Source organism: Lycorma delicatula, chromosome 9 (genome assembly GCF_047948215.1).
Source record: "Lycorma delicatula isolate Av1 chromosome 9, ASM4794821v1, whole genome shotgun sequence".
Classification (NCBI taxonomy): Eukaryota; Metazoa; Arthropoda; class Insecta; order Hemiptera; family Fulgoridae; genus Lycorma; species Lycorma delicatula.
Genome location: NC_134463.1, coordinates 6011273 through 6465922, shown reverse-complemented (window position 1 = coordinate 6465922; position 454650 = coordinate 6011273). Strand labels below are relative to the sequence as shown.

The 454650-nt window shown below is 31.5% G+C and overlaps 1 protein-coding gene and 1 long non-coding RNA gene across 2 annotated transcripts; both read left to right on the top strand.

The window, feature by feature from the left end:
• Window positions 1–14122: 14122 nt before the first annotated feature.
• LOC142330390 (protein canopy homolog 3-like) lies at window positions 14123–22965 on the top strand. Its single transcript, XM_075375615.1, has 3 exons — window positions 14123–14138; window positions 19223–19355; window positions 22827–22965. The coding sequence occupies exons 1-3, from the start codon at window positions 14123–14125 to the stop codon at window positions 22963–22965; spliced, it is 288 nt and encodes a 95-aa protein (XP_075231730.1).
• Window positions 22966–99292: 76327 nt separating this feature from the next.
• Window positions 99293–443264, top strand: LOC142330142 (uncharacterized). Its single transcript, XR_012757701.1, has 4 exons — window positions 99293–99476; window positions 162485–162613; window positions 171123–171173; window positions 441162–443264. It is a non-coding gene; the product is annotated as an uncharacterized LOC142330142 (long non-coding RNA).
• Window positions 443265–454650: the final 11386 nt, after the last annotated feature.

Sequence of the window (454650 nt, the reverse complement as noted above, 5' to 3'; positions counted from 1 at the left end):
CTTTCAATGGAATATTTTTCTATAGGAAATAGTTTTTTTTATAAAAATGAATCCTCGGTATTAATCATATGAAACAATTGCAATAATTTATTTTTAGTCAAATTATTATTTATTTTTTTACCTAGTTACAATAGAGTATAATATGATGTTATATTTTACTATTTTGTGCAATGCAATGTTATTAATGCTTCCTTTTTCAACATATCTTCATATTTTATGATAAAATTAAACAATGTCTTATCTTACATATGTTTAAATAATAGAGTAGTTTTATATAATTATTTTCATTGTAGTTCTGAGGCACTTTTTATTGTTGTATAAGGTCTAATTAAAATTAGATCACTTTTTTTGTTACAAAATTCTTGTATTATTGTACAATACAGTTAAGATATATAAAACAGGAATTATATTAACTAATTTTTAAAAATAATTACTTTATCTAAAGACTACACTAAGTTTTGGTCTTCTAATTGTAATTTTTGAAAAATGTTGTTGTTAATGTAAAACATTAATATCACACGGATTTGGCCTTCATGCAGTATGCTTTTTTTCTTCTTTTTCAAAGCTTAGAACCATGACTTAGGATGACTATAGCAATCAATTTCAATAGATCCTCACAATATTTGATCACCCTTCTGCTTCTTTTTCTTGAAAAAGAAGATGATATATTGCAAGAATTATCATCTGATATTACCAGTTTTGATTCAAATGATATCCTTAATGAAACAGAAGGTAACCAGATGTATGATCAAACATTGTCAGAATCTGCTGAAGTTGATTGTTTCAGTCATCTGAAGACATCATGGTTCTTAGATCATGGAAAAGAATAAGAAAAAAGAAAGCATACTGCAGGAAAAAGTCCGTGTGATATTAATGTTTTATGTTAACAATAAGATTTTTCAAAAAATTACATTCAAAAGACCAAAACTTAATTGCCAATCTTTTGATGAAAATAAGCAGGACCAAAAGTGAAATCTTTTTAGATAAAGATATTCATCTTGATTTAGATGAAAACTAAACTATTATTCTCTATTATTACTTTTAACTAACATTCTAATGTTAATATTTTATTTACATTTGTGCAACATGATATAACTAAAAAAAAAAAAAAATAATAAAAGGTTTTAAATGTTGATTGAGATTATGTCACAATTTTTTTATTAAAACGCATTCGGTTTGAGAAATTTTGAAATCAAATGTAGCCAATTTTTAATTACGATAAAAATTAACATGTAAAGTTTATATTTATAGTTATTTTAATAAAAATTTTGAGTATAGATAAATAGAAATGCTAAAATGCTTGAACATATATTACATTAATCTATAAAATTAAAAAAAAAAAGTTAAATATATTTTGTATATTTCTTATGAAAACAGTTATGGTTAGAATTGATATTTTTTTCCACTTTGTTCTCTCTATTGATTTTTGTTATTCTTCATGAGAAATTTGTTTATAATTGATTTTTAAAATCTCCATTTCATAAATCATTTCTTGAGGTTAAAAAATTTAATTGCTTTATATAAAACAAAAATATGGAGACTAAAAAAACACAGTCAAAAGGATATAAATAAGATGACAGATGACCTAAGAAATGGAATCTCTTAAAAAGAATAATAATAAAGAGAAAAGTGCAGTATGAGAAGTACTGGAAAAAGATGGAAGCACCAATGACCAAGAACATGACTGATTAAAACTGGAGATATAATTTAATTTATAACATTATATAATCTATCTGTTTAGAAAAAGATTTGGAAACAAAGGTCACATCCTGAGTTTCTGCCACAGAAAATTCCCCTTAAACACTTGAAAAAAAAAAAAAACTTAATTATACTTTAAAGCAAAACTCAATTTTGTTATTCAGATTTACTGATTATTATTCTAACTTCACACTTTGTATTTTAAAATAATTAAAACTTATCTACTATCATGCGACAAACTTAAAAAGTTAAACAGAAAATGTATTTAATCACAGCAATAAATACTATGGTAGAGTTTAGATAATTCAATGTGAATTGGACCATAAAAAAAAAAAAATATTGAAAATTATATGAAAAACTGTCAAACATTAATTAAGCTTCAAAAATTATTTTAACCTACTTAAACAAAATAAAGTAGTTAAATCATCTGAAAAATTCTCAGTTATCTTTTAATTAAGACTTAAATATATATAGTTTTTATCTTTTCGTTTAACAATAACGGTAAAAATTGATTAAAGATCATTGATATTTTGTTTTATATAAAGCAATTAAATTTTTTAACCTCAAGAAATGATTTATGAAATGGAGATTTTAAAAATCAATTATAAACAAATTTCTCATGAAATGATCTTTAATCAATTTTTACCGTTATTGTTAAACGAAAAGATAAAAACTATATATATTTAAGTCTTAATTAAAAGATAACTGAGAATTTTTCAGATGATTTAACTACTTTATTTTGTTTAAGTAGGTTAAAATAATTTTTGAAGCTTAATTAATGTTTGACAGTTTTTCATATAATTTTCAATAATTTTTTTTTTATGGTCCAATTCACATTGAGTTATCTAAACTCTACCATAGTATTTATTGCTGTGATTAAATACATTTTCTGTTTAACTTTTTAAGTTTGTCGCATGATAGTAGATAAGTTTTAATTATTTTAAAATACAAAGTGTGAAGTTAGAATAATAATCAGTAAATCTGAATAACAAAATTGAATTTTGCTTTAAAGTATAATTAAGTTTTTTTTTTTTTCAAGTGTTTAAGGGGAATTTTCTGTGGCAGAAACTCAGGATGTGACCTTTGTTTCCAAATCTTTTTCCAAATAGATTACATAGTCTTATAGATTATATAATGTTATAAATTAAATTATATCTCCAGTTTTAATCAGTCATGTTCTTGGTCATTGGTGCTTCCATCTTTTTCCAGTACTTCTCATACTGCACTTTTCTCTTTATTATTATTCTTTTTAAGAGATTCCATTTCTTAGGTCATCTGTCATCTTATTTATATCCTTTTGACTGTGTTTTTTTAGTCTCCATATTTTTCATAAATCTTAATTAAATTCCTCCTGTCATAGCGAGGATTATTGAGTTCCTCATTTTCTTTTCCATTATTAACTTTTTTAAAGTGCTCCTTTAATAATTTATTCTTGAAACTATTGTTTTTTTTCTGTCCAACCTACATAAATATAAAAATTGTAGTGTATATTATAAATATTGTGCTGTTATGACTAATTGGTGACAGGTATTTTATGTGCAAAAGGTAGTGTACTAAATCTAATTTTTTTAATGATAATTGGATGAAATCTTGATATTAACATCCCAGACCCTTATTGGGAATCAACCCAAGGATTAGTTAATTGTGAAACCTAACTGTTGCTCTGTCTGGCCAGTCCAGACCATAAAAATATTGTACAGTACTTTGTTTAATTATTTATTGTATCATTCTAATTTTTTAAATTTCCATTATAACTAGATAATTTTATGTAAATAAATAATGGATACGTAACTTAAGTGGGTAGTTAAAAATATAATTTTATATGTTCTACATATAATATACATACATAATATATGCGTATATTTATCTATAAATAACCTACATTTGACAGAATTACTTTAAGACCAATGTGCAATAACATATTCAGTAAGTATACATATATAGACATTTATAAATAATTATTCATGTTACATAGAATTAATTTATACATTGTTACTGATGCTGTGTTTATTTTTTTACCATTTTGCTATTAACAGTTAAATTTATTACGCATTTTGCTACCTCAATAATCATGGGTTTTTATTTGCCGTTGTTGATTTGTATATTATATATAGACATCACATAGTTGTAGATTTAGCATAGTTGTGGTTATATCAGCTTTTAGCAGATTAAAAATAATCTTTATATTGTCATTTTAGTGATATCAATCAGTAGATGCAGTTGTATAAAGAGAAAAAATGCATAAAATAAGTAAATCTTTTTTTTTGTGTTATTATTTGATTTATATGTGGTTAAATTAATCACATATTATATTATTTGTTATTCCTAGGTTTAATTAATATTATCATTTTCTTATTGTTAATTATTATTATTATTATTGTTATTTATTTTATTGTTCATAAGTTGTGGTACAAAAATTTATAATAATAAAATATGATACATTGATTAGTTTTTTTATAGTTTTTATTCAAAATGTGTTTAGTGTGTTATTTTTTCTTATTATTGTTTGAATAGAAATAATAGTAATAATTGGAATTTATGATGTGTGTTATTTAAATACACTTTTTCCAGATGGTTTGTAGAAAGCCAGCTGTTGATATATTTACTTTTAGTTCCAGTTTTAAATATTTTGTTGTTAGTGTCAGAGTCTTGTTCAGGCAGTTCATAATGTTCATTTTCATTTGTGGAATGTTCATAAGTCTAATTATGTACTTGGCTGAAACAAAATTATTCAGGTAAAAACAACTGTTTTGTTTTGAGCTGGAGTTAAAACAATGTTTTTTTTTTTTTGCAAGAAGCCCAACAGAATAAAGCTTTTCTTTTTCATAAAGCCCAAATTTACTAGAATTGTAATATGTATATATTTTTTTTTTAAAAAGTTAGTAGTTTTTTTTTTTTTTTAGTTAGGAGTTAGAAGTGATGAACAGATTTCACCGTTGAAAATAATGTCTACCATTCCTTCTAAAATTAAGTTTTATTATAATTTTTTTGAATTTATTACATTGATTTTACTAGTTTTTATTTATTCTACCCCCTTCTTTTGGTCAAATATATGTACTGTGACAGATTAGATTGAATAGCGTGTTTACATTATTAATTATGATAGTAAGATAGTAATTATCGTCATCAGTAATGAATCTGTCTGAAGAGAACCATTTTGATATAAAATGGATCTGCTTTCATCATCCTTCTCTATCTGTAGCTTCTCTCTTCATGTAATTATAATTTCTTTTTTTATTCAATCTGTTATACTTCCATATATTCTATTTTTTTTTTTGCCATCTCTTTGTACATATTTTTTCTTGTATTATTGTGTTGTCAATGAAAGATTACTCTTTGATGTCTCATAATTGTATTTTCTTTTCCTTATTACTTTTAATATATTCTTCTTTAAGTTTATAGTAAAGTATTTAATTCGCCTTTATATTAGTTTTCTTGTGTATCTACTTAATTCTTCCCCTTTATATATCTTTCATCTTTCTATCCATATATATCTGAAAAATCTTTGAATATTTTTCTTTTTTTCATTCTTAGTTGTTTCAGAAACATATAGTTCTACTATATTCCATATAAAACATTTAATAGCTTTTGTTTTTTAATTTTATATTGAATTTTTTTTAAGATTAGGTCACTTACTTTTCACAATGACTATTTTTCTATCTCTTGTTCTGATATTAACTTTTCCAATAATTGGTTTCAAAACAGTTACTTCATCTACCATTTCTTAGGTTTGCCTAATTGTCATTGCTTTATAAACATCATATTATATGCAACGTAATATATAGTTAGTTTAATATCTCTTATTAGGCCAATATTACAGCTCATATCTCCTGCTGAATTGATGCATTGTTTGATCACAGAAAGAATACACTAATCTATTGCTTTATACTATATTTGTTCCAATTTTTTTTTATGGCTTTTGCAAGTAAAGCACCTGTGGTATAAGGGGTACCAGTCAGAATTGCTTCTTGTAAAAGTAGTAATGTTCATTATACAGCCGGTCTTTGATGGACAGAATGAAGGGTATTTGATAGCGCTAAGTATTATCTGAATTTCACTGGGCTTTTGTCAGGTTGATTTGCCACTGCATATTTGACTGTGAAGATGGCAATGGGAAACCACTTCACTCCTCATTTTATTTAGTAAACTTGGCATGAGATATCTGTTGTTTTTAAGGAGAGCTATGTTTTTTGTTGTGAATTGCTATTTGCATTATATTGTTGACAGTTTATGAAATGTTTGCAATTATATAATACACTTAATATATGATTTTCAGTTAGTCTAATAGACTAACTGATAGTCTAACTAATTAGACTAATAGTCTAATAGACTAACTGAAAATGTTAAACCACTTATACATTTAAACCACGTTAGTTTAAATGTATAAAATTTTGCATTTGCTTTTAAATAAATGAATATGAAATTTTTATTTTATCTTGTTACAATATTACGTTTCTAAATTATCTCTTACATCAGAAGAGTTTTACATTGGTATGCAAAATGGGTTTTAGGGAAGGAATAAATTCAGAGTAAATGATGTTTAAATAATTGACGATCATATTAGAAGCCATATTTTTAATAATTTATTTATTAATGCCTTTCTACTTTATAATTTTTACCAATTTGGATGTGATGATGGACATAGATTATTAATATTTTCAGTAGGCTTTATTTTGAAAGCAAATATAAACATTTGTTAATTTTAAAAAATTAAACGTTTGTAATTTTGTATGTATTTTACCTTAAATTCTATTTTATATTTTTTACCTTACAAAGTAAGACTATAAAATTCTCTGGACATACGGTTTATGAACTCTCTGGACAAACTTGATGTATGTAATTTATATTTATTTCTTTTATTTAAATGTAACTTAATATTTATGTTAACAACAAATATTTTTATTTTTATGAATGGTACTTAAGAATGAGTTAAATATTTTATAATTTTATTAAGTTATTTTTTTTTTGTGAATGTAAATTATATTAAGGTTTTATTGAATGTCTTTTTTATCATTAATAAATGAAAAAAGTCTTATTGTTTAGTCAAAAATATATTTATATTTTTTTTATATAAAAGTTAATTGGTTAATTTTTGGATTTATATCCTTATAATTATTATACTAGATAACTGAGTAGTAGTAGTAGTAGTAGTAGTAGTAGTAGTAGTAGTAGTAGTATGTATATATGTAATAGTTGCAAGTAATTTTCCTAGTTTTAGAAAATTAGATTTTGTAAAAATATTAAATTTTTGTTGATGTTATTATTATTTTTTTTTTTAAGGAGTAAATGTATATTTTTTAATGTCCTATTGATAATATATATGTTTTTATTTAATGGTTTTAATTGTTTAACATCATTTGTTTTGATTTTCAGTAGTTTTTGGGTTGTGGTTTCGACTAATTCAAATTTAACAAAATATTTTTAAACCAATTCATAATTAATGAATGTAGCATTCATATAAATATTTTAATTTTGAATTATTTCTTTCTTAACATATTATGTTTAGAATTAAAAAAAAGTCAACATTATTAAAAATCATGACCATTAATTTTTTTAACATTTAAGAGTATTGAGTTTTAGAATTAGATAAATAAAAAGAATTGTATTTATCAACTTTATTATTATTTAAATAATGTAATTGTGCCAGGAAAAGTTATATAAACTGTTTATGAATGGCAGGTTGTAGGAAATGATATTGGCTTAACGTAACGACATTGAATAGTTTACTGTTGAAAATTGTGCAAGAGTTTTTTTCCTTGCATATATACACACCAATCATTGTTATACTGAACTATTTTGTTTTTGTTTATTTTGTTGTTGTTTATACCGAATCGTTGTTTAAAAATACTGTATAATTTAATTAGAGAATTAAGAATTAATTTTTCTGGTAATTTTATAATGAGATTTATTTATATAATCAATTTTTTTGTAGTTGTAAATAAAGTTTTGCTTTTCATGATGTGAAATAATATAATAATATATATAAATAATAATAATAATAATAATAATAATGTAAAATACGTAATAAAATGTTATTTATTTTATGGTTAAATTTATAATTTATTTTATATTTCTTAATGATTTAAAAAAAAAACAATTATAAAGCAGTGTAACCATGATATAATTTATAACATTTTGAAACTAAATTATTCTATTGTATATTTTGTTACAGATCTTATAATTGTATTAAAGATGTTTATTATTGCAGTTAAGTAGTTTAAAAAACTAAAATCTTTATTACAGAAATTTTTTAAAATGCTGGGTTATAAACGTTTGTTAGATTTTCCATATCTTTTTTTTTCGGCAGGGATGTTTCTGTTAATTACTAGATGATCTTGCTGTCAGAGGATCTTATTGAGAATATCAGTAAATGAATAAAGTTAATAAAAGTAAATAAAATAAAGTTAAATAAAAGTTAATAAAAGTAAATAGAATAAAGTTAATGAAAAATCATTTTGTTTTTATCTTGCCTGATATGTTTTTTTTTTTTTTTTTTTTTTTTTTTTTTTTTTTTTATGAAGACAGGTCTATAAGTGATAAAAAGAATCTTTTCAAGAAGTTTCAAGAGAATTTTGATGAACCTAATAAGATTAACTGAATTAATATTAGTAAAAAAAGAATGCCTAACTTTATTTTGGTATTTTGGTAATTATTTTTTGCCAATTTATTGACTTATATCACAGGTTGGACATTTATTTTGTAATTTTTTTTTATGTTTTTACTTTCTGCAACGACTACTTCTTAACAGAAGTAGTCTTTAAGAACTTCTGAAGTTGTTAAGAACTTGAAGACATGTTATTTTTGTTAGTAAGTAATGACATGTTATGTTAGTAAGTTAGACATGTTGTGTAATATAAGTAAGTGGACAGCTTTGTTTTGGAACCCTGTTGGATCCTTGAAATGGAATATTCTATGTATTATCTTATTGATCCTATAAAACCTTTTTGTCTTCTTAGTTTGAGAATTATGGCATTAATTCAACATTTATAGTAATTTATTAGTGTCTTACTATTTTCTGTAACAAATAATAAAGGTTATACTGTATTAATTGTCTTCATGGGCCTTTATGACAGAAAAATTTTATCACTGGATCTTTCAGTATGAAAATCACAAAAATTTGTGATTTTTTTTTTTTTTTTAATCACCGAATAAAATTGTGATATCTCATCTGTACATGAAGGCCTGCAAAATATTTTATTACATTTTTAATAATATTAATTTCTTTATTACGTTTTATGTAATTTATGAATAAAAAAGATTTGAATGAGACTGAGGTGAATGAATGGATTTTGATGGATAAACGTGTATATGAATATTACTGTAGTGGTTGATTATTTGTTAAGTTAAAAACATAATTTATGTTGTAGTTCCTAGTTAACATTTTGATTCATTAGTTTTAATTAGCGATTGTTGTATGAGTTGATGATTGGAATTAATAAAAAAATATTTTTATAACTTTTTTTTTATCAATTTTGTTTATGCTATATATTCTTCTTTTTTTTCTCTTCTCCAATAGTTATATATCCTTTGTTTATTGTTACCGCATCTAATTGCTATAAGTTACTTCATATTATCTCTTAGTGATATTTTTAATACATTTTTTACATTGGGAATGGGCGTGTTATTTCCAATTGTTTTTATTCATTAATTTTATTCTTGGTATTTTGAGTACATGTTGCATTATTTCAGTAATTTGTTCCTAGCATCAAATTGGAAAAACTAACATATAAAAATATGTCTGGAGATGTTTAATTTTCCATATGTTTATAATTACATTGATGTTTTTGATTAGAAATCATATCTAGAAAATAGATTTAAGTATTTTAATAAAATTTACTAAAAAGGTTGACACCAACATCCTATATGAAAATCTTTTATTTTATTATTTTAGTATGTTGTTCATGTTAATTCATAAATTATCAATATATCTCTGAAACTTCACCATTATCACAGCCATAAGAAAGAATGTCTCAATTGAAATTATAAATTAATGTATCTCTTTCAATCACAAAAAAATACTCATTACATTATTTCAACTCATTAGGGTAAAGGTTATTAATTAATAACACACAATGTTACTCGTGAAATACTTTCAGAGACTTTGTGAGTAAAACATTGTGTGTTATTAATTATTAACCTTTACCCTAATGAGTTGAGATAATGTAATTAGTATTGTTTTTTGATTGAAAGAGGTACATTAATGTATTATTTTAACTGTGACATTCTTTCTTCTGACTGTGATAATGCTAAAGCATCTGAGGTCCAAGAGACACCATTCATTGTCATTTTTTTTTTGTGAATTCTGATTTTCATTATAAGGTCAGTCCTGTTGAGAACACAATGAAGTTATTAACATAATATCAATTTATATTTGTTAGGTTTACCATGTTGCTGTAGTATTTATGTGGCCTAGTGAAAGTACAGGAAATCACTTAACTTTTTAGTTTCCCTAAAATTCGAGGCTTGAGATGATTTTTGTTTTTTAGAATGGCTGTGCTATTTTATAATGTCGCTTGTAGGCTTCAGGATCATGTAAATGATTATATCTTGATTATATCTTATCTCATGTAAAACCATTATATTTATAACATCTTGTATTATACAAAAAATAAGATTTCGTCTATGCGAGACAACACTCGAATTTGAAATGGAAAATTTAATTTTCAGCTTGTAGAAATTCAGTCTTCATTTGCAGCACAAAAAGTAAAATTAAATTGCTATAAAACAAAAGTGTGTAATAACATAATGTAATTTAAGCTTATAAATTACATTATGTTTGAAAAATAGTATCATTCATATGGCTTCCACAGCTTTGCTTGACGTAGCCAAGTCTAACAACAAAATTTTGCATAACTCGCTTAAATCAGCTTGAATTTCACTAATAACGTGTCGAATATTTCCTTTCAAGTCATCAGTCGTTAGTGGTTTGTTGCTGTAGACTTGAGAGTCAAATCACATGATCTTTGTGTGCAGTTGACAGTACCACTTTGTGGAATGATTGAATCGCCAAACTTTTGACATAATAAATGAATTGTTTTAGCAGAAACCAGACATCATTCAACTCAAAATTTTCCAAATTATTCATACTTCCAAACTTTTGACATAATAAATGAATTGTTTTAGCAGAAACCAGACATCATTCAACTCAAAATTTTCCAAATTTTCAAACAAAAATCATAAATCATAGCTTGATAGCATTCACCGTTTACTACAACAGCATATCCGTGCTCATTTTCAAAAAAAAAAAAAAATGGACCAATGATGCCATCAGCCCATAATCCACTGTAAAAAGTAATTTTTTTTAGGATGTAATGGTTGTTGAATAATTTGTGGTTGGAATCATCCCAAATAGAGCAATTTTGCTTGTTTACAAAGCCATGAAGCCCAAAATGAACCTCATTTAAGATTTTTTTTAATGAAAATTTAGATCTACAAGCTGCTCTAGAGTCCAAGCAGCAAACTGTGTACACAGAGAATGGTCTTGTTGTTTTAATTCTGATCTAGTTGATTCCTGAGAACATCATAAGTATTTTGAAATGCATGATACATATTTTTTAACAGATTTCCTCTCTTTTTTTATAAAATAGCATTCTGTTTCATTTTACATTCTGAATGTTTCATTTTGAATCAAAAATGACCAGATCATTTCTATAATTTGTCTTTCTGTAATATTCTTTTTTTATGGGATTTTTTAGTTGTTATATGCTCAAACAACTTAGAATTGTGATTTTTGGTTAAAAATGTAATATAAATATTTAAGTGTAATTATTTTTTTAAAAGAAAAATTAATATTATCTATTTGTACAATGGGATACTGTAATAATGAATTAATTTACTAATTCACCATTGAAGCCTATATGTGGGTATTTGTAAATGGAATTTTGCAGCATGTGGAAAATCCCAGGCCTGGCCAGAATTAAAAACTGGGACAGCTAGTTGTAAAGTTAAGAAGCTACGTTAGAAGCGGATGTTAATTTCCCATTTCTGTTTACTTATGTTCTCAACATTTCTCGTGAAAAGTTTTTTCATTTCATTAAAAGTAATTGTAATGTAGTAAACATTCAAAAATATTTTTTTATAGTCAATTATTTTTCTGTTTCAGAATTTTAAGTGTTGACTCACTCTAATGTAATTTCTTAATTAGATTGTAAAATCTTAATTCAGGTTTTGATATTATATTTTCACAAATGAGTCGTTATTTTACTTGTAATAAAATCCTTGAAATTTTACTTTTTTGCTGTGTATGTAATGTTACATCATTATACTAACAGAAAATGCCAAGTCTAATGTTAGAAAGTCATAAAATTTATGAACATTGCTGAGATCATAATATTGCATAAAATTATAGAATAAAAGTTTTAATTCTATTCTATGTTGTTCTATATTACTGTGTGGATCTGGAAGTTTTAAGACAAATTACAATGTGCAGTATACTTTTGATTACAATCTATCAGTACTGCACTTGTAACAATTGTTTAATTGAATGGATTCCATCTAGTTCTTACTACATTTATGCAATATCTCAAGCCAACTTGTCAGACCATAAAGCATACAGCCATATTTCCAGTCCATACAAATGCCTGATTTTAAAAAGCATAAAAAATTAACTTTTTTTTAGAATGTTATCTTTATCTAATTAAAAAGTTTTTTAAATAGATTTTTATAAAATATTAATAAATTTCAATTTTTTGTATGAAAATTGGTGGTAATGTCAATTTTTGTAAAAAAAAAAGTGGTGAAGTATGGAATTAAAAAATACTATTAAGGTTCTAATTAATATAATGTTATATTTCTGTAATAATAAAGTACAGAGATTTGAAATATGCTAAAAATGGCCAATTATTTATAGTAGAAAACAAAATAAAATAACCAGCTGTTCTAAAAGGAAGTTGATAAAAAAGTTTGCAATCTTAATAAAACATAATTTTACTGAAGTAATATTAATTTGAGTTGTTAATCATTTCATTTGAAGTGGATGTATCATTATCAGCAAGATGATAGTTTTAGAATTATCGTTTTAAATTTCTATATTTATCTCATAGTGAGTTTTGATTTATTAAATAACTGGAAAAGACATATGGAAAATTAAGCATTTCCATATCTGTTTTTATGAATTCTTTTTTGTATATTAATGTTAGGAACACACTACTAAAATATTGAATCGTGTTTTTTAAACACCTGGAAAATGTTTTAGAATTTGGTAATTTGTATAAGACCAGTAGCTTTCTTAATGAATGGAGGTGATGCCCTTGTATAAAATCATCAAAAGAGATAATTAACTGTATTTGTGCTAAATTAACTGTATTTGTGCTAATAAACTGACATATTTTTATTTCAGTATATCTAGTCTTAGGCTGGGATTCTTTAGTCTCTGCCATTAATTGAACCCTAATGAACAAAGTATACAGGTCAGTCCAGACAATCAGATACAGATGAAAGTAACTATAAATAAATCTTAACCACAATTCTACACTATTGCAATATAGCTGTAACTGCTATCTGATTGGATCGTGGAGGAAGTGTCAGTTGTGATTTGATTTGATTTGATTCCCTCACCCTGAAAAATATAAATTTGTTGTTGTTACAAGAGTATTAAGATTAGGGATAAGCATCAGGAAATGTTTAATATATAATCTTTTGATTAAAAATTTTGTTCATATTGTTATACTACATATAGTTTTATTGTTATTCTACACATCGATTACAATAAGTCCAGTCTGTTTTCTACAATCACTTTTACTAGCTGATACTCCAATTATTGAATCCCAATGATCAGTAATGTTGAGTAACAAAATCATATTATGTTGTCTACTTGGATGTAAGAACAATATATTTTTAAGATCTTTATATAAAAGAAAAAGAAAGGTATATTTTCATTTTTCAAATAATTACAAGAATTCATACTAGCAAAAATTATAATTTGTTAATTGACAATTGAAGGGGATAATTAATTATCAAATGTGTGATAATTATACTGAAAGTGATGAACTGATTTAAGTAGTTTTTTCATACAGTAAACAATCTTCTTTATATTTTTCTATTTTCCATGGGTATAAACCCTGAGGTTATTGTTAAATTTTTTTAATACGAGTGCTTATGAAAGTAAAGGTGTTGGTGCTAGGCACAATTATTCATTTTAAAAGTATTTGCTTTGAATCCTAACATTTGAGTAGTAACATTGAGTAGCCATTTTAGTAAATATGGAATGAAAATGGTTATGTTGTAAATCTAATTGGTTTTTAATGTTATAAACTTATATGTTTTATTAGCTATTCATTGATATGAATCATATATCAGGGATGTTTTATATCTGATAAACGTTTGACCATGCATCGTTTACCCTTCAACAAATGACCTATGGCAGGGTTATCGTGTAAGTGACCTGGTGGAACTCATGAAGTATGACCTGGGAAACCTTGTCGATATGAGTATGCATGAATGTGAGTGATCCTGCTTGATGTCAAATTAATTTTCACCTAGCCATAATCTAATGATTAATAAATCCTGTGTAATTAAATTTTGCTTTGATTATTTCCTTATATCTTTAGTCTACACCCTCCATTTTCCAGGATTGCTCTTTTAAAGACATTCCAAGTATTGTTGTATGTGGCACCTTCAGTTTCGTAAGGTTGTAGTTTATTGTTGTACTCAAGTTCATTCAAATTTCAGGTGAATGTATTTTGTAGCAATATTACATACATACATTTTCTTTGCTACTGTTCCACATTAAATCCTATTTCTGTTTTCAAATGAATTGATTTTCTATATTATCAGCCAAAAAAATGGTAGTTGTATACATACAGTTAAACACTACTGTCAGATTGAAGATCCTGGTTATTTAATTTCATGATTTATTAAATGTGATGCCTTGGAAAATTGTCATCCTAATCTAAATTTTGTTTTATTATCCATATCCTTTTCTTTGCAACATGTCTTAAATATTGTCAAAAATCCAAGTTATAAGGATTCCCATAATTCTACAAAGGTTATTGATTTATTGTACGACTGTCTGTTTTTCAAGCAGTATTTCAAATTATCAAGTAGTTATTATTTATATCATTTACTTATAAAAAATGATCGAATGAGTACTACTCTTGTTTGGATTTGAACGTGGTTGTTTCACTGTATTAAATGTGATGCAGTAGACTACAATTATAAAGGTATTTATATGTTTAGAAGTAAAACATATAGCATTTATATTAAGCACATGAATTGGATGTGGTTAAAAGGTGTAACAGCAAAGAATTATTATTATAAGAGGAAAAAAAGAGAAAGATAGCTAGATCTAGAACAACAATTCATACTTAGCATGTATAATGTAAAGTAATATGTATAATTAGTAAACTTTAAACCGGTTCTGCTTCCCACATTTGTATTACGAGGAATATCTAAAGTAAAGACTGCTGGGAAATTTCTCTCCTTAAGATTGGCAAACCTGCATTGCTGTACGTTAATTATGTGTGAGTTATTATGTTATAAAATGAACAGGAAAATCAATGTTGCCGTCAACTGTGAAATACGTGGAGTCATATGTTTTTTAAACCATCAAAACATTAAGCCGGCTGAAATTCATAGGCAGGTTGGTTGCTGTGTACGGTGATAATGTAATGAATGAAAGAAATGTTTGTAAATGTGAAAGATTTAGAAGTAACAGAATTAATGTGCATGATGAAGAACATTCAGGGAGGCCCTTTATAATCACTGAGGACTTGTTGAAATGCATCGATAATGAAATCAGAAAAGATCGTTTTCAATGATTTCCGACCAGGCCCTTCTTTTCCCTGATGTTTCAAGAGCTGTTATCGATTGCATTTTTCATGATCATTTAGGCTTCAGAAAGTTCTGTGCACATTGGATGTCGCATGTCTTAACGGAACGTCACAAAAAAATTTGAATGGTATCTGCTTTGGAATTTTTGATGCGCTATACAGAAAAAGGTGATGAGTTCCTTTGCATGCTGCACAATAATGCATGTCCACATGTTGCGGGTCTGACATGTGGTTTACTGAGAACATTTGAATGGGAAATTTACGATCACCCACCATATAGTCCAGACTTAGCTCCTTCTGATTACTATTTGCTAGGGAAATTGAAAGAATTTTTGAGTTGTAAGCAATTCAGGGGTGATGATGAACTTAAAAATGCTGTTAATCAGTGGCTAAATGGACTGGCTGCAGAAGAATACAATGAGGGTATATTGAAGCTGGTGTATTGCTACGATAAATGTCTTAATTCATGTAGCGATTATATAGAGAAGTAGTATAAGGTATGTAGTTTAAGAGAAATAAAAAATATTTATTAAGTTTTCATAATAAATTTTTACAATGAAACGGTCTTTACTTTAGAGATAACCCCTCATATATTCATTTAATCAATATTACTATGTAAGCTTTTGTAATTAAATGTACATACAATTATTATGAGTGTATTTAGTTTTACTATTATTAAAGTTAATTATAATATTGTTTAGTCAACCATGTTGAATGTATAAATAAACTAATTGAAGACTAATAGAAAGTATGTATTGCATCAATTTAATAATAGCAATTTTTTTGTAAAATTATTATAAGCAATTTTATTATTATTATTGCCAAAATCTAAAATAATATTGATGTTAACACAATTTCAATCATTCTAATGATGAATTAGTTTAGGTTTAGATATCTATGTTGTATGTGTGTAGTGTTATTAAATATTATATCTTGTACATAATTTTATATTCTATGGAGCAAGTTACTAAATCATCATTTTTTTTTTTAACATATGTTAAAATCTCCTTAATTCATAATGCATTGTTTTGAATTCTCAGTAATTCATACTATTTGAAGATAAAATAATCTTGCATTTAATATTATTCTAGAAATACTTTTATAGCATAATACCAAGTAAATTATCTGTGAGTATGTATAATTGATGTCATAGCTATTAAGAAAATAATAATGTTGCAATTAAAAATATTGTTTCACACTCCAATCTGTTATTTTCCTCAACACAGAACTCTTAGTGGCTCTGCCATCTATATATATATATATATATATATACATACATGTTTATATATACATTTATTTTTTTTTTGTCTTCAGTAATTGTCAGGTTTGATACAGCTCTCCAAGATTCCCTATCTAGTGCCAGTTGTTTCATTTCGGTACAACCTCCACATCTTACATCCCTAACAATTTATTTTACATATTCCAAATGTTGCCTGCCTGCACAATTTTTTCCTTCTACCTGTCCCTCCAATATTAAAGCGAGACTATTCCAGGATGCCTTAATATGTGGCCTATAAGTCTGACTCTTCTTTTCTCTATTTTTCCAAATACTTCTTTCTTCATCTATTTGCCGCAAAACTTCTTTATTTGTCACTTATCCACCAATCTGAATTTTTTAACAAGTCTCCTATAGCACCACATTTCAAAAGTTTCTAATCTTTTCTTCTCAGGTACTCAGATTGTCCAAGTTTCACTTCCATATAAAGCGACACCCCAAATATATACTTTCAAAAATCTTTTTCTGACATTTAAATTAATTTTTGATGTAAACAAATTATATTTCTGACTGAAGACTCGTTTCGCTTGTGCTATTCGGCATTTAATATCGCTCCTGCTTCGTCCATCTTTAGTAATTCTACTTCCCAAATAACAAAATTCTTCTACTTCCATAATCTTTTCTCTTCCTATTATTACAGTCAGTGGTTCATTTTCATTATTTCTACAACATTTCATTACTTTTGTTTTGTTCTTGTTTATTTTCTTGTGGTAGTTCTTGCGTAGGACTTCATCCATGCCATTCATTGTTCCTTCTAAATCCTTTTTTACTCTCAGCTAGAATTACTACATTATCAGTAAATCGTAGCAAGTTTATCTTTTCACTTTGTACTGTTACTCTAGATCTAAATTGTTCCTTAACATCATTAACTACTAGTTCTATGTAAAGATTAAAAAGTAACAGGGATAGGGAACATCCTTGTCAGACTCCCTTTCTTATTGCCGCTTCATTCTTATGTTCTTCAATTATTACTGTTGCTGTTTGGTTGCTGTAAATATTAGCAATCGTTCTGCTATCTCTGTATTTGTACCCTCATTTTTTAAAATGAGGAACATTTTATTCCAGTCTATGTTATTGAATGCCTTTTCTAAGTCTATAAATGCCAAGTAAGGTGGGGTAAGGTTTTTTTTTCTTTAATCTCCTTTCTATTATTAATCTGAACGCTAAAATTGCTTTCCTTGTCCCTATACTTTTCCTGAAACCAAATTTGTCTTATCATAACACTTTTTCCACTCTCATTCAATTCTTCTGTACAGAATTCTAGTTAAGATTTTTGATGCATGGCTAGTTAAGCTAATTGTTCGGTATTCTTCACATTTATCTGCTCCTGCTTTCTTTGGTATCATGACTATAACACTGTTTTTGAAGTCTGACGGAACTTCCCCTTTTTCATAAATATTACACACCAGTTTGTATAATCTATCAATCGCTTCCTCACCTGCACTGCGCAGTAATTCTGCAGGTATTCTGTCTATTCCAAGAGGTAGATGGAATACCTGCAGAATTAGTGCAACTCAAATCTTTTAATGCTCTATTAAATTCAGATCTCAGTATTGTTTTTCCTCTTTCATCCTCTTCGACTTCCTCTTCGTCCTCTATAACACTCTAATTCATTTCCTCTGTATAACTCTTCAATGTATTCCACCCACCTATTGACCTATCCTTTTGTATTATAAATCAGTGTACCATCTTTGTTTAACACATTATTCTCCTTAACTTTCCTGTATTACTCAGGTAAATGGCACAATTTGAGAAGAAAACTGCTTTCTGTGATTGAACATCGGGAAAGTGCTTTAGAAAAGCTTTGCAACAAGTACCTTGAAGCTGTGTTCTTGATGGAAAGCTCATACACGCGTAAGCTTAAAAAATTTAAACCCAAGATTTTTTCATTTTTTTTTTGAAGTGTTTTATTTTAAAACACTAAAGCATTGTTTTTTTTTGTGAAGACAAATAACATTTAGCTTTGAATACCTTTTCCAAGATGAATTAAAAGGAGATTGTAAACAGGATGCCTCAATATCACAGCTATTCAGTTGACTGGAAGGTCATCCAGATCGTTTCAAATTGAGGACTAATCGGATGGAAAAGGTTTTTATTTAATTTTCAGAGTATTACTCCTGATGTTGCTTCTTTTCCAAAGTGTATTTATCTCTTCTGTTTAATTTGTGTTTGTTTGATTATACATCCAAACACTAGCCACAAGTCTTTCTTCAGTTGAATACTTGTTTGTATCTGTCATTTTAACTTAACACTATTACATTTTAACACTACATAAATCAAAATTCTCACAGAATGCATGAAGAGAATGTCATTCAACAAACCTGGCACTTTGTTGAGTAAATGAAAGCTGCTGATTAATGTTTACAATCATCTGTTGACATATAGTTGTTACCAACCAGTTTGTTAAATCATAGAAAGGGACTCCGTGTAACTTATAATCTTACTTTTTAAAATTTATGTTTATATTTATTTTGTTTAGTTACCGTATGTAAAATTTTAGCAATAGAATTAGAAAGTAGGTTGGAAGAAACAGGGAAGACAAGTGATGTGCTTGAACTAGGTTACTCATTGGAAGATGTAAAACCAAAAAAACGAAAGGAGTACAAAAAATTGTAAGTTTTAAGCAAAATATTGGTAAATGATTACAGTGTGTAAAAGTATAGATATTCAGTCTGTATTTTCTTTTTTTATTCAGTCTTTGTGAATGGTGTAATTGAGTGTTTGGTTGTTGCATTCTTTCTAATTTAATGTTGGTCAGTATATCAAAATGTCATATAACTTATAGAAAATAAATATACTCCTTTTCTAAGTATATGAAAATATGTTTCCTGTAGATTTTGCATTTGCATACTTATATTTAATGAATTGATTTTAAATTATATGGACATTGTAAGCACTGGTTTATCCTTGTGGAAGAAACTGTAATTTTTCATCAAATGGTCCTTTGAAAAAAGAATTTCCATCAAATTTTAAAATGAGACAATTATAATTTTAGTTTGTAATTTATTTTAGATACTATGAATGGTTATGGCAATCTTCACAAGTCTTAAGTCTAAGACAAAGAAGATGAGAATGTAGTTCATGTATGTATATGAAAGGGCAGGCATCAACAGCTAGGGTCATTAACCTGATGGAAATTGGTAGCATATGAAAAGATGCCATGTCTGATTGTGATTTGAACTCGGGACCTCCACATGAAAAGTTGAGACGCTACCTACTCAGCCAGGGAGGTTGGCTTTGTTGTATTTTAAAATAATTAAAAGCATTTACTGCAAGTTACTTACATTTTTAATTACGTTTCTAACTGTATTGTAATAAAAGAAGTTTGTACTAACTATTTTTTATGTAAAAAAGAGTAAAGCCAGAAAATGTGATTAAACAATTACTGCTGTGTATATATTTTGCTCTATTTAAGAAAAGTACAACTTAAGTAATTATATTACTTAAGTTAGCGTATGGGAAGTATACTGAATATTTTATGTAATTTAATTAAATTGAGAAAAAATTTCCACTTCAAATAATTATAAAAAAAATTTAATTTAAACAAAATTATTGCTCAAAGAGTGCAGTTACACACAAATTACTTGGTGTGGTATCTTTTATGGAGTAAGTATTTCATTAAGTGCACTTGTAGAAAATGATGTCCTATTTAAGAAATAATGAGTCACTTTGTTTTACATCTGAGAATAGTGAAGGTAGAGGTGGGTGCAAATCATATTCTACTAGATTTTTCATGATGAGAATGCTAGTGAACTGAAGAGCTAGTGAATCCATGGTAGTAGGGATCACTGTGATAGACCGGGGATTCTATTTCCTGTCCAGCAGGCTGTACAACAAGCCTAATGGCTGAAAGCACTTTGGTAAAGCTTGGCTCCTAATAACCAATACATCTGGGAATAATAGATCAGATTGGATTATATTGTGATATGGAAATATTTAATTTTGAAAAGAGATAACTGTAATTGGCTCTACTATTAACAAGAGTAAAGATTACATAAAAAAAGAAAGTAATTTAGTCTTATGCCTAGATCCTAGTTACTGAATGCCACAAATCTGTCTAAAATAACTATTAGATAAGTCAAATGGACTTATGTTTTTACATTTTTGTAAGAAAGATTAGATTTTTTTTGGAATAAAATTTAAATACAAAATTATCTTAACAAATTTACCTTTTATACTTTAGCTTAATACTTTTTTAATGAACCCACTTTCTTCACTGTTCATTTTGAATAAAAATACATACATTCAAATTTTATTGATGTTACTTATCAGTGATCTAATTTAATGTAGTTTAAGTATAAGTTAAACTAAATTAAATTAGATCGTTGAGCGTATAGATAGTAGCAGCAGTACTCTTCATCAGAGTATAAAGTTGCTAGTTTAGATGCTTTAAATAATAAAATTTACAACTTAAAAGATAATTTTTTAACAGACTTCAAAAATGGAGGTAGTTGTCAATTTGATTGAATTTTTTTTAAATGTATGTTTCACAATATCTCTGACATTAGTAAACTGATTTTGATAATGTTTTTAAAAACATATACTTTTGCAGTGGTTCCATATAAATTTTAACCAAATCCAATGATAATCTTAGGAAAAATACCAAAAAACTGATAGACTCGACACTCTTGGCCACTGACAGCTTGCCCAGTACAGTATTGCTCTCTGTTCCCAGTATGGATATTTATAACAGTCTATATTATCATTGTTTAGTCTCTGTGGAAATATCCATATCATTTCTTCCTGTATTTTTCTTCTTTAAATAATCATTCTTTTTTTTATTGGCTACTTTCCTCTAACTTCATATGATGAAAAAGTGTATTATCCCTAATTACAAAAATTATAATATAAATATTTATACTATGCAATAATAAATTATAATTTTACAATATTAAATAAGTAGTTATACAACAAGCTCCTTACCTACATTACCCTGTATGAATGCGAGTTAAATATTATAATTTTGCAATAAATAATATTCTGATGTTATTATTATAAACCCTTTTTTTAACTAGGTACTTGCAAACCTTGTCAAAATATCTGCTTGCAATAATGAAACCTACTAATTGTATAGATTATGCAACTTCATCATTTCTGTTAGAACTTCTCATCATGTGGTCCATTTAATAACGTGTTTCGATTCAAATCGGACAAGGCGATGCCTTCTAAAGTTTTAACTCGGCTGAGAGCGACATTAATCTGCCCCTTGGTAAACCTTTTCTTGTCGAGGTCTATCACTGCCCTGTCAAGAGTTGTACCCTGCAGTTTGTGAATAGTCACAGCCCAGTTTAATATCAAAGGTAGCATTCTGCTCTTGACATCTCCATATCCCTTGTCAGTTTGAATGTTGTAGAACTAGTGAAATGGTTACACAACCATCATCTTTAGTTCTAAAACGAATAGTCTCATCAATAAATTTTATGAGTACACCTTCTGGTAACTCTCCTTCCTTGTATATCAAGATGAGACAGTGAGAATGTTACTCTTGTATATTTCATTTGACAAACATTTGTGTATTAAACTGACACAATGAGTATGACTCTTAGGCTTTCATTCCTTAAGAATCGACTGTTGTACGTTCTCATTTGTGAGTGTCTACATTGTTGTTGTTAAGTTTGTGTGTAAATATTCACTGCATTCTTTCTCTATTTCTCCTTTAACAATCATTCATTATGGTAGCTTTACCTTAAATAATATTAATGGTGGTATATTTATTCCTAAACTTTTATGAATATAAAAATTGTGAAATAAAATAATTTAAAAAATAAAAATAAAAACTGACTTCAAAAAATAATAGTACTGAACTTTAAGAAGTTGGTTTTCATTCTTTAATTCTTTTATTGTTATTATTGATTTAATTTATATACTGAGTAATTTATTTTTAAATATTAGAATTCTTTATGAGTTTCAAAGTGTACGTTTGATTTCCTTAAAAATTATTATTGTTCAATTTATAATAGTTGTTTTTTAGACTGTTTATTTATAAACAGTCTTAATGTTTCTTTATAAAAGGCTTATAAAGTTAGTTTTAAAAAAAAAATAGTTTTGTCATGTTTAATTAATCCCTTTTTTTTACTTGACAGTGAGCTTCGTTTAGTTGAATCGCTTGATGGAGTTTGCGACAGAATATTAAAATATAATATTCATAAAGAAAGAACAGACAGTACTCGTTTTTCTAAAGGAATGAGTCAGACTTTTAAAACATTACATGGACTTGTGTAAGTATTTTAATATTCTATTCTTAATTTTTATGTTTATTATTTATTATGTAAACATAATGGGTACAAATTGAATTCAAAATTCAAGAGATTGTCAATTTTATTGTATTTGGTTTTCATTTAAAGTATTTTTTATGTAATAAATTTGTACATCAAATCACTGGTTGCTTTGAAAGTATGGTTTGTAACTTTGACTAGTGTTTTTGATATATTTTATTTAACTTGTTATATCTGTTTATTGATATCTATATATGTATCTTTCATACTTAGAATTGTACAGTCTGCATCCAAAGTTTTTGTTAAGATAACATTCAAATTCAGTACACTTAATATTCTCAACTACCATTAGCATTCATACATTATACTTGTTCGTTGCTGCTACTTGCTCCGAGATATATTGTTACCCTTTGTTCGCATTCAACAATATTCGGAGTTCTCTTCATATGGCCCAGTAAATGTAACCACATATTTTATTATGCCTCTGCAGGTTTTCAAAATTTCTTGATTTCAGTGCTTGATCCTACACAGTTTCAATCAGGGCTTGGGTTTCAGCCTTCAGTTGTCCTCTAAGAAGCCATCAATATTCTGTGCGCCTGTTGTCTCCATTCTGATGGCCAAAATTTTCTCACTCTATTCTTTTTTCAAACCTTTCTGGAATATTTTCTTCATGTTAGTCTTCACCAAGGTATCTTCGAGCGGCCTTCCATTTTACTCTTATAGTTTCATGAGCCTATCGTTCTAAGAGTTAAAATTTTATTATTGTTATTAATATTATTACTATTCTATTATGTTAATACTTCCGTTTCAATCAGGGCTTGGATTTCAGCCCTTAGTTGTCTTCTAAGAAGCCATCAATATTCTGTGCGCTTGGTGTCTCCATTCTGATGGCCAAAATTTTCTCACATTATTCTTTTTTCAAACCTTTCTGGAATATTTTCTTCATGTTATTCTTCACCAAGCTACCTTCGAGCGGCCTTCAATTTCACTCTCCCAGTGATCTTGTAAATTTTTGTGCATTTCTAAAAGCTTTCGATAGGATTCCCGCACACCTTTGTTCTCATTCCATTCTTCTAACTAGTTTCATGAGCCTATCGTTCAAATTGTTCAACTTTTATTTTTATTATTATTATTACTATTATATTAGGTTAATACTTTAATTTACTTTTAATTCTATTAGGTTAATTTTTTTTAATACTTTAGTACTATTAGTTAGTACTTAATTATAGGTTGTCCAAGTTGTGGCAACGAAAAAGTTGCATTTAAAATCCTCACTATTATTGAGGAAGCTGTGAAACCATATAAAGGAGGGTATTTAAAAAATGCTTGTGCAGATTAAATACCCCATCTCTACTATTTTTTGTTATAAGATTTAGAAAACCGAAAAAACATATTGCGTAACTTATTGTAATTTATAAGTAATTGTAATATGACATTTTATCTATTGGAGAATACATACAATTTACTTCTACTGATTGTACAATCTATGGATTGTACGTTTTTCAAAGTTCGAGAAAGCTAATATGGTAATTTGCTCACATCGTCGAATATGATATTCGACGACGTGAGCAAATTTTAGCTCATACTCTTTGTTACAATTGCTATTTTATAAAAATCCAGGCTTGAGATCGATAGATAAATCGTATAACAGCGATTTGAGGACAAGCAAGGAATGCACTCAAGAAAACCGGCGCTCATTTAATGATGCCGGATATCAGGGGAAAAGCATTAAATCCTACAAATAGATTTAACAACATCGTAAAGTTGTTGAAACATGAAAGACTTAATAATAAGACCTTTGAGTGAGACGTATTCCTTCACTTTTATTCGACAACAACTACCTATTAGCAAAACCATATAGAAACGTATGAATCCTTATGCTGATCAAATGTTCAATCAATGACTAGGATGTCATAATCTTGTGAGGAAATACTAGGCCACTAAATACTAGGCAAGTAAATGTTAGGCAAGGAAATGTTGGGCATTGAAATGACAGGACAGTAAATGGTTAGGTAAAATCAGATCTACTAATGAAATGGGTTTGTTATGATAATGCTTCATCAGGTTTAGGTAGAATGGATCGGGCACTTTTTATGGGTAACCTAAATACTGAGTTGGTACCCGTTATGGTAGTGGGTGTAAGGGCTGGTGTAACACTGACCACTTGCAGAGAGTGCGGTGAATCAATTCACGTACGATTTCGATGTGCGTTTTCTAATAGGTCGTCGTCGACGAATTTTGGCGAAGGATAAGTCTCAATTGAACGACTGATCGGTCTTTAAAGAGCAACATTCTGTTGTTCATGTACTTGGAGATTTATTTGTTGGTCTCAAAGGTTTTTTTTAATAAAATAGGACTCAAGGTTTCGTGTATTTGAATATGAAATAATACTCTGTTGCCTGGTATAATTAAAAAGACTGTGTAAGGGATCGAATTGCAGATTGGTTGAAAAACTACCCTTTTCCACTCCCTATGGGAATTTACTAAGAAATTCCCATAATGTCGATCCCTGTCGACATTATCACAACAGTTTTGAGTGTTTTATAGTAGGCCTCCAGGGGAGAGATTTCACTCAACAACAAAAAAATCTCAACACGCCATGGATGCTACAACATGAAATTTTATTTCTATTGTGGTGTGGAAATGTATCCAAACAAATGGTAAAGAATGTAGATTCCTGAGCTTTGTGAATACAGAAAAAGAAGCTTTAAAGTAACATGTCATAGATTTTCCTGAAGAATCGTAGATCCTTTCTGAAGAATAGCTAATGATTGTGAAGAACAGTCATGGTAATCAGTACCAAAGAAAACCTCACTTTGGAAGGCTTTTATTGTTCCTTTAATCATATAAGGTGTGGTATGTATATTAGATTAGGGAAAATGGAAAAAATTAAAACTTAATTAAACTAAATCTGATAATTTAAATAAACTTAAATAAATAGGCTTATCGTATTTTTCTGGGTCCAACTCGGGATATATTTTTGAAATTACTTTAAAGTCTTAACAGTTTAGTGAAACATTAAACTATTTATTCAGTTGCATTTTTCATTAGATATGACTTTTTTCAGAAATGGTTTGTTTGTTTTAATTACAACATAAAATTCACAAGTAAGTTCTGAATTAATTTTAACATTTAGCAGATGTTTAACAGTAGATACTGAAAGTTGACCCCTTTCTGCAGACCAAATGTGTTCCCCATAATTGAAAAAACTCTCAACTAGAGCAGATGTCCGAGGCAAAGACATTGCAAACTCAACCATTTTAGAAATATTGCAACATGAAATAAGTCTTGAAAATTGCATTCCAGTTCTCTTTAATAGTATCTGGTACTTTTTCAGAACTTGAACACAACCTACCCTTTGGTTTTGAATTACCCGGTTCAACAATGTACGTTCATCAAATAGGTCATTAATATTTATGGAATCTTTTATAATTTCATTAACAACTTGTGCACTTTCTTCTAGATCAGACCAGGCAATTTCATTTTGTAGATTTTATCCACTGAATCTTACTAACTTTTTCAAAACTGGTTCTTCACAACTCTTTAGTATTGGATACTAGAATTATAAAAATTGTCTACGCTTGAGAAGAATTTTTGTTCCTGAACATCATTATTTTCTTTTAGAGTCCATAGCAGTTGTTTGACAAAAGATGGTATACATTTGTGTGTTTTTCTTTCCTGAAATTGATTAATTAATTAAGAATATGTCTGAAATGCTTCTGTTGCTGTGATAGAATTAGCTTCCAATTTCTGAACTACATTATTAAATAACTGTAGAGTACCGTAGAAAAATTTCAAAAATAGTTCATTTTTAAGATTTTCAAAAAATCAAACAATTTTGTGCATTTGCCGTCAGTTGCCGTGTGACATTCTTCATTGTCCCGCCCTGCACACGGGTCAGCTTCATGGCTCTGATCTTAACTGGGGGAATGCCTGCAAAGTTACCCCAACCATGTCTCCTGACACACTTTGGTATGCAGCCGCAATCAATCCAAATCGCCGCATGACGCTGTGGAGAGGCCAACCAATCTACATTCCTTTGTTGATCCAGTGTTGTAATCCGTACCGGCACGGCGTACATTACTGAAGATATCGCCACCATCATCATTAACTTTCTCTTGCTGGCTCGAGGTCCCTTTTGTATCATCATCAGTTGTCCAAGTGCCACAACGATATTTACTCTTCACTGCTGCCTCAGTGGCGAAGAGTAAAAATCGTGAAGATGGGTGATGAAGAGTCCAGACTGGTCTAACCAAATCAGGTATTTCGTGCTGTGCTGCTTCAATATTCATTCTCCATCAATATCCACTGCAATTGGTGCCTCTCAACTATCGCCACTCCTGCTATTTTTCGGGGGGAATATACAACATTAGATTCACCAAACATTCTTCAGGTTTTATAAAATTTACATTCCAAGAAATCATACTTGTATTATTGTATTTGAGGTCAGTTTTTGAAAATTCCTACAGATTTTTGGTTGATTTATCAAGGGATTACAATGGTCAAATGAATGATTTGTTATTTTAAAAATCTGTTTACATTTTCTGTAGTATGGTGCCTGATGCCATTTAAATCTTATTAGAATACCCTTCCCTTTTAATGTATACCTACCCACCCTCTTCTTTTATCCAGTTTACTCTACTTTGACTCTTTATGAGTTTTTCTTCATATCACTGGCATTAAGAGCAGTTTGTACTGAATAATTACCTAGTATAAATTTGTTGTTACTAGGAGAAAATTAATTTTCGTTTGTAGCAATTTTTATTGCATTTAAATGATAGCACACAATCCTTTAAACCTTAGTTTATTTGTAGAACATTTATAATGTATAAGCCCATACTAATTAGTTTATATATAATACGTAAAGTCCATAATTTTAATATTTTTACCAGTTTAATTCATGATTTAGTTTATATTATTATTATTTTTTAGGTGTAAATGGACAATTTTTTCTCATTAAGAAAATCATTCATCATAGTTTTATATTTGTATTTTAAGTTGAAATATGAAACACTTTGTTTTCATTTAAAAAAAAAAAGATAAAATATGACTCTCTTATAGGTTGTGTAAATGTGATATGTATTTTAAGTTTGTTTCAATCAAATATAAAGTTAATAAGACAATCATTCACTAGAAAAATTTAAGTTATTGCTGGTGTAAATTGTTTGACACACACATAGTATTGTTTTTGATATTTATTTTCTATTAAAATTACTATTAATTTTTACTTTATGAATAATAATAATAAAGTAAAATATAAGGAACATTTTAAAAATTATTATTTAAAATGTATTTAATTATATATTCTTGATTATAAATTCTTTTATTGCTAGAAAATTTCATTACCAGTAAAATTACTAAAATATTTTTTTTTGGAGATTTTTCATTTATTATTTTTTTATAATACACTTTAAAATGCTTTTATTTTACACAGAACACTCTTAGATAATAAAAATTATTTTATTGCTTCTTTTAACAAATTCTATTTGATTTCAACTGCAATCATCACTAATAAATGCAGTGCAATGCAACTGTGTGAATTGTGGTTTATATTTGATGGATCTACTGTTACAAACTCATTGATCTTTGCTTTGGCTGATAGTTTTCAGGATAACACTCCATGAGATGTTCCAGGTATTGCAGAACCACCACTATAGTATAAGGTATGTAATTTACCATCTTACTAGGACCTTTAGTTTTATTGATTTATTTTTTTGAAGAATTTTAAATAACTATGAGGTAAACAATAATTTTTTATATCAGTCAGTTTTTAAATTGTATTTTTTTAAACTTATCTTTCCAGACATCTCTTTCTAAAAATTGCGCTCTTTCCTTTTCTTTGATATCATAAAATAATTGAAGAATAATGTTATTTTATATATTTTTTATTTAGAAGGATTAATATCTTTAATGGCTTTATTACATTTAACATTTTTTTGTTATTGTTAATTATCACATTAAACTCAAGTTACAAAGTTATATTATTTATATATAATATTTAACATTTTTTTAATATTTAATAAATATATTATATTTATATGCATAATTTGTATATTATATTAAAAAGTAACTCTGCATAATCTTGTATATTTAGAAAGAGAGGGTGCAGGTGGTAAAAACTGTATTAGTAGGCAAATATTCCGGTTTATTAAGTTAATAACTGCGAATGTAGGATGTAGTAATTATTGGTAGGGTTAAAGAGAAAATAATATCTTCAGTGAATTACAGAGGATGGCTGCAAAGATGACTGAACATTTTTTGCAGTAAGCTTTTAAAAACATTTCTTTTACAGTGTGTCATTACAAAAAGCATAATTTCAAAGTAATATCATGCTATCATGGAAAAGCATATAGAATAACATAAAACTACTGAAATAATTGACAAAAAATACCTCCTACTCTGGGTGTCTTAAAATATATTTTTTTCTTTATCATTTTTCTAAATTTTCTTTAATTCTTCCATTCCCTTATATTTTCTACATTTCCTTTTACACTACCTTTTGAAGGCCTCTACCTACGATTTATTGGGTTTCCTGTTATTAATGCTTAACTGCCATAAAATTTTGCGTTCTGCACATATTTATTTTAAAGAATTATTATTATAGTTTCATAATACAATGGAAAAAGTTGAGTAATCATTATTAGTTAACATAAAAATGGATATTTCAATAGATTGTTTTCTTTTACTGAATGTATAATGTATAAAAGCAACAAAATTTAAAAGAATTTAGAATTATTACTTAATTTTATTTTAATTAAAAGGAAGTTTTTGGTCTATGCAAAATTAACAGTGGATGTACAAAAATTGTTATGATATAGATAATAATAGAATCCTGACAGTCTTGGCTTTTAGACTTGCTTAACTTTGTTTTGACACTTCTATATTTAATTCTGAGAAGCTAAATTGCCTCAGAGTTCATTATTCTCTTAAAAAATTTGTGGATTATTTTGAACTCTATGATGAACTATAGATTAGCCTGAGAGAGTATATTTATTCACAGAGTATATTTAATTCAAAATTATATTTATTCACTTTTGATTGTGTTATACTCATGCTTAAGAAACTGTGGTTCTTATTCATAATTAAAGAAGACAATTTAATTATTATTATAGAATTAAGAAATTATATAGGCAATGTACTGGTGATTACTAAGAAGTCTGTTGTTGCCATGGTAACAACTCATATCAGATACTTCTTTTCACCCCTATAAGAATAGATGACTTCAGAGCAATTTACTGCTTTGTATAAAGTTTTCTGAATTATGAACTCTGTGTTCTAGCGAACTTGTTTTTCATTTTTAATAAAATTATATTTATATTAATAATTAAAATAAGTTTTAATAACAATTACTATAATAACATACATAAACTGGTTGATGACAATAATGGAAAAGAAAAAAAAAACATTAAACAGGTTCTCAGAACATGTTAATAAATTTTAACAAAAAGAAATGGCGAATATGAAAGTAAATACTGTAAGTGAGGGCGTAATTATATTTTAAAATAATTATGTACACAAAGAAAAGCCATAAGATAACATCAGCCATACAAAAAAGTAGTACAGAGTACTGCATACTTTTTGGATATATTGGCGCCCATCCGAAATGAAAATAGATTTGTTGTGGCAATCTCTGACCAAAATTTAAAAAAAAGAAATTGTTAGGCAAATTGTATTTAAAATTTAAAATTGAACAATTTTTTGAGGTTGATATACAGTAATAGTTAAATTTTAAAAGTGAAAGACCAAGCTTTAATTAAAATATTAAAGTTACTTACATTTTCATTATGAAAATGCATTGTTTTTATTATTGTTAAGCTAGTAATGCATGATATATATATATATGTAAGTTCTTATTTAAATTACAATATTATTTTATGGCATTATGTGTAATTAAAATGTAAACATTTTATGTTTAATGAGGCATTTTGTTATAGATTTAAAGAAATATATATATATTAAGATTTTTGTTGTTGTATTTTTAAATGAAAACTTAATCCTTTTTTAAATAAAATAGATATTTTTGTGTTTTAAAAAGGATTTTTTCATGTATTCATGTTTTTCTTGTATCCATTTTGGAATTGATATTTTAACGCAGCATGTGAAAAATGTGATAAATTATAATTATTTTAATTTATGAAATAAATATTGATAAACATTTACCAAACATAAATCAGCAAACAATGGAAGATTATGTTAGGCTGTTTTGGAGGATGTATAAAATGACATTTTAAGAAACATCAGAGAGACTGTTGGCAACTTCATATTAGAAGTAGATCGGTAGATGATATTAGGGCCCTTAATATCAGTCATAACTGTAATGTGTTATTTTTAAAGTATAACTTAGTTTATAAAAATAAGTACTGTGATATTTATTTTATAAGTATATTCCTCTCCAAAATGTGCACAGTATTTTATTTTTTATCTGTTTTAGGGTTTGCTTTTTGTAGATACAGTAGTGGTTTGGGAATTGGTATGAGCATTAAGCAAGGAGTATTTTTAATGTGTGTGTGGTATGTCCAGAAAAAAATGGAGTCCAGAAAAAAAAAATTGATACATACGAGATCCATTTTTACATATTTTTTCAGGAATTGATGAATCCATAGCACATTTGGTAAAATAAATTGATGATAAAAAAATACGATGTTTACAGTTTTAGGTGAGACGAAGAAGAAAAATGCATTTTTACAAATATATGTTCAGAAGTGTACCTTCAGAAATAAATCATCTGTTAAATGATCAGTGTTATGTTGACATACGCAAAAACTGACAAGATATATAGCTTAATAAAGTTATTTAAAAAATGTCTATTAAAATTAAAATAAAACAAAAATATTTATATAAAATAATTAAAAAAGTAATAGATTCATTAAAAAAAAAATACATTAAAAAGTGAAATTTAATATTTTTTTCAGTTTTTCTTTAAATTTTGACCTTTTGAAGATAGCTCTAAGTTAAGCATGAGTTAGTTGTTGACAGTTTTTAATTTGATGTTGAATTCTGTTAGTCAGTATGTAAAAAAAAAAATATTAAAAAGGTGTTACATTTTAATGTGTAGTGACTGGACTAATGATGCTGTGTAGATATATATATTACAGTGTAAACTGTTTTATGATAGAAAGGATGCTTCATGATTCAGCTTTTCAAAATGAATAATTAATAGTATACAGTAAGTTAATATTATCTGCTTATGTGACTGAGATTTTATCTGCTTATGTGAAGTGGATATTTATATGCACTTTATCATTTATTGGTGTGTGAAACAGTTATTTAAAATTTGAAAATTATTTTTTTTTGCTATTTATATATATATGTGTGTAATAAAAAAGTTATTAATTTAATGAATATTAGGAGCAGAATTATATAACCATAATTTGTTTAAAAAACAGTTGAAAATCCAATTTTGAATGATGCTTCCTTTAATGTCTTTTGATAATATCATTATCTAATATGGCCATAAAATTAAATTGCTGATAGTGCAGTTCATAGGGGGCAAAGTTTTATGAGGCAAAGTAACAGGAGTAGTCATTGAAGTAAAAAAGAAGTATTTTGGAAAGATGAAAAAAAGATTAGATGGAAATGGAAGGGGATTTAAAGGAAGTTTGTTTAATGCAGGATTTTCTTATACTTAAAATGGAAAATATGCTCCTTTTGCTGCATCAACCCCTGTTACATTCACTATAAAGCTGTCTCCCTCCCTCTTCACCCTTCCTCAACGATGCAGAATTAACGATGTTTTACTCTTTGCCTAATAAACGTGGCTCGGTACGGATTTATGGCTTTATTAGTAGAAGCCTGCTGTTGCTTCCATGATTGCCTCGACTCAACTTGACTTCCTTGTTGGCTCTTGAAGACAGGCATTTTACAGAAATGCTGTTCATTCACTACGTTGCGTACATATTACATTGAAGAATAAATTATATCTTTAACATTGTTTAATAAAAGCTGAACGACCGCATCCCTCTTTCTTATATAGCAAAAGGGTATGATGATAAAGAGAAGAAAGCTTTTCCTATCTCTTTTCTCTTTAATTTACAACTTGATTTATGCTAAAGAATTTAATTAGCCTTTACCAGTTTTACATAAAAAAAAAGTAAGTCATAACTTGTATACCATTGCTCTCTTATAGTTTAGTAAATAGGTTGCTTCCTTTCTATGTCTTTTATATTAATAAATAATAACAGTTGTAACAGATGATCTTTGTATTAAGAGTCATAAATTTTAAATAAGATTCCTTTTTATAATGGTTTTTTAACTTTTAAACAAATTTGAAATAATTAAGTTTCAGAAATTTGGAAATTAATTTCCAACTAGTTTTGTGAAAGTGTGTGTGTGTGTGTGTTTATATATATATATATATTCATATATGAAGTGGAATCTCCCTAAGACAACCAGCTCCAGTAGCAGACGATTACAGCCTTAGAGAATAAGACTGTAATAATTCTCGATAAAGGTTTACAGAAATCATGTATTTAATAAAAAAATGTAACTGGAAGTACAGAAGAATTTCCTTTCATTAAAATTACACAAATTTAGTCAAATGATATACATATTACTACAATAACATATATAAATTGGTCGATGACAATAGTGGAAAAGAAAAAAAACATTAAACAGGTTCTCAGAATATGTTAATAAATTTTAACAAAAATAAATGTCGAATATGAAAGCAAATACTGTAAATGAGGGGGTAATTGTATTTTAAAATAATTATGTGCGCACTGAAAAATACTGTAAATATCAAATACAGTATTTAACATAAACTTTGTTTATTAACCTTTGTATTATTTCTGGGAAAGATTATAGTGTTTCCTGCGTGACTTTGTGTTTACGCCATTCTGGCATAAAGTTTTCCGTTATTTTCTACGAATTCCAAGCTAGGGTGGGTCCCGTTGTTTTGTTACAAGGAATGTTTAAATCTCACTTGGTTTCGTATTTCTGGGTCTGTAAAGTCCACCTGCTTCTATTATTGTTCTTGTGTTCGACCCTCCCACCGTCATCCTTAGCGACCGCGTCCATTCTTCTATCGAGTTATTTCTGACTACCCTTTTCATACACCCGTTATTTTTTCGTCCCCTTACTAATACATACACACACTGTCCTGTCCACTACCTGGATCTGGTTACCCCCGTTTTCTTTCGCCATCTTTTCGGCAGAGTAGATCCAACATCTCCCCAGTGCAGTCGCCTATGGCCATACTCTCCTGCAAACTTTGTGGTAACATTCCTCACTCAAGCAGAATCTCAAACTCATCACTACACATCTGAGATTCTACGCATCACGCTACCACCAAACCACATCACACCTCTGTATTCCTGATTCACCGTGCGGACTACGCCCAGGATTACATAGGTATTCTTCTGTACTTGCTGTTACGAGTTCATCTCTGGCTTATATTTGTGTACTACAGGCAAGTTCAGTTTTTCATTACTTATTACGTTAAACCATTATGTTATCATTCAAATTTGTGGAACATTCAGTTCATCATACCTATGCCGTTCAAGTTTCAATTTCACTTTAGTACAGTCACGACAGGTCACTTACAGAAGGCTGTCATTGTTCAGCTGCAACCTATTTCATGTGCTCAATTAAGTTCAGTGTGATTATATTGTAATTAACTCTTTTGTACTGTAATTTTATTGTGTCCTTTTCTACGTTAAACTAGAATTACATTTTTACATTATTTAATGTTAAGTGTGTGGTTCACAAATCAGGAAATGCCAGTGCCAATTAAGATTTACTGTAATTGATGTTTCTAAGTTAATGACATTCGTTCATTCCTAATTTTTCAATATTACAGCATTTGTCAGCAATGCAATAGTTTTTCAGACACACTATGTTTATTGATGTTATATTTTTCTAAAGTTATAATTAAAATTAAGGTGTTTCATGTTCTCTTTCAGGCTTCGTCAAAAACGTATATTGTCAAAAACTGTATTTAGAAGCGTGTACTCATGTATTTTTTCATTTAACTATCATTGTGCAATGAATTATACATATTTTAGCCAATTAGAACATCCTAAATTCCTATTATATTATTAAAAATAGGTCTTTCTCACTGCTTTGGATACCTTATAAAAAAAAAAAAAGTCGATACCTTTCAAAATTTGATCGAATGGGTCCTGTCGATTTGCATGGTGCCACATGAATTTGTATAAATAAGTCTGGTGTAGATCTCGATGTACCATATTCTTTGCGATTTCTTCTTTTCGCTGCTGCCCAAAAACTCTCCATTGTGTTTGTATGGGCCCTAGTAATTGGATCTTGAAAGTTAACCGATTGATGTGGAAAATTGTAACCTTGCTGATTAGGTATATCATCGTAACTCCGCCACCAATCAGAAATTATGTTCGTTCCAGGTCTAATACAATCCTTTATAACTCTAGTAACGTGTCTTTCGTTCGATCGCGGACTGTATATACGAAAAATTATTTTGTTTCTCTATAAATGCACCTTAAATTGTGACAACTAGTCTCAGTAACGAAGATATCTTCCTCGTTGCTTAACGAAAGAGATATTTCATGACCCTGTACGTAAAACCTTTTTTTTCCTGTTCAGCCTACGGGAATCACAGTTTTGAATGAAGATGATATGTATGAGTGTAAGTGAAGTGTAGTCTTATACAGTCTCAGGTCGACCATTTCTGAGAAGTCTGGTTAATTGAACTCAACCACCAAAGAACACCCGTAACCACGATCTAGTATTCAAATCCGTATAAAAATAACTGCCTTTACTAGGATTTGAACGTTGGAACTCTTGATTTCGAAATCAGCTGATTTGCGAAAATGCGTTCGTCACTAGACCAACCCGGTGGGTCAACAAATCATAAAACAAGCCTACAATTTTATTATTGCCGTGCTTAGACCCAACTGTTTTAATTTGTTGACACAATTTAAAACATCTTCTAAAGGAACAGCCGGGAATTTTTCATCTACTAACATCGTAGTCTCTTCTGCATCTTTTGAAGTAGAAGAAATAGCATGCTTATTTATAGTTTCTTCATGCTTCCTTTACATATTCCACTACATCCGACAAAGAAATTTTTTGAATCAAGTCATCTTCATTTTGAGTCGATAACTGCCTTAAGGTGAAAAGATAAAGATGCTACGATTTGCTGATGATATAGTAATTCTAGCCGAGAGTAAAAAGGATTTAGAAGAAACAATGAACGGCATAGATGAAGTCCTACGCAAGAACTATCGCATGAAAATAAACAAGAACAAAACAAAAGTAATGAAATGTAGTAGAAATAACAAAGATGGACCGCTGAATGTGAAAATAGGAGGAGAAAAGATTATGGAGGTAGAAGAATTTTGTTATTTGGGAAGTAAAATTACTAAAGATGGACGAAGCAGGAGCGATATAAAATGCCGAATAGCACAAGCTAAACGAGCCTTCAGTAAGAAATATAATTTGTTTACATCAAAAATTAATTTAAATGTCAGGAAAAGATTTTTGAAAGTGTATGTTTGGAGTGTCGCTTTATATGGAAGTGAAACTTGGACAATCGGAGTATCTGAGAAGAAAAGATTAGAAGCTTTTGAAATGTGGTGCTATAGGAGAATGTTAAAAATCAGATGGGTGGATAAAGTGACAAATGAAGAGGTATTGCGGCAAATAGATGAAGAAAGAAGCATTTGGAAAAATATAGTTAAAAGAAGAGACAGACTTATAGGCCACATACTAAGGCATCCTGGAATAGTCACTTTAATATTGGAAGGACAGGTAGAAGGAAAAAATTGTGTAGGCAGGCCACATTTGGAGTATGTAAAACAAATTGTTGGGGATGTAGGATGTAGAGGGTATACTGAAATGAAACGACTAGCACTAGATAGGGAATCTTGGAGAGCTGCATCAAACCAGTCAAATGACTGAAGACAAAAAAAAAAAAAAAAAAAACTGCCTTAAGAGTAGTCATTATTCGACGGGAATAATAAACTTTAAACAACTGAATTATTCCAAGATCAAATGGCTGTGATTTAGTTGTATTGTTAGCAGGTAAAAGCGATAAATAAACGTTACGTAACGACGATTTTGGTGTCATAGTATTGTTTAAAATTAGCAGCATTTTCATTGAAATTTTCAATCCAATCAATCGATCATTTCGAATCCGTCATCCAAGCATTTTGATTTGCGTGTACGATTCTATTCTCATTTCCTATATACTGATATTTTTAAAATATCTTGGCCGCAGCCAAGATATTTGTTTATTATTAATGGAGGTTCTTTTCTCCTATAGCATTGACACACATCATTTGGTTTACCTTTTTAGTACCGTACGCATTAGTATGAACATCAATGATTTAGTCCGCAAAGCTCGATGAAAAGTTCCGTTTCATCAACGTTGTAAATGTCCTTCAGATCTCAGATTTGTCAATCACTCCGCCACTCTTTGTTTTCACTGACGGATTCACTTTTGATCAAATGCTTTATAACAATATTCTCTTGGCTGCAGAATTTTCCCGACTAACCACTGCATCTAGCAAATGTTAATTTGAAGTTGTGCGTAATTTGTTGCTTTTTCTTGTAGAAGTTTACCGCTGATAGGTAATTTTCATGCTCGGACACTTTCAAACCAAGCCAAAGTTAAATCAATAACTTTGTTCAGTTGAAAAGTTTACTTTTTTGTATTTTGTATCGTTTTTAAACCATTTTTTTTCAAACTTTTGTTTTCTTATAAATTTTTTATTTATTTGTGTTTTACCATAATTTTAGGCTAATTCTCTTTGCGATAGTCCTTAGCCAACATCTTCAATAACTTTTAATCACGTTTCTAAATTTATTGTTTTGATTTTGTTTTTTCCAGATATTTTACTAACTAAATTAAAAAGGAACTGTACAGTACTAAAATGATTAAAGAAGACACATGAAAACACCATCGTTAAACCTATAATAACACGTACTCAACTGAATGCAGTATTGGAAAATCAGAGCCGAAGTTTGCCGCCGTGTGAATCATTTCTGTCCGGCGGCAGACATAAGTGTGTTATGGCTATGTAATGTTAGAAGTGTGAATTCTGGAAAGTAGGTTGATAAACATCCACCGGGTTGGTCTAGTGGTTAACGCGTCTTCCCAAATCAGCTGATTTGGAAGTCGAGAGTTACAGCGTTCAAGTCCTAGTAAAGCCAGTTATTTTTACACGGATTTGCATACTAGATCGTGGATACCGGTGTTCTTTGGCGGTTGGGTTTCAATTAACCACACATCTCAGGAACGGTCGAACTGAGAATGTACAAGACTACACTTCATTTACACTCATACATATCATCCTCTGAAGAATTATCTAAACGGTAGTTACTGGAGGCTAAACAGGAAAAAGAAAGTAAAGGTTGATAAACATATGAGACTGTACAAGACTACACTTTATTTACACTCATACATATCATCCTCATTCAGTATCATATCATCATCTGAAGTATTATCTGAAAGGTAATTACCGGAGGCTAAACAGGAAAAAAGAGGATTGATAAACATAACCGACCGGGTTTGTCTAGTGGTGAATGCGTCTTCCCAAATCAATTTGGAAGTCGAGAGTTGCAGCGTTCAAGTCCAAGTAAAGTCAGTTATTTTTATACAGATTTGAATAATAGATCGTGGATACCGGTGTTCTTTGGTGGTTGGGTTTCAGTTAACACACATCTCGAATGGTCGAACTGAAACTGTATACTTCATTTACACTCATACGTATCAAACTCATTCATCTAAAGTATTATCTGAAAGGTAATTACTGGAGGCTAAACAGAAAAAATAAAGGTTGATAAACATCTTGGACATTCGTGACATAAAATGAATGAATAAGCAGTGTATTTTTTACATGATTTAAATCTTTTTTATAATTATTTTTTAAAATTAAATTTATTTTTGTAAATGATTGAAAAGCTTCTGTACTAGAATTAAAATTTTCTCGTACTCTGCTATTAAATTTGGGATCAATATTTAGTTTTATTCCAAAAAGAAGCAATGAATTAATAGTCATTTTGAATGAATAATTGAAGAACCAAAAGGCTATTCAGACACCTGTCTTGCTTACAACTTAGGAGGTTAGTTAGTTTGTTACTGGTAATTTGATGATGAATATTAGTGTAATTTATGCGTAGCTGAAAATCAATAACCTATAAATCTTTAAATATAAACAGTGTCCATATGTTCTTGACAAGATGATAAGCTACTTCGGTCTACCCATTAGTGTAGATAGATTTATTTCATCACTTATTCCTTTTACTTGATCCCTTTTTCTGATTATAAGTTGTGTGGTTGCATATATGAGTCTGCTAATTCTCTATTGTGTGGATGCCAGGACCTGAAGAGCTAGTGCACTCTTAATATAATCTGCTTAATGGGGCAGCATATGCATTAACTTTGGAACTCTGCTTACTGTTTACTGGTTTCAGAAATGTCTAATGGCTGTTGTGCCTATTGGATAAAGCTAAACTATTAACCCAGTGGTGTTTTCAGAGATCGGAATGATAAAAAACAAGTATGTTGAGATTTTTTCTCTTACTTAACGCTTTCTTTCATCGCTGAATCTTCATTTAACTTCTGTATTTATTTTTTACCGGTGACTTCTTGTTTGTTCAGAGTTTGTATTATTCTTTCATTCTTCTATTTTACCACCATTTACACCCTTTCTTTATTATCTTCGGTTATTTAATAAAACTAACAACAAAATGATTTTTGACTCTTCAAAATAAATATGTCTTATTAAAGTTGTTTTGAACTGTTTCTAATTTATTTTTTGAACTGTTCCTAATTTAGATTTTCTTTCTAATTTTATATAAAATTTACTACTATGCTATGTAACTAATAACAGTAAAATTGTACTTAGCATTGTCTAGAACTAAAATTATTAAAATTAATATGACATTATCTCAAACTTATAATTTTTGTATTTTATATTACAGCTATTGGTGTTAATCTATTTTATTTTTGAGATTTTTTACTGTCATACAAAGTGCTAGGATATTTAATCTTGACTAACATTACTTTTATATATTTAATTTTTTTAATGTTTAGCGGTGTCTTATAATACTACACCTGGTGTCTCTTTCTCTGTTTGTTTTAATTTAAAATATGAACAATCTTACCAAATGTAATTTAAAAAGTTATAATTAAAAATTTTCCCATATTAAGTAGCATTATATACTCAGTATATACGAGTATACATATTCAAAAATGTAGACCTCTGCGATGGAGTAATGGCCCTCAGCCTTTCATTCAGAAGATCCTGGGTTTAAATCTTTGTTTGACATTTTAATGTGATTTAAATAAAAAATTAAAATTATGGTAAAAATTTAGTAATAAAATAACCCTGTTAATTTTAATACATGATTATTTCACAGTATTACCAAGTTGTGTGTTAATCTTAACTATTATTAATACTAAAATGATCTTAAATAAATTATTTAAATAAAAATATTTTTAGCTTTCAGTGTGAGCTTCTAATTAGGAAGCTTTCATAATATATTTTATTATTTATTCTTCATCTTCAATTATTTTTTTTTCACTTTTTAACTGATGCAAATGAGTTATTTATGTTCCATTTACAATTTGGTACTGATATTAAGTTGAGTCACTTAAAATTTATATTTTATTACTTTAAATGATATGTTTCATGTATTATAAATGTTGATATATGCATTACATCTATAGGTAATATTCAAACTATACTGTGCTGTTGCTCCACCACAGAAAAAAAACAGTTAATAGTGCAAGCACCAGTTGGTAAAAAATTATTCAAGAAATCAGGCAGGTGGATTGAGCTAATCGTTAGCAATTTCATAACCGTTGATTTATGGACTAAGGTTTGTTTTTGTTCCTTCAAAAATTATATTTTCTTAACAGATCAATTTGTAATAATTAAAATTCCACTTACTCTAGTTAGATAAGTTTAATCAAAGTATTTATCTATATTTTTTTTATCATTTAATGAAAAACAAAAAAGACTATTAAAATATACTATTCTTGTTTATGGTATTTGTATATAAAGTAATGCTAATAAAATAAAGATTTTAATTAAGATGGAATGAATATTTAATAAATGATGTTTTGGCAAAAAATGTTGATTAGCCTGTATTAAACAGAATTTAGGATAAATTTATGTTGAACAATGAAAACTGTACACAGTCAAGAAATGGTGTTGCTCAGTTTTGCCTACAATCCTCTTCCTAATTGGTATCTATAGTTCATAAGATTTATAGATTTATTTCCTAAAGTAGTAGAAGATAGTTTTGAAAGTTATTCATAATTCAATTGTATTACCTCATAAGTTTGAAGCTCGTGTGTGCTTGTTATATGATACAAACATTTTGAAGTATATGAAAAATTCCAACCTTAATTGGACTATATACTCTTTCTAAATGGTAAGCAGATATTACCTCTTTGTACATAAAGTCTATGCGATAAACTAGTTATATTGGTATATATGTAGTAAAATTAATGTTCTTGTTTTCCCTTTTTTTCCAACCTTGAATGACTTATATGATGTGATATACAAATTTATTATTTTTTCCTCCCATTATATGAATTTTTATTTCATGAAATTTTAAATATTTCTTGTCATGATCAAGCCTATTATCTCTAGCCATTTCATTATCTTAATTTTTGTCAATTTCTTATTATTTACTTATTTCATAAAATATTTAACAAGTATAACTGGAAATCTTTTTAAACCGATTACAAAAGCAGCAATACTGTGTTCATAATGATCTAACAAATAACTCGGCTACCACAAATTTCTACATACATTATACAGTTTATCGATCCTGGGCTCACTGCTGCTTTCAGCTACTAAATTATTATTAAAGATAGTTTATTCGATACTTCATTTTTCCACATTTCTGGTATGATATGAGATGTGTTGAAAAAGTTTACTCTATTCTGAAGAAATATATAAAAAAGTTTTTTTTTTAATTCATAAGTTTATTTTGAAACTACTTAATTTTTTATTGGCATGAACATTTTCTTTATCATACTAATCTGCTTTTAATATCTTATCTATTTTAAGTACTTGTATTGATAGTTTGAAGAAAATTGAGACTTTAGTCGTTTAAACTCTGATTAATTTACTGCCAATCTGGATTGGCACTAACCAACCTCTAGAGGTTAGTTATTACCATAGAGATGGATACATTAATTTTTTGCTTAGGTAATAATTTGTTGCTGAGGTACAAGGTATTAATTTGTTGTTGCTTTCTCTGAGAGTAAATGAAGGCAAGGAAATGGAAGTAGAATAATGTAAAATCTTTCTATAAAGAAATCATGTTATGAACGAAGTAAACGACTCAATTCAAAGGATTACCCATCTTGCTTACAACTTAGGAGGTTAGTTAGTTTGTTACTGGTAATTTGATGATGAATATTAGTGTAATTTATGCGTAGCTGAAAATCAATAACCTATAAATCTTTAAATATAAAAAGTGTCCATATGTTCTTGACAAGATGATAAGCTACTTCGGTCTACCCATTAGTGTAGATAGATTTATTTCATCACCTATTTCTTTTACTTGATCCCTTTTTCTGATTATAAGTTGTGTGTTAAGTTATGAGTCTGCTAATCCTCTATTGTGTGGATGCCTTGATGTTCATTATAAAGTCAATTTCTATGATGACAGAGTGAAGGTGTTACTTGTTAGGCCAAATGTCATTATTAAGCAATTCTTAGACTTAAGCCAATCACATGTTCTTTTTCATTCCGTGGTGTAATTTCTGTGTTATGTTGGAACGGTTATGTTAGGTTGCCTACAACCTATAATTAAAGTTAATGTGTTTACGATAAACTGTTTAAGGAATCAGATGCAAGAGTTTATCATCAATAGTAAGAAGTATTGTAAAAGTAAATAAACCTACTTTTTTGCTTTAACTTTCATGTATTTTGAATGTGGAATTTTACATTACTTCTTGCATTCAGTAAGTAATTGCACTCAAAAAGTATTAAAATTAGAAAACGATGGTATCCAAAGTTAGCATTTTTACTACTGTAATAGGATTTTTATCTCTTTTTAATGGCTAATACCAGTATCTTTTGAAAGAACCCAAAAACTTAACTGCAATAGTACTTATGTACTCTACATAAGTTACTTGTACGAGTCGATCTTTATTTTATTTTGTTATTATAAAGTTGGTAGAGGATTTTTAAAAATATAATTAAAAAATAATTTTTACGAACAGTACTTGATAAGTATTTGAGAAATATATGTGTCCTTATACCCTACTTCCTGCCCCCCTTTCGACCACAGATTGTAGGGAAACATTCGAGCTCATTAGGCTTTGAAGCAGAAAAGAGGATTTAGGGCTTAATGTAATCCTAGTGTAAGCATCAGAAGAGGGTTCCTTCCTTTCTCCTACATGTAAACACTTTCTACTATCCGTGCTTCCTAACCATTACTTTACATTCTCAAACCTTCCTTTAAAGCTTAAGACTCCACTTTAGTTTAACTTTATTTTTGATTTAACAATGGAGTGATTTTACGGTATAACTTTAAGTAATACTGTATTAGTCAGTCTTATTATTTTTATGTGAAATTGCTAATTGTAATAATGTCGTTGAAACATTAAATGTTAAGTAAAATATTAATTATTCTAAAATAAATTTAAAAAGAAAATTAATTTATAGAAAACAGAATGTTATTGAGTAAATTTTTAACTAGTTTGTATTGAAATAGATTTTCTTATGCAAAAATCTATTTGGCAGCTTTTTTTAGATTAGTTAACAAGGAAATTGGTGACGTACAATAGGTCTGAGGTTTAATTCGTAACCCACCGGGTTGGTCTAGTGGTTAACGCGTCTTCCCAAATCAGCTGATTTGGAAGTCGAGAGTTACAGCGTTCAAGTCCTAGTAAAGCCAGATATTTTTACATGGATTTGAATACTAGATCGTGGATACCGGTGTTCTTTGGTGGTTGGGTTTCAATTAACCACACATCTCAGGTACGGTCAAACTGAGAACGTACAAGACTACACTTCATTTACACTCGTACATATCATCCTCATTCATCCTCTGAAGAATTATCTAAACGGTAGTTACCGGAGGCTAAACAGGAAAAAGAAGGAAAGAAAGGTTTAATTCCTGATGTAGTATTTTATTCTTCTAGTAATAGGACATGGTATTTTAAAATCCAAAGTTGTTTCAAACTAATTGAATGGAATATCAATATCAAATATCCTTTAATATGTATCATACATTGAAAATACTTATATTTTATTAGGTACCATAATCATAGTGGTTTTATGTGATCTGAAATAAAATAAACCACTAAGCTGAAAGTATCTGCATATCAGTTTGCCAAGTCCATTGAAATACGAGTGATATTCAGTCCTAACTTTAGTCTGTTTACAGCAGGGATTGGCTGTAAAATAAACATTATTATTATCAGAGAAAACAGTCTTGAATTACTTTCTTATAGTTCAATGCTTTATGTATATCACAGCTATAAGAAACAGTTGTTATTCTTTAATTAGAAAAAAAAACAAATTGTATACTTTTTGAATTTGATAAATTGAGTTATTCCTAAATAAATATTTTAAGGAAATATTTAAATATTCTTTCTATTTATCTATAATAGGTCGGTCAGTTTTTGAAGTAAAGTAAAGGAAGAAAATGCAAATTATAGAAAAATAATTTCTCTAAATCCTTGTTTTAGTGATTTTTACTTCCTTGTACGATGTAAAGGAAGTATTGGGATCACAAAAATTTTGGTTTTCAGATTTCAATGGAAATATCCATTTTGACCATCACAGAATCCATTTTGACTAGTTTGTGTGACGTCTGTATGTATGTTTGTGAGTATGTATGTATCTCGCATAACTCAAAAACGATTAGCCATAGTATGTTGAAATTTTGGATTTAGGACTGTTGTAGCATTTAGTTGTGCACATCCCTTTTTGATTGCAATCGTCTGAACCAAAAGTGTTCAAAAAAGCCCAAAATCCAAAAAAAATATTGAATTTTGGACTCTTTCTTAATTGTAGTAATAAACCCTCATTAAGAGCTTTTCAATGATATGTCGTACTTATTTTCATCGGTTCCAGATTAAAAGCCAAATAAAATTTTAATTAATGAAATATTTGGATCTTAGGGCACATCGGTTAGAATCCAACTTCATCTCCTTTTTTTTTTTAAATTTTTTTTAAATTCAAATATATTGATTTATTAATTATTAACCGCTGATTGTAACACAATTCTTACAATCGTTTAAATAAAAGAGAATGTCCTGACTGATTCACTGACCCGTAATCAATGTACAACCAAAACTATTATAGGTAGAGACTTGAAATTTTCAGCTTGCCTTCGTATATTTAAGTATGCGTGCACTAAGAAAGGATTTTGCGAAATTTTGATTTTAAGGGGTTCAAATCGATAAACTAAATTTCTTGTTAACAGCGCTATCTGTTGGACGTAAAAGCAACATATGCTATACTAAATATTTTACGATTCCATTGCACTGTTTCCGATATGTGTGTCCGCTATAGACTAAAAAACTACTGGACCGATTTACGCGAGGGGAAGAAGGGAGAAAGGGGAAAATCGAAAAAGGGAAGAGGGGGAAAATGAGGAAGGGGAAAGGGAAACGGGAGAAAACGGGAAGGGAGAGCGAAGCGAGCCATGACCCTCTGATCGTGACGGGAAGCGCAAGTAACCATAGAGCACGGGCTAAGCCGCGTTGGGATGCTAGATTTGGGATCGTAATAGATTTTTTGTTTATCTTTATTTGACTTTTATATTGAACTGTTTTAATTCATTCATAAAATGAATCGGTCTAACAAATACTGTTTAATTTTCTTATCTTCCTTTTTTGTTCTCCTTTATTTAAGTTTTCGGCAAAAATTCATTGTTTATCGTATATTCCTTCAGTATTTTTCATAACGCTTTTTATTTTTCGTTTTTTCAGGATTTAATGAAAATCTAAATATAATATTGTCGATTAAATATTTTTTATTTATAAAAAAATAAGTGAGTGAAGCTACACCTATATTGTGGATGATGTCGCAATGGAGTACGCTAATAAATAATAATTCAATAATAACAATAACAAATTTTTTTTTTAAATATCAGAAGTTATTAATGAAATAAAATTTTATGTACTTTTCGTTTTAAAAAAATGCGTATACGTAATTTAATAGGCGTACAAGGAAGTCATGTGGTGTCCGGATCATACTTTTTTCTTATCTTGATCTAAAAAGTTAATTGGGAAGGAACAGTTAACATTTTTTCAATAAATCATCTTACCTTCTTTTTCATCCCTCTTAAAAGTCTACAGAGTAACCTATTCGTTAGGACTCTGGAGTCTGCTTTTACTATATTATTCTCGCGACTGGTGTCCGCATAAATAATGGTGTCAGCATTTTTTCCAAGTTGCTTAAATGCGATAATAAATAGGCAGATTCACTGTTATTAATTTAATATTAGTTACGGTAAAATAAAAATTCTATTTCTTATAAAATTTAGTATCTTATTTTTTACTAGCGGTATCGCATCGAAATAGAGGTTTCAAAACGACATTCTACAAAAAATTAATGTAAATATGTACAGCGAATAACGCAATGATATATATATTTTTAGTATTCATTAAGGTAAATAAAAGTTTTTTTTTTGTTTTTTAAGCAAAATTTTATCTTGCGAATTGAATTTCGATATATAGTGAACTGTATAGATTTTTACACCAAAATAACTGCGGTTATCTTGTTTTCAAATTTCGATCGGTAATTATTTTTTATTATATTCAAATGTTAAGCATTCTATTATGAACAAAATAATCCTTTTATTTAATTTTTAAATTTACAAGTTAATGCAATCACAATCGTTCTTTAATATAAGAATGATTTGTGTCATATCAGCGTAGCATGCTTTATAACAATATTAAAATAAAAAGAAAATTTAGGGCGTTGAGCATTATTTATTAAATACCCTAAATTTGAACTCGATTGGTCGTTTAGTTTTTTAAAATATTAATCGCAATAATAAATAATGATTTTATAAAATTAATATTACTCACCAGATTCTTGAAACCGGGCTAGCGAAGAAACCTGGATATTCAATTCTACGACTTACGATCTCTTGATTCCTTCCTGCACGTTGAACTATATACTGGTGACGTAATGAATTGTACGATCCTATATTTGTACAAAATTTACTGAATAAGCGATGTATTTAATCGGTAAACACACGTGTTGTAAACTGGTAATATTACGAACAGTTTAATAACATGTAAAAACACCCGAATAATTTATTAGTGTATTCAATGCTAATAATATACGATAATAGTTAACATGTTTCGCGGATTAAACAACCCAGTGTACAGCATCGGAGGGAAATTTCCAGTAATAGCGAAATGAAAACATCCTACTCGTGACATAGTTCGCGATCAAGTGAGCTTACACTAAAATTCAAATGAAGACAGGGGTAGTTTTTAAGTGTTCTCCTATCGGCCGGCTGATGATCATACGATGTATCACGCTATATTCAACGGTAACGGAAAAATATTTTCGTATCTGTACCCGACGAACTTAATTACATTTAGTAACTGAAATTACTAGAAGCCCTCCGTATCCTAAAATCATGATTTTTATCTGTCTTTATAATAAACTTTATAAATTAAATTTATAATAAACTTTACTTATTTATAAATAAGTATAAGGTAATGATTTCAGGCTTTGTCATTATTTTACTTAGAACCATTCGATTGCGGGTCGATCTAAGTCCCGTAATCGAATTTTGATTAAAAAAAAACCTGTCGTGAAATATAAACCGGTACTAAAAATGAGATAACCGATGTACAAAATAATAAGGATCGCATGATTTCATGAGGCGGTAGGCGAAATTGTCGTAGATGGGCTAACTTAGTAGAATAGAAGTGATTATTGCCATTTTTAATGAGCCGAATATAAATATTTATATCGAGCATGATAGTCCACAAAAATGCACACATGTTATTTGAAGGTAGAAAAGATATATCCAGTCTATTCTATAGTCCACTGCCTGTATATAGTTTGCCTTTTGCATGGATTCAGTTACAAGAATTTGTTTCTTTATTAAAATTTGTGTATTTATAAAAATAATTTTGAAAGATATCGAGTGTATAGTAGGTACATAAACTGTAGGCCACAAAAACTTTTTTTAATTAAACGTTTTTTTTTTTGTCTTCAGTCATTTGACTGGTTTGATGCAGCTCTCCAAGATTCCCTATCTAGTGCTAGTCGTTTCATTTCAGTATACCCTCTACATCCTACATCCCCAACAATTTGTTTTACATACTCCAAACGTGGCCTGCCTACACAATTTTTCCCTTCTACCTGTCCTTCCAATATTAAAGCGACTATTCCAGGATGCCTTAGTATGTGGCCTATAAGTCTGTTTCTTCTTTTAACTATATTTTTCCAAATGCTACTTTCTTCATCTATTTGCCGCAATACCTCTTCATTTGTCACTTTATCCACCCATCTGATTTTTAACATTCTCCTATAGCACCGCATTTCAAAAGCTTCTAATCTTTTCTTCTCAGATACTCCGATTGTCCAAGTTTCACTTCCATATAAAGCGACACTCCAAACATACACTTTCAAAAATCTTTTCCTGACATTTAAATTCATTTTTGATGTAAACAAATTATATTTCTTACTGAAGGCTCGTTTAGCTTGTGCTATTCGGCATTTTATATCGCTCCTGCTTCGTCCATCTTTAGTAATTTTACTTCCCAAATAACAAAATTCTTCTACCTCCATAATCTTTTCTCCTCCTATTTTCACATTCAGTGGTCCATCTTTGTTATTTCTACTACATTTCATTACTTTTGTTTTGTTCTTGTTTATTTTCATGCGATAGTTTTTGCGTAGGACTTCATCTATGCCGTTCATTGTTTCTTCTAAATCCTTTTTACTCTCGGCTAGAATTACTATATCATCAGCAAATCGTAGCATCTTTATCTTTTCACCTTGTACTGTTACTCCGAATCTAAATTGTTCTTTAACATCATTAACTGCTAGTTCCATGTAAAGATTAAAAAGTAACGGCGATAGGGAACATCCTTGTCGGACTCCCTTTCTTATTAGGGCTTCTTTCTTATGTTCTTCAATTGTTATTGTTGCTGTTTGGTTCCTGTACATGTTAGCAATTGTTCTTCTATCTCTGTATTTGAACCCTAATTTTTTTAAAATGCTGAACATTTTATTCCAGTCTACGTTATCGAAAGCCTTTTCTAGGTCTATGAACGCCAAGTATGTCGGTTTGTTTTTCTTTAATCTTCCTTCTACTATTAATCTGAGGCCTAAAATTGCTTCCCTTGTCCCTATACTTTTCCTGAAACCAAATTGGTCTTCTCCTAACACTTCTTCCACTCTCCTCTCAATTCTTCTGTATAAAATTCTAGTTAAGATTTTTGATGCATGACTAGTTAAACTAATTGTTCTGTATTCTTCACATTTATCTGCCCCTGCTTTCTTTGGTATCATAACTATAACACTTTTTTTGAAGTCTGATGGAAATTCCCCATTTTCATAAATATTACACACCAGTTTGTATAATCTATCAATCGCTTCCTCACCTGCACTGCGCAGTAATTCTACAGGTATTCCGTCTATTCCAGGAGCCTTTCTGCCATTTAAATCTTTTAATGCTCTCTTAAATTCAGATCTCAGTATTGTTTCTCCCATTTCATCCTCCTCAACTTCCTCTTCTTCCTCTATAACACCATTTTCTAATTCATTTCCTCCGTATAACTCTTCAATATATTCCACCCATCTATCGACTTTACCTTTCGTATTATATATTGGTGTACCATCTTTGTTTAACACATTATTACATTTTAATTTATGTACCCCAAAATTTTCCTTAACTTTCCTGTATGCTCCGTCTATTTTACCAATGTTCATTTCTCTTTCCACTTCTGAACACTTTTCTTTAATCCACTCTTCTTTCACCAGTTTGCACTTCCTGTTTATAGCATTTCTTAATTGCCGATAGTTCCTTTTACTTTCTTCATCACTAGCATTCTTATATTTTCTACGTTCATCCATCAGCTGCAATATATCGTCTGAAACCCAAGGTTTTCTACCGGTTCTCTTTATTCCGCCTAAGTTTGCTTCTGCTGATTTAAGAATTTCCTTTTTAACATTCTCCCATTCTTCTTCTACATTTTCTACCTTATCTTTTTTACTCAGACCTCTTGCGATGTCCTCCTCAAAAATCTTCTTTACCTCCTCTTCCTCAAGCTTCTCTAAATTCCACCGATTCATCTGACACCTTTTCTTCAGGTTTTTAAACCCCAATCTACATTTCATTATCACCAAATTATGGTCGCTATCAATGTCTGCTCCAGGGTAAGTTTTGCAGTCAACGAGTTGATTTCTAAATCTTTGCTTAACCATGATATAATCTATCTGATACCTTGCAGTATCGCCTGGCTTTTTCCAAGTGTATATTCTTCTATTATGATTTTTAAATTGGGTGTTGGCAATTACTAAATTATACTTCGTGCAAAACTCTATAAGTCGGTCCCCTCTTTCATTCCTTTTGCCCAGCCTGTATTCACCCACTATATTTCCTTCCTTGCCTTTTCCAATGCTTGCATTCCAATCTCCAACTATTATTAAATTTTCATCTCCTTTTACGTGTTTAATTGCTTCATCAATCTCTTCGTATACACACTCTACCTCATCATCATCATGGGCGCTTGTAGGCATATAAACGTTAACAATCGTTGTCGGTTTAGGTTTTGATTTTATCCTTATTTCAATGATTCTATCGCTATGCGTTTTGAAATACTCCACTCTCCTCCCTATCTTCTTGTTCATCACGAAACCTACTCCTGCCTGCCCATTATTTGACGCTGAGTTAATTACTCTAAAATCACCTGACCAAAAGTCGCCTTCCTCTTCCCACCGAACCTCACTAATTCCTACTATATCCACATTCACCCTATCCATTTCCCTTTTTAAATTTTCTAGCCTACCAACCTTTTTTAAGCTTCTAACATTCCACGCTCCGACTCGTAGAATGTTTTTTAATTTTCTGGTGACCCCTTCCTTAGTAGTCCCCACCCGGAGATCCGAACGGGGGACTATTTTACCTCCGGAATATTTTACCAAGGAAGGCGCCTCCATTATTGTTATGTGAAAATGCAGAGCCACATTTTCTTGGAAAAAAAGCAGCTGTAGTTTTCCATTGCTTTCAGCTGCGCAGTACTCAGAGGACTGAGTGATGTTGATACGGCCGTTTAAGTCGTCCTGACTCACGCCCTTAACAACTACTGAAAGAGCTGCTGCCCTCTTTCAGGAATCATTCCTTAGTCTGGCTCTCAAACAGATACCTCTCCGATATGGTTGCACCTTCGGTCCAGCTACTCTGTATCCCTGAGCACTCAAGCCCCCTCACCAACGGCAAGGTCTCATGATTCATATAGGAGGTATTATTAATAGGTATTAATTAATTAAACGTAAGTTTTGAATTTTACAATAAATAATTATTTAAGAATTTCTTGAGCCAAATGGCAGAATCTATTTTCTTCTCAAACTAAACAAGAAAAAATCTCTAAAAAGTTTACAGATTTTTAATCTGTAAACAACCTAAACCACCTTATGTTGGCAGAATAGGGCCTATAAAGTAATATAAATATTTTTATATTCGATAAAGATTTTGTTTGTACTGAATTTTGGCCTACCGGCCAGTACAGGTTAGAAATATTGGCCAGAGTGTGAAAAAAGGTAGAAGACTGCTGGTCAATAGGGAATGGCTGTATAGTGCACGTGGTTGAGAAAACTAAATTTCACAGAAAATTGCTAGTCAGTTCCTCTTTCTCTTTTTCATTCAAAACAACTAATCAGTGCCTTCTATAACTCAAGTATTACATAGGTATGAAATTCTGGAACAAATACTGCTTAAAGCCGAATTAATATATCCGTTTTGTAATGAAAAAATAAATATTCGATAATTTGAATTATTTAATACTATAAATAATAAAACAGTTTTTGGAAGATTAGAATTAGAATGTATTTTTAAGTTGTACATTTTAATTTTGCTGTCAAAAATCATTTGGAAAGTACGTCCAAATATATATATATTTTTTTCTTCTTGATATTTGTCTTCATCTATTGATCGCGTGAACAGCTCTTTACGTATGGGTTTTTAATCTCTTTTCATTTTTTTGTGAATGGAGCTGTTCTCTCTCCTCAGATCATGCCGAGTTGTTTTGTTAGTTCTTGAAATCTACCGATTTGAATTTGTCTCGTAATGTGAATCGGTCTTGTATTTCTTCATCGGTGACTTTTATTTCTTGCATTTCTTTACGGATATTACTGATGCATGTATTGTTACTTGAGGATGCGTCTTGGAGTTCTATATATTATGCGTGCAAGAAACGTGACCAAAAAATTTGATCTTATTTTTTCGGATTATATCTGAGTTTTTCACAGTGTGTGTTAGCAGTTTGTTACTAGTTTGCAGTTATCATCGGTTTTCCTTGCTCCTAGAATTTTCCTGAAGATCTTTATTTCTTTGTGTTTGAGCACTTGGGTGTTGTATTTTGTTAATGGTCCCAGGCATTCTGCTGCATAAGCTACAAAATTCACTTAAGATTGTAATAAAGTAGATTAAAAACAAAAAAAATAACTTTTAAGATTTAATAACTAACGTTCACTTTTAGAGTTATATTCTGTTGTAAACAAACCGCGTGACGTTATAATAAGACTGTTTCGAATGTTTGAGTACAAATTATGTTTCATATATTTTATGATCTAATTTATGTTGATGTTGTTATTTAGCGCCGACTGAATCGAGTTATTTACGAATTAATTACGTGACAAGTATGTTTAAATCACTGTTGGGAAAAATTCGATACTAATTATACCCTTATTAAACTAAGAATAACTGTATTATTTCTTAAATGTGATATGTATTATAAATAAATGAAATCGGGCCGGTAACACTTTTGTAACAAATTTTTCTATTTTTTGCTTATTATATGGAACCCTTAAACATTGTTTATTAACTATTATTGTATATCTACTGTCTATTACATATATTTAACATTTTTTAAACAAAATTATAAATTAATAACAGATTTTGATAATAGAAATGTAGTGTGTTACCTTTTTGATATAAGTATCATTTTGTTGAAAAACAAAACAGTTTTATTTATATTATAGAAATTTTTGTTTTTTGGGCGGAAGAAATGATATCTGCGACACTCTTACCGTACGGTTTATAATTAATTTCATTGTAATCTTTTGCATATCATTGCGTTTTGTTAGATTATTCTCTTCTTTTTTTTTATGAGTTACTGATTGTTATCTTAAGAATTTATTATTAAAATTTATTGCCTTAGAACAAACAAATTGAATTTCATGGCCATTTTTTTTTTTTGTTGGTAGTCATATCATTCACTTCATACCATATTTTTCCTTTTTTATTAAAACTACTATAATGACCTTTACGAACATAAAATCCGTGATGTATAATTGCACTTATAATACTTTGTAAGTGTAACCCTCGATTTTTATTGTTAAATTCGATTTTACTAATCGAATTTATTTCTGTTTTATTTATTCCTTTTTTAATAAAACTAATGTAATCTCTTGTAAATTAATACTTGTATTTTTTTATTGAAGTGATGGGAATTAAAAAAGTTGTTTCATCCTAAGTACTTTCATTTACACAACAGCATTTACTATTAAAACAAGCTGTAGTATATTTTCTTTTAAATTTTATTGTTTCAAGTACATATCAAGTTTTTGTACGCTACCTAGTACTATCAAGTACTGCTATCTAGCGGCGCGATTCGCAAAATGTACATTATTAAAATGACACATTTGAGTCCCGCGGTTCATCAAATGGAAAAAAACGTTGTCGAACAAAATTCGAAGTATTTTTTGAAATTATTCTTTATTACTAATCTATTTGAACCGAAATATAATGTTTTCACGCTTATTTTTTTCCCCATTTTAATTTCACTGTTAGGTTAGGTCATGTTTAGAACTGTAAACGTAGTTCGTTGATTTCGTCGCCTTTTACCGACGAAGTTCTAACGACTCCGTGATAAATAATGGTGAGGAGGCGTAACAAACCGAGTAACCCAGTACACTACTTTTTTCTTTCTTTTCCTGTTTAGCCTCCGGGAATTACCGTTCGAGTATTACTTCAGAGGATGAATGAGGATGATACGTATGAGTATAGTCTTGTATAGTCACAGTTAGATCATTCCTGAGATGTTAATTGAAATCCAACCGCCAAAGAACACCGCTATCCACGATCTAGTATTCAAATCCGTGTAAAAATAACTGACTTTACTAGGACTTGAACGCTGGAACTCTCGACTTCTAAATCAGCTGATTAGGGAAGACGCATTCCCCACTAGACCAACCCGGTGGGTTCCAGTAAACTACTCCACTAACACAATCGCACACGCCGCAGTAAAGTCTTACTACTACAAACGACAGCTAGGATAGCACTTACATTGAAGACAGTATAATAATCGCTACTGTATTTTAATAAGAAAAATATATTACATAAGCAGCGATTTATTACGAATGTCCATGTACATATAATTTTCAGATTTGTAACGATGAATAATTATAAATATCAGACTAAAATCCAAGTACAGTTAACGAAAAGCTTAACATTCTGGTAGCTATACGACTGGCTAGACAGTATTGCTATATTTTTATTATTTATTATTATATTGTGGCATTTGCTGTAAAGTAAATTTTGAAACGAAATAAAAGTTATTTTTGAGATCTATTTTTCCACAAAAGTGTAACATCATAATGTTTGTTACATAACGTTAATGTATGATAATAGCTGCGTAAATTGCTTACAATGGTTGCTAACTATAAAAAACATTATAAAATGCAACCGTTATGAGGTTTTATTTAGAGCGATTAAAATATAACCACATAGGCTCATTAGAAGCTTTGGGTTTGAACAACTATTTACTGTTAAAAAGTATTATTATTTAAAAACGTATGCGTAAATTTAATTAAAATTGCTGAGCAGATGCTGTTAATGAAATTATCACTGATATGTTAACATTGTTTGCTGAACTCTTCTTTTTTTTTGTATTTGGTCTGTAATATAGGATTCTGACCAAATAAAATGCGGTTCTCTGTTTTACCCTGGATTTTATAAATGATTTAACATAAAAAAAAAAATTAGATCGTATCTACTTTAAACTTTTATTTAATTTAATTTTTAGTAATTTTAATTTAAATTTAATTTAATTTTTATTTTAATTTTAATTTTAATTAAAATGGCCCAAAAGACTGTGGCCATCAATTTGCGCCCAAGTGGCATGTAAATGAGGTGTAGTCTTGTACAGATCGTACCTGGCCTTGTCCTGATCATACCTGAGAAATGTGGTTAATTGAAAACCGACTACCAAAGTACACCGGTATTCATTGTCCAGTATTCAAATCCTTATTTGAACTTCAGAACCTTCGACTTGGAAAATCAGCTGTTAATGACGTATTAACCGCTAGACCACTTAGTGGATATAGGCTGGGTCCATTATTATGGAGGCTCATAATTTTTGTGCACAGAACGAGATACTAATATGGCGTAAGGTAGACAGTACAAGACTGCTATCTTATCTGTAAGTCCTGCAGGTCAACTCGGATAATAATTTAAAAAAAATTATTTATCTACGACATTTTTGTTATCACAAATACCTCTTTTAAGTTAACTTTACGGTTTCAGTTAAGATAACGTAAAATTATGCTTATTAACTTCTTTACAGTTATTTTTATCGCAATTTTATAAATAACTGTAGAAATAGTCGTGTTGTACGTACTATTTCATACGTATTGTTTATTTATTAGTACTGGTTTCATTTATTAAATTATTATATTTTTACTAATGACTATGATTGCTTAACGATCGAAACGGTAATCTAATTTTGGGTTCTCTGTAACTTTTTATGTTAACGGTTTTTAAGTCTATTTTAATAAAAGTTTTTAGTTTATTACTATTATCCCAGTTCTTTCTTTGCATTAAATATTGCTAATTCTGAATTTTATTTCTGTTTTCAGTCGTTTTATAGAGATAATTTATTCTTATTTGGTCGAGTGTAATAAACATTTTGAGAAGAAAATAAACTGTCCGTTCATTTCTACAGCCTCAAGAACCCTTCTGTACTACTAAATGGGCTTTCTATATTAAATTAATGATTTGATGTTGGATTAGATTCGACTCAAATTCACGTTTATGAAATTGAATCGAATAATGAATCGTTCCAATCGAATTATGAATGCGTGAAATCGGTCAAATTTTACATTTTTGAAATTGCCAAAGTAATGATTTGATTCAATTTTACATTTGTGAAACTGAAATCATTACTTTGATACGACCGTGTTAGGTTGTGAAACGCCAGACAAAAAAGAAAAGAAAACGAAACGTACATTTTATTAAAATAACTCAATAATCCTTTTTTTTTTCAATAATCAGGATTGAAACTAATCATTAGAAACTAGCAGACCCGGCAATGCGTCGCTATTGCTAGATTTGAGTATATGTATATATATATATATATATATATATATATATATATATTGAGAATATATATATATATATATATATTGAGAATATATATAAAATAGATTAAATGAACACAATTGAAAGTTAATTGTCAGTTGATAAAACATTAACAAAATGAACATTACGGAACTTTACAAATCCCTTTTACCCTTTCTCCCTTCCCTCTTCTTCGCCCTTATTTTTCTTTTCCCATTTTCGTTTTTACCATGTTCACTTTCCCTCTCCCCCATTTTCCCTTTCATATTTTTCCCTTTCCTTCCCCCATCTCTCTTTCCTTTATTTTCCTTCCCCTTTCCCATTTCTTCTTCTTTCCCATTTCCATTTCCCGTTTTTCCATTTTCTCCTTCTTCCCTTTTTACCTTCTTCCCTTTTATCTTTTTAGATTTTTCCATTTTCCGATTTTTCCTTTTCTCCCTCTTCCCTCGCGCGTAAATCGGTTCAGTAGTTTTTTTTTAGTCTATAGCGGACACACATATCGGAAACATTGAAATAGAATCGTAAAATATTTAGTAGAGCGTGTGTTGCTTTTACGTCCGACAGATAGTGTTGTTTTTAAAAAAAGCATGTTTTACCTCTCACAGGTGTTGACATCTTAGGTATATAAATAGTAGGTATATAAAAACACGCGCGTATTCCAATGCAACATTATGTTAACATTTCAAAGCAATCGCTGAAGAACATTCGGAGATTTAGATTTTGAACAAACGAACATTTACATTTTCATTTATATAAATGAAACCATATATTTATATGAATAAACCATATAATGCTGCTTATTCATATGTCTTCACTAACATCTAAACCTAAATTTAAATTTACTTCACAAATATTGTAAGTCTTAATAATATAACAAATATATAATATGTATATAAATAATTATATAAAAATGTTATTTAGTTATTGGTTTCTTTGGTTATTGTTATATAAATTTATTTATAAATTTGTTTATTATAATTATAAATAAATTACTGTAAATTATTATCGTTAATTAAATCATTTATTTAAATATATAAGGTTAATTTTGGTGCAGTCTACATTTTTTAAATGTTGGCATCATTGACTTTTGAATTAGCAATAAACACAATACGGGTATTAACGTGCTTTTAAGGTTATGAATATTTTTTAATGTGAAAGATCTCGTATTAGAAATTATTCTGGTAAAGTATTTACAATGATTTTAATTATCTATACGTTATGTATTTATGTTGTATTGTTTTTTTATTATTATGTTGTTTGAAAATATCTTATCAAATACGTTTTGCTAGTTATTACTACTGTATTATAATACGAAGTATATTTACATTATCTAGAATTAACTTAGGACGGTGTAATCACTTCTCTTTGAATTATAATACAAGTGTTAGTTGATTAACTTCTCTAATGCGTGCAGGTTTGAACTTTATGTAATGATATTTCTCATTACCAGAGTTATATCGATATTTAGTTAAATTTTGTGTAACAGAATAAAATTATACGCTTCTACAAGATCGTAAATAGCAATATCATTGGATTACGTATAGCAGAGTAGGTTTAAACTTAACCTACGCTCGCTTCGCTCGCTAACCTCGACTAATTAACAGTAATGTTTTAATTATTTAAAGGAATAAATAATTGTAATAATTACTGAATTTATTATTTAAATATAAAAAAAATTACTGTGAATATTAAAAAAATCAAAAGAAGGGTTATGTATAACTGGACCTGCTCAGCTACACAAAGGCCATATCATTTTTTGACAAGACGTATATCGTATTTATTTGACCTGGTTTCTGAGAAGATAATATTTCAAATGAATAACAAATAATTGTTCATATGATATTAATACACTATGTCAATCGATCTTGGTGGAATCGACAAGTCTTGCTTCGTTAGATTGAGATGTAGGAAATTGAACTTCTAATTAGAATTATTTAAAATCTTACCGATAGTGTAATATTATTTCTATAAAAAATATTTTAATTTTATTTATGTAAAATTAAGAAAAGATAAATGGGTAAAATTTATTAAAAAAGGCAGCGAAACTAAACTTATTTCCAGTCTGGGTGGGCGTTCTGCTGGACTGATAAGGCTGATTTGTTTTTTATTCTGCTCGGAATGACCCGCAGATATGTCATAAGCGTCATCGGACCTCTGAGAACTCCTAAAAATAATGCTCATTTATTACTTAACTGAGGAATTTTCCGAAGTTATTACTCAGAGGATAATCACTTTGAAGGTTTGTCGATGCTTGATGACATATTTGCGGGCCGATCCAACGGAATAAAAATATCAGCCGGATCGTGCAAAAGAACGTCTGGATGTAGTAGAAATAGATTTTCAGCATACAGTTTACCTGTAGTAGAAAAGGAAAGAGATAAACAACGGGGTTGGCGGTGAGACATATTTTAATGGAATTTACAACAGTTTAAAAAAAATATAAAACATTGCTTAATAACTTCGTGCAGCAGCACGGGTCCACTCTCAATGAGGGCTTATTACTGCAATTAAGAAAAAGTTCAAAATCCACTTTTTTCTACATTTTGGGCTTTTTTGGACACTTTTGGTTCCAAAAGGGAGGTGCACAATTGGATGTTACAAGAATCCGAAATCCAAAATATAAACATACTGCGGCTAATCGTTTTTGAGTTTTGGGACATACGTACGTACCGACGTCACGCCGAAACTAGTAAAAACGGATATTTTCGATGAAATCTGAAAACCGAAAATTTCGCGATCAAATACTTCCTTTACTTCGTACAAGGAAGTAAAGAAATTATATTTTAAATGGTAATATCGATCTGATTCTCGTCCTCTTCGCGAAGCTCCATCTTTTCTTAGACGAGATTTAAAAATATATCCTGCTTAGTTAATAAGGAAAAAATTAACCGCTTTTCTCCTTATCTTCCTTAGTAAGTCTGCCATGGGGTTTATTATTCCTGGGAAAGATTATAGCGTTTCCTGTGTGACTTTGTCTCGTAACACCAGGAGTTGCTTATGCGATTAGATTATGGAATCTACCATATGTGCAATGAATTATACATATTTTAACCGATTAGAACAGTTTAAATATTTTTACGGGTCTTATTTCGAAAGCGGACATATTTCCTGAATTGCTGTTATATTAATAAAAATAGGTCTTACACACTGCTTTGGATTCCTTAAAAAAAAGTCGATACCTTACAAAATTTGATCGAACGGATCCTGTCGATTTACATCGGCGCCACATGAATTCGTATAAATTCTAGCGTAGATCTCGATGTACCGTACTCTTTGCGATTTCTTCTTTTCGCTGCTGCCCGTAAACTCTCCGTTGTGTTTTCATGCGCCCTAGTAACTGGATCTCGAAAGTTAACCGAGCGATGTGGAAAATTATAACCTTGCTGATTAGGTATATCATCGTAACTCCGCTAGCAATCAGAAATTATGTTCGTTCCAGGTGTGTTACAGTCCTTTATAACACTAGTAACGTGTCTTTCGTTCGATCGGGTACTGTATATACGAAAAAAAAATTTTTTTCTCTATAAATGCTCTTAAATAGGCAGAATTGTGACAACTCGTCACGGTAACGAAGATTTCTTCCTCGTCGCTTAACGAAAGAAATATTTCATAACTCTGTACGCAAAACCTTTTTTTTCCTGTTTGGCCTCTGGAATCACCATCAGGTGTTAATCGAGAGGATGAATGAGGATGTTATGTATAAGTGTTAAGTATTGTGTAGTCTTGTACAGTTCCAGGTCTAACGTTTCTGAGATGTGTGAATAGTTGAAACCCAACTTCTAAAGAACACCGCTTTTCGCGATCTAGTGTTCAAAACCGTACGCAAAACCTAGGATTATGTAAAATACCTTTGGCTTGTTTGTTTATCTGACACCTCAAGGATTAAGTCACTCAAACCCATGACGAATGTAAATAACGAATAATGACAAACACAGCAAATACGCGATTGAAATAAGCGACTACACCGACTAGTGCACAACCAGCAATATAATTACGGTAAGATGAAGCTAAAGATAAGATAAACATTAGCTAATATTGTATACCGTAAATAATTTACTTGACGATATTAGTCGTTCAGAAAAAAGAAAATTAAGGATTTTGCCCGATTTCAAAATAATATCCATTTTTGCAATTATTTTTGAAATGTAGTTTCATTGGAGTCTACTTTGACAGTGATGTTTTATGACATTTAGGCTTATTTGGTAAAATAGCCTGTTATATATTCTATATTAATTGCTTTTATATTTTGCAAACAATATTTTTGGAATTAATGTTGGGTTGTTTTGATTTTATATCTTTAGATGCAACATTCACATATTTTTGTGTAAATTTATTATTATTATTTTTATGCGTGTAGTATTTTTTTAAGACCATTGTAATTTGTTAATTACTCAGATTAAACAAACGACGGCAACTCGTTTCAGTTGCCTACATCAGGGCTCTGTTAAAAAAAAACCTTTCTACAGTTAAACCGTAATTTATTTTAAACCCGTTTTATTTCATTTAATTCTTTATTCGTGTAATTTTTTAATACCTTTAATAGAACTGCTGTTTTTGCTTTGCTCATTTTTTTTTTGCTACAATTAGGCGTTTTAACAACTTTTCTGTATTAGTTATTAATATTCATTTTTTTTTGTAATCGGTATTACACAGTAACATTATTTTTTCTTGTTTATTTATTTTTATAAATAAAAATGTTATTTTCTTATATTTTCTTGCTTTTTATTTATTTTTATTTTCGTTGTTTTTTTATTTTCTTATCTATTTAATAACGCGTTACTCTGCAGAACTGGTTTTGTATAGCTTTCCGGTTGAATACCGTGTGACAGGATTTCTTAATATTTAATTTGTCAAAGTGATAATCTCAACATAAATAGAAGTTAGAAGACTATTTCGCTGAAATTAGTTCGAATTAAAGTAATCACAAAAAAATGAATCGTGTTTAATCCGGCGTCATTGTGGTACGAAATTGTTAGTCGGATGTTGAGGTGGGTCAATATAACCCGTGTATGTAATGTACGACATTTTCATGCTTTACTGAATATATTCGTTATCTTTGTCATTATAATGCATATTTACACTCTGATCTTAGGATTAATTACAGAACATCTATTCAAAATATTTAAATTTTTATTTAAATTCACACAAAATTAACAAAATTGAGATCCCTTATCGCTTTACTACACTAAAATATAGTCTTTTCAGTCACATATGGCACTTAAATTATACCTAACTAATATATCTTTGGAAAAACAGTTTAACGAAACTGATTCGAATCCTCATTGTTTACACGATCACCGCAGAAAGGTATTACATGCTCAGGGCAAATATATTTGTCACAACCTCGACATTTGCGTTTCGTTTTACGATCTCTTTGTACAGAGCATACTTGGCATCTTTTGCGGGCTTTAGGTATTTTAGCAGGAGGCTCTTCAAGTGATACACCAGTAAACTCTCTGATTCTCTTACGCATTTCTCGTGGCAAGCGATTCAAATTCTGGCGGTTTTTCAAATGATCACTGACGAGCGCAAGACCTAAGCTTTTAAAAAAAATGACGTTTTTCCATCGGCTTATTATTGTTTATCCGGTGTATTATAAGACCGTTAATGCCAGAAATGTTCAACATGGCGTGAAAAATGGTAACAGGCCATATCTTCGAATTACGGCTCACGTCATGTGTAGCGCTAAGTTCATCAGCGACGTCCACCCCGCATTTGGTTGAGTTATAGTAGGTGTTAATTTCAGGTTTTCGTTTTTCTCCAGTTGAATCGTCAATGTGATCATCGTGGTGTAAACTCGACATCAGCAAAACCATCTTATTCTCTTCATCCACATTATCATTATCAGACAAGCCTTCTTCTGAATCAGATTCCTCAAGAATTAACAAAATTCTTGTTTTCTCTATTCATGTTTCTAACTACCTTGACGCAAGGAAATAATAGTAAAATCAAAAACACGAACATAAAGACATAAGAAAAAACTTAAATAAACACCGAAAAACAATTCAGTAATAAAAAATTATACTTAAATAAGGCGCGAAATTGTTACGTTAATTGTTACCTTTTTGACAAATGCACCGCGGTCACCGCTCAATTGATTTCTTTTCAAACACGTTTAGAACACAGGGTTGGCTCCAGCTACTGAGAAGAATGGCAACGTCGCGCGCCTACGTAAAAAAAAATTGCATTTTTAAACACACTGGCTCATTTTGACCCAATCTCAATGACGCCGGGTTAATTAAACTAATTAAATAACATAATGATTCATTTTTTTTGTGTTTTGTTGAAGTTCTGTTAAAGTTCTATTAACAATTAGAAATACTGACACGTGTGCGAAAAGATAGATGAAGCACACGTGTGCTTCATCTATGTGTATAATAAGAAATGTAAATCACATCATCTATGCTTATGAGTTTGTAGCTCTTTGTACTCTTTTCATAATAAGGTTAACTATTGATGCAGATGTTATTCCCAAATTCTTTTTTGCCTATCGACTTAATTTCATAACAGATGTAATGATTTATACCAGCGTTTCTCAAACTGGGGATCTCGAAATAAGCCAGCAGCTTCACACGTAAAAAATAATGAAATCATTTTATGAGAAAAAAATTATTCATTAAAACATTTTACTTACTTATAAGAACACACGGTTGCGTTTGTTTTTCATTTAAAAATTTCTCCATACGTGGATCTATCTTGGAAACAAGCAAAAACAAATTGCTTTCAAGCGATAAAAGACGATTCCTATGTTTAGTTTTTAGCGCAGTCATAGACGAAAAACCCATTTTTACAGAGGTAAGATGTGGCGAAAGGGTTTAATATTTTCAACGCTTCAAATAACTTATTCACAAATTCTTCAAATGACTTCAATTTCCATATTCAATTTGACAGGCAAGCCAAAACGTATCTAAATCTTTAGATATGAATTTCAGTTGTAACGTTTTACCGGCAGATATTTTGACGAGCGGTTCGTGAATCCGAGCTGGTAACTTAGCTGCTGCAGCGACGTTTTCACTAAATGGATTCAGTACCCGTTTCTTCGAGAAATTATTTTTATATTCTGGAAAATGCTCCTCACATTGAATTTTTAGCTCACGCAAATTCATCTTTATGTTATACAAACTGTAGTGAACAATGTTAAAATACATGAGCTAAGTAAGCCAACAGCAACATACGAGTATATTCATTGTTCTGTAAAAAACATTGAGAATAGCTTTTTTATCTTGGAAAAATTCCAATAACCAGGTTAACAATTTCCCCCGCGATACTGTATGGAAAAGAAGAAACCTTTTCGTCCATTTCATCGCACAGTTTAACAAACAGCCTATTTTGTATTATTGGTCGACTTTTAATAAAATTAAACATTTTTACAGCTTGAGATTTTCCTGCATATTTTTTGTGGCATGTCTGTGAAGCAAGCAGTGTGCCCATTCTACCCTTGGTATTGGACGATCTTTTTATTTTTACAGAAATCCGCTGTTCTTTTCTGTAATTGCCTTTGCACCATCGCTATATATTGTGCAATGTATTTGCCCGATCTATTATAGTTTTTGGTAGTTACATAAAAAAACACCAAAAAGACATTATCTTTTTGCAAAACCAGGTATTGATTCACCACTAAATCGATTGGGAGAGCCTTTCCCAATACGGCGGTAGCCTCGTAGTAGGTTGTTTTAAAAACACCAGTACATAAAATTAAGGCTCTGCGCTGGGCACTCCTTAAATTTTAACAAGTACTCTATTCATATCCAACCTATGCGCCCAAACGGGCGTCGCGTAAGAGATCAAGCTTTCGAAGACACCTCGGTACACCATGCCAGACAACCCATAGTCCTTCCGAGCAATCCTCCTAAGTTTGTGCATCACTGAGACGGCGTCCGCCGCTGCTTGCCTAATGTGGTTGCTGAGGAAGAACTGAGGAATGTTTGCCATGTCTGTTGATTCTTCAAATTGAATTCTAAAAATTCACTTGAACTCACTTGCTGAATTATCTGATCGCGAACATCGGCAGCCATGTCATTGATTCGCGTTGATATTGTGTCGTCAGAGAGCGGAATTTTTTTCAATTTTTTTGCTTGTTCAAGCCTAGTAAAACGCTGGTCATATCAATTGTAGGTTTTCTGAGATTCCGGTTTGGAAGTCTTAGCTACTTTTAATTCTACGAGATAAGATGCTTCAAGTGTACTTTTATAAGTACGGCTTGATTTTTAGACAGAAGCTTGTTGATTTCTCAAAGTATGTAATTTTCTTCCGAAAAATTCCAAGGGTTTGCTTTTATGATCCGGATGTTTAGTTTCCAAATGTGGAATTAATTTTGATGGCTTCATGCTTTCATCGGAGAGGACTTGAAAACAAAAAACGCACTGTGGCTTTCCACCAATGAGGCAAAACCGTAATTTAAATAACTGTCATTGTACAATCTTGTCTTTTTACCGATCGATTCACTGGTTGTAGATGACTCGCTTCGTTTTTTCACAAATTATCCATTACGCATAAAAATCTAATTGAAAAAAAAAGTTACACCGTTTGACCGCACACTAATAAACCAAAATCTCATTGTTATTTTCAATGAAACTACGCTTTTAAAAGTTTAAAGGCAGCAGACCCACGCTTCGCATTCGAGATTAAACTGACGTTATGCAATCCCTTACGCCACTTTTATACTGCCGAGAGCATGTTGGGGTTTGGGGTCGCGAAATGTTTATTATACGTTTTTTTTACTTTTGGGGGTCGTGAAGATAAAAAGATCGAAATCATTGGTTTACATTAATAAATCTAACTAGGATGATTCCGTTGGCTGTTTCTTCATAGTTGGTCACATTATTTTTCGTACGCCTCATTAATGGATATTTACTGCCGAATGGTATAATCATAGCTCTTCATCAGATCCAACCGTATTCCGCCACATTACATTGTGTTCTTCGACGATGTAATGTATACATCCAGTAATTACGGACATTCAAGAATCTCTCTCTCCAGGTATTCCAGGTAATAAACGGGTTCAATTTCTGACCGGTATGAGCTTTGTGAAGTCGCTGAAGGCTGAAATGCGATGTATTAAATCAATTGTGTTCATGAGGTTAACACGACATAGTTGTGAAAAAGTTCTCTTTTTACGTCTGCATTCAGGGTGTACTAAGTTACAAAAAAACTGGTTTTCTCATATTGTTTGGCGATATTTTAGTATGTTCCTCAGATAACTGCCGCGTAAATGTGCGTCACATTCTACTTGATTGTGTCCGTTATACGGGATTGCGTCTTAGGTTTAAACTAGCTCAAAGATTTCGCGCTATTATAGATTTAGTTGAATTCGAAAATATGAAAGCAGTTGAGAATTTTCTCTCAATTTTAATTAATTTACTATTACTTTTTTAATTAATCTAATTTTTTCATATTTTATTTAACTAGACTTATTATTATACTTTTTTATATTAGGTACAATTTATTTTTGAAGGATGGATTTTTATCTCTTTAATTTTAAAATTTTCTTTAATAAGCACTCCTTTACAACTCCTACGTTTTTTACTTACAGTGTAATTCATTGCTGTTTATTTATTTATTTAAACCGTATACACTACTTTGAAAATTTTGTGCATCGTGTTTGAAATATTTATTTCTTACATATTTCATAATTTTTCTTTAAAATTCTATTAACTTTTTTATAGTTTTAAGCAGTTCAGACAATAATAATTATTACTACAGTCAGACAGATTATAATCTGTCTGGCTGTTCGATTAAAGAAATGATTTTCTCATTATTTGATTTTCTCTTAAAGAAAAAAGGACAAATCTTGCCCGGGTTTTAGGAAAACCCTGGCGGGTTGCCCTGGGGCGGCATTTCAGAACTATTTCAGGACTATTAAGTGTCCAAAATTGATTACCTCTTGTGTAAAAATATTTTTTTTGAATGATGAAGATTGATGTAACGAAAGTTTAATTAGAAATTTAATCTTCCGCTAGTGATCGGTACGTTTCGGTGCCTACTTTTTGGTTATAGGTCATTATTTTATGAAGAAAAACACTCACATAAATAAGAAAATATTAATATATATTTTGCATATATATCGATATATAAACCCTATATCGATATATAATAATATAACAACTAAACACCTGACCACCACGAGACATGTACTAACGAATCGGGACTTTCCGCTAGTGATCGGTACATTCCGGTGCTAAGCTAAGGGGGACGGACATACACACAGACCCACATACAAATGCCCTTTAGTAGGCTAGGATAAAAACATTAATGTCCACCTGAATGAGTCAAAAGAATGGAAACCCATCAACTTCAACCGTTCCATATAGAATATTGTAACTTTCAGGATAAGGTATCGGTCAATTACTTTACCTTTTTACGAAAAATACAATCTCAACCCGTTCTTGGGGTTGTAAATCAAATATTTTAAATGTTAACACCCTTTGTGTGATAAATCATCCTAAAGGTCTCTTTTAAGACAAGAAAAATGATATTCTATATATGATAATTTCAGTACTTTTTTAATGTTTAATTTTAATATTACAGTCATGTTAAGCTCATAAAAACTAACATAGCAGTCTTTTTTTTTAAATAACTCTTGATTGAAATGGCTCTTAGTTGAAAAATGGCTGATAACTAAAAAAAAATCCAAATTCGGAGAGGACAATGAGAAAATTATTAAGCAGTTAATATATTTTTTTAGAATTCTGACGCATGTTTTTCACGAGGGTAAGGTCGCGCTACTTAAAAAAAAATTGTCAAACAAGGGTACTTTTCTTTAGTTTTTTTTTTTTCAGTTCTTTTGATCATAAAATTTCAGTAATGAAGTTACTGATGAGTACAACGCTTTATATGGGCAGAGATATTTATTAGGAACCACTGTTCTTTACCACGTTTTCTGTTCTTGAAGCGTATACCTGGAGGTATGATATTTGTAGATAATATATTTTACTTGTGATAGAATCTAGATATCAATCGTTATGCTATCCTGAAATTATTTATTTTGTGAATATAAATTGCTTGTTTACTTTCTTTTTTCTCAGTCTAAAGCTTCCATGTTTTAAATTTAATAGGTAATCGCGTGTTTTAATAGAGAGATTCAATCGGAGATTTAATTAGTTTTCTTTTAACCTTTCTACTTTTCGTTAGCCTATTTTTCTGTTGTTTTAATAATCAGATGGAATAATTAGGGATAAAAGCTGTACGCTTTTTCTGGACAATGATGAACGTTGTAAAAAAACAGGGACTGAGTTGTTCATTATAGTTAGATTAATTGGAAATCAGAAAGGAAGCTAGAACTTTTATGTTTTTTTGAGTAGACGTTCCACTTGAAATGGACTTGACAAAATCCTCCTTTTTTTTAATATAGGAACGATTTAAGCGTAAAAGGATCTGATGTTTTAATTAAACCTTCTTTCTAGCTATACAAACCGTTTAATAATTTATACTGATACAACAGTTTTGGATTTGTGTATGAAAATAAATGTTAAAAATAAATTGAAGTATTTGTTGGGCATACATTGAATACGGTACAAGAATGTGACGTTTTTCAAACCATTAAAACAAATTCCAGGATTGAATTTAAAAAAAAAATAATTGAAAAAAAAAACATGTTTACTATACATTCTTTAAATTATGAAACAGTATTTAAGCATGCTATAAATTTCTTTAAATTGATTAAATTTTCTTTTCATAAAATTTTGCTTTTAAATAATCTTACACACACATGCACACGCGCGCGCACAAAACACATTAATACTTTCCATATCATAAACTGGCTGGAATTCGCGTTAATTTGAGAAAATGATTTTTAATTTTTTTTCAGTAACAACTTTTAACCAGCTCGAACTGCAATTATTTGATACCGTCGCTGCTATTACTAACGCCGATAGGTTTTGTAGGTTATTATCTCGTCTACTGTTGTCAGTTGTAAACTGTTCATTCCATTCTTCAATTCAATATAGTTTCGTTTTTTACGACGCATTATTTGATCGAAGAAAGGATCGTTAAAATCGAAGCTTATGTACGTTTTGAATCCTTTCAAGAGACACGTCAAATATTCACGTAAAGATTTCCGAATGCCAGTATCCCAATAAAAATAGCATACAGAATTTGGTTAAAAAAATGAAATATAACTGGGGCCGGTCTCAAACGCAAAACGAAACAGGCAAAGCATAATTTCTGCCAGTCCGAAAAAAAAAATAAAGCGGTGTAAAATCTTGACGTAAGGTTCTTCGTAATTTAAATCTGAAACCGTTAACAACTGTGTAACAACTTAACAGAACAGACAAACCAAAACGTTTTAATTTTATAGAGACTGGCTTCTCAAAAATATTTTCGATGAACAGGTAGGACCGATGTTGTGCTTTACGTCAGACGAGGTACGGTTTTATTTAAACGGGGATATTAATTCGCACAGCACTAGGTACCGAATGACTGAAAATCCTCACAAATGTTTGAGCTCCACTTCACGATGAGAAAATCGGTGTATGGTATGCTATCTATGGTAATCGTATAGCGGGTCTAATATTTTTTGACCGAACTGTCCATTCAGAAGTGTACCGTACAATTTTCGAAGAGTTTTACGCTTAGTTAACAGATGGTGAAAAAGAGTATGGCTTCTTGCAACAGTACGGAGCAACGCGACACGAATCAAACGATTCACTAGCACGCATTGTTAGCAGAGGACGATGGCTTCCGCTTTTCCCAGATTTCCCTAGTTGCGACTTTTTCATTTGCGATTATCTGAAAGATACAGTTATTAATCAAATCCCCACAATGTCGATGAACTGAAGGCGAACGTTCAATAATAAATCGACGGCGTTGACAACAACGTATTACGTCAGAGGATTACTAGAGCATAAAGATGAGCAAAGAGTTTGTAAACTTCAAACGTATTTTGTAAAAAAAAAATTTTGTAAATCTATATATATTAACCTTTGTTAATGTAAATACAAAATTTAGTTAAATGTACGTTTTCATTTTTAAATTTCGTTCAAAAATGTTAAATTTTGCAATTGTGTTTGGTCTGTAGCGTTTCCGTTTTAAATTGCTCCCTGCATAAAGATTTTTATGTTGTTAGGTAAGGATCTTATGTAATAGTATTATTTTTGTTGGTAAACATTACGATCACAATTTTCGATAAAAAAAATTTGATCTATGATGAATCCAAACCTATTTGTCAGTCTTTTTCATCTGATCGGTTACTTTTATACTCCCATTTTGGTAATTGTGAGCATGAACGTCCTCAACCTTAATCTTTTTCAAATTGAAGTATGTTGAAAAATACGTTTTATAAATTAATAAAAATACGAGTTTCGAAAGTCGGAAGAATGAAATTGCCTCATTATTCTTTTTTAGAATCTGTAATTGCAGTAGTGTTGTTAACCCCTACTGAAATCCAATTGTTTGCGTATATAAAAATAAAAATCACCTATACGTATAACTTATTGTATACAATTTTCATTTTTAACGTTAATAAGACGAGATTAGCAAGCGAAGCGAGCGTAGGTTATGTTTCATTAGATTATGTTGATTCCGTGTAATGACGTATCGCGCACTATATTAATATAACCTAACCAAAAATAACCTACGCTCGCTTCGCTCGCTAACTTCGTCTAATTAACTTTAAATATACAAATTATATATATATATATATATATATATATATATGCCAGTAGACAGCTTCATTGTATCATGTATGATGGATTTGCCCAAAACAGCTGATAACAGCGCTACTGTCATTACAGATTCTGAGGAAGAATACTAGGGTAATTTCACTCTTTCCACTTTTGAAACTTGTATTTTTATTAATTATATAACATATTTTTCAAAATATTTCAATTTGAAAAAAATTACGGTTGAGGACGTTCAGGCTCACAATTCTTCACTTTTAGGACAAATAAAAATATATTGCCAAAAAATCCTAATATTTTAATTTCATCCTACACCTTATATATTATTGTAATGGAATAATAATAATAATTAAGAGTTTTTATACATATAAAAAAAAATGAATTATCGGCTGATCTAAATAAATAAAATTAAAAAAAAGAGGTGTTAATAAATGAATTCAGTCGGAATGGTGATGACCGGATTTGGGAATAAACCGCAGATCGATTCCTATAATTCGTACCGACTGTTCGTACCGTTGGATCATGTAATGTGAAATCGTTTTGTCACGCGGTACGTCGAGCGCGTGAGATTTGGGGTTCGTATAATAGAGAGAGGATCAGCTGCAGCGCCAGTTCGAGTCAGCATTTGATAAAAATCGGCAATAAAAGTTTATTACACAGAGTAAAAGTACGGGGAGTGGACCGTTGCAAATTATACGGGTTGAACATATGCGAAAAGGGTTAGGTTAGATTGTAGGTTTAACTTTCATTATCAGAAACCCATTGGCGTTTACCGGGTAGGACGATCCCCTCCTGTTAACTATTTGATATCACTACACTGACGTACGCGTGCACGCATACACACACTCGAGGTAATGTTTTTTCACAGTAATATTATTGACGGCAAAAACGAGTTCATTTACGATATTTTCCGATTTATATCTTTTTTGTACGATAAAAATTTTCATAGAGAGAAAAATTCGTATTAAACTCTTTTAGCGTTGTAAAATATACTTACAGAAGTTTTTCTCGTTTAATAAAATTAATTTTTTTTATTTCTTTTTTAAAATTAATAACATTAAAAGAAAGTGTAATATAAACAAATTATTTGATTTGACATTAACGGCACGATTAGCTGGCTGGCAATATGTACTGACTTTTATTTACTTTTTTATTGTATTGAATTAATTTTTGATTATTTTCCCGAATAAAAATTTATTAGATTACGCTTGAATCCGGATAAAGAAATAATATTAAAGACTATGCTACTTACAATAAAAAATATTAAAACTTTTTAATATTGCATAAAACCCAAAATTTAAATTCTTCAGACCGATCTTTTCTTTCGAGTCAAACACCGTATTAATTTAATAATAAAAAGTATACTTAATGAATTACGATATTAAACCTCCTGGCAAGGCGGAATTATGCAGTGTTCATTATACTCGTGCTTATGAGAATAATAATGATCGTTATAATACACTATAATCAGTGTATTATAGTTTCTTCAGACCGATAGTTTGGTCAACACAGAACTCGAAATTATGAGTGATCTGAAATATGCGGGTTTCAGAATAGTCGGCCCCCTAATTTAGTGGTTATCGCTGGTTTTACCCGTCTTTCGTACGAGTAAAAAGCTATTTTGCACGGTTCTTAACGTTAACAGACAATCACCACAAAGAGGTGACCGTACTGCGTTTTTCAATTTATTTTTTAACATTTTTTAAATTTTATGTATCTTAATCAAGTAAGCGGTGGCAGATGCATCCAGTAGCGTCGAACCCGCAGTAACAGTTGTTGAATCGTTCCAAGTCAAATCACACAAAAATAGTCAAAATATAACCCGCAACATCTGATTTTGATAAAACTGTGTATTTGTTGTTATTAATTTTATTATCATTAAATTTCTCCTCCTCTATGAATCATGAGACCTTGCCGTCGGTGAGGGGGCTTGAGTGCTCAGGGATACAGAGTAGCTGGACCGAAGGTGCAACCATATCGGAGAGTATCTGTTGAGAGCCAGACTAAGGAATGATTCCTGAAAGAGGGCAGCAGCTCTTTCAGTAGTTGTTAGGGGCGTGAGTCAGGACGACTTAAACGGCCGTATCAACATCACTCAGTCCTCTGAGTACTGCGCAGCTGAAAGCAATGGAAAACTACAGCTGCTTTTTTTTCCAAGAAAATGTGGCTCTGCATTTTCACATAGCAATAATGGAGGCGCCTTCCTTGGTAAAATATTCCGGAGGTAAAATAGTCCCCCGTTCGGATCTCCGGGTGGGGACTACTAAGGAAGGGGTCACCAGAAAATTAAAAAATAACATTCTACGAGTCGGAGCGTGGAATGTTAGAAGCTTGAAAAAGGTTGGTAGGCTAGAAAATTTAAAAAGGGAAATGGGTAGGACAAATGTGGATATAGTAGGAATTAGTGAGGTTCGGTGGGAAGAGGAAGGCGACTTTTGGTCAGGTGATTTTAGAGTAATTAACTCAGCGTCAAATAATGGGCAGGCAGGAGTAGGTTTCGTGATGAACAAGAAGATAGGGAGGAGAGTGGAGTATTTCAAAACGCATAGCGATAGAATCATTGTAATAAGGATAAAATCAAAACCTAAACCGACAACGATTGTTAACGTCTATATGTCTACAAGCGCCCGTGATGATGATGAGGTAGAGTGTGTATACGAAGAGATTGATGAAGCAATTAAACACGTAAAAGGAGATGAAAATTTAATAATAGTTGGAGATTGGAATGCAAGCATTGGAAAAGGCAAGGAAGGAAATATAGTGGGTGAATACAGGCTGGGCAAAAGGAATGAAAGAGGGGACCGACTTATAGAATTTTGCAAGAAGTATAATTTAGTAATTGCCAACACCCAATTTAAAAATCATAATAGAAGAATATACACTTGGAAAAAGCCAGGCGATACTGGAAGGTATCAGATAGATTATATCATGGTTAAGCAAAGATTTAGAAATCAACTCGTTGACTGAAAAACTTACCCTGGAGCAGTCATTGATAGCGACCATAATTTGGTGATAATGAAATGTAGATTGGGGTTTAAAAACCTGAAGAAAAGGTGTCAGATGAATCGGTGGAATTTAGAGAAGCTTGAGGAAGAGAAGGTAAAGAAGATTTTTGAGGAAGACATCGCAAGAGGTCTGAGTAAAAAAAATAAGGTAGAAAATGTAGAAGAAGAATGGGAGAATGTTAAAAAGGAAATTCTTAAATCAGCAGAAGCAAACTTAGGCGGAATAAAGAGAACCGGTAGAAAACCTTGGGTTTCAGACGATATATTGCAGCTGATGGATGAACGTAGAAAATATAAGAATGCTAGTGATGAAGAAAGTAAACGGAACTATCGGAAATTAAGAAATGCTATAAACAGGAAGTGCAAACTGGTGAAAGAAGAGTGGATTAAAGAAAAGTGTTCAGAAGTGGAAAGAGAAATGAACATTGGTAAAATAGACGGAGCATACAGGAAAGTTAAGGAAAATTTTGGGGTACATAAATTAAAATCTAATAATGTGTTAAACAAAGATGGTACACCAATATATAATACGAAAGGTAAAGTCGATAGATGGGTGGAATATATTGAAGAGTTATACGGAGGAAATGAATTAGAAAATGGTGTTATAGAGGAAGAAGAGGAAGTTGAGGAGGATGAAATGGGAGAAACAATACTGAGATCTGAATTTAAGAGAGCATTAAAAGATTTAAATGGCAGAAAGGCTCCTGGAATAGACGGAATACCTGTAGAATTACTGCGCAGTGCAGGTGAGGAAGCGATTGATAGATTATACAAACTGGTGTGTAATATTTATGAAAATGGGGAATTTCCATCAGACTTCAAAAAAAGTGTTATAGTTATGATACCAAAGAAAGGAGGGGCAGATAAATGTGAAGAATACAGAACAATTAGTTTAACTAGTCATGCATCAAAAATCTTAACTAGAATTTTATACAGAAGAATTGAGAGGAGAGTGGAAGAAGTGTTAGGAGAAGACCAATTTGGTTTCAGGAAAAGTATAGGGACAAGGGAAGCAATTTTAGGCCTCAGATTAATAGTAGAAGGAAGATTAAAGAAAAACAAACCAACATACTTGGCGTTTATAGATCTAGAAAAGGCTTTCGATAACGTAGACTGGAATAAAATGTTCAGCATTTTAAAAAAATTAGGGTTCAAATACAGAGATAGAAGAACAATTGCTAACATGTACAGGAACCAAACAGCAACAATAACAATTGAAGAACATAAGAAAGAAGCCCTAATAAGAAAGGGAGTCCGACAAGGATGTTCCCTATCTCCGTTACTTTTTAATCTTTACATGGAACTAGCGGTTAATGATATTAAAGAACAATTTAGATTCGGAGTAACAGTACAAGGTGAAAAGATAAAGATGCTACGATTTGCTGATGATATAGTAATTCTAGCCGAGAGTAAAAAGGATTTAGAAGAAACAATGAACGGCATAGATGAAGTCCTACGCAAGAACTATCGCATGAAAATAAACAAGAACAAAACAAAAGTAATGAAATGTAGTAGAAATAACAAAGATGGACCGCTGAATGTGAAAGTAGGAGGAGAAAAGATTATGGAGGTAGAAGAATTTTGTTATTTGGGAAGTAAAATTACTAAAGGTGGACGAAGCAGGAGCGATATAAAATGCCGAATAGCACAAGCTAAACGAGCCTTCAGTAAGAAATATAATTTGTTTACATCAAAAATTAATTTAAATGTCAGGAAAAGATTTTTGAAAGTGTATGTTTTAGTGTCGCTTTATATGGAAGTGAAACTTGGACGATCGGAGTATCTGAGAAGAAAAGATTAGAAGCTTTTGAAATGCGGTGCTATAGGAGAATGTTAAAAATCAGATGGGTGGATAAAGTGACAAATGAAGAGGTATTGCGGCAAATAGATGAAGAAAGAAGCATTTGGAAAAATATAGTTAAAAGAAGAGACTTATAGGCCACATACTAAGGCATCCTGGAATAGTCGCTTTAATATTGGAAGGACAGGTAGAAGGGAAAAATTGTGTAGGCAGGCCACGTTTGGAATATGTAAAACAAATTGTTGAGGATGTAGGATGTAGAGGGTATACTGAAATGAAACGACTAGCACTAGATAGGGAATCTTGGAGAGCTGCATCAAACCAGTCAAATGACTGAAGACAAAAAAAAATAAATTTCTTTGCCATGTAACGTACTTTTTTTGCTATGAATTTTTTAATTTTTAGATCTTGAGACTGTTTGGTTGTTCGAAAGCGTACAGAGTAATTTATTTCTCATATACTACTGAAGATTTTGTTTGTTATTGATATACAATTATATCTAGCAATGTACGCAGATTTCAGAAAAATGTATCAAGGAGTCAATATTCACAAAGGATTAAAATAAAATAAAATAATGTTAAAACAAAATAACGTTTTGCTTAGTTCAGATTTGAAATTTTTGTGAAATATTTTTCGGTATATTTTTGTTCGGTATCAGTCTCAAAATCTGAAAATCAAAAAATTCATAGCAAAAAAAGTATTAATCACAAGGAAAAAAAATTTAGACATATTCTTAGGATATTAATGACAAAAAATACACCGATTTTATCAGAATCTGAGATTGTGATTTACATGATATGGGGAATTTAACAGAATGATCCTATTTTATTCTGTTTGCTGATAATTTACAATTTATTACCCCTTATGGAGCAAAATTAAGATGTTATTTTAAAGTATGTTGAATTCATAAATAATTGACAGAATTGAGTGTTTATAAATTGTTGAATTAATAGTAAAATTATTAACATGCCTTAACTTATTGCTACTTGTGTAGCCCAAATTGTTGCCTCCATTGTCTAAGAGGTTCAAAGCTAAGCGATTCACGTGGTTAAGTTGCAGTACGTACTTTGAAATGAAACATTGTATATCCTCTCGGACATATCGTAAACCTGAATATTCGTTTACTTCACTGTGTTTTAATAACCAAGTCACCTCTGTTATACACCTCGCTAGTTTATTTTGAAACCGCTGTAAGATTCCGACATTGGATTGGTCCAAATTGGCTATAGAATAGTTGAGTATACCACCAGCTTATAAGACGATCGAGAACATCTGCCTAGCAACTAAAATATTTCCTATGAAGTTGCCTTCTCTTCTCTCTTATATGGATTATCCACGTTAGTCGACGGTCGAAGTGTAGATCTAGCTACCTTACACAGTCTGTTTGCGGAATTACAAGGCCAACAAGGCACACCCGTGGGCAATCGCATCTTTTCATCGTGAATGTCACACATCGTTCGATCTCGCTTAGTTAACGCGTATTCTTCATATATTCGACCGTCTGTTGATTAAATCCAATTCGGATTGTAGGCTATTTGATATCTGACGCTATAGTTGTGCTGGCATCAACTTCGAGAACAGCTTTGTCATCTGCAAAGGAAGCGACAGAAATCTCGTCTGTTGTTGGAAGGTCTACAGTAAAGATGAAGATCCTGAGGAATCTCTGACTTGATTTCAAAGAATGTGAAAAACTCCTGATTATATTTCACCCGAGAAAAACATCCTTCTAATTAGTCGAGTACCATAAGATAATAAGGTTGAGGAAGGCTCAGTTTCAATTTGTGTAAAAGAACGGGGGGCCAGATCTTGTCAAGTCTGTTTGATGTCTAAGAAGGATGTCTTTTCTTTTTTTGAGGTCACATACTCAAGAAGTATTCGTGTAAAATTAATTTTTAATAAAATTATCCCTAAGTGGTGATAATAAATAAAAAAAGGAACTTTTTAGAATTGTTTAAAAAATACAATGACACAGATATAATCGAAAATAAATAAAGTTGCAATTTTCTATGAAAGGAGGTGAACATTTTTGGCTAAATTTGTTTTTTAAGAAATACTAAACGGTAAGGGTTATTAAAAAATTAAGATTTTTACATATTAAATGCAATAAGTAACTTGCAAAATCGATTTGATTTAATTTCAAAAAATAAAAAATAAAAAAAAATATTTTTTGTTACCACAGACCACTTGAGTGGAATGGCCAACAATTTTTATAGTGATTTGAAGGTGAATTGATGTAGAAAATACAGATACAATGCCAGAACCTCCTTTTCTGAAACAAAATATAGCTAAAAAAAAATGTTTTTTGAGGAGGGCGTAAACAGTTATGTAATTTATAATCTTGATAAAAAAAAACTTCAACTTTCGTAATTTTTTTTTGCTACGGTGCCCCATAAAAATTTTGAAATTTTATTTAGGCTGAAACCCAAAACTTTTTCCAATTTTTGAAAAATTTAATGAATTTTTCCCCTCGAAGGTAGCACCTGTCTACAAAGTTTGAAGAAAATCGGTGAACGGGGTGCAGAGTTATAAGACGTAAGACCAAATACAGGTATATATATAATATACATACATACGCACAAATGTCCGTCTGACAAAAATAAAGTTTTTGAACTTGGAAGCATTAGAATTTACATTTTTTCACCGATTATTTACAATTTATTTAAATCTATTTTTTTATTAGAAGTGTCTCTTTAAAGCACAAAACTTAAAATTATTTGTTTTTTTTTTTACTGATACAAGTTATACCATCCTATACTGCTATAGCTGGGACAGTAAAAATAAACTCCGACATATGTAAAAATAATTAAAGCTATAGTAACAATTATAATATATATTAAAAAAATCACATTTAATCATTAAATTTGGATTTATATAAAAATGAATTACTTTTGTTATTTATATTTATTTTTGATTTATTCTAAAATTTTTATGGAGTAGGCTCCATATAAATTTTAATGAAAAAAAAAAATATATATATGTATCAGTGAGTGATCTACTGCGCCTGTAAATGTATAGCGAGAGTAGCACCACCAATTTTTAATAATTAATGCTACTAATTTAATTTATTGAGATTAAATCCAAAGTAAAAACCATAATTCAAGAATAATTTGTGGAATAATTTATACGAGTTCGAAGAGAAAATGTAAGGGAGATTCAATTTTCAAAATTGAATTACAGATCCACTCATTCACGCCTAAACCCGTTCGTTCGTTCCTGGTATAAGAAACATTTTCTTCTCCTTAGAACTGCGTTTAGTGATTAATCTGGATTTATTATTTTATAAGTAAAAGATAGACTACGTGTAATAATAATAAAAATAATATTACGCATTTTAATAACGGTAATTTAAAAAAAAGTTTTTAATTTTAAAAATAAAGACGTATAATTGTACACATTTTTAATATTTTAAATTTACTTCTATTATAAGTTTCAACGTTTGAAAAGGCATTCACACTGATCTTTTTTTTGTAAAGATCTTTCCTGACATTTCTATATCCATTTTTCGATTATTTTTTCAGTCCTTTTTCTTTATTTGAGTAAAAAAGTAAAATGTAATTTCTTGTATTATGAATTTTTACTTTCAGTGATGTAAGTTTATCATACTTTTTACTTTCTTTTTTTCTTGCAACGTAGTTGTGATGCTAAGAAGAAAAGTATGGTAATCAGTTAAAAAATTGGGTGCGTGTTTTTTTTGCATTTCTCGACGACCCCAAAAAACCTAAGTGCGGGTAATATTTGTACATATGTAAACGTGTTTGCGTATTTGAAGCTTAATAACTTTTGACTGGATAAACCTATTTTGATGAAATTTTGTTCTGAGATAAGAAGGAAAAATTTTGGGGTAAATATCTCCAGGGCGTTGGGTAGGTAGCTTTTTGGGATCAATTTTCTCAAAATGTTTCATACACATCCTCCACTTTACAAAAATGTGAAGCACATGCATACATTCTATTCTTATGATTTTTAAAAAATCTGATGTAGACACTACATGACTTCCTTGTACATCTATTAAATTACATAAACTCATTTTTTTAGAACGAAGAGTACATAAAATCTTATTTCATTAATAACTTATATATTTCATATAAGATATTTTTTCACTTTTTTTTGTTATTGAATTATTATTTATCGTAATTTTTTTTAAAATCAGAGGTTAATAATTATTAATAAATCAATATATTAAAATGAAAGAATAAAAGTTAAAAAAAAAGTAGATGAAGTCTGATTCGAACCAATGTGTCTTCCCCTTTGTAAGATCCAAATATTTCATTAATTAAAATTTGATTTGGCTATATTATATTATAATAATTATATATATATATATGTATATATTATGTTATAATTATATTATAATATTTATTAAATTATTATATTTTATTTGGCTATAACTCTGGAACCAATGAAAATACCACTTGTGATGTATCGTTGAAAAGCTCTCGATGAGGGCTTAGTACTGCAGTTAAGAAAAAGTCCAAAATCCAATGTTTTTGGTATTTTGGGCTTTTTGACACTTTTAGTTCAGGTAAAGGTGCAAAACTAGATGTTACAACAGTCCTAAACAAAAAATTTCAACATACTACGGATGTTGTCGTATATTACGGATGCTGTAGGATGTTGAAATTTTTGATTAAGGACTATTGTAACATCTATTTGTGCAGCTAGCTCCCCTTTTTATTACAATCGACAGAACCAAAAGTGTCCAAAAAAGCCCAAAATCCAAAAATATGTGGATTTTGGACTTTTTCTTAACTGCAGTAATAAGCTCTCATTGAAAGCCTTTCAGCGATATATCATAAGTCATAGTTAATGTCATTGGTTCGAGAGTTACAGCCAAATAGAATATTAATTAATGAAATATTTGGATCTTACAAGGGAAGGCACATTGGTTCGAATCAGACTTCATTTCCTTTTCATTTTTAACTTTTTTTTTAATTTAAACATATTGATTCATTAATAATTAATAACCCGTGATTATAAAAAAAGTTTTACAACAGATAATAATAATAATAATTAAAAAAATAAATAATATGAAAAGAAATCAGAAGTTATTCAATAGAATTTTATGTACTTTTAAATTTAATTTTAATTAATCTACTTTGTGTATGTAATTTAATAGATATTATTACATATGTTTATGTAATAGATTTGATGAAACATCTGATTATTTATTATTAATTAAAAATTATAATTTAGAATCGTATTATTTTTGCATTTTCTAGTTTAATTTTATTTAATTATTCTGGAATTTCTGTTTAATTTTATTAACTACAAGGTGACTGAAAAATAGCTCCTCACAAGAACAACATGTTTACTGAGGCATACATGCCTGATCTTTTAATAAATTGCAAAAAAAAATTTTTTCATTTAGTTCATTACTGCTCAGATATTGTAGGACAATAGTCGGAGTTGATCATGATTTCGTTTATTTGTTTTTTGTTGCCAATCATTTAATTGCTCTTTGTTTGATATAATTCTTTTGATCTTAATTTGTCTACACGTTCTCTAGTTTTCAAATTTTCTCTCTCTTTACATTAATCATCCACTCTTAATCTTTTTATTCTTTCTTTGGTTTTAACATTTTATTCCTCTTTATATTTATCATCTCTTAATGTTTTTATTCTTTCTTTGTTTGCAACACTTTCTTCCTTTTCATTCTTTCTTTGGTTTTAACAATTTCTTCCTCTTTGTATTTATCATCTTCTCTTAATCTTTTTATTCTTTCGTTGCTTTTTAACATTTTCTTCCCTTTATATTTATAATTTTCTCTTAATATTTTATTATTCTCTTGTTCTTAACATTTTCTTTCTCTTCATATTCATCTTCTTGTCATTTTTTTGAGATATATTTCTACATGTTTTCTTTAGTTTTTCTGTGTGATTGTTTATTTCTCATTTTTGATTATTCACCAAATAATCCAGTAATAAAATCTAAATATTTTACACCGTAAGGTCGAAATTCACATTTGCAACCCGTATACAGGAGTTCACAAACGGAATAGTTTAATTATTAACTTTTGTTTATACGACACACCAGAAATCTGAAACTTCTTTTATTCAGCAACTCACGAAGATACGAATAATACTGATCTAGTAATACGAGTAAGAAAGAGACTTTTACTCTATCCTAATGTTTCATGTAAGAATTGTACGAATTAATAATTGTATAAATATTTGATATTAATAAAAACTAATATTTTAGCAATTGTGTAACTTTCCACTTTATTAAAGAATTGGAGGATCGTATCTCACTTTCAAATGAAATATGTTTAAACGAAGTGCAGCAAAAAATGTGTATATGTAATTTAATAGGCATAAAAGGAAGTAATGTGGTGTCCACATAGATTTTTTTATTTTTTCATTTTAAGCTTTGCAGTTATTTTCCGACAATCAGTAGGACTTATAAGAACCGAAGTAAGTTCTTTTATTTTTAATTTTTTATGGTGACCTTCCGTTTCGGATAAACGGAATATATATATATTTTTTTTTTTTTTTTTTTGTCTTCAGTCATTTGACTGGTTTGATGCAGCTCTCCAAGATTCCCTATCTAGTGCTAGTCGTTTCATTTCAGTATACCCTCTACATCCTACATCCCCAACAATTTGTTTTACATACTCCAGACGTGGCCTGCCTACACAATTTTTCCCTTCTACCTGTCCTTCCAATATTAAAGCGACTATTCCAGGATGCCTTAGTATGTGGCCTATAAGTCTGTCTCTTCTTTTAACTATATTCTTCCAAATGCTTCTTTCTTCATCTATTTGCCGCAATACCTCTTCATTTGTCACTTTATCCACCCATCTGATTTTTAACATTCTCCTATAGCACCACATTTCAAAAGCTTCTAATCTTTTCTTCTCAGATACTCCGATTGTCCAAGTTTCACTTCCATATAAAGCGACACTCCAAACATACACTTTCAAAAATCTTTTCCTGACATTTAAATTCATTTTTGATGTAAACAAATTATATTTCTTACTGAAGGCTCGTTTAGCTTGTGCTATTCGGCATTTTATATCGCTCCTGCTTCGTCCATCTTTAGTAATTTTACTTCCCAAATAACAAAATTCTTCTACCTCCATAATCTTTTCTCCTCCTATTTTCACATTCAGGGGTCCATCTTTGTTATTTCTACTACATTTCATTACTTTTGTTTTGTTCTTGTTTATTTTCATGCGATAGTTCTTGCGTAGGACTTCATCTATGCCATTCATTGTTTCTTCTAAATCCTTTTTACTCTCGGCTAGAATTACTATATCATCAGCAAATCGTAGCATCTTTATCTTTTCACCTTGTACTGTTACTCCGAATCTAAATTGTTCTTTAATATCATTAACTGCTAGTTCCATGTAAAGATTAAAAAGTAACGGAGATAGGGAACATCCTTGTCGGACTCCCTTTCTTATTAGGGCTTCTTTCTTATGTTCTTCAATTGTTATTGTTGCTGTTTGGTTCCTGTACATGTTAGCAATTGTTCTTCTATCTCTGTATTTGAACCCTAATTTTTTTAAAATGCTGAACATTTTATTCCAATCTACGTTATCGAAAGCCTTTTCTAGGTCTATAAACGCCAAGTATGTTGGTTTGTTTTTCTTTAATCTTCCTTCTACTATTAATCTGAGGCCTAAAATTGTTTCCCTTGTCCCTATACTTTTCCTGAAACCAAATTGGTCTTCTCCTAACACTTCTTCCACTCTCCTCTCAATTCTTCTGTATAAAATTCTAGTTAAGATTTTTGATGCATGACTAGTTAAACTAATTGTTCTGTATTCTTCACATTTATCTGCCCCTCCTTTCTTTGGTATCATAACTATAACACTTTTTTTGAAGTCTGATGGAAATTCCCCATTTTCATAAATATTACACACCAGTTTGTATAATCTATCAATCGCTTCCTCACCTGCACTGCGCAGTAATTCTACAGGTATTCCGTCTATTCCAGGAGCCTTTCTGCCATTTAAATCTTTTAATGCTCTCTTAAATTCAGATCTCAGTATTGTTTCTCCCATTTCATCCTCCTCAACTTCCTCTTCTTCCTCTATAACACCATTTTCTAATTCATTTCCTCCGTATAACTCTTCAATATATTCCACCCATCTATCGACTTTACCTTTCGTATTATATATTGGTGTACCATCTTTGTTTAACACATTATTAGATTTTAATTTATGTACCCCAAAATTTTCCTTAACTTTCCTGTATGCTCCGTCAATTTTACCAATGTTCATTTCTCTTTCCACTTCTGAACACTTTTCTTTAATCCACTCTTCTTTCGCCAGTTTGCATTTCCTATTTATAGCATTTCTTAATTGCCGATAGTTCCTTTTACTTTCTTCATCATTAGCATTCTTATATTTTCTACGTTCATCCATCAGCTGCAATATATCGTCTGAAACCCAAGGTTTTCTACCGGTTCTCTTTATTCCGCCTAAGTTTGCTTCAGCTGATTTAAGAATTTCCTTTTTAACATTCTCCCATTCTTCTTCTACATTTTCTACCATATATATATATAAATGATGAATATATATTGAATATAATGTAAACAGGCAAACATTTTTTTTAGAGGAGAAACGTATAAAAAAAATTCAATATCCTTACAATTTTACTTCAGCATTACCTACCCGTAACATAATCTCTGATATGAAAGGATTTAGTCGTTTTTAACGAGATGACCTATATTATCTTAAATCTAAAATAACCTTATAACGGTTTGATTTTTGCTTAATGATTTATTGTTGTAAGAATAAAATCAATTATTTTGAAGGACAGAGATGATGTTATGGGTAGGTAATTGCTGAAATAAGAGCGTAGTAAAATGTTTAACATTTCATCCACCATTTCATTCACCTTTAATAAAAAAATTACTTTATTAATAGATAATATAATTTCGTACTCCGATTGGTTAAAGCTTACTGTAAACATGTAGTTACACGTATACCTTCGTCTAAATAACATAATGCGGTGTTGTCATTTGGTCAGCATCGTACCTAAATACGATTTGTCAAAGTACTGTGATTAGATGGATTTTTTTTATTCCGTTTGATCAGAATTGTACAGCGCTGTGATTTACCTAAATATGTTTCCAGATAGGTCAGATATTTTTTTTATTCCTTTGATTAATAAAATGCGGTTATGTAATTCGTTAGAAATCGGTGCATTCTGATTTGTGTGAACGATTAAATATTGCGTTTAATGCGGAGAGCTCCATACAGGGCACTGTGCAACTATAATGGATTCTAAAATAGAAAAAGATGGATGTGCATTATATTGTATCGCCTATAATGAATTGTTGCAGGAAATGGTACGTCAATACTTTAACGTTGTATATCTTAGGAATTTTTACGGCCGAGATACATGTCAAGGATCTCAGGCACAAGTGGCATAAGAACTTAGCTGCTTTTAAACGGAATGAAGTTATCACTTCAGTAGTGTAGAGCTGAAATTCATTCGGATTTTATTTAAGTTAGTACGCGAATATAAACCCACCGGGTTGGTCTAGCGGTGAACGCGTCTTCCCAAATCGGCTGATTTGGTAGTCGAGAGTTCCAGCGTTCAATTCCTAGTAAAATCTGTTATTTTTACACGGATTTGAATACTAGATCGTGGATACCGGTGTTCTTGGGCGGTTGGGTTTCAATTAACCACACATCTCAGGAACGGTCGAACTGAGACTGTACAAGACTGCACCTCATTTACACTCATACATATCATCCTCATTCATCCTCTGAAGTATTATCTGAACGGTAATTACCGGAGTCGAAACAGGAAAAAGAAGAGAAAGTACGCAAATATACAAGTGTTTATTCGGCAAAGTGAAAAAGAGTACTGAAAAACACTACCATAGTAAGCTTGATTTTGGATACAAATTATACTTGAAAGTAGTTAAAATATTTTAGAAATTCCCACATTTTAGACAGTCTTAGATCATGTTTGGTCATAATTTTTTTTGTATTTATTCTTTTACTTTTATAAAATATTTCAATTTTTCGTTTTTTTTTTTAAATAAAATTTATTTTTGAAAATTATTTATAAGCATAATTTAATAAACTTGTGATAACAGGTGATAGATACAAAACAATATTGTAACATTAGATTAATTAAAACTGGATTTGTCAGCTTTATGATTGATAATATGAAATAACATGTACCGATAATTTATAAGGTCAGTTCATGTATGCTTGTTTAAAATCGATGATGTTTATTTAATAAATCAATTATTCGTTGATGTATTATTTTTATTTCCTGACTTGTTTGCAGAAATTTTAACGATTCTTTTTTAATTTTAAAATGTTATATTAATGTCAAAAACCTATAACCTTTTTATATCCAAATTAAAATACACATTTTTCATTTTCACGGCGGTCATAGTGTACTACATGCAATCAAAAAATGAATGAATTGTGATTCATATACGTATCTTCTACAATTATAGCACTTCATATATAAAATTTAAACAAGTCTCAGCTAATCGTCTATGGATATATTTATATTGGAATAGATTCATTAGATTCATAGCATGAATAGGGGCAAAATTTTCTTTTCAATCAGACCAGATGAAAAAGGTCCCTAAGTTTGCCTCAATTAATATACTAAATTTTGAGATATCCAGGTGGATCTCAAATTATATATCTCTAATATCGATATAAACGTGTCGTAGTCTCGTTTTTCATTTGTAACTAGTTAAATTTTAACGAAAAATGTTTCAAACAAAAGTTGAACGGAAAATTTTACACAAAACACTTATAGTAACATTTTAATAAGATAAAAATTAAACGTGAGAATTATCTGTTACATCAAATTCAAAAAATCTTAAATTTTTTTTGAAATTTAAAAGAAATAATGAAGGTTACTCTCAATAAAGTACATATTTCTCGATAACTTCACAAAGTTTAACATAAAAATCTGTTTTTGTTAACTTTTTGCAAACATTTATATTGAAATTTTCACTGTTAAGTGTGCACTGACGCATTTTATAAACAATTACTCTCACAAAACTCAATAAAATTTACGGTAAAACTGAGGTAACAGTTTACCTAAAATATTTTTTCCTAACTATTGCTTTTTTTAATTATTTATTTCGTAAATTTAGTAAGTCTTGATTGGTTTTTGGTACTTAGTGAAAGTCCCAAAATACGTTTTTTAAAATATAATGATTTTAAAATTGTTAATGTTTAAAAAACAACAATATATTTTGCTACGAAACTTATTACGTTAATAATTAAGTAAGAATATTAATAAATAAGAATATATTCCCGTAGTTGTTTTTCGATTTTCTGAATTTGATTTTTATTGCAGGCCTTTGATGAACAATTTGAAAATACTTTGCAAGGTACTCGTTTATCGGGCGGGCGTACTGCCAAAAGACTGACAACTCTTTACTTTATTTTATTTATAAACAAATCTCAGAATGGTAGTGAGGCTTTCGACTTTTAATATGTTAATTGAGGAATGCTTAGGGTACTTTTCCACCTGGTCTGATCGACAGGAAAATTTTGTCCCTATATTCATGTTTTGAATCTAATGTTCCTACTTCTCTGTATCACAGATTTTGTAAATACTTTCGAATTTCAACCGTATTTTTATGGAAAAACGTAACTTGTATTATTAAACTCTTGATATTTATTAAGCTTGATTAAAATTGTTTTTTAGGTTCTGAAAATATTAATAAAAATCTCTGCGATTAATTTTGATCTGATGCAGAATGTATCACGAAGTTCTCTTGAGACTTCCATAACCTATAAATCTTAAAATGCTTCGATTACGAGTTGCGACTAGTGAAAAAGCTTGCTCAGATTTCTGCTACCCCGGTGAAATGAGATCGTACTGAGATTTTTAGGACGTTAGGTTAAGGGACAAAATTAGTGATTTCTTATGGTTTTTGATCTGAAAAATCGAATAAAATAGATCTCAGAACCGTAAATGCGGGAGTTTTTGAGAAATCTGGGGTGAAAACCAATAAATTGGGGGTAAAAAACCCTGTTTTCTTTTTGTTTGACGAACAGTAACTTAATCGAACGGGTAACACATAAACATTTTAAATAAAACTTGTAGAGAATTTAATTCTGAACAAAATGATGAAAGATAAGCTGAAGATAAAAGAAAGAGAAGCTACGAATTTTATGTAGAAACATTGCTAAGTTTGTCAGAAAACTACTTATTAAATGTAAACACAAACCAGATTATTTTTTGGTGATGCGAACAATTTGTAAAAACAAAATTTACTGTTAAAAATTGCAGTTAGAAAATTTAAAAAAAGGAAATTACCAATTCACAGTTCAACACAGGTTTAGCGTAAATGTATGGTACGGCCTTCTTCACAGTCAGCTGTTTGGACCGTTCATATTACCTGATTGCTTAAATGCTGAGGTCTACTTTCAATTTTTTTTTCCTCTGGTGCTTAGAAGCAACGTATACTTCCAGCACGAAGGCGCGCTTCCCCACTTTTCTTGTGCCGATTCCAATCATCATTTCCCTGAGAAATGGATCGGTCGTGGAGGTTCAGATTCCTGTCCACCAAAATCGCTTGATATTGATCTTTTTGCGTTGGAGGATGGTGGAAAATATTGAATACAAAACAAAAATAAATTCTCGTGAGAAATTAATCTCCCGCATTGTGGATGCGGCTGAGCAATATAAGGTAAACCCTCAAGAACTAAAAATAACAACAAAAGCAGTAAAAAAACGTGCCAAGATACGCATAATGCACTGGTCAGATGTACTGTTTCTAAAAAAGTTTCAAATTTTTCTTTTTCTTGTTAAAAGTTTTATGTGTTTATTACCCGTTTAACACAGTTATTGTAGGTCAAACAAGAAAAACAGGGTTCCTTACGTCAATTTATTGGTTTTCATCCCAAATTTCTCAAAACACTCCTGCAGATACGGATTTTACGAATGCAGATACGCATTTTAGAACATATTTTTATATATACTTTTTCTGTTATTTTCACGAGTAGAATAGATTACGGAAGTTCAGTTGGAGAATTTCGTGATACATACTATATTAACTGCAGTCAATGCTGTAAAAGTTAATGTATTTTATATTTATTTATTCGTACGGCACACTTCGTAAGACAATCTACAAATAAAAACTGGCTAAATATCAACAGGAGGCTTCCAATCCATGCTAAGGCTGTAGCGTCAGCTTTCATAAAGTAGCTCCTTGGGAAACCTTGAGCTCCACAGTCACTTCTCGAAGACTCCTCAATCCCCCGTTTGTGTAGCGTGCCTGCGCATCAGCCTTGCTCAGCGATTTCTATTTAATTTGACCCAAAGTTTCCTGTCGAACACTGTCCCAGCGTTGTCGTGGTTATATAGCTCGAACCAAGATTTTTCTCTGGATTTTCAATGAGTCGACAGATCTGATCTGAAATGAGACCTCCGATCCCAGAGGTCTCTCATTTCGACATTACTAATAGCCAATTGTTCAGCTTTCCATAGCAATGGATCTCAGCAGAGTCTATTTCGTTGCAGGGCAGGTATGTCATCATGTACAGATAGTTCCAGGTTCTCTCGTAAATTGCGGATGTTGGTCTAATTGTTCCAGTTATTAAACACATGGTTTAATAAACATGTGTTTAGTTCAGCTGAACATTAATCAAGTTGATGTGTTAGCTATTTAGCCAAACTGGAGCACAGTACTCGGCAGTAGAAAATACCAACGCGACGGAAGATGTACGCAGAGTATTCACGAAAGCACACTATGTCGCACCACAAAGTTTTATTTGGGGTACTTGTTATGACTGAAGAATATTACTGGAAAACGGCACTTGAGCCTTACCCTCTTCACGGAGCTCTAAGCCGTCGGTGGTCTGACAGAGCAAACCACGCCAGTATGCCGCATACCTTTCCAGCGAAAGAAGAAAAGCTTCCCCTCGATTGAGGGAACAAAGGGCAAAGAAGATCCTACCTTGTACCAAAGACGACAGAAAAATGGAACGAGAGACAGGGAAAACCGAAATTTCTAAAGAGAGGCGAAAATACAGCAGCGCCGGAACGGTGATCCTAAGACAAGGAATCCCGAGCCTAGTGTCCGGGATACTAGCATGGAAAAAGGGGACAGGGACATTATGCGGCAGCCTCAGCCGCTTCTGTATGAAAGAATGACCTAACAACTCTATAGAGCTCAGTAAGAACGGCTGCATCGCACCTCCAAACACCAGAGAGCGATAGATGCACGCAAATAAGAACGACCGCACAGCCACCACCCTCTGCTGCAGCTTAAGTGGAGCGCGGGTGAGTCGTTGGAGGAACTCAAAAGACACGTTTGGGAGCTGGTTGGTTCAATTGAATCGAAATTCACATCAAGATACCGCCATTTCTGGACGGCTGTAGGATGGAACCCGAACACAGATGAAATTGCCTTTCAACCAGAACTTGAATGCTTGGAACGATGGAAAATGCAAAGCACTTTCCAACGTTCAGAGACCATACGCATGACAGCACCTTCAAAAGCGTCAAGCGAGGATTGTAAGCCGCAGACCGTGAAGCCGAACAGTAGGACGTCATCAGTGTAGCGTACGCTACTGCCGACAACATAAAATCCAAGAGATCAACAAAAACCTCGACCAGGTCTTTGAGCAGCAGGTTAATTACATAAAAAAATAAAGGTAATGACAGGGAGTCACTCTGTCGAACATCCCGAGAAACACGGACAAGGTGGGAGGATTTTCTCTAGGCTGAGAAAACGGTTGAAGAGAAGTTATACACCCGATTAAGGTAGGTGACGAATGGGGGGCAGACCAAGGGAACACAGGGCAAGATCAATAGTTCCAGGGGAAACGGAATCAAAAGCCTTCTCAACATCAAGAGATAAAATATGCAAAGGCGATAAGAAAGAGCGAGCGTTGTGGATTGCAACAGAGAGAATAGAGGTGTTCTCCGCACAACCGTCGTCGAAACAATGCTGGTGGAGTTCATCTAATCGGAAAGCGTGGAGACATCCAGCAAGAATCTCATGAAGGTGCCTGACGACCATAGAAGAGACGGATTGGACGGAAGTCCCGATGGCCGATAAACGCCCCCATTCTTAAGACAAAAATAGTGCAGTTGACCAGCCTAGAAACTGGGAAACTGCCTAGAAAAAGAACGATACGAATAAAAACGGTATTAAAATAAAGAGTGACGATAAAAACGGAAAGCACGCCAGATGCGTGGGGTCACTCCGTCAGGGCCGGGAGCCGAGCTGAACGGAACACGAGTAGCAACAACCTCATCGGGCATGAGGGACCCGCACAGACTTGAGGGATGAACGAGAAAAGTAGCGACGATTCATCCGAACAGGTTTAGAAGCATAAGTGACCAGATCGGTTCAGTATCTAAACATCTCTTGGATGGGAGGAACCGAAACATCGATCAGAAGAGGGATTCTGTGGAAAATAGCCGAACACATCTCCACATGTTATGTCGGAACGGTCGCTGTGTATGGCGGTGTACTCTGAACGTCTAACTTGGTGTTTGGATGGGCCAACAAACCTGGTGAGACGAAGAGAAAGAGAAAAGGGTGGAAAGACATTGAAGAACCAGTTCGCAAGAGACTGCAGAACCTGGTGAGCCGGAACTCACGACAAAGCAGACTGAGCTATGATTGGTTGTTAATTTGTGGGACCGCTATTCCCAAATATTAGAAGCTGAAGAAGAATGAGGTTGAATGGCAGCGGGATAGAATCATAGATTGAGTGTCATTCTAAAGAAGGGGGAAAAGAAAGACCATCGTCGGAAGAAGACGGAGAACGCAATTGGATGGTTGTTGGGCTGTGAGACAGAAGAGCAGGCATCGCTGAAGTTGAAGCTCCACTCATCTCAGAAACTGATTGACCTGGTGTGGGCGTGGACGACGTCTGGACGCACGAGGCAGGTCAGGAGATCTTGAAGGCTGAGTGTTGTCGGGGAAAGTTTTAGGCGAGACATCAAGAGCATCAAGGACTGCCTGAACAAATTGATGATAGTCGGTCTGTCGGTGTGCCCCTTTAATAGACTCAAGGGTTCGCCCAGGCACTAAATCCAAAATATGTTGATTAGTTACCTCCTTAATTAGTAAGGCTCCTTCCTTAATTACTAAGGCTTCTGGTGTTCAACGTACCTTTGACGACGGAATGACAATAGAAGCTTCGTGCTCAACAGGATGCTGATGACGACGATGCACCCCAAAGCTAATGGCAGACTTGAATGAACGCTGGCAATCATGACAAATAAATGATGGTTCTTGTGGGACAGGAGCACCAGCTGCTGTTGTTGCAGGGACAACAACCCTGGGATGTATTGGCTGGAAAAAGTTGGCTGACGGCCGTCTCCGATTGGTTTATATCATCTGAGGCTTATTTTTCTTGATCAAAACCAAGTTAAGATACAATCCACCAGGGCTGGCAACCCAGGTGGGAGGCTGAGGACTCGTGGACCCTCGAGAAAGCATTCAGTTTTAGTTCGCCTGTCCAGTGGTATCGTGTAAGGACAAGGTACTAACAGTGCCGCCACGTGAAGGCACATGTGACGACAACAAAGCAAGCGTGTTAACAGTAGGTGGCAAGTAAAAAGTGACGCTAACCTCCTCCCGAAGAAACAGAGAAACTACACAAGGCGCTTTGCGTTGCCACCACTTCCGACACCAAAAGGTTAATACATTAAAACGTTAATACATCCGTAAAAGTTTGTATTCGTAAACAATATTTACGAATACAAACCTTTTTTAAAAATACTACTATTAAAATAAACGGTTATCTTTATCCATTAAATTGCAATAACTGTATCGGTTAGATTAATTGAATTGTAAAATAGAAACACAAATTATCCGTTACATTGTATTTCTATGGAAATAAATGCATTTATTTATTTGCAAGTAATAAAAATAAAAGTATATTTTTTCAAAACTCTGTTCTGATTAAAAATAGGTAAATATTCGATCCCATTTTACTTATTAAAAAAAATCTAATCAAATAATTTTAATTTAATAACAAGTGGAATTCTATATTACTTTTAGATTCGTGTAATATACGTTTTAATATAGCATAGTGTGGAACGCTTATAAGGTAACGAACTTGATTTGACATTGTACAACAGCGGTATCGGAAATGAAAATGCAATAAGTTGAAAACGGTTAAACTTGTCAAATATATATACATATATAGACAAACACAGTAAATTGATGGAATTTAGTTGACAGTTTTAAATTCCTTTTATTGGTAGAAAGTGGTTTGTTTTTTGTTGGTCTTTGTTGTTAACTGTTAGGTTGGGTTTTATTGATTTTGCTATGTACTTGACAGGTTTCTCTTTGCTACATATATTATTATCGAACTAGATTTTATCTGTTGAAAAAAGAAAATAAAAACGTATTTTTAAGAATGAAGCAGTTCATAAGTAACCTAATGTTATATTTACAAGTTTTTGACATTCTTTTTCCCTTCCCTTCCCTTCCGAGCGTCACACTGTTATGGACGGCTCCCAATAGCGAATTCCTTATTTAATTTATTTAACACAAATTGTTATGTCGATTAAAATAAATTTTAAGAAAATTTTAACTTTAATTTAGGAAGAGAAGAGCGAGTTATTTGAATAAGGGAATTGAACAAAAAATTTGTTAGAAAACTGAGCAAAATAAAGATCTAATATTCGTTTATTATTTTTTTTTCTGGCAGAAACTAAAGTACCGAGTAGCATAGATTTATTGCTAAAGGAGAAATTTAGTTTGAAAATAAATAGGACTAAATAAAAGGTAAAAATATATAATATTACTGAACGGAAAAGAAAATTAAGAATTAAAAATTAAAATAGAGGAACTCAATATATAGAGTTGGGAGAATTTTTTTACTTAGCTAATAAAATTACAAAGGATGTAAAGAGTAATAAAAACATCAAAAGCAGATTGGCAAAAAAAGGGAAATTTCTTTCATTCACAGAAGAAATCTGCCAATATCAAATCTTACCTTGATCGTGGAAAGAAATTTTAGAAAATATTTATGTGGTGAAGCGTAACATTTTATGGGATGACGTAATGAGAGCTTTTTGCAAATGCGAGAATGTTAAAAATTAGGTGGGTGGATAAAATTCGAAATGAAGACGGATAGGAGAGAAAGAAAAGGTAGACTCTCATAAACAGACGGACAAGGTATTGCATCAAGGTTTAGATAATTTGGTGATGGAAGGACACAAAAACTGTACAGCAAAAACAAAGTGTGTAATATTTAAAGATGTAGGAAGTAATAAATAAATATTTTGGAGTTAAAAAATTAGCACATAATAGAAAGAAGTGGAGAATAGCACAAATCAGTCAAACGACCGATGGTACAGAATAATTATTACTATGTCCATCCCAGGAAATTGTGTAGAGTGATTCACGAAGAATATACAACTTTCGGGAAATGTACCGGTGAAAATAAAGAAGAAAGTTCATATAAACGTAGGTTCGGAAACGCTTCCTTAGCGAGTGCCAGCTGGCAAAATATTTCACCCTGATTTTTGCGCCTTCGGTAAAATTAAGCCAAACTGTAATTCTTGAGATCGAAATTAAGGAGTAAATTTTGTCGTTTGAAACAAAATTTACCCGCAAAATTGCAAAAATAGGTCTTGGAACTGTATTTTTTTGTAGTCTTCAAGAAATGTTGGTAAAAGACAAAAGCTTGGGGTCGAAAAACACACTATTTTATTTTATTTAAAGAGATCGGATATCGTTGCAAGTTGGTCATCTTTTGATCTTTTCTTACGAATTTCCCAGTTGCCAAAACAAAGGGCTCAAAAAAATAGAAACGGTTTTAGTGTCATAGTACATCGAAAAATAACCCTTTAAAATCCATTTGCATCAAATGTTTTAATTTGCAAGAAGTGCTTCAATTTCCACTATGTCAGTTTGTTCAACAGTTTGGCCATAACGACTAATTTATTCAGTTATCTTTTCATTTGTGTGTTTAACAAATCTTAATCATATGTTAATCGATAAGAAACCAACAAGCTTCTAGCGGCCGCACAGGTTTATTATTCTTTGCATTACATACCATGTAGTTTGTAGCTCTACATGCCAACAATATTATAGATCTAATTGCAATACGTGAACAGGAGCAAATCCATCACCTTCAGCATGAACCGTTTCAAAACTATTGTCATACCTAGTATATCTTCTTGATCCTCAGATGGATTGTAGTCAGGGTCAGTGTCTATATCACTAACACAGATGGCGAATTCAACACATCTGAACAACAGGGAGCCTCTTTTGATTCTTGTTGTGGTCCGAATGAAAGATGCAGCGTCGGAATGATCTGATAAGTTTTCTTTCAGTGCGTTCAAAATTTGTCGTTCATCCATTGTTTTCATGCAAATGACACAAAAAATACCAATTTGACTCGTGTACCAACAAAAGAGGAATACGAAGTAACACTAACTTACTATGGCAACTATCAATATTTGATGCAAAGATCTACGAGGGTGGTCTGATAGCTCTCGGCCTGATAGTGAAAATGAGAATTTTTTTTTCAAAAAATCGCTGTTTTTCAACAGACTCCTTTAATATTACTGCATTTCAGTCAGAGGTGTTTCAGCGCCATTATCCCATCTCTGAATTGTTCCTCCAGAAGTGCTGCAAAATACCCGTCTATAGCCGCAATCGCTTCTTGACGAAAAACGCTGACCAACGAGGAAGACTGAGTTTTGAAAAGAGCTGGAAATCCGAGGGAGCCAAATCTACGGAATAGGATGGATTTTCTAGCACTTAATAGTTCAATTTAAAGAATAGTGTTCAGAAGTGGAAAGAAAAATGAACATTGGTAAAATAGACGGAGCATACAGGAAAGTTAAGGAAAGTTTTGGGGTACATAAATTAAAATCTAATAATGTGTTAAACAATGATGGTACACCGATATATAATACGAAGGGTAAAGTCGATAGACGGGTGGAATATATTGAAGAGTTATACGGAGGAAATGAATTAGAAAATGGTGTTATAGAGGAAGAAGAGGAAGTTGAGGAGGATGAAATGGGAGAAACAATACTGAGATCTGAATTTAAGAGAGCATTAAACGATTTAAATGGCAGAAAGGCTCCTGGAATAGACTGAATACCTGTAGAATTACTGCGCAGTGCAGGTGAGGAGGCGATTGATAGATTATACAAACTGGTGTGCAATATTTATGAAAAAGGGGAATTTCCGTTAAAAAAAAGTGTTATAGTCATGATACCAAAGAAAGCAGATAAATGTGAAGAATACAGAACAATTAGTTTAACTAGTCACGCATCAAAAATCTTAACTAGAATTCTATACAGAAGAATTGAGAGGAGAGTGGAAGAAGTGTTAGGAGAAGACCGATTTGGTTTCAGGAAAAGTATAGGGACAAGGGAAGCAATTTTAGGCCTCAGATTAATAGTAGAAGGAAGATTAAAGAAAAACAAACCGACATACTTGGCGTTTATAGACCTAGAAAAGGCATTCGATAACGTAGACTGGAATAAAATGTTCAGCATTTTAAAAAAATTAGGGTTCAAATATAGAGATAGAAGAACAATTGCTAACATGTACAGGAACCAAACAGCAACAGTAACAATTGAAGAACATAAGAAAGAAGCCGTAATAAGAAAGGGAGTCCGACAAGGATGTTCCCTATCTCCGTTACTTTTTAATCTTTACATGGAACTAGCGGTTAACGATGTTAAAGAACAATTTAGATTCGGAGTAACGGTACAAGGTGAAAAGATAAAGATACTACGATTTGCTGATGATATAGTAATTCTAGCCGAGAGTAAAAAGGATTTAGAAGAAACAATGAACAGCATAGATGAAGTCCTACGCAAGAACTATCGCGTGAAAATAAACAAGAACAAAACAAAAGTAATGAAATGTAGTAGAAATGACAAAGATGGACCGCTGAATGTGAAAATAGTTGGAGAAAAGATTATGGAGGTAGAAGAATTTTGTTATTTGGGAAGTAGAATTACTAAAGATGGACGAAGCAGGAGCGATATAAAATGCCGAATAGCACAAGCTAAACGAGCCTTCAGTAAGAAATATAAGTTGTTTACATCAAAAATTAATTTAAATGTCAGGAAAAGATTTTTGAAAGTGTATGTTTGGAGTGTCGCTTTATATGGAAGTGAAACTTGGACGATCGGAGTATCTGAGAAGAAAAGATTGGAAGCTTTTGAAATGCGGTGCTATAGGAGAATGTTAAAAATCAGATGGGTGGATAAAGTGACAAATGAAGAGGTATTGCGGCAAATAGATGAAGAAAGAAGCATTTGGAAGAATATAGTTAAAAGAAGAGACAGACTTATAGGCCACATACTAAGGCATCCTGGAATAGTCGCTTTAATATTGGAAGGACAGGTAGAAGGGAAAAATTGTGTTGGCAGGGCACGTTTGGAATATGTAAAACAAATTGTTAGGGATGTAGGATGTAGAGGGTATACTGAAATGAAACGACTAGCAGCACTAGATAGGGAATCTTGGAGAGCTGGATCAAACCAGTCAAATGACTGAAGACAAAAAAAAGAAAATAGTTCAAATCCCTCAATTTTGCGAAAACACTTTTGTGGGCAAGTATATTGTCCTGATGATTTTGTTCTTCTGCAAGCCGGATCTGTTTCATGAATTTTTGAGACCACTTTCGTTAGAAGACTAGAATAATATATTCTCCAGTTATTACTTTTTTTCTTCAAGATAACTTAAAAGAATTCCTTTCGGATTCCAAAAATCGATATCATGACCTTAAATAAATGGCCTATGACCCCGTTTTCGCATTCTTCGGAGCTGAAGAACCAGCTTCTGTCCACTTTTTATGGATTTTTGTTTCGATTCTGGTATGTAATGGAGAATGCATGTTTCAGCAGATATCGAGACTACATTACACGTTTCTTCACAGCGGAAATTGAAGGAAAAGAGTCACCGTAGAACATTTACGATCCTCGAATGAATTTCGGTCGGCGTCAAGTCATCTTTTACTAGATTCTTTTTTTTTTAATTTTCAACAATACACGCAACGAAATCGATTCAAATGGCATGACTTGCAATTTCATATGGCGTCTTTTAACAACTGTGTAAACATACGAGGGAAAAAAATTCATGCCACTAGTGCTGCGATCTATGAGGTTGAGAATAACTTTTCGTATATTTTTAACATAAAAATGAAGTAAAAATAATTTATAATGAGAAATAAGAAAATTTTGATAAAACTGTACGTTACGGCTATATTAGAATCTCATCAAGTAAAACAGAAAAAAAACATTTGTTACCTCAATGTATTTCTTCAACACCCTATAACCTGCTGCTTGTTGAAACTATTATCATCGTTTCCCAAATTTATCAAAATATCGTCAATAATATTTTTAAACAAACTGTTCGCTTCCCATGTTTTTTCCTTCTTTTAATTACTCGTTGAATACAATTTTTCTAACCTTAAATCATCGGATTGGTTTAGTGGTGAACGCGTCTTTCCAAATCAGCTGATTTGGAAATCGAGAAATTCAGCGTTAAGTCTGCTCTCGGCCGACCACGCTTCGCCCTGCACCGATGATATACCAAGAACGACACAAAAAAAAAAAATGAAAATTTTAAATGGTCTCATAAAATTATTACTAAAATTGTTTGGTTTTTTTGAAGGATTTTTTTTTTTTTTTAAATGAACTGACATACAACGCTAAGAAATTTGAATGTTTGAACAAAGAAATTTTATTGACATAATGTATCTTAAAATTAATAATTTTTATATTAGGATTCACCCTTTGATGCCGGCCGGACGCTCGCTACATCATAAAAAGAAAGTCATCTTCATACGCATCCGACTCTTCTGACGATCTTAATGTCTTGAACCTGCTTCTTCCACGCCCAGAGTGAGAGTGCCAGTGCCCTTCCCACTCGCTTACTACCGGCCGGAGAAAAAAAAACAATTACCTTCCCCTTCCAACAAAGTTTTTTACGTTACAGATCGCATGCGCGAGAACTCCATCTTAACAATAATACACATCTACTTAATACTTTCTTTCTTTTTCCTGTTTAGCCTCCGGTAACTACCGTTTAGATAATACTTCAGAGGATGAATGAGGATGATATGTATGAATGTAAATGAAGTGTTGTCTTGTACAGTTTCAGTTAGCGTTCCTCAGATGTATGGTTAATTGAAACCCAACCACCAAAGAACATCGGTATCCACGATCTAGTATTCAAGTCCGTGTAAAAATAGCTGGCTTTACTAGGACTTGAACGCTGGAACTCTCGACTTCCAAATCAGCTGATTTGGGAAGACGCGTTCACCACTAGACCAACCCGGTGGGTTATCTACTTAATACTAGTAAAAAAACACGTTACTCATATTAAATCTAATACAATGTCATACAACCCACCGGGTTGGTCTAGTGGTTAACGCGTCTTCCCAAATCAGCTGATTTGGAAGTCGAGAGTTTCAGCGTTCAAGTCCTAGTAAAGCCAGCTATTTTTACACGGATTTGAATACTAGATCGTGGATACCGGTGTTCTTTGGAGGTTGGGTTTCAATTAACAACCACACATCTCAGGAATGGTCGAACTGAGAATGTACAAGACTACACTTCATTTACACTCATACATATCATCCTCATTCATCCTCTGAAGAATCATCTAAACGGTAGTTACCGGAGGCTAAACAGGAAAAAGAAAGAATACAATGTCATACAATTAAATACAAGTTACAATGTCAGCTTTATTTTTTATTCATGAGGTTTGACACGCCTCAAGTCCTAGTAAAGGCACTTAATATATGATGTCAATTACTAAAATTAAATTAAAAATTAAATTAAAAATTAAAATAAACTAAAAAATAAATAGTTTAAATAAAATAAATATGCATGTGGTCTAGCTCGCCAATGTTACATAACTTTTTATTTTAGTTAAATTATTTAATTTTTAATTTAATTTTAGTAATTAATATTTCTATATATGAAATTTTTAATATTAATTTAAAAATGTTTTATTTTTGCATTAAAATATCATATAAAAATAATTTTTAATTTTAATATGTAATTTGATGTGAATGATTTGTAAAAGAAACGTAATGCAAATTGATAATGCGAAAATTCGCGAAAGCGCTTTGCATGTACAATGGAATAAGGTGTCATCCTACTTTATTTATTATTTTGTACTTAGATTGATCAGAGATATAATTTATACAATTTCTGTAAAATGTAATAACGCATAGTTACTAAAATATTAACGTCGCGTAATTTTTTTTTATATGTACCAGGATACAACAGATGTGTTCTTGCGAGTAGTCCGCCTTAACACTCGTATACGCAGTTTTTTTACTGGAACGTTATAAACTGAATAAGATGTAGTAGGATATAAGGAGTTCAATTAACTCTCAATATAACCACTGGCCGCGCTGACTGTCGCAGTTGACAGTGCTAATGCACAATATGATGATAAACTCACTAGTAGACTATGTTGGTTTTTGTTATTCTTATAAACAGTTGATGTTGAAGTTGATGTTTTGAGATACTGTATTGAATTTCTTTTATAGTGTTTTATTTTTTAAATTATATTACGCGTACGTCAACTGAAGTGCAATATGTTAATTTATTAAATTTAGCGGAAATTATAACACAGATATTTTAATTTAACGTACGAATGATACCTTTCTATGGCTCGTTAAATATTCTTTTAACAGAAGGTAAGAAAAAAAACAGTATAATTTTGGTAGTTTTCGTAGTTTGTAAATAATAAAAAAAAATCCTGCATGGCTTGCACACAAATGCAGGCGCACGTGCACGCGCTCAAGTACGTATATAAGTATGTTAAGAAGCTTGACGATAATCGCAACATAAGTTTGAAGTTTGTGCATGGGATATGGAAATGTAGCGTATGAAAATTAATAGTTCTATTTTATTAATTATCCTGTATTAAAGAAAAATGATTCTTTTTTGGCAGTAATGTTTTAAGTAACTTTTAAGTAATGTAACGGTTATAATCTAAACCGCAGGCCGATTTTTTACTATGGAGATAAATGTACGTTAAATAATTTAAATGTACATTGTATAATGTGTATTTTAAATCTTATCTACGTCACAGGATAATTGTATTTCTCATTTTTTCAAAATTACAGGCAGACTGATTCATCGAAATCTATACCGATAATTCAGTTTTTCACTGTGTGCAACGATCGTAACTGAACGGTCCAGTAGTGTAATTGTGTTTATTTTTGTTTTATTTTTAGCAGATGACGTAATCTGTTTCCCGCAAGATCGCGGAATTTAATTAACAGAACTGAAGATATATGTTTGATTATATCGAACATTCGAGTTACACGTTTTTGAAGGTCATACAATATTCCTGGAGTTTTATATTCCAGAGCATTTAAATTGCAAACTGTTTGAAAGACCGTAAAAATGACTTTACGCTATCGTATAACATTATCTCTGATGGTTAGCCGTGTGGTTAATCATATGCGACTACATATTCCAATGTAAAATTTTCTGCTCTTTTCATTGTTGGGTTAAAAATAGGTCATTATATTTGAAAAAATCGTGTTAACACTGAAATAAGGTCAAGTTCAAGGTCACATCCAAGGTGACCATGAGGTGTCCCTCTCTAATCTGAGTAACGTTTGTTTTGGTAATTTTTTTGTATTGTAGGAAGTTTAAGAGAAAATCGCCTGGGGCGATTAAAATGAAACACCTGAAAAAAGGTCAAAGGTCATGTTGTGACTATATATTTCAATGTAAAATTTTCTGCTCTTTTCATTGGTGGGTTCAAAAATAGGTCATTTCATTTGATAAAATCGGGTTAAACTTGAAATAATGGTCAAGGTCAAATCCAAGGTGACCATGAGGTATCCCCTTCCAATCTGAATAACTTTTGTTTAGCTTATTTTTTTGTTTTGTACGTAGTTTACGAGGAAATCACCTGGAGCGATTATACTGAAACACACTCCCTCACTCTCTCTCTCTCTCTCTGTGTGTGTATGCGCGCGCGCGCGCACACACAGACACACACACGCATATATATATATATATATATATATATGTATATCACAATGTTTGATTATGTCAAACATATGGTGTTCTATGGCTGTGTAATAATATTGTAGATAATGTCATTCGAAAGTAGTTATAAACGTCGTACGAGATTACACATTTCCAAACTCTTGATTTATTTCTGCAGTGCGGTTTTTATTACGTTGGCTTTCAAGGAATACTCTACCTTCACGGAATAATAAACATTAACAAATACTTGGGATAGACTGTATTTGATTATGACTGGTACAAAAGTATATAACCACGTGGAATTTAATTTAAAAAAGCTGACAACAAAGTTGTAATACTTAGTAATTTATTCTTGAAAAAAGTAATTATGCACGAAAAACGTTATCTAAAATATAAATAAACCAAAAAAAAAAAATTAACAAAATTGAAAAAATCGTAATTTTAAAAATTTTTTTCTGCTCTCCATTTCCAAAATCACCTTCCAAGAAAGGTTTTTGATTTTTTTATGTTAAATGGAAGAAACTAGAAAAAAAATTAATTTCTTTTCTGAGGGTAGGAGTTAAATTATGAAGAAATCTTTTGCAATATTATACTAAAAGTTTATTAAATTTTAATAATATTAAACAACAAACAAAAATTGAAAAAAAAAATGTTTATTTTTTAATTATTGATCGGCTTCTTCGCTTCCAATATTGCTCCCAAAGTATTTATTTTTGGGTCGCTTGCACTACTACTTGCTACGAAGATATTAAAAAACAATTTATTTATATGCTTAAACAAATAAAAATTCCCAAAAATTTTTCGATTTTTGGGAAAAGGGAATTTTGGGCCAAAGTTTTTTAAAAATAGTATGATAAGCATGCACGCATGTGCTGAGTTAAGTATAAAGTGAGTTATGTTTGCAAAATTTTAAGAAAATTGATCCCCAAACTCCCAAAAATATTGACATCAAAATTTTTGCTGTCACATTGCCCCATATAAAAGATTCTCTGTAAAAAATTTCATCAAAATCGGTTTATCCAGTCAAAAGTTATTAAGCTTCGAACACGCCTAAATACGTACGTATGCACACACACACATACATCCGCGCGCGCGCACGTACGTTTGTACGAACTTTATCTATCCCACTTTTTTGTTTAGAAGTTCAGTCATCAAACATTAAGAAATGCAAAAAAAATCCATACCCCATTTTTTGGCTGATTATCATACTTTCTATCTTGCACTATAGCTGTAAAGCAATAAAGAAATTTTATAGTAGTTTAAAATATTTATAATTTCAAGAACATAAAATTTAAATTAAAAAATTTAGTTAAAAAAAAAAATTAAATTTAAATTTAAATTAATGTAACATTAAATTTAAATTAGTCAAATCTCCGTGGCGGAGTGGTAGCGTTTCGTCTTTTCATCCGGAGGTCCCGGGTTTGAATGGAGATTGGGGTCTGGAATGGTATTTTTTATACGCTAAAAATTTCCATATTTCCACGTACAATCTTTTTTTTTTTTAAGTTTCTGCAGTGAATTAATTCATCAGAAAGAAAAAAGTAGTTTTACTAATGGTAATTTTGTAATGTGTACGAGTCATTAAAAAATTTATTACATTTAGCTGTATCATCATCATCAATCAGTCGGATTAATGCCGGCTTTTCTGGTCTCCAGTTAGATACCCGCTGTCATTTTTTCATCTATAATTTCATCCATCATTTCAGTCTTTCTCATAAAAAATATATGCTTTAACCTGTTATATATATATATATATATATATATATATATATATGTGTGTGTGTGTGTGTGTGTATTGTTTTTTTCTTAAAAATCAATAAGATAAATGTAAGATGTAATATAAATAATATTAAACAATCTACAAAAAACAAATTCATGAAACCGTATTAAAAAAATCAGTATGGTGCAAATTTAATAATTACAGTGAATACGGGAGATTGATTGTTAACAGAACTACAACTATTTTAATTATGTTGCTGTACATTTTACCATGATAAAAGCAAACTTAATTTGACGTTAATTTTAGTTTAGAATTTAAAGTTACTGTGTTTTGTGATTTAAATTACATTTGCATTAGAAATTTGTATAACAGTTTCACTGAACATTTCGCCGATTAGTTTTACAAATTTCTGTACTTTTCGCAAGTACTGTTTATTAAACTGAATATTTTGTTAATTATGTTGAATACGTTAATTACCATTTAAATTCGTATGCTATTGATAAAACAATAAACAGGTAGGTTAAATTATTTCTTCTAATCGGGCGATTTAGTGAATATATTTATAATCAATCGTAATCCTGTCTTCATATCTTTGTCAGTATGTTTGAAGGTTAATATTTCACTTTTTAAAGTAAAACCTGGAGAATGAATGGCATTTTATTAATCTTATTTTTTCTTGTTAGTGATATTCTGAAATTATTAAAAAAAAATTCGAACTTTTTACGAAAGCTCTTTACTTCACTCGCATGAGCGAAAAAATTAAAAAAACATCGTATTGCCTAATAACCAATCAACTCATTATTTTAGTCCATTTTAAGCGTTTTTTATTAATAGATTTCAGTCTGTAATGTGTATTTTTAAAAATTAAATAATCTATTACGTTCATTTTGATGAGATGAATAATGAAATGTATAAAATAATTAAAATTAATCATTATATTTTATTACGGCGGTTATGAGGTGCATTGGAAAAAATTGTATTATTTTAAAAGCGGAATGAAAACATCCCTTAAATTTAATTTTCTAAATTTTTAATATCGTTATACAAATTGTTTACGGAATATGTAATGACATAAAATATTCAATTTTGCTAACCTTCATTTTTTTCGTCTTTATAGTAACCGTATTTCAACTTGTCTGTCTTATGTACCATAGTTGTATCACTGGCTGTGTGCTAATCTGTGCTGTCCGTTATTTCAATCGTGTACTGCGTTTGCTGTACTTATCACAAATCGTTATTTTCATTCGACGTGGGTTTGATTGACTTAATCCGTAAGATAAAAATATTCTGTTCGTATTTTACAAGCGAAAGGAATTTTATAAAACCCTTAGGTTTTGCTTAAAGGTTATCAAATAGCTCATTGCTAAGCTTCGGTTAACCGACAGGGAAGGTAAATGACGTTGTGCAAAGACAAATTGTCGCAATTCTTCTCGTTTAAGGAGCGGTACGTGGATACAATAAAGCAAACTGAAATTGGAAGAAGTTGTTTGTTTCCTGGAGTAGGGATATACCGGTTTTAATTTTTGTAAGAAGACTTTGGTACGGGTAGTGCCGACCGGAAACATTTTGTAAATAAAATTATGCGGACATGATAATAAGCGGAAATGGTCTGAACGTGTAAATATACAAATCTATTTTTTAAAGGTGAAAATATAATGCGGGGACGGTTTACCCTCCGCAGTGTGTTTGCGGGAAACAAAAGAGTGTTTTTATATATGTGGACCCCGATCGAACGAAAAACACGTTACTAAGTGCTGTAAATCGTTCCAGGTCTAACGTGTATTAGACCTGGAATGAACGTAATTTCTGATTGTTGGCGAAGTTACGTTGATATACCTCTGCAAGTTTACAATTTTACACAAACTGTTAATCGCTCTTAACTTTCGAGATCCAGTTACCGGGTCGCTAAACGCAGTGGAGAGCAGCAGAAAAAAGACGTTATCGCAAAGTACATCGAAATCTACGCTAGGCTCCTATTTATGCGATTTCATACGACGCCAACGTAATATCGACAGGGACCTGTTCGATCAAATTTTGCAAAATCTCTTTGTTTTTCCTTCCATAACAGTCAATATAAGTAAGACTTATTTTTTACTATTATAATAGCAGTTTGGGAAATGTGAATGTGTGCCTTTTGAAGTAAGACCCAAAAACTTCTTTTATAATACCTTTTACTATGTGATGGGAGAGGAAAAGATAATATTAGATTGAGGTAGATAAGAGTTAGGATTTTCTTAGTAGTAGATGTATTGTAGTCTGTAATCCTCGTTCTGGCATAAAATATTTTTAATTTACATTTTTATTTAATACTAGCTGACTCTGCAATGATTCGCTATTGTTAGATTTGAGTACATATATATATATATATATACATACATAGATTAAATGAACGCAAATGAAAAAGTTTGATAAAATATTAAAAACTGAAGATGAACTGAAAACACAAAATTTAACCTTTCCCTTTTTCCCTTTTCCCTTTTCCACATCTTCCCTTTTTCCCTTTCTCTCCCTATTTCCCTTTTTCCATTTTTTACAAAAATATTCCTTTTCTTGTAACTAATATATATTCTGAATGTGGGCCAAATCGGACCATAAATACAATTTTTCGAAATATCTCGATCCTATGTGCCACCTAGCGGATCCAAACTAATTCAGAAACCTTCGTGGGCGTGCGCACAACTACCCAAAGTTTCATCGCAATCGGATGAATGGTGTAGGAACGTATACAGGACAGATAGATAGACAGACAAACAAGCATTCATATATATATATATATATATATATATATGTATTACCAATTTATCTGTGACGCATTAATTGGTTTATTATGTAACTTCTCTAAGATCTAAAATAACCATTTTGATTGAAGTAGCTAAAAGTAAGTGTCTATATAACCTTAAAATCGTTCGTTCAAAAATACCCAAATTTGGCGAAGATGAGAAAAATATAAACTATGAACAGCTAATGAGATATATTTTTTAGTTTCTTTTTCTAAGCGGTTTAGCGGCCGTAAATTTAGTTTAGGTCAAACACTTATCAAAAATACTTTACTTTTAGTTATTTAAAACAAATTTAGTTTTCTTTTTTGAAAAACTGTAATAGTGAAATAAAGTTGCTTACGTAAACAGAAAAATAACTGGGTAATAAAATAAAGGATTACATTTTCTATTTTACTGTTAGTAAAAGGAGAACATTATAATCTTCAAACTCAAAAACAAAAATGTAATGCGACTAGTGTAGAACTGAAATTTATGAATTTTTATAATCACATTTACTTTTTTTTTTTGTCTTCAGTCATTTGACTGGCTTGATGCAGCTCTCCAAGATTCCCTGTCTAGTGCTAGTCGTTTCATTTCAGTATACCCTCTACATCCTACATCCCTAACAATTTGTTTTACATATTCCAAACGTGGCCTGCCTACACAATTTTTCCCTTCTACCTGTCCTTCCAAAATTAAAGCGACTATTCCAGGATGCCTTAGTATGTGGCCTATAAGTCTGTCTCTTCTTTTAACTATATTTTTCCAAATGCTTCTTTCTTCATCTATTTGCCGCAATACCTCTTCATTTGTCACTTTATCCACCCAACTGATTTTTAACATTCTCCTATAGCACCACATTTCAAAAGCTTTTAACCTTTTCTTCTCAGATACTCCGATTGTCCAAGTTTCACTTCCATATAAAGCGACACTCCAAACATACACTTTCAAAAATCTTTTCCTGACATTTAAATTAATTTTTGATGTAAACAAATTATATTTCTTACTGAAGGCTCGTTTAGCTTGTGCTATTCGGCATTTTATATCGCTCCTGCTTCATCCATCTTTAGTAATTTTACTTCCCAAATAACAAAATTCTTCTACCTCCATAATCTTTTCTCCTCCTATTTTCACATTCAGTGGTCCATCTTTGTTATTTCTACTACATTTCATTTCTTTTGTTTTGTTCTTGTTTATTTTCACGCGATAGTTCTTGAGTAGGACTTCATCTATGCCGTTCATTGTTTCTTCTAAATCCTTTTTATTCTCGGCTAGAATTACTATATCATCAGCAAATCGTAGCATCTTTATCTTTTCACCTTGTACCGTTACTCCGAATGTAAATTGTTCTTTAACATCATTAACTGCTAGTTCCATGTAAAGATTAAAAAGTAACGGAGATAGAGAACATCCTTGTCGGACTCCCTTTCTTATTACGGCTTCTTTCTTATGTTCTTCAATTGCTACTGTTGCTGTTTGGTTCCTGTACATGTTAGCAATTGTTCTTCTATCTCTGTATTTGAACCCTAATTTTTTTAAAATGCTGAACATTTTATTCCAGTCTACGTTATCGAATGCCTTTTCTAGGTCTATAAACGCCAAGTATGTCGGTTTGTTTTTCTTTAATCTTCCTTCTACTATTAATCTGAGGCCTAAAATTGCTCCCCTTGTCCCTATACTTTTCCTGAAACCAAATTGGTCTTCTCCTAACACTTCCTCCACTCTCCTCTCAATTCTTCTGTATAGAATTCTAGTTAAGATTTTTGATGCATGACTAGTTAAACTAATTGTTCTGTATTCTTCACATTTATCTGCCCCTGATTTCTTTGGTATCATTACTATAACACTTTTTTTGAAGTCTGACGGAAATTCCCCTTTTTCATAAATATTACACACCAGTTTGTATAATCTATCAATCGCCTCCTCCCCTGCACTGCGCCACATTTACTATTTTGGTAAAAATTCGGTTTATGTATTATATAACCTTAGATTTATTTTATTCAAATAGAAAAAGAAATAAGCGAAATATTTTAAATAAAGTATATAAATTTTAAATGGAAAAATGCCATCAACTGCAATCTGCCAAACGCATCGTCAGATCGGGTCACGCTAATCGGTCAATTTTTAACTAGAGAATACTTTTTTTTATTGTTCATGATAACATAACTTTCACATTGCATTATATTATTTTATTTATTCATCGTAACCGCGCAGGGAAGCGTAGTATTGGTATTATATTATTCATAAATAATTATCATCTTTTCCATTCTCGGTCTCATTTCCAGAAAGTATCCTCATAACAGGACTAGCTAAGTCATGATCGGTTCAGTAATTGTTTAGAAACTGACTATTCTGCATGATTTTAACACTGACTTTCTGGATTGTATTACGAGTGTTTTCTCGAATTATCAATTTGTTAAGGTAGCCTTTATAGTTTCTTTTGGTGATTATTGTAGAGGTTATAACTATTTCTTCCTTTAAGCTTAAATATTTTTAAATTTTCTCTTCTTCATTTTGCTGCAGGTTGGAGTCTTTGGGTAAGGATACTTCTATAAAATAGGTGTTTTTATTCTTCCTATCTATTAAAGTAATGTCCAGTCTACTACCAGTTAATAGTTTTGTCGGTGAGTATTGTCCTGTCCCGGTATAGTTATGCTGTTTCATTCTCTAGGATTGATTCTGGGGTATATTTTTAGTACGAAATTTCTATTATATTTAAGTTGTAGTATAGTTTGTCGCGATTTGCTGGTGAATAATTTTTGGAGCTGTATCATGCCTTTTTGTGTAATGTGTGCCTGCCGGTAATTTACATCCTCCAGTAAAATGGTCAATCGTTTCGACGGCCATTTGACCATTCCCTGCATTTGTCGGTCTGAATTTTGAAAATCTTGATAATGCGTTTCTGTTAATTTCTTATGGAGACGACTTGGTCCTGAGTTATTAATAGAAATACTTCTGTTTCATGAAAGATTTCTTCCCTTTGCAGCCATTTTTAGGATAGTTTTGTGTTTGTGTGATGTTGTTGGAAGATGTTCCTGTGTTTACCATGGTTGGTTCAGTATTTATCTCTATTCTCGTCGTGTAGATCGGTCAGATAAAATGGTGTGTGAGATCTTTATCTACTATAGCTACTGGTTGATAAAATGTGTTAGTTTTATTTAAGAAATATTTTCTGAGCGTATATGATGGTTGTTGTGCAGAGTATGACGATCTACCGCCGTCTTTCCTGTATAAAGTTATTTTTTCTATTAAAGAACTGGATGAAGGAATATGTATTCTATTCAACCTGTTGTAATTCTGAAAATTTGTCGCGCTCCAATTGATGATTCCAAAGAAATACGTTAGTAGCGGTGTAGCGTAGGTGTTAATTGCCTTGAATAGATTTCTTGAGTGCAGCTTTGATCTGAATACACTGTGAAGACAGCGTTTATATTTTTCTTTTAGTTCGACTTTTGATCCGACTGTGGTCGATTTTTGCGTTTTGGTGGATGCCTATGTATTTTATATGTTTTGTGTGCCTGTAGCTTCTCCAAGGGTTCGTCTTCAAGAGTCTCCTGGTTGATTTCTTCTTTGCATAAGCCTTCTCTCGATGTGCAGCATTTTACATATACTAATATCTAATTCCATCTTCATATTTATGGTTATCTCTTCGGTTATGTGCAGAACACCTCTCTCATTTGTGTTAAGTACGGTTGCAAACAGTTTTATATCGTCCATTAGTAGAAAGCGATTTATTTTGACATCCTTACGCTTTCTACTCTTAAAAACAAGACCGTACTGTTTGTTATTTAGTACTGATGATAACGGGTTGAGACACTGGAAGAACCACAAAGCACAACGAATCACCCTGGTAATCCTCTTCGTATATCAATTTTTTCTTGTCCGAATTTCTGTTATTGCAGATGATAGGCAGATATAGTATGATGCCAGTTCTCCACGACTACTGAAAGAAAATCTTGTAGGTATGGATGGATTTTATAAATTACCAGAACTCTTTGAAACCAGCTGTGAGGACAGAATCGAATGCCTTCTTGTAATCTATGTAGGATGTGTGTAAATTTCTGTGCTTCATTGCGACTTGTTTTATGATGATGCTGTGTAGCACAGTTCTTTACACCCTTGGCTATTCCTTTTGCATCCTTTCTGCTGTTCGGTTAGATGTTACGAGTTATCAGTTGTTGCTGTATTTTCTCAATTATAGCGGAGGAAATTATTCTGTAGTTTGTTTGAAGTCATATTATCGGACGGTATTTAGATGGGTCCTGTGTTTTCGTTCTTTGGTTTTATATGTGTTACCCCTTCCGTAAGAAGTGCCGGTAGAGCTTCTGGAATTCGCAAAATGCTATTGATTTCCTTGAGTAAAAACTGGGTATAAAACTCTGTGTCGAGGTGAGTTATTTTAATCAGAAGTTGTGTGTTTACCAGGTGCTTCCCAGTTGTGTGTTCTTACTCAGTTCTTCCAGGATTATTTCATATTGTTCTTGATATGGTAGATTTGACTGCTTTACTTCTTTTTTTTCCGTGAAGCATTATTATTGGGTTGGAGTGGGTTCGACCACAGATCTCTCAAGTAACCTTCTATTGCTTGTTTGGTTGCTCGGTTTTGATTGCACATTGATTTTTCCCGTTTTATTCAGATTATAAAAAAGTTTTTCATTTACCTATCATTAACCATTTATGTCTTCAAAGCCTTGCAGCGTAGACAGACAGTCTTTGTTTCAATGTTTGCAAAAATTCTGGAGGCGTTTCTGTTTAGTTGCATTTGAGGTGACTTCTAGATCTGCATACTTTAGCCGATTTATTTCCTTGGACTTATTGCGCCGACCAAACGCCGCCTGATTCGTGAATGTTTGGACTTTTGCTCTTCAGCACTGTTTGTCGTTAGTAAAGTCTCCCTTTTCCGTCACTGAGGCCGTTATCTATTTCTCACCTGTTGGTCCACGGGACCTATTCTATTTCACTCATTTGGGAGGCATCCCTCGATCTGCCAACTGCAGATTTTTTATTCCCCTGAAATTTATTTTTTATGAATGAGCGTGCATCAACAGCTACGGTCATTAGCCCGGTGGAAATTGGTAGCGTATGAAAAGATTCCATGCCTAACCGGAATCCAAACCCGGGATTATTATTATTATATTCAAAATTAACTGAATAATAATATTGTACCTCATTTTTAATTTCTTATTTCATGACTATACCGGTAAGAAAATAATATCGGTATATTTAATGAAATTGATTAAGCTTTATTCAACAATTTCGGATTAACCATATATGTTTAAATATGTATTTCTTTGAAGAATGTGTGGTTTTAATAGTGTATATTCACTCGTTAACCAATTCTTGGAAGCTCTTCCCTTTGTTAAGTAGAGACGTGTGTATAATGTATCGTTTCTCATAGAAACGTGTAAAAAAAAATTAATTTGATACCGAGAGCAACTCGTACAGTTTTTCCGTACGAGTTTCAGTGTGAGCACATTTATTATCCGGCATATATCCAACCGTTCATCTCTTACTTTCACCAGCATGTCTGGAATAATGGAAAGCTGCTTCTTCAATTCTGTGCCTTAAATCTATTGCACAAGAAAACCTTTAATTTTGGGCGATTCTCTTTCGCATTGTAAGAGTTCATGAGGATTTTCTAATCCCTAGATATAGAATTTTTTTTGTGTTTTCCACTTAGATGAAATGTTAACTAATACGTTCACAATGACTCATAGCTATACGATCAAGAAAGTCATCTTCACCCTGCAACATTTCGATCGTAAAGTTAGACAAGCATAGTGTAGCGGGTAGGTTTTTAAACCAACAACAGCTGTAAACGGTATGGACGCATATGTAAGCGTTTCCTTAAAACATTCCAAATTGTCGTCATTATGGAGCGGGGACTCCTGGGGTCCGTTAGGTGTGGATTAATGAAAAGACCGAGACGGTCTTTTCATTAAAGGCGGTGTGGGTTCCCGGATACGCTTCGGCTCCTGCGCCGTCGGTTTGAGGCTGGCAAAAGGAAAGACCTAGACCCGGTATGGGGGGGGGGGGCTGGGAGCGGCATAGCCGGGCCTGGTTTCTTCCGTCGGAGATTAGAGGCAGGCAATTAAAAGTTCCGGAAGGACACGTCCCCGAGCCGAGTATACTTAATCGGATGTCCGGCTCGGGGATGTAGGGGGAAAAAATTGTCTTCGGTATTGCTAGTTGATTGTTCCGTGACACGTTCAACATTTTCTTCAGAGCCCTCTGCCGTTCCGTACTCTTACCTTTTCACAGACTTCTGATCGTTTGAAACTAATTATGCCATTAAAGAATGTAATTGAACTCTGAGGATTAAAATCTACAATCTCTCTACGAAACCGTTTATTGAACTACAACTACAAATTCACATTTAGCAAATTACTGCTACACAGAAGGCTTTCTGTTCAGGAGTCGTCCTTGCTAGTGGTGTTATAAAGCGGGAATCAAACTACGGCCATGCGCGCAACTAAATGTCCTTTTTATTTTTTTATTATAGCTTTCAATCAACACCGCACATCTCATCCCAAAGGATATTAAAAAATATTAAATCTTCGATATCTTTTTTGTACACCCGGTGTTTGGTTCAGAAACCTTTTTTAGTCTTCCTTGTTTAGAAAATCTAGCATAGAGTGGTTGTTGAAAATGGCTGAAGTGAGAATACTGAATCTTGTTAAGTCACCTAATACAATGCTATTTATTAAATTTAACGTACGTACATTGCATCGGTAAAAAGTAAATGCAATTATTTCTAAAATGGAAGCAGCATGAAAAAATAACCGGTTTTTTCTGTTGTCATTATTTGTTTTATTGCATTTTATAAACATATGTTGAAATGGGCTTGCAGCTTTTTATGAGTTGGTTTTTTTATTGCCAATTTAATTATTTATTTTTACTTATTCCTCTGTACTCTACTGGTGATGATTGTTGAAATGGACAATCGAAATGGACGTCTAGTTTTAGATTTTTGTAAATGGTTTTTAAACCATGTGTAGGTTGAAATCTGTTCAACTAGTGAACAATAAGCAACCTCCTATCCCCTACGGTCCGATGAGTGAGGATGATACGTATGTCGTATAAATGAGCTATAGTTTAGTAAAGACTCAGGCCTACCGTTCCTGAGACGGTGGTTAATTGAACCCCAACCAACAATGTACTCAGATAAACACTATTTAGCCTATTTAAATCCTTATAAAAGCACCTAACTTTTCTAGGATTTGAACCTCAGAATCTTCAACCTTGAAATTCAGCTGTTAAACCAGTTCCCGATGGGCTAATCTTAATTTGATTTAATTCACTAAGAATTTTGCACCGTTGGTATTAATACAATTATATAAATTAAATTTCCATTTGCCAACAATTTAAAAAGTGTAAATCCTAGTACTTTCGGAGTTGTTACTTCATCTTCAGGGATTTTTCTAAAAGATGTTAATTTAAATTTAAATCAATAATCGTTTTTAAATTAAATTATGTTCATAGTAGTCGGTCGTCAAGAATGAAATTAATTCGTACGTCAATAAGACAGTAACGTCATGTTTGTAAGATGTTTGCCACTATTATCTTGCGACTTGTTTGCGACTATTATTAATAGTCGCAAGCATCTTAAAAACATGACGTTACTGTCTTATTGACGTACGAATTAATTTCATTCTTGACGACCGACTACTATGAACATAACAGTTTAATTTAAAAACGATTGTTGATTTAAATTTAAATTAACTTCTTTTAGAAAAATCCCTGAAGATGAAGTAACAGCTCCGAAAGTACTATTACACTTTTTAAATTGTCGGTAAGTGGAAATTTAATTTATACAATATCTTATTTTTCTTAATTTATTTCAAAAATGGTTTTGTATAGCCCTTTCTTTTTACTTCTTAAAAATATAACCTTTTTAAGAAAAGATTTATTTTTCAGGAGAGAATAATATTATTCTCTCCTCTTTTTATATTCGTCTTACCCTGCTTTACTGAATTAATTAATTTTATTAAATTAATTCACTTCATTAAATTATATCGCATTGACCCGAATGCAATATTAAGATTATTTCAGTTACACAAAAATTAAAAAAGAAAGCTGGGCAAGACGAATATAAAATTAATTAATTTTGGTGTAACTGAAATAATCTTTCTATTACAATAGGATAAATGTGATACAGTTTAATGAATACAGTTTAAGTGAATTAATTTAATAAAGGAAGAGTTGTTTCTGTGTTACATATAAAGGAACAGTGCAGTAGTATCATGTAAACTTACCAGATGATATGAGTTTAGGTTTCTCATAAATGGATGCAGCCAGAAATAGTTGCGGTTGCATACCGGCCTACTTTATAGCAGTATTATAACATGTAACTTAGCGTGTAATTAAAGTCTTAATATCGTAGTCTTCGTCTCTTTATCCTTTTGTCGTTTATTTGTTTTATCGGGTAACACGCTTGTTTTCCGAAATACGCACACAGTTTGTACTAATGATTGCAATTTTACACGAATTTGAATACTAGACAGCGGATACCGGTGTACTTTGGAGGTTGGGGTTCAATTAACCGCACCTCTCGGTAATTTCGGCCTGAGTTTGTACAAGACTACACCAAATTTTTAAATGTTGTACATATCATCATCTCACTGGACCGCGGGGAGTTGCTTATCGTTCACTAGTTGAACAGATTTTTTTTTTCGCTTTTTTACTCTGTGGGGAAAATTTAAAGCCAATTTGTTTATTAAGAACTAATCTGGAACAAAAAAAAAAGTCAAGAGATGTTTAAAAGTATATAACTTGTGTCTTATTTTGGGTCCGGATTACAAAACTGTGCCAAAGGTACTACAATTTTAAAGCCTTTTAAATTATGAAGAAGAATACATGAAAAAGTTTTTTTAATAAAAATTAAAAAGAGTAATAGCCAAAAAAAATAAAAGAATATATTTTTTAGAAAATTAGCTTTAAAGTTCTCTTAATGTAACACCTCCTTTACCTATAACAAAGGCTAAAATAAGAAAAATAAAAATAAAGAAAAATGGTCTGAAAAAGATACTGTGTTTTGTAACAACTGTTATAATTAAATAAAATTTCATCCAAAAAACATATTGTTTTCATTTTAAAATTTTTGATTATGGATTTTCACCAACTATTTACCCATTGATTAAAAGGAAAATTGTTCATAAAAGAAATTCTGTATTTTAGGTCCAGGGTTTGTAATTAAAAAAAACAAAAATTGTAGACATTTCTTGATTGCTTTGTTAAGTATAATTTATAAAAAAATGTTTGAAATATATTTAAACCGAATGGTGGTATTTTAAGAGGTGGAGGTTTTTTTGTGGATAATCTGTATTTGCATTGTAGGTAGGTAATAAATTTTCTTTAATGCAGATGCCTCTGAAGAAAATCTAAATTCTGTTTTATCGTGATATCTTCCCGCTCCTTAACGAATTTTGAAAAAATATTAATATGATCTGATCATAAGCCCCATGTATAGAAATCTGTTCATCCATTCCTGAGATATAAGGCCAAAAGCAGTACGACACACATACATACGTGTTTTTTTTCGTTTAGATGAACTAGTGAATCCTATAACGTAAAGATTTGCAAAAACCTTGATACCCCATTAAATCACTCTAATTTTCCCTTTAATATTACTATTCTAGCTACAGTCACCGAGAAAGTAAAACGGTTTTTGATGATTGTTCTGGTTTGGGTTGTTAAAAGTTTCCTAAAGACAAGAAACTGTGAATAAAATAATACATACTAACATTATAAAATTTCGTTAACGTTCGTCGATTAGAATTTATGTATTAAGTCGATATATAATTTATTTACAGAATTTTTTATTTATCTAGGTTATTTTTTAAACTATTATTTTAAAAAAATATAGAACTATTGCCTTTTTTAAGCCTATTTTTCTTTCCCTACAATTTTTTAGGATCTCGTGATATTTTACGGACGGTAAAATTCCCTTTTTGATCCTACCCTATTAAAAGGAATGCGGTATGGAAATTTTAATGCGTTAAAAATATCTCAACTGATCGAAATTTGTACTTATATTGAATTAAAAAATGACGACTATCATCCCAAAACTGAGGTCAGCCTATTACATAATTGTTTTACAAAAATCAAAATAAAAAACCAGATATATCAGTATAATAATTTGAAGGAGTCGGTCAAGTTGATTTAGAGTAACTACCTCCTACTCGTAGTTGATATCACTACTCTCTCAAGCAACGAGAATTATATGTTGGAGATAAGAACGCTCGGCTTTCCGCCTCGGGAAAAAAAAATCGGGTGGCTTATCCGGCTAACTTGATTAAGTTGATGAATGCCGGCGGCTTATTCTATTTGTTTTCCTTCAACTTTGTAACTTGCTTTTGCAGCTGTACTTCTTTATTTTAAATTTTAAGTAATTTTAATCAAGACGGTTTAGAACTGGATCGTATCAACATTTTTCTAACATACATCTCTTAAATCTACGTAAGTTTCTTCTTTCATTAATTAAAATATTTTACTCTCAATAAGTGTCTGAATGTGCGAAAATATAAATGTTCACTTGGGTAACAGTAATTATGATTAGTTTTGATAATTCTCAAGTCTCATAAAGATTGATTCAGTAGCGGTCGCATAAAACTGAGAAAATGTAAAAAAAATTGTGTTTTACCCCTTAAAACATTAAAATTAAAAAAAAAAGAAAATAGTGTCTAGATATTTATCCAAATTTTTTTAATTTTCTTCACCCCTTTCAAGATCGAATTAAAATATAGAAATCTAGAAATTGGTTTTTAGATATTTACATGAAGATTACACACCAAAAATCAAGTTGATATCTTCATTTGTTACAGAAAAATTAAAAAAAAACTAAATCTTATAACTCTTTAAAATAGAAATTAAAAAAAAAATGCTTTCACAGTCTGCAAGAAGAAATTTAGGGCGTTGATTATCAATCAGTCAGGACACAGTCTTTGATTTATGTAGATATATACTAGCAAAAATCAATGCAACAAAATTTTAAGGACATATTCTAATGGTAAAAATGTAGAAAGTTAATGTAAACATAGGTTCGGAAACGCTTCTTTAGCAAGTGCCGGCTTGCAAAAGATTTCGCCCTAATTTTTCCGCCTTCGGTTAAAATTAAGCCAGATTGTAATTGTTGAGACCCAAATTAAGAGGCAAATTTAGTTGTTTTTATGAAACATAATTTCATATTTATGAATTTAGTGAAATCTGACTTGAAAAATTGACAAATTAGATCCTAAAACTGTTAGTAGTTTTGGAGAAATCTGTTGTAAAACCCCGATCGTCTGCGGGACATAGGGCTGGAGATGGATCTATCTAAAATAATTACGGGTGGATAAATTAGGAAATAGTAAATTTTGAAAAAAAGAAGGTTCTAGTAATAATATCTAAGAAAGTTATTTGAGGAAAAAGTGCGGTTCGGTTATTTTAATTTTATTAGGTATATTAATGATAAGACGAGAGTTACAGTGTTCAAGTCCTAGTAAAGCCAGTCATTTTTACACGGATTTGAATACTAGATCGTGGATACCGGTGTTCTTTGGAAGTTGGGTTTCAATTAACCACACGTCTCAGGAACGGTCGAACTGAGAATGTACAAGACTACACTTCATTTACACACATACATTTCATCCTCATTCATCCTCTGAAGAATTATCTAAGCGGTAGTTACCGGAGGCTAAACAGGAAAAAAAAGGTCTATTAATGATGTTTCGGAGGTCGCAAGTAAGTTTGTCGTAACAGTTTGTGGTTATTTAAACAACTCTTACAACTTTGGTTATAGTTTGATATCACGGAAGTTTTTATTATCCGAACTTAGATTTTATTTATTGCGTCACTCTATTTACGAATTATTATGTAATCATTTTTACTGAGACCCGGTTGAATTGTAATTTTAATGTTAGCGAATTATTTGACAACAGATATTGCCTTTATCGTTGCTCACTATTTTCAAACCTAAATTCCTCAAATCGCTTAAAAATATTCTTGATAGCTCTATATATGAAATATAAACTTAAAATGAAACTGAATGGAAGAAAAAAATAACAAAATACTTATATTTCAATATTAAGAGGTAGGGGTTGATTTTTAAAAGGTTCTTCGGATTATTTATATATGTATTGTAGGTAATACATTTTTTTTATAAATTTCTCTGAAGGAAAATCGAAATTGGGGTTTTTTCGCAATATCCCTTATCCCCTTAACAAATTTTTAAATGCACTATAAATAGAAATATTTGAGTCAAATTTGAAAAAAAATCTGTTCGGTCAGTTCAATAGCAATCCTATACAACACTAGTTGTACCCTAAAACGTAAATGATTCACAAAAAACCCATTATTATAATATATAATTCAGTACTATACGAATAAAATGACACTCTGATTTTTATAGAATAATAAATTATGCGGCGATTAGAATAAATAAAGATATGTAATCAATTTATCGCAGATACTAACGATCACCTTATTTATCCATTACTAACAATAAAATAAATAAAAAAGAAAGAATAGTAAATTAAGATCTTTCTTAAAAAGAACCTATAATTTTCTGCAAGTTATTCGGGATACATTTTAAGTAATATGCAGTTGTTACAATGAAAGATTACCCGTGCGAAATTTGCACGGCAATCATCATCGAGTTTGATGCAACAGATTAGTTAAAAATTATATAAAAATAAAAACAACGTTAATCGCAGAAATTTGCGATTTTTTTATAAATAGAGAAAAAGTACAATGATTGAATGCTACAGTAACAAACTTTACAGAACATTAGAAGATATGAAAACTTTAGCGGCTACAAAACCTTTTTGTAGCAGTACCACGTTTATGGGGGTTTGTGTTGATGTCGTCTTATAATGGTTCAAAACTGTCGTCTTTCCTTAGCGTACTGTATACCGTAAAAATCGTTATAACGACTTTCAAGGGACCGGGTGAATTCAGTCGTTATAACCGGTAGTCGTTAAAAACGACATCGGCCAATACGTGTACGTACTGTATAGAGGTTCCAGTACAGTACTGCTTATCATTAAATTTATTTTTTTCTGTTCCTGTTTTTTATGTTTGTGGATTTTTTTATTTCTGCATTTACAAATGCAGTATAATAATTATATACAGTACAGTATTTAATATAATTTTATATAAATTAGAACAATAAAAAAAAAAAAGTATAATTATATTTTAGTGTAGGGTTAATTCATTACAAAATTTAACATTGTTAACCGTAAGTAAACTTGTAGCAACTTACCATAAGTAAGGTTATATAATTAGTTTACGTAGGAAAACAACTAAAAATGCACTTAACAACTAGCAATTGAAACATTTTTGATAAAAAATTTGTGGTATATGTCTGTCTCTTTTTGAATGTCTGTTGTAAACGGCATGTTCAATATTTTTATGTATGGTAATTAGGGCTTTTTTAAGTTCTGATTTATCAGCGGAGATAAAAAACTGCTGAAGAGTTGGAATAGCAAACGTTTCTGTAACAGTCAGCAGTTTTAATTCTTCTTAGGCGTCGTCAAATTTTTCCGTTTCTCTTCCATTTTCGGCAACTTCTACGGAGGCCAATATATCGTTATATCGTCATCTATTGGTGATGGAGCTGTTCCTACATGATCATCGATTGTGAGAAAGTCACTGAAATTAATAATTTTCATATTTTCAGGCAAATCTAACTCATTAACCCAGGCAAATTTAACACTTTTAACACATTCAAATTGTTTTCATTCGTTGTTAAAGTTAAATTTTCTTGAAAAAAAAACCGGTGTGTGTGTGAAACAGTTTCGTATTGTGTCTTTTGTCATTATTCCACGCTATGAAGGCCATTAAAATTGTTAATAATAAAATAACGTTAACATAAAATTTCCCAATTTTATGTTTTCTAACATTTTTAACACCAGAAGTATACGGAAATAAACCTTGAATGAATAATTAACGCCCTGGTCTAAGGTTGTATTTGGTGGTAGAAAAGTAAGTTTAATTGACTAAAGAAGCGATTTAATATTTGGATGCGCAGCGCAGTTATTAACAAGTTTCTTTTGATTTTTAGTTCTAAGATCTGAGTCCCACTCATAAAGTAAGTATTCTTTCAAAAACTTCGGACGTCATCCGTGCTTTAGAATTGGCCTCATTGCATTGGCAAGAACTTTATGTTTTTAAAGCAGTGAGGTTTCTTTGCTTTACTAATAACTACCAGTCTTCTCTTATCTGTATCTGTCATGTTTACCGCAACCATGAGATTATTCGTTCTTTGACAGCCGTCTCATCTGCGTTATAAATTTGATCATTAGAGTATCTCTCCTTTAGCTTAGGCCAAACTGTGTTTAACCAGTTTTCGCTTGCTTCAGGCGGAACACCAGATGACACTAGCGATTTTTTACTGAACACATATCGTAACGATTGCGAAAGCACTGGATCCACGAAGAACACGGACGAAAATTTAAATTCACTTAAGATGCAAAGTTCTCGGTTTTCTGCAGTAGAACTGAACCGTTTATTGGAAGACAAGAACTTCTTTGAATCATTTACGTAACCGTTTAAGTAATGCTTCGTCAAGTTATCGCTAAGTAAGTACACTCTGGGTATTCCGTATTTCTTATTTTTTCAGATGAATAGAACTACTTTTTTGGGGTATGCTTCTTTAATTTTATCACGATTTTTCCAAATTGTTGAGATAGTTGAGTGATTCACTGATAATTCTTTACAGATATCAATGTTTTTTTCCTGACTGTAACCTCCAAATTATGTGTGTTTTTTCACCTACAGACAGTGATTTTCTTTTGGACATTTTAAAACCCGTAAAAAGAAAAACAAAAAGTTAAAAGTAGAACTATATATCGAATTATAAATACAGTATAACCATCGGCACGTAAATCGGCACAAAAACTACTAGCTTTCAGCAAACATTTGGCACGATACTAGGCCGACTGAAAACATTGTCAGTTTAATATAGATTATATGTATAACTAAAAATACGTAAGATGATACATAATTAAAACTAGTTTAATATCCCAAATAATATTATTATTTTAAAGTACTTTAAATAATAATTTTTTCTACTCGCTTTATTGCTGTAGGTCGCAAATTCCGAAGTCGCTGTCGTCGTTAGATTCTAAAGAGCTCTTGTCCGATTCTGAATTCACATTTAACACAAAATTTTCGATGTGGACATCGTATAAATGTTCATCTTCAATGTATTTTTTCCAACGTTGAAAACATTGCTCGCAGATATTGCTCCGCTCAGCTTCGACATTTTATGAAATTCCTCTTCGGCTAAATTAAGAACGTCCGACATGTTAAAAGTTGTATTTATTTTAACTACTTGCCCTTTAATTTGACTCCAAATCATTTCAGCGATATTTAAGTCAGAGTTATAAGGTGGCGACCGTACAACTGCGTGGCCATAATTTTCGAAAATGTCATTTATTAGAAATTTCTTTAGATCTTCTTTGTGTAATTTTATAGTATCGTATAATTCAGTCTTCGTCATAGCAGGATAGCAATTAATTCGTTGTTCGGCTAACCATTTTATCGTATCGCTTCTTTTTTTTAAGATTTAGAATTTGGCTGTTTTTGGTGCGAACATTGTGGTATAATGCGTTACCTAGTACAATGGCCGACCGAGGTGACAAGTTGGGAATACACTTCTCCCGTAACAATTTCGTGTACTTTTCGGAATCCATCGATTTTTAATAATCTCCTTTCTTATTTGACTCATACAAACGTAAAGATTTGTTAATGAATTCTTTATTACAGCCGGCATGATACAGCACTTGGATATCGGGTTTTCAGTCCCTCATTAAGGATCATGAAAGTCCTACAACTGCGGGTTGTTTTTGATGCATAGCTTACACACACAACTTAATTCAAAATATTTATCGTTTTACTTCATTATAATAATATTTTTTATTTAATTCAGTGATACCGTATTTAATTTGGACGCGTGTGGCGGTACTAGCGGCGACGGTCGGCACTAACTAAAGTAATGTAATTTTACAACTTACATAGAACAAATTTTGCTTGTACGGTCGGCAGTTGGTGTAGCCGCCAGCCTTAACGCACAAGGTACTGATTCGACCGGGCGATCGAATTCGAGACCCATCCAATCCGAGTTACTTCTTTATACTTGAAATATTATTTATTTATTTCATTCTACCGCTCACCTGTGATGTCACAACATAACAGTAATAGAGCATTTTTTGGAGTGAGGGTGTGATTTTGCAAAAACGTTTTTTATAAATATTTTTATTTGTGAAAATATGTGGGTGATCTTGCTCAATAGCCTCACCCCATTGGTTTTTAAAGATGAAAATTTAATGGGATCAATATATAGAAGTAATCTGAGAAAGTTTGGTCAAAATCGGTTCAGTAGTTCTGGAGATATAAGGCGTTTTAGAGGCTAACACCGAGTATACTCACTTATATACGAACATTAACTTCCCGAGAATTTCCATCCGGTTTTTTGGGTTCCTTAGGCGTCTAAACGTCAAGATCAGGTGACAATTACATACGCCCAAATCGGACCGATTATAATACTTTCCCTTCTAGAGCTATAGCGCTACCTAGACGGGAATATAAAAATGTAATTTTCGAAATGATCTAATCTTCTTCCCATCTAAGTTCGATCTGGGTATGTGTAAATAAAAAAAATGTATTATGCCATCCCGCTTTCAAATTTAATTTCTGTTTAATAATAAAAATGTTACTACTTTTTGATAGATATTTTTAAAACGATTATGTAAAGATCTTTTGTAATATGAAACTTTTCCCAAGGTGTCATTTTAGTATATTTTATTATACTTTTTAATATTGTAGTTTCTATTTTACTATTTAATATTGTACTAATTATATTTATTAAACGTATAAAATAAGTTTTAACAATAAAACAATAATAAAAACTCCACTCTTTATTCTAATTTAGAACTAAATTCTCCTGACTATTACGAGGAACAATCTGCTGTCATGATGTCACTTAAAATGATCCTAACGTTCACGGCTAATTTACATCCTTGCTTTATTTTCTCCAAAAGTTAAATCCGACTGTTAAAACGTATACTTCGGCTTAACATTTTAACGTCCCTCTAACATGGATTATGCTTTGTTATTCACAAGATTATTCTTTGTTGATGTCATTTTATTACTATTACTATTGTTATTGAAGTTGAACTAATCTAATAAGTTTGGAATTAATGGAATAAATACTATCTCAAAAAAGTTTTTTAAATATTTAATTATTGAATGATATTATTAATTAACTTTATTGTGATAATTTCTTATATTTGTCAATCGTTATTTATATTTTTTATTTCTGTGGCAAATTCAGTATTATTACTGGTCAAGATGAGGTCATTTACTTTAAATTACAGCCGTTCCTCTTTATTCATGAATTTACTGATAAGCATCCGTAAAGCTTCCTTTTTAAGTGTATTTTTTATTGAATAAATAGGATTTATTTATATTTTAGTAAGTGTAATTAAATAATTCTATTATTAACATATTCTACTATTAAAATTATAATTAAGTTGTAATTAAAAAATAATATAATACAAACATAAAGAAGTTTGTCTGTACCATAAATTAATGGTAAAATAACCAAACAATTTAAATTACAGTAACAGTAAAAATAATACTTCAATATCCGTGTTTTTGACATACTTCAACCGAGAAATAACGTATTTAATTGGAATAAAACTCGCTTTTTTATTATTATTATTATTATTATTATTATTATTATTAAATCTGCAACCTTTTTGTAATCTTTTTTGTATTTAATTTTCTTAACATTTGGCACCGTTGGTATTGACATAATTTGCACAAAAGAATAGATAATAAAAGATGAATTTATTTAAAAAATTAATAATTTATTTTTAGATTATTTTATTCTATCTATTTGGTTCTTTTCTTTTTTTTAAGTTTTAAATGATAATTTTCAATAATTTATTCAGTCCTGCAAAAAATATTTGGAGAAGAGCAACAAAATAAATTTTTTTTTAAACAAATTAAAAGAATTATATATATTTAGTACTAGTTTTTTTTTTTGTCTTCAGTCATTTGACTGGTTTGATGCAGCTCTCCAAGATTCCCTATCTAGTGCTAGTCGTTTCATTTAAGTATACCCTCTACATCCTACATCCCTAACAATTTGTTTTCCATTTTCCAAACGTGGGCTGCCTACACAATTTTTTCTTTCTACCTGTCCTTCCAATATTAAAGCGACTATTCCAGGATGCCTTAGTATGTGGCCTATAAGTCTGTCTCTTCTTTTAACTATATTTTTCCAAACGCTTCTTTCTTCATCTATTTGCCGCAATACCTCTTCATTTGTCACTTTATCCACCCATCTGATTTTTAATATTCTCCTATAGCACCGCATTTCAAAAGCTTCTAATCTTTTCTTCTCAGATACCCCGATCGTCCAAGTTTCACTTCCATATAAAGCGACACTCCAAACATACACTTTCAAAAATCTTTTCCTGACATTTAAATTATTTTTTGATGTAAGCAAATTATATTTCTTACTGAAGGCTCGTTTAGCTTGTGCTATTCGGCATTTTATATCTCTCCCTGCTTCGTCCATCTTTAGTAATTCTACTTCCCAAATAACAAAATTCTTCTACCTCCATAATCTTTTCTCCTCCTATTTTCACATTCAGCGGTCCATCTTTGTAATTTCTACTACATTTCATTACTTTGTTTTGTTCTTGTTTATTTTCACGCGATAGTTCTTGCGTAGGACTTCATCTATGCCGTTCATTGTTTCTTCTAAATCCTTTTTACTTTCGGCTAGAATTACTATATCATCAGCAAATCGTAGCATCTTTATCTTTTCACCTTGTACTGTTACTCCGAATCTAAATTGTTCTTTAACATCTTTAACTGCTAATTCCATGTAAAGATTAAAAAGTAACGGAGATAGGGAACATCCTTCTCGGACTCCCTTTCTTATTAAGGCTCAAGTTTTATGTTTCTTATAATAAAATTCTATTCTTTGAAATACTTGACCAAGTTAAATTTCTTTTATTACATAATTTTAATTATTAGACAACATTCATAATTGAATCTCTAATTATGAGAAACTAAACAGGAGCAACTGTATTTTGGGAAAATTAAAGAAATTCTTCCATTTCACTTGAAACAAGCGCTTTAATTGTCTTGTAGTAATAATTTTCCATTTATTTTGATGCTGCAAGCAATCTTTTAGTTAAGCACGTAATCTGTTAAATGAGGATGAATAAGCTAAGAATTTCAGTTCATGCTGTCAATTCATTTGGGTATGAAGAATGCACCTTATTTATTATCATTATTCATCATTTCTAATAATAACCAAACCCAGAGTTCTATCATATGTAGTTTACATTTGTGTTTGAAAAATATAACAAGTATATTATTTCATAAAATGTTTATTTAATCCCATTTAAGAATTTTGTTTTTAATGAAAAAAAAAAAAATTAAAGCTTAATAAAAATTAAATCATTTACTTTCTTCTTTATTTAAATAAATTAGATAAAAGTTTGCATCTTTGTTCTCTAAATTTTACCGTACGTTCTCTAATTACTCCTTTTACAATTCAACTAAAATAATTTACTTACTTCAGTACTATAAAATTTTGATCTGGAAAGATATATATGCTATTTCTTATTAATTCGCTTTGTCCTAAACCTTATAGCACATTAAACATAGCAATTTGTTAAAATTAATTTTCTTTCTTATTTTCTTTATTCAATATAAATAAACAACTGTCACGTTCCTCTTATTCACTAAATAAAGATATATGTTATGTTGGATTATTAAACCGGCTAATGTCACATGTTGTTTTAATTAATTGAAATATATTGTTCACTTTTATCTTTGTTAATAATCAGTACACAAATCTAAACCTTACTCTTTATTAAGCAAGGAACTGAATTATAGTTGTAAAAATAACTTTTGAAAGTATACTTCCAAGTAATTAGAATTATAACTAACTTATTATTTTATAAAATGTAAATCTCATTTCATCATCATTACATTATGAATCGTTTAAATAGCATTTAAATACACTAGGTATCAAGATGTAGAAAAGATGTATTACAGTCTGTTAGAAAAAATGTAATTAATTTATTACTATCATCGCTATCTTCATCAAGAAAATTTTCATTTTCTACTAAACGAATCTCATTTTTTACTACATGAATTTCATTTTGTAGCGGTACGGTAAACCAATTATTAATAATACAGGTGCTTATTGTTAATCGTTATTATATTAATATGTAGAACATTCATTTTCTACATCAATTTCTTTTTCTACTGGTACATTAAACCGTTTAAAACATTCCATTCTTGAAGGATAATTAATAATTTTTTAAGAGATTTTACGGGTAAGCAGATTACAATCTTTCACCTTCTCAAGAATGCCAGCTAATTATCCTGGTAATTGGTCTCAGCTGTTTAATTTTGTAGTTGTAGACTTATTTATTAAATACCTTATTTATTAATTAACTTATTTATTAATGCCATTGGTAAGTTGAGAATTGCAGAATTAGAGGAGAGCTTCATTTGAAAATTGTTTTCAGGCGTTGAGATATTTATATTTAAAATAAATCTCAATAAATGTATACTCTATCTTGGCAAACAAAGTTTATGTAATGTAAAGGAATGGATACAGAAATTACATCAGAACATGAAAACTGTTTTCTTGTAGATAGTGTTTGACAAATAGAGTAATATAAACTTTGTTCATTTTAAGAGATGAACTTAAAAATCCATTTTAACCCTTTAAACTCGGAATTTCTAAAAATCTTAGGAATTTGTTTTTTAGATATTCACATGAAGATTACACGCCCCAAAAATGAAGTTAATAACTTCATTTATTACAGAGAAATATAATTAAAGAGTAGTAAATTTTATTGTTATTCTATTTTAACTCTGTAAACTCGATAATTCAAAAAATCCTTTCTCAGAGTGCACTTACAATCTAATAAGAAGTGTATAACCTGGAAGTCCCGGGTTCGAATTCCGGTCAGGCATGGCATTTCACACAAGCTACAAATCATTCATCTTCATCCTCTGAAGAATGCTAACGGTGGATCCGGAGGTTAAAAAATAAAATTAAAAAAAAGAAGTGCATATAGATTTTCATAAATTTATCTTCAGTAGTCTGTTTGGATTTGATTATGAATCGGTAAAATGTTTTTTGTATATATTTAAAAAGTGAAGTTTAAAAGACCTTCCTTCTATTTATTCAGATGAAAAAGTGCCAGACAAATTCACCATTTAATTTTTCTTGGGCGCACAACGAAGGTCGTAATCAGCGCCCGGACACAATATTACATCATAAGCTGTTAAAGATTAACTTATAAATTAAACTGATGTAAAACGCCTATTCCGTACTTCTAAAAGCAATCACAATTTACTGTTTTAATATCTCGTTTGTGGTAGACAGTAACGGATGCCGATCGATTTCGTCAGGGACAAATAAATTCGTGCCAGGAAAAACCAAATTTAAATTTTGTACATATAAAAACAATGAATTTTTTATTTTAGATTAACAAAAAAGTTTTCTTTTATTTTATTTTTGGATATGACTACCGGTAGATAGAGAAATCATAAAACTCGATATTCACATTTAAAAATAAATTATATATATAATTTTTTTTATCCTAGGAAATTTTGTTTATAAGTATAACGATATTTGCGACTATTATTGACGTACGCATTAATTTTATTCTTGACGACCGACTATTATAAACATAACAGTTTAATTTTAAAAATGATTACCGATTTGAATTTAAAACGATTTGTTGCAACGGTTTGGAAACGTAATCATTCACTTGCAGCCAGCATTAAGGAAATAGAAATACCTCTCGTACAGCCGTAAAACTATTGAACATTTTTTTTTAAATCGCAAACCTTTTCGGAAAACTTTTCTTGTATTTATCTAGGTGTTTAAGTGCCACAAAAATCCACCCTATTCTGTTGTTTGCTACCTCATTTATGGTGGACAGGAATGATTCCTTACCAAATTCGTTCCAGACATTAAAGTATTTAGACTTATGAAATTTAATTGAAGACGAGGATTTATGAGTTTGTTTTTTTATTAAATCATGTTGGATAGTTACTGGACAGCGTAGACTATCTTACAGAATTGTTCAAAAAATTGCTGAAGCTGACGGGAATCTATATCGGATTCACTAGGCTTGAATATTAAGAATCGGACATTGAAAAACGATGGAAGTATTAATGGTGTCTTTCCCGTTTCGTTAGTACTTATATAATTGTTTTAAATGAAGTTTATTTTACGGAGAGTACGGTTGTACTCGGTGAAGAATGAACTGAGAAGCATTTCGAAGTTATTTGGAGTATTAAAGGTAAACATATTCTAGAGAACAGAAGCTGATATGGAATCTTAGATACCGTCCAAAAAAAGTAAAAATTTAACTTGAGCGATGCTTTGCCCAAATAAAAATATAGGAAATAGAAAAATAGGGATCACTAAGGAATATATTTACAGAACCATGTAACATTTTGAATGCAGTTTTATTTTTGATAGTGGAGATTTTGCAGAACGCAGAGTAAAATTAATCTGTTGTGGTTACTTTGGATTAATTCTTATTTAGTAGGCAGCAATCCTTTGTTGAGTCGAATGTAAATGGTTTTGTAAATTTTTAAATGTTCTGAACGACGATTATTGTTTTGCTATTTGAAAAGATTGCGGTATCATCATCAATTGTATGTTTTGTTTCCAAGTTTTGATCAGCAGAATTTTTCGGCTCAGTTTTTGATACGAAAGTACATTGAAGTCATACTGAAATTCTTGGAATCCAAATCAAGTGGAAAAATTTGTTTCATAATTTCACGACCTAAAAAATGGATAAAACAGATCCCAGTGTTATTCATTAAAATAAACTAACAGAAAACAAAATAAAACACACATCTACTTCAAAATATGTAAAATGTAATATATAAAACATTTTCAATTCTTATTTAATTTTTTTTAAATCGGTCAAAATTAAGGTTTAATAATAGTAATTTGTTTGTTTTTAATTTAGTGCCGACTTGGAAAATCGAAAATTAAAGAAAGATTTTTCCATTCTGATTATTTTCCCATTCTTGCTAGAGTTCTTAAGTATGCATTTTAAGTCCTATTCTTTTTAATATTTATACTTAACGATATTCCAACCTCTTCAAATATAATAAAGTGAAAATTTATCACTAAATGATACCGCAGTTTTTTCCGAATAATAAAATAACAAAAGAGTTAAGACTCAGGGTTATTTAAATGACATGTTTAATTTTTGAGTACTCTTATAAATGTTCACTTTTGTGTTGCTCCAGTTTAAATGTTGGAACTTTAATTTTTATTTAATACTAGCAGACCCGGCAATGCTTCGCTATCGCTAGATTTGAGTATATATGTAGATTAAATGAGATGAAACATTAACAAAATGAACATTGAGGAACTTCGCAAAATTTAACCTTTCCCTTTTTCCCTTTTATCCTTTCTCCCTTTTCCCTTTCCCCCATTCCCCATTACTCCTTTCCTTCGCCTTTCCATTTCTTCCCTTATTTATCTTTCTCCTTCTCCCTTTTCTTTTTTCTCCTTTACATTTCCTTTTCCCCTTTTTTATTTTTTCCATTTTCCCCTTCTTCCCTTTTACCTTTTCCGATTTTTCCCTTTCTCCCTTCTTCTCCAAGCGTAAATCGGTCCAGTAGTTTTTTAGTCTATAGCTGACACACACGTATCGAAAACACTGAAATGGAATCGTAAAATATTTAGTATAGCGTGTGTTGCTTTTACGCCCAACAGGTAGCGCTGTTTTAAAAAAAGCATGTTTTTACCTGTCACAGGTGACATCTTAGGTATATAAATAGTAGGTATATAAAAACACGCGCGTATCTGAATGCAACGTTGTGTCAAAATTTCAAAGCAATCGGGGAAGAACTTTCGGAGATTTAAGATTATGAACAAATAAACATTTACATTTTTTTATATAGATAGGACTTTTAAATTTAAAGATCTTCGGCTTCGGTCGGATTCACTTGGCTCTTTACACTTCACTCAGCCCCTGACGATTCAGCGGCTCCACCATCAGTATTAAGTTTTTTTTTTTATCCTCAAGGACCACCGTAAGTTATTGCTTCAGAGGATGAGATGAATAATTTGTAGCGTGTATGAAAATGTCGTGCCTGACCGGGATATATCAAGCTCTTTACTACATTACTGCCAGATAAACTCATTGTGCATCGTTCCGCCGGGTCCCTACCGTTAAAAACCTCCATTGGATCGGAACGTCGTCCAAACTTCACCACATGAATCAACGCCATTTTTTCTTATATATAACCCGCCAGTTCGTTAGAAACAACCAACAGCAAAGAACACAAGTCTGTGTACTGCAATTAGTAGGATGGTATTGCACCCTCCAACATCTTTGCGTTCCGTTCCATTAGTGCCAGTTCTACGCCAGTTCAGTTCCAGTTCTACATTTCAGTTCTATTCCAGTCATTTCATTTACAATTACAATTAAACAGTTATAATTAATGTTATATTTCAATCATATTTAAACAATGCTATGTATATAAATAATATTTAAATCACAATAAAATATTTATAGTAAGAACCCACGATTAAATTATTAAAAGAATCAGCGTCGAACTTCAACAACGACAACCGTGCTTTAAATCATTTAAGTTAAATTCAACAAAGGATTGCTGCTTGCAAAATAAAAATAAATCCAAAATAGTCACTGGAGACAAAGTAATTACTCTGTGTCCTATAGAATCTCAAATTATCAGTACAGTCATAGTTGCTAAAATATATAATTTAGAACTCGGATTAGGTCGCCGTCTCATCTGAAAATTTCACATAATTCATACATAGATTCTTTTCTGTTTTAAATCTTACGCGGATTGATATTGATTAAAAAGAATGAACTTTATCACTTTTTTGAATCTAAAAGTTTTAATTAGACCAGGTACAATTTAGGATAGTCTCGCTTTTAACGTTTAGGCAAAATTTAGCGCAAAGTATCTTTTAAAAATAACAAACAAATCTATTAATATAGATTTGTTTTTTCCCGAACGCACCTTTACATAATAAAAAATTATGTTGCACACTTAAAAAACTATAAAATTTTTGAACAGATTCGACATAGCTACAACATTTTTAACAGTAAAAGTTTGTCATCCGAACCCTAAAGATATTATCTTAAAAAAATTTTCCTCTTCATTAATTTACAAAAAAAAGGGGGAAAAAAGGGTTTTTAACTACTTCAATAACATAATTACCAGGAAGTCAACACACAATACAAGTTAGTAATCCGGTCGTACTATGATAAAATTACAAAGCAATACTTCATATCATTCATTTATTTATCAAAATATTTCCATAAAGCAGTCGGCCAATTCATTTCACGCCAGAACTTCCATGTGTAATTTTATTCTTTAGTTGTAATAATCATTTGATAGTTCTAGGTAATAAAAATAAAATAAGAAAGATTTTTTAACTTTTTTAGCGTTTCTTTTTTACTCGTTTACTTTTTAGAGTTCATTCTATTCCCCTTTAGACGAGTAAGATTCTAAAAACGTCTTACTATTGGGGATTTTATGTTATAATAAAAGAAAGCTATTGTCTTTTACAGTAGCGGGAGGGGGTTTCTAAGTTAGCATAATGAATAAATGAATAAATCGGTGAGTTATAAAAGAGCTTTAAAAAATGCGTGTTGTATTTTAAGATTTCATACTACATCTCACTACAGGAAAATTTCCCGTATTGCTTATATTTACTGATGGATATGGCATCTTAATGAGATGTCTGGAATATTTTGTAGTAAGTTGGAATGATATAAATGGAGAAAGGAATATTCAGTTCTTATTATTATGCGATAAACAATCGGGGAACACAGCTGTGGAAACAAAAAAAAATAACTGTACCAGAGTTTCCTTAAAGTTGTATGATTGTAGTCAACGTTTCCCGCTGTGAGGTCTTTCTTTTTTGTTATTCCTTTTTTTTTGTAAAAAAGAAGATATGAGAAATTTATTTATAATCATTATTTGTTTATTTTTCCTGTCTTCTGATCTATTTGTTTTTTGTCTTTTGTTTATTTTTATCAATGTTTTATCATTTCTCTCTCTTTCGCACTAATATTATTCCATTTTTTTTTAAATATTGTAGTTTTCAGATCACACTACTCGATATTTTTTATTTGTTTGTTTTCTGTGATAGAAAGTTTGACATTTCTATGCAGTATTTTTATGAAAAGACATTTATTTATAAAGTATTTATTAAACAAAAAACCAAAACAAACTCTTCTTAACTATCCCGAGAACAAAGAGTATTTCATTATTATAATCATTATTACAGACTGAAAGATTTCTATCGATAACAATGAATTGAAAAAAAATAATCATTAAAAAATATATATGATATTGTACAAAATAAATAATTAGAATAATAATAAAAAATAATTTAATCTTAAATGTAATAAAACAATAACGTAATAAAAGTAGTAAAAAGTGACGCTTAAAACCAAAGAAAATTCATTTATTTCATAACTGTACAGCGATCAAACTTTTTTCGCAAGTTCCATTTATTTCTGTTTAAAATTAAAAAAAAAAAACTTTTTAAAATGTAGACTAAATCTAATTTAGAGTAATAATCATTAAGATTTATTCGTTTAGGAAGAAACGATGAGGAGTGAACGGTGTAGTGCAAAATAGGGGGTTGGATGGTTTAATTGCAAGTCATGAATTTGTTAATATAAATCGGACTGAACCTAACTTAAAGAAATTTTTGTAATCAATTAGTTTTCATATGACTATTTCCTACAATTTTTCTTTTTTAATACAAAAAGTACAAATTTAGCACAACGCAAATATCGCTTCTAGCTTTTCTATTTTCTTCAATTGGTTTCTCATCTTTTTCGTCATGGCTTCGTTTTCTTCAACAACTTTTACATTGTAAATTATTCTTCAGAAGTTATCTCTACCGCAACAATCCTATTCTTGCAATCCTTTAGAGGCCCGCTTCCTTTTGTTTTAGGCAATTTGATTTGCTTTTCATATTATCACTTTTCACTTATCATTTTAAATATATTACATTTCACTTATCAAAGATTTGTTTATTTGATTTGTTCGGGTCAATCGGGTCAACATATCGTACTTCAAGAGATTTAACCTTCTTCTGCATCGTCTGAAAAATTCTAAATTAAACCTGTATTTGGTATTCGAATCCGTACTTTCTGGAAAATATTGTTAAACCTTTCGCTGTTTTGTTGCATATTATGAGTTTGTTAACAAAGAAAATATTGATTTACTTTAATTTTTATAACAGCAATTTAAAATAACGATGAGAAATATTAATAACTTTAGTATTTAATATTTTGACTCGAATGCTGATTGGTAGTAATATTTTATCTCATCTACGTCAGAATAGCTGATATCTTACTTATATCGTCTGTTACAGCGTTTTATTATCTTACAAAATTTACTAAAAGTTTTTTTTTTTAATAAATTTTGTATTTCCAAAGTAAAATAGATTTGCAACGTAATCGGTCGCCAATACATTCTATTGAAATTAAATCTAATATGAAGTGAAATATTACATTTCAATTAGTTTGAAGTTCAAACTTCAAAACTAAATGTTTTCATATACAGTTGAATTAAAAAATATATGTATAATTCATAAATTGTTCTTTTTATTATTTAAATTCTAGCCTATCTAGTTAGGTCTAGTGGTTAACTCGTCGCAAATCAGTTTTTTAACAACTTATTTTTGAAGTCGAAGGTTTCTGAGGTTGAAATTCAACTAAAAGTTAGTTGATTTTGTACGGATTTGATGACTAGATAGTGGATTCCAGTGTACTTTGGTGGCTGGGGTTCAATTAACTACATATCTCTGGAATGATGGGCCTGTGTTTGTGCAAGACTACATCTCATTTACATGTTATACATATCCTCGTCTAATTGGGCCGAGGGGGAGTTGCTTATTTTTTACCGCATAAACAAATTGCAACGTACATATTAGGAAAGGAAAAAAATTAAATTCTTTGAGTTTTCAAACAAAGTAACAGTTACCATTACTTTTCCATATGTTCATTACATATTAATTCTGACATACATTAGATTAATATAGTATTACATTAATTATATAATAATGTAATATGTATTACGCTCATTAATATGCAATATACGTTACATTACATACCGTACTTTTCTATACATTATATACGCACCGAAAATACCGCCTGAAAATGTAGTTATATAGAGCAAACTTGTTTACTTACAGTGTTAATTGGGTGAAATATGCTGTCTTAGTAAGTAAATAAGATCGATAATACTTCATTAAAGCTTATAGGTTGCATGCATTTGTACGAATATCCAAAAACGAATGTAATGTATTTAGGGTGTATGTATGTATGTATGTATGTATGTTCCACTGTAGCAGCTGAACGGCTGAACTGATTTAGATGTATGGCTCCGCGTTGGAAACATACGTTACGGGTGTGTTATACGCTTATAAATAAATAAATATATATATATTTATTCCAGTACTATATATATATTAGTGGCAAATTGTCGGTTGAAGCACAAACTTTAATGAATTGAATTAATGAACTGTGAACTGTGAGCTTCTATCACAGTGTGATCTGGGTTTGAACTGGATGATTCGAATCAATCGGATGAATAATAATTCAAAAATAGTAGAATTAAATATACGTTTAATAAAATAAAATAAATTGAAAAAACCTCTGTTTAATAATAATGGGCTTCTCATAAGGACTTGGTGTGAAGTGAGATGATGCGAGCACTCCGGGCGAGGCTAGACCAATCGTCACCATCAACTGGAAACAATCGGGGTGCCCCTGGGGCGCTGTTTAGGCAGGTGCAATGATGTGCTCTTATAATATCTCTACAAATAATCGTCCGATTTTCAAAATTCAAACGGGGTATTTGTTGTAGGTCGAAGGCTAACTTTTGCGTCCGTTCTCGATCTAACAGATCGCGGTTATTCGAAAATGTTGCTACATCTTCGCAATCAATCTTCCGATTTTCAAAATTCAAACGGGGTATTTGCTAGAATAATACAAAATTACGGGGGAACCAAACCAGAATAAAGATTAACTGATATACTCATTGCGGCTCGTCCATTGAAGGTCGGGCTTTCCTTCAGCGGCAGTTGGGTCCCCACTACAGCGCGCAAGTGGTGGCCCCCAGAGCCTCGCAGTGTCGGGTCGGCGTCGGTTCTCCCCGAGCGATCCCACGCTGGGCCGGCTCTTGCTGCTGAGCCCGGCGAGCTGGAGCTGAAGCGGGAAGGTAGCGTCCGCGTCCAGTGACTCCCTCGGCGGGCCGACCAGGCCTGGTGCTCCGGCGGGGATGTTGGCATCCGCTGGGAGGTCCCACGTTGAGCCGGCCAGGGAACCTCTTCCATCTTCTTCTTCTTCTTCTTCTTCTTGGTCTTCTCCAGGTGGTGGTCGACGATGAATTGCGTTTACTCTCGTGGTGAATGCTCTTTTATTGGAGCCTGAGAGTCGTGGGGCTGCAGCGCCGCTATGGTGGGAGAATTGCGCGATCATCTGCGCGGCGATAGTGATGCTTGTATCAGCGCGTCCGTATACTGTGCGCCAGTTCGCATCTGAGTTGCTATATCGAATTCGGCCGCCGATATTAAATTAGGCATATATGTGATTAAAATATATATATATATATATGTTTAAATAAATTTAAAAAAATTAGAAATGTTAAATATATAAAATTGTCACCCACACGCTCTTTAATTATCCTATATTAGTAATTATACTATATTAAAGAGCAATGTTTGTCAGCAATTGTTTTTTTTTGGCAGTTGTGTTTTTAATTTTTAATATTTGTCGCTTGTTTATTTTGCTTCTTTTTTTTTGTAGAAAATTTTTTTTATCACTTTTATGTCTAGGATGAGATACAAATGTCTAATAAGGATCTCGTTTGATTACTTTTTGCTCATTGAGAATTAGGTAATTTTTTTAATTAAACTTAAATTATTATGAAGTTATACGTTATTTCTTACGTTTCATCAATTCCTGTATATATTAATAGTTTATTATTTTATCGTTTAAAAAATAAAAAAATGGAAAACACAAAGTATGAAAAAATTAAGTAAAATAATTTAAATAAATAATTCTCTTTCAATAATTAAAGAAAACTTTAAAAAATTGACGTTATGGCGCATCGTTCTACTCTAACTCTTAATAACTTATTTATAAAACGGTAAATATTGAATTGAACTATTCACCTTCAAATATTGTCATGAAAGTAGCAGCTGGATATACTAAATGCACTTTGCTGTATTGTATCCAACGGTTTTGAAAAACGATTTCCTTATTACACCTGGCAAGTGAATCTTAAAGAAAATCTTTAAAATACGGTAATATATATATCCGGTATGAACGAATTAAGCTTCTAATTTAATAATAAAAAAGCAGAATTTAATAAACAATTAAGATTCACAAAAAAAAAATGTGGATCGCTTGGTAGAGAATTATAGAAAAGAATGTACGTAGGATTACGGTAAAAGAATTTCTCAAACCAGCAGACTGAGTAAATAAAAAAAGCGTATCTTTAGATTTGTCGTCATACCTTTTCAAGTTTGGAAATGCCAAGATTTTTTGTACTTCCATCTACGATAAGTTATAAAAATCCTTCGTTCGTCATCGCTCAAAGATTTCTGTTTTTTTAATTTATTTGGGTATAACTGTTATTTTTCTTTAAATTTTTAATAGAGTTTTAAATATCATATTTTAGCAAAATATGTATTTTTTTTTAAACTTTATTTAATTTCATTTTATAAATTAGAGACTAAATTAATTTCATTAGATATTTTAAAACGTAAAAACAAAGTTCTATATAATATAAATTTTAAAATTAAAAGGAATGATGGTAACAGCGATTTAATAAATTTAAACTATTTAATTTGCGTTGGTTTTTTTTTAAACTGCTATTAAAGTCTCATAACTTCGTTCTTTGAAGTTTATTAGTTAGCTTTTGTTATTTTTTATTTTAGTTTATCGTCTGGTAAATTTGTTTCCTTGACGACCTTTTATTCTAGTTAAGTTTAATTTTATTATAGTAGTACAACGACTGAGACATCACCGTTTACAGGTACAACGTAAGCTCGGGCACGACTTTAACAAGGACAGTTACTGTGACAATATATCAGGTTAACATCGTCTTAACTAATAAAAGCTAGTTTAAACTTTACAGACTTGAATTTACCACCATCTTATCACCTTTGTAACCACCTTCTTTATTATATTTTCATTCTAAGAATAACATTTTAAAGGAAAACAAAGTAACATTTATAAATAATGAGGAAACCCTTCCCCAACGCATGCGTGAACACAAACACAAGCATACAAACTACCAGTAAGTGACTGAGAAATTTGAACAATAAAAATGTATTATTATGCGAGACATGTTTTCTGTCATTTCCCTTGTAACCGTAGTTCATCTTACTCAAAAAAAACACACAACAAATGTTTTAAAGTGAAATATTATGATCAAAACAAAGAAGAATGTAAGTGTGATATGTAATTCTCCCAGAAAATATTTAAAACTTTTTGAAAGAAATACGCAGATCGATTAATTTTAATATTCTTTCTCTTTATTTAGTACCATTTTCAAACTTTGACAATTATCTAAGCGGTTAAGATGGTTTCCAGTTATGTTTAATCTGATCAGCCGCTTATTGAGACCATATTAAAAAATTCGGATTCTAATCACACGATTACATTATTTTTTCGGATATCTGTTATTAAATATTTTTATTTCCGTTCAATGCGTTCAAGGTTTAACTCAAAATTAGAAGATTATAATTATTAAAGTTGGATCGACCCTGACTGTATTTCCCCTGAAGAGTAAAGATTTTGCCAAAGTAGAGTCTACCGGTAAAACCTTTTAAACCAAAATTATAACACTGCCAACGTATCACTGGGTTTAGATAAAATGATACCTCTGATAATTTGTAAAAGTAAAAACCCAGTACATGCCGAAAAAATATAAAAAGTTTGGATGTTATCTTATTTTAATTAAATTAACTGTTATTGTAAACAGATATATAGACATGCAAATTGAATGTATATTGAATTGCGACAGTGTTTGAAATATGTTTGTCTAAATGGGATGGAAAGCTTTGTAAGCGGAATAAAGAAATTCTTGCGCAGTTCTGCGTTAGAAGATCTAATTTTTCTTTTCTTACTTTATTTGAAAAGGTATGAAGTCATTTTAATTGAAAATTTTACAAAAAATGAAAAAAAAAAATAGAGATAATTTTTACTGACTTCGAAGAAAAATGCGGTATTACTTCCGGTCGCATGGGGGGAGTGCTGGATGAAAATGAATTTATTTACGTTTAGTGGTAAGAAGGGTACGAATATACCTTCTATTTAAAATTTATATAGCCCTGTGAATACAATATTGAGGCTCGAAAATCTCCAAAACTACTGGATTAATTTCATTGAAATTTAGATATGCTGTAGTATTTTATGTGAGTTTGTGCATATGAAAATTTGAGGAAGATTGATTGAATCGATCTTCAATTACGCTTAATTTAAGGTAAAAAAAATTTGACATTTAAGTAATGATGCATTATTTTTCGTACGCGCTTATGCAGCGAGTCACAATGGTGAGCGAGTTAAAAATTGTTTAAAAAAGAAATAATTGTATAACGTTTTTTACGTTCCAACTACTTTTTATGGATAAAAAGTTTTCTTCTTATAAAATTTATCGTACTTTTTCGTTTCTTCCCTCCCAAAAGTTTCCAATTTTTTCACCTGGAAGTAACGCAAAACAGCTTATATTAAAAATATAAGAATTATTGAATGTAATTATAGATATAAATTACAATCTAACCAAACTTAACCTACGCTCGCTAATCTCGACTAATTAACAGTAATGTTTTGTTTATATAAATAATAAATAATTGCAGTAATTACTGAATTAATTATTTAAATACATAGCGTAGGTTAAATTTGGTTAGATTATATTTATAATATGTATTATATGTACAAGACTACACTTCATTTACACTCATAACATATCATCCTCATTCGTCCTCTGAAGAATTATCTAAACGGTAGTTACCGGAGGCTAAACAGGAAAAAGAGAGAGATTATATTTATAAAATAAATATAAATGCTTATAAAAATGGTAATATAAATGATTATTTCTGGTTATTTTTCCAACCTGTTTATTGTTAATATCAATAATTCCTGCTATTTTGAGTTATTTTCAGGTGAAAAACTTGTGAACTTTGGGGGGGGGGGGAGAAACGAAAAAATAGCAATTTTAGATTAGAATGAGCTCGTAATTTTTCAAGAGTAAACATATAAAATAACAAAATGTGTGTCATTTTTTATTATGAAAATATATGTTCTGGTTATAACAAGATTAAATTATTATAACCGCAATTTGATGAAATTATTAAAAACCAAAAATTATTTTATTTTCTTATATAAAATAAATTTAGATATTTACGTTTAAAATTTTGTAAATTAACAATCTTCTTCTATTATCTATTGGTAACTTAAAATATTTATAAAAAAAAACGTTAACGTTCAAACTTGCAACATCATAACGAACCACACTTCTATCTTGCCTCGGTCAAATTTTGTTTTACCTTAAACTGAGCGTAACTAAAGAACGATTCAATCAATCTTCATCAAATTTTCTCATGCGCAACTTCAGATATACAACATCTGTTCAGAAAATAACCGAAATTTATATTTTTAATCTTTATTATTAATTTTACAGATTATTGGTCCTTGTCCTTTTCAAAGTACTCCCTTCCCATATTCACACAGCGGTGTTTCCATTTCGCGAAGCAGTCCTTGATAGATTCATTTGAAATAGCCTTTAAAGTTCGTGACGGATTTGCTGAAATGACATCAGTAGTCTCAGAACGGCCTCTTTTCATCACTGATGTTAATTTTGGAAATAAGAAAAAAATCACAAGGCGTCAGCTCTGGCGGGTAGGGAAGCTGAGGGAGGACAGTCATCAGATTTTTGACACAAAACTGACGAATTGACGTGGTGAACGAACCGTGAGTTGTCTCGCCACAAATTCTAGTCTCTTTTTGCGGATTTTTTCACGTAACCGTTGTAAAACGCCTTTATAGTAAGCACGGTTTACTATTTTACCTTGAGGTAAGAATTCAGAATGGAGAATTCATTAAAAACGAAAAAACAGAGAGCATCGCTTTGAAATTGGATCGAGATTGATTGCTTTCTTGGGGCGTGGAGATCCTTTACCGGTTCATTGTGATGATTGAACTTTGTTTCGATGTCGAAGCCGTAAACCCAGCTTTCATCTCCCGTTGTGATCCTTTGCATGAATGTTTCATCGTCATCGGCTTGTTTAAGAAGTTGGCGACAAACGTCCACTCGATGTTCTTTCTGCTGCTCGGTCATGAAACGTGGAACAAACTTTGCTGCAACTAGATGCATGCTCAATTTTTTAGTCAAATTGTCATGACGTGATCCATTCGAGATGCTAACCTCTTCTGCAAGTTCTCTGACAGTCGATCGGCGATTTGCACGCAACACATCGTTGATATTCTGAACACAGGTGTCATCAGTTGAAGTCGAAGGCCTTCCTGGTCGAATGTGATCTTCAGTTGACTAACGAACACTTTTAAATCGTGAAAACCATTCGTAACATCGCGTACGACCTTGAGAATCATCTTCATAAGCTTGTTTCAAAAGTTGAAACGTTTCTGAGAAGGTATTCGCCAGTTTAACTCAAACATTTACGTTGTACATTGCTCCTGAAAATAGCACATTAAAAGAATCGCTGCTAACACTTAAACACGTTGCACTCAAATAAAAATAACACGAAAACTAAACGAGATATGAACAATCCAAGAACATGTCGTTGCAGAGGAGGTTATGCGGAACACTGTGCTGCCAACCGCACGTCACTAAATTTCTCCGTTGGCGCGTAATTTAAAATGTTCCGTTATTTTCTGAACAGACCTCGTACTACTACAGCATATCTAACATTAGTATATCAATTTCAATAGTTTTGGAGATTTTAAGCCACAATATTTTATTCATAGGCCATTCTTTTAAAATGTAATTTCCATTTACCATATAATAGTGAATATTATATACACATAAGGAAATTAAATCTTAAGCGAATGTTATTTTCGTATGGTTTTTTCATATTAAGTAAAATGGAATACCTCATACTTCAAAACGAAAGAAAATTCATTTCACTCCTCCCCCCCCCCCAATCACACAGTGCGACCGAAAGTAATACCGTACTTTTCTTTGAAAAGTCGGTAAAAATGTAAATTTGAATTTTTATATTTCAATTTTTACAATTGAATGTGTAAACAAAAACTAAAATAATATTAATAAATCACATTAAAAGTAAAAATAAAATTAAATCATTAAATAAACTTGTATTCATTTTAATTTTTCAGCTTTACTTTTTATTAAAATATATGAGTTTTTTTTCATTTTTAATAATTGTTGATCATTTAGAGAAAATTCTTTAGCATTGTTATCGTTAAAGATATTCTTATTTTTTTTTCATAAAAACCTTTATTTTAATGATTGAAAGAGATGATAGGAGATAAAGCTTAAATTTTCATATCCTGAAATGCTGGAAGTGATAAAATATTGAATTCAAGAGAAATAAAGATTAGAAGGGAATGAAAAACAGATGGAAAGAGAAGTTGAAAGGAGATTTTACGTTAATTTGAAGTTTGGAATGGAATACAAAATATTCTTAATACCCAATTAGTGGAAACACACTTCCCTTTTAATGACTCTCCAAAGACTTCGTCATCAAATGAAAATGGTAAAGTCACTTAATATTTATTCGACAGGTGAAAAAGAAACTTACTTCCTTTAATTTTATTCCCTTTCTTACTGAACTTTATTATTATTGTTATTACTTATTTTTTTGAGAATATATAAAATAAGCACACAACTTACTGCTGATTTCTTATTTAATTTTTCAAATATTTTTTTTTTTTAATAAAAAATTCTTTATAACGCTTCTCTCGTACATTCGTACGTTAAACGACCGATAAAAAAGAGCTTTTTAATTCAGCCTATTTATATGTGTATTCAAGCTTTAGCTCTTTATCAAACGCTTAAATGATTCCATTTGTTTCGTAGTAGAAGTGTATTAAGATTTTCCACATAACTTGAGAGATATTTTTTAAACTAACGATTGTATTATCTACATAGACGACTTAAAGATATTTATGTACATGATCGGGATTAAATTAATATAGCGTAATGATATATAACCTAATGTTATTGTGATATTTAAATATTTTTATACAAAAAATTCCGGAATCTTTACTGACTAAGCGCACGTTCGGTGGGAGTCTCTTTACGTTACTTAATAGCAGTTTAACGCTGATTTTCAAAGTCGAAGTTTCTAAGATTCAAATCATAGTTTTATACGAAGTTGAATAAATAGGTCGTGGATACCGGTGTACTTTGGTGGTTGGGTATAATTAGCTACACATTTTAGAAATGGTCGGAGTCTGTACAAGACTATATCTCACATAGATATCATATATATATATATATAATTAATCCTCATCTCATTGGACTATTGGGGAATTGTTTATTTTACACAACTTGAACAAATTGCAACGAACTCATTAGGAATAAAAAAAATTATAAATAAATTCCTTATTTTTACCGTTATATTATCATTTTTTGTGAGGGGATAACAAAATTTTAAATAAGAATAAAACCAATAAAAATGAAATAAAATAGATAAAAACACTTAAAAGAAACTAAAAATAATACTTTTTTAAAATTCTCTTTTTTAAAGTATTTGCCAAATTAAGGCGTTGACTTCTTTAAAATTTGAAATTATAATAACTGAAATTTAAAAAAAAAGTTTTTTTTTCTAGTTGACCTAATTTTTATCCACGCATATTTAACGTCATTTTATTGTTATATAATTTTATAATTTTTTTACTGAAAAATCAACGAGGAAAGAAGAAAAAAGTATAGAAAATAAACGTAAAAAACTATTTACATCATACGTTTCTTCCAAAAAATAATCTCTTATAAAAAATAGTAGGCAAAACCAAAGGAAACAGGAAAAAATTGGTATACATAAAATAATTGATTTTTTACGTTTGATTTAACTAAAGAATTTCTTCTTGTATTTTATTATTTGGTTAAGGATGCTTACAACAACCAGCTAATAGAAAAATCACAGAATCCATATAAGCAATTAGAGCGATAAAAAATTGATTAGGATATTCTGTGAATAAGTATAGAGAGGATTGTAGCAGTTATAGAAAACGAAATAATTCACTTGTTAAATAGCTGCTAAAGTATATAGGTAGTAGAAATGTTTTTCACGTAGCTTCAACACTTTACTATTAAGAGTTTTTTTTAAAAATTGAAATCGTAAGAAAGAATTTTCAAATCTTCATTAAGTTTATCCAGAAGTTTAAGGTGCCACAAAAATTGTATCATCTGTTTTTTAATATCTAAATTATCGGATAAAGGAATCGTTGCCGATCGTATTCTCTCTCAGACTTTAATGTAAATTATTTAATGAAATTTAGTAGGGGATTCGAACTTCATTAGGTGTTTTTTCGTAGAAAGCCATTTTGGTGAGTTTTAGAAACCGTGGATTACCTTACAGAATTATTCAGAGCATGAAAATATAACTGAAGCACATGTGAATCCATTCCTCATTCACTAGGTGTGGATATTAAAAATTAGAAAAGATAAAACTTGTGCAATATTATAGAGTTTATTTCCCATGTATATAGCGCAATAGCTCTAGAAGGGAAAGTATTGTAATCGGTCCAGTTTTGGCATATGCGATATTCACCGGATGACGTTTTGATACCTAACGATCCCAAAAAACCGGATGGAAATTTTCGGGATGTTAATGTTCGTATGTACGTGTGTTCGGTGTTGGCCTCTAAATCATCTTGTATCTCCGGAACCACTAGACCGATTTTGACCAGACTTGGTCAGAGTATTTCTATATGGAGTTGATACTACTAAATTTTCAACTTAAAGGTCAAGGAAATGAGGCTGTAGAGCAAGGTATCAGTATCTTGAGATTTCGCTTAATTATGGTCATATTTTTCTTAGGCACATTTGTTAACAATATCTGCAAAAAAAGTTTTTGAAAAATCGAATTCCCACTCCAAAAAATGCTCTAAACTACTGCCTTGTTGTGACGGCACAGGTGAGCGGTAGAATTAAATAAATGAATAATACTTAAAGTGTAAAATAGTAACTCGGTCTGGCAAGGCCTCGAACTCGATCGCCCGGTCGACTCGGTAGATGGTACTTTAAGCCTTGCGGCTATACCGGTCTACCGATCGTACAAACGAAATTTGTTCTATGTAAGTGGTGAAATTACATTAGTTAGCGCTAACCGTCGCCGCTACTGCTAATACCCGCGCGAATTAAATAAGGTATGCGCCCAAAAGTATTATATTTAAGTAAAATGATATGCATGTTAAATTAACTTGCATGTGTATAATAAGCCCAGCCAATTTAAGAGCTTGTGACATCACGAGCAGACTGCGTATTACTGCTCGGTCTGAAAACATTAACTCCGCTTATCAAATCGAACTATTACTTATTATCATATTGTACGCGGTAATAACTATCACATTTACATTGAATAATTATTAAAAAATACATAATTAATTCTTTTATAATCTTTTTTTGAACTAAATTATTAATTTTTAATAATAAACGAAAGCTTACTTGAATTTTTATCATGCATCTAATTCAGACTTCTAGCAAGTTCACCATCCTCGCTAAACGAATCACTATCACTGTCACCTTCGCTATAATAGTCTACACTTATAATATAACGTTCTGTCATTTTATCTATCAGTGGTTTCAGTTTTTCTTATTCTTTTTCAATATTTTTTTATTTTTTCACAATAGGGTTTCCAGTCATCTTCATTCGTGGAATTAATTTTCTCCGTAGTTAATTTTTCAACATTTGTGAAAGAAAATGTTGTGTTATGACTCGCCACATGTCTTTTACGGCCACATGTCATACCAACTCGATCGGATTCGAATCAGGATATTACGGTGAAAGTCTTAAGAACACGATACCCATATTTTTTCAAAAGTTCATCCAAGTGATATTTTTGTACTTTAGTTTTATGTAACTTTACTAATTCATATAACTGTGGTTTCAGCAAAACACGCTAAAAGATCATCTTAGTGGGTAGTTGAGTGTTTGGGTCTTAACCAAATTGTTATTGTTTTCACTTTCCCGGCGAATATAGATAGAATAGTTGTGTGGTAATCATTACAGGAAAGGGATATAGGATTTTTTTCTAATCTTTACGTTTTAGGGTCTAACTGGTTCATCTAGATCAATATATATATATATATATGTGCATACGTATGTATGTCGCACTGCTTTTGGCCTAATATCTCAGGGTTGATCGAACCGATTTTCTTAAAATTTGGTTCAAATATTTCTATATATGGGACACTAATCATATTAATTTTTTTTTAAATCGTTACGGGGATGGGGATATCGCAAAAAAATTTTTTTCTGAGGCATTTTAGAGAGAATTCCATTAAATTAAAAGCAGATTTGTTACCTGCAATGTATATATATATATATATAATCCATCAATTTGTTTTTTGAAAAAAATCAACCCCCACCTCTTAAAATAGAAATATATGTATTTTGTTCTTTTGCATTATCTCCCTTCAGTTTACTTCATATATAGAGTTATCAAGAAATCTGTACAATACTTTAAATTTATAGACCCCGAACCTAAAATGCAGAAAGGTTTTTTGTAAATTTTATTTTTATTTTTTAACCTTTATTGAACGGGGTGTGGATTTAGAGAACGTTTTACTTAGGCAAATCTGTTAAGCTTAACCTATCCATGAATATTTTTAGAAAAATCATTCTTAAAATTTATTCCCCACCTCTAAAAAATATATATATTCTATTTTTTTTTTTTTTGACTAACTTTTAATTTTTATTATTAATTTCAGAGAAAGTCATGCAGTATTTGTCAGGTATTTTTTAAGCCTGTTATCAAGTGGAATAACCCTTTTAGTTCCAAATGTTTATTTCCTTTAGAAATGCAGTGACCTGATGTTAGGTTTAAATAATTTACTGTCAATGAAAAATATGAATAATTTCACTGTACACCAGCAAAACGTAGAAAACCCAAAATTTTGATAAATGTCTTATATTGGGTATTCCCAATGGTTATAACTTTTTTAATTTGTATTATTAATTTTTATTTTGTATTTTTCTTCATTACTTAATGGGCTATTAAAATTCAAGACCTTTGGCACTTATGTTATACCCCGGACCCGAAATAAGAATCAATTTTTTTCATTACTTTCATAAAAGTTATGCTTCATTTTTTCAATATTTTTAAACAATTCTCTTTTGAATTAACTTCTTTTTTCTTAGGAATTATCTCTTTATAAATAAATATTTCTTAAATTATTATTAGAGTAAAGAAGCCCTTAAGGGGGAGTATACGTTAAAAATATTAAAAAAACATATTTCATCAAAAAGTTTTTTAGGCTGTACTTTTCTTTGAAATTTCCTGAAAAACGTGATATACTTATTTATTTTCTAAGTTATCTCCAAGAAAATTTTTTCATAAACCTACTCCACATCATAATTGCTCGGAGAGGAATCTTGGTGCTTTTATAATAGAGCGCAAGCACATGGTAAAACCCCCGGGAAACATAAATATAATATGAAAATACCTATCAGTTTCTTTATTTTGTAGCATATTGTCCCTGTACCGGTGTATGAAAGACTAACAGACATCCGACTGCTTTCAAGATCCACTATCGGGTAAACCCAAAACGCTAATGAAAGTTTGAATAATTCCATATAGCAAAGATGTAACAAAACCTGGACTTTTCCCGAAAAATCGTTGAAACGGCTGTAGCAGAAGGTATTAGTAAGTAAACTTTTGGAAATATATCAATTTTATTAGCGATGAACGGAGGTTTTCTCAGGGCGTTCATCCTATATTTATATAAAATGGAAAGAGAAAAAACGAAGAATTACTAAAATACAATGAAACATATAAAGAAAGAATGAAAAGGTTACGTTTAAAGCATTTAAAAGAGAAGAAAAACAAGAGCAGGAAGAAGGTTTAACACATAAAGCAGAGCAGTTCTGTTTCAGAGTGAGTTTTAGCGTTTAATTTTATTTTGTTGTTTTCCGCAAATTTATTTTTTCCACGTTTTCATTTGCCAGTTCAATCGTATCTATGGTTCTGCACCAGGTAGAAACATAATTTTTTTCTCAAAGTGTTCAGAATTCCTTAATCTATGGATATGATAGAACCATATATAGTGTTTTTGGTTAAGGCATTTTTTTTGGTATAAGGTCTGTTAGTTACATCAATAAACTTTACTTATCATTAAAAACAAAAACAAAAATTAAATAGTTGCTCGGAAACGGTATATTTTTTATTTGTTCTTAGAAATCATAAAACCAAGTTAGGCCTTTTAAATGACACTAGATTTGCTGTTACAGGTTCAGTACCAATGAAATTATGATTTCTCTGGCAAATCAGTTTTTTCTCTTCAGTCCCTAAATCAGGGGTAAAAAATTATGCTATACATTACTCATAAATGTTGTAAACTTATGACAATATCTAATATTTGTTTAATATTTACATTGTCTAATGTTTAAAAAAGAATAGCTTTTAACGTACACTCCCCCAAACATTTACTTGTTCGAAATTTGGAAATCTTGATGCTTAAATCTTATTTTGGTAATCGGTATTTACTATAACCAGCTTTTTTAAATTACCTTCTCGAGATATTTCTAATTTTTTAAAATCGGAGTTTTTTCACGGCTAAATGAATTTTAACGATCTATTTTCTAACGTTTCATCGAAGATGAAAAACGAACAATATTTATTGTGTTTAGCTTTGTTAAAATTATTAGCTAAAATGTTATTATTTGATATAAAGATTTATTTAAATACCTTTTTATTATCGATGCTGTTATGTAGAGTAATATATTGAAGTAAAATCGGAAAAAAGGCACTTCCTTAAAAAAGGACATCACTAAAGGTAAACTACGTAACTTTAACGAAAAAAAGAAAAGAAAAGAAATTGGTTCCTATTTCAACTGCAGAATAAGTAAACTTGTATTACTACCTTTTTTCTACAAAAAACTTTTTTCATTCATTTTTTACTATCTGTATTTTCTCCATTTTCATTTCTTTTATCATAGGAAAGCGAAAAAATATACGTACTGAACTTCCTTGATGTCATAAAAATTTATTAACTGTAAAAATGCATTTTTTTTTACTAAGGTTTGCTTAATAACTTAAATAAAAAATGAGTGTAATTCAACAACAGTTAATGTGTATCATTAACACTGTTTAACTAACTAAACGGTTTTTTTCTGTTTTTACTTTCAACTTCAAATTAATGCACTTTTTTATATCTCTCACTCTCTCTCTCTCTCAGGTTCGTTTGTGGTTTGTAGAAATTAAACTTTTTTCTTGAAACTGTAAAAATTCATTCATTAAAACCAGAATACTTAAGTATGCTAAACAACTACAATACTTATTCTTGTTCCTTTATTAAAGGGAAAAATAATTTCCCAACTTGTTTTTAAAAAGTTACTTTATTATAAACTAAAAGTTATGAATACTAATGAGATTAGTATATTTACAATTAGCATGATTTTATTTGGATAAAATCGTTAAAATTTACATTCAGATATCCATACAATTAATATTTTTTTTAATAAAGTTTTTTTAAATCTTTTGGAATTAGTTTCACGTGTCCGTTGAATGGGGTTTAACTTAAAAAATTTCTATAACTTTTTTTTTTTAGGAAATTAAGAATGAATTAATGGAACATATTTTAAGGCTGAACTTCCCTTGAACTTGCGTAGATATTAATATTTAACCTTCTCCCAGTTTTTAGATATTTTAAAATAATTATTAGATCTTTACGACCTCAATTAAGCTTTTCTTATTTACTCATTGACAATTGATTTTTTAAGAATTTGATGATGTTTATGCTGTGATGAAACAATTAATGAATAAATGCTTAAAAATTAAATGTTTCTGGAAATTAAAAAGAGTGTGCATGATCCAAGAGTTGGCCCGTTTTAAGTTATCTTTAATTACCGTTAACAACTTTGAAGAAGTGTGTTGATAATGAAAACATTCCTTGCTTTTTATGAAAATAAAATCAAAAATATTGTCGAGTTATTGTCATAAATTTAGAATTGATTATTCCAGTTATTTCTATAGCATCTTATATATTAATAATAGGGCTGAAAACTTATTTCCAGTCCGTGTGGGCATGTACTGAACCGACCGGACTGATTTTGTTTTTATACTGCTCGGAATGACCCAGAGATATGTCATCAAGCGTCAGCGGACCCAAAACTCGAGTTCCGTCTGAGAATTCTTCAAAAGATTCTTATTTATTAGTTAATTTAGGAACTTTTCGAGTTATTACTTACAGGAAAATCACTTTGAAGGTCCGTCGATGCTTGACGGTATATTTGCGGGCCATTATGAGCAAAATAAGAAAAAAAAATCAGCGCAATTCGTCTAGTAGAACGTCTGGACGGACTGGAAATAGGTTTTCAGCACAAATTTTATTTGTAGGAAAGGAAAGAGAGAAACGAATGGGTTGGGGGTGAGACGTGTTGTTTATGGAATAGGTTTTTAGCCGATTTTTTAAAGTATATAACACTACTTTGTTATAAAGCGCTATGGAGCAGCACGGATCCACTAGGTTTTTTCCGGAATGGGTTTTCAACCGATTTTTTAAATGTATGACATTACTTTGTAATAATAAAGCTGCGCAGTAGCAAGGTGCTATTAGGTTCTTTGTAAAATCGCCTAATAAGACTTACGCTGCTACAGCAAGATTAGTACATGTGGGTACATTCTACGAAGGATCTCAGGAAAATGGCAATGATGTACGCATTGCAATTTTTGACATGGTATCTAGAAAGAGGTAATGAATTTCTTAATTCGATTATCAGGGATGAAAAACCGTTATTACATAACATATTGGAAACGAAGCGGAAAAGAGAACGAAAATGTAAGCGCTATAAACTTTATTTTTCTATGCTAAAGTAGTTGGCTACAATCTTTTAGGATCCGTTTTGAATTTGCATTGAAAATTTTTTATACAAAAAAAAAAAATCATAATCCTAACAAATCTGTATTTATGTAAATCACCCGTATCCACATTTTGTTAGTAGCTTTTTATTTCGGATGGGGTTTATAACCCATCCACCATATGCTTGGGATTTAACTTTAAGAGATCTTCATTTGTCTTCATACTAAAGGAATTTTGAGTGGCAAGAGATTCCCTGGTGATGCGAATTGAAAGAAAATGTTAAATTAAAAATACGAAAAAAAAAAAAAAATACGAATTGGTGGCAAAGAAATATAGAAAATATTAAAAAATTATGCTGCTTAACATTTTTTCTCGCTAGGTAAGATTTTTCAGTGTTTTCAACGGTTGTATAGAGAAGTAGGTTGTCTTACGTCGTTGTAGTAACAAACCACGAAAGAATGGTCAGTAGTTGAGATTTCACGACTTTTTTTCCAATGATGAAGCATAGGGTTTTTTCAGGTGAAAAGGTATTCTTTATTTATTAAATATTAAAATGATACATTCTAACTGGGAATCAATTATTTTTTACTCCGACGGCTGACTATCGGATTGGTATATATTTTGCACTCTTTGTCTGTAATTTTTGAACGAGTCACCAAATTCGAATACGGTTTTATCGAAATGATCTACTATTACTAAGAAAGAATTTTAATATTTAGATATCAGAAATTTGATTTTCAATTAGTTAGTTTTTCATACGACTGAAATTTTAGTAGAGTTTGTCTTTTTGCGGATATGTCGGCCAGTTTTTTCACCAGAATTGTTCGTTACAAGCAAAAATTCTTTTGTGCTTGCGCTTAAATCAGCTCGTACACCAACATTTCCGCCATTTTTGATTTTTAAAAGTTTTAATCCCTTCTTGTAAAAATGAGTCATCTGTATATCTTATGTATCTATGAAGCAATTTGTCCTGACCGACTGACTAATTCATCAACGTCCAGCAAAAACTACTGAAGATAAATCGAGGAAAAATTTGTATACGTGTTCTTCTTACGGTGTAAGTGTAGATGCAGTAAGAAAGGATTTTTGAAATTCCGTGTTTAAAGGGTTAAAATGGAGTAATTTCTTGGTTACAAATGAAGATATCAACTGAATTTTTGGTGTGTGTAATTTTCATGTGAATGTCTAAAAACAAATTTCTAGATTTTTTGGAATTCCGAGTTAAAATTTTTTTTTTAAATTTAAAATGAGTTTAAAATGGATTTTTTTTAAACCGGGCTATTTTCTTTTTAATTTATCGGTAACAAATGAAGATATCAACTTGATTTTTTGGTATGTATCATTTTCATGTAAATATCAAAAACCAATATGTAGATTTTTTGAAATTAGACCTTGAAAGGGTCGAAAAAAGATAAAAAAATTGAACAATGATTGCAAATTTTCTTTATTTACAGCAATACTAAACTACATATTCACAAGATTGGGGTTGCAAATACTCTCCAGATAAATATCTAAAAACCATTTTGGGTTTTTGTGAATTTCGATTTTTTAAGGGGTGCGACGATGTACAGCGCAGCGGCTCAACCAACACAGCCACTTTACTACATGTGCGATGCGACCGGCGGCTGTAACTGTCTCCGGTTACTTAAGTAAAAAAATGAAATAAAAGTAATTAAACAATTTAAAAAAAAAGAGAAACGAAGTACGGTCACCTCCCAGTGGTGTTTGTCGGGTAACGGTAAGAACCGGAAAAATAGATTTTTACCCGTACTTCGTGCTGGTAACCGGTTACAATTAATATCTCTACGATGAAGCCCGACTGTTTTTAAATCATCATTCTTAAATCACTCAAAGTTTCGGGTCCTGTATTGACCAGACTATTGCTCTGAACAAGTTACAGAACTTTCTATGTACAGTATTGCCTACCTTTCTTAGCTTCAATTTTTTACACTTGTTGACGCGTTTCGGAACCATTCCATTATCAAAACGTGTTGTAATCCTCTGTAACTCCATTGTAACTTATTGTACATTAGAGTACAATCGGTTTTGACAATGGAGTGGAACATACGGTTTAAGTTCCAAACTATCAGTACACCGATAGTTTTTATAAATTGAACAGGCTTTAATTTTTATTTATCATTATTATTCTTACAAGCATGAGTTTTATGAACAAATGGGTTCCAGGGGGCAGAGCTCCCTGGACCCCCTAGACGGGTAGGGCGAGCGAAGCAAGCCATGACCAGCTCTTTCTTTTTTTTTTTCAACTCGTGCACATTTCAAACTATTTGTATTCATTTCTTTTTAAGATTTTTTATTTTTGAATAATTACTCATTTTTTGTTATTCAAAAAATAAACTAAGATTGGCGTTGAGAAATAATTTTTGTATTCATTCCAAATTTTGATTATATATTTTGCGAACGAAGCCGCGACGGGAGATGCCAGTTTAATATACGTGTTAAAGTCTTATCATGTTTCGTCATTCTGTGCAATATTTTTTTGTTTTTGAAACAAGACAGAATCAGAAATAATTTTGATAATTGATGATCCTGATATGAACAAGACCCTCTCGAGTGCAGGTAATTCCAATTAGTTTAATAAGAAAAAAAAATGTTACTAGATAAAATATTGATAAATTTATTATCTTTTAAAATTTAGTTAAACTAAAGTAAGGAACTTGTAATTAATTAGCTAATTAAAATCTATTAGGTAGTTTATTTTCTCTACTCAAAACTTTTTCTTTTGTTTTTAAAAAAAAAGCCAAGAAGAATTAGTAGTATTTAATGTGTAGGAGATAAAGAACAAAGACAATATGGTACGGTAAGGTGATTTTAGTTCATGTTACAAAAACGGTAATTTGTGGGGGGTGGTAGAAAGAGAAGGAGGTTTTAAAAGCGGGTGATTTAACTTTTAAAGGTGCTGCTATACAGTGGGAGAATCGGTTGGAATAAAGGACGGGTAAAGAAAAAGAGTATAGCGGTGAATATCGCCAAGGTGGTGGAAGTGTGGGTTGGGGCAGAGGGCTTTGCTGACACAGACGTGTTTGGAATTTTTGCGCGTTTTACCCCTTCTTATCCCTTACCCCTTCCACCAATGTTCTGGTCTTTTCCTTAAACCAACCTTAACCTCTATTCCCCCTGATTGGCCGACTATTAGCTCATTCCCTGAGTTACTTGACAAAGTAAACGCTCTCTAATTTTAAACCTTGTACAAAGTCGTTTCAAGATCTGTAATACAAAAACTATTTTCTATTTTTATTTTTTACAGAAAAAAGAAGAAATTTAAAATCGTTCGTTTGACTCGACACTATTTGTTACATTACTGTTTCGGAATACTTTCTCAGCATTACATTAGTAAATTTTTATTTTTCTGTTACATAAAAAGGCAAAATATTACTTTACTATTACTCAAAAAATGATATCCGAGACTAATATTTTTAAATTTGATTATTTCCTTAGTCGAAAATATAAAAATCTGTGCTGAATTTTTATTTATATTTGAATTTCAGCAACAGTTTAACCTACAGATTTTTTTGATTTGGAGGATTGATTTTGTTAAATTAAAAAAAGAAAATTATCACAAAAATAATAAAATACTGACGAGGAGGTATTAGGAAAGACGCTCTAAAAATTTATTTATTCAGGCTTCTTGCTAAACTTATAAAAAATGAATTTCCTTGGAGATAGATTTAGAAAAAAGTATTATGTCATCCTTAACCCTAAAAATTAAATTTTTATGCAATTTATTCACCTATAAATTTATTTTAAATATTATTTTTAAGTGAAGCGGTGTCAGGGTGGGAATATTTTTCAACCACTTACAAAGGGTAGAGAGGTCATATTTCTTTCTAAAAATATGAATATATAATTTTCTGATTTTCTGAAGAAAAACACAGAATTACTGTCTTATTTCTTTCGAACCATGGTGAGTAAAAATCTTTACGTTTTGAGGTATAAGGAGTATGAAAATACCATTCTCTTAACTTGGAGCTTCCTTATATATATATATATATATATATTGTAATTCGGAAATCTCCAAAACTATTACATCAATTTGATTGAAATTTAGATATGCTGTAGTAGTGTATCTATTTGAAATTGTTCTTGTGAACATTTTATGAAGTTTGGTTAAATCGTACTTCAGTTACGCTCAATTTAAGGTCTAAAAAGTAAGAAGCGTGGTTGCAGGATCAATAATCTGTAAAATTAATAATAAAGGTTAAAAAAATAAAAGGTCGGTTATTTTCTGAACAGACCTTGTATATCTGAAGTTGCGCTTGAGAAAATTTGATGAAGATTGGTTGAGTCGTTCTTAAGTTACGCTCAATTAAGGTCGAAAAAATTTGAGCGTGGCTAGCTAAAAGCGTGGTTCGTTAAAAAATGTGAAGTAGGAACGTTAACGTTTCTTTATCTGCGGTAACTGTTGTTAGCTATATTAAACCGAAATAAAAATAAAAATATATTACAATATATTAAAACTAAATTAAATTAACCCAAAATCGGTCTTCTTCCGCAAAAATGCGCGAGTTTTTTTTCTTTCATTTTATTTTTTACTTTTTTTCATATTCAGGTGTCATATCTCGAAGATGGCTTAGAATGTTAGAAAGCTTAATCTTAAGTATTGTAATTATAGAACTTAAAAATTAACTTTATAAAATATATGTTATTTTGATAAAAGTAAGAAAATGATCAAGAGAGACGAAGTAAAATACTAAGATCATCAGAAATTTAGAAATATATATTATTCTTATTCTAGGTTTTCCAATCAATTTTCTAGAATATCTACGTGAAAATATTTTGAATGTTAGTATTAGATTAGGATATATTTATTAATATTCATTATCAAATACCTTATTATCTCTCCTGATTTATATGACCAGTTAATCTTCTCATATCTTCACCAAGTCTGATTTCAAATGCTTCCAGCCTTTTTTCTATCTTTTTTTGTCTTTATATTTCATGTAGTACATAAAAAAGTTCTTTCCAAACGACATTAGACGTTACCTCAACTCTTAATTCCATCTTACTACGCAGTAATATTTTTTTTCTGTCAAATGCTTCCTTAACTTCGATTCCCGTTTTTGTATCATTTTCACTTTTGTACTTGATTGTCTGTAATGTTTTATTTGTCTTTCTTCGTTCTTTTATTTACAGGCTTATTGATTTCTACCATTTCCAGTTTTGTGTTCCTAATTTTATTCATTTTCGTAGCAAATTCTGTAATAATATTTTCTGATTTTAAAATTATCTGCTGAATATCTTGGGCTTTATTTCCTAAAAATACCACGTAATACGCTAACTTTATACGATTTATTTACCTTATTCTTAGACTGATACTTTCATCTCCTTTAAAAAAATTTACTTATTCCTCTTCCCAGCTCAAACCGATCGGTTTAAGCATTCTTTATTTCAATAGCTGTTTTCTGATTCAGGAACATTTTTTAATTAATGTTTTTATATTGATCTATAGACGTCACAGCTACTCAAACCGAGAAGATGGGGCTCATAGACGTTAAGGTTGTATCGCACGGTTCGCTAAATACCTCCAACGGTATGTTGCGTGCAGGAACTTGCGGAATTGCAGAGAAGAGGAAATCACCGAGGAGCTTTATGAACAACGATTTATATGTCGAAGTTTAAACGTACGACGCAACGGAGAAGTTTTACCCTCCTAGTCACATGTCCTGACGTTTAACAAACCCAAGTGTGGCGAAAAAATAAAGCAGAATTTCATAGACTAATGTTCAACCGTTTATCTCGCCTTCATTGTTTTGGATGTCAGAAATTCGGACATGCAGCAGCGCGAAGCACGACAAAACAGGACTGAAAGTTGTGAATCGTTACACCCGGATGACCCGTGCAGGGATCCGCCGTTTATGTCAGCTGTAGTGGACATCACACTGTGAGATAACGAAATTGTCCGAAATATAAGGAAGAAGTAGCGATACAAGAGGTAAAGATTTTTCAAAAGGTCAGCTTCTTCGAAGCTAGAAAAATTGTATTTAGCGAATCGCCAAAGGTGACGTCTTGCCGGCCTCCGTGGCGCGAGTGGTAGCGTTTCGGCCTTTCATCCGGAGGTCCCGGGTTCGAATCCCGGTCAGGCATGGCATTTTCACACAGCTACAAATCATTCATCTCATCCTCTGAAGAATGCCTAACGGTGGATCCGGAGGTTAAAAAAAAAAGGTTACGTCTCATGCACAGGTTGCTGCCGCTCCTGCAGCTTTCTTTAGATCAAAAGACATGATCTCTAAACTGATTCCAGCCTTAGGAAATATGACCGAATTCATCATCGATCAGAAATTGAAGAGTCTACCGACCAGGATAGCAATCCAAAACCGATAAAGAAGACAGCAGACGTAACCAAACAAAAGAGTTCTTCTCTACCGAGGAATAAGGTAAAGGAAAATTTAGCCAAAGTAGTCAAAGTACAGATTGAAAAAAATCCCCGTTCAGGGAATCGGAAAGGAAGAGAAAATGATGTTAGAAAAAGGCAGTGTTGGACAAGCAACAACGAAACCCTTGAAAGAACGGAGGCCACTAAAAGAGAGAGCGAGCACTTTAGCCGCCTCAAATATTTTAGCGGGGAGAACATCAAGTCACTGATGCAATAGCCACTGCATCATCTGGGTCGGTATCATATGATGCCAGAAGCAAAAAATCCGCCGTGACTTGTTGCGTAGATGGACCGGAAGAGTTTATCTCTCACCCCTCAGTCACCCTGGAATGAGAGGCGGAGGCCATCAGGAGGATGGAGAAAAGAAACAAATAAGAATGGCCTAAGGGAAAACGTAGGGGATAAATTTAATACAAACATGACAGATTTTTACTTTTTTTAATTTTTATAAAAATACTAACAGATTTATTTTTGAATTATTTATTAAAAACAACTGCTGGTGCTTTGCTCCCGTTTTGATGATTTGGAAACATTTAAAAAAAAACTGATATATGTTTATCATAAGTAGCAAGGGTTCAGACCGAGACCCGGCTGGATCCCTCCCTTCTGAGGGGGTACAGTTAGAGGCAGGATATAAAAGACCCAGTCCCGGCCTACTGGGTGAATGACCCCCGCTGGTAACGGCATAGCCGGGTCCCGCGGGTCTCGGTAGGTTAGAGGCAAAGGCAACCTCTGAGGGTGTGCAGTGCATTAGCTGGTCCACCCTCCTAGGTATGGGAGAGAAAAAAAAGTAGCAAGGGTTCTATACATCCTTCCCATCTTGTGTAATTTGGGGTCTCAACGATCTTCAACCGTAAGTCTAATTAGGTTTAAATTGTTCGACAAGGCTAGTTTTTGACTAAGTATCCGGTTTTTTATCAGGAAGTTAAAGATTTTATTTCTTTTTTGTCTGGGAGAAGGACTAATGACCACAACAATCGAAGGGATAAATCTAAAAAATAAAAAAAAAAATGCTTCGACTTGACTTTTCCCTCGTTTCTTTAGTAGATAACTTTTGCATATGAATAAAAGGTAAAAGCCTTTTACCTAGAGATTTTTCAGTTATTATTATTATTATCCTATAGCTTTTACAGCCTTCATTGGTCGTTAATACTCTTTGTAGGAGAACCAAATCAGGAAATTTCGAATTCTGAGGGAAGAATTGTTTAAAAACTTAAAAAATGAAAAGAAGGTATTAAATTTAAACGAGGAATAAATATGAAAAATTGTAATTTCTTAAAACTACAGGTTTTGTAGTTACTTTGATAAGTAAATAAGGGATAGCCATTATTCGACTTGTTTGTACACATGATTTGTTGATTTTTACGGAAAGTGATTTTTAAATACTTAACTACCGTTATCAAAAAAAACGTTTTTAGTTTTATTATGAGTAATCTCTTAGTAACGGAATTTTAACGTTTAATCCACTCAAAAATGTAGAAATATTAAAATTTTAAGAAGTTCAATAATTTTTCATTCTCAAAAGTTTTCATTAAGCACAATGAAAGATGATAATAAAGGCAGTTAATCAAAATGAAAATTAAATAAATAAGGTAGTAGGTAACAGCGTACATCATTAAAAAAACTCTCTTTTCGTGAAATTTTTAACATAAAATTTGCGTTTTATCTTTAAGCCTGTTATTTTCTTTTTTACCGCATCAGAAATTTCAAAAATTAGTTGTAGAGAAGAATTGAGGTGGGCACGGTAGTGAGGATCTGCATCAGGGCAGATAACTTTGTGGTAGGTTGAACGTATATTAAACCTTGGCAAAATATTAACAAATTTTTTAATCTAAAGTATACAGAATGTAGTTTTTCTATTTCCAGAAAAAAAAAATAGGAAAAGATTAGAGAACACAAAATGTATTGTAAGGTTATTTAGAACTTTTACTGGGTAATTTAGAGTTCCCATTCGGATAATAAATAAGAACTGATAACAGGAAATACACAGAGTAATTCAGATAGCACGTGATATTTTTATGATATATTGAACTATATAATTTTTTCCTTTTATTCTATTGAAGCATACAAAAGAAAGGGTTATGCGTTTTAACATCTCGAATATTTCTATGCATGTAAGTTTACTCCTAATAAGTTGTTCTCGTTCTGATTTGTTCCTATTTTACAGTATTTTTATTAAATTCTGTTCCAAATATCGTGAATAACATAGACTACAATCTACCGGATTATGTTTACGAAAAGGTTAATCGGGAAGTACTACATTACAATTTGGCTTATTTTCTGTTTCACTTCACCAGCTTCATGACTGATATGATTCTGTAACATCTGTTACAATAATTTTATTGAACACTGTTCACGCATATAACCACCACACTTTTTCAAAACAAATTTGTTTCCGAATTTATTTTCAAAATTACTTTATTTACATGGAACTCTGTGCTTCAACTCTGCAAAAAATATCAAAACACATTCTGTTAAGCTTAAATTTTCATTACATAATTTTCCTACTACATGAAGTTTCTTTTATATTTCAATATAAACATAATGTGTTTTAGGAAACCATTTATTTACTCAACGAAACAGAAGTGATGAACAAAATGTATCAACTTATTTTTGAAATAGTATTCCAAATGGTGTTTCGTATCTTACTGAATTCATCGTGTAGAATTAGGTTAAAAACAACGTATTAAAATGGGATCCCTTTAAAAAAAATGGCAAGTTGTCATACTTGGCAGAGGGGGCGCTAGCGACGCCCCTCGATTGTGATATCTGATTGTCTCAGCTTTGACGGAGCACAATCTGGCGAAGCGAATAGTATTGTTTCTAATTTTATTCGGTAATAGTCCGACCTTTCGTTTCTAATGCCCTAACTATTTTGCAATCGGAAACGCGCTGATTTTCAGAGTACAACGTATTACACACGTTCGATTAACCGGTAGACCCTACATACAAGCATCACGTTTCAACTCGCTCAACAGTGTGACTCACTGCACTCCTCAAACCTCAAAACGTAAAGAAAATTCAATTTCACCCCCCCCTAATTCCATGCTGCAACAGACGCGGCGACCGTCACCCGGTGTTCACAAACACCGGGTGACCGGGTATATACTCTATTGATCGGGTGAAAAAATCCATTATTAGAAAATTTAAATTAAAACACGTCCAAAATTAAAATTCTGTCACCGATTCCTAAGGCACGGCCTACTGAAAAGTTGGTTTTGCTTCCAGCATAAGTTTTGCTAACTTAAATTTAGGAAAATCTGTCCTGGAATATCAGCTAAGATATTAAAGGTAGTTTTCTGAAGGTGATAAAATTGTGAAATTACATTTTTATAGCAAATAAGCAATACGATAGTGTAGAGTATTTTTATAATTCATATAAAATGACCACTTCTGAGCTGTCCGCACCAACAAGGTAGCTTTAGGTTGTAGGTAGGTATGTGTAGTTTACTCTATGTATGAAATTTACGGCATAATATATTAAATCTGTTCGCTTGATCTACTTGCATTGTTACAAATCTATCGTATTATTGACATTATGATCCCCGTTTTCAAGACAGAATTCTGTTTGTTATTCGTAGTAAATTCCGAGTAAATGATCATTTACTGTATAATTGTATAAAAAATTGATTCATTTCCTAGCAACGAATTTTCGGATTAAATAGTACTTTTAAAAAAATAATTTTATTCATTATATAAAATTATACGTACTTTTTAATTCAAAATAAATTTTTAAATAAGAGCTTAAAAAAAAATAATTTCACACATAACACCATCAGACCATTATTATGCTAACATGATATTTTAAGTGTGAGCTGGTTGCGTGAAGAGAAGGTTACTGTGATGTAATTTTAAAGAAATGAATTATTAACGGAAATATTCCCTCTTCACAATTCATCATAAAAGTGGGAAAAATTTACGAGTTAGGATACAGCGTTCTTATTATTGTATAGTTGACGAAGAATATTTTTATAAACACCAACTTAGGCTATCAGTATTTCCTGTTAATAAAAACTCCAAAGACTGATGGCTGAAGTTGGTGTGTGTAAAATATATAAGAATATAGTGTTATCAATGGTTTTTCCGGACTCTAAACGATCAAATCTGTAGATGGAAGTTAATTTTAACTTATTGATTTATTCATTCATTCATTTACTTTGTAAACAATTGCCTTGTAACCCAGAAAAAAATTTTTAACATTATCTTAAATTCAAATTTTCCAGGAAATTTACAACAAAATGAATAGTTTTAAATTATAAAATAAAGGGATACTATATATTACCGTATAAAGCAAACAGTTTGTCAAAACGCGAAACTAGTACTGGTTTGTTTAAAGTTGGGCTAGAGAGAGATATATTTATATAAAGAACGGTACAGTCAACTGAACTTCATAGTTTATTTTTACATTTTGTCTTGGCCGTTATAAAACACAAAGATTATAAGATAAATTATTTCAATAAATAAAATCTTTAATGCATCTTTAATGTATAGTGTTGTAATATCTGAAGGCGGTACGCTGTGGCATCCCCTCTACTGCTCTTAACATTACTCAGCGACTTCTCACACCAGCAGCCGAAGTAGTGTATTCCAAAAGTTACATCCGTTACTTTGCAATTACTTCTACTGTATCCAACTATGACGTTACTAATATAGTAATGAAATATGTTCTGGTAATTTGTTACTACAAATAAAATTATATATTCCTAATATTTTGTTCAAGATGTGTATGAAGTAATTTTATTTATTTATTTCTTGAAGGTATACGTTTTTTTTTTCAAGTATGTTAAACTAAGGTTTTGGTATAAATAAACTGAAACAATGACGTAATAAAAAAGTACATGAAATGAGTTGTTTATTTATCACAAGTTATAACGTTATGATTTTCTTTGACGTGGCGTAGTTATTTACGAAATTTATTTTTAAATAGCGCGTACGCATTACTTTTGTAGCAACCAGTAGCTAGTGTTTTGCATGCCGAGTTATAGGAGTGGGGTAGAAGCAGCTTTCAATGACGACTGGTTTTTAAATTCTACATACACTATAATTGATATGATTGTCGATAAATAACTTGTGCGAAATCATTTATATAAAACAAAAGTTATTTCTTAATGGCAGTACGCTTTATACTGGAACGATCGCTTAATATATTTTTTATATTAATGTAATAGTATAAATAAGTGTACAGTAAGTATATGTTTAGAAATTTCTATTATTTTTTTGTTACATTACAATTCGATGTAATTAATCCAACGACTTGCCAATTTTTAAATACCATCAGTATAATGCAATGTGTCCAACCCTGCCAGATAAGCGCCTCAACTTTGACCTCATCAGTTAAAGGAAATTTTCGTCCAGCGAGCAATTTTTCTTAGGTTGGGAAAGAGGAAGTAGTCGCTGTGAGTGAAATCCGGCAAATACGACGCATGTGGAAGAGCTTAGAAGCTTTAATAGGTCATGAAGTTTTACAGCAACCCAAGACGTGCTTGTAGGAACATTATTTTAATGAAAGAGGATTTTCTTTTTGGCCAGATGTTGAAGTTTAGCTTGACGTTTAGCACCCTAAAATCGGTCCTGTTGTGAAGCGTAAAACTGTCCGGTGATAGTTTGCCTTTTTTCAGATAGTCTATGTGCACCGCACGACAACAATCGCAAAAAATCTTAATGGAACGTTTTCGCTTTCTTTGAGGGCATATTCACTGCTTCCAGCTACTGTGATCTCTGGTGTGTAATTTTCAATTCATATTTCATATACTATTATAAGACGTTGAAGAAATTTAACTGAATCACGTTTAAATAAGTCTAAACAGCCTCAAGAAGTGTTTAGTCGAATTAACAGTTTTTGGTCGGCTGTTGACATGCACGGCACTTATTGAGAGGAAAACGTTTCCGTTGGATAAAGTGAAGTGGACACAGTCTATCGAAATTTTTGGGATGTCAGCTAGCTCGTGTAACTTCAACTGGCGATCATTAAAATGGTATTATGAATTTTTGTGACGATTTGGGCGGTCGTGGTGGTTTTTGGGCAAACTGAGCGTTCATCATCTTGAATGGTTGTACGATCACGTTTAAATTCAGCAGCCCACCCTTTTAAAGTGAAGTTGTAATTCTTTTTATATGTTCGTTACGGTTAAATATTTTCAAACAAAGTACTTTACAACTGCTGGAACTTCAATTTTATCGATTATTCAGAAAATATTTAAACTTTTTTTCTTTACTTGATAGTCAAAACAAGCAAATAAATGCGGAAACTTCCAGCGCGCAAAACGATCATATTTGACAAATATCATAGTCATTTGGTAATATTTGCGCCATCTTTGAATTAGGCCGAGAACTCTTCGAACGAGAAAGTATGAACAAAGGAGTGAGTAGTTTGTTAACAATGGAATTATGGAAGAAAAAATTTTGATTTATGTTTATTAAATATTGTGTTTTAGCGTAATTTTAATGTCATTAAATTGAGGACATGTATAAGATGTATTTTCTGTATTAATAAAATTGAGAGAAATGAAATATTAAATAATTTTGCCTTATTGAGTAACAGCGTTCATATTTTCAATACCGATTTCTAATAAAGATAATTTTTGTATAATAAAAATAACTCTCGGGCACTTTTCTAAAAAAGTATTTTTACTTACTTTGGAATCACTTAAAACATTAAAAAAACAAAAAAAAAAAAAAAACATAATAATGACATGTTAATTTTTTTAAATTCGATTCTAAGGGATTTCTGTTTTTTTTTTTTTATTGCAGATAAGAAGGATGTGATACTTTTACCAGATTCTGTCTTTTCTTCAAAATAGCTTTACGACTGAACAACTTGTCTACAAAGTGCTGACAGAAAAGAACGAAACTATTGGAAATTAACGATACCAAGATACGGTAAATATTCATTTAACCTGAAAGTACGAGTATGAACTTTTAATTAAAATTGTGTTTTTTTTTGTTTTAAAGGTTTCCTTTTTACAATATTATGTAAAGGTGGTTTCTGTTATTAAAAAAAAAAAATATTTATTGCAGTTTTGTTTATAACGTCAGCAATCAATGATCTAATTTGAACAGAAATTTCATAGTTTTAACCTTTATTATTATTGGCCTTAGTCTAATTTATGACCCGTGTGTTGTATCTAAATAGTTATTTCACCACCAATTTCCTGTTTATTTTTTATTCAAAATACTTTATAGGAGCTAAGTTTTAAATTGCATATATTTTTCAACTAAGTGGCATACTGACTTTAAGATCACTTGGTTTTAAGTTTGATTCCTACCAACATTCTGATTTTTTTTTTTCAAAATGGGTATCACTTCATCAATTTAATCTTCTTTATATATATATACTAGCAGATTACCCGTCACGGCCTCGCTCACACGATATTTGAATTTTAAACATATTTATTGAATGTTTTGAAATGATGCTTTTGCTTATTATGTTGCTATGTTTAAAAGATGATGTCAGAAATAGATAATAGAACTCCTGTTCTTATCACTCATAATCATCATTCATCATCATAGTTACATACAGGCTCCCAAAAAATTCAATGATCAGCCACGTACGAAACGATTGTGTTTCGTATCTCCTGGCATCGTTCTTCATCACTGAATGAGTGAAAAACAAGTGCTCGGAACAGGCATGCACCATCTCCTTTGATAAGTTTAACTGTTTGGGTTATTAACGTGTCACTGGCAGTTATCTTTTCAACTGACATGTTTATTCACTTTTTGAAACACTACACTAACTGTTGACTCATAAAAAATCATATGACTTCTTTTTTCTTAAATGTTTATAAACGATCGGTAGGAAGAAGCAACACCAACAAATTAGAGCCAGAAGAAATAAACAATAAATAACAATATTAATAATAAATTGAAATTAAATTATTAATAAATTTTGCTACCGTGATCTTCATTCAATCAAAGATTTATCTTAAAATACAAATATTTTCGACACAAATAAATCGATACTGAAAATACTATCGATTATTCATTTTAACCCCATAAAATAATTTATTTGAACCCCTTAAAATAAAAATTTCACAAAATCCTTTCTTAGTGCACGCCTACTTAAAAATACGAAGGTACCCTGAAAATGTCAAGTCTGTACCTATAATAGTTTTGGCTGTACGTTGATTATGAGTCAGACAGTCATATTTGAGACATATATTTGAAAGTTTTATGGCATTAGTAAAAATAAATAAATAAAACAAATTATGCAGTTCGTAATTATGCTGATATGTAAAATTAAAACTTGGTTCAACAAAGAAGTCAGAAGAAACCAGATAGCCTCCTCATTTTCTTTAGTCAACCGGCATCTGTTCTTTTTATCCTTTAGCATTATTATGCCGTTGTTTTATCGATCCTTGCTTCAGATCGCTGCAATCGTTAGGTTATGGTACCCACAATATAAAAGAAAAATTAGATTCATCTTAAAAAAAACTCATAAAAAAAAATGGTTAAAAATTTGAACAAATAATTAGTTAGATTTTTAAAAAATTGAAGTATTTATGGTGAAAAGTAGAGAAGAATTTTATGTTAGAGGGTGAAATAAACCACAGGATAAGATTTTGGATGATTGACTTATTGGAAAAAGATAAGCAGCGTGATGTATGGTAAGAAAGTACGAGTAAGTAGAACTATGAAAGGAAAAACGCATAAAACTGCATTGATTTTATTTTTTTTAGTCTTACGAACATCAACTGTTTTGGTCATTATCCCGATGGAAATTTGTAGCGCATGAAAAATGCCATGCCTGACCGGGATTGAAACCTGTGACCTTCGGATAAAAGGCCGAGACTCTACTTCTCTGCAACGGAAAGCGGTAAAAAAACCTGTATTGAGATCGTAAATATTGTACGGCCCTGAATCATAGTCAATTGATAATAAGACGTAGTTAAGGAACATGAAGGTCGTGGAAAAGAGTTTACTAAAATGGATAAATGGAGTAATAAGAAGAGGTAAGATAAGAAATAAATACATTAGAAAAACTGCTAAAATGAATCCTATAGGTAGAATATTCAAGAAACAAATTGTAGAGTGAACGCCTGAAGATTACTTTGGAAAATAAAGTTCGAAAACTGGAAGTAGTTCGTAAAAAAAAAATAAAAGAAATAAGACACAGATTATGATAAGACAGCGTTTGACCTGAGAGCGATTGATTGGAAAATGAACCCTAGAATTGACAATATTGGCAGACAAAAGTTAAAGATTGAAACGTTGATCCCTTTCAACACCTGATAAGACGAAGATGAGGAAGATTTTTAGTGGATATCCAGAGCTCGAAATCTTTGAGTTGAAATCATTTTTAACCGACTCCGAAAAAGGAGAACTTTCTCAATTTGTACATAAGTATATTTTTTCTTTTTCTTTCAGTAACTTTTACTGAATGAACTAAATCGGTAAACTTCTTTTTTTTTTTAATGATAAGAAGAGGATCTCCGGGTGATCCCGTTATATTTATGACTGATATTGGCCAAATCGAAAAAAAAATTACTGTTTTAAAACAGTTTTGCCATACAGCGCACATACATTGTACAATGTATGTATTATTCATGATACAGCAAAAGATACAACAAATTTTAATAAAATCGTTTGTTGATATACTTACTGTTTGTTGATAACTTACATTCCACTTGTGCCGTCGGGTGCTGCTACCTAGCGAGGGATAGGGCTCTCCAGCAAGCTATGATTATACGATGGCACACAATGTCCCCTACGTCAAAATACCGCAAGGAGTGGTCATTATGATGTAGCGACTGTATGCATTCGGCGCCGAATCTGACCCAGAGCGGTCGTGTTGCACCCTCAGTCCGGATGGACTCGCATACTAATGTTCGGATGAACGCTTATTTTAGTTGTATACTGATGTGATACTCTGGTCTCCTGAAGTGCGTCCAGAGTGCTGTGATTAAATTGCTATTTGGTGTTTTTGGCTGCTGGTCGAGTGTGGACCTTCCAGTGGTTTCAGTCTAGCTGAATAGAGAAATTGCGATTGCAGTAAGTACTTTCCGATTTAGTCTCATCATTTCACTTTCTTCGGAAGGTGTCTGGAGTAGTTTTATACGACGCGTACCTGCCTCATCGGGGCTGAAAGGTGGCAACGACTTCTGGTTGTAAGTCCCCGTTACAAGCAAGGGAATATTTTTAGGCTTTCCCTAGTCCTGCTTGCGCTCTTTTCAGAGCGAGGGCCGTTGTCCGTGATTTTGTGCCGTACGTGCTCCGTATTGCACTCAATCGATCCAGAAGCGGCTAAAAGGTGCAAAGAGTGACAGGGGAATAAAGAAGGTCCCCAGCTGTCCGTGGCTCGCTGCGGGCAGTAGTCACATTAGTGGGTTCGCCCAGTGTATTTTGTAGAAGGAAGACAGCGAGTATGTCTAGACCCGGTAGTAGTAGGCAGGCTAGGGTAACTCTGGCCAGTTTAGATGACCAGCTGGTAGTTCGGCCTGGCCGCAAGCGGAGAGCGGAGATTTCGCCGTCTCTCTCTTGCTCGGAGAGTGACTTCTCTGAGGTAGAGATGGTTAGGGCTCCCACCCGGGAGTGTATTAATGATCCTTTGGTGGAGGATTTCTTGGCTTCCCAGGGTGTTCCTGGGAGCTCAGAGGCTATGCTGGCGGCTGCTCGACAGAGCTTGGATTATCTTTTCGACTTTGTTGAAGGTCCCAAGAGCGTCAGCGCTAGTGCGAGGGGCAGAATGTTGCCCCTCAACATGTTAGGGGTGTGCTATCTGCTTTGGCAGATGGTTACGAAAAGTTGGCCTCGAAGCCCGCCGAGGTCAAAGTTGTTGAGGTCCCGACGCCTGCCCCGAGGCAGCAAAGGCGGTTCGCCGATGTTGTCAAGGGGAAGCGTGAGGCTAGTCAGGCTTCCAAGCAGCCCGAGGTTTTATTCGTAATGCAGTCTGAGGGGTCTACTAAGTCTAGTAGACAACTCAAGGAGGACTTTCAGGTTGCTCTTCGTGGTAACCGGAAGGCCCTCAAGATTAGGGAAATCAAAGAGACCAGCAAGGGTCTGGTAGCGGTTGCAAATGACAAGGAGACAGTCCGAGTCATCCAGGAGTCTCCGGAGGTGAAAAAGCTTGAGGTCCAGGTCGACTCCAAGCGTAAGCGTAGGCCCCGGGTCATTGTCTACGACATTGACCGGCGGCTATCTGACAAGGAGGTTTTGTCTCTAGTGAGGGAGCAGAACACCAAGTTGGATGAGGCTGCTTTCGAGAAAGAGTGTAGACTACTATTCAAGACCGGCCGCCGTGAGGCTCAGCGGTATCACGGCGTTTTTGAACTTGGTGCTGGTCTCTTCCAGAAATTTGTGTCTGAGGGTAGATTGTACATAGATTTCGCTTCTTGCAGGGTTAGGGAGTACATAGATGTACAAAGGTGCTTTAAGTGCTGTCGTTTTGGTCACAGGGCCAAATTCTGTAAGTATGCGTCAGTCTGCGCGCATTTTGGCGCGGAAGGTCACAAGCGCGACGACTGTCCGCAGAAAGCCGAGGCTCCATCTTGCGTTAACTGTAAGAGGTTGCGCAAAGAGTGCAAGCATTCGGTCAACAGTAAGGACTGTGGCTGTTACTTACGTGCGGTAGAATTGTACTTCAATTCTTTGGATAATTAGTATCCTTCTTTTGGGCATTGTGTTTGCACACAGTTAGGATAGTTGTTGTTGGAGTCTCGGGGTTGTTTTTCAACACCGCTCATGTAGTTGGGCGATCTGCCAGGTCGTTAAGTTGCTCTTTTAAAATGATCCACCTCATTTTCTGATGCGGAAGGCTGTATTTTTACTGCGATGCCAAATCGCTTCTTTGGCAGTTATTTTTCGACCGCGGGTTTCTGTTTGTGTTGCTCTGCTTGCAGAGCGGATTCTGCATTGGAAATGGGTGGGTTTGGCGGTAGGCTTTTAAGTCCCAGACTTGTCTGGGCAGTGGTAATTTCTTTCTTAATGGTGTCGGCCTGGCAGAGTGTAGGTCCCTTGCAGCTTATGCTGCTGTATAACTGACTAGTCTTGGCTTCTCGTACTGTATTGGCGCTTGCGGGGCCTTGTCCCGTAGGACTTCCGGGTGGCTAGGGTACCGCCCAGGCAGTTGGCCGGAGGTAGGCGCTTTGGCACCGGCCTCGGTTAGAGTAGTATTAATGGAGGTTGTGTTCGGGGGGTTCGCTCCCCGTGCACGATTATTAACTTTAGCATGGCGATTTGTCGAATTGGAGTGCACACCTAATGGGGTTATCGGGTTAAATTGGTTGCGATCGACCAGGGTGTATTCCGAGAGGCCCTCCTAACCGGAGCTGCAGTGGGAGATTAGAGGTTATACTCAGCTCCCGACAGACCAAACTTTAGGACCTCTGGGACTTGGTTTATTGTTTATCTAGCGGCTGTGCTCCAATCGCTTAATTCTTACGATCCGTTGCCGTTACCGAATTAATTTCGCCGATAGATACGCTGTCGTGGCGTACTTGAGGCATTTGCGGTATGGAATAAATTAGACTGATTGTGGTAGGCGCGGGGTCTTCTTCTCCGTGGTTTTCTTAGGCTTTTACTTAGTTCTTGAGGGCGACGTGGTAGCGTTAGGTGTCTGCCGTCTTCTTCGGAAGACGGAACTCATACTATCTCTCGTGACGAATTACCGATGTAGATGTCCCTCGGGGCATCTGCATCGGTGGCATCTCCCCGTGGCCGTGCTGTACACTGTGGAATGTGTCACATTTTGAGGGCAAGAAGATGTCCTCCTTTAAAGCCACTGCTGGCTAGGAACGGAGGGGGTGGTGTAGCGACCTGACACGCTACGAGGCAGGGATCTTCTCCCCTCGGGGGGGAATCGAGATGTATACTTATGTGTTATTAATTTAATTATATGTGTTACGTTATATGTTAGAAGTTAAATTATATATTATCTATATGTCAAGACGACTAAATATTAAATAACAATTCAATCAGCAACAAGGCGTTGTTTCTATTCATCACCTATGCATCTACAGTTAATACTCGCTCTAAAACCTACCACAAAGGTTTTATGGTCCTCCACATCGCAAAGGCCATAACACCTAACATTATATAAAAAATACTGATAGATCATTTATAGTGGGAGAGATCTTAATAATTGCATTTCTGCATTAGAACTTTTGTCATGTGGTTTATTCATTACTTTATTTGGTAAATCTGATATAGCTAACCAGTCTAATGTTTTCAGTCGAGTAAGAGCAACGTAAACCTCTGGCTTTTCACAAAATTACTTTTCCCTGAATAAATTACCGCCGTATTGAGAGTTACTCTCTGGAGTTTTTTATTCTCTGTTATATTCCAGCTTAAAATTACTGGGACCATTCTACGTTTCATATCCTTTGGAAAAGTCGCAGAAGCTGATATCCGTCAGCTTCTCTAATATTTCTACCAATCTTATCATCATCGAATTTGATCAAAACTGAATTTGGCGGCAATTCTCCATATCATTGGTGGGGGATCACTGGCAACATGCTTGCTTTTATCCGGGGATTCCTTAATCACCGGACATTTCGTGTTCGTGTAGACGATTCACTTTCAGACAGTGTCGTCTCAGAAAATGGGGTACCGCAAGGTAGTTTATTAAGTGCCAGCTTGTTTTCTGTGGCCATAAACAGCATTACCACTTGTGTAGGCTCCTGTCTCTTGTCTTTTCGTTGATAATTTTGTTATTTACGTTGCGAGCCGATCTACACACACTGCGGAGCGACTGATGCAGAACACTATATTTCGCCTTGAGGCTTGGTCAGGGACTACTGGTTTCACATTTTCACCCGACAACATGAAATGTGTAGTCTTTTCTCGGCTACGGAACCCTTCTAATCCGCGGGTTTTTCTGAAGAGGGAGCTTATTGCTGTCTCTACTTACGTCGGGTTTCTGGGTTTGCTTTTTGATAGCCGTCTTACTTGGGGCACACATATGAGGGATTTGAGGACAAAGTGTTCCAAACTTTTGGATATGATGCGGGTCCTAAGTAACACCAACTGGGGGGCCGATCGGTCGTGTATGTTACGTTTTTACTACTCCCTTGTTCGTTCCCGTTTTGGATTATGGTTGTGTCTCCTATTCCTCAGCTCGTCAAACCGTACTTAAGATGCTGAACGGTGTGCATCATTCTTTTCTTCGGCTTGCCATGGGCGCGTTTAGATCAAGCCCTATCGCAAGCTTACTTGTAGACAGTGGTGTGCCATCACTTTGGGATAGACGAGACCAGCTCTTGTTATCTTATTTTGCCCGTCTCAGCGGACAGCCGAATCACCCAGCTTTTGACCCAGTACTTATGAATCCTAATTTGAGGAAGTATGAGGACCGTCCACGTTGTACTGCGCCTGTGGGTGTCCGTACACGACGTCTGCTGGAGCGTATGAATGTTGGCACTCCGTCATTCTTTCCATCATGTCCGTGCTCGAATCCCCCGTGGAGAATAAACCGTGTAAATTTTATGTTTGATCTTACAACGTATGATAAACAATCAACGCCACCTATTGTTTACCAGTAGGTGTTCCAGTTTCTCCTCACCAAGTCGAACCCAGACGTGCTGGTATACACTGATGGGTCGAAGCATGACGGTAACGTTGGTTGTGCTTTTGTTTTCAATGAACAGACTTATATGTTTGGCCTACCCGGTGTTACGAGTGTGTTCACCGCGGAACTACTCGCTGTGGGTAGGGCTCTAAGTATCGTTGGCCCTAAATATAGGAACATTCTTATTTGCAGTGACTCGTACAGTGATCTCCAGGCGTTGGAAAACCTTTATTCCGGACATCCTGTCGTCGTTGGCATTTATGATAAAATCGCTGAGTTAGAAAAACGAAACAAGGGGGTAGGCTTTTGCTGGATCCCTAGCCACGTTGGGATTCTTGGTAATGAGAGGGCGGATTCTGCTGCGAAAGATGCGTGTATTCAGCCTCCTTTCACCACCCGAGCTACTACCTTTGATTTTATTAATCATATAAAACAATCACTGCGAGCAAGGTGGCAAAGTGGCTGGACGGCTGTCGTCCATAGTAAACTTCGGCGGATTAAAGACTCAGTGTTGCCGTGGGGCTCCTCTTGCAGGAACTCTCGTCGTGAGGAAGTGGTCCTCCGCCGGTTACGGTTGGGGCATACGAGGATCACGCATGAATATCTAATGTCGGGAGGAGATCCACCCCTGTGCACACGATGCAACTGCCGCATGACTGTGCACCACATTCTCGTGGACTGCGTATGTTATGCGGCATTGCGTCGTCGGTTTAATATACCCTGCAGCATTCGTGAAGTCTAGGGTAATGATGGCAGGGTTTTGGAGCGAATGTTTCTCTTTTTGCATAGTACTGGTTTACTGCAAAGGATTTAATATAGTTATATATGTTTTTCTGTAAGGATTGTTTTTTAATAATTTTAACCTTTATTTTCGATTTGATTTTTTAGTTTAATTTTACTATCCGGGGTGGGGATTTTTGCACAACCCATCAGAGTTAGGTAAGTTTTTATACTTTCTTTATTCTATTATTTTATCTTTAATGTTTTGTCACCTTTGTCTGTGATATTAGTTTTGGGTTTTATTTTGCCTTCTTGGCTTGTTTTAGTAAATTTTTATTATATGATTAATATTACATTTGCACCTTGTATAGCTTATTATTTCGGAGTTATATTACCCTTTTAATAATACCTACCGGGCGATGATAACGCCCAAGCGTTTTTCGCCCACAAACAACCGAAAAAAAAAAATCTCATTGGACAGAGCTCAGAAAAGAGCTCTGACCAATTATTTCTTTAATGATTCTCATGGCTTCATTAACTAATCTGTGGGAAACTGAAACTGATTTATTACGGCAAACATGACGCGAGACCCTTCTGCCAGTTTTATCGATTGTAGGAATGTATCTCGATTAATAAAAACGAGTGCATCGGTGTATCGACACTCAACGAAAGCGAAGCTTCTTACGCAGTATATTATATGAATGATTAATGGTGCAAAATAACGTATACGCAATATACACAAATAATAAAATTTTTGAAGCCTGTGATAAGCTCAAAATTTGATATTATTATGACAAATATAAGTAAAATAAGTCTACGAACTTCAAATATTGAAGATTTTTGTTCAGCTACATGCAAGTTGGAAAACGACATTAATTTGGTTATGTTAGTTATATACATTTCACCAAATAAAAAAATTTATGAAATAATAATGTTCCTTTAGAAAGTAAGAGCAGAGTATAATGAAAAAATTGCTCAATGGATGGGGAAAAATCATCATGAATTACCACGTATTTTGTCTGGTGACTTCAATGTCAATTTTGCTGACGAAAAACCAGAAGCGTTTAAACAGTTTATCTTTGAAAGATTCAGTTTATCGATGAATAATCAATCAACCGGTGCAAGCTACAACAAAACATGGCACAACCATTGATGCTGTTTTTTCAAGATACTTAAACAAAATAGTCTCAAACATTTATATCCTACTTCAGTTACCACAAACCAATAATTACTGTGATAGAATACGATGATTAAACTTCAATGTTATCTTTAAATTTTTCTATGTATTATGTAAATAAATATTTTTTGTAATATATGTGCTTCATTGTTAGTTCATACTTTTTATTAATAAAAAAATGTATCATTTTGTTATTACGTATACGTTATTTTGCACCGCTAATAATTCATATTATTAATACAAAATTTAATAAGAAATATAAACTAATAAATACACATATTATAAAAAAATATTTATTTATATATTTATTACGCGTATACAATAAGCCGTGTATAAAAGTGAGAGAGTAAGAATGCTTACGGAACACGCGTAATAGTATCTGTATACAGCACGTGGTAGGCATAGTGGGGGAATCAGCTGGCGTGTGACGCCTTTTCGTGACGCTCGTTATTTTTTTCAATTGACTCCCTCTCCTGAAGCCTGCGTTAAGAAGCTTCGCTTCAATGAAATCTGTGGGAATCACTTTATCTAGCGTGTTTTTCCAAACGTTGCTACTTCGCATGATTTATTAACTGAATTAATATTGTAAATATGACTAGATTCAGCTGTTGTACTTGTCGTTTTATCATTATATTCATCGACTAATTTTACGCATTTACGGTCGGGAAAATTTGAACAGCAGCACCATCTTCAAATTCTTAGGGTAATGATTCTTCTTCTTCTTTCATATAAAAGCTTCAATTGAGAGCAATTATGAGGTTTCCAAAGCGCAGCTTATTTAATAAATCAACAAACTGTACATCATTACTCTGACTAATATTGATGGACAATATTCCACGTTTATCTCTGATCGGTACAAAATAGGTTGTACAAAAAACCAATGATCTTTTACTGATAGAAGCTGTGTGTATAATTTTACCAAAAAGTAAACTGTTTACTCCGCCAAATAATTTATCATTATTAACCCATTTCGAAATTAATTCGATCCGTATAAATTTATTTATATTTGTCTGGGGATAAAGCATGATCAGAATCTCCACATTTGATGATTCTTTTTTTTTAACTATAAACGTGTTGTTAGCGGTGTCCCCGTTCTATTGCACAGTTATTTTAGATCAATGGAAAAATTAATGGGTAAAAAAGGATCGTGTTTTGTCTCAAGCAAAGTCTTTTCCTCTTAACTAAGTCTTGTTTCGTAAGCCTTCTGCCCGTATCTCAGATTTTCAGATTTGACGAAGTTAAAAAAAATTAAAAAGAGTAAAATAAAAACTTTAAAAAAATTGAATCGATTAAAAAAAATCAGTGAAAAGAAAAATAAAATTTTTCACTACGCCTTCATTACAATCTTTGAAAATTAATTTTTGAAGCCGGCACCAATTCATACGGTTTTGTAATTCGTATCTCTTAAATTACTCTACTAGTAATTTATTTAAATTTTAGCTTTTTCTTGAAAAAATAAGTTTGTTTCAAAAATTTTATCGAGTAGAAGAATTATTTATTTCTTTTCAACGCAATTTAAGAAATATTCCTGCGCATTTATGTGCAATAACACCTATTTTTTTTTTTTTTTTTTTTTTTTTGTTTTCACGATCCAACTTGCAGCTTCATAACGAACCACGATTCTAACTTGCCCCGCTCAAATTTTTTAACCTTAAATTGAGCGTAACTCAGGAACAACTCAACCAATCTTCATAAAATTTTCACGTGCACAACTTCAAATACACTACTACAGTATATCTAAATTTCAATAATTGATCGAGTAGTTTTGGAGATTTTCGAGCCACACAATTTTACACATAGGCCTACATATACATATACATAAAAGGAAACCCCAATTTAAGTGAATGGTATTTTTTTACTCCTCATACCTAAAGACATAAGGAGAATTCTTTTTCACCCCCCTACTTACACCATGGGACCGAAGTAATACCGTCATTTTTTTTTTTTAAATTTGTAAAAAAATTATTTTTTTTATATTTAACGTCTGTTTAATTAAAACGAAGAAGTGTTCATCGATCTCATTAAATTAACTTACGAAAAAAAGATAAAGAAGGAAAAGTAGGTCAGAAGTAAATTAATAAATTTACTGATTATTCTTCATTTTATGTGAAATTTCTTATATAAAATTATACTGCGGTAGTTTTTGAATGATTTATGCCACTTGGTTTGGGGTAAAACTTACGTTAGTTGAAGAAGTGTTCAGACATAATAGTACAACCGATGCGATTTCAGTATTTTATTTATTGGATCCTACGTAGCGAACCGTTCAACTTTTAAGATTTATTTATTGTGATTGAGTTATTCTTTATATGAGTACTGCGTTATGTGTTTTTTTTTTCGGTCAGTGAGCGAGTTAAAGAAGGTCAAAAAGGAAAATATAAGAAGGAACAAAGGGGTAAGTGGAAGTAGATCTATACGAGAGGGTGGGGTGAAGTTGTGGAAAAGAGATGATGATCCTCGAAGAACCTCTGACTATATACGGCCTATATATCGTATATTATAGTAGTTTTTGCAGTGCTCTGATGCTACAGACATCGAAATAAACAAAACGGTCTCCTTATATTCTCTCCTATACTTCCCTTTAAAAATACGCCTGAAACTCATCCCTCTTTTTTCTTATAGGCCTACTCCCTTATCCATCTATCTGAAGATGAATCTTTGACTTACGAACTTTATATTCTCCCTCTTTTCAGCTTAGCTAACTTATTTCTACTTCCACCCTTTTAACCGTTTCTATCTCACTTTCTTCTCTCGTTATCTCACTTTTTTCTTTCTTAAGTCTCTAAAAGTATGTTGTAAATATAAAAAGCCATAGAGAACACAGATTTTCTTTTGGTTTTTTCGTAATACAGTTTTTCCTAAAACTTTCTTTTTTTATTGTTTATTTTATGTCTTACTGTATTTTTGATTATCCTTTATTAATGGATTTTATTTTACGTAAATCTACCTATTTATATACTTATGTGGAAATGGATTTTTCTTTACGATTTGGATTTATCTTAGTAGTAGAGTTTTAATTTGTTTGATTTAAACACAGGAGCACCGGAGTAATATAAAATTTTATGTAAGGGTAGGATACAGATAAATAAATTATTTTTCCATATATCCTTTGTATTCTTTAATTAATTTTAATCGATAATAAATATGATTAACTACATGTCAATAATTTTAACGAAAATTTTCTATCTTTTTATTTATATCTCTACAGTCTTATACAATAATAAATCACTAATTATACACTTAGTTTTAAAATATCGCTAAATAATTTAATATTAAATTACTATTTTTAGATTAATTTTAAATATATTCAAAATAAAAAATCGGTTGTTTAGGAGTGCTGTGTATACACGCACGCGCGCGTGTATACAGAGTGCTTATAAAACCCGTTTCACGAATTGAAGAGATGCTCCCCCACATCAACATAAAGAAAATACTGCTATCAACAAATGTCCGGAAACGTTTAGTCTTACGGGCTATCGGCCATTTTCTATTTTTAACATACAATTTTATTTCTCAGGAACGGTTAATCTTACCGAGCTGAAATTTTTTAAACTGCTAGGGTAACTCTCTAGTTACCCTTTATCGGTAAACTTCTATTTACCGGTATAAAAATAATGAACCTGATTTCTCAACCGTTTCAATATGGTGGCCAGGTAAAACTATTATTTGTTAATATGTTTGCAATCGCTGGTTTGTAGTAACAAAATTTCAGCTCGATACGATTAACTCTCCCTGAGAAATAAATTTTTACGTTAAAAATACAAAATGGCCGATAGCTGGTAAACTAAGGGTTTCCAGACATATGTCGATACAAAGTTTTTTCTTTATTTTGATGTTGGGGATCATCCCCCGATTCTTGAAACGGTTTTTATTAACACTATATAATTATATATACTATTCGGTCAGGGATCGTTTCGGTATCCCTTCTCCCTGCCATCTAGACAGAGGGCTCTGCCCCCCGGACTCCTCTGTGTACACTAAACTCATGCTTGTGAGAAAAATAATGGCAAAAAAATTTAAGCCTGCTCATTTTATAAAAATTATTAGGGTATTGTAATCTTTTCAGAATAAACGTTTAGTCAGTACAGGAATCAAAACTTTCACTGATCTGAAGAATGCGGGTTTCAAAATTCTCGGCCTCCAACCTACAAATAGTAGTTATAGCAGGTTACCCGTCCTTTGTACGGGTAAAGATGTATTTCGCCCGGTTCTCAGCGTTACCCGACAAACACCACGGGAGGTGAGAGTACTTTGTTTAGCAATTTTTTTTTAAAATTAAACATTTTTTTTATTTTATGTTTTTTAATCTAGTTACGGGAGGCAGGTGCAACCAGTCGCTGGCTACTACTGTCTGAAATCGAAATTTAAAAAAACTCTAAAATGGTTTTCAGATATTTATCTGAAGAGTATTTTCAATTCCAGATCGAGTAAATATCTCGTTTAATGTAATAGGAAATGGGGAAAATATGCAATTATTGTTTAAAATATTTATACCTTTCTTCACTCCTTATACAAACACCAACAATTAAATTCATACCTTCGTATATTACCTAGAATATTAAAGAGAAATAGTAAATTAATATAAACTCGGAACTTCAAAAAATCCTTTCTTAATGCGCAATTTTACCCTAAGAAGATCTTGTACACATATTTTCATCAATTTATCTTCAGTAGTTTTGGCTGGGTGATAATTATGAGCCATTCAGTAGCTGGGTGTTAATTATGAGCCGGTCAAGACGTCTTGTGTTTTACCCACCGGGTTGGTATAGTGGTTAACTGGTCATCGCGAATGAGTTGATTTCGAAGTCGAGAATTCTGAGATTCAAATCCTAGCAAAGGCAATTATTTATTTATGGATTTGAAAACTAGTTCGTGGATACCGGGCGTTCTTTGGTGGCTGGGTTTCAATTAACCACATATCTCAAGAGTGGTCGACCTGAGACTGTACCAGACTACACTTCATTTACATTCATTCATATCATCCTCATTCATCCTCTGAAGTACCTTACTGTGGTTCCGGAGGCTAAAAAGAAAAAGACGACTTTTTCTATAGGTAAATAAATATATTATGTGTGTTTATATACGCGAGCGCGCACACACATAGACACTCAACCGAAGCAAGAAAGCAATTAGTTAACTTCTAAATACGGATCTATTATATGCGCAAATTTATATATATTGTGTAAATAAAAGAATATCTGGTTTTAAATTGTTATATTATATCTTGGGACGAAGTATTGATTTAAAGTTTGAATCAAATAGCAAAAACGATAGTTTTACGCACACGGTCTTAAATTGATTCTCTACTATTCCGCTTGACAACATCACTGAAAAATATGGCGACTCCTGAACAGAAAGGCTTCTGTATTTTGCAGTTTGCTAAAGGTAAAGGTGATTCTGTAGTAACAGTTCAACTACCTATTGAACGTTTTATTGTGATCCGCCCGGTGACAGTGATGTAATAATCGGTGTGAAACGGATGGATGTCTGTGTAAAAGGAAAAGTACGGAACGACTAAGGCCTGAAGAAAATGTTGAACGTGTCATCGAGTATTCCCGACGTACTCCTAAAAATATGTTAGAAAGGCCGGCCACGAACTATCAATGCCGCGTGATGACAGTGTAGAATATTTAAGGAACCTCTTACGTATACGTCCATATAGTTTACAGCTGCTACAGGCTATGAAATCTACCGACTACGATGTGCGTGTCGACTTCGCGATCGAAGTGTTGTCGCGTGACGATAGTTTTGATCATATTATCTGTAGTGATGAGTCGTAATTTCATCTTAGTGGTCAATTTAACAAATATAATGCTGCATGTGGGTGTCAGAAAATCTCCATGAATTATTCAGCGCAAAAAGGAACTTCCCAAAATCAAATGTTTACTGTGCAATATCCCAACGGCAAGTTTACGAGTAGTTTTTTTATCGCTGAAGAAAGCGTAATAGGAGATGATTATTCAAATATGCCGCTTGCGGCTCTTTTCTCAAGTGCAAGATTGATCAGAGAATTTTGTTTGGCAAAAAGATGGTGCGCATTCTCGCTAGTATAACTCTAGGGATTTGTCGAGTAACGTTTCCCCAACCGCTGGATTGGTCGGTATGCACCCGATAGTAGAGTTTGTTTGGGGTGGCCTCTAAGGTCACCCGATCTGATTCTATGTGATTATTTCCCTTTAAGGTTTTGTAAAGAATCTTATGTATATGCCTCTGCTGCCTATTGATCAACCCCGTTTGAAGCACAGGATTGAAGCCGCTGTCGTTTCCGTTAATCCAATGTGCTGTTTAAAGGACGGGACAAACTCTCCTTTCGCCGTATGCATGTCGCGTAAGGAAATTTATTTTCGAAATTATTTAATTAATTGATTTTAAGAGCTAAATATTCGGAGTGTTTAAAAAATTATTATATATTTTTTTAATATACAGAGAGTAGAAAAATGAATATCGGAGTTTTAAATCTGTTTATCTCTTAACTGACTAACACCAATGAATAAAAAAAAATTGAAGAGTAAATCTTACACTTTTTCCTCACACGTGTTCTGCGTGAGCAACTTTTCTTAAGCGACATACATAATTTCGAAAATAAATTATGTGCTAATGTTACATTTCAGCCAGTAATAAATTGACAAAAGATAATCAACAACTTCATTATCGTGGTGGAGTTATCATTTTCAAAATTTGAATGTTTGCAATATATAAATTTTGCTTTGAGATGTATTTTAACCCTCTATTTACCAACTATATATATATATATATATCCGACCCAACTAGCTTTCCTATCTTCAGTTGTGTTCTGATTAAGAACATTAGAGAATATTTAACTCTCGTTAAATTTTATTACTTGTTCATTATTCACTTTGTTTATTTAATCTTCTCTAATCTCATCCACGCAAATATACTTCGATATTTAGCAACATGTTTTAAGCCTATAAGTCATTTAGTTTTGACTTTAGTATGTCAAATGCTTCCAGCCTTCATTTTTCCTTTTTACTTAGTATTAATATTTTAATAAGCACTAGTTTATTGCTGATGTTTGTAAAATGTTTGCCTAATGTTTTCCCGACGTTTTCCTGATGTTTATCTAATGTTTGTCAAATGCTTGTCCGATGTTTGTCTGAAGTTTGCTCGATGCTTGTCAAATGTTTTCCCAATGTTCGTCAAATGTTTGCCTGATGTTCGTATCAAGCTTTTCTGATGTTTGCAAATGTTTGCCCGATCTTTGTTTAATGCTTGTCAAATGTTTGACTGATGCTTAACAAATATTTAGCTGATGTTTGTCTAATGTTTTCAAATGTCTACCCGATCTTTTTCAAATGTTTGCCAGATATTTTCCCGATATTTGTGAAATGTTGGCCTGATGTTTGTTAAATCCTTGCCCGATGTTTGTCAAATATTTGTCAAATGTTTATCCGATATTTGCCTGATTTTTGGTTAATGTTTTTCAAATGATGACGTTTGCCCGATTTTTATCTGATGTTTGTGAAATTTTTGCCCATGTTTGTCTGATATTTGCAAATGTTTACCCTATGTTTGTCTGATGTTGGAAAATGTTTGTCAAATGTTTGCCCGATGTTTGCCTAATGTTTTCCTGATGTTTGTCTGATGCTTTCCAGTGTATGTGAAATGAACAAATTTACAATTGCTGTGTCAAATTTTAAATTTGTTTCAGTTATTTAAAACTGAAATTTCCTCTTTACTGTTGAAGAGCAACGATATTTCGGTGTTCGATCTTTCTTACTCGGACATCATTATATTTTTCTTTTTCGTGATAATTTCAGCTCTCTATTTTTCGGAAAGTTTTGATAAACGTTTCGTTTTAAAGTTAATTATATTTCAATCTCTTAAAATAAATATCATTTGTGTATTAGTTTTGTATCGAATTGTTTTACATAATGTTAATTTTAGTTACTCGTACACGAATAAAAGCAAAGTATTCATTTCTCGTCGCATATTAAAATGGAATTGAATAATAAATAATAGTCGGGTAGATAAAATTGAATTGTGTAGTAAATATTTTTATAGTTCAATATTTTAACAAAAGTCTCCGTTCTGCAAAGAGGTAAAGGTAATTGGAGCTTCGATTTCGATGCTTCAGCATATGATAAAGCAAATTTGTATAAAGAATTTTTAATACATTCTATGATCCTTGAACGAATTAATATTGTACACATACCGTTATGAATGAAGTATAAATAAAGATTATTGAAGAGTGTACGCCGTTTCATACAAACATTAAAAAGCCCGGAACAAAATTGTTTTTCCTGGTATTGGTTATTTATTCTGTATAATGGAAAAATAGTAATATATGGAAAAAATTAAAGAAAAATAAAAAAATTGATCGATATTTTTTTGCTACCCATCCCCAAAATCACCTTCCATGAAGATTTTTTGATTTTCTACCTTTATTATATTAAATGAAAGAAACTAAAAAATAAGCTGTTAAAAACTTTTTAACCAATAAAAAATTGCAATTTTTGCGGGTGGAGGTGAATTATGATGAAATTTTATTGTAATGTCATTATTAAAAATTTAAACCAAAAATATTTTAAAAAATTGAAAAAATTGCTTTTTTTAAACTTCGATCGCTCCAATCAATATTGTACCAACAGTATTAAACTCCAATATTGCCCCCAAAGCATTTTTTTGGGCCAATTACCCTGCTACTACTCTTAGGAAGACATAAAGCAAATTCGGTATAAAAAATATGCAATATATAAAATAACATCTTTATTCGATTTTTGTGAAGGGTAGAACGTGTACTGAGCTTAATATAAAGTACAAAAATTTTGAGAAAATAGACCTCAAAAGAACTATCTACCCCCACCCTCTGAATATATTGACCGCAAACTTTTACCATCAAATTGTCCTGCATACACTAGTCTCTGTGGCAAATTTCATCAAAATCTGTAAATTCATGAAAAGTTCAAACAATCTTCAAACACACCAACGCACGTCATTCGTAGATACGTCCGTACAAATTATTACCTACCACATTTTTTCTTGTTTTTAGGGGTCTCTGGGTCATAAAACATCGAAAAATGCGAAAAATCGTTACCCAATTTTTTGACTGGCTACCGTACTTGTAGCATAGCTCTACAATTATTATTCCAGGAAAGTATAAGGACTAATCAATATTTTTTTTTTTTTTTTTTTTTGTCTTCAGTCATTTGACTGGTTTGATGCAGCTCTCCAAGATTCCCTATCTAGTGCTAGTCGTTTCATTTCAGTATACCCTCTACACCCTACATCCCTAACAATTTGTTTTACATACTCCAAAAGTGGCCTGCCTACACAATTTTTCCCTTCTACCTGTCCTTCCAAAATTAAAGCGACTATTCCAGGATGCCTTAGTATGTGGCCTATAAGTCTGTCTCTTCTTTTAACTATATTTTTCCAAATGCTTCTTTCTTCATCTATTTGCCGCAATACCTCCTCATTTGTCAGTTTATCCACCCATCTGATTTTTAACATTCTCCTATAGCACCACATTTCAAAAGCTTCTAACCTTTTCTTCTCAGATACTCCGATTGTCCAAGTTTCACTTCCATATAAAGCGACACTCCAAACATACACTTTCAAAAATCTTTTCCTGACATTTAAATTAATTTTTGATGTAAACAACTTATATTTCTTACTGAAGGCTCGTTTAGCTTGTGCTATTCGGCATTTTATATCGCTCCTGCTTCGTCCATCTTTAGTAATTCTACTTCCCAAATAACAAAATTCTTCTACCTCCATAATCTTTTCTCCTCCTATTTTCACATTCAGTGGTCCATCTTTGTTATTTCTACTACATTTCATTACTTTTGTTTTGTTCTTGTTTATTTTCATGCGATAGTTCTTGCGTAGGACTTCATCTATGCCGTTCATTGTTTCTTCTAAATCCTTTTTATTCTCGGCTAGAATTACTATATCATCAGCAAATCGTAGCATCTTTATCTTTTCACCTTGTACTGTTACTCCGAATCTAAATTGTTCTTTAACATCATTAACTGCTAGTTCCATGTAAAGATTAAAAAGTAACGGAGATAGAGAACATCCTTGTCGGACTCCCTTTCTTATTATGGCTTCTTTCTTATGTTCTTCAATTGCTACTGTTGCTGTTTGGTTCCTGTACATGTTAGCAATTGTTCTTCTATCTCTGTATTTGAACCCTAATTTTTTTAAAATGCTGAACATTTTATTCCAGTCTACGTTATCGAATGCCTTTTCTAGGTCTATAAACGCCAAGTATGTCGGTTTGTTTTTCTTTAATCTTCCTTCTACTATTAATCTGAGGCCTAAAATTGCTTCCCTTGTCCCTATACTTTTCCTGAAACCAAATTGGTCTTCTCCTAACACTTCCTCCACTCTCCTCTCAATTCTTCTGTATAGAATTCTAGTTAAGATTTTTGATGCATGACTAGTTAAACTAATTGTTCTGTATTCTTCACATTTATCTGCCCCTGCTTTCTTTGGTATCATTACTATAACACTTTTTTTGAAGTCTGATGGAAATTCCCCTTTTTCATAAATATTACACACCAGTTTGTATAATCTATCAATCGCCTCCTCCCCTGCACTGCGCAGTAATTCTACAGGTATTCCGTCTATTCCAGGAGCCTTTCTGCCATTTAAATCTTTTAATGCTCTCTTAAATTCAGATCTCAGTATTGTTTCTCCCATTTCATCCTCCTCAACTTCCTCTTCTTCCTCTATAAAACCATTTTCTAATTCATTTCCTCCGTATAACTCTTCAATATATTCCACCCATCTATCGACTTTACCTTTCGTATTATATATAGGTGTACCATCTTTGTTTAACACATTATTACATTTTAATTTATGTACCCCAAAATTTTCCTTAACTTTCCTGTATGATCCGTCTATTTTACCAATGTTCATTTCTCTTTCCACTTCTGAACACTTTTCTTTAATCCACTCTTCTTTCGCCAGTTTGCACTTCCTGTTTATAGCATTTCTTAATTGCCGATAGTTCCTTTTACTTTCTTCATCACTAGCATTCTTATATTTTCTACGTTCATCCATCAGCTGCAATATATCGTCTGAAACCCAAGGTTTTCTACCAGTTCTCTTTATTCCGCCTAAGTTTGCTTCTGCTGATTTAAGAATTTCCTTTTTAACATTCTCCCATTCTTCTTCTACATTTTCTATCTTATCTTTTTTACTCAGACCTCTTGCGATGTCCTCCTCAAAAATCTTCTTTACCTTCTCTTCCTCAAGCTTCTCTAAATTCCACCGATTCATCTGACACCTTTTCTTCAGGTTTTTAAACCCCAATCTACATTTCATTATCACCAAATTATGGTCGCTATCAATGTCTGCTCGAGGGTAAGTTTTGCAGTCCACGAGTTGATTTCTAAATCTTTGCTTAACCATGATATAATCTATCTGATACCTTGCAGTATCGCCTGGCTTTTTCCAAGTGTATATTCTTCTATTATGATTTTTAAATTGGGTGTTGGCAATTACTAAATTATACTTCGTGCAAAACTCTATAAGTCGGTCCCCTCTTTCATTCCTTTTGCCCAGCCCGTATTCACCCACTATATTTCCTTCCTTGCCTTTTCCAATGCTTGCATTCCAATCTCCAACTATTATTAAATTTTCATCTCCTTTTACGTGTTTAATTGCTTCATCAATCTCTTCGTATACACATTCTACCTCATCATCATCATGGGCGCTTGTAGGCATATAGACGTTAACAATCGTTGTCGGTTTAGGTTTTGAATTTATCCTTATTACAATGACTCTATCGCTATGCGTTTTGAAATACTCCACTCTCCTCCCTATTTTCTTGTTCATCACGAAACCTACTCCTGCCTGCCCGTTATTTGACGCTGAGTTAATTACTCTAAAGTTACCCGACCAAAAGTCGCCTTCCTCTTCCCACCGAACCTCACTAATTCCTACTATATCCACGTTTACCCTATCCATTTCCCTTTTTAAATTCTCTAGCCTACCAACCTTTTTTAAGCTTCTAACATTCCACGCTCCGACTCGTGGAATGTTATTTTTTACTTTTCTGGTGACCCCTTCCTTAGTAGTCCCCACCCGGAGATCCGAACTGGGGACTATTTTACCTCCGGAATATTTTACCAAGGAAGGCGCCTCCATTATTGCTTTTGAAAATGCAGAGCCACATTTTCTTGGAAAAAAAAACAGCTGTAGTTTTCCATTGCTTTCAGCTGCGCAGTACTCAGAGGACTGAGTGATGTTGATATGGCCGTTTAAGTCATTGTGATTTACGCCCCTAACAACTACTGAAAGAGCTGCTGCCCTCTTTCAGGAATCAGTCCTTAGTCTGACTCTCAACAGATACCTCTCCGATATGGTTGCACCTTCGGTCCAGCTACTCTGTATCCCTGAGCACTCAAGCCCCCTCACCAACGGCAAGGTCTCATGATTCATAGAGGAGAATCAATATAACGGGTAAAAATTGGAAACAGAAATAGATACTATACAATACAATATGCTTTCAATTTAAGATTTATTGCTCGCCAAATATCTGCGTAATCTGGATCAATTTATATTATTTATTCATATTTCATTATTTTTAATAAAAATATTAATGAGGAATCGTTCGTTCATATTGACCCAGAGATTATTACTTTTAAGCGGGTAACGATACATACACGCAGAAAGAAAACATGTATGCAGGGTCATTCTGATTGTACAAATACAACTGTAATTAACATCGGTAGATTAACATTCCTGGAAATATTTAATACAACTAATTAGTGTTAGATTAATTATCACATAAAATTACTTTTTTGAAATAATAAATAACATGAAATCCGGCGAGCTTGACATTCGATTTGGATAAAATTATGTATTAATAAAGAAAAATAAAACCGATGATTAGTTACACAAGCACATATCTAAAATTACAAACTGTCTGTTACTGTTGACATAATTGAAATCACGTTGGAAATATATTTATTAGTAGTCCCGTCGCGCTTCACCCGCGTATGTGGTTGCTCGAGTTTCCCGTCGCGGTCAGGGAACGTTTAGTGGGTCAGGGGTTGCTTCAATCGCTCTTCCCGTCTGAGAAGAATCTCGCTCTTTGAGTGATCTAAGAATCTGGGTTTCAAAATAGTAGGTCTCCATCTTAAAATACTATTTTAACTGGTTACCCGTACTTCGTAAAGGTAAAAATGTATTTTGCCCGGTTCTTAGCTTACCCCATAAGACACTACGTGGAAGTGATCGTATTTCGTTTCTCATTTTTTTATTACTTTTATTTTATGTTTCTTAGTCAAGTAATCGGCGACAAATGCGTCGCACACACAGGAACACAGGTGGCTGTGTTGATTGAGCCGCCGCGCCGTACACCATCACTCTTTTCACCATTGCACTCTTCAACAAAATGAAATTTCAAAAAACCCGAAAAAAGTTTTTGGAGTATTTTCAAGCCATAAATCTAGTGACTATCTCGTTTATTATAGTGGAAATCGGGAAAGTTTTACCTTTTCCACCCCTTTCAAGGTTGATTTTTATAAATCTAGAAACTGGTTGTTAGATATTTACGCGATAATAACCACACCAAAAATCAAGTTTATTATCTTGATTTTTTTTACCGAGAAATTAAAACAAAAATAGCCGGGTTTCAAAGAAAATTCCAAATCCATTGTAACACTTTAAACTCGGAATTTAAAAAATCTAGAAATAGCTTTTTAGATATTTACATAAAAATTACTGCGCGCGCGCACACACACACATACACACACGTAAAATCACGTTGATAACTTCATTTTTTATCGAGAAATTAAAAAAATTCATTGTTACTCCATTTTAATCCAGTACACTTGGAATCTCAAAAATCCTTTGTTAGTGTGTACTTACACCGCAAGAAGGACATGTATACCAATATACATATTATCATACATATTACGTATATTAATATACATATTAAGTTGCTAATACGATGTAAAAAATGTGTTATAAACAATGAAACCATAATGACAGTAGCCATATACAGTATCGCTCCTCCATATACAATAGTGTCGTTCATGTTTTTCCTATTTTCTTTTCTTTCTGCCTTTAAACTAATTATTTTTTGTTGGATTTAAGTTATATGTTTGTATTGTTTTTTTAAAATGAAAATTAAATAATTTTTCTGTAAATAAAAGTCATTTTTATTAAAAATAATTATGTATATATATGCTGTCGAGTATTTTTTGGCAACATATTTCTTTGATTTCTATTTATTACAAAATAATATAAGTTAGTAAATTAAGGGTTTAAGATTTAGATAAATACAAAATAGGTTACTTACAGATAAAAGAAGAAAAAAGAATATTATAATCTGGTGTATGAGTTTATAAGTCATTAAGTAATCATACTTAAGTGTGATTACTGGGAGTGTGATATACTTTTATACCAGGCTCGGAGTAGCCTAAGCGAATTGTTTATTCAAGTATGTTTTGTGCCGATCAAATATCTGATTTTTGTAGTAAAGTATAGTTTTATAAAGAAATAACTACGTGAAAATCCTTTGTTTCGAATAATGTGTTCCTAAATGCGTCCAAACTGTTAAAGATTTATAACATATATTTTTCGAGCATAGTTATTGCGGTAAATTTTACGATAAATATTAATATAAATTATACATACATAGAAACAGAACTCAGTTTGTGTATGTGTGTTCCTTTGGGGTTGATCATTTCTATTAGCTGTGTAATATTAAAAAAAAAATAAAAAGTTGTGATGGCAACAACTCCTTTCTTCAAGTAATGTAGATTGATTTCAACATATTAAAATGACGAATTTATATTAATTTTCGTTAGTTAATATAATTAACTTACACACGGAAGAAAAGCCCGTAGTCAAAATAAAAAAAATGAAAACTATAAAAGTTTTAATCGTCTCTAAAAGAAGAGCCTTCAAAAGTTTTATGACCACACTAAAGAGTCACAGAATTAGTATCGTTTATGAACTTTGGAAATTAAATAATTTAATTTTGCAGACATGTGTATTTTTAATGATATTTAAATTTAAAGTAGTGTCCATGGCATGAAATTGTCGTTGCGGTTATATAATAATATCATAATTAATTTTAAACCTGTGTCTTTTATTTAAAAAAAATAAAGATAAGGAGAAAGAAGCGGGAGTTATAACTTGCAAAACTTGTGAGACGGGTGGTACACAGTTCGAGTGGTGATCGTAATCTCTTTACACGTCTTATTTGATATTTTTAATGCATGAAAATATATATTCAAACTTAATTAGTACGAGTATTGTAGCTTACTTTGTATTAATGAATAATAAAAAGAAAATAATATATCGATTGTTTCTCATTGAATTTAGAGTGGATTTGTTAATATATATTGTACAAGTATATCGGGATTAACGATAAAAAAGCATTAACATTAAATATGTTTCAATGATTTTCTAGTAATAATTACTGAATTATTGCGGTTTTATTTCATTTATTATTCCATTTTGGTATTATTTAATTTTCATGAATTACTTCATTTGCGTTTCTTTCATTTGTCGGATTGTTTTTTAATTAAAAATTTAGAAAGAAAAAAACAAGGGTGCGATTTTAAAAAACTGAATACAAATTAAAATAAAATTATTATTATTATTTTGTTAGAATATGTCAGTTGATCAATGAACATTGTAAGATATAAAAATTTCTCCTTGAGAAAACTGTTTTTCAGTACAACAAATGAATCAGACAGAAATGTTAGCGGGTACAGGCTTAAATTGTTTTAGGTAGATTTCATAAGAAAGCTACCTATTGTAATGAGTACCATGATTCGATTTCCGGAAAATTTCGACATATTTTCGCGTTTCACATCCTCGAGACCCCAAAACCATTGTCAGTTGTGTGTGTATATATATATATATATTTGACTTTCTTGTGGACACGATTAACTGCCGTAATTTTGCGCCAACCACTTTCAAATTGATACATAAAATATAACGACCCAAAATCTCGGTCAGTTTCGTTAATGGGCAAAATCGGACCGTGGAGGTGGAAATGGGAGGACTTTTTCGAAAAAAAATATCGCAAAACATTCTTATTAAGTAAAATATCGAATTCGTTTAAAGTTCCTACTATTCTTTGGATAAGGGCCTAAAACTTATAAAAGTAAATTTTTTTGTTATCACCAACCATTGGCCCAGGTGGTGGAAAAAATTGGGTTTCGAGGACAAAAAATCATACCACCCTTAATAAGTACAGTATCGAATTGGTTTAAAGTGGTCGTTAGTTCTCTAAAAATTACCTAAAACTTTTGTCTGAAACAATTTTGATATGACCAATCATTACGGCAAGTGATGACCAAAATGTTGCTGGAATTGTAAGAAGATCGTGTGCGGGACTGTCGTGTGATAAACATGTGGAACATTTTGTCACATGTAACCGTTGTCGTACTGAGTAAATTTGAAGTTTTTCTTAACTTTAAGATGGAAATCTTTTTTATCCCCTACTTATCACCAGTGAAATCTACCTCCGCCTTCCGGCGTGCCGAAAGGGATTTTTTTATATATGATAGCTGAAAAATATTTCTAAAATTTACCTAATTATAGGGTAATATTTTGTTTGTACTTGTGTACTAGCCAGAAACGGGACCCTCGGGGCTAAGATGAGCCCAGGCGAATCCCGGAGCCAACTCAGGGGATTCTTGGGGCCTACCGATGTCTGCAGAGCTCGCTATACCCGATTTTCCAGGGGACTGGTGCCCTGGATACCCGCAGAGCTTCCCACAGTGTTCGTTACCCTCATTGTTACAACCTTCAAGTGAGCTAGAGCCTCAGCGGGTGGTTTAAAATCTCTCCTGGGATAACACGAATGTATCCTGCAAATTTGAAAATAATCTGTCGGTTGGTTCTTGCGTGATGCGATAACAAACAAAGAAACTTGATATATATATATATAATGTCTATATACATCTCAGAGTGTTCCTGATGCACGCGAAAGTTAGCCTTCAACCTATTAACAAATACTCCGTTTGAATTTTGAAAATCGGACGATTGTGTGCTGAGATATTATAAGAGCACCTCATTGTACCTCCCAAAATAGCATCCCAGGGGCACCCCGTTTGTTACCGGTTGATGGTGTTGATTGGTCTAACCTTCCACGAGGGGCTCGCATAGCTCACCGCTCTAGCCTTACACGCAGTCCCCACGGGAAACCTATTATTGTTAAACAGAAATTTATTTCATATTATTTTATTTAACTTAAATTTAATTCTATTATTACTTCCTTGTTTGAAGTACAAGGAAGTATTGTGATCACACAAAATTTCAGTTTTCCGATTTCAACGGAAATATCCAGTTTGATCATCCCTAAATCCATTTTGACTAGTTTCGGCGTAACGTCTGTACGTACGTACGTATCTCGCATAACTAAAAAACGATTAGCCGTAGAATGTTGAAATTTTGGATTTAGGACTGTTGTAACATCTATTTGTTCACCTTCCCTATTGATTGTAATCGTGTCCAAAAAATCCCAAAATCCAAAAAAATCTGGATTTTTACTTAATTGTAGAATAAATCCTAATCGAGAACTTTTCAACGATATATATCATAAGTTGTATTTATTTTTATAGGTTCCAGAATTATAACCAAATGAAATTTTAATTAATAAAGTATTTGGATCTTACAAGGGGAAGAGTATTTGTGGGAAGTGGGAAAGGCAAATCGGTTCGAATCAGAATTCATCTCCTTTTTTCTTTCTTTTTTTAAATTTAAATATGTTGATTTATTAATAACTATCTTACCCGGCAATGCTTTGCCGTTGCTAGATTTTGAATATAGGCTATATATAGACTAAATGAATACAAATGAAAGTTTGATATAAGATTAAAAAACTCAACATTACGGAACTTCACAAAATTTAATCTTTCCTTTTTCCCTTCTTCCCATGATCCCTTTTTCGCATCTTCCCTTTTCCCTACTTCTTTTCTCCCTTTCCCCCTTTTTTCCTTTCTCTATATTTCCCTTTATCCATTTTTCTAAAAATATTTCTTTTCACGTAGCTATTTTATATTCTGAATATGAGCCAAATCGGACCTATGTGCAATTTTTCCAAATATCTCAACCCCAGCGCTTTCTAGCTAATCCATTTTTTTGCAGAGGTATTTCTTTCCATATAAGTAACACATACTCTGAATATGAGTCCTAACTGACCATAAATATAATTATTTGAAATATCTCGACCCCAGCGCCACCTTGCGGGTCCATTTTTTACAAAAATATTTATTTTCCCGTAACTAATATATATTCTGAATATGAACCAAATCGGACCATAAATACAATTTTCCGATATATCTAGACCCCAGCGTCATCCAGCGGGTCCAAACTAATTCAGAAATCTTCGCGGGCGTGTGCACAACTCACCAATGTTTCATTGCAATCGGATGAATGGTATAGGAACGTATATGGGACAAACAAAGAAACATTTAATATATATATATATATATATATATATAAGATTATTAACTTCTGATTGTTAAAAAAAAGAATTGGATAAATAATAACAATAAAAAAATATCAGAAGTTATTAATGAAATAAAATTTTATGTACTTTTAAAAAAATGTGTATATGTAATCTAATAGACGTACAAGGAAGAAATGTGGTCCCCAGATCAATTTTTTTTGTAAAATTATTCATTCCATTGATTCCAGTCAGTTCAAACTCAGCTCACACAGTGATAAAGACTCAATAATAGTTCATTAATTCAATTCATTAAAGTTTTGCTTTAGAGTTTATTGGAGTTTATATTAGAGTTTTTTGGAGATTAACTTTATCTGAAAACCTTTTCAGTTAGCCAAAAATTGGGTTACGATGGATCGAGTTGTTTTTTTGTTTAACCCAAACAAACAAAAACCCTTTTTTCTTTATATAATAGTATGGATATATCAAAGTCTTTGCTTCACTTACAAATTAAAGAGTTATATTTAAATCTATAAAGGTAATGTAATTTTCTGTGTACACTCATAATGAGCGTGAGTAAACATGTTTTTAAACAAGGGACGTTCGGCAAACCGGTACATATATTTTAAGTGAGAAATAATAGTATCGCTTTGATTTCAATGGCGTAAATTACATAATACTAATTTAAATAAATTCATTTCTAATGATTTCTTATAGTTAGTAACATATTCTTGCGTCAGTAAGTAGAAAAGGTACAACGAACAAATCGTAATGACAGTCTCAAATGAAATAAGAAAAAACTTTTAAACCAAAAGGTAATTTAAGTAGTTTTTTGTGCTACTAAGTACCTTGTAAATATCGATAATATCTGTAAATAAATGAAACGTTAACGTACCAAAAAATCAGGCGTGCAATTTCAAATTTCTGGTTTTTTTATAAGGCGGTAATATTCTTATTAACATTATTATGATTACGCGAAAATTCATCGGTAGAACCGTAGTATTCTCTTAGATGTTCCGACCGTGAGATTTTGTATTTTATCCTACATTAAGTTTCACACGCTCATACATTTACACCGGAAAATATATATACGAGTATATATGTAAAATCGTTATAATATGTTGTAGTTAGAATTTATATTTACCGTGCGTTACAAATAACTATGAATAAATAAAAATATTAAAATACCAATAATCACTATTTTCCAAAGCGTGCAGATTTAACTAAAATTTAGGTTCGTTAAACAGGGAAATTGATTTGCATAAACAGAGTAAAATAAACCCGATCATCATAATGATTCTAATTTTCACAGACTGAAACCGATAAACATTAAATAGCGATAATAGACATTAATTCTAGCGTATCACAAGTTTCATTCGATTTTCACCTTTTTCGACAACAAAGAACTTTCCAAACAAATCAGTCTGATTCATAAAAATTAGATTACACAGATTTCCACCCGTCAAAATATTAATAATTTTCCTTAACTTTGACTTTGAAGAACGAATACTTTGACCGATCAGAAAAGAATATCAAACTCAGAAAAAAAAGGTTCTGACTAATTATAATTAAATGAATTTTGATTGTTTATAACACGTGAAATTATGTAATTTTGTCACTCCTTTGACCAATCGTCGTAATTAAGAGAATTAATATTATGACTCGGCCAACAAAACATCACATTTTTTTTACGTCATAAGAATTTATGATATGAAAACTGTACTGTGTGTATAATACATACGAACTGTACGTGTATTTCCCGGGAGGTGTTAACCAAAGTTAAATGACTGATTTAGATCATCAAAGTAAACAAAAATTTGCATCGGCTAATGGACTTACATAATTAATTTTCCCTCCGTTCGGCATTTTGGTTTTTTTTTTTTTTATAAAATAAAAATGTATATATTAAGAATGAACTGAGGAGATATTCTAATGAAATTTTGTGTATATATATATATATCAAGAACATTTTCTACAAAATAAATAAGGTTGAAAATTTTACCTTTAAAAATTCCAAATCGCGGCCATCATTTTTACTTTCCCGTCTAGATATATTTTAGATTATTTTAGATATATTAATTTTAGTTTCACATCAGCTATAGCTGTAGAAGGAAAAGTATTATAATCGGTCCAATTTTGGAATTCCTTGCGGACCAGATTGGAGTCCATTTTTTTTAAATCGATTAATTAGTGCATTTTGTAGCCGGTGATGGAATGCAGGTCTGAATTTTGCCGTTACGTATAACAAAATTTAGAGTCGTGCGAGTTTGGCATTGCAATCGACTCGTTACTTAATCGATCTTTGAGGCATTTACAGTCACAAGCGTTTATTTTGCAATCGGGTTAGGCGCGGAGTTGGTGCTTCCGCGAACTCGGTTAGCTAGTTCAGAGGGTGATGCCGTAGGATAGGAAAAGTGAAGATGTCCGAAAGAAGCCTAAAGCGAAGGCGTTGGTATCGGCTGAGTTATTAGTTTTTACTAATGTAAATGTCTGCCGAAGCATTTGCATCGGTGGCATCCCTACTGAGGCCTGGCTGGTGACTGTGAGATGTAATCAGTTAGAGGGTCTAAAGACGGCCTCCGGTAAAGCCCTTCAGAGCTAGGAACGGAAGGGGTGGTGCGGCGACCGAAATCGCCACAAGGTGGGTGTCTTCCCGTACGGGGTTGGGATTGATATATGGGGTTTTCACCAGATCTTGACAATTTGACATCTAAGGAACCCAAAAAACAAAAATAACCGGATGGAAATTTTCCGATGTTCGTACGTACATGCGTACCTCCAAAAGTACTGGACCGATTTTGACCAAACTTGATCAGATTACTTCTTTATATGGGGCATTTATGCCACAAAATTTTCAGCTTAGGTCAAGGGGGTGAGGCTGTAGAGCAAGATCACCCTCAGTATCTAGACATATTGCCTAATTAAGGTCATATTTTTCTTAGGCATATTTATTAACAAATAAAAAATAACAATATATGCAAAATCGCACCCCCACCCCAAAAAAAATCTGTTGTAGTCGTCTGATGTGTTGTAACGTAACAGGTGCGCGGTAAAATTAAATAAATGAATAATATTTAAAGCGTAAAAAAAAAGTAACTCGGTCCTGTTGGGTCATGGAACTCGATCGCTCGGTCGACTCGGTATCTGGTACGTAAAGCCTCACTGCTACACCAGTCTGCCGACCGTACAAGCGAAATTTGTTCTATGTAGGTTGAGAAATTGTTTAAGATTAGTTAGTGCCGACCGTTGCCGCTAGTACCCCCACACCCGCGTGAATTAAATACGGTATACGCGCGCGCGTTAGAATCATTTAATTTAAAAAAAATAAAAAAATAAGTATTATATTCAAATAAAATGATAAATATTTTAAATTAAGTTGTGCTCGTGTAAGCCGTGCATCAGAAACAACTGTGTTGTCACCTTTTTTTTAATCATTAATAGCTCTGTAAATATTAGTATAACTATTGTCTTGTTTTTAATTTTGATTTTTTAAGGGGTACGACGGTGGCTCAATCAACACAGTAATATTGACAACGGTCAATATTACTATGTGAGACGCGACTGGCTACACTTATCTCCGGTTATTTGACTAAAAACCAAAATAATAAAAATTAAATAAAATAAATTAAAAAATTGAGAAACGAGGTAAGGCCACCTGGTGTTTGTTCGGTAAGGCTAAGAAACTGGTAAAACACATTTTTACCCTTACGAAGAACGGGTAACCGGCTTTAACTACTAATTATAAGATGAAAGCTGACAATTTGAAACCCGCATTCTTCACATCATTCAAACTTCGGGTTCAGTACTGACAAAACTGTTGCTCTGAAGAAATTACTATACACTGATAGCTTTTATAAATTGAACAGACTTCAATATTTATTTATAATTATTATTCTCACAAGCACGAGTTAAATGACCTCTGAAGGGTTCAGGAGGCAGAGCCCTGACCGGCTATCTTTCTGTCTTTTTTCAACTCGTACACATTTCGTACTATTTGTGTTCATTTATTTTTAAAATACTTTCTATTTTTGAATAATTTCTCATTTTTTATAAGTCATAAAATAAAATAAGCTTAGCGTTCATGCCTCCTTGCAAATTTGTGTATGAGAATATATACTCAAAATAAATTAGTAATGCAAATTATAAAAAATAAATAAATAAAATGCAAGCTAATTAGAACTAGAAATTTAAACGAGTAACCTTAGAAAAATAAAATAAAGATATGAATGTAATTATAAACGAAATACGAGTAAATAAAGGCAACTAATACTTGGAAATATGTGCATTTTTAAAATGGGTAACACATATTTTTAAAAATTCCAACAAAAAATGAGAGATTACACTTCATTCATAATAAATGCATTCTATTAATGGAAAAGATCCCATTATTTCTATTATTTGGAAAATGAGCGGTTTTTAAATGTTAAAAAACTGCATTTTGAAGCAGCGCATTACAAATTAATTTATATGGCATTTTATGCTCATAAAAATGTAGTTTTTTATTTCCTTTGAATTCTTATCTCCCAAGTTTGATCCTTAGTGATCTATGATAATCAAAATGATTGGAACGCCGCTTTTTTGTTTTTATACTACTGTTAATTTTTTAATTGTATAATTACATAAATAAAACAGGTTGTTTTTTATTTTATTGTATCTATTTATATCATAAAAAATATAATATTACATTTAAACTTGTATTGTAATTACTAGAACATGACTTTAATAGCTTTATTTACGGTTATACAGCTTTCGCCATGAACTAATATGTTATGTAAATTTGTTCAACGTTTTAATTGGAATGATTATTTTATTTGTTTAAATTTGAGTTTTCAGTTTAGTAAATTGCTTTCATAATTATTTTATTTATTCGCAAAATGCGGTGCTGTATTATCAGTTTTCCGGGTGACCGCACGGTTATTGGAAGGTTATTGTGTTTGTTATACGTTATTATTGGGTCGTACGGTTATACTGGTAATGAGGAACTGTGAGTGCGTTAGAGTGGAGCGAGACGTAGAACGGAGTAGCGGGATTTGTTAGCGGAGGAGTGAGGGGGGAAGAGTACGAGAGTGTAAAAGAGAGAGATGTATACATGTACAAGAGAGTTCGTTAATGGAGATTCTGATTGCTGTTCCATCGAATAGGATAACAGAAATCCCCACCTCAACTAGCATTATGATATTTAATTGGCTCGGTAAACGACATCAAGAGCGTCATAGACAGAATGTTATTTCAGATATCTTCATTTCGGGTTATCTTAGTTGACATTCGACATATTCTGGTCGTTCTTAAACAAGTAATCCGCGTCCATTCGTACGTAAATAATAGTAAAAAAAATTATATACATAGCAACATAGCTTACGTAAGTGAATTTATGCGGTAGTATCTGACTTTGTTTACCGAACCTCATGATTAACCGTCTGCCTTTCATACGGATTTTATTTCTGATTATTATTATTTTTTATTTTTTTTGTTATAATAAGCCTTTTTAACAGATGTATGAAATTAAAATATTTCTTATTTTATTATGAAACTAGCAAACCCTGGTGCGGCTTCGCCAGCGCTATATGCGTACAGAACTTCAAAAATTGTAAATAGTTATTTAATAATGTGTGGCTTTTGCTCTCAAAAGTTATCGCTGCTCGCAAGTTACCGGATAAAATAAAATGTTTAGATAAAAGATGTGTTCCCAAGATCAAAGTTTAATGAAATCAGGGGCTATAGCACAAGTCCTAAAGTTTCATCGATCCCGTTTTTGACATCGCAATGGTTGTATATTTGAATATCTTTCAAATTCAGATAGTCAATTTCAGGGCGATAATAAAAAGCTGATTTGAGACTAAACATAATTCTCAAAGGTTGAACTCGATTTTGGGGCCGAGCGTATACGTTGCTCTTCAAATTTTTGTGAACGCTATGGCTTAGATTTATTCACACTGTCTATGATCATAAATTCCAATAGGTAGGGCTAGGTTCTTCTTCCTATCTCTGACCTCGTCGATATAGCCGTTATGAAAGTATTACAACCAAATTGAAAGTCGAATTTATGTTGATTAAGAAAGCACGGCTTTCTTAATCAGCAACTTTACTCATGAGGATGAGTTTACGGCAACTTTACTCATGAGGATGAGTTCTCGCAAGTCACCACCAAACTAGTAAAACACATAATAATGTTTTGAAAAAGTCGTCGATATTATATCAAAATTTATTATTCCTCAAAGCATTAAAACTTTGATAATATGTAAACAGTTCGTCAATCCCTCAAATTTTATTATCAAACTAATTTGTTTTTGCGTATTACGATAGTAATTCAAATTCTTTTATAGAAAATTTAATAAATCACATAATAACTTTCTGAAAAAGTCGATATTGACATGGACAACGATAAAAAATGCGTCTTTTTGTATAGCAGTGACATTATAAAAATTTTTTAAACATAAATAAAATTAAGTTACGAGAAATTTTAACTTACGGTTTTAATCTAATGGAGTATGTAAAGTTCTATGTTTAAAGATCTGCAAGTATGTCAGAATCGTGTCTTATTTTGGTGTGTCAACCAAAACGGTTCGTTATTTTACAGAAAATCTGTTCCTCCTGTCTAAATTTTTGTAGTTTATAAATTGATTACTAATCTGAAACGTTAACAGCTCCTACCATTTTGGAACACCTTTCTACTAATTAATAATTAAAAATGGTAATCACTAATAAAAATGTTTTACTCAACTGAAAAAAACTATTTTTTTTTGAAAATTGTTTGCAGGTTTTTAAAATAAATAAAAACATTTAATATTCATATGAAAATAAAATATTTGCTAAAATCTTCCAAAAATAGATTACATATTTTTTGAGAAATAAAAACTTAAAAATTTTTAGGAAAAATTAATGCACACTAAAAAAAATGCTAAAACAGTTTCTTTCAGTTGTGTGAAAAAAATGTTCAATCAAAACTGATATTCTTTTTAAAAATAATTTTTGAAGTAAGAACAGGAAAATTATTAATACAACGCGTAATATTTTCCAAACGAGAGATAAAAACTGTCGAGTTAATGAAAATGAAAAAACGGACGTTTAGCAGTTGTAACATTAAAATATTGTATTTTATATTATTAAAAATTGTTTACCTCTTAAATAATGACAAGAAATTAGGAATTTATTTTAAAACGATTTATTGTTATGCGCTTTAGCCAAATTGATATTATACATCTGCCTTAGATATTCTCAAAAATAACAACTAGAGTTATTAGAAAGAATGCGTTCCTTGTCACTTGTTCCTTGTCGCTTTCTGATCTAAGCCTATGGTATTTGTCAAATTAATAAAATTAAGCATTTATCCCTACAACTGACAGCTTTACTTTATCATAGTGTTTTATAGCAAACGTCATTGCTGTGACAGAGAATAACTTTGATTGGGGCTAGGGGCGATTTGTATTTCAAGTATTTGACTTTATGTTTACCAGTTTTCTGAGAATATTAAATTGTCTAATATTAATTGGAGGTTTTTATTTGTTTATCGGTAATTTAAAAAAAATAATTTATGGCGACCTTAAAAAAGTAGTTTTTATTCGTTCCAATATTTTGGACTTGCAACATTGTTCTCGGTAACTACTAAATATACAGTTCTAAGAAACGGTTTTGTTAACTTTGTCAAATTAGTAAACATATAAAATCTCTAATTTTTTAATTTAATTTGGATCCCAATAATTTCTGTAGAAAGAGCGGAATATTTCGCTATTCGTAACTTTAAAAGTAAAGAGTTTTCGGAGATATGATTATAGAAACTTTAATGGATCAAATCGGTTCTCGAAATATTGCGATGCAATTTTGAATCGCCATTTATAAATCTTTTACAGAACACAAAAATTGTTTTACAGTTATTTAGGATTATGTAAATCTTTGAAGATGACTCCAATTTTAAGCTAAAAAAAGCTGTAAAATAATTTACATTAATATTGATTTTAATAACTAATAATTATGAATTTAACAAAATATATAATAAAGATAAAAAAAATATATACAAAATATATAAAAAAATGCTTTTTCTAATTATGTATAATTAAAAAAAAAAAGCTTGGGCAACGCTCTAATATAAAGTCGTATGTGAGAGCGTGTCTCACGCTTTTTTTTAGTCGTGCATAAATAGAAACTATTTTTAAAATAATTTTCTTGAAAACAAAAAAAAATATTTTTTAATTTTTAGTGCGATTTTTATTTTGAAGAAAAGCATGTTTAAAAAAATTAAAGAAATTTTTATTTTTTTGTTTGTTTTAATTCGTTTAACAGATATTTATTGCTGCAAATCGAATTATTCAAACCTATTTGGAATAGTTTTGTATTAATCTCAAGATGCTTTGACCCAAATTTTTTCTGGCCACGGCGTGTTTCGGGAATTACTTGCCAGGAGGGAGAACCGACGACCCCTTTTGCCTTTCTTACGGAGAGCTCGATACACCGGAACACACCGTGTTCGACTGCCGGACGTGGGCTGCTGAACGTCGCTGCTGTGAGTTGGTGACTGGGGCCCTTACAGTTGACACAATCATCGACTATACGTTACCATGGGCAGAGAGGTTTCGTGCGATAACTGACTTTGTGGCAAGATTACTCCAGTACAAAGGGAGATTGGTTGAGGGACAGCCCCCTGAGAAGCTGCCGTTCGTCTGTTCTTGCACGGATGGGTGGCAGTGATGAGGCACTGGGACTTCCTCATCCCTTCGCGAAAAAGACCGAGACACTACATAGGGTGCTCTCACTAGAGGCACTGGCGTCAAGACCGGAATTCTGGCCGGGACTCGACTGGAGGTCGAGTCCCGGCTTCTGGGGTGGGGTCCAGGGACGACATAGTCGGGCTTGGATACGCCGGCCTAGAGGTTAGAGGTAGGCGATGAAAAGATCTTACCGGCCTGTCGGACTAGACTTACGGTCGGCGGACGGGGAGGTCTGTTTGGGTAGACAACTCCCTGGGCTGTGCTTTGCTTTTTTTTGGATCCGGCTCAGGGGGGAGTAGGATGAAAAAATAAAAACAAAAAAAAAAATTTTTTAAATCTCAAGATTGTATCACAAAACGTGGTGATTGCATTCTCGAAAGCTGTAAGATCAGCATTCAATTCATGATGTCGTTGACGCCTACGCTTTAAACTAATTTCATGTTTTGAGGTGTCTAGTGATCTACATTCTAATTAGTGCTGATATTGACTTTCCAAGCGAGCTTTGCGGTCTTGAGGTGTCTCTGTTGCATGATATTGCGATTCTCGCTGGCGTCAAAGTGCCAATCAAACTTCACCCTGTTCTGGTGATTCGGTAGTACACAATTGCGTTCTGTAATTTGTTATGAATACCCAATCTTGCCCGCTTGCCTCTATCTTCAGTCGCTTTCTTTTCTTAGTTTAACATGCTCTTTCTCAACTGTCTCTTTCACTAAGTCGCTCTCTCTTCACGGTTGTAGAATTTTGTTTGTTTCCTTTGCTACATGGTTGCCGAGATTCGGTGTCTTTCGACACTTTTTTTAAAAATATTTTCTGAGGAATTATATTTATTTATTTTTTATTTCTTCCACCGTTTGAAATCATATTTGAAAAAAAATTAATTAAAATCTCTTCGTAAAGTGTTCATTTTACCGCTATTCTTTATTGTGTAATTATTCAAACTGACAAGTAAGTTTTTATTTTTATTTCCTTTAATTCTTTAGCAAACAAGAAAATATTTATATGGAGTTTTATACGATATTATAATCTGGAGAATTAGTTTCCGTTATTACTAATGTACCGGTTACTTATGACTGAATCGGATAATTAGTATACTCTAATTTTAGAAGGTAAATTTATATTAATATTAATGTCTCCCGCTGACGGCGAGGGAGACATGGCGCAACAAGAATGAGGAATCATGATGGGAATGCGTGGGGGATCGAGGACAGGTACAAGTCCATCTTGATGCGTGTAGGAGCCACGGAGGCAGGCAGGCAGCCTCTATGCCTAGGGTGTTCGGGCCTACTCACGCGCAAGAGTGGGTGGGTCGGAGCTCCCCGATGATGGCATGGGGGACCCTCGAGGTGTGCATGGGGGGACGTGTAACTGTGAAGGGCAAACGAAATGTGTGTCTTGATCAGGTACAATAGGGACTGGAAGGGTGCTTTTCTGCTGAGAAAAATTCTGAAGAGGTGATTAGTATGTTTTCAAGGAGGCACGGGAATAGCCGGTGGGATGTCCGAGTTCGGACGAGCTAGGGAGGGCAGACTGCGCTGCCATGAAACCCTGAGACGACTGTGTTAAGCTTTTTAGCGTGGGCTGGTCGTCTTGGGGAGTTTAAAAAAAAAAAATCAAAATCTGCCTCAGCAATCATTTGATCTATTCATACTGAATCGACAATTAAAATCAATCGGATCGATAGCTACATCTTATCGATTCACCTCCCATCCTTAAGATGTTCCCCTTGTATCTCCGATAACTTACGTATAAATGTTCTGTATATAAAATATATGAAACTAACAATGGAATGTTGTACTGTTACCCGACTTACGTCTTTGTGTAAAATGTCACCACTGTATGACGTCGGGAAATGAGTTTAATTAAGATTGCAAGATTTGAGGACACGGTTGAAAGTTGTAAGTTAAAGAAAATCATGTAATAAAAGCACGATAAAGAAGTAACTTATATTAAAGTTTTGTTTAACTTCGTGATATTTGTTATTTATTAATTAAATATCTCCCGCCCCCCTCGCAGTAAGGAAGGATATAACAATGAAATAATAATTTTGATGAAAGCTGATTTTGATGCTTTTCATCCTTAAAAGCTTATTTGAAATGCTGTTTATAACATTACCAATATTACGTTTGAGGCTCTAGATCAGTGGTAGTAAACTTTTTTATAGCTACCGCCTACTTTTGTGTCTCTGTTAGTAGTAAAGTTTTTTAACCGCCCACCGGTTCCACAGTAATGGTGATTTATAAAGTAGGGAAAAAACTTTACTTTATAAAATTTATAAAGCACGTAATAATAATTACTTACCAAATACTTTATGTCCGACTTCCGCTAAGTTTGGCAGAATAAATCTTTATAAAATAACTTACTGTAGTTAAATGTATCTTTTTATTTATAATTTGCATACATAGAAGCATAAAGGCTGATGAAATTACATTTAATTAATTAAATTATTGAGTTCGCTGAGGCTGATGCTGCGAAACTAAATACTGGATATCTGGCTCAATTTTTTTAAGGAACAAACGAAGGTCTCCTTTTTCGGAAATATTCAGGCGGTTTCTTTCTCTCGTCATAATATGATTAAGAGCACTAAAGGCTGATTCAACAAGATATGAGGTAGAGTAAAGATATCAATAAACTGAATATCATTTTCCACATATTTGGATATAAGACAAGCATTTTTAGAAGGTAGGCAGCAATAGGAGCTTTCTTATGAAATCTACCTATTCCAATGAGTATCAAGATTCGACTTAATTTCGACATATCTTCGCGTTTCACATTCCCCAGACCCCAAAGCCACTTTCAGTTCAAAAGTTTATATGTACATATATATATATATATATATATATATATTACATATTCACTTTCTTGTGGACAGGATGACTGCCGTAATTTTTGCGCCAATCACTTTCAAATTGTTCCCTAAAACAAAATTCGACCAAAAATCTCGGTCGAGTTCGTTAACGGCCAAAATCGGACCATGGGGGTGGAAATGGGATGTATTTTTACGAAAAAACAAAATGTTTTAACCTTTTTGTAACTTTTTTATTATTGTAAAAGGTTTTTGTAACCTTTTTATTAAATAAAATATCGAATTCATTTAAAGTTCTTTCGATTTTTTGGATAAGGACCTAAAACTTAGGTAAGTAAAGGTTTTTGATATCACCAACCATTGGCTCAGGGGGTGAAAAAATGGGGTTTCGAAGACAAAAAAAATCAGACCTCCTTTAATAGGTATAGTATCGAATCAGTTTAAAATGGTCATTAGTCCTCTAATCATTAACCTAAAACTTTTGTTTGAAACAACTTTTGATATGACCAACTCTTACGGCAAGGGATGACCAAAATGTTGCTGGAATTATAAGAAGATGAGGCTATCCTATGGTAAACATGTGAAACTTTTTTCACATGCAATCATTGTCGTATTGAGTAAATCTGAAGTTTTTCTTAACTTTAAGGTGGAATTTTTTTTATTCCCTCCTTAGCACCCGTGAAATCTATTTTCAACTTTTTTTTAAATTTAATTATATTGATTTATTAATAATTATTAATCTCAATAAATAATAATAAATAAAAGAAGATATTAGTGAAATAAAAGTTTATATACTTTTCATTTTTTTAAAAAAAGGAAATGAAGTCGGATTTGAACCGATGTACCTTCCCCTTGTAAGAGCCAAGTATTTCATTAATTAAAATTTTGTTTGGCTATAATTCTGGAACCGATGAAAATAAGTACCACTTATGATATATCGCTGAAAAACTCTCAATGAGGGCTTATTACTGCAGTTAAGAAAAACACTAAAATTCAAATGTGTTGGATTTTTGGGACACTTTTGGTCAAGTTGTTTGCAATCAAAATGGGAGGTACACAATTAGATGTTACAACAGTCCTAAATCCAACATTTTAACATTCTACGCCTAATCCTTTTTTAGTTATGCGAGTTACATATGTACGTACGTACAGACTTCACGCCGAAAATAGTCAAAATGGATTCAGGGATGGTCAAATGGAAATTTCCGTTGAAACCTGAAAACCGAAACTTTTCGCGATCACAATTCTTCCTTTACTTCGTACAAGGATGTAAATATCGATATTTATAAATAACAGTTAATTATTTTAATTGGTCCCAAATTATTTTTATTGGTAACTGGTCCCCGGTTATTGAATTCATTACTATAACAATTCGATTTCGCAGATCTTCTAGAGTAGCAGGCTTAATTGGTAAACTCACCGGATTGGTCTTGTGGTTAACTCGTCATCGCAAATCGGTTGTTTTCGAAGTCCAGAGTTCTAAGGTTCAAATCCTAGCGAAGTCAAGAATAACCTTTTTACGGATTTAAATAGATAGCGGATACCAGCATTGTTTGGTGGTTGGGATTTAATTAACCAGACACCTCAGGAATGGTCGACCTGTGACTGTACAAGGCTACACTTCATTAATATTCATACATATCATCCTCTGAAGTAATATCTTACTGTTGTTCCGAAGGCTAAACAGAAAAAAATATAATAATCCTGAAGTAGAAGGTTGCATGTATATATTTGTTGCTTATATTCCAATATCGGCAAATTACAAAATAGAATTATAAACGAGTGTTCCGGTCTAAAGTAATAAACATATTATTATGACATATGCTATTTAAAAATTATATTATCTATTAAAAATTAGAGATAAAACATTACCTTTAATAGAACGTAATAATATTAATAATTCCTAATTATAAAAAATACTAATAATACACGTGTAATGACATGCTTATATTAAAGGATTATATGAATAATAAGTTTCAATTTAATATTAAATGAAATTATAATACAATACGAATGGGATACGGCAGCTTACACTTTAATATCAACGCATCACTTTATATTTAAATGACTTGAAAATAATGACGTGATATTTAATAATTAAAGGTCCGATGTTTAATATAAACGCGGTCATGGTTTTAAATGGAATTTTATTCAAAATCAATAAAAGATCTTTAATAATTAAAAATAAATTATTGTTTTTTAATTACGAAAAATATCTATTTTTCAAACCGAATGAATTATTCAATTTTAAGGGGTTGTAAATAGGTAAACCCCCCAAAATTACAAAATAGTCTATTTCATTACATTTTTGGACAATCTAATGTTTAGATTTTATAACAAAGTTACCTATTATAATGGGTACCATAATTCGACTTCTGAAAAATTTCGACATATCTTCGGGTTTCACATCCTCCAGACCACGAAACCACCGTCAGCTCAAAAGTTTATATATACATTTATATATATATATATATTTCATTTTCTTGTGGACACGATAACTGCCGTAATTTTGCGTCAATCACTTTCAAATTAGTAAATAAAATATAACGACCCAAAACCTCGGTCGAGTTCATTAATGGACAAAATCGGATTATGGGGGTGAAAATGGGGGGGCTTTTATCGAAAAAAAATATTGATATAATTTTTTTATTAAATAAAATATCGAATTCGTTATTAAAGTTCCTACTATTCTTTGGATAAGGGCCTAAAACTTATAAAAGTAAATTTTTTTGATATCACCAACTGTTGGCTCAAGGGATGGGAAAAATGGGGTTTCGAAGAAAAAAATTCATACCTCCCCTAATAGGCACAGTATCGAATCGGTTTTAAGTGATCGTAAGTCCTCTAACCATTTCCTAATACTTTTGTATGAAACAATTTTTGATATGACCAATCCTTACGGCAAGGAATGACCAAAATGTTGCTGGAATTGTAAGATGGGGCTTTTCGTATGCTAAACATGTGAAACTTTTTTCACATGCAACCATTGTCGTATTGAGTAAATTTGAAGTTTTTCTTAACTTTAAGATGGAAATCTTTTTTTATCTCCTACTTAGCACCGGTGAAATCTACCTCCGCCTTCCGACGTGCTGAAAGGGATTTTTTCCTGTCAACAAATACTTAAATAAGGTTTTGATACTGAAAAATGTCTTATTAGTCGAAATTATAAAATAAATACGCAAAAACAAAAAAATAAAAAATAAAAATTATAATGCATTACAATTAAGTAAAAATATTAAACCCACAGGGTTGGTCTAGTGGTAAATTCGTTATAAAAAAATCAGCTGATTTCGGAGTTGAAAGTTTTAAGGTTCATATCCTAGTAAAAGCAGTTACTTTTATACGGATTTGAATACTAGATCGTGGATACCGATATTCTTTGATGGTTGGGTTTCAATTAACCACACATCTCAGGAATGGTCGACCTGAGACTGTACATGACTACACTTCATTTACATTCACACATATCTTCCTTACATTTATCTTCTGAAGTAATACTTTACGGTGGTTCCCGAGACTAAACAGAAAACGAAAAAAGTAAGAAAGTTTAAATTAAATTTGAAAAGAATTTAAAAATTGAATTTTGTAAAACATTTTTACTTCCTTTACGAAGTAATGGAAGTATTGTGAACGCAAAAAAAATTTGGTTTTTCGATTTCAACGGAAATATCCATTTTGACCATCTCTGAATCCTTTTGACTAGTTTCGGCGTGACGTCTGTTCATACGTACGTACATATGTATCTCGCATAACTCAAAAACGATTTGCCGTAGGATGTTGAAATTTTATATTTAGGACTGTTGTAACATCTCCCTTTTCGATTGCAATCGACTAAACCTAAAGTGTCTAAAAAAGCTCAAAATAAAAAAAAATTGGATTTTGGAGTTTTTCTTAACTGTAGTAATAACCCTTCATTGAGAGATTTTCAACGATATATCATACGTGATACTTATTTTCATTGGTTCCAGTTATAGCCAAATAAAATTTTAATTAATGGTATATTTGGATCTTACAAGGCAAAGGCACATCGGTTCGAATCAGACTTCGTCTCCTTTTTTTTTAACTTTTTTTTTAAAATTTTAATATATTGATTTATTAATAAAAGTTTCTCATTGTAAAAATAGTTCTACGATGAGTAATAATAATAATTCAATAATAACAATAAAGAAAAAAACAAATATGAGAAAATATCAGAAGTTATTAATGAAATAAAATTTTATACTTTTAAAAATGTGTATATATAATTTAATAGGCACACAGAGATGTCATGTGATGTCCACGTCAGATATTTTTAATAAAAATACACTAATATATCCAATACAAAATAACGTACAATGTTATTAGTATTACTATCCAACAGAAGCTTCAGTTTAAGGTGTTTTTATTTATCTTGAATAAAACTGCTGTTATTTTCAGGATGTACTCGCTCATTTTAACTAATTCTTTTTCTTGTAATGTTGATTTTATATAGTTGATAAAAATTATCATTCACATTAACTGATGGCAAGATACCATCTCTATCTTGGTGCACCTGCGGCGATCAATGAAAAACTACGGATGTAACACATTGTGTGTTTTTCTAGCATTTTATGGGATGATCGTTTAGGTATTTTAAACTGTAAGTAGTCTATAATTTTGAAATCGGATGTATTTCGAATTCATGATTAAAATATGAAAAAGATCTTCCAGCATCAGCTAGTATACAATAAATGGATTCGACGGGTGAACTCCAACAATAATTTCAATCCTTTGTTTGGGCAGTATACTTATCTTTTTTTGGTACTCAATAACAATAAAATCGGCACTAAGATCGGTGGTGAGGAATTTTTACTCAATAACATTAAGTTGTTATCTTCTTAACACGTTCGCTGCGGTGGTTAAAATAGGGAACTTTAACCTCTTGCTGTACGGGCAAATATGATGCCGTATAGTAATTACCTACTATGCGTTACGGCGCATAATGGCCGCTCCTGAGGTTTGTACCGTGCGTGTAGTTTTTATACGGATTTACTCTATATCTGAAGTATTTGACCTCGGTTTTCGTTCGGTATACATTTGCATTTGTGCCGTATCACATATCACATTGTTTTTAATCTCTTTCTGACAATTTTATTTCCTTTTCATATATTTTTATGACAACTTGTTCAATAAAGCATTCATAATATTACTTAATCTTATAAATACTGGTTTTTATTTATAAATTAAATTAATTATATTACGTCACCTAATCCATTACTCACTATTTTGATTTCTCATCTTATTATTCCTAAGTGAAATATATGTTGAAATATTTTTCTTTAAAAAAACCTTTCATTTAAATGTATATTTTAATAATATAAACAATAGACTAAACGTAAAATTTATTACCAGATATTTAGGTCTGAATCGCTTCACATAAATGTTTATAGCTGCTTATAAACTTCATCCAAATTATTAAATAATTAATAAATTGATTTATTTTTACTTGATTAATTACTTTTTTCAACATAATATTATTTCGTGGTGATGTCATTATGAAAAAAGCTTTTTTAAATTCGTAAATATCGAATATTTTATCATTTATAGTCTGAAATTCTTAATTTTATTTTTCATCTCGATTAAATTAATTATATACCATTATAAATTACAATCAAAAAAGTTGTTTATATAGAAAATTTGTCATATTTTCATAAAAGAAACGATGAAACGGAACAATCCAGCAAAATTACCCCTAATAATTATTACGAATAAATGCTAAATAAGAATATGTATAAAAGAACTGTTTCAACTACGATTAGTTCACATATTTTCAGAGAGATATCGTAGACTATAAAATCATTTAAAAAAATATTTTTAGTTATAAAGAGAAACAAAATATTTATTACGTACGGCGCATTATGTGCCGTAACGAAGAGTCGTCAAGTGCAATACGGCAACATGAGGCCCGTACAGCACAAGAGTTAAGTTAAATAAATTACCGTTCAGCAATGTACTGGAATTACGCAAACGACGACAAGTACAGAGCGAGTATAGTACCGCACATATATGTGCCGAACGTGTTAAACGAAACTGAAACGGTGCGATGTATCTCCAGAGAAAAATTAAAACCTAGGTTATAAAAACTGTAGGTTACATTCTTTTTTCTACTGACCAGTTCAAACGGTGATTTTTTTATTTATTGCCTTTCCTTATTTCATTTTTTATTTTTCTCCTACATTTCTCAATCTTTTACGAACACCGTTTTTATCCGCTGCCGTTTTAACACTGCCTTTTATACGTTTTTGATTTTTCCTTTTTTGGTTCTTTAGTGAAGTTCTACTTATATTTAGCGCACCGACGTTAGGCATGTTGTTTTTAATTATATCCATATTACACAAAAGAGCACAGCAGCTACTAAAACAACAGGACTGCCACTACCTTTTTAAGAAAAATAAACAAAATATTTCAGTAATGTAGAATAGTTACATCCGTTTTCCACTTAAATCTAACTTTTACAAAACCTGTACTTTTCATCCGTATTCGGGAAACTTCAAATATTATACTTAACAAATTTCTAAAAAAAAAAAAAATAATAATAATTTGTATCCATAGTTAAATAATAATAATAAAAAATAGTAAGAAATAAACGTAGCTGTTTGCACTTTGAAAGTTTATCGCAAAGTGGAGAAAGTTAAATTATACCGTGGCGGGGCTATATATTGAAGTGAAAGGGGAAATTATAGACTCAACGTCCATTGGTAGTCGACACATTAGCGGTTACTTGTAAATTTGCTACAGAACTGTTCGAGGTACCTTATTTTGCCCGTTAATATCACGAAATATATTTTACTCTTAATAGATCTTCCTTGAAACAAACCCGATAACATTCTACGTTTTTTTTACTCGCGCTTCAAAGGGAAAACCCCTTCAGTATTCTAATGAATAATATTAATTTTTAACGAATAATAAATTACAGCGGTTTCAAAGTAGATTATTTATTATCATGTCAAACCGTGTAATCATCATTAAGAAAAAAATGTGAAAAAAGGAGTTTAATTTGAATTTTTATAGCTACTGTTTAAGTACTAAAAATGTTACATCATATGATAAATAAGCAAAATTGTTATAAAGGAAAACCCTTTTTTTATACTGATAGTAAAAAATAAAAAATAACTGAATTACATCTTCCGGTTGTATTATTATTGTTATTATTATTATCATTATATGACAGAAATGTAGCCTACCCCTACAGCAGCCTATTATTTTTGGCAATAATCCAGTAAAAGGGTTGAGTTTTTAAATTTGCTAACTATCGTGGAATGTCACACCCCATTTTCTGTATTTTATGGGCTGTATTCATACGGTTTTTATTATTTTTTTTTTTTTATGCAGACTAGTCTATATATTAAGTAATTCTAATTTCAAGTGATATGATTCCTCTATTGATTTCTTCTTTTTTTTTCCGTTTTATACTTATATGGTGATATGTACCAATATAGCACTAATTATAAAAAAAAAATTCTTTTAACAAAAGCTTTTTTAAAATCTGTAATTTACCTTTTAGTACTTTTTTTTAAGTCGGTTTTTTTTTTGAGGAAATTTTTTAACTTTATTTTATTTTTTTGTAGATTGTAATCGATATTACAAAATTAATTATTGTAATCGATTTACAAAATCATTTCTAATTTAATAACTTATAAATGTGGTTATTGAATTAAACAAATAAGAATTCAGACCACTGAAATGAAGTCAAATACTACGTTGTAAATTATATCATTATTGTTTTTCTAAATGAAATATAAACAAAAATAAAATGTCACTGTATAATGTAATTGAGTTTTAATTTCCCAGATATAGAGATATATGTTGGTGTAGCAGTAATAGAAAAGTTTATAGATAGGTTAAAAAAGAATCTAAAAAAATTTTGCCTTTTTTATTTTTGTGCCTTAAGGAGACATTTAAAAAAAAAATATATATATATATATATATATATTTAAATAGATTGTAAATAATTTGCGAAAGAAAATTTATTCCAGTGTGCTCCTAAGTCCAAAAAATTTATTTTTGTTAGACGGACGTATGTGAATATGTAAGTATTTCGGTCTTATACCGCCGGACCCTGATGACCGATTTTTTTTCAAACTTGGTAGACAAGTCTAGATCGTGGATACCGGTATACTTTCAGCGGTTGGGTTTCAATTAACGACACTTCTTTGGATCGGTCGACCTGAGACTGTACAAACCTACACTTAATTTACATATCATCCTCAATCATCCTCTGAAGTAATACCTTACGGTGCTTCCGGAGGCTAAACAGAAAAAGAGAGTACTGCCTTTGGTGTGAGAAAAGAAAGTATTAAATTTTTGTAAAAATTGGAAAAAGTGAAGAGGGTGTTTATAAGCCGAAATAATATTTGAAATCTTTACTGGGACATTTTGGTAAAAAAATTCTTACAAATTCGAAGTTTTTTTTAATAAAAATTACAGATTACCAAAAGTTTTTATTTAACATTCACCCCCTCCCCAAAACATAGTTTAATATATTTTTATTTTTTTAACTCTATATTGCTTCAGAAAAGGAGTTATGGAGTTTTTCATCTATATTTTCTGCAATCTACATCGATAAGCCGTTAAACCACTATAGAATCTTTTTGGCTGCCCTACTCCAGTGATTTGTAGTATCAACAAACATTTTTTTAATTTTTAAAAATTTCTTGAAAAAATCGTAAAATAATTTTCATCCTTTCCTAGAAAATTACTACTTTGTCTATTTAGAATTAAGGTTATATCTTTGTATTTTTTAAACAGTTATAGAAATTCTTTTTTACTGACTTTTCGAAGAAAAGTAAAAATACGGTATTACATTCGGTCGAAGGATGGTGTGGGGAGGGGTGAAAATGAATTTTTTTTACATTTTGAGGTATGATGACTACGAAAATGAGGTTTAATTAAAATGAGGTTTCCTTTTTATATATGTATATATATATATATATATATATATATATATATATATATGTATATTAGCTTCCCGTCACAGTTTCACGGGTGCTATGTGGTTACTTGCGTTTCCCATAGCGGTCATTGTTTTTATTTTACGTTATGCTTTCGCACCCCTTAAAAAATCGGAACAAAAAAAAACCCGAAGAAGGTTTTTAAATATTTGTCTGAAGAGTATTTGGAAGCCCAAATTTACTGAATATCTCGTTTACTATACCGGGGATTGCAACTTGGAATTTCAAAAAATTCTAGAAATTAGTTTTTAGATATTCACTCCATTCAGTTCAAACCCAGCTTACAGAGTTCAGGCACTCATCTCACAATTCATTATGTTTGTGCTTTGACCAACAATTCTCCACTAATATATTTCATCATGACACACACAAACATGTATGTGTGGGTGGGTGTGTGTGTGTGCGCGCTCTTGTGTGAAGAAAACCACATATATGACCACAAAATCACATATATATAAATATATATATATATTTTTTAGAGAATTTTTGGCATGAAATATGTTCAAAAACCTTCTCAGTTATGCCAAAGAAACATGGGTAAAAATTTGGTTGCGATTAATCGAATGCTTTGTTTGTTTACCCTGAACAAACTAAAACCATCTTCCTCTTTATGTAATATTATAGATAAGGCTATGTATAACAGTTTGTGGCTGAAAATACTCCAAAGCTACTAAATGAATTTCAATAAAATTTATATGCTATGCGGTTATGCATGTAAAAATTTGAAGAAGATTGGTTGAGTCGCTCTTGACTTACGCTCAATTTAAGGTCGAAAAGAATTTGAGATTATTTTTACTGAATAGTTGTGTATTTTTCATACGCGCTTATGCAGTGAGTCACAGTTTAATACTTGAGTGTAGGGTCTACTCGTTAATCGAACGCATGCAGTGCGTTGTATTCTGAAAATCAGTATGTTTCCGATTGAGAAATAGTTAGGGCGAAGGAAACAAAAGTCGGCTTTCTTGCGAAAACTGCGCAACAGTTTTTTAAATTTATTATCATCACTTAGGGATTATTATCTTACTTGAATGCTCCTCCTTGAGTATGTGAGGCACCAAAATAAAAAAAAAAACAAATCTGGAATTTTAAATTTTAATCTTTAAAACTTTATTATTTGTTAAATAATAAAGTTACAAATATAAAGATACAAATAGAAATAAAAAATTATTGAATTGAAAAAAACGTTTTTTCAAAAATGAATTGGCATTTTTAAAAATTTTTAACATTTAAGTTTTAATCTTGAATTATTTATTAATATTTAATTACGTATTACACTTTATTTGATTTTAGGAAATAAAAATATACGTTTATAAAAAATACAAAGGATTTTAAAAAAATTCTTATAAAATCCCAAACGCTGTTCCCAAAGGTGAGAAATCTTCATTTGCTTTTTTATTGTTAACTCCATTTGGATTAAGGATAATGCATTTTTTGTGATATTAAAAATTATTCTTTGAGATATATGTATAAAATAACTATTGAGGACTTGTAATTGTAGGATATATTAATCTAAAGAATATGAAATTTCAATAAATATATATCTTTTTTAATAATAAAATGCAAATCGCTAAGATAGCTTACGTAAGAGAGAATAGAGGGAATAAAATAAAAAGAGTTTTCTTAATAGACGATTTTTATAAGAAACCGATAATCTTATTATTTTTTTTAAGTTTTATATTTTAACGCACCGAAAAATATTTTGAAAAATAAAATACGAGTATTTAAATAAATATTTATGGTAGAATAATGTAATTTTTATAAAAATTAATCTTTATAATTTACATAAAATTAAAAAACGTAATATTTTCACTTTTGAATTGAATGTATTTTAGTCAATATAGCCCTAATCGAATAACTGCCATTTAAATAAATAATAAAAAAAAAAAATTATAATTTAAATATATTTTGAATTGTAGAAAGAATATTATTAGTACAGTATATACGTGCGATTTGTTCTAATAATATTATTTACAATTAATAAATCGATTTTTTATCATCATATCTTTTTTCACAACTAAAGATATTTATTTTATTTTTTAATAATCAAAAATAATACAATTTACATAGTTTTATTAGGTTAAAATATTCCCCGTATATAATGACATCATAATAGAAATGTAATAGCGTAAAAAAGAGCAATTTATAATATCACATATATTCTTTTTTTATCATTTTAATGCAAACTCTCAACGTATTTTTTGTTGAGTGTTTATTTATAACTAAATAAGAGAACGCAAAAATGTTTAATGGTAATGAAAATTTATTTAACTTATCGGGTTTATTGATAAAAATTATATATTTAATATTATTTGATCCTCTCTTTCCTTTCGTCCGCTAGTGATAAATTCTCTCTCAGCTTCTTTCTTTCCTTTCAAGCAATTAATTGTTACCTACACACATTCACGGGCACGCAATTTATATATATATATATGTGTGTGTGTGTGTGTTTGTAGGTGTGTCGTAAAGCATTGCAGCTATTAAATAAATGCCGTATAGGAGTGGTACCGTCTTGGCCTTTCATCTGGGGATCCCGGGTTCGAATCCTGATCAAGCATGACTTTTTTAGAAGATATAATCTTTTTACTTGTCACGTACAAACTTCTGGTTAACTTTTGTGGTGAATTAACTCATCAGCAAAGAAAATTGCTTTTACTTTAGAACGTTTTATTCTTCTGTAGGAGATTCCAACTTAGAATATAATGTTGGTTACTTTTGAAACTTACTGTGAAAAATATTAAATGATCACCATTTTGGTTATAGTTGTAGCCTGATTTTTTTTTTACTCAAAAGTTTGTTGTTTTTCCATGCCCTTAAAAATGGTATGTCACTATCCTAACCTACTATTTAACATTTTTGAGTTTTAAATCCGCCCTGGGACAAGGACCCCTGGATACTTGTGATCTTATACAAAAATAAAAAAATAATACGTAGAAGGTTTCAAGGTAGGATCATTTGGCCAAATCTGTATACTTGACCGTTGAAAAATTATTTAATACATTACCGTGTATTATGAACACCTTTACATATTATCAATCATTATGTTTTAGTGATATAATCGTATATCCTAATGTACGCACACACACAAATAGGGTGATTATAAGTTAAATAAACAGTTGATGGTTTATAAAAAAAGATGGCTTAAAAAAATATTAAAACTAATATGGTTTAACAGAGAATGTTTCCAAGTTGATACAACCGGTGCTGTTGATGTCAGTATTGATTATTGTATCACCCCTAACATTGCGACAACAATATTTTACACTACAAAGTTGTTTATGTGTTTAGAAAAATAACATCTATTCGTATGGAGGAAGTTTTTTGTGTGCTGGAATTTGCAAAAACAAACTCCGTTATATCGTGCGTGACGTTTCGAAACAAAGTACGGTAACAACAAGGCGATCCATCTATTACTGTTAAAAAATTAGAAAACATAGGGTTTATCCCAGTAAAAATAAAAGTTCTGAAGGACTTCCCGTGTCATAATAAGGCTCCGTATCGGATGTAGTCCAGAAGAAAATCAACTACATCGACCAGTTTAGAATTAATATTTTCAGCTAGCCGTTTGGAAAATTTTACAAAAAGACTTTCTGTGTAAACATGCTGGAATGTGTTGACAAAATAATTTTTTTTACTGCCTAATTTTTGGTAATAAATTTTCAATTGAGGTTATGAAAAGGTCAGTAGACAATGAACGAGTATGGAAATAGAAAACCATAGAGAAACTGTGCAGTATATGCACGATTCGCTGAAGTGACCCGATTCATAAAGTGAAGTGATTCGTTTGTGATATTTTCCGCGAAAAACTATAGACCTTTTTTTCACAAAAACACAAACACTATTTATCTCAACAAAAAAAGTGATCGGCTAGTGCTTCAACTCGAGAAAGACACTGAAATTTTACTCTCATTCAAGATGGAAATTCATCTTGTACTAATATTGAAATATTAATAATAGAGATTACAAAGCGGTTCAAAATTCTGGATGAAGACTTTTCAAGAGATTAGATTGGTCTTGCAATTGTAAAAAAATATGACGTTGATACGTAGGTCACAAAAAAAACCAGACTTAATCTTTTGTAACTTTTTTTTTGTAAGACGAAGTTTTCTTGCCCCTCTTCTTCCTGTTGATGTAGATAAGTTAAAAATAACTTATCACAAGCGTTGATACTAGTTTATGCGGGATTTGCTTTTATGTTTTTGGAATGATTTGGTCTAACGTATTGATATCTCACGTATGATAGAAAGAAGTGTCACACGAAACACTTATAAATACAAACTTGAAGAAATTACTGCAAAATCTTGTAAGACATTATCTCCTGGTTGAAAAAATCGTTTTATAAACTATTCCATTCATAACCAACCTGATACACATGTATTTATATATATATATATATATATATATATACATACACACAGCATGTATTAAGAATTTCTCCCGGGACTTTTATAACATATTCTACTAGTGAAAATAGTGGAAAAGGTTTATATAAATATTTGTTCTAAAATGCTTCGTTTGCGAGTTACGGGTGGTGAAATATTTTGTTCAGATTTCAGCTACCTCGGGAAGTAAGATGGTACTGAAATTTTTAGGATGTTAACTAAGAAGCAAAATTATTGATATCTTATGGTTTTTTACCTGAAAAATTGAATAAAATTGTATCTGCAATAGATTTTGAGAAATCTGGGGGGTAAAACAAATAAATTGGTGGTAAAAACCCCTGTTTTTTATGTTTGACATACTGTAACTTTTTTTAATGGGTAATAAACACATAGAACTTTTAACCAAAACCTATAGAGAATTTAATTCTGAACAAAATGGTATAAACAAGGTAAATAAACTTAAGGTATAATACTGATGAACGTAAAATATTCATCAGCCTAAACCTTTCCTTAGAGAAAAACTTTGAATTCTTCCCATCTTAGCTTCTTGTAGAAGGATTTCGTAGATTTTCCTTTTAAAGAAAAGCTATCAATCGGCATATAAATAGTTACATTACTACAGATTTTTCCTTAGATAACACATGCGATGTTTAATAAAAAGAAAACCTTTTCACAAACACAGTATACAGGCCTATATCGCATATTTATCGGTCAGGGCTCGCTTCGTTCACCCTTCCCGTCTAGCATTTTATGTTATGATGCTGATTTTTTAAATTATTCGTGAGTTACAGAAATTTATCTGCCACTAAATACGCGTATTTCATTAAAAACAAATAATAAATCCAAATTTAGCAATGTTTTTCTTATATAAACCTTTAAGTCATTGGTTAGAATGATTTATTATTATTATTATTATATATATATATATATATATATATATATATATATATATATATAGACTAGCCGGTCAGAGCTCACTTCGTTCGTCCTTCCTGCCTAGCCTAGACCCCGCTATGTTCGTTATCCTCATGGTTGTGAGAATAATACCGATAAATAGCAATTAAAGCCTGAAAAGCTCTCTTTTCTCCAACGTTTCTCTCGTTTTTGTCATAGAAACTCCTGCTGAAGATAAAAATTTCCTTTTGGTTCCCCCTTTCCAGTATCCTAGAATACCTTATATTTCGGGAAGGAGTAGAGATAGAGAGCTGAAAATCGGGTACAATATAAAACGCATAGTCTATTACGTCATAAAACTAAGTCAAAAACATTAGGTTCTAGTCCAAGAGTAAAGATTCACAACTTCACCACCGAAGGGGACTAGGTCCTCCGATCTATGGTTTAAAACCTTCCTTTGGATAACACAAATGTTTGCTGAAGATTTGAAAGCAATCGGTCGGTTGGTTCTCGCGTGATGCTGTTGCAGACGGGCAGAACCGCTACAAACATTCGCGTTTGTGTATTAGGTATGTTTAACGTTTTTATAATTTATATGTTGTATATATATAAGCAGACCCGGCAGTGATTCGTTATTGCTAGATTTGAGTATATATATATATATATATACAATGAATACAATTGAAAGTTAGATAAAACATTAACAAAATGAACATTACGGAACTTCACAAAATTTAACCTTTCCCTTTTACCATTTCTCTCTTTTCCACATTTTCATTTTCCCATTTTAATTTTTACCATATTTCCTTTTCCAATTTTCCCCTTACCCTTCCACCCATTCCCCCTTCGATCCCCTTATTTCCTTTTCCCCTTTCCCTTTTTCTTTTGTCTCCTTTTCCCTTTCCACTTTCCCCCCCCCGTTTTCCTCTTTTTATCTTTTTCATTTTCCCTTTCTTCCCTTTTCCTTTTTTCGATTTTTCCTTCTTTCCCTTTTCCCCGCGCGTAAATCGGTCCAGTAGCTTTATAGTCTATAGCAGATACACATATCGGAAACAAAGAAATAGAATCGTAAAATATTTACTACAGCATGTGTTGCTTTTACGTCCAACAGATAGCGCTGCTTTTCAAATAAAACATGTTTTTACTTGTCACAGGTGTGACATCTTAGGTATATAAATAGTAGGTATATAAAACCACGCGCTTATTCGAATGCAACGTTGCGTCAAAATTTCAAAGCAATCGTTAAAGAACTTTCGGAGATCTAAGATTTTGAACAAACGTGCATTCACATTTTTATTATATATATATATATATATATATATATATATATGATATTTCACACCAGACAGAAAATAAAATATCAAATTCAAGTTTGGTTTTAATTTTTAAGAAGAATAGAGTAATAATATAATGGTTGCATACTCATTTAAAAAGGTTACAATACATATTCCCAGAGTTTTCTAATAAACTTTCTAAAATTGAATTTAAATATTTTTTCATATCTTTTTAAGAAAAAGTAAAGAAATTATAAATATTATTGTGTTTTAGTTATTGTTACATCAGTTATATGCACAAATATTATTAAAATCACGTAGACGTTTAAATAGCTTATTAAAATCACCTACTGTTTTACATTCTACTAAAGTTTTCTTTCTGGTTTTAGAGCTGTGATAGAAAACAAGTTTATTTATATACGAGTGAGTACTTTACACACAAAATATACTTTAGTTCAATCACAAACTCACGCGATGGAGTTATAACATTGTCTAACTTATCTGGAAGTTTCCGGGTTCAAATCACGGTATGGCGTAATATTTCTAGGACTTAACAAAATTCATATCTCATAAAAAAATAAAAAAACCGGCAATTCATTTTTTACATTCGGCTATTTTATGCTCTCTTTTTAGATTTATAATAAAATTATTCCTTAAAAAAAACAAAAAAAAAAAAAATTTGAATTCTTATTTTTTTCACATGTTTATGTAAAAATATGTTTTTATAATTTTATGATACGTAGTTAAAATAATAAATATAAGAAACTGATTACTTCTTTATTTGTAGAGAATTTAATTAAAGTTGAGTGATAGGACTATTGGTTTTTCTTCACTTTCTTGAATTGACCACCTTAGGACCACAATCTTATCATCTTTTTCACTTTTAATTTCCTTTCTTTGCAATATTTCTTCATTCTTTCTCCATTTTTTGGTTTCTATATATACTTCATCTTTATTCATATTTCTCTTACGGTTTTCCAGAAAACTATTGTTTTATATTTTTCAGAAATTAAAAATCTTCTGTTTCATTTTGTGGGTCCCATACTCAAGGGGAAGCATTCGAGAAAAATTAATTTTCATGAAAATAATCCCAAAGAGGTGTTAATAAATCTAGATTAAGAACGTTTTAATTTTTTTTTTAATACAAAGATACAGCCATAATTCTAAATAAAGTTGTAATTTTCTAGAAAGGAGTGAAAATTTTTGATAAACGTTTTTTCAAGAAATACTAAAGAGTAGGGCTATCAAAAAATTAAGATTTTTGGGTTTTAAATACAATGGGCAACTTGCGAGATGGATGTAAAAAAACTAAAAAACATAAAAGTATATATATATATATATATATATATATATATATATTTTGTTACTGCAGATTATTGGAGTGGGAAAGTTGGATGGGCAAAAAATTTTTATAGTGATTTGAAGGCCTATTGATGTAGAAAATATAGGTGCAAAAAAACTCTCATTAACTCCTTTTCTGACGGAAGATATAAATAAAAAGTTTTGGTAATTTGTAATTTTATAAAAATCTTTTGTAAAGTACCTTTTTTTCTAAAGTGCTCTAGTAAAGATTGAAATTTTATTTCGGCCAAAACAACTCCACCCCTTTTTACAGTTTTTTCAAAAAATTTAATATTATTTCCTCGCGAAGGTAGTACCTGTCTACATAGTTTGAAGAAAATCAGTCGGTAGAGGCCAAAGTTGTAAGACCAAGTACAGGTTAAAATTCACACATACGTACGTACCCAAAAACGTCTATTTGACAGAACTTAACTATTGGATTCGGGAGCGTTGGGATAAATTTTTTTTTCGTAGGTAACAATTACAATTAAATTTATTTTCATTTTCGAATTAATCTTTATAGTTTACAATTTATTAAATCTATTTTTTTAACCGAATTTTTTTTAAAAGCCTCATTAAAGCAGACTTTTAAAGACCATTACATAGGCAAATATTTTAATAGACCATTTTTTTTTTTTTACCAGTCTACATACTCGCCCATCATTGCTGTGGCAGCATATATCACTTCAACTGGAAAAGTAAAAATGAGTGACTGAAATTGAATAAATAAAGTAATGTAATTCGGCGTTACGTAAACTAACAATTCTTTTAACTTTTTTATAGAACTGATTATCTCATAGGAATAAAACTCATCGTACAAACTACACTAGTTTAATAAGAATTTCATACAACTATAAGTAACCAGTTAAAGTTTTCTACTTTGCTGTCTTAGATAAGAAACATTAAATGTTCTTATACTTTACGTTTTAAACGATTCTATTATCGAAAAAGACTTTTTGAAATTACCACTCATAGAAAGGGTGTGATAACGAGTGCATTTGAAAGGTTTACGATTGTTGGGGGTCCGCCATTTTGAATCTTTCCCTTATTTTCATTGTACAGTCCCTTGTGATGATCGAAAGTGTTCAGTCATGTCACAAGTGGGTATAAGTACGGTAGACTTATTTTTCTTTCTTACACAATATTCCATTATACATCATTTTAAGTTATTGCTTTTATAAGTGCATTATTAAAAATGTATGTTTAAACATTTATATTTATATATATGCAAAAGAGAACATAACTTTTTATTTAAGATTTATGGTTTTCGATATTATAAAAAAATCAATTACTGCTGTTCTTTGAAAAATTGATATAAAATAAATTACCTTAAAAAAATAAAAAATTACAAAAATATTAAAAACCAAAATTGAAGATTATCAGATGAAATTGGTTGCTGTAAACAGAATTTTGATATAATGATATACTTTTTTAAAAAATATTTTTTTAAATCTAATAAACTGCATAAAAAAAAATTAAAAAATTGTTATCTAATCTCAAATTTCTGAGGTCGATGTCAAATTATAAACAATTAGCTATTAATTTACTAATCTGTAATTTGACGACTTAAAAAAGTTAAAATTTAATTATGAATTAAAAAATTACTATTTTTTATTAAATTTTTTATACAAATTAAAAGGAAAACTTCCTAATTATATTTTGAAATCTCTTAAGATGATATAAAAAATGTTTCCTTGCTTGCTGAGCAATTTTTATGTATATGAAGAAAAATGACAGTTTGAATATCATCTAAATCCATTAATTTTGGAGGATATGAATCATTATTTGTTTTTTAGAAAATAAATTATATCCATACCTCAAAATTTGAAACTTTTAAAACATCAATTTTAACATTGCGTAATCTGGAAATCCCCTTTTTTGTTTTTCCATTAAATAATGACTGTTTTTATTGTAACACTAATTTAAATTAGATTAGCAGGATCGATTTCAAAATTTTGTTAAATTTTAAATTACTAAAAAACCTTGTGCAGATCTGCGCAAGAAGACCTACTTTTCGTTAATTTAATTTGGTTAATACTTTTTTAATTTTATTTAATACTGCTAACAGATATCGCAAGTAAAGAAACCTCAACGTTCTAGCTTGCAGCATCATAACGAATATGCTTCAAACTTGTACCGCTTATAGAAAAAAGGGTTGTGAATTCCCTCTTTAACGATAACCTTTTTTTGGAATCATTAACCAATTGAGTAGTTTAATACTATTTTCCGTTACTTTCTGTTCTGCCTTTTTTTGTTATTGTAAAAACATGTCATTCGTCTTTAATTGTCTATTTTATTTATTCTTTGCTTTCCTTTATACATTTTTACCTTTTACACCTTCCTCTTCGCCAAATTGATTAAACTTGGTTGTCTTAATTCACTGTCTACCAATGAAGTTCATCTCTTTCCAAGATTCTGGAAAAAAATTTCTCTTTTATCCATTTTTAGACCTTTCAACTCAAATTCATCTTCAGAACTTTTCATTTCGAATTTTATCGATTACATCAGTAGTTCCCAAATTTTTTGGAGTTGGGGCGTCCTTTTTCAATTAAAATTTTTCCATAGCACCCTACCCTAAATAAAAATATGACTTCTCGTAAGAGATAAAACTAAATAAAACTCGTGTATCTTCATAATTTTTTTACTTTATTAACATTAAATTAATAATTATGAATATCTTGGTTCAATTAATTATGAAGCTTTTACAATATATATCGCGGCGCCCCTGTGAAGAGCTCTCTTCACAGCGGCCCGGCTCTCCGTGGCGCCGGGGCGCATAGTCTGGGAATCATTGGATTATATAATTTTAAAAATAATTTTGTACTCATTCAATAGGCTTTATTCTTTTCCTTTCATTTATTTATATTCTTTTTTCAGTAATAAAGGTGTAAAATTCTACAAAAAAAGTTTCAAGAAATTTTTTATTTATAACATTTTTATTTTGTCATTCTTATCTTCTATTCTTATCACTGTTATCTGATTTTTATACAGATTGTACGTCCAATATTTCAATCCAATTATGTATAAGATGTTAAACAATCTGTTCCATTTTACACTATCAAAAGCCTTTTTCCAGATAAAAATATCCTTAGGAGGTAGTTTTATTTTTTTTAAAGCAATCTTCTATTAATTAATAATTTTGGTTTTCTTAAACTCACAACGAGTTTACGCGTAATAGGTAAAGGTTTATTAAGATACATCCACCTCTAGTTACAGGAGAATAGTTTATAGCGTGCTGTAGGCCTGGACCTTAAGAACTAATCACGGTATATACCAAACAAAAAAAATTTATATATATATTTCTATGCCGAAGAAGAAAATGTGGCAACCTTTTGAAGAAAAGTACAGTATGACTTTCAGTGGCACGGTTGGAGTGGGATTTTTTATTGTTTTTCCGGGCGAAAAACGCTTTCGTGTTATCATCGCCCGGACAAGATACAATTGTTGTAAAAAGCAAATCTTAAAAAACGGATGATTAAGAATTATTTAAAAATTAAAAACCCAGAAACACAAAATACATCTTAAAAGTAAAGTCTGTAATGCATGCTAAAAGTTAAATAAAAACACGCTATATCACAGTATACATTTCAAAATAATAAATTGCCAACTGCTTTACGGCAAATGGCGTGAATAGTTTGGACAGTAATTCAAATACATGAATATACACGAACGGCCCTAAGAAACCGTAAAACATTTAATTATCCCCTAGAAGTGGAAGAAGTGTTAGGAGAAGACCAATTTGGTTTCAGGAAAAGTATAGGGACAAAGGAAGCAATTTTAGGCCTCAGATTAATAGTAGAAGGAAGATTAAAGAAAAACAAACCAACATACTTGGCGTTTATAGACCTAGAAAAGGCATTCGATAATGTAGACTGGAATAAAATGTTCAGAATTTTAAAAAAGTTGGGGTTCAAATACAGAGCTAGAAGAACAATTGCTAACATGTACAAGGAACCAAACAGCAACAATGATAATTGAAGAACATAAGAAAGAAGCCGTAATAAGAAAGGGAGTCCGACAAGGATGTTCCCTATCTCCGTTACTTTTTAATCTTTACCTAGAACCAGCAGTTAATGATGTTAAAGAACAATTTAGATTCGGAATAACAGTACAAAGTGAAAAGATAAAGATGCTACGATTTGCTGATGATATAGTAATTCTAGCCGAGAATAAAAAGGATTTAGAAGAAACAATGAACGACATAGATGAAGTCCTACGCAAGAACTATCGTGTGAAAATAAACAAGAACAAAACAAAAGTAATGAAATGTAGTAGAAATAACAAAGATGGACCGCTGAATGTGAAAATAGGAGGAGAAAAGATTATGGAGGTAGAAGAATTTTGTTATTTGGGAAGTAGAACTACTAAAGATGGACGAAGCAGGAGCGATATAAAATGCCGAATAGCACAAGCTAAACGAGCCTTCAGTAAGAAATATAATTTGTTTACATCAAAAATTAATTTAAATTACAGGAAAAGATTTTTGAAAGTGTATGTTTGGAGTGTCGCTTTATATGGAAGTGAAGCTTGGACGATCGGAGTATCGGAGAAGAAAAGATTAGAAGCTTTTGAAATGCGGTGCTATAGGAGAATGTTAAAAATCAGACGGGTGGATAAAGTGACAAATGAAGAGGTATTGCGGCAAATAGATGAAGAAAGAAGCGTTTGGAGAAATATAGTTAAAAGAAGAGACAGACTTATAGGCCACATACTAAGGTATCCTGGAATAGTCGCTTTAATATTGGAAGGACAGGTAGAAGGAAAAAATTGTGTAGGCAGGCCACGTTTGGAATATGTAAAACAAATTGTTAGGGATGTAGGATGTAGAGGGTATACTGAAATGAAACGACTAGCACTAGATAGGGAATCTTGGAGAGCTGCATCAAACCAGTCAAATGACTGAAGACAAAAAAAAAAAAAAAAAAATCCCATAGAATAGTTTGCATGTTAGCCCGCTAGCTTAAACTCGCGACGCAATGCCACATAACAGATAAAATTTACAAAGATGCGGTGCATTGCTGGTTAATAGCAAGCACAAACTGGTGCATCTTTGAGTCATCAGATATACATGAGCGAGTCTTTTTTCTGTTTAGCCTCCGGAACCACCGTGAGATATTATTTCAGAGGATGATACGTATGAATGTAAATAAAGTATAGTCTTGTATAGTCTCAGGACCTTTCCTGAGATGTGTGGTTAATTGAAATCCAACCGACAAAGAAGACCGGTATCCACGTTCTAGTATTCAAATCCGTAAAAAAGTAACTGCCTTTACTAGGATTTGAACCTTGGGTCGAACCTTAGAACTCTCGACTTCGAAATCAGTTGATTTGCGATGACGAGCTCGCCACTAGACCGACCCGGTGAGTTACACTATGGGTTTAAATAAGTGAAGTTTATTGTTCATGGTAGCATTCTATTCGCTTTGCCGTTCACCATGAATCACCCTCTTCAGAAAACAGACAAGATCGTTCGAAGCGACGCGATCGGTGAAAGGAGGCTGGAAACAAACCTCCTTTGCCAACTATCAGCGCACTCATTACCTGAAATCCGAATATGGCTGGGCAGAAGCTCACAGTTTTATTACGATGTTCATTTGAGAAATAAGATGCTGAACTTTACAGGCAACAGGGTGTTTGGAGTACACGTCACTGCCCGTAAGGCACTTATGGAATCGGAACAAACAAATACATGTCGAAATGTTGGGCTAATTATATTGGCGATGTGGGAGGGGAGGGTGAAGATGAATTTTCTTTACGTTTTAAGGTATTAAAAGTACCAAAATTTCATTCACATAAAATGTAATTTTCATATGTAGATATGCCAAAGTATAAAATGTATGGCTCGAAAATCTCTAAAACTGTTAAATCAATTTCACTATTTCACTGAAATTTAGATATAATGTAGTAGTATAACGAAAGTTATGCAAGAGAATTTGATGAAGATCAGATGAGTCTTTCAGTCTTTCTTCAATTAATCGCAATTTAAGTTGGACAACATAACCTCAATTTGCGGTTTTGCACACGAGTTTACGCGTTGAGACACAGTGTTGAGCGAGTTGAAACTTGATGCTTGTATGTAGGGTCTACTCGTTAATCGAATATATATAGCTCGCTGTATTCTGAAAATCAGTGCGTTTCTGACTGCGAAACAGTGAGGGCGTTGGGATGAAACGTCGGTTTTCTCAATTCGAACATATTTACTTCATCCTAGATCTTATCTCCGGGACATCTGCCGAGAGACCGTACTGCACAGGATATAAGAAATCGGCCTCATGCCGTATAAACGAACCACCGTGAAGAGGCGGTACGAGAGTCAAAAAATGACAAACCAGGCTTAGGAGCCTCTATATTGCGTAACCTATAAATAGAAACCGCACAAAATTTCCGGCCGCTAAAGTGACCGTTTTCGCAATTAAATTTTGTTAAAACTACAAAAAGCTAGACATCACCCCACACCGTCCCACGAAGAGACCACAATTTCATTTAGTCAGCATATGCGACTCCTTCCGGAGAACGGGGCGTATTTCTCCCTCCAAATACCTAGAGCTCCGGTAGGCGCACTCCTGCTAGCAGATAGGTGCTGATACCGATAGTACTTCAGCGGATGAACTTAAGGGGAATCACGCCGGGATTACTAGGCTCAAAAGCTTAGTCTATCACGGTCAGAACCAGTAAATAACTTTCACGCTGGTCCATACGGATAGGAACGCAAATTACCAAATCCGTCCATAAATAAAACTTAAAATTTATAACCGCCACTAAATAACCGATGAAATCCGCCCGATAATAGAAAGATGCAGCAGCAAGGGACATTATTATTATTTTTTTTTTTTTGTTAAAAACTGTTTAAAAAATTTTCCCTTAAAACACAAAATTTAAAAAAGAGCAATTTTTGGATTTCTTTTTTACTGATCTATGTAAGTGCCCGTTATTGCTTTAGTAACAAATTTCCCTTTAGCCGAGAAAGTAAAATTATTCATTGGCAATATTTTTTTAATTGTTTTATTTTGAGTTTTATGGAAAATTAATTTGTGTTTATTACACTCGTTATTCTAATCTTTTTTCAGGACTTCAAGCATAGTTTTTATCTAAATAAATATTTCCAAAAATGAAATTTTGATAAATTTTCTCAGACTTTTTTCTGTTTAATATTCAGTTTCCCAGTTTTAAAATAAAATTATAGGTTACAGGTAGTGATAGTCACTTCAGTCATCCTTCGAAATTTGAATTCGGAATAGGGTTTACGATAATATTTAATAGCAACAGATTTTTTTTTTAAAGATAATGGAATTTAATTTTTTTTATATACGATTGTTTTTTAAGTATTAAAAGGATGTTACATGTCAATAAATACGATTATAATGACATAAATTACATTGATATTATCATATAAATTTGGAAAGTTATTGAATAATGTATAACACGTGTTCACAAGATAGCTCAAACTTATTTCATATTTCTAATAGGACACACACCCACGCGCACGCGCGCACGAGTAGGGACGCGGCGTTGAACAAGATTTTTAAATAAAACTTTATCCTTGTTGCACGTATTACAGGAATAGAAAAATTATATTTATATATATTTTAGTAATATATTTAATTTTACAACATAAAATTTATTTAATAATTTTCGAATGCATTTTTAAGTAACATTTACTCATTTTACACTATCAAAAAGTGCAATTCAGTAATTACTTCCTTGTTCGAAGTAAAGGAAGTATTGTAATCGCGAAAAATTTCGGTTTTCAGATTTCAACGGAAATATCCATTTTGACTAGTTTCGACTTGACGTCTGTACGTACGTATGTATGTGCGTAAGCATCTCCCATAACTCAAAAACGATTAGCCGTAGAATGATGAAATTTTGTATTTAGGACTGTTGTAACATCTAGGACTGTTGTAACACCTCCCTTTTGATTGGAATCGAATTAATGTATTTCCCTACTAATCAGAGAGCCTAGACAAAATTATCTTGCTGCTGGATCTTTCTTATATATTTGACGGTTTTACATAATTTTTTTTTTTTTTTTTTTATGGACGGAATTGTGGATTGCGTTCCGATCATTTAGACCAGATTGAAAAACTTTACTCGGTCAGCTCTTGAGAGACTAACCGCGTATATGCTTCGTACTCCCGGTGCGATTCTCTTTCAGTCCATCCGCTGAAGGCCTTTCGGCGCTATCGCCTTCTGGCCTAGCAAGAATGCGCTTCATATGACCCCTTGTTGTTGGAGGATACAATGCACTCCACTCGCCGGAGCGAGTTGTACGTGCTGATAGACACCTAAATTGTAAGAATCTTCTGCTTACGTATAGAGTCGCAGAGGAAAAGGTTAATTGATAATTACTGTACTCGGTAATAAATAATTTTTATTATTTTATTTTATGTTTTTTTAAGAATGGATTATCTATACTGTGATAAATTTGAATGTTATATCTACGTTAATAATGATTACAATATAAGTCAAACAATGATATTCTGAAAAAATGTGGGAAAACGCAGTCTGTGACGAATATTTATAGGTTTATTAACAAGAAAGAATCTTGTAAAATGGTCTTTTCATTCTTTACTTAGTCAAACTTAATCGGTTCGACATCCTTTGAATGTTGTTAGGTTTTTAACAATATATAATGTTTTCAGGCCTCATTTGAAATATACAGACCACAGAAAGGATCTTATTAATTGTATCAAAAGTCCAACGAAACTGCTTGCTATCTTTTTTTAGAAAGTGAGAGGCTTCGATGTAAAGAAACATGGTCTTTGAAGTCTCTTTTCTTTAAGATTTTTAGGTAAAGGTTATGAGATAGTAAGTCGACTACATCTTTTTAAAAATAGAAAGGCGCTTGAACCTCTGAATAATGGGAAGAACTAGAAACTAATATCGGGTTGTCTTTCTTCATCTAGTCTGTATCGATTTATTTTATTGGAAATTGGAATTTATTGTGAATTAAGCCGTTAAACTGATATAATACCCAAAAGGCACTGGCAGAACTACCTAAAGTACCTTAGATATCTGATAATAGTTTTCCAATATCGTTCGTTATAAATTCTAAAAATGGCTCATATCGACCTTTAAAAAAAAAGAAGAAATTATTGAAATATCAATGAAAATACATTCGTTTAAATTTTTCCAGTACTTTAATAATATTTTATTTTTACAAAACAGCATGTATTGATTTTGAAATTGTATACCTAAAGAACATTACGTGTATTTATTATTTCTTTTAATATTCATTAAAATAAGAATAACGTACCTGGGTATTTTCTGTTATATGTAAACATATTTTTTGTTATTGGAGGAATATGTTGCCGTCAACTTTATACCGTTATATTTTCTATTCAATTTTTGTACTACATTTAAACTAAACCAGTTAAACCTACTTATTAATATGTGAATAATTTATTTATTCAAGTATATATATATATATATATATATATATATATATATATATATATATTATACGTCTAGATGAAAACTACATAAAATATTAAAGTGAAAAAAGAAAAGAAATAAAACGCAGGTTAAATGATACATGCTCATGAGTTATAAACACACGTCGTAGCGTAGTTCGTGCCTGCGTGTAACTGTCATAGTTGCCTACTTCTTTTGATGAGTCTACGAACTACGCCGGTGAGAACAACCATCTGCAACCATCATACAGTAAGAAAATAAATAAATAAATAAAATGAAATGGTAAAACTTTTTTTTTAAATAAGAAAATGATATTATTTTTATATTAAATTATTTCATAAAAATAGATATGTTTTTAAAGTTATTAAACCGAATTTTCTCTTATAAATTAAAAAAAAAAAAAATACATATAAAAATTTTCTCTATTTTCTTTTTTACGTACATGTTCAGGATGAATTTTAATGGAAGCCGCTCAGTATTGACAATTCCAAAAAATGCAGTTTAAAAAAAAAGTTACTAGTTCTGGCACTGATTAGCCAGTTCGCGTATTAAAAAATATATATTTTTTTAAAGACCATTTCCTCTTGTAAAATTACGATAATTTTACCCCAAACTCAAAACATTTTTTTCTGACGAATTCTAAAACTATTATTTAGTGCATTAAATTTTTCCAGCAAACGTGTGAAAATTAAACATAAGATTATTAAGTTGTGTTGAAAATAAAATTTTATTTATATCAAAATATTTTTCCCTTGTGGGAGTTTAACCCGTTAAGCGTCTAATCTAAAGCGCTAGTGAATTAGACATTTATGTACTACACTTATCGCTCCAGGGGAGGTGATAGAGCGGTGGCGTTAAAGGCAGGATGCCCTTTCGCATATATTTGCACATTATTATTAAAGCATAATCTGCCCGAAGACAGATTATATTGTTATAATATTTCTCACTCAATACGTGTGGGTGTGTTTGCAAACACACGCACCAAAAAACACAAACACACACACACACACAAAACGCTTAAAACCATTAATAAAAATCTACATACTGACCCATTAGTTGTGCAAATATATATTGAAAAGTAATTAAAATTTTTCATTTGTCCAACAAAAAGAGAAACTAGGAATGTTTATTTTTCTCAAAGAAAAAAGTTATAGAATTTTGTATAAACTCTAAAAATACTTTATATAATTGTTATCGATAGTAAAATTATCGATACTTATATTACTTTTATACATAGGAAGAGTTAAAATCTATAAGTCAAATTTAAGTAAACCTTAAATTAAAAGAGAGTGTATATCGCGAAACTTAATAAGCTTCATTTTTAAAATAACTATATATTTAATTAAACACTGATATTTTTTTCAGAATTGTATGCTTTCACTAATGAAACAAAAGAAGTAGGAATTTAAACGCATACAAAATTGTAGTCCGGTCGTAAACTCGTGGATGGTTACTGTCTCGTTACACTACTAGTTTCTACCGAAACGTGGAAGATAAATAGTCAGAATGTTTATTCGGACTGTCATCATTTCGTGTATAATAAAATTTCTAATTTTGTTTTTCATCATAATTACACAAAAGAATTTAATTTAGATAAAGTTTTAAAATTATTTGATCACAATTAAAACTTTAATTAAAAAAAAAACATATAAGGAATTATGATATGAAATTAGTACACATATCTTTCGTTGTTTTTGTATTTTATAATAGATTTTAAGCGAAAAGTGATGAATCACTTTTCGCTAATAATTATTGTTAATTATTAGGTTAAAAAAAAAAAAATCCTATTTCGGTACGCCGGAAGGCGGAGGTAGACTTCACCGGTGCTAAGTAGATGATAAAAAGATTTCCACCTTAAAGTTAAGAAAAAATTCAAATATACACAATACGACAATGGTTGCATGTCAAACAAATTTTCACATGTTTAGCATACGAAAAGCTCCATCTTCTTACAATTCCAGCAACATTTTGGTCATCCCTTACCGTAAGGGTTGGTCATATGAAAAATTGTTTCAGACAAGAGTTTTAAGTAATGTTTAGAGGGCTAACGGCCACTTCCGATTCGATTCCTATTAAGGGAAGTATGATTTTTTTTTGTCCTCGAAACCCCATTTTTTCGAAACTCTGGACCAATGGTTGGTAATATCAAAAAGCTTTACTTAGATAAGTTCTAGGTTCTTTTCCAAAAAGTAGTAGGAACTTTAAACGAATTCGATATTTTACGTAATAAAAAAGTTATAGTGATATTTTGTTTTTTTTTTTAAAACTCCCCATTTCCACACTCGTGGTCCGATTTTGGCCGTTAATGAACTCGACCAAAATTTTGGGATGAGTTATTTTTAAGGAACACTTTGAAAGTGATTGGCGCATGATTACACAGTTATCATGTCCACAAGAAAGTGAAATATATATATATATATATATATATATATAAATGTGTGTGTGTGTGTGTGTGCGCGTGTGCGTGTGCGTGTGCGTGTGCGTGTGTGTGTGTGTGTGGATATATATAAACTTTCGAACTGATAATGGTTTTGGGATCTGGGGGATGTGAAACACAAAGATATGTCGAAATTTTCCAGAAGTAAAATAATGGTACCCATACAATAGGTAGCTTTCTTATGAAATCTACTTAAACCAAAAACAATATAAACGTAACTAGATATGAGGATTGTAATTTGCTTTTTTCTTCCGTGCTTAGATCAAACTACATTCTTTTTTTTGAAAAACTGTACCAACTACATTCGTAATCATGCATCAATAATAAAAAAAGTATTGATTTTCTTGTTTTTTATAACTGTGAATTAATCTGTTTGAACAAAATTAAACATAACCAAACGAGGGTTTAATTATTCTAATTTCCATAAACCAATAACTATAAATTAATTTAAAAATACCTTAATTCAGCTCATTCTAGCGTTTCACAGAATTCGCTTAAGTTTTGCCGGTATGGTTAAGGAAAATTCCAATCGTTCAGAAAAATAAGAGTTAACAGATTTTCGACCGATCAGAATATCTCACTTTTTTCACATTCACAAGAATGAATGCGTTTGACCGATAAAAAACACTCTATTTAAACCAATCGTCGTTCTGAATGCTTCTGAGCTGCACGCTAAATGCCAACCAATAACAATTCCTTCTTTTTCAAGTAATCAGAAATGTAAATACTTCTAAATAGGTGGAATGCACTAACGTACTGAATGGTTTTGGTGAATCATAATACAATAAATAACTACTTTTTTATTTAATAACAGGGATAAATGTATCAGACCAATCAGAATGCACGAAAATTTGGACAAATCACGGTATTTATTTAAATTTTGTATTGTACCCGGTTGCTCAATTTGGTTGCCATATGAAACCGTATTCCAATTATGTATTTATTTATTTGTGATTATTGAATTAATTCGCCTCAGAAACTTACAAAGAAGGTTGTACGCGGAAATATGAAAATGAAAATTAGCAGCTTATTAAAAATGCCATCTCACATCAGGATTTGAACCTGGGATTTCCGAATGAAAGGCCAAAACGCTACCACTCCGCCACGGAGATGGCGGAGTGGTAGCGCCATGGCGAATTGCCATGTTTTTTTTTCAGTCACTAGGTGAAAGTTTTGATTAAACAATACATATTTATTTTGATAATAAAATAAATTTACCGCTAAAAGAATTAACAAAATCTTCAAACGTAACTCATAATCATCAAATTCAAAAGCAGTGATAACCATTACATTTAAGTTTTTCTGTACGACTTTGAACATGAGTAATTTTAAACGAGATCCGAGTTGTTACTTTCACACATATTATGATACTTTATTTATTTACTTTACGTAGTAGGACTTACAAATAAGACCTTAATACTTATAAATAAGTATTTCAAGAACCGTAAACACTACTCGTACGTTACTATATCGTATCGTAAGTCTTAAGTTAATCTCATATTAGGATAATTCTTCATTCGATTTTCTTGTTTTACAAATAAAATCAATTTAGGTCTATTGTTTATAATTTCTACTTTTTTCTCTAGCTTACAGCGATATGTTACTGTAGCTATGCTAATATTTCCAACAGCAGGATTCGTTTAACATGTTTATCGCCATTAAAATTAAACTTACTCTTTTCTCATTATTTTTCTCAAAAGGCTTTCGACGTTGAACTTTTAAATTTCTGTCATTTATTCGAAATGAAAGTCCATCTCTTGAGGAAGTTAAGGATCAAAAAGAGAAGAAATTCACATTTAAAATTTTTTTCACATGGTATAGTCACGTTGATGTTCTTGAGCCATTTAGTTGATCGAAAAATGTGAGAAAGCGTCTGTAGGTTTAAAATATTATAATTTTATATAAATAGTATTGCATTACTTTATAAAATAAAACGATTTTGTTTTAATTTTCTATAATCGGTTATTTGAATAACTTGGTCTGTAAAAACTTGGTCAGATTAATTTTACATATGGGATATTGATGCTATTAAATTTTCAACTTAAAAGGTCAAGGGGATGAGGCTAAAGAGCAGGGGTACTTTCAGTACCTCGAAATTTTGCTTAATTAAGGTCATATTTTTCTTAACGACATTTCTTAACGATTAAAAAATAACAATATTTGCAAAAAAATTATTGCAAAAGACACCCTCGCCCAAAAAAATACTGTTGTAGTCGTCTGCTGTGTTGTGACGTCACAGGTCAACAGTAGAATTAAATAAATGAATTAAATTCAAAGTGTAAAAAAGTAACTCGGTCTAGCTGGATCTAGAACTCGATCGCCTGGTTGACTCCGGTATCTAGTGTGTTAAGCCTCGCGGCTACACGGTCTGCCGACCTTACAAGCGAAATTTTTTCTACGTAAGTTGTGAAATTACATTAGTTTAGTTAGTGCCGACCGTCGCCGCAAGTACCGCCACATCCGCGCGAATTAAATACGGTATGCGCGCGAGCTTTGGTTAGAATTATTGAATTAAATAAACGGAAAAATATTATACTGAACAAAATGATAAATATTTTCAATTAAGTTGTATGTGTAAGCCGTGCATCGGAAACAACCCACAGTTGTAGGACTTCCCCGGAACGCGGCTTTAGCCGTGTAACGGGAAAGTTGTACAACTCTGTTGTCAGTTTTTTTGATTTACGAACACCCATAAAACATTTGTAAGTGTCTTTAAACGCTGTCCAAGCAGTGAATTCTACATCCGTAAACATAGAGTTAAACATTTAATGTCTGACCAATTCCCTTATTTGTTGGCTAATAAAAATCTTTTCCTTAATTTTTGCTACACTTACTTTTAGGGTAACGGAAAAACGTAGAGTATGGAAAAATGTTGACTTCAGATTCGTTTTAAGCATAGCATTAAAAAACAGATTGGTTTCATATATTTGTTGTTAAGAAACGTAAATTGTTTATCAGTGTCATCTTAGTAGCTTTGACAGTGTTTTAAACCGTAGATCCCATATTTGATTCCCAGTAATAGTTAATGAATTTTTTTGGTCTGATTGATCTGTCTTTCAAGTATCACGATAAAAAAAAATATATGTATATTTATGCCGTGTAGCTGAAAGTATAACTAAAGGATATAAAATCCCAATTTTGTTATAAATTTACTTTTTTTCATATATAATACTTTTAAAAAAAATATTGTTTAAAAAATAATTATATTTAATTTTAAGTAGCTGTTAATTTATTCTAATTATAAACTATCGATTAATATTTACAGCTTTATAAATATATTTCTGTTCTGTTTTAGATTATTTTGATTAGAAAATATATTTTTCATTTCAATATAAAATATTAATTGCAATAAGTTAATAAACTAAGCTGATGAGTAATCGGCCTTAATCATCCAAAAATAAATCTTTTATTATATTAAATATTTGGTATGATATATATATATATATAAAAAATCTGCATAATCTTTTGTTTGTTTGGTGAAATATAATAAGATTTGTACGTATGTCGACTGTCAGATTTAGAATAAAGTAGTGTTTCACAGAAATCTGCTTGTTAGTATTATATATACGCGTATATATATATATATATATATACACAACATAATACATACGTGCATGTGTGTGTGTGTTTGTATATATACATATGCGCGTGCTTAAAGGGAGGGAAGAGGTGCACGCGTGTGTAAATACCAGTATAATAAATTTACATAAACACCTTGAATTATACAGAGCTTATATACGATACATACAAATATAAACATAATAACGTATACACATGTAGAGTAATGGAACACAACACGACAACCACCCCTCCACCCTTGTATATATAAGCATGTATGTATACGGGTATATATATATATATATATATATATATATATATATATATATGTATATATATATCAGATGTGCGTGTGCGTGTGTCAGTTGTTTTCATATACTTGTGTTTGCACACCTTGTTTAATTTAATACATACATACATACATACTTAACCACTCACACACAATATCCATCTAAATTTATGCATCTATATTTATTATTTTCTCCGGTTAATAAATAAATAATGAATTAACATTTAATGCAATATTGAAATGCACATTCTCTTTTAGGATTATATAAATACAATAATATGTACAAATTGTTTACCAAACAATAAACATGATATCCGAATTTGTTTTTATTGTATTTAGCATATACAAATCATTTAAAGTATTAAACGATTTAAAAAAGGAAATAAAATTGATTAAACACAATAGTTTTTTATTTATAATTTTATTTTTTAGGCAAAAAAGATATCTTTAAAATCATTTATTAAAAAGAAAGTGGCTGTTTTGAATGATTCAGAAGAGTGTTTTGTGTATGCATTCAGTTGAGTTGTGCATCAGTGTGTATTATTTTAATAACCGGCGATTATTTTTTAACTTTTTCGATGAGTTTTTTTTAAAATGCTATTTATTAAAAATGCAAAAATTTTAATATGAAGTTATCTATGAAAATATTAAAAAATCTGTGTATTATTAGATTAATAATAAAAAATAGTATAATATTAATTAAAACAATCGGTGTGTTAATATATTGTGTTTAATCTACTTTTGGAAAGGATTTATGGTAAAAATAACATTTAATTTAAGAAAAAAAAAATAGAATTTAAAACATAAATAGTATAACCAACCATCTTAATACAAAAAAAGCTGACAACACGATTGTAAACTTTTTTCGTCACGCGATATTTGTAAATAAAATATAATTAATATATTAATGTCATATTGAAAAAATCACAGGTTATAATTGCAACATTATAATATTGGCTTGAGGATAAAACCGCAAATTTCAAATCTGGTATACTAAAAAAAAGCTTCTACTTCAGCAACTTTAAATATTAAAATCGTTTTCAGCGTTCTTGAAAATGTATAAATTGATACTTCACACGACTATATTTGTTACTTTTTACGCGAACTCCAAAGCGGGAGTCAAAGTACAGTTTTATAAAAAATATTTTTTTAAATTAGTCTTGATTACAATAAAATAGGGAAAAAAGAAAAACGTTAAAAAATGCATGACTTTTGGTCGGGTTCGGTCGTTTGGTGAGCCTTGGGACTCCCAATGTAATAAAGATTAATTTATATGCGTAATTAGACGACAATACAAGAAACCACAATGAAAAACAACCATAATAAAGATCAAAACAAAGCTTCAAAGTTTAGAACATTTTTTTTAGATGGTGGTGCGATTTTGAAATCGTTTTTATGCAAATATTGTTATTTTTTAAACGTTAACAAATGTTCCTAAGAAAAACATGACCTTAATTAAGCGAAATCTCGAGATATTGAGGGTGACCTTGCTCTACAGCCTCACCCCCTTGACCTTTTAAGTTGAAAATTTAATGGCATCAATGTCCTATATATAGAAGTAATCTAAGTTTTTGTCAGAATCGGTCCGGGAGTTTTGAAGGTATAAGGTGATTTAGAGGCTAACACCGTACATATGAACATTAACATCCGGCAATTTCCATCCGGTTTTTTGATTCCTTAGGTGTCAAAATGTCTAGATCCGGTGAAAACCGTGTATGCCTAATTGGGCCGATTACAATACTTTTTCTTCTGCTACGGTGCTATCTAAACGGGAAAGTGAAAGAAATCATTATAATAATCTATCGTGTTCTTTCCGGTATAAAGACAGTTTCTTCATCGTGGTGTTCTTTCTGGAATGAAGTATTCTTTCTGGGATGATTTATTTCAATTTAGCTGAAAATTGAAACTTTTTAAAATAAATTAGCAAGATAAAGATTTGATTTATATTTCATGTAAAGCTGCTGAATGATCAACAGGATTTTCACGTTAACAATAAAAAGATCTATAATTTCAGTTTTGACTAGTTAAATTCACACCGTATTTAACTCTTTATACAAATAAAATTAATATTTTTTGCAAATATGTACTGTGCTACTGACTCATTTTGCATTTCTTCTGAATAATCACACATCAACATAACATCGTTTTTTATTCAATTTATATTTCGATAATTAATGTAAGCGTAAAAACTCAAAGTGACGATCTAGCGTCCTCTAACCGTTGTCGCTCATACATGATCATTGAGACCTCATGATCGAGCATTCTCTATTAATTGAGCCTTACACAGTGATAAAAGCTAAATTAAATACATTTACTATGTTCTTATAAATAAACTGTATTAATTACCTACCTTAAACACAATAAGCCAATCGCTGTACTGTTATTTGTAATTCGTTGTGAATAAAATTTTATTCCGTTTTTAAGTAACTCCGCTCACATCTGAGTTTAGGAGTAATGCTCTATTTAACTGATACATTACATACATATAATTAACACTATAATTTTAGAAAGGTTTTAACTGAACTATTTCGCAGTATTTTTACTTCACAAAACATCTTTCAATTATAGTAGTCACAAATTTCTAATCTTTATCTTTATATACACATATCATTCGAACAATAGAGCATTAGGCTCTGTAGCTATGGCCTACTTGTCTTCATCCTTTTTAAAATTGACATTCCTTAATAGATAAATAATCATTTTTAATGTAATTTTTCTGTGTATGTTTACTCTTCAGGAAAATATATTTGTGAAAGATTTTTTCTAAACGGTAGGTTTAAAAATAATTTTTCAATATTTAAGTTCGTTTGAAAATTAACGATACTTTTATCACTTATCCAATTTTGATATATTTTTTAATCCATTGAAAATATGAATTACATTTTTTTTTTGTCTTCAGTCATTTGACTAGGAATTACATTATGTCTTAGCATCTAATACTACTAATTAAGTGTTTAAGTGTTTAATTTAGTGTTTAAGTGTTTTAAACTGTAGTTTGTTTCATTAATTTAACAAAAACTGTTTGCAATAACCAAATCAATTGTTTGTCAGTTGTTTTGCAGTTATTAGAAAACTAATCTACAAACAAGTAAATAAAACCAAAAATTTAAAAAAACTCACGACGAAATAAACGTTAAGTAAAAATATATTAATTAAAAAGACTTAGAAATATTCAAAAGCCATTTTTAATAAACATACCTACTGCAGAACCCGCTGGCGTCTTATAACCGTAAAACTAATCTAAGAACCTGCTCTGAGGTGATACTTAGGTAATGCAATGAGGTGATATTAATAAAATGAAAAAGACCGCATCGAAATCGGTCCTGTAGAAACACATCTACTACAGCGTCCCCTAATTGCCTGTAACCGTAAAACTAATCTAAGAATCTGCTCTGAGATGATACCTATGTAATGAAATAACCGCTTCGAAATCGGTCCAGTAATTTTTTGAGAAAAATGGTAACATGGGCGCGCTAGTTGGAGGGGTATGCGTAGGGTTCATACCCGGACCCCACACAGAAAGGTAGGAATGGTAAGAGTAGCCCTTTTAGGGAGGGGCATTTCAGCCTGAAGAGAGGGGTTGGTGTGCTCCCATGATTAGGAAGGGACGCAGATGGGGGATCCGATTGCGGATCCAAGGCAGAGTGGGTGTTAGTCGACGCCCCGTCACTCAGGGCCGGCCGAGACAACGTCTACTAGGCGATTACCGGTTGCCCCTCTATTGATTAAAAAAGATTTCTCTAATTTAATTTAAGGCAACAGTTGAGAAATACGATAAGTCTACATTTTTCTCTCTTTCACCGACCTAGGGTGAAAGAAATATATATATATATAAAATTAATTATATATTTTATAATTGTCTTATTAATAATATAATTACTTCTAGTTCTGACTTCTAGTTTTAACACAACTTAAAAGCTTTGCCTAATATTAAGCCATATTGCGAATCGATTACATAATATATATATATATATATATATATATAGTATATATAAGAGTATATATATATACTCTGTGTATAATGTATATATAAAGAGAAAGTTTTTACGTTGACCATAAAATGTAATCGGCTATCAAATGAAGTTGGACAGCTGAAATTTCAAGTTTTTATAGTGAACTTAAAGAAACTTTTATCAACATTATAAAATAAAAGAGAACATTTACAAGTTTTTCTAAAAGTTAAACTTACTAAAAGAAAATTTGGTGAAATTTTCTGTACATTCAATTTCGATGAATTTCACGTTCAATAAATTTTTACAATCACTTAAATAGAAAAATAGAATAAATAAATAGAATTATTTATTTATTTAGTAAGAATGAAAGTAATATTAATTTTTCATTAGCCTTTTACTTTCGCTAGGCACGGTTTTTTTTCATAACTTTCCTCTAAGTGTCACTTAGAAAAAAACTTTTTTCAGACTTCCATGTCGTTTAATATAAAATTTCTTAAAATGAAATGTTCATGTAAAAATAAAGATGTAGTTAAATGTTTAAAAATATAGATAACTCGTCACAAAAAAGTGGGCAGTTTATACATTCTCATCGATTTTAACGTCTGGAAAGATTTTTATATAGCTTATTTTTAAACTTTTCACCTGTAGTAGATTGTCATGTCACGGGTTACCAAACCGAGGTGTACTGGTTTTTTTCTCCGCGGATGGGCTTTCAAGGACCACGCACATATCATTCCACGTAGTTTCTTTCTTTTTCATCCAGAAGTTCTTCATTCTTTCGTGCTGTTTAGCTTTCCCTTTTATTCATTCCCCTCTTTTGAGTTATTCCTTTTCATATACAGAAACCTTTATTTAATTCAAGAATTTTTTTTTCTGTAATGTTTTTGATCTAAACAGTCTTTTTCTGTAATTTTGAATATTTTTTTCCCTTCTTTCGTCTAGTGGAGAAAAAATCACCTACCTAACTGGCATTTCCATTACCAACGACACAAACATTCTAACCAGATACACTGAAAAGATATCCAAATACACCGACCATTTTTTTTTCGTTATAGAGGTGGAGGAATCCCATTTACTGGTGCCGAAGTAGTGTCGACTCGCTAACAGGTACCACAAGATGTTATTAAGTACGTATGTGTTCCTGCGCACTACCGACTAAACCTCCACCCCTGGGTTTCCGCCCCTCCTGGGAATCGCTTTGTAGTATTACTTCAGGAAGGAAGAAAACGCCTGCACACACAATCGGTCACTGCAATCACAACTGAAACATCCAAACACACACTCATGCAACACCAAGGATATCACCAACATAAGGAGTAACAAATCACTCGCACATCACAACGAGGAAAAAATACACGTAACAGAAATTTTTTTCCCCTCATACTGTGAACACTCATGGTAACTCACACTCACGCAACCACAATAACCAACACCAACAGTAAAATATACACACACATCACACAAACAGACTCACAACACAGAACTTACCAACCTAGTTAGTACTCCAGTACTTACCAAGTGGCAACTGTCTTCCGTAGTAACAAGAACGCCATCGAGCACAAGGAACAGAGTGCCCGTGGCTTCACTACACCAGGGCGACCCTCAGATACTCAGGAGACCCCAGAGGCGCTCAGCCGCGGGCCAGCCCGCCCCGGCACCTTCCGACGTCTCCGTCGGACTTCTTCTGCAGCTCTTAGCTCTTCCATTATGCACTTATCGAATCTTGCTAGTGAACATATGAACATATCCTCACGGTCCAGTACATTCAACATACGCCATCGAGCAGCCTCAAATCGCACACAAGAAAAGAAAACGTGATGCGCCGTTTACTCCTCGTCATACAGACCGGACAACGGTCCGGGTGGTCCAGGGCAAACCTATAAAGGTACGCCCTGTAACCCCCGTGTCCTGCCAAAAACTGCGCAAAGAAGAAATCACTTTGGCCAAGTTTCCTCTCACACCAAGCTCGAATGTTCCCAATCAGACGGCGGGTCCACCGACCCTTCTAGCCTGTGTTCTGCTGCTCCTGCCATATGCACATCAGTTCCCTGGTGTAGGCCTTAAGTTATTCCTTTTTCTTGGGGTGACAACCTCCTAGTTTCCGCCCGTTTCATTCTGAGGGGTATCAGTAGATCCACTGCCTCGCGGGATATCATCCGATAGGCGGACGTTATCCGCAGATAACACTTCCGATACAGTGTGTTTAACACTCCCTTGCATCTGCCCAAATCTCCGCACCGTATAACAGCGAGGAGTACGTTACGCTCGACAGAAGCCTTCTCCTCTGCTCACTAGATTTCCTCTTGTGTTGGGGAGGAGAGCCGCAACCGCACGCATTCTTTTACTGCTTTTCACTGCATTCTCACTGCTTTCTCTAGCCAAAATACACCGACTTAACCGATAGAAATAAAAAAGCTCTGAAAACAAGAAAAAGTCATTATCATGTCCCTCATTATGTCAATCATGGGTCTCTCGCCTCACACATTCACACCGCATCTAACTTATAATAAAAAGCATAAATGATGTGTTTCACATCACATCTAGTACAGTTAGGACTTGGTACACACATACAGAGAGACTCCCAGAAATCAGTCATACTCAAAACACGTAAAATTTTCAGATCTTTCTTCAATACAATATCGTAATATTTGTAATGAGTTGGCAGAGCTCGTCAGTTCAGATTAAGACTGCAGTCGCGTGAGAGAAAGATAATAATAATAATAACAATAGGACGTTATTATTCATGAACCACATAAAACAAAATTGCATAAATATAATAAATTGCTAACAATATTCATGGCACATATTTATCTGAAGGATTGAGCTTGATTATAAAAAAAAATAATCTTACTTCAAAATAAAAATGTAATAAAAACCAGAATAAAAAAAGTAATAATATTAAACTTAATACAAAATGAGAAAAAAAATACGGTCTCTCTCTCTCTTTTCGAACAGATCTCTACTACAAAAATAATAATATAAAAACATAAATATACTCTGTTTTTCATCGTCTCTTAGATTTATTCAGATATGTCTGTGTGTGTGTATATATATATATATATATATATATATATAAAGTACTTAAAAATACTACTATTCCGAAGTACTACTTCAATTATAATTAAATACTTCTCTAAATTTTATCGATACTTCCGTGCATATTTAAAAAATTCATTTATTTCTATTCAGTTCCTACAGTTTAACTGTTTTACACGGTTCACCAGCTCATATAAAACCAATAGTTTTTTATTCAAATACATCATTTTAAATTCACTAAGGGTATGGCACATATAAAATGAAATACATTTTTTTTCACCTAAATATTGCACTAAGAACACTTTGTAACTTCCGGGGAATAGTTATGTTTGTTCAAACAAATCAAACCGTTCTAACAAAAAAAAATAAAGTTAAAGAAAACTTATCACTATATACTTTTAGTGAGTATTAAAATCCAGTGATCTGTATACCAAATTTCTTTGACGATTGACGAATTTTAAATGGCACAGACGCTTCAAGGTGATCTTAATAAGATTTAATAAATTATTCATCATATAATCCTTCATTCGAAATCAATCCATTACAGCATTACTATCGTGACGTAATATTAATTTTGGGGCATTATAGTTAAGAATTGATAATTGTAATTTTTGTTTACGCATCTAACTATAAAATATGTTTCTTTCTCAGTAATCTGATTTATATTTGTTAAGTAAAAACTCATATTGCGAGAAAATTTTCAGCTTTCTGTGAAAGAATAATTTAAATCTAAATTTACGTCCACAGCTACAGGGTTTGTAAATAACGGCATTGCACGGATTTCTTTTAGCTTTCATTTTCTCGTCAATTTTTTTCAGGTGACAGAATTAAAAAGCGATCACGTCAGCTTGGACCGTGGTATTAATTAAGGGAAAAAGAGAAAAGCTTTGAATTCTTCCGATCTTAGCTTCTTGTAGTAGGATTTCGTAGATTTTCCTTTTAAAGAAAACTTATCAATCAGCATAAATAGTTATATTACTAAAGATTTTCCCTTGGATGACACATGAGATGTTTAATAAAAAGAAAAGTTTTTCTTTTTATTAAACACATGTAGGCCTACATGTAATATTTATTTATATATATTAGCCGGTCAGGGCTCGCTTCGATCAACCTTTCTGTCTAGCCAGAGGGTGGAGGCCACTGGCCTGCGTTCGTTATCCGCATAATTGTAAGAATAATGCTGATAAATAACAACTAAAGCCTGAAAGGCTCTCTTTCCTCCTAAGTTCTCTCGTTCTTAAAATAGAAGCTCTGATACACGACTGTTATGGACGAACATACTCCTGTTGGTTTCCCTTTCTATTTCCCTAGAATACCGTATAATTCGGGAAGAGGTCAAGGTAGAGAGCTGAAAATCAGATATGTTATAAAATGTACAGTTATAAATTTACGTCGAAAAACGATATTAATAATGGTATTGGGTTGTTGTCCAAGAGTAAAAATTCACAACTTCCAACTACGCCATTAAAGAAGCTAGGACCTCCCTTAGTGGTGATCCCTTCCCTTGGATAAGAAAATTGTATCCTGAAAATTTGAAAAAAGCAGTCGGTCGGTTGGTTATTGCGATATGCTGTTGCAAACGGACAGAACCACCAAAAACCTATTTATTTATATTTTATTAGTTGTAATTCTGCGGAAAATTTTTTGATCAAATGAACAGAGGTCTTATTGTAATCCCATATTTTGGGACTTTTATCTGTTTGAAGATGACGTCAGTTATGACCAAACGTGTCTATTGATTTATATGAAACTTTGCAGTAAGATTTCTTGCCATGAGACATAACGATTTATGTGTAACGATTTGAATTAATACTTTCTTCTTCAAATTGGCGGTTTCTTTTTTCGTCCAGAGATGTGATTCTAAGATACCCAGAAGATCCAATCTGTCTTTCAATGGTCTTAAGTTAGTTACTTCATTATTTATTTTTTTACTTCTAAGTTTTTAAACCTAATTTTGTCTCTTGAGACTGTCCTTCTGTTACTGTACACCATAGTATCTTTTTCAGCAGAAAGGTTTTATATTAATTTTTCATAAAACTATTTCTTCTCGTTTTCCCTCGGAATTTTTTTTTGTCTTCAGTCATTTGACTGGTTTGATGCAGCTCTCCAAGATTCCCTATCTAGTGCTAGTCGTTTCATTTCAGTATACCCTCTACATCCTACATCCCTAACAATTTGTTTTACATATTCCAAACGTGGCCTGCCTACACAATTTTTCCCTTCTACCTGTCCTTCCAATATTAAAGCGACTATTCCAGGATGCCTTAGTATGTGGCCTATAAGTCTGTCTCTTCTTTTAACTATATTTTTCCAAATTCTTCTTTCTTCATCTATTTGCCGCAACACCTCTTCATTTGTCACTTTATCCACCCGTCTGATTTTTAACATTCTCCTATAGCACCGCATTTCAAAAGCTTCTAATCTTTTCTTCTCAGATACTCCGATCGTCCAAGTTTCACTTCCATATAAAGCGACACTCCAAACATATACTTTCAAAAATCTTTTCCTGACATTTAAATTTATTTTTGATGTAAACAAATTATATTTCTTACTGAAGGCTCGTTTAGCTTGTGCTATTCGGCATTTTATATCGCTCCTGCTTCGTCCATCTTTAGTAATTCTACTTCCCAAATAACAAAATTCTTCTACCACCGTACTCTTTTCTCCTCCTATTTTCACATTCAGTGGTCCATCTTTGTTATTTCTACTACATTTCATTACTTTTGTTTTGTTCTTGTTTATTTTCATGCGATAGTTCTTGCGTAGGACTTCATCTATGCCGTTCATTGTTCCTTCTAAATCTTTTTTACTCTCGGCTAGAATTACTATATCATCAGCAAATCGTAGCATCTTTATCTTTTCACCTTGTACTGTTACTCCGAATCTAAATTGTTCTTTAACATCATTAACTGCTAGTTCCATGTAAAGATTAAAAAGTAACGGAGATAGGGAACATCCTTGTCAGACTCCCTTTTTTATGTTCTTCAATCATTACTGTTACTGTTTGGTTCCTGTAAATGTTAGCATTCGGTCTTCTATCTCTGTATTTGAACCCTAATTTTTTTAAAATGCTGAACATTTTATTCCAGTCTACGTTATCGAATGCCTTTTCTAGGTCTATAAACGTCAAGTATGTTGGTTTGTTTTTCTTTAATCTTCCTTCCACTATTAATTTGAGGCCTAATCCCTTGGATACATACTTATAAATGTTATAATACGGAAAAAAAAATCAAGTAGATATAGTAAAATTATTTCCTCGATAATCATTGATCAGTAATATATAACTAATATTTGAGGTCCGCGGAAATAGAGCTTACGATATTGCTAATACTGTAAGAGCGCTTTCTGGCACTTATTAAATCAGTAACGATCATCTGCTATCAAAAATTCCTTTTTATCTTATTTTAATTTTCACTTTATTAATTCAATTTCCTTGTATAGCTGAATTAGTTAAATCCACTTAAAAATGATTGCGAGGGCTAATGTTCAAAGAAATAATAGGAAAATATTGTTCATTTTCTGAAAATTTAAAAATATTTCAGTTAACCGAGTTGTCGAAAAAAAAATTATATTTAAAAAAATCGTTTGAGATAATATTTTTTTTCTTCTAAAAATAAGTTTCCAGAGAAAATTAAAATTTAAAGCAATTTTTTATTAATTCTGTTACGCTATACTCCTACGTAGATATCTCTTATAACTCACTTTAAATGTCAGTGAATAATTTATATAAAAAAAAGATATTTTATATCGTTATACAATTTGTTATTTCATAATATTTACACAATGTATTTTTTCTTTTAGGGAGGATAAAATGAACTGAACAAACATTTTTAAATATTAAATCTAGGGGAAAATATATAACCTACAACTTTTTTATCATATAACAATTATATACATATACATTTATATATATATATGTTCTTTAAGACGTCATCAGTTATGAATAGAAAATTACCGCTTTGACTTTGAAGTTACAATTTTTCAGTAGAAGCCATTATGCTTGGATGTATTACTGTTTTTTCCTTTTTTTTTGTTGACTGGAATTCTTATTCTTTATTGAGAAAAACGAAGAGAACCGCGATTATAATAAAACACAATATCTTGGCAACACGTGGAGAGGTATTCTGACAATAAATTCCATAGAATGTAGACATTTTCTGAATATTTTTTATGATGTTCCATATTTTGCTCTTGATTTTTTATAAAACGTCTCGTAATTCAAAAATAATAAAAACTGTTAGATTTTTTTTGTCACTGTAAAACATGTAAGTTGTCTAAGACCACTTTATATATAAGATGTGATATAATACTTTATATATACATAATTACATAATGTTCAAATAATAATATTTCCTTAAATTATTTTTAATTAAATAACGATTTTTTTATTCATGATACTTCAGCTCTAAAAGGATCAAGCTCATTTAAAAGGATTTTTTTTTAAACAAAGGATAAAGGTTTTCATTTTTAAGAAAAGTATAATGGTGTAATCCGTTAATACTGTAGAGAACAAAGTAATTGGTTATTGATTGAATCATCTAAATAATTGCTTGATACAGTTTAATACATAAAATATTTCATTTTGATAACCTAAATTAAAAACAATCACCTGTAATAATGAAAAAAGATTGCATGATTCAGCGATTTTAAATTTTAAAAGGAACAAAAACATTACTTATAATAGTATTTTTTTATATATATATTTTTTTCAATTTCATCTTCCCTTTAAGGAAAACTTGTCAGATATATTTATTGAATTTGACAGTTATTTTATTCATTTTATGAAAGAAGATATACAATAAAATAATGGAAGTCTTTCTATCCTTACTTTTATAAATATAATTTTTTTAAATCTCAAATTTTTAAATAATCATAAAACTGAAATTTTAATCATCGCTAAAGTTTGGTAATTTATCTATTAAAGTTACTACACGACTACCCAAAATGGAATGTAATGTATGTGTGTATGGTATGTTTGTTCCGCCGTAGCAGCTCAACGGCTGAACCGATTTATATATATGACCCCGGGTTGAAATCCTTAAGTTACCGCAAGTGTCATAGGCTACATATATATGTTTAAATAAATTAAAAAAATTTTTAAATAGAATTACACTACATACAAAATATCACTCGCACGCTCTTTAACTAACCTATATTAAAAAGAAATGTTTAGTATTTATCTCTCGTTTTCAATGGTAAACAAGAAATAAAATCTTAAATAATTGATTGACTGACAGAAAAAAATTACAATTTAAGAATTTACTAGCGTTTATCCATCGGAAGAAAATTGATAATAAAGTTATGAAACATTTTCGTAACTTTCTTATAATTTATTAAATTTTTGTAAGTTTAATATTTACTGATATTGCTAGGCATAATTAACCAAAAAGTTTCTAGCTGAAATTACTAGCTACCTAAAACCTTTTATTAGCTTTAAACCCTTTACTAGTCTTAAAATTTTATCCTAATAATAAAATTATTAAAGTGGTGGATCCGGCAATGCTTCGACATTGCCAGAATGTTTACCACATTTCAAATCTCACCAATCTTACTATTATATAAATCATTAAAAAAACGTACAAATAAATAACCTAAAACCTCTTTTACTAAATTTTTTTAATGTCGTTGTGTATATCGAAAGATATCGCCTATATCTATCGTTATTTATGTCAATATCGACTTGCTCACAAAATTATTTAATTTCAATGTTAAATTATTAAATATTATGGAATCAATAACAAGTAAACACTTCCGGGACAAATAATAATTAATTATGAAATTTTCAGTGAAATCGATTAAGTAGTTTTTGAGCTGTTAGAGCACACACAAAGATTGTCTTTTTTATATAGATTATAAATCTTGTAATTAATAAAATTATTATTGCTCAATAAATTTTTTATTAGATTATAAAAAAACTATCATCCTCGTCTCGGCTTTGCCCTCTCTATATGGTTTACTTGTGTTTCCTGTCGCGACCAATTTTTATTTTAATTTTATGTTTTTTGGTTAAGTAACTGGAGGCACGTGCAGCCAATCACGTCACATACAGAAACAGTTGCTGTGTTGATTGAGTTGCCCCGCCGAACACCATCGCACCCTTTAAAAAATTAAAATTGAAAAAACCCGAAAATAGTTTTTTAATTTTTTATCTGAAGAGTATTTGCAAACCCAAATCGTGTAAACATCGCGTTTAGTATAGTCGGAAGTGAGAAAGATTTCCAATAATTTGTCAAAATTTTTTACCTTTCTTTAAGCCCTTTTAAGGTCGAATTTCGAAATCTTAGAAATTTGTTTTTAGATATTCACATTAATGGTATTCCATTTTAACTCTTTAAACTCTGAAAAATCTTGTTACGTCCATTAATCAGAACTCATAGTTCTTAGCATTCATTAGTTTAAAGTATTGCCAGAAGATTTCAAATCGGTTAAAAATTGGGTAAATTCCATAATCGCCAAAATTAAAATATACATTTTTTAAGACTCTTCCGTATGTAGTACGAATATATCATCTCTTTTTTTTACATATCAGTTTTGTTTCTAAAAGCTCATACAAGTGATCTGTAAAATAAAGCAAATGCTAGATCCGACTGCCGAAAATCATTTGATTAAAGCACTACAGATAGAAGTTGGACTTCGTAAACTAGACTATGTCGCCAAGTTGTCGTTTTTCATACTACGTAATAAATAGTTTCTTCCCAATTGTAAGTGTATATTTAATTCTAAAAATCGAACAGATTAGTTTATCGTCCTTACTCAAGTCACTCCCCAATGGTGTAACCGTTTTTAACGAACTTGCCGATGAATTAATCATAACTATAACCAAAATTTTAACTTTTTAATTAAATTCCAAACTTCTTTTGGGAATTAACCCTCCTTTTGATGAAGAAGTTTTATTTTCTTTATTCTTTTGTGATGCAATTTACGGTGTCAAATTAATAACACATAAATTAAACCCCACAAAATGTGTTACGTAAATTTCTTTATTTTAAATTGAAACCTGTTATTTTTTTTTATAAAACCCCATTAAGTTTATTCTAAAAAATTTTGTTTTGTTTGCTTGTCCTTTTTTGATAGAAAATGTCTGAGAGCTCGATAAAGATGATTTTTGAGAAACCGTTCAAGAAAAATATAACGAATAATTTGGTTTAATTTTTTCACTTTCGGAAGAAAAGATTTTTCTAATTTATTGAAAAGATTTTGGTGAACAGGGATTAAAGCAAACAAAATTTGAAACATTCTTCTTAATTGTAAATTAGAACCTTTCCGTTAGTAAAACCTCTGGTAGGGGCCAAAATTATAACGATAAATGATATATAAGCCCTCTCAGTAGGTAATAATCATCCTGATAATCTCTGAATAGCTGTTTGCATTATTGTCATTTCCCCCTCCCCTAACTTTAAAGGAAAAGTAACAGAAAATTAGGATTTTCCCTCCATAAAAAAGTATAATGTAAATAATTTCGGTTACTCCCTATAACACACTAAGGAAAGACAACGGTTTTGCACCGTGTATAAAACGACATCAACATAAATGTGGTATTAATGGGTAGGGAATTATCTCCCGGATGTGCATCAAACAGATTTAAGATTAAAAAGAAAGTGAAAAAGAATTGTAAGTGGAAAACATTAATTAAAATTTGCTTCATTGGCCTATTGATGCGTCCAATCGCCACCGACCGGTCTCACTGTGATACAACCAGAATCATTACTAATGTTTTCTACTAACGTACTAATGTTATGTAGCAGCGTATATTTCATATTTCTAATGTTTTGTACAGTTTTTATTATAACATTTCAATCATTTTACTTACTTTTACTTTGTTTAGAAATAAATTATTACTGCAGTTAACGTGATTTGTTTTTATTTTTATAAAATATAATTGCGAAATTTTCGCAGTGGTCTGCTATATATACAGTTTCTACGAAAAAAATGTAGGTACTTTCAGGACATATTCTACTAATGAAAATAATTTTAAAAAATCATAGGAAACATATTTAATATTCCTATCATTGGACATAACTAGTTAATTAACTTAATTTTACGTAATGTATTTCCCTTAATGGAGTAAAAATAGTTTGTAACGGAGGTCGATGGAGAGCATTAATTTATTTCTGCTTACTTTTCTTAAATTAATTTTCCAAAATTACATTTTTCTTTAATATTGCTCATAATTTTCATAAATTTCAAAACAGTGTAAAAATAAAAAAATACCAGTTTTAGTTGCTTTCAGTAAGAGTAATGATGATCACTATATTATGAATATATATATATTGCTGAACAGTTTAATAATGTCATTGTAAGTTTGAAGTATCAGCTGTTTTTCAAGCGGATTTAGCATATCGTTGCTAAAGAATCATTGATGAAATATTCAGTTAAGCAAAGAAGCAAGTCTGTAATGTATGGCAGGTTGGTTAAGTTGTAGTTCACCTGGATACCTCATAGTTTCAAGAATTGATGAGAATATTCCTTTAGAAAACCTGACCCTGTTTACGGCTGACTATTTAGTTCATGCAGGAAAAGTTAATTTTTTGCATTATCTATTTTTTATGAAGGTTAATGAAATCGATTATTGATTGATCAATAATTTTATGTGCCTATTTGAATAAATTGATATCTAAAACCGCGCTTCATATTTGAATAAAAGTATCGATAAAAAAATATAATTCAGATGACCTAACGGTTCTTTAGATTTAATCAAACATTCTCACATACTTATCTACAAAACAAAGAAATTTGTACATATCGACATTTTAAATTAAATAAGCACGTGAATAATTAGAATGTTCCAAATTCGAACCGGTTTTTAACTAATCATTCTTTATCCAATCGCAAAAAAGAATACATCGAACCGATCAGAATTTAATAAATTTAGACTAGCCCAACCCCGTAGTGGAAGACACCACCCCTTGTGACGCTTCCGGTCGCACACCACCCCGTCCCATTCATAACCCTGATAGGTTTTAACGGGAGTCGTCTTTCGCCCTCTCTCAAAGTAATAAGCCAAGCCTCGTTGTGGTTGGGTTGCCAGCGATGTAAATGCCTCGGTAGACATTTACATCGGTGTTTTTTAAACTGTAGGCCTCGTCCGAACATCTTGAATGTCCCACATCGTTGCCCTCTGAAATAGGTAAGCGAGTTCGCAGAAGCACGAACTAAATAAATTTAGACCAAACACAATCATCATTATTTTGATCAATTATTGTAATGAATGATGCTGACATCTCGGCCAATTAATCAAAAGACAATTAGAAAAAAAGCCAGTTTTCACTACAGAATCTGTCTTCATTAATAAAAAAAAATTCTTTTATGACAAATAAATTACAGATAATCTTAATTCATTATTTTAAAAAACACATTACATTTTCGTTTATCCATTAAATGACTAAAATTTGAAAGACATAATCTAAATGGATTTTTTTTTCTAAGGTCTAACATCTCTAAAGTACTTCTCTCATTCTATTTAATTGGTTTTTATTTAACTCAGAAATTCTTAAAGAATTTCGCCGTTCTTAATTTGATGCATTTTTATATTAGTTGGATAATGAATTTAATAATTATAACTTCAATAAGTATTTACAGATCTTTTTTTCGTTTCTACAGAAGTGTAGTAGAAACTCGTTATAATTTTAATATGAGCTATATTCCTAGCATAGGATTGTATTCATCTGATGACAATTCTTTCATTTCTGAAAATCTGGTTTCTCAATGATCGCTTTTATATTTTTTCCTTATTTTTACTTAAAAGTCTGCAACTGTTTAAACTACGACTAAATGTAACATATATTTTATACGTTTGTGTTAGATTTATATTTATGATTAATTTAAAAATCTCATAATTCAGTTAAGATGAAAATAGAAGTAATAAAAGATCTCTCTATTAAAAACATTTCGTTATAATCTTGTGCGACATTAGAAAATTGATATGAAGTTATATGATAACAAATTATTATATTTGTTTTCTTGATGTTAAAAACAGAAGTAACATTTTTAAAGAATGTTATATTAAAAGTTTTGTAATTAAATAGATTTTTCACCGCATTACTTCATTTATTTCAATAATAATTGATGGTAAAAACTGGAAATTTATGATCATTACAAATAAACTCATATCAGTAATTATTCTAATCTGTTTTTTCTTCTACGTGAAAGCAGAAGTCTGCTTCCTGATAATTTTAAGAATAAACAATTAACAATCCTGACTGGTATCATATTAAAGAAAAAGGAACAGTTACTCCTAACGATGTTTTGTATATATATATATATATATATATATATATATATATATATATATGTGTGAGAGAGAGAGAGAGAGAGAGAGTACCCCATGAAGAAACGAAGAAACGTTCAGTACATGTTCTACTGATGAAAATAATGAAAAACGTTATATTAACATAGGTTGGGAAACGCTTTGTTTTTGAGTTACGGCTAGCGAAAGATTTTGCCGGGATTTCGGTTCTAATAAAAAGAAGTCCTACTGTAATTTTTGGGACCTAAATTAAGGAGTAAAGTTTGTGGTTTCCTATGTAATTTGAGCTGGAAAATAAGATAAAACCGGTCCTACCACTGTAACTCCAGTAGTTTTTAAGATATTCGACGTAAAACACAAAATTTGGTGTCGAAAATTAACTTTTTGCCCTGAGGTAGATAATCCCCACGTCCAGAACACAACATCTACGTTCCACGTCCAGGGCGGCAACAGCTGTACTCACGTACATTACATATAGCTGGCTAACGGGGTTCCGAGTATTGTTTCTCGGATATACTTTTTTCGGCCGATTTTCATCTGCAGACCGTATCAGAGGACTGGATTTCATGGCCACCTGCAGATACGAAATTCTTACAGATTGTGGAAATGGAATGATACCACCTTTAGAGCTGGCGATGTGGCGGCCACGGTCGAAGTTATTTGCAGGTGTAACGGAGACCTTTCGTTGTCCACATGCCCCCGCGATGGCAAGCATGTAGTTAAGGTGCCCATGTTGTTCGGGGCGTGGGAGCCCTGAAAGCCTCGGTGTGTAAGGGCCTGGAGTCAGTGCAGAGACTGCGCATCCGCTCTCTGCCAGGACATATGCCGGTTCCACCGGAGTACCGGAACTGACCTCCAGGGTTGGTAGCCCTGGAGTGGGGGTGTACCCCGGCGGCTAGCCTTACTACAGAAGGGATTATTTGTTCATGGAAACTGAACAACTAAACGTGGCAGAGGGTTCACTAAACACCCTCGATTAGAACCGGCCGTTTCACCTGAGGCGAAACGCCGAAAGAGTGCGGAAACTAAAAGGATTGAGATTGAGGCTAGAAAAAGCTTACAAAAAACTTTTTTCAAGAGCAATAATGCACCGAAACCTAGATATTTGGTCATTACCAAGGAGGATGGAAATTTTTCGAAGGTGAGTCCTTTTCTCATCGCTCGGGAGATAACCAAATGTGCTGGAGGCCCTGTTAAAGAAATAAGAAAAACCTTCACAGGACTTCATGTAGAGACTGTAAATGATATACAGTCTCAGAAGATCCTAGGACGGAAGAAAATAGGAGATCTGGCTGTACGCGTTGATCCCCATGGCACACTCAACACCTCAAGAGGTGTTGTGGTCTGTCGGAATCTTTTAAATTGTTCGGAGCAAGAGATTGTAGAGGAACTGGCAGCACAAGGAGTAATAGAGTGCCGTCGATTGAACATGAGAAGGAACGGTGAGGTCTTACCCTCAGCTTCTCATGTCCTCACTTTCAACCGGCCTACTTTGCCGGAAAAGATAAGAGCAGGGATTCACCGTTTGGATGTGCGGGCATTTGTCCCACAGCCAATGAGGTGCTTTAAGTGCCAACGCTTTGGCCACACCGCTCTTAGATGCGAAAGACCGCAAATATGCGTGTGCGGTGAAGAGGTGCATGAGGGAGAGCCGTGTAAAGAGCCTCCTACATGAATCAACTGCAAAGGAGCACATTCTTGTAGATCAAGGAATTGTCCTGTCTACAAAGATGAAGTAGCTGTGCAGGAAGTAAAAACCCTGCAAAAGGTCAGCTACTTCGATGCAAAGAAGATAGTTAACGCCCGTAAGCCTAGAGCAACAACAACTTACGCTCAGGCTGCGGCTGCCGTTCCTGTTCCTGCTCCAGTTGCTGTCGATGAAGGTCAACTCATCAATAAACTTGCTCCGATCTTGGCTAATATGATTGAAATAATTATTGACAATAAAATGAAACCTTTCAATAGTAAAGATCCTATAAAGCCAAAGATATTAGTACTGCCTCCTCCCGAAGAAAAAACATTGAAAGTTGCTCTTGTTCTGAAGAAAACGGATGCCAAAGCAGAATGCCAAGTCCGTCTCAGTGAGATTCTTGATGACAAGAAACAGGTAATACCTACAGAGACTGTTATGGAGGCTCCCAAGCCTCCTGTAACTGAAGTGGCCTCTAAGCCTCAGAGGCCACAAAAAATTTCACAGGGGGGACGAGTGTCCCCCCCTCCACAGGCGGTGACCGGTGCGACCCCCGTGTCTGGGGTCGGCCAAGTTGCCGCCCCACAATCGGCGCCTGTGACCGGTGCCGATCCATGCCCGTCGTCGTCGGCGGCTTCGGTGGTCTCCGATACGGAGACCGGAAGCCTTACAGGCGACGACCTTCTCCGCGAACACGATGCTGTTCGTAGGATGGAGAAGAAAAGAAAAAAAGGATGGCCGAAAGGCAACCCCAGACAATAATTTAATTAAAAATTAGCGAGTTGATTGTACAATGGAACATCAATGGATGTTTTTCAAACATCCATGAGCTCCAACGCTTGGTACATGACGTAGACCCGATTTGTATATGTCTGCAAGAAACGCATTTCCGCCGAAATGAAAATTTTAAATTAAGAGGATTCAATATATTCCGGCGAGATCAACCGCCAAATGCAAGAGTTAGAGGTGGAGTAGCTATATTAACATCAACTAGAGCTACCACCGAAGCGGTTGTTCTAAACACAAACCTACAAGCGGTCGCTGTTAGAATGAAGCGTCCGCTCCAGGTCACTATCTGCAGCATATACTTGCCGTATTTTGATTGGAATAAGGATGACATAGCAAGACTAATTTCCGAGCTTCCCCCACCTGTTTTACTGGTGGGTGACTTTAATGCTCATAATTCTCTTTGGGGATCAGATCGAGTAGATCCCCGTGGAAGAGAACTGGAAGGGTTCCTGATGAATTCAGAACTTATTATTTTAAACGACGGATCAGGAACCTTTTTCAATGCCAGAGATGGATCGACGTCCTGTATAAATCTTGCACTTATAAGCGGATCGATAGCACCGAGGTACAGCTTCCATGTCATAGACGATCTGCATGGAAGCGATCATTTCCCGGTGCAAATTGTAACTGATGTTACAAGAACAATATATCCCATCCCTAAAAGATGGTTATTTGAAAAGGCAGACTGGACGAGCTTCACAGCTAGAACGATACTCCCAGAAATAATTGGAGTTATCGGAGACGATGTCGATGCCATAACAAATGCAATAATTGAGTCGGCATCGAGATATATTCCCAAAACATCTGGGAAACTTACGAAGAAACCCGTTCCATGGTGGAACGATGAAATAAGTGAAGCTATAAAAAGAAAGAAAAGGGCGTATAACGCCTTTAAGAAGCGTCCTAGTATAGAAAATCTTGTTGCCTTTAAGAAATACAGGGCGTATGCAAAACGTCTTTTGATAGACTCGAAAAAACGATCCTGGCAGCAATATGTGTCATCCATTGACAAAACTACTACTGCATCAGATGTTTGGAGGAAAGTGAAGGCGATTTGTGGGCGTAATGATTTTGCTCCCATAACTAGCCTTCAAGATGAAGATGAAATAAAAGACACTCCATATGAAATTGCAGAGCTGTTATCCAATCACTTCGAAAAGGCCAGCAGAACGGCCAACTACGAAGAAGATTTTCGTACTAAAAAAGAACAACTTGAAGGTCTACTAAACTTCAGAACTGAGTATAATTACTCATATAATGTACCTTTTAAAATGGAAGAATTCGCGAAAGCGTTGGAAAAATCAGGTAACACAGCTGCTGGTACGAGTCAGTAGCGAATATTCATCTGTAAGAAATTTGGAAAATGGCATACCACAAGGTTTGCCGTTGAGCGGTACCTTGTTTACCATTGCCATTAATAAATTGATATTAGCCATTCCAGCAGAAATCAACAAAAGCGTCTATGTTGATGATCTGGCAATCGTGTATGCCAGCAACAAGACTGCTATGGTGAGGTACAAATTGCAACGAGCGATCAATGCTCTAAATGAAGTTGCAAAGAATAACGGATTCCAATTCTCACCAGAAAAAACGTGCTGTGTACACTTTTGTAGGAAGAGAATTCCTCATCAAAGTCCTGTGTTGACAATTGATGATACTCCAATACAATATAAAGACAATGTAAGATATTTAGGATTAGTATTGGATAAATCCCTTACATGGGGATTACATATACAGGACTTGAGTGATAGATGCAAAAGAGCCCTAAACATTATAAAATGTTTATCGAACTTAAATTGGGGCTCAGACAAAGAGACATTATTGAGATTGTATAAAGCATTGGTTCAGTCTAAACTAGACTACGGATGTATCGTATATTCATCCGCTAGAAAGTCGCATTTAAAAAAGTTAGACGTAGTTTATAATAGCGGAATAAGATACGCAACAGGCGCTTTCCGCACAAGTCCGGCGGTTAGTCTGATGTCTGAAGCCGGAATAATGCCACTACATTATAGAAGAGAGATCCTCTTGTTAAGATATGCAGCAAATATATGGGCTTATCCTGCCCATATAAATAATAAACTTTTTAACAACCATCCTATGGCTGCATTATACGAACGTCGTGCTACCTATTCCAGACCAGCCGGAATTAGGTACCACGAATTAAGAAGTAAATATGAAATTGCCATTCCAGATACATTGGCAATTTCTACTAGAGAAATACCACCATGGCTCTTGCCAGCGGTAAATACAAATTTGGATCTCTCTCAAGGAGAAATAAAAAAGAAACCAGCAGTGATCATCCAACAGGAAGTTTTGACAACCGTCAGTAGTTACGAAGAACATATTAGAATTTATACTGACGGTTCTAAAACCGAACATGGTGTTGGATGCTCAATATATGTAAATGAAGAAGCCCACTTTTGGAAACTGCTAGATGTGGCCAGTGTCTACACGGCAGAACTCACTGCAATTCAGCAAGCTCTTCGCTATACTGAACACTATTGCGAAGAGAGAGTGCTAATATGTTCCGATTCATTAAGTGCACTTGTCGCAATTCGGAACAAGAACATTAAGGATGTCCTAATTGCAAACATTTTGTCCATTTTATACGTTCTAAAACAACGAGGACAGCGATGCGTATTTGTATGGACTCCGGGGCATGCTGGTATTACAGGTAATGAAATCGCAGACGAAGCTGCCAGAAAGGCAACAGTCTGCGATGACTTGGATGCATTTCCTGTAAGAGTGGCAGATGTTAAAAACCGTCTAACAAACATAGTAAGAAATAAGTGGAACGCTGAATGGAGGAGTTTAAATACAAAATTAAACTCGGTAAAAACTTCTCCTTATAAATGGAAAAGCGACTTTAAGTTGACTCGCCGTCAACAAGTAGCGGTGACCAGACTTAGAATCGGTCACACGCGATTAATAAATTTATATATGTTAACCGGCGAAGTGAGACCAATGTGCGGTGTTTGTAATAAAACACTGACAATCAAGCATCTAATAGAAGAGTGTACCATATATGAGGACCTCAGAAAGACGTTCCGTCTTACAAATAATATTAGAGCTGATCTGGATAATGGAAATGAAGAAAATATAGTTGCATTTTTACACGCCAGTGAACTTCTTAAAAGTCTATAAAATGAATGTTTAAAGCTGTGACAAAAGAATCTATAAGCGGTAGTTTTATATATACATATAAGGGAGTCAGTCTCGAAGCGTGGCACGTATAGTGACGGGAGGTAGCCCTCTTGCCTAGGCCATTTTGGCTCACCTGCATTCAAGACCAGTGAGTCGGGGTGTGTCCGATGATGGCATGGGGGACCCTCAAGGGGGGATTGAGTGCGCGAGGCTGTGGGTGTACGCCGTGCATGCCTATTATAGCCTGTATATAAGAAGGGTTCAACTGCCACGGCACCCTGGCGCGACTGATATACTGCTCAACGGCGGTTCTGGTCGCCCCGAGGGTGCTTAAACAAACTATAAATGAGACTCGTAGAAGAAAGAAAGATATGGTATTGATAAGCTGAAATTTTAATTTTAGTCTTTTGAGAACCTATCTCAAATTTTAATATTGGGGCCCTTTACACCCCATAAGAGTATATGGATTTTTTGTTGAAAATATTATGATCGATTTTATAAGTGCATTAAAAAAAAATTAATTTATTTTCCCCCAATTAAAAATTAAATTTTTATTAAAAAGAGAATATAATTAAATATTTCCTTCCTTTTATTATAATTAAATTACATTTAAAAGATTAGGCTGGATATTCTTTACTTAGGTTAGGTCCACAGAGAGTAGGAAAAAGGTGCTTAAACAGGAAAAAACCAACGCACCAGAAAATCAGACTATTGTAGTCTAGACGCTATTACACTGTTGTAGACGATCTTAACAGGAAAAAAACTGTGCATATCCTTTCTCCAAGAGCTTGAAGTAACTTGTTTTTTCTTTTTTTTATATTTTATTTTTTAAACTTTATTTTCTTTATATGTATCTATTAACTTTCGTTTCTTTTTTCCGTCATCCTTTTAAAAAAATAAATAAGAATTTTTAAATTAGTGAAATTTTTCGTTGAAATAATGTTATAAGGGTTTTAAATTACTACCACAAAAAACCTCGTTAGAATTTAATCTCAAATCCCTTTATACATTAACTGTTAAAATAAACATCAGTTTTATGAAGATTCTGTTGTTTAATTTTTCTCAGGTTAGAGTTTTACTGAAGAGAACTTTATTTACTGCTTGAATTAAAAGAGATTATTATTTTTCACTATATTGTTTTTATATGCTTAAAGTATCCTTATCGGAAATTTATTTGAAATATAATGAATTTTTCTATGATTCTGCGTGAACCTTCTAGGGAAGGACTTAATTGGTACCTTTTATACGAATAGAATTCAACCAAATATAGATTTAATATTAAATTTTCAGGATTATATTCCTTCCTGGTTTTTTTTAATCATTTTCATTTATAAGGAGTTAAGGAGTGTATTTTAAAGTATTGTTTTGGACTCAATTCAATATTATTAAGTGTTATTTTTTTAATAAAATTTTATTGCGTAAAATTACAAAAGCCATTCATTTATTTTAACCAACACAATATATAGAGCGAAATTCATGGGCGAAATTTCTAAATCCTTTGAAATAAAACTACTGTCAGGCAGGGTGATGGTTTGTCATTTTACCGATTCAACTGCGTTCTTTTCAGGGTCATAGGGAATGGAAAACGAACGCTCTAACCGATCTCTCCTCAACCGAATTCATCTCTGATACAAAAAGCACAACATCAATCGACCGCTTCATTTTTGATGACATTGTTCTACTGTTTGAAAACATAGAAACCGCAGCCGTAAACTTGGGACCCTTTAAAAAATCGCAGTTAGATCTAGCCTTTGAAAAGATGCAATTCATTACGTACATTAAAGATTTTCCCAAATGCAGTGAAATCGAAAACGATCAAATCTCAAAACTCGGCAGTTCAAACACCTCGAAGAAACCGTCACACCCAATATCTCTGAAAAAGAAGCGGTGAACTAATGAGCACACAAACCGGCATACCAACACACCCAAAACATCTGCAATAAAAAATGCATCTCCCTCAAGTCCAGAATCCGCCGCTTCAAGACCATCATCATTCGACCAAATGCTCGTGTAGAGTAAAATGCGTGACACCACTAAATCAACGCGACATCTAAGTACTTAAGACAAAGAAAAGAAGACCGTCAGGAAAATCCTAGGCCCAAGAAAAACCGATGATAACATTTGTTACAATTTGTTGATTTGTTACAAAATGGTAACCGACAAGGAACTCTACACATGCACTGTGGGAAACTACCGGTATAATCCGAAAACGTAAAATTAATTTCTACGGTCACATTTCTCACATCAGCGAGATAAAACTCGCTAAAAATATCATAACGTACATCAAAACACAAAAGAAAAATAAATGGATCGACGACAAACTTGTCCAAGAAATAAAGATCACGCATGAAGACACACAAGATCGGAACGCATTTCGTAACAAAATCATAAATTTCAGTGGATTTAAAGAACTAATAAATGAAGTCAACAACAACTTGGCGTGGTCTGAGGATAGAAAATAGCTCCATTTACAAAGAATTGAAAATTACTGGATTTTAAAAGTTAGATTTTTTTTTAATTTTCATAAAAAGAATAAATATAATTTCAGAAGTCGAATATATTAAAGCAAATGAAAATCAGATTAAAATAAAAATTTATATTTTACATAGACAAAATTAGTTAAACGTTACCGTAAATTAAATTCAAATGGATAAAGGTAAAAATAGTAGAAAATAAAATGATAGATCTAAGGTAAGAAAACATAATGTAGATTATAATAAAAAAAGGAAAGTGCAATATAAACATTTTAAAAATGATTAAATTTATTAAAAAAAAAGAAAGGTGTAACATGTTACAAAATATCATAAAATTTTTCTATTACGTAAGCCTGTTAGTTGGTAAGTAAGGTGGTATTGAATGCTAAAATTACCACCAGTTCGTTCAGTATAATAGTATTAATAAACAATAATACAGTAGTCCTTTTGTTTTATATATATATTTAGTCTATATAACTACCATAGTAGATTAAATGTGGAAATTGGATCATGGTAAGGTAAAAAGGAAATGCATTGGTAACGAGGAAAAAAGGAAGAAGTTGGATTTTATAATCTAACTCCTTTAGTATTATATAGCGGCGAACATATAATAATACTAAGAATAAAAAAAAGAATGAAATAGAAAATAAAAGAGAGGCGGCTTAACATTTTGCGGTTCCTGTAACTTACGTATGTATATTGTAAGACTACTGTTAAAAGAAGTATCTTTTCTACCTGATCCTTTGATTCCAACAATTTCCTATTCCTTTTTTTTTAGTAATTTATTCGTATAACATTTATTTAGTCTAATGTTATATTCTTTCTCTTTTCTCTCTCTGTTTTTTCTCTTCCGATTGTCAGTCAACGAGCTTTTTTTTGTGTATATTAAAATGGAAAATTGCAAAAATTGATATATAAATATATATCATTTTTCTTCTCGTATGAAAAATAGTTTTATACCGCAAAAACATTATTAACTCAAAAATTCTACTATTCTAAAAAAATTATAAACTTATTCAAAGTTAATTACTTAAAAGAAAAATTGTACTTTGATCGAACACCGATGTCACTGATTAAGCTATTTGTTAAAATACTCAATTTATTTATTTTTAACAGTATAGAATGCTGTTTGCTGTCTCGAACGGAAAGGATAAGTTTCCTTATCACAATGACGTGAATTCGACTCTGAAATATATCTAATTTATTGCAGCCGGTTACCTATACTCGCTTCTGTACGTTCATTGCGAAAGCAGTTTAATTTCACTACCGACGTTTAACATGAATGTTTGGAATTTTTCAACTAACGACCACGATGCCGTTGAGCTCCTACGACTGCGTGGTATTCTACCAGGAACAAAACATGTTGCAACGGACACGCTAAGATTCTTTAAGAAACTGACAGTGTTGTATAGCGTTGTAATAAACGTACCTACCGGTGAAAAGTCGATATGCATGTCACTTCGTGGTTGAAAAATTCGAACTTGAGCTTCGTGACTGTCATATATTTTCTATATAGTTGGGCGTTCGAACTATCACGGTTTCACCGTGAATCGGGTCGACTGTTGAAAAGCACAGACGAGGTAAATTTGGGAGAAACAGTATGGCTGTCGAAATCGATGAGACGCTGTCCTCGAGGTGCAAAAATCATACCGGTCGTGTTCGCCCCGTAACATGGGCGGCATTTAACGTGAAAACGGCGAGTGTTTCGTTGTGAAAGTTTTGACAGATCGATTCATACTGTCACTTTCATTACTGTTTATCAATAACTCCCCGAACAACTTGCTGCATTTAACCGCTGTCCACACTGGAATGCTTATGACGTATTCTTCACTCGTTGTTACCAAACGCTTACTGGTAACGCCGACACACAATCGCGTTGAACACGGCCTCGCAGAACTAGTGGCTTAACTACTAACTGTTCCCGGCAGTATTTAGAATCCTTGGACTGCAGAACCAGTACCAGCCTTATTCCTTAACTGTTCAAGCGTAATAATTTCATCGTCCGCGTCCTTACATTTTCTCTTAAACTCCACTCTAGTTCGGTAATCCTTCTCGTCAAACAACAGCTGTTGGAGGTGCCATTGTCTGTACTACAAAGAAGAGATTTTAAACGGACCTGTCAGCCTGAGAAAAGGATCCCTTTTAGTTCCTTGTGAATTCCTTTCATTATTTTCTCGATTGTTTTTTTTTTTAATTGAAAGGAATCCATTATACTGGTCATATTACAATATGAGTAAGTGAAGTTTTCTGCAGAAAATGTGAATTTGATGCAATGTGTGTGCACGCACGCGTACACACACATTATGTGTATAAAACTACGATTTTTACATTTTTTAAAAATAAGATAGAAATAAATTTTTTAAAGAACTACCAGAGCGAAAATAATGAGATTCGTAAGAGTAAAACCGAATAGTCTATACGTTAATAAATCTCGCCTTTCAGCTAAAATATTAAACTAACATTGTATACTTTATAACTACCTATAACCTAGAAGCGGTTGCTCATCGAAATATCAGAGGTTTCAGCTCTAGCCATACTCCAACCACTGCAATCGATCGTATTTATCCTACTATCTACAACGGTAGTTACATATTCTTTAGAAACGTCGTTTTGGCTTGAAATATTTAACTACATAAGATTGGTTTAAACACCTTGCATCAAATAATTTCTGATTGTTACCTATGATAACCGAATTAAAATAATAAATCTATTATTTCCTGAAGATTATAATTACATTCAGCAATCTAATTATATACTTACCGTAACTATAGGTCAGAGGAATTGTGCAAATAAATATCAGTTATTATTCTATACATTCTGACAATGCTTACAGCTTCAATATTTAATTTATGAAATTATGCCATATGTTGAACGCTTTTCTACTGTTGAATGTAGTCCCAAGACAAATGCACTTCCTAGTGAGCATTTCAAAATTAATGTTCTACGTAAATCACTTCCTATGAAATAAAATAGCGTGACACAGGCGTAACACTCATGATGATCAAGTCACTTACCTGCGTTATTAGTAATATTCATTTTCCTTAATCCGGAAACGAGAAGTAAAATGGTTGTTTAATTCTTGGGAGAATAAACAATTAAATAATAATAATAGCAATAATAATACAGTTAATATAAATAAAATAACCAAAGAAATTGTTGTTGCAGTATATATTTAGCTGGTAAACTCAGAAGCATTGATCCAGATTCCTGCTCCGTACTGCGTAAAAATGTTTCGATTTCGTGAAAAGGATTACCTCTGCTACCTGTAAGTAGATTACACTTCTCAAGACTTCAGTAATTATGGGTATTTATTGTTTTTTTTCATTGATTATTCAACGAAGAATTAGATTAATGAAAAATATATTAAAAAATTTTTTATCATTTTTAATGATGTGTAGTAAAATTTTCTTGTTATCTACTAAAAAAAATCAGTTAATATTAATTCTTACTTTTAGGTTTAGTCCTATATTTTATTTTTATATAAAATAGAGTAATTTGTTTTAATTTGAGATACGTCGATTCCTTTCTGCTGAACACACCGGATATTTCTGAGTTATAATGGTAGACAAGTTATAATGCTAACCAATATTGCGGCGTACTTATGTGGAGAAATAGTGAGGTAAATACATTCTGAATACGGTACGTGTAAACTAAGGCTAAAACACCACCCATCCATCTATGGATTATATACCGGAATAATTCTCCTCCATCAAACTTAGCTGAGTAATCTTCGTTCAAAATTCAATGAGTTACATTAACCTATCTTTTTACACATGAATTATGTAATATATATATATATATATATATATGGACAACAAATATTTCATTTTACAATTCTTTGGGTAACACAACCATTTTATAATATTACGATATTATTATAAAAAATAATAACACAACGTTTCGCTCCAAATTCGAAGCTTTATCAAATGTAACCGTAAAATATATTCAAGGATATTGTACTGGTCTTATTATTCAGCCAATCTGGAAATTTGATAAAAAATAATAATAAATCATATACGTATACCTAAATAGCGATTCTTTTGTACAATAATACCTACATATTAATTATCATTCCATTTAATTCAAATAAAATTTTATTAAAATTAATTTAAATAAAATAAATTAAATTGTACTAGCATACACAAAAAAAGCGTCTGGAGGCCCATAAGTACCGGAAACATGTTTTATTTAAACACAAAAATGAAAATAAACGCAGTTTTAGTTTTGAGCAAGTAAAAATGTTAAGATTACGGTGTAAATAATACTAGGAGGTTAATACTTGAAATGATTCATACTTTAAAATGTAGAAATTCTATTAACAGAACAGATATTAATAGGTTAAGTGGGGTACTTCAGTATAATATAATATATTTTAGCTGAATAAATGTAGTGATGATTAATATATAGGATTAGATATTATTGTATAAAAGAATTGCTATTATAAAGAATTGAAATTATTATCTATATATATAAAAATCAATGTTTGTATGTCTGTCTATTCCAACTTAACTCGAGATCTACCGGACAGATTTGTCTAAAATTTTGCACACCTACACCTTGAAGCCCTGCGGTGAACATAGGCTAATTTTTTTGGACCTCCGACATAACGAAATTTAAAACACTTTATTTCTTCCTTAAAGCTTATTTAATTTTCAAAATGACATTGATTTTTAGCTAACATTTTTTTCAATATTGAATTGATTAAATTTGAAAAGGGCTGAGGTTTTAACGTACAGTTATTCCTAAGTTTCAATTGATTTAGCGCACATGCATATGTAATTTTTACGATTCCTTCATTTACAATTTTTTACAACTGTTTAAAAACATAAATAAATAGCTGCTTTTGTTTATCACGTGTGTGTTACTAATTTAAAGGGTGTAAAGTATTTAACTGCAATCTTTTAAATTCTGTGATCTTTTTTCAAAACATCATACCATGCCTAAAAGACATTCTTCAACTGGGAGAAAACAAAAAAAGCACGTATGATGAAAATGTTCGTGCGGCAGAGACTGAAGACGAAAGACAGTCAAGATTGGAAAGCGACCGAATACACACAGCCCAATCCTGTTCGACTGAAACAACAGAGCAACGGGAAATGCGATATGCCATCGTTACTGTATGTGTGACTGACTGCACCTGCCTCCCGTTACTTGACTAATAAATATAAAATAAAAAGATTAACCACCACGGGAAACGCAAGTAACCATATAGTGCAGCGAAGCTGCGCCTGGGAGCTAGTGTATATATATATATATATATATATATATATGAATATATTTGAGTACTTTTTCAAACTGTTAATTGAGATTTGTAAAAAATCCTATACCCAATTTTTCACATGATCACCATACTTTCCTCTTTAATATAGCTAATATATTCAACGGCTATTTTTATTAGCTATTAACTATTTTAATATATTAACCATTTTTGCTATATTAAGCCGGAAAGTAATATCTATACTATTACATAAAGAAGCGAGGAAGAGGGTTTTTGTTTGTTCGGAATAAACAAAAAACTACTCGATCAATCGCAAACAAATTTTTACCCATGTTTCTTGGCATAACTAAGAAGGTTTTTAGATATATTTCATCTCGAAGAATCAACCGATCGATTGCTCACAAATCTTCAGGGTACATTAGTATTATACCATGAAAGTTTTTAAGCCACAGATCGAAGCCCTAGTTCCCTTGAAGGTTAAAATATTAATAATATTCATTATTTCTTAACCCCCCCCCCCCCAGGGGGGTTTAAATTAAGATATTTATTAAAGAAAATAAGACTAATCCTTTTATTTAATTATTATATTTCTGCTTCCATGGCAAAGAAATAAGTTATGAATTTTTCGTTGTCAAAATTGTTTGTACTTTAATTACCATAACTACTATTATTCTGTCTTTTGTAATCGGGTTCCATTTTTAGGTTTCTATAAAGCCTGAACACTTTTAATTGTTATTTATCAGTATTATTTTCACAATTATGAGAATAACGAACGGTACGGGGATTCAGGGGACGGAGCTCTTTGGTAAACGGGAATGGCGACCGAAGCGAGCTCTGCAGCCGTCCCCCTGTAACACTGGAATGGCGTGCGAAATGAGCTGTGCGGCCCTGGGATAAGTCCTGTGGCCCAGGAAGGACCCGAGAAGTCCCTGAGTTGGCTCCGGGGTACGCCTGGGCCAATCTGGACCTTGAGGATCTAAGTTCCAACTAGACGCGTCTTCTAGTATAATAATTTGACAGATTTGAGAATCTGCTCCTGTTTTTCTCAACTTAGAATTTACTATAATCTGAGAAATTATAGTAGTTTGTTTAAATTACTTGGTTATCCATTTTTTATAGTTTATACTACAAAAACGTTCCTTAATAATATTATTTATTTTCTACGTACTTCAAATTAATGGTTTTACGTACAATAGTTCATTTGTGTAAGATTTACGAGTCCTCTTTTACAAGAAGATTTTATTTTACGAATGGAACTGACTTTCTTTAACCGATAACTGATAATAGCTTTAAAAATGTATTAATATAACGTACAAAATACGTTGTACATTTATACAAAATACGATTTATAATTTTTTTAATATGTTACTGTTGAATCAAACATTCTGATTTATGTTATGAATCTACCGAGCTAGTAATTATTCGTATGAACCCGCTTAGTAGATGAAATATTAATAACGTTATTAACATATGTATTCTAACTCCCTTCTCTTTCTCTGAAGAATTTATATACGTATATACGTTCCTGAAATTCATTTCTGATCCAGTAACTAGTAATATTAAATTCTGTAATCCACATTTCTACAGTAAAATATGAAAGGGAATTAGTACCTGTTTCAGATCACGTATTTCATTTTATTCGTTCTTACATTTCTGTATTTATTTAACAGTAACCTCCTGCGGCAAAAAAAAACTCTTCTTTGCTACTTGTACATTTTATCCTTGAATCTCTCTCTCTCTCTCTCTCGTTCTCCCTCCCATTCCGTTCTCTTTACAATCTTACCAAACATGCTTATATTTAATCCTTCAGTTTTATTATTTACTTTACATTGTAGATTTTTAATTACTTACCATAATAATAACTTATTCAAATATTTTCCTTTCGGTTTTTTTTTGGTATAAATAACTGGAAGAAAAGTAGCTTCGATTTATTTACCTTTATTCTTTTTTTTTGTATCATTCAAATACTCGTATCACTTTTTTATTGATGAATAGGTAAAATCTATGCTTCTTACCCAGAAGGTTCAAGTTCGAATCCCAATAAGCTTAACGTTTTTCATAATCTAAAAAGTTCTGTAACTATTTTCTATTCCCCTTTCAAAGTAGAGACAAAGAACGAATCGTTTTTCAACTAAAGGAGTATATTAATTTCTTATTTTCAAACAATATTTCCCAGTCATTCGTTCAGCTGTGATATATGTAAAAGCGATTGAGATATAACACGCTTCAATTACAGTAGTTTTCTAACATATTTTACTGTACACCTAATTCTTATGATAAACAGAGTGAGAAGTACGGCTAAATATTTAAGTGCTTTGTACAGTAATTTTGGTCCTGTAAAGTAGACGGTGAAAAAGTAATTCCCTCCTTATTTACTATTTTAAACCTGACAAGGAATGCTTATTATTCTTGAGGATTACTGAGCCGACTTTGGATTTATCTCATATCAAATCGACTACAAATCTTCGGTCATGATACATAGTACAAACATATCATTATTATAAGTAAAAGTCTTTTTTGTGAATTAATCACTAACATTTATATATTTATGCGTAAAATTTACACTGTCAAATTGGTAGATTAAAAACATTGCACAAAGAATATTAACTGTATGTAACTTTCTAATAATAGTCCAGAAATAACACTTTAACTTACTCGATAAGTTTGATTTAATTTTCGTTCATAAATCATAATTTTCATTTATAAATGATTAAAGAAATAAAATAAAGAAACAAACAAGATTTTGTTCGATTTAGTATATAGTAATTACAAAAATTAATTTGGAAAAATACTTCTGTGTCTAAAATACCGAAAACAAATGGTTTACTACCTCCTAAATAGCAGAACATAAATCACTCTCAAAAATAACAAAGTAATTTTAAAGAGTAATAAGCATTCCGTTCTAGGCTTACTAGAAAAAGTTAGGAGTCAGTCACTAGGGTAAAGTTGAAAAATACTGAATTTAATTCCGATAAATTTTAAATTTGTAACAAATTTATTAACTAATATGTGATTTTAAGAATAAACGTGAAAAAGGGTTAAGAATTTTTAGTTAATCCACGGTACTTTTTCGGTAACATCTCCAAGGAAGCTGAATATTTAATTTATGTTCGGTGCCATATTTAAAGTAGCATAACTAGATTGTACTGATATTCTATATTGCTGGAAGCCAGTATTCATTAATATTCATCATGTATGTTGTTTGGCGTAAAATTTCTAATAAAAGCTTTTCTCTGGACACAAAGAGGACTGGACAACTTGGAGCTCTCTGAATAGGCTACGCTAGGCGTCACAAGATGCAGGACAAACTTAAGAGGTGAGGTATCACCGTGGACTCTGTTGCAGGTGGCGATACGCATCCTACATCCTATTTGTTTTTTTTTTGTCTTCAGTCATTTGACTGGTTTGATGCAGCTCTCCAAGATTCCCTATTTGTTTAACTGTCATTTTTGCCATGTATATGTTATATGTTACACTGTATATTTATACATATATATACTCGTATATCTATACAAATAAAAATGTAAATGTTTGTTTGTTCAAAATCTTAAATCTCCGAAAGTTCTTCACCGATTGCTTTGAAATCTTGACACAACGTTGCATTCGAATAGCGCATATTTTTTATATAGCTACTATTTATATACTTAAAATGTTACACATGTGATAAGTAAAAACATGCTTTTTTTGAAAAAGAGCGCTGTCTATTGGATGTAAACACTACACACGCTAAACTAAATATTTTACGATTCCATTTCAGTGTTTCCGATATGTGTGTGCGCTATAGATTAAAAACTACTGGACCGATTTACACGCAGGGAAAAGAGAGAAAGGGAAAAATCGGAAAAAGTAAAAAATCGAAAAAAGTGAAAGGGAAGAAGATAAAAAGGGAAGAAGGGGAAAATGGAAAAAGAAAAAAAGGGGAAAACGGGGAAAAGGAAAAGAGAAAAAAAGAAAAAAGGGAAAAGGGGAAAGAGTAACGGAGAAAAGGAAATAAGGAAAAGAGAAGTGGGTAAAGAAAAGGGAAAGGAGGAGGAGGGAGGAAACGGGGAAAAGAAAGGTGGAAATGGAGGGAAAGGGAATATGGTAAAATGAAAATGGGAAAAGGGAAAATGAGAAAAGGAAAATGTGGAAAAAAGGAAAATTAAAGGGGAATAAAGAAAGGGAAAAGAGGAAAAGGGAAAAAGGATAAAAGAGAAAAAGGGAAAGATTAAATTTTTTGAAGTTTCGTAATGTTAATCTTGTTAATGTTTTATCAAACTTTCAATTGTGTTCATTTAATCTATATATATGTATTGTTTTAAAGTTAAAATCCGGCTCAATTTCGTTAGGTTGTTATATTTTTGTTCTTGTTTACAGTACTTATCGGTTGGATGACAGTTTTTCCAGTTATTGATTTGAGAATAATCTGACAGTGCTGCACTTGTTTATTATGACCGATTTTTGAATTGTGCCATGGATATGGTTCGTGATCTTGATTCTACTTCATTTTGGTTCCAAACTCTGTTGATCTGTATTGCAAGTGGAGTGTACTTTGTGATCTTCTCTGTATGTTTCTGTTGGATTTTGTTGTCGCTGGGCACTGTTATATCTATTAGGTATATCGATGCAATAGTTTTATTTACAAATGTAATGTTAGGTCTATTAGCCATAACGGTTTTATCTGTGAGAATATGCCTGTCGTAGTAGATTTTGAACGAGCTGCTCTCTATTACTGTGGATGGATTACGCTTATAGTACGGCGCGTCTATTAAATCTAGTTGGTGAATGTTGACCGGTTCTCGGTGAATTATTTTGGCTACATTATTGTATCTTTTTGTATAGTGCGGCAAGAAGCTTGCATCCGGTGGTTACGTGGTCTATTGTCTCAGGATACATTTTACATTTCCTACAAAGGTTTTGTCCTTTATGATATATTTCCAGTATTGAGTGTGTTGATGATCTGATCTTGGATAGACAACACGAAGCCCTCGGTTTCAGGAAATAAAGAGTCTGTTTGTAATAAGTCGCAGCTGTGTCGTTTATCGATGTGAGACTGACGAAGGTGGTAGTAGTACCTGCCATGGAGTTTTTTGCTCGCCCATTCTTGTTTCTTTTGGATTGTTTTGTAAGTCTCGTCTGAAACATTTGATGAAGATAAGTTGAGAGGAAATATCGTATATGTTTGTCGGATGGCTGAGTGGAGAGGATGCGTTTTTTCCTAAGAAGTATTGCCTGAGTATATGTACTTGCCTACTGTGAAGATTCTGAGTGTCAACTATTTCACGTCATCCACATCGCCGCGCGATCGTCATTCGTTGTATGCATGTTTTTGGATGTTGCTTGCTATTTTTAGTAAGGAGGACACGATGTTCGCGTTGAAGATTTTCCAGGTCTGCGTTTTGTCCATCTCATAATACCAAAGGAGTTAGGACGGGAATAGCAAAAGTGTTTATTTCTTTGAAGAGGTTTCTCGAGTTACGGTTTGTGTGGAGGAGCTTGTTGATTTGTCTAGAGAACAAGTTGATAATTTGTTTCTTTATACCTGTGTAATTTAACTGTGAGTTTTGTTTCGTGCGTAAATATTTGTATGTCTCGGAAAGGTGCTATGCTTTCTATTACTTGAGAGCTATCAAGTGTTATGCCGTCCGTTTCTTTCAGCTTTCCTCTTTCTATAGAGATTGTTTTTGGATGCCAAATTTCATACCTATGTCACTTCTTATGCTCTCTGTCAGTTGATGTACATCGGCTGAATACAGTTTCAGGTCGTCCATGTAAAAAAGATGGTTGATAGTGTGTAGGACATGGGGTCTGCTTTTTAGTTGGCAATTATAATTGGTACTATTTAGCGGGTTAGGTAGCGAGTCCAGACATAAATAAAACTGCGAAGCGCTGAGCGAATCGCCTTGAAGTTTGACCGTATTTATTTGGATTTGTCCTGTCTCGATCTGTATTTCTCTATTGCCAAGTTTGAGTTTTGTGCGCTGTGTGCTCATTGCGTGTGAGAGAAACTGGATGAAACTAGAATTAATCTTGTACAGGATAAGATACTCAAGTAGCCAGGAGTGAGGAACCGAATCGAATGCTTTTTGATAACCTACGTAGCATATGTGCAGGAACCTTTTTTACTTTTCAGCTTGTTTCAGTATGACGGAGTCTGTTATGAATTGTTCTTTACATTCAAAGCTTCGTTTTCTGCACCCTTTCTGTTCTTTTGCCAGTAAATTGTGTCTCTACGTGGTGCGAGATACTTACGGCAATAACTGATGTGATGATTTTATACATTGCGGATAAGCATGTTATTGGCTTGTAGTTAGCCGGATCACTGGTATCGGTGGTTTTGTATCCAACGCTGGTTTTGTATATGTATCCAACGGTGAGGAATGAAGGCGAGTCTTATGGGTAATGAATGACGTGAAATACACGCATAGCCAGCTGCGTGTGTGTGCTAGTCAGTTGTTTGTACCAATAGTTATGTATCTGATCAGGTCCTGGTGCTTTCCAATTGTGTCTTACTGATGATCTGACTGCTATTTTGTGTGGTGATCCGGATATGTTGTTGAGTTGCTACATGTTCATATTTGCTTCATTCTGCTTTTAACCAGCCGGCATCCGTCACACGGATTTTAGGCTGCGAGCATAGTTTTTCCAAAATAATACGAATAATATTTCTTAATAATAATTATAATTATTATTATTATTATTTTATATATTTTTATTTTAAGGAAAGTTCATCGATATGATCCTGAAAAAAAATTAAAACTATTTTTGTACCTTCATTTTGATCGATACCGGCAAATATATTTGTAAATTACTCCCTTAAAGTCGTAATATATGAATACAAGTTAATAATATCATTAATCAATAAAATTTAAGTTATTTTTTACAAATATATATAAATAAAAATCTACGATCAGTTTAAATTTATATGAATGAAACAAAATTACATAAGGGTTCTCGATTTTAATTCGTAACAAATTAATTAAATTTAAAAAAGATCATAACTATTCGTATCGGATAATATAAACCAATATTTTTTTTTTATTTCCTTTTTAATATACTAAAATGGAACTTATTCAGTGTTGTAATTCATAGCAGTGTTTTAAAAATTATTGCTAGTGTTAATTATTATTTCTAGTGGTTTCTTTTTTCTTTTTATTCTGATGATACAAAAAAACTTAGTAAATGAGAACTTCAACTGGACTAATTTTTCTTAGAGTACTTTCTTAGCTGGTAATAATGAAAATAATGTTTTAAACTCAAAAAATGGATAACACTGTATTACTTACGTTAATATACACTTTTATCATTCGTTTCAGTTGTTTTTATTTTCATAACCGAGAGAAACTAATATTACTCGCATTCCTGTTTAATATTTTTCAACAATTGTTTATTTTAACATTATTTAGAAATAATTAATATTATTTATTTACCAAATAACCTAGCATTATATTCTATTTGAATATTTTCCGTTGGTTAATTCAAAAAAAAAAAGGAAAAAACTTGGTTATATATTTTCTCAGTTTGTGTGTAACACTTCGACAAAAATGTGTGGTTTTCACATTCCTTTTATCGTAATCGCAGTATGATTACGCTAATGGGTGTATGTTCGTCCGTTCTATCGTTTACACAGTACTTTTGAACAAGAGTTCATCCGACTGTTATGAATTTTCTGTACGTCACTGTCTATTCAATATTTCGATGGAATTCGTAAAAGAGCAATATTCTCCTGGAATTCACTGATTTACCGTTAAGTGTACTTTCGTATAAAATATTTCTCTGATATTAATGTACCGTTTTTTTTCTGCCATCAATCGTTTAAGCGCTGTGTTCCTTTCTATTCTACGAAAATTTGTTAACGTCAATATTTTTCTGTAGTTTACACCATCCAATATTTGTTTGGTACGTTAAGATATTTATTTCTTTTCTTTTACTGTTCTTATCCTTAATATTTCCTCTTGGAATCAAATGATTAATTTTGTGTGCCTTTATATGTAGTCCAACAACTTTCTGCCGCACGTAAAAATTTTATTTGGATCATATAAATTTATTACAATTAAAATTAAAAATTATACACATAAAGACAAAAATATGTCAAGTTTGCTATTGCAAAGATAAAAAAGTAGGATCTATCTGGAGGGATCAAAGAAAACTATGTTAAAACCTTAATCAGGGTAGCTATAAGTACATAATTACAAATAAAAGGTCAGCAAAGAGTTGCATACTTTCCCGGAAAACCCAGGAAAATTATGCAACTCCGGTTACCGAGGGCTTCGTTCTCAATAGACTTCTACTTAAGGGGAAAATTAAGTTGAGAATTTACGGATATATGCAAGAATGGCATACATATTTTTATATATTATACGCTGAAAAATTTCATTTCCATACTCCTATCTACAAGCTTCAAAAGCTTCTACGGTGAAAATTAATGCATCAAGAAAAAAAGATGTAATAAAATTATTCTACACTTGAATAAAATTTTGAGATACGGGATCCATGGTGAACGTTTCTCACCACTCCGTTGATCAATTGAAACCAATTTTAAAAGGGATCAATGCCCCTCATTCACAAGACATCTCAAAAAATTTCATAAAAATCAGTTTTTAAAGTCTAAAGATATCAAGCAATATAATTTAAAAAAATAGGCTTATTACCTAACTCACTGCATTTATAAAACAATTTAATCAAATTTTCAGCATTTTATAAATTGAAAGAGCCAATCAGGATCAGGATACACAGAATATGTTAACTACCCGGACGAAAGATAACGATTTACAAATAAATGGTTAGATGGTTTGCCCTTTATTCCAATTTTTTTTTATAAATATATTTTTGTTCAACTTTCACCATGCTGAATGCGATGAACTTGATTAATTGCCTCTACTGTTGGAGAATATTATATATAATTTGTATATTTAAAGTTAAATAGATGAATTTAGCGAGCGAAGCGAATGTAAGATTATCTTTGGGTTAAATTTAAACTTCCTTTTTTTACAAGGGTTTCTCATAATATATTTACCTTATAGACTGGTATTGGATAATTTTTTTTTTTAATTTCTAGTTAAGTTTTAAATTGGATATGTATCGACGACATTCATCGGAGAATATTGGCATCCTCTAATTTCTGTCTAACACGGTAATACACACACATATATATATATATATACATATTACCCTAATTTCGTATCTTCCATTCCTGGATTAAATTGCCCAAATACATAACCAAAATAACATACTAGTGTAATGAATATAATAACCTCTAATTAGCGCAATGTGATTTTGAGTCCAGAAAGAGAAAAAAATAGTTTCGTCACTCTTTTATAGAGGAGTTTGAATAAGACGAAACACCATCAAAAGCATCTTAACCATCTAAAGAACATTAAATTATGTGAAGATTTACCCTATAGTTTGAATAAATAATAGAGAAGACGTACCCATAATAAAAAAGAGGTACCCATAATTGAGATGAATAGAATAAAAAATACACATAAATTTCTATCTTTCTGCTTCCTCGACTGATTGTGTCCAAAATTAAATACCATTAATGTCAGCCCTACGTACAGAAATCATCAAGTCAAGTTCTATCGAAATCGGCCCATCCAGTCTAGCGATATCAAACAAAATATATACCGATATCTATCCTTCGAAATTCTTCAATTCTGGTTATAAGGGGTCATGAAAAGTTAGGATCTGTAAAAATTCCAACATACAAAATTTGCCTTACATAAAATACTTTATAACTATTATATAAAAACGAAATTTTGTGGCGGTTCTGTCCGTTTGCAATAGTATCACGTGAGAACCAACCGAACGATTGCTTTCAAATTTTCAGGATATATTTGTATTACTCCAGGGAAAGTTTTAAACCAAAATTGAGGCCCGTACCCTCTTGGGGATGAAGTTCTGAATTTTTATTTTGTACTACGACCTAATACAGTTTTTCATTTAATTTTTCTACGTAAAAATAATAGACTAGATTACGCGTTTTATAACATATCCGATTTCCAGCTCTCTGTATTTTCCCCTTACCGAGATATAAGATATAAGATAAGAGTAATGAAAAGGGAAATCAAAACGGTTATCTTCGGCTACAGCAGAAGATTCTATGTCAAGAACGAGGGAAACTTTGAAGGAAAGTGAGCTTTCCATGCTGCGATTGTTATTTATCAGTATTATTCTAACAACCATGAGGATAACGAACACAGCGTCCAGGAGGTTGAGCCAACATTCTAGACGGGAAACCTCCTTACTAACCGGCTAGTTGTATATAAAAATAATAACTTTAGGTAATAATTATGTTCTTAAAATTTTTTTATTCTAATTTATTTTAAAATCTTTTAACTTTGTTCATCATCGATCAATTTAATTTTTATTAAATAACATCGTATTTCAAAAGAATTTATCTTTTTCTATTTTCCCTATCGTTTATGTTTAATTATCATAAAGCACTACATTCTACTAAAATATTTTAAGATTCCTTTATTCGATACCAGCAAACTTATTTTCTTCATAAAAACTCTCCCGGTTACTCCTGGTCTTCTTTTCATATCTTGTTTAGTTCGTTTATTCTTTGTAATTTTACAACTAAAATAAAATATTGTAATCTTAATATTACAGAATATTTCATTACCCTTATTTCTGTTAACTTAAATTAACTTTCTTTTTATTTTTGTTTAACTTTTAATTTAATTAAACTATTAAACTAACCTTTAAGATAAAACTTTAAAAATGCGAAAGTTTCAGGTGAAATGATGATCTAATATATAAATTAAATTTTCCAGTATACCCACGAGTTAAAGTATTTTATTTCCATCGTAAATATTGATGAATACCGCATCACGTCCAAATTTACTTTTTACATAAAAAATTATTACTTATATTTTCATTGAATCTATACATTATTCGGATGTACGTTCTAATTTAAAATTTTTAAAACGTAAATTCGGAAAATGGAAATAAATTGCTCTCTTCGTAGATTTTTTAAAAATAAATCTTCAGATCACTAAACAATATACTTAAAATGATGGGGTAATATAATGTTAAATTTTTGAATATTTGTTATATAGTAAAAATGTTATTTTCATTCAGCGGATTTTTATAGCGTTATTTTGTATGGTACAGTACCTTCCAAAAACAGAATCTAACGGAACCGATTGAAGCGGTTAATTTGTAGCTAATTTATAGTGCGGTTCTGTGGAACGAATTATAGGAATATAAAATGAAATTAGACAACGATATACGCTCACAGTAATTCGGTAACTTTTGTACTGTATGTAGAATACACTATTCGCTAGTTTTATAAAAATTGTAAAACTGAAATTGATTATTTTTGGAGAATACTTATTACACTGTTTAATGCGTAAATCTTGACTTACTGGAACGGTAATGAAAACTGTTCAAACACAGATATTTCACAAATGTAAAACACTTACACGAGTATGTCTAAATAAAACTTATTCAGTTTTAGGTAGATTTCATAAGAAAGCTACCTATTGTAATGGGTACCATGATTCGACTTCCGGAAAATTTCGACATATCTTCCCGTTTCACATCCCCCAGACCCCAAAACCACCGTCAGTTCAAAAGTTTATATATATTAGTCGTTCTTATGGACACGATTACTAACGTAATTTTGTGCCAATCACTTTCAAAGTCTTCCTTAAAAATAACTCGTTCAAAAATCTCGGTCAAATTTTTTAACGGCCAAAATCGGAACATGGGGGTCGAAATGGAGGGGGGGGGTTTCGAAAAAAATATCGCTGTAACTTTCTTATTAAGTAAAATATCGAATTTGTTTAAATTTCCTAATATTTTTTCGATAAGGGCCTAAAACGTAACTAAAGTTTTTTGATATCACCAACCATTGGCCCAGGAAGCGGAAAAAATGGGGTTTTGAAGACAAAAAAATTATATCTCCATTAATAAGTACAGTATCGAATAGGTTTAAAGCGGTGGTTAGTCCTATAAACATTACCTAAAACTTTTGTAAGAAACAATTATTGATATGACCCTTACGGCAAGAGATGATCAACATTTTTCTGGAATTGTAAGAAGATGGGGCTTGTCGTATTCTAAACATGTGGAACTTTTCTTCACATGCAACCATTGTCGTATTCAGTAAATTTGAAGATTTTCTTAACTTTAAGATGGAAATATTTTTTTTATCTCCTACTTAGAACCGGTGAAATCTACCATGCCTTCCGGCGTGCCGAAAGGAATTTTTTTTCTATTCCTTTCCCTCTTATGGGATAAATTTAGAAATAAAAATTAAAAATTGAAATTAAATGTAAAATTCACGTTCCTTTTACGTTTCCGTATTACGGAGGTTTTGCGTCTTGAAAATGTTAATTTCTGTTAAATCGGAAACTGTTCGTTTTGAGTTTACCGTTTTTAAGAGGCTCCGTTTTAAGGAGGTTTCACTTTTAAAATTTATAGTTTATAGAATTTTTGAGTATATAATTGTTTTAGTGTAAGAAATATAAAATAACAAATCAATTAATGGACGTTTGTGGTATAAAAAACTTTTTATTTTAAACGCTGTTCTATTTCTTTTTTTTAAATATTTTATATATATATATATATATATATATATGTGTGTGTGTGTGTGTGTGTGTGTGTGTAATAAAAATGTAATTAAATAATATAAAAATTTATATAAGTTTATGTAAATAAATTATATAATAATAAATGTTAAGAGAAGGATTTAAAAAAAAAATAAAAAAATAAATAAATAAATATATATATATATATATATATATATTGGTAAACATTCTACTGCATTCTGCAGTATCTGGTACTATTATATAATAAAGATGGTAATATTTTGCTAAACAAGTTTTCTTTAGGCCGAATGATTGTAACAGTGGATGAGATGAAGTTGGGGAGAATTCTTTTTTTGGCGTTGTTCCAAATCGTGACCCCAGCTATAGGAGGCATTTTGAATACTTTCCAACTGCAGAAGACAGTCCTGTACGGACATGATAATATGTCTCGTGTTATATCTACCAAATGATTTAACTTGTTATTCAGTATGCATATATGTAACAATTTTTCATTTTACTTCTTTTTTTTCCGGATAGGAATGTAATCAGTAGTATAAGTTGGCTGTTATTATTATTCTATGAAATTTAAAAGAAAAAGAATAGTAAACTAAAATCAACATACATACTCATATACACAAATTTAGAATTTTAGTCGTTTTATTAATTTCTCCGTTTAACAATTTATGAATATTAATGTTCAGATTTACTGGATCATTTCAGTATTTTTAACTAATATAAGATTGTCAAACACGTATTTTTCTTTCAACAAAATCCATTTTGATTTGTGATCAGGTATCTTTGAGAATAGTTTATCGATTTTAAATTAGTTTTACAGTTGCTTTACAAATGAGAGATTATGGTTTTTGTTAGAATGTCGGTATTAATTTTTAGGTTGCCTATCAGCAGTTCATATATTTAATGTTTGTTGTTTAGATTTCAAACTACTGTAATTAATTAAATTTTATTGTAACTAAATTTTTGTTACAACTAAATTTTTCACTATTAGGTAAATCTTGTTTAAAAAATACAGTACAATATCTCCGATAGTGAATGTCAACCGAAATTTAAAAGATGCTTAATTTCTTATTGCAATATTTCTATTATTAAAATAAAAAAATATCGATTTTGAATGTATTTTTTGGTCGAATCAATCAATTATTTTATTATTTAGGATGCGATTTTTTTATTGATAGGTTGTGTTTTGCTGACATGAATCGAACGTGAGGTAGAGAAGTAGTGGGTAATAATTACGTAAGATGAATCATGTATCTTAATGAGAATACCTTTTTCGTAAAACGTTACGAAAATATATATTTTACAGAAGTAATACCTAACTTAACGGCATATTACAGAACTATAGAAAACAATTATGAACAAAGTTGGTTTTTGGTGATTCATCTTTATTTTCATTTATTTTTTTTATGTACAAATTTAATTTAATTTTTCTATTAGGAAAGTTGAAATGTAAATTATATTTAGTTTATTAATTTTTTTGACTTCTGACATGATTATGACAATATTTGAACCGTGAAAATGAAATGAATATAATGAGCTCTCCTGTAATTATATAAATATATTCTTATAAAATTTGAATTAAATTATTATCAGAATATAACAAGAATATAACATTAAAATGCAATGTACGGTAATAAACACAAAATTTAAATTGATGAATTTCTATATAATATAATGACATTATATATATATATATATATGTGATAAAATTAAAAATTTAAAAAACCCACGAAGCAGTTTTGAAGAAACATATCTACTCCAGTGCTCCCTAATAGCTTATCGGTTGGTAAAACTCAACTAAAAACCTGTTCTGAGGTGATACCTATGTTATATATGTGTGATAATGCAAAAAACCGCAAAAAAATCGGCTCAGCCGTTTTAGATAAACACATCTACTGCAGCGCCCCCTGGTGGCCTGTAACCGTAAAAAATGTCTAAGAACCTGCTCTGAAGCGATACTTATACAAAACACCGCATCGAAATCGGTCCAGTAGTTTTTGAGGAAAATGCTAACAAACACACACACACAACCTCTTACCCTAAACGCATATACCTTCTCCGTTCCGTTGCGGGTAAAAATTATATATACTCGTATAAATACGTAAGTTTTTTCTTTTTTTTTATACAGTACTAATTTTTTAATCATCTAATTATAAATATTCTGTTATAACAAAAAAAAAAACAAATATTACATTTAAACACCACTTTAACAAAAATTGAAAAAGTTTTATTTCAAGTAAACGATTGCTTACAACATTTTTGATTCTTAAAAAATGATCTTTAAACAATTTTTTTGGGTACTTTTATCGTATACTGATACCATTGCTTATTTTTTTATATACGCAGTTTATTTCTTTGTGTCAATACAGAAATGCTATTTAAAGTTTAAATGCTTGAAACAAGAAGGATAAGATAAAAGCAAGTTTCTTTATCATAATGACGTGAATTCAGTTGTTTCATGTATTGCAATGATAATAATTAATAATAATAATAATAAAATCTTTAATGTATTGCAGCCAGTTTCTTGGAGTTGATTCAGTGCGTTTATCGTGAAAGAAGATTAATTTCGCTACTGATGTTTAACAGAAATGTTTCTAATTTGACTATTTACGAGTACGATGCCGTCGGATTCCTACAACTTCGTGTCATCTACCGAGTACTAGGATATATCGCAATTATCTAATATATAATTGTTGATAATCTCACTTGATATAAGGAATGCCTTCGGATCAGTTAGCCGGAGACATATAAATAGTGCGATGACCTCAAAGGGGCTGAGCCCTTATTTACGTAGACAAATTGAGGATTATCTCTCAGATAGAAAATGTAGCATCGAGGCCCAGGAGTGAAGGATGCATTTTGAGATGCACTGTGGGGTGCCGTAAGGATCAGTCCTGGGGCCGCTGCTATGGTTGCTTGTCATAGACGACCTCCTGCTTAAAAGTTTCCCTGATGGAGCGGAATTGCCGGCTTATGCGGACGATCTCGCAGTCCTGGTGGAGGGCAGAACGGTCGATCAGGTACAAGAAAGAGCGAACGCGGCCACCCGCATTATATATGAGTGGATGGACTCTAGGGATCTGAGTTTGTCATATGAAAAGTGCCGGTGTATTGCCATAACAGGCAGAAGGGTACTAGACCCCATTGCTGTATTTATCAACGGTTATGTCATTGAGGAGGTTCACAGTCTGAAGTATTTGGGTGTCACCCTCCAGAGGAATAGTAAATACACTGAACACATAGATAACATCTGTAAGAAGGCCGAAAATATGGTGAGGAGTCTCAACATCATAATGTCAACGCAGAACGCCCCTAGGGCATCCAAGCGCAGACTGTTAGCATCAACAATACTCTTCACTCGTGTATGCGGTACCTGTATGGCATAAGGCGATAGACATTGGTCGTAACAAGGAGAAACTTGTCAAAATACACAGGAGGATACCACTTGGCGTGGTGGCCGCTTACAGGACGGTATCCTACCAAGCACTCTGTGTGCTTGCGGGGGAGCCACCGATCGATCTTATCACGAAATACAGGGTTGAGAGGTCTAAGGGAAAAATAGAACATGAGGCCAAAGAGGAAATCAATACTTTGTGGCAAGAAAAATGGACCGATGATGGTGCGGGTCGATGGACGAGGCGGCTCATCCCTGATATTACACCGTGGGTAAGAAGAGGATACGGTGAAATGGATCATTACTTGACACAATTTTTTTGTGGACACGGCGTATTTAATTATAATTTAAATAAAATAGGCAGAAGGGAAGAAACAACCTGTATGTATTGTGACCGACTTGACGATGCGGAGCACACCTTTTTCATGTGCGACAGGTGGGCCGTCTTGAGATTTAATCAAAACATCAATGGATTAACACCTGACAATATAGTGCAATTTATGAACAGCAGTGAATATAACTGGAACACAGTAGCAGGTTACGTTAGGCAGATTCTAATCCAGAAATATGTCGATGAAAGAAGCCAAGGATATTAATATAGACTAGGGTAGGGAGGACAGCCCCTCAGCGGGGAGGGCCGACATGCCGAGGTGTGTCGGTTCCAATGGGCCGCTGGGGACTCCAGGGGCTCTAAGTTAGGAATATTGAAAAGGAAGATCAGTGAAAAGACCCGACACCACGCCACGACAAACCGGGTATGGCGTGGTGTCAGAAATGGGCAAATCTAAATAAGGAACTCTCAAAAAAGCTGAACCGGTGGGCCGACCTGTCATGCCGGAGGTACAGCCGGTTGGTGGGGAGGCCCATTAGAGTCAAAAGACACTCCCCTGGGTGGCGTAATACCAACAAGTCGGTCCGGCTCAGGGGAGTTGAGAGGAAAAGAAAAAAAAAAGATATATCGCAATGGATACGCTAAGCGTCTCTTTACGAAACTGATGGTGTTGTAAGGCGTTGAAAGGGGCCAAATGTTGTGATATAGGTGTTGTATAGCGTTGAACGCTTGTGAGGATCGCTGAAATGGCGAATAAAAATCACCGGGGAACTGTCAGGCACCCGGCGGAATCCTTCTACGTCGAATTCATGTGGCGTTGGGTGATAGGAGACGAGAATCCGTTCAATAAAATTTACTCGATGCAATAAGTGACACCTAGCCGCCGGAAGTCGCCATGTAGCAGTTAGTAAGTGAATTTTACGTGATATTTAAGTTTAAATAATGCAGTAGCATGGTAAATTAACAATGAATAAAGAAATTGATTCGAAAAAACTATCGATTTGAAGGGAACAAGAAGTGGCGCCGGTATTCGATGAAAATACAATTCTTTTCTTTTATTTCTGTTAATATTTTATTTCTGGTAATGAGATAACATTTCTAACTTTCCATTCTTTGATTAAATCTGCTTGTAATCGAGGAAGTTGTTATTAAATGAATTACAAGCTGAGTACATTTGTAATTGTTTTATTGAGGAATTCATTTATCAATTCTCTCTTCGGAATTTCATCGTTTTTTATTTCAGGTTCAACCGGTTCTTTGAAATTGTAAACTTTGTAACGTCTTGAATCTCTTTATTGTTTAGTTCTTCCTCATATGAATACGATTATTTCACATATTCTTCCCTATTATCTTCCAATCCTACATTATTGTTTGATGCAATAGTGGTCTAATTGATTTCGGTTTTTCTTCCTTTTCTTCCGGAATTGACGTAAACAGGTAGTATGGGGTAGAATGCATTGCAACTTTGCAAATTTTAATTGAATAATGTAAAGGATACGGGTGTAGTTATAGTACAGACATCATATTCATAAAGATGATCTTGAATTTAGGATTTAAAAGCGATATGTCGTATCAGTGTTAAAAGGTTTAACACGGTTTTTAATATTATAAATATGATGGTTGTCATAGTAACACGTCGACATAATTGTCGAATTTGCAGTATGTGTTAAAAACTATTTTGTACATCATTTGAATTTTGTGTAAAAAGTCATTTAATTATTCAATAATTAATCCGATTACGTTAAAGTTAATTGTTTACAGACGTTTACCAATTGAAAACATTATATATTTTGGTCGATTGATCGTTTGTTACTATCCTCTCTCTCATTTTGAAACAGTTTATTTTGCAGTACTTCCTTCAATCTTCAAAAAAGAAAAACTACTAATGCTTTTATTATAAGAGTTGAATGTTGCAAGTGAAAGCCTGGCTTGGCTAAATCGTATTTACTTGGGTGTATGGTGGAAATTTGTAACATTCTCTCATTATCTTTCACTTATAAACAGTTTAAAAGTGTTGTAAACCTAAAATTATTGTGTACAATCACACGGAACTGGCAAAATGTACAACGACAAGAATAGTTAATGAACGAGCAAATGACCTGTTCACAAATAAATTAACAGTTCATAGAGTGCTCGAGTTGATTCGATGATGTGGGGATTAGAATACTGAAGGTTGATTGTCTCATTCTATTATTACAGGCCAATGCGGTAATCGAGATGTTGAAAATTAACACACTTCCCAGTGGAATTTACTGTTTAACTCTTGACAATTCAGAAGTATGTAAAATTTGAAGCCTGGATAGGCTTTTTAACATAATTTCTAATAAGTTTAGGAATAATAGACTTCGGTAATTATGTAAAAACGATTTCTGTATTAATTTATTTTCCGTTTAGTAAATTTATGATAAAATTACCTTTTAACGTATACTCTGTACAAAAATGCCCACTCTCACACACACACACACACACACACACACACACACACACACACACACACACACACACACAGCCATACACATATTCGCTCGTACACAAGTACACACGTACATATATACAGATATACCCACATACATACATATATATAATGGATAATTGAGGAAGAATGTTACAGACTCTCAAGATATGTTCTATTGGTGAAAATAAAGAAGGAAATTCACATAAACGCTTCGTTTTTAAGTGTCAGCTGGGATGTGATTTAGTCCTGATTTCTGCGCCTTTGGTAAAATTAAACCAGACTGTAATTCTTAGAACCCAAATTAAGGAGTAAATTTAATCGTTTTATATCAAATAACATATGAAAAATTGAAAAAATAGGTCCCAGAATTGTACTTTTTAATAATTTTTGAGAAATCTAGAGTAAAAGACGAAAGATTGTGCGTCGAAAAACACACAATTTTATATTTGGTATAAAATAATTTTGTTTAACGGGTAATAAATCTATACTAGGAAAAAAAACTTAAATTATGGTATTCTCAAATTTTAATGATGGTATTTCATAAAAAAATAAAAAATAAACATCTTTTGTCTGTGACGATTTTTATGAAAGATTCTTCGATCTCGAGATACAAGAAAAAAATTTGCTTAGGAAAGGGAAGCAGGAATGCGTCGCGGATAGCATAATACATGCGTTACCAGCAGTTTCTGTTTAAATACTACGTCACTAAAAAAGAAAAAAAAATATACCAGTATATGGAATGGTAAAGTTAGGGAAACAGCAAAAAAGATATACATGAAATAATTATTATAAAAAAAACCCGAATATTAATTAATTGTACACATTTACTTAGAATAGTTATGAAAAACGTTATTTAAATTAGTTTTAAATTTAAACGTTATGAAAATTGTTAGTTTTATCCTGTATTAGATGATTAACCCACCGGGTTGATCTAATGGTGAACGCGTCCTACCAAATCAGCTGATTTGGAAGTCGTGAGTTCTAAGGTTGAAATCCTAGTAAAGGTAGTAACTTTTATATGGATTTGTATAGTAGATCGTGGATACCGGTGTTCTTTGGTGGTTGGATTTTAATTAACCACACATCTCAGTAATGGTCGAACTGAGATTGTACAAGACCACACTTCATTTACATTCATACATATCATCTTCAGAAGTAATACCTAAACGGTAATTTCCGAAGGCTAAACAGAAAAAAAATAAATAAAAGGCTGTATGAGATGGTGAATTTATTGCTTCCATTTTGTTAAGACTAATAGGCACCCTAATACAGCGTAGAATGTAGAAGTAATATTGAGTTTCACATCGCTGTCACAACTACTGCATCCTGAAAATATTCCTCAAAGAATACGAAAAACTTAACTATTTTTTGCTCGTTTTTCATGCTTATTCGAGGTAAATGTACAGTTATTAATAGTCGGGGTTTAGTTTTTAATAATTATTTTTTTTTAGAAAGAAATTGTTTGAACTCTATTCTTAAATTCTCGAATTATGTAAGGACATTGTTTTGACAATTTAAACATTGTTTTTTTTAATTTCTTAATGAAAGTGATCAACAAAAAATTAAAAATCTAATAAAAAAATACCTTAAAAAGTTTTATTTAACTAATATAGGGTCTACATATATACAAACGTGTGTAGATAGAATGAGAATCTTTAACAATGAAACCGTTTGCGGGTTACGTAGCTCTGTAGAGGAGATATAATATATTATTTCATTTATGAATGTAATGCTCATTGTTAGCTTTGTATATGAATATTCGTGAACGAGAACTTGAGATCTATTTAACCGGTCTGAAGAAATTAATTTTGGCCTCCTGGTTACCAGATAATAGGATAGAAATACAATACGGCTGTACAAAAGGCTAGGCTGTTGTAACGTCTGTATTAACCTAATTTAAATGTAATCTATTGTGAGGGATAAAACAGCTGTAGTAAAGAAAAATTCTGTTACATCATTTCATTTTGTGTGTGTGTGTGTGTGTGTGCGCGCGCGCACACACACACATACACACAATATTATTATTCTTTATATTATTCTTCGTGATCGTTATTAAAGTTGTGAAGCATTAAAAATATTCGTTATAAACGCACCAGTTAGATCTGGATTCTATGTTAGAAATGTAATGTTACTCACTTTCAGTTCGTAGAAAAAAATAATGAAAACTGTTTTTTTTCTTAACTTTTCCTAGTAGTTTGGAATGGAATTTTTTCATTGATATTTTAAACTATTTTTGGTTTTAGCTTTTAACGGATATTAAATTTAGGTGTAAATTAATAGTAAGATACTAACACCCTTATTAATGTTAGGATAATTTTCTGATTATTGATTATGGAGTTTAAAGCGGGCTCAACTAAAATATTTTATTTATTTCTTCCTTACGATGAATATTAACAAAATAGTTGCAACATCACAAAGCTGTGGTTTGAAGCGTACAGTTATCACAGTGCATGTATTAAAACCCCGAAGGAGAGTGTTAATCTTTGAGACTTAAAGGTAATGACGACCCCACGGAACATTGGCTGTAGACATTCCTGATTTATACTATACACCGGGCGGATCACCGTACAACACATTTCCTCAACACTATATTAACAAACACAACACACCAACGGAACTGATTATAACCGCTGATTATAGTGTTTTTTCTCACACTACCATTTTACTGGCCGGTGCAAAGCTTTCCGAACTGCAACCGTAACCCAAGGGTGAGTAATTGCTCCTGAATCTACCTTAGAGCTGTGTTCATATCAAAGCAGATCTAGCCCCAAGGTGGAGTAATCGCAAAAAAAAATTGCTAAAAGAAATCTGCTCAGTTTAGGTTTTTTGAATAGTGGAGAGATGTAAGCGACTTCTCCTCCACCTGGCGCATGCGCACCAGAAGGTTTTTTGTTTATGGTGGAACAATACTCGAGTAACTGAGGATTAAAAGAATTGCCGAATATCGGTGTATACATAAATTTGATATCTATTCGGTTTTAATCATCAAAGTATTATTATTACCGCATTTATTGTATTTTGTTTTTTCAACATCAAATGTGTTTTAAGATATCATTACTATTCGAAACGGTATATCTAAACGGAATTCATCTGATTAACGACTGAATACTAATATTATAGTAAAGCGATGTACGAATATTAGTATATTTATTTATTTGCGAAATATATTTACAGTTTTTTTTTTAAATGTTTAATGTAATATGAGGTTTAAAAAGGAAAATTTATCACTTTTTTGTAAGGAAAATTTTTGATACAAAATTTTATTTTGATTTAAAAGCTTACTTGATACTTTTTGTATTTATGCGGTTTGTTTATTGTACATGTGAGGTTTGCGTAGAATATTTGCAGTTGTGAAATTCTACATAAATTTTAATTAAATTTTGTAACTAATATACCGTTTCTAATAAACAAGGGATTTATTCAAGAAATTTTTGTTCCTGTTTACGTGTTGATTATTCTTGCAAGTTTCCCTTACGGGTTTTTATTACGGATACCTGACAAAAATTCCAACAGTTTACAGGTGTATATGTGTACATGTTTATATATAGGACTGAGTTTTAATCACAATATCCGGTTACGTGTGTTCAAAAATTAATCTGTAAAGAGAAAATGATGTTTGCAAGAGGGGAATTTCCCCTCGGACCTACGTCATTCCCTTTGTATTCATCAACGGTTGCGGTTTTTAATTTAGTAACGAGGAATAATGAACAAATTTATTTTTTATTCTTGTCTCTTGTATAACAACACCATGCGAGTCTAATGATTAAGAGGCCTTATGAATTTTAATAACGAAGATGGGGGAATGTGTACCCAATAATCACCTATTTTCCTGTTCTGTTTAGAACAGTATATTTAGAATATATATATATATATATATATATATATTGGATTTTTTTTTATTGCGTTAATTTTATCTTAAGTTCTTTCATTATTTTCTATTTGAAATTTTTATTATTATAAATCTCATTTTTATTTATCTAAAATATTATTTTAAAAAATGGTTCATAATTATCTATATTGGTTTCCCTTATTTTTTAATTTTTAATATGTGGTTAAAAGAATTTAAACATTCTGTTCAAAAAATAACAGATTGTGTAAAAATTATGTAAAAGAATGGTTAATTAAAAAAAATCATAAGTTTGACATTTTTTAAAAGTAATTTTTAAAAAATTTCGGAAAATTATTGAATATTAATGACGCATTTTCAGAAAAAAAATATTACTTCCACTTCAGTGGAGTTACCTACAAATCCACCGTAGAAGATTCTGCTAATTAGCTCCCAAATACGTTCTTTAGAATAAAAAGTATGTTATTTTGAAAATAAGTTGTTTAATATATATAATAATTTTGAAGTGTTAAAAAATCAGCTGATTTTCGAAGTCGAGAGTTATCTAAGGTTTGAGTCCTTATAAAAGTAGTTGCTTTTATATGGATTTGAATACTAGACTGTGGATACCGGTGTTCTTTGGTGGTTGGGTTTCAATTAACCACACGTCTCAGGAGTGGTCGGCCTGAGTCTGTTCAAGACTACACATTTACCGGTACATTTACAATTACACGCCAGACTGCGCACAGATGCCTTGGCATCTGTGCAGAGTACTGTTGACATTATTTCACTGTGCTGTTACTCTGTAACCTGCTATACATAAAATAAATAAATAAATATCATCATACTGTTTTACGAGATTTCTGAATTTATTTTACGCGCCTGTAAGGAACTTTTTTTTTTTTTTGTCTTCAGTCATTTGACTGGTTTGATGCAGCTCTCCAAGATTCCCTATCTAGTGCTAGTCGTTTCATTTCAGTATAACCTCTACATCTCACATCCCTAACAATTTGTTTCACATATTCCAAACGTGGCCTGCCTACACAATTTTTCCCTTCTACCTGTCCTTCCAATATTAAAGCGACTATTCCAGGATGCCTTAGTATGTGGCCTATAAGTCTGTCTCTTCTTTTAACTATATTTTTCCAAATGCTTCTTTCTTCATCTATTTGCCGCAATACCTCTTCATTTGTCGCTTTATCCGCCCGTCTGATTTTTAACATTCTCCTATAGCACCGCATTTCAAAAGCTTCTAATCTTTTCTTCTCAGATACTCCGATCGTCCAAGTTTCACTTAAATATAAAGCGACACTCCAAACATATACTTTCAAAAATCTTTTCCTGACATTTAAATTTATTTTTGATGTAAACAAATTATATTTCTTACTGAAGGCTCGTTTAGCTTGGGCTATTCGGCATTTTATATCGCTCCTGCTTCGTCCATCTTTAGTAATTCTACTTCCCAAATAACAAAATTCTTCTACCTCCATAATCTTTTCTCCTCCTATTTTCACAATCAGCGGTCCATCTTTGTTATTTCTACTACATTTCATTACTTTTGTTTTGTTCTTGTTTATTTTTACGCGTAGTTCTTGCGTAGGACTTCATCTATGCCGTTCATTGTTTCTTCTAAATCCTTTTTACTTTCGGCTAGAATTACTATATCATCAGCAAATCGTAGCATCTTTATCTTTTCACCTTGCACTGTTACTCCGAATCTAAATTGTTCTTTAACATCGTTAACTGCTAGTTCCATGTAAAGATTAAAAAGTAACGGATATAGGGAACATCCTTGTCGGACTCCCTTTCTTATTACGGCTTCTTTCTTACGTTCTTCGATTGTTACTGTTGCTGTTTGGTTCCTGTACATGTTAGCAATTGTTCTTCTATCTCTGTATTTGAACACTAATTTTTTTAAAATGCTGAACATTTTATTCCAGTCTACGTTATCGAATGCCTTTTCTAGGTCTATAAACGTACCAACAAACCAACATACTTGGTGGTTTGTTTTTCTTTAGGAACTTTAACAAAATTATAACTGTTATTTTAAATAAATGAATCAATCGTAAAAAGAAAAAAATAGTTCTAATTTTTAAGAGATCTCGTAGTTGAATTGTGGTTTTTTTAGAGAGAAAAAATCCCAGTCTAATGTTGTGTTAACAAAAAGTATTTTTTATTAATTTAGAAAAGTTTTTCAAAAGATTTATCTTAAATTTAAACTTATCTCGTAAGTTACCCGTTTCTTTAAAAATAAAAAAAACAAAAAAAAAAAATTATTATTTCTTGAGAAAAAATTTTGCCACGTAACGGCGAGCTTGGAGTGGTGACGATTACTACTCAACGTAAAAACATGGAAAAAGAAAAGAAAAAAAATAAAAAATAAAAATAATTGTTTTGTATTTGAAACATGATGTCACTTTATAATAATGTAAACACACAAAAATACATTACTTCATAAGCAACAGCTGCATCATGTATATGCTATTAAGAGATGACTAATCATGGTGTAACAGTGTTTCAGAGAACAAAAGTACAGCGGTGTGGTGCGGGCTAAATATCCAAGCTCGCCGTTACGTAGCGGCTATCAATCAAGTTACTAAAATAACTTAATATCCCTCTCCCGATGGGGGAGCTCCCAAATTTAAAAAAAAAAAATCGATAAAATATTATTTAAATTTCGATTTTAATCTATTTAAAATCAATTTTAGTAACATTTTATTCATTAAAAAAGCCTCATGCATGAGCCCCCAAATTTTCAAAAAGTCGAAAACATATTTTTCGAAATTATGAAGCTAATATACTAATATTAAAAATGTTGGTTATTGCTTTACTTTTTTGAGCATCTTGAATTCAAAAATTACAATTAAAATATAATCAAAATGGATTAAATGTATGTGCAGTGCAATTCATTGCCGGTTTGTTTTGTTTTTTTTAAAAATTATTTTTAAATATTTTTGAAATTGCGCTAAATGAAGGGTTAGTAAATTATATATTTTTTTAATGTAGAATCTAATGGCTGAATTTTCCGGTTGATTAAATCCGATCCTCCTAATCTTTCTAAAATATAAATACTTTAACTTAGCGTATTTATTTTTTTAAAATTTAATCCACTCAAGAAGTTCGTTAGAACATCGCCGGTAAAAGTTCGCAGAACTCAACTGCACGGCGAAGTCGACGAACTATGCTTACAGTTCTAAACATGACATAACCTAAAAGTGAAATATAAATGTGGGAAAAAATAAGCGTGAAAACATTATATTTCAGTTCAATTAAATTTGCAATAAAGAATACTTTCAAAAAATAGCTCGAATTTTGTTAGAAACGTTTTTCCATTTGATGAACCGCGAGACTTGAATGTGTCACTTTTTCCTCAAAAAGGTGAGTTTACGAATCACGCCGCTAGGTAGCAACACTTCAAGTACTTAATAGTGCTTGCTATAGGTAGCATATAAAAACTTAATAATGTACTTGAAGTAATAAAATTTAAAAGACAATGTACTACAGCTTGTTTTAATAGTGATTGCTCTTATGTATATGAAAGTACTGAAGATGAAATATTTTTTTTTAATTTCCATCGCTTCATTAAAAAAAAATGAAGTATTAGTTTACAAGAGATTACAGGTGCTAATAAAACACAAAAACACGAACAGTAGGAAGGCGTTGCAAACGCGGCAACAAAGATTTGTCACATAAAACAGAAACAAATTCGATCGGTAGAACTTTTATTCTACAATTAGAACTGTTTGAACTAATCGATAGAGAAATAAAAAAAAGTTCATTAAAAAGTGTGTCCACGGATACGATAAAAATCGAGGGTTACCCTTAACAAAGCAACAAGTGCAATATTACATCACGGATATTCGATTCGTAAAGGTCATTAAAAAAGGAAAAATATGGTATGAAGTGAATGATATGATTATCAACAAAAAAAATCGGCCGAGAAATTCAAAAAATGTATATTTGTTTGTTCTAGAAAGACATTAATTAAATTTTAATAATAAATCCGTAAGATAGCAATCAGTAATTCATAAAAAAAATAAAAGAATAATTTAACAAAACGCAGTGTTATTCAAAAAACTTACAATGAGAGTGTAAACCGTACCGTAAGAATCTCGCAGATATCATTTCTTCCGCTCAAAAAACAAAAATTTCTGTAATATAAATAAAATTATTTTTAGCAAAACGATACTGATATGAAAAAGTTAAGACACTATATTTCTATTATTATCAAACTCTATTATTAATTTAGAATTTTCTTTTAAAAAAATACATGTTAAATATAGTATTGTATTATACATAAGAATTGTATTATTTCTGTAAATGTGATATGTATTACATATAAATGAAATCGGGTCGGTAAAAATGTTGTAACAATTTTTTCTTTTTTTTTCTTTTTATATGAAACGCTTAAACGTCGTTTATTATCTATTATTGTATATCTGTCTATTGCATAAAATTTAACATGTATTTTTTTTTTTAAACAAAATTCTAAATTAATAACAGAATTTGATAACAGAATATAGAATCTTACCTTTTTTGATATAAGTATCACTTTCTTAAAAAAACAAAAAACAAACAGTTTTATTTATATTATACAAATTTTTGTTTTTTGGGCGGAAGAAATAATATCTGCGACACTCTTAAAGTACGGTTTACAATTACTTTGTAATTTTTTTGGATTTAATATACTATTTATTATTGTTTGCATTAATAATTTTAATCAAATTATGTATATTTTCTTTTTAAATAATTTTTTTGTATATACTAAATTTTTAACAGGATAAATCTAGTATGAAAATGAATCTTTGTTACACGTCTGGAATTTTATTCTGATATTTATTGATCTACAGAATAAAACTCGTACGAAGATATTTATTAAAAGGTTATTACTGATAATCGTAAAAGTTCATCGGAGCGCAAAGCATTTCACCTAAGGGCGTATAGATAAAGAGGTAAAAAATAGATGGAATCAAGAGAAAGACAGTAAATAAATGAGAGATAAAGATAAAAAGATATAGGAAGTAAAAAAAGGGGTGAAAATATAACGAGATTTGGTTTTTGCCACGGATCATATTTGCCTTTAGAAATGATCATTGCGTTCTTATTTTCTCTGTCTTCTCTGCTTCGGGTGGAATAATATTTTCATTTATTAAAAAGTCCGTCTATCTATCTACCTTTCTTTTCGATCTTTTCCCTTCGTCGACCTAACTGCCTCACTCTTTCTTGTTCTTTCTACTCCCCTCTCGTTCTCCTTTGATGAATTCACAGTTCAATAGATGGGACGAAAAGTTTTTTTTTATTATTAATACATTTATCTTTCGTAATCAAAAATTCCTTTTACTTTTATTTATCAATTCATAAAGAATTAAGTTAGTATCTTAATTTATAATTCATTTAAAATAAGTATAAGAGCTTTTTTAAAGTAATTTTCACCGTATTTGTTCATTAAAATTATTCTCATTTATATTTCTTTAATAACTTATTTAAAATTACTTTTTTTAAAAACGATGTATAGAATTAAAAGGAACACTTTTATTTTACATTCTTTAGGAGAATTGTGGTTATTTATGAAAAAAAAATTATCTGATAGAAGACCAGATTTATGTTTTAAACTCTTTGAATTATTTTCAAAGAAATCTAATTCATCAACTAGGTTGTTTTAACTATTGATAATTAATCATTTTTAAACTTAATATCTTTTAAAAGTTCTATGGATTTTTTAAAATAAAAATTTATTATAAATACTGAGTTTGTTTTAAAACGCAACCCACGCAAAATACTTTTTAAAAAGTTAATACAATAATTTCGGATGAAGAGATTGGCAACACTACATATTGTTGTTTTATAATCAGCTGATATAAGTTTCTATTTCTTTTCGTGAAAAGTTCGTTATTTTTGGTTATCTGTGTTTTTTATTAAGAAGAAATTATTTTGAACACAGAAAATAGGATTTTTATTGTAGAATAATATTATTTAACAACTAAATTTTTGTTTTGTGCCAAGAAGCTTTTCTATTGCAGTACCCGAGAATAATATACCAAATAAATCATCAATTCATAGTTTGATAAAGAAATACTGAGGGACTGGTTCTGTTTGCAATTAGAAACATAGCCGGAAACGTTCAGCGCTTAATGACGAAACACTGGAAGATGTTCGGGTAAGCTTTTTAAAATCAATTAACACATCATTAGGAAAAGTTGCGCAAAAAAAAAGGAATATATTTGTATAGTGCTTTTAAAGCTACCAGGCTACTTAACTTAAAGCCATACCAAATTCATGTATCACATGAATTCCACTCAGTTGATTATGTTGCTAGGCTCCACTGCTGCCAGTGGTTTAAACAGTTTGTTCGGTAGATTAGGTACTTACGTATTGCGTACAAGGAAGTCACGTGGTGTCCACATCAAATTTTTTATTATTTATATATTCATTGTAAGTAAAGAGATTGCTTTAATAACGATTCCTCTGTCCCTTTGAAGAAAATCAAAATTGGTTTATTTCGTTATTCGCCCACCCCCTTAACGAACTTTATAAAAAATGAATACGAACATTGCCGCAAACATAGAAATGTTTGAGGCAAATTTGAAGATAATCGGTTTGATCAGTCAGGCCAAAAACACATACGTACATGTTTTTCTGTTGTAGATGAACTAGTTGAATCATAAAATGTGTAGATTTAAAGAAAAATTTGATACCCCATTTTTGACATGATCATCATACGTTCCTCTTTAATGTAGCTATTCTAGCTATATTCACCGGGAAAATAAAAAAAGCCAGTTTTTAACATAACATTGTTATCAATATTATTTGGTTTTGTTTTTATTCCTGCAAACTTTTCCTTACAATATTAAAAAGAACGTTCAAATGAAAATTGTTAAAAACTTATTACAGAATTTCATAATTTGTTATAGCATGTAATCAACACAAAGAATCAACTAATAAACAGTTCTATTGATATACACAAAGGATGAATTCACTGAGTAATTGCTCGTGATAATGAACAATGACAACGTGAAAATCCACAATATTTGTACGTACCCACGATTTGGTGCATCTGATCTTCTCATTATTAAAAGGAAGTGTTCATTGCTTTCACATCAACGTTCATACCAGTAATCGGAAGCGTATCTCATTACTTGAAACGTTTGCCTCCAAGCAAATTCCATATCCGGTATCAGATTTTTATTTTTTTCAAGTTTTTTTGTTTTTCATTATTTTAAGGTATTTTAAAAAGTTAATAGTATATTTTATTGTAACGATGGTACTGATTATTCACTCAACTTCAAAACATGTATTTTTTTAATTTTACGAGTTTCTAATTTGTTATAATCTTTTAAGAATTCTCTGAACCGTTAGAGACATCGAAACATCATTCTGTTATTACAGAATATTATCAAGAAGCTATATGTAATTTATCTGGTTTCTCCAAAATAACTTTTACCAATCAAACACTTAAAGATTAATTTCCGGTCGTAACTGTTATAAATTGTTAACAAACTCCCATTAAAATTCTGCACCGATATGTTTAAAAAAAAATCGATTAATTATAAACTAGAGTGATGTCAGTATAATCCATACGTCAGTCGAAGTTATTACTTTTTTTTTGTAGTATTATTAATCGATGTTTACAAACTGAAATTAATATCGCTATGCAAAATTATGTAGTTTAATTTTCAATTTTTTGGTATGAATTACGTCATATTCTTACTTAATCGAAAAGATATTCACAAGTTAGATATTACAAAAAAATAATGTATATTATCAAAAAATGGATCATTTAGATAAATACCTATATCCGGGAAGAAGAGATATTCATTGTAAGGTACATTTCCAGTCATATCTGTAATTTATTTAGAATAGTAGTAGTCTTTCTTTCAAGGAAGTTCTTTATTCTTTCTTTATTGTGTTATACAAAATAAAGTAGGCTTTAATCTTACATAAGGATAATAATTTAATTCTGTAAATATTGTGATTTTTTTTTCAGTCAGTCTTTTGTGATATATAGATGTGATATTTTTAAGTACACCAACAAGAATATAAAAAACAGTTTTCATGCACTTTGTAGATCTGTAATAAGAATTTAAGTAGAATGTATGTGAGGAGTTTGTTTAAACCTTGACTGGTTCTACATTAGAATGTTTTTCTTGGTCGGGTAAAAACGATTACAAGTATAACAAAATTATTCGACAGGTTCTTGGGTTTTAAAATATCAAACATTTACAAAAATAACAACGAGGAAATTCTGATAATGGATTTATTTGTTTGTGAAATGTGTTTTTTAGGTTATATATTATGATTTTTTTTTTTCTTGAAGAAGTACAATAATCGGACTTGATATGCAAGAAATAAAAAACAAATATCCCAAAACAGTTTAATGCCTTTTTTTATTGAAATACTAGCCGGCTCGTCTAGCCAGAACTTGGACCCTCGGGACTCAGGTCAGCCCGGGCGAATTCCGGAGCCAACTCAGGGCCTCCTTGAGGCCTCCCAGAGCCAAGGGACCTATCCCGTGGCCGCAGAGCTCGCTTCGGTTGCCATTCCCAACTTGCCTGGGGAGGCGGCATCCTGGTACACCCGCACAGTTTACTTCGGTCGCCATCCCCATCTACCCAGAGGCTCCACCCCCTGGATCCCACATTACACGTTATGCTCACGGTTGTGTGAGAATAATATTGATAAATGATAATTATAGTATTCAGGCTTTATAGAAACCTGAAAAAGAAACTAAATTACAAAAGATAGAATAATAATAACTACGGTAAATAAAGTACACACACTTTTGACGACGAAATATTCATATCTTTGCCGTGTTAGCAGAAATATAATAATGAAGTAAAAAGATTAATTTATTTTTTCTTTAATGAATATATTTAATTAACATCTTCACCCTCCTTGGAGGCGAAGAAATAAAAAATATTTTTTTAATATCTTAACTTTAAGGGAGCTAGAGTCGATGGTTTAAAACCTCTCCAGGGAAAACACGAATGTATCCTGCAAATTTGAACGTAATCAGTCGTTTGGTTCTCACGTGATGCGATAACAGACAAATTTTATATATATATATATACACACACACATCTGAATAATTGTGAACTGTTAGCGAGAATAACCTGAGCTGCAAAGGTTAGCCTTCAACCTACTAACAAATATCTCGTTTGACTTTTGAAAATCGAACGAATGTTTGCAGAGATATTACAGGAGCATCCCATTGCACTTCTAAACACAGCGCCTCACGGGCACCCCGTTTATTACTAGTTGATAATGATGATTGGTCTAGCCTCCCATGAGGTACTCGCATACCTCACCACTCTAGTCTCACACGCAGTCCCCACGGGAAGCTCACTATTGTTAAACAGAAATTCTTTAAATTTATTTAATATTATCTTATTTAACAGAAATATAATTCTATTATTTTTGTAACATTATTCATTCGATTGATTTTAATATTATTCAGCTCATACAATGATAGAGGCTCACAGTTCATTAAAGTTTGTGCCTCAACCGGCAAATCTCCACTACTACACACACACATATATATATATATATATATATACACGAGATCTGTAAATAAAGTAATGAGACTGGCTCAGAAAAACATTTTATTTATAATCCAATTATACATGGACTCTATCACCTTCAAAATAGTTCCCTTGGGAAGCCACGCAACGCTTCAAACGGTTTTACCACTCTTCATAGCACTGTTGGAACTCAGAAACCGGAATATCCTTCAGACGTTTTGTTACATTTCTTTATGGTTTCTACCGTTCCAAAGTGGTGTCCTTGAGGTGTTTTTTTAAAGTCGGGAACAGGAAAAAGTCGTAGGGACTCAAGTCAGATGAATAACGTGGTTGAGGAACTACAGGAATCTTTTTCTTTGCCAAAAACTCATTAATTAAGTGTGCAGTGTGACAAGGTGCATTGTCATGATGCATCATCCAGTTGTCTTGATGGGTGGTCTCTCATGCGGGCAGATCTTTTCCGCAATCTTTCAAGAATTTCTTGGTAAACATATTGATTTACAGCCATTAATATCGAAGAAACAAATTAGCGTGATTTTGATTTTTGATTTGCTCTGTTTTGCTTTTTTGGGACGTGGTGAGTTTGAAATGTTCCGCTCTTTGCTCTGGCGTTTTGTTTCTGGGTCGTACTCAAATATCCAAGATTTATCACCAATAATAACATTTTTTTAGAAAATCAGGATTAGTTTCAATTCGCGCTTGAAGATCGCGACACACTTGCACCCTGTTATTTTTCTGTTCAACAGTGAGGTTTTTCGGGACCAATTTTGCATAAACTATTTTCATTTCCAATTAGTTTGTCAAAATTTGACGGACTGTGGTACGATTCAAATTCAATTGTTCTGCGATCATTCTGACAGTTAATCGCCGGTCGTACCGTTATCAAGCCTCTGATTCGCTCAACATTGTCGTCACTTTTTGACGTTAACAGTCTTCCAGAGCGTGGATCGTCTGCAACTGATTCCCGGGCATCTGAAAATGATTTAAACCAGTTAAAAACTTGAGCTCGTTACAGAGCTTCATCTCAAATATACGCCCTTTAAAATTTTGAAAAAATTTCAGTAGCATTCTCACTGAGTTTAACACAAAACTTGATCGCACAACGTTGCTCATAATTAATATCGCTCATTTTTGTAACACACAACAAAAACTTGTTTCACGAAAAGTTTGTTTATAACTCACGTGGCAACAGTAGACTAAAAATAATCATACGTAATATAAATCAGCTGTTCATATAACCGTATGTTTACTAGTAACTTTACAGTGTTGCCACTTTGGCTGCCAAAAAAACTAGTCTCATTACTTTATTTACGGATCGCGCACGCGGGTGTGTGTGTGCGCGTGCGCGCGCGTGTATATATACTACAGGTACATATTCTTCATCAAAGATTTTTCGAGATGAAATATATCCAAAAAACCTTCTTAGTTATTCCAAGAAATATGTGTAAAAATTTGGTTGCGATTGATCGAGTCGTTTTTTTTGTTTATCCCGAACAAACAAAAACCCTCTTCCTCTTTATATAATAGTACATATATATATATAAAAGTAGATATTGTTATCTCACTAAAGTAGAATAATAATAATAATAAAGAGCAAAAGTAAAGAGAAAAGTTAAAATTAAATCGTGAAGATAACTGAATTATTTCGTTTCAAAAATGGGAAAACAGTAAAGTAAGCTTTTAAAGGGATGTAAATTAGAAAGAATATTTTAAAAAGGGTAACAACAAAAATGACAAAAGTCAAAAAAAGTCGCAAGAAATATTTTTAACAAAAAAATTAATATTTATGTATTTACATAATGTACTTATATAAAAGAGAAGGGAAAAAATCTACGGCTATGATAATACATTTTGATGTAACATTTTATTTATTTATTTTTTAAAGTGAGGATTTGAAACCGAATAAATCTAGATTGTTAAGATATACTCGTACAGTACCTTTTACGTTGTCGTTTAACTTTATAGTTAAATATTACCCTTAGCAGCAATATATTTCCGGTATAAAAAAATAACGGAAATGAATGAAAATATATCAATAAAAAATGTTACTACATTTTTCATTTTTATCTCACGTTTAAATAAACAGGCCACCTAAACATATGCAATTTATACAAAAAAAAAGGAATTCAAAATATTTATAAAGTTTTATTAAAAATCATTGAAATTTTACTGATCTAATTTAATATTTCATAAATAATTTATCTTCAACTAAGACTAGAACATTATGCCATCACTATATGTAACTTTTCAACAGTCAGGCATTTTTTCTTAATGATTTTAATTTTTTAGATAGAATATAAAAATATCGTATTTAAAGAATTTTTTTAATTTCTTTTGAAAGAGGTTAAAAGTTCCGAAAACATCTTTTTTTTTTGTAAATAATAAATATAATATTAAACAAGAAACAGCTGACAATGGAGATGTTATGACTCCCGGCACAGAGAAAATGAACCTGTATTTTGGAAGCTGGTTTCCAGAGCGATTTCAAAAATTTTCCTTAAAACTGTTTTCACTTAAACTATTACTTAGAGAAAATAAATTAAATATGAATATGAGGGTTTTTAAAATATATTAGTTTTTTAAATTACTAAAATAAAGATAAAAATGCAAAATTCGAAAATTTCCCCTAAGTCTCCTCAGAAGATTTATACAAAATTTTAAAACGATCGAACGCTCTAGGTAGGCCATTTATAACATTAAAATTATTACATACTGTACCTCTGTCGCGGCTATACCCAATGTATGTGGCGGCTTCGCCCAAGCTATATGCGTATAGACTTCAAAAATTGGAAGTAGTCTTTTAGTAATTATGTCTGAGCTCTTCCTCTCAGAGTTATCGTTATTTGCAACATACCGGATAAAATAAAATGTTTAAATAAAGGATGTGTTCCAAAATTGAATTTCTAATGAAATCAGGAGGATACTATTTGAAGAATACTTTGTTCCCGGAAAAGTCCATGAATTCCATTTTTTGACATTGCAGTGGTTACATATTTTAATCATATTACCTATCTGAATACCGGTATCTTTTAAATTCAGGTAGCCAATTTCAGGGTGGTAATGAAAAACTGATTTGAGTTCTAACGTATGTTGTAAAGGTTGAGCTTTGTATTTTTCCTGATGTGAGAAGTATAAAGATTTAGGTGGATTTCCTCCGATCGGCATATTACACAATTTCTTTCTGGACATCGTGCTTTTTGAGAAATGTTGGGAAAATTTGGTTTGAATAATTCAGACTATTATCCTAAGTGAAGAACCATTGATGACGTGCGCCATATCATCAATGGCGCACGTTTAAAGTAGACAGATTACAGATGACAGTAGACAGAATGGCAAAGTAGACAGAGAGCTTGCGAGGATCAATTCTGGTTTTGATCTGCAAGTTAACGGGAAAACCGAAAGGGAATGGAACATAGTTACTGGCTTCCTTAGATTCTTAGCCCTGCGGAGAATGACTTAGAGTGTTGAGGCTGTTGTCGATATATAGATAGAATTGCAACCCGGGAGGCTGGAGACCCGCCTGGGTGCTTACTTCGTCAAGATAGGCGTTTTGACATCATCTAGGTTAGCCGAGATGGATGTGTGGAGAACTCTGAGGTGGAGCTGTAATGTGGGAGGGTATAGACATAGAGTCTATACTACAAGGTACAGACTATACATAGAGTACAAGACAAGGTCCCGAAAGGGGACCAGAGCAGACAGAGATAGGGTATGTCTTCATTAAAGGTTTATTAAATTTGAGAATATTTCTTTGATTTTTGAGTAAATCAATAGAACTAGAGTAAATTGAATTGTAATACATAATTGTCGTACACTTTTGTTGGTATGAGGATAGTATTTTTGGTGTTTAAAGTCTCAGTTAAGTAATGATTTAAGTGCATAGTTAAGTTGAAGTTAGATATAGGAAGAGTTTTAGTTTGAAACCTTCGGTGTTAGAGGAAGGCGCGGGGATAGCACTTCGACGAATCGGTTAATTTGATAGTTGAGGGCTGTAAGTTACGGTAGGTGGTCGTGATGGTTAGAAAGGACATACCAAGGCGATAGTAGCTTGTGTAAATACACCGATGGAAATGTCTGCCGAGGCATTTGCATCGGTGGCATTTTATATTTGCAAAGCCTCATGGGAAGTCCATTATTATTAAACAGAATTTTGTTAAAATTTATTTAATATTATTCTATTTTATTTAACGTAAATTTAATTTTATTATTTTTGTAATATTATTCGTTCGATTGATTTGAAACATTCAGTTCAAACCCAGCTCACACAGTGATAGAGGCTCACAGTTCACAGTTTAAAAAAGTTTGTGCTTCAACCGGAAAATCTCTACTACAGATAAATAAATATACACATAGCCTATGACACTCCCGGTAACATAAGGATTCCAACGCGGGGTCACACATCTAAATCGGTTCAGCTGTTGAGCTGATGCGATGGAACAAACATACATGCATGCATACAACCTTACATTTCATTTTATTCCATACATTTCATTACATTCCTTTTTGGGCAATCGTGTAAAAAGGAGTTTGAAGAGACTCAATATTTGACAAGTAAGGTTACTATGGAGTTGTTAGGATAGTAGTTTATAGTTAATTTGGATACTTTAACAAAATTTCAGGGAAGATGATATTGTTCGTTTAAAACCTCTGTTCTGGATCTTACCCTTTACGGGATCATCTTTGAACTTTGGATGGAAATGATTTTTGAAGCGATTAACCCAAAAACGTTGACTTGCAATGTACTGCTCACATCGGGCATTAATATTCGAAGATATTTTTAGGTTATTAGAGGCATATTTTCTAAGAGGAATTGAGATTTCGTCTGGTTTTTTTGTCATGTGCTAAAGCTTTGATGAGGATAAATCGTCTTTGCTTACCTTTTATCCCTCTTTATTATCCTTTATCCCTTTATCCTATTTTTTCTGTAAAAATAGATGAAAACCTGCTAAATTCGTGATGTAAATGGTAGGAACTCTAAAGGTGACATTCTTGGTACTATTTTTGAGGCGCTGTTTGGAAATCCTGCCAGCAACTTTTTTTATCTGGTTACTAAACAATAAACCTAACAGCTGAAGTAGAGCCGGGTATTACAATCTTCTGATTCCTTCTCAGATACAAACTCTCTGCTTTGTTTATAATTCAACCAGATTTAGTAAACAACTATTGTTGTATATGCTTCTTCTTTTCCTTCGGTAATGGGACGAACCATTAACTATACGACTGGCTGTGCAAAAATCTATTGTGGCCGCTCGTAATATAAAAATCATAAAGTATGATAAAAAAATAAAATGTTTTTATTAATAAAATAAATAAATTAAAAATTCTTAACTTTTTTTATCAGTCCACTTGAATTTTTCTCGATGCATTACGGGAATATTTATCGAATTCTTTTTAAGTAATAATATCCGACGGTTGAAATAACAAACAATATTGTGTTCTATCTCACTCCCTCATTTTCCACTTCTTTTTATCTTCCCCACCCTATATATATATATATATATATATATATATCGTTCTCGTATTTATAAGGTGACAAAAACCATTGAATTTCCTTTCTAACCTTTTGATTTTAATGAAAGTTCCGACCGTACACTGCCGGCCGACGTCATGCTTACAAATTCCTTTGGTCTTTTAATTGAATTCCTTGTTGCTTGTGTCACCTCTTGTTCTTCTTCTACTCTTTATTCTCCTTTCTTCTTACATCATCCATTTTATTCTACTTTAATGTCGCTATTAATGAGTTTATTTTATTAAATTATACTAAAATACCTGATTTCAAGAGAAGGTTTTCCAAAATATTATTTGAAATTGTAAATGCAACTTATGTTGGTTTTTTTTTAAATATATATATATACTAGCGGACCCGATAGACGTTGTCCTGACGCGGCATTATTCTGTAATAAAAGCACACACATAAATATAAGTAACTTAATTAAGTTAAAATTAGCAGGAATGTGTTCTAAACATTAAAATGACTATTAGTATGATATTATTAGTTTGTGATTGTTGTATTATTGTAATGGGTTTATTGTTTAATTATGTGTAGTATGGTTAATATTTATTTTCACTAAATATTGAGATGTCCGATGAAAATTGAATTAAAAAACGAAACGTAGTAAAATTAATAATTAGTTTAATTAATAAACTTTCATCCACATTACTACTAATTTTCACTTAACATCATTCTAAAAAAGTACCTCCAACATATTTTTTTTTAATTTAATCATTTTGATGTTTCATAACCATGTAACAGCTTAATTAATCGATTAATAAAAAAATTAAAGCACTGTAAAAAAAGTAACGTAGTTAAAACTTTAGTAGAAATTTTTATCATTTTTCTCATTCTTTATTTTAACATCTATTTTACCAAATTTTAGATATTGTAAATTAAAAATAATTTTAGAAAACTTTTTATAAAATTAATCAGCTAAAACATTATAAATTCAATTTTTTAAATATACTTTAAACTATATTATAAGTAACTTATATTTTAATTTTATAAATGTTATAATTTATTTTACAAACTTAAATTTTTATTTTCAAAGAGCCGTTCAATACTTCATAAGTTGCATGGAATCAAATGAGAACTGACAATTTAAATTTGTAGGTTAAGTTGATTGTTATTGAATGCACGTGTATACGTCATTAAAATTCATGAAAAATCATGTAAAATACTCACTTCAATACTGCACCTTACAAATTTGCACAATGTACATTTTTTAATTAAATTTTAAAACGTTATTTCAATAAATAATAATATAATATAATACTTTCAATAAACGCGCAATTCTAAGAGACTCGGCAATGCTTCGCTATTGCTAGATCTGAGTATACATTCAGATTAAATGACAACAATTGAAAGTTTCATAAAACCTTAAAAAACTGAACATTAGCAATTAAACAAAATTTAACCTTTCACTTTATAAAAGTCAGAATGTAAATAAATCCAAATGGCAAAACAACAGCACTACCTATCGGATTTAATTCACACCACTCTCTTCACAGTATTCGGTGGAAAATAATTTTTTAACGAAAAGTGTTGTGGCTGCAAAATCATTACAATTAATACTGAACATTAAGAAACTTACAAAACATTACGGAACCTTATGAAATTTCACCTTTAACTTTTAAAAATTCGGAATGTAAATAAATCCAATTGTCAGAACAGCACTACCTATCGGATTTAATTCAAACTATTCTCTAAATACGAATTTTAATGTAATAACAACACTAAGCTACGACGCAAGTAACTGATATGCGAAAAATCAACAAAATAAAAAAAATTCCTAGAATCCGATCGCAGCACCAACTACCGGGTTTGACTGATAAACCAAAAATTAAAAAAAAAACTTCTAATACGCGATCGCAGCTCTGCCTACCGGACCCAATTGTGAACCTTAACCATCCCAAGATCAACAACACATAAATAAATTTAAAAAACATTTTCACTTCAATACTGTACCTTACAAATTTGCACAATCTATATTTTTTAATTACACTTTAAAACGTTATTTCAATAAATAATAATATAATATTTCTCAATACGCGAACAATTCTAAACGCGATCGCAGTGCTTCCTACTTGTTACCTAATCAGTTGTGATTTTGTTTACATTGGCAACGGCCATGCGGGCTCTTTGTGATTGGTCGTTGTGTTTGACAGCGGCCATGTTGCATTGATCTGATTGGTTTTCCTTTTGTTTACATTTCCATCTCATTTATTAGCCTCGTATTTATTAAAAAAACTGTTTTCTCGCGAATTTTTGTAACACAATAATAACACTAAATTACGAAATATTTTTCTCAATTTGATCGCAGCACCAACTGTCGGGACAAACTAAAATTAAAATAGAATATTATTGAATATTCGATACTGCGATGGTTGTGCAGTCTGCCGGATCCAATGTAAAACATTCCAAAATCAACAACTACTTATAAATAAAAAATTAATTAAAAAAACATTTTCCAGTGGACAAAATTGTGAATCTAAATCATTCTCGAATCACCTTGAACACACACACAAAACTTCATCAAAATCAGTCCAGCCGTTCAGGAGGAATTCACTTATTTAATGGTAGTTTTCACTTTTTAATGATTTTTTTTTTTTTGTAACTTTAATGCTTTAAATTAAGTGAAAATTATTGAAGTGTAATGCTCTTTAAGATTAGAATTGCAATTTAAAATTAATTATTTGTTTCTACAGAAAACCACTTAAATTCAAGTTGTTATTTTGTTAGAATAGTCGGTGTAATCTTTCACTTGCTTCTTTAAAAAAAAAATGCTTGGCTAATGTATTTGCTGTCTTATCATCTAATGATGTAAGATTTGTTGTATTTTTAACAGATTTACTCCACTTATATTGCTGATAATTTAAATATAGCTGATTAGGTGCATCTTTGTTATATCAGATTTTTTTTTTTTAGACTGGACATAAATCTGTTAGAAATGGTAAATAATTGTTATGAAATTGCCCTGACTGTGATCTCAATATTTGTAATAACCTGATACAAACAATAATTGTAGTAATAAATTTTGTTCTTATTATTGTTTTAATAAAAAGTCATCAATATTTGAAAATGGTAAAACAATATTTAACTGAAATAGGATACGTTGCTTGTATATTTTTAAAATATCCTAACTTGTAGGAACCTATATTTGAGGCGTTTAGTGCTTCCTAAACTCGCAATAAAGTCCGGGCTTCACATCTTGGTACTATTACGTCATTATTTACAGTGCCGTATTCTTTCCAACTAAACTTTAGAAAACTCGGTTGAATGTTGAAAAAAATTAAATAATTTTATATTTTAAACGTTAAAGATTCCATACACGTTAAGTACGATTGCTTATTTCTTATCAATGTAATTCGTAAAAAGTCTGAGATCATACAAAAGTTCTCATTGAAAAAAGAAAAAGAAAACTTATAAAAATTTTAATTTTGATGTTTTTATTAATTCTAAGCAGAAATCTTGTGTATAATACTAATAGTACTAAAATGAAATGTCATGAGTTTTGTATTTTGATTTTTAGCAATGTTGATGTAAAAAGTAAAGAACTGCAGAACTCTTTCCAGTGTTTGTGACGACTCTGACTGGCTATAATTTTAATAATTGCATTATTTTTAGTGTAATCGTACTATTCAATCTAATGTTTTACTTTCCCGGCAGTATAAATATGTTCATTAAAAAAAGTCACTTACTGGGTTTTTAACAAATCTCAACCTTTCACATATTAAAGAGCGTTTAAAAAATAAACATGAACACTTTTCCAGCTGTATGTATGTAGACTGGCCAAATATATTCAGATTGGATAAACTGATCTTTTTCAAATTTGTTTCACTACTATATAAACAGACAACATCTTTTGATGTTATTACCGATAATCGTAAAAACTACAGAACCATTTATAAGGAAATTTTAACTGAAGCTTTCTTATTACCCCCGGAAAGTTTACCACAGTTCAAACTTCACCGATCTCATTACACTACTAAATAAATCATAAATAAATAAAAAATATATATATAAATAATCACGCCGGCCTCCATGGCGCGAGTGGTAACGTCTCGGCCTTTCACCCGGAGGTCCTGGGTTCGAATCCCGGTCAGGCATGGCATTTTTTCATACGGTACATTTCCATATCCCACGCACAGGCTTCAATCTTATTGTGGTGATATCATCAAAAAAAAAAAACCTAGAATTTCTCTTACTAAATTTATTGTCGTTATCTATACCGACATATCTTATCTATAACAGTCATTTTCTATGTCAATTTTGACTTCTTAATATAGTTATGAATTTTATTAAATTATAGGCATTTTCTTATCTGGTGGCGACCTGCGAGAACTCATCCTCACAAGAAAAAAAAGTTGCATAACCACTGTACTAAATTTAAAAAGGGGGAAATGTTTGCTTTGGAAGGTAATATAAATACAATAATAGGTAAAAGAAGAGACAAAATGGATATTTTGTTTTTGTCCACAATACATACATATGATATACATGATGTTGTTACTATATTAGGAATAATTTAAAAAAAAAAAAACAAATATTAATTATAGACTATAATGATTCTAAAATATACATGAATTTATTTAATCAAAAGATATATATGCGCATAACCAATCAGAAAAGTATCAAATGATACCGAAAAGTAGGAGTAAATCTGTTACGCGTATGAAGAGCTAGGTAGAACAATGATCAATGTACACTTTCTTTTCGGAAAAATTATAAATTGTAGAATGAGTATCATCAAATTCCGCGAATCTGTAACAACTACGTTTCTCAAACTTGGTAATAATTCGTTACAAAACATTCAGTCATCTAATCAAAGATTATTGGACCGTGAAAAACGAGGCCGAATTAATGTTTGTTACGCCACAATTTGTAAAAACTGTGATCGCCCATAGTTCTGAAGAAATCAGACGTTTCTTTGAAATGTATAGGGTGTAAAGAAAACGTGTATGAAATTCTTCTTTGAACTTCACAAAATAACAAGAAATGTTTTTTTTTTTTTTTTTGCTGAAATATTAAAATTCCATTTGATCTACAATTATTTACTCTAAAATTTTTCAACTTATCATTTTTATACGTTATATTTTTATTTCATTATATTTTATATTTTGATAATTTAATTTATTTTTATTTTATCATAAAAATTTAGTTCTATTATATCTTGTTTTCATAACAAAAATTTCATTTTCAATCTTTGACACGGTTTATACATTTTACCCAATTGTGCACCAATATGACACACACGGCCTAAAATAAACATAATGTTAAAATTGAACATTTAGAATATTTTTAACTAAAAACATGCCGCTGGCCTGTCCAGAAAAATTCGAAAAACAGGTCTGGCGTTCAAAATGTTAAAGTACGTTTAATTTTTTTTTTTTCATTTTATTTTATTTAAAATATTTTACGTTGATTTTTATAAAAAGTGTACCAACATGAAAAAAACCGTTCCTATTAAAAAGGCTTAAATCCTGCGTTACGAAACAAAAATAAAAAAAAGAATCGAGATAAACCATATTAAATAATTATTAACGAGGCAGGTATTATTAATACCACCAGGTATTTGTAATAAGAAAATATTCATTACACTTTTACCTCAAGTTTTTCAACTAATTTTCTAAACGTTTCACGTAGCTAATGACGATGAATATTGTTTACCTGATCATGTAATTAAAAAGAAATCTTCCAATCAATAAATAATTTTATTAGAAATCTGATGTGAACTTACCATGAGATCATAAGAGGAATTTCTTCTACAAAATATCAGAATAGTATTCATTGAATCAGTGAATTTGATGGTAATAAAAAAAATTCTTACAAAAAAACTTTTATTCTTCTTTGATGTCTATTAAAAAAAAAAAAAACACACACGAGAATAATATATATAAAATAGATAATTTAAAAAATTAATATTAGCGCAGAATAGGAAGAACTAGTTAACTGCATAAAACCAGAGAAAAATACAAAAGGTGAACGTTTAATAAAATAAGGTTTTAAATTACGGTTGCATAAAATCATGGGTTGTCAGATAAAGAATTTTTAAAACGTTAAAAAAAAATATTTTTAAATCTCTTATAAAATACTTTAGCCGTAAAATACGATTCTTTTTTTACAAAACAATATTAATAATCTTTTCGTACGTTTGATAAATTGTTCGTACACCGCTTGGAAACTACAATCGTGTAAAAGCTTTCAAAATGTTCATTAATAACTTCTCTCCTATGAATAATTGTTGTATATACTTTGAAAAGGATAAAAGAAAAAACATATTAATACCTTTTGATATGTAAAAACGCTTTAGTAAATAAAATTGTAGAATTATATTTTTAATTACTTTTATCCCACCAAATTCATTTTGTTTTAGAAGAAGATAATTTTTTTTTTTTTTTTTGTAACAGTTGTGAGTGGAATAAAATTTTAAAAGTATAATTATCTTAATGTAAATTTTGCAGTTGCGTATTTTTCACAGTATTAAATTCTTTTAAAATCTTTCTAATTTTCTATATGTTAAATGTAAATTCTTATTACAAGTATTATCTTATATTTTAAGAACCTAAAAATTAAAGTATTTTTTAAATATGAATCGTTTAACTTGTTAGAATACATGTGTAGGATATCTTTCGTCAGAAATGTTAGAATTGCTGGTTAAAGACCTAAAGTGGGTATGTGGCACGCGGAGACTCCTTGAGAGGGCTGCCGTGTCCGAGAAGCAGTATCTCATACATCTGCCGAGAGGATCCTACCATACAAGGATTAAGTAAAAGGCCTTATTCCCTGTCCTTGACGAACTACGATGTGATTGGCAGAGCGACGAGGAGTCGTATAACCAAACTAGGCCGGGAATCTCGCTATCAGGTGTTGTTCCCGCTCTTTTTTGATGATACACGAGAATAACACCGACTGAAATAAATGGAAGATCCCAAGCCAGATGGTGAGATCAGTAAGTAAGATTTCGTACCTTTCAAAAACTAGGTTCCCTTCAGGCGCATTCCTTCTAGACCGAACGGTGATTAGACTGAAGAGAATCGTGGTGGGAGAAAGACGCACATAACTTGTTAACCTCGTAAGGAAAAACTCAAGTAAAAGATAACATTCAAAACCGGGGAACAAGGACCGGAACGCGATTCCCAATTCCATCCATCTTAAAAAGAAAAGTAAATACATAACCGCCGTTAAATAATTAATACCCGTCCGATAATTAAAAAGAACCAGCAGCAAGGGATTGATGTCCTAGCTCTCCGGTTAGTAGTGGGATAAAATATCTCCCAATACTCCTGCAATCCGATCCGAGGTCTTTATACTAAAATTAAAGAATGATAATAAAATTCAAATAACAATTTTTATATTTCACGAACGTTAATTCCTACAACGGTACGGAGCGGGTGTACAGTGCTTTATTGATCTAGTGCTATTGCCATTCAGGATACTTTGGTTTTAGGTCGGTATAGAAAAATATTGTTAAAAGTAAGTGCATGTTTGTATTTATTCTGTATTGATAATTCTTAGATATTTTATTAAAGTTTAAGAAAAATATTGACGCACGTATGCCCCCTTTGTAAAAATCAACAGTTAAAACTTTTTTCTTTGTTTATAAATGAAAAATAGTTTTATATTTTTATTTTTCTTAAAAAGAACTCGTATCAGAGATTAAAATTATATTTCGGGATCGAATAGCAAGTACTTCATTCTAAAAATTCGAATGACTATTTGTACAACCGAGTAAAAATAGGCTATTGAATATAAATCATATTAAGTACAAGAAGTAAAGTTAGTTTCTCTAAAGGTTATTCGTTATTCAGTTTATTTCCTTTGTAGTAGAAAATGTAACTAACATTTACGTCAGAATACCATTCCGATCTGTACTAGGCAAACTAATGTAATTGCAACCATTTATTTATCTTGTTACAGAGACGACAACGATGAACTGTTTATACTTTTCGCTAAATTTATTATTTATGAATCATTTTTGTCTCCTGTCTGATCGTCGATGCCGATTGATTGTAGCACCAAATAATAGATTGACCACAATTATATATTAATTCTGTTAAACTTTTTTAATTTTAAAAAGGACAATAAAATAAAATTGTAACCGTACGTTCTCTAAAACTACCGGATTGATAAAAATTTTATTTAGATCAACCGGAAATATTTTTTCTGAAAATAAAACTTTAATTTCTTCAGCTTTTAAAAACTTAAGTAGCACACAAAATAAAACTTCAGTAAGGTTTTAAATGTACCGGTTTATTATTATGTTAATAAAAAAATTACAAAATATGAAGTGGATTTTTCCTACTACTCTTTGGAAATATTTTTAATAAAACATGGAAAAAAATATTTATCGTATTTTTTCAGAGATTTACATAAGTAAAAGACAATGTTCGTTTTGTGTGTGTCCTAATAATTCAAAAATTATTTAACCGATTTCACTAAAAATTTCACAATTTATTATTATTATTTGTCCCTGGAGTGTTTACAAGTTATTAGTTCCATAATATTTAAATTGAATAACTTTGTAAGGAAGTCGATATTGACATACACAACTATCGATATAGATAATAAAAATCGTTATAGACGATTTCTCTTGATGTAGACAACGACATTAAAATTCAGTAAAATAAGTTTTAGGTTATTTATTTATACTTTTTTTATGATTTATATAATAGTATAATTGGTGAGGTTTGAACTGTAGTAAACATTCCGGGGGTCGTAAGAAGAAAGAAAGAAAATTAATGTTGTATATTTTATCATATTCGTAATATAATTTGTCTATTATAATACAAAATTTATTTAATTCATACAATAAAATTTAGAAATAGCTAAGCATTGCCAGGTCCACTAGTAAAATATAAAATAACTTAACTCTGATATATAATTTAACTTAATATAATTACGTCGCAATGGTCCGATCAATATTAAATTATAATTTAAAATTTTACTTATAAAAAAATTATATATTAATTTGTTAGTCGAATATACTTGAGCTGTGCTATAGTAAGTTAATCGTATTACATTAATTATACATAATAGAAGAGCAGTTCAGTCGGATTGGAACAAGCGGTTTGAGGGAGTACTGTTCTCTTTAATCAAGTTTTGACAAGTCTACCCCTAGAGACTCTCATATCTCAGTTCAATTTAGCATCATTTAGTGGTCTCCAGCGTAAAATAAAACAAAATAATACGATAAATTACTTTTAATTTCATTTCAGATAACATTTCAAATGATTCTTCTTTGATTCATTATTTAATACGTAGCCCTAGATTCATTCATTATTACTTTAAAAGTAAGATAAGAAGAAGAAAAATTAATGAAAATAGTTTCCCCTTTTATAAACGAATTTTTAAATGAATCGATTCTGTCTATTTCACCGTCACTACTAATGGTTTTTCCGTGTTTAATGAAACCCACAAATTGAATCGGTCTTGAGCTCCGATTTAAACTTATATTATTTAACATTTAAACTATGTATATATATAATATCCCCTTGTCCCCCTATTTGGTCAGGGACGATTTTTTTTCTCACTTAATTATGTCTAACTAAAAATAAATTAATAATCACATATTTTAATCTTAATAAAATTTTGAACATTATATTTTTATCCACTTATATTATTTTTCTTACTTAGGAAGAATATATTTATTAAATTCACTGCCACCATGATAATTCCACCAAATCTTTTGTCTTTATAATTAATCCAGTCAAAAGATTTTTTTTTAGATTTGACTTTCTCATTGTTAACTAATTATTTCTCTCACTTACGATAGAGAGTACGCAAGTACTCTCTACGGATCTATCTTTTACTGATTCATACAAGTTTATTAGGAATATTTACTTCATATTTTTTCTCATATTTTTAGCTAGTTCTGGCAATCTTTATGAATTTATTGAAAAATAATATAACTTTTCTCAGTTATAGGCGGTTTTAGAATCTGCTTAGAGAAACTTCATAATGGTAATATTGTCTAGCGTTTGCTAAAAAAGGAAAGAAAAATCAAATTGGTTAAAACAGTTGCCACCCGAATGATACACATATAGAACAATGTAATATGTTACCGTGAAAGACCGATGTCTGGCAAATGTCAATATTCTCTGGTGAATGTCGACACATACCAAATACGTCGGTGAAAGACCGAAATATTTGCTTATATTATTATACGGTCTGCCGGCGGGTGGAAAGGCCCGTTATAGTCACAGTAAACTCCCCTGGGTTGAGTTATTAACCCGAGTGCTTGATTGCAGGACCGATACAGGAGAGCAGAAGAGAGAAAAAAAAATTATTATACATTGGGACCCTCACCGGTATTTATCGAAAAACACAGTTAAGCTGTGGTGGGGAACGAAACGTAAAAAGAAATTTTAAAAAACCCAGTCCAATCTCTAGGGTAAATAGATTACGACAAACCCTTTTAAAAAATCTGATGTGGCCACCACACTTCCTTGTACCCCTATTAAATTACATATACTTTAAAATATATACATATATTTTTAAAATGAATAGTACATAAAATTCTATTTCGTTAATACGAAATACGTAACATTGATTTTTTATTTTTTTTTATTGTTATTGAATTAATATTTATTGTAATTATTTTTATAATCACAGGTTAATAATTTTTAATAAATGAATATATTTAAATTAAAAAAAAAAGTTAAGAAAAAGAAAATGAATTCGAACCAATCTGCCTTCCCCTTGTAAGATAATTTCATAAATTAAAATTTTATGTGGCTATAACTCTGGAACCAATGAAAATAAGTACCACTTATGATAGATATATCGTTAAAAAGCTCTTAATGAGGGCTTATTATTGCAGTTAAGAAAAAGTCCAAAATCCAATTTTTTCTTATTTTGGGTTTTTTGGACACTTTTGGTCCAGTCTATTACAATCTAAAGGGGAGATCCACAACAACATGTTACAACAGTCCTAAATCCAATATTTCAGCATACTACAGCTAATCGTTTTTGAGTTATACGAGATACAAACGTCCGTACACGTCGCGCCGAAATTAATCAAAACGAATTCAGGGATAGTCAAAATGGATATTTCCGTTGAAATATGAAAACCGGAATTTTTCGCGATAACAGTACTTCCTTTACTTTGTACAAGGAAGTTTAAATTTAAGTCATACCTATTATACATGTTATTCTCCAACATCGGAGGCGATTAATCAAATTCATAGCATTTATAAAATAAATTAATTAAATTTTCAGCATTATATAAATTGAAAGGACCAATTAGGATGTACGATAACGGTACAAATAATTGAATAGATCCTTACATCAAATTTACGTTGAAAAATGACAAACAAAAAATTCTCCCTTAAATTTTTTACTATGTTGCCGACCGGTGATGAAAAAACTAATACCTACAAAAGCTAGGATTGTGTTTATCTTGTTTCAAAAAAACTCTGTGTACTCAAACAGGTTTTTAATAACAATTCTATAGCACGTTATACCTTACAATTTTATTTTTATTTAAACCGATCGATTCTAATGAACTAAAGGTTCTACCGTGCAGAAATTGAGTATGAATAAATTAGGTTGTTACATTTTATAGATACCGGAACACAATGGTGTTATTAATAAAAATTTAATTTAACCGTTATTCATTTTTCCCATTAAAAGATATTCTCTATTTGATATATAGCTGAACTTTCTTATGAGCTTGACATTATAATTAAAATAAAATTTTAAATAATTTGAACAATTTCGAACCTTTAGATAAAAAAGTCAACAATTATCATTAAGCTACTAAATTCCTACATCGTATGTTTATTTACCCTTAGACGCGTTTTTTAGATGATGGCTGTCTCCATTTTTTCTCGATTGCCAGCTAAAATATTTTAGATCTTGGTAGGTTCTGTTTTATTCTAAAAAAAGATTACTATTTTCCGGCTCCTTTTTTTTACCTTCTACCTGTTTTCATTAACCTTTTCCTCTCATGGTACTTGTATGTCCAGCCTAGATGGCTTTCCCATTCTCAATTAATTTAGTTAATTTTTACTTTCCTTATTACTACTTCATTTTATACTTTTTCTTTCCGCTTAATCTTTTACTATCTCTTCTATTTTCAGATTTCGATTTTCCCCAGCCCTTTTTCCCCTTTTTCTTAGTGTCCATACAGAAGTTCACATTCGTAAGAAGTCGTTTCTTTAACTGTAATTAAATCTTACAACATACTGTTTCTTTCAGTTGAATATTATCTTAGCCATTGTTATTCTTGTTTTTACTTCGTTTCCATTTCTGCAATCCTTTGCTAACATAGTACTTAATTATCTATCTGTACTGCCTTTGCTTATTCAATTCTTCCTTCTTTCGTGGAACATTCGTCTTAAATTTATATTTTTAATTATTAGGTTTAGTTTAATGATGCTTTTTTGTCGATTATACAATTATAATAAGGTCTTAAAAATTATTTCAACTTCGTTATATTTTAATCATTCCTTAAACCAATCGTTTTAGTCAATAAACTATCAAATAATTATGATTTGTTTCAATTAACAAACAAACTACGGTGCAAACGTTTTGTAACTCTTTAGTACACTTTACTTTCTATATTTCATTCTAAGTTATTTGCCTGAGTTTCCAATAAGCCGGATCATTAACTCCACAACTTCAAGCACTTCAATTCCTTTACAATCTTCTTCTAAAGCACCTTTCTTCAAGCTTTATTTGTTTCACCCATTTTAAACCCAACATTTTAACTTGATTTTATACACCTGTGATCTATATGTTTTATAACTATTTTTATCATATCCTCTTTCGCTCGTTCCTACACTTCTAAACAAATTTCTTGTTTTGTTTATGATTTACTGCTATTAATAAAAATTAAAAAAAAAATGATTTTCTTAAAGGTCAAGAGGTTATATTAATTAAGTATTGTTTCTCGATAAAAAGGAATACATTAATTATTTTCTTTACGCTAACTGTTTATGCCTTTCTTACAACTGTGAGGCTAAGATGAATGAAATACAACAAATACTCGTTAATATTGTTGTCTCAACTTTTGTGAGAGTAATGATGTTATAATACTTAGGTGAACAAAGTATTGTTGGAAACGAATATTATTACCTCCATTTTGGTGAATTTGGCAAGCCGATATGTTATTATACATACAGATTGATGAAGGATACTACGGGAAAATATTCCATTCTCATTTTCCATAGTAAGAATGTTATTCTGAGGAATTGTTATATATCTATTTTCAGAAGTAATTAGAGTTCCATTGAAGTTTGTCTACGACTGTTTTTTATTTATAGCAAGTATCGTTTGAAGTGCATTTTAGAATTTTCCTATTTTAAAGAAAGTGTAAGGTATCTTACCCAAAATATTTTACTCCCCCGGAATATTTTATACCAAAGGACGCTATCATATTGAAATAGTAAAACAAGAACATTTTATTTTCTCAGCAAATAAATATATAGCAGTTAAAAGCAGTTAAAAAATAAAGCAGTTTGAAAATATTACCTTAGAAAATTTAAAAATTGCAGCCTTTTAAATAATATCATCATAAATAAATAGCTACATAAATTCTAGTTTAATCGAATTATATTTAATTAGGTAAAATGTTAAGCCTTTCATTGTGAACAAAATGACGCCTCGTTTGTTTAAATCAATAAAATGTTATTCTAGAATGGGGTTTTCATATTAAGTAGATTTCATAAGAAAGCTACCTATTATAACGGGGGATACCATGATTCGACTTCCGGAAAAGTTTCGACATATCTTCGCGTTTCACATCCCCCTGATCCCAAAACCACCGACAGTTCAAAAGTTTATATATACGTTCCACTTTCTTATGGATACGATAACTATCGTAATTTTGCGCCAATTACTTTCAAATTGATGCATAAAATATAACGACCCAAAATCTCAGTCGAGTTCGTTAACGAGAAAATCGGACCATGGGGTTGGTGACGGTGAGGGGGCTTTTCGAAACAACAAATTATTGCTATAACTTTCTTATGAAGTAAAATATCAAATTCGTTTAAAGTTCCTACTATTCTTTGGATAAGGGCCTAAAAATGATTAAAATAAGGTTTTTTGATATAGCCAACATTGGCCCAGAGGGGTGGAAAAAATGAGGTTTCGAAGAAAAAAAAATCATACCTTCCTTTAGAGACACAGTATCAAATCGGTTCAAAGTGGTCGTTAATCCTCTAAAAATTACCTAAAACTTTTGTCTGAGATAATTTTTAACATGATCAACCCTTACGAGAAGGGATGACCAAAATATTACTGGAATTGTAAGAAGGCTTGTCGTATGCTAAACTTGTGAAAATTTTTTTCACAGAAACCATAGTCGTATTGAGTAAAATTGAAGTTTTTCTTAACTTTAAGGTGGAAATCTTTTTTATCCCCTACTTAGCACCGGTGAATCCTGCGTGCCGAAAGGGATATTTTTCTTTTGATAAGTAAAAATTTAATAATATCGTAAGCGAAAATTATTGTTATTATACCCGCAGTATCTGATGGCGGCAGCAAGACAACTTCGGCAACGAGGATCGGAAGATTCCATCTCCAAAGTCTCAGATTCCCCGGAAACAGAGTTGGTGGTCGTCAGAAGGATGGAGAAAAGAAAGGAAAAATGGTGAAAGGCGAAAGATGGTATAATTATAGTTTTTTGAAGAATTTTCATTAAGGATAAGTTTTTAAGAATCGCGGGATTATTACACTCATTTTGACAGATATGACAAGATTTCTTTAAAAATGGATTGTATGTTTTTAAGTGGCAAGGACCCTTTACACCCTTGTTGTGTTTCTTTTTTTGGGGTTTTAATATCCTATGACAAGTCTATTTCTGGATGATCTGTCTGCCAAAACTAGTCTTTTGATTAGGTCGCTTAGTTTTTATTATTAGGATGGAAAAGTTTTAATTTTTTTGACTGAGACAAGTGCTGAGGACCTTAGCAATCGATGTCCATAATGCCAAAAAAATATGATAATAACATACAACAGCAGAAGCAGAAGGCTTACGCTCATTTACAGGTACTAATGGATGATAATGAATTTTTTTCTAGCGTGCGGAAAATGCCATGCCTGGCCGGGATTCGAACCCGGGACCTTCGGATGAAAGGCTAAACATTGCCACTCTACCACGGGGATTGACAATAATAATAATAATAATAATAATAATTTTCAAATCTATTATTGTTGAATTACACATTAAATTCTTTTATATATATTGTTGTTACTTTTAAAATATTAAATTATTACTTAAAATTTAAGCAGAAGAAAACAAAATGAAATTTTTACAGTTCGGCAAATGATATTAGAAAATAAATTTGAATTGACTGAGTCTAGTGACATGTAATTTTATGTGTATACTGTAGTTAATAATTTATGGTTGTGTAATATGGACGTTTACAAAGAGAGATAAATATATTAAAAGCGGTAAAATTAGAGGTACAGAAGGGAATAAAGAATGTTCGTTTAACTGACAGGAAAAGTAATGAAGAAGGGTGAATAAAAGGGAATACTAATTAAAACAATTCTGTACAGGATAAGTAATTGGTTTGGGAATATTAAGACTAAAATAGTAATTGTAAAAAAAATTTTCAGGAAGAATTCTCGCAATATAATAAGTAAAATAATATTGGGGTTAAATAGAAATTTATAATATTTATAGGGAAAAATTTATCAACAGAAAGTAACTAAAATAACTGGAAATAGTAAAGAATAAAAGATATAAACTTTTTTTCGATGCCAAATCTTTTTTTCCATTGGTATTGCAGTATTTGATCGTAACGAAGTAATATTGAATGATATCTATGTCATACATTTTTTACCGACTTTTCGAAAAAAAATTACGTTATTACTTTCGGTCGCACGGTGGGATTGAAAGGTGAAATTGAATTTTCTTTGCGTTTGGGATAAGAGGAGTACGATAGTACCATTCACATAAAATGTAATTTCGTATTTATATATATATATATATGTATATATTAATATTAATTTAATAAATATAAATATTATAAATTTATATTTATAAATCTCCAAAACTACAAGATGAATTTAGATTCATATCTAAATTGATTAATTTATATATAAATTTTAATATCCTGTTATAGTGTATCTGAAGTTGTACAGGTGAAAATTTGATGAAGATTGGTTAAGTCGTTTTTCAGTTACACTCAATTTAAGGTCAACAACAGACAACAGACAATAACCTCAATGTTGACTTTGTATTGATGTACTTTTCATACGCGCTTATGCAGTGTCACAGTAGTGAATGAGTTTAAACTTGATGCTTGTATGTAGGGTCTACTCGTTAATCGAACATTTGTAGTATCTTGTAGTGTACTCTGAAAATCAGTGCGTTTTTCAAGAGTTTTTTTTTCAGATATATCCGTTCTTTATCATTTATTTATATTAGCAACAACATGATAATACCTTATAATTTCTACAAAAAAAATATATATATATTTATAAATGTATATATTCCGCCAGAATATTAGATTGTTAGGGAAAAAATCCAAATGTGATTCTAAGAAATGCTTCTGAGTGACAGGTTACATCCAAGTTGTTTGTAGTTTTGAAGTAGTTCACTCGCAAGTTATGTGTACTTGCCTTTCATAAGTTATTGGCCTTCTGGTTTCCAAGGAAGTTGTTTACCACATTTTAAAATGATTTCCATGCAGCAACCTCTAATCATTCAAACATTCTTATTAGTTTTTATATTTGTGATACGACAAATCAAATAAAGGACCTTCCTTTATTTTATCATCGCTTATATTAGCGAACTTGTTTTTTTAGAAACTGAAAGCCTATCTGAAAGCATATCTGTGCGCGCGTGCTTAGATCCTCCCCGGAATATGGTTATTGCGGAAGAGGGAACACCGGTAGGACACATGGTATAGAATGCGATTATTTCTTGCAGCACAGGAAGGTAGGCATGAGAGAATTCGGTATACTTACCCCAGATAATATCATGGAGTAATATCATGCTGCAGACTAAACGGACGTAGCACGCGGTGTCGATGTTGGTTAGGATTATTCGTATAGTGATATCGGAGGAAGTACAGGAGTGAATTTCCTCTGATTTTCTCTTGGGACTGTGTTCATATTAAAAGCAGGTCGACCCAAAGAGAAGTAACCGACAAAAAAAAAATAAAATAAAAATTTCGACTTTAGAATACTATAAAAGTAATTGAAATCATTTATTTTTGGTAATGGACGGTTTAAAATAAAATTTTTTTGATTCAAAATTTTATTGTTTGTTAGTCACGAAAATTTTATATTCAACAAAAGATTAGTTAAATACATTTTACAGTAATTTTTTTGTAATATAAACAATAAAGGAAGAAAAACAATAAAGGCAAAGATTTATTTTTTTTTTTTAGTTTTTCTAATAATTATTCTAATAAAATTTCTACTTATAAGGACGTAATCTATAACGTATAAAAAACTCATTTATTTTGGATTTTATTTACTAAGTTTTTTTATTTCTATGATAAAGATTCATGAAGCATTATTTTATAATCGTGCACTTGAAATGTTCCAAATTTTATTTGTTGACTGATATTGACTCTTGGGTCGTGAATTATGACAGTTCAAATAAGCATTATAAAAATATGACAGAAAACTGACGCTTCAGTATATGTTATAGAACAATACAGGTAATACATTTTAAAATACGTATAAATAATAATATTTTCATTGATGTCGATGATATTATTCAATGAAAACGATGTTGCTAAATAAACCTCTATTGGAAAATTTCCAACTAGTTGTGAAAACAAAATTTCAGCTAATAAATTGTTGCATTACCAACACGCTTAGGAAACAGTGCTTTAAAAATTTCAACGGCAAACATCTACTATTTTTTTATATATAAATTGCTTTGTTTTTTTCACAGATTACATTAAAAAATATATTTTGTTTTAACTCAATTTAATACCCGTTTCAATGAATTTATTTTAAACCTAACAAAATATTTTTATTCAAATATTTAAAAAATATATTTACAGCACTAATTTTGAGATAGTGTTTATTGACATTTTTTTTCCATACGGAGAGATTTGTCAGTTTCATATTTCATATCTACCCCAGTCCTTATTTCATATTTACGCACGTTAAGTAACTGAGATAATGAGGTATCAGTCAGGATTCGTTTCTGTGAGAGCATTGATTTTTACCACTCACCCGATCGTTCCCAGCGAACAAAATCTGGTAGTGAAAGTCATCAGCATTTAGTAAATTCTGATATAATATATTGTATTAGTGACAAATGTTACAGGAACACTTAATTCTTTAATTTCTTAAGCAAACTTGGCACGAAACTCTGTTATTATTGATAACGGGTGTACAAACGTATCTACACAATTACTATTTAAATATGTATAACTTTGTAAATGTATGTCAGTATAAATATTTTAACTACAGAATAAAAAGGCCAACCAAAATATCTTTTTAAAAGTTTCTTAACAGCACTCTCGAAAATTATTCCTCTGTTTTTTCAAGATATGTAAATAATAAGGTTTATTTTTGCCTTTGAAATTATTTATTATGAAAATTAAACGAAAGGGAAGTTGATTTTTTTATTTGTTTTACGTACGAAATTAAAAAAAAATCTTGAAATCGTATATGCATATAATAAAATTTTTCGTTTTAATTTCGCTTAAACAATCTGGTGAAAACGAATCGTCAGAGAAAGTTTTTATAAAATATATTTAAAATAGGATCGTGGAAGTTAGTGATGAGTACGAGTTTTAGGATGTATTAAAAAGGGAAATACATCGGTTGAATTAAAAACTCTTATCCTTTTTGAACTTTTTAATAATTTTTTTAAGGTTTTAGGGGCATAGACTACTGTGGTCATTTGTCTCTTTTCACATAAAAAAAAGAAAATATTTGTTTCCCTTCCTGATAAAAAACACAAAGTCAGAAGACCAGCTTTCAGTTAAAATAGATCATCTAATAAATTGACTTGTCAAATGTTATTGAAATTCCAAGAAACACAAAATGGCAGTGGTGTAAATGGCCTTTTCCACTTTAAAAAAACATTCCAAAACACCTTAAAAACAGTTAGAACACACAAACCATTTCTAGTGAAACGTATCAAAAAATATGAAAATAAAACATTAAATCAAAAGCATGTAAGAACTAACTTCTTAAACTCTGATGCTCTCCCCGCTAAAGAATGTGGAGCGACAGAAGAGCTCGCCCTCTCGATTAAAGGACTCCGTGCTTTTGGAAGCTCTATTAATGGTCTTTTGAAATCCTTTTCTTCTAATATCTTTACTTCTGGCTTCTCAGATCCCTGAATGGTGATTATCACGTTCTGAACTTTGATTTGCGTTGTATTTAGCACAGATTTTCTCTAAGCTTTCACTTCAATTGGCTTCATCTTAGAACTTGTTTAAGGCCCTTCGTTGTGAAAAAGTGATGTTTGTTTCAATAACATCCGCCACTTTCTGTAGCGGTTTATTACACGTTTCTTTAACCGGTTTAGTTCTCAATTTTTCATTAACGATGCGTTCGATTATCTTGACTAATATTGGTGTCGGTTCAGATATTACGTCTACTGTTTTAAAGGAAACTGCTGGAGCTGCGGCAACCTGAGCATAAGACGAGGTCTTCTGCAATCTACTTGTCATAATTTTCTTTGAATCGAAGTAGCTGATCTTCTGTATGGTCTTCACTTCTTGGATTGCTACTTCTTGTTTAAAAACCGGATAGCTACGCGGTTTTACTAATTGTTGTCCGTGGCAATTGACTTACACAGGTGGATCCCTGCACGGGTCATCAAGGTGCACTCCCACCGCAGGTACGGATTTGTTTACTTGTACATCGCGTTAGTGTGTTTACAAATTTCTGACACCTAAAACACCGCAGTGGAGTTGGGAAGAATGGACGAACACGTAATCGATGAAAGTCGGCTTTCATCTTCTCTGGATATTTTGTTCTAATGGTTAGTATATGTGACGCGGAGGGTACAAATTTTCCATTACGTTTTATGTTCAATCTTTGACACGCTACGACCGACTCCTTGTTTGTGAAGTTGTTCAACGATTTTATCCTCAGTAAGTCTCTGCATACGACCACTTAGGTGTCCCATGTGGTGTAGTCTCAATGTCTGTAACTCCCATCTTCGTGGCGTTAAATAGCCGTATGGACTGTGAATCATCGATTGAGTTTATAACCATCCCATTGCTAGTCTTCTTTGTTTCATTTACGGACTCGCCTGAGCTTCCATGACGCTTCAAACCGTCACGAAAGGACTAATCTTCGAGAAATCTTCTTATTTTTTCATGATTACCAATATTTTGGAATCGATCCACTACTCTTACGTCGAAACTTAATGAGTTAGATACTGCCGACGGAGTATTTAACAATACCGACGTCCTAGGACTCGCATGTAGCAGTAAGGTCTCCGATACCCTTATCCGTAGGACAATCCCTGCCGAGGGCCAAAGTACCTAACTTATACTGAGTGGCGCAAGACTTCAGCAGAAGTCCAAGCTCACAGCAGCCTGCCGTCAACCCGGCTCCACAACCGAGAGGAGGGATGAGCACTACCCGTCCGCACACCGTCCAACGTCGGTAAAAACAGATCACGGTTATATCTCCCGCTCCCACTAAAAACAGCGAAACCGAGAAGAACAACTGCAACCAGTTCGGACAGCTCGGGACCGCCAATCTCATACTCCACGGGAGTGCTCCTGAGCAAAGACCATTGTCCCGTCGGCCGACAAGTGAAAGTACCAAGTACCATGTCGTTGTCCGCCCCGGACGTGTGCGTAGATGTTATTGAACGAACGCGGGGTTAGAATTAATTCGGGAAATCTTTAATAATGTTTTCTTTAATGAAATGTTCTATTTATTTTATGGTTATTGTTTTAATATAAAATACAGTTTTTCATATGTTCTGTTTTCATTTACTGCATATTTGTATAGTTCTTTTAATTTGATAATTTATATATTTATTAATTAAGTATATACAACGATGTTGGAAAAATGTGGTTTATTTTTTTATCAAGCATTATAAATATGTAGTGTGTTTTATATTTTTGTATACTTATAGATTTTTTTTTACGAAACATTCTTATTAAAATTAAATTAATATATTTTTATAACTACAATAAAAATCCTTAATAATATTTAACTATCATATTTTTTACAGAAATAAAAGTAATAATTGCTACAATATAATTAAAATTGTTGTATGAAGAAAAAAATTCTTAAAAAAAATGAAAATAGTTGCAAGGAAATTTTTAATTAAAATCATATCATAAAAACATTTTAACTAAAAAGAATTATATTTTATTTTTCAAATATTAAAGTTTCTTTGTTAAAATTATTATATTTATAATTTAAACAAAAATATATCGTTGTAATTGCTATTCACAATGCAGACTTTTATTTCTTTTACAAACACGTGAAATTTTATTTTTATATTTAACTAAGGAAAGGTATTTTTGTTTTTAATCATAAATTATTAAATTATTCAGAAAGTAACTAGAACTAAAAGTTAATACCAAAGTAAAATAAAAATGAAAAGGTTCTGTAATTTGCTTATGTACTTTATTATTTATACAATCTTTCTTTTTATTTACGAAATTCTAAATATAGAATTTTTCCTCTTGAAATTTTTAAACAAACTGTTATAAAATTATTTTTTTTTAAATTTATATCTTTAACTTTATAATAAAAAAAATCAACCTACCAAAATTTGAAAAAATAGAACTTAACTTTTCAATAGTAAATATAATCTTTTTGAAGACTAATAATAATTAGGCACAAACCGTGCTTTAAAAGAGTATTCAATTCTTTACAGAGAAAAATAAAAATAAATTAGAGAATAAAAAGATATTTTAGCAATATCAATTATTTTTACAGAATTTGTTTTTATTGTTAAATCCTGATCTATTATTATCAATAATAGAAAAGGACATCCATTTGATTGTTGAACTGTTTATTTATGAACGTTTATTGCTACTTTTTAATTTAAAAATTTCGAGAAAAAAAACCAAATTTAGAATTGATAAACGCCAAAGTCATTAAACTACATAACTTTTACAACTAAAAACTTAATAGAGTTTATTAATATTAAAAAACTCTTGCGCAGTTCGGTGCAAGACCGACTTTTCACTTCACACACTCACACTATTTCGCAGTTAAAAACGCACTGATTTTCAGAATACAACACACTACATACATTCGATTAACCAGTACACTTATCACAAGCATCAAGTTTCAACTTTTGTCATTAATATGACTCGCTGCATAAACGCGCATGAAAAATACACCACTACTCATTCACAATTGAGTATAATTTAAATTCTTTTTTCGACTTTAAATTGAGCGTAACTAAAGTTCAATCAACCAATCTTCATTAAATTTTCATATCCAAAACTTCAGGTAAACTACTACAGCATATTTAAATTCAATGAAATCGATCTAATAGTTTTGAAGATTTTCGAGCCACAATATTTTATACATTAGAATATCCTAATTTTTTTTTTTTGTAGCGGTGGGGAATCCATTTTAAAGACGCCAAAGCAGTGTCGGAGTCTCTAACAGTTCCCTGTAGGTTTAAGGAAGAGCGTCTGTATACCTGCGCACTACCGACTAAACCTCCACCCCTGGCTACCCACCCTTCCTGGCATAGCTAATAACGCATTACATCAGGTGGGGGGACATCGTCCACACACACTGTCATCTGTCATATTATACTACAAGTACAGATCTTAAGTTGAAAACACAATACAGATTCTTACATGAGATCATTAAATAATCAGTACAAAACATAATACAAAGTGATACAAATTATACATGCATAAATACATCTAACCATATAAAACAAATAACGTAAGTTTTTTTTAATTTTTACATAATATCTAAAACTAAATATTATATACGTACTAGAAGACAAAAACAAAAATACAGAGTGTCACGCCAGAAGCGCAACCCACAGAAGCTGTACACATTTCTCATTTCACAGCTATAATACATATGTAAAATACCAAGACAACCAGGGTGCCATCCAACACCTGTGCGAAGTGCCCGCAGCTTCATCGCGAAAAGGCGAGCCCCACGCGCCCGGAGGGCTGAATATCCTAATTTAAGTGAATGATATTTTCGTGCTCCTCATACCTCAAAATGTAAAGAATATTTATTTTACCCCCCAGTCCACCATACGACTGAAAGTAATATCGTACTTTCCTTCGAAAAATCAGTAAAAAAATTAAAAAAACTTTACAGGGAATCGTCAATTTATCACCTATAATATAATATCTTCTTCTTGAAGCAAATTTATAACACATAATTTCCTGCATTAAAGTCGTTCATGACATAAAAAAATATTCTGTTTTTTGTGTTGGTAAAATATTATTAGACAAAAATTAATAAATAAGCATTCTCGGTCATTAGGCTTTTTAATGGCTAATATCTTGAAAACGTGTATAAGCGGTTTTCGTCATCGATTTATTTCATTAAATTTTATATTGAAATACTTCATATGGATCATAATGCCATTTAAAAAAATAAAGTTGAATCCAACATTGCGGCCAAAATTTATAGGTAAAAAAATGATATTTAAGCCCAAAATAGATAGGCAGTAGACGACATTGGTCAAGATTATCTAAATATACAATTATTGAAAAAAGTAGGGGAACTTATTTTTTTTCACCCCAATAGATATTTTTATACTAATTTAAATACATGTTTTTACGATGTATCATCAAAAAATATAATTTTGTTTATTATTTTTTATTTGAAATTGATCCTTCAGTATGTGTTTTCAATTTTAAGTTTTTAATTTCAAAATAGGTTGTATATAATGATGTTTAGCCGTAAAATAAATGCAGTTTATAACTTTGTTTGGTTTTGTAATGCTGTCGATATTTTAATCTAATACTCGAGTTATTGTTTATTTTATGCGTATTTAACTGCAATTAATTTATATAATATATTCCTGAATTACCATAGGGTCTAATTTAAAAAAATAAAATAAAATAAATAAATGTAATGTATCGTTTTAGATTATTACTTGTTTTCAGAATTATATTTTATCCATATAACTGAATAAAACTTAACATTTTATGTAATCAGAAGAATTTATGGTATAAGGAGACGTAGGATAAATCCTATAAATCGATTCTAACTAAATGACGTATGTGTGTGTGCGTGCACGCGCGCGTGTGTATGTATAATCTATTACTATATATATAAAATTATATTTCTAACTTATGATGTCGCTAGGGTCGAAAACCCATTCCTTTAAATTTATATCTCTCTTTTATGATTAATTCAGCACACAATCTCGAAGCTTGTGTCGGAACCAAACGGAACGCAAGTGTGTCGGGGGATGTTTTATGCCCCTACTTATTGCAGAGCCTGGATATTTGTCCCTTGCTGCTGGATATTTCTAATTAACTGACGGGTATTTATTTTTACTGGAGTTTATATATTATATCTATGTTGCTTTGTAAGATGAACTTTGTTTTGGAAAATGTGAAATGGGAAGTTTGTAGCGTTTGAAAAATGCTATGCCTGACCGAGATTTGATCCAGAGACCTCTGGATGAAAAGCCGAGACCCTACCATTCTGCTACGGAAGTCGACGTAATTTTAGCCTTTTTTCTCCAAAAAAATGTAGAAAAAAGCTAAAATTTATATAATAGCATCTTTTATAATTGTTTTAATTTGCTTAGAAAAAAATTATATTTGAAAAAACGTACAGCGTTAGTTCAAACGTATCTTTTGTTAAACGAATATTAAACGGATATTTGTATCCATACAAATTATTTAAAATTTTTATTTTTAAAATCCGTAAGAATACAGTTAGAACAGGGGAAAGTAAGGCGAACATATTAAACATTGGGGTATCGGGTTTTTTGCAAATCTTTACATCTTGGGATCCAACTAGTACATTCACATGATGTTTGACTAAACATCATGTGAATGTATGTACGTATATGTGTCGGACTGCTTTTGGCCTTTTATCTCAGGATTGATTAATCTTTTTTTTTTTGCTCAAATATTTTTGTATACGTATGGGACGGGCATTGATCATGTTAATTTCTTATTTCGAAAAAATCAATTCGATTTTCTTCAGAGGCATTTTAGAGAAAAGTAAATTTTACCAGATTTGTTACCTACAATGCATATATAAAAGATTAAAAAATATTTACAAAAAAATCAATTCTCACCTCTAAATATTGAAATGTATGTTTTTTTGTTGTTTTGCTCTATCTTCCTTCGGTTTAAATACTTTTCAAAGAATTTTTTGAAAGTTTATACTTCATATATAAAGCTGTTAAGATATTTATATAATTTTTCAAAATATATACCTTATACTTAAAATGGAGAATATTCTTTTGAGAAATTTATTAATTTTTTTTAACCGTTATTGAACGGGATGTAAAAGTGTTTTACGATTTTAGAGTACTACTTTTTGACTGTCGAAGCCGGGCAAGTCATGCAAGCAATACTTTTCCAGATTTAACAGGTTTATAATATTCGTAATAACCCTTTAATCGTTAGCCCAGGATATCCAAACGATTTTCCAAAAATAATAATATAAGTTTAATGTTTAAATTAATGCCAGTTTTATCCCAACTCTTCTTGTCTAGGTAGTGAATACCAAAAAATAGTTGGCTTTTTATTTCAGTTCTACAGCTACTGTTGAGGCTAAAATTGAAATAAAATTAGGTGAAGATGATGAAATAAAAATAAATTACGAAATAAAATTAGAAAGATAGTGCTATAAAGACTTCGGTTCAAGTCTAATTAAAGTTACAGTTGTTTTTAACTGGATTTTTATTTATTGGTATAATTTAGGCTGTTGATTGTTGTAAATTAACGATTATCAAGAAATTGAATAAGTTGGACCATCAAAAAAATTACTGTTGATATTTATATATAAGCATTTTTAGACAATAATATTACCTTAAATGATTATGTTTTGAAAAGGTTTTTTTGAAAATTCAACTAATTTACTTGAAAATAAATACCAAAAATCCAATGTTCATATTTTATTGAAAGTTAACTGTATTTTTATGCATTTGATTAATTTCTTTGTAATATTTCGTAATTGCCTGAAAATATTAAATTAAAAAAAAATTACTTCCCTAACGCTAGAAATTAAGAACTAAACAACGAATCATTTGTACTGCTTAACTTATTTAAGTTAAATATTTTAAATATAAATACATTTTGTTTGAAGTTTCGAACAATAATTACTTTTATAACAGTTTCATCTGTAGTATTTATGATTTATTTATAAATATTTTAACTTTTTTCTATCTTAAATACTTGAAAAATAACTTTTCTTTTACGAACAATAAGAAAGTTACATAGGATATGATTAATAAATGAAAAATGACTGTCCAATTACATCATTTGCTGCTTTAGTAACAAAAAGTTTGGTTACAGCAAGTAGAATGTATAGTCATAAAAATCAAGCTCAATCCCGTCTGTTTAAATCAGAAAAAAACTGGAAAAAACCATCGTAAAGCAAACAGATTTACAAATGAACTAAAAATGCAGTTAAATGACTAAAAAGTCAGTTAAAACTGAGTTTTTTTTTGGATTTACATATAAAATTTTGTAATAAAATAATTCCAAATTTCCTTCATTATGGCTATACGTAAGTATTTAATGTATGCTGTATGTGTAGTACTAGCAACTCCGTCGCGGCTTCCCCCTTCTATATGGTTACTTGCGTTTCCCGTGACGGTCAGGAGATGTTTAGCTAGGGGCTCTGCCCCTTGGACCCCTTTATGTTCATTAAACTCACGCTTGTGAGAATACTAACGATAAATTAAAATTAAAGCTTGTTCAATTTGTAAAATCCATCAGTGTATTGTAATTTCTTCAGAGCAACAGTTTGGTCGATATAGGACCCACTAATTGGTTTTTAAACTTTCCGTCGCGGCTTCGCTCGCAAAATAAATAATCAGAATTATAAATATAAATTACCATCACAATATTTACAACCCAATTAATGTTTTTTGTTACGTCACAATTATCGTTTTTATCTTAAAATATTGAAATTCAAAAAATCCGAAAATGGTTTATACAAATTTATCTGAAGAGTATTTGCTAAACCAAATCGTATGAATATCTGATTTAGTATTATCGGAAATGGGGAAAATTTGCACTTATTGCTCATGATTTTTTTTTACCTTCAAGGTCGAATTTCATAAAATCTAGAAATTGGTTTTTAGATATTCACATGAAGATTACACAAACCAAAAATCAAGTTTATATCTTTATATTTTACCGAGAAATTAAAAAAAAATAAATCATATTTCATTGTTACTCCATTTTAACCATTTAAACTGGGAATTTCAAAAATACTTTCTTAGTGTTCACTTACACCGTAAGAAGAATATGTATACAAATTTTCATCGATTTACCTTCAACAGTATTTCAGCGTTGATGAATTAATCAATCAGGACAAGTTGCTTTATAAGAAGTGATAAAGAAATTTATTTTTATTAGTCTTGATAATTAAAAAGAAAAATTATTATAAAGAATAGAAAAGAAAGGTAGAAAACGGAAATATTATTATTTAAAATTATAACAATTTTAAGGATGAGATTTCAAGCGAGCGTGGTAGAAATGTTTAAATGAAGAACGTGTAACTTAAAAGAAGAAGGTGGCAAAGTAAAAAGAATAAGAAGAAGAAATTTGTATTACTTTAAAGGAACAGTGATGGTGTAAGAAAATGAAATTACTTAGAGAAGCAAGACAATTTTTGTACGACTCTAATAAAAGAACTGATAAGACCATTTCACATTTACAAATTTTCTTGAAAGTAATTTACTGAAATGGTGTTGAAAATAGCCTATTTCTTTACTTTAATACTTGTTAAAGAAATATATAAAATTCTCATTATTTTTATCAGCTAATGAAAAACTTATTTCTTCCCTTTTTTATTGCAGATTCATGATGAGTAAGTATTATATCTATTTTACAACTCTTAATAATAGTTGAATAAAGGATTTTTTTAAAACAATAATGTAAATCTTTTAAAAATTATTTTTTAATTATAACTAACAATTCATTTGAAAGATATACACTAATTTTATAACGTTCTTTTCATCGGGATGGCTAGAAGTTTTTTTATAGTTTTGTTATTCTTAAAACCGTTTTAACAATTTTAAGAATAAAATTTAAAAAATAAGCCGGCAATTTTTAGCATTGTTCATCCATGCTAAAATTATTACATACTATATTAACACGCTTTCAACTCAAATGGTGAATAAATCATCTAAAAAAATAAAAACAGTACAGTTATATACTGTATAAAATGCACGTATAATTTTTAAATTTACAATATAACAAAAATTTATATACATAAATATGCACGAGTATTTATATACAGAGTGACACAGTAAAGTATACTCATTTTTGAATGAACATTATTCGGATATAATTATACACCAAATTTTATTACTTTGGTTTGAATACATGTAGGGAGAAATGTCATTTGCGTTACGTAGAAAATATCACATCTGGAAGGAGATGTCCATTTTCTATAATTCACTTTTTAAGTGAAGAGTTGAAGCTGCAGCACACGCGTTTCAATGTCTCCTGAGTGCTGCACCTGTCTTCAGCTTGTCTAACGAATAGGGTTTGTCAACGTAAACTCGCTTCTTTAAATACCCCGATAGAAAAAAATCGGACATACTGGGGTCGGAAAATCGAGGAGGCCAAGACACATCTCCGAACCTGAAAATCAAATGACTAGGAAACAATCCCCGTAAGATTTTCATGGAATATATGGCGGTGTGGCCCGAAACCGCTTCTTGTTGGGGCCACACATCTTGTTCCAAGTTCAACATCTGGTAGTTCTGGCAGAAAAAAAGGTGTTATTATGTGCATGTAACGATTGGAATTCACTGTTTTCGTCACTACCACTTTTTCAAAAAACATTAGGGGCCAATAACGTTACGCTTGGATATTGCACACCACACTGTCAAACGAGGCGCATGCACGGGCTGAAATAAACGGCATTAGTTCACACACGTATTATAACACAAATAATAAGGTTAGGTGCTAGATTAAATGTGTAAGGTTCATTAAAAAATCAGTACACTCTCCTGCATTACTCTGTATATATATATATATATATATATATATATATATATATATATATATATATATATATGTATGTATGTATACCGGATTATACTTAAGCATGGTATTTGGTGATACTTAAGTATGGAAACAGCTTTATACTACATATCTGAGAGATATCTGGAGGTAGAAAGAAATAGGGTTCCACGCAGTTAAAAAAAAAATCTGTATTATGGTGGATCCGCTATATTGAATCAAACTTAATTTTTTTTAAGTAGGAAGGTGGACGTTTGACACATGATTTTGATTTAAAGTTTTACAAGAAAAACAACGGTGAAACCAATTTTTCTGTTAAAACCTTCGTTATCGAATTATAAGCATTCAAGTTGCAATTACGGAAAAATCGTGTTAATAATAAAACGAGGTAAAGGCGCTGCAAGAACAATTTTATTGCATTTTACATTCATAATGCATACAATAAACAGTGCTATAATAGTGATAAAATAGACAATAATTAATTAACACAAAAACAAATTAACGCGATTATGCAGTGAGTAGATGCTTGTGTACAGGATCTATTCGTTAATGAACGTATGTAGTTCGTTATATTTTGAAAATCGGTGCGTTTCTGACTGTGAAATAGTTAGGGCGTAGAAACAAAAGTAGGTCTTCTTGCGCAGAATTGCGCAAGAAGTTTTTAAAACTTGTTCCAGGTTTAGAAGAAATATTTAGTTTTTTCTAAAGTAAATGATGTAGTATAATTGCACGTGTTAATACAAAGAAAAATTATTTAGAAATATAAGACTATTCTTTTAAGTCAGAAAGGTATGAACAGGATGAATCATTATGTACCCTAATTTTACGCTCTATCACAATGACAACGATTTTATTGAATATACTTGTTTTTCTTCAGCATCCTGTTTTATTTACTAATTATTAGTAAATTTATGTTAAAGGGTGCTGAATTTTGGTTGTTTTTTAAATTCAAAAGAAATGTAGTAGTAATAAATATTAACTATGACTTATGAAAAAATGTGAAAATTAAATTTTGTTTTTACATTTTATTCAAGAACGGTAGGGTAATTTGTTTTAAAGAAAAATAGAAAGTATGAAAAAGGTAGCTAAACTCAGTTATATAATGTATCATTCTGTTATTTTCAAAATTAATTCAACCGTTTTACTATTTCCCTTTGGGGTTATAGAAAGCCCTATCTCACTCTTTCTCGTTACCTTTATATTATCTCCACTTAACTCTCCCTTATTCAATATCTTTATCTCTCTCTCTCCCTATTCTCGTATAATCCTAAAGGTTCGCGCGTTTTTGATACGTCCAGAAACTCATTTGCTTTAGGCAGCAGTAACTAACCATATTGCTTCGCTTGCGAATTTGTTGTATTACCTGGAGGCTTGAAAACAAGGTAAATTCGCAATGTAGATCTGTATCGGTGAATAAATTATAATCCCATTTCATAAATTCCTTTGATCATTTCTATATTATATAATTCTGTCTCATTTTATTACTCTGTTTCTGTTAAATATTATTATCGATTATCATTTATTATAACAGTTATAATCGATTATTTAATTTGTAATAAATGTTATAATGTCATTATTAGACGGATTAAATATATTATGTAGTATTTGGTATTATTATGCGTTGTATTATTTTCAGCATTATATTTATTTCTGATGAAATGAATACAATATATGTTTTATATCTTATATATAAATGGGAAAGTTTGCCTGTTTTGTTTGTATCAGTATCACGTGAAAATCAACCGACCGATACCTTTTAAATTTGTAAGATAAAGAAATTCGTGTTATCGCTGGGAAGGTTTTAAGCCATAAATCGAGGCCCTAGCCAAAGTATTCATTAAATAAAAACAGAACTAATCATTTAATTCATTACTGTATTTCTATCATGCTGGCAAATGAAACAGCTTGTGGAGTTTACCTCGTCAAAGGTGTATGTACTTATTTACATAGTTTTTACGAATTATACAAATTGATTTTACTGATTTAGTTACATAGTACGTACTTTATGTACTATAGTTACTACTATTCTGTCTTTTGTAATTTATTCTCTTTTTCATGCTTCTTTAACGTTTGATACCTTAATTGTTATGTATCAGTATTAATCTTAAAACGATGAGGGTAACAAACAATGCCGGGTTCTAGGGAGCAGACCCCTCTGGCTAGACGGGAATGGCCAGTGAAGCGAGAACTGCGGGGGTCCAGATGAGTCTCTCCTCCAGATCAGACGAAAATGGCGAGCAAAGCGTGCTCTCCGACCCTGGATTTCGACCTTATCACATTTGGAGGCTCAGAGGAGTCCTTGGGGGCCCAGGGGAGCCTGTGGGTCGACCCCGGGATTCACCTGGATCGACCTGACCCCTGGATTTCAGGGGACTCCGCTCACTGGCTAGACGGTCAGACGAACGAAGCGAGCCCCGACCGCCAAGTGTTATATAAAATTAAAAAATTGGCTTACCCATATCAGTTTTTTTTCAAAATCGATTCTTGTCAGTTCTAGTTTATTTTACAATAAAATATATTGCAAAACATAGTAGGCAGGTAAAAAAAAACACTTCTTTTCATCTCGTTGAGTAATACTTACAATATTTTAAGGAATTAATTAGCCCAAAATTTAAAAAAAGCATTCTAGATATGGAAAAATAATACAATATCAGTTGTAAAACTAAGTTTTATACAAATTTAAATGTTTTCGTTTGGAAATTGGATTAGATTCTTCTTGATTGAAACCTTCAATAAAGAGGATGAGGTTTGAAAATCTAAATATTTTTGGAGAGCTTTAAAAATCTAAATTTGATATTAAAATTTTGGTGATATTTTGTCTAATTATTTTCTAATATCACTTTCCCAGCTATAGCGAGGTATGGTACTATAGCTATAACAGGAAAGTATTTGTAAAAAAAATGGTCTTTTTCCCCTTAAGGAGCTTTGTCACTTAAGCAGACATTTTAAAAAATTTTTTACAAAAAACAGATTTAGATAGATTGTAAATAATCTGAAGAAAAAAAATGTTTATTCCAATGCTTCAAAGCCCAAAAACTTATTTTTGTCAGATGGATGTTTGTGAAAAATGTATGCATGTACTCATATGTTGGCTTGTATATTTAGTTTTATAACTTTGGATCCCTACAACTGATTTTCTTCAAATTTGATAGACAGATACTACCTTTGGGGTGAAAGAATGTGTTAAATTTTTAAAAAATTGTAAATTGGGTTAGGAGTGTTTTGGTTGAAATAAAATTTCAAATCTTTACTGGAGCACTTAAATAAAACTTTTTTTTAAAAAGTTATTTTTATCAAGATCAGAAATTACCAAAAGTTTTTATTTAATTTTAATTACCAAAATTTACATTTTATTTAACCCCTCTCCAGAAAATGACTATATATTTCTGTTCTTTAGATCAAAAATCTGTATCTTGCTTCAGAAAAAACGTTAATGGGAGTTTTTCATTTATATTTGCCACATCAATAAGCCTTCAAACCACAGTAAAATCTTTTGCTCACCCCACTTCATTCAATATTCTGTGGTAACAAAAACATTTTTTTAATTTAAAAAAAATTAATTAAAAATTTATTTTAAATTTATCTAGCAAGTTACATCGATTTTAGATTAAATTAATATCCATTCATTGAATTGCAAAAATGAATTGCATAACTTAAACCGGGAATTTTTTTTTTAGAAAAAAATAATTATTTTAATAGTAAAAAAAAGTTTCAAACTTTAAATTCTACCGTATATTTATTATTCTTCTTTCTTGAATTCTTATGTTTTGGTATTTTTATGATCATATCTTTTTTCGTTACGTGTGTTCGTTTATTATTTTTCTTATGACAAATTCTTTCTTTTTTTTTGTGGCGATAAAACAAAAAATGAATTTTGTTATCGGCTCAAAAACTGCATTTTCTACTTTCTGATAGGAAATTAAATGTTATCTTTATAACGTTCCGGTACTTCATACCAATTTATTTGTATTGTTTAGAGAAGGCTTTATTTGTCGCTCATTAGTAATTTATTATTTTGTTTTAAACGATTAACAAACTTATAGCACGTTTCAGGAAAAAATTGTCTACCGACACAGTTTTTGGAATATATTTTATATTCAGTAGATAAAATTAAAGATTTCATTTTAATTTTTTTACGATTTCAGAAAGAATCTTATTTAGTTCCAAATTTTCTTACTGATGAGAAATTTAATTGGTTATAGCTGCTTATAACTAGTTTAAATCATACCTTATTAACCGTAAATAGTAAGTAACCGTTAATAGTAGTTGAAATTTTATATTTTCATTATGTAATTTTATATTCCGATTAAAATAAAAATGTATTTATTAAACAAAGGTAATTAGAAAATTGCGGGTTGATTACCGATTACTCGATTTAATATTTTTAATTAATAGTTATTTAAAATTATATTTTAATATCATAACGTAGATAATCTTGTTTTCTTCTTCTTAAGAACTTACTTGTGCGTGCTAGTCGAGAGGAACAAGAATTATAAGAGTGGTGTATTGACAGTTAGAGTTTTAACACAATAAGTCAGAAACAATGATGCCACGACGCAACATGATTTTAGTTCCGACTGCACGATACAATTTTCTCTAATAGGTACGCCTCAGGATGCTGTACGCCTCAGGATATTAAACTCAGGATGCTGTATTGTTCCGTTGTTCCCATTGTGTATATCTCTTACGGTTAAATATAAGATGTGTCTTATTGTAATAATATACGAGTTTAATCTTACTTCAATGTCCCTTCTTTTGAAATTACTGCACGAGAAATGATAAATGTATTCTTTTTATTTCAGTTAACATAAATAGAATATTCATGTAATGTGATCTATATGTATGTATTTATAGATATATCACTACAATTTTCCAACCTAATAAGTTTAAATTTTAAACTTTTAAACTGTCGCCGAATGGCTTTGACGGCATGTAATTCATAACCTTGCGGTGGCACTGAAAAGAGCCGTTTTTTGCGTTACCTTTGAGAAGAGCTGTTGGGTCCGGAAGCTGGTCTCCGGCGAAGTCGGAGAGTTACGGCTCGTCCATTGAAGTCCGACCGGACTTTCCCTCAGCGGCAGTTTTATCCCCACTACAGCGTGGCGGTGGTGGTCTCCAGAGCCCCGCAGTGTCGGGTCGGCGTCGGTCGTCTTTCGCTGGCGCGGCCGAGGCGGTTCTCCCCGGACGATCCCTCGTTGGACCGGCTCTTGGTGCTGAGCCCGGCGAGCTGGAGCTTGAGCGAGAAGGTAGCGTCCGCGTCCAGTGGTTCCCTCGGCGGGCCGGCCAGGCCTGCTGCTCCGGCGGGGATGTTGGCATCCGCCGGGAGATCCCGCGTAGAGCCGGCCAGGGAACTTCTTCTTCAGGTGGTGGACGACGATGAATTGTTTATTCACTCTCGTGCACGGTCTTTTATAGAGCCTGAGAGTGGTGAAGCTGCAGCGCCTATGGTGGGAGAAGTACGTGGTGGGAGTGTTGCTTGTATGAGCGCGTCCGTATACTGTACGCTTGCTCACATCGTTGCTATGGTTATCGCCCGCCGATATTAAATTAGGCATATATGTGGTAACAAAACCTAATGAATAATAATGACTACTAAATAAATAAAATTCTTAAGAAACGTATAACGCAAAAGTGTATTCTTGCTCCATTATTTTTGTAGAGCGATAAATAAATTTTTGTAATGAACATAAATTAGACGAGTAACTTCCAAACAACTGAATTTTTTTATGGCAGCATAATCAAGTTGACAACAGTGTACGTTGATATAGATAGGGGTTATAATTTTAAAGACTGTTGTTGGATTTTAGCGAGGTTGGTAATTAGATGATACTCATCTCAACAACTGCTCTTAATATTCTAATATAAAAATTACTATACTTCGTTTCTAGTTGAACTCCTATCACACTTTCTCTAAGTATGATTTTGGAATCATTTCAGAAGTTATTTCTACTTTTTGTTCATTTAATATCTTGGATCAGTAACATAATAATTAAAAATGAAAATTTATTTACGCGTGAATTGGTAAAGTTGTGCGTAGTGTGAAAGAGTAAAGTTCGATTAAATGTGGAAAATAATATCCGGTAAATATCCTCCACATTTCATATGACACTCGCAATCATATTTTCGCAGACTTGCGACTAAGTTGCTGCGATAACACGTCGGATTTCTTCAGGAATGATCGGTATGCATTTGTTATAAATCTTGGACTTGCAAAGCCTAAAGATAAAAAAGTCACACGGTATAAAATCGCATGATCTTGGTGGCCAATTGTGATCACTTTTGTGCAAAATCAGCCGCCAATGGAATTTTTTAAAGCTTAAGTGGTTTCACACGCGGCTTGACACTTGGCGCATCCTGCTGGAAGAACATCTCATCAACATCAAAGCCAAAATCCACGGCTTCCAGCTGAGGCCACAAAAATGTTGTTATTGTCTTGTGATAACGTACATCATTACCTTTTTTTAATTCTTCATCACAACTAATTCACCAATAACCGGAATACAATTACTTCTACATGTGCTTTAAAGAGCGTTGCCAACCCAACGGAAAAAATAGTGCACAATTTAAATCCTGCGTTAATTTTGGGACACCTTTATACATAACAGGAACAACTAAACTATAATAGGTAAGATTTTTTTATGGATATCCTAAGAGTGTTATACTTAATGACAGTCAAACCCGGTACGTACAGCGAACTTCGGGCTTTAGTTTATTCTAAATAACTTTTTTTTTTAATCCATCACTTTCATTGATATTTTTCAAATTATTTTTTTACACGGAAAATACGTATACAACCTGTATGGCGTAATTTCAATTTATCTTCACGCGTAGTCCATCTCATGGGCGGGGATGTTCAACAAGGATCAATACTGAAGAAGGATCAATCATTAAATTAAATTTAAATTTCCTGTCGTAAAATTTGTTAAAATTATTATTATATGTCGGATGTAGAATTCAAGTTTTCATTAATTTAGTATTTTTCCCCTTTAGATTCAACAAAAAAAAAAGTGCAACTCAAGATGATCAGATGTGTAGATTTTAACGGGTTATGAATTACTCTGTATTTTATATAGAAGTAATATTTTTTTATTAAGGTTAATAACAATTATTTACTAGCAAATAGATATATATAAATTTAATGGTACAGTAACGACAATATTTCTGTAATATCTTAATGCAAGCACGTATGTGTAAAAAAAAATATTTCGTGTTTGTCCTCTCCCGTTTGTTATAATGTACATTTTCGGAGGGGAAAAACCTCGGGTTTAAAGGACATTCCTTTTGTTACAGGAAAGGGTTCTAAGAATTATTATTGGGGTCCGATTCATAATAACAGTTTTTTGACCTTTAAAAGTAGTCTTGAATAAAATAATTACTTAGTCTTTTGTTATTATAAATATGTTTATATTTTTACAAAAATTAATTTGCATGAGTTGTAATCCGTTTGTTTTTCTTCTATCGTAGACATGATATTAGAAAACGAATTTTGTTACAGTGATCAGCTTTTAAACGTTAAACTAATATATAGTTAAATCCATTTGTTATTTTTGATTGATTTTATTTTTCATTGATAATGGGAAATGTCAGATAAAAAGTGAAATAGTGTAATATTGAAAAATATGAAAATAAGATGAGCGAAAGTCTTTAATTCTTATGGCGTATTACACTTGATATCAATGTACCTTTACACTAATTGTTCCAGATTCCAGTTTTATTTTTTTGGGTTAGCTACCTGTGACCCACCGGGTTGGTCTAGTGGTGAACGCGTCTTCCCAAATCAGCAGATTTGGAAGTCGAGAGTTCCAGCGTTCAAGTCCTAGTAAAGCCAGCTATTTTTACACGGACTTGAATACTAGATCGTGGATACCGGTGTTCTTTGATGGTTGGGTTTCAATTAACCACACATCTCAAGTATGGTCGAACTGAGAATGTACAAGACTACACTTCATTCACACTCATATATATCATCCTCATTCATCCTCTGAAGTATTATCTAAACGGTAGTTACCGGAGGCTAAACAGGAAAAAGAAAGAAAAAAAGGGTTAGCTACCTGTAGAACGATCAGCATTTTTACAAACTTTAGTTCTTTAATTTTAAATACATCCTTGTTGATTTTGTTACTTTCAGTTTCAAGTTAAGAGTGAAAATGTACTGTTATATAAAAATCTGATATGGACACCACATGACTTCCTATTAGATTACATATACACATTTTTAATAGTACATAAAATTTTATTTCCCTAATAACTTCTAATTTTTTTAATCTTTTTTTATTGTTAACTTTTTTTACAATCACAAGTTAATAATTACTAATAAATCATTATATTTAAATTAAAAAAAGTTAAAAAAAAGGAAATGAAGTCGGATTCGAACCGATGTGCCTTCCCCTTGTAAGATCCAAATATTTCATTAATTAAAATTTTATTTGGCTGTAACTCTAAACCAATAAAACAAGTATCACTTACGATATATCATTGAAAATCTCTCAATGAGGGCGTATTACTGTAGTTAAGAAAAAGTTACAAAATCCAAATGTTTTTGATTATGGGCTTTTTGGACATTTTTGGTTAAGTCGATTGCAATCAAAAGGAGAGGTGCACAACTAGATGTTACAACAGTCCCTAATAACAAATTTCAACATTCTACGGCTCCGCCCTCTCCTTTATGTCATTTATGAACTTCAGTCTCTTCCTGTCTCTTCTTTTTTTTACCTCCAACGGAGCCTTCAAGAACTATATTTATTATTCCTTTTCCCCTAAATATATGCCCGATCCAGTTTCTTTGCCTCCTGATAGTCGCCAAAATTATTCTGTCTTCCTTTACTCTTCTTAGTACTTCTACGTTACTTACTCTGTCCACCCGTTTTGTCTTCTTCATCCTCTTCCAGACTCACATCTCAAAAGGCTCGATCTTACATTTTCCTTTTACCACAGCGTCCATGTTTCACTACCGTAAAAAATTTCACTCTAAACACAGCATACATTTTATCAATTTCTTTCTCAAGTTCAGATCCACGTTGCTGTAGAATAGAGTTTTCTTTCTAAAAAAAAAAAATGTCTTTGCCATTGCAATTCTCGTCTTAATCTCTTTTTTACTCTTCCAGTCTTCAGTTAGTACAATCCCAAAATATCTTTTTACTTGTTGAATTTTCCCTTCTACTGTCACAACTTCCATATCTTCCCTCTCGTTCACCTTCATAACTTTTGTTTTCCTCACTTTTATTTTCATCCCGTATTTCTTCATCCTTACTTTCATGTCTTTATCATTCCTTGAAATGTTTGAGTCTATTTAGGTACAAACAGCAGATTGTCAGCAAATTTGACACGATTTTTATTTCTTCCACCGATGCTTACTTCTTTTTGGCCATCCAATATTTCTTTCAACCCTTCCTTGACATAAAGGGGAAACAGTATTGTTGATAAGCACCAGCCTCAGTCCTCTGTGCCTGATATCGTGAGATCCACACCTTGCAACAATAGAAGATTCACCGTGGAAGAGCTGCAACTTGCGGCGAGGAGTTTGGCAACCAAAAAGAGCCCTGGCCCGTACAGAATTCCCGCGGCAGTAATCAAGGGGCTGGTTCAGAAGGCTCCCTGGGAGATGCTCCAGATTGCCAGCCACGGCATGGAGAACGGAGACTTCCCCGACTGCTGGAAGAAGGCCAGAGTGGTATTCCTTCCTAAAGGCACCTCTTCGGAGGAAGATATAACCTATAGATCCCTGCGCCTCCTTAACAAGATGGGGAAGCTAGTAGAAAAGATGCTGGCTGGCCGCATCCTCAAAGAACTAGAAGAGGGAGCCGGAATCAGTCCTAACCAGTACGGGTTTATGCTGGGGCGATCCACCGTCCAGGCTATATGCCGAATTTCGGGATGGGCTGACGAGGTGAAGAGAGGCACTTCGCGAACCAGGAGAATTCCACTGATACTGTCACTAGACATAAAAAAACGCGTTCGGGGCTATTGGTTGTGGACACATTAATGACGCAATTGCGACTAGGGGCCTCAGCCCGTACCTGCGTAGGCAAATTGAATGTTACTTGTCCAACAGAGGATGTCTGGTAGAAGCACAGGAAGAATCCGTACATTTTCAAATGTACGGTGGAGTTCCGCAGGGCTCTGTTCTGGGGCCGTTGTTGTGACTGGTGATTATAGATGAACTCCTTCAGAAGGAGTTTCCTGTCGGCGTCCAGGTCCTGGCTTATGCAGATGACCTTGCAGTCCTCGTAGAGGGAAGGACGGTCTTGGAGGTGCGGGAAAGGTGTATGCGGCGATCGACACTATACAGGAGTGGTTGAGGTCCTGGGGTCTGCAACTGTCTACGTAAAAATGCCGGTGTATTGCCTTTACGGGTAGAAGAGTGCTAGAACCGTTCAATATTTCCATCAACGGTCCTGCTATAGAAGAAGCGAATAACATCAAGTACTTAGGAGTTATCCTCCAGAAAAACGGTAGATACACCGAGCACATAGTCAATGTATGCAACAAGGCAGAAAGGATGATAAAAAGTCTAAACTTCATTATGTCATCGCAGAATGCTCCTCGGGCCTCAAAGCGCCGTTTACTGGCGACCACCGTCGTGTCTTCGCTTATGTATGCCGTTCCGGCCTGGTGGCGTTCTATCGCCATAAGGCGCAACAAGGAGAGACTGGCGAAGACGCACAGGTGTGTGCTCCTAGGTGTTGTGTCCGCATATAGGACACTGTCCTATGCCGCCCTGTGCGTGTTATCGGGTACACCTCCTATTGACCTAATCGCAAAAAAGAGGGTGGAGAGGGCACAAGGCTAGCCAGAACAAGAGGTCAGGGATGCTGTTTATAATATCTGGCAGGAAAGATGGTCGCAGGAAGCTGTGGGTCGATTGACGAGCACCCTCATCCCCAACATCAAGCCACGGTTGTCGAGAAGATTTGGTAAGGTTGATCATCACCTATCGCAGTTTTTTACAGGACATGGTTCCTTCAATAACTACCTGCACAAAATAGGCAAGAGAGAAGAGCCGATTTGCAACTACTGCAACGAGATAGATGATGCTGAGCACACCTTTTTTGAGTGCAATAGGTGGGACACACTTAGACATAGTAAGGCACTCACAGGTATAACTCCAGAGACAACAATAGAATACATGCTAAGAAGCGAGTCAAACCGGAATAATTTTGCTAGTTTTGTTAGACTAGTCGTTCTACAGAAATAGTCCGATGAGAGAAGACAATGTGTTGGCTAGAATAGGACCGGGTGGACAGCCTTGCTGGTGAGGTCCAGCATGCTGCGGTGTGTTGGCACTGATGAGCCACCAAGGACTCCACGGGTAACAGTCAGGTAACAGCACACTGAATACTGAAGGGACCCGGCGCCGCGTCACGGCGAACTGGGTCTGGCGTGGTGTCCAAAAGGGCAATATTAATAAAGAACTCTCAAAAAGAGCTAACCGGTAGCCCGACCTGCCATGCCGGTATATAGCCGTTAGGTGGGGAGGCCTATTTGAGTTTAAAGACACTCCCCTGGGCGGCGTAATACCAACAAGTCGGTCCGGCCCAGGTGAGCTGAGAGAGGGGGAAAAAAAAAAGCCTCAGTCCTCTGCCTGTTTCTAACCTGTCTGAGATTCTCATTTATTTTCACAGCTGCTATTTGTTTCATATACATACAATTCTCTGATCAGTTTCCTATCCTTCCAATCAACTCTCTTTCTTTCACAATCCTAAATACCTTTTCCGACTGTACTGTGTCAAATGCCTTTTCCATATCTGTAAAACACAAACTTATCATCTTCCTTTTTCAAAACATCTCTCTCCAATCATTCCGACCTTCCTTTCCTTTTCTGAATCCAAACTGTCGTCCCCAGCAATCTCCTACGTTTATGTAGTAATTAACCTTCTATTCATAACTCTTAGCATTATTTTTGCACCGTGTAATATTAAGCTGATAGTTCTATGTTCTTCACAGTTTTCTGTTCCAACCATTTTTTACGTATCGGTTTCATTATTATTTTAACAAAATCATCTGGCCACACAGCAGTATCATACATTTTATTAAACACTGAAAGTATTTCATCTATTCCTTTATTTTCTAAAAATTGAAAGTGTTCTATTGGAAGTTCATTTACTTCTTTTGCTTTTCTGTTCGTCTTGTCTTTAATAGTTTGTATAATTTCAGATCTAAAAATTGGTGGGTCTTTCTCTTCTTCCATGTCAGCTTTTCGTATTTTACGTATCCTTCTGCCTACATACAAGTCTTCTATAAACTCTTTCCATCGTTTCTTTATCTCATATTCTTTATGAATGCTTTTACCATCTTTCTTCGGAATTTCTCTCATAACTTGGTTTTTCTTCTATACCGTGTGGGATGTTTTTACTTCTTATACAAGTCATACTTCTTTTTCTTTTCTAAATCTTCTATGTCGTTACATTCTTCTTTTAGCCACCTTTCCCTAACTTTATGTGTTCTCTCTTTAATTCATTATTCAATCGATAGATTCCTTTGTTGTATTCTCCTTCTTTATTTGTATATTTTCTTCTTTCTTCCATTTTTCGTTTAATTTCTTGTATTACCCAAGGTTTCTTTGAAAGTGCCTTCATAGAAACCGATTCCTTTCTCTGCAAGTAAAAATGTATAAAATTATTTAGTTTTTTTTCTTAAACCTCCTAGTTTTTTTCAGTTCATTAAGAAATTTCATTATATTTTTCACTATTGATCTAAATTTTTTTTAGCCGTGGGCAAAATATTCATCAAATTTACACGCAACCGAAAGTGTTTCTTCAAATGGACAGCGTGATTTAAAATTGTACTAGTATATGAATAATCATGTTAACCTACTTATCCCAATAACATATAATAGTTTAGTATACTTTCATAATAATTAGTATACCTTCATAATAAAACTTAATTATGAGTTTAAAAAAAACTTCAATATTTATTTCACGGGTTAAAATGTTTAAAACAAGGAAAGAAACTAATCATTAGGAATATAAATGTTAAGGAACAGAAAGAAGTAGCTACATTCACTTATGCCCAGAAATATTTATCATATAATATGTAAATAATCGTTACAGTTAGAACAACGAGTTTGTCGTACATTATTACCCTTTTCCACATCAGACAACAAAAAATTTGCATAAAAAGTGTGTTTCAGATTTCTATAGGTCATTCAAATATAACTTAAAATAGCTTCAGAATTTTGTGCTGTTTAAAAACAAATCACTGATTTCTAACAACAAATCCAAAAACGTATTATCAGTATTTAACATTCTGACCAAAACGCTAATAATTTGGCAATATATTCTTTTTTTTTTAATAGATCATAATAAATAATTTTTTTTTTTTAATTAAAGTTTTGTAATTATATGTAGTAAAATTAAAGAATTTTTCAAGAGAATGGAATTTAAATATCTGCATTAGGTTTGTGTTTATTTTTACGTACCTAAGTTTGTTAAAATATGTCGGGTTGCAGTACTTTCACAAATGTACTTAACCGCTTGTTTTTATTTTTGTTGTTTTTACATTTATTTGTTATTAAAATAAGTTTTGTTTTAAGTAACTTAATTACTTTTTTGTCTGTTAATCATTAGATTTATTATTATTTATTAAAATAGTTTTTTAGTGTAATGTAAAGAGCAGGTTTTTTATTTTTATACTTAGACAATTTAAGTCTTCTTAAATTTAAAAAAAAATTATCACATTCTGTGATTGATAAAATCATTTTAAAAATAATTCCGAGTAAATAAACAATTAGAAGGACTTACTTTATAAAAATTGTAGGATTATTTTTGTAATTCTATTTTAGATTATAACTTTTTTTAAAAGTTAACAAATCCAATTAAATTCATCTGTCACTTTTTTCTTTTTAAATCATTATTTTCTAGAATACTGCCGTTAGTTTTAACCCGATAAAAAAAGTTTTTTAAGTTGTATTAAAAAAAAAAGATTCGAACCCGAGATCTCCGGATGAAAGGCTAAGACGCTAAATCATTTCATCACGGAGATTGACGGAGTAGATTATTTTATTAATTTACAACTTTTAAATCTACCTTAGATCAGGGATATAAAAACTAATAAACTTCATCATCAGTCAAACGGAGCCCCTAATCAAATTCTATTAATAAAAGAAACTAAAGAAATCCATTTCAAATTTTTACAAGTTTTCTTTGTTGTAAACCAATTTCACGGGGTGAGCCTCAACTGCTGAATGTAATCATAGGTGGTGGATAGCAAACGGCTTCCAGGTATAGATAGAATTTTTTTTTACCTCCGGATCCACCGTTAGGCATTCTTCAGAGGATGAGATGAATGATGTGTAGCGTGTGTGAAAATCCCATGCCTGACCGGGATTCGAACCCGGGACCCCCGGATGAAAGGCAGAGACGCTACCGCTCGCGCCACGGTGGCCGGCAGGTATAGATAGATTAGCTTTTAATAAGATTCTTTCCGAATAAACAGTCCCGACCTCAGCCTCCAGAATTATTAAGATGTGGTAGGTTTAATCTTTTTTTTACCCTTCGGAATCACGTAAGGTATTGCTTCAGAGGATGAGATGAAAGGGCAGTTTTGTAGCATATGTAAAAATGTCATGCCTGGCCGGGATTTGAACCCGGGATCTCCAGGTGATAGGTGAGACGTTAATGGTAGGTTTAACCTACAAAAAACTAACCTATACAGAAAGAATCGTAAACCTTCCTATGAAATTCTCAGGACAGAACAATAAGAAAGAGAAATTTGATGCCTATTATATACTTCATGGAATGTTACTTCATTTATTTGTGTGGAAAATTAAATGTTAAATATAAGAGTACTACAGGATGAGAAAGGCTGTAATTAGAATGAAAGGAATATGTCTTGATAAAATTGACAGGAAAAGGGGTGAAATTGAAGGATATTTTTGCTTTCTTGTACAAAGTAAAGGAAGTATTGTATCTACGTACGTATATATTTCGCATAACGTAAAAACGATTAGCCGTAGGATGTTGACATTTAGGATTTTGGACTGTTGTAACATCTAATTGTGCACCTCCCCTTTTGATTGCAATCGACTGAACCAAAAGTGTCGAAAAAGACCAAAATCCAAAAAAAATTGGACTTAAGGACTGCAGTAATGAGCCCCCATTGAGAGATTTTCAACGATATATCATAAGCGGTGCTTAGTTTCATTGGCCCCAGAGTTATAGCCAAATAAAATTTTAATTAATGAAATATTTTGATCTTACAATGGTAAGGCACATCGGTTCGAATCAAACTTCATCTTCTTTTTTTTAACCTTTTGTTTTTATTTAAATATATTGATTTATTAATAATTATTAACCTCCGATTGTAAAAAAAAATGTACGATGAATAATAGTTCAATAATAACAATAAAAAAAAATTAAAAGATGTCAGAAGTTATTAATGAAATAAAATTTTATGTACTTTTTATTTTAGAAAAATGTATATATTTAATTTAATAGGCGTACAAGGAAATCGTGTGGTGTCCACATCAGATTTTTTAAATTACATTCTGGTATGTAGAATTAGGAGGCCAGATTTTACATGACAACCATCTATCTGAGCTCTGATGTAAAGTCACCGGATAGGAAACAGAATTCCTGAGCAAGTCTGTAAAAGGAACTAATAAGATGTGAAAGAAAAATCAATTGAAATAAGCCCCAAATCACGTTCTTACTATAAACCCGATGTGCATCTAGCAAAATTCCTCAGAAAAATATAAGGAAGGAAACAATCAAGGATAAGGGGAAATAAATACATGATAATAAAGGAGAGAAGGTCTGGTTACTAAAAGACAATACCTTCAAAATTACTACATCAAGCTGTAGAAATGCATCCGCCAACAAAGTCTTACAAGATCGGGGAATGTTTACTTTGAATGAAAACATCATAATAATGATTTCGAATAAACTACTTAAAATATAAGCTACCATAAACTACATTTTATTTAATATTAAACAGGCAACTACAACTATACTTTAGTTACTACTGTTCTATCTTTTGTAATTTAGTTTCTTTTTCAGGTATTTATAAAATCTGTATACTTTGTTATCAGTGTTAGTCTCATAACTATAAGGATAACTAACAAAGCGGTGGTCCAGGTCCTGGCTAGACGAGAAGGGCTCGCTTTGCTCGCACTTTCTTCTAGTAAAGAAATAAATATGTTTTTAAAGAATAATAAAATTTAAAAAAAAAATTTTAAACGTGAAATTTGTGTTCCCATTACGGTTCAAGTTTCACTGATTAATTCTACACTATACCAAGTAATTGTTCTGTCTAGTCGATCTGATCGGTAATGAGTGTTTACTTATTTATTAAATAATTACTTCCTTGTACTAAGTAAAGAAAGTATTGTGATCACAAAAAATTTTGATTTTCAGATTTCAACAGAAATATTCATTTTGATCATCCCTGAATCCCCATTTTGACTAGTTTCGGCGTGACGACTGTACGTACGTACCTACGTATGTATCTCGCATAACTCAAAAACGAGTAGCCGTAGTATGTTGAAATTTTGGATTTAGGATTGTTGTAAAATCTAGTTGTGCACCTACTCCTTTTGATTGCAATCGACTGAATTAAAAGTGCCCAAAAAAGCCAAACTCCAAAAATAAATCTGTATTTTGGAGTTTTTCTTAACTGCAGTAATAAGGCCTCGTTGAGAGCTTTTCAACGATATATTAGTGGTACTTATTTTCATCGGTTCCAGAGTTATAGAAAAATAAAATTATAATTAATGAAATATTTAGATCTTACATGGGAAGGTTCTCTTCGGTGCGAATCGCTCTTCATCTCCTTATTTTAATTTATTTAAATATTTTTCTTAATTTAAATATATTGATTTATTAATAATTATTAAACCGTGATTGTAAAAAAAAATGTACAATAACTAATAATTCAATAATAAAAATAGAAAAAAATATATTAAAAAAAATCAGAAGTTATTTGTGAAATAAAATTTTATCTACTTTTAAAAATGTGTATATGCAATTTAAGACATTATTACTTATGTAATAGATTTGGCGAAACATATCTGAATATTTAATCTTAATTGAAAATGATAATTTAGAATCGTATTATTTTTGGATTTTCTAGTTTAATTTATGTTCAATTTTATTTAATTATCCTGGAATTTCTGTCAAATTTTATCTACATTAAAGTTAACTACTGAGTGACTGAAAAATATACGCTCACAAGAACATATACACTGAGGCATGCATGCCCGAACTTTAATAAATTGCAAAAAAGTTTTATTTATTAATTCATTACTCCTCTGATATTGTCGGACAATATTCTTCTTAAAGTCGTAGTTGACCATCATTTCGTTCATTTGTTTTTTGTTGCCGATCATTTAATCGCTGTTTACTTTGATATAATTCTTCTGATTTTAATTTGTGTACACGTTCTCTAGTTTTCAAATTTTCTCTCTTTACAGAGAAAATCATCACCCTCCTTAATCTATTTTTCTTTCCTTTTTTCTTAAATTTTCTTCTTCTTTATATTTATAATCTTCTCTTAATATTTTTATTATTTCTTTATTTGCACATTTTCTTCCTGTTTATTTGTTTTTGGTGTGCAATATTTTCTTTCTTTTTATTCTTTCTTTAGTTTTTACAATTTTCTAATCTATTAATACGAGTAGTAATGGGACTTTTACTCTATCCTAATATGTCATGTAAAATTTTTGAGTTAATAATTGTTTTAATATTTGGTGTTAATTAAAACTAATATTTCAGCAATCGTGTAACTGTACACTTTATTAAAGAATTATAATATAATAATACTATTGTTAATTAATTAAATTCAGTTAAAGTTAATTCAGTTCTGTTAAAGATGTAACTTAATGTCAATCTAAATAAAATAAAATATAAATTATGTACATGTACATCATAATTAACCTCAACAATGTGAAATAAGTTACTCAGAATACAATATTAAAACAAAAAAAATGTATCTAAATCTGTTATAAATTACACGTAATTGATTACACAAACAAGGTATTTATTAAAGACAATAATGATCCAGCGGCATAAGTTCTGAATACTGGAAGGTGTATTTAAGCAGTTATTCGAATACCCACATCAGATTTTTTTTGTTTGTTAAGTGTGAGTATCATACATCATTAAAGATTTACAAATAACACTGCAGTAACCTTTCGTTCTATTTTAACTTCAATTTGTTTTCATATATGAAATTTCATACATAAAGTAGAATTTCGTAACATGTGAAAAATTATATGATCAGAATGACAATGGAAGTGAATAAAAAATGGGATTATGGAAGAATATTCAATCAAAAAAGGGACTGATAGAAAAGTATTATAAAATCTTCTACGATTGAAATGTATAACTAATCGTAAGAATTCAATCAAGGGAAATGAAAGCAGTGTTGTAAAATTATCTATTAAGATTTAATATAAAAATCTAGGAAACGGCGGGTCGAGTGTACCACTCTGGATCTCATCCTAAAAGGCTTTTATATACTTCTAAAGCTAGTAATCTGATCATAGAAAAACATGGAATATTCTTCGATTTTGAAATATATGAAAATAAATACCGATTAATCTTACTGGATTATATTTTGAAACATCTCGAAAAAGTTCACAGTTTTTTAAAATCTTTTTAGCGATTCCTAAACAACACGTTATCCGCATAAAAATTTTAAAAAAATTAACTGAGACTGTAGTTTTTCTATAAGAAAGTTTAATGTTTTATTGTACGAGTATAAAATGTTAAATTCATGTGTGGATACGGATATTTATGTTGTAAAATGTATAAAAGTTCATATTTGATGTAGGTGTATCATATGGGTGTGGCTACACCCTGTTTATTGTTTAAAGGAAGACTGCAGCCAGCTCGGGTTCCCGGGGTTGCCATTCCTAGTACTTTGTACTTTCTAAAGTTGAGAACCCCTAAGGGGATGATCGATATGAAAGAAATTATACAAAAAAAGTTTTAAAAATAAAATTGACCTATTTTATTTTAAAATTGTTATATTGCGAAATAAAAAATAATAATTTTAGTAGTAGTAGTACCAATTTCTTATATATATTTATTTATTGATTCCGTATATATGGGTAAATAGCCGAATTTTTTTTGTCTGTTTGTTTTTATCGCATAGGAAAGGATCGAAACAAACAACTGATTGCTTTCAAATTTGCAGGATACATTCGTATTATCCCTGGGAAGGTTTTAAGCCAAAGAAAAAAAAATTAAATTAATTTTTACTTCATTATTATATTTCGCTCATCATAGCAATAGAAATAAGTTATGAATTTTTCGTTGTCCAAGATGGTTACTACTATTCTGTCTTTTGTAACTTAGGGCTCGTACACATGATAGCGTTTGCTAACGCGCGTGAAGTACACAGAATTGCATGGAAGAGTACCCATGTTAATGTGCACTTTTACCGATCGCGCGTTGCGACCCGCGATTGGAAGTTCTGACTGTCAACACACGCTTAGCGCGCGGTCGGAAGTACGTTGTTGTGAACTGCTCAATACACATGTAACGCGCACTTTGGTAACATTATTCCATTCCTACAAGTTAGTTGTAGTATTCACTGAAACCTATACAAAATGGACAGAAAACGTTTAGATACTGAGCTTTTCATTGATGAAATAGAAAAACGTTGGCCCTTTGGAATGAAGAATGCTTGGATTATAAAAAAAGGGACAAGAAAAGGACATCGTGGGAAGAATCGGTGGAAATTTTCATTGAAGATGGTAATTCTACAGAAAAAAAGAAGTTATTAGGCAAGTACCGTACCTGTATAATGTTTTTTTCACATTTTGTTAAAATTAAAACGTTATTTTGTTAAAACTATAATGCACATTACAATTTGTTTGCATTATTGATACAATTTACATGAATATTTTTATAATATTATTTGTATTTATATTTTCCGGTCTTGCCACGGCAATTTTCCTTCATACACAAAATATTCTGCATACTTATCTCTCACTTGATCGGCAGATAAACTTCCGTGTAGTAAATTAGTTTACTCGTTAATGGAGCTTCGTAAAGAGTTTCATCAAACCTGTAACCGTCCCTGTTTCTCACATAATTGTGTAAAACACAAGACTGAATTATTTCTCCCGCGAAATCTGCGTTAACGTTCAACGGCCTGTGGAATATTCGCCATTTGATTGTCATTATACCAAAACTGCATTCAATATATCGACGTGCGCTTGTTAATCTGTAATTAAAGATTTTCTTTTTGTAAGTTAATGATTTGCCTACGTAGGGACGCATAATGTTAGATATCCCGAAGGCGTCACCTCCTACAAACACATACGGCAAAGCTGTCATGCCGCAAGATTGACCGATCGGGTTTGGGTCTGGATTATTTAATGTACCATCTATTAATTTTTGGTAGAGTAGAGATTCTTTAAAAATTGTTGAGTCGTTGGTTTTCCCCTACGATTCGATATCTACGAAGAGAAAATTGTAGTCGGCATCGCTTACTGCTAGAATTACAATCGAGAAATATTTTTTGTAATTGAAATATAGGGAGCCAGTATCGGCAGGTTGTACTATTCTTATGTGCTTACCGTCGATAGTCCCAATGCGAGTCGGAAAATTAGCATATTTGCAGAAACCTTATGAGACTTCTTGCCACTTCTCTTTTGTCATTTCCGGCACAGAAATTTGTTTCAATCTTTTCCAAATCGCTGAACATACTTACCGTACTACCTTTGCGATTGTAGACTTACAATTAATTTACTAAATTTATTATACATGTATCTACCATATGAAGGGTTTTCACGACATACGGTTTAGTACGTAAGTCGGTGAGTAAAGCAGGGACTATACTGACGTTTTTTATAAAACATTGTCAAATATTTTATTAGTAAAAGCTTCTTTTTTGACAAGTATATATTACTTTCAGGTTCAGAATTATAAAAGAAGTGGAAAAGTATCCGCGATAATTTTGCAAGAGAGTTGAAAAAACAAAAGAAAATCAAGACAGGATCTGCTGCTACTTCTTCGAATACATACTTTTCTCGTTTACGTTTTTCGGAAGCAAGTGTTAACAACAAAGAAACAACTAGCAGTCTTGACGAGACAGCAAAAACTGTTGCGAGCGACATTGAACATGTGATAACCGAAGAAGGATCCCGCTCGAACAATTTTACAGCACCAAAACAAAAGAAATTGAAACTGAACCCTGTAGATCAATACTTCTCGGATCTTTTAACGAAGAATTTGCTAGCTAGGAAAACACTTGAAGACAGTAAGAATAATGAGGACGATGACAAACCTTTTTATTTGTCTTTATATACGGAATTGAAAAAGGTACCTGTTCATGGCCAAATGAGAACTAAAATTCAAATCGTGGAAGTACTGCTGAGAGCTCAGGATTTTTATAATCCGCCTCCTAATCAGGTACACATTAAGTCACCGTACTCAAGTTCCTATCAAACCCCCAATTGTACGTACACTCAGGGTTATAATAAGTTTTCATCAAATCCTTCACATTCATATGTACAGTACATCCCTACACAATCGAGTCGTACCGACATAACAATTAGCACGAATCCACACTCCTCTATACCACCAGATTCACCAACAGAAAGTTTCATTTCAAATAATAGTACTGACATAGATTTGTACAATTAAAGACTCTATAATTACGAATATCTTTTGTTTCAATATTAAATTCTACTTTCTACAAATTTACTATCATTTGAAGATTTAATTTGTCGATCAAAATTTCCAATTTTTATTCTGAATAATGTTTAAGATTTTTTTTATAATAATGTACTATGATTAAAAAAAGTTTTTTTAAATTTCATTTAAGCCTCGGTGAAGTTCATTTTTGTTCTGATTCTGACACGGTCATGTATACGCTGTTCTTTTTAAGATTTATTATATTTCTCATAATATTCATTGACTTGTAAAAAATAAAAATAAAAGGTAATAACTTACCTCAAAGTTATTACGAGTTTTTCTTCAGCTCCAGTTGTATCTCTTACGGAATTCTTACTGGGTGAAACGTCTTCTTGTATTATTTGTAATAAATTGTCGAAGGTGTTTGTGTACAATCGAAAGTAATCAAAGAATTTCTGTTCGTATTCACGTAGTTTTGGATAAAATTATGCGAAGAAACCACGAGTTAATTTATCCCGTAAAATTTGATGCACCCAGAACTGCCTTTGTCTTTGCCTACGTTGTTTGTAGCGACGATAAATAAGCCACAGACGCTTCCTTGACTTCCATGATGAAAATTACGCACATAACGAAAGTTTATTTGGTATTCTGCTGTTTATTGAAAACGCGCGCTTAACGCTTTAATATGTACACGAGCCAATTTATGCCAACGCGCGCTCAACCTTAGTTGAGCGCCATATGTGCCATCGCCATCGCCTTATGTGTTCTAGCCCTTAGTTTCATTTTCGGGTTTCTATATAGCCTGAATACTCACTGCTGTTTATAAGTAAATTGTTAAGTTAAACTGCTATTTATCAGTATTATTCTGACAACTATGAGAGTAACGAACACAACGGTGGTCCAGGAGGCGGAGCCCTTTGTCTAGACGGTCGGACGAGCGAGGTGAGCCCCGACTGGCTACTACATCTACTTCTTATCTCAGTTCTTTGTAACAATGGGTTATTTTTGCTTTGATCGAAATGGATTTTTGTTGAAGGTTTTTGACAGCGTATTTGGTAGTCCATTCCCTATTTCTTGTTCTGTAGTGAATTTTTTTCTTGGTAGGTTAGTTGGATCCAATCTTTCAAGTACTTGAATTTTTCTTTTCGCTGTATTTTTCGTATTTTTTATTGCGATGAACTCCGTTTTTTTTAAAGGATCGAAGGAGATATTTAGGCCAACCTTATCAACTACATCTTTTAGAATTTATATTTGGGTTTTAGTGTCCTTAATATTTTTTAAATAAATGGAATATATCGTCTGCAATTGAAAATTCAACTTGCATCTTATATCTAAGCTATAAATAAATCAACTTATATCTAAGTAGATGTTTTGTAGCTTTTCCTTCAAATTTCTTCTCCATTTCGGATAACTGTACCCAAGACACAGTTGAATAAAAGCAGGGAAATTTCATCACCCTGTCTAATCCTTCTCAGTTTCGAACAGTTCTGACAATTACCTAAGAATATACTTTTTGCGACTATTTTCGTTAACGTGTCCTTAAATATGTTCACTGTTTTTTCCTATATATTCCTTCTAATATTTTAAGGAGCGATTTTCAATCGATACAGTCATACGTTTTTTTGAAGTTTACGACTGTTATAACTGTATTTTTACTGTTTTTAATCGTGTGCCTCAAGGTGGTTTCAAAGAATGATCTACGGATGACCTACTCTTCCTAAATCTACTGGTATACTCCCAGAAAGTTTTTCAAATGTGATTCTTGGCAAAACTGTTTAATTTTGTATCGAACTGAATAATGAAATTACTCTGGAGTTGTTCACTTCAGTTCAGTTTTCTTTTCCAAGTGTTACACGGACTACTGAATACTAAACTAGACTCATAACTGCTGTTGTTTTCAATATTCATGCATCTTTTCCTTAGTCTAAATCATTATTTTTGCTAAACCTTTATTTGCTTTATCCCTAGCTAGTTTCAGAAATTCAGCTGTTATTTGATCCTCCCCAGCTGTGTTATTAGTTTTTATTTGTAGGATTAATTTTTTTATACCTTTTTCTACTCGCGATTTAGCGAATTTTAGTCTTTCTGTGAGGCTGCTCACAATCCAATAATTCCTTGAATTATTCCGATAATCTTTCTCACTTATCCCTGTTGATGAATCAGGTTTCCGTTTTTAGTTTTAAAATTTAGACTTTGAGCCTTGGTATCTTTTGATAACTTTTTTGCCAATTTTTGAATCGTGTGTTATTCTTTTAGATATAATTTCTACTAATTCTTTCCTGTTAAAATTACTTTAACATTTCTCATAATTTTCAACGTCAGGTTTTCTTCTTCTTTATAATATTTTATTTATTTTTGTGATATATACGTATTAATTAGAAATTATCATTTTTGTTGCTGTTATTATAGCGGATTTCCAAAGAATTTGAAAATCGCTACTCCGCCCAATCATATTTATATACATACATACATTCATTCTTTTAACCGTTCTACCGGATGCAAATCTTAAGCGATTTTGACGAAACTCGGTGGTGTGGTGTAAACATATTGGCGATAAAACTCTAATGATTTTAAAGCGAATCGATTCATAAGATTCGGAGTTACAGCCATAAAACTGGACTTCTGGGTACAACTTCAGCTTTTTTCGTTCTACTGAGCGCAATCTTTTTATTTTCTTAAGAATCGATTATTTTAAGAGATAAGATTAGTTTGATGCTTATTAACTGTTCTATACAAAGCCTACGTAGCACTGGTGAAGGATACAAAAATACTTTTAAAAAGTTTTAAATATTACCAATAACAATATATATAATACTGACATTGCTAATATTTAAATAAATGATAATATATACTAAATTATATGTTTAATTATATGTCCCTAGAAATATTTTTTGATTAAGTTTTGATATCCTAACCAATAAATACAATACAATATAATTTAAATAGTTAATTATACATTAGATATGATTTCCAAAGAATTTGTATAAATCGCTACTGCGTCCGGTCAGATTTTATAAGGGGATGTCGGTTGGGACCGAGGAACGACTTTTATTTACGTCTTGGAGTCTCCTGAACACGATTATGCAATGTTTATAGATATATGTATGCATGTATAAGATTTTATCGTCCTCTCTACTGGACGTAAATCTTAACAGATTTTGACGAAACTTATTAGGATGATGTAAACCTATTGGGAATAAAGCTCTTATAATTTTCATGCGAATCGGTTCACAGGAACTGAAGTTAATGGGAAAAGTCTAGCTTTTGGAGTACGTTTTCAAGGTTATCCAAATAAGTGCGCCAGAAGGTAAATACGCCCTTCTGACGCACTTATTGCTATGGAGTTTTATTAATATTATCATATTTATTTAATTGTACCGAATACGGTATATCTGAAGATAATTCAATAAAGTTATAATAATATATTCTAGGATTTACCGGTTTAAGCCACCGGGTTGGTCTAGTGGTGGACGCGTCTTCCCAAATCAGCTGATTTGGAAGTCGAGAGTTCCAGCGTTCAAGTCCTAGTAAAGCCAGTTATTTTTACACGGATTTGAATACTAGATCGTGGATACCGGTGTTCTTTGGTGGTTGGGCTTCAATTAACCACACATCTCAGGAACGGTCGAACTGAGAATGTACAAGACTACACTCATACACATCATCCTAATTCATCCTCTGAAGTATTATCTAAACGGTAGTTACCAGAGGCTAAACAGGAAAAAAGAAAGGATTTACCGGTTTTTTTAATGCTTTTTACACTCGAGTAATTATATAATTATTAAATAAAAATAACCTGTTACAAAACAATTATTTAATAATGTAATTTAATGAAATAATATAAGGTAACAAACTGAATTAAGGAAATCTACATTCAGTTAGAGAGTTATTAGTTAGATTAGGGAGGGCACAAATGATACGAAGTGAGATTCAGTGTGTTCTGTTAGTTGCCATCTATTAGAGAGCTTATGAATTATGTTAGTCCGGGATCTGGCTCATTAATTGCAGTAATGAGGCTAGCCTTGCTAGTAAATCATACGCGAGTAACATATACACACATATAATATATATAAACGCACACACATCTGCCGTCTCCCTTTATTGGCAAAATCTATTGTGGCGAACCTAAATGCGTAATGTCCGATCTCGTATCCTCCTAACAATTCCATGCTACCCTCCCCTTTAACGTTCACCGTTCCGCAACACGCACCCCTTCGTGCGTGAGCTGAATCTAAACATGATTTCGACTCCCGTCGTCGCTCGACGAATATTATTATTATTAGTCAACATATTCCAACTCCTTGTGGGAAATAAAAAAGGAGAAGCAATTTGAATATTGAGTAACATACTAGTCCTTTCATTCTTTAATGGAATTTTCTTATATTATACATAAATTTTTTTATCAATATTTAAAAAAAAAACTTGAGTTTTATTCCATAAAGGTAGACTTACAATGAAATCAATCATTTTTTTTAATAAAGCAATAAATATAGGGTGAGCAGCTGCAAAAAAATCGAATCGCTAACAGACTTGTTTTTTTTTTCGAAAGATTGGAAGTTGGTTTTATTGTTTGTGTTTGTATTTATTATTTTTTTTAAATATTCAATTATTTTTTTTGTTTTGTAATATTCAAAATTTTGCTTCGTTTCAAATTAAAATTTTGCCACATTCTGATATGTTTTGTTTTTAATAAATTTCAAAATACTTAAGTATATATTTACGTTCTGTGAACTTTATTCGTATCATTTTATTTAGAATCAAATTCTCTACAAATTTTCTTTAAAACTTTTGTGTTTATTAACCATTTAATAAAGTTATTTTACATCAAACATAAAATACTGTATTTTTCGATCCCCGATCTTTTGTCTTTTACCATAAATTTCTCAAAAACTACTAAACGTACAATTCTGGGAGCTATTTTATTTATTTATTTTTTTAATTTTACGTGTCATATTTCTTATAAAAATAAATTTACCCCTTAATTTGGATCTCAAGAATTAGTCTGTCTCAATTTTAAAGAAGGTTAAAAAATCTTTCGCCAGTCGAAATTCGCTTACAAAGCGTTTCCGAACCTATGTTTATATAAACTTTCTACTTTTTCACCACTAGAACACATTCTGAAAGTTTGTTACATTCTTCTTGAAACACTCTGTGAATGAAAAAAATGAAAACGTAAATAAATTAAATTCTGTATTTAGGTTATCAAAAATTTACATATTTACCATATTTTTACAAAAGATGTTCGAAGTGAGATCCTGCGCAACTGATGTCCTCGAGTGATCATACCAAGAGTTACCTAACACAAAACGTTGTTGTCAGTGCCGACGATTTCTTGCCTATTCTTCACATGCAGTTCATCGATAGAATAAAGATTCGAATCATAAACTCTATTTGTAAAATAGCCCCGAATGAGAAGACAAATCCTGACTAGAGAAATCCGAGGAACGCTAGGTCCACCGCTCTCTGCAGACAAGTTTTTACTTCTGTAAAATCCGCATGAACCTGAGATTAATGAATCGTTTGATGTGTGTCACGTTGCTCCATTTTATTGAATGAAGACCATACTCTTTTTCATGATATATTAACTTAGCGTAATGTTGATCCAGATATATCTTTACTAAACGATTGCCAGAAACAGTAAACCATACATCGACTTCCTCATCGCGAATTGGGCGCTTAAATATCCGGTGAGGATTTTTAATGATCCGATACCTGGTGCTGTACGAATTAACAAGCCCGAACAAATGAAATCATGCCTCGTCCGATATTAAATAGAACATCGATTCTATCGCTTTATAGACAATGTTTTAATGAAGCCAGTCATAATAGTTTTTCCATTTGATGAACCACGGGACTCGAATATGTAACTTTTTCCTCAAAAACGTGGGTTTACGAATCGCGCCGCTAGGTACCGGTACTTGGTAGTACTAAGTAGCGTAAAAAAACCTGATAATGTACTTGAAATAATAAAATTTAAAACAAATTATACTACAGCTTGTTTTAATACTAAATACTTTTTATGCAAATGAAAGTACTGAAGATGAATCAATTTTTTTAATTCCCATCATTTCATTAAAAAAAAATAAAAGTATCAGTTTACAAGAGATTATAGCTGCTTATAAAACACAAAAAACACGAACAGTAGGAAACCGTTGCAAATGCGGCAAAAAACATTTGTTACATAAATTTGATCGGTAAAAGTTTTATTCTACCAGTTTTAACTGTTTGAACTAATTTATGGCGAAATAAAAAAAAGTTCATTTAATAATAATATAAAAAGTATGTCCAAGAATACGATAAAAATCTATTAACACTTACAAAATGTTAACAAAAAAAATTAACACTTACAAAGTATTAACAAAAAAAAAAAATTGGCCGAGAAATTAAAAAAAAATATTTGTTTATTATAGAAAGACAATAAATTTGAATAATAAATCCATAAGATAGCAATCAGTAATTCATAAAAAAAAATAATCTAACAAAACGCAGTGTTATCCAAAAAAATTACAATGAAATTGTAAACCGTACCGTAAGAGTCTCGGAGATATCATTTCTTCTACTCAAAAAACAAAAATTTCTGTAATATAAATAAAACTCTTTTTAACAAAATAATACTGATATCAGTTATAGTTTTCTAACTGGGTAAGGTGTGTATTCAGGTAACAGATTTAAGAACCGCGAGGTTTTATAGTGAAAATCCGATTTGTAGATTATGTCAACAATACATTGCTAAGGCTCTTTTCTTAAAATTAAAAGGCTTCAATATATAGCAAATATGATTTTTAGAATTTTCCTTTTTCCAAGGGTTGGATCTAAGGTTCAGAAATTCCACATTTTGTATCTATTGTACAAAAACGACAAAGACGATACTTTATTGTAGAGGATACAAAAAATTCCTGTTAAGACTGAGGTTTTTACATAATTTTCATTATTTTTTTCGTATGTTCTAGTGTTTGTCTTCCTTTACTGATTTTACTCGCTACACTTTCACCTTTCACTTTAAAGAAAATTTAGTAATGATAAATATCTTAATATATAGTTCATAAACTTTTTTTCCAAGATTCTGCACCGTTATTCTCTCTTCTCGACCTCGTGTTAAACCCCCTTCATTTCGTATTCTAACAGCCCACTTAATTTTCAACATACTTCTTTAACACCACATTTTAAAAGCTACAATTTTTTTCTGGCTTTACTCTTATAAATATTTTACCGACATAAAACACTAATTTGCATACAGATATTTTAAGGATTTCTTTATAATTCTTAAATTTAAGTTTGGATTTAAAAGATTTGATTTTTACATATAAACCTTTAGGCTTATGCAAATCTACTTTTGATATATTTAAAATTTTATTTTGTCTTCTGGTATTTATTCTCGTATATTAATACTTAAATGCATCTAACCCATCTTGCTTTAAAAATGTTAAGGTCAACTAAAAATAAAACTAAAATATAAATAATACGAGGCAACGCAATAAAACTATTTTTAGTTGAACAATTCAACATTTAAAAAAAAATGAATTTGTAAAAATGAAATTGCTTCTTCTTTCTCTCACTCTTTCCTACGGTTAAGACTGTTTGAAAATTAAAAATATAGCATAGTAAAACAATTGTAGTTTCTAGTTATTTACATTTATTATTATTAAAAAGTCACAAATTATTTTGATATTACTATTATGCAACATTTAAAAGAATGAACCCCGTTGTTATTTAATGCAAAAACGAAAAAAGCTCCGTTAAAGTAGGCAATTTGTATTTCATTAAGCATTTAAGAAAACTCTTCTTATTGTAAAAACTTCAATTGTCATTAAAATCTTTTTATTTAATTATTTGTTCTTATTTCCTATGAAATTTTGATTGAAAAAACCCCCAATTTTAATGTAATTCCTGTATACTTAATAGATCACTCTTTTTCATAGACATTCCTCGATTTTTGAACCGGAATGGTAGCGTTTCGATTTTTCATAATGAAGATTTGATATTTACTGATTTTTGTAATTTTATTTTATGTAAGTAGTTACTTAAGCATATTTTTCAATTTATTTATTTATTATTTAAAGTAACTACTTTTTCACATTGGAATCGGTTTCTATTTGATTGGTTTTTATTACAGAAAAAAATCCAAGTATGAAGGTGAGTTTAAAGCTTCAAATAGCCATTCTTGAATGACGTAACGTTTATATCCTAACAGTATGTATGTGATATAAATTTATCGATATACGATTAAGACTTATATTCTCAAACAAATATGAATAAAATTAATTTAAACATACTGATTGTGTGATATAGAACTATTTTATTTTGAAAATTAACGTTTCAGATTAAAAAAGCGGAATATTTAATCAAATATAATTTTATTAATAAACTGCTCGATGATATAGAGCTCTGTAGACAAGGAATTTCGCATGGTGATAATGAGGTAGGTGAATATGAATTTTCTTTATGTTTTGAGGTATGAGGAGTACGAAAATACCGCTTACTTAAACAGGGGTTTCCTTATATATGCATAGGCCTATGCGTACGATATTTTGGCTCAAAAGTCTTCAAAACTATTACACCAATTTCACTGAAATTTAGATATACTGTAGTAGTCCATCTGAAGTTGGGCATGTGAAAATTTGGTGAACATTTTTACTGATGCTCAATTTAAGGTCAAAAAATTTAAGCGGAGCAAGTTGGAAAAGTGGTTCGTTATGATGCTGCAAATTGGTAATTGCAAATAATGTAATGTAATCGCCATATCTGAGCAGATTGAAAAGTTAAAAATTAAATTAAATTGAGTTAAAAATTTCATTCGATTTGAACCAACGTTAGATTTGGAAAGAAAAGGAATGATAACTTAAGTCATCATCGTTTTCACCGAACATCTATTAATACTGCTATTCTGTGTTATTTTCGCGTGCTCGCGGTTCGACAAGAATATTGAGAGACAGCACACGTACAAAATTCTTACAAATATAATTTATTTATTCATAAATTACTTGTAATCTATAAAACAAGTCAATTATAATAGCATACAATTACAGCTGTGCACCTTACACCGATTTTACTGTATACTTTACAATAACTAATACCAATTAATACAAAATTAACAACATTAATTAAGATAATAAAAAATCAACACTTCACTTTATGCAAGAATCATTTACTTTTAATGTTAACAAATATCAAATAGTTTACACTTTTGTAAATGAATAACCTTACTTTGGTCCCTTGTTCACAAAGAACTTACCAAACAGCTTCTCATTCTTAATCGCAGACAACAACGCTATCCCAAAACGGAATACCTGTGACGAACTTTTCTTTTTTTTGTTACCGCACACTGGTCTTGCTTTATCAGAAACCGTACTCGAGTTTATCGCACACTGTACTGAACCGAACTGAACTTCTGGTCCTCGGCAGCATTTACATTTCCGGGCACTGGGCTTAACCTGTAGTAATAGTAGCTGATCCACCCTGTTGTTTGTTTAAGAGTAATGATTACGATTGTTCGTACCTTTAACGCTTTTCTATAAATTCTTTCCTGAAAGAATTTTATAGTTGTTTCTTCTAGATTTCTCTTTTCTTCATATTCTCTTCTTCTTCTAGAAACTTCTCTACCAGTTACAATACTGAAACACCTATGCCCAATCCTGTTGAAATAATATACCTGGGTATCTAAATAACTGTGATGCCACTGTAATAAAAAATCCACAGCTTTATCGCTGAACCATCGGAACTGTAAAACAAAGATAATTAAAATATATTAGCTCCATATATTTTCTTTTGTATAGTGATTTTTAATAATCTATTTTAATTCTTACCTTAAAATCTCAAAACATTTAAAATATTATACCTTTGCCGAAGCACGCACGCGCAAGTAAATGCAAGGATCATCGTCGAGGTACGTCTATGCTTTATTTTTTACGTATGTCTTACGACGTTTTCTTAAAACCTTTTTCTTATGACAGCAGATGTTGGCGTCAGAAGATGGCGGCTGTGATGTCACAAAATTTCAGTATCACGTGACCAAAATCCTGCTCTTATTAGCTCGTGACACAGTAGATCTATTATCCAGCTAATTTGGTTACTTTTCGTTATAAATAAGTTGATTCCAATTATGGTAATTAAAAATACAGCAGAATCATTTATATATTTATAGATATTGTTTCTATTTATTATTTTTTTTCTTAACATCCATTTCTATCTTACACTCGGCTGATTTATTCTGTTTCTCTTCAATATATTTTTTTGGTCTTCTTTAAGAAACTTTTTTCCCTTTTATACAATATTTATCATATCACATCGCCGATCTTTTTTGCTATGTTATTTAGAAAAATCATTCAACCATCCCGGGAGATGTGTTTAAAGGAGAAGACATAAAATAGCTTTAAAAAGTACGTATGGAAAATTGAAAATTTTTATTTTATTTTAAACAATTTTTACTGCTTATTACAATAAATATCTACTTTTTTGTTTTTAACGAATTGTTATTAAATATATTGTTTTACTTTGTGAATGAATTATTTAAACTAAGATTCTACAAGTACAAATAAAATAAAAATTTTTTATAATCATGATTTTTTCTTCAAGGTTAAAATGAAGCTATACTGAAATTTTTAGATTTTAAATTAAGATAATTTTATTATTTCATATGTTTTATGACCTGAAAAATTCAATAAAAAACTGTTTCCAGAAAAGTATTTCTAATAATTTTTGAGTTCGGAACCACTCCATTGTCAAAATTTAGTAATCTTTAAATAGAGTCAACACTCCTCTCTAAAATTGACGTTATGGAGTGGAATGGAATGCAAAGTTGGCGGGAGTTTCACAAATTCTCCCTACTAATCGCAGAACCTGGACAGTGTGCCTTGCTGCTGGATGATTCTATAATCGGGTGTGTTTAAGGGTTATTTTTTAATGACGGGTCTAAATTTTAAGTTTTGTGTTATTTTATATTTAAAATTTTAAATTTTAAGGACGGATTTAATAGCATTCAATCCGTTTTTACCAGCGTTCTCGAACCCATTTTATGGCCCGACCGCGGGAGGCTAGGCTTTTGAAACCTGTCCTCCCGACGTAATTCCCCTTCAGACCGTCCACTAAAGTCCTTTCGGTGCTAACGCTTCATAGGCTAGCAGGAATACGCCACAACTGTTTGGAGGGAGCAATGGGCGCCCTTCTCCGGAGGCAGTCGCAATTGCTGATTTAATTTAATTTAATTGTAAGTGTTTATAGGAAAGGTTAAGGAGAAGCTCTTCATCCACTCCTTTGATGGCTGCCCTTCACGGTACATTTCCGCTGGGCTCTCTTCCGGACTCCTGTCCGTGACGTCGGGTCGAGTAGAGGGTCTTCTTTCTTCTTCATCTTCTTCCTCTTCTTCTACAGATGACCTCTTCGTTCTTCTTTGGCCTGCATTTTCCGAGAATTGGCAGTAATCGGAATTACATACCGTTAACCTTGGTATTCCCGTGGCCCCGAAAGGCTGAACGGGGGAAAGTGCAGGTTTCTTCTTTCTTCTATGCTGTCAGTGGCTGCTGGGCTCGTTCCCTCTTCTTCTTTCTTGAAGGGAAAGGAAATAGGGAACTTACAATTTTAGTGGAACTTATTCACGATCGCGGTTTGGGAACGACGATCGCCTTTTGTCGAGAAGTTTTGACGTTATGCCTCCTTACCTATCCTTTTTGTTTATTTGCATTAATAATCTTTTAATTTTATTTATCTACTTCCTGTTTTCAATAATTTTTTTTTTGAAAAGGACATTTCTGCCCGTTTATGATATTTTTATTGTTACTTTTTAATTTAAAGATTTGTAGATTTTCTAAAATGTTTCATTCTTCTTCCTTTTAATACATCTGTGAATTAATTCCATTTATTTCTCCATCATCGGGGTACGTCCTTCTTTTATTAAATTCTTTGCATAATTAGAATCATTTTTTTGATGTTTAAGATATCTCATGTGTTCGTTATATTTTTATTTAAATTTTTCCCGTATGTCCGATGTATGCTGCATCGCATTTACATTTTATTTTGTATATACCATTACTGTTATGTTTCTTTTTCTTCTATGTTACTATTAAAAATCCTTTTAGTGTATTATTTGTATTTATAGCCATTTTTATATTATATTTATTAAAGAATTGTTTAATTGGGTCAATTTCTTTCCCGGTAGATGTTAATTTATTCCGTTTAAAGATTTCTTTATAGTTTGTTGTCTTAATTTCATTTATTATATTTCTCTTTTTACTCATTTTTCTGGTACTTTTTTACACCCGCTATTTTTTGCTATTTGAAAAATAGTGGAAATAAATATTTACGTAATCTATCTATCATGTATATAAAAGCCGTTAATTTATACTCCATTCGGTGATTCGAATCAAAGCTATATATCTTAACAACACCGATAGATAATTAACAATATTAGAAATTAATGAAGACGATGTAAAAAAAATTTGATACCAATTTATTTTTTACAAAAGTTATGATACTAGATTTATATAAATTCGTGTAAATAAATTAGTTCTACGAACAGCCGGTTGTAATACTTATCTTTGCAAACTGCTACTTGTACTACTACCAATGTCGGACAATTGCCGATTATCTGGCCCATTATAGTTTTAATGAGGCAAACAATCCTTTAGTATACTTTCAATCTTTTATTTTGTACTATGTATACTAGATGTCTTAACATATGCCTACTTTCTGCTAGTGCTAATATAAAAGTGCTTAGTCTTTCTTATTTCTAACAATTTTTAGGAAGAGGGAAATTTTTAAAATTTTAAGGGAATTTTGAGGGAAATTTTTTTAGACGTACAATAATCAATATTTTTCATAGGGAAGGCGAAGTAAAATGTTTATTTTCTTGTTTATTATGCCGAAATAACTTTACATTCAAAAATTCAACATTCTTTTAATGGTCGCATACAATGAAGCTATAAAATAGACAACTATATCATCGTTTAATTCAATTTATTTTATTTAAATCTATAAATGTTAAACACGAAATAACTTTAACAGAATAATTCTAATGTTTTGATACAGAAGCCAATTGTTTGAAGTAATTTATTACAAGAGATATAATACAATTTTTTTTAATAACTTTAAAATAATCGTTTAATATTGCGCTGATTGAATGTATATATATATATATAATGTAACTACATATTATTCTGTAATACCTGTTATTTTAAAACAATCCTATCGAAATGTATTAATCCGCTTACGAATTATAAAGCGATTAGAATTTTAAAAATAAATACAATGATGAAGTTCAGTGCGTTTTTTTAATTTTTTTTCATCACGGAAAAAAATATTGATAACGGAAAGACAATTTAAAATTGTTGTACGATATTTTAAGGAAAAAACTACGTAGTAAAACAAAATCGAAAACGTAAATTACCTTAATCAGAATTTCTTATTGTTTTATACTTGTAATAGCGAAATCGCTTACAAACAAAGGAAATGTAATTGAAAAATGAAATGATCGGCTTAATTTAGAGATTTTTTAAAAAAAGGCTAACTAAGAGTTGCATAACTTTCCAAGTAAAGCTAAAACGTAATGCAATTCTGGCTAATGAGGACGTTACCCTCAACAGATTACTACTTAGGAGAAAAATTAAAGGACATAAAAGTATGTAATATAAATAAAAAATTATATGAAAAAAAATGCTTTTCTTTTTAATAAATTTTGAGGTACGGGAATTAAAAACAAAAGATTTTTTTGCTTAACCTTCGGGACCATCGTTAGGTATTGCTTCAGAGGATGAGAAGGATAATTTGTAGCGTGTGAAAAAGTCATGCCTGACCGGGATTCGAATCCGAGTCCTCCGGATGAAAGGTCGAGACGCTATCACTCGCGCCACGGAGACCGGTAAAAAACAAAGTATTTAGGCTTATTGAACTTCACTCCTTAATGAAATTGAATATATAACCAAAGTGACCTCCTCCCCCTCTTTTATAGTTTTATACATTGTTACATTACCATTTAACATTACATTTCGAAACATAAGAGAACGATATTCAGTTGCAAAAAATCACATCTGTTAGGTGGCGTCCATTTTTGTCGAGACATTCTGTAGAGACTGGCGACTCTTTCTAAGTGTGGAACTTTTTGAATTTCTCGCGTTACGGTAGAGGAAAGGGTTTCAAGAGTATGTGGTTTGTCAATGTAAACTTGAGCTTTTAGGTAGCCCCATAAAAATTAGTCACAAGGTCTGGTGACCGGGGAGGCCAGTCAGTATCCCTATGCAATGAAATCAGGCGTCCAGGAAAATGTTGTCTTAAAAAAGCCATAGTTGCTCTTGATATATGCAAGTAGCTCCATCTTGCTGAAACCACACTCTGTTGAGGTTAATGCGTCGTCTTCTTAATTCCGGCAGGAAATAATCACGTAACATGTCAAGGAAGAGGTCTGTGTTAATCAAACAGTTAATCTGCGGCAAAGCAGAGATTTTTATGCAGTTCTTGCGAGTTTTCTACTCCCCAGTACCTGAAATTCTGTTTGTTTACCATCCCCGATAATTAAAAGCGAGCCTCATCACTCATGATCAAAACGATGTCATCTTTCAGCAGTCCAACATCGTTTCTGCAAACTTATGACGTTTAATGAAGTCGTTTTGCCTCAGTATCCTGAACAACCATTATCTTATAAGAATAAAAATGGAGATCCAAGGGTAAGATTTTCCGAATTGACCTATCTGACATCTCGAGATTGCTTACGTGTCACACCGCCGAACGACGAGGGCGGCATCCACCGTTTGTCGCACCCTTTCAACGTTTTCTGGGGTCCGTACAGTTCGATCACCTTCCCGTGCAGTCCCCTGATCTCACAGATCCTATTGTTTTAAAATTATTCACCTACTTTTTAATGGTACCTCGTTTTGGAACGTGACCATCACGATTAACATCAAAATGATTTCGAAATCGTCGCCGTGTGAATACTACAGAACGACCCGTTTCAATAAAGACGTTGTAAAAAAACAAGAGATTTGCCGCAGACTGTGGCTCCACTGCTACTGAAATTACATCTAGCAACAAGTATATTCAACAACCATTCTAGTTCATATTCAGTCCACCGCAGCGCGCATGACAGTCTTTTCAAAACCACCATACTTCGTTGCCGGACTCTGTATCTTAGTTATCTAAGGGGCATTAAATTATGTGAAAAAAATTTTCCTAGCTTTTGAATAGAATTTTGAGGTATTACGGGATTCATGAAGAATGCATTTTCGCTTATGGCCAAATTAAAATAACCTATCAATAACCTATATACAGAAATCATCATTCCAAATTTCATCCAAATCGGTCCTCCTACTGAGTTAACAAGCAAAAAACAGGCCAACAAACATATGTTCTTACTTTCCTACATGCATTCTTCCGAAATCACATATAAAATTTGTCCATACCCCAGCGTATTTTCCCTTATATAGTATACTGTATAACTACTAAACAGGAGGGAAAAAATAAAACTATAAAAATAACTATTTACAAGTGTGTGTGTGTGCGTCCGTCCGTCCGTCTGGCTCTCTCTCTCTCCCAGAGAGTGTGTGTGTGTGTGTGTGTGTGTGTGTGTGTGTGTGTGTGTGTGTGTGTGGGTCTGTGTGTGTGTGTGTGTGTGCAAGTGTGTTTGCGCTCGCGCTCGCGCGCGCATGTGTAATACATTTTACATGCATTATACAAAAGCGTAAAATTAAAATTATCATTATAATTATAAATTGTAATTAGCATCATAATTATTATAATCAGCTTAACGTTTACTTTACCTAAATATTTCAGAAAAGGAAATTAATTTGTTACGGTTGTTTGTTAGGGTATTTATTTTTTTCTCTGTAATTCCAGGACTGTTAATTAAATAAATATCAAACTATTTGCCTCAGTTCCACGAGTGGAAAGGTTATAATATGCTTTTTTTTTACATAAAAAAAATTTCCAGTAATGTGGTTTTTTCATACTTAATTTGTTGAAGTATAACCTCCTACTTGTTTATTGTACATATACAGAAAAAAGTGAATAATAAAAATTTCGTTTTTAATTACTTTATTCATCAGTTTTTTATAGCAGAATAAAAAAAATATCACATTTGTGTAGTTCTGCTACCGCTTGCTTGCCTTTGATGATACAGATGACATGAATAGTTTAATCACTATCTCTGTTGTATTACTCAATTTAAAAACATATGTTTAACTTTTTTTCAATAAAAAGGTTTTTTTTATACATTTTATTTAACAAACAACATTATCAACAAACAAAATATACACAAATGTAGTATCATGAAGTTCTCCCGGGACTTTCATAACCTTTTCTACTCGTGAAATTGAGAAATTTCACATAAACGTAAGTCCAAAAATGCTTCGTTTGCGAGTTACGGTTAATGAAAGATTTCGCTCGGATTTCAGTTATCCAGGTGAAATGAGGTCGTACTCGTTTTTCGGATGTTGTTTAAGGAGCAGAGTAACAATTTCTAATGGTTTTGTGATCCGTAAAATTGAATAATATAAGCCCCAGAACCGTATCTGCAGTAGTTTTTGCGAAATCTAGAGTGAAAATCAATAAATTGACGTAAAAACCCGCTTTTTTATATTTGATGTACAATAACCTTATTAAATGGGTAATAAACACATAAAATTTTATAAACTTGTAGAGAATTAATTATAAGCAAACACTGTAACATAAGTTGAATGAAAGAAAGAAAAGTTAGAAAAATTTGAATTTTATTTAGAAACTGTACACTAGATCAAAGTGCATTGTACGTACCAGTTTATATTAAATGTTCAAAAATAGGCCCGCCATTTTCAACACATTTCTTAGCACGCTTCTGCAGTGCTTTTGTTACTTTTTTAAATTCTTCAGGAGTATCCTTAAGTTTCTCAGCCGCATCCGGACATCCCAACCCCGTAGGGGAAGACACCCGCCTTGTGATGCTTCCGATCGCCCCCCCTTCGTTTCTAGCCTTGATGGGCTTTAACGGGAGCTGTCTTCCGTTACATCACATAGGCTGTGAGTACATCTCATAGGCATTGTTGTGATGCCACCTATATAAATGCCTCGGTAGACTACATCGGTGATTTTTAAACTCAGCTTTTTCCTTCGTTGCAGGCCTCATCCGGACATCTTGAATGTCCTACATCGTTCCCCTCTGAACTAGCTAACCGATTTCGCTGAAGCACGAACCCCGCGCCTAGTTCTACTTTTATTGAGCCAATTTCTAGTAAATGTCTGGAAATTCGAAGAAAAAGCCGCATCCGGACAATTAATTCCTCACGAGAAGTTTTTATTTTTGTAGAGTATTTTTGTGGTCAGGTAATATTTACGGCCCATACAGACTGTGAAGAAGGCCGCACCATTTATTGACGTAAAATGGGTATTGAAAATGGATACCGCCGTTTAATGAGGATTTACTTCTGCCCGTGTATGCTCATTGCGTAAGTTGTTGACGCCAGCTAGAGTGAAATTTGCCTGTCTAAAACAAAACATAATTTTAGAGTTATCGATTCAAATTCCACCAGTTGCAGAACGCCAAGTGAAGCGGGCCATAGTTTTATGTATTTATTATCCGCTTATGTAGATGTGTAACTGGTTGTTTATGGAAAGGATAAAACTTAAGTATCCTATTTAAGTGTCCTCCAAACCATCGAATGCGAAACTACGATCCGCTTAGAAAGACTTCTTGTACTGACGGCTGGACTGCGCTGATCTGCATCGATAACAATTCCATCAATAACAGCGTCGTGTTGGGCAGATCGTTCGTAGTTGGTACGAATACTAGGTAGCAAACCGGTTTTTCAAAGATTGTGAAAATTACTAAGTAATTGTAATTACTAAGTATTATTTATTACTAAGTAATTTTTATTTATTTATTTTTATTTTATATTTTTGTAATTTCCAGTTTTTTTTTTTTAATTTTTAACAGCAACTTTTAACAGAATATTTTGTTTTTATAAATTTTTCACTTTCCCAAAAAAGAATTTGGTTTTTTTACATTAAATACGTGCCTTTCTGACAAATGTATTTTCTAAATAAAATCCAATTTTTTCTTACTTTTCTTTGTTTTATTCAAATTATCTAACTAAACTTTTAAAAAATACTTTTTAAAAGTTCTATGAGCTTATTACCCGTTTAACATGGTTATTGTACTTCAAACATAAAAATCAAGGTTTACTTCCCAATTTATTGGTTTTCACCCTAGATTTCTCAAACACTAGTGTAGATACGGACCTATTTTATTCGATTTATCAGATTTAAAACCATAAGAAACCACTAATTTTGCCCCTTAATTAACGTCCTAAAAATTTCAGTACTACCTTGTTTCATCTGGGTAGCTGAAATCCGAGCGAAATTTGTCACTAGCCGAAACTCGCAAACAATGCATTTTAGGATGTTTATATGAAATTTTTCCATTATTTTTACGAGTAGAATAGGTTGTAGAAGTCCCGGGAGAACTTTTGAAACATAATCAAATTTTCTAACCTTTTTATATAGAGTGCCATTAACAGATCTGCAATTGGAAGCCCTCCGAGGAAGATTTTGGATAATTAGCTTTGAAAGGATTTTTCTTTTAAGGACAGTTCTTAATTTTATAGTAGTTTGTTTCAAATTCTTAATAAGTTTGAGATGTCACGTTTAGTCATGCTTATCATGAAATAAATTAATCCATGAACCCAACAAGAATTTGGTGTAATTCCTACAAAACTAAAATGATTTAATTAACTGATGAAACATAATGTATATAGGTAATACATTTTGTATAGAACGATTTAAATAAAAAAATTGAAATAAATGTGTTCTTCAGATAGCAACGAACATGCCCGATAACTTATATTTTTTTATTAAGAATTTAATCTTTAAAATGTAATAGATATATATTTTTTTTAATTATGAAAATGTAGTACATAAATACGAAATTTTGTGTCGGGCTCCGTTTGCAACCGCATCAGCCGAGAACCAGCCGACCGATTGCTTTCAAATTTTCAGGATACATTTGTGTTATTCTAGGGAAGGGTTTAAGTGGCCTAACCTTGGGTGTGAAGTTTTCCTCGTCAAAGGTATGTGTACTTTAGTTCCCATAGTTAATGTCATTGTGTCTTTTGTAAATTTGTTTCTTTTTCAAGTATTTGCAAAGTTTGAATACTTTAATTGTTATTTATCAGTATTACTCTCACAACCATGAGGATAACGAACATAGCAGGGGTCCAGACGGACTGGGTAGACGGGAAGCGTGAACGAAGCGAATCCTGACCGGGTCGTAATAATATGTAAGAAAATATAAAATCCAATCGGCAAACAAATTTTAAAGAAGGTTCTAAGATAAACAATTAACACCAATCAGAAATAAAGGCCAGCCATCTTATTTTACCGTTCCAACTATGAATATCTGTAGACGGCGTGCATAAAGTGTTTTGCGTGCCTTTCTTTGCGTGCCAATTCCTTGCTTATTGCGATGGAGTAAAACAAACAAGTTTTAACTTTTACTGAAAAATGAACAAAACTGAAGTTCAAACTATTATAAATTTTGTTCTAAAAGGACATATACCCGACTCTAAAAGGACTTATAGGACCCGACGGACATATAAAAAGAGTTAGATTACCTTTAAGAAGAGTTAGAGGACTTACTCCTTTTCGTTTTCAACAGTAAAAAAAGGAAGGTGATGAAATGAAACGTTGTCGTATATCCATTTAAGATGAACGATCGGAACACCCAAAAACAGTTACGACTGATGAAATCGTTATAAAAATTCACAATACCGTAATAAATGATCGCCGTCTGAAGTTACGCGAGCTTGCTGACATCACAAACCTCTCCATAGATTGTGGCCACATATTTTACATAACATTTGGTTATAAAAAAGCTTTCTACTCCGTGCATTTTTTAATAGTCACCAAAAATTCATTCGACTGAACATTTTTCAAGAGTGTTTAAACTTATTTAAACGCTATTCCACTGAGTTTCTTCAATGTTTTGTAACAGTAGATGAAATATGGATTTACCATTGCATACCACCAAACAGCAATGAAAATAATAGGTGAGAGTAGGTGAAAGTGCGCAAAAGAAGGCGAAAACGGTTCCATCTAAAGTTAAAAATACGGTCTTTTTTTTAGATTCTTGTGGTGTGGTATACATAGAATACCTGGAAATAAGCAAGGGAGGATTCGCTTTACTGCTCGACCGATTGAAAGGTACTCTCAGGCTAAACGTCTACACCTGGCCAGAATGAAAACATTCTTTCACCACGAAAATACGCTTGCGCACACAACTCGGCCTGTTTCAGTAAAACTCAATAACCTACCTTCTTTGAAGTTCTTCTACTTGCACCGGATTCGCTGGATTTGGCTCCCAGCGATTACTTCCTCTTTTCAGTCCTGAAGAAATGGTTCGCTTCACTAAGATTCTCTTCATATTATGAGATCAAAGCTGAGACAATCGCTTAATTTTCAGAGTTGGACAAATTACATTACACTTGGCTAATAAAATTGAAAAAGCGTTGGTTTAATTATATCCAATTGCAGGGTGACCGCGTTGAAAAAAATTTCTAGAAAACTTGTTTTCTTAGTCAGATCGGGAAATTTCCGAACGCTTTTTTTTATTTTTTATATTATAAATATTGAATAATAAATATTTGTAAGTATGTTATACGTTACGCAGTAGTTTAATTTTGTAAATTATACATTACTATCGATATTAAAAGGATATTATTTACTTTTATTAATATATAAATTTTTGATTAACTAAAGAATGAGAAAAATATTATTAAAAGTAACTGTAGAATCACTTCTCGTTAGTATAAAAGAAGAATAAAATTTAAAACTTTCTTTTTTTCTGCAGATTTACCGGCGAGCTTTCACGTAATTAGAGCTTATATTACCTAAAATAGTAATATTATAAAGAAATTAACAAAAAAAAAAAAAAACTATTACATCATTTATGATAAAAAGAAAAATTATAAACAATATATTATTTGCGCATATATAAATATAACGCTAGGTTAATTGTTAATATTATAATAATAATTATATGAAACATTTATACATTTAATCCGTTTACGTTCATTTTAGAGATTGAATGCACATAAAGAAGGTCAGGTGGAAATAAATTGACGTAGGAGGAGCTGGTTGAAACCACACTACACAAACCACTGTACATACTACGTGCCTGGAAATAGCCTGTCACTTGCGTCATATTTCACTACAGCTAAGTACCTGCCACCCTAACACCAACATACGATCACCCATATTCTCGCTACGCTATACTGAACCATACCATCCGTAAAAACATCTCGTCAGTTATTCTCTTGAGTGTTATTTTTAACTAAACCTTGAGATTAAATTTCTAAATTTCTCTATGGAGAAGCTGGGCTACATAAAAATATAAAGATTTTTTTTATGTGTGTTTTTTTTTTAATAAAAATGAAAGGAATGGTGAACTTATAATTTTATTTACTTATAATTTTATTTTTTTTAAATAATTCTTTTACACTGTTGAGGTTGGAGTATCTTAAAACAATAAAATTGTCATCGTTATTAAGAATATATTATACCTACCTACATTCTCCCTGAAATAAATATAAACTCGAAGAAAGCCTTCAAAAGTCAGGTCGAGTTTTCAAGAGACAAACTGGGAAATAATTTTTTTTAGGAAATTGATTTTCATGTCGGTTTAGCCATCAAAAATTTGTTCGTTAATCCGTTTACAACTCCGTTATTAACTAGGACTCTTAATTCATGCGTTAACGTTGTAAGATGGTACTTAAAATGTATTTGCTTCAAGTTTATCGGTGAACTAAATTTTATAAAAAAAATGTTTTATCATATTATTTATTTGGTGCACAAAAATAAGTATTATCTAAACATTGGCATTTTAGTAAATTATCCACCATGCCTTTGTATTTTTAATATAATATACTTTAACAAATTAAAAAAAAAAAAATTAATCAGTTTATCCATGTGAAAAAAGTATATATAAGGTCATCGAAAAAACCCACCGGGTAAGTCTAGTGGTAAACGCGTCTTCCCAAATCAGCTGATTTGGAAGTTGAGTGTTAAAGCGTTCAAGTCCTAGTAAATTTAGTTATTTTTACACGATTTGAATACTAGATCGTGGATACCGGTGTTCTTTGGTGGTTGGGTTTCAATTAACCACACATCTCAGGAACGGTCGAACTGAGTGTACAAGACTACACTTTATTTACACTCATACATATCATCCTCATTCATCCTCTGAAGTATTATCTGAAAGGTAATTACCGGAGGCTAAACAGGAAAAAAGGTTCATCAAAAAAGGTTGCAGCATTTAAAAAAAATTGTATCTCAAAAACTAATCAAATGAGTATTTTATAAAAAATTCACAACTCAAAGTTTTTTTACATACCTTAGAATGTTTCAATATCAGCTCCATCCGTCGTTCTGCAAACATCTAGCCGATAAAAGACTTCCGCCCAGGTCCTCTGGATCATCGCAGACGTAACTGTGGTAATAGCAGCGGTGATCCGTTGTCTTAAATGTTGTACATCCCTGATTTTTTTACTGTAGAAAACGTTTTTAACGAATCCACATAGAAAATGGTCTAGGGGTGTCAAAGCTGGGCTTCCCAAAAATAAACGTGTGGTGCGATTTGATGTCCGATCGTATGATTGGCCCTTCATTTTTTCATGAGCCTACTATTACATTATAAAAAAAAGAAAATGTTTTACAAAATTATTACTGAAATTCTGATTTAGTTTGGTTTTTGAAGGATCTTATTAAATGAACTGAAATACGCTAAGAAATTTGAATGTTTGAATAAAGTTAATTTTTATTGACATAGTTTGCCTTAGAAATAATAATTTTTATGTTGACACAGCCAAATAATTTTTTTAACAGTAAAAGACATTAAAATGGATGGTCCACAGCTGCACAAGCAACCATAACACCAGCACATGACCTGATTACTCAGGTCATGTGCTGGTCATGTGCTACTAACCGACAGCCAGGCGTTTTTTCTTAAAACTAATATGATTTGTTTCACAAAAGGTTCTTTTCAAATTAACACGTTTCTTATACCCTCTTTTATGTTACTCAAAACCTTTAACCTCTCCCTAATACCACAAACGACTAACTTTTATTCACTTAATTTTTACTGAAACAAAATCACAACCTTTCTGATATTATGTCATAGCATGATACTTCATTATTTTTCAAATTCATAAATTCATAACAGTTATTTAAACTTATATTTACTCCACTAAAATCAATACATTTATTCATAGATTATTGTAATAATAATTTTTTCCAATCCTTCATCTGATCAAGATCCATCTAACCAATATTATTCTTCAGTTTTTAAATTCATAACGGTTATTTAAACTTATATTTTCTCCACTGAAATCAATACATTTATTCATAGATCGTTGTAATAATAATTTTTTCCAATCTTTCACCTGATCAAAATACATCTAACCAAACTTACTACATTGTATAACCCACATTGAGATAGGTTTTGAATCAATTTTACAGAATTCTACTCTTAGCTCACTCTAACCAACTCGATTCTTCTTTCATCTCTTTACATGATTTAATTAACCTGTGAGTCTGTGTTCATCTCCAATGAAATATCAAAATAAAAAAAAACCACTTGGTTTCTTAAACACAATTGCAAAACAACAATAAAATCGTCGATACGCCAACTTTGGGCTAAAATATCAAACACTTCATTTCCATATTCCTCTATACCATATATATATATATATATATATAAATATTATTCATTTTGCATCATCATTACCTCACAGCCTCACAAAATCTTACCATTCCTTTCCAGCTTACTACTGAACCAATTTCTATAAAATTTTTTCCAAAACCTTATCATCCACCATCTTTTATACCATACATAGCTTACAGAATGTTAATTTTAATAACAATAATCAATCTCACAATACTCCTTAATATCATTTATTACTTTTGTTTTTTATTGATTTCATGTTCATAACCTTTTTTTTTAAAAAAAAAATAATAATAAAAAAAGATAAAACTAATTTTTTTTTTTTTTTTTTTTTTTTAAATTAGTTTTATTCAAACTACAGAACTTTATAAGCAATATATTATTTTCTAAGATCTTTAAAAAATTCATTACTTATCTTACTACAGAATTTCTTTAACATATTTATTTTATCTTACATGAAATGCAACATTCTAATTCATAAAGGTGTGAATGATTTTTAGAAAAATATCATCAGAAAAATTCTTAACTTATTCGACAAATACAAAGATTCAATTATCATGCACATCAGTATAGTTAAATTAAATGAATTTAGTATTTTTCAGACAACCCACCGGGTCGGTCTAGTCAGCTGATTTGGAAGTCGAGAGTTCCACCGTTCAAGTCCTAGTTAAAGCCAGTTATTTTTACACGGATTTGAATACTAGATCGTGGATACCGGTGTTCTTTGGTGGTCTCAGGAACGGTCGAACTGAGAATGTAACAAGACTACACTTCATTTACACTCATAACATATCATCCTCATTCATCCTCTGAAGAATTATCTAAACGGTAGTTACCGGAGGCTAAACAGGAAAAAGAAAAGTCATTTACAGACAGCCGTTATTAGTAACGATTTCGCAACACATATAACAGTACATGTCTCACCAGTCTGTCTCCAATTTTTATATACATTGTGGCAATATTTTACGTTCATGTTATTATATTCAATCCATCTTACTTTTACTAGTACAACATAAGATTAATTTTTCTATACAATATATTTTAAAAATTATTTTAAGATCCTTGAATCTTAATATTTCATTTAATTTACAGCGGTACAAAATGCAAAAGCAAAAATTTACATAAAAAGGCAAAATTAATCGAATAATTATTACTGCATTCTTCATAATCAACTTTACAAAAACAGCTATCTGGTAATCCTAGCTGGTAATCAATCAAACTGTGGTACCAAAAAAACAAAAATTCGGTCAAAACAAACATAGCTCATCAAATTTGGAAAATACATTTTTACGGGGTGGGTGAGCTCTCATCAGCCCATCTCAAAAAGTTGGCACATAAACAAACAACCTGACCTTGAGGATTGCCCCTCCTAAAACAACATTTACACGTTGAACCTTTTAATAATAGCTCGATTAACTTTAACAGATTTACCAGTTTTACTATCTACAACTTCAAAATAACCGTTGTCAATGGTCCCTTATACCTTGGACTCAGCTTTTTTGACACCTTCTTTATCTTATTAGACAATATAACATTTCTTAACAAAATCTCATCACCCACTTTGTACTTAATCTTGGATGCCTTGTCTTTACTCTTTTCGGCTCTTCTCTTCGTACTTAATTCGATTCTCTTTAAAACATGTTTACAAATACGGTCTGAAGTTACATTTTCCAAACATTTACTTATTACTTGGAAAATTTACATACTTAATGAAATCGTCGTTTATTACTTTACCATAAAAGACTTCACTAGGCTTGTATTCAGTAACCAAGTTGACAGTGTTATTCAAAATATACTCTATTATATTAATGTATCTCTACCGATTTACATGTTTACTTTTGATTAGAGATGCTCTCAACCTTAATCCTAAATTTTCCAGATATCTCTCTGATAAATTTGCTTGAGCATGATAAATCGTTATCAAACCCTTTTTAATTCCTAATTCTTTCAGACCTTGTTCATATACTCTACTTATAAATTGCGAGCCATTATCTGAAATTATAATCGATGGACACCCATAACATTTTACATAATTTTTAATCTTAGAAATTATTATATTTGAAATACTATCTTGTCTAGTATTAGTTTCTTCTATGTTTTCCGCCAGTTTATTTTTTACATCGGTGATTTCATTAGAAAATGGTTCATTAACTTTTATCGGTTTGTTTTCTAATCGCTTCAATTTTTTTTCATTCAATTCTACTTTTTCCTGTGTCTCAACTAACCGGTCTTTGATATTATCTTGTTTTTCACTTAAATTCCTAACACATCCCACAATTTTATTATCTAAGTGACCCATTTCGGCCTGACAAATTGCTCTGTTTAAATCTAATCTCTCAGTCACCTCTTCCTCAAAATTTTGAATTTGTTCCGTTACTTCATCCCTAATCTCACCCTTGGCATTATCTGTCACTTCTAAATTGTCCTTCCTAATCGTTTCAATTTCCTCGGCTACCAAACTCCAAACTCCTTTCCCATAAGTAATATTTTATTTTCCAACCTATTTATGTTTTGAGCATTCTCTATTCTCTGATCATCTAATTTGTTATTCAATTCTTTTGCATTTTGATCAAATTTATTGTTTAATTCTAGGAAATGCCTATTATGTGATTCTTCTATTTTGCTCTCTAACTCGTTCATCATTTTCTTCTATTCCCTATCATTTCCCCGAACATAATTCTCAATCCCGAATAGTTATCCGGACCCTTACTACCTCCTTCTTCTAATTGTACGCTAATCTGATTTTCCATAATGATACAAAAAAAATTATCCCAACAACAGTACAAACACCAAAGCAAAAAAAAATTAGCCGATCTCGTTTCGCCCTGCTCCGATGATGTGCCAAGAACGACAAAAAAAAAGAAAATGTTTTACAAAATTATTACTGAAATTCTGATTTAGTTTGGTTTTTTGAAGGATCTTATTGTGTTCAGTGCTCTTTCCCTACCCTTACTAGCCGGCCGGAGAAAAAATATAATTACCTTCCCCTTCCAACAAAGTTGGAATTACATACAAGTTACAATGTCAAAAACCGTCACTTATATTACATCTAATACAATTGAATATAAGTTACATACAAGTTACAATGTTAGCTTTATTCTTTATTCATGAGGTTTGACACGCCTCATCCTTTTTGAATATTTATTGGTTTCTATCATAAACAAACCTCTCCTAACTACGTAAAAATAAATTATATCTCTACCCCATTCTCTACTACAGTTATAACTTTAAAAAAATAATTATACATAGAAAAGAATAAACTTTTTTCTTTTATATGTATTAATTTTTACTGTCCTGGTATCTAAGCTTTAGAGCTATGATACAACAAGGAATCAGTCAAAAAATGTGTTATAGAGTTTTTTGCATTTTTCGCGGTTTCATGACAGAGAGACCTCCAAAAAAAAGTGGAGGGCAATATTCTTAAATATGTACGTATGTTGGTGTGTTTGAAGCTTAATAACTTTTGATAAGATAAGCCGATTATAATAAAATGTTGTACAGACTCTCTTATATATGGAGCGATTTTTTGGTAACGTTTTGGGATAAATATCTTCAGGATCAATTTTTTCGAAATTTTGCAAACATAAATTCCATTTTATATTATTCTTAGTTACCATCGTTCTTGCTTACCATCTACAAAAATTGAAAAAAATATTTGTTTTATTTATCGCATATTTTTTAACCGAATTCCCTTCCTAGGCATTGCAATTGTGCGACACAAAAAAAAATGCTTTCGGCGTGGAAGAGCAAATTAAAATTTTAAAATATCGGTTTTTTGAATTAAATTTTTTTTTTTTTGAATGAGATCAACTAAACAATTAACTTCTACTTTATTTTTAAATTATTTATTCTTTAAATTGGTACTTTTATTTTAAATTTTAGTAAAATTTCATCATAATTCACCACTCCCAAAAAATAATTATTAGGTAACTTTTTATTTTTTGTTCATTTTTTAGTGGAATTATTTTTATTTTCTTTCATTTAACTTAGTAAACGTATAAAAATTAAAAAAAAATGAATGTGAGTTTGGAGGTGGGCTACAGAAATAAACAGTTTTTTTTTTTTTTTTTTTTTTTTTTTTTTTTTTTTTTTTTTTTTTTTTTTTTTTTTTTTTGTTAATTTAAGCATATAAATTTTCGATAAGACTTCATCATAAATTACTCCGCCAAAAAAAAATAAATCTTGGGTAAATTTTTCATCTATTATTTTTCCACTAAATAAGAAATAAATAACCAATACTAGGAAAGTATTAAACTATGTTGACAGTTTTTTTTTTTTCTACTCGTATTAATATGAATTACAACCATTTCTATATATATATATATTTTTTTTTTGGAACATGCTGCTCTGATTAAATTTTAGATCTTTTGATTAGATTGATTAGTAGTTTTCCTTGATTTTCCTTGCTGGTTAAAGCAATTTTTGTATCCGTGGAGTGCCGTACATATACACATCGGACGTGATTTGTGTAATATGTAATTATAAACAACAACAGAATTAAGTTATTAATCGTTGCAAAAGCATTAATCTAAAATATGCTGTTCGGAAGTTGCATAAGCTCCTACTTCTAAATTCGATTTAAATAATTGAAGACGTGTAATCAATAAGGACTGGTGGTATTGAAAGGAATTATCGTTGTCATTTCAACTAGAGGACGTTAAATGCGCTTCCAATTATAGAGGAATACGTATTTCATGTCATGAGTGATTGTTGACGCACTAAACTAGTGTCAGCAGTTTGAGAGTACCACCACCCTCTTTAACAGTAAATCACAAGTACACTTTCGCCGATCTGAATACCGAGTACACACTCAAACAGTCAAACACCTCTGAAGAGGTCCGGATAAATGTACCAGGATTAACTAATAAAAAACAATTTTTTTTTTAGGATTGTATGTTTAATTTCTGTTTAAAAAGAAAAAGCACTAAAAGAAATTAAAAAATTCATCTTTAAAATATGTAATACACTTGCAAAGGTTACAAAGATGAAATATCCGTATCTGGTTTGGAGCACATCAACTTATCATGAATTATCTGATTAGTTGGATAAGCCGTTATTAATTAATCATTTTAGTTATTAAGTTTCTTAAATGTAATAGATACATATTGGAAAATATAGTGTTAATTTAAATCGGACATGGGGTATTAGATGCTTTTACAACGATTAATATTAATTTAATATTTTTATTTTGACATATTTATGTATTATTTAGCGTATGGCACCAAAACACAACACCAATTACAGTAAAAAATTACAAACAAACATTTAACAAATTAATATAAGCTACTGATTCTGGAGTCGACATCAGGAAATCTTCAGGAATCCCTTCATAAGCTGTCCTAGGGCAAACTTCTGTGATGTGTTTAAAAATTTGATTTTCACCACACTCGCAAAGGGGCGTCGGTGTTTTACCCCATTTATACAGGAAATAGCCGCACCTACCATGCTGAGTTCGTATTCTGTTTACCGTTGACCGTGTCTTACGTGGCAAGTCAAAACCATGCGGCTTTTGAGTAATACATGGGATTTGGCTATTTTGCTTTGCGGTCCATTCTTGACGCCAGGCGCCAGTTAGGGTTTTTTGAAATAAAATAACGTACCCTTCAAGTTATCACAATCGTGGTGGAGGTCTATTTAATCCACAATTACCAAAATATTTTATGTTTTACTTTTTCTTTCTTAAAACTATAACCTTGCACTAATTAAAAATAACTTTCTCTGAGAGTAATGATGTTCATTATATAATCAGTTTTGATAGTAAATAAAATCAATGAATTTTTTACAGCTAAATATTGTTTTGAGTTTGGCTTGAGATGGTGTTATGCAACTGTAGTACGTTCGGCTCAGTTAAGAAAGCAACAAAAAAACATTTCACTCCTTATATTCCCGTGTCTGGCAAGGGGTGTTGATGAATGTTTTTTCCGAACACTAGTATGTCTAAAATTTCTGGCCCTTTTGCAATAGTGTACTGTTGCCACTTTTTTAAATACATACCAGAATCGAGATGATTTAAGAAAGCTGTGGATTTTTTTCGTGTTACACTGCTTAATCTAGGGAAAATAGATGTATAAAATGTTGTATGTAATAGACGCATTGTTTAAACATTATGAAATAACTGAAAAATCTTTCAAAAATAATTTAAATATTATTCTGTTAATTTATATTATTGTATTATAAATTTAAATAGCCTGCATATTTCAAGGATCTTTAAAACGGAGATGAGGCCATTATATATATATGAATTTTTGTTTATCTGTCTATCTGTTCTGTATGCGTTCCTATAGAATTCATCCGAATGCGATGAAACTTGATGAGTTGTGCGCACGCCCGCACAACTGAATTAGTTTGGACCCGCTAGGTGGCGATGGGGTTGATATATTTCGAAAAATTGTATTTACCGTCGGATTTGGCTCATATTCATAATATGTATTAGTTACGTGAAAATAAATATTTTATTGGGTATATATACCCACTGTAATATTTAGTTTTTGCAAAACTATACCCGCTAGGTGAGGTCGGTGTCATGCATGATATTTACGAAATAATCCAACAAATATAGAAACAGACTTTCTTCTTCTATATATATAAAAGGCAATGTTCGTATGTGTGTCCGCTATGAACTAAAAAAACTATCGGACCGACTTAGGCTCGGATTTTTGCAAAATGGTCCGCGTTGTCCGGAGAAGGTTTAAAGCTATTGAAATCCTCGACCTGACCAGTAAAAAGAAAGTTAGGGGTAGTTTGAACCGATTACTGTGTTAAGAGAATAGTTTGAATTAAATCCGATAGGTAGTGCTGCTTTGACAATTGGATTTATTTACATTCTGACTTTTATAAAGTGAAAGGTTAAATTATTTTGTGAAGTTCAGTAATGTTTTGTAAGTTTCTTAATGTTCAGTATTAATTGTGATGATTTTGCAGCCATATCTCTTTTCGTTATAAAGTTATTTTCCACAGACTACTGAATTTTCTACTACTTTGAATTAAATCCGATAGGTAGTGCTATTGTTTTGCCAATTGGAATTATTTATATAAAGTGAAAGGTTAAATTTTGTCAAGTTACGTAATGTTCAGTTAGTTTATGTTTTATCAAACTTTCAATTGTGTTCGTTTAATCTATATATATATATTCAAATCTATCAGTAGTGAAGCATTGCCGGGTCTGCTAGTAATCAATAATTACTATTACTATGCCGATCTCCGTGGCAGAGCGGTAGCGTCTCGGCCTTTCATACAGAGGTCCTCGGTTTGAATCCCGGTCAAGCATGACATTTTTCACACGTTACAAAAATTCATTATTATCCATCGGTAATTGTAAGTCGGCGTAAGCCTGTCGTTACTGTATAAATAAATAAATAATTTAAAGTTAATTCGAATAATATTTTTATATGAGTACAGATTTTTATCATATAAATATCATCGATTTCTTAAACATTTATTATATTTTTATTAAGTTCAGTATTATTATTACTTCAGTATATTAACGAGAAAATTTTGAATTACTGTCAATCTTTAAAAAGGTAATAGAAATGTAAACTGTTCTTTAACGTGGTAAAATTTGAAAACCTGCTAACACATTTATTCAGTGCAGTTTGTGATCAAATCATATATAATTTTTATTGTATTATTTCAACTCGCATAAAGATGGATCAATTTATAAATCACACAGATTAAAATTATTCGTCAAATAATAATTATTAAATTCTTTAATGAACGTTTTATTTATGTACGGAAAAATGTTTAATGATTTCTTGTTATTTATAAAACGATGCGTTCTCAATTACCTTAACAAAAATACTTACTAAGGTTTAGGTCCTTTTAATCTTTTAAAAGGTTTAGGTTTAACTTTCCCTTTACAACAAATTAATGTGTTGTAATCAATTATTTTAATATATTATCGTACAAATGTGTTGGTTATTTATTTGTGAAATAAAATCTACTACAATATAGGATTTATAATTTTTAGTCATTCATAAAGTAAATAAACAATAATTTTCCTGAAGAAAAAAAAATATATACATAGAAAAAATATAGAAAATAATTATTTAATTATTATTATTTTCTATATATATATATATATATATATATATATATATATAATTTTTTTTTTTTTTTTATTTTAATTATGAAAATTAAATGATGAGTAGATGTAACGTACTATGGTAAGATTTTTATTTTATGAAAGTGTAAAACTGTTCGATATTCACTTGCGGATGTTAAAACTGTATTAACCGAGTAAATCTAAGCGGATCAAACCGTTTAAAAAGTCAACCAATTTTCATCGTAGCGGAAGACTGTTGGAAGTTCGACTGATAATGCTTTGCAAAATTGCATTAATGATCTTAGAATCGACATTTCAAATTCTAGCAATTCTAAGATCATTAATGCAATTTTGCAAAGCGTCAGTCGAACTTCCAACAGAAATGGAGAGTATCGGAACTAGTCCATTCCAATATCATTCAGCTGAATTACCGCAAAACGTGTTAAAGGAATTTTCCGAATCGATCAAGCAGCCGAATTCATATATTACGGAACTTAAACAGCATTTTTTAACGGAAAGTAACGCTATTTTTATTCTCATAACGATGAAACTTGGATTCATCATTTTGAGGCGAAGTCCAAACGTTACAATATGGAACGGAAACATCTGAGTTTGCCTGGCAGGAAAGATTCAAAACTTACGCGTTAGCCAGCAATGTAATGCAAATGGTTTTTTGGCGCTAAAAAGGCAAATTTACTTCAAGTATTTGGAAGAACAACATACAGTCAACAAAGAATACTATTGTGACATACAAGTAAATAAAGTGAAGCCACCAAAAGGAGAGAATTTCACGGCTCTCTCTCAAAAGCCGTAATTGTTCTGTATGATTACACTTAATTCCCATGTCGTCCAAAAGACACGGGCTATTCAAATCAGTTTGATAGGTGTTTTCACATTCACCTTATAGTCCCGATTTCGTACCTCATTTTTTTTTTTTGTCCTGTCAAAGAATTTTTACAAGACATCAAGTTCGACAACAAATGAACGGATCAAGAATGCGGTACGAGAATGGTTTTGACACTAAGGTGAGCAGTTCTTTAATTCTGTAGTAAGAATGTTCATAAAAATATGGGATGTGCCTAATGTAGCCAGGAATTATGTTGAAAAGTAGGGTTTTGTTGTCAATGAATAAACAATGATATCAGTAAGTAATTAATACACAATAATAATAATAAAGGCGAGAGATAGAAGGCATAGTGGACCCAATATATGCAGACAATGTTGTGGATAGGATGTTGACCGGTGAAAAAGAGTTCCAGGCAATAGCCAAATAATCTCAGGAGGAGGTGTTGGTGGCGAGGGTGTGAGGGATAGCCCCTTATATAGTCGTCGTCCATCTGGGCTTGTTTGGGTGGTCGGCGGCGAGGAAGTGGAAGGACTCCGGATCCTCTCGCGTCCTATAAAAAGACCCGTACCGGCAGGAGGCCAGAAATGGTAACACCTGTTAGAGAGGGCTATGAAAAAACCCGAACCGGCAGGGGCCAGTAATGGTATCCGCTGTTTGAGTGGGCGTTAAAACAACAAAAGATCCAACCGGTGGCCGGTTGTTTGATCCGACCCGTCATGCCGGACGTACAGCCGGTAGGTGGGAAGGGCCGTTTGAGTTTAAAGGACACGTCCCTGCACGCTTAGAGCCATGCTTAATTGCTGATTCAATGCAGAGATGTAGGAAAAAAAATAATAAACAATAATAATTTGTCAACAGTTGTTTCTTTAATTATTGAGTAACTCTCGTATTGGGCCATAAAAATTTATTTACATTCTTGGATACATAATTTTTTTCATTTTAAAACTGCAATATTGTGAAATTTTGAAAAGCTGTTCAATATTTATTTATTCTCGTTAAATAACATTTTTCAAATTAACAGAAAAAAGTAATTTGCTCAATATAACTTGATTATAACGCTACTCGAGAAACTTCGAATAAAATATTGTTGTAGCTTAGTTATCATTTTATCACTATACCAGTATACTTAGAATAATATTAAATTTTCAGTAAGTTTCTTGTTAAAGATGACTGAATTCCTTTAAAAAATAAACTGTGTTTGTGTGTGTGTGTGTGTGTGTGTGTGTGTGTGTGTACAGTAATTATAGATTAAAGTTTTATATTTAAAATTACAATGGAATGGCGATTATAGTATAATATTAAATCTTACATTTGTGAAAAAAAAAGGAAATGTATTCTGTATTATTAAGTTTTGTTTTTCGTTTTTTTAATATTTTAAAAGTTAATGCTGGGTCTTGGCTTAAGATATGATTTAATTTTCTTTCTAAACTTTCTTAATTTGCGAATAAACTTTTCTGCTTTACAATATAATGTGAAATTTAGTTATATAATTCCTTTTCGTTTATTTATTTATTAATTATTTCCTTAATTCTTTTCTTATACTAACACAATGCAAATCTTTTTATTTATTTATAATAATAATAATAAATCATTACATTATTACATTATTTTAATAAATATATACAACTTAAAATTTTAGTTTATCTTCAAAAGTATTATATTTATACCCTATGAATTTGTTTTTAGTATACCGTAATTTGACTTATAGTCTATGATTTTACTTACCCGTTTATAGCTCTGTTGCTATATAGCAGCTATAAATTTTAATATATTTTTTTAAAAACATACTTTCTTCAACAAAAAACAAAAAAATTTACTTTTAGAAAAATAAAATTAATTTATCTTTAAAAGAAATTATAATTTTTTAAGTGGTTGTATATGAGAGCGCGCCCTACGCTCTTCTTTTTATTCGTGCATAAATAGAAAATCTTTTCAAAAATAATTTTCTTGAAAACAATTTTTTTTTACTTTTTAGTACGAATTGTTTTGTTAATTATTTATTTTTTAAGAAAAGCATGTTTTTAAAAATTGTTTTTTATTTCTACTTTTTAATCGTAATTAAAAGAAAGTATTAAATTTTATATTAGTTATTTATACAAGATAAAAATCAATCTTTGTAACATTCAAGATACGAGTAATTAAATAAACGTTCTCTTAGAGGTATGTGTCCTCTAGTTCGGAGAGAGTGCGAATCGCTGTACACATATTATCCCCTTCAATCAAGTTCACATCACATCCAAAGAGTTAAGTAGTCTGTATGTCCGGTGAGAGTAAAGGTGTTCTAACGATGTTTGCTAGCACCATAGAACAACATTGAACTTCTGTATATGTTAATTAGAAAAAACTTTGTAGGTCGCTGATGCCACGATGCTCTCAAAATTCTGGAAACTTTATTTATTGGAATATAGAAACTTGCTTTTTGCGGCACTTTATTGACATCGTAGGTTTCTATCGGTTCTGTGATTCTAACACATGTTTTTTCGTTAAGTTGAGCGTTGTGATCAATGATATCACGAAATTGTGGGTTTATTTCGATCAACCAACGTAGCGCACGGAACACTCGTGTACGGGTATTGAAAACTCCCGTGTTACATTTAAGTTTTCAAGATATTCCGTAATTCGGATTTTAGACTTTATCTTAACTGCAGTAATAAACCACCATTGAGAGCTTTACAACGATATATCATAAGTGGTACTTAGTTTCATTGGTCCAGAGTTAGAGCCAAATTAAATTTTAATTAATGAAATATTTGAGTCTTACAAGGGGAAGGCACATCGATTGGAAACAGACTTCATCTACTTTTTTTAACTCTTTTTTTTTAATTTAAATACATTGATTTATTAATAATTATTAACCCGTGCTTGGAAAAAAAAAGTTCTACAATAATTAATAATTCAATAACAATAAAAAAAATATGAAAAAACTAGAAGTTATTAGTGAAATAAAATTTTATATACTTTTAAAAATGTGTATATGTAATTTAATAGGCATTATTACGTATGTGAATATGTAACAGATTTGGTGAAACACCTGATTATTTAATATTAATTGAAAATTATAATTTAGAATCGTATTATTTTTGGATTTTCTAGTTTAATTTTTGTTTAATTTTATCTACATTAAAGTTAACTACAGAGTGACTGAAAAATAGACTCTCACAAGAACAACATATATACTGAGGTATACATGCCCGATATTTAATAAAGTGCAAAATATTCTTATTATTGTTTAGTTCATTACTTCTCTCATTTTGTCGGACAATATTCTCCCTAAGTCGGAGTTGATCATCATTTCGTTTATTTGTTTTTTGTTGCCGATCATTTAATCGCTCTTTGGTTTGATATAGTACTGATTTTAATTTGGGTACACGTTCTTTAGTTTTCAAAATTTCTCTCCTTAGAGAGAAAATCATCATCCTCTATTAATATTTTTTTTCTTTCCTTAGTCTTAAAGTTTTCTTCCTCTTTATATTTATAATCTTCTCTTAATTTTTTTTTTGTTCTTTCTTTGGTTTTAACATTTTCTTATCTATTAATACGAGTAAAACGGGACTTAATATTTTAATATTATCTTAATATTTTATGTAAAATTGTTGAATTGATTATTGTATTAATATTTGATGTTAATAAAAACTATATTTCAGCAATTTTGTAACTGCCACTTTATTAAAGAACTGGAGGAAAATTTCTCACTTTCAAATGAAGTAAGTCTAAATGAAATCTAGCAAAACATGTGTATATATAGTTTAATAGGCATACAAGGAAGTCATCTGGTGTCCACATCAATTTTTTGAGAAGATAAAGAGCACATATAAAATTCATGAAGTAAATAACTTAGTGTTCACCCGTGCAAAGAACGGGTACTAAGTCAAACTTAGAGAAGTTAGAATGTTTGCTCTTTATATAGTAAACAAGAACCAAAATTACTAAGTTAAATAAAAATATGGAATCGTAAATAGATCAATACATTTTAAAACTTAAGCACTTATAAAGTAAATGCTTGAAGAAGTCAACAAACTAATTTTTTTCTTTAATAATAATACTAGTAATACTGCTGATGACGATGATGATGATGTTACGAGCGCTTACTTTTAAACAATATTTTCTAAAGGTATTATAGTTGGAGTCGGTGGCCTACATTACATTGAAGAAAAATTGTAGAAAGTTGGATGGAAAATATAGTGAATAATATAAAGGAGAGTAAAGTTATATTCATTCTAACATTGTTTAAGTTGGCCTAAAGTTAAGTTTGGAGAGTGAGCAGAAATAATAATATGGGTAATAATTCAAGGTAGATGGCGTTTCTGTGGTGACATGAATAACGATCCCACTCAGAATTGCACTTCGTGAACACTCTGTATCATTCATCATACTAGTAGGCGGTAGATGTTCTGTGTATAGGTCTATATATATATATATCGTTCGTACAATTCAGTGTGTCCACCCATGACACTGAAGTATTGTCCAACCTGACACTGCTTTTGTATATTACCTATCCTATATGTTGTACGTTTATTTTATATACTGCAACACACTGGAATTAATTTGAGAACAGAATAAAATATTCTTCATAAAAAAAATAAATAAAATAAACTACCAAACAATACGATTCATTTAATTTATCTTGTCTTACTTATATTTATATAAAGATTATAATCCGATAAAGTCAAGTGTAATATTTTTATAGTTATTCTGGGATATTGGAGTCCCTTGGATCTCATAAAGATGATGCAGTTCATTTTTAACCGGATTTAAATACTGCCTTTTGAATTTGATTTTCAATTAACGACATTGAATTTCAGGAGTATTTGGCCTGATACGAGATCTACTACTATCAGATTTTAATCATTTTTATAAAATTATGATTGTGGAGCATTATGATCAAAAAAGGAAATAACATAAGGTATACAAATAATAAATTTGTTTTTTTTCAAATTTAGTAATAAATGATAATTAATTTTTTAAATTCTCACAATTCGAGCTTAGTTTCGCTTTTAAACTTTCTATCCTAATCGCATAAGAATTTAATATCAGGATCATCGATTTTAGAAACGAGATTTTTATTACCGCATCCCGGTAGTTATTTTGTAGTACATAAAAAGGAAAGTTTATTTAATAGGTAAAAATGCCCCCGTCACGGAATATTTGTCTCATGGTAATATTTTAAGATTTGAGATTAAAAATACTGAAAATAATCTTGTAAAAAATGTGATAATCATTTATTTGTGTGTGTTTTCTTTCTTTAATGGCTGATTGATTTGTTAATATAGGGGTAAAAATTACTTAAAATTTTAATTGTCCTTAAAGTGACAAAGAAAAAATAAGACAATAAAAAAGTTACACAATAAAATATATATATATATATGCTTAAAAATTTGCTTACGTAAATTTTTTTCTAAATCCAACACTCCCTCCAATAAATGTTAAAAAAAACCTAAAACTTTTTAAAAAACCTTTTCGTGTCAGGTCCGGGGTTTAATGTTGGAAAATTGTAGACTTTTTTGATAACTCTATATTATATAAAATTAAATTAAAAATTAGGTATAAAACCGAAGGAAGATAGAGCAAAAAAGAAACAAAAAATATGTATTTAAATTTTAATAGGTGAAGGTTAATTTATTGAAAAAATTTCTTTGGATTATTTGTTTGAATATGCAATACAGGTAAGAATTTTGCCACTGTTTTTTTTTTCTAAAATGCCTCTGAAGAATCTCAAAGTTGTTTTTTTCACGATATTCTCCAACCCCTAAACGAATTTTGAAAAAATTAATATGATCAGTGCCCCCTATATGGAAATATTTGAGCCAAATATGAAGAAAATCGGTTTGGTCAATCCTATATTAAACATAAGGTCAAAAGCAGTTTTGACCTTATGTTTTTTTGTTCAGTCTTATACTGCTTTTGTAAATAATTTTATATATATATGTTACAGTAAATTTTATTAATCCGGTAAATTTGAGACGAGGTTAGCAAGCGTAGGTTTTGTCTGGGTAGGTTATGATAATTTTTGATTAGGTTATGATAATCTGAACAGTCTCAGATTGACCATTCCTGAGACTTATGTTAACTGAAACCCAACCGCAAAAGAACATCGGTAAATACGATCTAGTATTAAAACAATATAAAAGTAACTGCCTTTACTAGAATTTGAACGTTAGAACTCTCCACTTCGAAATCAGCTGATTTGCGACGAGTTCACCACTAGACCAACCCGACGGGTTAGGTTATGATAATCTATCTTTTTCCGTTTCGTTTCCGGAACCACCGTAAGGTATTATACTTCAGAGGATGAATGAGGTTGATATGTATGAATGTAAATGAAGTGCACCCTTGTAGAGTCTCAGGTTGACCAGTCTTGCGATGTGTGGTTAATTGAAATCTAACCGCTAAAGAACACCGGTATCGACGCTACGCTTGCTTCGCTCGCTAACCTCGATTAATTAAAAATAATGTTTTGATTATTTGAATAATAAATTCAATAATTATAGCTTATATTTGAATCGTTTTTATGACTTCCTTGTACGTCGTAAATTACAGATACACATTTTTTCTACACTTCATTTAAACTTATTTCATTTGAAAGTGAGATATGAAACTGTTAAAATATTAGTTTTATTGACATCAAATATGTACGCAATTATTAATTCAACAATCTTACCTGAAATATTAGGTTAGTTTAAAAGTCCCTTGATTACTCTTTAAATAAATTGGTTACCAAATAATCTAATAATAAAAACTGATTATTCTACACCGTAAGATTAAAATTAATATTTGTAACCGGTTTACCTGACGAGTTCACTAAACGGAATACCAGAAATAATATACCAGAAAATATACCAGAAATCTTGTGCATATTGCACAGTGAAAAAATGAATTTTATTTTTCTGTCAAATAATAATATAAAATGAATTTTTAAAAAATAAATATACACTTTTTATAAGAATTTCCTAAGCAAATTATAAAAATAATACGATTCTAAATTATAATCTTCAATGAATATTAAATCAGATGTTTCACAAAATCTATTATTTTTATTTTATTTTACTTCTAATTTTATTTCATTTTTTTATTATCAATGAATTATTATTTATTGTAAATTTTGTTTTTACTGTCACGGGTTAATAATTATTAAATCAATATATTTAAATTAAAAAAAAGAATTACAAAAAATAAATAAAAACAAACTGAGATTACGTTAGATTCTAACCGATGTGTCTTCACTTTAAGATCCAAATATTTCATTAATTAAAATTTCAATTTTAATTTCGATTGCAATCAAAAAGAGAGGTGCACAAATAGAGTTACAACAGTGTTAAGTCCAAAATGTCAACATCCTACGGCTAATCGATTTTGAGTTATGCGAGATACATGCAGACGTCACGCCTAAACTAGTGAAAATGGATTCAGGGATGGTCAAAATGGATATTTCCATTGAAATATGAAAACCGAAATGTTTCGCGATCGCATTACTCCCTTTACGAAGTAAAGGGAAGTAAAAAGCTGACAACCATTTTTGATACGCTCACTGTTCTTTCCACTTTCTTCTTCTTTTGCTTAGTGTTTGTCCTGCGTTGTGGCGGGGTCCGCTTGGTGGCTGCAATCACTAACTTGGACATGTCGAGTTGAGCCGGTTGGTCTTCATGTCTGCGTGAAGATAATTTCCCCTTTAATATAACTGTTCTGGCTACATTCGCCTGGGAGGCAATAGAGCGAGCGAAAAAACGTTCCCAATAATCCTGAATTTATCCTACTATTAAAACATATTAATAAAATCCAAACAATTTTATTATCGGGGCCCTTTTTACTTTCTTGTACGAAGTAAAGGAAGTATTGTGATCGCGAAAAATTTCAGTTTTCAGATTTCAAATAAAAAAATATCCATTTTGACCATCCCTGAACCCATTTTGACTAGTTTAGGCGTGACGTCTGTACGTACGTATCTCGCTTAATTCAAAAACGATTAGCCGTAGATGTTGAAATTTTGGATTAAGGACTGTTGTAACATCTAGTTGTGTACCTCCTTTTTTGATTGCAAGCGACTGAACCAAAAGTGTCAAAAAATCCCAAAATTCATAAAATTTTGAATTTTTGCCTTTTTCTTAACTGCAGTAATAAGCCCATTGATAGTTTTTTTTAACGATATATGATGTGGTACTTATTTTCATCGGTTCCAGAGTTATAGCCCAATGAAATTTTAATTAATGAAATATTTGGATCTTACAAAGGTACATCATTTCGAATCAGACTTCATCTCCGTTTTTTTTCATTTAGATACATTGATTTATTAATAATTATTAACCTCCGATTGTAAAAACGTTTCGAAAAATAATAATTCAATAATAACAATTAAAAAAAATTAAAAAATATCAGAAGTTATTAATGAAATAAAATTAAATGTAGTTTTCATATTAAGACGGCCTCCGTGGCGCGAGTGGTAGCGTCTCGGCCTTTCACCCGAAGGTCCTGGGTTCGAATCCCGGTCAGGCATGGCATTTTTCACACACGCTACAAAGCATTCATCTCATCCTCTGCGGAAAAATGTTTAGCTGCGGACCCAGAAGTTAAAAAAAAGTTTTCATCTTAAAAGAATGTGTATATGTAATTTAATAGGCGTACAAGAAAGTCATGTGGTGTCCACATCAGATTTTTTGTACAGGATTACAATAATAAAGTACGATTGTTTTACTTTCGCAATTTCTGTATTATATAACTAAAATTAAGCCTTAATCCAGATTAAAAACTGACCATTCTATACTACATATTTTCAATTCATATCTTTTCTCGCTCCCTGAGCTCAATACTACTAAAAACGAAACATCCTGTTAAAACTCGGGGCTTCTCACTTTTGGTGAATGCTTAGATTTATAGTAGACGGAATTTGCCGGTTTGCATTATTTGTTGTAGTCTTTCATAAAACAGTGAGCATATAAGATATCGATATTTTATATGCGTATTATTATTTTATAAGTTGCAGTAAGTTACTTTCTGTAAGAGTATATAATCAATATCGAAAGCGAACAGATTAAATCTACTAGGGTTGAATATCACTTGCATTTAAGGAGTTTGAAATGCTGGTATTAAAAGTTAAATTCAAACTGTTAATTCAAATGGTTAATTAATAAAACATCATTTCTCAATTTTCTTAATAAGCCTGGAATGGAATGCTTGTTATGGAAATGGATATCCCAATCTTTTGAGTAAGACTATTCTGTGTTAGGTCCCCTACAACCGCTAAATTATTGCATCAAACATACAACAGAGAGAGATAGCTAAAAAATTGTTTCCCTTCCGAATTTTGTGTTTTTAATTTTTTAAACTCCCTCAGTCCAGAAATACTGTAATTTTTATTACGAAGTTTTATGTGTGTAATATAAAATACGCGCGCGCGCGTGTTTAATTGGCCTCTCATTTCTTTTTTTTTAATCAGTTGCGAAGCGTTAGAGATGTAGTGAGGGTTTATATCTGCAGGGACCTGATTTTACGAGAATTTGCAAACTGAAAATAATACAGTAAGGTAATTTTAATGAAATAGATTTGATGAAAATAATTTCATGTAGCCACCGTCACTAAAAACTAGTTTTTTTATCAATTTATCTAACTTTTTAGAGTTTTATTCAGATGTAATCATTTATTGATATTAATTTTCTCTGAATGAATAATTGTCAGCATAGAAATAGTTTTCAAACTTTACGGAGAGTTGGGATAAAGCACTCCTTTACTTAAAAATATTATTTCAATAAACTTGTTCACACTTTTAATATTTCAACTGGAATTGTTACAATTTTTTTTCTTAATTAGCAAAATGCCAAAACTTTTGATATGAGATTTTTTACGTGTTTGTATTGGTTTCTATTTGGCTTTATATTGCACAATCGTCATTATGAGGAACGTTTTTTGTAATTCTTAAATTTGATGATTTTTTTTAAATGTAACAAATAGGGTAATATTCAATCGACAATGAAATGATATTCAGGAAGGTGAATATCACGACGAAAGAATGGATTTCATCAAAATGTTATTCATATTGTTTTATAATTTCAGAAAACATCTTCTATTATTTCTATTTCCAATTTTATTTCTAGTAATTATGCTTTATAAAACATTTTTCAATATATTTGTATATTTATTTCTCCCTTCGGTAAAGGAGTAGCCTGCAAGCTACTCCTTTCAAGGATTTGAATTTTTATGGGTGTGAAAAAAAATTCCAAACCTAACAAGGTTCGAATCTAGATTCTTCGGGTTAGGAGGTACAGACGCTATCATACCGCTGCAAAGAGGTTGAATGTGTGTGTGCGCGTCTGTGTTGCTGTGTGCGCGGCGAGTTCATTTAAACTAAAATGTATTTTATTTGTTTAACCTCTCGTAAACTTGTCTTCATTTTAAGAAAAAAAGACGTAAAATTTTTCAACTAAACATTTCTTTAGTTCTTTAACAAAAACAATGACTACGAGTAAAACTGTGAAGATGGTACACGATAAAAACTTAGTTCAGTTTTATTGTATAGCGAATAAGTTTCACAACTGTTAAAAGAACTAACCTAGCACCAGCATTTTGTTTCGTCCGTACATCTTCTACCTTTTATAAATATATATATATATATACATACATATAAACACATAAACAAACGAACGCGTACTTTCGCATATACGCAGACAAGTTATATTAGTGGCTAAATAATGTCGGTTACAAATTACGCTAAATGAAAAACCGGGACAGTTGTGGAAAATAAGAAAATGACACGCGAAAAAGTAATGATAAAATTATTATGTAATTTTCTGGGTTTTTTTAAAATTTCATTTCAGCAGATTTAAAAAAGGTTTTATAGAGTTTCAATCTTTTTTATGACATCGGCTAGCGTTCATTTTTTCATGGACAGAGATTATACATTTAGATTTGTAAATTTTATTCAGAAAAACTAGTTCTATTTGGTCTTTTCTTGTTATCAATCACAGATTAAAAAAAGATGTATCGTAATCATAATACACAAAACATTAAAGCTATTTTTTTACGTTTATAACAAGGAAGTCACTCGATCAAGGATTTCAGAATTTTCTAAGATATATGCAGTAAGTATGTAAAATTTTGTAAATTTTTTGTCCTGTATACAAAATAAATTTTCATTAGAACAACGAGATTTTACTTAAGAGCATTTTTTAAATTAAATTAAATTCTTAAATTAAAGAATTATTTTTTGACAGATGTAATACTTGTGATCCCATTCTTAAAAACGTTGAGGTAAGATGTAAGTGCTTTGTTATCCTTCAGTACTAACATTCGAAGTTGTTGATCTTCCCAGATCAGAATTTGTAAAAGTATACCTTTAAGAGCAACGGATTACTGTAAAATTCCTACCTCATAACATTCAAGAACTTTAGAACCAAATAAATAAAACTGATTATTATAAGCGATTTCAGTCGTTTTTTTTTGTTGTCTTCAGTCATTTGACTGGTTTGATGCAGCTCTCCAAGATTCCCTATCTAGTGCAAGTCGTTTCATTTCAGTATACCCTCTACATCTTACATCCCTAACAATTTGTTTTACATATTCCAAACGTGGCCTGCCTACACAATTTTTCCCTTCTACCTGTCCTTCCAATATTAAAGCGACTATTCCAGGATGCCTTAGTATGTGGCCTATAAGTCTCTCTTCTTTTAACTATATTTTTCCAAACGCTTCTTTCTTCATCTATTTGCCGCAATACCTCTTCATTTGTCACTTTATCCACCCGTCTGATTTTTAACATTCTCCTATAGCACCACGTTTCAAAAGCTTCTAATCTTTTCTTCTCAGATACTCCGATTGTCCAAGTTTCACTTCCATATAAAGCGACACTCCAAACATACACTTTCAAAAATCTTTTCCTGACATATAAATCTTATCAGCCGTTTATATACGTCATAAGGTTCATATATATATATATATATATATATATATATAGCAATTTATATAAATATATATATAATGCTCATTTCAGCAATGAAGCAATTTGCTACTTAAGCTGATTCATTACAAAAAGTAAAGTAAATTAACATACATTTCAAAAACCACCTTCACGTACCGAAAAAATGAGCGTTTTATATGGCATTTCGCGGAAAATATTTATGGGACTGGTTTTACTTTCCCGGCGAATGTAGCTGGAATAGCTGTAATAAAGGGGAAAGTATAATAGTCATGTCAGAAACGGAATATCGAGTTTTTTTTTTACAGATATTTACGTTTTTAGGTCCTACTACTTCATCTAGACCAAAAAAACATATGTATATTTGCATGTATGTTGCACTGCTTTTGACCTCGTATCTCAGGATTAGCCAAAACGATTTTCATCAAATTTGGCCCAAATATTTCTATATATGGGGCGTTGATCGTAGAAATTTTTTTCTCAAAATTAGTTAAGGAATGGGGAATATCACGAGAAAATCATTTTCAATTTTCTTCAGAAGCATTTTAGAGAAAATTTTATTAAAGCAAATTTGTCACCTACATATTATAGCCTTTATTAAAAGGAGTGTTCACTTAAATATATGATTATTTTTATAATAAAATCTTTCTTAAAATTTATTACCCATCTCTAAAAAATATGTAATTTTTTTGCTCTAAATATTTATTATTATTAGCAGGAAAGGTCAAGCAGTAATTACATTTTTTTAATAATATACTGAATATACTTATTTACCTAGACATTTTAATTAAATTGCTCTTGAAGAGTCTGATCGATTAATGTTTAAACGTTTTTTTTATCTGCAACAAAATGGTATTGTAGCGCATAAATTAACCGAAATCATGGATTCTTTTTACGTCCCTCTAATTTCTAAACGATTTTAGTTCCTCCAGTTCACCTAAGCTCATATACTAGGTTTTTTCTTTGAGAGATCTTGAGAATACTCTGTTTAATGATGAAAACTTCTTACTGTTGAAGAAGTAGAAGATAAAATTATAAAATGAAAAAAATATAAAAAAGCTAAACATATTCACTATTACGATTGCAATAAATTGAAAGCTTTTTTTTGTAATGATTGGGGGGATTCTAAAAAAAAAAAAAAAAAAAGCTGGTAAAGTATTGTTTGACTTTCCTGGTTACGCCGGTCAAAAATAGTACTGCAAAATATAAGATAAAAATTCCAAAAATATATTAAAATTAAGTAAAACAAAGCTATAAAAAAATATCATAAAAAAATTCAAAAATTTTAAATTAAATAACCTTAAGAAGGCTGTTATTGTTCAATTTTGCCGCATTAAAAGACTTTTAGTAACCCTATTCCCCAAAATAGATTTTATAAACGTTGAAATAAAAAAAAGATTTAAAAGATTTGGAAAAATCTTTTTAAAATTTATAGCTCAAGTATCAAGAAGACTTTTTTTTATTGATTATGATGATTATTAATATTAAGATTTCAGCATCAAAGTTCCCAAATTTTGAATAAAAAAACTTGATTTTAAGGGATTCCTTACGCTAAGGGGAAAATCTATTTAAAAAAACCCTAAAAAAATTATTTAAAATTATTGAAAAATTAAGCAAATTTTTTTGAAAAATGAAAAAAAACTGCTTCTCTTTTTGGGTCCGGAATATAATATAGGTTCCAAAGCTATTTTATTTAATTTTAATAGCCCTGTGGTGAAGAATAATACAAAAAATAAAATTTAACAGTAAAGATTAAAAGAGTTAAAAACAAAAAACATTATTTATTTTTTAGAGAAGGGGAATGAATTTTAAGAAAAATCTTTCTATAATTATTCATATATAGGATCAAGCATAATAAATTTGCTTTAAGTTTTATCTAAATCTAACACTCCTTTCAATAAAGGTTAAATTAAGAAAAAGAAAATTTCTAAAAACCTTTTCTGCATTTTAGGTCCGGGACCTATAATTAACAAAATGTTGGACATTTCTTGATAACTTTATACTTGTGTATGAAGTATAAATTTTCATTTTTTTTTTTTTAATTTAAACTGAAGGAAGAGATACATTTCAAATTTAAGAGATGAAAGTTAATTTTTTGAAAAAAATGTTACTTTCCCTTTAATAGTTAAAGGGAATTATTGTATAATTTCCTTGCCCGTTTAAATAACTATATTCGCCATGAAAGTAATACGTTAAAGTAATTACTGGTATGGATTATTTATTTATTTCTTCGTGTAATATTTCTGCAGAAGATTGCTTTATCACGAACAAGACAACTTATTAATTAATAGTAAATCTAAATAATAACAAATAAATAAATAATAATAAATAAAATAATAACTCTATAATTGCATTGGTTGAATAACGAGCTATGAAAAGCAAAATAGTAATTTTACAGACTAATCAGTATAGTACATACTAGTTAATTAATCTGTTTAATATATTATACTGACAGACAAACTTAGTTGATATGTATTGATAACATTGTTGTTAAACATACATAATTGCATTCCTCTCCCTCCCTCTCATTCACTCTCTCTCTCTATGTATGTATGTAATATATGTATATATTAGCATCTCCCTTCACGGTTTAATACATAATTGGAATTACAAATATAAATTAACATCAGAATGTTACCAAATATGATAAAAATAAATTCAATAGCGGTAGCATAAAACGGCAAATTTTTTATTTTAGTTTATCCTTTTTTACCACTAAAAACATTAAAATTTAAAAAAAAAACTGAAAATCGTTTTTATATATTTATCTGAAAAGTATTTGAAAGCCCAGATCGAGTGAATATCTCTTTTAGTATAGTCAAAAATGGAGAAAATTTCCAGTCATTGCTCAAAATCTTTTTTACCTTTACACCTTTTAAGGTCGAATTAAAAAATCTAGAAATTGGTTTTTAGATATTCACATGAGATTACACACACCAAAAATGAAGTTGATATGTTTATTTGTTACCGAGAAATTAAAAAATAGTAGATTTCATTTTTGTTCTATTCTAAGCCTTTAAACTCTGAATTTCAAATCTAGAAATTAATAAATCTTAAAAACGTAGTAAATCTCATTGTTATTTTATTTTAATCCTTTAAACTATGAATTTCAAAAAATCCTTTCTTAGTATGCAAATCAGTAGTAGTGAGTTGCCTAGTGTTTCTTCAGTAGTTTTTGCTCGGCGTTGATAATGAATCAATTACATCTTTTTTATATATATATATATATATATATATATATATAAAAAATTTTTTTTATATATATATAAAAATATATATACTAGTTATCCTGCGATGTGGCTACGCCCGCTAGACCAATGTGGCTTCACCCGTAATATTCTTTTAATTAAGAATATTGTTTTTAGATTTTCCTTAAATACTGATAAAATGGTAAATAAAAATTGTTATTAAAACTAAATAAGGAATTATGATAAACAGCGAATTGTTGCCCAACGATTAAGTAAGAAAAACAATCTTTATCAGAAAGATCCATCTTATTAATGAGTTTAAAATAATTCAATATAAATTGATAACCAAGCCCAATAAAGATAAAGAAAATATGCGTTACAATCCCTCAAGCTAGCATCCCCGTCGCGGATTCGTCCGCGGTATATGGTTACTTGCGTTTCCCATCGCAGTCAGAGGATATTTAGCCGGTTATGGCTCTTTCGCTCGCCCTTCCAGTCTAGCGAGAGGCTTCTGCCCCTTGCACCCCGCTGTGTTCATTAAATCATACTTGTGAGAATAATAATGATAATCTCATAATGTTGGAATAATGATAATCGTGTATTATAATTTCTTCAGAACAGTTTGGTTAATACAGGACCCGAAACTTCGAGTGATTTGAAGAATGCGGATTTTAAAAAAGTCGCCTCTGTTTTAAAGATGTTAGATATACATGGTTATTCCCGTTCTTACAGTTACCCAACAAACATCACTCTAGGAGGTGACCGTACTTCGTTTCTCAATTTTTTAAATTTTTTTAATGTGTTTTAGATAAGTAACCGAAGGCAAGTGCAGCCAGTCGCGTTACTCATACAACAGTGGCAGTGGCTGTGTCGGGTGCATCGCCGTACACCGCCGCATCCCTTAAAAAAATGGAAATAAAAAAAATCAAAAGTGGTTGTTAGATATTTATCTGATGAGTTTTTGCAAGCCCAATTCGAGTGAAAATATTGTCTAGTATGGTCTGAAATTATGAAAATTTGCAATCATTGTTCAACTTTTTTTTTTTTTTACTTTTCTTTCCCCTTTCAAGAAAAAGAGTAAAGAAAACAATTTTAAAATATCTAGAAATTTGTTTTTAGATATTCATATGTTGATTATACACCAAAAATCAAACTGATTTCTTCATTTGATACAGAGAAATTCAAAAATAGTAAATTTCTTTGTTACTCCATTTATACTTCATTTAAACTTGGAATTTCCAAAACTCCTTGCACAAATCTTCATCAAAACATTTATACAAATCATTAGTTTTTGCTGGACGTTGATTATGAATGACTCGCCAGTTAAATCGCCAAACAGGGTCATTGTTGACTTAGATTTGGTACGTCCATTTGAGCAGGAGTACACACATACACGAAATTACCGAAATTGTTAATCAAAACTTTTATTAAATTTAGTCTGAAAATTAAACCCACCAGGTTGGTCTAGCGGTGAACGCGTCTTCCCAAATCAGCTGATTGATTTGAATGCTAGATCGTGGATATCGGTGTTCTTTGGTGGTTAGGCTTCATCTCAGGATTGGTCGAACTGAGAATGTACAAGACTACACTTCATTTACACTGATATATATCATCCTCATTCATCCTCTGAAGTATTATCTAAACGGTAGTTACCGGAGCCTAACAGGAAAAAAAAAGAAAAGTCTGAAAATTAAAAAACGATATCAGTACGACCGCGCTACAACGCGGCCAATCGGAGATTTGACATATTCGTGTCATAGGATGGACATTCGCGTTATTTCGAAGATAAAATGATAAACAAAATAAAACTACACCAATTTAATTAATATTGTAACACTATTAAAATATTGCCGAATGTTAAAATACACTTAAAAATGAGACTACTATGGGATAAAATAAAATATACATAAATAAAAATGTTTTGTTGAAGTATATTGTAGTACATACTTATGTGTAAGTACTGTGCTATACCAGTGACTTAAAAACGACTTCACCTCTTTAAAACCATATAAAAATTTATTGTGTACCTTACCCTCACCCTTATTGGGTGAATGTCACCCAACATTCACTTTGGTTCGATGTGGCTCCATTTGTAATGCGACATACATCCCACCTGAAGTCGTTTTCATCCCAGACTGTAACCAACAAGTCTGGCGTTACCTCTGAAGCTGCGGTGTTAATTCGAAGTCTTTGAAAACAAAATCAGCAGGCAAAGGTGGTACATAAACCCGATCGTTAATAAAACCCCACAAGAAAAAATCCAGCGGGGTCAAATCTTGGGAGCGAGGTGGCCATGTGATTGGACCTTCACGACCGATTCACCGACCAGGGAATCGAGAATTAAGAAAATCTCAAAATTCTAGGCGGTACTTAGGTGGTGCCCGACTTTCTGATAGTAATGGCATCCGTCTCGGTCATCGTCATATAAATGAGAAATTAGAAAATTTTTAAGTATATCCAGATAAATGATACCATTTACGGTTGCCTTTTGAAAGAACAGGCAGTACAGTCTTTGTTTGCTTAGGATATAAAAAACATAGACCTTAGAGCTATCATAAATGTGCTACAAAGTTTTATGAGGGTTTTCGCTACTCCATATTTGGCATTTGTGGGTGTTCACCTTGCCGCTGATATGAGAAGTTGACTCATCACTAAAAATTTCATTGCCTAAAAATGTATCGTTATCTGCAATTTTATGATCATTTCCACACCAAACTGTAGCCGAGTAAGTTTGCCGCCATCTGCAATTTTTTGTACCACTGTTTATTTGTATGGCTACGGCTTCAAGTGCAATTGTTTACGTAATACGCGCCAAACAATCGTTTGTGGAATGCCAATCTCACGTGTCGTACGTCGAGTTGATTTCTTTGGAATACGTGCAAAGCTTTCTCGGATTTGTTCCACAACAGCTTCAGGGACGCGTGGGACTGGTGATTTTATATGTTGAAAAGAACAACTTGCCTCAACGAAGGTTTGGTACCAGGAGTAAATTGTATGCCTACTAGGAGACGCCGAGCAGTTTCTGACTGTAAATCGTGAAACCAAAAACACTTAGCGAGCACGTTCCGCACCAGTAAATTTATCCATTTTTAACAACACTGATGACAGACTGGTCTATGAATTCGGTACTAATGAACTACGTGAATCAAAACCGTGTTTTTGTATGAAATGACACCTCAACCGAATTTTTAAGTTACCTAAATAAATTTTTATATGGTTATAAAGTCCTTTTTGAATCACACGGTACTTTCTTGCACACTTTATACCTATGTTTTGTCGGTAGCGATTTATAATAAAGAACAAAAACAGTCTTACTGCGATTGTAAATCTGTTCGTCACTATAATTATTTTCTGTTGTAAACTTTTGCAAAGTTTCAGAAAATTTAATGGCTACTGGGGAATCCACTAATGGAGGTTCTCCTTTCATGGTTTTTTTGGTTTACGGCGTATCAGATTTTCCAGCACGATAATCATCCAATTGCATTGAAGCCATCACCGTTATTGATTTGTGAATAAAATTTCAGGGCTTTAACTCGGATAACTGGAATTGATGAAAGTACGAATTCACTGCGATTCTGCAAATATCAAAGTTACAAACATTCATCAACGGCGGCCATATCAACAAGAGGAATTTTTTCACTATAACTCCTACTCTTTCAATCGCAGTATTTTTTAATAAAAAACGAAGTTTATCAATACTTTATTCAGCCACGAATATTTCCTTTATGTTCACCGAATCCCCGTTATATGCTAGCTTTAGTCTGCCCGGCCCTCTTTAACTTTAACGATAATTTCCAATTTCTCTTTAATGGAGTAGGTTTTTTGTTTAGAGGACACTTCAAAATTAAGGTATAAAAATAAAAAAATAGAATCGCGTAAGAAACAATAAGAACATAAAATAAACGTTTGAAAGATATTCTGCACACAGAAATTCATATATGGAAAAAAATATAAAGAAATTTTTCGACGTTATTTCGTTCTTATTTTCGAATTTATACAGCACAGCTATACGAAATTTCATAGAAATTTACTACCAAATACGTCTATATAATTAAAATACTTTTTTGTGTACCTATAAAAAGTGGAATTTTTTATTTTTATATCTACTACTTGCAGTTTTTTTTTTTTTTGAGGGACAGCCCTCTATACGCGTTTAACCGTAACCGCGTTATAGCAGGATCGCACTGAAAAAATGTATGTTTTAAGTTTTTTATGCGTTTTATTTATTTCTGTTGCTCGCTTAAATGCAAAAGAAATATTTTTTTATTGGTAAAATAAATCAATCTGATTAGAAAATACACGGATGATGGATAAAACTCAGTTATCTTATCGATAAAATTGTTTTATTTTTTAAGCGAAAATAAAAAGACAATACCTACCTATATTTCGTCACGGTGGAGGATCGATCGGTAGTAATAAATTCAAGTGAAGGAATCGATTACAATGCGATTTCAATTGGGTAAATTACTATTCCCAGTTAAAATTAATTTATTCTAAATGTTTTCATAAAATGCGTAATCCCTAACAATTCGTAATCCAGTGATAATATACCTGTATACAAAGCCATTGCACAGAAATAATTTTCGCATTAATTTACTTTAGAACCGAAAGATAATAGCAAAAAACGATTTGTGGTGATTAATTTATTACTATTATTTTTTTAGATTATTTACTTATAAGTAAAAATAATACATTTTTATATTTGTTAAACTTTTTTATAAATTTGTACGATCAAGTTTCGTTAGAAATTTACTCCTTCGTGGGAGTAGCAGATTATAAAATAAGCATACTTTTACATCAAATGACAAAACTGAATATAAATAAAAATTAGATTTTTGTGAGTAGAATTAATAGAAAAAAAATATATTTTCTCACAATAATAATTATTACCAGTTATGAATAAGTAATAATAATAATGATGCGTATTTAATACAAAAAAGAAATGAAGGCTAGTAACGAAAGCAAAAATAGGCTTTACGTTAGAGAAAGAATGTAAAGGAGTTCAAAAGCAAAATAAAATTGACGAAATATGAAAAAGTTGTCCATACGCGATGTTTATAAAGGGATTAGACGTTTAAATACATAAATAAAATTTTTTAATTTACGCAATAAGTAAAATAAGACAATTCACCAAAAAAAAAGAAAACGTAAATTGCTGAGTAAATAAACAACAGATAGCAATGATAATAAAACAAAAATATTTTATTAAATTAACACAAAAATATACACACAATACATTTATAATAGATAACAAAGTTGATAAGATTCACTCTTAAAATAGCAATCCGTTATTAAAAAAGGTACTGAAAAAACTACAAATTGCATTCTGTCTGATATATTTAAGATTTATTTAATAAAATAATTATACGTTGTTCTTACATTTTCAAGTACTTTATTCAAGGTTTCATATAAATTGAATTATTAAAGAATACTTATTGTAGGTTATCGACTAAGTTGTTTAAATAACGAGGGCAAATATATTCTGTATCAATTTTATTGAAATAACATTATAATTTAAGTAACTTGAAGGCAAAGTTCTTAAAGGACAATAATCGGTAAAGTTCACTGATAAAGAAATTTTATTTAAATATGTTAACTATACGCTTTCACATAAAAAACCGATATTAAAGTATGGCATGACTTTCCCCGCTAAATTTCTTTTAATAATAAAAATAAACAAATTACACCAACAGAACAAAGAACAGAATATATATTTGTTTAAAGTTGGGGAATAAATTTCAAGAAACATTTTTAAATATAAAATATATATATATAATTGATGAAAACGGAGATATGATCAAATCCCTAAGGTAGATGATCAATTCACGGAAGATGTTACAATTACAACTCTGTGGGGTGATTTCCCTAAAGAAAGTAAGTGATTTGATCAAATCCCTTAACTGTTTTAGTGAAAAGATGAAATAATTTTTTTTTTTTTTGTCTTCAGTCATTTGACTGGTTTGATGCAGCTCTCCAAGATTCCCTATCTAGTGCTAGTCGTTTCATTTTAGTATACCCTCTACATCCTACATCCCTAACAATTTGTTTTACATATTCCAAACGTGGCCTGCCTACACAATTTTTCCCTTCTACCTGTCCTTTCAATATTAAAGCGACTATTCCAGGATGCCGTAGTATTTGGCCTATAAGTCTGTCTATTCTTTTAACTATATTTTGCCAAATGCTTCTTTCTTCATCTATTTGCCGCAATACAACGTGACATTTGTCACCCGTCTGCCACCCGTCTGATTTTTAACATTCTCCTATAGCACCGCATTTCAAAAGCTTCTAATCTTTTCTTCTCAGATACTCCGATCGTCCAAGTTTCACTTCCATATAAAGCGACACTCCAAACATATACTTTCCAAAATCTTTTCCTGACATTTAAATTAATTTTTGATGTAAACAAATTATATTTCTTACTGAAGGCTCGTTTCGCTTGTGCTATTCGGCATTTTATATCGCTCCTGCTTCGTCCATCTTTATAGTAATTCCACTTCCCAAATAACAAAATTCTTCTACCTCCATAACCTTTTCTCCTCCTACTTTCACATTCAGCGTTCCATCTTTGTTATTTCTACTACATTTCACTACTTTTGTTTTGTTCTTGTTTATTTTCACGTGATAGTTCTTGCGTAGGACTTCATCTATGCCGTTCATTGTTTCTTCTAAATCCTTTTTACTCTCGGCTAGAATTACTATATCATCAGCAAATCGTAGCATCTTTATCTTTTCACCTTGTACTGTTACTCCGAATCTAAATTGTTAACTGTTAAATTAACTGCTAGTTCCATGTAAAGATTAAAAAGTAACGGAGATAGAGAACATCCTTGTCGGACTCCCTTCCTTATTATGGCTTCTTTCTTATGTTCTTAAATTGCTACTGTTGCTGTTTGGTTCCTGTAGATGTTAGCAATTGTTCTTCTATCTCTGTATTTGAACCCTAATTTTTTTAAAATGCTGATATTCCAGTCAAAATGCTGACATAAAATGCTGACATTTTATTCCAGTCTACGTTATCGAATGCCTTTTTTAGGTCTATAAACGCCAAGTATGTTGGTTTGTTTTTCTTTAATAATATTGTTTAGATATTAAAGTATTTATTTAGTAAACTATGCATTATTTACAGTTTAGGTAATGCAACAATAGTCATTGAAACAAGTTATTTATTTGAAACTAATTGAAAAAAAGTATGAAAAACTTATAACTTAATTAAGTAATTAAGTTAAGTTCCGTGGTGCGAGCGGTAGCGTCTGGACCTTTCATCCGGAGGTCCCGGGTTCGAATCCCGGTCAGGCATGGCATTTTCACACATGCTACAAATCATTCATATCATCCTCTGAAGATTGCCTGACGCTGGATCCGGAGGTTAGTAATTAAGTTATAATTAAATATAGTAATTAAATAAGTAATTAAGTTAAAAGTTTTTTTTTCAATTAGTTTTGAATAAATAATTTGAGTTTCAATGACTATTGTTGTATAACCTACTCTACATTTAATAATGCATGGTTTACTAAATAAATACTTATATAAACAATATTATTTCATCTTTTCACTAAAACAGTTAAGGGATTTGATCAAATCACCTAATTTTTTTGGGAAATCACCTCACACAGTTGTAATTGTAACATCTTCCGTGAATTGATCATCTACCTTAGGGATTTGATCATATCTCCGTTTTTATCATCTCCCGGCGACATACGTATATATTTATAGGTTTTTTTTTAAATCAAATAAATAAATTTTTCTCTAAATCTAACACCCCCTTCAATTAAGGCTAAAATAAGAAAAAGAAAATTTTCAAAAAGGTTTTTCTGTATTTTAGGTCTGAGGTCTATAATTTAAAAACAAATTACAAAGTGTAAACGTTCAAATAATTTTTGAAAACTATTTAGACCGAAGAGTAAACAAACAAACCCCATAGATTTTATTTTTAAAAATGGGAATTGTTTTTATGAAAAACATTTTTTTTTTTGGAATATTTACTATATATATGAATTGTAGGTAACAAATTTGCTGCAGTGTTTTTTTCTAAAATGCCCCTAAAGAAAATCAAAATTTGTTTTTTCCCGATAAACCCCACCCCCTTAACGAATTTTTGAGTAAAATTAATACAATCAATGCCTCATGTATAGAAATATTTGAGTCGCATTTGAGGAAAATCAGTTCGGTCATTCCTGAGATATATAAATTCAAAAAATTTGCGTTCGTACATGCATACATACATAAGTTTTTTCTTTCTTGGTCTAGATGGTCCCTAAAACGTAAAGATTTGTAAAAAAACCCTTTATCTAACTTTTGACATGATCACCGTACTTTCCCCTTTAAATATGCTATATTCACCAGGAAAGTAAAAAAAAAGATTATATATGACTATTATTGGTAACTTAACAAGGTAGAGGTTTTTTTACAAAATGAATCGTTACAGAATCGACTCTTACCGCGTTGCATCATTGTATTAATGACTTATATTATTAACTTATATTATGACCTTATAAATATATTAACCATATGGAACTGAAATCCATTCCGTTCTGGATTAAAGAGACCGCCCTAATTCTTTATTACAATTTCGAAGGAGTTTAGGTGGTCAGTACAAACTAGTGATCGCAACGGTAGAGCATTCATCAAGCCTAATTAACATAAATTAATGCTGGTATCACACTCTGGTTTTTCCAATATCCACGTTACGGACAAGTCGAATAGTCTAAAAGGACAAAAGACAAAGTGATTGGCAATTAAGTAAGTTGAAATGATATGATATTTGTGAAACGATAGGAAAATTATTTCAAATGTTTTTAAGTAGATGTAACGATAGAACTGATTCCTATAAAAGAACTACTTAATTAGAAAAACTTTTGAACAGCTTCGTTTTTATTACTTTGTTGTGGAACTTTTTATATATAAGATATTTTATGAATAAATTATAATTTATACTGTACAGTTTACACAAAAGTATCATCGTTAAAGATTAAATTAATTAAATATTTTTTGATTTCAATAAAGGTTAAGGTACTGAAATTTTAAATGAGAAAATTATTTCTTTTCAATGATTTTATAATATTTGTTTTTGTATCAAGTAACCTTTTATATTATGAAGAACTGCAAAGGATTCCTTTTTTAACTCGTTTCAGAAAGAACATCATTGCATTCACTGATATTTTCCATAATATTTTAAACATTCAGAAAGTATTTTATTTTAGAGTTAAATACTCGTAGGTAATTTTTTTTTATTACTTCTTTTCGATAGATTTATGACGCACATCGTAAATAAAACCAAAAAAATAAACCTACATGAAACGTATAAAATATAATAGCTTAAACGGAAATTTTATTTTCTAGTCGCTTATTTTTTGTCAAAGATTAAGAAAAATAAAATAAACTTAATAAATCTAATTAAAAAAAAAAAATGCTCAAAAATAAATACTTCTAAGTTCTTTCGTGACGGTGAAATATCAACATTCTCGAAATTTTAGATCGATCTGTATACGTTTCCTGTGTAGCTTGTTATGTAGCAATAATAGGATAGCAGGAAAAGTAAAAATCAAAATTTAAGAAAGAACTTAAAAATATGATTTTGATTTTTACGTTTCCTGTTATCTCTATTGTTGCTACATAACAAGCTATACAGGAAACTTATACAGATCGAGCTAAAATTTCGAGTTAAGTTTTTGCGAATGTTGATATTTCACAATCTAAAAAACTTTAAAAAATTATAAAACTTTAAAAAATTATAGAAATTTATGCAATTTGTTATGTATGTACGTACATATGTTAGCCTGGATTTCTATTAATATCTCTGGACTGGCTCAACATAAAGTCTTCGAAAATGCCTCAAAATAGTCTTTATATGGGCGTATTGATAGCATTAAATTTTGGACAAAATTAAAAAAAAAAACGAGAGGTGTAATTTTTGCAATTTTGACATTTTTATTTTCTGTGTGGTGGTCGAAAAAAGTTGAGTTTAGTAAGATAAAATGTACTTATTAAGTTACTAAGGAATTTTAAATTCCTGAGTTTTTAAGTCAGTTGGATTTGGGGGAATGTTAATATTTAACTTATTTCTAAATAGTTTTGACAAAAAAATTAAAAATTTGGCACAAATATTTAGGTATTTGTGTATATCTACCCCCTTAACATCGCTACATCAGGCATTCCGGGAAGTTTCGGCCAACTTAAGGGTCTGATTCAGGAGATCAAAATAAAAAAATTGACAAATATCCAATTGCCTTTTTCCCCTCTGTTTGGTATTTGATGTTTTTCGATAAAAATTTACATCTTAAGAATGGATGGATTAAGATATTTTATTGAATTCTGGTACACGCATACTCAAAAACGTTTTCTACCAAGTAAATAAGTTAGAAAATACTATCTTTGAAAATTAAAAAATTGCGGCCATTAAAATATTTTAATCGTTAAGGGCTGTACACATGAGAGCGCTTAATCGTCAGGCCAACGCGCAGTAGTGAACAAATGGCAGCAAACACACGCATACGCGCTGTTTTACTCAACGCCGCGTCCAACAAGCTTCTCAATTTTTCTCGAGTAACGCGCGACTGTAGTGAACCCTTAAGTTACTAGTTATTGAATTAAACAGGACACACGGTTGAGTCGAACGCACGTTGTCAAATACAGTCATTGAGTTTGACAATTTTGACAGCGAGATGTTTATTGAAGAAATAGAAAAGCGACGAGCTATATGGGAATGGAGTGTTTCTAATGCAACAACAGAGTTATAAAAAAATGTCCTTGAGAAGAATTAGTGGATATTTTTTCTAAGGATTTTTTAGTAGGACAGAATAGAATTCTTGGTAAGTTTCATTGACTGAAATCAGTATATTATTAAATAAGGAAATAATAGACAATGAAGTTTTGAATACACGTAGGCCAAACACAGGCACTCCAAGAGACAAAAATCAAGCTAAATCCAATAAACAAGCGCTTTTTCTGACATATTAACCAAAAGTCTTTTGCTACGGGAACAAAGAGAAACTGAGAAAAACAATCAGGATGAGGACAAATTGTTTTGTTTATCTTTGTTAAAGAATTAAGAAACGTTCCTATACGAACTAAAATTCAGTGGCTTGAGGTTATTCAAAGGCACAAGATTTTGACAATCCCACTCATACGTATGAAGCACCAGGGAGAACGCAGTACCGACAGTAAGGATATAATAACCAATACAACCGACACTTGTTCAGCAGCCAATCTGGGCAATACGGACAAGCAAGATTAGCAGCTTATTCGTTCCAAATTCCTCATCCCCGTGTAAATAGTGTATAACCAACTTCTTTCCCAGCAGGTAGTTACACTTCTTGGCAACACAGTTCTGATTTGATAAAGCTTTACAATTAACCTTTTACACTAAATCTTACTTGAATTTTGTGTTCAATTTTGAGTTTGTGCATTATAAATTTGAAAGTGCATATTTTATCAATATAATGGACATTGATATCGAATACTTTCCATTTTTGTATTTTATATACTCGTATACTTTTCATTCTGTAATTTCGTTTTTATATTTTTCTACATTTGAATACACTTTTCATTTTGAAATGTTATATGATAAACTTACCTCGACGTGATCACGAGTTTACTTCAGATGAAATACTATCCCTCAAAAAATTTTCACAAGTTTTTATATCATTCTTAATTATTTTGAATAACTCGTCAAAAGATTCAATAGACGTTTTAAAGTTGTTAAAAAACCAAGGCCCATATTTGAGAAGATATTGTGTGTCAGTGTTACAAAGGAACCGTGAATTATAACTTATCGCATAAAATTGGATGTACCCAATATTGTCTTTGTCTGGCCATCGTGTTTTGATAACTAGACAAGAGCATACAATACGACGTATATTTGAGCACAACGCTGTATGTTTACGCTATTCTTTCCCTAACACCTGCTTAAACGCACGATCAAGCGCTCTCACGTGTACAGGTCTTTAAAATATTTGTTTTACGGATTCATGTGTGCAGTACATAAAATTTTGCCTTTTATTGTAAGATAAATGTTCAGATCGGTTGACAAACTGTTGAATGGTAAAATTATTTAACCGAATCGCAAAAATTATGCTTGAGCAGGCAGAAATTTTAAACTGTATAAAATCCAGTCTGCATCCCTACCGAAAAGCGGAAATGACGGTATTCGATTTCATATTTTATTAGTTTTCTTCTAAAATCGTGCAACAGATTTTGTATTACAACACAAAATTTAATTAATATGTTTCCTTATTTAAGAGTATCGTACAACGGTTTGTCAAGTTTTTCATGAAGTAAACATTACTCTCTACCTGATAATGGATATCACCAGAATCTCTAGAAACATATGTAGAAACCGATTTAAAAATGATCTACTAAATTCGTTTATCTAAATATGATTTCCAAAATCGTATCGTATTTTGAAACGCGTATTTGAAAGAAAAATCTGTCGAGGGCTAACCCGAGAAAGTATGCAACATTTGACAATTTTCTTTTCAGTATACAGTAAATAGAAAACAAATAATTTAATTCTGTAATGATTTTTTTTAAGGATTAGGATTTAAAGAAAATTTAAAAATTATTATTTTTTTTAGTTTTTGTACGTGTATGTAAAACTAAAAATAAAATCTGATGTGGACATCACTTGACTTTCTTATACGCCTATTAAATTACATATACGCATTTTTTGCTGCACTTCATTTTAACATATTTTATTTGAAAGAGAGATAATATATTTTTTATAGCTTGGACTTGAAAAATAATTTTTGTTTTGTTTTTATCAAATAGTGTTTATTAACAATGATGTACAGTCGCTGCCAAGTAACAGTGAGCTTGGAGTGACGTCGATTACTTGCCGACGTAAGTTGCATCATGTTTATGCTACTAAGAGATGACTATTCATGGTGTGCAAGTGTTACAGAGAACAATAGTGATAGAATGACATTAGGGTGAATGTCATAGTACTAATCAATTAGCATACGTCTAAAGTAATCAGTGTATTAAATAAACTATGAGTGCGTATAATGTACAATAAAAAATTACCTGCCGATGTTTATGACGAATTCAAGAGTGTAAAAACTGAAGTAGTTTTGATAAGAGAATGAGTAAATTTATTTTTAAGTGAATGTAGTAAATAAATTGAGGATGAGAGAGAGACATGAAGAGTGCGTATGTGAAAGACTGTGTTGTGTGTGAGACAGAGCTCTCGGTACAAAAGAACGTTCTTTAATATTAGTGGGGGTAATTTTTTCATTTCGTTGCGCATCACAGTAGTCAAGAACGGATTGTATTTTTGTCTCTTATTTAGTAAAACGTTTATAGAAGCAAAAGCTTATCCGACTACTACAAACAAAATCAGTAAATATTCTTGGGAGTGTAATCGTTGTTATGAATCTTTCTTAAACGATTCTATTATTGCTAGTTTTTATTTTCCAATCGATCAGTTTCTTGTTTTTGCAAGTTGTACCTTTTGCACAAAAAAAAAAAATTAAATAGAAAAATATATAAAATATTTAGAAAAATAAAATGTATAGTTATATTTACATATAAATATAAAACGTAAATTCAAGGTTAGTAAAAACATATGACTTGTGGAAAAATGGAGATATTATTTTTTTAAATGTCTTGTTCAAGACACGTTTTGCGTGTTAATATGAACTGTAAAAGCGGATTTCCGAATGGGTTCATGTCTAATATATTATTTTATTCTTGGCAGTTTTTTATCTGGTACAAGTCTGCTATAATTATATTTTCTGATTGTGTATTAATAATAGCATTTTACGTACACCCAGTTTAATTACTGAGGAGGTGCCATGAAAAACATTTACGTTCTCAAGACTACAACTCCAAAGAATAAATAAAATTTTACATGCGTCTTTGTCCCACTGACAACGACAAAAGATAATCGTCAATAATCAGCAATGAAGAAATTTTTTTAGTTTTAAATACTTGTGAATATACTAATAATTACATTAACAATTTTTTATAGATTTATACCTAAATTGTTCTATTTCACATTTAACTTGTTACAATATTAATTTGGTATTACACGAAGCGGGCTGGAAATCCCTTTATGCTAGTTAATGGAATTATTAGGGTAGGTGCAGTTTACCTTCCATACATCTAAAACGTCTACCCACCGAGTTGGTCTAGTGGTGAACGCGTCTTCCCAAATCAGTTGATTTGGAAGTCGAGAGATCCAGCGTTCAAGTCCTAGTAAAGCCAGTTACTTTTATAGGGATTTGAATACTCGATCGTGGATACCGGTGTTCTTTGGTGGTTTGGTTTCAATTAATCAACACTTCAGGAATGGTCATACTGAGACTTTACTTCACTTACACTCATACATATCATATCCTCATTCATCCTCTGAAGGATTACCTGAATGGTAATTCCCGGAGGCTAAACAGGAAAATAACAAGATAAAGATCTAAAACGTCTGTGTGGGTTCCACCATGTTCAAAGCATAGCTGTATGCGGTCGATGTCGGTTGTGCACTAATGTTGTGTTATGCGCTCAACTGCATATTACGGATGACCATTTCAAATGTTGACCTAACAGCGTCTTGCAGCTGTTCGTTGTTGACGTATTTGCATTTTCGGATCTCTTCTTTTACAAACCCTGTAGTGCATTGACAGGTATGGAGGTCAGGGTTTCTTTCTTGCCAAAGCAATGGAGTCGGTAACTCTTCTATCCACGTTCAATCCAGCGATTCGGAAAAATTTCATTTAGGCGTCTGCGGACATTCAAATCAAAATGCGCTGGAGCACCGTCTTGCTGAAACGTAATGATGTCAGCGATCCCTTTTGCCGTTAATTCTGGAAGCAACCACTCGTCGATCATTTTCAGATAACTATGTTGATTAAGGACCAAGGAGATGTTCGTCATCCCAACCCAAATCATAACATGAGGCGGATGGTTTTCCTCAGAAAAAATATTTCGGTTTCAAGAACTTCGATAAATCGCACACTCGTCTGAAAATGTCGTTCTTTTTATTGTTTGCTCTCGGAAAGCGTTCAAGCAATAACATACGGGCTAAATCCGTCGATCAGGGTCATTGTCATTCAACTCATTAACTACGGCTAAACATTTATCTTCCAAGTCCTTCCGCATGTGGTCTCGCATCGTCGATCTTGGAATGCCTAACTCTGCAAAACGTTTTCGCGTCGATTTCATTGATGATAGTAGAATCTACAGAAGCAGCACACGTCTTAGCTCGAGTTCTCAGCCTCCCACTGCAAGGCGCATCAAGAACACTTCCCGTTCCAAAAGTCTTCTTCTCCCACGTCAGTAACATTTGCCGTGATAGTGACGATTTTCCAAAACGCACAAAGAAGTCATTCATAATGTACTCCAATGTTTTACCAGCGTGTGTACGTTCGTAGACACACATGCGCGCGCACGCAGCAATGAACAATATCGGCGGTGAGAACTGGCAGCAGTAGAGCCCGATTAAGCTGGATTTATTATAGTGTAAAGGGACTTCTCGCCCACATAGTAATTTTTAATATTCTAATTTAGAAAAATTTTAACATATTAAGTCTTATTTTTTTTTTTACTTTTTTATTATAACTAAGATCCCATAAACGAGAATTAGATTTACAGCATAGTAACTCAGAGAGGAAGGTCTTTTTCTACTTTACCATCTATTATATCTTATAATAGCTAGAGAATAAAAAATTGGTTTACGTTTGTTTTCTCTATATTGATGACTACTCAGAAGATGTTTAGCAAAGAAGTATAAACATTATTGGATAATTATATTGTTTCTGGTTGATTTAATTATATTTAGCAAACTTTTAATATTCATTAGATTTCTTTTTATTAATTTTATTATTATTGGAGAATCACAATCGCTTGGTTAGTGAATTTTGGAGGGTTACATAGCTTTTATAACATAGATACTTGTTAAGGACGGATATTAGAAAACTCCGTCTATGAGCGGATGAAAACGGATGGGGGGGGGGGGAGCAAATCTTTTAACGACAATTCTATATCTCAGACCGAAGGTGTTACAGTCTTGAAAATTGATATTTAGTTTTTTCTTTGAAAAGTCTCGTGTTTCATTATTTTTCAAAATTTAAATTTGGAGGGGAAAGGAACGGATCAAAGTTTTGTAAGAAAATTCTAAATCTCAAGAATATGTAATGAATAAGGATTGTATTCTGGTTGACGTCTGTGGTCCACTGTCTTTATCGATTTATTGTTTAATCTATTTATTAATTCGATGGGAATTCCTGTTACTTTGTCGCTTAAGTTATTTTTATTACTTGTTCGGTGTTTTTCAATTTCTGTTTAATTCTATCGTGCCATTAAAAGCGGTAAATGTTTACACACGCGTATGAAAACAAATTATATTAGTTTCTTGCATACTGTATAAAATTTTTCTGTTTTAATTCCTTATTTTTTATATCACCCGATTCGATTAATTTATAAAATTTAATTTCTACGTGTTGTGTAGAAATCTTTTTATTGTTATTCATGATTACGATGTGTGATTAATTTCATACTAAAAATAACTAATATTTTAAACACACGGAACTATGTTCTGTGCGTTTTCGAAAACTCAAGAAGTTAAGCGATTATGTCTGTGAACGTACCAAACGAAAAGGCATATAAGGAGTTAATTTTATTTACTACAGTATTCAAAATACAGTTATACTTAGTTTTGTTTCTTTTGTCCGTCTCAAATTATCTTCCTGTATTTATTTTAAAGCTTAATAAATATATTAAGCTACTCGTATATTTCTAAAAAAATTCTTTGGTTCTTTATTTCGTCTTCTTTTTCTTTTAATTTAATTCATAATGCAAAATGAAAATTGAATTGTAAATAATGCGATGCTATGATACCATATAAAGTCGCACCTATAGGCGATGAAAAGTGCTATAGTACGCTATGTTTGGCACTCAAATACTGTGTGCTGAGGCGCGCGAACACTTAATCACCGGTATGAATTCTCTCTTTCATAATATTCGCTTTGAGACCGTCATGTTTGAACATGCGTATGATACATTTGAATCCGTTGTGCTCTCGGCAGTATAAAGTAGGCGTTAAAAGATTAAAGGACGTCAGTTTATTTTCGGATGTAAAGTGTGCGTCTGGTTCCTTTATTTAAGTTTTTAAAAGCGTAGTTTCATTGAAAATAATAATGAGACTTCGGTTTTAGCGATCAAACGGTGTAAAATTTTTTTCTCAGTTAAGATTCTTGGGCAAAATGGATAAGTCTGTGAAAAAAATGAAGTGAACCTTATACATCCCCAGTAAATCGATTGGTAAAAAGACAACATTGTACAATGACAGTTAAACTATGGTTTTTTTGGTTTCAAGCCCTGTCCGATAAAAATACAAAACCATCAAAATTAATTCCACATTTGGAAATTAAATATCCAGATCGTAAAAACAAACCCTTTGAATTTTTTGAAAGAATATTACATACTTTGAGAAATCAGCAAACTTCTATTTGTAAATAAAGCCGTACCTTTTAAAAGTACACTTGAAGCATCTTATCTCGTAGCATTAAAATCAGATTAGATTTCCAAACCGGAATCGAAGAAAATCTCATATTTTCTACTACAAGTTATTTGGCCGGGGTTTTAATAGGTGTGAAGAAGCAAAAACATTGAAAATAATTCCGCTTTTTGATGACGCAGTATCAAGACGAATAGATGACATTGCTGCCGATGTTCGCGATCACATAATTCAGCAAGTGAACGAGTGATTTTTTTAGAATTCAGTTTGATGAATCAATAGACGTGGAAAACATTCCTCAGTTCTTATGTTTTGTGAGGTATGAATACAATAAGAACTGATCAATCAAAGAAAATGTCATTTTCCAAATCAATACTTGTAATGCAACAGGGCAATGTCTTTTTGGTGTTTTTTTATGAAACTACCAAAAACTAAAACGATTGGACAAATGTATTGCGGTATGTAGTGATGTTGAAAAGGCATAACAGGAAACAGTGGATTTATAAAAAAAAATTAAAAGATCGTCTTACACAAAGGGTGGAGTTGGACGCACTGCTTCCTTCACAGATATCCTCTTGCCACAAAAGAAATGCCGTTAAAGCTGTAGAAATTATTATTTTTATTAAAAGTAGACCATTACAGAATATTATACCTTTTGGTAAACTATGCGATGAAATTGACGAAAAGAAAAAATCTCTTCTTTTCCATATACAAATATATATATGGATGACTAAAATAACTTTGCAGAACTTGCAAAGGTCGGATTATGAACTTGAAATTATCTTGTTTACCGGTATTATTTTAATAATTGTTAATTTTTTTAGTGATGGATTTTTACAGCAATATAAGGTTTTATTTATTTTCAGTCCCATTAAAATAAAACGGTTAAAGCGGGAGAAAGTGTTAACCCGGTTATTGGGATTGCGAGATGAATTTTTTCAGGATAAACAAACGCCATTCTAATGAGCATATATTATTACTGTTAGCTTACTGAAATATTAAGAACACGACAAAAATTAAGTCCATGCTTTCATTAAGAAGCTTGATATCTGCATTAATCGCCTTCAAAGAAAAAATTCTGATTGGTTTCCAAAACCTCTCTAAAATAAACAGACTAATTTACCAATATTACCATAAAATATAAATCTTTAAATTATGATAGGATTTTTTTAAAAATCGCATGTTTCTTTTGAAAATTTATTCTACGTATAAATCCAAAATTCAAGTGGGCGAAGTCGAAGGCAACTGTGTCTATAAATGCTATCTTTTCAATAAATGAATTTGTCGGTTACTATGGTAACGTTGATACAATAAAATTTTTCTTTTATTACAATTTTTATTTTAATGGCACTACAATTACTTTTTTAAAATAAAATGTACTCTAATGGAAGTAAATCATAATTTAAAAAAAAAAATCAGTTTACGATCCAAGCGAGTAAAATCTGTCATGACTATAATTTTTTTAGTTACATGAACACGATGTTTTATATATAATTACATTTTATTTAATATTTCACCCGAGTTTCTCGTTATAACTTTATGAAATAAATCATATGTTCCTCGGTCATATTTTATTATTATATCTAATGATATTAAATAAATAAGTAGACGGTGTAATACGGTTGTAATTTATAGTTAGTAAACTTATGGACAGAAATATATAACAAGAGAGAGAGAGAGAGAGAGAGAGAGAGAAGAACAAGAAGAACAAGAAGGAGTGAGTGGGAAAACAAGGGTTGAAAATAAAGAAGGAAATACTGTTGAACTGGCCAGTATAGCAGTACGCCAATACCATACTAATAAAATATATATATTGTTCGCCCTTATATTTTGCCCTTAATTAGGGCGAAGTATGTATTTAAATCATGTTTCATTTTTAAATTAAAATATCTTTCACTTTTTCATAATTTAAACATTCTTAGAACATCCAGTATTTGAGTCTTTTAGGAATACATAAGTTTACATTTTATCAACTATAACGGGAGAGATACGATATCATTTGAGAGTTGCTACAATTGTACCCAACCATCGCTACCGTATTTATACTGATGGACGTAAGATAGCCGTCTTTCTCCCACCTTCGACATCTTTTATCTATGGGATTTAAAGTCATTAGTATGATTATAAATTGACCCTAACGCCCCGTTATCATACAACTGAAATTCAAAAGTACCTCGGGTGTTTCTTGATGAGAATTTTTGATTCAAAGAGCACTTACAATATGTCGCAAAGAAGGCCTGTAATGCCTTGTTTGGTATTCGACGTGTGGTCAGTCCTGATCGGGGTCTTAATTTTAAGACCATGAGTATCCTGTACAAAGACGTGTGCTAGGCAATTATGTTATTTGTTTACGGTATCCACCTATCCGCCTGTTTGGGCGGATAGGATGAATTTAAAAAGTTATCGGGATATATTATTGAGGGCCCGACGCCTCTTGTTGTTAGCAGTGACGAGAGGCTACAGTAAGATTTCATGTGAGGCAATCTTTGTAATTGCTGGAGTGAAGCCGATTTATCTACTCGCGTCAGAGATGCAGCAGCAATATGTTGTAAAAAGTCAGGAGAGTTGACTTTAGAAAAAGTTCGGGATATAAGCAGCAGGACTACGCTTTGTGGCAGGCAAGATGGGATGTGACAGTTTGAAAGGCAAATGAACAAAAAAAGCGGCAGCACAACTTGGAATTTCTCGACGATCTGTGCAGCGAATTTTAAAAACCGATTTGCATTTGCATCCAGAAAAAATAACAGCGTTGCTGTTACAAAATAACTTAATTGGAGGCTTTTAAATTAAGTTGTAAATTAAAGATATTTATTAAAAGAGAATAAGATTAATCCTTTTACTTCGTTATTATGGCAAAGAAATAAGTTTTGAATATTTCATCGTCAAAGGTGAGTGTGTGTTACCATAGCTACTATTATTCTATCTTTTGTAATTTAGTTTCTTTTTTAAAATTTGAATAAAGCCTTAATACTTTGTTATTTATCAGTATTGTTTTCACAATCATGAGGATAACAGTGTAGGGGTCCACGGGCAGAGCCCTCTGGGTAGACGGGAATGGCGACCGAAGCGAGCTCTGCGGGTTTCCAAGGCGCCGTTCCATTGCAACATGGGAATGGGGAGCGAAGAGAGCTCTGCGGCCCTGGGCTAGGACCCGTGGCCCCGGGATGCCCCGTGGAGCCCCTGAACTGGCTCCGAGATTTGTCTTGGCCGATCTGGATAGACGGGCCGGCTAGTGTGTATATATATATTACTCGTATATATAATTAAGCGAAAATACCAAAAAAACTCAGGGTCTGGAAAAATAGAAGATTTTCCAAATCTTTTCAAATTAGCTCGCTTTTTCACAAATGGAAACAAACCACTGTTTACTGATAATCTATATTTTCTTTGAAACTTGTTAACATGATTTTTATTAAACCTATTGATATATGAGTGTTAAAAAAATAAAATAATAGTAATAATAAGAAGATTATTCAATCGGTTCTTTCATATGATTTATCAGAAATCTGTTAGTTAAATTGAAAAAGTAGAAGGCGTTAAGTAAACCTAATGTGGAGGGTTACAGAAAGGGTAAGCGTAAAGGCTTTAGCGGTTAAGTGTCCAATTAATCATGTACAGGGTTAGCGTAGAGAAGTGACGACGGCCAGGGTAATACTACTGTAGAGAGGTAAATTGGGGGAAGGAAAATTCACTTATTCTCTCCCTCTCTCCTTCTTTTAGTTCGTCTTTCTCTGTTCCATCCATACCATCAGCACTGCTTCACTTTAGGATTAGCAAGCCATCTGTAAGGGTGGACTTTCTTAATCCCTTTTCTTCACCTCTTATATTAGAAAATTTAACAGCATAAATGATACGGTACGGAACTATTGATAAAAGTTCAACCGTTTCTTTTTTTTTTTTAATATTTGTACATTTATTAAACCGTAATAAATAATAATTGAATAAACCTTTCCTAATTAGATCTCTGGAGAAAATATTAAACATGAACCAAAGGGGTAAAAAAAGTCTCATTTTTTAATCTTTTTTTTCATACGCCAACCATATTTTTCTGTCCTACTTTCACCTTTCTCCTTTTTATATCTTCTACTTATTATTTAATATTTTCCTTTTGAAATTTCGTAATATATTTTTTATTATTATTATCATTATTACCATATTACAAGAAAAGAATCTATTAAAATGTAATATTGTACTATTATTATCGTATTAAAAGATGTTTTTTAGAAAAAGGTGCAGGAGAATATATTCAACTAAGTAATGAAAAGATGAAAACAAAATAGAAAATTTAATCATGTACTCGTCTGGATTTAATCTTTAAGTAAATTTTCATTCTCAGCAGTTTTCTTCTTGTATATTCAGTTCGGCGTAGACTACTCTAAATTTAAGTGAAAAAATGCTTTAAATACTCATTTTCAAACATTTTCTTTAAGATTTTGCATCGTCTAAAAAAGTTAATTTTTGAAAGTATTCAGAAATACGAATCGGTAAAAAGGTATTGAATATGCCGATATGTTAGCAAAATTTTACAACTTTTTTTAAAATTCAAACAATTTTCCTTAAACAGTATGAAGAGTATTAAAGTTATGATCCTAATTAAATTCTGCTCCAGCATTTGTTCTATTGTTCATTATATATCGAAATTAAGATATAGTCTTTGATTACTCCCACAAGGAGTTGTAGAGTGTGGTGGTCCTATGTGTTTCCTAAAGTAAATATTTATGAACTTCACAAACGCATCGATCATGGACATACAATTATCCATTTTCTCTTTATTGTTCTTCACATTTAAAATTCGTCAAAGGGTCTTCTTTATTTTCATTTCATAACATTTATATTCTATAATTGGTCTTCAATTGGCTGAAGAAAAACTGGGCTGCTCATCATAAAACCAGTTTATTTATTCTGCTACAGATCTCTTAACCTCAATAAATTTCTTCCTTCTACAAAATGAACTTGAAGAACTTGATTCTAATCAAGTTCATTAATTGCTGTACAGTATAACATATGCAGAATCGTCCAAAGTTGTCCTTTTTGAAAACTTTTGTCACCGACTTCTTTATCTCTTTTTATACAACTTCATTTAGTAATGTATCAACACCGCATATCCGAATTATTTTATTTCCTATGTTCGTTGCAATCTGTTCAACTAGTGAACAATAAGCAACAACCCCTACGGTCTAATGGGATGAGGATGATGATATGTAAATGAGGTCTTGTAGAGACTCAGGCCGACCATCCCTGAGAGATCTTGTTAACTGAACTCCAATAACCAAAATACACCGATGTCTAGTATTCAAATTTCTATAAAAGAAACTAATTTTTATTAGAATTTGAACCTCAGAAATTTCGATTTCGAAAATCAGCTATTAAACAACGAATTTGCGATGAATTAACCACTAAATGATCCCTAAAAAACATATAAATATAATAATAACTTATATCCTAAATAAACATATCCAAATCATAAATCGTTCTATTTGTTCTGACTTCTTTATTCTTAATATTATAAAATGCCACGCTGATACAATTTTTTTTTTTAAATTTGATATCATCAGGTTTCTTTTCTACATAAAGTCTAAACTTACTTGATTTTAAGAAATTTTTATATCTATGCATACTGAAATAGAAAACGTGCGTTTTTTTGCACAGCATTTTGGACAACGTTCATGCTGTTCAAAAGTCTTCATGAATGGCTTTTTAAAAAAATAACTGGCTTAACAGATATGATTTTTTTATAATTTTATTAACTATATCCCGAAATTATTTATTTCTTAACAAACCTGACAAAGTTTAAATTTAATTTATTTTAGATATAATAAACATATCGAAATTTAAAAAAAGCATATCTACTAATATGAACCTTTTAAAATGAATAGGTGAAAACCGTACTGTTATAGAATGTTACGTATGCCCGTAATTTGGGACCGCATAAACAATTGCAATGCGTTCAACAACAAAATTTTGTAACCGTTTTCAGTGCACCTAGTGAGTGTGCCTAGCAAAACTTAGTCGGGTAAGAATACAAACAAAAACCACGACTGTAATCAATCGTCGTATAAATTAATAGTTACACTGGTTTAACATTATATACAAGATAGATAAGGTATTATTGATACTCGAGATAGATGGATATGTAGGAGGAAGGAATATTAAAAGTCTTGCCATTCACAGAAAAATGTTAGCGAACAACTTTCATTTTCACGAAGGATGGGTATAATTATATGATGGTGCGGTATTTGTTATCCATTGTACCTCGGTATTTTGCTGCTGAGATCGTTGGATTAAGAAAATATTCTAGGTGTAGAACCCTTTTAACATTTCCCATTTGTCATTCATTTTCTGTTAATTTATTACCTAAGTAATTAAATTATGTAACTTCCTAATTAATTAATTTGCATTTTCATGTCTAAATATGTATTTGACTCGCCATTGTGCTCTATTATATTTCAATACCTTGTTTTACTCTTGTTTGCATAAAAATCCATTATTCCTCTGGAGGGAAGCCATATCAATCACATTTTTTCAAAAAAAAATAATAGATCTGATATTGACACCGCATTACCTCCTTTTACGCGTATTAAATTACATACACACATTTTTAAAAGTACATAAAATTTTATTTCATTAATAACTTCTGATATTTATTCATTTTTTTTTTTTTAATTGTTATTGAATTATTATGTATCGTAATTTTTTTATAAACAGAGGTTAATAATTATTAGTAAATCAAAATATTTAAATTTAAAAAAAAAGGTTAAAAAAAAGGCAATGAAGTGATTCGAACTGGTGTGCCTTGTCAAATTCAAATATTTCATTACTTAAATTTTCATTTGGCTCTGGAACCGATAAAAATAAGTACCATTTATGATATATCTTTGAAAAGCTCTCAATGAGAGCTTTACAGCAGTTAAGAAAAAGTCCAAAATCCAAATTACAAGAATTAGTATTTTATTTGCTTTTTTAAATTTGAATCATATATATGCAAAGTAAAATAATAATAATACAAGTAATTTAAAAGTAACTAAGTTATTAACAGTAATTAAATTACTGTATTAGTTAAAAGTGAAAGTCTTACAGTAATTTAAATACTAAAACCAAAAAAAGAATAAAAATATGATGATGAATAAAAAGAGGATGATGAATACAAAGAAAGAAAATTTTAAAACTAGAGAACGTGTACACAAATTAAGATCAGAAGAATTATATCAAACCAAAGAGCGATTAAATGATTGGCAACATAATATAAATAAAGTTAATTATGATCAACTCTGAGTTAAGGAGAATTTTGTCCGACAATGAGAGGAGTATTGAACTAAAAGATCGGGCTTATTAAAGATCGGGCATGTATGCCTAAGTTTATATGTTGTGAGGGTCTATTTTTCAGTCACTCTGTAGTTAACTTTTTAATGTAGATAAAATTTAACAGAAATTAAACTAGAAAATCAAAAAATAATACGATTTTAAATTATAATTTTCAATTAATATTAAATAATCAGATATTTCACTAAATCTGTTACATATACACACATAATAATGCCTCTTAAATTACATATTCACATTTTTCAAAGTACATAAAATTCTATTTCACTAATAACTTCTGATTTTTTTTATTATTGTTATTTAATAATAATTATTTATTGTAATTTTTTTTACAATTACAGGTTAATAATAATTAATAAAACAATATATTTAATTTAAAAAAAAAATTTAAGAAATAAATTAAAAATAAAAAGGATATGAAGTCTGGTTCAAACCGATGTGCCTTCGCCTTATGATCCAAATATTTCATTAATTAAAATTTCATTTCGCTATAACTCTGGAACTAATGAAAATAAGTACCCCTTTTGATATATCGTAGAAAAGCTCTCAATGAGGGCTTATTACTGCCCAAAAAGCCCTAAATCCAAAAAATATTGGATTTTTTGGATTTAGGGCTTTTTTGGGCAGTTTTGGATCAGCCGATTGCAATCAAAAGGGGAGGTGCGCAACTAGATGTTACAACAGTCCTGAACAGAAATTTCAACATACTACGGCTAATCATTTTTTAGTTGTGCGAATACGTACATACATGTATACATAATCGTACATACGTACGTATTGACGTCACGCTGAAACTTCAAAATGGATATTTCTGTTGAAATCTGAAAACCGAAATTTTTTGCGATCGCAATACTTCTTTACTTCTTTCAGGGAAGTAAAAAGAAATTGCATTCTTTGACGTCTTTAAATATTGAACAGATACTTAAAAAAATATGGTGTAGTTTTCGTCACGTCTTGGTTTGTTTAATTTCTAATTTATTGATGAAAAAAGAAATACTTTGTATTTTTTCAAAATATGTTTTTTCAACCTAAGAAAACGTTTTATTAGTAAATCAAATATCTGGTTTTTTTTTGTCTTCTATTTTATGATTTTCAGACAACTTTTTAATTATATACTTTATTTTATTTAATTTTATATATAGAAATATTATTCTGAACCATTCCAGGATATATTTTTTAATTAAATAAATACTCCAGTTGCTGAATACGTAGAAGTCGGCGTATAATAGTAAATTTTGGAACCAAGAAAACCAATTAAACACATACTTCGTCAATTTAATTTAGAAATTTAATCAGGTGAAAAAAGTCTATCAAATGTAAAAAAAAAATCAACAAATGTATACGCGTTTTAAACAAACCCGCGCGGGCGCGAGAGAAATAGAGAGAATTACTTCTCATTGTAGAATTATCCTTTTTTCAATCTTAGATTTATTCATTAATTTTCTTTCTTTTACAATGTAAATTTAAACATACATTCCAACTCAATTAAAAATTAAATTTTAATTCTGTTCCATCTGAAAAATAGTGTATAAATCTACATGTCCGAAAAAAGAAAATTTTTATACTTTTAAGGTTTTTCTTATTAATTACTTGCCATTTAATAATATATTTTCCAATCAATAATTGCTTAAGATTAGAGGACATTTTTTTCTTTTAACTCATTTTCCATTCATAACATTTTTGAAAAAAAATATATATATACATTTTGTTTTTAATTTTTAATCGGGTGAAAAAAGTGTATTTATAGTGCTATAATATAAAAAGAATTTTTTTTTCATTTCACACCGTTTCTTTTTGCACTATGCCAAAAAAAGAGTGTAATGTATTGTTGTATGTATGTTTTGCCGGTTGAAGCACAAATTTTAATGAACTGTGACTGTGTGCGTCTATCACAGTGAGCAGGATTTTAATAGAATGAAATTATTTCTATTTGAATAAAATAAAATGGGGAATCTTGGAGAGCTGCATAAAACCAGTCAAATGACTGAAGACAAAAAAAAAAATAATATTAAATAAATTTTAAAAAATTCTGTAATAGGCTCCATGGGGCTCTGTGCGACTGCGTGAATGTCTAGAGTGATGAGAGCACTCTCATCACTCCAGGGGAGTGCCCTTGGGCGCTGTTTTGGGAGATGCAATGAGGTCTCTTATAATATCTCTGCATACAATCGTCTGATTTTCAAACTTCAAAGTAGATATTCGTTAGTAGGTTTAAGAGTAACTTTTACATGCACCAGGTACACTCTCGATTACGGTAATTCCTGGAGGCTAAACAGGAAAAGAAAGAAGATACACTCTCGATCTGATAGATCACAGTTATTCGGATATGTTGTTGTATCTTTGCAAACAGATTTCCAATTATCAAAATTCCAACGGAGTATTTACTAGTATAATGAAAATTACGATGGAACCAAACCGGAATAAAAATTAACTGATATATTCAGAAATGGCTTTTATTTAACGCTGCATATCATATGAATGTACTGTTTATAAAGCTACATCTGTTACTAGAAATTAATGTGAAAGTATATTCTAAGATAAAACTATATCCATTGATTTAGTAACGACAAAAAAGACGTAATTCAGAAAATTATAATAGTAATTAGTACCGATTTATTACACGACTGCCCAAAAAAGAGTGTAATGGATTGGTGTATGACGATTCCGTATCAGTTCAATGGCTGAACCGATTTAGATTATGACTCTGTGTTGGAATCCAACGCGGAGATATATATGTGTATAATATATATATATATATATATATATATATATATATAATGTTTAAATAAAATTAAAAAATTAGAAAAAAAAATTATTCTATATAAAAATACTACATACAAAATTGTCACCGCACGTTCTTTAATTATCCTACATTAGCAATTATTCCATATTAAAGTGCAATGATTGTCAGCAATGGTTTCTTTTGGCAGTCATGTTTTTTAATATTTAATCAATAATTATATTCAGTTTGTATTTATTCTATAACTAATATGGCTTCCATATACCAGCGTAAACCTATTCAAAGATAAGTCCACTAATACGACTTCTAATTAATAATAAATTTAATGATAATTAAATATAAAGTAACTTTGACTAGTGCATAATTTTAATAATGATACCAGGGTTATTTTTTTTCAAGATCCGATCGGTCACGAATGAAAATGTGCTGCTTAATGACAAGCAAATTTACAAATACTTTATTTTATTATTACTTCTTTAACATAGACTCCCTCTATGAATCATGAAACCTTGCCAATGGTGAGGAGGCTTGAGTACTCAGTGACAGAGTAGCTGGATCAAAGGTGCAACCATATTGGAGAGGTATCTGTTTTGAGAGCCAGACTAAGGGATGATTCCTGAAAGATGGTAGCAGCTCTTTCAATTGTTGTTAAGGGCATAGATCAGGAGGACTTACACAGCCATATCAACAGCATTCAATCGTCTGAGTACTGTGCAGCTGAAAGCAATGGAAAACAACAGCTGTACTTTTTTCCAAGAAGACATAGCTCTCTGCATTTTCATGTAACAAAGATGTAGGTGGTAAACTAATCACCTGTTCAGATCTGTAGGTGGGGACTAATAAGGAAGGGGTCACAAGAAAATTAAAAAATAACATTCTTCAAATCAGAGCATGAAAGAAGGTCTAAAAAAATGGAAGTCTAAAAAAAGGTTGGTAGGTTAGAAAATTTAAAGAGGGAAATGGATAGGTAAAATGTAGATGTAGTAGAAATTAGCGAGGTTTGGTGGGAAGAGGAAAACGACTTTTGGTCAGGTTATTATATTAACTCAGCGTCAAATAAAAGGCAGGCAGAAGTATGTTTCGTAATGAACAAGAAGATAGGGAAGAGAGTAAAGTATTTCAAAAAGCTTAGCGATAGGATCATTGTAATAAGGATAAAATCAAAACCTAAGCCGACAACAATTGTTAATGCCTATATGATTACAAGTACCCATGATGATGATGAGGAAGTGTGTATATGAAGAAACTGATGAAGCAGTTAAACACATAAAAGGGGATGAAAATTTAATAATAGTTGGAGATTGGAATGCAAGCATTAGAAAAGGTAAGAAAGGAAATAATGTAGCTGAATACGAGCTGGGACCAACTTATTGAGTTTTGCATGAGTTTAATTTAGTAATTTTCAACACCCAGTTTAAAAATCGTAGTAGAAGAATACAGTCATGGAAAAAGACAGGTGATACTGCAAGGTATCAGATAGATTAAATCATGGTTAAACAAAAATTTAGAAATCAACTTGTCGAATACAAAGTATATCCAAGAGCATATGTTGATAGCGATCGTAATTTAGTGATAATGAAATGTAGATCGGGGTTTAAAAACCTGAAGAAAACGTGTCAGATAAATCTGTGGAATTTAGAGAAGCTTAAGGAAGAGGAGGTAAAGAAGATTTTTGAGGAGGACATTGCAAGAGGTCTGAGTAAAAAATTTAAGATAGAAAATTTAGAAGAAGAATGGGAGAAAGTTAAAAAGGAAATTCTTAAATGAACAGAAGCGAATTTAGGTGAAACAAAGAGAACTGATAGAAAACCTTGGATATCAAAGGATATATTGCAACTGATAGAAACGTAGAAAGTTAAAGAATGCTAGTGATGAAGAAGGAAGTATTATCAATTAAGAAATACAATAAACAAGAAATGCAAATTCACTAAGAAGAGTGGATGAAAGAAAAGTGTTCAGAAGGAGAAAGAGAAATGATCATTGGTAAAATAGACGGAGCACACAGGAAAGTTAAGGAGAATTTTGTGATACATAAGTTAAAATCTAATAATGTGTTAAATAAATATGGTACACCATAATATGAAAGAAAAGGTTGATAGGTGGGTGGAATATATTGAAGAGTTATATGGAGGAAATGAATTAGAAACTGGTGTTATAGAGGAAGAAGAGTAAGTTGAAGAGGATGAAAAGGAAGATACAATACTGAGATCTGAATTTAATAGATCATTAAAAATTTTGAATGGCAGAAAGGTCCTGCGATAGAGGGAAACCTGCAGAATTACTGTGCAGTGCAGGTCAGGAAGTGATAGATAATACAAAGTGATGTGTGTAATATTTACGAAAAAGGGGAAGTTCCAACAGACTTCAAAAAGAGTATTATTGTCATTATACCAAAGAAAGCAGGAGCAGATAATTGTTAACAATACAGAACAATTACTTACTACTCATGCATTAAAAATCTTAACTAGAATTCTGTACAGAAGAATTAAAAGGAGAATAGAAGTGTTAGGAGAAGACCAGTTTGGTTTTAGGAAAAGTATAGGAACAAGGTTAGTAATTTTAGCACTCAGATTAATAGTAGAAGGAAAATTAAAGAAAAGCAAACCAACATACATTGCATTTATAGACTTAGAAATGTCATTTGATAATGTTAACTGGAATAAAATGTTTACCATTTTAAAAATTTGGGTTCAAGTATAGACTTAGAAGAACAATTGCTAATATTTACAGGAACCAGATTGCAATAGTAATAATCAAAGAGCATAAGAAAAAAGCTGTAATAAAAAGGAGTTTGACAAGGATGTTCCTTATCCCCGTTAGTTTTTAATCTTTACATAGAACTAACATTTAATGATGTTAAAGAACAATTTAGATCTGGAGTAACAGTGCAAGGTGAAAAGATAAAGATGCTAAGATTTGCTGATGATATAGTAATTCTAGCCGAGAGTAAAAAAATTTAGAAATGAATGGCAAGGATGAAGCCCTATGCAAGAACTATTGCATGAAAAGAAACAACAACAAAACAAAAGTGATGAAATGTAGTAGCAAAACTGTAGATGGACCACTGAATATAAAAATGGGAAGAGACAAGATTGCTGAGATAGAAGATTTTGTTATTTGAAAAGTAGAGTTGCTAAAGATGGATGAAGTAGGAGCGATATAAAACACCAAATAGCACAGGCAAAAAGAGATTTCAGTCAGAAATATAATTTGCTTACATCAAAAATTAATTTAAACGTCAGGAAAACATTTTTAAAAGTATATGTTTGGAGTGTAGCTTCATATGGAAGTGAAACTTGAACAATTGGAGTACCTGAAAAGAAATGATTAGAAGTTTTTGAAATGTGGTGCTATAGGAGAATGTTAAAAATCAGACGGGTGGATAAAGTGACAAATGAAGAGGTATTGCGGCAAATAGATGAAGAAAGAAGCATTTGGAAAAATATAGTTAAAAGAAGAGACAGACTTATAGGCGATATATGAAGGCTTCCTGGAATAGTCGCTTTAATATTGGAGACACAAGTAGAAAGGAAAAATTGTGCAGGCAGGCAACATTTGGAATATGTAAAACAAACTGTAAAGGATGTAGGATGTAGGGTGTATACCGACATGAAACGATTGGCAGATAGGGAATCTTGGAGAGCTGCATCAAACCAGTCAAATGACTGAAGACGAAAAATAAACGTACAAAATTATAACATGATTTTTTTGTTTTAATCTAAAAACTGAAGAATTTGTTATGCATTGCTCTATTTTCTTTCAAGTAGTATTTATTATTCTAAACAAGATTTATTATGAAAATTACGTTACACATTTATTTTGCTTATATTAGTCGTACAAAGTCTACTTGACAAAGGTGTAGACCCTTCTCACTCTTCTATACACAAAATAATGCTACTAGATATTATTCTGAAAGCAATCCAGCTTATAAAGCTTGACTTTGATGTTGTCCAGACCTCTACTTTTACAAAACAAACAGTAAATAAACTTCGTTAAGTTGAAAACCAAACTGAAATTTCCTACTGAAACATTGTATTTCTGAAGAAAATTGTAGAATTAACACCCTCCCCATTCACACACACACACACACACACACACCCACACAAATATATATACTATACTTACACACATACTGAAATATGAAATAAATATACAAATCATTTTAGTGAAAGTTTTTAATATTGCTAAGTATTTCAATATTTTATTTTTTCAAAAAAAAAGGAAAGTAAAATTAATAAATAGTATTTCATTTAAATCAGAAAATAATTATATACATTAAATAGATCACATCAAAAATGGTTATGTCATATTCTTCTGATAACCAAAAAGGATATGACTGTTGGCATTTGCCTGGAAGAGTCAAAGAAAATTATGAAAAAACCTTATCAGAGCAACTTTATAAACTGAATAATTTTCAAAAAAAAAAGTTATTATAATTAATATCAATATATAAAAATATTAATTATGTGTGTAAAAATAATAAATAAATAAAACCGGCATAGAATAAAATAAAAATATTCAAGGTAGTAATAGCTAAAAAAAAAAAAAAAAATTGAGTATGTAATTAATACACATTAAATGAACATTCAGATTTGGCTTTTTTAGCACAAATAAAAATTTACAACTTTTCCCTTCAAAATAATGAATAGATGTGTTTAATGTCTATAATTGACTTGAAGGAGAGAAAGCCCAACAAAATTTAATCCTCTATATTTCGTTTTTATTTTGGTTGTCATCCTGTAACAACTCCCGATGAATAATAATGAAATGAATTTTTTGGAGCATGTGATAAATTTACTATATGCCTGACTTAAACTCGAACCCAGAATCTCAGAATGAATCACAGACAAACCTACCACTCAGTCACAGAAGTCACTAAATAACACTAAGTAGTATTATTTAAGTATTAGGAGAGTAATATTATTTCTATAAATAAATATTTATTAAAATCCAGCATCCCCGTCGCTCTTCACCGCGCTAAATGGTTACTTGCGTTTCCCGTCGCGGTCAGAGGATATTTAACCAATCTTGACTAGTTTCGCTAGCCCTTCCCGTCCAGCCACGACCCTCCTGTGTTCATTAAACTCATGCTTATGGGAATAATAATTAAAGTAAAGAATAATAAATTGAAGTAAATTGAGAATAAAAAAAATTAAAGCCTTTCGATTTATAAAAATATAGCCGTATTCTAATTTCTTCTGAGTAACAGTTTCGTCATTAACGACCCGAAACTTTGAGTGATTTGAGTGATCTGAAGGATGCGGGTTTCAAAATAATCGACCTCCATCTTAAACCATTCCTGAGATGTGAGGTTAACTGAACGACAACCATCGAAATACACCGATATCCACTGCCTAGTGGCAGTGGATATGGATATTCACCGCTTTTTAAGATTCGAAACTCAGTCTAACCTTGTTTCATTGATCCCCCTGGCCACCTCACCGTGGGACCTCCCGACGGATGTCAACATCCCCGCCGGAGCAGCAAGCCTGACCGGCCCGCCGAGGAAGTCGCTGGACGCGGACGCAACATTCCCGCTCCAGCTCGCGGGCTTCAATCGCCCTGGCGGGGTATTTAACAGCAGGAGCCGATCCAGCGTGGGATCGTTCGAGGAGAACCGCCTCAGCCGCGCTGGTAAAAGACGACCGATGTCAACCCGACACTGCGGGGTCTGGGGTCCACCACTGTCACGCTGTAGTGGGAACCCAACTGCCGCTGAGGGGAAGCCTGGTCTGATTTCAATGGACGAGCCTCAACTTCCCGACTACAGCAAAGTCGACTTCGCCGGAGACCAGCTTCCGGACCCAACAGCTCTTTCAGAGCGAACGCAAAAAAAACCGCCCTTTTCAGGGCTACCACAAGGTTCTAAATTACAAAGAGCCGTCGAAGCCAATCGACGACAAAAAAAAATACATATATATATTTATGTACTTATTTAGATAACAAATAAAAGCAATAAAGTAATAAAAAGATTAATTTTTAATAAAATAGTCTGCTAGTAGGATACAATTTATTACTATACTATTTTGTAATGAAATCAAGTAATTATCGTTTGAGACATAGCCTGAAAACCGGTATTAGCTGATTATCTTAAATAATTTGTTAATTTTTTATTTACACACCTTACGGAAGTATGTAAGATAACATAAAGTACTACTTTAAAGGGAAGCAGGTAAGGTATTATAAAAGGGAAAATTTTTAAAAGAAATCATTCAGTTGAAGTGTAAGCTGTTTATACTTGAATTAAAAGTGATGTGTATGAACAGCTGTTTTCTTCACATAAGGTTTCCTTTTTTGTCTAGTCTTCAGCTATTTTTTTTTTTTTTTTAAATATGAATTATTTATATTTTTATTTGCAGCGGAAAGAGAACGTTATCTATCTAATACGTATATCTTTTTTTTCCTCCTTTCTATTGGACACAAAATATCTGATTTATGAAATAGCTTACACCCTCAAGCCTCAACCGTTCATATGTTATGAATTTTTAATGCTTAATATACGTGGAAGTTGAATACTCTATTGATGCGATATGAAAAATTCACTTCTCTGTAGTTTATAAATGAAAATATGAAAACATATATGAAAATCTACTTCCTCTTTGTTGATTTTTTTTTCATGTACCTTTATTCATGTATGAAATAGTTTTAAAAATAATGATAAGTCGTTAGCTTACAAGTATGTCCTTATATATCTTAAAAAAGGATAACATATTTTCTTCTCTTTTTTTTATCCTCGATTTTATTATTATGTTACATAAAAATAACATTTTTAGTTTTGAGAAATAACGGTAAACAACTCGCTTTTGTAATCAATAAATTTCGTAAAAGTTGTGAAATATCTCCTTTAATTTTTAACGTAAAAATTAAAGGATATGAAATAAGGATATAGACGACTGAAGTCTTTTCAATAAACCAAATCTCAAACATCATTGAAATGAAATAACCTTTTAAATATTTACATTATTTATTTTAATCTGGTTTTGCCAGATTAAATCTTGGACCAAATATTACGTGTATTTAAATTTCTTATAACATTCAGGTAATCTGCATTCCCACATCTGTAAAATTTAGTAATGTTTGCTGCTTCCGGTTTTCAATTTTTTTATTTGTTCATTTAAATTGCAAATAATATTTATAAATAATTTTTACCTTTTTTCTTAATAAATTTATCAATTTTTTAATGTCATGAATAAAAAATATTTCCAAATACGATTAAAAGTTAGTTTTAAGATTAAATAAACAACTAAGTAAAAAGAAAATACATTCATCAAAAGCCATTAAAATAAAATAAAAAAAATGCAAAATAGTCTTCTATGTTCCCTGTCAACAAACATAAGTAACTTTTTATAATGTAACAAATGTATAATGTAACTGCATGATTAGTAACCTGCGTTTTATAGTTAGAAAACAATATACATTCATCTGTCAAAGTAACAGACAATTTCTTTATCATATAGAATAAAGTTAAACGGCAAGTCAAGTTTTACTTGACCTTTGACATTTTTCCCTCTTATGACTAGCCGACTAAACATATAATTTTTGCGAATATATTCTTAGTTTCTTATCGTAAAACAATGTATAATAGTCCTATACAAATGGTGGAAATTGTATCTATTATTTTTACTTCCTTGTACGAAGTAAAGGAAGTATCGTGATCACGAAACATTTCGGTTTTCATATGGAACTATCCATCTTATCGATTATTTAACGGAAATACCCATTTTGACCATCCCTGAATCCATTTTAACTAGTTTCGGCGTGACGTCTGTACGTACGTATGTATATGTGTATGTATCTCGCATAACTCAAAAAGAATTAGCCGTAGGATGTTGAAATTTGGGATTTAGCACATGTAGTTGTGCACCTCCCTTTTTGATTGCAATTGAAGTTAAAATTAATTGAAAATTATAATTTAAAATCGTATTATTTTTGGATTTTCTAATTTAATTGCCGTTTAATTTTATTTAATTATTCTGGAATTTTTGTTTAATAATCTACATTAAAGTTAACTACAGAGTGATTGAAAAATAGGCCCTCACAAGAATATATACAATGAGGCATACATACCCGATCGTTGTTAATGAATTGCTAAAAATTCTTATCGTTTAGTTTATTACTCCTCCGATACTGTAGGCAATACTCTCCATAAGATCGGAGTTGATCATCATTTCGTTTATTTGTTTTTTGTTGCCAATCATTTAATCGCTCCCATAACTAGGAGGGTGGATCAGCTAATGCATTGCACACCCTCAGAGGTTGACTTCGGCTCAACCCACTGAGACCCCGCGGGACCCGGCTATGCCATTCCCCGTGGGGGTCGTTCACCCAGTAGGCCGGGACTTTTTTTTTTTGCCCTACATCCCCGAACCGGACTAAGTATACTCGACTCGGGGACGTGTCCTTCCGGAACTTTTAATTGCCTGCCTCTAATCTCCGACGTAAGAACCAGGCCCGGCTATGCCGTTCCCAGCACCCCCCCCCCCCCGGAGACCGGGTCTCGGTCTTTTCAATCATTCGCACCTAACGGACCCCAGGAGTCCCTGCTCCATCACGGGAACCCACACACCAGGACATGTGAACCCTCAGTAACGGGGCTGTCCGCCCAGCCCTACTATAAACTACACCCCTCAGTATCCCAGTCGTCTTGCCTCATCTTCTTTTATTCTGATTACTGTTCTTGCAAATATTGCAAAATTATTCCAATTTCCGGATATAGCCAAGAGCCACTCCGAGAGCTGCTCCGGTCGGGTACGCATCAGTCCTGCATTTATACGTTGTTCCTCCCATCGTCTGCACTCAAAAATAGGGTGTTTGGCATCGTCAACCGCATCGCAGTAACAACAGATCGGTGACTCTCTCCTGCCAAACCTATGCAGGTATTGTTCAAACGCACCATGTCCCGACATGAGTTGCGTTGTGTGGTAATCTAATTCACCTTGAGAGCGATCTAGCCGAGCATCCAGGTCCGGGATAATTCTTCTTGTCCATGCGGCCACTGCTGAGCCCGCCCGTGCCACCTTTCATTGTTCTCGTATAATAGAAATGGCCTCAACTTTAGCTACACCGGACGCCCTTAGTTTTCGTCCTTTAATCTGCAATTCTATCGGGGGCACCGAAGAAAGCACGCACAGTGCATCATACGATAACGTTCGGTACCCCGAAACTACCCCCAGAAGCGACTTCCTATGACTGCTAGTCAGTTTTCTTCTGTTGCGCTGGACATTAACCGCATCAGCCCATACCGGGGCGGCGTACAACAGAGACGACGTTATCACCTAGGTGATAAGTCGCCTCTTCGACGCACGTGGAATTGGTGACTCATCACCTCGGTGATAACGTCGTCTTTTATATGACTGCCTTTAACCGTACCCCCTCCCAAGGGAGGGTTATTTGGTTTGATGTAATTCTTTTGATCTTAATTTGTGTACACGTTCTCTAGTTTTTAAGTTTTTTCTATCTTTATATTCATCATACTCTCTTAACCATTTTTTTCTTAACTTGGCCTAAACGTTTTCTTCCTCTTTATATTTATTATCTTCTCTTAATTAATTTTATTCTTCTCTTGTTTTTAAAATTTTCTTCCCTTCATATTCATCTTCTTGTGGTTTTTTGAGATATACTTCATGCTATTTTTCTTTTCCTGTATGATTGTTTCTCTTTCATTTTTGATTATTCACCAAATAATCCAATAATAAAAACTAAATATTTTACACCTTTAGATCGAAATTAACATTTGTAACCGGTATACAAGGGTACACTAAACGGAATAGTTTAATTATTATTAACTTTTGTTTATACGACACACCAGAAATCTTAAAACATTTGTTAATCAGCAACTCACAAAGATGCGAATAATATTGATCTAGTAATACGAGTAATAAAGGGACTTTTACTCTATTCTAATATTTCATGTAAGATTGTGGAATTGTATAAATATTTGATGTTAATAAAACTAATATTTCAGCAATTGTGTAGAGGATCGTATCTCGCTTTCAAATGAAATAATTTTAAATGAAGTGCAGCAAAAAATGTGTATATGTAATTTAATAGGCGTACAAGGAAGTCATGTGGTATCCACATCAGATTTTTTAAAGTAACATGTGCGCAGAAGGTACACAATTATTCTTCCAGCTTTAAAAAAAAGGGGTTGTTTATGTCATTTCTAACTGAATAAAGCATACTGCTATTTATAACCTAGTTAGATTTTCAAGCGTTAGTTTGTTTTCTACAAAAGGCTAACTTTTATTTTTACATTATAGATTTTGATATGACACTGCAACCCTGCAACCGCTAAGCGTCGCGATCGCGACGGTCTCAACTGCTAAAGTTGCGATCGGGACGCATTTCGTCTCTGTTTTTTTTTTTTACAGCGTCTTAATTTTGAGATAATGTTAATATTTTATATACTATTTTAAAGAGAAAAATGTTTTCTATAAATATATTGTATAATTTAACATTTTTATTGAAATATGTGTGATTAGCAGACCTTCAAATTACGGGCATGTTTTGTGGGGATCACCGGTTCGTATTGTTTCAGAGGATGGTATGGATGACAATGTAGCGTGTAAAAATGCCGTGCCTGACCGGGATTCGAACCCGGGATCTCCGGATGTAAGGCCGAGACGCTACCACTCGCGCCACGGAGGCCGGCCAACTGTTTTTTGTTGTTGTAACCTAAACTGATACTTTTCATTTACGATTTGGTCATCAAATACGAGTGAATTATCAATAAGTAAAAGTAATAATAAGAAGTGAAATTCGTGATTATTTACGTTAATAAGACGGCGAGGAATATAATGATGTGGTTATAGACGATTTTTGATTTTTGTGGTTAAACACAGAGCCTAAATGGGTAAACGCATATCTTCCTGAGCCAGAATCATTATTCGAAGAAGAATTCAAAGTAATAAATCCTGGCATAAACAACTGCCCTTGGAGGAACAGTTGGCATATTTCTATTTGTTTTTTTTTTGACACAATTTGAAATCTTCTAGTAAAAGAATCACAAGATGTAGGACATCAACTGGTGCACTTGCCAGGAATAAAATTGCAGTTGTGCTTGGTCTGTTCCACTTTCAGAAAAAATCTGCAGTTTTGTCTGGTGCCCAGGTTGTAACTGTGGTGTTCACCCACAATACTTCCATAAGTTGGAACACTTTTGGTGGCTAAATAAGGCAGGCAGTAAAAGAAATCTCCCTGAAGATACTGAGGGTGAATCCAATTAGGGTTCCCTAGAGCAAGATGCTGTGTATAGGGTATACATAATATTTTTCCTAGTAATGTAAGCTAGCAAAAATAGTATATTTTCTTGATCACCATAAAATTGTGAACATTATGTATTAATAGATTATGTAGGTGTAATTTTTATTTGGTTTATGTGGACCAAAACATTTGAAAGTGAAATTGTTTTTATTTTTATTTTTTTGTTATATTTCAAGAGATTCTCAAACAAACAACTTTGTAAATACAACTACACTATTATATTATTAGTCTTTAATTTATGAAAAAAGAAAATTATGTATAACACTTTATGAGAGTTGTAAAAGAAAAATAATTTTTTTTAAAATTGCTTGCAAAACGCCTAAAAATTCTTAGTGGCAGAAGGTAATATAGTCAGCAATTTTAGGGTTAAACATTGTATGTTATTCTATTCAGTTATACCCAAGAAAATTATTAATTTTTTTTAATAAACTATATTTATACTGAATTTTTAACTTAAAAGAGATTTAGAAAAACAAATTTACTGTTAGCATTCAGATAATTACCCTGATTCAAGAATAGTAACCTGAAGTTGGATTTATTCAGTTTACACTATTATGATTATCAAACAACTATTGGTTGCGAGTTAATTGATAAGCAGCACAAGATAGTGCAGAAAATTACACCACCATACACAGAACGATAAGTCTAGGAAAAATAAAGAGTAAACTTTTATTCCATTGTTTTCTTCATTGAATCAAATACACTGTTGGTTTCACATCATATGTGAAAACCATTACATAACAATAAACATTCAGCATTCAATTTCTTCATTATATGGGATTCATTAATCTCAAAAGAGAGCAATTTTGATTGTTTCCTCATGTAACTCAGGCGCTTTACACGCATAACCCCCCTTAAGAAAAACAGCAACAGATAGTGTAACAACAAATTAATATACTGTTATCTGTTGTAAAACAATCAGTTTTACATACACTGCTTCGATTCAGGAGAGAATAATCTTATAATAATAAAAATAAAATCAGCATAATCTACAGTAATTCAATAAGTCAGTAATTATACCCATTTGAAGTAACATTGCAAGTTAACACAATTCAGGTGGTAGAAAACTTAGTTTTCTGTTAGTTCTGTTATCAAGTGAACTTGATAACAGGTCAACGTTATAATCATCCTTGAATAATACTTTTAAATTATTACTGAAATTGTTGATCAATTAACCTTTTTCATTAACAATTAATAAATAATTATACTGAATTTTTTTTTATTTCATAATTTTTTTAGTTGATATAAATCACAAATGTCATTAGCCCATTAATAAATACTAAATACATTCAGTAAATCTGCACCCAGTATTGCTTAATAACCAGTGGTCACAGAGATTGGCTGATTTAAAATGTTTTTTGTTACTAATGTTTTATGTTACTAATGTTTTATTTTACTTTTATAGGGACGAGGCGGATCATGAAAAGGTAGGATTTCTAGCTGCTGATCAAGTCAAGAAATTGGAGTCCATGAGTTTGCCCACAGTCCTTTATCAGATATGACGAATAATAAACTTAAACTACAGATCATGGCATCCTAAACATCAGCAGCCAAGCAGAATCAGGCTTACACCTGCAGAACTAAAGGAATTAAAGATAAAAAAAGGGATAGGTGATGAAAAAGGGTTATATGCACCCAGAGGAACCATAGTTCCGATCAGTTCATTCAGGCTCAAGGTCTTACCCCACTGGGCTGGTCTAGTGGTTAATTCATCATCACAAATCAGCTGATTTTGAAGTTGAGAGTTCTAAGGTTCAAATTCTAATAAAGGCAGTTATGTTTATACATATTTGAATACTAGACCGTGGATACTGGTGTTCTTTGGTGGTTGGGTTTCACTTTTCAGGAGTGGTTGACCTGAGACTGAACAAGACTACACTTCATTGATGTTCATACATATCATCCTTCATTCATCCTCTGAAGTAATACCTTACGGTGGTTCCGGAGGCTAAACAGAAAAAGAGAGAGGTTCAAGGTCCTATCCTGACAAGGTGTCAGTTCTCTTCAGAGAAGGATTTTTGAAATAATAATAATAATAAAAAAATCATAACATCTACTTCTTGATCTACTTGATCTACAATTACTCTAGACCAATCAGCAACTACACCATTCTCCTCCCACTTTAAAGCTCATCATAGTTTCTTGTGAAATTGGGATTTTTTTCACAAAGATGAGAATAGCATGTTACTGGCCAATGAAAACGCATTGACCAACTACTTCCAAATAAATTTTAACTGTTCAACCAGATGTATAATACAGTATGCAGGTAAACATTTTAATTTACTTGATAGACTTTTCTATTTTTATGATGCTAATTCATGTGTTGTGGATTCTTCAGGCTGTAAAGAATTAAAAGTTTGCTGCCTTATCCTTTTTTTAATAACTTGATATTATAAAGATGTATTAATTTTACCATTTACAATTATTTCCATACAACTTATTGTTCATCATCTGATATTGTGTGTTTCTCACTGTAAAAGATTTTTTTACCCAACTACTGGGGAAGTTACTACTAAATTTGAAAAAGAAATATATCATTTATAAAAACAGTCTGAAAATTATAGAAAAAAATTAAGATTTCTTGGACATATGATGAGGATGACTGAATCTACAGTGAAAACTTGGTAACATTTAAAAATCAACAAGGTTACATCAAACAAATTAAAATAGAAATGCAAAAATTCAATCTAACTGTAAAATTTTGCAAATAGTAATGAATTTAGAAACTTCTTGTATAATCTGAATATGTCTCTGGAACTCCTGTAAGGTATTACTTCAGAGGATGACATGAAGGAATGTAAATGAAGTGTAGTCTTGTACAGTCTCAGGCCAACCATTTCTGAGATGTGTGGTTAATTGAAACCCAACCACCAAAGAACACCGGTATCCACAATCTATTATTCAAATTTGTTTAAAAGTAACTGCCTTTACTAAAATTTGAAACTTAGAACTCTTGACTTCGAAATCAGCTGATTTGCAATGATGAGTTACCAGTAGACCAGCCCGGTGGGTAATCTGAATATACCTGTGGAAGAAAAAAGCCCAGTGGTAGGAAGTGGACTGAAGAAAAAAAAGGTGAAATCAGAACAGTGATATTTGCATTAGCCTTTGATGGTCCACTCCAAAAAATATAATTGTCTTGTGATCAGCATTTATAAAAGCCATTATGATAAAAAGTGAAGTGGGCTTCTTTCCCAGACATTGTTCTTACGAAAAAAAAGGTACATATCAATCAATTTTTTTATAATAAATTAACCAAATTTTTAAATAAAATCATAGATGACAGTCTTGTGTGAATGTGATACATACATATATAAGGTATGATTTTGAAACAACAAAACTAAATTTTCACAAATACGTCATGACTTCGATATATAAAGAAATAGTCTGAAAATAATTTCAAAAATAATTAAAGTGAATTCTAAAATCATATAATGAGAAGTCTAAAATGAAAATAAAATTTACAATGAGAATGTACTTTTGAAATTTGTACTGAGAGAATTACAAAACAAAAATACATGTAGTGGTCTTAAGTAAAAGATTTTTCACTGAAATAAAAATTTTGAATTTTCATAAATAAGGCATTAAACAGTTTTCTTTATCCTGCAAGTAATGCTAGTTACATTCATTTAAAAGAAATCTGAAAAACTTACCAAATACAACATTATTTAATCCATTTTCTTATGTAGTAGACATGTCTACCTAAGAACGGTTTACATTGAGCTCATATAAGTTATAAGAATAAATTTAAGATTATTTCAAACCCATAAAAAGGATTTGATTTTTTTTATTTTTATTTTGTGTAGCTAATCTTAAGAAAATATTTAACAAATTTGTTATTTTTAAGTACATTTAAAAATGGAATACTTGAAATTGAAGATTTGAGATCTGAGGGGGTCATATATCTTCTTTAATTCACAAGGTAGAGGATCTAACTAATAATTTTTCTGTGTGGGTCTATGTTGTGATTATGGGTGGTGTGAATAATATCAGCAGACTACCAGCACAGCTCCCTGGTATTGTGACGACGAACATGAGTTTGAGGCCATACAAGGGTGGGTGTTACACACTGACATCCTTTTCCGGTTCAACATTTTGGCGTTTGAAGCAACCTGGAGGAAAGTGAACAAACAGTGCAATGAGAACACATATTGGTTCGATGTTACATTGTTCATGGAATTACATGTGACTCTCATGCGTTGTATATACACACATCAACATCAAGGGTTACATTTAAATTCGGGTGGCAAAGCCTTGTTGCTGGGAGTTTTTCTTTATTTATAAATGACAGGGATATTTCTCTTTCACAATTTAGAAGGGATAATGAAAATTAATAATAAATTTTAAATAAATAAATTTTGAATTTTTCTAACTCGTCTATTTTTTCTGCTTATCTTAATTTTTTCAAAATTAATTCTCTACAAGTTTTGTTTAAAAGTTTTATGTTTTTATTGCCCATCTAAGAAAGTTATTGTACATCATACATAAAAAAGAAAGTTTTTTTACTCCAATTTATTATTTTTCATCCCATGCTGAAAAGCTACTGCATATATGGTCCTAAAAATTTTAGTACGATCCATTTCAGAGTGAAATCTTTAACTAGTTGTAACTTGTAAACAAAGCATTTTAGGGCGTATTAATTCTTTTCCATTATACTTTTTGTATAATTATATATTAACACACACAACATAATCCTATTTTTATACAGACATTGAAAACAAAGTCATTGTGTTATCATTTAAAATTATAGTTACAAATTATAATAATAATACATTTAATAAAAAAATTGTTCTTTCCTGATACCTATCAATAGCTATGTAACGTATATAATGTAATTTTACCATGTATTACTATACCCGGCTCTTATTTCAAGCATGTTTCTTGCAGTTCGAATTTTCTATTGAACTAATAGATTTTAATATGAAGTACTCTTGAATAAATTTAAACAGTTTTTTACCAAGCATTTTCTTTGCAACTGCAAGGAGAAATTACAGTGCAACAAATGAAGTTTTTACACTCAATTTATCCTTTAAACAGAACTCAAGAATGATTATGATATTCAGCTCAAGTATAATGTTACACAATAGAGAATATCATCTTGCAGAATTAGCAACTAACTGCTTTCTTTCATATCTTTGATAAGACTATGTACTGCATCATTTACAACTGGATACCTCAGCACATGTAATATTTCAGGAGGTAATGTAAATATAAATTCCCAGCAAACAAAGCAATGTTTTTTAAATTACTTGCAATTGGTTTGATCACTGATAAGACTGAGTTTGCATCATGTTTAAATGCAGAAATTGATGACTAGGACTTGAAGAGAGTACTTCCAAATGAAATGATACTATTTTATTTATATCATAACTTTCCTTAGTAAAGTAACTTTAAAAAAAAACACAAAAAACCAAAATCTCCTTTGATGCAGGAATGTAAAAACATTATCAGCTGTTCTCTGTAGAATGCTTATATTTAAATTTGTTTTATTACATACTGATTTTCTTCCATCTAGAACATTCACATGATAATGTATTGTGTTAAGTTATATATTATAAGTAGAGAAGTAGAAATAGAAATACCTCTACACACTAAATAAGAAGGGAATTGTGAAGAATTAGTAATGGAAGCAGTATAGAATGAGATGACCCAGGATAATGGTTACGGAGGAAAAAAAAAGACATATTGGCAATTTAACTGTCAACTCTTACTTTTATTGCAACATTGTAGTTCTATCATGTACATAAATAAAAAATATAAAATCCCATAACTACTTTGTTGTAACTTAAAATATCTTTAATTTGTTGTAACATTTTAAATATAATTTTTGAATTACTGATAAATCATCCAAAAAACTGTTATTCTGTATGGTTTCAGTTAATAATGAAATTCATTTTCAAAATATTCCATTTGAGACAATGATCCATTGAATCTCAAAAGGATATCTTCAGTTAAAAAATAGTTACTGGAAACAATAATTTTAACCAGATATTCTTCTCTAAGAATTTATGTAAAAAATATAAAGACTGAAAATAAAAACTGAATAAAAATAACTTTATAATGAATATAAAATGTTTTTTTTTTAGCGATTTTTCTTTCTGATGAAGAAAAACTACTCCGAATAGTATTTAAAATACTTTACGTAGATATGATGTCAAAATAACAAATATATGGATAATACATGTTAATTTACTAAAAAGGATAATATTTTTAAAAATTGCTTAAATTTATAACATTTTCTTGTTTAAATTTTTTTAGGGCTTTTAGGGCTACTTTACGTAGATATGATGTCAAAAGAACAAATATATGGATAATACATGTTAATTTACTAAAAAGAATAATATTTTTAAAAATTGCTTAAATTTATAACATTTTCTTGTTTAAATTTTTTTAGGGCGTATAATAATAGCATCATTAAATAAATTTCATTAACAGATTAGTGACCATTGATTTGTTTAGGGTATTTTCATTTGTCAAGCCTCTTTTATTACCCACAACTAAACATTAGGCTTACCACAGAAACTTATTGAGAGGTAGTTAAACAAATTTATCTTTGTTATTTATTTAGATTATTAAGCCACGAGAAAATTCCACTTAATTAGTCCTCTTAAACACAATAGTTTGTAACAGATTATCTGTTTATTATTAATATGACTTTTTGCATTTATCTTATGTAGTTTCTGTTGTTACACAAAATGCTTTTCAAAATAAGTTTTATTTTCTAATGAAAATTGGCCTAAAATATTAAGTTGTAGTTCAAAAAAAATGTAACAAAATATCTCTAAATAATTTAATAATATTAGTCTGATTTTTTTTGGGGGGGGGCGAAAAACGCTTCTGCGTTTAAATATGTCGCCCAGACACGACATATTTGTTGTAATAAAAATACATCACACTATATATATCGATAAAAGTAATAAAATAACCTTCTGCTTTACGGCAATTGGCATGAATAGCTGTAATTACACTACTGTAATTCAAATACTGTAAATATGTAAACGGATGGCCCTAAGAAACAGTAAAACATAAAATAATAACATTTTATTATCACCCTAGAATACTTCACATGTTACCTCCTAGGTTAGACTAGCGGCGTAATGCCGCATAACACATACAATCCACAAGGTTGTGATGCACTGTTACTTGGTAGTCGCAGCAAGCACAAAGGAGTGCAACAGTTTGCATCATCAAAAATCATGAGTGAGCCTAGTGTGCTCTATTTGTAAACTGTAGACAATAACATCCTGTCAACAATTATTTATGCATGAGGAGCTTCACAGTGATACCTTAATCGAGTGAAGATGTTATTGTATCCCATTCTCTTTGCCATTCATCGTGAACTACTCTCTTCAGGAAACAGACAAGATCGTTTGACGAAATCGTAAAGTAGGCTGAAAGTAAAGTAGTCGCACTGTCTGCACACTCATTGCCTAAAATTCTAATATAGCTGGGGATCCAGCTATATGTTGTATTACGGCTAGTAATTTGCGAAATAACACACTGAACCTCACAAACAACAGGTCATTTAATCGTCTGTAGGGCACTCATGGAATTTGATAAAACAAGTACATGTTGAAATGTTGGGCTATTTATAGTTAAGGCTTTGTTAATAACAAACAACTCCGCAACGAAAATACTGTGGAGGCCAAACATGTAGGTTTTCAGTCATTCATAAAACCAACATCAGGATTCATGTTGTTTATAATATTATAAAATTTGTTTCGCAAAATAACCTTTTTTGTGTTATTAACGAGACAGTAATTAACAAGACAAAGCCACCATGGGGATAATAACATGGATCAACAGGAAGGGCTGGAGGTAATTGTATATTTAGAGCTGAGAAAAGGAGCTGAGCTCTGATGCCTAGCAGAGCAGTAGATCTCGGCTGTTCCTGGTATCGATTAAATCGCTGGTCGGAGAATACCGCACCAAGACTTGGATGAACTTGTTGCGTTTTAATCTGAGCCACATGGAGAAAATAATTTAAGCGTTTTTGAGCGAAATGCACCCATGGCAAGACAGATGAATGACTCCATCATGACTTTATCAAGCACCCTTAGAGGCCCGTACCGACCGAATAAGCTACGAAACCGTGGGCTGAGCGAGAACGGGCCAGACCTCGGTAGAAGCGCAACATGCATAAACGAACGGCTCCCCAACGGGTATTAGGTAAAATCCTTAACATATTTAACATTTTTAGTTCTTTTACCTTCAGCTGCTTCAAATGTGTTACCCACGTTAGTCTAACCAGAATCCTACATATATCTAACCCGCATGCATACCTGGTTCACCATGTAAAAACAACTGAGGATCAACATGCTTTTCTACCGGGAAAAAAGCAAATGCATTTCGTTTTCAGAGAGAAAAAAGTGAATCCAGTAGATTTACATCACGAATCTAAGCGGGCTATTGTTTTGAAGCAGACTCTCGCATGTAGCTAACGTAAATATATGCTATGTAAATAGAAAAATCATCTACAAATAAATAACAACGGTTTTTCGCACGCAGTGTGTTACTATTTATGGCTCTTCCCTGATGTACTCTTTATAGTGTGAACTTTTCGGATACCGTCATTCCAGCTCGAACTCTGAAGGGCCGAGTACTGAGAAAACCCCTGATAAGTGCGAGATTACCTTGTAGCAACTACATGTCCAACAGATTATCTACCCCGGCGGAAACCGCATTTGTTCTGGGGCCATCATGGCATTTCTCTCAAGGTACCACACTGGACAACAGTTTATAAAAGATAAACGTAAAGATAAATCATGCCCCACAAGTTATCGCCCTACGTTTCACTACGGGGATTACTAATGCCCCTGACCAAAAATCTCTAACACTGGTCAAAGAATATACTATTATAGATACACAAAAATTGTAGTACGATAATATACTGAGCCTGATATGGTTTCCGGCATATCTTAGCTCATTGTAAAAAACGGGTATATTCAATTCATTGGACAGTACGATGATGTAAGTGAAACCGCTCTGAGCGACCTTCCGAAAGTGTTCACATCAACTGTCGCAGTACAAGGCCGCAGTACAATCTGCTGCGGTGAACATACGATCCACTCACGGGTCGAATATTTCACAACACAACAGATGGTGTTGTCCGAGAAATGGATTCGACGTAATTCAGCCAAGATTTTCGTTTGGAATAATGGTTGTGAGCTAGGTGACCTGAACAGGCGATTTCAATTCACTGCAAAATCCGCATGTTGATTATCTACGTTTGTATGCATTGCTTCGGTATATCTGGTGTAAAAGAGACATCAGTTTATGGTGGCGGTAGTTTACCATCTTTTTATACTCTGTGCGGCCGGAAATGACTGCTTCTACTCCGTACAAATGTTTCTTCCTCTTTACGGCAAGAAGTTGCAATTCCGCTCTGACGTCTTACAATTCGTTTCGCCTAAGCAACACCTTGGGGATGAACATCAGTAATCTCACTAACATCTACCTCCAAAAGGTCTTTTTATACTCTTTGTGCGGCCGGAAATGACTGCTTCTACTCCGTACAAATGTTTCTTCCTCTTTACGGCAAGAAGTTGCAATTCCGCTCTGACGTCTTACAATTCGTTTCGCCTAAGCAACACCTTGGGGATGAACATCAGTAATCTCACTAACATCTACCTCCAAAAGGTCCCGATAATCTGATATCGACTTATCTGATATCGCTGATAGGTCTTTTAGTACTGGTTTTTCAACAGGTTTCTTGGAAATTATTAATTTTGGTTCAAAGAGTACCTGGCAAATATAAGCCACCTCTGCAACGGCGCATATAGATGCTACATCTAAATTCAGCTGGTTCGCCCAGGTGCCCAAGGACATCATTCAAGACTTAGTCGTAGTGTATGTGTATAGTGTAAAATGTTCTGCAGCTCTATTCGTGGTGGGGGAAAAGCCACAGAGGCTAGGGCCATTCAGAAAATGAAAGTACTTACATTTGTAAAAATGTACATTCCCTCCAAATTTGGATCAGAACTTCCAACTATTTCTTACTTAAAAAAATTTTTTCTGGGAATAAAATTTAATCCAGTAATAACATTTCTGGGGGGATACTTTTATTATAGGAGGGATTTGGAGACACTCTTCAGGGTCTTCAGAAGTCAACAGAGTCTTCAGTAAAGTAAAGAATCTTCTCTTTTGTAGGTAGCCATCCTTTATCAATCACACCAAGAATGTCTGAACTGGCTTTACTAAGATTTTTTGAAGTGGCTCTGGTAGGAATTTTTGGAAGGACCCACAAATCCTAAGTTTTGAAAGTAGATCAAGATAAGGAAAGAGTTGAATATGAAAAAGTATGATCAATCACTAATTCAGCCATATCTGTTGAGCATATTGCCCAAAATAAGAGGACATGTACCTTCTTAGTACTGGGTAGCCAGGGAGATCAATTATTGGTATAATTTGATTATCAGTAATGAAGGTTTTATCACTACACAATTTTGTTGGCAGTAATTTTAAGAATTTACATCAAAGAATTTCAGGAATTTTATTAGTTAATATTGATATTAGTGTTAACATTGATATTAGTGTTAACATTGATATTAGTGTTAACATTGATATTAGTGTTAACATTGATATTAGTGTTAACATTGATATTAGTGTTAACATTGATATTAGTGTTAATATTGATATTAGTGTTAATATTGATATTGTTTAAAACTAATTTGTCCATTTGTGTAATAGGTACCTAATCCAAAGAAATGTAAAAAATCATTTTTTTAAAAACTCCTAGTTTTTGAGTTTTGTATCTCTTGATTCATCCTAGAGATACAAAGCATATTCAAGATTCAGAAAAACATTCAATTATACATTCAGATCTACTTCTGCCTTTGGTCAGTAAATATGTAAGCGTTGATATGATTTTTAATCATATCAACGTTATGATTTGTTTTTATTGAGAAACTTTTCTGATGCTAAATATTTAGCATTATAATTCTATAGAAATATAAAACTTAAATTTTTTCAATACATATGGTACAGAAAGTATTTTTTTAAATTCATTCTCTTTTGTAGTGAATGAAGATTTGACAGTGTTGTTTTATACACCAACAAGGCATTTAATATATTGATATATCAGTGCTTTTCTGTTTGAGGAAGGAATTTTTTCTTTTTATTTTATACGTCTGATGACAAAGTAAAATTATATTTCTTACAATTTTTCAATGTCCTGTATTTTTGTAAAATTAGCCAGTCATCCTTCCTCTCATGTCTGTGAACTGGTGATCTGATTCATGGTCCTCTGCAATGGCAGAGGACCATTGTAATTAATTGCCTATCATTTCTCCAGTTGCCTCTTTAATTTTGTCCAGCATGTTTTCAGTGGGGTCTTCCACCTGCTAGCCTCGACCTTTATTTATATAGAAATGTACAAAAAGCTGTTATATCCAGTTACAGTTTCCATGTGAAAATCATCAGAGATTATGTTACAGAGCATAAAAAATTCAGAGCTTAAATGCAGTTTCATTATCAGTGGTATTGTGGATGCTATTTTTAATGGATTTTTTAATTGTCAGTAAACTCTTAATATAATAAAACAGAGCACCATTTGGGCATGGTATATATTCATATGTCCAAAATTCCAGTGCACAAGCCTTATAGCTGGTGATATAAAAATAATGAAAATAAGAGATTTAAAGGAACAAAGGAGAGATTTGTCAATAATCAATTAAAGCTTACTTTTCTTTAAAAAAAAGTATAATTTTGTACACGCTACAATACTTTAACATAAGTCTGACATACTTTTTTTAATAAAACATTTTACTGTAATAAAAAAATACATTATTTGGTCTCCTAGCAATATACAATTTTTATTTTTATTAATATAATTCTTATGAACATGAAAAAACAAAATATATCTGTCAAGTAATAAATCGTCACTAGTATATTGGTATCTTATATGTGTAATCTTTTATTAATTAATATATTATAACTAAGTACATAAATCAATATAATCTAATTAGTATAATCTTAATTACATTTTAATAACCAAATAAAGCTAAATATTTTGAAAAATAAAAGTAATTTGAAAAATATATACAATATATAAGTTAATGTAACAAAATTACTTAATATTTATAATAAGCCTTGATAAAGTAGTGTCTATTTACAGTATTGACTGAAGTACAATATAATACATAAAATACATATATATATACATATATATATATATATAAATACATAACTTGTATTTTGGTTTTAACATAGAATGTGTTAAAGCCTGAAGAAACTGAGAAAAGAGAAAGACATATCAGGAAAATATTAGGACCAAGAAAAACAGAAGACAGCACTTCTGTTCAGCATATGGATGAACGAGAGTCCAAAAACACACAGGTACCTTCACATAAATCATGTGGAAGAGACCTGCAAAATTCTACACATACCTCAAAAGAATGGACAACGCTGACACTGATTTAAATGTACTATTTATGCAAGGATAAATAGGAAAAAATATTCTACATTCTGAAAAAGAATATAGTTCTATAGATTAGGCATATTTCCATTGTAAGTTTCCTTCCATCAAAACAAGTGATGATACAAGCAGTGTAAAAAGATTTGAACCTTTTTGAAAAAACCCTAAGCTAAAAAACCCTAACCCTAAGTATACAACTTCATTACTGTGATTCAAATTAAAGTACAAGAATATCACTCCTACCTATAAATCAAATGTAATAGTGCAAACCAATTCTGTTTTGCAAATAAATACTCTATGATCTGCGCTAAAACTTTTAACATCTTTTTTAATAGAGTTACATATTTTTTTCAACTTTTTTAATATTAGTGTTTTTTCAGCAACACTTTTTATTCGGTCCACGAGAGAATATTATAGCTACTCTTCTTCTAAACAATTATCACAATTTTCACTTGGCATTTCTGTTTTTATACATGAAACTAATCTAATACCATCATTTTCACGCCACTGTTTTAATATTTCATTCGTGCTGCTGCTATCTTCAATTTCAAGTATTCTTTTTGTAGTGTAATTATCTAATCTCATCCTGTTTCTACTTTTTAAATCAGAAATTCCTTTGGATTTTAATCCTTCAATATCCAAATGTTTATTTTGTTTAAGTTCATTAGCGATTGGTCTTAAGAGCTTCAAAATAACAGGATCCAATGGTATCGTTGGAGGTCTTTGTGGTTTATCAAGAATTACATCTTCTACTGGAGAGGGAAATAACTGTGAATAAAGAATATTCTTTTCATCTACTATTTTCTCAATTAATATAGAACACCGCAAAGTATTTTTTGGTGACTTCTCTTTTTCGTCATTGTCTTCTTGAAATGAAGATGATGAGTGGGATGTTGGATAATGAATAAATTCGTTGGTATCATTAGAAATAAAACTACAGTTTGATGAACTTGTTATATCGGATGAACTATTACAATTAAAATTATGATCATTAGGTTCTTCATCAATTATAATTGGGCGATTAATTACTTTTAAGTTTTTCTTATCGATTTTAAAATTAATTACAGTGTCATTATCATCATTATCATAAATGTTATCAAAATTAAATACATTTTCACAATTGTTGTGATCAGTAAAAGGCTCATCATGTTCATCTGACAAATCACCCAGTCCAAAAACTTCACCATATATATTATTAGATTTTACTAATGTTAAATTATCTAAACCAAACATTTCTCTATCGTATACATGATCAACTTCAAAATGATCCATATAATTATTGTAGTCAAGATTTGTTACGCCTGTCTGCATATTTGTTTCGCAACAAAAACTCTCAGAAGAGTTATCATCCATTCTTTTACTTTTATCTATGTTGCAAATAATTCCTGAAAGAAAAAACAAAGAAAAAATTCAATTGAAATTACCAGTTGAGCAACTTAAAACCGAACTGCATGCAATCTTAAGAAAGTACAGTATTGTATATACTATTGGAAAGTACAGTTATTACTGAATAGAATTTTTCATATAAATATCATAATTCATCATCAAGAAATTAAAATAATGATAAGTAGTGAAACCATAACCTATAAAATATGAACTTAATATATTAACAATATTTAAATTAAATTTTTTTTTTTGCCCTATGAATTTCAGTTTTCAATTTTGTTCATAGAAGATGACTCTTCTCAAGCACTAATGCAGGTTTTTTTGCTGAAAATATAGATTCATATCCAGTAATGTATGCAGATCCGTGAAAAAAAAATCAGGATATAAAAATTCGTATAAAACGAACAATTTTTTGCTTAGTTGTGAAAAAATAAATTAATTTTATTGAAATTAAAAGAACAGTGGCTTCCCAAAGTACTATAAATCTAAGATAAGTGTTTTTCAGTTCTCTTTACAGCATGCTGTCTCGTGAAAAACCTGTAAAATTATTGGCTTCGTACGTACTAAAAGCTAGGGAAAAACATGTTAAGTATTTAAAATATTATTGTTATAAAATGTCTCTGTAGTCACAGAATTCTCATCAATGTGTTAAGCTTAATTGGTTCCTGCCTTTCCAAAAAAGTTTTTGGAAAAGTTTAGAGCCTATAGGACTGTCTCCTTTGAGGCTGTGGAAGTCATTTCCAGGTTGCTACAGATTGAAGAGGATGGGCGAATACAAGGCAATTTCCGTTTCAGTTTCAGTTTTGATCCCAGGCCCTGGGGTGGCGGTGTGGGAACAGGGCCGCGGGCGAGTGTCTAGAGGGCCTCCCGATCTTATGGGGATCGGCTAGATGCAATTAAGCCGCGTCACCACCGTCTTCGGGATAGTCCCGGGGACTCCCCACGAAATTCTGGCCAAATCATTAGTAAAGAACACCAGTAACCTTTAATGAAGACGTAGAGATCTCTGTGAAACATACCACAACACGTTTATGTATATATTCGTGCGCGCGCCCTACCTGAATAAATTTTCTTGTTAGTCCGGTACAGTTAT

What these genes read in the sequence shown, in the direction of transcription:
- LOC142330390 (XM_075375615.1), top strand. An exon ending in CGAAAGGAGTACAAAAAATT is followed by an intron (nt 19,356 to 22,826) that starts GTAAGTTTTAAG and finishes TTTACTTGACAG; the next exon opens with TGAGCTTCGTTTAGTTGAAT.